The 576,716-nt window shown below is 39.4% G+C and overlaps 5 protein-coding genes across 12 annotated transcripts; 3 read left to right on the plus strand and 2 right to left on the minus strand.

Annotated features, from left to right (window-relative positions):
• The first annotated feature begins 1,023 nt into the window (after window positions 1–1,023).
• Window positions 1,024–473,446, plus strand: si:cabz01090165.1 (uncharacterized protein LOC100333421 homolog). 6 transcript variants are annotated; one of them, XM_038285977.1, is made up of 13 exons: window positions 1,024–2,256; window positions 106,326–106,365; window positions 371,177–371,442; window positions 372,989–373,189; window positions 386,478–386,644; window positions 392,824–393,064; window positions 399,259–399,471; window positions 401,732–402,042; window positions 441,170–441,353; window positions 443,018–443,237; window positions 443,319–443,600; window positions 465,389–465,436; window positions 472,367–473,446. In XM_038285977.1, the coding sequence occupies exons 3-11, from the start codon at window positions 371,191–371,193 to the stop codon at window positions 443,429–443,431; spliced, it is 1,902 nt and encodes a 633-aa protein (XP_038141905.1). In that variant the 5' UTR covers window positions 1,024–2,256; window positions 106,326–106,365; window positions 371,177–371,190; the 3' UTR covers window positions 443,432–443,600; window positions 465,389–465,436; window positions 472,367–473,446. The 6 variants fall into 6 exon arrangements, with proteins under 6 accessions (XP_038141905.1, XP_038141907.1, XP_038141908.1 ...); XM_038285979.1 differs by lacking the exons at window positions 1,024–2,256; window positions 106,326–106,365 and adding exons at window positions 228,749–228,909; window positions 464,639–464,767; XM_038285980.1 differs by lacking the exons at window positions 1,024–2,256; window positions 106,326–106,365 and adding exons at window positions 228,749–228,909; window positions 464,677–464,767.
• Window positions 99,343–102,317, minus strand: LOC119784100 (E3 SUMO-protein ligase ZBED1-like). Its single transcript, XM_038285975.1, has 4 exons — window positions 101,302–102,317; window positions 100,648–100,703; window positions 100,075–100,539; window positions 99,343–99,973 (listed from the first exon to the last, which is right to left on the minus strand). The coding sequence occupies exons 1-4, from the start codon at window positions 102,155–102,157 to the stop codon at window positions 99,581–99,583; spliced, it is 1,770 nt and encodes a 589-aa protein (XP_038141903.1). The 5' UTR covers window positions 102,158–102,317; the 3' UTR covers window positions 99,343–99,580.
• A 23,716-nt stretch (window positions 473,447–497,162) lies between the features above and the next one.
• On the minus strand, window positions 497,163–507,953 carry LOC119784096 (zinc finger protein OZF-like). 2 transcript variants are annotated; one of them, XM_038285971.1, is made up of 3 exons: window positions 507,631–507,953; window positions 498,636–498,775; window positions 497,163–498,520 (listed from the first exon to the last, which is right to left on the minus strand). In XM_038285971.1, exons 1-3 carry the CDS (start codon window positions 507,719–507,721, stop codon window positions 498,446–498,448), a joined length of 306 nt encoding a protein of 101 aa, XP_038141899.1. In that variant the 5' UTR covers window positions 507,722–507,953; the 3' UTR covers window positions 497,163–498,445. The 2 variants fall into 2 exon arrangements, with proteins under 2 accessions (XP_038141899.1, XP_038141898.1); XM_038285970.1 differs by having other exon boundaries at window positions 497,163–498,775; window positions 507,631–507,952.
• An 18,598-nt stretch (window positions 507,954–526,551) lies between these two features.
• Window positions 526,552–557,108, plus strand: phf12b (PHD finger protein 12b). Of its 2 annotated transcripts, XM_038285982.1 has the most exons (15): window positions 526,552–527,253; window positions 527,553–527,734; window positions 529,013–529,085; window positions 529,676–530,132; window positions 532,746–532,866; window positions 536,329–536,461; window positions 536,558–536,719; window positions 540,749–540,892; window positions 547,518–548,232; window positions 551,874–551,975; window positions 552,063–552,209; window positions 552,284–552,379; window positions 552,579–552,661; window positions 552,759–552,897; window positions 555,932–557,108. In XM_038285982.1, exons 1-15 carry the CDS (start codon window positions 527,188–527,190, stop codon window positions 556,381–556,383), a joined length of 3,072 nt encoding a protein of 1,023 aa, XP_038141910.1. In that variant the 5' UTR covers window positions 526,552–527,187; the 3' UTR covers window positions 556,384–557,108. The 2 variants fall into 2 exon arrangements, with proteins under 2 accessions (XP_038141910.1, XP_038141911.1); XM_038285983.1 differs by lacking the exons at window positions 526,552–527,253; window positions 527,553–527,734 and having other exon boundaries at window positions 529,013–529,084; window positions 529,674–530,132.
• Window positions 557,109–560,607: 3,499 nt separating this feature from the next.
• On the plus strand, window positions 560,608–565,529 carry dhrs13b.1 (dehydrogenase/reductase (SDR family) member 13b.1). Its single transcript, XM_038285993.1, has 5 exons — window positions 560,608–560,774; window positions 560,842–560,960; window positions 561,166–561,289; window positions 562,372–562,698; window positions 563,990–565,529. Exons 1-5 carry the CDS (start codon window positions 560,648–560,650, stop codon window positions 564,247–564,249), a joined length of 957 nt encoding a protein of 318 aa, XP_038141921.1. The 5' UTR covers window positions 560,608–560,647; the 3' UTR covers window positions 564,250–565,529.
• The last annotated feature ends 11,187 nt before the right edge of the window (window positions 565,530–576,716 follow it).

The raw sequence follows: 576,716 nt of genomic DNA on the forward strand, positions 1-576,716 counted from the left end.
TTTTTAAAACAAAAAACCCTTTTAAAGGGGGAAAAAAATCCCAAATTTAAATTTTGGGAAAAAAATTTTTTTTAATAAAAATCCAAAAAAAATTTTTTAAAAAAATTTCTCTTAATAATTTTTTTGTAAATTACCAAATTTTTTTTTATTTAAACCCTTTTCCAGTGAGAGCCATAAGTCCCAAAAAAAAGTTTTTTTTTTTTAAATTTTGGGGGGGTATTACAAAAATTTTCTAATTAGAATAGAAAAAAAATTTTAAAAAATTTTTTATATAAATTTTGAAAAAATTTTTTTTGTAAAAAGTTTTTTCCCAAAAAAAAAATTTTTTATTTTAAAATATAAAATTTTGGGGGGTTTTTAAAAATTTTTTTTTTTTTAGTAAAAAATTTTTCCAAAAAGTAACTTTTTTTTTTAGTTTTTTTTTTTAAAAACATGCCCCCAAAATTAAACCCTTTATCCAATTCAACCCAAAAAAAAAAATGCCAAAAAATTTAAAGCAAATAAATGGGGGGAAAAAAAGAAAAAAAAATGGGTTTCTAAAATTTTTTTGTTAAAAAAATTGCTCTTTTTCAATTTTTTTACAACCAAGGCTTTTATTTTATTTTAAAATTTTTAAAAATTTTTTTTCTTTTAAAAAAAATTTAAAAAAAATCTTGAACATTAATTTTTCGTTTAAATGGGCCCCCCAAATTGAAAATTCTATTTTTTTTTAAAAAGAGGGGGCCCCAAAGTAACAAATTTTGGGGGTTTTTAAAAATTTTTCATCCCAAAAAAAAAGTCCCTGTCCACAATTGCTGACGGGGCCAACCAGGTGAAAATGACGGGGCCCCCTGCAACTACCGTCTCTGTTTACCGATATTTAAGCCATTAGCAATCCCTCCTCTATTGGCTTATTTGAGAAGAAAGAGTCAGTCTTTAATTGTTAAGCATTTATTTGTGCTGTGTTGTTTTTTTCGGCTTTTAAAGAGGTAAAAAATCCCCCTCTTCTTGAATAGATGTGCAGATGGATGGATAAAATGGGTGTGTCTTTTTCATTATTCGACATCCTGTGCCCACAGCCGCCTCCATCCGGCGGCAAGAACGCACAGGATTCCCTATAGCTCATTTTGAGATGTTGAATGAATCTGGAGGTTGGGAGGCACAGTGAGATGTTGGATTTTTCTGCATCAATGTTTGGAGTATGTCCGGGTATGTGAAGCCAATCCGCTTGGAGGTTATCGCGGTCTGTGACGATGCAGAGCGGGTCTGAGAGCTTCCACCAACCCAGGACTGGATGTGTCAGCGTCGTGAAAGTTCTAGGATTTGCTGCTCCCGCTATCTTTATTTCCCCAAGGTTGAACATTTTGTTGCAATCCGCATGTTTCGGATTAACTTTAACGGTACCTGAATAATTACAGCTAAGGCGCAGATAACAGAGGGACACCGCCCGAACTGGTTTTACAGCCGATCCGAAGGAGGATTTTAGCGCTTTCGGTCCCGGTGGAGCTGCCAGCTTCCGATCTTGCTGCAGCAACGTTAAATAGGCGGCTCTGAATTTTTATTTCTTGTCTTGTATGCTTGATAGGCTGCTCCCGCCAGGAGGAGAAGCTGTTTCCACAGGGGAACAGATCATTTTCTGGCTCAAGGACACGCTATCTGTTGGCAGCTCCTTATTGATGTATATTTGGCTTTGCGCACTGATTTCTGCGGGCCCTTGACATGGACTGTATCAGGATTAGAGCTGTTTAGCCCTTCGGCTCTACTGTTGCCTGATCTGGGTGTGGATCAGCCCCCAGGGATTCTGTAGAGAGACAGCGTTCACGGGGATGGAGCAGAATCTGCTGGTGTGGCCCTAATTGCGAGAAAGGGACGCTTTATGAAAATTTCTCAACCTTTCTGCGCATTGTTTTCTCCTTGGATTTCTCAAGATGGGAAAGCCTTACTTAGCGTCTCATGTTCAAACCACATACTCCTGATCCCCGAGTTTACTCTTCTATTTGTGCACGCCTGTGTAGACTTCTCATAGACACGCACACGTTACTGCCTGTTCATCACTAGAAAAACAGTGGTGTTATACTATCTCATTTTTGGATAAGGAGAGAAGCTGGAGCTGGGATAAACCGATGAGATCTAAATCTTCCCAGGGCTCCATGTTACGATTTAACTAACACCCATTAGTTTATCAAAGAAAAAGAGGACGAAGGGACAAACATTGCAAGAAGAGGGGCTTCTTGGGAGAGAAAAGAGACTACGAAGAGAAGCTGAAGATCAATGACGGTAAGGCATATTGGCTGTTAATGACATATATCGAGTCTGCGTGTTTCACTGTGTGTATGAATGATAGGATGCTCCTTTTTTTTCTTGTCGTTTTTCTACCGTGGGACCATGGGGAATTGTATTCTTAGTTCATTGGAAAGGAATCATTGCTGTAATCTGATTAGGCTGTGTCATAACCTCACAGTGTGACTGCTCTTTTCTGCGCCTGCTGGCTCGTATGGTGCTCATCGCTTTACTCCTGCAGATGTCAAAAATTCGTTGTGGTGTGGAGCTTGGGTGACATTTCTCGCAACTTTTCTCTGCGATTTGTTTTTCTTCTTGAGCATATTGAAGGTGGTGGCGTAGGTGAAGTCTAATAGTCCTGGGGGATATGTTCGTGTAAGGGCGCATGTACGCGTGCACCTTGAAGTCCGTTCGCGCGCCGGTAAAATATGGAAAGCCAAGAATGCCAATATTCGCATCTAATTACCACGTTAAGACTGAAATTAACCCACTCAAAACGTTTTTCCGAAATTTCTCTGCTTTTTTCGGCATCTTTTACCAACAAGCGCCGCTTTTTACGTCAGTCATGATGGTACCGCTAGACGCGCGTTTTTAACGCGCGTTCTGACCCAGACAAAGCGCATATTTAACACGTGTTTTCCTAATATGATAATGATGTCCTTCCTTCTTTTCCCACAGCCAATGCATTTGAACTGGTTGCATCCAATCGCTGATGAAGGCAGCCAGACCAAGATAGTTCAGCACAGATCTGCTTTGTGGAAAACTCTGACAAAGCTCAATGTTGCAGCATTGCCAAAGTTCACTGCATTGCCGTTTCACAAAGCCTTAATTTTAGGAATATATTCAGTACATGCACATTGCTGTTATTTTGAATCCATTTTCGTGCCTATTTTCATGTAAAAACGTGTTGCATCAACATGGATCGCCAACTAATGTTTTGTGCTTTACAGGTATTAGTAGGAACAGTTCACCAGCGTTTACAACTGAGAAGCGGCATTAAAAACGCATGTCTTCTGGTCCTATCATGACAGACGTAACAAGCGGCGCTTGTTGGTAAAAGACGGCGAAAAAAGTGGCGAAATTTCGGGAAACCTGTCGTTTTTAGCGAATAAACTTCAATCTTAACGTGGTAATTAGATGCGAATAGTGGCATCCTTGGCTTGCCAAATAGGAGCATAATAACTGATCCAGTTTGAGGCAGGGAGCTTTCTGTCTGCATATGTCTCTGTTTCTGCAGCTGGCTCATCATGCCTGCGATTACAGGAGCATCTATAGTGCAGGAAGCCAGAAAATGAGAAGAGTGGAGCAGAGGAGAGAGGATTGTTGGAGGCTGTACAGAGGACCAGGAAGGAAGGTAGAATGATGGAAGGTAGAACTTAATGAAGGATAGAAAATTGTGGAGCAGGGGAGATTTCAGCAAAAAAAAAAAAAAAAACTGCTAAACCTGGTTCGTCATTTATAATTAAGGGGAGCTGCATAATGTAGTGCATCACAATTCTCATCACACACAGCGTCAACCATGAGCAAATATGTGATCAGAATAAGTGATATGATGCAATATTCAACTTACACTGTGATACAAGGGATCAGGGTCGCTGCCAGAAATTTGGGGCCCCATGAAAGACATTAATACACCCCCCACCCCACTCCCCCCCGAAACAAAAAAATAAAAAATTACGCAAGCTTTAAAACTGCTATAAAGATGCACTGAAGACTATTATTTACATTTGAAGCTGCTCATGAGAATGATCCAGTTTTATAGATTTCTTTTGATGGCTGTAATGTAATCTGAATTTAAAAATCGAATTAAACTGTTTTAATATTGATTAATCCAGGCTGCTGGAGAATAACCAAAGCACTGCAGCTGTTAAGGATACAGAATTAAAAAACTGGAGGCAATTTCATTTTGTAGTTATCAATATATATATATATATATATATATATATATATATATATATATATATATATATATATATATATATATATATATATATATATATATATATACAGTGTTGGTCTTTCTACGTGAACTAGTTCAAAGTTCAGTTCACTTATTTTAAAATGAACTAGTTCAGTTCATAGTTCATAATTCAAAACCAAAAAATTAACTAGTTCATAGTTCTTTTTTTTTTTTTTCATATATTGCTCAATTACACCATAGCCTACTGTAGAACCACAGACAGCAATTATTTTATCAGTTGTAACTCTGAAACTGTGCGTCAGATTTTATCTTCATATCCAGTTTTGAATCCTTATCCAACCAGGGTTTACATTAGCATTGAGGGGACAGCATTTCCCCATTGTTGCTTTAACGCTTTGTTGCTGTCCATTCACTTCACACTAGTAGCAGCTGCAGCTTTCACCCCTACAGTATATTCTCAAAAACATCAGGAAAAATGTGCTGCTTGAATGGTCTTTTTTATGAGTAATTATTAAAAGAAAAATAGGAAAGTAGTCTTTAAGGTGCAAATGTTTTTTTTTTTTTTATTTTAATAATTTTTTCCATTTGAAATTCCATTTCAATACATACTAAAAAGGAATACTGGAATCCTGGAAAATTATACCAGGCAGGTTTAACAAACAAGTTACATGGATAGTAAAACCCTCAAGAACAGGGGTCTTCTATGTTTTCCAGACCAAGGACCCCCAAACTGATGGCGAGATGGAGCGAGACCCCCTAACTATATATATTGTATGAAATTGTGTCCTATAGTCACTCTATTACAGATGGAGTAATGTAAAGAAATTAATTTCTCCCTGGGATTGTTAAAGTTTTTCTGATTCTGATTCCTGGTTGTTGTGAAGGAAACGGTGCCCAGCTTGAAAGAGCTCCTGTGTGTCGCTGAATGTGTGCATTGATGACTGAAAGACATCTTTTGTCTCCATTTATCTTTTTACTACAGTGTGTTGATTTCATGTTAATGAGTATTTAAAGACATTTCAATTAGTGGGGGGAAAAATTGCAGGGGGGGAATATAAAAATATCAACTAACCATGCAGACCCTCATGCAGTACCTCCGTAGACCCCCTAGGGGTCGCGGATCCCCTGTTGAAGACCTCCGCTGAAGAAGATTTTACTAACACAAACTGAGGGACCAGGCTGAGGTAGGAATTTAAGGTTACTGAAGTGCGGATTTTTTTACTGAAAGCCGGCGGGCAAACTTGTTGCCATCGTCCTCACCAACCACCTGGTCATAAAACTGTTTTAAGTGATCATACTGCTGCTTTGTCGCCTCCACGGTCGCCTCCGTGCTGCTTTGGCTTCCACGCTGCATTTTGTTTTGATGACGCACGCAGCTGTAGGCTACGACACTGGTAGCTGGTGTTGCCAGATTGGGTGTTTTTCCCGCTACATATTAAGGCCTGTTTACGGTGTGATTTAGCTGGGGTTTCGCCTGGAGGGCTCTATAGAAATCTGGCAACCGATTGAACGGAGCTGAACTGAGAGAGCGTGCCGTTCACAGACACCAGAATGAACGAGTTCACAATAACGTTCACCAGGCAGTAATGCAGTACGTTCAGTTCACGTTCGCCCAAAATATGAACGAGTTCATGAACTTTCGTTCAATGAACGCGTTCAGGCACAACACTGTATATATATAAATCAATTTGCATAACATGGTTAAAAAGATAAATTCCCACAGATTGTTCTGGTGCCAACTGGCCTGCCCCTGAACACAATTTTATGTTGCTCACTGGAAGAGGTTAGTGGGTGGGGGCATTGGAAGAATGGGTCTGCTTGTGGATCATCTGTTTTCAGGATGATGGAGGAACAAAGACAGTTATTTAATTTACATATCCTGCTAAACATCTACTAGTGTTTAGTATGGTTGTCAAAAGTATCGCTACTCAAAAAAGTATCGATACTGAAACATTGTTTTCGGATACAATACTGGTTTTTAAAAGTATCGATACAGTGCTACCACCAGTGGCACCTAAGCAGTCATTCATCTAAAGTGCAGAATAGAGGACAATGCACTTTCAGAACACTGTGTGATTGAATAATTCTGTGCACTTTTCAGTTTCAGACTTTTTTTTGTAAGAGGTGCGGCTGCTGAGAATTATTTTTGTTTCTTAACCGGTTTGGCTAGTGTCATTGTTATGTGAGCAAAGCATAGCCAAGGAAGGAACACTTCATTTTAATTTTACAGGTTTTTATCAAGCTTGCTTAATATTGTGCACAGCATACATTTATTGTATTTTATTTATTAATGAAAATATTTCTGTAGAATTTTGGAGTCTTTGTTTTTATCCTTGCGGTATCAAAAATGGTATCGAGTATCGAATATTTTCCTTAGTATCGGTATCGAGTTGAAAAGTTTAGTATCGTGACAACCCTAGTGTTTAGATGAAGGTAACCCTCTGTTCACTATAACATCTAACAGTTATCATCTCCTAAGATTTGAAATGGATCCCCCTGATCAGAGCTTTAAATGAGCAAGTTCTGCACGGCCTTTCCTCAGGTGTTTCGTCTGAGTCGTAAACCTTCCTCTGGTGCTTGCAGCAGCCCCATAACTTTCAAGCAAGCCTCTGTCACTGACCAACCTACCAGAGAAAAGTCAATACTTTTTTTGTTGCTATCCCATATTTACAGATCACAGGAACAAGGCCTTACAACTTGATCACAAACTTGGCAAAGATTTGGAGCTGGATTTCCTTGCTGACACAACCAGGATTTAAACCCAGGTCCCCAGCATTACACTCAATATAATCATGTCAACATAGTGCATTCCAAGCAAAAGTAAAAAAAAAAAATGTAAGGAAGCTTGAATGTTGAATGATCAGTTTCTACTCATATTTTTTTTATTTTATTCTTTTAATGACTGTGCTAAATATTTAGTTCTGGTTAACGTTGAAATGAAATATATTCAGGGTGTGGTTATGGAATGTTCAGTGAGTTAAGAAATAGAGATGCGCCGATACCATTTTTTGGCCCCGATACCTGGTTGTGCAGTGTTGGCCGATGTCGATACCATATGTTTGAAATTGATGTGTGTCTATGTATGAAGACCTACATACTATTTGGATGTAGGATAATTGCCATAATGGTTTTTTAAGCTGCTGCCTACCTTTATGTAGTAGGAAAAAGACTAATAAAGAGTGAATATACAAAGTTTCTAGCATACTTAAATTTGTTTTGTTTGCAGACGATACTACCATCTTCTGTACAGGTGATCATTTGAATCAGCTTAAGGCTGATGTCAACCTTGAGTTATGTCGACTTAAGATATGGTTTGATATTAACAAACTATTATGAAATTTGGATAAAACAAGTTAGTAGATAATATGAGAGTATAGAGAGTTAAGGAAATTAAGTTCTTGGGAGTAATGATATACGGTAAGATTTCCGTGAGACCTCCTATATAATACGTTCAAACTTGAATATCAAGAAGTATTGCAATTCTCAGCAAAGCTAAACATTTCCTAAATTATGCTGCTCTTCATATTCTGCATTAGGCACTTATGTTAACTTACTTGAGTTACTGTGTTGAAATATGGGGAAACATGTAAACCTCGCTGCGACCGTTATGCACGATAGAAAAAAGGACCATCAGAATGGTTCACAAGGCATGATTCTATGACTCTACTAATATATTATTTATAGAGTCCTCAAAACTCCTTTATCTGGTCGATTTTCAAACAGTTTCTGTTTATTGATATAGTGGGGGGCTATGACTACAGGGAAAACCTTAACTTCAAAACCTTGAGGGTTGGAACTTGCATGAAGAGAATGGGCATTTCAGTCAGTGGTGTGAAGGTCTGGCATAAACTATAAAAAGAGCTGAAGCAATGTCTAAGCATGGGTCTGTTTAAAGAAAGGCCAAAACTGATGTTTTTCGACCTCTCCTCTGTTGTGAGGAGAGGAGGTGAATGTCATTGTGGGGTGTGAGATGGGACCAGTGGTGGGAGCGATTTGAGGGAATGTGGTGTTCAGCTGTGGCACTGATAATTGGGGGTTTCAGGGGCTCGCAGTGGTCTGAATGCTGGTGTACAAGGGTTTAAATGCGGATATTGACCTGATGTGTTTGTCTGTATATATATATATATATATATATATATATATATATATATATATATATATATATGTGTGTGTGTGTTTGTATATGTATTTTTTTGTGTGTGAATATTGAAAAAAACTTTTAACAGAAAAGTTACTCTACTTTAAGTTAATTCAAGTGCTATGAGAGGGAGAAGGGGTATGAAAAATAAGTTTTACTTCTTCCTTTGAGACAATATACATGGATCAAAGTCAATTTTCTGGCTGTATAAAATTACAGGTTCATTTGGTGGAGGGTTTTGTTTCTATTTATGTTCATGGTGAAATTAGTTAGTTTGGTGTTTGGTTGATGTTAACTAGTCTTTTTTGTGTGTATTTGGTTGATTGCACACAAAAGTTTTCCATGGAAAACTTTGAATCAATTTGACTGTATGATCTGGTTGAATTGTAAAGTAAGATGGCATGTGTTGTGAATTGGCGCTATATGAATAAAGAGAATTGAATTAATTCATTATCAACTTTTTCTTTTACAAAAACCTTAGTGTAATATTGGAAGCTGAATTTCAGCCATAAAAACTGTAAGAAATTGTGATATAACAATGAGGCACTGGCTGATAACCAAGAGGCTGTTGGAAATATTCAGATTTATATTGTACTTGAAATGCTGCATCCTGCCTCTAAGAAGAATTAATCCGCTGTTTAATCTCCCAGCCTGGAGCTATACCCCAAATCACTCCATCTACAGTACTCGACCATCTGTGTTCTTATCCATCTGTCCATCCTACAAAGCCACCCATTTGCCTTGCCTGACCGCACCAAGTAGTTTTTCTTCCTCATTTTCTTGCTCTCTTTCTCTCCTCTTCTCCTTATAAGTGCTGCAGGCCCAGGTTTCAACCTCAAACATTACATTTAAGTAAATGCTATGACAGCTTGACTCTACAGCACCCACAGCTCTTCCTTAACTAAAAATCCTGTTTTCTTTCCACTCTTATCTCTCACTGCAACAACACATGTGGTTTTTGGAGCTTTTTCTTCATTTAGCTGTGTTTTGCAAGCACAGTAGACAAAGAAATCATAAACAGTTGGACAAATGTGTCTTGATGCACTGAGCTGTTAGTGATTGGACTGTCCCAGCTCCAGTGTATAGGTTTCAGAGATATTAGACACAACTGAGATTAAGCAAAGCTTAAAAATGAGGGATGGGGATAGATGATGGGTTGCTGGAATTGCTTGCAGCTTTTGGGATTTGGATCATGGATTCAACAGGCCTGTATTTTTTTCCTTCAGTCTCTTCCATGTTCTGTTGTTACTCAGCTGAGCTCATGTGTTCAAGATCTGAAGTTTTAATATTTGTACATTATCCTATTATTGCTCTGTGTATGCTATTTGTTTGAGTTTTATACAGATTTGACAGGAAATTATAAGGGCATGCATTGTCTTTACTTTCATAAAGTTCTGTTTATAAGAGGGAAGTCTTTCAAAAAAGCTTTTTTTTTCTGTCTGTTTAAAATACGATCTTTGGCAACCCTGTAAATATGATTGGTTCTATCTGAAAGGTGAGGCAGCGTCTGAAGTAGCTATAAAATCTAGGGATGCACAATATAATCGGCCCGCTATCGGTATCGGCCTGTATCGGCCTTAAAACTGAATATCGGACATCGGCCACCCCACCGATATTTAACCCGATATTTGATTAGCTTCTGAGTTTCTAAAGTCTACAAAAAAATATATATAAATACTGCTACTTCTTCCTGAAAAACTTCTTTTTTACAGACTTAAAAACTTCTAAAGACGAGGGAAAAAATATTGATACATTAAAATATCACAATATCTTCATATGCTGATATATTGCCATTTAAAAACACCATATCAATCTCTTTTACTAATGAAATATTGCTATACGTCAATGCTACAAAATTCCCCGAAAATCCACGAAATTTTGCCATATTTTTATATGTTGATATATTGACATGGTATCGATCTATTTTACTAACAAAATCTCACAAGAATTCGCAAAATATCATGAGAGTTTGTAACAGAACGATGAAATTTCAGGAGATTTTGAAAGTAAAATAGATCGATATCGCATTTTTAAAAATCAATTTGATATCAGCATATGAAAATATATTTGAGTATATTATTTTTCAAAGTGTCAGAAATGGATAACAAAACTGCTATTTTCAATGACTACTTATTTTTGTCCAGCTTTAACATCGGTATCGGCAGCGGTTATCGGCTACATGAGTTTTAAAATATCGACACATAGTATATCGGCCAAAATCCCAATATCCTGCATCCCTAATAAAATCTAAACCAAGTGTACGCTCTTTTGATCCAGTTGAACTTTCAGAGTTAGCTAAACTGGTATCTTCATCTAAGCCTTCAAGTTGTATGTTAGATCCTTTTTCCAATGAGGTTATTTAAGGAACTATTTCCTCTGATTTCCTCTTCCATTTTAAACTTTTACTCAGGAAACCACCTCTTGACCCAGCTAACTTGGTTGATTAAAGACCTATATCCAGTCTTCCTTTCTTATTTCAAATTCTTGAGATAATAGTTGCCAAAAATGTATGTGACCACATACACCATAATTACCGTATTTTCACGACCATAAGGTGCACCGTACTAAAAGGCACACTCTCAGTTATGTGTCCCATTTCTGTATTTAACACACACATAAGGCGCACCGGACTATAGGGCGCGTTTTTTATATACCGGTACATGTCCTCTACTACCTTTAAATAACTCTACTGCGTATTTAAAAATACAGCGGGGGCAAAACTGAGTATGACTGTGCTTTATTCATGTATTTATTACAAACTATTAATCAAACCTGGGTGCTGGCCATGAGACAGACACATCGCAGATGACAGTGCGCTGTGATCACTCCTAAATTAACTTAAAATCCTGAAACCTGCCGACGGAATTTGTTCGCTTTTATTACCGGTATCCTGGTGCCTGCAGCTAAAATAATTTAGATGAAAAACACCTGCCAGCAGCCACGGTGAACCTGGAGGCTGCCCAGCCTAGAGGCTGCTGTTGAAGGGATTTCTGCTGTCGGTGTACCGCTGGTATGTGGGGGTCTGAGCGCCTCCGACAGAAATAGATAATCTGGATGAACTGACTGCAATTATGAAGTTTTCAGGTGGACTTTCTCACTTAAAAACATATTAAAAGTACTTTATTCCCACTGATCACAGCAAATATAGCTGCAAGATTTAGATTATTTAGATGAAAAAACACCTGCCAGCCGCCGCGGTGAAGAGGAGGAGACCCGGCCCAGAGGCTGCTGTTGAATTAAGTTTTCAGGTAGAAAAATAGAGCGGGAGCAAAACTGAGTATGATTGTGCTTTAATAATGTATTTATTACAAAGTATTAATCAAACCCATCAAAGTCATCATCCTCTGTTTCTGAATTAAACAGCTGCGCTAAATCAAACATGCCAATTTCCCCTTCTTCGCTGTCAGAGTCACTTTCCGTGCCGGGCGGCTCCTCAGAAATAATGCCGCCTTTTGCGAAAGCTTGAACAACAGAGCCAGCAGACACGTTAGTCCAAGCATCTGCAATCCATCCGCAAACTGTGGCGTAACTTGCCCGGCGCTGCCTTCCACTTATCCTGAAACTGTGGTCTCTGTCGGTCATCCATCGCTCACATGCCGCTCGCAGCCTTACTTTGAACGGCCGCTTCGATGGTGATGCGTGGAAAAAAACACCTGTTCTCCTCACATACACCTGCCTCAGCCACGCTTTCATCATCTCCTCATCCATCCAGCCCTTTTCATTTGTGTTAATATCATATGTCATCAGAGCGCTGTGTCTGTCTCGCTGTCAGCTCCCAGATCAGCTTCTCTGATTGGTTGATGCGGCGCGTCCAGCAGCAAAACTTCAATTTTTCCATCTCCAGCTGCAGCAGCGCGTTGGCGGTGCGTCAGATGCTTAAACGCTCCCGACGCAGCGCCTGCTGCTCAAAACGCGCTGCGGGACCTTTTGCTGCGCCTATACGCACGTCAACCATTGACTTTGCATGTAAACTCGCTGCTTCTGCTGCACCTGCTGGGTCCGGTTCACACCGATGTCGAGCGGTTGAACAGCGAGCACAGCTTAATTTGTTTCCCCATGTTTTTCACATCAGCTGTGAGATGGGCACGCATGGAGTCACATATTAACAGCGATGGTGATGAGTGGAAAAAAAAAACACCTGGTCTCCTTACATTCAGCCACTCTTTCATCATCTCCTCAATGATGTGGTCTCAAAAGTCGCAGTTACAACACACATAGGGCGCACCGCACCAAAGGGCGCACCGCACATTTTTAGGGAAAAAAAAGACGTTTAAGTGCGCCTTATAGTCTTGAAAATACGGTACCTTTTTGAGGAGTTTCTATCAGATTATAAAGCTCATGATAACACTGAAACAGCTATGCTGAAAGTCACAAATTACACTCACCGGTCACTTTATTAGGTACACCTGTCCAACTGCTCGTTTATGCTGCGTTCACACCGGGGGCAGCTGGCGCGACAGAAGCAGCGAGTTTACATGCAAAGTCAATGGTTGACGACCGTCAAGGCGCAGCAAAAGGTCCCGCGGCGCGTTTCGAGCAGCAAGCGCAGCGCGTCTGAGCAGCTGAAGCAGCGCGTCGGGCGCGTTTTGGCATCTGACGCGTGTGACGCGCCGCAAACGCGCTGCTGCTCGAGATGGAAAAATTGAATTTTTGCTGCTCGACGCACCGCGTCAACCAATCAGAGAAGCTGATCTGGGAGCTGGCTGGGAGAGAGACACAGCGCTGATGACACAGACTGCTCTGATCACTTCTCTTAAACAGTTTATTAAAGCATAATTAACTTAAAATATATACATCTGCCGGCAGAATATGTTCGCTTTTATTATTCTGGTGCCTGCAGATCGGATTATTTAGATGAAAAACACCTACCAGCCACCGCGGTAAACCGCGAGGAGGCGACCCGGCCAGAGGCTGCTGATGAATGGATTCCCTCTGTCGGCACACCGCCGGTATGTGGGGGTCTGAGCGGCTCCGACAGAAATAACATTGGGAGGCAGGATTGTAATCTGGATGAACTGACTCCACTGATGAAGTTTTCAGGTGTATTTTCTCACTTAAAAACATATTAAAACTACTTTATTCCCACTGATCACAGCAAATATAGCTGCAAGGCAGAGAAAGGATAGTGAAGCTCCGCCCAACGCGCGTCAGACACACTTTTGGACCGCGCAGCGAGAGCAGCAAAGCTGCTTCAGACGCGCGTCAGAATTCACTGGTACAAGCAGCAAAAATGAAGCAGCAGACGCGATTTTGCTGCTTTTGCTGCCCCCGGTGTGAACGCAGCATAACACTTAATTTCTAAGCAGCCAATCACATGGCGGCAACTCAGTGCATTTAGGCATGTAGACATGGTCAAGACGATCTCCTGCAGTTCAAACCAAGCATCAGTATGGGGAAGAAAGGTGATTTGAGTGACTTAGAACGTGGCACGATTGTTGGTGCCAGAAGGGCTGGTCTGAGTATTTCAGAAACTGCTGATATACTGGAATTTTCACGCACAACCATCTCTAGGGTTTACAGAGAATGGTCTGAAAAAAAAAAACATCCAGTGAGCGGCAGTTCTGTGGGCGGAAATGCCTTGTTGATGCCAGAGGTCAGAGGAGAATGGCCAGACTGGTTTGAGCTGATAGAAGGGCAACAGTGACTCAAATAACGGTTTAGGCTGGTGGTGGTGGTGTCATGGTGTGGGAAATATTTTCTTGGCACTCTTTGGGCCCCTTGGCACCAATTGGGCCCCTTGGCACCAATTGAGCATCGTTACAACGCCACAGCCTACCTGAGTATTGTTGCAGACCATGTCCATCCCTTTATGACCACAATGTACCCAACTTCTGATGGCTACTTTCAGCAGGATAATGTGCCATGTCATAAAGCTGGAATCATCTCAGACTGGTTTCTTGAACATGACAATGAGTTCACTGTACTCAAATGGCCTCCACAGTCACCAGATCTCAATCCAATAGAGCATCTTTGGGATGTGGTGGAACGGGAGATTTGCATCATGGATATGCAGCCGACAAATCTGCGGCAACTGTGTAATGCCATCATGTCAATATGGACCAAACTCCCTGAGGAATGCTTCCAGCACCTTGTTGAATCTATGACACAAATAATTGAGGCAGTTCTGAAGGCAAAAGGGGGTCCAACCCGTTACTAGTATGGGATACCTAATAAAGTGGCCGGTGAGTGTATATTCTCATGGCCACATTATAATGATCTTGTATTTATATTTGTGCAGTTTGCCTCAGTGCTGCATCTGGCACAGTTGTTCATATTATTCTTTTAGAAAGACTTGATTATTTTTTCGGAATTAATGGAACAACTAGGCTGGTTTAAATCATATTTATGTAACAGATTTCAGTTTGTTCCCTTTAATGATAGATCTTTATCATGTTCCGGGGTTACCTCCGGAGAACCACAAGGATCAGTGCTAGGACGAATTATCTTAACTATTTGGTAGAAATTTAGACAGCATGGGATTCATTTCCATTGTTATGCCGATGATATTCAGCAATATCTGTTTATAAATCCAAATGAAAATAACCCATTAAATAAACTACAGGCATTTCTTGAAGACAAAAACCTGGATGACTCTTAACTTTCTGCTTTTGAATGCAGACAAAACAGAGTTATAGTCTTTGGACCAGTCTTTGAAAAAGAAGCTGACTATTCAGTCACTTCATGTGGATGGGATTAAATTGATCTCAGATAATAAAGTAAAAAATTTTGGTGTTGTTTTTGATCAGGTCCTGTCATTTAAATCCCATGGCAAAGCAACTTGCAGAATTTCCTAATTTTATCTGCGGCAAATTGCAAAAATGAGGAATATCCTGTCCAGGGATGATGCGAAGAAGCAAGTCCATACTTTTGCCATTTCAAGTCTGGAATATTGTAATTTTTTGCTATCAGGAAGTCCACAAACTATATTTAAATGCCTTCAGCTGAACCAAAATGCTGTAGCCAGAGTTTTTATGAAAATTAAAAAAAGAGATAATCTCTCTTCCATACTAGCTTCTAGCAAGCTTCTCTTCATTGGCTTTTTGTTAAATCCATAGTAAAATTTAAATTCCTCCTTCTCTCATATAAAGCTATAAATAACCAAACTGCATCTTATATCAGATATATGATTGTTCCTTATATCCCTAACAGTGCTCTTTACTCTCAATCTGCAGGTTTATTAGTGGTTCCTAATAACACTGAGCAACAGACCAAACATATCGAACACTGAGTGATGCATTTCTCATAGGGTAAACCAATCTATCACAGATGACCCAGATCATTCTAACAATATACTACAGGGACCAGAGAAAATTATGGAGTACGACATTGTTTTGGCAAACTTACACACCGAAACAACACTAATTTTAGTGACCTCCGATCGGCGTAACCAGGTGTCATTACCGCCCGCGTGAATAACAATCTTACTGTATTTAACCTTATCCTTAGCCAGCAGTTTCAGGTAGGATTTGATGTCGCCCGTTCTGGCCCCCGGATAATATTTGACTATGGTCCCTGGTGTCTCTAATGCCAAGTTTCTGACTATGGAGCGGCCAATCACCAGAGTGGGCTTCTCAGTGGGGGGGTCACTGAGTGGGGAAAACCAGTTAAAAACGTGAACGGGTTGGTGGTGACCAGTGGGCAGAGATCCACGACTACACTTTCTGCGTACAGTTACCCAATCGACTGGCTGCTCAGGCACTTTTGGAGGACAGCTACGTTGGGGGCATACTTTAACTCCTGGATGTTCAACAGCCTGAAGCCTGATTTCTAACTCTCTCACCCTTGCCTCCAAAGCTACAAAAATACTACACTTATTACACATCCCATTATCACTAAAGGAGGCAGAGGAATAACTGAACATCTGACACAGAGCAGGAGAGAGGAGAGGAAGAAGGAAGAGTTGGAAAAGAGTCAAGAGAGGGAGAGAGAGAAGCCATAGCGATGCTAAGCTAGCGGTAGCCTAGACTAGCTACTCCTTACTACCAGAAATAAAACCATGTGAAACTGACAAGTGCTCAGTAAAAAAGTTCAGCAGAAGGTGCTATGCTTTAAAGTAGTTCTAGTCAGTCAGAGTTACTTAGATACAGAGATGTCACAGAAAAAATAACTTTAGATTGAGATTGTCTGGACAGCAACACTCAGTTAATCCAAACAGGAAGTGAACAGGCCCAAACAGGAAGACAGACAGACTGTGCTTTGTGCTTGAGGTGGTGAGGAGGAGTGTTGTTTCAAGAACTAAAGTGAACCGTCTTTTTTTTAAAGCCACCCAAATACCTCTTGAGAGGATTACTTATTTCTACCCTTTTTGGTATAATATTCTCTGTATTCTGTTTTAAGTGAAAAAGTTGGGTGCTGCGTCCCAATTTTATCAAAAACTTAAGATTTTTCAACTTCAGTGATCACCACTCTGTTCTCTCCATGCGGTATAGCTGGTTTGAAAACTCCTCAGCTCTATGTAATGGCACAAGGTGAGGGTGGTGCAGTGAACACTCTCACTGTGTAAAGTTCAATGCTCACTGCTTCATCGCCCTTCACTGTGCAGTTTGTATAGGTATTCTATGTGAGTCCACCACATTTGCCACTGCTACCATGCCCAGTGTGAATGTATCATAATGGTTTTATTAGCAAAGAGACTACTGGCGGCTGGTACATTAACATGATAGTTAAAATGCCAGTTCTCTGTAAAATCAATAAAGCTGCTTTAAAAAGTATTGATGTAAATGATCAGTTATGCTACAGTCAGAATTGTATTTATTGAAAGCAGCAGTGTAAAAAGACACTGTAAAGCAAACAATCTGTGAGCTCAACACTGTTAGTACATCACAGCTTTTGTTCCCTGTTCTTTCTTTTAGCAAATGTAGAAAGACACAGAAATGATTCAGCAGATGTGAAAAATCAGCAGCTAAAACAGTTTTGAATTACAGCGGTTTCTCCTGGCTGCTAAAGAAAATCCTTCTAAAGGTATCTTAAATCTGATATTTTCTATCACCTCCACCAATCTCTATTACATCTTACCAGCTCTATCTCCTCTAAACATCTCTATGCAGCTCTGATGTGAGATGCTCAAGTATGTTCCAGAGTTAGCAATTGAATACTAGCAACTAGTCCAAAAACAGCCCAAATAAAAAAAAAAACATTTGGTCCATCCAAGGAAGGTCATCCTTCAGATTAACTTGGATAAAAAATAGGATTTTTTCTCCCCAAACCATGGTCCCCCGTGCTTATGTTACTCAAAAAATGGATGAAAGTTCATCCTCTCAGCCTGAGCTTTGGTTCCCTCCTTCCAATGGAGAGGGCTGAGAAAGGAGGGAAACATGCATACATCTTTTTATTTCCTGTCATACTTTATCCCTGCTGGGGTCGCGAGGGGTTTGTGCCTATCTCCCGCTGTCTACGACCAAGAGGCAGGGTACACCCTGGACGGGTCCTTTGTCTCGCAGAGCAAGGAGAAAACCAACTCATTACATTTCATCCCAGAGTGAATCCTGGACGAAAGACTTCCCGATTTCATGTTTTGGATAAATCCCAAATCCCAGTTTCTGTTCTTTATCAGATGTGCTTTTTTTGTTTAATGGAATTTTAACTTTCTGACATTTAAAAAATTGTTTTTGAAAATGTTGATGTATGTTTACTTATCTTGGCCATCTGATGTATCACTGACAAACACGATTTTTTTCAACAGACTACAAGAAAATCCATCTGAAACAGAAAAAGGGTTTCTGTAAGGTTAAATTACAAAATAGTGTCAGAGCAGCAGCAAATCCGTAGGGTGACTGGTTGCAAAAAGCCCCACTGTAGCGTTAACAAGGTAAACATCAGTTTCCAGCTCACCATGGTGCTCTAATGTTGATCACATCTCTGTCTGTTAGCCCTCCTCTACACTGCAAAAAAAAAAAAAAGTTGGATGAACTCAAAATTTCAAGGAAACAAACTTCGAAAAAATTTTAAGTTGGCCAATTAAATTAAATATCTTAAGTTTTGCTTTTGAGTTTGCTCAACTCTGAATTCTAATTTTTGTGAACTCAACTGTAAGTTGAGCTAACTTCTAATTTTACATTGTAATAACTTAAAATTCTTTATTCTACCAACTCTCTAGTAAGTTGTCCTTACTTCTAATTTTATGTTTTAATGACTTAAAATTCCTTATTCTACTAACTATCCTGTAAGTTGTACTAAACTTAAAGTTTACTTTGTAATAACCTTAAATTCCTTAATCTACTATCTATCCCATAAGTTGTACTAACTTATGATTTGTATAAATAATTAAAGATGCAACATATACATTCAAAACTTTTGTTTTATTTAACCTGTACCAGGATCAAAGCCCTTCCAACAGGGTTAGGTAAATGCAAACTAATGAGACCCAACTGTCCCAGTCAACAGTGTTTAGCACATCCTTTTGTAACACTGCTCAATACTATGTGCCATTTTACAAACACTGAACCGTAACACGCGACATATTTAAGGATAACCCAATAAAGAGTAACAAGAAGAGAGTTGGCTGGACAGAAGTAACCTTTCAGAGGTCAAACATTCCAGACACAAAAGTATCAGTTAATTTATGGATTAACAGAAGGAGCACTAAAGGTTTTAAAAGTGCAACACCACCCCCTTTGGATGCAAGGCCAGGTTGAACCTTGATAGTGTTTCAGCAGAACAGCTTCAACGGCGTGGCTGAACTTGCAGGATTTGCACTGCATTGATTTAATCTGGAAAACAAAGAGGACAATTTGCTAGGGATTAGTGAAGCAAAAATTTTAAAAATATTATCAATTTAATGACAGTATAAAGAATAGACTGGACATTAAGGTTGACAAGAGTGGAAATGTAATATTCTGTCCGATTTAAAGTTTTATTGCAATAAGATGATTTCAAATTAGCATATATTATTTAAGGGCACTACTTAACCAATCAACACCTATAACAGTCGAGCTTAAGAAAGTCATCAGTCAGTAAAACATAGCCGTCAATAAACCAGTGACACATACAGGTGAATTGGTCTTTCCTAACCCAACACTATTATGATGATATTAACTCTAATATGAAATAATTCTTATTACATAAATCCTAACCCTGTACCAACCACACGATAACATGCCTAACCTGTTTTATAGGACTTGCATAGATAAGCTAGCGACTAACTTATGCAGCGCTATTAGCATTAGTTAGCCGCTAGCTTTCGTGACTATAGAGCTGTTGGTGTTTAAATGTTAAAAATGTGTGTGTCGCCTTCTTCATTAAAAGACGTCTAATACTGCACAACACAACTTAGAATAAAATTTAATTTTTACTTAATTTAATTAAAGGTTACTTACCAGTGTAGACTCCAGCTTGTGGCAGCACAGCCACAATGAGACTTGAAGTGCTAAGTGTCAACTCGGAAAGTTGGCTTTCCCACATTTCACAACAAAGAAATAAGAGTTTGCAGTACTCTTGTTCCTTGGATTGAACTCCAACTTCAAGATTTACGTATTACCAACTGAAACTGACCAAACTGTTTTAGAGTACACAACTGGCTTGTTTTGTTGTGCTAACTGTTTTTGTTGCCTTAAAATGTCAATAATTTATATTTTCAAGTTTAACCAACTTAAATGACTGTTTTAGGCCAAAAAAACAAGTTGGCTTTTTTGCAGTGTATCACTCAGACTGAATCTGCCTTCCCTTAGCCTATCTTGCTGTCTAGTTATGTGATGTGTTCCTTGTGCAGTTCATCGCTACTCCTCTTCAAGCTGTATGTAAAATTTAACAAGTCGATGGATACAGCGGAGTTTAGGAGAAATGCGTTTGTGAAGTAAATGCTCAGATGTGATGTTTTCTAAACCTGCACCTGTGACAATAGTGATTTCAAATCAAACACTAGGGAGCTGAAACCTCTCCTGTAAATTTAATAAAATGATTGGTAAAAATGCATTGTCAAACTTCATAAAAGTAGTCATTATACTGAAAATGTGTGCTAAAATGCAGCTGATTTCATGAGTATGTTGCACATTAATCAGCTGTTGAGCCTGCTCTATGTGAATCCCTGTTGAGGTTAGAACCTTAAGCCCTAAACACACCGAATCCGATTTTGCGTTGATCTGACAGAAAACCATGTTGGACGAGGTTGTGGCGTTAAGTGCTCATTGAAAAGTCAATGGGGATAAACACACTCAACACAATTTTCTGCAAAGGAGCCTGTATAGCTACTGAGATAGACTCCAGGTCTATTCTAGTTGTACTAAGCATAAATTGAGCTGCAATTCCATGGGTCTGGCAGGAAGAGTTACTCTTGGATCTTTAGCTGGAACTCTAGCCATTCAGAGAAGTCGAACAATGTAGGGACTCGGATCTTAAGTGGATGCACATACTTCATGAAATCAGCATACCATTCTTATCGGAGCTTGGACATCAGCCTGGTGACATGCGACCCACACTTTAGCTATAAATGACCCTCTTCACCCGCATCATGGCTTCGGATGGTGGGTGCCTCCATTAACTATGCAATGCGCCGTGGTGCTAACTGATGGGGTTGCCCGTAATGCACTGTTAGCAAGGCCATGGTGTCTGTACATGTTCGGGGGGAATTCATATAAGAGTCTGGTATGAGGAGTGCATCTTCAAATTTCAGATGGTCCAGAAGTATTTGGTATTTAAACTTTTCAGTAGCATCTGCAGAGAGGAGGTTCTCAAGGGAGTCTTTTATCCTATTAAACTCACGGGGGTGCCCTTTAGTGAAGTCTGGAATGGTAGCTTTAGGCCCCCTATAGACGCTTTCTGTCGGTGGGCATAAGCATCGTCATGGCTAGGGTCACTGAATGGGGCTTGGCGTACAGAGCTCAGATGAATAGGTCCAGCTTGAGTAGACAGACGCTCTGGCCGGTGAGTGGGCCCTTGAGACACGGATCCCTCAGAATATGGCTCACAGCACTCAGCCACCCTTCGTGGGTGCTCTGGGGCCTTCCCCGTTATTCTAAGACAGGCTGTCAGCTCTTCCACAAGAGACGCTGTCAGAGGAACTGCTGGTGATGAATACGATGTGTTTTCTTCTGCTACAGGTGGGGGAGGAAGAGGCCATTCTCTATCGTCAATTTAGTCCTTCACAGCTACACGCATAGGGGGTGCAGGCACCGGGGTGGCCTGTGGAGCTAGCTGTGAGAGGCTGCGAGGCACGGCATCCACAGGTGGCGCTGGCGGTATGCGTGCTGCTAACTGGGTGACAGGATCTGGCAATAGAGAGGAGATAGGAGGAGGTTTGAATATGTATGGCTGTTTACTTGCATTGAGCTGCCTTTGCCTGAAGCCTATGATTCTCTTCCATTAACCTGACGCAGCTGCTCTTGCATTGCAGATGATCCATCCATGCTGGGGGAGGTATCTGACATCGGGGGCGATTATCCGCATGTGTAATCATATTTCTCCTCTCATATGGAAACATTTTAAATGTGCACAGTGATCACTCTTCCCGGGTTTCGCCACCAAATTGTAATGAGGGATTCTAATATTTAAATTAAACTGGATTTGGGAATGGTGACGTAGGGCTGGGCGATATAGAAAAAAAGCTTATCGATAAAAAAAAATGCATATTGATCGATATCGATAATTATTGAAAAGATTTGAAACCATATTTTATGTGGAGCTCTGCCTGGACTTTTTATAATATTGCTAAATGATTGAATTTTAATAAAAAACACTTCGACTTCGAATTAAATCTTTATTTAACCAACTTTTTTAACCATAACAGAATTGTTTTAAAGAAAAATAACTTAAGAGACCTGAGTTATGTTATTAAATACTGACAAAGAATAAACTTAAGTGACCAGAAAAGTGACCAAAATAAATATAACAAATAAATAAATGCCCCCCCACCGCCGCTTCCGTTTCCTGCTTTAACCTGAGTTATTACTTTGAAGTTTCTGGCCCCTCAGCATTTTTATCTCAATTGTTAGAACTACGTGGGAAACTGCCCAGAACTGAAAATATATATATATTTTCCGAAGATTCCTCGGAGGAGAGCCGCGTCGGGGCCTACACAGCTCGTACTCCTGCGGCTGTGAGCGGCTGAGATGATAAAAAAAAAGTTGGTTTCGTTATCAGACTGGTTTTCACTGGTTCCCGACACATTTTCTAGATGACTGTGGTTTGTTTTTGGTCCGAATTGCCATGACCGAAATACTGCCAGACTGCCGAACTACAAAAAACTTTCTTTAAAACAATTTCCTCCGCCTCTCCTTGCTGCACAGCTTCATGTGCTCTGTGTTGAGGTTTGAGAGGGCGGCGCTTGGTGACGTCGTGCCTGGGTCCGCGATTGTGATTGGTTGGGAGGAAGCAGTGACTAGCATAAACCTACATGCTAGGCTACAATGAGAAGGAAGGAAAACTGCGTTTCTTTTTTATCAAACTTTTATCGACCCTCTTTTTTTCTATTGCGCCACACGTCTATCGATCGATATATATCGTTATTGAATTATCGCCCAGCCCTATGGTGACGGCTGTGAAGCATCAGTCAAAATGCTTGATGCTCAGCTGATATCAGCTCGAGTGGGAGCACCGAACCAGGGAACCGTATCAGTCACAGAGCGCAGACAACCCGACCAGGGAGGAAAGCTGTGTGGACTCAGCTCTTGCCTGATGATGGTGACAAGTGTGCAGGAGACAAGAGAGAGGGGGCGGGAGTGGGTCCGAGCAGCACCGGGGAATCCAGGGATCCAGAACAGCGGGAGGAACCAGGAGAACGTCGGGGGAAGCCTTTTGTCCAGAGACGGGGAAACTGACCGAGAGGGAACCAGAGGATCCCGGGAGACAGCCGTCTTAACGGGAGACACAGAGGCATGAGATGAGACGTCAGGGCACGAGGAGAGTACCTAGGAGACACAGAAAGCTGCTTTAGTTTTTGAGCAAGGTAAGCTGGTGAGAGGCCGTGGCCAATTAGGAAAAGGAGCTGCTGGTGGACTGAGGCAAAGATAACAGACTGAGCCTGAATTTGGAAAAACAAAGGAGAAAATCATCAACTTCAGAAAGGATCGTCCTAATCAAGCTTCACTGCTCATCAAGCTCAGCTGTAGAGGTGGTCAGCAGCACCAAATTCCCGGGGATACACATCACAGACAATCTCACCTAGACTATGAACACCACCTCACTGGTCAAATGGGCGCAAAGCACTTGTACTTGTGGAGGATGAGGAGAATCCACCTGCCCCCACCCATTCTCATGACCTTCTGCAGAAGCACCATGGAGAGCTCTCTGACCAGCTGTCTCACTGTGTTGTGGAGGCTGTGTGCCTCAGACTGAAAGAAAGTGAGAAGAGCAGTGGGAACAGCAGGATCATCGGGGCTCCTCTTCCTTCCATAAAATACATTTCATCCACAGCTGTGTGTCCCAAGCCGGTAACATCGTCAATGACCCCTCATAACCCCACCAAGGACTGTTCTCCTTGCTGCCCTCTGGGAAGAGGCTTTGAAACATTCGATGCAGGTCCAGCAGATTCTTTAAGTTTCTTCCCCACTGCCATCAGACTGCTGAACTGTTAAAAAAAAAAAAAACTCTAAACCATATCACACACTCTGCAGCATGCTGATAACACCAAACCAGAAATACTTCATATTTGCACCATATACATTAATATTTGCACCATTTATGTTTCACCCACACTGTTTACATTTGATCACTGCTGCACTTTATGAAATGGAAATGTTTATTTTCTGTCTGAGAAGCTCTACTAAACAAAATTTCATATTTCACAATAAAAGCTGCCTAAGTGTGTAAGTCTAAGTTTATTAAACCCCTAAGCTCCTACTGTTTGCAGTACATCATGTCAAGGAGTTCTTAAGAAGAGCTGGAGCAGATTGAGAGCATTTCACTCTCAATCTGCAGGTTTACCAGTGGTTCCTTGGATTTTGAAATGTAGAATAGAGGCAGATCTTTTAGTTATGAGGCTCCTCTCTTGCTGAACCAACTACTAGTTTTAGTCTGTGCGGCAGACACCCTATATACTTATAAGCCTAGGCTTAAAACTTTTCTTTTTGATAAAGAATATAGTTAGAGTGGCTCAGGTTTTAATGAGCCATCTCTATAGTTATGCAGCTATAGGCTTAGACTGCTGGAGGACATAGGGATCACTTTTGATCATTCGGCTTCATTCGGTCTCTGTTCTCCCATACAGCAGTTTTTATTAGTTCGACTCCTTTTTTTTTTGCTTTCTCTGTTCTTTCTCATTATAGTGGCTACCTCTCCATCCCTGAGAGAAATATCAGCTTCTGCCATCAACACCTTTTTTTTTAATGAAGTTAGAGCTTGGCCTGTTTTTCAGTGTAGTGCCGTTTCTCTTACTGTGACTAACCGTATGTGCTCTCTTTTACCCTATGGCATGGGAGCTGGTTGGAGCTCATCTGTCTGGCTGTGTATTTCCCATAAGGAGCCACCTGTTGAGCTTGTTAACGGTTATCTTTTGTATCTCTCTTTATTTCTGCATATCTGCATCTGTGTCCTTGAACCCCAATTGTCCTGCGCAGATGGCCGCTCACACAAAGCATGCTGGAGGTTTCCTCCTTAGGAAGAAACCACCTTCTCTAGGTTCAGAAAGTTGTACTCTGAGTGGAAGTTTAACAATAATCATTTATTGCACTAAACATGTAGTATAAACTCATTTATACAAAAAATAAGGAAAGGAAAATAGAGCTCTTTGATAACAAAAAAAATTAAAGAGTTCAAATAAAAGTTTCCTTTTCTTCTATATCAGAAGAAAAACCTTATATCCATGTGGTATGTGTCTGTCTGTTCATATATTCTTCTACTACTTTTTTTTTGTATTGAGCACCCTTATTTGTATCAGAAATGTGGTAGAAGTGGTAGAAGTCTGTCGTCCTCGTTAAGTGGATCCCGTTCTCCGTTTCCTGTGCTTGGCTCGCCACTGAACCATGGAAGGTTCAGAATTAGTGCAGATCGATTCCTGATCCAGCAGAGAAAATAAAACCAATCGGAGTTCAGAGGGCTTACATGTGGTCGAAGTATCTCCTCTCTCTCTTCCTCTAAAGGCTCATAAATTCTCTTTCTCACAGGTGTGTTGCTATCTCAGCTTGTGTATCGGCAGTGAATGTGGCTTGGTCTATCATTGTAAGTGTGCATGCTCAGCAGCAGAAACCTAATACAAAGTGCCACCATGTGGTGGAGGTAAAAACTACAGTTTTGTTTTCAAATTACATACAGTACATGGGTCTAGTAACCATGTGGGTTACACCCTCCCCTCTTCAATCAACATGAGTCCCTTCATGAGATGATCTCTGATTCATGTGTCTCCTCCAGCAGAGGACTGCTCACCCATGACCTCGGGCTCATCTCCTTCTACCAATTCAGGAGGTGTTCCAACAGTTTCAGCAGTAAATTGCTGTCTTCAGGATAATCCTGAACTGAAACTGAGAACTGGCCTGGATAGATAACCAAGTCTTCCTCAGATTGTGAGAGTTCCTCCAGGATTTGTGGATGGCTAGTTCTTGGCCTGCGGACCTGAGGTTTGACTGGTTCAGTTTCCTCCGCTTCAGATAGGTCACCACAAGAAAGCAGCAAGTCCCTATGTAGAGTCCGGATGGAACCATCACCGATTACCTACTGTGCTTTGTACACATGTAAGTCTCCAACTTTTTTCTTTACCTTGTACATACCGCACTTCCACTTGTGTGCAAGCTTGTATTTTTACTTCAGAATCTCAGGTTTTTCACTACCACTTGATTCCCTTTCTCTAACGTTTACTCTTGTACTCCCTTGTCAAAGTAGTGTTTGTTCTGATCAGCAACCTTTTGTGAGTTCCTCATGGCAATCTGATAGCTCTCCTAAAGGCATGCTTTCAGATGTTTCACATACTAAGAATTAGGGGTGTAAATCACATCCATCATGGCGATTCGATTCAGTATCGATTTCCTGACCCAAGGATTCGATTATTTTCAATACTCAAGAATACACCACGATTCGATTCACGATTTTTTATTTTTTTTTTTTTACACCTTACAGGCTAAACAAAGTTTCAACTTTGAAATAAATCAATGAAAGCTGTAATATCGTTATGCATTTTTTTTTAAATCAACAGCAAATAACAGAAGTAGCAAAGTTGCATTAAAACATACTGCAAAAATATTGCACATAATCAGTGCAATGAGTGCAATTCAATACCTCAGCTCCAGACGTCCCCGCCCCCTTGAGAGACACCCCGCTGCACCACTCCCAAATTGTAGCTGACCGCAAACAGTGCCGCAGACAGGAGGCCGGCTTGCTTTGTTTTTATGACCAAAATTGCGGTAAACGACTCGTGAAGTTTGACCCGCTAGAAGAGTGAGGTTTGCGAGAACGCTGTGACCCTTTTTCCACCTGATCTCTGCTCTTTTTGGCCCTCATGTCCCTCCGTCGTCGGACTAAACTCGCCCACACTTCCTCGCCGCCTCGGCAGTATCTAGACCCACAGTGTGTAGCACAGACCACGCTTCAATATTGTGCATAATTTAGAAATGTCTGTGTCAAACTCACTGCAACACACTGCTGCAGGAGTATAACCAGGATGCGAGGTAGGAGGGCAAAATAGGTTTAGTGCCACCGCAGCACGGGAGGGAGAATTACGGCCAGGAGCAAATGGATAAAAATAGACCGGAGGGGAAAAAAAACATGAATTGATTCTCTTGCAGACGTGTCGATGCATCGGATCGTCGGCTGTTGGATCGATGCATCGATACAAAACGATTATTATTTACACCCCTACTAAGAATGGGATTTTGGAGAGCCATCTTTCACCTTCACCGGTAAGCAGAAGCAATGTCTATGGGTAACAGAGGTTGATGTCTGTAGTCCTTGTGGAGTGGATCCCATTCTCCGTTTCCTGTTGCTTGGCTCGCCACCAAACCACGGAAGGTTCAGAATTCATGCAGATCGATTTCTGATCCAGTAGAAGAATAACACCAATCGGAGTTCAGAGGGCTTAAATGTGGTCGAAGTAGCTCCTCTCTCTCTTCCTCTAAAGGCTCATAAATTCTCTTCCTCAGGTTTATTAGCTCAACAGGTGTGTTGCTCTCAGCTTGTGTATTGGCAGTGAGTGTGGCTTGGTCCATCAGTGTGAGTGTACATGCTCAGCGGCAGAAACCTAATACAAACGTGCCACCATGTGGTGGAGGTAATAACTACAGTTTGTTAAAAGGGAGCTTTTCCTCTCCTCTGTCGCTACAAGAATGCTTGGTGGGATTGCCTTTGAGTCAATGAGTTGATGAAATCAACTGGTTTTCCTTAGAAAACCTTGAATCAATTTGACTGTATTATCTTGTTGAATTGTAAAGTGCCTTGAGATGACGTGTTGTGAATTGGTGCTTTATACATAAACTGAATTTAATTGAAGTATGGATGTCTTTTAGTCAGCGGAGTTGTGTTCAGGTTGAATTGAAAGCTTTGTTCTCAGTGAGTTTTAGATCAGTAAGCTTCAGTTTTATTTCACGCTGGAAGGATTAATCAAAACAATTCAGTGAAGAAAGCGCAGCATGCTATGGATGTGGGCACCCATTAAACACTACATGAATTCCCTTCTACATAAGGTTTCCTATTATTTGAAAGGAGACAATCAGGGGTGTTTAACTGCAGTTTGAGGCTGATTTAGTTACACAGTCGAATTATGGATCTGCCTTGAAGTGGGGATATCTGTATTTCATTGCTGCCTAAAATGGAGTCTCATATTTGCACACAACTGTATCTATGTCTTTTTTGCCGAAGCCTTTCTAAAAACACTTGTGCTAATGTAACATTTAATCTGTAATGACACCTTTCAAGATTAAACCCCTCTGATCCTGAGGCACTCATGTTAGTAGCTGGCTGCAGGTGGAAAGGATGGTTGCTATGTAGAACATGAGGGTTTTATCGATGGGAAACTCTCTTTAAAGAGATTTCCCATTATTACATTGTCACAGCTATAGCGATGCTTTGTTATAATGTTGAAGGAAAATTCTCTGCCAGTACATCTTTAATTTTACAGTGCTAATAGAAGGGTTGTTAAGAGGAACCGCAGTTCTTCAGCAGGTTGGGGAAGCAGCGACCATAGTACCTGAGGTTAGTTAGAGTTGAGGACTATCTACAGCACCACCATTTAACAAATGGCCACAATGTTTGGAAGATGCCATTACCCAAAACGTTTCATAAATAGCTAAATTACAGTTATACAGAACTGCTCTGGACCAAAGTAGGTGAAAGCAACTTTGCAAATAGATTGTGTTGTATTATATTCAAAGAGTATATATATTAAAAAATGAGAAAAGTAAAATAAAAAATATACATATATAAAAAACACAAAAAGAAATACATATGCAAAAAATGCCTTGAAGTTACATTCACAGAAAAGGAGCAGTAATTATGTTATCTATGACTAGGATTCTATCTATATACTGTGTTATATAATAAAAAAAACTCAAGTTGTTGTTTTTTTACCAGTAGCAGCCACAAAACCTTTATGATCTTTCTCCTGGATTTATTTCAAGCAAAAACAAGATTAAAGTAAAACAAGCTAAAGCCAAACATATGATTGAAGTCTCTTCTTGCCTTATTGCATCATGCTGAACTTAATGCATGAAACTTTTACTCTCGTGTGGGGAGCTGTGTTTGTTTGTAAGCTTCTGGATGTAAGGTTCCAGTTATGTGAGCTATTCCGCTCTGGTGGATATAGAAGTCAGATATTGTTGTATGATTTTCTCTGGTCTTCCTGATCTCACCTTCATCTGTGCTCTGAAAGATTTCTATAGATCCCTTCACATATTTATTCTCAGATTTGAGACAATTAAGACTTAACAGCAGAGGGGAATTTCTGTTTATATATATTTCTTTTTAATAAAATGTTACTCTTTTCAGCTTTTCTTTGAAGTTAAACACAGCAATAAAACCTTGTTAATGTGATAGAATTCCTACATTTTGAGTCGATGTCTTCTTAGAATGTTTGTTGTAGAAAGGGTTCAGTAGCTGTTAAGATATCACACATAAAGGTTAGGTCATCTCGATACCTCAGCCTGAATGAGGAGCAAACATTATTTATAGGCTGCTCTGCAGCCAAAAACTTGAGGAATAAAGATTTGATCTGACAGACTTCTGTTCAGGGTTTACTTCTATTGATTTCACACATAGAGACTATAATTTGTAAACTGCAACAGCCTTGAGTGCATACTGAAAGGAGCTTGTTTATTGCTCCATGAACTTCATTTTCAAGTGTTGCAAATTTAAATCATGGCATCAAGTGAAATCAATGTTTCTTTTTCTTTTCTTACTTCATTTGCACACTGACCTGAGAGGCAGTAAAAATGACCAGCACTCAGCTGCAACATGATGTATCTCTAAAAGGGGGAACCATTTTAACATCAAACCAAATGTGACCTGCTAGACCTCTGTCTCTGAGCTATATTTGAGTACAGAGAAATTTTTACAGAGAGAATGGACATCCTAGTTTCATTCACTTATAATGCATTTCCATAGAGCAGTTGAATATTCAGGATTTACAGGGGTACACCACAAACTCGCTAGTTTAGATACAGTATGTGGATGAAACTTTAATCCAAATCCACAAAGTTGAGCTAATAATTGACAATATTAACTCAGCGGCCAAGAGCAAAATTTTGCCCAGTAGTGTGCTGTGTTGAGCGCATTAAGGAAGATGGAAGTCTCAATACTGAGTATTACTGTAAACCTTCAGACAAAGACCAACACTTGCATTTTGATTCACATAACCCAAATGGAAAGCTTTGATTATCTGACTGAATTGAATTGAAAGTTCCTAGTTATCAGCTGGATGAATTTTTAGATGTGAATAATATATCCCTATTACAGGGTAATGTGTTGCCGGCTTTTAAAATGGCTATTATAAAACTGACACTTAAGAAACCCTATCTTTATCCAAATGACTTTCTTTAATCATTGGCCTTTATCTACTTCCTTTCTTATCTTAAGGAGTTGTGTGAACAATGATAACTTTTTTGAACAGTTTCAGTTATCATGCTTCTTACCTCTGAGCCGGTGAACGTGATGGAAGGTGATGTTTTTTACCTGGTTCGCTGGGATTTTTAGCTTCTGCTGGAGAAACTCAAGGATTGTCACCTCGGGATCCTCCTCCTGCCGCTCCTCGATTCCTGCGAAGATGAGATTGTCGCTCATGCTCCACGGCTGAATGTCCAGAATGGATTCTTTTATCTTCTTATTTTCGCCGGACAGCTCGATAATCCCCTCGGTGAGTTTAGTGACTTCCCCCTTTCAGCGCTTCATTCTCGGCAATAACGGAGGCTAGCTGCACTTGGCTGTATTCCAGTGACTCTTTCAGAGCATGAAACTCCTTATGCAGGACTTCTACCAAGGCGAGGCGGGCGTCCAGGCTGGTTCGCTTTTTGTTGATGGATTCCAGGAAGTCGCAGTACCTCCTGTCTGGAGACAAAGCAGAAGTAGAAGGAGCACTCGTTGAATTATATCGACATTCTTTAGTAGAAGGCATTGATGAGGATGCAGGATTCCACTGCTTCCCCATTACGATGTTGGCAAAACACTCGTCCAGGTAGCTCTCCAGGTTCGTCAAGGTCTCATATTCCAGTTTGTTCCCTCAGAAGATACGGGACAACTGTTAAAGTTTAAACATGACTTTGTTTAATTTACTATTATCTGAATGAATTTGTTTTGAATTACCTGTATGTCGCCATTTTACTTACACACAGCTCTCGCAATATCACAGCTGCTCATTCCTCTCCTGGCGTCTCTGCCACCTGTGAGCCTCTGCCATCCAGAGGAGTTTTTTTCTTTGTGTCATCTTGGAAAGGCTTTCACCACAAAAGATTTGACAATATAAGTTTAGCCCCGCCCCCAGCGTTCAGGATTTCCAATATTTTCACTGTTAGAAGCCTTTGCTTTTCTGTGCGCGTGTTATGGGATATGGAATGGCAAGAACTGCTGTCAGGACAGTCAAATTTACGCCACATTGGCGTATGCCTGGGGACAGCAGCGCAGGGGTCCAGCAGTGGCGATAGGCCGAGCAGTGCTGAGCTTCAAGGGCCGCCCAATGCTGCTTGTGGCTTTAATTAGGCCCGAGCAGCGAAGCGCTGCAAAGGCCTATTGTATTTCGAAAGTTTCTTATTCTACTTTTGGCACTTTGAACACATTTTAGGGGGACTAAACATATTCAAAAATTCATGAAACTTGGCAGTAAATTGTCCCCCGCGTGAAATCGCATATCTTTAATGGAATCCAAAATGGTCGCCCCGAAATGACTCCACAGCGCCCCCTTATGTGAGTTGGGGAAAAACGTAAGTCACAGAGATTTGAAATTTGGCACACATTTAGCTCTCTTCCAATCATGAAAAAAAGGTAAGCTTGGAGGTATGCCCTAAAACCCACAGGAAGTTGGCCATTTCGACTCAAAGTGCGATTTTTGGCCATTTTTCATCTTCGCTTATGTCGAACTTTAACAGACTCCTCCTAGGGATTATGAGATATCGCCTTCAAACTCGGTCATTATGCAGTTAAGGCATTGGAGATTAATCTGTTAACAGCCACTTCATTTTGGGGTCATCCTCACCTATTTTGCATACCCAAATGCAATTTTTGAACAGGGTAGATCACTGAGTGTGGGGAATAATAAGTACAGCAGGGTTAGATGATGTAAAGAAAAAAAAATCCTAGTCTACATAGAGAATATTTTAACTTTACACTGCTCAATAATCCAGCTGGTTACCTGAAATTAGCTCCTGGTTCTGTGCATTGGCTCTCCCTTAGTCATAGTTAAAAAAAAATGCTGCTGGTTTTCTAATTTCCAGATCATAAACAGACAGACTTATGTTACTTTAAATTCAGAGTAATTTTCACTAGGATAAAGACTTTGGAAACTTTGGATTTGGAACTATTTGGATCTACTGGGGTTTAGGTGGTTAAAATGGAAAAAAATTGCTTTAATCGCCAGAGAAACAATTGTCTGGTTAAATGAAAAATGGTGATTGAAACTGTAAACTTTTCCATAATAGAAATTTTTTTTTTTTTTTTGCTAAAGACCAGGACAAAGCAGGGATTAGTTATGATTAGAAGGGACAGTAAAATAGTTTTTTGTTATATACTTTGATTAAAAATGGTACAAGTCACCAATAATCTGACCTTAGCAAGTCATGTAGGAGACATAGAAAACATAGTGGAGAAGGTGGTTGAATCAAATGGTACCAGGGGTCTCATGCATGAAAGAGATCACAGCTTTTATACTGAAAGTTAGGAGAGAAATCGTGAGACTGTGAAAATCTGTAAACACATGTGATGTGTTACTGTAAACCTCTCAATCATGCATGCTAATTTGCATTAACTGGGCACAGCTGGAGAAGTGAATTAGTATTAAGTACCTGGAAGGTCCTACACAGATAGTATGACATCTGTAAGGTCCGGTGACCCTAAGATCTTCATGTGGAAACATCTACAGGCTCTGCTCATCTTGTCATTCTATGTCATCATCTCAATTATACTGCTGTTTCTGGTACAGAGAACAACCATATTGACAGTGTTGGGAAAGTTCTCTTTCTACGTGAACTAGTTCAAAGTTCAGTTCACACATTTTAAAATGAACTAGTTCAGTTCATAGTTCATAATTCAAAATTTTGAACTAAGTTCACAGTTCCAAAAAATGAACTAGTTCATAGTTCTTTTTTTTCATGTATTGCTCAATTACACCATAGCCTACTGTAGAACCACAGACAGCAATTATTTTATCACTTGTAACACTGAAACTTTGAATCCTTATCCAACCAGGGTTTACATTAGCATTGAGGGGACAGCATTTCCCCATTGTTGCTTTAACGCTTTGTTGCTGTCCATTCACTTCGCAGTATATTCTCAAAAACATCAGGAAAAATCTGCTGCTAGAATGGTCTTTTTTATGAGGAATTATTAAAAGAAAAACAGGAAAGTAGTCTTTAAGGAGCAAATGTTTTTTTAATTTTAATATTTTTTTCCATTTGAAATTCCATTTCAGTAGATATGCCGTTTCAGATTTGCTTTGGATGTTACTGAAGTGCTGATTTTTTTACTGAAAGCCGGTGGGCAAAGTTTGCAGAGAAATGTAAGATTGTTGCCATCATCCTCACCGACCACCTGGTCATAAAACTGTTTTAAGTGATCATACTGCTGCTTTGTCGCCTCCACGGTCGCCTCCATGCTGCTGTGGATTCCACGCTGCATTTTGTTTTGATGACGCACACGGCTGTAGGCTACGACACTGGTAGCTGGTGTTGCCAGATTGGGTGTTTTTCCCGCTACATATTAAGGCTTGTTTACGGTGTGATTTAGCCGGGGTTTGGCCTGGAGGGCTCTATAGAAATTTGGCAACCTATTGAATGAAGTTGAACTGAGAGAGCGTGCCGTTCACAGACACCAAAATGAACGAGTTCACAATAACGTTCATCAGGCAGTAATACAGCACGTTCAGTTCACGTTCGCCCAAAATATGAACGAGTTCATGAACTTACGTTCAATGAACGCGTTCAGGCACAACACTGCATATTGAAGGCTGAATTCTTCAAAGATTTTATGAAGGGCGGATTCTCCTATAAAAATCATTCACTCTTCAATATTCATCCAGTGATTCAAAAAAAATTGTCCCAGTTTTTTTCAGAAAACAAGAGAAGGCATCCTTTGTGCTACACAACCAGGCTTCTAGTTTCCTCCCACAGTAGATCCACTGCTTATCAGCTAAAGCTTTCCTTTGACCTTTTATAATAATAATTAAACTTTTTTGATCTCACATTAGAGAAATTTTCCGGGCAGTAGTGTTGGGGTTAATGGTCTTGCTCAGGGACCCAGAGTGGCAGGATGTGGTAGTGGGGCTCGAACTAAGCACCTCAGAATTCCAAGCTCTATGCCCTAATAATAATAATAATAATACATTTTATTTGAAAGCGCCTTATCAAAACACCTAAGGACACTGTACAGGCAGATAAAACATTAAAAACAGGAAGCTAAAAAGTACAACCATAAAGATGCCACAGAAAACAAAACAGCAGGAAGTAAAATAAACCACAAGGCCACCATTCCCCAGACTTAGACAACTTTTATTGTCATTTTGTATGCAAAAAAATATGCAATTTTGTACAGCTCTAATGACGTTTCAGTTTCATAAAGTTAAGCAGTGATTAAATGTAAACAGTGTGGGAGAAAAAAAACGTTCAGAGCATTAAAATATATATGGTGCAATTCAGTGTTTTGGTTTGGTATTGTCAATTTGATGCTGGTTCTGGGATGCTGGTTCTGTGACCTTATTTAGAGTATTATCAACAGTTCAGCTGTCTGAACTGTCAGGAAAAAGCTATATCAGAATCTATTGGACCCGCATTGGATACTTTGAATCCTCTTCCCAGAGGGCAGCAGGGAGAACAGTCCATGTTGGGGGTGTGAGGGGTCATTGATAATGTTATGGGCTCGACACACAGTGCTGAAAGGGAAGGAAGAGCAGGTCCGATGATTCTGTCTGCTGTTCTCACTGCTCTTCTCACCTTCCAGTCTGAGGTGCTGAAGCCTCCACACCACACAGTGAGACAGCTGGTCAGAACGCTCTCTATAGTGTGACTGTAGAAGGTCATGAGAATGGTTGGGGAGAGATGGGCTCTCCTCATCCTCTGCAGGAAGTTCAGGCGCTTTTGTGCCCTTTTGACCGGAGAGGATGTGTTTACAGTCCAGGTTTAGGTTTTTTGTGATGTGCACCCCCAGAAATTTGGTGCTGCTGACCACCTCTACAGCTAAGCTGTTGATGAACAGTGCAGCATGGTTAGCCCTGTTCTTCCTGAAGTCCTTCGTCTTCTCCTTCGTCTTCTCCACGTTCAGGATCAGGTTGTTGTCTCTGGAGTTCCATCAGCTGCTCCACTTCCTTTCTGCACACCTGGTCGTCATCGTTGAGGCCTATCACCTTAGTGTCATCTGTAAACTTCACACTGTTGTAAAGTTTGAAGACACATGCAATCATGTGACATCAGGTTGAACAGAAGGGGGCTAAGGACACAGCCCTGAGGGGAGCCTTTAGTTAGGGTGATGACATCAGAGGTGTTTTGTGCGACCTGGACTGACTGAGGTCTGTTTTGGTTCTTGGTTTATGTTTCTTTGTTGTAACTTATCTGAATTACAGTAGATTTTTCAAGATGGAGTTTACTGTCTTTGCACTTTGTCCTGGGCTTGAGGAATCCTGCTGTTTCATGAGAAATATTGTCTCAGCTTTGAGAGGTACACAATTTGATAAATAAAGCAACTGTCAAGGTTGTGTAGAGCAACAAAACAAGAACAACAGTGTTGCTCTGCCATCCTTTCAGTAACAGTGGCCTGTCTGTTGCCTCTGTCACAGATAAGTAGTATTACTTATTCTTATAATAATTTCTACTATAACTGTAATATCTCTATTTTAACCAATGTTGATATATTTAATATGGTTGCCATGAAGTCTTTCTGATTCCATGCCAATTGACCTGATTGCACAAATCCAAGCGTATTATTTTGCAGACAAACGTGACAACCGGCAACGAGTAGTTTGCTCTGATGAACTCAAGACTGGATGGGGGTATGAAGTAATCCCTCAGATTGCACCTGTTAGCCTAAGAGCCGACTGACTCCGTTGTTGCTTGTTTACTTCAACTCCATGACTATGAGAAATGCATTATCTTCATTCTGGTGAGGGAAAATCAACCCTTGATGATAATGTTTGTGTACAAAGCAGCATTATAAAAATGATAATGTGTCCGATGGCAGAAGAGGTTATGGGAGTATAAGCCAGAGCGCTGCTCATATTATTAGATAAAAGATTGTCATTAGTGGACTGCTGCTTGGTGCAGAGAGTTCTGCAGAGGCTGAGCCATTCTGAAGATATTCCATTTGGTTATATCCAAGTAACAGGTTCATATGGGTAAACGACTTGAAGGCACAAACTAAACTGTTCATAATTTATTATTTATGGTACGGCAGCATTCATAACATGTTGGCAAATCACTGTCCCCCAGAAATCCACGGTTATATTTTTTATATTTGGGGCTCTCGGGAAACGGGAGTGCCTATCGGAGACAGGGGCGGATCTGGCTCTCTGGGAGTGCAGTATCACCCCAGTTCTTTGCTCCCCATCCCCAGATTCTTCCCTCTGCCTGCTCCATCACACTGCCACACATGTGGGTTTTTGGAGTAGGGGTAGTTATTGGAGGGCTCCACCTTCTGATGACGTCCCCCACCCCAATTTTATATTGCATTTTAGACACTTCCATCTACAACATTTTCACAACACACATCTATACAGGGCATTGTCTGGTGGGTGGGGGTCAAGGGCACCGGGGATGGGCCCAAAGCAGGAACTAGATGGGTTGGTGTGGCGGCGTCGCCACTTTCCCCCCATTCCGGGTTTTAGGTTCATTTATTGGGTCATCCGATAATCCCAGGACCAACCATGGGTGCAGCTGTGTCTTTGGTCGTGTGAGTGTTACGTGTGAATGTCGGTGTGCGTCTTTTTTTTTGTTTTTTGTTTGTTTGTTTTTTTTGGCTCATCTTAGAGTGTGTGTTGTGTGACTTGGGGCACTAGGGTTTGAGGGCGTGATGAGACTGTGACTCTTTTTTTTTTTTTTTTCCATGTTGGGGTCTGAACTAGGATGGGGATCGAAACCCGGTTCCATCAAGGACCCGGTTCCACTTTTTTCAAAACCCGAAAATCAATAACGTTTGGGCTTACCGATACCACTATCGAGTCTGGTCGTTGTTGTTTTTTTCTCCCGCAGGTCCTGTAACATAATTGTGTGTCCCTCGAGTCGCGTCACAGCATTTAAATCTAATCAATCCAATCACTGCAGCATGTCCACCAATGTTTTGGAATGAAATTGTAAGCAAACAGATATTAAAAGTAAAACAAGTGAAGTCTGGCACTTAACTTTGCTCGCGACTCGAGAATGGCTGAACGGAAAAGACTCCTCCTCCTCCTGCTGCTGCCGCCGCACCACAGTCGGGCCCGTCTTCATCATCCACTCAGAGTACCACTGGTAAGCGCGCACACAGACTTTGTAGCTTCAGTCAGTTAAAAATAGTAATTGTGAAATCCATGTTGTAATCGGAAGCATACAAGCTAGTTTGCTTGTAAAGTAAATAAAGTTTCAGACGTGCTGCGTGATGATGTGGTCAGATTGGCTCAGTAAAACGACAATTAGGGTATCATGATGCGTTCAAGTGTAACGTAAAGAAAAGGGAAAGTTGAGTTTTTGGCGAGAAACACGAGTAATAAAGTTGTATATTGCTCTAATTATTTTAGAATATATAATTAAACTACTGATGACAACATTTATTAAAAATTACATTTAATTTAAAATACAATTATTTATTTGTTAAATATTTTCCTAATCACTAAAAACATGATGAAAAGTGACAGTAGACAAAAAATTAACCAACAATTGTGAAAATATATTCTAGTTAGTTTTATGTCATTTCGAAGTGGCCTATTACATTAGCCATATTTATTGAAGGCTAGAAACGTTTTTGTTATGCTCATATGTTAAGCAATAAAAGCAATACCAGTTCTGTTAAAAAATTTTGTTGCATCGTCTTTCCACCAAATAACAGAAAAGTATCGATAGTGGTATCGATAAAGACTCGGATCGATAAGGAGTATCGATAAAGGTATCGATATCAATAAATATTAACGATCCCCATCCCAAGTCTGAACTGCTCCCTCTCCCAAGCACATTTCAATTCTCCACCAAGGGTGGAGCCCACCCTGTCCTGCTCTCCTCCTCTGCCTGGCACCTGGGCTCGCCAGTGCACTGGTGAAGCTCGGGGTTTGGGGGTGGATGCCGGTGGCTACTGGCTTATTTCTGTCGGCTTTTCCGCGGGGCCCAGCCGGCCAGGGCCCAGCCGGGGGGTGGGGCGCCCCCGGGGCCTTGGATACCTAGGGCCCATGGCTGGATTCACTTTTCGGTGGATGATGGATGGTTGCCGGCGGAGCCCGCAGCTTCCGGGGGCTCTGGCGTTGTGGTGGCTGGGGGATTTTCTCGGTTGGCCCCTCCTTGGTTCCTTCGCTCTTTGGGTCTGTGCTGTCCTCGCCCTGAGTTTTCCAATTTTTCAGCAAGCTAGACAGCCAGACAACGACGCTCCAATAACCAAACTTCTTTCTCTTTTCACTTGTTTATTGAAGAGTGGCCTCTGACCACTGCCATCACTTTAGCCATCGTAAACTGTAACATACAAACATTACAAATTCAATCACTCTTCCTGCAAGTTAAATAAAGCAGGTTCAATAAATAACTCTAGTGTACAATTATTCACTTCAGTTACATAAAGACAAGAAACAGTTGTTTTCACAAATAAACGGTTCTTACGAACAAATCTTGTCTGAAACACAATGTGAAAGATATCAATCAGCTCATTTCCCAAATTGTTTGGTGCTGCATTCCACCATCTTGGATCTACACCTTCCTTTAACGTCACCAAATAATACAGTGAATTATCCAGCAGGGGGCGCCCTAGTGCGCTTTTCAACCAAAGAGGCAGCACAGGTGGTTCATGGAGCTGTCAGTAGCTCCAAATATTACAGAAATGTCAGTTTGTAGGAGAGGCTTCTGAGCATTTATTGATTGATGTGCTCTGATTACTTCCCCAACTATACATTTGCTTTTTTCTAGATCTTGGACTGGGATCAAATTGCACATTATAGAATGTGTCACAGATAATATATATTGACATTAGTTTATGTAGTACACTAATCAATGTAGACATATCTACAGTTGTACAAAAATACAGAACGAATATAACCCTTTTTAAAAACAATTTATGATGTTATCTATTAGGGCTGGGCGATAATTCAATAACGATATATATCGATCAATAGACGTGTGGCGCAATAGAAAAAAAGAGGGTCGATAAAAGTTCGATAAAAAAGAAACGCAGTTTTCTTCCTTCTCATTGTAGCCTAGCATGTAGGTTTATGCTAGTCACTACTTCCTCCCAACCAATCGCAATCGCGGACCCAGGCATGCCGTCAACCAAGCGCCGCCCTCTCAAACCACAACACAGAGCACATGAAGATGTCGCAGCAAGGAGAGGCGGAGGAAACTGTTTCAAAGAAGGGTTTTTGTAGTTCGGCAGTCTGGCAGTATTTCGGTCATGGCAAGTCGGACAAAAAACAAACCACAGTCACCTGTAAAATGTGAAGGAAATCAGTGAAAACCAAGTCTGATAACACAACCAACTTTTTTTTTTTTTTTATCATCTCAGCCGCTCACACCCGCAGGAGTACGAGCTGTGTAGGCCCCGGCGCGGCTCTCCTCCGAGGAATCTTCGGGAATTTCGGGAAAATATATATATATATATATATTTTCAGTTCTGGGCAGTTTCCCACGTAGTTCTAACAATTGAGATAAAAATGCTGAGGGGCCAGAAACTTCAAAGTAATAACTCAGGTTAAAGGAGAAGTTCGGTTTTTTACACTTTAAGCCCATTTTCTGTAGTGTCCAGGATGAAATCGAATGATCGACACCAAAAGTTTGACAATTGCTCCTGTCTCTGCTTTTTGGCTCATTTAGAATCACCCCCTGGCTGCTTTAGAATGGCTAGCATAGAGCATGTCCGATAATGTCCTTAAAACAACCTTAAACGTTCTTTTTTTAAAATATGCTACTCACCGTGTCGTCAGCGCTGTTCAATGACGTTCCAAAAAAAGTTTCGTGAAGAAAAAACGTTCCTGTAGTGTTTTATTTAGCATTTTGTAAATCCCATTGAGTTCTGTAGGAATAGTCAATATTCCGCTGCCACCGGAAACGGAAATGGGGCCTGTTTACACAGTTGTAGTCTTTTCGCTTCACTCTGTGTACTCCGACGTAGAGAATCAAGAATCCACCTTTCGTATTCCATTTTCAGAGTTTTTTAAAGTGTTTAACAGAGACGTTAGCACCTCGACGTCGGAGTACACAGAGTGAAGCGATTCGATTTCATCCTGGACACTACAGAAAATGGGCTTAAAGTGTAAAAAACCGAACTTCTCCTTTAAAGCAGGAAATGGGGGCGGCGGTGGGGGGGCATTTATTTATTTGTTATATTTATTTTGGTCACTTTTCTGGTCACTTTAGATTATTCTTTGTCAGTATTTAATAACATAACCCAGGTCTCTTAAGTTATTCTGTTACGGTTAAAAAAGTTGGTTAAATAAAGATTTAATTCGAAGTCTGTGTTTGTGTTCTTTATTAAAATTAAATCATTTAGCAATATCATAAAAAGTCCAGGCAGAGCTGCACATAAAATATGGTTTCAAATCTTTTCAATAATTATCGATATCGATCAATATGCATTTCTTTTTATCGATAAGCTTTTTTTCTATATCGCCCAGCCCTATTATCTATATACTTGTATGGGGAATGCTTTACCTTGTCCTCCTGTAGACTTCGATGTCCATGGTTTAGAACTCTTTTATTTGATCAAAAGTGCTTTAACATAATGCTTGTGAATACAAAATAGACATATATTTGGTGATCTTTATATAACTTGTTTCAGTAGTTCATTGAGGTCAGTATGGTTAATTAAACAAAAAAAATTAAAATGAATACTCATCTTCACAATTACATTCTCTTTAATGTTAAAATTTTTATTTATGATGCTCTCTGATGTCTCTGTTGTCTGTTAAAGCACCATTAAAGCATGTCAAAATTTCTAGTAGTTTATAATAGTATAGAAACTGGATTTATAACCAATAAAAGCTTTTAGACTTCACAGCAAATTAAAACTTTTCCTCTGAAGACCTTTTTAATCTTATGAGAGTTAAAACAAAACATTTTGACATAATATGTCTCCTTAATATATTCTTCCGTAGTGGTTGGTTTATTGGTTTAATATGTATATCAAACTATCATTTATGAAGGCTAGCCTAGACTTTTTTTAAATTAAATTATGGACTGAATCAGAGCCGTTTAAACCATTTGAACACCTACTATGCCAACAAATAGCAAGCTACAGTTACACTACAACTACCTGGTTAACAAGATTAACTTCATTGGACTGCTTAAAATATAACTGCTGACTTATTTTGGTATGAGACAGTCAGTAATGGCTTTCCAATGTAAAAATATTTAGTATTATCATCAACTTACTATAGGAGGTAATTTAGAGACAACAAGTTATCTGCCAGCTTCCAAGGAATAGGAGCTGAAAATCCGACCAATCAGAACCAGCAGAATAGAAACTCCCCTAATTTTCAACAAGAGCAGACATACGGTAGGGGGGTTTCTGCACGAGGTGCTGCGTTCAAGAGCAGCACCAACAATTTAACACCATAATATGAAGCATGTTGCTGCAGACACCAAAGGACCTGAGCTCCCTTAATAAGTATAATCTGCTCTGTTTCTTCTTGTAGATGCTTCACAGTTGCTCCTCAAATCTAGTTTTTTTTTTTGTCCAGGTGATCACCAAGTTAAAATTTGTGATTTGTTTTCAAAGAAGAGTTCTGGTTTAATTCCTCAGGTAGTATTTCAGTCTACCTCTCTTTTGTTGTCTCTGGTACTTCTCTGCCGTTTCTCCTCAACCTTTTCTGCTTTATAAGATCATGCTGGCTCTCATTCTCATTCATTTGTGGGGAAAATTCTCAATATGTCACCAAAACTAGGCAGGCAAAATGTTAATCAGGTGAAAAAATATTGGTCGATTTGGCTATTTTTTTTTTTGCCAGATATGTAAATTTTTCCCATAAAAATAGGCAATTAATAAGTTACATTTGGTGTAATTTTATTCAGCCCCAAAGCGGGATTTCGAAGGATTCACTAGATGAGCCTACTGGGACAATCTGAAGGCATTCTATGGGCCCGATAGCTGCAAATAACAACCATTTATTGGGATGATAACGTCTGAATCGAGGGAGGGACCCATGATGATGCACAGGTTCTACATATTAGAACAGCGTTTTTGGACCTAATTTTCACCAGCTGCCAGAAGATTTCACCTAAATAGATACATTGTTCCTCTACCATTCATGAAATAATCCTGTAATATTATAAGTGACTGTTATACACTAGTTTTACTGAATGTATTCCTGATATCTGAAAATAGTTCTTTTTTTTGTCTAAATGCCCATTTCAAACGAAATAACATTCTTCACATCTAGAAAAAACATTCTGGATGTCTAGAAATTAATGTCAGATCTCCATATTCACTAATATTACTGGTCAGCATTTTCATTATTTTAACTATTAAAAATGTTTTTCAGATGTCATAAATACATTTTCAGTCAAGCTTAGAAATGTCATAATGGTCTCTTAAAACGTGTAAACATTTCTACATATATAAAACCAAATTCTTACTAGTATATATATATTTTTTTAACTTTCTAGAATTCACTTTCTGCAACAAAAATATAATTTATAAAATACATTATTACAGTTCGTTCTAGAAGTGTGGTTTTTATCAGGAAGAATCTTATTTTAGTGATTTGCAAATGGAACAAGACAGGAGAGTGCTTTTAATAAATGCAGAAAGGCTTACCATAGACCCCTTCATGTAAACCTATGCATTAACTGGAGCAACAATCTTCCGCTTTGCCATCTTTCTCTATTTTGTAGCTGTAGCACTGTTGCTCTGTCTTTTAAACATATTCTTCTTTTTTTATTTTTTGCATTTCTGCATTAAAATCTGCTTTATTTGATCTAAGGCACAAGTTTTAAAAACTCGTGCCTTAGATCAAATAAAGCTGTATGCAATGAAACCAGAACATTTTCCATTTCAGTGGTTTGTGGTTTTACTGCTGCTAAATATTTAGCAGCTTAATTAAATATAAATATAAAGACAAATTTCCAGTCAAATATTTAGCAGCAACATGTTTCATTCATGAACAATTACATATTTAACTTACAGTGACTTTAATGCCTGGTTCTACTGTGCTTTATTCATGGAACATTGATCCTAATGTATTATAGGCTCATTAAAAGGTAAATATAGCTCTGATAATTGCTTTCTTAATCGGACATCAAATATTAACAGTACAGAACAGAGGAGGAGTTTTCAAGGGTAGTGATGGCCTAGTGGTTAGAGCAGTGCGCTTGTGCTCTGAGAAGGTTGCAAGTACCGGGTTTGATTCCCACAGCCTGCAAGGTGGGTCCCTAAGCAAGTACCTTAATCCCAAACTGTTCCTCAGGCACCACACAATGGCAGTTCAATCTGAAAAACTCACACAGAGAGAAAAGATAATTAGAAGAATTTATTGATAAGAAAGCATAGTCTTTGGTGCTCAGACCTCGGCAGGAACATTCATGCTGAATTATGCTTTAACATGCATGAGTAGATGAATGTGAATAGGGATGTTCCCCCCAGGCCTGAAACTGGTGGTGGTTTAATCCGAGCTGGTTGACAAGGTGATCTGCTGGGCAGAATTGTGGGACTAGAAGACTGAGGGAGCTGACGCCGGGGCTTCACTCAGACTCGGGATATAGAGGTCCTGCTCGGTGATGCAGGTACCGTGAACTGTCCATGATGAGCAAGCATGAGGCGACAGTGGAGAGGAAAAACTCCCCTTTGGGAAGAAACCTCTGGCAGAACCGGGCTCAACATGGTGGTCTTCTGCCGGACCAATGCGATGAGACGAGGGATGGTGACAACTGGGATTAATACTCTCTGACGAGGTTGAGGTGAAGGCGTGTCATGGAGGACGATTCAGCTGCGATGGCGGAGAAGGGGATGGAGGTGGGTGAATTGTCGTCTGAATCGAAATCCGACATTGCGATTGCAGGATAGCGGCTGTGGTGAGATTTGAGGGAGTTTATAAAGTGGAAGCAGGACGCTGATTGGCTTCGTGGTGGAGTAGTTCGAAGCTGATTGGCTCGCTTCAGAGACGGATCGGCTTCTGATTGATGGAGGTAAGTCAGAGTTTCTTCAATTGAACTTTCGCTAGAGCTTCATTTCAATCTGAAAAACTCACACAGAGAGAAAAGATAATTAGAAGAATTTATTGATAAGAAAGTATAGTCTTTGGCGCTCAGACCTCGGCAGGAACATTCATGCTGAATTATGCTTTAACATGCATGAGTAGATGAATGTGAATAGGGATGTTCCCCCAAAAAGCCGAGGTCGAGGCCGGAGAGTCCGTATGCTCGTAGGGCATACACTAGGGACAGAATAAAGAATGCGTAATGAAATGCTGAGAAGGTTTGCGAACAACTTACCGAGCCAGGTTGTTGATGAGGATGGCGACCACGGTTGACGCCGAGAACTTACCGATGATGATTTACCCATGATGATGATGATGATGATGATTTACCCATGATGATGATGATGATGAACCCATGATGATGATGATGATGATTTACCCATGATGATGATGAGGATGATGATGATGATGAACCCATGATGATGATGATGATAAACCCATGATGATGATGATGAACCCATGATGATGATGATGATGATGATGATGATCCCATGATGATGATGATCCCATGATGATGATGATGATGATGATGATCCCATGATGATGATGATGATCCCATGATGATGATGATGATCCCATGATGATGATGACGATGATGAACCCGTGACGATGATGAACCCATGATGATGATGATCCCATGATGATGATGATCCCATTATGATGACGATGATGATGAATCCTGCGGATGATGAAGATGAATCCTGCGGATGATGATGATGATGATGATGACGACGATGATGCATCCCATTATGATGACGATGATAATAAATCTTGCGGATGAGTCTGATAATGAATCTTGTGGATGAGTCTGAAAATGATCTTGCGGATGAGTCCATATAGAACATATAACATGACGGGATACAGACATGACGAGACGCAGACATGGTGCATATTGATGCATTGGAAATGCAAGCAAAATGGCGTAAGGGATGCATGACGAGACACGACGAGACACAGATAGGGAGCATGTGATGCATTAGGGAATGAATCTTGCGGATGAGTCTGATAATGAATCTTGCAGATGAGTCTGATAATGAATCTTGCGGATGAGTCCATATAGAACATATAACATGACGGGATACAGACACATGACGAGACGCAGACATGGTGCATATTGATGCATTGGAAATGCAAGCAAAATGGCGTAAGGGATGCATGACGAGACACGACGAGACACAGATAGGGAGCATGAGATGCATTAGGGAATGAATCTTGCGGATGAGTCTGATAATGAATCTTGCAGATGAGTCTGATAATGAATCTTGCGGATGAGTCTGATAATGAATCTTGCGGATGATTCTTGCGGATGGTAACATACTGTATATGAAGAATTGATGCATTAGGGAATGCATGCTAAATGGTGTCAAGGATGCATGACGAGACACAGACCAGACGTGACGTGACACACAGGAGAATGCATATAAATGCCTGTCATAAAGGTGAGACTGCATGAATGCGAGCCAGAATGAAGATAGCATGAATAGCAAGGAGACAGCATGGAAGACTGCATGAAGCAGGGAATAATGAAGAAAACTGATAAGGAGTGGGAGTAGAAAATGAGTTAGAGGATGGTCGTGATTAGGTCAGAAAATTATGAAAATGAGTTGAACCACCACCAGTATTTGTAATAGAGTTACCTAGAGGCAGAGAGAGCACTGAGCTGAGAGAATTGGTGAGAGTTCTGGGCGGATGAATGAGGTATAGGCTGGTGAACCATCGGCCCAGAGCTGAGGGAAGCCTCAGAACCCCGCGAGTAGTTGCAATGCAGCTGCTCGGTCCAGAACGAATGCCCAGATTACCTACTAGAGGGAAGGCCACGTGATTCTAAGAGTATCCTGAGGTGGTGAAGGAACCATGAGTGGACGTAGGGTAACCCTTGGGCGAATGAAAGTGCTTGAATGCCTGAACATGACGCGCCGAGATGATGAAACGTTAGTGACTGCTGCCAGTGATGCTTCTGATGAAGGCATGAGAGACTGGGAGGAGGAGTGATTTATTAGTGGCTTTAACTACTACGAAGTTATCGCAGTGGGCGGACGCGATTCCTTCCCAAAGCCCCACGATGCAAGCTAGCTAGGGTTAGACCTCACACAAGCATAATGGGTGTGAATAAAAGAGGCCATGAACCCGTGAACCACCTGTCCTGAAGAACACCCCAAAACCTACGGTTGCAGCATCCGTAAAATTTTTGAAGCATGGCAGGAGATAGATAATGTCGACATAGAAAATACATTTTGTTCCAATTTAGAAGCAGTCAGACCAGGGGATCCGAACGGCAGCCTACGTTCAGTAATCTGACCAAGGAGAGGGACGGAAATTGCCGGATCAAGCAACTGGGAATGAAAGCGCGGCCTTGAGAAATAAGCGCATTGCAAATTAGCTGACCTAGCAAGGAGCGCAATTGGCATTTAGAAATGACTGATGGAGAACATCAGTTTTGTGTATTTTTTTTTTTTTTTTTTTTGAAGAAGAAGACAGAACGATAATCAGAAGTAATAATAAGGCGTGGTAAGATGACGGGCTGCTAAGACTGAGGTACGATATATATGAAGCGTGCACGGCGGGGACAGACTGATCGGATGGCCCTCCTGCAGAAGCTCTGAGTGATCACGATAGATGCTGAATGCGGCCAAAAATTTGGCCAATAGAAAGATCTCTGGTAGACGGAGATCGGATGATTTAAGGAAAACTGTGACGTCACCTGCTGATGCGACCTGCTGATCGACTTCAGGGGAGGGAAGAATAAGAGACTAAATTAAAATATTCCCCTGAATAATTTAGAACGAGGCTAGTGAAAATATCAGCATGTGTGTTAATATAAGTATGCCTGATAGAGGCAGACGAAGCATAAGAGCAAACTCAAATAGATAGAAAATTATGAATGAAAACATGGTTGAATACGTCTTACCCTAAGGCTGGCCCAGGGCGGGCGTTCCCTAATGTGAATGAGGGGAGGGGGAGGTCCGTCTGAGCAGACAGCGGCAGGGATGACGTGGCAGTGCAGGGATTCCCACGTTTGGAGCGTGCGGACAGCGTCGAAGGATTGAGTGAGAGAGTCCGGTGGAGCGGAGGGAGGCTGAGAGCTGTTAAACGCCAGAAGGACTAGACGGGGGAGCTGCTATGAATCAGGAAGCTGAAGAAGGTCCAAGGCTGCATCGAAACGGTGAGAAGGAGCGGGCGTAGCAGTGACTGCTGCTGGGACAGATCCGGGAGGCCTTCTGCGCCTGGCGAGGGCAGCAGAGGACTTGCATGTCTTTTGCGGCCAGGAATCGGAGCGGATTGAAGCGGAAGGCGAGGGAGATGAATCACGAGGAAGTAGGAGGGAGGCTCGTTAAGACATCTGAGCAGAGTTTAGGTCGGAGCCTGGCAATATACCCTTGGAGTGTAACGCGGAAGAAGGAGATGAGAGCGGCTAGACGGGAGCTTCTCCGAGCGGGGAAAATTTAATTGTCGTCTGAATCGAAACCCGACATTGCGATTGCAGGATAGCGGCTGTGGTGAGATTTGAGGGAGTTTATAAAGTGGAAGCAGGATGCTGATTGGGCTTCGTGGTGGAGTAGTTCGAAGCTGATTGGCTCGCTTCAGAGACGGATCGGCTTCTGATTGATGGAGGTAAGTCAGAGTTTCTTCAATTGAACTTTCGCTAGAGCTTCATTACACTGCTCCCCAAATGGATTGGGTTAATGCAGAAGTAAATTGCTCAAATTTGAGATCAATTAAGTTTAATTATTGTTACTATTATAAAGGCTGCAGCTGGGTTGGAAGACATGGAGGATGTTGGACGAGTCTTCCTTTTCTGCAGTTGCAGGCCACAAAAAAAAAAATCCTTATTTTGTCATGAATTAGAACAGAGCACCCAGTATTCAAGGCCAGACAGAGAGTGGGATAACTCATTATTTAAAGGGCTGCATGTCCCCTCACACCCCCTTCATGAACTGCTCTCTCTGCTGCCCTCTGGGAAGACGCTTTTCAGCTTTCAATGCAGGTCCATCAGATTCCAAAGCGGCTTCTTCCACAGCCCACTTCCCCAACAGCTGAATGTTGGAAAAACTCTATGTCATATCACAGACTCTGCATCAAGCTGACCATATGTGTTTTTGTTTTTTGTTTTTTTTCACAATGTGTTTTCTCCCACAATGTTTACATTTGCTCATTGCTACACTGCAAGAAAATGGAAATGTCATGAGAGCTGCACAAAACAAAATTTTGTTTTGTATACACTCTGTGTACATAATGACAATAAAAGTTGTCTACATCTAAGTAAAACTAGCGGATCTGAATAGCAGTGGCTAGGACATCTGAGGCTGGAAACTCTGCAGGAGAGAAATACAGGTTAGTGACCATGTAAATCTTACAGAGGAAGATTATGAACGTGAGTCACTAACCTAGTTTACAAGTTCAGTCCATACCCAGAGAATGAGGTTGGATCCAAACGGTGGGCTGCTAACAAGATGTGGCGGGCGCTGCCCTGAGTGTCCCAGATGCTTCAGCCCTTTAGATGGGAACAGGCAGGCTCAGTGGTTGAGCGGCAGAACAGGTCAGGAAATCAAAAACACCAAGGAACTTTAAAAACACTCACAACCGGCTAGAGAGAACAAGAATAATCTGTCACTGATGGCTTGATGCAACCGCCTTAAACAGGGGTAGGAGTAGGTGGATCAAATGAGCAGTGATTAGAAGCTGGGCAGAGTTAGACAGGTGAATGGTGTTATGGAGGTAATTATGCCAGTCATCAGACATGAAGTGAAGAAATAATTCAGATACATTTTTTTATCGCTGTGAAGCGCAGCTGATGGTGGTGCCTCACACGTTTCCTGTGGCAGGTCAGCAGCTGATGTTGTCAGTGCCACAGTTCACAAAATCCAAATCGGTTCTGAGATTATTGCTCCTGCAGGCACAGCAAGAGAGATACCTCCAGAATTATGTGTGGAAGTTGGACCTTCAGTTGCAACTTCTGTCCAGAAAGACAAAAGCCTCTGATTTTAGAAGAGGCAACCCATTAACATGGCGGAGAGATGAGATGTTATGGATTCATCCTCCAGCTGTTGCCTCAGTAGTCGCTAGGTTTTCTGCTGCAAACGGAACCAGAACTGTCACCTTTAATGTTCCTTTCCTCTCTGGTAGTTTCTAGACTTAGACTTAGACAGACAGCTTTTATTTGTCATTATGAGAAAACGGCTCGCCAGCTCCCGTCTCACGTCAGAGGAGGAGTAAGCAGATGACTTACAAAAAAAAAAATGAACCAGCGGACGACAAAATTCCAGTTAAAAAAGCGTGTAGCAATTTATTTGCTACCAGTCTCTCCAAGCAGCCCTCTCAAGCCATTGTGAGTGTGCCCCTTAAATAGACCCACCAATAATCAGCCAATTGGGACAGCCCAACTAAACAGGAAGGCAAATCCCCAATAAAGCACAGTTAACATTGTAGAAAAATAAATACAGACAATATCATCATTCATACAAAAACATACATATTTATGAAATAATTTAACCATATTAACATTACCATTTCACCTACTTATTACCATGCAAACAATTATTATAGACATTGAAATCCCACTTAACACCCCTGCCCCCTAATAGTCTTTTCCAATGCCCTGTGACAATGGATAAGAGACTGGCTCTGATGCGGTACGTGTTTCCACACGGACCAGTATGCTGATGGACTAAGGGAAGAGAATGTGTAATTTGACTGGGAAGTTTTATTGCCGACTACGGAATGTATACTGATGCTGATGCAGTGGATACTTTCAGAGTTCGCTACGCTGGTGAGTAAGTAAAATGTTAAATCAAAGGTGACATTGTAATTTCAGAACTAGTGTAAATTACCAGGTGAAATGTTTGGAACTGCCGCCGCCATGACGGCCGGCCTGTGGTGCATGCTGGGAAATGTAGTAAAGGATGTGACGCTGTTTGTGATAGACGGCGGCTACACTTTAGGAACAGCAGGGGGAAACGGCTCCGTTTTCACAGTCATTTTCTGTACACAAGTGTAAAACAAAAAGACATTTTGTTTGGAACAGCTCTCTGGACAATTTCATCTTTTTTTAAAGTGCAGCCTTGAAAAATAGTAAAAAAAAGACTGTAAATGTACAGTTCTAACATTTTTTTTTCAGTTCTACCCGAAATTAACAGGTGCTTTTTTCTAATATCAGTGCATCAAAACCTCAAAAGACCCTTTGTTTAAGTCTCTCTGTACTCCTAATTCAGGGATCCATTTCATGAAGTAGGTTTACCGTAAACTCTAGGTTGTCTAAACCTGAAAACAGGGAAACTCTGACTTTTCCGGTTCACAAAAAGACTTTATTCAACCTGTTTCAGTCACCATAGTAACATTCTCCCCTGGGCTAACCTGGTTAAGAGTGTCCTCTGTCTCCGTTCTCCTTACAGCCAATCATGTTGTTTTATTTCCTGATTTAGTCAGATTTTTGTCATAGTTTTATGCATTAAAAAGTATGATTCACCAAGTCCATTAAACACATTAAGTTTTAAAAACAAACTTTGCATGTCCGTTTGATAAGGATCTTATAAAAGAATGATCTGCACTTTTTCACAAAGATTAGGCATTTAGCTCTCCTATAACAGTTTCTTATCTAAAAAAAAAAAAAAGAAAACTTCTAATATGACTCTTACTCTGACCGTACTTCCTTTAAAGCTACAGTGTGTACTGTAACTTTTAGCAACATCTAGCGGTCAGACTGCAGCAACATGAACACCCCCCCCCCCCCCCACCACCGCTTCTCCCCCCCAACAGTACGGCGAGCGTTACGGGACAAAATGTCTTCCACGACGTCCTCATCACCTACCTTCTCAAGTGATGAGGTTTGTTTACATAGATAATTTTAACATAGATAATTACAGATAGTATTTCATTAGTCTGTGTAGGGTATAGATTTCATGTAGACTTAAGATAAAAAATATACCCGTTATTTTTTCTACATCGTTGTGACATTTTGGCGATCTCGCAATCACTAGTTTAATGGCTCTGCGCTGCTGTAGCGCAAAGAAGTCTGCCTCCATGGCTGCGAGACCCGCTCCTATGTAATTATAGATAACGAATTCTAAGGCAACGCAAATATTAAGGTTAGAGGCTGAGCTCGTAGATGATGATAAAATAACATAGTTATGTATAATATATTACATTTCTGACTGTATATCCCTGTAATTATTACACACTGTAGCTTTAACCAATTGTTCTGGATACTCTGGTTGTTGTTTTAACTATTGATTATGATGTGAGTCAAACATGAAATCATATCCTTGGAGGCATTTGCTCCACTTTGTATTGATCTATTCAATAAAATGAGGTGACAGTTTTATAGGGTGCAAATATTTCTGCAAGGGTCTGTTATCTGTCAAATACATGTTGTTCTTTGCAGAAGGACATCTGTGTTTAGACTTATTGTCCTCTCATCTCCAAGCTGTTTATTCTAACAACAAATCCTCAAACTCTGCAGCCTAGTGTTTCAATGTAATCCAATCAGTTGAGGCAAATGTAGCTTGGCCCCTAAAGCAAAAAGCTCCACCGTGACTTATTTACCACTTTGTTAACTGGGTGGTTTTCATGGCTCTTAATGTGGTGGAAAGCAACGCCTATCAGAGGTCTTTGGATGTTTCTGTGGTTGTTGGACATCTTTAATTCTTTATTGGTGCAGGAGAGCAACTACAGACCTGTATTTTTGTGGTGTGTCTTCCTCTTTGTCTCCTATTTCTTACACAAACATTGTTGGCCAATAGCATTTGCCAACCAAACACACATTGCCGATTCCTTAACACCACCAAACACACATATCAGCCTTTATGCAATCACAGTAGAGTACAGTGAAAGGTCAGCAGAGGTCAGTGCTGTATCCTCAGCCTTCTCCATTTTGTGGATTCTGTACACTCTGCTGCAGCATTACCTTGTCCTTCTTCCTTCCTCTGCAGAACACCCCCTTATCTTGGTTCTTCTTATCTTGCCTTTTCTGCGATGGAAACCTTTTACCCCTTAGTTGCTGGGAGGACAACAAGAGCTTCTACTCTATAAAGAAAAATATTGTTTCCCTGTAGTATTTGACTCTGAAGAAGCATCTGATGTCCAGATGGAATGGATACTTATTGGAAACCTCCCTTTTCCAACATTGATCTACATGGCTGGGGACCAATTTACATTACTTACTCCCGCTCTAAAATAACTATGCTTGTACCAGAGAAGCTACTTTTTCTTTTTTTTTTGTTTGTTCCAGAAAAACTTCTCTTTTATCTATACCCTATCTTCTGTTTTTAGATTCCCTGTCCACAATAACACCTCAATTCTGTTAAGCCTTCTCCTATATGCCTAAAACAACATCTTGAGGGAAAAATGTCAGTGAACATTGCTGCCTCACATTCTTCTCCAATCCTTACTCCTCTTTGTCAGTTTTTACTTTGTTTTCAGTTCCACTTTGATTTATGTAATTCCTTGTTTTATATTAATTTGTTTCATTTCTCTTTAGGTCTTTTCTACATATATTTAAGCCCTGTTTTATTCCCTGTTTTATTCCCTGTTTTATTCCCTGGTTACTCTCTGTTTCCTCCCAGTGCAACTCTCCCTCCCCCCTGCTCCTACAGAGAGGACAGAGAGGAAACACTGTTATTTCTTCACATTCTATGCCATATGTCAGCACAAGAGGGACTATTCACATTTTGAACAAAGCCAATGGTGTCTAAGATAGCATTAAAGACTGTTCTTAAGCTATGGCCCTCGCTGTTTGCCATATATACTCCTCCTCTTATGTTGATATTTGCTGGATTCTCTTCAGTCCCTCCTGAAGCCCTGCATTCCCCCTTTGTTCTGTTTCCTGTGTTCCCATGTTATTTATTTCTGGATTTATGCTTCTGTCATCAACTCTCTAATTATTAGATCTGCAAAAAAACACTTTAGCCTCCACCCAAATACAAACGTCCACCCAACTTGACGCTCTCGATGTAGAGGAGCAGCAACTCTTTTCTCATCCCGGGTTATGGAGTTTCTCTCTAGAAGTTCTTGAAAGCCTTAATAAAAACACAGGCAATAGAAAATAATAAAGCTGAGTAAAGTCATATTTTCTCCTAACCCAGTTCTCTTGAGCCCTGACATGTTATTAACATAATTTACGAGGTCCAACAATAACCCCATCCCCCACAGACCGATGCATGGTCTTCATAATGGTGGTATCTTCACCGATCAATCTGTCAATCTCTCCATTATCCCGCTACTCCTCTTACTCCCGCAGGACCAAAGCTGCTTGGCGTCCTCTGCCCCTAAAATCCTCAAAAGGCAAGCCCTCTTTTTCCGGACGAGAAAAGAGGAATCAAACACAGAGAAATTGATTCTCATCCCATTGGCTCCACACTCAAACTACTCCAGGCACCATGTCACCCGCAAAGAGCAGGGCAAAAATCTGAAGATCCTTAAAAGAGTCCCATGTCGGCCCCTAATTACACCAAGAAATCCTTGTCCATAAAAGTTTATGAACAGGACCTGTGACAGAGATAGGCTGTGCTGGAGCTAAACTTGCCCTGGAACAGTTCCAATTTAATGCCAACATGGCAGAACAGATTCCTACACCTCTTGTGTAACCAAACTCGACTGAAATAAAAAGTTTGAAACCTTGTAAGAATGGAGGAATTAACCTGAAATTAAATTACATATTAAAAAGCGAAATATCTTTTAAAATCAGGTGAGAGGGAACAGTTACTTTATGTAAGTGAAGGATTAAATAGGGAGACAAGACAAAATTCTTTATCTGAAAAGGGTTCTTCTTTATATGGTAAAAATGAACAACTTTATTATTTAATCATTTGAAACATCTGAAAACTTCTCCTTCCACGTACCATTGCTTTATTTTCCTCCCTTCCCTTATTGTACTCCCTGACCGGAGTCGCTACATGCGGAATCCAGACCTGGAAGAATTGCCCCCTTTGCATGAGCCCACTGGAGAAAGCACTGCTATGGCCTGCTTCAGGTACCCATCCCCTCGCCCCAGCACACACACACAGAAACAACACATGTCATCACAAGGCACTTTACAGTTCAACTATAAAACTATGTCTGACATTCAGAAGAAAGGTGACGGTCGCTCTGACTTTTGTGCTTTGTTGAAAATCCAATAGAATAAAATGTATAGTTATATGTATTATTGGAAAGAGAATTAGATTTTCCTGTCCTGCATATATTTATACATATTTATATCACTAAAAACTTATGAGTGATGAAATCAGTGATTTTCATCCCTGAAAGTGATACGTGTAAATGTTACACTACAGATTATGAAATCTTTTGGATGTAGTTTGGAATATGCAACTAAAATACATAAAAGCTATGAGTTTATTAAATAAAATTAGATTTAGATTTTCAAATAAGTAATAAAATCCTGAGGATTGATTGAAAATAACATATTTTCCTGGGAGAGCTCGATAATCCATTTTGGCACATTTAAAACAAATATGTTTTAAAGACTGTGAAACCTAAACCTACTTAATAGATTTAAATTTAGGATGATTAAAAAAAAAAAAAAAAAAAACTCCTAACTTTCTGAATTAGGACCTGAAATTAAGTTATAAATGGCTAATAATGCTTTCTACTGGGACTGGCACATAAAAGGAGATTAGGAGTTTTCATCTGAGAACCCGAAATGAAAAGACCCACCCACAGGCATTCGATACAAGTGGTGCGTCAAAGTTTAACTTTGAAGGACAGCAGAAGAATATGACATAAGGTGTTCCTTTTTTTTTTTGATTTTCTATACTCTAATAATCCCAGATGGAAATTACTTCTCTGCATTTAACCCATCCCCTTGGAGAGCAGTGAGCTGCCATTGTGTGGCACCTAGGGAGCAGTGTGGGGGTTAAGTGTCTCGCTCAGAGTGGCAGTGGGGGATTGAACTCAGAATCTCAGGATTCAAAGCCCTATGCCCTAACCACTACGCTGCCACTCCTTAAGGTCACAGATAATGAGGTCTTCAGATAGATCTCACTTTTATCCAAGATTGGGTTATAGCAGAATAACTGCTGTAACCCAACCAAATAAAACAGAATAAATACTAACTGGTTTGCTGTTTATTGAGTAGAGTTAAATTACCTCTGGATAAATAGTGGCCATATTACCATTGACCCAGTGGCAGCCTTTCTTCAAATAAGCAAGTAACTAAGTCATTATTTAATACTAAAATTACATCTGTTGATTTTAATTCTTTATGGTTTAGATTTAACTTTTCAGGGGAAACCTATTCTACGCAGAGCAATATAACTTGTATGAAAAATAAACATTACCATTGAATTTGTTTTTAAATTACTGACAATTAATTGAGAAGTAAATCTGTCTAAAGCTGATCTGAAATAAATATGCAAACATATTTTCACATAAGCAATTCTTGATAATTATACTGTGTTACAATGACTAAATTGGTAATAACTAGTGCTGTCAAAATTATCGCGTTAACGCGAGGCCATTTTAATGGCGATAATTTTTTTAACGTGAGATTAACGCTCTGTGGTTTTATGGTACAATTTTCCAAGTACATCCCGCTGCAGCCTGCGAGGAGGCGGGGCTATTTTCCCCCAGTCTATACATTTCTCATAGGCTTCGAGAGCGGAGCTCCTCAAGGAAAAAAGACGCTAGTGCCTTTTCTTTAAGCCCCACCACCAACAAACAAGTTGAGTGTCTGGTGCCTAGTAGCAACCTGAAATACGCTGAGAAAACTGATTACTGAGGTGAAATGGAATCTGCTACGGCACTCCTGCTGTCTGTGTACGCCACAGGTCAGTATCGTGTGTGTGTGTGTGTGGGTGGGTGGGTGGCTGTGTGTGTGGGTGGGTGGGTGTGTGTGTGTTCTCATTTTTGTTAAGAGGCTGAAAAGTAACTTTCTAGAGCATAGACTACCTCCATCTAGTGATGTCGGTCTATTGATTTTGATCTATTGATTGAAAATTGTTCATTATTACCTTGGTTAATTGACCTAATGTTCTAGTGTTGATCTAATGTTAACTCTACTACATTTTATAGCAGTAGGGTAAAATGCTTGTCTTTGTTCAAAAGACTGTATTAACTGTAAAGACTGTCTTTTACATCAGCCTGTTTTCAGGGCCTTTTTTGGCTACATATTTGTTATTTTTTTGCTACATGCCTCCCCATCTTCTTGCCATATGTTTCTATGGCATAAATCAGTGTCTGTGACCTGTTTTCATTTAAAAAAAAGAACATTGGCACAAACCTAGCCTGTATGTATTTTTTGTATGTCATCGAGAGTATTTAAATGATTTTCAAACAGAAAAAAAATGTTTGATTAAAATGCGATTAATCGCAAGTTAACTTAGGCATTGATGCGATTAATCGCGATTAAAAAAATTTAATCGATTGACAGCACTAGTAATAACATTATTTTACAACAATATTAATGATAAAAGTGAGAGAGGATATAGATTATAGGATTTAATTCCTACATTAAAATGAATGGTTCTTAATGAGTCCATAGCTTGGATTAGGGATGGAACGGTTTATGAAAACCGTCCGAACCGTTCGGTTCGACTGTCTCGGTTCGGTTCGCGTGTGTTGCGTTCGGTACATGCGCTGCTCCATTTTCTCATAGGCGAAGCATTTACACTCCAGAGCAGAAGGTGGCGGTACTGCGACCAAAGCCAACCACCAGTAGTAAACAAGAAGAAGAAGAAGCGAAGCAGCGTAGCCGGGTGTAGCAGAAAAAAATCAGTTGTTGTGGAGAATCGTGTGGGTATGGCGAGTGCCAGCAGCACTTTATAGGTCTGCTGTATGGGACCACTTTGCATTTAGAGTGACCTACGATGACGGCGGAAACCAGTAAAGTGAATAAATACATGTATAAAATGCCTGTCTAAAGGAAAATTATCTTTTTAGGTAATTCTTAGCAGCAGAGGACAGAAATGAGTGCTAGACTGCTAGATTAAGTTTGCACATGAGTTGACTTGTGGGATGTGCTTCTGTAAAATCCAGTCTTGTTGTTTGTTGTGGGTTCAGCTTCTTGCAACCCTGAAACTGGTGTCAGCCAGGTCGGGTTTGCTGTTTGTTCTCTGCTTGAAACTCTTGTTTCTGGTTCTTTGCCATAAACCTTCTTAGGCCAGAATGCAGAACTTGTTGCTTTAACAGAAGATTGTAAATTGGCTGAAGGAGAGCTATGACTTTTATACCACTTTTGTTATGGGGTTTGAATTTTGGGATTTGAATGGCAGCAGGGTCCTAATCTTTTGGGTCGATGTCTCTTACCTAAGGCTATTTCTGTGTTTAATTGTAATGCAAACACTCCTCTTCTACAGACATTGTATCTCAGGAAAACAACAGAGGAGATGCTGCTGCAAAGCTTGAAGCTTTTGTGTCTCCTCTGTTCACAGCACTGTAAACCACTGACTCGCACACCCCTCCTGCCCTCCTCTGCTGAGGAGAAGTGTGTTTGGAGTTCTGCAGGTGCAAAAGCGATAAAGAGTAATTAAGTACAGTAAGGAAGCAAATGTACAGGGTAAGTTTGCAGTTATGGAATAATGTGACAAAGTTCAAATTTTAAGCTTTCAGCTACATTAACTTATTTTATCTACTATTGTTTGTGAAAGGGGCAGACAACATAAAATTTGTTCTTCTCTCAGCTCCTTTAATTCAGACTGTGTTGGTAACTTTGACTCATGGTTTTACTCCACATGAGCTCATGATGGCTCCACCCTTTCCTACAACACAGAACTGACCAGACCACTGTTAATAGACCGGACTACTAGGACTGACAGGTGACACATAGGCCCCATTTACACTAGCCTCTGAAAACAGATCCACTGATCATCAGCAGTCAGGTACACATGACCTGAAATAAATATTTATAAACATTAAACCAGGGGTAACCAATTAAAAATCAGCAGGGTCCCAATAAAAAAAATCATCAACCAGTAAAGGTCCAGAGACATTTTTCATGATCTGTTACTTTAAACAGAATTTAACATTGACATAAATGAGGTGTTTATGCATCCATTTTATACACAGAATTTTAAAGTAAAAAATAGAAAATGTTTTCATTTTAAAATCTAACGTGTTTTTTGAAGTAGAGAACAACAATCTTTCAGTTTTGTATTTAGACAATTTCCTGATTCACATGTTTTATCAAACAACTGACCTGATGTTTTTTTTTTTTTTTTTTTTTTTTAGGTTTTTTTTAATTATAGCTTAATTAGAGCAGTGGGCTTTAGGCTGCCCTGCAAGGCTTTAAAACTGAGTTTGAATGCGAACACAGCCATTTTCAAGCACATATCAAGATGCTCATTTTGAGCCTGGATCCATATTTATTTTGATTCTGTTCATGGTGGAGAATCCCGCCCACAGCAGCAGGTTGAGCCAAACATACTCTAAATGTGCAGACTCAGCTCCGGTCAAGATCCTCTTTTGCAATCACACCAAACAGGAAAAACAACGGCGAGAAGATACAGTTTGTCAAACTAAAATATACTAACAACAGGTTGGTAATTACAAATTAGAGCATAATTCTTATATATTTCAAAAAACTAACACCGTTTATTTTAAAGATTGGATGCTAACTATTAGTACTTCAACAGACCAGGAAGCAGATTTCACATGTCCATCAGAAACCGCACATATGCTGGATGCTGATGGGGATTTCTTTAATATGTCCTATTAAATTAAGGGTTCATTTCTGCATGTTTTGCTTCTACAAATTTAATGATTATATCGCGTATGCTCTCCTCGGGCTCAGAGGATAAGTTGGAGCACAGCAATACGGGAGGAACAGCGTAGGCTGTAGGTTTTGCTTTACAGAGGATGGCTGGAGCCCTGCGGGGCGGAGGATGTGACCTACAAGACTTTCTTTCCTCTGAGTTAGAGACTGCTTGACAGACCGACCAAAGTGCTTGGAGAAACTCATGGAGGATAATCTTAGCCATCCCTCAGCACGAGAAGTCATCAAAACAAAGGGATCAGAGCTCATCTGAGTTGATCTGACCTCATCATGAAGGAACCAGAAAAAAGATCCAAAAATCAGATCAGAATAAAGGGGCAGATTAAAAATCTCTGGTTTGTTATCACTTCAGCAGCCTACCTAAAGTGCTGAAGACCAGTTATTCTATAGACGTTTGGTTGCGTGGCTGACCAGCGGTGTTGTAGAGGGCCACACTGGGTTAACGCGGTGATTTCATCATCTGTCAGATGCGTGCTTCAAAACACTCCAAGCTGCTTCTTGTAATTGCAATCATCAATTTATTCCGAAGAAGATGTCCGAGCCACCTCAACTGACTCCTCTCGATGTGGAGGAGAACCGGCTCTACACTGAGCCTCTCCCGAATGACCGAGCTCCTCACCATATCTCTAAGGGAGAGCCCAGCCACCCTGGGGAGAAAGCTCATTTCAGCCGCTTGTATCTGGGATCTCGTTCTTTCGGTCATGATCCAGATTTCATGACTATAGGTGAGGGTAGGAACGTAGACCGAACGGTAAATTGAGAGCTTTGCCTTTTCGCTCAGCTCTCTCTTCACCACGACAGACCGGTGCAGCGTCCACATTATTGCAGCAGCCGCACCGATCTGTCTATTGATCTCCCGCTCCATTCTTCCCTCACTCGTGAACAGGACCCCAAGATACTTGAACTCCTCCACCTGAGGCAGGGACTCTCCTCCAACTTGAAGGGGACAAGCCACCTTTTTTCCGGTTGAGAATCATGGCCTCGGACTTGGAGGATCTGATTCTCATCCCAGCTGCTTCACACTCGGCTGCGAACCACCCCAGCGCATGCTGTAGGTCTTGGCAGGAGGGAGCCAGCAGGACTACGTCATCCGCAAAAAGCAGGGACGAGATCCGCTGGTACCCAAACCAGACCCGCTCCGGTCCTTGGCTGCACCTAGAAATCCTGTCCATAAAAGTTATGAACAGGACCGGTGACAGAGGGCAGTCCTGTCAGAGTCCAAAATGCACTGGGAACAGGTCAGACTTAATGCCGGCAATGCAAACCAGACTCCTGCTCCGCTTGTACAGAGAATGGATGGCCCCTAATAAAGGGCCCCCGACTCCATACTCCTGGAGCACCCCCCACAGGGCAGCACGAGGGACATGGTCAAATGCCTTCTCCAAGTCCACAAAACACATGTGGACTGGTTTGGCTAACTCCCAAGAACCCTCAAGCACCCTGCAGAGGGTGTAGAGCTGGTCCACTGTTCCATGGCCAGGACGAAAACCACACTGCTCCTCCTGCAGCCGAGGTTCAACAATTAGCCGGACTCTCCTCTCCAGCACCCTGGCATAGGCCTTTCCGGGGAGGCTGAGAAGTGGGATTCCCCGATAGTTGGAACACACCCTCCGGTCCCCCTTCTGGTCCACACCCTCCGGTCCACCACCCCAGTCTGCCAATCCAGGGGGACTGTCCCCAACCTCCACGCGATGTTGAAGAGATGTGTCAACCATGACAGCCTGACAACATCCAGAGCTTTAAGATACTCAGGACGGATCTCGTCCACCCCCGAAGCCTTGCCACTGAGTTTTTTGACCAGCTTGGTGACTTCAGCCTGGGTGATGAACGAATCCAGCCCCAAGCACCCCGTCTCTTTTTCCCCCACGGAAGGAGTGTCTGTCAGGTTGAGGAGACCCTCAAAGTATTCCTTCCACCGCCCGACATGTCCTCCTTCAAGGTCAGCAGCTCCTCACTCCCACTGAAAACAGTGTAAGCGAAGCAATGCTTTCCCCTCCGGAGGCCCCGGATGGTTTGCCAGAATCGCTTTGAGGATAACCGATAGTCTTTTTCCATGGCCTCTCCGAACTCCTCCCAGGCCCGAGATTTTGCCTCTGCAACCGCCCGGGCTGCGACACGCTTGGACTCACGGTACCTGCTTTCTGCTTCAGGAGTCCCACAAGCCAGCCAAGCTCGATAGGACTCCTTCTTCATCTTGACAGCATCCCTTACTATCGGTGTTCCACCACCGGGTTCGGGGATTGTCACCATGACAGGCACCGCAAACCTTACGGCCGCAGCTACGGGCAGCCGCATCGACAATAGAGGCAGAGAACACAGCCCATTCGGACTCCACGTCTCCAACCTCCCTCGGAACCTGAGAGAAGCTCTCCCGGAGGTGGAAGTTGAACACACTGACCGAGGGTTCCACCAGACGTTCCCAGCAGACCCTCACTACACGTTTGGGCCTGCCGAGTCTTTCAGGCTTCCTCCTCTTCCAGCGTATCCAGCTTACCACCAGGTGGTGTCAGTGGACAGCTCGGCCCCTCTCTTCACCCGAGTTTCAAGGACATGCGGCCGAAGATCAGAAGATACGACTACAAAGTCGATCATTGACCTTCGGCCTAGGGTGTCCTGGTGCCAGGTGCACCGATGGACATCCTTATGCCTGAACATGGTGTTCATTATGGACAATCCATGACTTGCACAGAAGTCCAATAATGAGACACCACTCAGGTTCAGAGCTGGGGGCTAGTTCCTCCCAATCACGCCCCTCCAGGTGTCACTGTCGTTTCCCACGTGGGCGTTGAAGTCTCCCAGTAGAATGATGGAATCCCCGGGAGGGGCGCTTTCTAACACCCTCCCCAAGGATGTTAAGAAGGCCTGGTACTCTGTACTGCCGTTCGGCCCATAGGCCGAAACAACTGTCAGAGTCCTCCCTTCGACCCGAAGGCGAAGGGATGCGACCCTCTCATCTACCGGGGTGAACTCCAACACAAGACGGCTGAGCTTGGGGGAGACAAGCAGCCCCACCCCGCCCTCCGCCTCTCCCTGCGGGTCACTCCAGAGTAGAAGAGAGTCCTGCCTCTCTCAAGGAGCTGGGTTCCAGAGCCCTGACTGTGCGTAGAGGCGAGCTCAACTATTTCTAGCCGGTATCTTTCCACCTCCCGCACAAGCTCGGGCTCCTTCCCCGCCAGTGAGGTGACATTCCATGTCCCCAGACCCAGTTTAAGCGACCACGGATCAGGTCGCCGAGGTCTCCGCCTCTAACTGCCGCCCAATCCTCTATGCACCGGTCCCTCATGGTTCCCTCCTGCAGGTGGTGGGCCCACTGGGGGATGGCCTTGTGTAGCTCCTTCGGGCTGGGACCGGCCGGGTCCCGTGAGGAAGAGCCCGACCACCAGGCGCTCGCCGACGAACCCCAAACCCAGGCCTGGCTCCAGGGTGGGGTCCCGGCTCTGCCGTACCGGGCGACGTCACATGCCTCGCTGTGGTCCTCGTCATAAGGGTCTTTGAACCGCTCTTCGTCTGACCTGTCACCCAGAGCCTGTTTGCCTTGGGAGACCCTACCTGGGGCATTTAGCCCCTGACAACATAGCCTCTGGGATCACCCAGGCACTGAAACCCCTCCACCACGTTACGGTGGCGGTTCAAGGAGGGGGCTAAATTTTTAATTTTTTAAATTTTTAATTTTTGCAACAAAAATCTATCTCCTATTAATTCCCTTTTACATATACTTTAGGCATAGGTATAATGATTTGTGAATGCTGAGTTTTATTCCTTCAGCCTCAACCTGTCTGAGTGAGTAGTGTTTGATACAAAAAATACTTATTCCCATAAAAGGCCAGATCATTTCTCAAGTTTTTTTCATAACATGTTACTGTTTTACAAGTGTGTCTTTAATTTGTTTGGACTCTGTCTACTTTTCATTGTTTTAAGCAAGGGAAACAAGCGCTGCTCAGATCTGAATACGGCTGATTACCATAGAATAACGGCTGTATGATGTCTTGTTCTCTCTTTGCAAAGATGAAAAATAAAATGCAGACTGAGTACAGACTGATCAATCTGCATTTATTTAACTGGAGTAAATAGTTGAAAACTTTTTTCGCACAACAACTGAAATTATTTAATAGCTTGAAATGAATGCTGAGTCATTTGTTATGAATAGGTATAGATGAGTTACTCATGTGTAATGAGAGGGAGCCTTGCCATTTCTGCCGTATCATCACTAATGTCTCTGCTCACATTTTCTCTTTAACCCACCTCACCCCTTGTTCATCTTCTCTCACTCTGGGTTCCTCCTTCTCAGTGTGAAGTGACTTTATACTCTTTTTTTTTTTTTTTACATCTCCTCTTGTTCCATATTGTTTTGTTTCTGTGTTTCTGTCATAAAGGCCAATGCTTTCCTCGCCTGCACCTGCCTCCCATCATCATACGCATGCTACTCAAACCTTTTCTCCTTTCCTCTTCAGGCTGCATGTCACCTTTCTAAGGTGGAAAATATGAAAGGCAGCAGTCAGATGCAAAGCCTTAACTCTAACAAGCAAAAGCACTCAGCAGAAAGAAGCTGCAGAAATAAAAGTAGCTAAAGGAGAGACTGGAGGCTCTGTTGTCAAGGACGTAGATGACCTGCAGAAAGGACTTAGAAAAGGTGGAGATGGTATGGCAGGGAGAAGATCAGGTTTTATTGTAAGCCTAGTATGGGAATACTGCAGCTATGACTCCAAAACAATTTGAGACTGAAAAATCCACCCTTCGGAACAAAAGTCTACATTTAATTTGAGGGTTTGTAAATTCCTTTGAAAAATAATAATAATAAAAAAAAAACAATGAACAAAGATGTTTTAAAAGTACCTTTTTAGACATTTTTTATGGTAACATGCTGCGTACTGCGGCCAGCGGCATTCAAAATGGAAAGATATAAAGTTCTTAACCATGAACAAATTTGCCTGTACTGACATCAAATGTTGCACAAGGTTAAAGTGGAACATTTTGGTCAAATACAGTGTTTTTACTCTTTATACAGTGACTTAAAATGATATACAGGGATGAGTACATTAGTTATGATACAAACAAGGATATTAGTTTCTGTTTCTATCACCTACAGCCTGAATAAAGTCTGAAACAACTAACCATAGTGTACAATGCTTTCAGCTTTTACAACATTGTTTTTTATATGTGTTATATATGTATCTATATGTAGATATATAGATATATATAGGGGTGGAACGGTTCACAAAATCCACGGTTCGGTTCGATTCACGGTTTCGTGGCCACGGTTTTCGGTTCGGTTCGATTCGGTATATGTTGATTGTTACACCGAAATCCCATAAAAATGTATGAAATTAAAGAAAAAATTCCCCAAAAAATAATGGATTGTAATTATTTTAAATGATCCGCGGAAACCCTGAATCATTTCTGTATGTTTTGATGCTTTGAATTTAATCATCTCGCGCATGCTCTATACCATCTCCAAGAGACTCAGAGGGGAGCGGACGGGAGCCACAGTGGAGGCTGTAGGCTTTGCTTTGAGCAGCCGGTCTGGAGCGCAGCGGGGGTTTCTGACAGAGTATGAGGGATTTCGGGGTTAGCATGACATGTTGGTCATGTTGCTGTTAGCATAAACAAAACGTGTTGCACAATGCTTACACACTGTTGCACTTTTATCCACAACTTTCTTTCCGCTGTCATCGTAGGTCACTCTAAATGCAAAGTGGTCCTATACAGCAGACCTATAAAGTGCTGCTGGCGCGTCTTCCAACTCCTGTTCTTTCCCACTCGCCATTCCGACAAAATTCTCCACAACAACTGATTTTTTTCCCTTGCTAAGCTGCTTCGCTTCTTCGTCTTCTTGTTTACTACTGGTGGTTGGCTTTGGTCGCAGTACCGCCACCTTCGCCTATGAGAAAAAGGAGCAGCGCATGAACCGAATGAAACACACGCGAATCGAACCGAGACAGTCGAACCGAACGGTTCGGACGGTTTTCATAAATCGTCCCATCCCTAATATATATATTCTCTAGCTTGGTCTAAATGATTTTGCGTTACACAACGATGCAGGATAAAGGCAAAATGTTTCATATTTAAAAGCCAGAGGTGAAATACAGAAGGATCAAGAGTAAAAAGCTCAAGAATAAAAGAAGAGCACTGGACAAAGGAGGTGGCAGCAGCAGAAAACCCTAATAATTCAGCTCAGTGAGATGGATAAATAGCACTTTGCATGTTTGTATTTTGGTCGTGGGGGGCTGGCTCTGCTGTGTGAGAGATGGCTTAGTTTACCCACAGGGCTGAGACACTAAATGGAGCTGTGTGGTAACCTGTTCCTAGCTAATCTTTGTCCTTACTCTGTACCGAGTCAGATGGCAAAACTGTTTAAGGTTTTACACTTTTCAGAGTCTCCAAAACACCCCTTCAGTTATGATGATTATACTTAAAGTTCTTGTCTTGGTTGGTTTCATTTGAAGACTTTCACTATCTCTTCATGTCTCTTGCCATTTTAAAGGTCTCTTCTAAGTTTTATTCCTTCCTTCCACATCCCCCTTGGTGTCTGTTCTGCTTCAGTCTGTTAGAAGTGTTTTCCTGATCCCTCTTATTCCAAGGTTGTCATTTGGAAAGTAACATAAAGTTCAGCAAATATCAGTGAACATATTAACAACCCATCCATCCATCCTTCCATCCATGCATGCATCCATCCTTCCATCCATGCATGCATCCATCCATCCATCCATCCATCCATCCATCCATCCATCCATCCATCCATCCATCCATCCATCCATCCATTTTCTGTCACGCTTATCCCAAGCGGGGTCATGAGGGGTGCTGCTGCCTATCTCCAGCTGTCTAGGGGTGAGAGGCGGGATACACCTTGGACAGGTTGCCAGTCCATTGCAGGGCAACATATTAACAATGTCAAAGGAAAGTTACCCTAACACTACCTCAAGGATGTTACCGTCATTTTGCAGAATTATTTGAAATAGTCCAAAAAGATGTTTGATACCATAGTGTCTAACATTATGGCTGCAAAAAGAGCAGCAAAAAGTTGAGCAGGAAAAATGAACTGAACAGAACAAAATAAAATGGAATACAACAGAATGGAAAAGAGCAGAACAAATGAATAGAACCAATCATAATTGAAAACAGCACAGATTGGATGCCTCCTTGCTTTCTCTTCTCCTAGCACATCGACTAAAACTCGTCTCAATTCAACTAAAAATCGTATACTTTGAAATTTATCTTTCCACTGTCGTGGGAAAAAAGTATTCAACTATTCACCCTAGTTAAATAAACGGTGATCAATGGATTTCACTCAGTCGGCACATTTATTCATATCTTTGCAAAGAAAGAACAGTCATCATACAGCCCTTATGGCACAGCATTCTGCCCTGTTCTGCTAGATCAGCGTTCATCCCCCTTACTTACAACAATGGAAAAGTAGTCAGAGTCAAAACAAATTACAGACACTTTGGTTAAACAGTAACATGTTATGAATAGACCTTGAGAAAGAATCTGATTTGTTGTGGGAAGAAGCTATGTCTGGTCTACAAACACCATCCTGCAGAGAATTGTGTGGCCTTGAGAGAGAAACAGACTGAGTGAAAACTTTTATAGTGAGTAAATAGGATAAATTAATATATAATAGAAGGGAGATAAAAATTTTCAGAAAGCACCACCAAAACTCAAATTTAGGGGCATAAGAATGCATAAGAAATATGAAAACATTAAGAATATGTTCTAAAGTTCCATTTTCTTTCATATTTAAATACATTTTCTCATCAGCGTGCCAGAGGGGAGGTAATTCTAGGCAGGCAGGTATTTCTCAGCATAACACGGTAGTGAGTCTGATGTAGTGGAAAAATTTCTAATCGTCTTTTGGAAAGTAAGCTTGTATGAGCAATGCAAACAGTAAGTATAAAAAAGTGTATTTAGTTTGTGGTTCCTGCAGCCTCTCCCTCTCTTTTCAATTTGCAGAGCATATTATCTCATCTCTTAATCCAGTGATTTGAATTAAGACTCAACAAACTGAAGCTTGCATTAGTATCTCTGCTCCTTCCCTTTGGTCCATTGTGATCCAAACAAGCTCTGTCTCACATCAAAGTGCAAATTTGGCATCAGCTACAGATCACAGATTTCATATCCTCTGTTTGTATCATCGCAGAGTTTGATCTTGTTTAGTGCTGCAAAGTGCCATGACGTAACTGGCAGAGCAGAAGAGTGAATATGGTAATCCTGTCAGGATGATTGTAATACACTTCAACTGTGACCTGATTTGGTGTTGTGAGGATAAAAGTATTATATTGCCAACCAGAAGAGCACATTTCACACCAGCTGTCAGGCTATTGTTACTGTGCTCTTTGGTTCCCGTTGGTTAGGGTGTTCCTTCCCGTCAGGTTCAAATGTAAAAGGCTCCATCAGAAGGCAAACAGACCAAATTAAAGTTCTTAGTATTAGTAGATGTGCTCTTGCCTCAAAACAAAACATTTGTTGAGATATTTCAATAAAAAATATGCAAAGTATTATCTTTTTATAGTAAAAGATAGATAAAAAGAAAGTTGTGCTTGATATTTTTCAACCACTACTGCGGAGTTGGTGGCAGCACTAGTGCTGTAACAGTTTCCTGGTAGATAGTTTTTGTTAAATGTATATTCTTCTCAAATGCAAGTAGCCACTATTTATTTATTTGTTATTTGAAGTAGGAAAGTTGACATTCATCAATGCATCAGCAAATGCTTCAACATAAATGTGCCAGCACCAGAGCCAAATTTCATCCATTGCAATAAGGCCTACAAAAATTTAACAATACATTCTACAATTCCTGTAGAAATGGTAGTGCCATTTATACAGGAAAGCAGCCACAGACACAAATCTTGCCAGCAGAATATTAACAATAAAACAGAAAAAAATTGTTGAAAGAGCCCAGAAATAGAATTATCCAATAAAAGAAAGGAAGAAAAAAACAACAACAAAAAAAAACAACAACAAAACAAAACAAAAAAAAGATCATTGGTACCCCTCTAAATATGATTGGTTTGTATCTGGGAGGTACATCTAAGGTAACTATAGAATCTGAGCCGGGTTTAGACCATGTTGATCCAGTTGAACTTCCAAAGTTAGTGAAACTATTATCTTCATTAAAGCTTTCAATTTGTTTGTTAGGTCCAGTTCCAACCATGTTATTTAAGGAAGTATTCCCTCAGATTTTCACCTCCCTTTAGACATGATTAATCTATCCCTGTTACAGGAATATGTTCTTGAGGTTTTTTAGGTGGCAATAAATAAAACTTAACTTAAGACATTGCCTCTTGACCCAGATGATTTGGTCAATTATAGACCTACTGTATATCTAATATTCCTTTTTTATATTAAATTCTTGAAAATAGTTGCTACTGTAAACAAGTGTGTGACGCTTACAACCTAATTAAGTTTCAGTCAGATTTTAGAGCTCATCATAGCACTGAAAAAGCTCTGCTGAAATGTTAGATCTCAGAGCAGCATTTTGATACAGTTTATCATAATCTTCTTTTGGAAAGACTTGAGCATTTTGTAGGAATTAAGGGAACTGTACTACACTGTAACAATAAAATTGTTGGGTCTACTTGGTAACAAACAATTAAATTAAGTTATTCCAACCTAAAATTGGAAAGTAAACTGAACTTAATTATCTAAGTTGTTTCCAAGCAATATTTTATATTAATTCAACTTAAATGTAAGGCAAATTCAAACTTAACTTTTCTTACTTTTTCAACTCAATTATATAATTTAGCTGAAAATAAAGTCATACTTTTTAAGAGCCTAATAGTGGTCAAAGTTAAAGCAGCTTTAGTAGTAATCTTAATTTCTCATTGCAGTTTTTTCATCATGACAGCATTGCTGTTGATACAATATTAAGTTGGCTTCAAATGGACACAAAGTCACAACCATATTTTGAATTACAGCCTTAGTTGCATTGTACTTCATGGCATTGTACTTCACAGAGGTGTAATGGAAGGAGGAGATATGTGTTACATGAACACACATACTGCATACACTTACAAATGCCTGCAGAAACATAACGATATGTCTGTGGTACAAAGGCCCAAAACAGGCATATGAACAACAAAGTTTCTTCCTCTAGTGAAAACACACATTTTCAGCTCTGCAGATACTGTGTGAAACTAATCAGTGACACAGATTAAACCTTTCCCAAGAAAAGGGTAAATATAAAACTGTGGAAAGACTACCATAGATATACAGGTAAAAGCTAATAAATTAGAATATTTTGAAAAACTTGATTTACTTCTGTTTTGTCTGCATTCAGAAGCAGAAAGTTAAGAGTCATCCAGGTTTTTATATCTTCAAGACATGCCTGAAATCTATGTAATGGGTTAGCTTCATCTGGATTTATAGACAGATACAGCTGGGTATCATCAGCATAACAGTGAAAATTAATCCCATGCTGTCTAATAACTCTACCAATTGGGAGCATGTATAAAGTAAAGAGAATTGGTCCTAGCACTGATCCCCGTGGTACTCCACAGGTAACCTTTGAGCATGTTGAAGATCTGTCATTAACATGAACAAACTGAATTCGATCAGATAGATAAGATTTAAACCAGTCTAGTGCTGTTCCTTTAATTCCAACAAAATATTCAAGTCTTTCTAAAAGAATATTATGGTCAACTGTATCAAATGCAACACTGAGATCCAACAGGACGAGCACAGATCCATTATCTGAGGCCATGAGAAAATCATTAGTGACTTTCACCAGAGTTGTTTCAGTGCTATGATGAGCTCTAAAGCCAGACTGAAACTCTTCAAAAAGTTCATAATGTTATTATTATTATTAAGTGATCTCACACTTGTTTGGCAACTACTTTCTCAAGAATTTTAGATAAGAAAGGAACATTGGATATAGGTCTATAATTGACCAAGTCATCTGGGTCAAGAGACAGTTTCTTAAGCAGAGGTTTAATTACAGCAACTTTAAAAGCCTTAGGTACATATCCCTGTAACAGAGATACATTAATCACATCTGAAATGGAGGAGGAGATAAAAGGGAATACCTCCTTAAATAACCTGGTTGGAACTGGATCTAACATACAGGTTTAAGGCTTAGATGAAGACAATTATTTTGCTAACTCTGAAAATTCAACTGGATCTAAGCAGTCTATACCCAGTTCAGATTCCATGACTACCTCAGATACAATCGCGGATAGAGGAGTGCTAATGATCTTATTTTTAAAAAGATAAATCTTATTTATAAAGAATCCCATAAAATCATTACTTCTAAGAGTAGGTGGAATGGACGGTTCTATGATGAGCTCTAAAGCCAGACTGAAACTCTTCAAAAAGTTCATTATGGTTATGTGATCAAAGCAGTCTAAACCCGGTTCAGATTCCATGACTACCTCTGGTACAATCGCGAGAGGCTACATGCTGCCGTGTGTATGTGAAGGCAGCGAGAGAAGGACGGCACGCGCGCGGCGGTGGCTGCGGTAGTATTGATACTTTTAAAATTGAGTATCGTATCCGGATACAACGTTTTAGTATCGATACTTTTTGGAGTATTGATACTTTTGACAACCCTAGTTTTGAGTTTGAATTTTGGATTTTCATTTGTTCCCACTTCAAATCATCAAAATTAACTGAAATAAACATTTGAATGCATCAGTCTGTGTGAAATGGATAAATATAATGTACAAGTTACGCCTTTTGAATGCAATTACTGAAATAAATCAAGTTTTTCAAAATATTCTAATTTACTGGCTTTTACCTGTGTGTAACATTCTGGTTCAAGAAATATAGTTTTCATATCAGTTGTCTACATATATATATATATATATATATATATATATATATATATATATATATATATATATATATATATAAACTTTCCTTTCATTGGTTTATGAATGACTTTAAAATCTATATTCCTTCTCTTAAGAAGATAAAAAATGACAAATATGTTCAAAAAATTTTGACTTGATTTCTCCAAACATCTGCTATTTTAAGTGCATTAACCCTTTTGTTTTTATTATTTCTATGGCTATGTCTATGTTTGTTTTAAATGTTTGCTGAGATAAATCCCCTGTTAGTTGTTTTTTACTTCTTTGTTTTTCTTTTATTGTAATTGATCTTACGGTGGCCCTGAGGTGCAAAACACTACAACATTAACGAATGCACAACAACATTAATGAAAACACAACGACATTAATAAAAACACTACAACATTAATGAAAACACAACGACATTAACAAAAGCACTACAACATTAATGAAAACACAACGACATTAACGAAAACACAACAACATTAACGAAAAAACACAACATTAACGAAAACACAACAACATTAATGAAAACACAACGACATTAACGAAAACACAACAACATTAATGAAAACACAACATTAATGAAAACACGACATTAATAAAAACACTACAACATTAATGAAGCACAAATACAAATTCAAAAACACAACAACATTAACAAAGCACAAATAGAAATTCAAAAACACAACAACATTACCAAAAACACAACAACATTAACGAAAACACAACAACAGTAATGAAAACACAACGACATTAACGAAAACACAACAACATTAATGAAAACACAACGACATTAATAAAAACACTACAACATTAATGAAAACACGACATTAACAAAAACACTACAACATTAATGAAGCACAAATACAAATTAAAAAACACAACAATATTAACGAAGCACAAATACAAATTCAAAAACACAACAACATTAACACGAATGCACAACAAAATTAACGAAAACACAACGGAAAAGGTATGTCCCAGTGGGTGACCTTTGTTTTACTTTTGAACCGGAAGTTATTTGGCTTTAACGTGTTTTTTAAAAACAGGAATGTTCTCCGTGATCCAAACCTTACTTCTGCTATTCGAGAGTATTTTGACTCAGGATATACATATGAGGTGATACTGGACATGCTTGTAGTGTTTTTATTAATGTCGTTGTGTTTTCATTAATGTTGTGTTTTCGTTAATGTTGTTGTGTTTTTGTTAATGTTGTTGTGTTTTTGAATTTGTATTTGTGCTTCGTTAATGTTGTTGTGTTTTTGAATTTGTATTTGTGCTTCATTAATGATGTAGTGTTTTTGTTAATGTCGTTGTCATTTCAATAATGTTGTTGTGTTTTTGTTAATGTTGTTGTGTTTTTGAATTTGGATTTGTGCTTCCTTAATGTTGTTGTGTTTTTATTAATGTCGTTGTGTTTTCATTAATGTTGTTGTGTTTTTGTTAATGTTGTTGTGTTTTTGAATTTGTATTTGTGCTTCGTTAATGTTGTTGTGTTTTTGAATTTGTATTTGTGCTTCATTAATGTTATAGTGTTTTTGTTAATGTCGTTGTGTTTTCATTAATGTTGTTGTGCCACCGTATGATCTTTATCTGTTCATGTTCACCTTTGCTATCCTCTCCGAGAGTATTTTTTCATGTTAATGTTTGTTGACTTAATAAAAAAAAAGCATTGTGCAACACGTGTTATACTATACAAAACATAATAGATTTTCCTAACAATCAACTTATACCGAACCGAACCGAAAAACGGTGACCACGAAACCGTGAACCGAACCGAACCGTGGATTTGTGAACCCACCCCTATTATTTATCTTACATAATTAGACTTACCATTTCTTCTTCAGTTTGAGGAGAGGAAAGAGAAACTGGTGGGCTCTCTGTGTGGGGGAAAAATCTGGAACGGGCAGCAAAGTATACGTGATGATGTAAAATACCAAGAAACTTATTGAACCACTATTAATAAAATGAGAAATACACATTAAGAGAACAACTTCTAATTTTAAGTCGATATCCATCATAAAAATACACTGCTATCAGTAAAGCAGAAATTTTCAAGAGAATCATTGAGAAAATTAAATTACTTCAACTTTTACAAAATAAAACATTTACAGTGTAGGATGCTTTATTAGAAACACAATGTTTAAGTTAGAATATTAGATCAGACTAATAAAAAAAATGCTAAATTCCTGTCTCATTGAAAAGTACAGTGGGGACTGGTTGGAAATGGACGGTTTCCTGCGTGATTCCTGTGTGATTCCCACGTGAATCACGTTGTATTTCCTGAGGCCAGTTTTTTTATTTCAAAAAGAACTGCAATGTACCCGGACAACCACCAGGTGGCGCTTGGGACCTCTGCCGTGCTGAGGGTGACGTTTGTGGGCCTGCAGTCAACTGAAAAGCAGGTTTATTGGGGATCTTGGTGTGATACTGTGCTATTTTATTTTGTTTTTGATTAAAATAAAGTTAATGAATTAATTTAACATAAGATTATGCAGTCAAGTGACTGCATAATCTTATTTTATTAAAAAATGGTTGCGTAGTTATAGATACACCTCCGATCTTATCTGAGAACTGTTATTTCTATTTATCTGCATCGCTATTATTTAATGAAAAATAAAATTAATTAAGTTGGAGCCGGGGATACGGACTGTAGCGCAACCAGAGAAAGGCGACAGAGACAGTGCTGCGGCTGGTGATGTTGAAATTAAAATCATATCCAAAGTTGATTCCTCATTAAGATAAGCCAAAGTTATTCAAAAGGGTATGTAAGAAAATATATTTTCTTTAGTTTTGTAAAATACAAGTGCCGTTGAAAGCTTTGTTTTTGTGTGTTACTTTCTTGCCGTGCAATACGTGACACCCCTCCCAGTCTGGTCAAGTAGCAGACTGGGAGGGATGTCACGTGTTGCGAACTTATAGCGCAGTGGTTAAACAATTGGAGTTATTCGTTGGACATTCACGCATGAGCCTGTATAAAAAGAGGAGCTGACCAGCTCCTTTAGTCAGAGACTTAAAGTAGACACCATGTCTGTAAGAAGGAGCGCTACCGCAGGTCATTCGTTCCTGCTGCCAGCAGACTCTATAATAATGCACTATATCAACAATAACTCCTGTAAAAACCACTGCAGCTACATTATAGTTTTGTATTTATTGAACAATATGCTGTGCAATATGTTGAATGTGCAATATTTCTCCTCCTGTATATAAGCCATCCGTATTGCACATATCGTTATTTCTTTTTTTTTTATTTCCTATTGTTTTGTTTTTCATTGTGTGCCATACATGTACACATGCAACTTAATCCTATTTATCTTGATATACTGTATATACCTGGATATACTGTATATATATTGCTTATTCTTAATGCACCTTTTTCCTCCCTGTTTGCACCTCCAGTAACTTCTATGCCAATATGTGACGAGTGAATTTCTCTGCTGTGAGATCAATAAAGCTCATCTAATCACATCTACTCCAATCTAAATAAATAAATAAATATACACATGTTCAATAAATAAATAAGCATTCAATTAATTACCCCCAATAAATGGTGAAATGATATGTTCTCATAATAAATCATTTATTTAAAAAATGCTGTTATGTTCCTTTTTTTTTAAATTCCTTTTAAAATGCTTAACTATTTTTATTCTTTTATTTTCTTTCAAAAAAATCACTAGATTTTAAAAACACTCATAGGTTTTGAAAGGTATTATATATATATAGAAACTAAAACGCTCGGATCTTTCTGTCATTTTGTGTGCGTGTGAAGCATCTGCAATGTTTTCGTTAAATATTCAAATAAATAAGATGGACTTTAAACTAGCAGACACGTTTGGATTTTTGCCATTTAATTTTTTTATTTAATTTTAAAAACGAAAGAAATGGAAATGGGGTTTTTATGTCATGATCTTGGCGCTGATGGTTTGGTTTTTTCCTCTGCTTCTTGCTCCCTGTCTCCCTGGTTCTGCGGTTCTAAGCTGATTGTTTGCCTCCCATCAGCGACAGGTTATTTGTGTGTTTTGGTGAGACGTTTCCTAGCTTTCTTTAGTCTGTCTGCTTCCCTGATTATGACCAGTTTTCTGTCCTGTGGATCAGCAGTCAACTTAAAAGCAGGTTTATTGGGGATCTTGGTGTGATATTGTTCAATTTTATTTTGTTTTTGATTAAAATAAAGTTAATGAATTAATTTAACATACTGTAGGGACTGCATAATCTTATTTTATGAAAATATTTATAGATAGATTGATAGTAGTTATAGGTACACCTCCGATCTTATCTGAGAACTGTCTATTTTTATGTATTTGCATCTCTATTATTTAATGAAAAATAAAATTATTTAAGTTGGAGCCGGGGATACGGACTGAGGCGCAACCAGAGAAAGGCGACAGAGACAGTGCTGCGGCTGGTGATGTTGAAATTAAAATCATATCCAAAGTTGATTCCTCATTAAGATAAGCCAAAGTTATTCAAAAGGGTATGTAAGAAAATATATTTTCTTTAGTTTTGTAAAATATAAGTGCCGTTGAAAGCTTTTGTTTTATCCTTGATTATTAATCAGGCTGCTCCAGCTGCCCCGCCCCTGACAGCTGCCGCGCCGTAGTCTGCTACTGATAGTCCAGCTTCTCTTGAACCGCGTCTGTAGAGCCTTCCTGACTCAGTGCGAAATTCATTTTGAATTACAGCCCTCTGCGTTTCCTTCTGATCGAGCCAAGGTGGCCAATGTCATCTCTCTGTTAGCGGGAAAGGCCAAATTATGGGGAACGTCAGAGTGGTTGAATAATCCTGAACTCTGCAGCTCTTATAATAATTTTTCTTTGGAAGTAATCAGAGTTTTTTGCCCAGTATTCTCCTATCCCTGCAGAGATCTGCCCTGCAGCAGACACGCAGCCCCGCGCACCTGTTGGTGTTTAATAAACGTTTTAAACTTTCCCACTGCCTGTCTCGCCTCGAATTCTGGGTCCAATATTCTCATTATTATCATTACATTTTTACAGGTTTGCTTAAAAAGATTTATATAGTAGCCCATAATATAATAGTGAAACATAAAGTCAGGAAAATGTCTCATAGAAAATGGTTTTTATTTGCATTTCAAATCAATATATTACTGATAGCAAATGACATGTATCTCTTGGCCCTGGGAATATTACATGCCAGTCGCTGCTCCATTCAAGGCTACAACCTCATCGTTGTCTTGGAAAAACCGATGTGTAGACATTTACCCTCTTGTTCTCTGACAATAGAGTTCAAGCGCCGCTATAGTAGTAGCGGCATTCTTGCATTAAGTGGTTTGCTTAATTAATTGGTGATGTTTAGAACAGGATGACATAGAGGAACCCATTATATCCAGATTACGTTCTGGTCATACGTGGTTAAATAGTACATGATTTAAAAAGGAATAAACCGGATTAGCTCACTAACTTGCGCGTTGATCACATAACTGTGTTTTTCTCTCCAAAACACACAACTGCACCGCAGGCTTTGGAAGAAAAATCCAATCCATCACGGCGGGGCGGTGCTGATCCCCGCAATATTAACCCTTCATTTCGTATTGATGATTAAAAGTATTTATAACTACATTATTTTACAGTACAGTACAGTAGTTAACATTTATACCGTACTTTTATTTGTTAAACAAATGCTTGGGCCTGTATAAAGTTTTTATTCCCTGATTTCAATGTTGTAAGGAGTATTTCATCGTATGATAACTCTAAAAAAAAAAAAAAAAGGTTTCTACTTCACGTATTTCACCTATCGCTGGTTCTTTTTGGAATGTAACCTCCGCGATAAACGAGGGTTCACTGTATTTAAAATGGAAATACTCCGGATTAGCTCACTGACTTTTGGGTGGGTCACAACCATCCCTGACAACAGTTTAGAAACGCCGCTATTCATCGCGGCAGCAAGCAGCATTCTTGCATAATGTGCCTAAAAAGCCTGGGGGGTTGGGCCTTTCATGCTTGTTGTAAGGCATCATAGCGTCCTTTTCCAGATCAAACTGAAAATTTTACCAGCTAGATGATAATAAAAATAACAAAAATAGTATAACAATACGCCTATTATTATCAGAGTAAGATATTGAGGCTGTAGAATGATAATCTCTATGGTCTAATGAAATTCCTTGGAAAGATGGAGCGCACATCAGCTGATCTAAATAAAAGAAAGATGCCATAAAGTCAAACAGCATAATAGGCTACTATCCGTAATATATATAAATAAGTTAAAGAAGTTATTGTACAAACACACAAAAACAATGTAACACACAAAAACAAAGCTTTCAACGGCACATATATTTTACAAAACTAAAGAAAATATATTTTCCTACATACCCTTTTGAATAACTTTGGCTTATCTTAATGAGGAATCAACTTTGGATATGATTTTAATTTCAACATCACCAGCCGCAGCACTGTCTCTGTCGCCTTTCTCTGGTTGCGCTACAGTCCGTATCCCCGGCTCCAACTTAATTAATTTTATTTTTCATTAAATAATAGCGATGCAGATAAATAGAAATAACAGTTCTCAGATAAGATCGGAGGTGTATCTATAACTACTATCAATCTATCTATAAATATTTTCATGAAATAAGATTATGCAGTCCCAATGTTAAATTAATTCATTAACTTTATTTTAATCAAAAACAAAATAAAATTGAACAATATCACACCAAGATCCCCAATAAACCTGCTTTTCAGTTGACTGCAGGGCCACAAACATACAGACACGGTGTCTACTGCAAGTCTCTGACTAAAGGAGCTGGTCAGCTCCTCTTTTTATACAGGCTCATGCGTGAATGTCCAACGAATAACTCCAATTGTTGTTTCAAAAATAGAAAACCTGGTTTCATTCTAACTTTCATTACTTTATAAAAAAAAAAAAAAAAAAAATTTAAGGCAACTCGGCCACAGTTGGGATTGAACCCACAAGCTGTTAGTCTACACACCACTCAGCTTAATCACTGGGCTATAAGTTCGCAACATGTGACAGCCCTCCCAGTCTGCTAGTTGACCAGACTGGGAGGGGTGTCACGTATTGCACGGCAAGAAAGTAACACACAAAAACAAAGCTTTCAACTGCACTTATATTTTACAAAACTAAAGAAAATATATTTTCTTACATACCCTTTTGAATAACTTTGGCTTATCTTAATGAGGAATCAACTTTGGATATGATTTTAATTTCAACATCACCAGCCGCAGCACTGTCTCTGTCGCCTTTCTCTGGTTGCGCTACAGTCCGTATCCCCGGCTCCAACTTAATTAATTTTATTTTTCATTAAATAATAGCGATGCAGATAAATAGAAATAACAGTTCTCAGATAAGATCGGAGGTGTATCTATAACTACTATTAATCTATCTATAAATATTTTCATGAAATAAGATTATGCAGTCCCAATGTTAAATTAATTCATTAACTTTATTTTAATCAAAAACAAAATAAAATAGAACAATATCACACCAAGATCCCCGATAAACCTGATTTTCAGTTGACTGCAGGCCCACAAACGTACAGACACGGTGTCTACTGCAAGTCTCTGACTAAAGGAGCTGGTCAGCTCCTCTTTTTATACAGGCTCATGCGTGAATGTCCAACGAATAACTCCAATTGTTGTTTCAAAAATAGAAAACCTGGTTTCATTACTTTACATTCTAACTTGCATTACTTTGTAAAAAAGCGATAATAATTATAATAAAAAAAAAAAAAAACATTTAAGGCAACTCGGCCTCAGCTGGGATTGAATCCACAGTCTGTTGAACCAAAGACCACTCAGCTTAACCTCTGCGCTACACACTTGCAACATGTGACACCCTTCCAGTCTGCTACTCGACCTATGTAATTCTGACTCATGGGACGCCGAAATGGAGTCAGACTGCCACCTAGTGGCTATAGTAGTCACATGTTTTTCACACAATACGTGAAACACGCGGAGCGTGAGTGAAGTGTCCATTTCCAATCAGCGCCCACTGTAGGTTTAACACCTGCTTAATAAATATTTATATACGGTACGGCAGATCTGTCAAACAACACCCATATCAACCAGATTCTAATCTACCAAATATGAATAAGTTATATCATGCATTACAGTGGAAAAAATGTTTAATGAAGTCAGCTACCCTTAGCTCAGGTACAGCATGTATTGATTTGAATTAGTTAAAAAGATTTACATCAACCTGCAATATAAAATCAGTTTTGTTAAACATTTTGTCACCAACTAGACACCATATTGATGTTCTTACTGTCTTACATTTGCCAGTGTTGCCCCTAAAAATCTGACCAAAAAGCAGGGGGTGCAGCTGTAGACTTGCAGAAAATAATGGACAACAGTAAGCTTATGTTGTGACCTTGTTCTCCCATGAGGCTGAAGAGAGCTGCAGCCATGTGGAACAGCTACCTTAATTAGCCACATGCTCATTGTTAGCTGCAGTAATTGGCCTTGTGGAGCTGGAGGAAGGCAGATGAAACTGGAAACAGATTCATGGGAAACAGTTAATCAATGATATGTTTCAATCCATCATGTTGGCAAATATGATTATTTGGAATACAATGAAAACATGACAGAAATAAATAAAAAGAAACAGCTCCATTTTTCCTTTTCACCTTCAGGGATGGATTACTCCAGTTTTGCTGCTAACTGGCTGTTTTCTTTATGCTAATTTGCAAAAGGAGGGAAATTTAATTACAAAAAAAGAGTAACTGTAATTCGTTACAGTTACAATGAGAAAATATGTAATTCAGTTACAGTTACTTCCGAAAATATTAAGAATTACAAATTTAGTTAAATTTTTTAAGAAATATAAAGAAAAACCTTTGCAAAATATGTAATGATATTTTATTGCTTCGCGCCCTGTATCGCCGTTTCCCGCTACGGCTCCTTGTCTCTATCATATTTGCCACTCTGATGATCCATCCTGTGCTCGTGGAGCCTCCTTGAGGAACAGCAAGCGAGCGGACGGTTCTATTTCAGCTCAAGCAGCGCATCAAACAGTGATGGGCAGTAGCGCCACTAAATGTAGCAAAGCAATTAGTTTAACTACATGTTCCAGTAGCTTGACCGTAGCGTCGCTGCTTTATTTATCAAGTAACTTTCCTGTAGTGACGTTATTACTTTGATCAAGTAGCGATGTAGCGTCCACAAACGCTACCAAATCCAGGGCAAAACTAAGAAATGAAACCAGGTTTTCTATTTTGAAACAACAGAGTTATTTGTTGGACATTCACGCATGAGCCTCTATTCTATCTCTTCTATGTGTATCTCCCAAAACATGCGAATGCACACGGCAGTGGAACTCAAAGAATGACACACACAGACACAGAGCCACACACACAGGATGAAGGAGGAGACAGGAGCAGAGCGAGAGGAGCAGCCAACTGTCCCTACCTTATCTTCAGAGATTATGAAACTTGTTGAATCCTCAGATAAAAAAATAAGTGTACAGATGTCTGCTTCGCAATAAAAAAAAAAAAAAAACGGTTGTCAACGTCCAGGACATCCAACACCAACCTGAGAACAAACATTCAGGTGAATCACTAATTTCCCTTCTGCAGTATGCAAGGAGGGAAATTAGAGTTCAATAAGGTGACCGCTGTAGGAAAGAAGTGGTTTCTGAACCTGCTTGCGTTAGTCTGCAAACTGTGTAAATGGTAGAGCCTGGGGTAGGAACAGAAAAGAGTATGGCCCGATGAGAGGAGTCTGAGAAAATCTTCCATGCCTGGTGCTGGCATCTCTTCTTGTGGACATCCTGTGATTGCCTGTCAGCAGTTCCCTCTCAGCTTAGTGCTTTTTTAAGGTTCACATTCAGTTCTCAAAAATTAAATGTTGAACATGGGTAAATACTCATTAAAACCTTAAAGTAATCAAAAAGTAACCAAAGGTAATTAGTTACATTACTTTTTAAAAGTAATCCAAAAAGTTACACTACAATTACATTTTAAACAAGGTAATTTGTAACTGTAACGGATTACATTTTTAAAGTAACTTACCCAGCACTGGTCATAGGCTAAATGGATTGGTCTAGTACAGGGGTAACCAATTAAAAATCTGTGGGGTCCAAATAAAGGAAATCATCAACCAGTAAAGGTCTTGAGACATTTTTAATTATAATCTGTTACTTTAAAAAGCATTTAACACTGAAATAAAATGAGATGTTTATGCACCCATTTGATACATTGATTTTTCTAAATAAAGATATTAAAAAAATAAAAATTTTCAATTTTAAAATCTAAAGTGTTTTTTGAAGTAGAGCACAACAATCATCTAATTTGGTAGATAGACAGTTTCATGACAAATTTTATAAAACAATTGAACTGACGGTTTTTTTTTGTTTGTTATTTATGGCTTAATGAGAGAAGTGGGCTTAATGCTGCCCTGCAAGGCTTTAAACCTGGGTTTGAATGGCGACAAAGCCATTCCCAAATACATATCGAGGTGCTCATTCGTGAGCCTGGATTGACATTTATTTATTTTTAATTCTACTCTCACATCATTTGACTTAGTGAGAACCAAAGAAACAAATTGACTTCATAATGTGTAAATAAGCTGCAGGACAGTTAAAAACGTCGATGGCTTAACCCTGTAATGCCAAATGTATCATATTTGACACCTTTTGCATAATTTAATGGTAAAAACCTGCTCAAAATCCTATTGTACACAATCAGATATACCTGATAACAGAGGGCAGAAGACTACACAAAAAACAATCTTGACATATCGCATAGTAATAAATTATTAATATCAAAAATGTATTTCTGTTTTTTCTTTTTACATATTTTGTTAAAAGGCCAAATAAGGACTTCAAACCAAAAAAAAAGTAATTTTCTGTTTTGTTTATTCTTGCATCGGGCTTTAAAGGGTTAAATATGCAGTGCCCCAAAGTCTGGGTTCGAAATAGAAGAGAAAGAAAGGAGAAAGGGATTGATGTCACATCGACATCGATCTTTATAGCAGTATTAAAGCTTGCGTAATTATAGGTCAGGGTGAGAGCCCAATATCAATGCCTTTCATGATGTCATGGTTTTGGTTGTGTTAACCTTTATCTCCTAAGTTTTCATTGGTCTTACTTTTTATTGTTGTGTTCTAGGTATTTTTTTTTATTTTATTTGAGTTGTACTGTGGAGCAGCTGCAGAAATCATGAAGGAAAGGTCCCAAACTTGTGAAAGATGTTGGACCAAAACTGAGCTAACCTACATAACTCAATTTGTGGAGCACAACTAGTAATATACATCTCCCTGAACACAACCGAGTGCAACAGTCTGAGGGCAACATCATGATGTGGGAAAGATTAAGATGAAATAACCTGAGCATCCAGCCAGGGATACAAAGCAATCGAGTGGTTAGAATGGTCCAGATCAGGGGTCTTTGGGACCAACTGCCCTGCATATTTTTGATGTGTCTCTGCTCCAGCACACTTGCATTAAATGATTCCACTCCCTCCTTACCAGCCGTCACAGGCTGGAGGGGTCTGCAAATAACCCATTTATTTTAATTGGATCCGTGGAGGCAGGGGAAATACCTGTTAGGTTTATTCTTTATACATCATGTGCATTGTTACTTTATTAGTCAGATTAGAAAGAGTAGAAGGCCTTCCTTCACATTGTGGATGTCACGGTGTGTACGGAGGTCATCTAATCAAGACAGCCTTCGTGTCTTTAAGAGTACACAGGATATGGGCACATCTTGGAGCCGGTCTGACAGCTATCTGTAAACTTGAAGTATAGAAGCAAGCTGCATAAAGTTCAAGACATGGATGGCGTGTCAGTTTCTGATACGGCCAGCTGAACATCAACATGATGCAACACATAGACCCATGAGCTATAAGAAGCAGGTGATGACGTTGTTCGGGGCTCAAACTTTGCCGGACGCTCGCGGACGTGATTTTTGAGACCACAGCAGTGCAAGCTCTAAGCATTTTTCTCTGTCCTGTAACGACCTGATCTGGAATAAACTCTGTTACTTTTTTACTCCTGTTTTATAGTCCTTTTTATATGGTTTTACCCAGTTTGAGTTAAGAGTAGTAAATAACTTGCTCCCAGGAAAAGAACCGGTGAGGAGGCCCGGGGGCGCTACGGCCTTTTCTTCCAAGGGGACAAATCCTTCTCATTTTAACACACCTAAGCATGCAGGGCAGCTGGTCCTGAAGATTGAACTTCAAGCAACCCATCTAGGCAAACTTAAGACCAACTGAATACCCTGAACCAGAAAAACTATGTTCTCATATGCTCTCCATCCAATCTGACTGAGCCTGAGATGTTCTTTAACAAATAGTCTATAGTAGGGCTAACACAATTAATCGGATTAATCATGATTTATTATTATCTATTTACTTTTATTAAAATAATCGTCAACTAATTGAACTTAATTAAAACTAATAAACAACCAGAGGTGTCAAGTAATAAAGTACAAATACTTCATTACTGTACTTAAGTACACTTTTTAGCTATCTGTACTTTACTCCATTACTTATTTTTCCTCCTACTTCCTACTTCTACTCATTACATTTTCACTCAAGTATGTGTACTTTCTATTCCTTACATTTTTAAAACAACCGTTACTCGTTACTCTTGGGTTTGGTTTAATGTAGAGGTCACGGTTTAGCGGACCGCGGTCCGGTGTTATGCCGAAAAGTGCATGCCTGCTGAGATATGCATCCCCAGTCGCGGGAGCGCGCCTCCCTCTGTAAAACTGCATATCAACAAGGAAAACGGAAGACAATATGACCAATGGAGCTACATGTTGATATATTAATCATAAAAAAATGTTTGAATATACCTCTCATGGGAAAAAAATTGTGGTTATTTGGCAGATTCATTTACAAAAGTACGTGTGTTATGAACATTAAATCCAAAGATTTTGTCCGAGGTACGGCGGATTTATTTGTTGTAGTCTCTTGTTATTCACACACAACAATAAACAGTGATATCCGACGTGAGTTTGGAAACTGCAAAGCTTTGTATAATATTAAGCGGAAAATTAAATGCGCATCACAGCGTTTACAGACCAGTGATGCATTAGCGAGCATCAGATAGCTATGGCGCATTCTATACTATCAGCTCCGGGGCTGGTCCGGGAACCCTGCAGGACAGGAGAAAAGAGCCAGCGGGGGACGGAGCGACCGAACCCAACCTGTTGATGGAAGCCTGGACACAGGCGGCCCCCTGCTTCCCCCCGCCTGCCCTGGCTGGGGCTGAGGACGGGCGGCTAAGGGCTCTCTGCCGAGGTCTGGTCCAGTCAGAAATTCAAAAGTCAGAAAGCCAAAAATCTTAGGAGGTCTCCAGCCAGAGTAAACTACATAATTCAGGCTCAGTAGGGCTGAAATGAAATTTCCACCACACTTTTTGATTTTGATGTTTGTTTTTGTTTTGTTTTAAATGAACATTTGGCAGATTTTCTTTATCTTCCAGCTTATAAATTCAATTAATAATAATGATAGATTGATAGATTAATAAAGTAAATTGTAAATCCAACTGTAAATAATTTTAGATACAAATTATATTCTCTTGTCGTTTTGGTGCCTTTTATGTTGAATTGTTATATTTTGGTTCCCTAAGTTGACCTACAAGGCCCAGTGTTTAAATTTATGTATTTAATTATAAACACATAAATATGCTCATAAACATATTGACATTGCAAGGTCTTAAAAAAAAAACCAATTGCAACTCTGATGAATTGTTGTAAATTCACTGAGGTCTGGCTTCCAAGTCCAACAAAAGCTCTCTGTTAATATAGCCCCTCCTTAATAATCAATATATACTGTATGAACATTTGTTGGTTTGAAACTCTTTGTTTGTCTGCAGGTAAAGATCAAAGGGACTTCAAATTTGTATCATTATTATGGAGCCTAGGCGGACGTTCAACTGAAGAAACTCAGCATACCATCTTGCTAACCAGCAGTGTACAGACTGACCAACTTCATCTATCTCCACTTCACCACCAGTTTCAGGCCTGGGGTGAAACAGCCCTGTTCTTTGCTCCTGTTCATGCATACCTATCCAAATTAAGTGCTATGTTTCCTGCCGAGGTCTGAGGGCCAAAGACAAAGTAATTGTGTAACGAGCACTGAAGCTTGGACCCACTATTCAGCAGACAAACAGAAAGCTTCAAAACAGGTTTATTTAAAAATAACAAAAATAGCATGACAAAAACTCCTCAGAGCGGGTTTCCTTATTCTCTGTTGAGACAGGAAACTCAGATCAGTGACAAGAATGAAGAGCGGAGAAGCCTACAAAAAGTCACTGACCTGGTTGAGAGTTCAGTCCCAAACTCAGAGAGGAGAAACCAGGGTGGGACAGTCCACCGCTTGCAGTCGTAACCTCTTCAGAGTACCGGGGAGCTGGCACTAGCGACAAAGAGCGAGCAACAGTGTCCATGAGGGATTATACGAAGCCGAAATCCAGTCCAGAGCAGTGTCAGAAACCAGGTGATCCAAGAGCCGAAGAGGTATCCAGGGAGAATCCAAGCCGAGGTCAGAAAAACTGTCCAAGTTCGATGACAGGCAAAATCCAGGCAGTCACACCAAAAACCAAAACTGAGACTGGCTGAATAATCCGACGCTGATGGCAGCGGAGCAAACAACCTAAATAGCTGCAGGGACCAGGTGAATCCGATCAGCAGTAATCAGCCTCAGGGCCAATTAGGGCAGGCGACCAGGAGGAGAGGAAAAAAAAAAAAAACATCAGCGCCACGATTATGACAAATTGTATCAAGAAATTTCTTCTAATTGTCTTTTCTCTTTGCTTGAGACTGAAATAATTTAATTTTTACAAAACCAGGACTCGTCTCGATCAGTTTTTAACCAGTGTTGACCTGTTTGTTTGTTCACTGGACCTCACCTCTGAAAGACAGACTGTTGAGGGCTGATGTAATACAGACATAGGTAACTTGCCCCATATTCATAACCAGAAGCAATTTCTGATATATGTAGCTCCACTTTCCTTCTTTGGTTTTGCCCTTTCTCAGTCAGTCTTTGGATATTTTTTTGTGGTTAAAGCTGTGAAGCTTGCTTGGTACATCAGTTGCTCTGCTCCGCCATCTCCATTTGATCTGGCTTACCCTCCGCCCACCTTTCTTATCAGTTCTGCACACAATGCATGTGTGCTTTATGTTGAGGCTTAAAGAATACAGGCTCAGTTGCTAACAGGTGCTTGAGAGAGATATAAAAGGAAAAAGGTGATTGTGCTAAGGGGATGTAAATGTTGGCCGGACAGGAAGAGAACCTGCGGAATGATTCATGATGAAGAGATGGCAACATTCAGCCCAGAAAACAAAGACACATGGATTTATCAATGCATGAGTGCTTCCAAAACACACATAGCCTGGGCTGTACGTACACCAGCCCTAGCAGCCACACCATTTGACATGATCTGACACACATACATTACACACACATCGCCCTTGGTTATCAGACTGGACGTCCGCTACGAGAATTCTGCAGCCCTGCTTTGTGTGTCATGGAGCTGAGCCAGGACATCAGGACATCCTGCAATGGACCTCTGGTGTCAATAAGAATGCTTATCTGGGTGGTTGGGGTGGGTGGTGTTGGTGGTTGGGGGAGCAAATAAACAGAAGCAATAAACTGTGGAAGACAAAAGGCCAGGATGGGTGGAGGATGGGAGCCTGCGTGGGCTGAATGTATACTCACAAGCTTTCAGCAGAGGTATAAATATATCAGCAGTTGCAGAAAATGGATGGCCTGATTTTGTTCATGCGTTTATGTTTTTTTTTTTTTTTATTGGTTTGAGCAGGCCTAATATAACTGTTATCAGGAGGTTAAATAATATTTTTTGATTTCCCACCATTTTATGACTGTCATCTGTAACTGTTTCTCTGTCTAATAGAATTTCATGTTTGATTTTAAAATGTTTTACTAATTTCCTGTGACAAATGAGGTGTGGATATCTCTCCATATGGAGATCTCTCTGGTTTCCTCCCAGTATTTAAAGCATGAGTGATTAGTGGACAGGAAGTTGTGAACCCGCCACATATTGAAATTAGTTGATGGCTTCTTCAGATTAATTTCAAACCCAGCAACCGAAAAAGAAAAGAAACTAATCTGGTGTGTTCAACTGTCTTAAGGAAGAAGACGTTTAGCTAATTACTGCGGTTTGTCCTGTTAGCTCAACAGAAGATTAGAAATTCTGCCAGATTACATGAACATAGATTATATAACCCCAGTTTATTACTGAGTGGTCTTCACTAGGGCTGCAACAATGAATCGATAAAATCGATAAAAATCGACTTTTAAAAGCGTTGGCAACGAATTTAATCATCGATTAGTTGTGTCGCGCGATTAATGCGTCATCCGCCGCCGCCGTCATCCCGGGGAAGAAAAAAAAATATGGCGGAGCGAGTCAGCGCCGCAGTTGCGGTGTTGCCAACTCAGCGACTTTTCAGACCCCTCCAGCGACTATTTTTTTAAAAAGCGACTAGCGACAAATCTCGCGACTTTTTACGGTGTCACTGGCGGCTTTTGGAGACTCTTACGTGAAAGCATGTATCGTTCCTACTCTTGTCCTCCAGCGGCAGCTGCTGCCGTGGGGCGCCTCCCCCATCCCAACGCCTTTCTCCCTCTCCCACAAGAATCCCTCTCAGCGCTGCAGTCCGAGCCGCAGGATTTTAGTGAGGAGTTTACCCTCAGCGTCCAGACTGCAAATGAAGCGCGCATGCCCCGGCGCAAATTGATCACAATAATTAAAATAGCCTGCGCTTTGTAAAGTGAAAAAAGTCGTAACATGCAACTTTTGTAAAAACAAATAAACATGGCACGGAAGCACCACTGTTATGACGCAGCACCTGAAAAGAAAACATGTTGGAGCCTTCAATGGCAGTGAAGATAGCTGATCAGCAGGATGAGTAACCATGTTTGTTTCATTTTAAAGTGGGGAAACGTAAGTTAGTTTCTCAGGTAGCTCATCTGATGCTTTCCTTACCGTGTTAGTAGGTTACAGACAGTGATAAGGATGGCTACTTATTTTACTTTTAATTTCATTTGAATTAGCTTAAGCAGCGTTTATATTTTCTTTATAAATAAATAAATTTGCAAATTATGAGGGCAAGGCTTTTAAAGTTTAAATCTTCTGGCAAAGATAAAGTAAAGAAGATCCTGCAATTTATGGAAGTAAAGCAGAATAAAATCCAGCAAGATCAGTAATATGTCAATTAAGTATATGCCACATTCCCATGTAAATATCTGTCTTTGGAGGATGTGTTTTTTAGCACCCCTAGTTCTCTCATTTTTATTCCAAATACAATTTATAATTTGAATCACAGGGCTATTTTTATCTCTATGGTTGAGTATTTTCTCAAGTAGCAACTTTAACTGCTATACTTTCCTGTCTTAAAAGGCAGAACTCTTCTAGTCTAAAAAAAACTCATTTGTTGAAATGGGGGGGCCTATTGTTTGAACCCCTTAGGGGCTTTAAAAAACAAAAATGCCTGTCTCTTTTTGCACTTTATGAAACAAAGTAGCCTATATTTTGTGGATGTACAGCTACATTTCTCATGTAAGTTTGCGTAGTTTTAAAACAAACATTTATTTTTCATATTGCACCAGTACAGTTAATGAGAAACCTGTACTTGTGGGCTTGTTTGTTCTGTCTAAAATGTTTATTTTGGAATAAAGAGGTTAATATAAAAAAAATATTTTGTGTCCGATTCATCGATTAATCGAAAAAATAATCGGCCGATTCGTCGATTTTCAAAATAATCGTTAGTTGCAGCCCTAGTCTTCACACTTGACTATATCTGTGTTTAAAATTGAAAAAGATCTCCTATTTTTATTTTCCTACCCCACCTTAATCAGGTGTTGTTAGACATGATGTCAGGTCATATACATGATTTTATTTCTATGGTTATAAAATAACAATGAAAGATTGCCCTACAGCTCTATAATTAATTAGATATTCAATAATGGGTTTTTCCTGTTATTCTTTCACTGAAGTCACTTGTAAAACATTTTTTTGACTTCTTGAAATTAAATTTATAATTCAGCACCTCTAGATAGGAAACTGTTGTTAGTAAATCCTACTGAAAGACTGGTTAGTTCATGTAACTGAGACCAACAGTTTGACTCTCAGCTTAGTTGGTAGGGCATTCCTTAATGTTTATTGGCTTTATTCCACGAAGGCATGAGGGGAATATTGAGTTCTTCATCTTTACTTGGCACATCATCTTCACTCCGGATGCAGGAGTTTGGATTGGTGTTAGAAAGGGATTTAGATTCTTACAGGTCTTGGCCCGGCTGTTTCGTTTCTCATTTATTCTTTAGTCTGTAAAAAACCTTGAGTTGAAATGGTTTGTGAAATATGTAAATCCACTAATTGATTTGAAATGAAATTCTAATTATTCTCAGTAAATCCTATTAAAAAGAAATCAAATCTCACTTAAAGTCATAGGGAAATTATATTTAAAAGTCAAATTATTATGGCCTAAACATGTATATAAATGTACTCTTTATATTTATGATATTGTCCCAAAATTTAGAAAAGTTCTATTTAAAGAAAAATCCTGTCTTAAATTCTGTGATTTTTTTTCCCCATATCTTATGCAGGCCAGTTAGTTATATATCAGCTTGTACACCTAAAGTCTGCCAATCATATATCAACAGTCATCTATCAATCAATTTTGTTCAGTCATCGCATCTTGTTTCATATGTCGCAGCTCAAATATGCACTGGTTGAAATAAGAAATAAGATTAATTTACTTTACCATTGAGTTACGCCCCAATGTTCATGGGGATGGATGTCTGTGTTGCGAGACAAGGGCTCAAACATGTACAGCTATCAGCCTTCTACACCAAACGACACTTCTGCCGCCTTGGTTGTCCTTTTTGAAACATCTTCGTCCCCAATTTTCTCCTCTAAACTAAAATGTATGACGGAGGAGACTCATCCACGATCTCCGACACAAAACTCCTCTTGCATGTTTACGTTGTCCATAGCGTCCTTCACAGTGTCGATTCTAAGTCACCAATTTAGTGCTACTTCGTCCTAATGTAATTTCCCATTGGGAGCCTACTAGCACTAAGTTGCTAACTGGTTAGCAAGATGCTTCCGACAAACCAGCTACAATCCAAAAGGCTTGCAAACCTTTTGTCACAACAACCCCGTCCTCTTAATAAACGACTAATAATATTCACTTTATTCACTCGTGTAAAGCTGTGGACCACTCGGGAGAATTTGGAAATGCAACAGTTGGAACGGTTAGTTGGAACTGCAGGGTAAAGTCCCTTCGACTTTTACCCTGCAAAGGAACCAGCTTCACTGTGTTGTTTGCACATTATTTTACAAGAAACAACATCCAAAAAAAAAATCCTGAGAGTTTAGGATAATGCTAAACTTTATGCACCCACAATTTGCATGTTAGGAGTAGGTAAGAGTAAGGCCGTCAACTGACCATCATTGTCATGATGTTTCTCTGCTTTGTAATTATTACATTTTGCTTATGTTATATGTAAGTTCAATAATAAATAGTTTCAGGAAAGATACAGTTTCATTTGAATTATCAGTTTATCAAAAAAAAATTTAGAATTTCATTGCCTGTACGGTATATACAGGCCAGCTGACAGGTTTGCCACACACACGCACACAGGCCTGCTCAACTCTAGCCAATAAGGAAGGAAGGATTAACTGAGTCTCACTCACAAAGGGGAAACATCCACATGATCCGTTCAAGTCCGAGTGACAGTCCACTCCTTTACTCCTCTGGGTCCAACATCTGCCTGTCCGCTCTCCAATGAGTTCCCTCTTCTCTGGATTAAACCCCCACAAACTGGATCCAATGATAAACCAAGAGCCCCCCAAAACTGAGTGCCTCTCCAGCAATATTCAAGCCTCAGTCTATTTTCCCACTGTCCCTGAACTGATCACTGTGATCTCCCCTTTAGAGTTTCCGGTTCCGGTTCACCAGTCCGCTGAGTTCCAGCATTGTTTCCCCACAGAGTTTCAATCTCCATCAGTGTTTGCTAACCTACAATAAACCTGTTAAACTTTTACCCTTGGTCTCTGAGTGGTTCTCTGCATGTGGGTTAGATCTTTAAATCCTATTATGTAAGAATGCTCTGTAATTGTGTTTCCTTTTTTTGATTATGCACATCTGCTAGCTTTTTATTCTAAAAAATCTATAATATTGCAGCGGCAAATTATCAAAGCTTTTCAAAAGCCTGTTTAAAAGCTCCAATAAAAGGCTTCAGATTGCGACAATTTCGCTGTCATTTTTCTAAAGACCAGAATTTTCATTTGGTGACCCTTGTCCTTTAACTACTGATGAATATACAGGAATACAGTCATACAAAAGTCAACTCCTCTGAGATAGCACGGGATGCAATTTCTATTTTTTTTTTATTATTATTTAAAATTTCAATGTATAACATGGATGCATAAACACCTCATTTTAATTCAGTGTTAAATTCTGTTTAAAGTAACAGATCATTAAAAATGTCTCCAGACCTTTACTGATTGCTGATGTTCTTTATTCAGACCCCACTAATTTGTAATTGGTTACCCAGTTTTAATGTTTATAAATATTTATTTCACGTCATGTGTGCCATCTAGTGAAAACTACTGTAATTGGATGAGTCATATAACGCAAACACTCATTGGTTAGCCAAAGGAAATCATCAGAAGCAAGCAGGTATTCTTCAAACTGCTAACGTGAATTGTCTATGCCATGCTACAATGTCTAATTCAGAAAAAGATGTCGAAATATCTGAAAGGTCAAACACAGGCAAGAGGTATCAGGAGATGAAGAGCAACGAGACCTCCTTCATCATGGGCCCTATCTCAAAGAATTTTTTGAAATGGTCGAAAAATTGAGCTTTCAATCCATATAGTGGCATCTGGCTGTTTGTTTTAAATTTTTTTTTTACTTTTATACTGTAAGTAGTTTTTGGAGCACATACTTTTACTTAAGTAAAGAGGTCAAGTTGATACTTCAACTTTTACCAGAGTGTTTTTAAACTGCAGTACCTATACTTCTACTTAAGCAACAAATGTGTGTACTTTTGACAACACTGAACTAATGACATCTGACCCGTTTATCCCCCCGTGTCGGTGGGTGTGAGTATACAGGTGCTGGTCATAAAATTAGAATATCATGAAAAAGTAGATTGATTTCAGTAATTCCATTTAAAAAGTGAAACTTGTATATTATATTCATACATTACATACAAACTCATATATTTCAGATGTTTATTTTGTTTAATTTTGATGATTACAAATGACAACAAATGAAAATCTCAAATTCATCATATCAGAAAATTAGAATATTACTGAAGACCAATAAAAACAAAGGATTTATAGAAATGTTGGCCAACTGAAAAGTATGAACATGAAAAGTATGAGCATGTACAGCACTCAGTATTTAGTTGGGCCTCCTTTGGCCTGTATTACTGCAGCAATGCGGCGTGGCATGGAGTCGATCAGTCTGTGGCACTGCTCAGGTGTTATGATAGCCAAGGTTGCTCTAATAGTGGCTTTTAGCTCTTCTGAATTGTTGGGTCTGGTGTATTGCATCTTCTTCTTCACAATACCCCATAGATTTTCTATGGGGTTAAGGTCAGGAGAGTTTGCTGGCCAATTAAGAACAGGGATACCATGGTCCTTCAACCAGGTACTGGTAGCTTTGGCACTGTGTGCAGGTGCCAAGTCCTGTTGGAAAATGAAATCTGCATCTCCAAAAAGTTGGTCAGCTGCAGGAAGCATGAAGTGCTCTAAAACTTCCTGGTATGTGGCTGCGTTGACCCTGGACCTCAGAAAACACAATGGACCAACACCAGCAGATGACATGGCACCCCAAACCATCACTGACTGTGGAAACTTTACACTGGACTTCAAGCAACGTGGATGAAGTGCCTCTCTTCTTTTCCTCCAGACTCTGGGACCTTGATTTCCAAAGGAAATGCAAAATTTACTTTCATCAGAGAACATGACTTTGGACCACTCACCAGCAGTCCAGTCCTGTTTCTCTTTAGCCCAGGCAAGACGCTTCTGACGCTGTCTGTGGTTCAAGAGTGGCTTGACACAAGGAATGCGACAGCAGAAACCCATGTCTTTCATACGTCTGTGTGTGGTGGTTCTTGAAGCACTCACTCCAGCTGCAGTCCACTCTTTGTGAATCTCCCCCACATTTTTGAATGGGTTTTGTTTCACAATCCTCTCCAGGGTGCGGTTATCTCTCTTGCTTGTACACTTTTTTCGACCACATCTTTTCCTTCCCTTCGCCTCTCTATTAATGTGCTTGGACACTGAGCTCTGTGAACAGCCAGCCTCTTTAGCGATGACCTTTTGTGTCTTGCCCTCCTTGTGCAAGGTGTCGATGGTCGTCTTTTGGACAACTGTCAAGTCAGCAGTCTTCCCCATGATTGTGTAGCCTATAGAACTAGACTGAAAGACCATTTAAAGGCTTTTGCAGGTGGTTTGAGTTAATTAGCTGATTAGAGTGTGGCACCAGGGGCCATCAATTTTGAACCTTTTCACAATATTCTAATTTTCTGATATGATGAATTTGAGATTTTCATTTGTTGTCATTTGTAATCATCAAAATTAAACAAAATAAACATCTGAAATATATGAGTTTGTATGTAATGTATGAATATAATATACAAGTTTCACTTTTTAAATGGAATTACTGAAATCAATCTACTTTTTCATGATATTCTAATTTTATGACCAGCACCTGTATATGGCTGCATGACTGATGATTAAACATCTTTGTACTATCTCCCTGTTGGTAAGCATGTCTTTTAATTGATGGGTGGGAGTCTGTGCTTCACTTGTTTGTTGCCCTTCTCAGGTCAAAAATATACCACTACATTTGATTAGGCTATTGTTTTAGCCAGTAATGTGACCCCACCATGGGAGAGCTGATATTAGCTCTATGCTAACTCACTCTTCCAACACACAGGGATTCAATAAGGGAGCTGTTAATTTGGAAATAAAAATTTATAGAAATAAACTGTGTTATAATTTGATAAAAAAGATTGTGCCTAATTTTTCTAGTCTAAAATTTTGATTTGGCATACATTTTTCAATTTCCCTTGGTCAAAAGTCAAGAAATTTCTGGTTGCAATATTTTTTTTTAAGTCCCCATGACAACCCCCATATATGGAAAGAGTAAGCAGCCAGACCAAATCTGAGCCAGTGGGTGCTAGCCTCCTCCACAGAAACTTACTCCTCCCGCCAATCCGATTTCCTGACAGTAATGAAGACGTGGACAGAGAGATACTCTACCTCATATTACTGCTTTGTCACAAAACTGATCACCTTTTTTGTATTGTTGAAAATGCCAATGTGTCACTGTCAGTCACAGTGGAAACCACACCTAGCTCTCAGCCCTGGCCATTCGATGCCCATTTCGGATTTGTCTTTTCTGGCAGCATTTTAAAATGTCATACGAGGGCAGTAGTAAGCCCCTGCAGCGCTGTCCGTTGTCATGGTTAGGTTAAGGACGAAGGTGTGTATTGTGTTTATGTTGAGGTTAGGTTAAGGTACGCCCTGCTGATGGTTAAGGATATTTTCAGAGTTAGGCATAGAAAGGGTTGAAAATGATGGAAAATAAACTGAAATATAAGGGAATTGGCACATGGTCCTCACTAAATATAGTCAAACAAGTATGCGTGTGTAGAGGGTTTAAAAAGTCCTTGTGCTAATACATTTATACGTCAGCATTTCTGTTGCTTACTTCTTTACTTAAGCCTGAAACTAAAACCCAGTCATCAGCATAAAACATTCTCCTGCAGCAGGCCATTAGCCTATTTACCAACATTAAGAAAATCAAGAGGAAAACCTCTCATTAATGGACTATTAACCCTCCTTTTCTTCCCATCCACTACATTTAGAACCCTGAAGAGTTACTGAGTATCAAAGTTTGGTGTAGCTTCCATTTGCCCGTTTCTTGCCCTTTCTCCAAAGCAGGGGTACTTCATGGCTACCGAGTCATAGGAAGTGCTACCAATACTGACCTATAAACTGGAGGGATCAGTGTTCACCTACAGTAAATCTCATCCATAAAAACTAATTTGTATTCTTATTTTATTCTTTTATTCATTGCTAATTTTCTTTTTAATATTGTCATTTTGAAACCACTGAAATATGATGAAATAGTTAACATGATGAAATAATACATAAATGATTAAAAAGAAGAGCAAAAAAAAAAAATTAAACTTAACCCACTGAGTGAGTTCTTCTGTTCTGTTCTTCTGTTTTCAGAAGACAAAGAGGGCACACCATGTGGTCCTTGAGGGCCCCTTGGTGGCCGCGGGCACTGCGTTGGTGACCCCTGCTCTAAAGCATCATTGTTAAAGTTTGCATACAATCACAAGCTGTCATTGTGAATGGAGTGAAGTTCATTAGTCAGGAATTCAGACAGCCATTACCATCATCTTCTCCCCAACAATGTGCAGGCAGACCTGTTGAGTTGAATATGGGCACTCAAACCTGACAGCCATCACAAAACTACAGAGAAGAGAAAGGATAGTCTAAAACCTTTCATCTGAACATTTCAACCTCTGGATTTTAATAAGGGGTGAAGCCTCTGGTTAAAACGCTTTAACATAATGAACTAAAGTTAAATGATTATCGTCGAGGGTATTTTTTAGTACTTAATTGGTATTACTGCTTCATTGCTGCTGTTTGATACATCGGGGAAATATTTACTCTAATACTATTTAAACTGAAGTTTAATTATTTATGCTGATGAGAACAAACAATCTCTGCTGATGAAACAATAATCATCACTTAAATTAAACTTTGACACCAATTGATATAAACTGGTATAACATTTCTCCACTGTGAGATCAATAAAGTCAGTGAATCAATCAATAAAGTAAATCACACACACATCATACGCGCGCACATTTGTTTTTAAAACATAAATATAAAAAATATAACCCTGGATGTCTGGGGCACAGTGATTCACCTACATGTTATGAATGCTGGTGTACCATAAAGAATAAAGTATGAACAGTTCGGTTTGTGCTTTCAAGTCTACTGCTCATAGGAAGATGTTACTTGGATATAACCTAACAGAATATGTTCAGAACAGCTCCAAATGACACAAAACTTATATAGTTGAGTAGAACATGATGTAATAACGTAAAATCAAAGCCTTTAAATTGAAACATATTTCATTTCAATTAAGTGTTATCAGTTTAACAGTCAGACTTCTTCAAGTTATAAATGTGTCAGCATCCTTGTGAATTATGAAACATTTTATGAAATACAAGTTAGGAACATTAAGCAAAAATCTAACTTTTTTTTTCAAGAGCAATGAGGTTATGATTTTTTGGTGTAAAGTTATGCCCACCACTTTGCCTGCCACGTCTTGACGTTTGACTTATGAGTGGCAAAAAGCCTTGTTGAGGAGAGGAGGACATTTAATCCCTTTTCTGAACTGAAGCCTGTAAGCTGTAGTGATTTAGATGCAGCTGATGAATCTCTCTAAACTTTGATGATCTTATGAACCTAGATACTTTCAACTCCTCACATCACTGGCAGGATTTGCTACAGATCCTGCTCAACAATATGCAGTCTGAAAAACAGCTCATCAGGAACTAACCTGAACACAGCTCACGGTTTGTTAGGGAGGTTTCTTGTTCCTTCACAGTGGAATGGCCGCATCCTCAGCTGAACCATCTGGCCATCCACATTTCTGTACATCCTGGACTAGAGATGTCCCGATCCAGGTTTTTGCACTTCCGATCCGATACCGATATTGTTTTTGGACTTCCAATCTGAAACCGATACTGGCCAATACCAGCCTATCCGCCCATGTATTTAAGTTTAAGTTAAAGTATTTAGCCTTAGTTGTAAGACTCGTGTTGAAAAGGGTTTTAGTACTCTTGATAACATCTAGCCAGCTGAATTAGGTGAGATTGAATAAAACACAATGATTGGTAACAACAAACCTACCTGTTTATTAAGAGATAAACACAAACTGGACAAAATTATGAAAAGCAATCTAATATTGCACAGTGAACAGTAAAACGTAAACAGTTAAAGGTGCTATATTACTGTAAGTTTTAATAAAAATGCAAAACAGACAAGAGTGGAAAATAGTCTATTAACATAGAATCAGGACTCTACTCTTGAAAAAAGACACTGCTTAAAAAAAAATCAGTGCAATTAATAGTTACACAAAAAGGCCTTATACTCCCCAATGTCCTCCACACCTAGTCTCCATCTACACATCGTGCAGGATAAAATAATCCTACACGGCTGACATTTTCCCCGCTATCTTCCAATTCACCTGTTTTAATGGTTAGGCTGGGAGACAGACCCAAAAAGACCTGTGGGTGTTTTGAAGGTGTTCTGGAAAATACGGACCGGATTCGGGGAACACAGGCGCAAAATAGTGGAATGGATTGTTTCAATCGGCGAAACTGGAAAATACGGACCAGATCGGCATTTTTACATGCTTTGCCGATACGGATTTTTTTGCCAATATCGGCGTCCGATCCGATACGTGGATCGGATCGGGACAAGCCTATCCTGGACCCAGCAAGAACATGATGATAATTGAGTTTGTTCCTATTTTTCTTGGTTCTGAGGCATTAAACTTTCATAAATTCTTGTGCATTTTTGTTATATTAACTACAGAATCAGATAACTTCTGAATAAATATGGATCTGGGAGTGGCAGCCTGGTGATTAGGTTATAGAGCTTGGAATCCTGAGGTTCTTAGTTCATGCCCCACTCCCATAGACTGCCATTCTGGGTCCCCGAGCAAAGACCCTTAACCCCACACTGCTCCCCGGGTACCACACAATGGCAGCCAACTGCTCACTAAGGGGATGGGTTAAATCCAGAGAGTTAATTTTGTTGATCTGTACTTGAAACAGTTTAATGACGATAAAAGCTGAAAAAAATTATCTCTTTAAAGTTCAGTGCTGAGCTCAGTATTTAAATGCTGCAGTTACAGTTGTGATGAAAATCTGCTGAGAATGGTCATTAGTGCATTCATTCCTCATTGTGTTTGGCTTTATTACTAATTTAAAGTGATGGTGAAACAATGGCCTGCTCTTTGCAGGTCAGCAGGGAGTTTTGCAGGTTTTGACACAGATAAGTGTCATTTCTTTGCTCTGTATTTGGGACAGTGCAATGACAACAAAGTTGAATTCTATAAGGTTGACTTCAAACAAGCTGATGCAGCTGGAGCCCTCGGGTGCAGCGGATCAGATGATTTGATGCTTAAAATATTTCCATACCTGAACTCCACAACTTCTCTGTCCCAACCTGTACGTTCTCACACATTTAAAACCTCCTTCTTAGCTCACTTTATTTCATTTCCATCCAAATCTCAAAATGTCTTCTCAGGATGACAAGAATTTTACAGAAACTGTCTTTCAAGCTCTCATACACATACTTTAAGATGTTGATTATGCTATCTTAAGATCAAAGTATCAGTTTGGCTCAAGTACCGGTAGACTATTTTCAGTCAGAGGCAGGCAACCTGCGAGGGCTTTTGATAATCTCCACTGTGTAATAAGATCTCCTCTGAATTATGTTTAATTGCATTCAGTTTATTTATACAGCGCCAATTCACAACACAAGTCATCTCAAGGCACTTTACAGTTCAACCAGATCATACAGTCAAATTGATTCAAAGTTTTCTATCTAAGGAAAACCAGTTGATTGCATCGACTCATTGACTCAAATGCAATTCCTCACACTAAGCATGCTTGTAGCGACAGTGGAGAGGAAAACTCCCTTCTAACAGGAAGAAACTTCCAGCAGAACCGGGCTCAGTGTCAGCGGCCATCTGCTGAGGCCAACTGGGGTTCAAGGAGACAGAAGGAGAGATACAAAAAAAAGCTGCAAAAGGCGGCCCCTTCCAGGAAACGCACGGCCAAGCGGAAGAGCACCAAGCCAGCTCCCAAGTCAGAGGATGAAGAGAGCACATCCACGGTCAGAGAAACAGGACTACACTGGAAAACAGGCCAATCTCCAGCATCTATAAATAAGGGTGTTGATGGAAGCAGCACAGCTGATATTTCTCTCCAGGATGACGTCACAGCCAAACAGGAACAGACGAGGCAAAGCTACTATGAGAAAAAGCAGAGAGAGCAGAACGTCAGAGATTGAACTAACAGATTCTGCAGAATAGGAGAATAGAGAGAGAATGAAGCAGAATGATGAAATGGTGGTCCCTATGTCCTCCAGAAGTCTCAGATTGGATATAGGTCTATAATTGACCAAGTCATCTGGGTCAAGAGACGGTTTCTTAAGCAGAGGTTTAATTACAGCAACCTTAAAAGCCTTAGGTACATATTCCTGTAACAGAGATACATTAATCTAGGGCTGAACGATTTTGGAAAATAATCTAATTGCGATTTTTTACTTTGATATTGCGATTTAATGCGATTTTTCTATCCTGGTTTAATTTCTCATGTCTTTTTAAACATATACAAACAAATCTGTTTCATAATAATCAGATTTATTTAAAGCACAGATTACAATAATAAACGAAACAAATCTGTGTGCGTTTACCTTATTAACATCTTCTCATGTTTCATGAAACGCGATATATAAAAATATAGACTCCACTCCTTAAACATTGTCAGATTTTAACAGGACAGTCTATAAATGAATAAACAAAATAAGAAACGAAATAAATCACTGATCTCCAGTCAGTGGCATCAAACATACTAAAGTGCAGCATAGTATATCGAATTAATTACTTCTTTCAACCTGTAAACATTTTAATAGGTCAATCAAACTCTCAAATAAACAGAAAATAAATTAGTGTATGACCTTTTTAAATCCTAAGAAACGTTTTGAACAATCATATAAATTATATATTCACTCAGTAAGAGCAGCAAACAACTATTGTAAAGTGCAAAAAACATATGGCACTGTAAGCCACAAAGATTTGTCTCTGTATTTTTTTTAGAAGCTCACAGATTTTTTGCCAGGAAAATCAGCATGTCAACTTTTGCTGGTTTCAAAGAGGAGCGAGTGCAAGTCACTATATTCCCTCCAGCACTGAAAAGACGCTCTGAAGGAGCACTTGTGGCTGGGACACAAAGATACTTGCGGGCCATGTTGCACAGTTGTGGAAAGTTAATCCTGTGCATCTTCCACCAGGCCAAGGGGTCTTCCTCTCCATCGATGGTAGGAGTCATGAGGTAGCTGTTTAACTCTGCCTCAACAACATCTTCGGGTTGCATGCAAGAAACAGAAGAGCCCACAGCAGTCTTGAAGAAACTCCCAAGAGACTTCTTGCCCTTTTCAACAGAGGGCTGTGCATTTTTAGGCATCGTTGTGGTTTCAGTACGACTTCTCTTCTCCTGTCAGATAACAAAAAAAATACAGTAATTAGTGTTGAGGTTAAATTATAACTAGAAAGATATATTGTGTTTATGGAATCATAAATGTGATAATTACCAACCTGGTTATATGCACGCCTTGCTGGTTGCATAATTTCAGTTTTGAGTCGGGTCTTAATGGTGGGAATGTTGTCTGCAGCGATGTACTTGGTTTTGAACCTTGGGTCTAGAAAGGATGCAACATCCAAAAGCTCCTGGATGCTGGGGTCACTGTACTTATCGGTGAGGTAAGCCAGGGCCTTGGTCTTAATTGACCTTGTCAGGTCAGTTTCCTCTTGGTTTTCAGCCAGGACTGATGTGGACAGAAGGTGAAGAACTGGTTTTAAGTAAGAGATGCTGACGTACTCCTCTCCAGAGAGAGCATCCGTAAACTCCTGGAGAGGATGCAGTGCCTTGTGAATGGACTCCAACACCTCAATATCCTGCCAGGTTGGGATCAGGGAGCGTGCATATCGGTCACCTGACAACACCTGAGTGATGGCTTTGAGCTGCTCTAGCACCCTGGAAATCATCATTTCTTTGGATCCCTATCTTGTAGGGCATTCAGTGATGAGGGAGTGCTCAGGAAGTTTGAGTTCCCTTTGAGCTTCAGCCATTGCTGCCTTCTTCTTCCAGCTGTGGGAGAAGTGCCCCACCAGCTTCTTGCACAGCCCTATTGCTCTGGACACTCTGTCATCTTTAAGTGCATGTCCTGCAACATAAAATTAGATTATTAGATTATATTATTATGCTGCAAATCTACACTTCATTTCTTAATAAATAATATTAAGTACATTTATATCTCGTAATTTGTTACCTTTTTTTTTTAATCAATGTCTATATCAAGTCTTGCAAGTTATACAGTTAATTCATTACAACAATACCTCCAAATTGGTATTGAATATCAGCCAATATGCAGAGCACAGGTACTGGATCATAAAATGAATGGATTGGTGCATCTCTAGTGAAAAAGGATATTAACTTTCACATTCTTTTACTCAACCCCTTACATTACACACACATTCTCTCTCTGCGCATTCACAATCACACACACCCACACATAGATATTCTCTCTCTGCACATTCACAATCACACACACACACCCACACAGAGATATTCTCTCTCTGCGCATTCACAATCACACACACCCACACATAGATATTCTCTCTCTGCACATTCACAATCACACACACACACCCACACAGAGATATTCTCTCTCAGCGCATACACACACACACACACCCACACACAGATATTCTCTCTCTGCGCATTCATAATCACGCACTCTCATGCTGAGATATGTTACGTACCGATGGCAAGATGTAATCGGTGCCCAAAACACTGCAGTCTGGTCCATTCATTTAGTTGTGCTGCCAACACCATGTTTGATGCGTTGTCCGTCGTTATGCAGATGTGATTTTCTTCCGGTAAATTCCAGCTAGCCAGTCCCTCTCTCAAGCCAGCAGCAATGTTTTCCCCTGTGTGGTCGTCCAGGAAGTAGGAAGCTTGAAGGCAGCGAGCTTTAAGATTTAAGTCCTCGTCAATATAATGCACTGTTAGACTCTGGTATGGCTGCGCTGTTCGGCTTGACCACAAATCTGTAGTTGTTGCAAAAAACTCCACTGTTTTCAGCTCCGCAGCAACTCTGTCTCTGCATTTTTTGTATAGCTCAGGTATTGCGACTTGGTTAAAATATGTGTGCGAGGGCATTGAATACCGCTTATCCAACGTGTGTACCAAAGCCGTAAACCCAGGCTTGGTCACTATACTGACGGATATCATGTCTTTCGCTATAAACTCCGTAATTGCCCGAGTTATTTCAACGTGCCGTTTCGCATTATGTTCATAGGGAGTAACACTTTCAAACAGTTCGGTCAGTGATCCCTGTCGGGTGGTACTTTGCTTAACTGACGCTGAGGCACTGGTAGTTGCCATTCTAGCCATGCAGCTATCATACATAGCCTTGTGGTGTTTTTTCAAGTGCTGATAGAGGTTCGTCGTGTTACCTCGTGAGGTAGCAACCATAGCAAGGCATGTCCGGCACAACACCTGAGTTTGCGCAGCGTCTTCTTTCTTAAACCCAAAAAAATTCCACACCAATGACGTGCCGCTCCTCTTTGGTACCAGACCTTCAGTTGTGTCGGTGTTTGTGCATTCTGACGCCATTGTTCAGCAAGTTAGTCGCAGACGACATCAGCTTTCCCTCTGTGTTGTTTGGCTAGCGCGTCACCGTCACGTGACCATCACGTGACCGTCAAATCGCGTCCATTGCGGTTAGAAAATCGCGTTTTATCATATCGCGATATTATTGCAAATGCAATTAATCGTTCAGCCCTACATTAATCACATCTGAAATGGAGGAGGAGATAAAAGGGAATACCTCCTTAAATAACCTGGTTGGAACTGGATCTAACATACAAGTTTAAGGCTTAGATGAAGACAATTATTTTGCTAACTCTGAAAATTCAACTGGATCTAAGCAGTCTATACCCAGTTCAGATTCCATGACTACCTCAGATACAATCGCGGATAGAGGAGTGCTAATGATCTTATTTTTAAAAAGATAAATCTTATTTATAAAGAATCCCATAAAATCATTACTTCTAAGAGTAGGTGGAATGGACGGTTCAACTAAGCTACAGTATGGCTCTGGGTGAGTTTGGCAACTGTATTAAAAAGAAATCCAGGATTATTCTTATTCTCTATTAATGAGGAGAGATATGCTGCTCTTGCTTTACAAAGGGTCCTCTTATACAGCAGTAAACTTTTTTTCCAGACTAGGTAGGATTCCCGTAGGCCTGTGGAGCAATATTTTCTCTCCAGTTTCCTAGCATTTTGCTTCAAAGTGTGCTGCTCTGCATTAAACCAAGGTGCAAGCTTTCTATTTTTAACGGTTTTCATTTTCAAAGGAGCTGCGTTGTCTAAGGCAGTACGCAGAGAACTAGCAACCTCATCAACAAAATCATCAACCTGTGAAGGGGAATAAACTAATATTTTGCACTCTGCAGCACTGCTCAGCAACATCAAGGAGAGAGAACGTGAAGCAGATTCTTTAAAATGTATAACTGCACTATCTGATAATGATCTACTAAAATTGAACCTTCTTTTTGGGGAGGAGAACTCTGTTAAAGTAATCCTGAAGGTTATTAGAAAGTGGTCAGAGAGGACAGGGTTGTGAGGGAATACTGTTATTTCTTCACATTCTATGCCATATGTCAGCACAAGATCCAAAGTATGAAGATGAGAATGTGTGGGACTACTCACATTTTGAACAAAGCCAATAGTGTCTAAGATAGCATTAAAGGCTAAAAGATGAACCACCCGCCACAAAAGCTAAGAGTAAGGCCAATATGATCCAAAACATTATCTATATATTGTTGAACCATACTTGAACCTGAAATATCCTCCTTATTTTTCTTTTAAAACAGCAAATTTAAATCCATGTCAATAGCAGGTAAAAGAGATGGATGAGGCAATGATCTAATAACTGTTTTACTGAAGTTTATTTGAGATAATTCATGATATTTTATAGTACTATCTTCTGTCCATCAAATGGTTAGGAGTGTTGACCAAATAACTGTAAGAGTTGTTTGATTTTCCTGATTGTGTTTTTATTTTATTTTTTTCATTTAACAGAATGTAGTATTTGGAACGAATGCTTACGTATTGATGAACTGCAAAACATATGAACCTGAAAGGGAGAAATTGAGAAGAGTAGTTGAAAGGACAGGCCAAGAAGAGTCTTAAAGGATTATTGGGAAATAAAGGAAATATAAAGGATATTTATAGATTAAGGAAAGCATTATTTAGTTATCTTCAGAATACAAAATTAAAAAATAGAATTTAATAGATGTAAAACAATGTTGCTACACACCCATGAACAGTAGGTGGCGGTAGGCACCTTAAAGATCCGCCATGATAGAAAAGAAGATGAAAAAGAAGAAGAAGGAACGAATGCTTTCATTGGATGAAAAGAAGCTGAGCGTGATTGGCTGATGGTATGGTTCATTTACATACATTGCTGAAGTTGCCAGCGGAGAAACAGCCGAGCGCACAGCTGGTGTTGAGCGCGGAGAGAGCAGGTCGAGCACGAGCAGAGACGGATTCGAGCATGCGCAGAGATGAAACTGAGCGCGAGAACAGTGTGTTGAGAGGGTTTTTCAGAGTTGAGCGCGCGCCAGACCGGTTTTGCGCATGCGCCTGTTGTCTCAATGCGCGCTCGGATTGGTTCCTGCGCGCTCAAACCGATAGCACAAATATATCTCCATATGAGTGGGGAAAACCGGTTAGAAACGTGAACGGGTTGGTGGTTACCAGTGGGTAGAGATCCACGACTATGCTTTCTACGTACAGTTACCCAATCACCTGGCTGCTCAGACACTTTTGGAGGACAGCTACGTGGGGGGCCTACTTTAACTCCTGCCTGAAGCCTGGATTCTAACTCTGACACCCTTGCCTCCAAAGCTACAAAAATACTACACTTATTACACATACCATTATCACTAAAGGAGGCAGAGGAATAACTGAACATCTGACACAGAGAGCAGGAGAGAGGAGAGGAAGAAGGAAGAGTTGGAAAAGAGTCAAGGGAGGGAGAGAGAGAAAAGCCATAGCAATGCTAAGCTAGCACTAGCCTAGGCTAGCTACTCCTTACTACCAGAAATAAAACCGTTGAAAACTGACAAGTGATCCGTAGAAAAGTGCAGCAGAATGTGCTATGTTTAAAAGTAGTTCTGGTCAGTAAGAGTTACTTAGATACAGAGATATCACAGAAAAAATAACCAGCTAGAGATCGTCTGGACAGCTAAAACACTCAGTTAATCCCAGAGGGAGAGAAACTACTAAGGAAGGAAAGTTGAGCGATAGGACAAATAAATAAGATGGTGGGTCAGAGAGGATGGCAAGAGAAGGTGGACACAAGAAAGAACTAGAAGCTCTACAGTGGATCTATTTTGGCACATCATTTGCATTGCTCTTTCCTCCAGCCTCCTTCCTCTGTCTCTTATAATCACACTCCATCTTTCATGCCTCCTCCTCTCTATGTGTATTAGTCGTCTATCTGATACAGGCTTGCAGATGGAGGAAAACTCAGCGGTGTAATTTATTCTGCTGTTTCTGCATGTGTTCACTCCTTCTCTGTGCTGACATCCGTTTGTCAGACACCTCTTCATCTTCAGAATTAATCCATTTGCCCATGAATCGTTCCATTCCAGTGTCTCTTTATGGGGAAGAGATTGCCGTTTGGCAACACATGCTGAAGGTTGAAATGAGTGCTGGTGTTGTGATGACTCAGTGGGTTCAGGGATGTTCATGCAACATCAAATCTGACTCAAGACTTCCTCTCTGTCTTGTTGCCCTCCTTTGCCCTGCTTCTGCATAAATGCTCGAATAAAAAAGGTTCCAGAAACTTGAAAAAGATGTGGTTTGATTTGAGTAAAGCTTTGGCTGTTATTATTATATGTTTTGGTTTTACTTTCCAGAGTTGCTATCCTTTCATTGTTGCAAGGAAATGTTTTATTTCTTTTCCAATGGTATTTCTTTTTCCTTTATTGCTTATTAATTTTATCTACTTTTTGCTCTAAAATTGTTACTATGTCCTTAAGAAAAGCAAAATGCTTGTTTTTTTGTAGAGGTAGCTTGCACTGTAATAATGTTAATTCAACCAGGAATGGCCAAGCTTTTAACATATTGATGTTGGAAGTTGGTAAACTCTAGATTAACACTTTTTTTTTGTTTCTTTAAAAAAAAAAATATATATATATATATATTGGAATGTAATGTATGTAGTTCTAAACCAGTTCGAGTGTTAAAAAGTTCAAGTTTAAATTCAGTCCAAGGATAAAAAAGTTCCAGTGTTAAACCAGTCATAGGGTTATATTATATCCTGTGCTTAACTAGTTCCAAAGATAAACCATTTACAGCGGAAGTTCTAGTCTTAAACAAGCTCAGATGTAAACACAATTTGTGGGCTGAACCAGTTCCAGATTTAAACCTTCTACTGTTTAGCCAGTTCCAGGGTTCTTTTTCTCTCAACTTGTCGACCAATGACTTTAGCACCAAGAGGTTCTGTGTGCATATTTATTTCTTTTAGTTTCCAGAATTGTTCTTTTTAGATTTTAGCCCTTGCTCTCTGTAACAGTCTATGTTTGTTTCTGTATATTTGCGCTTACTTTACATTGAAACTTGTAGTGGGGAAAAAAGGCTTTAATTTCGACAGCAGAGGACAATGATTAATGAGCTGGACTTTAAGTTATATCTCCTCCCATTTTTTCAACACTATTGCCTTATGCTTTTTGCACATAATTAACCTGTGTCACCTCTGTTCTGGTTTCAGGTGTCAGGAGGAATTGCTCTGACTGCTAGATGACAGACAGGCAAGCCATATAAGTTTAAATGGAGCAGCCTGGCTGTAGTACCCAATTGACAGAATAATGGGGGCTTTGTTGCAGCAGTTTGTTTCAGGATCAGAACTACTTAGATGTTAGGACTAAGACATAACTCTAAAGCTCTACCCTATTTTACATGGTCAGCGGAGGCAAAATCTATATAAGTGTATAAATTAAGCCTAAATAGATGGTTCTATATGTAGAGAGAGAAAGCTAAAGGCGTGATATTTTAATATGTTGGCATAGCATCTCTAACATATGCTTTACTCTGTACCAACACTAACACATTGTCCAACATGTGATAACATGTACACCTGTCAATAAAACATCTTGTATCACTTTAGATCCACCATGTTTGGTTCTAAAACAATCAGACTGCTGCCATTTACCATCTTATCAGGGATTTAGGTCGCACAGAAAAAATGTATGCAGGTTAAACCCTGACATTTACTACAGACTTGAAGAAATTTTAAAAGCTGGCTCAATATGTTAATGCATTTGTGGGAATTTTGTACTTTCTGCAAACAGAATAAATTGGGGGATAATTGAGAACTTAGACCAAAAACTTCTGGAGGCCTTACTACTATTATGTGTAACTTGTTACTTTAATTATTGCTGAACATGTCACTTATATAAATATGTCTATTTTATTTATTTTTTTTGGTACACCTCAGGTGCGTCACATTTAGCTTTATTGACCAGGTTTAGCAGGAAGAACTTACCCTTCTTTCAATAAGATAAAGACCCTTTGGACCTTTTAGAATATTGGATCTAGCTAAATTGGTTTCTAAATTGGTCTCACGTCTTACGGTTCAGGGAGAGTCCATAATGAGTTCAAAATTGTGGTCCCAGTTGTTGTTGTTGATAACTTTAACAGTTAGAAAAGAATAGAAATTACCTTTATTGTCCCTCAGTTTTGCATTGTATGTCATTCAGGGGTACTTGTAACAAAGATATGATGCAAACTTCAACAGGTTTTTAGGTACGTGACAAAAAGTTTCTTTTTTTTCTAAAGTTTGTCTTATGCATTCAGTGCACATAGACGTATGCTTAAAATGTTTTCTTTGTTAGATTAATGACTATGGCTTGTAGCCTAGTTGATAAAAAAAAAAAAAATCAGTGTCCTGTAAAATTTGACTTTTCTTGAATAGTGAAATATTGGAAACTCGTAGTGTTAGAGCCTAACTCCACAACTGAAACGTTTTAGGTTTGAGGTTGCAAAGAACATTTGCTACACATTTCTCTGGCTGTTTTTTTTTTACATTTATTTTCTGTTTATAAAACCTGTTCCTTCTGTTATAATTCTGGTCTTATTGATCAACGGTGTTGACATTCTGCTTTGCTCGAAGGATTTTGCAGAGTATATATATATATATATATATATATATATATATATATATATATATATATATATATATATATATATATATATATATATATATATATATATATATATACTGCGAAATCCTTTGTCATCTTCACCGTGGACAGGCTGCAGCCATGTCCCGAGTTCCTTGTTTTTCCGCCACTTTGGTTCAAATTAGCATTTTTCCCATTCACTAGCCTTTGCTCTGCCTCAAGCTTCTTTTCCGAAGCCATTTTAATGCCACAATTATCAAATTTGATTAATTTTAATGCCAATTAAGGTCTTAGTTTAAAAAATAATAATTTAATGACTTTAAGTTATTTTTAATGACCAGCGGAAACCCTGCAAGCTGACTGCTCATTCTTTCGCCATGCTAACCACACCGGCTGCGAATCGCTACAACTCAGCTCACCTTGTCTCCAAGCTTTATTAGTTGCATTTTTTGAAAGCCTTTATGGGAGTATGTATCCAGTGCCAAGACCTGATTGTATCTTGTTGTATCTTACTGATAAAACTGTTGCTAGACCACAAGTCTAGTCACTGAATATTCACTTCAGATCTCAGCCTTTTTGACCCACTTGCCTGAATCTGCCTCCATGGTTCTTACTCTGCTTCCATTCACTAACCATTGATTCAAGGCTCGTCCTTGGATCTGTTTGCCCGTTTTGTCAATGGCCTTTGACAGAGCCAGTCTTTCTTTCCCCCTCTTTACCCATGGTAAAGGGATTCACATCTCCACCAGAGTAGGTTAATGGCTTTTTTTTCAAGAGTTTTATTTAAATCATACAATTAGTCTCAGCCACTTGCCTGTCTCTCCCTTCCCAGTGGTTTATATAGTAGATGGTGAGCTGTGATCAAAGGATTTATTTTTCGATCATTCTATTAAATGTTCACATTAGTTTCTGACTTAATTCTTAGGTCCTAGGTCACACTACAGGGGAGTGAGTTGGTTACAGACCCAAATGCTTTTGATTTTGTATTTCACTTAATTTCTTTTTCCTTTTCCCGCTCCAATTATCATATCTGTTAATTCAAACAGACTTTCTATTAGTTAAAGGTGTTCCTATTTCTCTGGTATCATCATTTCCACTAAGAATTGGATCTATGCTACATACAGGGTCTGAAATGCAGGAAATGACACCTGGTACCCCAGTACCTAGGTGGCTTACTGTTTAGCATTTCATGAAAGGTGAGGAGGCATAAATCAATGAGGTATTGAAGGTAGTGTATCTGTTAAAACCGAAAGGGTTTTTGGTTGAGGAACATATTAGTAAACTGTTAGGAGGTCACTTTATGAGCTGCAGGGTATATAGCTAACGTTATATGTTTACTAGCGGTCGGAGGAATGGGTGCTTCTAGCTAGGGGTTAACATGGGCTAGTACTCTGTGGCCCTGTTATGGCTCCTGTGCTGCTGACACAATACTAAATCAGTTTATTATGCTGATATACTGTATTGTGTGATTGATATATGGTTATATTGTTGAATTTTACAGTTTTACATTAACAGTGATACACTTTTTAACTTAGACTTAGACAACTATTTCTGTTATTTGTACACATAGAATGTATACAAAATGTATTTTCAGACAGTGAATGAGCAGCAGTTTGGCAGCAAACTGAATTTTGTAATTTCTATTTTATTGAGATGTTGAAAATGCCTTCATATTTTATATCAAAATACTTCAGTGTTGTGTATTTTTGTATTTTACAGTATTTTCAAAATACTGTGAACTTATCAGAATTGGTATCGGTCATGAAAAGCAGAAAATTATTGGTTATCAATTGCAGTTGAAATTGTTCATATCATTCATCACTAATGTGGATTATCACTGTGCAGAAACAAAACAGAATTTGGCCTGCTCCAGCTCTAGTTGTAATTACTTATTTCAATCTGAAAAACTCACACAGAGAGAAAAGATAATTAGAAGAATTTATTGATAGAAAGTATAGTCTTTGGCGCTCAGACCTCGGCAGGAACATTCATGCTGAATTATGCTTTAACATGCATGAGTAGATAAATGAGAATAGGGATGTTCCCCCGGCCTGAAACTGGTGGTGGTTTAATCGGAGCTGGTTGACAAGGTGATCTGCTGAGCAGAATGTGGGACTAGAAGACTGAGGGAGCTGACGCCAGGCTTCACTCGGAGACTCGGGAACTGTCCATGATGAGCAAGCATGAAGCGACAGTGGAGAGGAAAAACTCCCCCTTGGGAAGAAACCTCTGGCAGAACCGGGCTCAACATGGTGGTCTTCTGCCGGACCAATGCGGTGAGACAGGGGATGGTGACAACTGGGATTAATACTCTCTGATGAGGTTGAGGTGAAGACGAGTCATGGATGACGATTCAGCTGCGATGGCGGGGAAGGGGATGGAGGTGGGTGAATTGTCGTCTGAATCGAAGTCCGACATTGCGATTGCAGGATAGCGCTGGGATGAAGATTTGGAGCGTTTATAAAGTGAGAGCAGGACGCTGATTGGGCTTGTGGTGGAGTAGTTCGAAGCTGAATGGCTCGCTTCGGAGACGGATTAGCTTCTGATTGGATGGAGGTAAGTCAGAGTTTCTTCAATTGAACTTCCGCTAGAGCTTCATTTCAATCTGAAAAACTCACACAGAGAGAAAAGATAATTAGAAGAATTTATTGATAGAAAGTATAGTCTTTGGTGCTCAGACCTCGGCAGGAACATTCATGCTGAATTATGCTTTAACATGCATGAGTAGATAAATGAGAATAGGGATGTTCCCCCCAAAAAAAAAGCCGAGGTAGAGGCCGGAAAGTCCGTATGCTCGTGAGGCATACGCTAAGGACAGAATAAAAGTGTGCGTAGAGAAATGCTGAGAAGATTTGAGAACAACTTACCGAGCCAGGTTGTTGAAGAGAATGGTGACCGAGGTTGACGCTGAAAACTTACTACTGAAGATGATGATGATGATGGTGATGACAAAGAATACATACCCACGATGACGATGATGAAACCATGGTGATGACGATGAATACTTACCCACGATGACAATGATGAAACCATGATGATGACGATGACGAACCTCCATGATGCTGATGCTGATGCTGATTCCCCCATGATGATGATGCTGATGATGATGATGATGATGCTGATTCCCCCATGATGATGATGCTGATGATGATGATGACCCCCGATGATAATGATGATGATGATGGTCCCATGGTGATGATGCTGGTGATCCCATGGTGATGATGCTGGTGATCCCGTGATGATGATGATCCCGTGATGATGATGGTGATGATGATGATGATGATGATCCCGTGATGATGACGATGATGATCCCGTGATGATGACGATGATGATCCCGTGATGATGACGATGATGATCCCGTGATGATGACGATGATGATCCCGTGATGATGATGATCCCGTGATGACGATGATGATCCCGTGATGACGATGATGATCCCGTGATGACGATGATGATCCCGTGATGACGATGATCCCGTGATGATGAAGATGATGATGATGATGATTCCCCCATGATGATGATGCTGATGATGATGATCCCCCGATGATGATGACGATGAACCCATGATGATGATGATGGTGCTGAAGGTCCCATGGTGATGATGCTGGTGATCCCATGATGATGGTGATGATGATGACGATGATGATCCCATGATGATGATGAACCCCATGACGATGGTGACGATGGTGATGATGACGGCGACGATGATGACGACAACGGTGATGATGACGACGGCGACGAATCTTGCGGATGAGTCTGATAATGGATCTTGCGGATGAGTCTGATAATGAATCTTGCGGATGAGTCTGATAATGAATCTTGCGGATGAGTCTGATAATGAATCTTGCGGATGAGCTGAATGAATCTTGCGGATGAGCTGAATGAATCTTGGGGATGAGTCTGATAATGGATCTTGCGGATGAGTCTGATAATGAATCTTGCGGATGAGTCTGATAATGAATCTTGCGGATGAGTCTGATAATGAATCTTGCGGATGAGTCTGATAATGAATCTTGCGGATGATGACATGTATGAACAGAAGACATGACGAAATACAGACGCATGACGAGACGCAGACATGGTGCATATTGGTGCATTAGGGAATGCATCAAAATGGCGTAAAAAGCATGACGAGACGTAGACCAGACACGACGAGACACACAAGGGAAGGCATGTTGCTGCCTGACATAAGGTGAGATGATGATGAATCTTGTGGATGAGTTTGATAATGATCTTGCGGATGATTCTTGCGGATGACATAGAACATATATCTTGCGGATGATTCTTGCGGATGACATAGAACATATATCTTGCGGATGATTCTTGCGGATGACATAGAACATATATCTTGCGGATGATTCTTGCGGATGACATAAAACATATATCTTGCGGATGATGACATATATGAACAAAAGACATGACGAAATACAGACGCATGACGAGACGCAGACATGGTGCATATTGGTGCATTAGGGAATGCATCAAAATGGCGTAAAGAGCATGACGAGACGTAGACCAGACACGACGAGACACACAAGGGAAGGCATGATGCTGCCTGACATAAAGGTGAGATTGCACGTATAAGCCAGAATTAAGACAGCATAAGTATAGCAGGGAGACAGCATGAAGGCTGCACAAAGCAAGAATGTTGATAACTGATGAGTAGGAGAAGGAGAAGACGAGCTAGAGGATGGGCATGGTTAGGTCAGGTAATGATGAGAAAGAGTTCGAACCACCACCAGTATTTGTGTTAGAGTTACCTAGAGGCAGAGAGAGTGCTGCGCTGCGAGAATTGATGAGATCTGGGCGGAAGATGAGGTATAGGCTAAGACCATCGGCCCACTACTGAGGGAAGCCTCAGAAACCCCGTGAGTAGCTGACTACGTAGCTGCTCCAATCGGAACGGATGCCCAGGATACACCCTGAGGGAAGCCGCATGAATCTGAAGTATCCTGAGGTGATGAAGAACCATCGAGTGACGTGGGGTAACCCTCGGGTGTAATGAAGAGCTAGAATGCCTGAACATGATGCGCTAGATGATGAAATGTAGAACTGCTGCCAGATGATGCTCTGGTGAGGGCATAAGAAACGGGAGAAGCGACGTAATAAAGTTTACTACTGCAAATATCGTGGTGGGCGGATATGCGATCTCCCAACGGCCCCTCGACGGCAGGCTATGGAACGGGGTAGCCTCCAGGGCAAATGATGGGTGTAGAATAAAGGCCGTGGACCACGAACACCTAACCTGAAGACCCCCCAAAACCTAAGGATGAACCAGCACCCGTAAATTGGCGCATGCAGGAGATTGATAATATCGTCTATTATTTGTTATTATTTATTATTTTTAAATATTTTTAATTATCTAATTATTTAATTATTTTATTATTTTTATATTATTATTATGATTATTATTATTATGATTATGATTATTATTATAATTATTAGACGACAGATGATGAGGAGACAAGACGATAATCAGAAAATAATAAGGGGTAGTAAGATGACGGGCTGATCAATGATTAAAGAAAAGCTGAGACGTCACCTGCTGATGCGACTTCAGGGGAGGGAGGAATAAGAGAGACTAAATTAACAAGTTTCCCTAGAATAATTAGAGCTAGGCTAGTGAAATATAGCATGCATGGGAATAAAGTGTATGCCTAAATAAGGGGCAGACAAGGCATGAAGCGAATCTAATGATAGAAGATATGGAAGAAAACATGGTTGGATACATCTTACCTAGGGCTGGCCCGCGGGCGTTCCTTAATGTGAATGAGGGGAGGGGAGGGAAGGGGAGGGGGAGGTCCGTCTCAGCAGGCAGCGGCAGGGATGACGTGGCAGTGCGGGGATTTTCCAAGTTCGGAGCGTGCGGACAGCGTCGAAACGGATTGAGTTAGAGAGTCCAGAGGAGTGGAGGGAGGCCGGGAGCTGCCAAACAGCTGAAGGACCGGACGTGGGTGCCGCCACAAATCGGGAAGCTGAAGAAGGTCCAAAGCCCGCATCGATACGATGAGAGGAGCGGGCGCATCTGGGGCCCTCTGCGCTGGCGGGGGGAGCGGAGGACTTGCATGTCTTTGCGGCCAGGTATCGGAGCAGATTGAAGAGCGGAGGGCGAGGGAGATGGCGATGAACCACGAGGAGGCAGGAGGGAGGACAGCCGAGCAGAGTCCATGCCGGAGCCCGGCAACACGCCCTCGGAGCGCAATGCGGAAGAAGGAGATGCGAGAGCAGCCAAACGGGAGCCTCTGTGAGCAGGGAGAATTGAATTGTCGTCTGAATCGAAGTCCGACATTGCGATTGCAGGATAGCGCTGGGATGAAGATTTGGAGCGTTTATAAAGTGAGAGCAGGACGCTGATTGGGCTTGTGGTGGAGTAGTTCGAAGCTGAATGGCTCGCTTCGGAGACGGATTAGCTTCTGATTGGATGGAGGTAAGTCAGAGTTTCTTCAATTGAACTTCCGCTAGAGCTTCATTTTATTACGCCCAAAAGAGTGGCATATTTATTACAGTACCTAAATGACTTAATCAGATTTATCAGCAGAGAAAACTGAAAGGAGAATAGTCAATGGGACTGCAAATTTGGTCCTGTTTATCCTTAACAAAAATGCTTCTAAAGTCAGTTCTGGTTGTTTAAAAGGAATTCATGTTCATACTTTACAACCCAAGTATGGAATATGTGGCCTAAATCAGTAAATATTTTTGTTGCCTTTATCCTACTGCAATGTACTTTCCTGTTTTTTTTTTACATGTGCAATGCTTTATATTTCCATGCTGCTGAAATAATACGTATATATTAAACTGCATTAATAAACGTGCCTTGCCTTAAACAATCTATCGTAAATAGTTTGAAGAATAAGCTGTGAGTATATTAAGATTTCAAAATCTCTCACTAATTGGCATACAGCTTATCCTAGTGCCTACAGTAGCATTTGTTTTATTTCCCCTTGTGTCATTGTGCATATTCAGTGTGTTTCCTAACACAGCTGCTCTCCTTCACATAATTGACTTTTTGCAACTGAAAAAAAAAACATTGTGAATAAAAAGCATCCATACAGGCTGTTTCTGTAAGTGCAGTTGCTTTAAATTAGCAACATGAGAACTAGAAGGGTAGAAACACAGCTATCTCTCACCTTTCAGATTAGATTGGACTCACTGAGCTTTGTTCCTTCCCAACATTGACACTAACAAATATGAGAAAAAATTGGGAAAAGGGATCAGAATCACTGCACTTTTCTTGATAACCGTGCAAAAAGCAGAACAAATTCTTTATTACTTTTTTTTTATTATTTCATACTTTATTGTATGTCTTCTACCATGTCTGTTGGTTGTGCTGTTCTTTTTGCATCTCTTTGCAGGTGATGAAGCATACTGAAAATGTTTTATCATTATCTCCCTTTTATCTCCTCTTTTTTCATCTTTTCTCCTTTTTTTCTGTTTGCTCTTCTGTTCTACATTGCAGTGTCCATATAATCTGTAAAACTCCCTGCATAATTATAATAAAGCAATTTATATGCATGAAACAAGCGGAACACTATGGCTCCACTTGTGAAAGTAAAATCTGTTGTGCTCTTATTGGCATCAAGACAATTATTCTTATTGCCACATTGCCAAGACAGGACACTGTAAAAAAAAAAAGAACTGAACAAATTCAGGTCATATTTTTACAATTTTGCCAAGTAGGCCAACCCACCAGAATGTTCCCCTGCTATAATGTCAATTCTGTTTTAGATGACAGAATATTTTTATCATTTAAATTAAAGTTAGAGTTGTGCATCCTTTTAATTTGAACAGTTTTTTTTTATTGTAATTCTTTGTTTTGATTCCGATTCCTGTTGATCCTCGATTCTGATTCTTTTAAAAAGAATCATAAACGTAATATGTTATAATTTTGCTGGCTAACCAAGTTCTGTCAGGATTAAACAGTTTGAAATTCTAAAATTAATTTTATTCCTTAAACATCTAACTATGTGTGAATTTGACCATAAGTGAACTCTGATATAAATGTTATGAACAAATTTTATCAAACACATTTTAATGATTTTAACTTTTTATTTTATTTTACTATTAGCTACATGTATTTGGATTTTTATTTAATTATTTTGAGGTCCAATCAACACAAGTTCACTAAAGTTAGGTTGCCATGGCAACACCAAGCAAGCTAGTGTTCACAGAAGAGGTATCCTGTACGTGGCAGCAAACTAATAAATTTACATAGCCGTATGACGGAAAGGAGGAGGAAATATGGCACAGAAATGTATTTCAGATTCTTCTGCTCATCAGAGACTTTATCTCCTCAACCCCAGAGTGAACATCAAAAATTGGACACCTGTAACCAGGGCACCCTGCCTGTAGCTGAAAGTAAGAGCAAAGTGCCACTGCACACTTTGATATCTATTCGTGCAGTCGTGCAGTAGTATTTTAGAGTGTTATGTTGATCTTCTGTTCTTTGTGTAATGTATGTGGAGAACTGTTTAATAACTTTTAAATACTGTAATAATATAATTATTTCCTTGTTGTTTGCATAAAAGGATTTTGGACCTAATAGAGTCACATGTGACTTAAACACAGTGACTCAGGGTCATGCCAGCTGACCGAATCTATGCTTTATGATTTTATGAAGTTTGATTAATAGCGTGTATACTCACCTGAGAACTGAGGATGCCTGTGATTTACAGAACCTGGTTGTGTGCACTGAAGTGTATATGACAATAAAGTAGTCTATTTCGTTTTTTTCTTTTTATTATATTTCACATAGGTCTGTAGGCTCATAGGTCTTTCATCCAAAAATATAAAAAGAAATTTTTACAGTACCCCCTGATCAAAATTACCTCAAGTGGCCCAGTGTTTAAGCCAGCGTCATGTATGTTTGACTCTCCCCTGGGCCATATTTAGTAATACCCTGGTCCTCTCAAAGACGCCGTCCGTTTGTTGTGACATTGAGTGCATATATATATATAGTTTTCAATAACTTATTTTGCTTTCTGTCCTAAAGCACATAATAAAAGTCAGCTGCAGATTGATCACTTTACATACTAAATCGTTATGACTGCAATCCTTATTAGTTTGACTTGAATTATCAGAATTGACAATTAACAAAAGAAGGTCACTGTATATCCACAGATTAACCTTAAAAACTTGTTAATTGACAACTGTTAGCTGGCCCAGTGTTGTCTTTTTACTTTAAACAACAAGCATAAAGACAACTAGACTAAAAACATATCATAAGCATACAAGCATTTAGCAGCATCTGTTGGTCTACATTAAATTTAGTTGGATATTGCCTAAGGGGCAAAGTTCTTTCAATTTTTGAGAAGAAAGCAGGAAGCAATTGCTATCTTCTATCAAAATATACTCTGTTTATGCTTTTTGGGTAGAATGATATCCTGCTCCCAGGTTATTCAATCTGGGCTTAGACACTTTCACTCATATTACACTCGTTGGTTGATTGTGAGTGGATTAAACCAATATACTCCTCCAAACAGAGGGCCCCCAATATGTCCAATATGTTGGCACTTGATTTTGTCAACATATTTAAAACATATTATGCGACACCTTAACTGGAGTGCCCAGATTAATCAAAATAAAATAAAAAAATCCATTTTCATGCGCCATTCGCTCTACCCGTGTCCTAGGTTGTAGGGTCCATTGTTCCCCCATGCTCACATATATCATTTTTTTTCCACAACTTTGTGGATTCTGTAGCAGTGTGAATCTTGTTTAACTGCTGATTAAAGCTGAAGTCTGTAAGTTTTTAAAAATCACTTTTTTGTCATATTGGCTAAAACTGTCCCTATGCCCAGACAGCAGTACATGTGATATGTAACCTGTGAAAAAAACTGCTTCAATTGGTCCCGCCTACTGCCTGTATTGCAATCTGGAAAGAATATTTCGCGACGAGACAAAACAACCAATCACAGCCAGAGGAGCGTCTGATGGAGTGTCAATCACAGCTCACACACGCTGAATCCCGCCCCCTCCCTCTCACCGCTGAACCTGCCGCTGCCGCCCGGCTGCTGCAGTCAAGAGGACGCGCGTGGAAGTCATGGCGGAGCGACAGCCACCAACGAAAGAGAAACTGCCCTTACTGCCCCTGCCGACAACTGCTTACACGGCAAAGACTTCATAAAAGAAGATGTCAATGGAAGAGCTGCCGCGTACGCTGCTTGGACGCTTCTGGTCGCATGCGGTAGCCGCGCAGATGCTGTGAGAGGGGTGGAGCTTGGAGGTGGGGCATGAGTGAAGCAGAGAGGGTGGGGGAGTGGCGTGAAACCTGTTTTTCTTCAAATTTTCAGTCGAAGTCTGCTCTCTTCTCAATGTTATAGACTGCAGCTTTAAATCAGGGCTAGTGTCTTCAATATGTAGGAAAGTGATGTGGCCCTCCTGTCTTCCACAAAATATACAAAGGTCCATACTACTGTGTACATAGGCCGATCTACTGGGGCAAATGCCATCCTAAATGACAGCCTTGCCACCCCTGCTGCCACCCTAGTTGGCGGTAGGGATGGCGAGGCTTATAAATTCTGGATAATTTCAGAATTACGGCCGCTAATATCCAATGTCAGACTGCAGTGAATGCAGCACGAGATGACGCAAGACGACTGAGACTGATTTGTTTTGAAATCCGAATGGGGCAAAGCGAGGGAGCCAGGGGTCATGGGGAGAGGAGACATGGGATGAAACAGGTGAAAACTGATTAACTATCAAGATATTAAATCATAATGAAAGCACAATGTTGCTAGCATAGCTGCAATGCTAATTTTGAGACGATAAAAATCAGGTTGCAGAACGTTATTTCTCTAACTATGATGTTAGTTAGGCCTGACGTCTCAGGCTCATAAAGACATATTTGCGGTCAACTATGACAGAAAAGAGGCTATGAAGTTTGGTTGTACCCAAATCAAAACACACAAAGGCATTGGATCTAAATACATTAGTGAAGCGTTTTGCTGAGCAACATGGAAATCGCCACATTCAGCTGTTATAGTCATGTCAACTTTATGTTATGCTCTCTGGGGAGCCTTTACAGAGCTGCTACATTTTGTTTTGGCACCTGAGAAAATCTGATATTTCCTTTAATAAAATCAAAAGTGTTAAAAGTAAAGTTGTAAAATGTAATAAATGTAAATGTAAATCCTGCTTAATATGAAGCAGTGTTTTTGTTTCTTTTTTTGAATATATAGTATGAAACTATCCAGATATTACCCATATGAACCTACTCACAAAATGTTTTGTACTTTTTCAGACTGGAAGCAAAATGTATTTTTATGTTGCTTTTTTTCAGATTTGTGGAGATTTTGATGTAACATACAGTACCTGCCTTTTTGTTGATTTGTTGATACAGCAGCTCTATCTAAAGCATATTTACATGCATGAAATGTCCCTTTCATGTTGCCTTAACTGCTGTATGTCAAGTTACTGAGGAACAAATGGGGTAAATGTGTGTTCAGAGTAAACAATACACGGATGTCTGGTACCTTGTTTGGGTGCCTTGACCCATTTATTTCTACTGTGTAGTTATGCTCACTTTAGTACAGCTCAGTCTATTGATCTCTGAGGGGTAATCTTTTCCTTTCTATAGTTTCTTCTTATGCAAATGCTGCAAAGCTGCCTCTCTGACAATCAATCTCACACATCTGCACCTGTGTCTCTTACCTTAATACCTTTCCTGTGATAATGCCCCTCTAGAAGTAGTGTTATCATTCTTCTATCTCCCATTAAGTGAGATCACATTATACGATGTATTTCTAATATGAACTGTTTAACATGAAACGCTTACTGTACATACTATTCTCACCAAACTGTGATAACTGTGATTAAATTCAGTGTAAACAAATGCCATATGTAGCCACCCCTCTAAAATTCCTGCCCCCCTCTCGCCACCCCATAAATAGTTTTGTAGATCTGCCCCTGACTCTGTAGATAGTTTCCACTGGTAGGGAAAACTTTTGTTTTTGATGGGAAGCATAAATAATGTAGGTATCACACAATGTTAATGCTCCTGGTGGAACAGATTCAAAAAGCAGCTCTGGGTGATTTAGAGCAGTGCTTCCCAATAGTGGCCCTCAAAAATCATTCTTTCAAATCAGGTGTACAGCACCAGAGGGACACGTGTAAGACTGGGGGGCCCAGGGAGCAGGGGTCCTTGATGACCAAGGGTCACTAAGCAACACAGTGGGGAACCACTGGCCTAACTATTTAGCCTTAACCAGATGCTGCAGGTGTCACATCAGCTCCATACACCAGCTGCTTTCAGACTTGGAGATCACAACAAGTGGATTCAGTTATATTTTTAAATATTCTAATATCTGCTGTTGACTTAATGGAAATAGGAATTTAAAGAAGCAATTTAAACTAGCCAGATTTTCAAGTTGAAAGTTTATTGTTTTTTTCTTGACAAAGATAAATGGTACCTTAATGAGCCAACCCTGCTGCAGACATCTACTGAACCTTTAAACCTGGGCTCTCACAGGTCGGACACCTACTAAACAATCATCTGTACAACATAACTTAAACAGCGCAATGCCCAGAGAGGGTTGTGTTCATTATATTGAAAATTATCTTTGAATTTAGTTTTAAGTTTTTTGTGTTTAGGTTTTATCGAATGTGATAGTCCTAATAGTTCAGTTATGAACTTCTATGGGAATAACATGTTCTGTAATCAGTCTGACCAGAAACTGTAGTTTAAGTCAGGCTTACCTGTTTATCTTCCATCACTAGTTTCTTAATACAGTCAATCTTTCTTTTAACCTACACATCGACTTCTTTCATTATAATTAGCTGCCAACATTTGTTAAATGTCACATTTAAACGTTGGTTCTAATATGTGATATTTTCTCCGTTGAACCTTTTCACAATCTTCTGTTCTGGAGGATTAATCCTGATGAATCATTACATGTTTCTCTCTGATTGTCTCTTGTTAAAATGATTGGCAGGAATTCAGGGAAACCTGTTGTATATTAGTCTCTTTTCTGGGACAAGCTATGACAGGATGATGGACGGTAAAAGCAGTTCATTCTAGATAAGCTTCAAAGAAATTCCTGTGGATGAGGCCCTTTCTACTGTAGGCTGGGGCGAGGTAGCCTTGGTCATGTGAGCATGTTGGAATTTATGATGCACACTTAGCTGGTGATGCAGCCAGAACTTCATTAAATCAGACACTGAGTGGAGGTTAAGATTGGTAATTTTGGTCTCGCTAACTGCTGATGGTTGCTCTCATCATTTTCATCTCTGAGCCCATTTACACAACCATGTTTCACATTTAGCTCTGATGGGCTGTAATATTCATGCACACACACACACACACAAATATGCTGAAAGAAAGATAGCAGAACAATAGGCAGCTATTCCACACGAGGTTATACAGGCAACAGGCACGCCATTTACTTATTGTTGCTGCTTCATTAAATAGAAATTTGAAATTGATTCCAAATTAGTTTTTTGTTAGCTCTAATTTTTTGGGGTGGAATGAATTGGAGGAACTCAAATCTTATTCATATAGAGTCCACTCCATGATGATAGAGGTCATTGGTCTCTGTAATCTGACGACATCCTGTAGTTTCTTCTACTCTGGGGTGTAAAATCTTTTTAAGTTCAAACACAAAAGAAGTTGAGCAGAATAGAAGCATATTAAACAGGTTTTGCTAAAAAAAAAATGTATCTGATTTCTTCATGCTTTTCAGTGTAAGTATGAATTTTCAGCAGGGATGAAAATTGCATCCTTTATGATCAACATAATTTTCACGGTTGCTGTTTTAACTGTCAATCAACACACTTAAAGGGCTTCCTTCTAAAAGAAAACTGGTATATAAAAAGGCTGCAGTCTCACTGCAGGTCTTAATTCTCTATTCCGATTTTTTTTTTCTTCATATTTTTTTTTTGTGTGGCCATTCACATAAGCGTCTCAAATTGTGTCCCTGAAGTGACTCGCATGTGCAGAAGAACAATCACAAGATGTGTCAGTAGTCAGTGTCTATAGATGGATATAAAAATGTTAAGCAGTGGAAGTAGCTGGATGCAGAAAAGGAGACAAAGGAGTAAGAGAGCTCAATTATTAAAAAGGCTTTTGGAGGAGCGTTGGCAGCAACATCTCCAAGGAGAAATGTGTGGGTGCAGCATGTTAGTTAACTGACTTGTTAAGGTATGACCCCTCAAGTTTATTTTTGGACCATTGTATCTGCACAAATACTTATTAATTTCAAAATACCTCAGGATAAGCTCCTGAACTGGCCGGCTACCATTAAGCTTTTTTGTCCTTTGAGATCCTACTGGGGACATTAAGCCCTAGTCAACGTAGCCCATGGGACCAGCCAGGCACTCCAACATCTCCCACACATTAAAGTGGAGGTTTACTAAGGGAGCTAAGAGTAGAGCCTCTGCTTCTTCAAATCAAAATTAGTTAACTTAGGTGGTTTAATGCTGCGTTCTGGAAAATCCCTGGACATATCCTTCTGGGCAAAGGCCAAGGGGATGGCCAAGGGCACTCTGGACGGACTAAGGTTGTAGATTTGTAAAGGGGTCATAGAATGATTATATAGGGTATATGGTGCTGGTCCTTAAGGTCTATGAATAGGATGTGTAGCATTGGTTGGGCTGAAAATGGCATATTTGGTGTTCTATGAGCCCTAATGCAAGCCTGTATATTCAATTCAATTCAGTTTATCTATATAGCGCCAAATTCACAACACATGTCATCTCAAGGTACTTTACAGTTCAACCAGATCATACAGTCAAATTGATACAAAGTTTTCTATCTAAGGAAAACTGTTGATTGCATTGACTCATTGACTCAAATACAATCCCTCACACTAAGCATGCTTGTAGCGACAGTGGAGAGGAAAAACTCCCTTTTAACAGGAAGAAACCTCCAGCAGAACCAGGCTCAGTGTCAGCGGCCATCTGCTGAGGCCGGCTGGGGTTCAAGGAGACAGAAGCAGAGACACAAAACGCAGTTGTAAAAGGCGGCCCCGTCCAGGAAACACACAGCCAGGCAGATATAAGCCCAAGAACGAAACAACAGGTTTTCTTCCTTTTATGGTATGGTAACAAGCCCAGCTCACTGAAACATTGTAATTCTTGATATGCTAGGGTGACCACACATCCTCTTTTTCCCAGACTTGTACTTCTTTTCGTACCTAAATAAATGTCAGGGGGTATTTTCAAAATCATCTGGGATTTGGTTGACTACAGTGCAGCAGAACCGAGCTGTGAGCTCTGGGCTGGTCCGGTGCAGAGAACCAGCAGGGAATGGAGGCTCTCCATGCTACCGTCACCTTGTCGGGTTCAGTCGCTCCTGCCCTGGAGCTGATGGCTCGGTTCGAATGCATTGTCCGGTCCAGTTAGCGCCGCAGCCCCCCCCACCCCACCACCCACCCCACCCCCCCAACCACCAAAATCTGGTCACAATTGATATGAACAGCTTAATCACAGAATATATACTTACAGCTTGCCGTTGTGATGGACTTACAGTCGGAATAGCCCCTCGTTTCAGTGAAATAAGTTTAGCAAATCCTGCTTTGAACTGTCCAAGGTCTTGAAAGCTGTCTTTGGTAAAATTATTCGGTAAAATAAAATATGTTTCTTTTGTTACCTTTACAATTTATTTAAAATTCTATGCAGAAATACTGCTGCATAATAGAAGTGGAAAAGTAATACTACACACTTATGTGTAAAATTGCACATTGTGTCTTTTTAGCCTTTAAAAATAAGCTTAGTACCAAACACACTGAAAAGGAAAGACACTGTCCTAGTTTTATGTCCTAACAAAAATATTCCTATTTTTTCCTTTGAAACAATGAAATCAACATTCAGCTGCATCCTCAGAAATAACACTTCTAAATTCCTCAACATCAAAGTCCATCTATAGGCCAGAAAACCAAATAGTTGCTCAGAAAGGTTGTCAAAATGAAAATCTCACCCTCTCAGACAGATTCCAGTGTTTCAGCAACAACCTGGAAAGAAATCTTTGCAGACAACTGAAAGAGCTCCTCCTGTCACATAGAAATAGAGCTTCAGATGTTTGTGCCAGCAGCTGGAAGCTCCATGCTGTCAGATTCACTGTCTGTTCAACAGCAGATGATCATATCTGACACTATTAATAGGCTTTAAACACTAAGTGACACATCTGGCATCAACCTGCTGACATCTGACAATGACCCACACACACATCTTTCTACATATCAGCTTTTATACAAATGTATTAGTCCAATTAAAATCACCAACCAGTAAAGGTGCGGAGACATTTTGAACATAATCTGTTAATTTAAAGAGCATTTAACACTGAAATGAAATAAGGGTTTTATGCATCCTTGTTATACATTGAATTTTTAAATAACAAATATAAATAATAGAAAATATTCCTATTTTAAAATTTAATTGTTTTTCAAGTAGAGAACAACAATCATTCAGTTTGGCGTATAGAGTTTCCTGATTCACATATTGATTCCTTATTCACCTGAACTGACTTTTAGTTTTTTTTTTATTGCTTAATGAGAGCAGTTGGCTTTACGCTGCCCTGGAAGGCTTTTAAATCTGGGTTTGAATGGTGACAAAGCCATTCTCAAGCACATAGGTGCGCATATTGAGCCTGGATCGATATTTATTTTTGATTATATTCATGGTGGGAAATCCTGCTTCACAGACGTGGGTTGAGCCAAATCTACTCAAAATGTGTAGGGTCATCTTTGAGCACACCATTTCACTTTTTTTTCACCAGTTCACTGCGCTTCTTCTAGCAGTCCACGCTTTCTCTGCTTTCTTTTTCTCTGCTCATTTGTATCACGTGTAGTCTAGTCCCTGAAGCTCCGGAAGGCTTTACCACATTAACAGGAGAAGCGGCGCAAGTGAAGTTGGATGCTGTCGTCGGACAAAATGTAGTAATTTATAAATGTTTTAAACAAGGTTGGGTCAGGATAAGCCAGCAGGTGGGTCAGGATCCGGACCTCTTTCCGCTAATCAGTGACCTCTGCACTAGGCCAGCACTCCCCAATTTAAAAAAGCCTAATGCATTTTAAACTAGAGTGATAAATTTCTCTTTAACAATTATTGGTGGAAGCAATACTTTAAATATGTCTTTAAAAACATCAGAAACATATTTGCAGAAATACCATCTGAGTCACTTTCTGTCTCATCCAGGCCGATGTTTTCACATCAAGTGAAAAATCAATATGAAGAGGGCAAAGCTACAATTAATCATACACACGTGGGAGCATTAAAGAGCACCACGCAAACTTTCCCACAGCTTCCACAAACACCACCAGGTTGGTCTGGTTTCAGGTTTATCTTTAAAAGTTCCTCCTTTCAAGTTTAGATTGGTTTTAATTACAATTGAACTTTCTAGAATCCTTCCCATTGGAACAACTGATTATATTCAGCCCTGGAGGTTAAGATAAAATCTGAGGTCAGAATTGGAAAACTCTCGACTATAATACAGTCAGTGGTAACTCATGCCAGTGGAGCTGGTGAACTACTGATGGAGGTTTCTTACTAGTTACTCAAAACTCAGAACCTCTATCCCTATCTATCCCCCTGTCAGCGCTTAAAACCAACAAGTACTTGAAATTTGGATGGATATGTTGACTCATTTATGAAATATCAATAAGTAAATGATGTAGGTGACATTCGCATTACTGAAAGATTTTTGGCATTGATAAGCCAAAGCTTATTAATACTGGACAATACTATTAGCCTGCAGGGGTTCTCTACATACAGCACCTACAGAAACAGAGAGCTCTTTGGTAAGACAAGGGGAGGGGGGCTGTGTGTGCATGTAAACAACGGCTGGTGTAAAAATGCTAGGTCACTAGCTTCTGTTCTCCAGACAGAGTTTCTGACTGTTATCTGCAGACCGTCTCTGAGCTTCAATCGGCACACACATAGGCAGTTTTCATCATTGCAGGGTACTTTAACCACGCAAACTTGAAGACTGTGCTCCCTCATTTCTAGCAACCTCTGGACTCGCCGCCACCTTGGGTCATCAGATCACCTTTTTGTCATGCTAATTCCTGCATACAGCCCCCAGCTATTCAGGGTTCAACCAACAGTTAAAGGAGTCAGAGTGTGTTCTGAAGGAGCCATGGAGAAACTCCAAGACTGTTTTGAATGCTCGGACTGGAACATGTTCAAAGCTGCAACAACCTATGACAACAAGATAAACATAGATGAGCATGCCATGACTATGTCAGCCTTCATTAACAAATGCATTGAGGACGTCAGCATCTCAGAGAACATCACCACCTGGGCCAATTAACCACCCTGGATGAATGGGGAGCTCCAAATCAGGAATCGCTGGACTAGTGCATAGTGCGAGCATGCTTAGGTCTGTCACCATCATTCCAGTCCCAAAGAAGCCTCACAACACCTAATATAATGAGGTACACCCCTCCGCAATTGGCTGTTAGACTTCCACACAGAGAGAACATCTCTGATGCCCTCACCCTAAGCACAGGCTCCCCTCAGGGCTGCGTCCTGAGCCTCCAGCTGTTCAATCAGATGACACACAACTGATTCCCCAGGTTCACCACCAATCACATTGTGAAGTTTGCAGACGACACTACGGTGGTGGGCCTCATTAGAGACAACAATGACGAAGACTACAGAGAGGGGGTGGAGCAGCTAGTGGACTGGTGCAAAGATAACAGCCTGATCCTGATTGTGGATAAGATTAAGGAGATTATTGTTGACTTCAGGAAGACCGTTCTAACCATGCTCCACTGCTCATCAGCAGCTCAGCTGTAGTGGTTGTCAGCGGCACCAAATTCATGGGCATGCATATCACAGACAACCTCACCTGGACTGTAAACACCACCCCACTAGTCAAAAGGGCACCAAAGCGCTTGTACTTCCTGTGGAGGATGAGGAGAGCCCACCTGCCCCCACCCATCATCACGACCTTCTACAGAAGCACCATAGAGAGCGTTCTGACCAGCAGTCTCACTATGTGGTGTTGGAGGTTGCGCGCCTCAGACAGGAAGAAAGTGAGCAGACTGGTGAGAACAGAAGAGAGGATCATCAAGGCTCCTCTTGTCTCCATAAAAGATATTTCATCCCAGCGCTGCATGTCCCGAGCCCGTATCATAAATGCTCACCATTCACACCCCCATTCCACTCCAATGACTGTTCTCCCTGCTCCCCTCTTGGAAGAGGTTTTGCAGAATTCAACACGTATCCAGCAGATTCTGCAACAGTTTCTTCCCCACCGCCATCAGACTGCTGAACTGAACTGAAACTATGTCACATGTCACAGACTCTGCATCAAACTGATAACACCAAACAAAAAATACTACATTTTTGCATCATATATATTAAAATCTGAAATTCCATATCAATGTTTTTTTTTTTTTGCACCATTTGTTTTTTTGCTTTGTTTTTTACACTGTTTGCATTTCATCACTGATACACTTTACGGAACGGAAATGTTAATTTACTGCCTAAAAAGCTGTACTAAACAAAATTTATTTTTTTTCTAAGTCTAAGTGTAAGTATAATAATGGCTAATGAAGTAACACTCATTGCTGTATAATAGCCTGGAACATTAAAGTGAACCTTATTATTCCATGAGGCTGTCATTCTGAAGGCAGGCCTTATACTGAGCAGAAAATGGACTCAAAACCTTTGGAGTTTTATTTACATGGGTGTTCAAAGGTGATTATTGGCACTAATATAAAAAAATATATTCCAGAGAGCGCAGAGAGCTTAGTGTGGTTTGAATTTACCTAAACCACTGTGGGAAACTCAAGGAAAGCATTTTTTTTCCCTCTTTCAGTGATGGATCCTAATGCTGCTTTGCTGAAACATAATCTTGACCATTTAAGTTCATAACTCAAAATCGTACAGCTTTTGTAGAGTGAGAACAGACTCTGTGTTCCTCTGCTTTCAGGGTTAGGAGGATGAGGGATGAGGATGGTGGAACATTTTTACTGGAATATTTTGAAAATTTCCTAAAAAGCTATTAAAAATCACCAAAGATATCCATCAATACTGCATGGTATTTTCATTCAGAGATCTGTATGAAAGCAAACAAAGTTTGAAATGCGGTTTCTGGTATACCAAACAGGTAATGTCTGCAATAAAATGTGTTGTTGTCTGAACAACCTTAGACTGTAGCCCTGCTGCAATAACACAGGATATAGATTACATCTGCCTTCGATTTAACTTATATATTCCTGTCACTCAGGGACAAAAGTTAGAAGCGCCTCAGATGTTATTTTTGTTAGACACCAGTTTCCTCACGCACCAAGAGGGCTGTAGCTTTGTATGTGTGCTATCAGCTCAAGGACGCTGCTATTGCTCCAGCCTGAGTAGATTGATGCAGAGAGATGTGTTTTTGCAGCACGATAGAGGTTTCAAATAGGGAATGTCCTCAAAGTTGCTGGATTTCTCTCTCTGCTCTCTCCTTGAACAAAAGAAAGCAAAATTAAAACAGATTTGAAGAAATTCTTTACTAATTTCCTGCTTCCATGTTTTCCACTTGGCCATGTATGCCTATATGCTGTTGGGTTATTTTTGGGGGGTTTTATTTTTGTTTTTTAGTGGTTTGAGTGGGCAGGCACTTATCTACAAAGGCTTTTGCCTGAGCTTGGTCCCCGGAGAAGTTTGAACGGATTTTCAGATGTTCTGATTATTTGTCCTGGGATCCAAGGAGACAGAGCTTCATCTGGTGATCCTCCCAATCTCTATAACAGTTTTCCAGTAAGGATGGTTAAATTATTTTTATCTTTCTTTTGAGCATGTCTCAAGCACTATCAGGCCTTTCTCGTTATTAATACCTTGTTTGTTGTTTTGTTTTGAGTCTTATTTAGCTTTTTTTTTTTCTGTTTGTTAGTTATTTATCTGTTTTCATTTGTTTAATAAAGCACATTGCTGTAGACTTCCAAGTTATTCACACCATTTGTCCCAGTATCTGTCCATCTGTGATTGTCTCTAATCGCTCTAATACATCTAAATGAAATCCAGTTTAACTAATTGCCAATATCAGTCACCTGTAAACAATTTAGCCACAGGAGAACAGTAAAGTTTCTATTTCTGACCTCAGGGGTTCCCTAGAGAATATTGTAGAACAACATGAACCATTAAGACTAAACAACCTTAGAAGATAGGTTAAGTAGGAAGTTCTGGTTCATTTTAAACCAGGGTTAGATTCTAGAAGGATCTCCCAGCTTTACACCTATCATCAATCCATCATCTGATCATGAAGAGATGATAAACCACCTGCAAACCTACTAAGAACTGAAGGTCATCCTAAACTAACAGGCTGGACAAGCAGAGATTTGATAAGATAAACAGCCCAGACCATCTCTGTGACTCTGGAGGAGCCACAGAGATCCACTCCTCAGGTAGGAGAATCTAAGAGGAGTTTATAACTAAACTTTCAACAAAGATACCATCAGTGGATGCAAACTAACACTGCTGACACCCTGAACACAACATGAAACATGGTGGAGGCAGCATCATGTTGTGGGGATGCTCTTCTGCAGGGGCAAGTGAGCTCATCAGAGGTGATACAAGATTGATTGGCTCAAACGGAACTCAGAAAGAATCTCTGCTTTAGGCTCCAGAGTACAACAGACAGGTGCTGATGTTTCCCTCCTAGCAGAATGACCACCCAGAACATGCAGATGAAAATATTACAGATCAGATCAGTGCAGATCTCTTAATCAGACATGTTCCTCCAAGATTTTGTGTTTGATGTTTTTTATCCAACCTGACTCAGAGACATTAGAGTTAGAGACAAACCCTCAGCCTGTAGGTCTGCAGCTTAAAATCTTTAAATTCTTGCTTAATTTTGCTTCTAGGAGACAAATATATATATATATGCACTTCAATATCTGGACCAGATGTAGAAGTACCAGCTTTCTGCCAGGAGCCGTGAATGAATAGGAATAGATGACCAGAGTGAAGTGGATCAGATGGAGGTTGTGACATCAATTGAAGCAGAGCGAATGAAGCGTTGTTGTTGCTCAGAGACAGACTGTTGGCAGATATATGCTTTTGGCTTTTCTCCTCTAAATCATAACCAGTACATTGGCTCTACTGGGTGCTCTGCACTGCTTTCTGCATCTTTCAAACATTTCTGGACAGGTGTTGGTTTCCATAGGGTATTTGTATGTAGCCTCCATACATTATTCTGCCTCACCAGCATGCTCAGCAGGCATTCTTCCCTCACAGTTCATTGCTTTTTTGCTCAGAGCAGGACAGCAGTAAAGGAAGCAACTCTATGAACTGCTGCAGCTACTCTATCAGTGGTCACATTCAGGGGTCTTGTTTTGTAATAGCATCAACAAGGTGAGAAATCAGATGATACTGGACTGCAGGCAAAGAATAATTCATCACCTTTTTAACTGATGTCTCAGCTACACTGCTGAGTGTATGCTGCTGTCTCACAGCCAGCTGTTGTGTTGATTGTTGACGAAGAAAGGTGACCCAGCTTTAACAGAATACAAAAAAAAAAAAGATTTTCTCAGTGGACAGAACCCATCCGGATTAGAGGTCCTTGGGCTCTATCTCCCAACCTCTGTATGGACTGTTATTCTGAGAGCTGGTGTTTTAGAATTGGACAACACTGGCAGATTTTTCCAAATGATGACATTTACCGGTAATCTTAGGCCTACAGGTCTATTTTGCAAAAAAAACAAAAGGCATACTAATACTATATAAGATAGTTCTCAACTTGCACACTTCAGAAACTGCTAAACTTTTTTAATCAACTGACAATAAAAGTCCTGGAGGATGAAGGGGTTGTGAACATTTGAAAGTACATTTTTAAAGTGTCTGTTCTGAATAAGCATGTACTGTATGTATCATTTTATTACATCATCATCCAGACTCTGACTACTCCTTTATACAATATCCAGCACAACAGTCACTGCTCCACAAAAACGTATTGTACATTTCTCTACTCTCATTTTTCTTATCTGTCTTTGTCTTGTTTTTGTGACCATTTTGTTGTCAGCTCCCAAGTTGTTCATCAACTTATGTTAACACATAAATGCAAACATCTGTTATGTTGCAGCTGTGAGACGTCAATACTGCCCTTTTGCATATTTTGTGAAACATTTAGACTGAAGTCTAAACTGAAGGCATCAAACTACAGTAGTAGTTAGGTAGGTAACTGTTGAAAAGAATAACAGAAGCTATTGAGCTCAATTAAAATTCAGCCTTAGAGTAAGAGATATAACTCTGTGTTGTGTATGAGTGATCTGCTATCTATAAAGGTAATCTTCATAACACCACTTTTAAGTAAATGGTTTGATAATACAATGGCATTTATTTTGATTTTAATTAACGATTAATAGTTGCCAATTTCAGCTCTAAATTATAAGCACAATTGCCAATTACCAACTTTGCCGGTCAATAGAGTTAATAACTGTCAGTTGTTTTTTTTTGTAAATGTTAAATGCAAGTATCCCAATAATGGCAATTATCTAGTGTACCTCGAATATCCTTTTGTTGTGGAAGATTAATTGTATTTTTTAATTATAGTTCTAATAAGTGTTCATAACGTAAAAACAAATTAAAAACAAAAATGTCGTGCCTAGCTCTATAGTGAATGTCAAGGCTCAGACAAATGGACCCAGATTTCAAGCAGACAGAACAGGATTGTTTAAAGATAAAACACTTTATTGAAAGCTCTGGAATATACAACTTTCAAATATGAGCGGCTTGCTGGATTTTCTGTAGAAACAAACATTCAGGTTAGTGATCACTAGGCTTAGACAGGGACCAATAACACGCATGTGAATCACTAACCTGGTTCCCAGGTTAGTCCTTGTACAGAGGAAGGAGTGCAAACTAGTTGGATGACTTCTCCACAACAAGCGGGAGAAGCTGCCCAGCAGTTCCCGGAGCAGAGAACAGCAGCCTGTAGATGGAAGCCAGCAGATACAGAAGAGCAGGAGAGTCCAGAGGCAGAATCCAGAGCAGGCAACAAAGCATGGGTCCTAATCAGAAGATCAGAGAGGTTCAGAAGTACCAGAGGGATAGATATGTTCGCTAACAGGCAGAGTCAAAACAGCAGTCTGAATAAAGAAAACAGACAGGAACAGGCCATAATAGGGGCAAACCAAAACTCAGGAATCCAATGCAGAAACAGGTCAGGATCAGTCAGTCAAACAACACTTCAAGCTACACTAGATACTTCTCACACTTGGCTCAAATAATCTGGCACTTGTGGCTGGTAAAGAGGCAGCGTAAATAGGAGTTGGAAACAGGTGGAAAAGATGAGCGTAATGAGCAACCGGGCAGAGTAATACAGGTAAATTGAATGAGCAATTGAGCCAGCGGACAGTACCAAAATCATGACAGTGAAGTGTTTGTTTACATGTCAGGCTTTGACTTTGATTTCCCTTAGTGGTTTGCCAGTTGGGTTTATGTCTATTTGTTTTTTCTTATATATATATTTTTTTTAGATAAAACCTCAAATGCTGCATCACAGAAACAGCAGAAATGGGTGGGCTTCTTCAGATCTTCGTAAAGAGTGATGTCTGTTTGTTTGAAGAACACTCTTTGCCTTCTGGTCTATTTAGGCCAGGATCAAAGCTATGGTTCTAATTCATAATGCTTACTACATTCTAATGTGTTCTCTTGGCTCCAGGTCAGGACTCTGTGCAGGACATTCAGGTAAAAAAAATCAAAATTAAATGTGTTTCCTGGTGGTTTGTGAATATGATAAAACAAACTGCAAGTCAGATTAAAATTTTGGATAAAAATCTTTATATTTTACAGTACCTTTTTAGTCTTTACATTATTCTTATTCACTTGCTGATGGAGCATATATTTTTTGCTGCAAGCTGTCTTTTTTATGAATTTGTTAGTTATTCTTTTACTCATGTTCGATCAATTAATTGAAATGTCCTTCCATATTCCAGCTTGTTGGCTTTTGTTCTGGCTGCAGGAGGCTGCACCTGAGCAGTTATGTGAATAGATGACAGGGGTTGACGTTAAGGGTTTTTACCACTTGCCCTTTGTGCAAGTGACTTTCACATTTCATTTGCACAGAAACAAGTTTTACTTGCCCAGTATAATGTTTGATAAATATAGTTCCTAATATTCATTTTTGTATATATATCAATGAAACATGTTTTTTTTTTTATGTTTAGCTCTATAACATTTAAATGCAGCTCCCCAATGTCTAAGAGAAAAAAAATTTATGAAAATGTTTTTAATGCATGACCTGCATCACTGTATAGAACACTGCCATATGATAGCGCTTTCTAGCTTGTTTGTCGTTTTGGTAACTACATCAAAATTACCGCTAGGTTGACAAATATCACCCGGCTTTTTCAAATCACGCGAGAATGTGTTCAAAACAACAAAAATGGCGGCGGCAACGCTTCTGGGTCGTTTTCATCGAATGTCGGTTTTTAAAGTAATTTTGAGTGATAAATATATATTTTTTTGCGATCTTTGCACTTGCCCGACGGGCAAATGCAATAAAATTTCTACTTTCCCAACAATAAAAACTACTTGCTCCGGGAGATCTGGCGGGAGATCTGGCGATAGTTAACATCGAGCCCTGGATGAACTCAGCTTAATTTGATTATTAGAACCGCTAGAACTGCACTGAATGCCCTTCAGATAACACTGCTATAGTTTGAACTCTATGGAGACATTTTAAAGGGTCATAATATTATGTTGTGAATGAAGCCACAGTACAGGTCTTAAAGTTTTAAATGCATTATTGATAATTCACTCTTAATTCATGAGGTAGTAAGCAGGTAGCTAGATTTCTCTGGAGCTTTAAAACTCTTCATTACCTTTTTGCCTCTGTTGAAAATACTTTTATAGAATGATTGTAAAGAGAAACAAACTTCCAAACATTACAGGCATAAGCGTCGTTAGACCTATTTAAGGGTGGCTTCAGCCACCCTTTCTTTGGCATTAGCCACCCTATAATTATTTTGCGATTTTAAAAAATATTTTTTTTTTCTGTATTTATTTTTTCCTCATATTTTCCCAAAACAAATGCAGTAAAGGACCGAATAAAAGCCATAAAGAAGACAAGTTAATCTGAACAATCATAGGCGTAACTTCCTTAAGGACTGGTGTGGACATGTCCCCACCAATATTTTGTACACGTATTTTGCTTTCGGTGCTGTGTATATCTGATTAAAAAACCCCATTCATGCCGCTCCTCAGAAAGAAAATAATAAAAAAGTTCTCCCCGCTGCTCACCGTCCACAAACCCCGACAAAAAAACTCAGAAAAAAGAATCTGTTGCCTCTCGCTTTCTCCCCATCACCCCCCTCCGCCCTCTCCCCATAACATTTGAATTGAAGATATCCGCGGGTGACGGGTCGGGTTCGGTCGTCATCCTAACGGGTTCGGGCGGGTGCGGGTTGGTAAAACTCGACCCATGCAGGTCTCTAAGCTATACACTACATTCAGTATCGTTGCCATAGAAACAGACAGCAGCGCCAATATATCAGAATTATACTAAAACACACGCAAATAATTTCCCACATAAAAACAGGACTTTCAGTCCATTACAGTTTTCCGTTTTTAGAGGGTTGTTTATTTTGCGTTTATTAAGTGATGGCTGTGGTATATTAGCTTTCACTGCTATAAGCTTTCGCAGCAGTGATTGATTAATTTAAACACCTGCTCTACTGATGGTCTATCGGAGTTGGTGTTTAGGTTGAACATAAAGAACACCTTTTATTTGAAGCTTCTTGTAGCTACTGTTTTAATCCCGGCTTTACTTAAAACCTTTTCCTGACTTTGATAGTGTTGCCATTCAGTAGCAAGCACTGCGCCCCTTTTTCTTTTATATGTCCACGTACATTTAAGATTTAGCGTGTTATGTTGACAACTCATGAGCAAGCTGCTTTTTGCAATCTAGCAGGAAGGTAAGGATAGGATCTTGCAGGTGTGACGTCACTCTGCAGGGGGTCCAAAGATAAAAGATTTAAACAATTTTGGCATTGGAATTTCAGATTTAAGGGAGTTAGAAAGTTCACTTAGTAAAAGTGCAAATAATAAATCTGATTAGCGATTACTTTTAAGCTGGTTGAACATACTGCGACAGACTGGTGACCTGTCCAGGGTGATCCCACCTCTCACCCAGAACGTGGCTGGAGATATGCACCAGCACCTCCTGATCCCACTGAGGGATAAGGTTAAAGGATATGGATGGTTGAACATAGTCCGCTCTCCCAGATTCTATCAAATCAGTATTGATACCCTAAGGGGCGGATTTAGGAAATTTGGGGCCCTAGGCAAAGACAGGCAGGGGGCCCCCTGAGAAGTAAACCCATAAAACAGACCCATTCTACAGATAGAGAAATGTTAATAGAATAGACATCCATTATCTGTTCTAGGTTTTGTCCCTCTCTTCTTGTCCCTTTTTCCTCTCTATTTATCAGCGTTCTGATGGCATTTTAGCCAAAGGATTTTTATCAAAAACATAATTAATGTGCACAAATAAGGAATAGTTGTATTAACCATACATGGAAACAGAGTTTTATGGGGCCCCCAGAACTTGGGGCCCTGGGCAACTGCCTAGTATTGCCTAATGGTAAATCCCCCCCTGGATACCCTGCTAGTGGATGTTCTTGACAGAAAGACGGAGTTGCTTAATCATATTCTGCTTAAGGTCCCATAAGATCTTGTCCGAGTCCCGGTTTAAAAGTAAATTAATTTTAAAAAGTGACCCAAAATTGACTGTCAATAAATGTTCTACAAAATTGATATATTTATTTGATTTCTTTGATTTGTACTGTCTGTTTAGATTTATGTGATATTTTTTGCACAAAATATATAAGTGAATATTGTAACAGTTATGTTTTCAACTGTAAGCATTAAATTGATAAATGTTATTCGCATTTTTTTGGCTTTATCCTTTCCAACAAAAAAAAAAAGGCGTCACGCAGGTAGCTCCCTTTCCTTATGAGCCGTCCCCACCAACTTTCAACACAAAGTTACACCCTTGTCTTAGACAACGCCTTAGCAGGTGCACTGAAAAAATTCGGCGCGCGCTACACGCGCGCATTATCTTCTAGGGGCTAAGCCACCCTTGTCTCTTAAACCTAGAGACGCCCCTGATTACAGGGTAATAAAGAAGAGGAGCATTAAATGGAAAATTTAAAAAAGCTATTTGCACTTTGGTTATGGTTTGAGTTTTCAAAAGAATGGGGAGATGATGTGGTCAAAGGGAGTCATCAGACAGCTTCTAGGAGACTGAAGTCTTGGCCATTACATAGTTAACATGAAGGCTCCACATGTGGCCCATTTCAGGACCCTGGACAGCACCATGCCAGGACCCTGGTCAAAACCACGCCAGGAGCCTGGACAGTACAATGCCATATCTGATGATCATCTAAATAAAAGAATATTCATTGCAAAACCCAATGATTGTCCCATATCTGAACTATTGTACTATAGCTAGGCAAGGTGCTTGTAAAACTCTCATAAATCGTTTTCCTTTTACAGAAGGGACTGTTAGAGGCATTAGTTGAATTTGTCACAGAGACTTAACAAATACCATATTTACATAATTAAAAACCCTCAAATTTAATTGGTGTAATAAAGCTTCAGAAACTTTGTTCAAGGCTCATAAGAAACATTTTATCTGCAAAATAAATTCTCTAAGAGAGAAACTAAATATGTTGTAAAAGGAAATAATGTTTTTTCGAAATCAAAGTTTAGAGCTCCAAAGGAAGGGAGTGTTTCAATCAAAGGTCTTTGTCTAAGGTTACAGGTTACATAAGGAACAGTCTGGAATGTAAAATTAAAATATCCAAATCATTGTCATTAATTCTCATGTTGTTCTGTAAAATTAAAATATCCAATGATTGTTATCCAACCATTGATCATTTCACTGTTACCAGAATACAATTACTCAGAGTTTCATGACGAATTTTGTTCCAAATTGATTCACTATAACATCATGTTTATACAGCTGTTTTGGGTACCTCATTATACATTGCAAAATAAAACTGGTTTCCTGTTTGCTGCTAAAACTGCTCAGCCTGCTGCCCAATAAACAATAGAAAACAGTGGATTATAAGGAAGATGTGAAGTAGAGATTTGGACATTTAGAAAAAAAATAGAAAACCAAACCGCTTATTTATTCTTAACAATTTTTAGATAGAATCATAGTTTATAATAATAAAACCATTTAGTAATTACTGTTATTATTAACCAAATATTATTAATCAACAGTAGTTTTTTTTTCTACAGTTATAATAAATATATAATTGAAGTGTTCTTTCAGGCTCCAAACTGTGAACTGTTAGTTTGAGTTGTTTTAACATGAATATTTATCAAGATGAGCAAAATATCACATGCCACATGCCAGCCATCACAAACATGTCCTATTCATAAAAGCAGGTTTAAAAGGGCTAAGAAGTTCTGCAACAAACACTTTTTATCCCAGCCTACGCGTCTTGTTGTCTTACATTAAAGGTTAATAGATTACATCAGAAAAGCTTTTTAAATGATTCATAACTTTAAGCAAAAGGGGACTTGCAGAAAGTTCGGCTAATGCATAACTTCACTTTTTGTTAAATCACAGCATTACTCAGACCACTCGCTCTGGGTCAGCGATTAAAAGATAATGCCAGCGATGGGAAGCTGTTAAAGACAAAGATTTCTCACTTCTCTAGAAAAGAGGATTCATCTGAAAACTATAACAATAAATACAAGTCGATAGATACAGATACACCAGAGCAGAAGGAAATCTTGAAAATTAAAAACTTTTTGCTTAATATATATATATATATATATATATATATATATATATATATATATATATATATATATATATATAATCCACACACACACACATATATATATATATATATATATATATATATATATATATATATATGTGTGTGTGTGTGTGTGTGTGTGTGTGTGTGTGTGTGTGTGTGTGTGTGATAAATTGTCTTCAATTTCCAATAGATTTTTCTGATTCATTAATTCTTCAAGGTTAATAATGTCTCCAGATAGAAGTGTTTCTGATGTCCTAACTTTCTCCTAAACAGGACTGACATGTTTTAATGAGACTTTGTGTCAGAGGGAGAAATAGTCAAGTTTTCTGAAATGTCAGCTTGTTAATGAGCTGGTTGGTGGTTTGACCTTCTTGTTTGGTTTTCGTTCAGCTGTGAAGGAGTAACTCAGCATGTTATAATGAAGCTAAGTGGAGCTTTGGAAAATCCAAGCCTGGAAAAGGTTAAAGACTCTTGATCCTGCGGAGCTTATAGGTGCTGTTAGACTTTTAATGAATCCAACACTTCCTGCGGCTTCTGGCTGGCAGGATGTTGAATTACAGACCGACTCTGAGAGATTTTTCGGCTGTACTGTTCTTCCCAGACTGAGGAATAGAAGATTTCTGTTTTACTTTTAGGTGGTCTCCTCTGCAAGCTTGTAACAGGGTTTGCCTTCATATAAAGGTCATGTAATCACCAGGCAGCAGAATCCAGTTCTCAGTTTCAACAGGAGGGATTTATCATATTTTAAGAGAACTATTCTCTCCCAGAAACTGTTGCTCAAAGATTTCTGCTCAGACTGAACTGACAGACTGCATGGAAACATTTATATCTTGTTATCCTGTGTTTTAAATCAAAATGTTTATTTCTGAATACATATTTTTACTGTATACTAAAATGTCTAATAATTTAATATTTGTGCATCCATGAATAGGGTATTATCTGTGTGAAACAAATGTGTGTTTGTGAACATAATTCCACGGGAATTTTTTATTTTAAACAAGCTACAAATTCTTGTTAGGATCTGTCAGCAAAAACAAAGTAGAAAGCTACATGTAAAAATCCTATTTGAGTTTCACATATAATTTTTAACCAATCCAAATCCAAGATTTGACTGACAAATTAGAGAACAGAGAGGTACGGTTCCCTAGGTGGCACTCACCTAGGCAACCTGGGAAGTTTAGTACGGTATATTTTAAAGACAGGAGATTGCAGTCGCACTTCTTTGAATAACTTATTATTTAGTACAACAGAAACAAGACCATTATACAGATATTGATTTTTGAAAATCAAGTTTCAAACAGAAGGAGATTCACCTTCTTCAAAATGCACTACTCTTCTAGGACCTGCAGTTAAACTTAGCACACCCTAGTCACCCAAATCAAGAACAATTAACCCCCAAGTCAAATTTTCAGCATCCATTGAGGTTTTGTAGAGCCGTCTATATGTCTGTGGTATTATTTTGACAATTTAATGCATATTTATTGCAATGCTGCTTTTTTGTCAAAAGCTCCATGTGTAAGACCCTCCTCAGATTTAAATAAGGTTACTGCTTAATGTTGATTTGATATTAATGTTTACCCTGTTGTTCTTGTAATGCCAGTAAAACAGAAGCCACTAAGGGGTCTGAAAGCACCTCTGTCATTTCATATCTCCATACCAAGTTGGAATGAGTCTATAAAATAGGCCATAGTTTATAAATACACTTTAATCTACACAAAGCCTAACCCGAATCTAAACATCAATTTACCACTCTAGCCACAGCCACAGCTTTGGCCTCGAGAGTCTTTAGAGCTAGTGGCTCAAAGACGTACGACTTAGGGCGGCCACTGGCCTCCTCAACAGAATATTCTTCCCTTTCCACAAATTTTCTCTGTATCTGCATAAGATAAGTCCGTGCTCTTTGTCGCCCTTACTGAAATTGTCAATGGTGCTCTGATGTTCTGGTCTGTGATTACAAGATGGACATTTTGTAATCACAGAACAGTCCTCAAAACACCATCAAAATAGAGAGTGAAACATAGTGGAGGTGGACAGTTAAATCCAGGCCAGGTTCCCTGTCCATCTAACAACAGAATTGGGGACCGGGAGACCTCAGACAGGTCTGTGCTGAGGGTAAGACACTACAGACCAATGCATATTCCTGTCTCCAAACAGGTCTCTTTTTCTGATGGGAAGCTATGTCTGACTAGTTGTATAAATGGAGGTTTAATGAATGGAGGCGTTAATCTTTACAGTAGGCTCTCAGAAAGCGGTGAAAGTTTGCTGTTCGCCAACCATCATTTTCTCCTCAAATGCCTGAAATCTGAAGCCATCTGAGGAAAGCAGAGAATCATCAGGGATGCTGTTAAATGATTCTGATCCTCAGTGTGTAGCAGAAAACCTCATCGTGCATCCTCCTTTGCTTGTCTATGTCCTTCCTCTGAAGCACAAAGGAACATGTATGTGAAACTTTTTCTTTGGTGTTCCTGCAGCTGTGGGAAGGAGTGTGTGCTCACTATCCAGTGTGGCTGAGCTCAGTCTGTTTGCTCCTAGGCTAAAAATAAGATCTTTGTCTCTGGGAAGAGCAGCACAAAGCTGAATCAGATTATCAGTCGCATCTGGAAGAGGTTCTTATTCCTCGTGTGATGCATTTAATCAGGATAGGTTTTAAAATTCTAAGAAACTTCCAACAGATGAATGTTTGTCCTCTCTACGAGAGCAGCAGTTTTTCTTTGCTTAAACATCATCATTAAAGCATTTATTTCTACAGATAATTTTCAATCAGCTCTATTGGTCCACAATTACATTTAGTGAGTTGCTGTAATTGCAGAAAGATTTTGGTGGGATCAAAAAATCTGTAATGTCTGTGAAGTGAAAGTATGAATTGCCTTTGATGTTCTTGCTGAAGTCAAACTGTCCTGATTTTTCCCACTGTCTGTTGCCTGAATAGTGGGCCCTACATTCTGGGTTTCTTGACAGTTTCCGAGTACTCTATTTTTTTGGATTAATCGAAAAATATTTTCTGTAAATGAATAAACCTTATTACACAAATGAACGGACAAAGTATATAGCTGCAACTTTTGGTTGTATAATTTGGTTTCAAAAATTGTATATATATATATATATATATATATATATATATATATATATATATATATATATATATATATATATATATATATATATATATATATATATATAATTCTTTCTTGTTGTTGTTACTCAGTTTAATAAGGCAAAGTTAAAACTATACCTAAGTTAATTTCTTCAAAGTAGTTGTTTGTTCAGCAAATGGTATGTTTTAGAGTCTGAGTAATTCAGTTAAGCCTTTCATCTAATTACTAAATTTAGCTGACAATCATTTCATTAATCAGATAGTTTGTCCTGATGTGAACATATTTGGACTGTTAGAAATAATATATATATATATATATATATATATATATATATATATATATATATATATATATATATATATATATATATATATATATATATATATATATATATATATATATATATATATATATACACATATATATATATATATATATATTAGTGCTGTCAATCGATAAAATTTTTTTAATCGCGATTAATCGCATCAATGCCTGAGTTAACTCGCGATTAATCGCATTTTAATCGCAAATTTTTTTCCTGATTGAAAATCATTTAAATACTCTCGATGACATACAAAAAAATACATACAGGCTAGGTTTGTGCCAATGTTCTTTTTTTAAAATGAAAAGGGGTCACAGATACTGATTTATGCCAAAAATAACAAATATGTAGCCAAAAAAAAGGCCCTGAAAACAGGCTGATGTAAAAGACAGTCTTTACAGTTAATACAGTCTTTTGAACAAAGACAAGCATTTTACCCTACTGCTATAAAATTTAGTAGAGTTAACATTAGATGTTAATTAACCAAGGTAATAATGAACAATTTTCAATCAATACATCAAAATCAATAGACCAACATCATGGAGGTAGTCTATGCTCTAGAAAGTTACTTTTCAGCCTCTTAACAAAAATGAGAACACACACACACACACCCACCCACACACACACACGATACCGACCTGTTGCGTACACAGATGGCAAGAGTGCCGTAGCAGATCCCATTTTACCTCAGTAATCTGTTTTCTCAGCGTATTTCAGGTTGCTACTAGTTACCAGACACTCAACTTGTTTGTTGGTGGTGGGGCTTAAAGAAAAGGCACTAGCGCTACCCAGTGTATGAGCGTCTTTTTCCCTTGAGGAGCTCCGCTCTGGAAGCCTGTGAGAAATGCATACACTGGGGGAAAATAGCCCCGCCTTCCCGCAGGCTGCAGCGGGATGTACTTGGAAAATTGTACCATAAAACCACATAGCGTTAATCTCACATTAAAAAAATTATCGCCGTTAAAATGGCCTCGCGTTAACGCGATAATAACTCGATAATTTTGACAGCACTAATATATATATATATATGTTTTTTGCAGTTTAATCAGGAAAAAAACAGTAAACAAATCCAACTAATAATGTAAACCCAACTAGAACCATGGAGACATCAGGGGAAAATAATCACGAGGAGCCAAGGAGAGACGAGGTTGGAAGAAAACAGCATTGAGATCCGAGAACGACAAGGAACCAACAATGAGTGACAGCAGGGGGAGCGTATATGTACCTGACTGAGACAAAGGCAGGGCTAATAAGCGGATAAGGAGCAGGTGTGAGAGGAGACAATGAGGAATCCAAGGGGAAAGGAACACACACAAGAGGGACAGACAACAACAGAAAAACCTGAGAACTAACATAATCTAGAAACTACAACAAAGAAGGAATTAAACCAATAAAACTAGGAAACATGGAGCAAAGTAAAGCACAACAAAACCAAATCCATGACATATATATGTATGTCATATATATATATATATATATATATATATATATATATATATATATATATATATATATATATATATATATATATATATATATATATATATAATTCTTTTTTGTTGTTGTTACTCAGTTTAATAAGGCAAAGTTAAAACTATACATGTACATTTTTTTGTACAATTTGTCCTAAGTTAATTTCTTCAAAGTAGTTGTTTGTTCAGCAAATGGTATGTTTTAGAGTCTGAGTAATTCAGTTAAGCCTTTCATCTAATTACTAAATTTAGCTGACCATCATTTCATTAATCAGATAGTTTGTCCTGATGTGAACATATTTGTACTGTTAGAATTAACAATAGTGGATGCAGCAGGAAGCAAACCAACTTTATTCACTTAAACCAAAGCAGTGCTATCTATTTTAAATAAGCTTGTTCAAAGATTTGATAGTGCCAAAGTGGCACAAAGAAGAAAACTTGTTGACCCCCTTGCTCTGCCGCCTTCATAAACAGCAGTTATGTTAAATAAACTAATTCCATGCTTAACTTGGTATAATAGATCTGCATGAATAAAATTAATACAGATAACCAAGAAGTAAAGGTTATTATTTGATATTCAGTTAAAATTCATATTTTGTATTAAAGTATAATTTAACTTCAGAACCTCCAACAATTATGTCTTTAAAGTGTAAAACAGTAAGCAGTTCTGCAGTGGTGCTTCAGCTTCTGCTCTAAAGATTCTATCGACTCGTCAAACTGGAAGCAACACTGGACGCTTTCTGGTCAATAAATCGTCTCAGCTCTGGATTGTGGAGCTGTCATTAATACTGTGGTTTTGAACAAAAAGTGTTAAATGACTTTCTCTCTCTGGCATTCCTGGATGAGGTACCTGCATGCTTTACTGTACTCAGAGACCTGTTGTTCAGGTCAGATCAATTGTTATTTCAACATCTCAGATGAGAGGTAAATATTCACAACCCGCATCAATCATCTCTGTTTCACCAAGAACAGCAGCACCATGCCTGACCAAATGCATGCTGAGTTGTTTTATCAAGGTGCTTCTGAGAAGGCAAGCACGGTAGGAGGTAGACAAGGCTCCTGTTGCTGTTTAAATTCCAACAATGTCTGCTCTGAGACTTGACTTGTGTTCACACAGTCAACATAACTAGATGTCCAGAGAACACGTCTGTGTCCTGCATGCAGAAAGCAGCACTTTGGAGCAACATATAAGGTCTGACCAGCCTTCAGGCCCAGTACTTTAAAATTATCATGTTAAGTGAATCCAAGATGGCGGCCACAGCTTCCTAGGAGAGACAGGTCTTGTTACAATCCATATTAAATCAAGCCAATCCCTTCTTTAAACCCCTATCAAGTGAGGATATCAATTTATATTGAGATTTCTCAACATATTTTTGGAGAATAGACTCTCTGAAGTGCATACATTTGGATACGTAAGTGCTGGGCCTAACAATAGGAGAACCTCCCTTGAGCTTTGGATTTGGATTAATATTCACATGTGGACAACAAAATGCCTCCAAAGATGAAAAATGAGGAGGACTTCATCACTGCTACTCAGGTACGTGATCTACTGGAGCAGCAGAAGTCTGTTTATATGGAGTTGTTAAAACAGCAAGAAAATACATACAAAGGCTTTGTGCAAATGCTCATGGATTCATTCAGTAAAAGACTGGACGGACTCACAAAGGATTTGTGTGACCTGAGGGCAAGCCTTCAGTTCACTCAGAAGGATTTTGAGGATGAAAAGCTTCATGCAGAAAAGTTGTCCCAAAACTGTAAAGACCTGAAAAATGATGTCAACATGCTCAATTGAAAGATGAACACTGTGAATGTGAAAATTGACTACTTGGAAAATCAGTCTCGGCGTAAAAACCTGGTTTTTGATGGAATCCCTGAGTCTGAACATGAAAAATGGAGTGATGCAGAGGATAAAATAAGAAAGATCCTGAGTGAAAAACTCAAACTAGATCAAAAACACATTGAGCTTGAGCGTGTCCATCGCTCTGGAAAGCCACCTGCTAAAGATGAAAAACCAAGGCCAATTGTGGCCAGGTTTCTTCGTTACAAAGACAGAAATACTGTTTTGGAGAAGGCAAGATACCTCAAAGGATCGAACATCTACATCAATGAGGATTACTCTGAGACTGTGAGACAAAAGCGCAAAGAACTTATTCCTGCCATGAAAGAAGCCAGAAAGCGAGGGGACATAGCTTATCTGAGATTTGATAAGCTCATAACACACCGTCCCACAAACAAAGCAAAAGTACAATAATGTAAATGATCATGAAGTGAATGACTTTACTTGATTATGTTTGACATGGACAGCAAAGATAGTTGTTCTAAATGCCAAAAGGCAATGAAATGTCAAGTATTATGTGCTATTTGCAAAAGAGGATTTCATTTAAAATGTACTCTTATAACTGGACATTATTCTAATCTCTGGCTCTCTTGGTTTTGTAGAGACTGCTCTGCTGAGTTTCCTTTTTACATGCTTGATGATGAGAACTTGCTTTCAAGTCATAACGAAAATACTATGGATAGAAATTTGGATGAAAATGTATTAATATTTCACCCCTTTGATTTGAACGATCTTGACAATTCCTATAATGATGATTTTGATCCTGATATTAACTTCTTTTATGGTACTCTAAATAATCGTTCCTGCAAATATTATAATGAAGAAAAATTTAATCTTTTGTTGGAGTCTGCATCTAAGGATAGTGTATTTTCTCTACTCAATTTGAATATACGTAGTCTTCCTAAAAATTATGATCACTTAGTCACATTCCTATCTACATTAAATCATTCATTTTCGGTTGTTGGCCTCAGTGAAACATGGCTTACAGAAAATTCTAAAGAATCTGGTTTATATGAACTGCCAGGATACAACTCTGTCCATACTATCAGGCAGAACCGGACAGGGGGAGGGCTGTCAATTTTTGTGAAACAAAATTTTAAATTTATTCAACGAGATGATCTAATTCTCAATAATGAAGAATTTAATATAGAATCAACGTTTGTCGAGCTTGAGACTTCAAAAAACAAAAATATTGTGATTGGTCAAATTTATAAGCCACCTGATGTTGATATTATTAAATTTAATGATGGGATGAACAAAGTTCTTGGAAAAATAAATCAAGAAGACAAAATATGTTATATTATGGGAGATTTTAATATTAATATTTTGAAAAGTGAAATTCATGGTCCGACAAATGAATTTCTAAATATGCTGCATGCTAATTATTTTTTTCCAGCTATAGACAAACCAACCAGGATAACTAATCAATCTGCAACTTTGATCGACAATATACTGTTTAATACTTTGTCATATGATACGATGTCTGGGCTATTATTTACAGACATAACTGATCATTTACCAGTATTTCTTTTTGCAAAATATAATGAAAATGTGAAGACAAGACAAGTTGAAACTCAATACTTTAGAAATTTTAGTAAATCAAATAAAACCAAATTTAAAAAAAATGATACAAGAAATTTCTTTTGATGAAGTTTATAATGAAAATGAACCAAATTCTGCCTATAAAGTGTTCATAAAACTGTTTAATTCTTGTTTTGATAAATGTTTCCCATTAATGCATGGAGTTGTGAGGAAAAATAACCCTTGGTTTACAAGTGGCTTGAAAAAATCTTCTAGAATTAAAAATAAATTATATAAAAAATATCTTACATGCCCAACTCCACTAAATCTGGCTACATATAAATTATATAAAAATAAATTTGCTCATTTGTTGAGAGCATCTAAGAAAAAATATTACAGCAATCAGTTTAGAAAATGTTTAAATAATATAAAAAACACTTGGAAAACGATTAACCAATTATTACAAAGAAAAAAGGCTGCATCAAAGTTTCCTTCAACTTTTGTTAATGGAAACTCTGTTCTGTCTGATCCATATAAAATTGTTTGTCATTTTAATAATTTTTTTTCAAGTATAGGTACTTGCCAACAAGATCCAAAACACAACGATTGATCCAGTTGACTATATTAAAGATTCATTTCCAATAATGGACAGCTTTGATCTTCCAAACAGTAATGAAGTGTGTGAGGTTATAATGCAGTTAAAAAACTCAGCTCCAGGGCATGATGGCATTAGAGCCTCTCTGATAAAAGATGTGCAGACCCCATTGAGCAAACCTCTGACACACATATGTGCACTGTCAATAATTACTGGTATTGTCCCTACAGATTTAAAAGTAGCTAAAGTCATCCCTGTATTTAAAACTGGTGACCCAAGTATGTTCACAAATTACCGTCCTGTTTCCGTTTTACCATGTTTTTCAAAAGTTTTAGAAAAATTGATTTATAAAAGATTATTAAAACATTTAAATAAACATAATCTAATCTATCAGTATCAATATGGTTTTAGGAAGAATTATTCCACCTATATGGCACTTGTAGAACTTACTGACAGAATATTAACTGCGTTAAACAATAATGAATATACAATAGGAGTGTTCTTGGATCTCTCTAAAGCATTTGATACTGTTCATCATGAAATTTTACTGAAAAAGTTATTTAAATATGGGTTTCAAGGTTTTGTTCATAAATGGTTAACTAGTTATGTAAAAAACAGATATCAGTATGTATCAATGAATGGTCTTGATTCAAAGCAAAACTCAATACAATTTGGAGTACCGCAGGGCTCCATCCTAGGACCTTTATTGTTTTTAGTTTACATTAATGATCTTGCTAATGTCACAAGTTCTACAATACCTATTCTGTTTGCAGATGATACAAATTTTCTAATCTCTCATAAAGACTTGACTACTATTACAGAGAATTTGAACAGAGATCTAGCCCAGTTTTCAACCTGGTTCCAAGCTAATAAGTTATCTTTGAATGTGAAAAAATGTAATTTCATGGTTTTTGCTGGGCACAAAAATTACACATTTGATGATATAAGAATTTGTATTCAAAACCAACAAATTGATAAAGTTTCTACTGTTCGTTTTTTGGGTGTCCAACTTGACGACAAACTCCTTTGGAGAGAACAAATTGGTACAGTCTGCAAAAAAGTCACTAAATCTCTAGGTATTTTGAGAAGGATTAGAAATTTTGTTCACAATAAAGTGATGTTAACTCTATATTATTCATTAATCTATCCATACCTGTCATACTGTAATATTGTTTGGGCAAGTACATTTCTTAGTTATCTTAAAAAAATACTACTTTTGCAAAAAGCTTTTGTTCGCTTAGCAACATTCTCTAAAGTTGATGCAGCTAGTGCTCCTCTTTTTTCCAAATTACAGCTGTTGAATATTTTTGAAATTAATATTTATCAAACATGTACCTTTATTTTTATGATAAAACAAGGTCAGTCTCCTGATACATTTAAGAAATATTTTGTTAAGAACTGCCAAGTGCATTCTTATAATACTAGACAAGCTTTGTCTTTTCATTTACCGTTAAGTATTAAAACTCAAGTGCAATTTTCTTTTCGGCATCGTGGTGCAAAATTATGGAATGAATATGGAAAATATTTGGAATCTTCAGAAATAAATGGTAGAAAGTCTTTGAAAAAAATACTGTTATCCAAAAAAGACAGTGATGTATGATTTTACAAAAATTTGACCCCCTGAAATCTGAATGCTAAAATGTAAAAATAATGTTACTGTATATGTCTATTTTGTTTTCTCTGAAAGGACTTTCATAATGTGAGCTGCCTGATATTTTGTTGGTTTACGGGTGTGGCCTTGGTATAAGCCCTAAAGGGTTTCTGTCACACTCCATCACATTTTTATTTTATTTTATTCTATTGGTGTATTCTGAGTTTTTATTTTGATCTGTGAAAAAAAAAAAAAAAAAAGTATGAAAAGGGATTTTAGACTTTATTGTCCAAATAAATAATAATTTTCATCACAAGCAGGCAGTGAAAAATCAGTGCATTTTCATATATCCAATTCAATTCAGTTTATCTATATAGTGCCAATTCATAGCACGTCATCTTAAGGCTCTAAGGCTCTTTACACAGACAATTCAACCAGATCATACAGTTAGGCTGGTTCAAATTTTTCTATCTAATGAAAAGCTATATACACTATATTGCCAAAAGTATTTGCTCACCCATCCAAATTATTGGAATCAGGTGTTCCAATCACTTCCATGGCCACAGGTGTATAAATTCAAGCACCTAGGCATGCAGACTGTTTTTACAAACATTTGTGAAAGAATGGGTCGCTCTCAGGAGCTCAGTGAATTCCAGCGTGGAACTGTGATAGGATGCCACCTGTGCAACAAATCCAGTCGTGAAATTTCCTCGCTCCTAAATATTCCACAGTCAACTGTCAGCTGTATTATAAGAAAATGGAAGTGTTTGGGAACGACAGCAACTCAGCCACGAAGTGGTAGGCCACGTAAACTGACGGAGCGGGGTCAGCGGATGCTGACGCGCATAGTGCGAAGAGGTCGCCAACTTTCTGCAGAGTCAATCACTACAGACCTCCAAACTTCATGTGGCCTTCAGATTAGCTCAAGAACAGTGCGCAGAGAGCTTCATGGAATGGGTTTCCATGGTCGAGCAGCTGCATCCAAGCCATACATCACCAAGTGCAATGCAAAGCGTCGGATGCGGTGGTGTAAAGCACGCCGCCACTGGACTCTAGAGCAGTGGAGACGCGTTCTCTGGAGTGACGAATCGCGCTTCTCCATCTGGCAATCTGATGGACGGGTCTGGGTTTGGCGGTTGCCAGGAGAACGGTACTTGTCTGACTGCATTGTGCCAAGTGTAAAGTTTGGTGGAGGGGGGATTATGGTGTGGGGTTGTTTTTCAGGAGCTGGGCTTGGCCCCTTAGTTCCAGTGAAAGGAACTCTGAATGCTTCAGCATCCCAAGACATTTTGGACAATTCCATGCTCCCAACTTTGTGGGAACAGTTTGGAGCTGGCCCCTTCCTCTTCCAACATGACTGTGCACCAGTGCACAAAGCAAGGTCCATAAAGACATGGATGACAGAGTCTGGTGTGGATGAACTTGACTGGCCTGCACAGAGTCCTGACCTCAACCCGATAGAACACCTTTGGGATGAATTAGAGCGGAGACTGAGAGCCAGGCCTTCTCGTCCAACATCAGTGTGCGACCTCACAAATGCGCTTCTGGAAGAATGGTCAAAAATTCCCATAAACACACTCCTAAACCTTGTGGACAGCCTTCCCAGAAGAGTTGAAGCTGTTCTAGCTGCAAAGGGTGGACCGACGTCATATTGAACCCTATGGATTAGGAACGGGATGTCACTTAAGCTCATATGTGAGTCAAGGCAGGTGAGCAAATACTTTTGGCAATATAGTGTATATATATATATATATATATATATATATATATATATATATATATGTATATATATATATATATATATATATATATATATATATATGTATATATATATATATATATATATATATATATATATATATATATATATATAATGATAAAATATAATAAAATACACTACAATAACCCATTTTACAAAATATTCATCTGTCTAATGGCAGTATGGAAGAAACTGTTATGGAATCTGCTGGACCTGCATCCAATGCTCCAAAGTCTCTTCCCAAACGGCAGCAGGGAGAACAGTCCATGGAGTCCAACTGACTTTAATGGAGGGAAGAGGAGCCCTGATGATTTTCTCTGCTGTTTTCACCACTCTTCTCGCCTTCTTCCAGTCTGACGTGCTGCAGCCTCCACACCACACAGTTAGACACCTGGTCAGAACGCTCTCTATGGTGCTTCTGTAGAAGGTGGTGAGGATGGGTGGGGGCAGGTGGGCTCTCCTCATCCTCCGCAAGAAGTACCAGCGCTTCTTTTCCTTTTTGACCAGTGAGGTGGTGTTTACATTCCGGATGAAGGTGTCTGTGATGTGCACCCCCAGGAATTTGGTGCTGCTGACCACCTCTATAGCTGAGCTGTTGGTGAGCAGTGACAATAATTATGTTAATGAGGATGATTATCATGTTGTATATAATGGTGATGATAATGTTGATGATGACCATGATGATGGTGATGATGAAGATAACCATGTTGATGAAGAAGATGATGAAGATTATGTTGATGACGATGAACACCTCTTCAGCTGAGCTGTTGATGACTAGTGGAGCGTGGTTAGGCCTTTTCTTCCTGAAGTCCAAGATGATCTCCTTCGTCTTCTCCACGTTCAGGATCAGGCTGTAAACTTTGCACCATTCCACCAGCTGCTCCACCTCTTCTCTATAGTACACCGTGGGCCTCACTGACTGAGGTCTGTTGGTGAGGAAGTCTAGAAGCCAATTGCGGAGGGGTGTATTGAATCCCAGCTGTTTCCCCATCAGATGCTGTGGGATGATGGTGTTGAAAGCTTAACTGAAGTCCAGGAACAGCACGTGGGTGTTCTTCTCCTCCAGGTATGCCAGGCTCAGGTGGAGAGCAGCAAAGATGGCGTCTCCAGTGGAGCGGTTCCATCAGTAGGCAAACTGGAACGGGTCGAATGTTGTTGGCAGACTGGACACGGCGTGTTCTTTAACTAGCCTTTCGAAGATCTTCATGATTGGAGTCAGTGCGACAGGCCAGTAATCATTGAGTGAGGTGACCTGAGGCTTCTTTGGGACTGAAATAATGGTGGCAGACTTGAAGCATGCTGGCACTATGGATTGGTCCAGCAAGGTGTAAAAAATGTCTGTGAGGACACCAGCAAGCTGACCTGCCCAGTCCGTATTCACCCGCCCAGGTATGTTATCAGGCCCTGGGGCCTTCCTTGGGTTGACTGTCCTCAGAGGTTTCCTCACTTCAGCTGCCTCCAGGTTTAGTCCCTCCTCCGCAGTGTGGAAAGGCTTTCACTGCTTTTCACAGCTTTGAGGGCTGTTTAGTGCCTCAAACCTTAGGAAACTTAGGAAGTCAGTTTGCTGCATCTACCGGTGGGGAGGGTGTATTATAGATCATCCGAATGTCTTTCCACATTTTCCTGGTGTTGTTGTTGTCGTGGAAAAGATCCTGGATCTTCTAGCTGTGGTTCTGCTTCACTGATCTGATGGCACAATTTAAGTTGGCAAGCACTGTTCTTAGTGCCTCTTTAGCATCAGATTTGAAAGCTGAGTTTTGTGCTTTTAGCGATTTCCGAACCTCTCCATTTATCCAGGGTGGTTAGTTGGCACGGGTGGTGATGTTTTTTTTGTTTTTTTATGCTGAGGTCCTCAATGCATTTGTCAATGTAGGCTGACACAGTCATGGCATACTCATCAATATCTAATAAGTTGTCATATGTTTCCGCAGCATCTTGGAGTGTTTCCATGGTGCCCTCAGACCACAATCGGAAATCTTTAACTGTCAGTTTAGCCCTGATCAGCTGGCGCTTATATGCAGGGATAAGTATGAGAGATAGGTGATCTGATAAACCGAGGTGGGGGCAGGGAGCTGCTCTGAATGCATCTTTGATGTAAACCAGGTCTAAAGTTTTTTCACCACGAGTTGCAAAATCCCCATGTTGGTAGAAATGGGGGAGAACAGTCATCAAGTTAGCCTGGTTAAAATCCCCAGCAATGATGAAATCTGTGTATGCAGATTGGAGTTTAGAGATGGCCTCTTTAGTGTTAGCATGGGGGGGGGGCACCTAAACAGCAGTGATGCTAACCACACTTAACTCTCTGGGCAGATAGAACTGCCTGCAATTAACAGTCAGAAACTTGATGTCTGGAGAGCAGAAGCTGGCGACTGATATCTTGGTGCGCCAGCTGTTGTTGATGTAAACACAGAGCCCGCCACCCTGAGTTTTACCGCTTAGTTCTTTGTTCCTATCGATACGGTACAGTATGAGCTGCTCCTGGTTAATAGCATTGTCCGGTATTGCTGGATGCAGACATAACTCTGCCAGAATGATGGTTCAGTTTTACACATCTCTTCCTCCTGCTGTTATGTTCCGCTGTTGTTTTGTTTATGTCCATCCGTAGCACTCCACAGCTTTTTAAATGGTCAAAAATGTCTGGATTTAAAACATCTTGTGACCTTGGCTCCAGCAGGTGTTGGCGATCATAGATGCGGGTGTGATGTCTAGTCTGTATCGTATTAAGCGGCATATTTTGTGAAATTATCGAAATTGTTGAGAGGAGCTGTTCTTGGCCGCTGCTTTGAAGCGCCGCCATCAGACAGACAGAAGCATACAAACAGAAAGATGCAGAGATACCAAAGCTTACTATCAACCAGTACCACAGGTGGCCCCGTCTTGGAAACACACAGCCAGATAGACAAGCCATGAGCCAAGTCCCATGTCAGAGAATGAAAGAGAGCACAAACATTTAGTCACAGTAAGAGAATAGAATAGAATAGATTAGATTAGAAAACCCTTTTATTGTCCCTCAATGGCAAAATTCTGGTATTTACAGCAGCAAAGTAGATTATAGAAAAAAATCACACAAATGTGGACCTTAGACAAAAATATTTAAGAATAACATACCGTATTTTCACGACCATAAGGCGCACCGTACTAAAAGGCGCAGTCTCAGTTATGTGTGCCATTTCTGTATTTAACACACACATAAGGCGCACCGGACTATAGGGCGCGTTTTTTATATACAGGTACATGTCCTCTACTACGTTTAAATACTTCTACTGCGTATTTTAGAAATAGAGCTGGAGCACAACTGACTATGATTGTGCTTTATTCATGCATTTATTACAAAGTATTAATCAGACCGTGACCACTTTCTAATAACCTTCAGGATTACTTTAACAGAGTTCTCCTCCCCCAAAAGAAGGTTACATTTTAGTAGATCTTTATCAGATAGTGCAGTTATACATTTTAAAGAATCTGCTTCACTTTCTCTCTTCTCTGTGTCGCTGAGCAGTGCTGCAGAGTGCAAAAGCATAGCTGATGACACAGGGCTGTGATCACTCCTCTGAAACAGTTTATTGACGCATAAATTAACTTAAAATCCTGAAACCTGCCGACAGAATATGTTTGCTTTTATTATCCTGGTGCCTGCAGTTTGGATTATTTAGATAAAAAACACCTACCAGCCGCCGCGGTGAACCGTGAGGAGGCAACCCGGCCAGAGGCTGCTGTTGAATTAAGTTTTCAGGTGGAAAAATAGAGCGGGTGCAAAACTGAGTATGATTGTGCTTTATTCATGTATTTATTACAAAGTATTAATCAAACCCATCAAAGTCATCATCCTCTGTTTCTGAATTAAACAGCTGCGCTAAATCAGACATGTCAATTTCCCCTTCTTCGCTGTCAGAGTCACTTTCCGTGCCGTGTGGCTCCTCGGAAATCATGCCGGCTTTTGCGAAAGCTCGAACAACAGAGCCAGCAGACACGCTAGTCCAAGCATCAACAATCCATCCGCAAACGGTGGCGTAACTTGCCCGGCGTTGCCTTCCACTTTTCGTGAAACTGTGGTCTCCGTCGGTCATCCATCGCTCCCACGCCGCTCGCAGCCTTACTTTGAACGGCCGGTCCACACCGATGTCGAGCAGTTGAAGTTCCTTTGTCAGACCCCCCGGGATAACGGCGAGCACAGCGTTCATTTTTTTCACCTTTTTATTTCACATCGGCTGTGAGATGGGCACGCATGGAGTCACAGATTAACAGCGATGGTGATGCGTGGGAAAAACCACCTGGTCTCCTCACATACACTTTCCTCAGCCACGCTTTCATCATCTCCTCATCCATCCAGCCCTTTTCATTTGCCTTAATAACAACTCCAGCTGGAAAAGTCTCTTTAGGCAAAGTCTTTCTTTTAAAAATCACCATAGGCGGCAGTTTCTGTCCATTTGAGTGGCAGCCAAGCACAACAGTAAATTATGCCTTTTCATACCCCGTTGTGTGTATCGCTACAGTGCTGGTCCCCTTCTTCTCCACTGTGTGATTCACCGGGATGTCGAAAGTGAGCCGCACCTCGTCCATGTTGGTGATGTTGCTTGGCTGGATGCGTTTGTCGGCGATGTGTTTGCTGCAGAAGGAGTGGAAGCTCGCCAGCTTTTCATTATAATCCGCCGGACGTCGCTGAGCAACTGTAGTCCTGGTCCGGATGGAAAAATTGCACCGTTTTATAAAACGAAAGCACCACGATGAACCTCCTTGAAAATGTTCAATTTTCATTTCTTCCGCTAGCGTAACTGCTTTTAGTCGAACAGTGACCGTTGAAACGCTGGCCCCACCCGTTCTTTGCTCGATGATCCACCGCTCGAGCCTTTCCTCCAACTCGGGACACCTCGCCTTATGTCCACGGAAACTCAGCTGCGTCTTCTTCACCTGTCGGAGTTCGTTTTCCATCTTCCTCCACTTGCGAACCATCGATTCATTTATCCTGAATTCTCTCGCGGCTGCTTGATTTTCATGTTCCTCTGCATAGCTGATAGCCTTCAGTTTAAACTGTGCTTCATAGGCGTGTCTCTTTGCCATTTTTAGGGTTGTTAAGACAACAATGTTCTGCATAAAGCACATACCTGTTCTTTTATACACAAGCCATGCCCACACTTCCCCCTTTAACGTTCTCATGTTCTGTTATACACAAGCCACCCCCACACTTCCCCCTTTAACGTTCTCATGTTCTGTTATACACAAGCCACCCCCACACTTCCCTCTTTAACGTTCTCGTATACTCATGGTGGTCTCAACAAGGTCCGCAGATAGGGCGCATTACACCATAGGGCGCGCCGCACATTTTGAGGGAAAAAAAAGACATTTATATGCGCCTTATAGTCGTGAAAATACGGTAATAATGAAGAGTTAGATGATAAACAATACAATACTGTACTGTTAAGTGTTTTAATGATTGTGCACCTGGAGAATAAATAACCATTTTACAGCTATGGGCATTTTTACAGTAATGATTATTTGAAAATAGCAGCAACATCAGAGATGTGCAAAATGACCGCGGCATGTTATTTAACTGACTAAGGTAGAAACTGTGCAAAATCAGCATGAATGTAATCACTTATTGAGGTTGTTGGGGACAGTGGTGGTTATAGAGTCTTACAGCCTTCAACTAGTATGTTAGATCCACTTCCAACCAGGTTATTCAAGGAGGGATTCCCTTTGATCTCCTCCTCCATTTTAGATGTGATTGATCTATCTCTGTTACAGGGATATGTACCAAAGGCTTTTGAGGTTCCTGTAATTAAACCTCTGCTTAAGAGACCATCTCTTGACGCTGATGACTTGGTCAATTATAGACCTATATCCAATCTTCCTTTCCTATATAAAATTCTTGAGAAAGTAGTTGCCAAACAATTGTGCGATCACTAACACCATAATGAACTTTTTGAAGAGTTTCAGTCTGGGTTTAGAGCTCTTCAGAGCACTGAAACAGCTCTGGTGAAAGTCACTAATGATATTCTCATGGCCTCAGATAATGGACTTGTATCTGTGCTCGTCCTGTTGGATCTCAGTGCTGCATTTGATACAGTTGACCATAATATTCTTTTAGAAAGACTTGAATATTTTGTTGGAATTAAAGGTACAGCGCTAGACTGGTTTAAATCTTATCTATCTGATCAAGTTAAGTTTGTTAACGTTAATGACAATTCTTCCTCATGCTCAAAGGTTACCTGTGGAGTACCACAGGGATCAGTGCTAGGAGTAATTCTCTTTACTTTATATATGCTCCCAACCGGTAGTGTTATTAGACAGCATGGGAATAATTTTCACTGTTATGCTGATGATACCCAGCTATATCTTTCTTCCTGTTAAAAGGGAGTTTTTCCTCCCCACTGTTGCTACAAGCATGCTTAGTGTGCACGATTGCATTTGAGTCAATGAGTCAATGCAATCAACTGGTTTAGAAAACTTTGAATCAATTTAACTGTAGATCTGGTGAACTGTAAAGTGCCTTGAGAAGGCATGTGTTGTGAATTGGTGCTATAGAAATAAACTGAATTGAATTGAATTACAACTGCTGGGAGGATGATCTGTGATAACGCTCCCTGGTGCATTTAGAGTGCAGCAGTCTGTCACTGAAGGAGCTCTCCAGTTCTGCAACAGCTTCATGCATGTGGTGGGAGACATTATCCAACAGAGATGTTTAGTTAGGATCCTTTTGTTTCACACCTCCTCCAGAAACAAGTCTATACTGAAAAACAGGCCAAGCTCCAACATCTATAAACAAAGGTGTTGATGGCAACAATACAGCTAATATTTCTCCCTGTGAGTTTGTCACAGCCAAACAAGAACAGACCATATAAAGCTATAATGATGAGAAAAAGCAGTGAGAGCATACAGTTAGACAGTGAGCTAACAAATACTGCAGAATGGGAGAATAGCAAAAGAATCTAGTAGAATAATGAAAAGGGACACATTTAGCCATTCAAAATTTCCCTACTTTCCTTGATGAGGCCTTGGCTGGTCCATGGCTGGCCCCCCTTGATTACCTTTTAAATATTAATATTTCTACTAAAATATTATTTTTGTCATGATTTGTTGACATTAAGATCTAAAGAGAAGCATCGTCTCCTGGTCAGACCCTGTAATTCAGTGAAAGGGTGGAGTCAGTAAAAAAAATATGCTACAGTAGAGGGGGTCACTCCAGTAGCTGGAAGTTGGAGGGGATTTTCCTTGGAGTTGGAGGGAAGTGGTCTGCCATTCGGATGGCATTTGACTGGGAAGGGCCATTTTGAATGGTTGCTACTGTAATACTGTAGCAGCAGCTTAGTGTAAGCTAAACTAAAAGTAGTCAGGGTGTCTTCCTCAAGGACCAAATCAGTAGTTGGTTCCAAAGGAGAGAAGGCTAATAACTAAGAGATCTGCCTCCCATTCTTTTAACATTCTTTAAAGGAGCATGTTTTTTAGGCAGGAATAACAGAGCCAGCAGAAAAAGTGACATAAAAGCAAAAACAAAAGGTTTAGAGCAGCCAGTTGTTGGAATTGTAAAGATATACAGCTCTGTCATGACATGACTTTGACAAACGTTGTTGTCATTTTGTGTACACAGGTTGTATACAAAAAAGTAGTTCATTTTGTACAACTTTCAGACAGTAAATGAGCAGCAGCTTAGCAGTGAAATTAACATTTCCTTATTTAAAGTGATTGAATGTAAACAGTGCAGGAGAAAAACATGGTCCAAAAGGCATTGATGTGGAAGCTTAGAGCCGTGCAAAAACAAATATACATGATGCAAAAATGCAGTAGAAAAATATTTTTTCAGTTGAGTTCTTTTTGGTTTGGTTTTATCAGTGTGATGCAGAGTCTGTGATTGTACTTCCTTCGCAGGAAGTACAATCACTTTTGTGGCCTTTTGACCGATGAGGTGGTGTTTACAGTCCAGGTGAAGTTTTCTGTGATGTGAACCCCCTGGAATTTGGTACTGCTGACCACCTCTATAGCTGAGCTGCTGGTGAGCAGTGGAGCGTGGTAAGGCCGGTTGATGATAATGACCATGATGATGTTAATGATGGTGATGATTATGTTGACAACAACAATGATTATGTTAATCAGGATGATGATCATGTTGTATATAATGGTGATGATAATGTTAATGACGATAACGTGTTGATGATGAAGATGATGAAGATCATATTGATGACGATGATGATGTTGATGATGATGATGATGATGATGATATTGTTGATGAAGATAATCATCTTTATGATGACAATGATCTCATCACGCTGTCACCAGCAGCAGCTGTGACAACTGTTCTTCTAAAAATCCTGGAAAACACCATTTGGGGCTTTTGTATTGGAGAACTAAATATGATTTTTAAAAGAATTGTTTTGAAGAAATTCGTTTTTGATTTACATTCTTATGTAAAACATTGTTTGCGTTTAACAGAAATCCAGAGAATTGACCTTTTACTACATCCTGAACCATCTCTACTTAAAAGGCTAATTTTAATTCTGTCGGTCTTATTAATAATAATAGAGGGCTGGGGGCAATGTTACTGCTGCAACCATAAAGTTTCTTTATAAAGCAACATCTACAGTAATAACAAGCTGCTTGCAGTAAAGTCTGTGATCCACACAAATGAGTCATGAAGCTGAAGTTAAGATGAAGAGGCAGTTCCTCCACTATTAAATCCTTTTAAAGGCATAATTTCCTTTTAGATGTTTCACACAATGTGGTACACATATGCACCTGACACTAAGGTGGAGCTGATACAGGCTAGGTGTTTGGAATAGCGAGCAGAGGAAATGACTAAAAAGTGATGAAGTGTGATCAAACTGATGTTAAGGAAGACTGAGTTGACTAATGTTAAAAGGCAGACAGCAGAGCTGGGAGAGAAGAATATGAAGTGCTGGACATGACGAAGGGATGAGAGGGAGAAGAACAGGAAGGCAGAACGATGAGGGGAGCTGCGAGCAGAAAGAGGTCAGCTCTCTGTAAACACTTCATCCTGATGCCGGCTTTATCCTAATGGCTCCGAAGGGTTTTCCTCTTCATGTCACTCTTCAATGTGTTGCTGTTGTCATCACAGCAAAATGGAAAATGCCGGATGGAGGAGTGAAGAGGAGGCGGGTTGAGCTTCAGACAGTGAACTCCTGACGGGCGTCGGCAGACTGTTAAACACGGTGGAGGCGCTGTGGACCATTGGAGGCGTCCTGAAGAGCCTGGCAGCAAATTACAGACAGAAGTTCAGCACACATTCTGAACAGTACTCATGTTAATACAGAACATCCTTTTGCATCACAGGAGTTGAGGTCTGCATCAAGGATGATCAAAACTAGTACCTGAGAGGATAATGCTGCGGCTTGGCCTAAATAACCATCTCTTTGAGCTGGACCGGCTTTCAGGATCTTCTACTGGTTCAACTGGACAAGCCTTCATGATCTCCTTCTGCTCCAGAGTGTCTAAATTATTGCCCTCCTTCTCCAGTCTGTCAGTTTTCATGGATCTCTGTGTCCGGGTAGATTCACAGTGGGACCATTTTCAGGTAATGGAAAAGTGAAAAGCCTTACAAAAGAACATTTTGTAAACTGCTGCTATCTTGACACTTGTTTGTTAATTTGTTCACATTTGATAAAGAAAACAGATTTTCTTTTAGGAAGTACTTGGATGTTGTTTATTTAAGGTCTTTAAGAAAAGAGCTAATGATAGCAATTGAGCAATATAGAAAGGAGACTACCTTGTTGTCATGATCTTGGTGCTGATGACTGGCTACTACTGGTTCCAATGCCCGTTCCGGTCCAGTCAGCGACCGAGCAGCCCCCCATCCCCCACCCCGGCGAACCAACCAATGGGCAGAAGTTGAGCCCTTACTACACAGGACATCAGGATTTTCTGTATTTCTCTTGGCAGTTACCAAAACATTAATCACACCAACAGGGGGTGCATAGGGTGAGATGCAACACTAAAATTGTTTCCTGCATATGTTAACCCCTAGAACCCTACGGACCCACCGGTGGGTCCAGCTGCTACGTGACCTCGTAATTTTAACAAACCCCCAGTATTGTTGTAAAAAACACATTTGGCACAGTTTGGTGACATTTTTGGATAAATTTGCCAAAATGTCCTCTCCGCCTAAGAAATTTCTCACTAATACCATTCTAAAATAAATATGATTCATCTGATTGAGTCCAAATTTGGTATGTTTTTACACAACATTTAGATTTAAAAGTCTGTACTACTTTTTTGTGCTATAAATAATATTTTGGTAGTGTTTTGCAATGTTTATTTCAAAGAAAATTTTGGCGAGGTTCAAAAAATGCAAAATATTTTGTATTTTGTCCCCAATATTTCAGGCAGGGTCAAAGCTACAATGGTGCTGACACCAGAAAACCATTCATGACATCTTACCTTTACAGAGGTACCAAAAGTTTCTTTTTTTAAATCTAATAGCTGTGAGGCTATAAGTGATTTACTTTTGTGTGTTTTTGTCAGGCAGAAATTTATTTATACCCCCTGAGGGTGTAAGAGGTTAAGCATAATTTGCAGCTTGTCTTAAAATCATTCTCTCTTTATTTTCTCAGATTTAAAAAATGTTTATAATTATATATTTTCCATTTTGTTGCTGAAAATAAGCAGCAATTTAAATATCAAGTATATATTATAGTATAGTTTATATGAATAGATCAGAATCATCAGTATGGTGTTTTTATATGTTAATATGATTTATTGGAACATTTCTGTTTAAAGGACTGGGTTTCAAACCCAGAAAGCTTATATTGTATTTGATAAATAATTTTAAAAAACTTAAAAAAAACAAACATGTAGAACCACAGAGGTTATTTTTATTTGCATGATTAAAGGTTTTGTGCTATTCTAATGTGCGGAACCCGAATCTGGATTTTATCATAAAGGAACATGCTGGTTAGTTCACCCACTTTTGGACAACAGTATTTTTAAATGCCCTGAACCTACTTTTGTCTATGACACTCTCACTGTTTAGTATTAATGTATGAAATCAATATTGATGTAAAGCCTTTTGCTACAGTTGAGTCTAAAATCATCCAGCTCAGGTTTATTTCTGTTGATAAATCTTTTCAGATAACTGTGAAAGAAAGAGATAATGGGGACATTTATGTAAACAACAGTGAGAAAAAATAAGAATAAGAGATAACACAATCCATGGTTTATTTTGAGAAAAATGCCATGAAATAAAAAAGAATCAGAACAGAATAATTAGGGTCAACCAGGATGACTAAGAACCAGCTCTGGTGAAAGATGAGCACTGATTATATTTGGAAGAGTTTCGGATGATTTAATCATTTCTGCATGAGTGGATGTCTCTCTGACTTAATCTTTAATAAGATTCTAAGACTCATTAAGTCCTCCACCTCTCTCCTTCTAGTCCTTCTCTTAGTGAGTTGGACCCAGGATGAAACATCCCCTCCCTTGTATCTCAGATTTCTGTCTCCTCTGACCTTCTACTTCCCAGGAGTTCATGCTTCATACATATACTTATAGGTTTGCAGAAGATATTAATATTTTTGAACGTATTTCCAGTTTAGTCCTCAGCTCATCTGGGATCTCATTGGGAAGAATGACCTTTGGTCTGATCTGAAGTCAGAAGTTGTTTCTTGGTTGCCCTGTATGTGGTTTCCAACTGCTCCAGTGGCCCTGCTCCTATCACAACTTCCAGATTTCCCTACATCTGACACAAACATGCAAATGTTTAATTTGTATTTTTTGCTCTTTTGAGTATCTTGGTGTGACTGACAGGCCGACTAAATGGCAGAGGTAATCTCTTCACTTAATTATGTTAATTCTACATTCCTGCTTCATATTGGAACAGAAGCCATGTTAAACTGAGGCTCCAAGCTTCGATAGCCCAGCTGATAGAGAGCTTTTATCTGGGAAGACAAAGAATGCTTCAGTTTTCCAGCAGCCCTGCATCCCTTCCTGAGGAAGTTCCTCCATCAGAACTGAATCAGTCTCCAGGGGCCCCTGCTCTGCATCAGCTGGTACCTCAATACTAGGTCTACCATCATCTTGGTCCTTTTGCTCCTTACAACATACTTTAAAACAGTATGCGATAGTTTTATTTCATAAGGAGATAATTAACGTTTAGGTCTCAGAAAATGAGCTGATTCAAAACATTTTTATAAGGAATGTGGCGGGCTATGTTTTTATGGTTTGTATTGGCATAAATATATATTTAATACATACTTTCAAGCCCCACAGTAAGATACTTATTTAAAACAATTGTGTAAGGGAATAAAAGAGGAAACACATGTTCAGATGAGAACATCCTTCTCTTGGCTAGAAGACCAGTCACATTTTGAATATATGGGACTTTAAACATTGTTTAATGCTCTAGAAAGACAATGTGCTTCCAGGACCTATTTAGTCTGAGTTCAGCTGACTTATAATTTTACATAGTTATTATTTAGCTTTGCTTTATTGAGAAAGATTCTCTGATTTCTAAGATGTAACAGGAGATATTTTTACAGACACTAGCAGTTTCCTTTGAGAACCTGTCCTGATAAATGCAAGGTGTTAGGATTTTTCTGTTTGACTGGAGCCAGGTCTGTTATTTTATTAGCAGGAACTAACCACACTAACAATATGAAGGATGAGTACTTCTTCCTGTTGTGAAGTTACCCTGCTTGCCATCATGCTGCCACAGGCAGTGCTCAGTCAGTGAGGTAGTGGCCCTCTGAGGGTTTTAGTGCAGTTTCTTTTCTCATAATTACGTAATAAAGATCTCGTAATTATGAGATACTGATCTCATAATTACAAGATCTTATATCGTAACTATGAGATCGTATCTAAATATTTGGTTATGATTACTGGAGCCTGTGATGTAGAATCTCTCACAAAACTGATCTTCATGATTACTTATTAAGAATATCTGCATCAGTTCCACTGAATAGTTCTCTGTACCCAGGTCTAACACGATATGCGTTGGATTTCTACTCCTGTTTTTCACTTCATCAATAAATCCATCTATAACCCTGGGATAACTACTTGTGAAGTAAGCATGCAGCGATATAACCATATCCCTCAACAGCTCTATTAATACAGATTCTGTTTGGTTTTAGTTTTTCATATGAATCGACATGCTGCATGAAGTTGAAACCTGGTCGTTTTAAGCGATTCTGAAGCTGATCTCAGTGCTGATGGTTTGGTTTTTCCCTTTGCTCCTTGCTCCCCTGTCTAATTGGTCCTGCAGCTGATTAACCCCGATCATTTCCACCTGGTTATTCAGCTATTTAGCGATCTGTATCTTGTTCTGTTTTCCTGATTGTGACCTGTTTCTGCCCTATGGATATGGAGTGAGTTTTCTGCCATAGACGCTTTGAACTTTCCCACTGCCTGTCTTGCCTCGAATGATGGATCCAACGTTCTGAGGTCATTACAGAAGCCTCAGCTCTCCTTGCAGATTTAGGATTTTGAGAAGGTATCGATGGACAGTTCTTTGTGAAACCACCAAGCCAGCTTAAATGCTTTTCAGACGCATTCATTTACAACCATAAAGCAGCCTGTGCTGGTTTAATTGCTCCTGCAGGAAAAGTGTGAAGTCAGAGTGGGATTCTTCGCCTAAAAAAATTCTAAGGACTTACTTTACAATGCTGACAAATTAAAATTAATTCAGTCCACATTAAGGAAACTCGGTATTTCCCAGTGTTGCATACCTAAAAGGAAATAAAAGCATATTAAATACAACAACCCACTTATTGTTCACGTTTCATGTAGCGGAGATCACTAATGACTGTCCTTCCAGATTTCCTAAATATGACATATTATCTCATAATTATGACATCTTATCTCGTAATTATGAGATCAGATCTCATAATATTGAGATCAGGATCTTATAATTATGAGATAAAGATCTCGTATTTATGAGAAAAGATCTCGTAATTTTGAGATAATAAGAAGATACTAAGACTTCCCTTGGGGGGAAGATGTTAATTTTTGACAAAAAGGTGGTCCTCCTAATTGTCAATCATTCAGGTGATATGCTCATGTAAGGCCGTCCTAAGTGCTTATCCCCATAAACGGATCGAAATATGAATGAAAGGGGAACTTAGATGTGCTAAAATTTAGAGTTTTGGTGGACAGATTAAATCAAATGAATACAATTTTTACTTGTATGGAGACAAGTTTTAGTTGATGTGCTACAGTCACTGTCCAGTGAATACATTATCTGCTCAGTGGATAGCATTTCCGCTTTTGCTATCAACACCATTCTTTATCTTTAATTACATAAAAGAATCTCAGATGACAAGCAGAGGCTTTCAATCCATCTTCTCCAGCTTATTCCTTCAGGGTAATAATTGGGTCAGTTCCCATTTATGGGCGAGAGGCAAGGTGCACCCTGACAGTCTGTCGCAGGGCAACACAGAAACAAACGAAGACATGGAACTATGCACTTAGACACACACACTCACACCTAAGGAATATTTAGAGATGCCAATCAACCAAACAGTCATGTATTTGGACTGCGGGAGGAAGCTGGTGTAGGCACTAGCACTACCCACTGGTCCACCATGCAGTCATGTAACTTTTTCAAAACTAATGCAGTTCTGAAAAGGAAAAAAAAAATTCTGTTATATTCCTAGATTGATGGGAAAAGATGACCCCCTGGCTCTGCCGGGTTGTTATTATGCCTGATATGTAGGGCCTGCAGACATCAGTATAAATGGGCTATTATGAACTCGAGACTGGGCTGACCATTTTGGAACTACTCCCATCCTGCAAGCTACAACTGAGCTACTTCAACACTCACACTATGGGGGCTTCATACATTATATCCTCCCCTAAGGAAACTTCTGAAGGAGTTTAAATTTCAGCATGATAGAAATAAGACTTTCAATTAGAATCTTTGTGGTGATTTGCTTTAACTGCATTTCCTGCTGCCGTCATGGTGAACCATTGGATTTAGTGTTTAACTGCAAATTGCATTTTAAAACCCATTAAGAATCTTCAAGTTAATTGGTTTAAATGTAGTCGATTAAATGTCAGCAATGAGGGTGAAAGCTTTGTGTCTGACTGGCTTTATTGAAGTTTGGGTTTCATTATATTCCACCTTCAGCCTAGATATCCAAACTCTGAAAAGAAATCCAGAACATTTTCTCTAAATATATAGCACAAAAAGCACCTCATCAATATTTCACTCCTTCAGAAACCTCCACAACCGCAGTAGTCATTATTGTACACACACACACACCCAAACACAGCGGTGTGACAGCTAACACTCTGAGACATAATTAGCTGCTTCGGTTCAGGACATGATAACACAGACATACTGATGACAGGATAACATACAAAAACGTTTTTCATTTTCATTACCTCTAATCTTTATCTAACCAGCAAAGACACTTATGAACCTGGGATGAACAATGACAAAATGATGTAGAAATCAGAGCTGCATGAAGAAGAATGTCATCGATAAGCAGAACAGAACCCCCCTGAAGTCTGCAGTCTTCTACTGCAGTCTTGTCGTGATTTAGGTTCTATTGAGTTTTGGGTTTTGTTATGATCTATAACTATTGATTTAAGTTTATGTGTTAGTTTTTACTGGTTAGGTTTTTATTATTTTAGGAGGTTAATTCAGATTTTCTAAGTTGCCTTATTCGCTCTATTTGTTTACTCAAGTCAGGTGCTTTCTACTTTATGTATCTATGTATTTCCTTGTGTTTTGGTTAGTTTGGTCTTTTCTCTCTTAATAAATCTTTCTGTATTTCTGGTAAAGTTTCTTTTAATATTGTTTTTCCCTGTTTAATCCACCACAAGTCATTCGTCTTGTACTGCTTGTCTATCAGGGTCACAGGGGGTTTGGTTCCTAACCTTAGCTGTCTTTAGACAAAATGCAAGGTACCATGGACAGGTCACCAGTCCATCACAGGGCAATAGAGGGAAATACAACTGGAGGTGTATAAAGTAATATTAAACAATTACTAAGTGAAAGTAAAAATAAATAAAAAGAATATGACTTTAAAAATGTAAGTCACAGATAAAGTGCTTAAGTGAAAGTCAGAAGAATGTTTACAGTAATCGGAAAAGTCAAAGTAGAAATGAAAGTATTTTGTACATAAAAAGAACCCATCCAAACTTTTTTTTGGTCCCTTTACCTCACTTGGGGAAAAACAATTCGGGGGGGGGGGCTGTTCACAGGGGCTTAGAATATGTCCACCACTGTGCTGTCTGCCTAAGAAAACTAAAACTTCAGTTCTCTGACCATCGATTCAAGCCTGATCCTTGGATCTTTTTTCCCCTTTTGTGAATGGCTTTTGCTGTGAACAGAACTAGTCTGTCATGCCTCTTCTTCTACTGCATTGTTGTCATCACCCTGCCATCAGCTCTCACTGGGGAACCTAGACAAAGTATTCACGCCTCTACCAGAGTCTTGTGAAGGTTTTATTGTCAGTTTTCTTGAATTCAAGTGTGTGTCATTATCCAGAGGATCTATTTTTAATCTCTTAAATGTTCACATATGTGTCTGGCTAAATTTTTGGGTCCACTGGTTACAGCATTTTGTAAATCTTCATTCACATCGATCGCTTTGTCCTATACATTCTGCAAGGACTCTGTTCACCTCTGTGCATTTCAGATTTACCTTAATCAGTGGCTAGAAGGATTGTTTCACAATATTTAATTGTTTATCAGCCACTCAGATCCTTCAATTTAGACCTGTGGTTACACTTGTCAACCCTAGACAAAATCTGTAGAAATCTCGCGATCAGCTCTTTACAATAAATGAGTAACATTACAGACTCCTACTAAATTGTTCTCTGTGCACAACTTTTGAATCACTTTCAGCAGACCATCAAATTTTGAGGATTCCACATAATCAAAATCTTTTATGATAATTCTGGTCAAATTTTAATGTACTGAGTAAGAATTGGTCTAATGCAACAATATTTTCATATTGTTGTTATAAATTTCTCGTATTTTTCTCCTACCGATTGATGAGAATTGCAAATCTGCATAATTAGAACTCAGATAATTCTACCTAAAGCTGCGACTTTCAGTGCTTGACAGAAGTCGTCCATTCATAGCAAAAGCATTGAAGACAAATAAGAGAGACTTTAACCAGTTTTGGTATTAAGGTTCTTCTGACTGAGAGCTTAGCAGCAGATTACAGGGCCTGTAAAAGCCAAGCCGTGGGGAATAAATCACGACAGCTTTGAATGACAGGGTTGCACTGTCACAAAAACAAGACAGTCAATAAAAACGGCAACGCTTTCTTTTACAGTACATGTAATATCCATGTAATAATATGGTAATAACATAGCAAAGATACACTATATTACTAGGTAAAAAGAAAACTTTATTTGGTAATTACCACAAAATTAAGGTATATAATTTAAAAGTAATTACTTACATGTAATTATTGTAATTGCATATTACTATGTAAGAATGGAGAATTTTGGTGGGTAATTACCATCAGGTTACCGCATAAGTTTCTATTATTGCCCACCACCTACCAATAGATTACAAAGTAAATTGTAAATTATGATCAGGTAAGTGCAGTGGTTCAAAGTTCAGTTAGACAGGGTGGTAAAATCAGACTTCTTAAATTTCAAACTGTTATTACCACATAACTCGTATTCATTTCACCGACTGCAATAAATTAATGTCTTAATTATCTAGTAAAATGCTGTTAATTTCTTGCCATATAAAACAAAACCAAACATTGAAGAAAACAGGCCAATCTTCTTAACTAAACTCTTATTTATATTTAACTTGAGTTCAGTTTTATAATGCTTTAGTTACCTGTTTTTCTACGTTACGAGTGTAAGCTAGTGCATTTTACCATATGAAATTAAGTAAACTGCTGGGTAAATAAAATGAGATTGTACTGTAAAATCAATCAAGGCTTTCTTTGGTATTAAAGTATCATTGCTGTCTAAGTTATATTGGTTAGAATGTTGTTGGGGTTTTTCAAGCTCTTGAAAGACTACCAAAACTAATTGGTGCAATATTACCAATTATATTTTAATTATATTAATAGTACTGTAAAAGAAAGCCACCCATGTTTCTCAGATATTATGCAATTATTACCATGTAAGCTATTTGGTTTGTGGTGCTTTACTTACTGTCTTCATAGAGTTTCTCCAGTATAGAATAACCATGTAATTTGATGTTTTTTACTTGGTAATAATGCACTTATGTACTGGAGAAACTCTATATGTGATATAGATGATATTCTCTAATGATATTCATTTTGGACATTGAGAACCAATGTCCATACTGATATTTAACATAAACATTTAGGTAGGAGTATGCAGACTGGCTCTGCTTTGGAATCTCCAGCTTCTGCAACCCACCCCCAGCCCACAAACTTAACATTTTTTCCAATTCTCCATTAATTTTTGATCATTTTATGTGTTTACTGTTGTGTAAGACAATCTGTCAGGCTCAGTAAGATTGGACCCAGTATTCGAGGCAGACAAACAGCTGGATTTCTCAAAACGTTTATTTAGAAACGGATCTTCAGTGAACAGCGTGGGTGTCTGAGGCAGCTGTGGTCTAAGGCAGGTAACCGGTGTTCTTCTGCTTTGCAGGGGGACCACCACAGGATGATGACACTTTATGGTCAAAGAAAACAGTTGAACTGGGCCAACTTAAACTGTCCCAGTTTTCCAAATATCCTTAGGTCCATTTTGATGTTGAAAACATCCATTCCATGAGGTTTTCCTTAGTAGCTCAAGGAGTCTGTACCTACTTCTAAAGACCTTTTCTTTAACAGCAGAAACAAGTAGAGATTAATGATCCAGGTTTTATGAGGAAGATTGTCTTGATATTAGTCTGATTGCAGCTGCAGATTCTTTGTGACAGATTCCTCAGGCCATCATTGCTTTCTCTTCTTTATTCTACATGATATAAATGAAACTGTCATGATGGGTTCACTAGTGAGACCCAGTTATGCAGAACACCACGGAGACGGAAACAGAAGTAAAAAGGTTTAACAATGTTTATTGTCACAAGCACAGGGTTAACCACTGGTTCTGGTTCAGGCCTGGGGAACTGGTTCACTGGAGTCTGCGTGGGAGACAGTTCAGTTAGCGTTTGCTCAGAGGAGTTTGATTCAGACAGTTTCAGATTTGTACCTTGAGGGTTCTTGGTTAAAGCCTTGAGAGGGAAACTGTTGGGTCCGGAGATAGTCTGATCAGCAGAGTCCGTTAGCTGCTTCAGCGTCTTACTTCTTGAGAGTGAACTGACCTTGGCTTTTGAGTTTCCAGCTCTTGGTCCAGAGCTGCATGGGAAACCAGAGAGAGACTTCAGGTTTGGCTCAGAGGGCAGGCTCGGCAGGTTAAGCTCTTCCAGAGCTTCACAGGAGAAAAACTGGTTTCCAACTGGATCAACACTGCGGCGTTGAGGCAAGGTCTGAAGACAGCTTAAATACTGTGGATCCTCTGATGATGGAATGAGTCTCAGCTGTGCAGGAGGCTCGGCTCAGGAGGATCCACGGAGGACTCTGCTGGAGGAAGGTGGTACTTCTCCAGCTCCCAACAGTACCCCCCCCCCCCCCCCCCTCAACGACCGCCCCTTGGCGGTCCGGAAGATGTCGATGGACAGGAACGCTCGTACTCCTCGATGAGTGATGGATCAAGGATGTAGGAGCCAGGAACCCACTGGCGATCCTCCGGGCCGTAGCCCTCCCAGTCGACGAGGTACTGCCAGCCGCGACCTCTCCGACGGGAGTCCACAATCCGGCGGACGGTGAAGGCAGAATGACCATCGACTTCCAGGGCGGGTGGAGGAGAGTCGGATGGTGGGCACAGAGGACTTGAGACTACTGGTTTCACTTGGGAGACGTGGAACGTGGGATGAATACGAAGAGTCGGGGGAAGTTGAAGCCGTATGGCTGATGGGTTGATGACCTGAGAAATCTTATATGGACCAATGAATTTTGGAGAAAGTTTACAAGACATCCCCTTGAGGGGGATATCTCGAGTGGACAGCCATACCTCTTGGCACAAGGAGTACTCAGGGGCGGGACGTCTTCTGGAGTCGGCGAAACGCTTGGTAGTCTCGGAAGAACGATTGAGGGTTGTGATGGTTTCTTTCCATATGCGTTGGCACCTTCTGATGTGTTGGTTGACTGACTGGACCGATATCTCTCTCTCGTCTGCGGGAAAAAGTGGAGGTTGGTAGCCGAGACTGACCTGAAACGGTGACTGGCCGGTGGAAGCAGATTTGAGAGAATTGTGTGCGTATTCTATCCAAGTTAGATACTGGCTCCAGTCGGTGGGATTGCTTGATGTCAGACAACGGAGGGTTGACTCTAGTTGTTGGTTCATCCTCTCAGTTTGGCCGTTGGACTGAGGATGATAACCGGAAGTTAGAGAGGACTTACAGTCGAGAGCGGAACAGAAAGCCTTCCAAACTTGGGATATGAACTGGGGACCACGGTCTGAGAGGATCTCTTGGGGAATGCCATGTAGACGGAAGACGTGTTTCACCAGGAGCTGGGCGGTTTGAAAAGCTGTGGGAAGTTTCCTGAGAGGGATGAGATGACAGGATTTCGAGAATCGATCAACGATGGTGAAGATTGTGGACATACCTCGGGAGATGGGAAGACCAGTGACGAAGTCGATCGCTATATGGGACCATGGACGCGAGGGAACTGGAAGAGGTTGTAACAGGCCTGAGGGGGGTTGGTGTGAGGCTTTATTTCTTGCACAGGTGGAAAAGGCCAACACATACTCCTTGACATCTCTGTGAAGCGTTGGCCACCAGAAACGTCTTGAAATCAAAGCGACGGTTCTGCTCACCCCAGGATGGGCAGAGAACTTAGCAGCATGCATCCACTGTATCAGGCGAGATCTGACAGAAGAAGGTACATAGGTTCGGTTAGCAGGACCATTACCTGGGTCAGGTTCTGAAGCTAGGGCGGAATTTATTAGATCGGTGATCTCCCAGGTAACCACTCCAACAGTGCATGATGCGGGAAGGACAGGTTCAGTCGTCTCGGGTTGATCAACGGAGTATAGACGAGAGAGAGAATCGGGTTTTACATTCTTGGATCCGGGTCTGTAGGAGATAATGAGGTTGAAACGAGAGAAGAATATGGACCACCTTGATTGACGGGGATTGGCTTGTTTAGCTGACTGGATGTAAGCAAGGTTCTTGTGATCCGTCCAAACGAGAACCGGGTGCTCAGCTCCCTCCAGCCAGTGTCTCCATTCCTCCAGTGCCAACTTGATGGCCAATAGTTCTCGGTCTCCAACATCGTAGTTTTGCTCTGCGGAGGAAAGTCTTCGAGAGAAAAAGGCACAAGGATGAATCTTTTGATCAGTGTCGAGTCTTTGGGATAAGACTGCTCCAACACCAGAGTCGGAAGCGTCTACTTCTAGGATAAATTGTTTAGAAGGATCAGGCTGGATTAACACGGGTGCTCTGGAAAACAAAGATTTCAGTTTCTCAAATGCGGTTTGAGCCTCAGGGGTCCATTGAAAGGTTCGTTTGACTGAGGTTAAAGAGGTTAGTGGAAGAGCTGTCTGACTATAGTTCCTGATAAATCTTCGATAAAAGTTGGCGAACCCCAGGAATCTCTGCAGCTGCTTGCGGTTTTCAGGAACCGGCCATTCCAAAACTGCCTTAATTTTATCCTCAGAAGGCTTAACCTGCCCGCCCTCAAGCACAAACCCCAAAAAGGTGACTGAAGGCTGATGAAACTCACATTTCTCGGCTTTGACAAAAAGTTTGTTCTCCAGTAATCTTTGTAACACAAGGCGGACATGTTTCTTATGCTCAGAGAGGTCTTTAGAGTAAATGAGTATGTCATCAATGTAGACGAACACGAAAACATTTAAAAAGTCTCTGAGAACATCATTCACAAGGGCTTGAAAACAGGCAGGAGCATTCGTTAGACCAAAGGGCATGACCAAATATTCGAACTGGCCCAAGGGGGTCTTAAAAGCTGTTTTCCACTCATCTCCATCACGGATCCTAAGAAGATGATAAGCGTTCCTCAGATCTAGTTTGGTGAAAACAGTTGCCCCTTGTACAGGTTCAAAAGCTGAGGCGAGTAGTGGAAGAGGGTACTTGTTTTTAATAGTTATTTGGTTCAGGCCTCTGTAATCAATACATGGTCTTAAAGAACCGTCCTTCTTGCCTACGAAAAAGAACCCTGCACCCAACGGAGAAGAAGATGGGCGAATTATCCCAGCAGCTAAAGACTCGTTTATGTATCTTTCCATAGTTTCTCGTTCAGGTTTGGAAATATTGTATAGTCTGCTGCTGGGTATAGGTGCTCCAGGTAATAGCTCGATAGCACAGTCATATGGTCTGTGTGGTGGAAGGGACGTAGCACTGACCTTACTGAAGACAGGAGCCAAATCATGGTACTCTGAAGGGACAGAAGAAAGGTCAGGAGAGTCCATCTCCCCCCCACCTCTAGGAGATCCCACCACGGGGGCTGCCGAACGGAGGCATGTTTCGTGACATAACGTTGACCACGATTCCACATGACAATCAGTCCAGTTAATATGTGGATTATGTTTCTCCAACCATTCGAATCCAAGCACCAGGGGAGAGCATGCGGAGGGAAAAACAAAAAATGTTATGGTTTCACGATGATTACCTGAGAGAAGTAGCTCGAGAGGTTGAGTTTGATGGGTAACCTGGTGGAGTTTTTTCCCATCAATAGCTGAGACACTAAGAGGCTGGGTCAGGGGAATAGTTTCAATTTGAAGCTGCTGGACAAGGTTTGAATCAATTAAATTTCGTTCACAGCCTGAATCGATGAAGGCAGAGAAAGAGAGGCTTTGATTAGAGCAAAACAAAGTGGCAGGGAGCATCAGACGAGGAGATTTTTTAGAGTTATCATGGCCCACCAGACTCCTCAGAACCTCTGGCGGGCCCAGGCTTTTGATTTAGCTGGGCAAGAAGCAATGAAGTGACCACTCTCACCACAGTAGATGCATAGTTTGCTCAAAAAACGTCTTTGTCTTTCCTCTGGAGTGAGCCTGGTATGTCCCACCTGCATGGGTTTGGCATCCAATTCCCCGGAATGAGAGGCCTGAACAGGCAAAGGGAGAGACTGGGCTTTAGATCTCGGTTTAGACAACTGTTCTGTGGGAGCAGAGAAAACAGTCACATTATTAGACGCAGGGGCAGAGGAAAAAGAACCCAGACTTTTAGACTTGGAACTGTTTCTAGCTCGGATTCTGTTGTCCAACTTTATCGTAAGACAGATTAATTCTTCAAGTGTAGCAGGTTCGTCGAGGGTTGCTAGTTCATCCTTGATACTTTCATTCAACGCCATAAAATAAGCCCTCTTCAGAGCGCTTTGATTCCATCCGGAAGCTGCCGCTTTAACCCGGAAGTTGATGGAGAACTCCGCCACTGAGGAATTTCCCTGTTTAATGTTGAAAAGAGCACGAGAGTCAATGGTTTGATCAGTTTCTTGATTGAATACCTGAGAAAATTCAGAAATAAACTCAGAATATCGGCAATCGAGGCTTTCGTCGGAGGCAAACCTTGCCTGAGCCCACTCCAGGGCTCTTCCTGTCAATTGGGAAAGAATGAAAGTTATCTTTTTATAATCCGTGGAAAAATTGCCAGGAGAGTTCTGAAAGATTAAACGGCATTGAAACAAAAATCCCTTGCAGTCTTTCATATTACCAGCAAATTTTTCAGGTAGGCTTGGGCGGAACTCTGATGACGTCACTGCTGGTGACCTCGGAGGCGGAACTGGACCCGGAAATGGTTGCGCTGCCATCGTGGCATTAGCACTGTTCATGTAGTTAGCATAGCCTTGGAGCACTTGGTTGTGCATTTCAATGTGGGTATTTAACTCACGAAGAGCCAGGGCGTGTCCCTGGAGTTGGGCCTCCTGCTCTTCCAATCGACGAGTGAGGTGATCTGCTTGGCCTTGTGTTTGGCCGCAGTGTTCTGTCATGATGGTTTCACTAGTGAGACCCAGTTATGCAGAACACCACGGAGACGGAAACAGAAGTAAAAAGGTTTAACAATGTTTATTGTCACAAGCACAGGGTTAACCACTGGTTCTGGTTCAGCCTGGGGAACTGGTTCACTGGAGTCTGCGTGGGAGACAGTTCAGTTAGAGTTTGCTCAGAGGAGTTTGATTCAGACAGTTTCAGATTTGTACCTTGAGGGTTCTTGGTTAAAGCCTTGAGAGGGAAACTGTTGGGTCCGGAGATAGTCTGATCAGCAGAGTCCGTTAGCTGCTTCAGCGTCTTACTTCTTGAGAGTGAACTGACCTTGGCTTTTGAGTTTCCAGCTCTTGGTCCAGAGCTGCATGGGAAACCAGAGAGAGACTTCAGGTTTGGCTCAGAGGGCAGGCTCGGCAGGTTAAGCTCTTCCAGAGCTTCACAGGAGAAAAACTGGTTTCCAACTGGATCAACACTGCGGCGTTGAGGCAAGGTCTGAAGACAGCTTAAATACTGTGGATCCTCTGATGATGGAATGAGTCTCAGCTGTGCAGGAGGCTCGGCTCAGGAGGATCCACGGCGGACTCTGCTGGAGGAAGGTGGTACTTCTCCAGCTCCCAACAGAAACAATAACAAATCTCACACAACTGTCTTTTAAAAAAAGAAAAGAAAGATGAATTAAAAATAAAAAATGTAAAATGGATATGAAAAGGAGAAGCAGTGCTTGTGCCTAACATGAACTAAGAGCAAGGCTGCTGTACATGCTAATGAATCAGCTAGCTAATGTATGTCGATACTGATGGAAGAAAAGAAGAAGTTTCATCGGTAGGCCAACGATATTGGCCTACTGATGAATCTGTCTATCTTTTAGGAACAGCAATCCAAACTATGATCTTCTAGGGCAAGTTCTCTGTCCATGACTCAAATGGGTTTATGTTCTGCTATAGAGCTTGATCTTTATCATTTGAGCAGCAGCAGTAAGTCCCAAGGCTTGCTCAGAAATAGTTTTTACCTGAAGCGAATGGTTGGATTCAGAAAAACTCAAGCAACAGACTTGGGTCCAGAACTACAAGACCAAACTTTATCACAATATTAGCTTTAAAATTTGTTGTGAAGTTTAATTACATCAAAAATCAGAATGCAGTCAATTATTTTATTCTTTCTTTTAATGAAAAATTGAGGTTCCGCCGTGTTAGGGGCTGCTCAACTAATAGTCAGACAGTGATGGTTCTTGCTGAGCTCACTTATCTTCTAAATCTTCTCTTTGGCTTGGTCACCCAAATAGAGCAATTGTGGATTTTACCCTAAACCCATATCAATTGTGTAATTCTGCTCTTGAATACAGTCTTGGTTAATCAGAATGTGTTTTTATTCAGTCTACGTCCGTGACCAGTTTGATAATCTCAGAAGTAGATCTTTAACTGATACTCTCAGACGGGCTAGAGAAGAAACAATGAAGCAGGTTTTCTGGGTTATTTTAAAGGTCCAATTTAATGGCCTGATGTGATGGTCCGAAAATGGAATAAGTCCTTCTATTCCTGTCAGTTTAGATGGAGCAGAGTTGGCAGACATCCTCCAGCTTAGCCTTCAGCCTCGGCCTGCAGTCTTATAGGCCACTGAGTCGCCTGAAGCCGCCACAAATTTCCCCTAAATCACCGATATAATGAGACGTTTGAGGCACAGTTCTGGCTGCACCTTCAATACGCTAAAAGGCACAGTCACAGAGGTTTCCAAAGCCTGCGGCGCCAATTTGAATACAAAGCAGAACAATAAAGGAGGAGTCACCTTGCTGAACACCTCCACCCCCATCTGTCTGTCACAGCTTCTGTCTCCCATTTCTCTTCTTTTACCTCCAGCTATTTTTGTTTCTGCAGCTGCTGTTTCTGCTGGAAGTGCCCATTATTTTCAGTAGTGAACACTCACTGCTCTGAACACACAGATATTATACAGGGAAAATATATTATGTTAACATGTATAACGGAGGAGGGAGATATTCCAGGAAGCATGAGAATGTCTTCCTGCAGACAGAATCCCTCTAATAGGCCATCTACTCTTGTCCACTGGGGCCTGTTATACTCATGTGGGGACAGAGAATTGCATACTAGACATGCTCAGCAAGTCAGAAACAGTGACACTGAAAATTATATATATTTTTTGTACTAATGAAATAAATGAGTAAAATAAATCATCTAAAGCAATTTTTTTTCTTTATATAAATTGGTGTCAAACGGCATAAAGGATCAAGCGTTGAAACATTTTGCCATCAATGTTTCAGAGTCGATCGGCAGAGGATGGTGGTTATATATCTTCCTTTAGTCATGGAGGCGGTTGCTGGGTGACAGCTGGGTTGCTGTGTGCCACTCTTACAGTAAAAGTAATTTACTACAAAGTTTCAGAAAGCTTCAGACTTTTGTTCTATTCCTGACAGGAAGGTGAGAGAAGCAGGAAGAGGAAGAGGGTTGGGACACAATCTATAGGAGTAAATATATAAGGAGATGAGGAGAAAGAAACAGGATCAGAGAGCTGAAGGTCAAAGACGAAGATGGAGGAAAGAACAGCAGCACAAGAGGCAACAGTAAAATCAGAGGAAATCAGGGAGGAAATGTGGAGAAAAGGAAGGAGAGAGTCTGAAGAATCAGTTATAGACAATAATCAGGAAACATCTTCACCCTGCTGAGGACAGATGTCTTCTTATTTACTCTGCAGCACAGCCTGGACCAGCTTGGTCTCCAGCTGAGCTTTGCTCACAGTTCCCATGCTCACAAGGAACAGGGAGGGAAATGAATGCTGCAAACTACCTGCAGTCTCTACTGACTACTGCTCTGCCCCATATGCCCTATTTAATATTGAACATCTGTATCCATTTTCTATGTATAAAACCAATAAACTTACCATCAACAAATGACCTCATAACTGTAAATTCACAGTCGGCAAGGTCATATTTCTTTACAGTGAAATTCTTCTTCTAGATAAACAGCATGTAGAATCATTCAGATTGTTGTCACAGCTGAAGGTGAAATCCTTTAATTGTTCCACAATCGGAAATTATAGTTTAACAGCAGCAAAGAGTTCTCAGTAGAGTCAACCTTTGACCCTCATCAATTATTACTTTCAACCTTTAGGATAAATGTTCACAAAGAAGACATGAGGGTTTAGAACTGAAGGCTGGAGAATGTGGTTCAGAGTTTCTACATGCGACATGTTAAACTGGTTGGACTAGGATGGCAGGAAATGGTTCTGCTGACTGATCTGACCCATTTTTTGTGTCACTTTTGCCCCACAGGGAATCAATACATTTGTGATGTGGGGTATGACAGAGGTGTCTGCTGACTGGTGTTTTGTGTTCAGCCTGGAGCCACAAATGAATCCAAGTTCCTCACATCTGCAGAAACATTTATCTGGGCAAACACAACTTCTCCTGGATGGTGATAAATGGTTTCACAGACACACTGCTAACCTCACACACTCAGATATGCTCTCATACACTCCTTAACACTGACTGACGCTGACAAATGGCTGCTTCTCTGCCTGATCGCGCCTCCAAAAGCATAGCTGTGTTTGCTTTTTGGGCGTGTTACCTCAGGAACCCGCTTTGCAGCCGAAACTGAGATTGAGCTTCCTCTTCCACAGCATGACAGATAACAAGACAGTGGCAATCAAACCCCGACAGTATCAAACGCTCCTCCATCAGTCAAGACTGATGGCTAAAGTAGGATTCATGGCTTACTAAGAAAGACAAGGATAAGGCGGAAAGCTGAGGAGCAGGAGTCATAGAGAATGGATGGATGTTGGGAAAAGGGCTTCTTAGGCAGTACCCAGAGGACAACAGAGGACAGTCAGTAGGACTGCTCACCGGGCATACGGTCTAACTCACAGGTATAGGAGCAGGTAGCTTCTTCTGCTTCAAATGGTTTGATTCAAAGTGGTTGTTTTTTGCTGCCTGCATGAGGGAGCCTTCTTTAGCACTGCTGCATTGCAGCAAGTAGGTTCTGGTCTCCGGAACTTAATGAAGTACGGGTTTGTTCTGAAATGAGAAGATATCTGCAGACCTAATAGAAAAGGTTTAGGGAAAGGTAGAAAAATATAATGTGCAAGTCTGCAATCTGTTGCAGAAGACAGACAGATAGATTTAATGCTAGAGAAATGCTGCAGATGATGCTTAACATGGTCTGGGAAGGTAAATCGATGCAAAATCTACTAAACTTCCAAATTAGATTTCTAAACTGAACACCAATAAAAAGATTTCAACTCCCTATGGAAGCATGTAGAGATGGAGCCACTTTAATACCCCACAGCAGCCAGTAGTGCTGTAAGGATCCCTAATGCTATGTTCACATCTAATGCTACAATCACACCGTACGCAGCAGGTGCAGCAAAATCGCGTCTGCTGCTTCATTTTTGCTGCTTGTACCAGTTTAGTTCTGACGCACTGCTGAAGCAGCTTTGCTGCTCTGGCTGTGTGGTTCAAAAATGTCTCTGACGCGCGATGGGCGGAGCTACTCTATTCTTTCTTTGCCTTTCAGCTATATTTGCTGTGATCGGTGGGAATAAAGTAGTTTTAATATGTTTTTAAGTGAGAAAATCCACCTGAAAACTTAATTAGTGCAGTCATTTCATCCAGATTACCATCCTGCCTTCCAATAATATTTCTGTCAGAGCCGCTCAGACCCCCACATACCAGCTGTGCGCTGTCAGTAGGAATCCCATTCAACAGCAGCCTCTGGCCAGGTCGTCTCCTCATGGTTCACCGCGGAGGCTGGTAGGTGTTTTTCATCAAAATAATCCAAACTACAGGCAGCAGGATAATAAAAGCGAACATATTCTGTCGGCAGGTTTCAGCATTTTAAGTTCATTTAGGAGTTAATAAACTGTTTTGGAGGAGCTGTCAGCGCTCTGTATCATCAGCGATGTGTCTGTCTCGCTACCAGCTCCCAGATCAGCGTCTCTGATTGGTTGATGCGGCGCATCGAGCAGCAAAAGTTAAATTTTTCCATCTCGAGCAGCAGCCCGTTTGCGGCGTGTTACACGGGTCAGATGCTTAAATGTTCACGACGCGCTGCTTCTGCTGCTCAGAATGCGCTGCGGGACCTTGACTTGCGCCAACCTTTGCATGTAAACACGCTGCTTCTGCTGCGCCTGCTGCGTCAGGTGTGAACGTAGCATAAAGCAGCAAAGGCTGCAGGAGTCACTAGTTTACATACAAAGTCAATGGTTGGCGCATATGAAGGCGCAGCAAAACGTCCAGCAGCATGTTTTGAGCAGCAGGAGCAGTGCGTCTGAGCAGCTGAATCAGTGCGTCGTGAGCTTCTGAGCATTTGATATGCAGGACGCGCTGCAAACGCAGCTGCTGGTGGACTTGGAAAAATTTAACTTTCGGTGCTCAAGGCGCCACATCACTCAGTCAGAGAAGCTGATCTGGAAGCTGGCAGGGAGAGAGACACATCGCTGATGATACAGATCACTATGATCACTCCACTGAAATAGTTTATTAATGCCTAAATTAAATTCAAAGGCCCAAATCTGCCGGCAAAACCTGTTCACTTTTATTGTCCTGGGGCCTGTAGTTTGGATTACATACATGCAAATCAAATATTGCTTTATGAAGACATTGTCTTCATCATTTTATTGATCTCATCTGATATTAAACTTGATGAAGCCGTAGTTCTGGTGGGGTTAGTTTCTTGAAGAGATAATGTCGTGTCTATAGGAGATGCCTGAACTCAAATACACCAAAAAGCAAAACAGTTTTTTAAATACAATTCAGAGGGCTCAGCTGGGAGACGTTACAATGTGCTTTGAACCAGCACCAGATTCACACTTAAGAACTTACTAAACATCAGGAGGGTGCAACACAGAACATTTTATCCACAAAAACACGATTTAAAAAACGTTACGCCCAGGAGATGACTAAATTTTGACAGTATAAGACAATCACTGATATAGTTAATTAGAAAAGAAAATGTAATTTGTGAGTGACTTATTCAAGTTAGAAGATGTCATCCTTTGGTCCTTCCTTGTATGAGAAATCACATTTACATTTAGTTAATAAACTGGACATGATATAGAGGAAGACCTCAGGAGGTCAGTAGATGGGCTGGATGATGATGTACACTGGGTGGGAGGGACAGAGAAAGAGAGAAGTGATGGGGACAACTGACTGGCTGATTTGGTCCTTAAAGGGGCAGCTGAAAGGAGAAGAAGATAACAGATACTACATCTCTGAAGGGATCTGTTCTCTGTAGGATGTATTTTTTTTATGTGATTTGCTATTGTGACTCTGTGATTCATATCCAAACCTGAAAGGATTCATTAAAAAAATCTCACTTTTTCATTAGCCAGAGAGCCTACAGTATAGTTCACTGAGAGCTAAACTCTGGCCTGTGAAAATGGTCAGTGGATTACCTGATTAGTCACCAGATTAACACAGGCTCAGTGGATGAACATGTCAGATCCAACATGTATCAGAGTTAAGCTTCATTATTTGCAAAATTTGCCTTTTCACAGCTTATGCAGCTGTAGAGTACTCGGCGCGCTGAGCTGGCTCCCTGTAGATCAGGAAGTGAGAACAGTTTGCAGCAGCATGTTTGTAAAGTCCTCATGTGGAGATGGATGAAACGCTGCAGGTAAATTCATGATCATGTGTCCTTCTGGGTCCCACGACTTCACAGTATCAGTGCTGTTTGTTTCCATTCGCTGAAGATGCTAACATGAGTGCATGTGTATCCATGTGCATGTTGGGTGCACCTGTGTGTGCCTGAGAGGATCTACAGGAAATCAAGCAGTTATAAGATAATAATGTTTCCCAGCATGCACTGTCCATTGCAGATGGTGACTGATTGCAATAGCTTGAAGGTCCCCCGAGAATCCTACAAATCGGATGTTGTTTTTCTCAGTCTGAATCCTTGATCTGATTTCCTCTATTTTTGAACCATAAATGGGAAGGTGAACTCAGAGAGTCCCTGTTACTGACCAAAGGCTGTGGCCTGCCTTTTAGGCAGCTTTTAGCACCACTGCAGAACTAAAATCTATCTATTATGCCTCCATGAACTCGGTCGTGCAGCCTAATGAAATTTTTGGTATGCGCAACATTTTAATTTTGTCACGATTTTGGTATGCTTCTACCCTTTTGGACCTCTATTTGAGTTTCTTTTTGAGTTTTCAGTTATCTGTCATTCTGATTTGTTGATCATTAGTTTATTTTCCATTTTCTGTTATATTTAAACTGTGTTGCATTTTCTGAGGTTACTCTGTGTTGCCCCCTTGTACCAGTGCCCTTTCACCTAGCTTCCTTCTAGTTACTTTAATTGACTGCTGCTCCATGTCAGCTCATTAGCCCATTCTTTGTTCTGTCCCCGATATATACACCTACTCCGAGTTCCTCATTGCTGGTTTCTGTGTCTTTTCCCTTGGTATTTGGTTTCCTGTATTTTGTTCTTGGGTTTTGTTTCTGTTACCTTTTTTGATGTCATTAAACCTGCAAGAACTCATCTCTGCCTCCCTCATCTCTGCATCTGGGTCCTCAACCAACATCTACCCAACGCTGACAGATTTATTTGAGCACCCAGCTGTTTTGTTTCCTCTGCTTTCTTTTTTTGATTTATTTAAAACCTATGAAATGTGAATGGATGAGACCAACCCCCTAATCCCCTTTCTGTCATGATTTATAAAAAAAAAGGAGTTATAAAACACCATGACTTCCTACACTCAGAAAGCATTCAACCTGATATTGCAAAAGCTACTGAGATGAACGCATTGATGTTTGTCTCTATATCTATTTGAGGTCATTTGGACCAGACTGTCTGCTCTAAAATTGGTCTTAGCTAAGGCTTAACCGAGTCACCGAAAAGTGTTTGCTACAAAAATGATAGGAAATGAACACTAAAACTGAGCTGCATGTAATTTGTAAAACACTCAAACTGTTTAGGTTTTTATCTCACGATAGGGTGCTTCTTGGGAATAATCAGGAATCTCCATCCTAGAGACTTGGTAAAAACCTAGAGGGTTCCCAAGACAAAGACTAATTAGTTTTGCCAGTTAATCATTGCTGAATAAGTCTACTGGTAGACATGTAAGGATTATTCAAAACTAATTCTGGATTTGTAAATATCTGTTTTTGTTTTGAACCAAATATGTATCTAGGTATTTCATTGGATAAAGAGCTCAGTGCTATGATTGCATATCCATCCAACTAAAAACCGTGAGGAATAGAAGCACAGCTAAATGGATATGCTCTGATAGAGATGGACATAGAAAACAGAGAAAGTGACAGAGATAGTTTCAGCAATGGCTCCTCCATGTGTGTCATCAAGGAGAGAGATGGAGTTAACCAAAAATGACAGAAATAGGAAGGAGAACATGGAGTTATTGGGAACAGCAACACAGCTGCTACGCAATTGAAAGTGCCACAAGCTGAAACATCAGACCAGGTGGGGCTTCTATGCAGAGAGAAAAGAAAGAATAAAAAGTTTATGTGGCAAAGGGAACAGAGAGCAGGTCAAATGGTCTGTGGTATTTTATATATTAGATCCCTTGAGACTAACAACAAATAAACAAGAGTTCTTCTGAGCTTCTGGGGAGTTCATATTTCTTTGTGCCTCTAGACTCTCTAACAAATATAAAACATAATTTTTTTATGACTTCTTATTTGACAACTGGGTTTCACCACAGTTCTCATTATGTTGCTGTAAGCATTAATTATTATGCTGCTGAGCAAGAAGGGGCTTTACGATGGAACATCTACAATGCTTATTCTGTGATGAGTCAGCAGGTCATTAAAGGCTCTGTTTAAAAGTCAGAAAAGGGGAACCATTATCTCACAGAGTCAAAGCCATTTGCTTTACTTGCCAGACCACAGCTAAGAATCCCATTAGGATAAATGTTGATGCAGATAAAGGAGAGGCCATAACTGTGACAATCACTTGATGGGTAAACAGGCATGCATAAATGCATATAAAATTTCAAAATCGGCTCTTATGCTCAAAAAAAGCTGCTGATTTTCCTCTAGTAACAGTGGCTCTAACTTCACACGGAGGTCTGGATTTTCTCAGTGGCTACAGTCAAACTCCTTAAACTTCCATTGCATGAATCCATTCTGTATTGCCCTCCTTATTGAAAACTCAAAGTCAGCAGCAGTGTTTGGATTTGCTCTGGACTTTTTACGCTAACAGTGACACAGCTTGATATGCTGCAAGTCAAACCTTTCTTATCACAGGAGGGAGTAATTAGAACCCAAACTTCCCCATAGAAACCGGTAGGGATCCTGGGGACTGGCTTTAAGCAGGTAATGTTTTGGAAGCTAGTCTTTATTCCGACCTCTGCTGAACAGCTCCTCTACAAAATATATTAGAGCTAGCAAGGAAGCAACAGCTGAACTTTATTTCCCCTTACTTTTTCCAGTTGCTTCATTCTAAATTCTTGGATCTTAAATCCCCCTGATGTTTGGCCCTCCGGGATCCAGATCATCTCCTGGATGGAGTCACAATCTAGCTGATCCCTTTTCCACCATCTAGTCAGCTGAATAGCTGCTGATCGCTGATAGCCTACAGCATTAGCATGTACTAATGCTAATCCCTAACACTGCTAATACTAATCCGGCCTGGTGTAGTCGTCCTAGTAGCAGCTGTCACTCGGAGGAGGTGAGAGGGAAGCAGGTTAGACACCTGTACTGCTTCACCCCTTTTTCATTACATCATTCTAATCATTTTCTTCAGGAGTCAGCCCACATTCTTTTCAATCCCAATCTAAAATGACTTAAATTATCTGAATAAATAATTATTCATCCCACATGATCTCTTCTATATAGATAAAATCCTACTGTACAGCTTTACTGTGACATTCAGGGGTTATTGGGTTCCAGTCTGTTTCATAGTGGATTTTATAGCCACTAAAATGATGGTGTTTCAAACAGAACCAATTACGTACCGGTCCTTGTGATCCTCCAAGCCCAGTTCCAGCAAACTAGTTTCTGGTTAACGTATTTCAGATAATCTTCAGTTGAATAATAAATACAGTTGCAATAAGGTTCAAACTCTCCTTGAGGATTATTGTTCTGCTTGAGAAGATTAAAGCAACAAAACTGTTTTTTGTCCATAGAGACTTTTTGCTTTTTATTTAAGTTTATTGTCTCTTACAGATTATTATACCATGTCCATTACTGTTAGTGATAATGATTTTATTTTGCAGCTCCACTTTGAATTCTTCTGATACTTTTTTTTTTGCTGTTTTATTATCTTTTCACTTCACTTCTAAGTTCATTATGTGTCTTTAGCGGTTCAATGTCTGTTGGTGACTTCTGTTAAGCAGGGTCAAGGTTGTCTTACAGCTGATTTGGTGAAAATGCTTAATAGAAAAAGATTTATTTTGCACAGATATTCATGCCTCTTATGAGTATAGTTCTTCCAAAACTGTCATAAACGTTGATCCATCCAGCTTTTGAACAGCCTCCAAGTTCCTGCAGAAGAGGAGCATCCCCACAGCATCGTGGTGCCACCACCATGTTTCATCATGAGGGGAATGTGTTCAGGACAGCTTTAGATTTAATCGACACACAGAGGATTGCATCTAGATCCAAAAGCACAACCAGTATTTGATGATTGAAGTGATTGTCCCAGCAGTTCTGTGAATCTCTGCTGCTTGTCATGGTCTTCCTGCCTGCTTCCATTCTCCACTTGCCCTGCATGTCAGCCTAGGTACCTTCCATGTGATGTTAGTTCCATACTCTCTCACTGTCAAGATTGTGGATTCATCAGAATTCTTGATGATCAATTCTTAGGAGCTTGTTCAAGAACATCACCCTGTTTTAAGATGAATCAGAACTTCCTCTCTGACCCGTATCCTTGGTTCCCTTGTTTTATAATGCTGGTTCCTCCCTGATTTCCTCAAGAGAAGGAAATATGTTGCAAATAGGGATTTTTTTTTAAGGTGAAAAAAAACTGCTAATACTTTTGGAAGGTCCTGTATGACATGTATTTTTTGCTGTTTCCTAGTGCGGTTATTAGCTAATTAGGTCATAGCCCAACCTCCTACTTAATATTTTGTCATTTATTCTGACTGAATGACTCAAATTTTCTCAGTGAATTGCCTAGAGATGATATGTCTTATCAATGGACACAGTAAAAATAAGTTTAATTGTGAATTGAAACAATCTGTTCAGATTAAATGGAAGGTTTCGTTCTGGTTCCATGTTGGGAAACACTGTTTTAGTCATCAGAATGAAGCCACTGTGAGTCAGTGCAGCTGTCCCACCTCTGTGACACCTTCATGTTTTTAGTTTTGCTACATGAGCTGAAGCTCAGTGGATGAGTCCAGAAAGTAGGAGGCACAGTGGAGAGACTTTTCTGATTTCTAATGAGTAAATGATGCAACCTATTGACATTTTTCTGTATTTCCTCCCCATTTCTACCCCCCACTCCCTTTCTCATGTGTTACGTCCTCCAGGCTTGTTTGGTGTGGGTAACATTAAAGGAGACCACACAAGGATTTTCTTTAAACTGCAAATTGAATTTATTAAATTATACTTAAGAAACAAAACCTGAACAAGGGATAAATAAAATGGGGAATAGAAAATTGATTAATGCAAAACCCATAACTAAACAGAAATAAGCAAATGCAAACAAACCTAACAAAACCCAGCCATAGGATACAGACCAAACCAAATGGGGATCTGAGGAGGTAAGAGGGAAAAGCCTCCTGTCTGCTGCTTGTATGACAGCTTTTAAAACAGACAAGCACCAACTAGGGCAAAACAGAACAAGTGCAGAAGGCCTGCCTCCAGAACCCTGCAAGGAAATGGGCAGAAACCCACTGCAGCCGGAACACAGGAGAGAAGTTTTCCTTTTCATGGTGCTGTAACCCTGCAGTGGGAATGTGACAGGAATCTCAATCCATACCAGATAGATTGACTTCCTGCTTCCTACCAGCTTCGTACAGATATTTCTGGTCTAATTATACTTAATGCTGATGTTCTCTCTCGGCGAAGGGGAGGACATAAATTAAGGTGTTGAACCTGATTTGGAACTGAACCTGAACCAGTGCTTCAGTTGGAAGGTTGCTAAGCAATGACTGGCAGTTTGACTCAAAATGAGGACAAAGGGCGTTTCTCAATTGACGAGAACGCGAGTACGTACTCGCATTCTCGTCAAGTCCGTTCTTGGCGAGAACGCAGGAAGATCGGACTTGACGAGAACGCGAGCATGCAAGCACGTATGTGTATTGGAGCAGAAGCGTACTCGTGACGTCATAACAGGCAACGTTGTTTAGCATTTTTTTAACAGTCAAAACTATTTATTCCCTACACAAAACATTTTGAAAACAATATTTTTAATTTCTAAAGCTTAAAAAACATTAAAAAAAATTACCGAACCGCGAAAAACCGCCATCAGAACGAGCGGTAGTTCACACATAACTAGACCGAGAGAAGTGCACTACAGACGGGGTAAATTTAGCCCTGGCTGCGGTTACCCTCGGAGGTCTGCTGGTCACTCTGGTCTGCTCAACGTCGGACTTTTTTTTTTATTTCGCACTAACTCTGTAAACAGACCACACAGAGAGGCTTAAATGTATAATGTTATCGCCTCAAACGATTTCAAAACGTACTTTTGAAGAACAACAGCAGCAGAAAAGGGAATGTTTAACTTACCACTGTGAGCGCTGTCACGAATCAAGCTGTGGCCGCGGGTCATTCTGGGGAAGCGGTCAGTCTGAAGAACGCACAAGTCTGCTCTGATGCATGCTCGATAAAGAGGGCGGGGTGAGAACAACATCCGGGGATTTGATGCATTCTCAATCTGGCGTTCTTGAGAATTGGAACGGTACTCGGGCTGAGGCTGATGATGTGTCACGAGCACACGAGAATGCTCAAGAACGCATATTGAGAAACGGCCCAGGATTTCAGTTTGAGTGGGGTCCTACACTGTGGGTCGCAATCCCAGAGATGTCTCCAGGAAGGATCTCTAAATGATATATTAAATGACAGAAATACTGAAATTAACCCAGTTTCATCACCACTATTAGGAGCTATGAATACTGGTAATTATTTAGGAATAAACAAAGAGTTAATCTTGCTGCTGATGAATGGTTAGAGAGCCTGTAAATGTCTGCTGATACTGGGATGCGGGGGTATAAACAATGAGGCATCTGTTTGTTGGTGGGAATGCTGAGAGAAATTATTTAAATTTCTTTCATTTTTAGAGAGACCTGGCCTAACCTGGCCTAACCACGCTCTACTGGAGCGTGGTTAGGCCAATTCTTCCTTTCTTTAAGCTGATTCTTCCTGTTACTCAGGTAATGAGGTGGTAAATGAGGTGGTCAGCAGCACCAAATTCATGGCGGTGCACCTCACAGACAACCTCACCTAGACTGTAAACATCACCTCACTGATCAAAAGGGAACAAAAGTGCATGCACGTCCTGCGGAGGATGAGGCGAGCCCACCTGCCCCCCGCCCATTCTCACAACCTTCTACAGAAGCACCATAGAAAGCGTTCTGACCAGCTGTCTCACTGTAACATCATCAATGACCCTACACACCCCCACCATGGACTGTCCTCCCTGCTGCCCTCTGGGAAGAGGCTTTGGAGCATCCGATTCAGGTCCAGCAGATTCCGTGACAGCTTCTTCCCCACTGCCATCAGACAGCTGAACTGTTGAGAAAACTTTAAATCATGTCACAAATTCTGCACCACACTGATAACACCAAACCAAAATAGTGCATATTTGCACCATACATATTTAATGCTTTGGACTTCCATATCAATGCGTTTCTGCACCATGTCTTTTCTAAGTTTGCACTGGAAAATGATCACTGCTGCACTTTATGGAATGGAAATGTTCTGAAAGCTTTACAAAATGAAATATCGTTTTGTATACACTCTGTGTAAACAAAATGAAAATAAAAGTTGTCTAAGTCTAAGATATTTAGCTTCTACTGTTTCAATATCTGTATGGAAGCCTCTGCTGCTCCATGATGTGTTAATATGCAGGAAGAGAGGGGGGAGCTTTCTGATTGTTTGTGTGGGAAGATGAAGATTAGAGTTCCCCCTCAGTCTTGCAGTGAGCATGCAGACCACCTTATGGAGATAGGCACATAGACACAGGCCCCCAGTAGCTGGAAATACAACTAAGCAACATAACTGCTGAAAGTAGAGCAGCCTTAGTTGCAGCCCCCACAGGGAATGTGTGTTTCCTTATATGTATGTAATCTGATTAGTGGGACGAGAAAGATGAAGAGGGAGGGGGAGCTTCTGCTGATGCTACATTTTAGAACAAACTTATTAACACATCTGAGAGCTTGGAACTTGGTGCATCTTCTGTGCTTTCGTCTAAATTTAGCTGCAACTTTTCCCCCTGCTCATCCATCTTAAAATGATAATAATTTAAGAAACTTTGACGTAGAAAAGAAGCTTCTACTTTGCACCAAATGTGTGATGACTCAGTTTAATTTCATCATTATCAATAATTAGGCATGAATTGTAACTGGGTGAATGCATAATTATTTAATATACATTCCATTGCAGCTCAAGGGAGTGATGCAACAAAGTAAGGGTTGATCACTGCTGCATAAATGAGAAAGAATTCCTCATTCTGCACTTTTAGTCAGCATGATTAGTCTTTTCACACTCAGTTATTCTGAAGCTAATATATACAAGTCCAACAAGAAAGTAACATCAGCAAATAGTAGCAGATAATATTAAGAACAGAACGGACATAATACTCTACTAACAAAGATGTCCATGGCCCAGAAGCTACCGAGGTTATCTTTGGGTTGTCCTGCCAAAAGCTGGTAAACACCAAAAGAATCTGACATATAAACAAATAAAAACACGAGAATCTTAAAACGAGAGTTAAAAAAAAAAAAGCCTCTCTTGGTGATAAAGGCTAACATGCATGACATGCATGGAGGAAACAGTGGCACGCTTTTGCCATGAGTGCTTCAAATCTGTCAGGATTTAACTAAAGATCAGACCCAAATGCAGAGAAACTATTACAGGGAGACCAGGGAAAAAGTTTAACAGGTTTATTGAGAAGCTCGTGGAGATTCCAGTGTTGCTCTGAACACTGCTCAACCAGAACTGAAAGGTGAGGGGAAGACACTGCGGTTAGTTTAGGTCCAGTGGGAAAATTGATTCTCGAGCTTGAAGAGGAGAAAAGGTTTGCAGACTCACGTTTCCAGAAAAGTGGTTGACTCTTAGACTCCAGTAGGTGAGGAATGTGTTCCGGTGTTTGTCTCATATGGTGGAGGACGGACAGGGTTACCCAGAATGTGGTTGCTTGTAGATGAACGGAGAAAGACTGACTGCCACTCAGATTTCCTGCGGTACTTGAGCGGATTGTTGTGCAGATGAATCCCTTGCTCAGTGTGAAGCTCAAACATTTCCTCGGGGAAAAGTGGATTCAAATCTCTAGTTTGTTTCCTCAGCTCAGTTTGAAGCTCAGTTAATCCTTCCAGGGAGAGAAGGTCCGAAAAATCCAGTTTGCAGGATGACTTCCTGCAGAGAGGCAAAGACAAAAGCAATGTTAAAACTCACGTTGACAAAAACTCAGTTTGACTCAGAAAAACTCATCTTGGCTAGAGTACCCAAAACTTGCAAACACTGTGGCGTCCAGGTAGTGGCAGTCAGCAGCTTAAGAACACTCCGTTAACGAGGTAACCCCTTGCAGGTGTGTGAGGAGGAGAATCAGAACCAGGCGCCGCCTGGTGGAGAAAGGAAGACAAACACACACAAACACAGACCATACAGCCTGGAGTCCTAACAAAATCAAACATTTGTGTCATCTCAAGTCCATGACTGGCTGAATCTACCCTGTGTCAGCATTTTTTGCAGCCCACCAAAGCTAATAAAAGGCATATGTCATGTAGTAAAATAGAGGCATATGTTCTGCTAAAGTGGCTTAAAACTTTGAAGTAAAGTGATAATACTGAAACAATGGGTTCTCCTTTAATATAATCTATTGTCTTTCATCATGGGTGTTGTGTTCAGGGTGATGTGTAATGTGTGAATTATCCTCTATATATTTACAGATAAAATGTTCAGTTTTAGTCTCCTCTAATTAGATTGTGTTCTTCTCATTTTTTGCTCTGTCTCCTAAATGGCTTGTAGATATAGATGTTTGAAGCTGCAGATATTGTTTTAGAATCTAACCTTTTTTTAAACTGACCCAGACCAGTCTGCTGTATACTTTGAGATACTTTGCACCTGAAGGCAGCTTATCCATAAGGTCCTTTTAAAAGACATAATGTTTAAAAAATAATCCCTCAAATATACATGCTGAATTTGGGAACCATAATGCGACAAAACTAAGCTGGTTTTATTATCTGTAAGCCTTTTATGAAACCTTTTATTTACTGTAGCTTATGGGGTTTAAAAACATATTTCTTTTGTTTTGTATCTCAGATATTAGACTATAAAACTAAAGTACTGTTGTTTATAACCCATTTTTCTGAGTAAACTCCCCGGATGGTTCCTGTGGCCGCTGAAGCACACGGTTCTCAGTTGTGGGCTGCATTTACAGCTTCTTATCTGACCAGTTCTGCTGGGATTTTCAGCCTTTCAAGGGTAATTGTTGGTGGTTGTTTCAGATGTTATTGGTCCTCTTGGTGAATGTGTGGGGAGATGTGACATGAAATGTATGTAAATCCTGTTGGATTGTTTGCTATTTGCTGAAATATTTGTGTTTTCAGAAGATGATGGGATGTTATTAATTTTCTCTGATTCCTTTGAATTCTTAGGGGGTTTTAGCTAAAGTCAGTCCGCTCTACAGCTCTCTAATTTCTTTCCTCCCTTCTTGGATTTCCTTTCATCCCTTAATTTTTTTCTGAGCCTTTACTTCTTTTTTTGCCTTTTTTGCAGAGGATGTTGCTGCCTATCGTTGCTCTTCCCTTTATCAGCACTCTTTCCTCTTATGCTTTAGAAGCTCTGTCTCTTCTTTCTTTTGTCCCCCAAGGTCTCAGTGTTTCCATCCTTTCAGAATATATCTTGTCCTCCAAGTCATTTCTTTATTGCTCCCCTCTTTTCTCCATTATCCATCTCTCTGCCTAGTGAATGATAATGAAAAGTTGCATGATCAAAGAGTCTATGATGAATAATAATTATGGGATAATTACTGCTTCAAGGGATAAGAGCACTGCAGAAGTGTCTCGGAAGCTCACAGTTTCACTATCGTGTCAGCTATTAAGTATACAAACTAATGTTAGGGAGGACAGCACATGGACAAGGCGAAGGATGGAGGGACAAACCCATCTGTAGGCTGAAGGACTGAACCCTTAGCTGCCCTTAGCTAGTTTCTGCCACAATCACTACTGAGTAGCTGGCTGCTCTGGCTTTCTGCATAGAAAAGAGTTCTCACTGAACCCTTCGCTGGAACAGGGATATCAACCAGGGTTCGCTGCATACACCTCCAAATTTCACCCTGGGTTTGGTGTGCTGTTTGCCGGTGGGGTGCTAAATATGTCAAGTTATTCAATCCAAAGATTAGCTGCAAGGTGTTTTGGTGGTTTTAGCAGCAATGCAGGCAAGATGGATAACAGAAGTTAACAGTTATAGGATTCAACATCACAAGCTAACTGTGATCCCCAAAGATTTTTGAAAGATTTAATTCCTTCAGGTTGTCCTCAATAGATATGCTTAAAGTCTTCTTTGTCAGAGTAAAATTAGGGACATAAGGGCCAATATCTCCATCTGTTACGATGATGAAAGTACCACTGGTTTTTGATATTCAAGACTTAAGAAACACGAAGAGATGCACAAATCTCCAGACAAGAGCAGCAACAAAGGCCTGTTCTTTGAGTATGGAGTCCAACATAGTTATCTTATTTTTTCTTGGATCTGGAGAATATTGGCTAAATATGCTGGGATTTAGCAGCATTGAACAGTTGTTCAGCTCATAGGTTAGGCTTTTCCCACAGGTGGTGATGGGAGTGGGGGATCCTAATTGTCCATTTGACTTCAACTAACTACTACTGTTTATCCATCCACCTATACTCATGGTTGTGAAGGTATGAGTCTGTACTCTTGCCTGTGTTTTAATATTTTTCCTCACAGAACATTGTGATATTTTATTTTATTTAACTGTTCACATCAGTGATGATCAGTAGCTCTGCACACCACAGTGTGCTGACTGCAAATGAGCTGCACTGCAGTTGATTTGGAAACAGCAGCTTTTAAATGCTAAACACGAAGCCATCATCAGATCTTAAGCCAAGCTAATCAACTAGAATTAACTTTAGGATGTAAATTATCATTAGCATTGCAACCATAAGGATCAAAAGCCTGTGCTCATTTTGTAATATTAAATTTCTATAAGCTGTTTATGACAGTGTAATGCTTTATATGCCTTGTTTCACCACTGTGCACATTTTTCAGTCTTATTAGAATTTTTTGAGGAAATAGGATTTTGATGCTAGTTAAGCTGTTTGTGCTGTGGTTCTGAAGAGATAAAGGGAAAAAACAAAAGAGGAAATATCTTTACACTCACTGAACATTTCTAACAGCCAGTAGGAAACTTCAGATGGATGTGAATTGTTCTAAACTATTTATATCAGTGTCTCAGTCTTTAATTACACACCACCAACCAACACTGACAGACCCAGAACATGTTGTGTAAGGAATGAACCGAGAGTTGTGGGTTGTATTCCCCTTTAATGATGCAGACTGAGCTTATAGGTGGTTGGTTGTCTCAGTCAGCTTATTCAATTAAACAGAACCATTGTCTCCCCACAACAGTGGATAACTGAGATGGCTGAGATAACTGAGGAAGACTGAAATGGCTTAATATGAGCTTTTAAATCTAAATATTTTATACATTTGTTCAGAAAGATTCTCCCATCAGGGAGTGAAAGGAGTGGCACTATGTTTCTCTAAGATGAATTCAAGGCAGCAAAATGCAGAGGTGAAAGCTGAGTTCTCTTGATCTCAGTCTTCTCTGATGTGGTCATGATCTCCAGGAATCACCTGACACCCAGCCTTTCAGTAAAACAAGATATTGTTCATTATATATGAAGTCTGCAGATTAAGTACGGTTAAATCAGGATCAATTGCTTTGCTTCCATCTGATTTTATCACAGAGTTTTGCTGCTCCGGAAGGAAGGAAAATTAATTCAACTGAACCATTAAGCAAAAACTGCAACGTGTATGAAAAATGAAAAGGTGCAGTGACCTGAATCTTAAGACCCCAGACTCTTAAGATTAAAACTTGAGGCATCTTTTCAGTTTTCCAGTGTTCCTAGCATCACTGATGTTGGAGTCCAGCTGTCCTGGTTCTCTGATATTTGTTCACTTTGATCCGTTGCTTTGCAGAGAAGTCATAACAGCTTCAGAGCTTCTCATAGTACAAACCGATCAATTGGAGGGCTGAGAATTTCAACAGCAGTTCATGCTTTTTGTCACATTTGAGTGAGGAGAACAAAAATCAGTTTGGGTCACAGTTCATAAAGCTAAATCTGATGAAGACAGAAACATCATTCATCATTAGCAGATCATCTTTAAAGCTACAGTGTGTAATTTTCAGCGACATCTAGCGGTCAGACTGCAGACCGCAGCAACATGAACATCTTCCCCCCACCGCTTCTCCCCCCACAACAGTACGGCGAGCATTAAGGGACAAAATGTCTTCCATGACGTCCGCATCACCTACCTTCTCAAGTGATGAGGTTTGTTTACATAGATATTTTTAATACTGCCATCTATTGTTCAGTACCATCTCAGTTCATCTCTCTCAACTTGCTGTAGTTACTTTCGAGCGTAATGGGCGACCTCGCAATCGCTAGTTTGTTGGCTCTGCGCTGCCGTAGCGCAAAGATGTCTGCCTCCATGGCTGCGAGACCCGCTCCTATGTAATTATAAATAACGAATTCTAAGGCAACGCAAATATTAAGGTTAAGAGGCTGAGCTCGTAGATGATGATAAATGACATAGTTATGTATAATATATTACATTTCTGACTGTATATCCCTGTAATTATTACACACTGTAGCTTTAAAACAGTGAAACATAGCAGTTGAAACATCATGATGAGGATTTCTCCTTCTAGAAATGAGGGTTACATAGGACTGGATGAATACATAAAGGACTCTGTGGCCTTTGACCCTTGGCTGAAGATGGTTTCATCTTGTAGTACAAAGCAGAGTCCACTGAAGCTAAAGGAACAGCATACTTACACTATTACTTGGAGATAGTGTCACATATACTGGTGATTTAGTGTCTTTCCTTCTTTCATTCCAGTGACAAGTGCAGAATGATCATGATATATGGAACAATGTTAAACTATGAGCCCTGTAACTGTCTATTGTATGGTCATACCTGTCTATTCTATGGTCATACATATATCAGTGACAGGACTTTGAAAGACAAGGGAGAAGGTTTGCTGAATAATTGAACATGGTTCCTTATTCTATAGAGGTGCAATTAGGAGAAGGAGTTAAGACAGTGTCTCACAATTAATTTTGAGCTGTAGAACTCTATGATTTTGTGTTAAGACCGAAAAATATAATTGTTTATTTGACTCTCTATTAAGTACTACTGTTGTGGCTGAAAATCTATCTTCTAAGAATTCCCTTTTTTGAGTATTGATTTAAGTTTCATTCATTCAGGCCCCAAGGATTATTTATAACATTTTACTGTTTAACCAAAGTGTGTAATTTCTATCAACTTTGACACAACTTTCACAACATTCCCATCATTGTAAGGGAACAAACTCAGTCTAAATCAGAACAGGGCTGAATATCATGCATCTGTCATGATTTGTGGTTGGTGTGCTAGCCCAAGGATGCAGAACTCACAGACTCAGAGGAAGGATCAGTCCAATATTTATTTAAGAACACCGGTAATCTGCCCTGGAAGGCAGAGAGGACAGAAAACAGGTTAAACTCAGGGATCAAAACTAAACTGAAAACTCACGGGTTCGCTGGTTCAGACAGGCAGAGTAGCACAGGTAACGGACAAGGCAAGGCGTGGCAAAACAAGGCTAACATGGCTAAGACATGCTACATGGCTTGGGAACACATGGCTAGGAAACACAAGGCTACGATCCGGCTCCGAGTGAAGCTGTCACACAGCTTATATGGGGAGAGGTTAATGAGCAGAGCTGATGGGAAACAGCTGTGCGCTGAGAACCAGCTCCCAGGAGAAGGATCCACATCGCCCTCTGGTGGGCAACCTCTGGATCCCCACAGGAAAAGAAGCTCACAGGAAGGGATACAAACAGAAACAGAAGCTACAGAATGGGATCCACACCGCCCTCTGGAGGGCAAACCTTGGATCCCAACAGCATCATCTGTTGTCTTGTTCTCATATTACTTTACAAAGAAAAAAAAATGCTGACTGAGTGAAATCCATTGACATCTGTTTATTGAACTGGACTGTATAGTTGAATATCATTTTCCCACAACATTCAAGCAAGTGGCTTTCACATTTCATTTGCCCAGAAACAATTTTTACTTGCCCAGTATAATGTTTGATAAATATAGTTCCTAATATTCATTTTTGTATATATATATATATCAATGAAGCATGTTTGTTTTTTAAATGTTTTTTTGTAATTCAGTAAGTTTACAGGTTCCTTGTGTGTATATGCATGTGTCAGATAATGAACTTAAGCCTACATTACCGTGTTAACATGCTTTTCAATCCTTCCTGCACATTCTTTTCAAACTAAACTTTGCTTTAAACTGTTGTGTGCTTGGAAAAATATACATTTAAATGTTAAAAATCTAAAAAAAAACTTGACAGGTTAAAAACTTACACTACTACTACTCACCAATTTAACATGTTTAGCTCTATAACATTTAAATGCACCACTCCGATGTCTAAGAGGAATTTTATAATGTATGACCACTGTACAGAAGACTGCCATATGATAGAAATATTTATACTGTGCGCATACAATTACTATTATTATTATTTTCCTAATCTGACTGATCATTTTTAGTCTAGCGTGTATTATAGTATAGATTAAATTCATCATCCAGCTGCTGCTCTGCAGAATTCTCTCCCCAAGAGCTGAATCACGCCATCTAGCTGAAAATCACGCGGCTTTTTCAAATCACGCGAGAATGTGTACAAAACAACAAAGATGGCGCTGGCAATGCTTGTGGGTCGTTTTCAGCGAATGTCGGTGATTTTTAAGTAATTTTGAGTGATAAATAATTTTTTTTTGCGATCATTGCATTTGCAAGTGCAATGATCGCAAAAAAAATTTGTTCTCTCCCAACAATAAAAACTACTTGCCCCGGGCGATCGGGCAATGGTTAACATCGAGCCCTGTCTTCAGCATATATATTGGATTAAACATTTACAAAACCTTTATCTTACATATTTAATACATGTGTACGTCGTATTTAACTTGTCTAATACAGCATAAACATTGGTCAGGGTGACAATGGACAGGGTGCGGCAAAAAGTTATGTGTTACATCCAAAGGGGGCAGTCCTGGGCTAAATAATGACCAAACCACAATGAAATGATGGATGCTGGTCGGAGGCCTTTTCAGCCCAACAATGCTGTTTAAGGGAAAGGTGAAGTTAAGACTCAATGTGTGAAGATATGTTTTAATTATAAATGCTGTTTTTCTGACAGGAAGTGCTGATGATATATCAGATGCTTGAATCTGCAGACAGCATCAGTGTTTTTCTCCTGTTACCAGATCAGCTAAGAAAAGGTAAACTGTAGAGGACAAGCACCCTGAACTAATAAGAACCTGAGTTGAGTCAGAGATTAGAACCTGAGCTCAGTAGAAGATCAGTGTGCTCAATGTTTGATGTGTAATGCATCTGATGTTTATTGCTTATCATTTGAACTCTGGTTGTTTATTACCTTTTTCTGCACTCTTGGTCCTGTTTGATTCTCCCTCATGAATGCAGAAGGTTTATTCTAGCTCTGTGCGATCCGAATAAGGTTCAGATTACGGAAGTTAAAAATAGGTCAGACCTGATTGTGTTTTCTGCTTCAATATGGAGGGCTCTGCCTGGAGGAGCAATCGATAGAAAGTAGAATCTCTTCAATTTGCATCTTATCTTTTCTTCATTTGTTTGTTTGTTTTTTTATCTCTGAGGCTCACATGCATGCTCTTGTTTTGATTTCCCATCAGTTTTAGTGGGATGTGGCGTTTTGTCTGCAAATTATAACTTTTCTTTTTCAGCCTCTATTTCTGCAGGATGAAAGCCTCTCAATAACAGTGATTATGTTTTTAAACTGACTTATTTCCTTCAGCTGTAGTGTTTGGGTCCTCTGTAGCTTCTGCAGGGTTTCATCTCAGCTGAACTTGCTCTGTTGCTAAGTGCAAAAATATGAGGCGGAAGTAAAATCCTAAATGTTTTCAGATGTTTAACAACAAAGATCAGAAGAAGTTCCTCCTCTTTCTCTGATCCAACCAGTGACATGATCATCCATGGGGTGTAGGTTCTAGCTCCATCTGTCATTGGGCTGAAGGCAGAGACACCCTGCCAGTCAGGACAAATATACAGACAAACATCCCTCCTCCTCATATTGTAAACTGCTTGTATATTGTATATTGATATTGTATTTGGAAGGTCATTTAACCTGACTGTTTTAGTCTCTGATTCCTTAATGCTCAAAATCTCCAGATACTAAAGAGAAATCTATACATTGATAATTCTTAACTCTCATTTTTAAGTAAATCTCTGTTAGATACAAGATCAGAAACTGCAACCATTCCGTTGCTGTTTTTCTTTTTTTTCTATCATTTTGTCATGATGGGACCCTAAAACTTTGCCCACATGCAGAACACCACTCAGAGGCAGGTAAAAATAACCAGTTTATTGACTGTAAGAAAACCACAGAGACAAAAGACAAGAAACTCCGAGAGGCTGAACTAAAGGGGATTCTCAACGGGCCAAAGACTAAACTAAGGAGGCCCTTAGAACGACCTGGCTGGGTTATCTCAACTCTTGGGGAAGACAACTAAAGAGGTTCTCAGAGAAACCAACTGATGGGGAGTCTCTGCAGGGGATAATCCTGCAGTCTGTTGAACCAGAACCGGAAACACTAGAGGGGAGATCACAGTGATGAGTTCATAGTCCGTCTGGTAAAAGGATTCTTGGCTGATGAATGGGTTGTATACACTCACATAACGGGATTCTTGGTTTCTCCCTGGGTCCAGTTTGTGGGAGGTATTGACCGAAGATGGTTGAACTAATTGGAGGGCGGACAGGCAGACTAGCGTTGGGTCCAGAGGAGCAATGGAGCGGGCTGTCACCTGGATTTCCAGGGGTGGGCTTGAACGGATCAGGTGAAAGTTTCCCCTTGTTTAGAGAGACACAAAAATTTCCTTCCAAGGGGGTAAAAGGACCAGGCTTATCCAGCGGATCAGGAGGGTTATCCTACCGGAGAACACAAAGGAGAAAAAGGCAAACTTAGACTCAGAGAGACGAAGACACAATGGTTAGACTCAGCTAATCTCAGTTTGGCTAGAGTACCCAATACTGGCAAACCCTCTGGCGTCGAGGTAGTGACAGCCCGCTGCTCAAATAGTCCTCTGGTGATGACCCAACGAGCCGCAGACCCCAACGAAGAGAGGGCACCATCTAGTGGTGGAAAGGGAGAACAAAAGAAAAACCCAAACAGACCCCACAAACAGGAACTTGACACATTTATAATTTTTGAGTTTTGATGGCAGCAGACCCGCTGATATTTCTCTTCACAGCCACACAGAAGCAGACCATATGAAGCTACTATGAAGAGTAAAATTTTGGTTTTGAACAGACTAAAATTTTCCTGACAATTGTAGCATTCTCCTTCTTCGTCCCTACTCTAGGGAATATATGTAGAACTACCCCTAAAGGTTTGGCGGGAGATAGTTCAGTAGATATCAGCGGCTTATAGCCCAGTTCGGCATATATGTAAGTTTCCACTTTTTTTAAAACATGTAGTGGCTGATCATTACAGGAAGAGGTACTGTTCGAAAATAACAGCAAAGTTTTTTACTTTATTATCTGATCATTTTAATCCCATCCAGATGACCAATCAGCTTCTTTCTCAAAGACTGTGGTCCATAGTCAATAACATCTTTATTGAATTTCTGAAATCCCTTGGATACTTTAATAGGCTATTATTGTATAGCAGATGTAATGAAGGTTTTCCATGTATTAAGGCTTTCTTCCCATGTAGAAATGTGATAGATTCAGATCAAACAACCTTTTCTTTAAATACCATAATGAGATTTGTGCTTGAACTACAGAAGAGAATAGAATAGAATTGAAAATCCCTTTATTGTCCCACAATGTGGAAATTGTGGTGTTACAGCAGCAAAAAGAATATAGTAGAAGTGGTCACACAATGTGGACCTTAGAACTGGTATAAAAATAACAGAATAAGTAACAGAGTTAAGAAAATTAACAAATAAGTACTGTACTGTAGTGTTTTTACAACATAAATGCTCTGTATCTTAAGAGTAAATAATCAATAAACAGCCTTGGACATTTTTACAGTAATGGATATGTGATGAATAGCAGCTGCATCAAATGTAAAAAAAATGACAGCAGCATGTGCAGACAGAAATTGTTCAAAAATCAGCATAATTATACCAACTTATTGAGGTTGTTGGGAACAGCGATGGTTATAAAGTCTTACAGTTATCTACTGATCTGTTCTTGGAATTACTTTGAATTATTGCTTAAATTAGCTCCAAATGTTCCACTGGTGAGAACAGTATGAACAGTATTATTGGTAAAAAAGCGAACTTTGAAAACCAAAACATTTAAATCTGAGAGGGAAATGAAATGGCTGGAGAGCTACCAGCACCAATGCCTGAAGTCTTGTAACACTGGAGCTTTTCAAATGATTAAATTTTAGTTGTTTGAGTTAGTAACAGTTATTCTCATTCACTGATCATTCATGACCTTCAATTTAGTGTGTACAGTAGCTAATATAGCTTAAATGTATTGGAGAGATAGATGTAAACAAGTTCCTAATGATTAATTAGCACAACAGTAAGCTGATTCCTTTTTTAAAGAATCAGTTCAAATGGATGTTTTCCTGTGGATTACTCGACATTTTGTCTCCTTGTCTGTCTTCTACTCTTGTACCTTTTGGTTAATATATATTCATATTTGATGTTAGAAATGAATTTCTGCTATCTGTTTTTCTTGGAGAGCTGAGCTGCCTCTGGCTCGCTCCCAGTCATGAATCTGTCTAGATGAGTTATTTGCAGAGAGGGAGGCTTCTACATATTAAACAAGAGGAGAGTCAGGAACAAACTGATTGTCCTCTCTGGAGACATTTATTAAAGCTTGGGGATCTTTTTTGGAGCTTCGATTCTGACCTGGATTTCTTTCTATGTTTAATAACCTCCATAGTTGGTGGAAGGCAGTTTTTTTATATTCTCAGAGTTGAGGTGGAGATGTTTCTTATGTAGTTTCTGAGTAATTGAATAATGCTACCCAGGAGGAAAGTATGATTGATGGACTACAAATGAAACAGGTTTGGATTTTCAAAAATAGAAGCCATCAGAGGTACATAATTCTGACTTGGATCAGGGTTTGCTTAGCGATATTTTTCAGTGAATTGGTGTCAGGCGAAGGTATTGGTACAAATTATTTAACATCATCCTCACTGAGATGGATGGATGGATGGATGGATGGATGGATGGATGGATGGATGGATGGATGGATGGATGGATGGATGGATGGATGGATGGATGGATGGATGGATTTTCATTCAATACAACTTTTTTTCTACAAGTACTCTTTACTTCTTATTCCCACCTCTTTTTATTTCATTTAAGTTAATTCATAGACAGCATACAGCGTCCCATCCTAGCCAGATCTTCATAACAGTGAGAGCTGGTGTATGATCTGCACCATACAGACCTAATTTGAGTCTAAACTGTTGCTTAGTTGGCCAGTCCTCCTGTTGTTTACCAATTATTTACCAACTGACTATAGCGTACCTGGAGTAGAAATCCATCGAGGTCAAGGTAAAAAGAAAATGAAACAAAAAATAACATTAGTTTATATGAGGTGCCCCCAGGGACATAAATCAAAATTAACTTGCATATACACATATTAAATTAAACTCCATATAATATACTGAAAAACTTGCATAAACACTAGTGAAAAGCTCTCACATAAATCAGTACAAAAATAGAGATATATAGGATGAAAAATATAGAAACAAGAGGAAAGCAAGAAAAAGCTGCAGATAAAACCACAATGAGAGCAATGTTTTATTAAATAATTGAAGTATTTAACACACATTTTGTCAGCACCGGAACCAAACTTACTATCAACTTAGCTTCATTATCTATCTACTATCTACATTTCTAGGAACTTAAAGGACAGAAATAAAGTTTAGATCATGTTAATATCATTGTATGAAGCTCAGCCTATTAATAACTTTAGGTAATTGCCTAGATAATGTTCCCCTCTATGGATTGTAAAATAGAAATCCTGATTACAGGATTTCAGGATTACAGGATCAGGATCAGACTTTCTTGTCTGTGAAAGTTTTTTATGATTCATTATAGCTACAGTTAAAATTAGTTTCATTAACCTTAAAACACAATCAATTACAACTCCTGACTTGCTGCAGTTGCCTGTTTTATGGTGTCTTCATGGTATTCAGTTTAAATATTGCCAAAAAAGGATGTTTTTTTTGTTGTCATGGTAATCACAGTGACCACAGCAGCCATAATTATGATAGAGAATAAAGGCTCTGTAAGCAGGAAAATGGAACAATACCAGATTGGAGATTATATCTCTTGACTTTGTTTGATCCCTCAGGATGAGCAAGCATGCACTGTGTCATTGACTCTACATCAATCTCAGACCCAGCATGCACACAGCGACAAAGAAAGAGAGAAAAAAAAAACCTTTTTAACAAGAAGAAACCTCCACCACTACCATGCCATTTACCATGGCTACACAATTTGACTTGAGAACCATCCATCCATCCATTTTCTGTCATACTTTATCCCTGCTGGGGTGGCGAGGGGTGCTGGTGCCTCCCTCCAGCTGTTTATGGGCGAGAACCAACGTTGTATAATAAGCAAACAAGCTGAGCAATGAAGGCGAGTTAGTTTGGAATTCCCAGTGGAGTTTCAAAAAAATTGAAAAAAGTCCCAGATCAAGTGGGAAAAAGCAAGAAAGGAAAATATTTGATTCCAAGAGAGATAAGGCTGAAATAGTTCTGTGAAGGTAAAGCTGGAATACACTCACCTGTTTCGGCTAAGTTGATTGATGCATCCACTTCCTTACTAATAATGATACTAGCAGAGGTGTCAAAAGTATTAATGTTCATTCAGGGTTAACCATCGCCCCCGATCTCCCGGGGCAAGCAGTTTTTATTGTTAGGAGAGTAAAAATTTCATTGCATTTGCCCGCCAGGAAAGTGCAGTGATCGCAAAAAAAATTATTTATCACTCAAAATTACTTCACGACATTCGATGAAAACGACCCAGAGTCGTTGCCGGCCCCATTTTTGTTGTTTTGTACACATTCTGGCGTGATTTGAAAGAGATGCGTGATTAGAAAAAGCCAGGTGATTTTCCGTCAGATGGCGTGATTTTTTAGCCTGGGTGCCATTCCGAACTTAGTCCCGCCCACAATGTTTGAGGTTGGAAAGTTCGGTCTGGCATTGCTCAATAGTAGTGCGAGTATGCTCGCACAATATCTGGCGGGCCAATCAAATTGTCAGGGCGGGCTTTATACGATGATGGACAGATGATCAACAGTAACGTAATCAACCACGTCAACAAAGCGCGCTTGGGTGACAACAACAATGGCAGCCGCTGGAGAGTTGAGGTGTGTCACGAAACTGACACTTAATCGCCATTAAAAAATAGAAGAACTTTTGACTTTTAACCTCACTTTATTTAGACAATTCAAACATATAAACAATTAATGTAAAAATAAGTGACAGTTAAGCTACATTTAATAATAGTAATAAAAATAGTAATAAAACAAAATCAGCATCCAAACTTACAAAAAATAGGACTGTTGTTATTATTCCGCTTCGAGCTGTGCTCATTGATCCAGTCTCAGGTATGTGAAATATTAACAATTGAAGATCAGATTTATAAAATGTCCTCTGGACGCCTTCAAAGGTACGTTGTTGTGGTTGCTTTGTCATGTTTACATTTTGATATGCTGCTATATCTGTGTAAATTGTGCTTTGGTACTCGCTGTGTCCATAAAATTACCTTGGTTGTTGAATTGTTTAGAAACTAAGCTTTCCAACAATGTCTAACGTCTATATTGGTAAACACTTTACTGTTGTTATCGTCATCCATTCTGCTTTAAAGGGGTCATGGAATGCAAAACTGAGTTTACATCATCATAGATGAATAACGATAGTTCAGTGGGTCAAATGGATGTACAGAGAAGTTCAAACCCAATCAACACCTCCTTTCTCTGCAAATCTCACAATTCTAAACTTCCACCATAAAATGGTCCGAATTCAAATGAAGTACCAAATTGACATCAATTCGGGGGATGTTGCCTTATTTTGTTCTGGCCTGTACTTTTGTCCCACCCCGATATTGACATACAGTAAATGCAGTGTTCCAGGCTGCACGGAGAAAGGGGACAATTTTCACAGTTTTCCTAAAGATCCGAAGACTTGACAGGCAAGGATTATTTTTGTCTATCAGAAGAACCCTGCAAAGTTTGGTGCTCAGCTGCTCATTTGCTCTAATCATTTTACAAAGACAGCTTTCAAAATCTTGGACAGTTCAAAGCAGGATTTGCTAAACTTCTTTTACTGCAACGAGGAGCTGTTCCGACGAGGGACAGAGCAACTGAACCCGACCCGGTGATTCAATTCCATTCAATTCGGTTTATTTATATTGCGCCAATTCACAACACAAGTCATCTCAAGGCACTTTACAGTTCAACCAGATCATACAGTCAAATTGATTCAAAGTTTTCTATCTAAGGAAAACCAGTTGATTGCATTGACTCAAATGCAATCCCTCACACTAAGCATGCTTGTAGCGACAGTTGAGAGGAAAAATTCCCTTTTAACAGGAAGAAACCTCCAGTAGAACCAGGCTCAGTGTGAGCGGCCATCTGCCGAGGCCGACTGGGGTTCAAGGAGGCAGAAGCAGAGATACAAAAAGCAGCTGTAAAAGGCAGCCCTGTCCAGGAAACACACAGCCAGGCAGACGAGCTCCGAGCCGCTGTTTGGATTCACTGAGTGCTGTTGTTGTCCAGACGATCACATACCATCACAGCAGTGATGGTATGCTTCCCCCCGCCTGCCCTACCGGGTAGGCCCTAGGGGGAAAGCACGGACATACTGTCTAGGCTACTATCACCAGGTCGGGTTTGGTCGCTCCGTCCGCAGCCCCGACTTGCCCTGGTGCTCACGGCTCGGTTCTGCTTCCCTGTACTTCAACAAAATCCCGGACAATTTTGAAATTCTCCCCGGATATTTTTTTAGGTATGAAAAGCAGAACATGTCACGAAAAAAGAGGACGTCTGGTCATCAAACCATATCAACAATTTGATGTTTCAGTGAGTGAGTGCTTGTTGCTATGATGTGTCTTTGTTCAGCAACTTAGCTCGTTGTAAACCAACGCACCAGCGCACAGTTTATCTAAAGATTCATGAGCATACCATAAAAGGAAGAAAACCATTTTGGGTCTCTTAACCAGGCTTTAAATAGGGCTCATAGAACAGCAAATATACCATTTTCAGCCCAACCAAAATTACACACCCTATTCAGAGATCTTAAGGACCAGCACCAAATCATTCTATGACCCCTTGAAAACAGGTTTGGAGAGATAAAACTATCCTTTAACTGTTCTTCCCTATTTAAAATACTTCTAGCTCTGTGCTTCTGAATTATTTTAGTGTGTCTCTCAGACTGTCCACTAAAACCCTGCCAGTCATGGGAGAAGGCACGAGCCATTTGTGACCAGCTGGGTTTCCTTTGATAACTTTTATCACTTTGTCTGGATGATTTCTCTGAATCAAATTGTAAACTGGGGCTATATAAATACACTGCATTTATTTAATTTGAGTTAATTTAATTTAGCGTGTTCATTTAGAGATTTAGACATTTTGACATTTTGACACTGGGATACCTAAAATATTACAAAAAGGCTTTTAAACAAGTCGCAAACCACAATCAGTTTTGGTCAATTTTGACATATGCATTTACATCTGTTAGCAGCTGTAATTCCACAGCAGTTAGACCAGTTACTCAGCAGGATTATTTTTTTTTTAGCAGAGAATACTAAGAACATCACACATTACTTGCAGTTTCATTCTGAGAGAGGTGGGGCGGCCATTCTGTAACCCACCTGCACTCGGCACAACAATCATGACCAATTTGGATCTTGATTTACACATCACTTCCTTTAGAAATAAAAGGAACACGCCCAACCAGTATTTAACAAGGTTTGGTCATAAGCATATCAGACTCAGAATCAAGTTCATTGCCAAGCTGGGGCTGCACTCTTTCTGAAGTCCACAACCAACTCCACTGTTTTTAGGGCGTTGACTTTAGAGTGTTATTAACTAGAGATAATTAATGGCTCCTACAAAAAAAGTACTATGTGCATTTTAAGATGAGTCTGAAAATTTAGAGGATAAATGTGCCCCAACATGTTCTGCTTTAAACAATTTTTTTTTTTTTTTTTTGCTGGTTAGAATTAAACATCCTGGATGAACCACATGGTAGGAACTCTTGTTCTGTTGCTGTTGTTCTCCTGTTCCCCTACTGCTTTTCCGTTTTGGTCTCCGGATGTTTTCATGTAGATTTATATATAATAGTAACAGATTAAAACTTTCTAAATGTTTTCATTTTATTGTTTTGATATTTTTATAGATTCAGATTACTCCTTACTGGAGGCATTTTTTCAGGTAACAGGTGCTGTTTTAGTTTATAAATATTTACAAATGCTGAAAAATGGAGCCGTGATTTGTGATGGCCAGGATTAAAATGGCAACATTTCATTCTGCCTAATGCTTGTATTTTGGAAAAATCTTATTTAAATAAGTTGATATATGTGGATTTTTTTGATTATGTTTTTTTCTTCAAAAGTGAAATTCTGACTTTTGAACTTAAAATAAACAGTTAATTTCTTCAAGGAAGACAAGGCTTGAAGGAGAGCTGGAAATGAGAGGACAGGGTTTGGGGAGCGTGACTAATCTCCAGTCCACCTTCAGCCTGAGCAGACATGTAATCATCCAGAATAAGTTACAGTTGTGTGACTGCAGTTGCTTCAATCTGCATACATAACTCAGTTCCCCTCTTTTCACAGTGAAATATGAAGAACATTTTGCTGCAGAGGCCTGCGGGTTTTCAGAGAAAAAGGAACACTGTGGGGGTGCAGAGTTTTGATCAACAGCAGCAGAAAGAAAAGAAAATCAAACATTAATGCTTCAGGCATGCACATCCCAACTCATTTCCCAATAAAATGGCCTTTCATAATTTTTAATGAACCATGAAATGTGTCCCTTTTAATGACTGTGAATAAATGTTTTGGCCTTTTTCTGTTGAATGCTGGTGTTTTCCCTCCTTGCCTTTATTTGTGTGGCTTCACCTCCTCACCTTCTGGGGTTCTGCTGTGAATGACAGAACTGGTTCCTTTAATCTCCTATGCCAATGGTTTCATTTTTAGCAACAAGCCTTTTTAACATGTGATAAAAAATATTTAAGGGTATTGTCCTTGCTGGATTTCTCAGTAATAAGAGAACATTCAGGTTCAAAATAAAATGAATAGGAAGCCTCTAATCAGTGCAAGAAATCCTGAAAATATTTTGATATTTATTCCGTTGGGTGGATTGCTATTTTCTCTACGATCCCAGAACAACAATAGGTTCTGTATGTATTTCATGCATGTTTCTGGGTCGCCAGGACCCCTACAGAGAGCAGCGCTTCCTCTGTGCTGCCGTGCTGATGGAGCAACTGTTGCATGGAAGAGCCAGACAGTGAAACATTTATTCTGTCTAACGTGAGCCTGAACAGATCCAAACCTGGAGGACAGGAGCATTATAGATGATTTTTATTATTTTTTTTTTTTTATTATTGGAAACAACAACAACAACATACAGTAATGCTGGAAACATTTCCAACAGACCAATCACCATGGAATATAATTTCGGACTAATTGGTTGTCTTCATCATTAAGTCCATTTTTCAGTAATAGAATAGTTGGTTCTGCCTCAAGAATATGTTTTCTATATCTATCAGTTTCTCAAAACCTGGGAAAAATGCATAAATATTTGGTCTTCTTCATTAATAAAGCTGTGGCAGAACAAGGGATTAAAAAATGAAAGAAATGTTTACACTTTTTCTGATGTGGAGCCTTTGTAAACAAATAATCTGAAATATTCTAAATAAATCTGCGACTGTAGCCCATAGCAAACCCAGTCATGGTTACCGTCCGCTTTTTTTGCTTCAGGTTTCTGCTTTTTCCACTGGTCGACCTTTTTATCCATATTTTTATCCTAAATGTATATATTAGTCTATTTTATTGCATGCCTTATACCCACAGTGTTTTTAGATATTTTTATAATTTTATTTACCTACTCCATATTATATGTTTCATGTTGCACGATTGTACCATAAAAAATTCCTAGTTTGTGAACTCCTTCACTAACAATGGCAATAAACCTGATTCTGATTCTGAAAATACAGACATAAACATTGTCCAATTTCTTGCTGTTCATTAGTCTTTACTGATGTGGCTGATGTCTTCTAGCTGAGAGGATTACCTTGCGATGCTGGAGACCTTGGCAGTTTAACCTACTACAGCAGGTCAGCAGAATATAGATAGTTTTCAGGTTGTCATAACCTGGCAGGGAGCTGCTGAGGCTGCATGATCATCACCTCTAGCTGTGATAACAGAGCGATGATAAGTCTTCTGATCAACCCGACTCACAGACCAGAACAAACTCTCCCTTGTTTGTCTTTTCTCCACGAGAATCATGAGATGAAGCAAAATAATGTGTTAGTAAGGGGGGTGGGGTAGCATTGATGCAATGGTTTAATAATCTCAGGGATTCATGTTAGACTTGATATCACTCTCTGAAATATAAATTCCTCTAAGGTGCTCTTTGTCACACCAGGAAGAAAACCCACAAAAACTCAGCTTTGAACCAAGCGAAAGTGTAGGTGTGGTTCAGCTTGGTCCTCCCTTTGATTAGCTGACAGAATAGAATAGAATAGAATAGAATAGAATAGAACAAAATATAATTTGGTATATTTGTTTCAAAGAAGCTAAACTTAAATCAACTCAATTTATTTACATTGCACCAATTCAGAACATGTCATTTTAAGGCCCTTTAAAGGGGAACGCGTTTTTTTTTTTAGTTGCTTTTTTTACACTGGGCCCTTGATTTTACGTTATTACATCATGTTCTACTCACCCAGATTAGTTTTGTGTCATTTGGAGCTGTTCTGAAGATATTCGGTTAGGTTAAACATGCAGTAGTGAGAGGAAACTCCCTTTTAACAAAAATAAACCTCCCACAGAACCAAGCTCAGTGTGAACAGTCTTTAGCAATGGCTGACTGAGTTTTTGAGCAACAGAGCATTGACAGAAAGGTACTCAGAAGCACTGATATAGGAGTACTTTCTATGAGAGAGAAAAGGTTAGTCACGGTAGAAAATCCATTAGTAGTCTCATCTAAGAGAGAAACACAGATAAGCAGACAAACTTTGAGCCAACATCTGAGTCTGGAAGATAAAAAAAACACATAAAGTTTCTTTAGTCACAGTAAAAGCTTGGCCAAATGCTTTGTCTGGGAGAGAGACACTCCACCACAGAAAGACCAACTTCATCATCCACTGGAGGACATTAAGCCATTAGCAGCAGTAGCACAGTCAAGATTCTCCTCCAGGATGGTGTCACAGCAGGTGTAGAGCAGGAGCATCATTGCAAAGATAACTTTAAGATAACCTCCGCAAATAAAAATATAACCCTTGACCTTGACAACCCTTGTTTTTAGAGTAGGTGTATTATTTGCTTTAAAGTACAAAGCAAATTGAAAATTGTTAAATAATATGGTGTTAGTAGACTTTGTTCAAAGACAGTGTTAATATAGCTCTTAATAGAGTTATATTATACAAATATAACTCTGAGTTGTCACATGTTAGTAGTACAAAATAGTGTTACATAATAAATCTGAAGGTGTACTCTTTGTCTATCAACTCTGAACTCTTATAGTGGATTTGACACATTCACAGACTCCAATGCTACAGGTACCGAACGAAGCTGAAGAAAACTTTACTCTCCATTTTGCTGTCATACAGACCCATTTACCCAGCCTGGTAATTTTTCTCAGATGGTTTCATTTTTTTATTTGCTTTCTAACTCTATGGCGGTTTTTGAGTGAAGACAGAGCCGTGTGATAGACATTTGCTACATTGTATTCGCTATATTGCTTTGGTGATAGCCTAATCATGTTCAGCTAACTTGAAATCTTTGCAACTATAGTGTTGAATAAGGGTTTGCAGATGAATATTTTATGTATTTTTTGGCTAAACTCATCAACATCGATACACCTAAAAGAATCCTATCAGAAAACTGTCTTCCATAAAAATCGATGCAGCAAACAGCAGTTTAATTGGAGAAATGAACCTTCTCTGCAGTGCATGCAAATATTTTTTTACATTTATGTCGCTTGAGAATTTTGTTACAAAGCAAAGTATTGAAGTGCAAATTGGCAAAGGTTCCAAATTGTTACATGTTTCGAAAAAAATATTTTCGAATTGTGATGCACTTTTGAAATCATTGTTTCTTTATTAATTTATTTTTCCAGAGGGATTTTTTTTATGTTCAGAAAAGTAAAATTGTTAGTATTTAGAGAGTAACTCCTATGTAGTTGGGAAACATTCCATGAGAGTGTTAGTATCCAATTCTAACAACTAGTTGGTGTAATTAAGTGTTTAATTATGAACTCCAGAAAGATTTATTATCTAACACTAAATAAGAGTTACAATGCCAACTATCAAAAAAGAGTCAAATTAACACTCACTGGTGTGGACCCATATACACACTTCAAGGGTGTTAAAATCAAATCTGACAGTGTTGATTTGAGCATGTTGGATTCGCTGTGTAGTTTTTACTTCATAGATTAAGCTGTAAGTTCCACAAGGAAGGAGCATAATGACTAAAATATCTGCCTCACATTTTACTTTTTAGAAACTTTTTTTAGAAGCAGAAGTAAAGTTGCAATCTGAGGGCTAAGTGCTCTCTTAATATCATAAGGAACAAGATTTATGGTTTATGATGGGGCTTCATTATTAAACACTTTACATGTTAGAGTTAAGCTTTGAAATTCTATTCTGAATTGAAGCTGCTGAAGGGAGGATAAAATACAAGAAACATGATCTCTCTTTTTAATTTTCTAATTATGAATTTTTTTTAATTTTCATTAGAACTCTGGCTGCAGCATTTTGGATCAGCTGAAGTGGGCTTTCTGATTGTAAAGAACCACCATTTTCCAGCCTTTGGGTAACAGATGCATGGTCTAGTTTTTTATCATCACTTCTGGAAAACATCTTTCAAATTTTGTTAATATTGTGGAGTTAATATAAATTAATAAGTAAATAAACCTATTTAATGTCTTTAATTTCTTGAAGACATATTTGTAGTCTAACAGGTAATGAAGCTTAAGCGTAAATTCAATCTGGAAGACTTATTGAATACACTTGAACCTCCTGCAATGTCCCTTGTTCAGCTCCAGCCAATCATCTTGCAAGATGCCCTAATTTAGCTCCTGGCCTTCTCTCTTCTACACACAAGCGAACTTTCAGCCACCATCTCCTTCCTCATTCTCAGACATATTCTCAGTCCCACTCACCTTCTGGTGAAGGGGGAAAGACTACTACTAATCCTTTTCTAGAATACTCATTCAAGCATTCGCTGATTCATAGGATTGAAGTGTTCTGCCAGGCCTGAGCGCAAAAGAACTAATTTCATTACTGTCTTTATCTGCTTCTTTCTCCTCGAACTCCAGTCAGCCACGGCAGATGGCCCCTCACACTGAGCCTGGTTTTGTTGGAGGTTTCTTCCTGTTAAAAGGGAGTTTTCCTCTTCGTCGTCGCTACATTTATGCCTAGTGCAAGGGATTGCAGAAAGTCAAGGACCTTTTGTAATTGCAGCTTTTCTGTGTGTGAGCATCTCCATGTTGAAATAGCTGAGTTTAATTAGCATGAAAGTTCACAACATCCAGTCATGTCTGATAATTTTGATATTTGAAAAAGTATATATATATATATATATATATATAAATATATATATATATGTTTAGAAAATGTGTTTATTGATAAGGATCAGAGGACTTTATAGTTTGTAAAGGGATATCTGTTATGAATATTTAATGAGTGTTAATGCCTTTTCTTGCCAGCTAGTCAGGAAATCAATACAACTGTGGAAAGATTCCAAGGGCTGGCTTGCATGGTTCATTCACATTCACAACAAAACCAAAGTTATAATAAATGTACCCTGCTGTCCACTAACAACAATAGCTCACCTTCAGCCTTAAGCATCAATGTTTTATGTTTTACTCTTTACTATCATGGGTAAAAAATTTTCACCAGTTGTACCTCTGTAGCAGTCTTAACAAAAGAATGTTCTGGGTTTCAATCCTGGTCTAGGGAATTTATGTCATGTCTGGCTGGACCTTTTTGACCCACATGCAGAATCAGGCACGGACACAAATTGAAGAACGGAGTTTTATTTGCAACCTAAGTCAAGCAGTATGGGGAAAGGACTGGGAGTGCCTGGCATGACACAGCCAGCAGCTGTGTCGGAGGGTCAAGGCCCAGGCTGAAGGAGGCGAATGTCCGATGCGCGGGTTACAATGAAGGGAGTGAACGGAGCCTGAGAGCTGTCTCAGAGCTGGTGGAGAGCGGGCAGGCAGAGTTAACCGGAGCTGCAGAGGGGAGCAGGTAGCAGAGGTTGGCAACAAGAAAGCTTGACTCTGAGTGATCAGTCTGGGAGAGCTTTGTTCCAATCGGAAATCCAGAGAGACGAGAGGTGAGCAATTTGAAAGGTTACACTGGGAATAAGACAGTACTTTCTCAAAGAGGCAAAATGTTGGCTAGACTGGTACTGTAGTATGGGACCATAAAGCCATGAAGAGGTGGCTGCAGCTCCTTAAATCCCTACATATAGCTGGGAAGATAGATCTCAGGTGAGTCTGACAGGCAGCCACTCCAACCTGCAGTGCTTCAGGGGAAAAGGAAAAACTCTCCACACAAAGGTTCTGACAGTTTGCATGTGCTCCTCATTCATGCGTTATTTCTTTGTCATTGTCTAAAAGACATGACTTTTAGGTCAAGTAATCTCTCCAAATTGTCCTTTGTTATAAATGTTTCTCCATGGTTGTCTTTCCTTTGAGGGATTGTTTGTGTTCAGCTTAAAACCCTGCCCAGCAAGCACCTGTTCCGTAATCTGTTCTGTGATCAGACTTTAAAATTTGACAGTCATAACATTGACCAATCAGCCAAAAGGAAGAAACACCCACTCAAAATGTCTTTCTGGAAGTTAAACCTTAAAGGGCTGTTATCATGTAGGACTTTAAAAGAAAGCAATTTATTGTTGTTATCTTGTTACCATGGTGGCACGCCAAGGCAGCGGCTAAGAGCAGCTACTCCCGACTATTTTCACAAAATATGGCACTTAAAACGATACAAACTAGACATTAAATCTGCATCAATGATCGCCAATGCCTGCTGGAGCTACGTTCACAAAAGTTTTTTAAATACTGACATTTTTGACCATTTAAAAAGCTGCAGCGTACTACGGACGGATGTCAACAAAACAACAGCGGAAAATAACGGACAGATGAAGTGAGACTGCAGAGGGGGGCTAGCTGCGAAACTAAGGAGGGATCTCCACAAACCACCGCTTCCATTAATCCTGCTCTCCAACGTCTGCCTTTTGGAAAACAAAACGGATAATTTCCGACTCAAACTCTCTTCCAAAACAGAGACATGTAACTGCTGCGCCATCATTCTGACGCCAACATTACCATACAGCTTAGCTGTATGGTAATGTTGGCCTGGGGGGGGCTGATGCTGTACCGCACCGATAGAAACAAAGAGCTCTGCGTGAATGGAGGCTTCTCTGAGACTGTTCCCAGGCAATCTTCGGCATCTAGAGGGGCAGCAAAGCCCTCTGCAGGTGAATATGAGGAGAGCCCTCTAGATGATTCCCTGCCAAATGCTGAAACCTCCCCAGCCGGCTCCTCCTGGCCCCCTCAGGCTTCCACACCTTCTCCAGCATCGTCTGTCGCAGCTAAACCTGCTGATGGCACCACTGCTGCTTCAACCACGTCAGCCTCTTCAACCCAGGGGGCTACCACCCTCACAGCATCGTCATCATCGTCCTCTTTCTCCCCTGAGCCAGGAGAAGCGAGTGCTTCAAGAGCTGGAGGCAGTAGTAGCAGCTCAACAACAACTGCTGTTTACCTTATCAAGGCTACACTTTAAAAAATTAAAATTGTCTAGAGAGCTGTTCTAAACAAAAATTCCTTTTGTTTACATTTGTGTATACAAAATGACAAAATAAATCTGTCCAAGTCTAAGTTTACTTTATCCTTTAAAAGCCTAAACATAATATTTGCACCAGGCACAGTCAGCAGACATAAGTTTGTTGTGTGCTATCTGTTGACATTTTATGTACAAAATTGTAAAGTGGAACAATAGCAAATAACTAAGACTATTGCAGTGCCTGTACCATCAGTGTTAGTAGGGCCTTGTACCCTTACCTCCCTCAACTTAGTTACAGTACATATCTTATCCAGTGGCAGCTGCTGGAGTTTTCTCCGGGCCGGAAAAAACATTCTAAGAAAAACTTTATAAAAACAAAACATAATTTACATAACATAATTTTATAGAATACAACTCAAAATCCTTTTATTATCCCACAATAGGGAAATTATGGAATTTTCTTTTTTTAATTTTGGAATTTCATGTACAGGTTTACTTTTTTTACATAGATCTGTGTTTTGCATGGTTCAATATGGTGTCACAAACCTAAAATAAAAAAACAGTACCTGTACCAGTTTAATAATGGAGAAGCTTTTAGTCAGCTTTATACATTTTTTAAAAATATATAAAACCTATTTGTTGGCTTAGAATGTCTTTATTTAGGAGCATATGTATAATATGCAAATTAACAAATATCTAGAACAAGTATTATATATTATATTATTTTCCATGTGAATCCCAGATTGTTCATTCTTCTTTGCCTTTTCTAAATAGTGCTTTGAATCAGTCCTACCTGTCTTTATCCATGCTGGGTCAGATCCTGACATTTCTTTTCAGACTTTGGCTGTGCTGCTGACTGACACAGCTCTATTCCTTGTTTACTTGTTTCAGGCTTATTCTGTTTTATACCTCTGCTCATGTTGTCTTGTTTTGGTGAATATACACAAAACACATTATTTTCTAACAAATCGAACAAACAAAAAGCTTAAAGCACTAAAACTGAATATAAGTCAACAGGTTGTGATCATTTAATCTCAAAGCCTTTGTATGCAACCAGAGTGGCTAACTCTTGTAGAAATCTGTAAAGTCCTCTTACTTAACTAGGCCCCTTTAATGTTTCTGGGCTAATATTGTCAGGCTTCACTGCTATTATTCATAACAAAAGAAAATCATCCCTGCTCATTATAAAATAAGTACAGACCATGTTTCACTTTATTCCCACTTTTATCAGGTTGTTCTCTGAAATTAAGAATAATTCAGAGACAAGTTTTCATGCAAACACACCAGTGTTCTCCCTCCATAATTAATCCTCAGAAGTGTGATGATGAAAAAAATAAATTTCAAGACGTTGCACCATTTCTGACCTTCACATTCCCACAAGTAATTACAGTACTGCTGTTTCTAAGGAGCTCACACACACACATACACACACCCTCATTCCACAATCTGTCCACATATGCTGAAGGAGAACATTCATTTATCTTTGGATTGTTAAGAAATAACTCCATGTCACATTTCCAAGCTGCCATCTCAATCTGAAGATTTGATTCATCATGTTAGTGTCAGAAATCAAATGATTGTGTTCTGCAGTGGTTTAATGACCTTGTTTAGTGGATTGTTGTTACGATTTAAGGATTTTGGATTTTTTTATTTTCTTTTTGGGTGCAAGGTTGGCCCTCGACTTTACTATCTATTTTTAAGTTCTACTTCTTTTTCTTTACTTTTCAAAACTCCCTGCTTGATTTGGGTTTTTCTTACTAGTTTACTCTTTAAACTTTTAGTTTATCCTTTTTCCTTTGAGTTATTTTTGTTAGATCATGTTTTATGTTCATGTCCTCTTTGCTCCTTTTGCTAATAAGCTCTATATTTGTTAACCTGTGTCAGTACCTCTGGCTCCATGTAAGAAAGAGTACTCATTTAAAAAGTTGGTTCCCAACACTTGTAAAAACTCGTCAAATTTATTACAAGGTAGATTCAAGGATTTCTACCTGACATTGAATGAAGGATTTTAATGATTTATTTTTCAATGATTTCCTATTAAATCCCTAGGTCAGGCCTCATTGTTCCATTCTGATTTTCATGTGGAAAACCTAATTGTTTTGCCTGGTTGTTTACATTTCCAAATATAAGTGACTTGTATGTGATCTGTTGTGGGGACTGCATTAAAGCAATTTACCTCTCCTACATATGCTGTAAAGGATTTATTGATGTCACAAGTAGCAAGCGTGCTCTGTGTTTGCAGAATTAAACATGGATGGTAATGCTGGATCGCATTAACAATGCAATTCTTATAGAGAAATCACCAGAGTTGTTGCTTTTCTTCCAGCTTCAGCATGGCAGGTCACAGAGTACAGGTCACATTTTTACAGATCAGATAGGTAACTGGGGGCACTAATTATGCTTCACTCTCTGCTACACTGCCAGCACTCCAACAGTTTGTCAGCTGCCGTAACAGAGAAAATAAATCTTAAAACTTGTTTTATGAAAATGTCAAGAGTCTCTAAACAAATACCTCCTCTTGGGAAAACAGATCTCAATCGAGTTTTTCTCTGCTTAGAGTAGAAGAGATTGTAAGAGAAAATCTGGTTTAAAAAGAACTGTAAGAAGATGGTCACAGTGCAAGGGATTGCAGGGATTGCAAGCCCTTGAAGGTGGCTTTGAGGCTCTAGGCTGGGATGCACTTGGTCAGCCACATGGAGAGTCAGTACTGCAATGACTGAGTGTGTGACTGACCACATGAACTTCGTATAGATAACACCATCCCTTCCAGAACTGTGAAATGCTTTTCACCAGTGACCTGAAGGAGCTCCTAAACAAGGAGATAAGAGCCTTTATGAAGGGAGACAGGGAATTATTAAGGAGTATACAGAAGCAACTTAAGATGAAGATAAGAGAAAGCAAGATGGCATTCAGAAAGAGGCTGGAGAGCAAGCTCCAGCAGAACAATATTAGAGATGTATGGTCAGGGATGACGAAAATCAGAGGCTTCAAGCTGAAAAAGAATCAGAGTGTGTGAAGAGCTGGGCAGAGCAAATGAAATGAATACATTCTTCAGAAGGATCACTTAAGAAATAAGCTCAGCATCCTGTTATCTTGCTCACAGTCACAGGGACACCCTTCTCTTATTCGATCTTAAGCTTTCCTGTCACGCCTTAAATATGAGAGGAACTTTAGCAGATCATTATCAGAAAGTACAGTTAAAAATTTTAAAGACTCAGTTTTACTTTGTGTAACTGCAGTGCTGCAGAATGGAAAAGTTTAGTTTATTCCCCTTCACTGGTTGATGATTTTGTTCATGGGGTTGTTAGTTCTCTGCATACTGCCTTAGACAACGCAGCCCATTTGAAAAAGAAAAACTTAAAAAACAGAAAGTTGGCCCCTTGGTTTAATAGAGAGCTGAAGCAAAATGCTAGGAAATTGGTGAGAAAATAGCGCTCTACATAGCTGTGGCAATTCTACCTAGTGTGGAAAAATATTTTTTTGCTGTAAAAGAGGTGACTTTGTAAAGCAAAGCAGCATATTTCTCCTCATTAATAGAGGAGAATAAAAAATCCTAGATATATTGTTAATACAGTTGCCAAACTCACCCAGAGCCATAGCTTAGTTGAACTGTCCATCCCACCTGCTCTTAGCAGCAATGATTTTATAGGATTCTTTATAGATAGGATTGATCTTATAAAAAATAAGATCATTAGCACTCCTCTAGGTGTGATTGGTTTATCTCTGGAAGGTGGGGCAGCATCTGAGGTAGTCATGGAATGAACCGGGTTTAGACTGCTTTGATCCAGTTGAAATTTCTGAGTTAGCAAAATGATTGTCTTCATGTAAGCTTTCAACTTGTATGTTAGATCCAGTTCCAACCAGGTTATTTAAGGAGGTATTCCCTTTGATCTCCTCCTCCATTTTAGATGTGATTAATCTCTCTGTTACAGGGATATGTACCAAGGGCTTTTAAGGTTGCTGTAATTAAACCTCTGCTTAAGAAACTGTCTCTTGACACAGATGACTAGGTCAATTATAGACCTATATGCAATCTTCCTTTCTTAGCTAAAATTCTTGAGAATGTAGTTGCCAAACAAGTGCGTGACTACTTGCACCATAATGCACTTTTTGAAGGGTTTCAGTCTGGCTTTAGAGCTCATCATAGCACTGAAACAGCTATGCTGATAGTCGCAAATGATATTCCCATAGCCTAATGGACTTGTATCTGTACTTGTCCTGTTAGATCTCGGTGCTGCATTTAATACAGTTGATCATAATATCCTTTCAGATAGACTTGAATATTTTGTAGGAATTAAAGAAGCAGCACTAGACAGGTTTAAATCTTATCTATCTGACCGTTTTCAGTTTGTTCACGTTAATGACAAATCTTCCTCATGCTCAAAGGTTACCTGTGGAGTACCACAGGGATCAGTGCTAGGACCAATTCTTTTTACTACATATATGCTCCCAATTGGTATAATTATTAGTCCACTGTTATGCTGATGATACTGTATGCTGTTTCTGTCTATAAATCCAGATAAGGCTAACCCATTACATACACGCATGTCTTGAATACATAAAAACCCGGATGACTCTTAACTTTCTCCTTCTGAATGCAGACAAAACAGAAGTTATAGTCTTTGGACCAGAGTCTTTGAAAAATAAGCTGATTAGCCAGTTACTTCATTTTCATGGGATTAAATTGATCTCAGATAATAAAGTAAAAAATCTTGGTGTTATTTTTGATCAGGACCCATCATTTAAATCCCATATCAAAGAGGATTTCCTTCTGTAATGTGTGGAATATTGCAAAAAAATAGATATCTAATCTAAACTAATCTATTCATGTGTTAGTTCAAGGATTGACTATAGTAATTCTTTACTATCAGGAAGTCCACAAACTGTAGTTAAAAGCCTTCAGCTGATCCAAAATGCTGCAGCCAGAGTTCTGATGAAAATTAAAAAGAGAGCTCATATCTCTCCTATCCTGGCTTCTCTTTATTCACTTCCTGTTAAATGCATTATGTAATTTAAAATCCTCCTTCTCACATATAAAGCCTTAAATGACCAAGCTCCATCTGATATCAGAGATCTGATTGTTCCTTATGTTCCTAACAGAGCACTTCGCTCTCAATCTGCAGGTTTACTAGTGTTACCCAGAATTTCTAAAAGTAGAATGGGAGGCAGATATTTTAGTCATTCTTTAGTTCATTCTCTCCTGTGACTTCCTGTTATGAAGTACCTTAGTTTTCACCTGGACAAAAAACTGGAGATGCAACAGTAAAGATGTCTTGAAGAAGAGACAAGAAGAGAGAGTGTTTTGGGCAAGATGCTGCATATCTTTTATACGTCCGTTGTGGAGATTGTGATCTCTTCTCAAATAATTTTCTGGTGTAACAAAATCAGAGAAAATTAAGTTAATTAAAAAAGGCCAGCTTTTTTTCATTGTTTTGGTGTCCAAAATAGCTCTGGGAATGGATGTCCCAGAGCTAGATAATAGCCCAACAGATTTCCTTTTATAAGCAGACCATAACTGTTGCTATAAGGTTCCGCTTGGTTCTTGTATATGAAACTTTATTGAAAACTGAGAAAGAAAGAGGGGATAAGAACTAAGGGGAGAGAGAGAGGTAGAGACAGGCAAGAGCGCATGAAAAGAGAGAAAATAAAACAAAACAGCAAAATAGACAACACAGAAGATATACAGTAGAGATGAGAGGAAAAGAAAACAGAGCATGACTACAGCAGAAAGAAGAAAACAGACAACCTGTGGAAACATCACAGAAACCTTAAAGAGCAGCAGAGATAGATATCAGAGTGTATGGAAGACAAAATCTTATGGTGGTTACATAATATTATTCAGTGTGGTAAATATATCTGTAGCTGCAGCATAGTTTTTTAGTATTAGTGTGTATATTCATAAAATTAAGACCTTTGTGGACAGCAGAGAGCAAACTCTTCAGCAGACTGTTTAACACCAAAAGAGTGTTATCAGTCAAAGGCTTCTCCAGATCTGGTGCAAGAAAGACCTCCTCCGAAGAGCCTTGTTGCCACTGGCTGTGTCTCTGCTTCTGTCTCCTTGAACCCCAGTCGGCCTCAGCAGATGGCCACTCACACTGAGCCTGGTTCTGCTGGAGGTTTCTTCCTGTTAAAAGGGTGTTTTTCCTCTCCACTGTCGCTACTAGGGGTGGGTATTGCCAAAGAAGTCACGATTCAATTTGAATCACGATTCACAGGCCAAGATGCGATTCTATCACGATGCATCACGATACTTGAATTATTGCGATGCATTGCAATATTTTCTCCTCCATGTTTTGTTTTTTAATGACTCGGCACAGTATCCCACGGCCGGAAATGCTTGTGACACAAGGCAGCGTGCGTCAACCCATTTGCAGCGGCATCTTCTGGACTGGAAGTTGTATTACACTTGTTTTTGGCTGATGTTCGCCAACCATTCATGCAATTTTATTTATTCATTTTTTTTTTTAATAATCGATACTTGGCGTCAAGAATCGATGCAGTAGATCACAAAAATTAGAATCACGATGCATCATCATGACGATTATTTTACACATCCCTAGTCGCTACAAGCATGCTTAGTGTGAGGGATTGTATTTGAGTCAATGAGTCGATGCAATCAACTGATTTTCCTTAGATAGAAAACTTTGAATCAATTTGACTGTATGATCTGGTTGAACTGTAAAGTGCCTTCAGATGACTTGTGTTGTGAATTTGGCGCTATATAAATAATCTGAATTGAATTGGCTATCCACATCTTCATTATCCCATTGGAGAATGGCTGATGAGTTACTTAGACTTAGACAGATTTATTTTGTCATTAGGTATACACAAGTGTTAAAAATAAATTTCATTTAGGAACAGCTCTCTTGACAATTTTGATTTTTAAAGTGCAGCCTTGAACATTTCCTTTTTCCTTGTGGAATAATTCATTATTCTTTTATTCAATTGATTTCTGGATGCTGTGCAAATATTTTCTTTCAAGAGGACATGCCTTTTATAACTTTGCTTTCTCTTGGTTGGATTATTTTTTATCTCTATTAAGAGGACTTGTTAAATGAACCCACCCACTTTGAATGTGATCAACCAATAAATGGCCGTTATTAGCGATTATCCATCCCATATCGACTTCTGTAAAAGCAATCAATGTAAATCATATTTCTGTTTTAAGGCTGTTTCTCTGTAAACCATTTATATTTTCTGTAAACAGTGAGAAGAATGATCAGATCTAAAAAATGTGATAAAATTATGCATTTTAGTGTTGATAAAGTTCTATTGCAGATTGAGCATTGTGCTCTCAAAAGATAATTTATCTCAGACCATACTTGATATGGAGGAAATCAGGTGTAAAAAGAAACAGAAAAAGTTTGAGAAGTAAGTCGGAGGAAGAGGAAGAATAACAGAGGGGTCCACTTGACTATGAATGGAAGTCCTTCACATTCTTTGCTGAGGGTGTTTCCACCTCAACCTGCAACCTCTTAGCCTGCAGTTAGGAGCTCTTCTAGTGTCATTATCCAACAAGCAGCCACAGTCTCTCCTTCACTCCATCTGTCACTCTCTTCCCTCCTGCAGGCTTATTGTTTAAAGTCTCTGTTTTCTTTACGTCATCTCTATGTGATCTCATTTGATACAAAGACATCCATGATTTTACTATGGCGCTGGCTTAGTTCATTACCTATTATTTAGTAAGCGCTCCTGACATCCAGTTATTTCAGGGAGTAAATTGATAAGTGATATTATGACCACTCAGCAGAAAAAGAACATTTAAAAAAACACATCATGTTTTATAAGGTCAGGTTCCTCTGAAATAAAAAGCCATTATCAGTTGTCACACCAATATGTCCAGTAAATATTGGCTAGGGTGAAAGCTGACTTCTGACCTTATTGGTTTGGATTGTTTTCTTCCTTCAGTCCAGCTGCATTTAACTTTTCTAACCAAGCTACTGCTAAACATGCTGCTATTGAATACAACATTGCAAAGCTAGGGAGACAAATGGGATGTGGAAAAAAGATACTATTGGGTTTAATATCAACCCTCTGTAGATTGAAAAACACGTTTTCTAATTAAACTGATTAGCACCGTAACCCAAATAGCTTCAATTCTCTTTCCTAGCGATTAACATCTTATTTTGGAATAAATCAAATTTAATTACAATTCAATGTTTCATCCCTAATCGATCAAATAAGGTTAGGAGAAGATTGGAGAGAAGAGAGAATATTGTGGTAAAATGAAATGTCCTGAAACGGAGAAAGATTATGCCTCATGCTCTACAGCAGCCAGACAGTCTGGTGTCTCTAAGAGGAGCTCCTCTGGTTCCCAGTAAGACAACACTGCATACTCTGGTTTCATTTAACAATAGACAAAGGAGAGCAGCACACAACACCATGTCTGAACTGACTTAGAGTGCTTGTTCTTAATATGAATCACTGAACCGAGGTAGAGACTGTTCATCTTAACTTCCAGTTAATCACACCAAAGAAAATCTGTGAGGATTTCTACTGTTTAACATACATCTAAAAAGTTTTCCCCTATTTTTTTGTCAGACATAAAATTACTACCAGACGTATTAGTGGGGGGGTACATGTCCCCTACAATCTTTCAAAAGTCAGTTTTGGTCCCCTGCACATTACTGTCCAAAAACAATGTTACGCTACTGTACACAGACAGACGTCGAGGGCTAGGACCAAGCGGAACACTGCAGATCAAGCTGAAGCCTGAATCCCTGATTTTAGACTGCCCACAAGCTCCTGATTGGAGCTCTGTCTTTTGTTGTGTGATTTGCTGTTACCGCTATCACTACTGGGAAGCTCACTTTACAAAATTTTTTAGTGCCTGTCACTACCCGATCTGTACAGAAAACACAACCATTACCATTACCATTGACTCATTTTCACATGTGCAATCAGATGTTCATCCAGGTCCCCCAAAAAATGTGATATTGTACTAAAATCACACATTTTTATAATTAAATCACTACAGAATGCTAATACAAATCTTTAAAACATTTTTATGAATTTTCTGAAACAATTTCCTACTTTTTACATTTTCTCTGTTAAACTGCGTTAGACAAGCTCAGAGTAGTCCGGCAAAATACTATTATACTATACTTATCATATACCATAATTGTAGCATGAAATGAAAAAAATAACATTTAAATGAAAACATAAAACTCAAAAAGACCAGATTTGTGTTTAAATCCAAAGTTGAAAAAGTTAGCTCCCGGAAGTAGCGTAGGATCCCATATCCCACTCGGATATTACACCAGACCAACTTTATTATTTTTTTGTAATTTTGTCTTGGCTTTAGATCAGCTATCAAGGTATTTATATGTGTTTGCTGCAGCACCAGCCTTGGTTTCACCCATTCTAGCTTCCTTCTTTATCAACAGCAGCAGCCTTTCAGTATGAGCTCTGCTTCATGATTCATTTTCAAGTCACTATAAACGCCTTAACACCCCACCACACATACACACACCTGTGTAAGAGCTTGTGTGTGATGAAGCAGTGCTAAATGGATTCCACGCAGCCCACAGCAGTGAGAATTGATTGGGAGAGGAGGTCGGAGAGGCTGTAGGAGGAAATGATGAGTTCACAAACAGAAACGTATGAAGGGACATAAGCACCTGGAAACCCTTTTGGATAATTGGCTCATCAATGTATTCCATTAGTACAAACTTGGGCCACATAGTTGATGAGATGGAATAAGAGTGGCGAGTGCTTTGGATCAGCTATGTACCAGAGCGCATTCAGAAGAAGCACACAGACAGATGTTCTTCTTGGATAACCAGCAAAAGGAAATGTTGACAGGACCAAAATGTTGACATTTTGGAAAAAGAAGACAGGTGATTTGAAAGGGGTGTGAAGGAAGCTATTTGTGTTAGGAGAGAAAAAAACAACCTTAAACATAGGGGCTGGACTCAGGTTTTAGCTCTCAAAAATTTACAACGCAGGGATAGAGTTGATTCCTTCCCACTATCATAATCCTCATCGCCGTGCAGGGGACCAAGACCTCTCATCTGGTCAGCCAAGCAAAAAAACTGACCCTAACGACGCCCCTTTTCATAGGCATAGGCCAGTATCGGGTATTGCAGGCTAACAAATACTGTACCTCAACGGTTCCCCATTACTAAGGGGCGGACCTGTTCTCCCGTTCCATTTGCATGGTCTCTAAGCCAAAACAATGCTTTGTTGGGCTACTCTATAAAGCTTAGGGCTCTACACTAATTCAGATATTTTAAATAGAAAAAGCTTCCCGGATGGGAAGCAAAACATCTTCAAACATGAAAAACAAACTCCAGTGGTTTGTTTTTTTTATTTTTTCGGAAAAGCAACAGGAACGTTCCTTAGCAGCTTAAAAGAATTCTTAGAAAAGATTTGATTTCTATGTTTGGCCCAGAGTTTATCAACAGCTAAAACTGTTTATCAATTTGTGCATAAAACAAGATTACCTCAAATTGTTCACCTACGTCCCAGAGGGAAACAGGAACACCTAGATCACTAATCTTTTTATCAACCTTTTGGAGAAAAGTCTACACATCAGTTTAAGTATAATTAGACTCTATAACTCAAACATTTTTTTTTACCAAAGAATTGTGCTGTTTTTAGCTGCTCCACGATAACCTGGAGTGGATTATATAGTAGTTGTGTTGCCAGACTCTCCAGCATTACTCCCCACAAAGTTCTAACAGATCTCTGAGTTTCCATTGATTCTTCAGGTTCTGCATAAATACAGTCACTGTTTTGATCATGTTACGAGGGGTGTGAGGGATTGTATTTGAGTCAATGAGTCAATGCAATCAACTGGTTTTCCTTAGATAGAAAACTTTGTATCGATTTGACTGTATGATCTGGTTGAACTGTAAAGTGCCTTGAGATGACATGTGTTGTTAATTTGGCGCTATATAAATAAACTGAATTGAATTGAATAGCAATGTCAGCTGTCTTCACAGCTGTGGTTGTGAAGCCCTTCTAGATATTCCGTGGTCATGTTTCGGTAAAACCCATATGTCATAATCTGGATGTATAACACTGTCCCCTGTGAACATCTAGGTTAGATGACATCCCATTAACTGTTTGTTGTTTTCTTGCATGGATCTGCAGCATTAATGCGTCTTTAACTAGTCAGCTTCAGGCAGATTAAGATGTTTTTTCTTTTTTTTAAGTCGTAGGAAAATGGCTGTTTCAACCGTTGCATTTCCGAATTCTCCCGAATGGTGCCTGACTTTACACGAGTGCATAAAGTGAATGTGATTGGCCATTTATCAAGGGGGCGGGGTTGTTGTGGCAGAAGGATTGCAAGCAAGTCTGATTGTGGCCAGTTTGTCGGAATAGTGCTTGTAGGTTAGCAATGGTAAATTACTTTGGAACCAAGTAGCACTAAATTGGTGACTTAGAAACGACACTGTCATGGAACGTTATGGACAGTGGAGACATGAAAGAGGAGGAGAGTTTATTGTCGGAGGTCATGGATGAGTCTCCTCCGTCATCCATTTTTTTATTTAGAGGAGGAAAACGGGTACAAAGATGTTGTGGAAGAGGACGCCAGGGCGGCAGAAGCTTTGTTTGGTGTAGAAGGCCTTGCTTCGCAAACACTGTTAGTTCTGTTAGCTCTACGCCTGCCGAAGACACAGGCGTCCATCCCCGTGAACACTGGGATGGAACTCAATGGTAAATTAAATAATTCTTATTTCAACGGTTGCATATATTAGCTGCGACATATGAATCCAGATGCTATGACCAATAAAAATTGATTGACAGATGATCTTTGATATGTGATTTGCCGGATTTAGGTGTTCAAGCTGACGTATAACTAACTGGCCTGCAGAAGATAACAGAGAAAAAAACAACAGATTTTAAGACAGGATTTTTTTAAACAGAAATTTTCTAACTTTTGCAAAAATACCTTTTGATAAAGAGTACATTTATAGACATGTTTAAGCCAGAATTATGTGACATTTAAATACGACTTCTTTATGACTTTAACATTTAAACATGTTCAATCAAAAGATCAGGTTAACCCACTATTTACATTATCTAGGGATGAAATTATCTATTGATGCATGAAGGAAGCTTGGTTCCATTTTAACTCACAAAGTACAATCCTTCAATCTAACTTTGAAACAGCAAAATGTTTCATAATGGATGTCCTGCAGGTGGATTACCTGCATGAAGAGGCTGACATAAAGCTTCAGAGAGAACAAGTTGCAGAGCGTTATGCAGTTATTTTCGTTGCAGCTGCAGCGACTGCCAGATTGCAAGTAGTTCTGCTGTGGATGGGTTGTTATGCAGAGCAGGAGAGAGGATCTGGAGAGAAGCTCAACTAAAATTGTTTTTTTTTTTCAGCATCTGATCAACTTCAAGTGTTGAATATTGTTCAGTAGGAAGAACAACTTCTTTTGGTGCTCAAGTCTATTTAAGGGTAGAACATTATTTGGGTTCATTTGGGTATAATATAGAGCTGAAATTCTCCTGCTGAGAGCAGATCAGACGGCTTAGGTCAGCTTAGGTTCAGACTCTCACATCTTGACTATAAGGATCATTATTATCATTTCTTTCTTGGCCTCAGCAGCTGAATCAAAAACTCCTGAGGAGAACCACCTGAGTCCAAACAGGTTGTTTAAACTCTGCTGGGAGTGGGCTGCCTGTCTGCTGAAAAGGCAGAGGTCAGAGAATTTACTTGCAGGATTTACTTGACCGTGACACGGATGACTGAGAATCTTAACAGATATATTTACTTGCAGAAAATGTAGGAAAGATTGTTTTGAAGAAGTAGAAGATAAATAGGTGTGAGATACCCCTGATCAGCTCACAGCTGTGTTTCAGAATTGTTGTACATGTTTCCTGATGCTGACACGGATCCATCTCTGGAAATGAATCCGCCTTCATGTTTCTCAATATCTTGATACATTTGATATAATTTGATCCTAAGATCATAGGAATGGGTTACAGATGAAATATGAACAGAAAGCAACTAAAATTAGAAGCTAAGATCATAAAAGGTTTCCTCAGACAAAAACAATCATAAATCTATTCTAACTGGATAAAATATTTTTCTGCTTCCTTGTCCCATATCTGTTAATTCATGACACTACAGAAGAGGCATCATGTTTTATGATCTTTTATCTCAGTTAGTTGTTACTCTGTCTGGCTTTTTATTTTGACCTTTTCCTCTAATACTCAAGCATCTCAGAAGGTTTCTGCTGCTGCTCATAGCTTCAAGAAATCTCTAGGAGACATTCCCTCTGCATGCAGCCTTTCACCTTCAGGGTAAAGCTAAGCAGGACTTGATGCTTCCAGTCAGATGCTGTGGACTGAGGCGTTGTAAAACCTGCAGCTCCACCTCCTTAAACAAATAAACCCTTGCCTACCTCAGGATGATTAGCCCTTTAATGGATCCAGCTTAGGGAATAAAATTAGTTTGCCTTCTGAGTAATGGAGCTCTGCTTCTAACAGCTATATGATTTACTTTGAGTAATTGGAGATTTGCTGGTTTCTGTTGGAGAATTTCAAATATCATTAGGTATTTAATTTATACATCCAAACATGCTAAAGACGTGTATCCATGTCAAGACTAGGTTTGCTTTTTTTTTTTCTTTTTAAGCAAAAGAGGGCAGTACAGAGTATGGTTCCTTAAATGTTTTGGATCAGCGTTTTCAAGATGATTTTGGGCTGCTTGGAAGTTTGTAGGGTTGTTGACTTTAAAAGTTTTCCAGATAAAAGGCTGAACCATGAACTAAATGATGGTAAATAAAAAGGTTTGAGGGTGTATTTTCAGTATTCTGATGATTATTAAATGCAGGTTCTGTTCTTTGTGGATTCCTGTTATTCTCTTATAGGCCCAATTCGCTGCTTTTGGTACTGATTACAAAACTTTCCTCATTCTCCTGACATCCCGAGGCCGTTTCATAAAGCAAGTTTAACAAACTCAAATCCTCAATTCTGAATTTATCTAGCCTAAAGTTGGAAACTGAGTTTTCGGTTCGTGGATGCTGTAAGTTAGTTTAATCAACTCTAATTAGGTCCACTCAGAGTTAAGCACGTGGGTAATAACTATGAAAAGCCATTATCAGTGCAGCCATGATTTGACGAGTCAACATGACAACAAGCAACATGCCTATTTCACACCAATTGAACTAGAGACTGTAAAATGTGTTTAAAAGACCGAGCTACTCTGCTACAGCTGCAAACGAGAGGAAAATGGGGTACGAGAAGATTGCTGCTAAAAAAAACCTGTAAGTTTATACAGTATGAAGTCTCGATGGCAGGCCCTTTTGACATTTATCAAAAGCCCTCTCCTCTCTGTTGTTTGATTTTTAGATCACTAAAATTGGATTCTACCTGGTAAAAATCACATTCATAGTCCGTACTTTCAGGATAGATTTTCTAAATTACATTATTGCCAGCAGACACTGAATTTCAGAAAGTCCAAAAACAAAAACTGTACTAGTAAAAATAAATTTTTATATACCCAGAAATGTTTACACATTTTAAATGGCCATTTTGAAATTCATCAGCTTGACTGAATATGTATGATACAGTGGTAGCCATTCATAATTTGCCCATTTTCCTCAATGGTCCTTGGCTGGTCCTCTACAATTTCTTTTTAAACTTCAATCTTTGTACTAAATAATGACATCTGTACACTGTCTAAGAACCTTCTCCTTCTAAATATTTTATTCTTGGCCAGCTAAGGCTGTTCTTTCTTTAATTGGATCCTCGTCTAAAGAATATGATATATTTGTGTTTTTAAAACCTAATATCTTTGATGGATCTAATGGCTGATTTTCTTTTGTTGTTAGTACAAAATATGGCAGAAATCCTCGAGAAAATCAGGAAACAAACGTGATTGGAGAGTTAAGGCAGACAGCTACTGAACAGGTTGACTCTTGGGAGAATGTTACTAATGTAACAGAAATGGTGGCTGATGAAAAATAATTTTGAAACAGAAAACTCAGAGTTTCCCTAATTTCAGGTTAAGAAAACAGTAGCGTTTTCAGTAAATCTTCTGAAACAAGCCCCTGCAGCTGGACCTGCCATTAAAAGACCTTCTACTGGGTTCTGACTAAGTGTACTGATTTAAAATGCACCACATCCAGTCATAAAAACTTGTTATTTTTTCCCAACTTTATAATACAGCTCTACTTTACAATGTTTTTTGGAGATAACATGAGTCCAACAGATATGAATCCCTCTGCAAGGCAAAGTTAATTTCCTGGCCCACTTCAACCATCTTAAATAACCACAACATCCCTGTGACAGTGACTTAGGCAGTGTGGATCTCAGGATGGGCGGATTTCAAGGAGGATCGAAGGAGGCATAATTTGCTGCTGACAGTCCCCAAGCAGAAAACCTTCTTAGAAACGCTAACAATTTCCTACAGTCACCTATTTAGCCTCCTCACTTCAGTTTCAAAACATTGTTTTCTAACTGTGGCAGCTGACTTTAGGAAGTGGGCCAAAGTCATCACATGTAGGTCTCTGGAGGAAAAGGGTGGTGAGGTTTTCTTTGAGGACAAAGATGTTGACAACCTAAAGGAGAGAAACGAAATGAACAAAAGAGAAAAAAAAAACACTGATTAGCTGTGAAGCAAAGATGTAGGCTGATCGGTTAAAGATCCAGGAACAAAAAAACATTTAACTTGTTTCATTTCATTTCAGCATTTTCTCTTGATTTAATTGGTGGGTCTGTCCTTCTTTTATCCTTTCTGTCAATATCAATGGAGTTTAAGTAATTTGTCATCTAGGATGTTCTGGTGAAACACAGAAACATCATAGAAATGTGTTAATTATCTCCTAAAAACCTTTTACGTCTCTCAAATTGTGTCTTTGTGTCTCTTTCTGCAGGGAACAAACAGACTTTTTCGGACTGCTGACTAATGAGATGGATGACTCTGAAGACTTTTAGTCCAGCATTTGCTGGCTCTTGCACTCAAAAGAAGGTTGTGTTCTCCTTGGACATCCAAGTAAACCACATGGTCATCCGTAAGATAGGAGAGAGACTAAAGGTAAGCAGCTTTACAATCAGTGCTGAGCTCTGGATGAAATATTTGATGGACAAGCTACAGAGCTGATCTCTGTGGCATGATCTGGACAAATGCTGTTAACCCAGAACTGGATGTTTTAGAACTGCAATTATGTGGTGCAGATACATATTGTTTTGGTTGCTTTAAGGTTTGGGGCTCAGTATTTGTTTCTTTTCTTGGTCATTGGTGTGTTTCCCTTTCCTTTGGATTCATCAGACCAAAGAACCCAGATGATGACAGGCGGAAGACATGATGTCTGAGTCATTTATTAAACAATTAAAACTGAACCGAAAAGAAATCCTTAAAGAATTAGATAAATGTTCACAGATAATCATTAGTGACTTGCTTGTATTTGATGGCATTACACGAGAGATTCAAGATGAGAATGGTATGTGGTTTTTATGTCTGTTCAATGTTTCCGTTTTACTATTGGTTATTTGGTGTTAGTTTCTACCAACTTGAAAACATCCACAGACTGAAAAAAGTTGGGATCACTCTGACACATGATCTGTATTCAGGCTGGTTGTCCTTTTGGAATGTGAACATCGATGAGGTTCAGATCAGATTTATTTTGTTGAATGACCAACAGTTCTCCTGTGGATAGGTTTTGCCAGAGGGGCTGTGTATCTCTGCAGCTCCTCCAGAGTCACCATGGTCCACAGTGTCTTAGTAGACCACCTTGTGTTCCTTTGTTGCTACATGTTTAAAGTTTGGGAGATTACCTATACCATTAAATTGAACTAGAACTTCCTCCCTGACATTCTAGGTTCCTTTGCCTGCATGCTCACTGCTTCCCAAGAAGATGGCTTAAAATGCAGAGGAAAGCTGTGGGAAAATAAAAAGTTAACTATATTATTATTAGTTATATAGCAGGACTCTGGTTATTGATGAGGATACTTCAGAGGGTATAGTAGTACTCAGTGGAATTAAACTTTTCCTTGTCCTTTCGAGAAGTCGAAGCAAAGGGGTGTTTCATTTTGTGGTTCAGATTCATGCTCACTTTGTATTGATTGTTTGAATAAAATGAAGTAAATACACAAAAGTTTACACTTGAAATATATCCCAGTACTACTGATGTTTCTATGGCCTCAAAGCTGACTCTTCTGACCTGAGGAGGTCATGATTTTAGGAAGAAATTTGACCCACATACATACTCAAGAGGCAAAAGCAGTTTTAAAAAGGTTTATTTAGAAGTACTCAGGAGATTGATCTGAGACAGTGATCTGAAAGAATTGTGGCCAAGAGGGAAGGATCCTTTTAGGAGATGCTGAGATGATCGTTAGTTGATTCCAGAATGCAAGCTTCTGCAGGTTCTTTTCCAGGGGATGTTTGGTGGCTCCTAGTGATGTTATGAGACCGCCATAATGTCTGACCGCTTCAGATCAAAAACTTTGACAGGCATCACAACCCTTTAGTATTCAGTCAAGATGTGGGAGTTTGTAGGAGGGTTGCGGTCAGTTGGATAGAGTTTGGATATACTATATAATAGACTGGTTGTTTGTTCAGCCAACCTAGTTGGTCAAAACAATGCTGCTAGATAAAAGGATATAATGATCAATACTGAATAGTAATAGAAAGTCAGTAGTATTACTTTCTGGAATGTTAGTGGTGATAGTGGGGTCTGCTTTGGAACGTTGTTATACTACTTAACAAGTATTTTAGTCAAAGTGAGCAATTTGGATTGGTTTGCCCTTTTTCCAATATAGATTGAGTAAAAACATGAACCAAAAGATTGGTTTGAAACATAACCTTTAACCAAAAACCAAAAATTGTGGAAAACCGTTTTTAATAAAAATGACTAATACATTTCATTTTGTTCATCATTTGACAACTTGCACAAGCAGTTTCACTGTTTGCTTTAGCTTATGTCTCTAAAATGACAGAAAATAAAAAGTTTTACATTAAAAGATCATTCTATTGTAAGGAATTTCACACACACAAAACCTTACAAATTATTTTATCATAGACACTAATCATGAACAATTTTAAAAGGAACTTAAAAGAAAAAACACACAAACAAGAAAAACAATTGCAAACAGATTATAGCTACAGTTATGCACTCCGCCAGTAGGTGTTGACGTGTTCACATGAAGCCTCATGAAATGTGTGGTTTGTTGAGGCAATTTGCCCAAATGGTTTAATGCCTCCTGAGGCTTTATCTCACCATCACTTGTGACTCCGGGTTTCTGAAGCAGGATGGAACTTATGACCAACGCAGTGGAAGGTGAGCACGGTTTAGTCTGAACTTGCCGTCTCAAGGAGGAAGCTGCTAGCAAGAAGCCTTAGAGGGGAACAACGGCTCTAGGAACTTGGTACGAAGAAGTAACCCATGGAATAGCTCAGGAGAGGAGCAATTTAACAATCTAGGGAGCCAGGATGGAGACACAGATGGCACCTTACAAGAACCTCAGGAGACTAGAGGCTGGCTGAAGTCCTAACACAGGGGTAACACTCTGGGTGTTAAATGCTGGCAGTGAGCTACTTATAAGCCTCTCCCTTTATAAGTTTAGATGGAAAATACCTGCGTTCCTTCACCAACCTGCTCCCAAGGTCAAAAAAATCTGAAATAAATAATTAATTCACTCAATCCTTGTTAAGCCTGTCAGTGCAGGTCCCACACAGACAAAAAAAACACACATTAGAAGATTTTACTGCCATCTTGCTGTCAAAGCTCAGCCAGCCCAGATCCAGCTTTAGTCCTGCATACAGAGGACTAAATGAAAAGGAACTATTTTAAGAGACAAACTATGCAGTTGTTTTGGTCTGTAGGCTTTAGAGGAGAAACCAGGAGCATGAACATGATTTAAAACAGAGCAGAAACTGTGAGTCTGAGAGCAGTGTCTACAATCTGAAAACAACCCCATCTAAGGCTCCTGAACAAACTCTCAACATCTAAACTAGTCTGCAATTAGTGTGTGTATATTTCAGATGCAGACTGAAACTAATGCAGCTTTAATGGCCACATTAGTTTGTTGCTGCAGCTGAACTGTTGGAAGAAACGCTGATAAGCAAATAAGCTAATTAGACAGCTATAAATCTCATAGCACACATACACACAGGCATAGACCAAACTCTACCTGCATGCTTTCTCTCTTCTCTTCCTGCATCAGGAAACACACCTCACTCTCCAGCAGGTTTGGCTCATCTCATCAATTTTACATACTCTACCTCTGCATGCAATGAAACCAGCTGTATATTTTTCATCGCTCTGTGTCATTCAAGGCTTTTCTGTTCCGACTAATATAGTACTGCTGCGGTCGAGGCAGCGGCCTAATGAGACCCAGTGCTCCCACGGATAGTGATAGTAAAAAGATGAGCGGCCTTAATGGTCACAAGCAGTGTAATAGGAAACACAGAGCGCCAATAATGTGAGCGAAGGTGGAGGTTTAAATTACAGCAGGAGTGGCTGCTGCTGCTGCTGCAGGATGGAGGTTACTCTAAAGAATGAAAACAAGAAAGAAGGTTTTTCAGGTTTAGTTCTAAGCTCCAATTAGTGTTTAAGTCTGATTGGTTAAAAATAAAAATAAACTGTTTTTATAAAAACTACCTTGTGATTTAGCCGTGCACTTAGCCTTTCCATCAAAGTGGCCCTGCCTGATTCTGCAGATTGGTACTCATTAACCTGCTGCATCATCTGCAGCTTTATTTGTAAAGTGCTTCAACAGCAAATAGCTAAATATCAAGGATAAACATGATGAGAGAAAACATCCAATAAAAGGACAAAGATAAGCACACAATAATTGTCCATTTAATGCATAATGAAACCCAGAAATAAAACAGATCACATGAATACAATAAAAAGCTTAGTAAACCATTTTTTTTTTTTCATTTTGGTTTAGGCTGGTTATAAAACTGGACAGTAATAAAGGCAGATCACTAAAGTAGGGCCCCTAAAAAAGATCCCTTTCCAGGTGGTTAATTGGAAGCAATGATTTTTAACTCCAAAACAAGGAGCTGAGGGCTTAAAGAACTTTGAATACCTTTAATTTGTGTTTATATTTATCCTGCTGCAGAAAAACTCTCAACTAAACCTATTCTTTTACTGCTTAGCACCATCCATCCTGCTGTTCTGGTTCTGTTTTAGTCCACTAGGGGGCGCACGATTCAAGCAAAGGACTTGAGTAATTAAATTAGCAGCAACCGTAGTTGTCAGCAAGCATATGGCAACAGTGGAATGAATCATCTGCCTTTCAAAATGTTTCAGTATAGCTGGCTGTTCATGGCTTAATGTGGACACAGTGGGCTGAGTGTGGATAAGTAAGGAAACATGCATCGGTGCTGGACTGACCAGCAGCATGAGGACATGCCTGGCCCTTTCTGCAATGTCCTCCAAGACTATTCATCAGAGCAATGGACCATGCAGGCCATGAGAGCACACCTTGTTGGGCAATGTATTTCTTTCATGGTCATCCAACAGCAGAGACACCGAGGGGGGGCTGGGGCTCCAGTCTTCATCTGCTCATCCCAGTTTATCTGGTGTTTCCTAACAGAGAACAAAAAGCTGAAAATCTGCTGCAAAGATTCACTTTTATTGAGAGATTCAGAAGAAAATACATTTATTTAAAGCTGAACCTACATTTTTGAAATGCATTTGATCAACAACTTTCAATAAATTATTAATAGTTATTAATCAAAATTAAATCAAAGGGAAAAAACAGTATAGTTGTCATGATGGGTCTCTGTGTTAAAAACTTTAACAGTTTATTATTGAAAAGCACATTAGAATATTAATGAGCGGGTTCTGGTACTGGTCCGGGACTGGAATCACTGAGTGATCTGCAGAGATGAATAGTTTGGTTAGCCAGGCAGCGGTGAAGACTTGTCAGGGGTTTGATTCTGGTTTGTACCTTGATGAGGTTCAGAGTGATCGATGGAGAGAGGGAACCGTTGGGTCCAGAGGCTGTGGATTCAGCAGAGAGCTCAGCAGCAGCAGCGTCTAGCTTCAGGCTAATGAGGTTCAGACCTTGAGTTGATGTCCAAGTTCTCCCTTGAGAACTAGCTGGGGATTTCAGACTGATAGTCTTCAGGTTTGGCTTCCTAGGGCAGGCAGGCAGGTTTCCAAGCAAAAGCTCCTCCAGAGCTACAGACTTCAGTCGGACTTTCCTGTGAGCAGAGAAGACAGAGGCTGGTTAGAATCTGGTTAGTCTCCAGAGCAGACAGAGATTCTATGTGCAGGCTGAGGATCAGGTTCTGCTAACCAAAACTGGTCAACACTCCGCCGACGAAGGCAGGTCTGGCTGCTGCTTATGTAGGAGGTCTCCTGATGGGCTGATGATCCTCAGGTGTGCTGGAGGCTCCAGCCCAGGAGACCCACAGCGCTCTCTGCTGGAGACAGGTGGCAGATCTCCAAATCCCTACAGTAACCCAAGTCCCAACAGAAAAACATACAACAGGAGGGGATCCTCGGCGCCCTCTGGAGGGCAAGCCTCCGGATCCCAACAATAGTAGCCGAAATGTTTGTAAATTTTGTGGATAGAGGCTGACAACCTGGCCAGACTGTTTTTGCATTCTTCTATTAATGCTTTGAACGAATGCATCATAATTAATAATCTGCTGAAATCAGAGCCTTGATTTGGAATTGGACAACAGAATGGCTAGATGTACGATAATGTGCCAAGGTTTTAAACTTCACTGTAATTTTATTGATTTTTTTTTTGTTTGTTTGTTTTGTTTATTTGTTTGGCTTCCAATGAGCTAAACAGCATGCAGAGAATGCAGAAAACTTGAAAATATTCAAATACAAATATTAAAATTAACCTTAAGATACAGGAAACATCCTAAATCTACCAGAAAACCACTTTATAGGTGATGGTGGAGAAGCTTGTAATGAGGCCCATTGGCCCTGAAAGGTTCAAATTAAATATTATTCATCTCAAAGTTCATGTCAAAGAATCACAATTGATATCACTTACACCCATAGAGGATAATGTTGGACTGCTTTCGAATCAGATGAAATCTGTCCAGAAACTACAGTGGATTAACCTTCAAGTCTAAGCGAGGTGTGTATCAGAAACACATTAATTTCATCCGAGCTTGGAAGTCCAACTATTTCAAGTCTCTAAACGTATCAGCTAGGAATCTGTACTTTAATGCTTTTTTGTTGAGCAACATAAAGCACAGGCTTTTTTATGGATTTGTAGAGTGCAAGAACCAGCGAGTCAGACCTAAAAAAAACAACAAAAGAACAAAAATCCATATCAGCTAGAAAATGCCTGATCGTTGCAACTCTGGTAAGAGTATCCACACCAACTCAGCAAAAACCCGGCTACTCTCACAGCTGGATGCTGCATCCAGTATTTCAACCTAAAACAGTGTAACACAGAAAGGAATACATCAAGATGAGGTCTATGGCCACCAGTTTATTCTACATGGACAGAATTACAATGGACATATGTTCTTTGGATGAATATATTTTCAATTTTTTTTATTAATTCAGGTTTCTGCCTGCTTTCCGACTTCATGATCCTGTTCAAGCTGCAGTTTTACTGTACTCTGCTGACTTCGTAATGTTATGAAAATCATGTCAATATCCTATGTGTTATGTAAAGCTACAGTTTGTCAATTTCAATAGTGCTTCTTCAGCAATAACAATAAATGATGGAGCTGCAAACACCAAGAAAGCTTTGCGACTGATAATTGCATAAAGTTCTGCATTTCAAAGTAGCCATCGTTCTGGAGAGGACGGCAGGTTGCAGGTAAAAGATTACGGTTTGCAGTGCCTGCAGAGGAGGACAGACTGTGGTTTGTGGTGCAGAGGATAGTTTTGGTTTTAACATATCCATCATATCATATAGATGAGGTTAGGAGTTCTAACAGGAGTTAGGGACTAATAAGCAATATTATCAAATGGATGTTTAAAGTTGTGAACATTTGGAAGCCATTAGGATTAGTAGCTTACGTCCTCAACTATTCCAGCTGAGGACGTAAACATGGCTGCAGGGATTGATACCTCTTGTTTTCCCAATGTTCCTGATTCATCTGCCCTGTCTGACTGTGATTAATGAGAGTATAGCCTGTAATTATCAGCATCTCAGCCCCCAGTCTTGCCTCCCAGCAGTTTTCTTGTTCTGAATCAGTGTTTCTGTGTTGTACAAACTTTGCTCACAGATAGCTGCTAATATGTGAGACTGTATGAGGTGCTTTGTTGTGCTGGAGGCGTAGTGACGATCAGATCTGGTTTGTGCAGCTCTTTTGGTGTTCTTATTCTATCCCAGGATGGATTAACGATCCCTGTTGAAAGCACCAAGTCTCCCCAGCACCACGTTCCAGTTGTTATCGTCTCATAGGTAGCCGAAAACACAGCACTCTGATAATTTTCTCTGACTGAGGCACCACTTTTTTCTCTCTTTCATGCTTGGTTTTATATGCCCAGAATGCCAAAAATGTTTGTAAACCATCTTGCTTCATTTGTCCAACTTGTGCAGTCTTGGCCTGCTGCAGAATCATTTCCTAAAGCAACTTCTCTAATTAGATCTTTGCTCTTGCCAAAATGGTCGAGTAGCTAAAAGCAGCAGATTTAGGAACTGCTTGGTGCCAAGGCCATTAGATTTTGGGTTTTTATGACAAACTTCACCTTTTATTAAAATAATATACTTTTTAAGGTCTAAATCAGCAGCAGCCTCAGAGGTTTCTGAGTATTAAAAATCTATGTCACATTGTCTCAGTAATAGGACAAAAAGCAGTCCTGTTGGACCCTTATATCTGAAACAGTCTGTTTGATAGTTTCTAAAACATATCAACAGCTGATGATCTAGTGTACTTTTCTTGATATTAGAACATGATGAATAAAAAAATCCTGACAAATTTCCACAACAGAAAAATTATGGGATCATTTATGAGGCTTGTTCTATGCAAGGTAGCTCTATGGTCCTTATCCGTTGCATTACTTTGATTTTTTTTCTGGAGCTTCTTAACTTATCTCTAAGGAGGAAGTGTTGACCCGTTTAAATAAATAGTTCCAGTTTTTTAAAGCATTAGTGAAGTCAGCATTACTGTTTTTAATTAACATGACCATCAACAGTAACTTGACTATTAACCAATCTGCTCATTTAATTAATTGTTGCAGATAATCAGGTGGAAACAGCTGAATGCAGCTAATCTCTGGACTTAATCAGCACAAGCACATTTTTTAAAAATGTTGATGCTAAACTACAAGTACAAGATAAGTTCAAGAACAGGTGTCTCCTTCTGCTGCTACTAGCTAGCTAGTACCTAATGCTAATGCTACGCTAACTCAGCGTTTAGCAGGCTTTTTGCATGCTTGCTCTAGGATTCTGCTACTTCTAACTAGTTACCAGATATATTAGACAGAAGCTTTGTATAGTTTTCTGCCAGGACAGCAGAAATAGAACCAGAGCCTCGATGTAGCAAACTATTTATCGACAATTTCAAGGGTCCTACAACTGTGTCATGGCCCACATCTCCATTCAGTTAAACAATCTAAAAAAAAAAACTCCGGGAGTCAGTCAATGTGTTTTCATGAAGTTTAGTGAGAATCTTTTTGTGAAAGTTGCTTTAGCAGGATGATGAAAAGAATGGCCAAAAATTAAGTGCTACAGGCGACATTCCTTGGTCTTATAGTCTTCATAAGGGCTTATTTAACCGCTCTTTGTCTAAATTGTCCCCCAGAGCGTGTCTGCCTTAGGAGAACCTACCTGGGGCATTTAAGCACCCGACACAAAACGCTAGGTCTTAGCGTCGACCCTAACCCCTAAATCCCTCTATAGAGCAGGGGCTATATAGTGGACTTTATAGTGAACTATAAACTTTGAACCGACCACTCAGACAGATGATCATTACTTTATCACTACAATTTACCGCAACTACTACAAATCCCATGATGCTTTCTGAGGAGAGCTGACGCAAAGCAATCTGGGATACATCTGTCCATCTAGTGATCATTGAGGCTCACTACCTTTCATGGTGCATTGTGGGACATTTTGAGTCCTCATTTTTTTTAATCCAGTAGATGTTCATACACTCATTTAAAATGGTGCAACCACTATATTTTACCCTATGTAGGGATTAGAGTGGATGTACATACACAGCCATTGTCTCTGAGATATCCTGGCACTGAAACCACACTACCAAATTAAGGTGGCGATTCAAGAGAGCTATCAAGCCTGGTGGGCTTGTGGGGCTCTTTAACCAAGCTGACATGCATTCTGTGGAGGAAGAAGGAAAAGAGGTGTTCGGGGCATTTGTTCATTATTCCGTCTGAAGGCTAGATGTGCTTTGTGGATCTGGAGATGGCATTTGACTTGTGTCCCTCATGGTGGAGGGCACTTGAGGAGTATGGAGACAGGAGCCTTTTCTACGGTCCATTCTTTGTATAATCAGATTAGGAGTTTGGTCCTCTTTAGTGGAGTTAAAGGGGAACGACAGTTTTCTTTTTTACATTGGCCCCTTGATTTTACATTTTTACATGAAGATCTACTCACACATATGAGTTTTGAGTCATTTGGAGCCGTTCCGAAGATTTTCGGTTTTGTTATATCCAAGTAACGTCTTCGTTTGGGCAGTGAGTTGAAGGCACAAACTAAACTGTTCATAATTTATTGGTTATGGTACGCCAGCACTCATAACATTTAGGTGAATCACTGTCCCTCAGACATCCGCTTATATATTAATATGTTTTTAAAACAAAGTGGAGTGTGTATGATGTCATCTGCGCGCCGGACTGCTGTTGTGACAGGCAGCCCGGGCCACAGGCGGCTGCGCTCTACCCCTTCTATTCATTCGGCTAGCTAATCTGAATCGTTCAATTCAATTTCAAGAGCGAAATCATTTGTGGTAGCAGCACTAGACATCTTCCAGGCATGTAAGTAAAACTATCAGCAGTTCAGTGGACAGGATGAAGGAATGGTAGCCGGCGCGCGATGACGTCATACGCTCTCCGCTTTGTTTTAAAAAAATATAAATATCAAATATATAACCGCGGAAAAGCAATTAATTATGGATTTTGAGGGAACTGTTCCTTATTACTTTGTCCATTCACATGGATGACACCTATTCTCTCACTTAGCAAGTCAGTAGTTCCTTTTGTAAACTGTCTCTTTGAACAGCTGATTGGCAACAGTTAGTGTGGTCGCTATTGAAATGAACAAACAGAAGCAGTTTTAGGTATTACTGGTCCCACAGGCATCCTGCATGTATATGAAATACAGATGAGGCAAACATCGTCTATCAGTTCTTTTTTTAAACATTTATTTAAATTAAAAAAATTAGATGTCATTTGACATCCTTGTTCATATTTCAGATTCAGTTCATATTTTACTTTAAGAATTAAAGACTTTAAAAACCAATTGGATAAACTGAAAAGTTGATAAACTCTTAAAATTGCATTAAAGACTATTTTGTGTAGATCATTAGATATATATATACATACATTTATCATATGATGATGGCAATTCATCATTCAAATTATTCAATAAAACAATATGTAAAATAACAATACTTAACTTTAAAACAAAAATGCATTAACAACACACCAAGAGTGATATATTCTCCTAACTCAGTACTGTTGAGCCCTGGCATGTTATTAATATAATTAACAAGAAATGGCCCACACCCACCTAGCATAGCTGATGTCTTCATTCAATGTTGTACCAGCATCTTTGGCTGAGGGTGAAGAGGCATCTCCCCCTTCACTGACAGCATATTGTCCGACGGGGATGGGGGGCAGAACGGTCTAATGTTAGTTCACAAGGACGTTTGTAATTAGCAAATGCAAGTGTTTTCTGACTAGCTCGATTCATATTACTGATTCTTTGCAAACTTTAAGGCAAAAGTAGCGCAGGTGATGCCTTCACCTGGAAATTGGGCTCGGAGATTCTACTTAATTATCTTTGTATACTTGCGTATACCCTGGAATACACCACTGATGAGATAGATGTGTAGGAAACCCCTCAAACATGTGGAAGGAGGAATTCTGGCCAAAATAAAAATAATAAATAAATAAATGAAAAGCAAAACAGAAGAAAAAAAAATTACGTGAACTTCCAGCAGGACAATCACTGTGAACATCCAGCTAAAGATACATCGAATGGTTTAGTTTAGACCTTTTTTGTGAACTAGAATTGCCTATTCAAAGTCTGGCCCTGAATCTATCTGAAACTCTGTGGAAGGGCTTGAAAGACGGATGTTCTCCGCCTACAATGACTGAGCTTGAGATGTGTTAGAAAAATATATTTTCAGTTTGCAGACATTTAAAACAAGTGGAGATAAACTTCAGAAGATTTAGAGCCAGCAGAGTTCTTTACACGTATTCTATATGCAGTGAGCAAAAACAATTAGTTGAAACCACAAACAATTTACTTCAACTCATCAATTATAGAGGTTTCTTATATTTTTTCTAAATAGAATCCCAGTAATCTAACACATTTCTGTAAAACACCTAAGCCTTTTCTGTTCGATTCAACTGAAATCTATCAAAGTTGGAACCTGTCTTGTTCTTTCAGTCTGCAGCTCCCTTAGAATGTAAGCAGTGCTACTATACATGAAGGTTTCAACTCATTTTCTCCATAATTGGGGCTCTAAAACTACCATTTATGAGTTCATCCTTTTCCTCTGCTGTCCTTTAAGGGCTATATATTTACAGCCTGCAGAGCCAAAGGATCCTGGTGCTGCAAATGCATCTTCTGACAACCTGAGCTATACCAGACCTTGGGATTTGCTTTACCTATCATTTTGATACTTAGCTTAAAACATATAGGGAGGTGAAAGTGAGAAGGGGAGGAAAGAGAAGGATTTTAGCTGGCATTCCAACATCATGCAGAAAGTTGAAGTCTAAGAAGACGAAGGCAACTATTAGAAATGACAACGTTTACTCTCTATTCCTCATAGCAAATAGAATAGAATACAATACAATAGAAAACCCCTTTAATGTCCAGCAATGGAGAAAATTCTAGTGTTCAAAGCAGCAAAAAGATTAAAGAAAAAATTGTCACACAAAAATGGACCTTAGAAAAATAGCTTGGGTGAAGTAGTCAGTCGTATAAGAAGGTGAAGGTAACATTAGGGGGTTCTGGGCAGTAGAATATGATAGCAATGGTTGAATTATAAAAAGTTGAACCCTGTCAGACTTACCATAGTTTTAAACTTCTCTCAATATGGAAACTGTAAATCTTTATGCTGTTGCAATTAAATTATAGGGTATTTATATATTATTATGTTTTTTAACTTAGCAGAACTTTGTGATGCTATGAGTCCATTTTAACAGACCACCATTGCTGGGTTTCAGAATATTTTTTTTTTTTTTTTTCGGATTTTAATAAGTGAAGTGAAGGAGTCTTTTTCCACATGGACCCCTGCTCTTTTCCCTCATGTCCGTCCGTTGTCTGACAAACTTGCCCCACTTCCTTATTGCCTCGGCTGTATCTCGACCCACAGCTAGTCTGTGATTGTCCCTCTTGTGTTGTGCCATGGAATAACTTAGCGCAGACCAATTCAATATTTGGGCATAAATCAAAAATATCTGCAACAAACTCACTGTGACACACTGCTGCAGGGAGTATAAGTAGCCCTTTAGGCCACAATGAAATACATGGACACAAAGAAGGTGACTGACAGAATGAAGCATAGAGGAGAAAGAATGAAAGAAGCAAAGATCACAACAAATTTACCTACCGGTATGTTAAAAAGAGACTACATGGCCTGATTTTCAGACAAATCAGAACAACAACTGGTGAAAAGAAACCCTTTCATAGCATAATAAAATAAGGATGATTGAAGCTTTTAGCTGCTCTTTTATTTATGTTGGATGTTTTCCAGCAGTGAACTGTTTTCCAGTGTAGTCCTGGTTCTCTGACTGTGACTGGCTGGATGTGCTCTCTTCATCGTCTGACATGAGAGTTGGCTAGGAGTCCGTCTGCGTTGCTGTGTGTTTGCTGGGTGGGGCCACCTTTTACAGTTGCTATTTGTATCTCTGCTTCTGTCTTTTTAAACCCCAGGCAGCCTCAGCAGATGGCCGCTCACACTAAGCATGGTTCTGTTGGAGGTTTCTTCCAGTTAAAAGGGAGTTTTTTCTCTCCACTGTCGCTACAAGTATTCTTAATGTGAGGGATTGCATTCGAGTCAATGAGTCTATGTAATCAACTTTTTTTTCCTTAGATAGAAAACTTTTAATCAATTTGACTGTATGTTCTGGTTGAACTGTAAAGTGCCTTGATATGACTTGTGTTGTGAATTGGCGCTATAGAAAAAAACTGAATAGAATTGAATGTCTGTCCTACCACAAGGACTCCAACCCAAGTCCCCGGTAAAAAAAAGTCAAAGGCTTAGAGCACTGTACCACAGAGAAACATTTGTGATGCATAAGATACAAATATTATACAGTAATTCAAACATTCAAATAATTTTTACATGAATGAAAGACAAATGACATGTTGCCATTGAAACCATAATTTTAACCCTGAATGCGGGGATAAACTAAAACAAACTACAAAAAAACTAATCTGTTTTTAGTCCTATTACCATCTTACTAGTTATCATGAGGAATCGGCCCCTAAAGGTCAGGGACAGAGCTTCTCGGTTTAGTCTGGCTTATCTGGATATGTCCTGAACCCAGACCTGTACTTAACTTTTTTTTTTTTTTTGGCTCTTACCTCAAACAGTAGGTTTGTCTTCAGTTGTTACCTCTCACTAACTTTAACACTCCATATGTCAGTGTACCCAAATGTGAAGATGTTCATGTTTAGAACAGAAAGCAAAACTTCCCAACACAATACACTGAGGTGTAATAACATCTTATAACAAATTGACCTAAGTATGAGGACTGGATATGTTTTAGGATCTAATTTTTAAGAGATAAAGTAATTAGTGATTGATTCTGTCGTGGTATTGACAGAGTCAACAAACAAAGATTGTTTCAAGGGTACACAAAAAACTGGAGAATCTGCCTTTTTTTGTTGCTTTTAATCTAGAACGGTTTAGATATTTGACAAGAAAAATAATAGTAACAGACAGACAAGACCAAAGGGATGTAAGATTCGATTGTCTTCAATTTAAGACGTGAAATATTTCATCTAAAAAATGCTGAAATTGATTATTTAACACTGAGCAGGCAATTCAAAACATGATTGGAGACTCATGGTGGCTTTGTTCTGACAGGATTAAACCTGCAATATATGCACCAATGAAAGCTCAAATGGATCATTTCATAATGTTTCCTGATTTATTACAATCATTACTGTATAAATAAAAACAAATGCTATTAAATCACAGCATGATGTTATCAGCTGGTCTCTTGAGCTGTAGATTATTGGTACACCTAACAATTCAAATCAGCTTTGTTAATTAATATACTTAGAGATTTTACACAATACATTATAATTATCTCAGGAGAAGAAACACAAAAATACTTTCAGCAAGCGATTGGGTGAAAAGGAGGAACCCACACCCATCCACACATCAGTAGTCATTCCATATGTGAAAGGATTTTCAAAGGAGCTGATGTGTTTTCCAATCATGATGTCCTACTGGCTTTCAAACCCCAATATATAACAGCAGAGGCCATCTCCCTCTCAGCAAAAGCTGACTGAACGTGTACTGTATACTCTGATGAGTGCCAGGACGACTGTCGCCTGTTACTGTATGCATCAGGGAAACAAAGCAGCCACTGTCCAAAAGCCCAGCAGTGAAGAGTAACATCATCAGACCAAGATTCAACAGTTTATACTAAATTGCAGACCAGTGGTCACTCTTTTAAGGATTAGGATGTTTTTTTCCTCATGGATAACAAAGCTGGTTGAAAAGAGAAGTAAAGAGAGCCATTTATGTTAGAAGAAACCTTCCGTTCTTCGGGGGAGATGTAGGCAAATCGTAGTCCAAATCAAAATGCTGTTACTGCCAGTATGACTCAGCCCTTTGGGAACAAGAAGCACACAAACTGTCAGTTGTTATGATGTTTGTCCTCATTTGCATGAGAGCAACCAGTACAAAACATTTCCTTTCAGAAGCAACCTGAAGGATTTATGCAACATTTATTTCTAAGTAATGATATCAGAGTATTCATCAAGTTAGTCAGAAGGTTCAAAAGTTAATTTTGAGACATTGGTGGATGTTATATGGTGTGTGTTTTTTGTTTCACTAAAGCATGGTAAACATGAACCGTTTAAAGGAAACTGTGGATAAGAGTGAATTTAAAAAAATGTTTCCCTTCTGGAGATTACTTTAACTCAGACCCGTAGAGTTAAAGGTGAGCAATTTAAATGTACTGGTTCTGTTGAGTAATGCAGAGTCGGCATTTACGAGGCCCTTTAAGAGAACAGCTTACAGGTTTTTCATCCATCACAGTGCGAGCCGGTGTGTGGCGGAGCCTGTCTGAGCAACAGTTTTGGCAAAGAGGCAGACATTGATATTTGGTGCTGCAGCAGCGCAGACAGACGTCTGGATTTCACACTGCGTTGGCTGGGAAAAGGCTTACTGGCTTACTGCTGCAAACCTGGGTCAGTCAACACAAAGGGAAGTTTCCTTTGAGCTTGTTCTCTTTGTGCTAACAGCCCATGGACTTCAATGTATTTTGAGCTCATTAAAGCTCCCAGGCCGGTTCCTCTGTGTTTCTGCAGCTGTAGGACAGACAGAGTGAAGAGAGCATATACTAAGCATCACCAGATCAGATGACTTCCGTCCTGGAAAGCAGCAAAAACACTATGATTGGGCTTGTAGCTAATCTGAACCTAATGCTGTATTGAATGATCAGAATTGAATCTGACCTATTAACAAAACCTTTATGAATCATGATAGAGCACATTATACACCACAAAGATAACAATAGTATTAGATCTACATCCAGCATGTTCAATGTTGGATAATAAAGAATGGAAATATTCTTTCCATGAAAAAATCCAACCAAGCAGCAACCTTTTGACCTCAAATATAGTTTTATTTAATCTGTTTTACATCAATGTCTATAACAAATACAAGAGAGAGTACAGGCTAACACTCAGATAATCCACACAGAGATTTAAAAATTGTATAAAAATTCCTGGAAGATCTTGATTTTGAATTTATTTTTAAATCAACTAATTATTTCACCATAATAGTATGATTAGTTGACAGTAAATTATCAACTCTATTACATCAAGTATCAAATTAGTTTATACGATCTTATATTTGTCATTTGAAAAAAACATTAACAACAGAAAAAGTTGAATTTCAATTAAAGCCGCAAGTAGCATTGGGCGGCCATGCTTTGGCGACCGCTGCCACCATGCCTAGGCAGCTTTGACCCCAATTCCGACTTTCCTAAATTCTAGCCAGTTCCTATTTCTCTGGGGGTGCAGTGAAACCTGAGACTTCCTGTTCCAAGGAGATGGAATAGGAAGTTATAACACCATGATGTTGTATGGCGAGCCTCACTTCTGTCAGTGAGCCCCAGGGCAGCTGTGACTACAATGTAGCTTGCCACCATCAGTTTGTTAGTGTGAGCGTGATTGGGTGAATGACTGTATGTAGTGTAAACAGCTTTGGTGAAGTCCTCTGACTTGGAAAAAACGCTATTATTTAATGCAAGTGCAATGGGGAGGGTATTTTGAAAGATTCCATTGGGCATCGTAGATCCATTTTTCATGCAACTATTACAAAACGCTTGAAATACAAAGTTTTCCCCAGTGCATGCAAAATTCGGGGGGCGGGGGTTTTGTTGTTAAGGCCTCCAAAAAGTGGCAGATAAAAATAATAATAAAAACTGCACAACCAATAGGCCTTGGCAGTGCTTTGGCTGCTCATGTTACTAAATCTAACTATCCTCTGTATATGTGAAGGTTGAAGGCATACACTTACTGGTTTCCAGTTCATCACCAAATAACACCAAACTACCCACCAGTGCCAATCAGTTGGACTATACAAAGAAACAGGAAGAGTAAACATAATACAGAAGAGTAAACTTAGAAAAAAGTAAAAATATAAAGAGCACCTTGTCAGTTATTAGATAATCATCAGTAGAGGTTGCTGATGAACCATTGGATGCAGATTTCATTTTCACAAAAACTGCATTAGCAATGAAAATTAAATCATATTTTTAGACCTAAACTTACCAAAGATGAGTTTGCTTTTAAATTAGTTTTACTCCACTAAGAAATTGAATCTCATTTTAAAAAACGACTGATATTTTTTTGTTTATTTCAGAGAAAAAGAGCAAGGACAACTTTCAAGCTTTAGCAGAGGTTTTTTTGCCCTTGCAACAAAATACAAACTATTTGTTTTGGCCATGCTAAAAATGTTTAATGCAGTAAAACATTTGGAATTTGCAATTCAATTTAATTAAACTTTATTCATTTAGCTTCTATTCACAACACATATCTCAAGGCAATTTACAGAGACATTTCAATCAAATCATACAGAAAAAATTAAAAGTTCTCTATTTGAAGAAACCCAGCTAATTGTACTGAGTTATTGACTTTGCAGAATTCGCTATTTGTGTGTGTCTGAATTCAAGGCATCCTCCAAAGTACACCGGCCATGTAGACCGGGGCCTTCTCAGATTTCAGAAACAACAAAGGCTAGAAGTGATCAGAAAAACGTGGTTGCCCTGCAACCGTGATGGTATGAGGCATAGATCCGTGAAATCAGTGGAGCCTAAACCTCTATACTTTTTTATAATTTCCATTCCCGACATAGATAGATAGATAGATAGATAGATAGATAGATAGATAGATAGATAGATAGATAGATAGATAGATAGATAGATAGATAGATAGATAGATAGATAGATAGATAGATAGATAGATAGATAGATAGATAGATAGATAGATAGATAGATAGATAGATAGATAGATAGATAGATAGATAGATAGATAAACTTAGACTTAGATCCAGCTTTATTTATTCTTTATTGGGATTAGATAGACAGATAGAGATATTACATTATATAAAGCAAACACAAATCTTTATTTCATGTGACAGAAATTAAAAAGCTGGTGTAACATACATTATGTAACAGAAATTAAAGTAGAACTTATGAATGAACATTTAATATTTAGATGAAGAGTTCTTAATTTATTAGCACATCCTTTGTCTTTTTTATAACTTCTATATATTTGCATGAATAAAGAACAAGAGATGACAAAAGAGTAGTCTAAATCTTCCCCTATTATTTTACTTATCTCAGTTAACACCTCCCAAAATAACACATTTTCTTACAGGCCCAAAAGACATGAAGTGTTTAGCTGTAGGGGTTCCACATTGCCTCAAACAGAAGCCTCAGCTCTGTGTGCCTGTTTGTAGTGCTATTAATTTAGGACTTCTCGCTACATTCTTCCAGCCAAACTCTCTTAAAGGGATAGTTCGGGATTTTTGACATGAATCTGTATGGCATCCCCATCACCAGTGTCATGCAATCACACTGACTTAACCCTGGCAGCATCCTGTGAGCAGAGTTCTCGTCCAGCTTTGGTCAAGCCAAAAGTAGTCCGGCAGGTTTGCTAGACCCAGCGAAATAAAACGTTTCTCTTCCCAAAACATTATGTGTTCAAAAGAGTGATATTTTTGCATCCCAAAAATATTGTAGTGGAAAAAGTCACATGTCGTTATCACTTGGTCCTATTTTCTCTCTGTTCGTATCAGTGCGCGCGACACCATGACCTGACAGCTAGGGCCTACCTGTTTGATTCGCGATTGTTTACTACTGGGGAAGATGTCTGACTACGAGAGCGACGAGGAAAACATCGACTTCCACTTAGAGCCAAAGGGATATCTTTATGAACCCGAGTACACTGACGATGAACTTCGACAAATGGAGTTAGATCGGGCAGAAAGAGAGGGTGGACAGAGAAGTGATGGAAGCTGAAGCCGGAGCCGCAGGAGCCACAGCTGGAGCTGCGATATCCAGGGTGGCCGACAAATCATGGTGCACTTGTTTCAAGTGCGAATTAATGCAGACAGAGGTGGAATGCTACTGTTGCCACGAGTGGGATTTAGTAATGCCCGAGATACAGAACCTTTCCATTGATGAGGATGTCGGAGTTGCAGCAGCTGCTGTCTGCATCACAACAACAGCAAGCCTTCACCATTTTTACACACCCGGCTTTATATAAATATAATCAAATACTATCTTGTAAATGTCTAATGAACTTGGTTAGCTCTAAAGCTAGCTCGGTGGCGTTGCTTGTAAACGCAGCTGCTAAGTTAGCACTGAAATGAGCTGGAAAAGTTTAGCTCGTTGTCAGAATGGCGGCGCGCACTAATACGAACAGAGAGAAAATAGGACCAAGTGATAACGACGTGTGACTTTTTCCACTACAATGTTTTTGGGATGCAAAAATATCACTCTTTTGAACACATAATGTTTTGGGAAGAGAAACGTTTTATTTCGCTGGGTCTAGCAAACCTGCGGGACTACTTTCGGCTTGACCAAAGCTGGACGAGAACTCTGCTCACAGGATGCTGCCAGGGGTAAGTCAGTGTGATTGCATGACACTGGTGATGGGGATGCCATACAGATTCATGTCAAAAATCCCGAACTATCCCTTTAAGTCAAATTTGCAGTGGTTGCTTGTCTCCAATGTTCCCTCTAATTTTTCTTATGTATTGGCTTACTGTACACACAAGCCCCCTGAGTACACTGCGGACCAATGTGGGTAACATCAGATGTGCAGTCTGTGGCATACACCAATTTTAAACTTGGTACACCTAGGATCATGGCAAGTTAAATAGCTTATTAAAAGGTTAAGAGATTACAGCAGCAATTTCCATTAGTTTGCTTCTAATAAATGTGATTTGGCACAAAAAGAAAAAAAAAAATTTTTTTGTGAATCAGATGTGCAGTATGCTATATGGAAGAGTCCAGCTTTGGACAAGGCGAGGCTTCTGCTCTGGAAATAAAACTATACACCTTTCAGACTTAACTTTTTGTTCACAATAAAACATTTACATTTTGCACAACGACAATTCTGCTGTTGCCTGTGATACAGTATAAATTCCTGTAACTCATCTGTAAAAATTTCACCATTTTTTTTTTTTTAGCTTTTCTGTAAATAATGTAATAAATGTCCCAATTTTTGGATGTTGTTTTGATATAATTCATTGAACTAAATCGTCTTTGACAATCAGCACTGGATGCTTGAAATGCAGACCAAATATCCACAAGGTGTAAGATCTTCTTTAGCTCCTCACATCTAAACGCTGCAGCCACCATATCTGAGAATGTGCTGATTGACCCTGTTTACAGTTTGCGTCATTATGTACTTGAATAAAAAAAAGTGTCACACAGTGTAACATGCTTCTCTGTGAACAGGTACAACCTAAACTGTGTGCATGTTGGATAGCTGGGCTGTCGTAAGGCGGTGAGAGTTTAATTGTTCTAGAATCATAGACTGGGGCCTCCACATCTCCTTCTTCCCCCAGTGCTCCAATTACCACTGCTGCTCTTACTTTTCACATCTTTTCCAGCTCCTCTTTCAGCCCTTGGTATTTCTTAAGCTTCTTGTGTTCCTTCTTCTTGATGATTTTAGTCCTCTCTTACCGTAACGATTTTAGTCCTCTCTTACAACCGTAACCAGCAGCTTTTCTTGTGTCATTATGGCTTTAATTTTACTCATTTTGATTGGATTATGCAACCCATTGACATTTAGTGTGACTATCTTATATTCCTGGTGATGCATATTATTTTTCCAACCTGGTTGTACCTGTGTAACAATACCCATGTTGTCTCAAAAAAATACAGTAAAGAAAGAAACTTAAAAATAAAAACCAAAGACTTCCAAGTCCGAAGACCAAAAAAGGGCTTTGATGAGAGGAAATCTTTGTGATCATCAAGGGTATCTCATCAGAATCAGAGGGAAACTGAGCACTGGTGACATTCTTTTCAAAAACCTCTCTCCAAAACCAGTATAAATTTCCATCTTAGCTTTAAATGGCTCTTAAGGCCCAAACAAGATGAATTGACGCAGCTGCATCAATGAAGGCAAACTCTGGAATGATTATATGGAGAAGGTGAGACCTGCACAATGTTCGAGAAAGCCAGAATGAAGCAGGTCAGAAGTGAACTCAAAACCGATATGAATTCTACCAGAATTATAGCTGTCTTATAGCTGACAGTATTTTTATTAAAGCATTTGTCCCTTCTTTCCTACTTTTTAACGTTTCCTATGATGGAAGTCATTTCTGGAACTAAGGTTGAAATAAAAAACACCAGGGCAGAGGGTTAATTATCCAATTGGATGATGTGTTTGCATTCTTTAAAGCCAGGTCTTAAAGAGAAAACTCATATTATCATATGTATGTGATGTGGGAGGTTTGAACTCTGTGGAAACCCCTTAAAGAATGTTAAGAGAAAATTTATTTTGCTTTTTAATCTCTCTTTGTGCTCTATCTTCTTCCTTGTGGAACCACACCGAAGCAGATGAGTTGGAGCAGAGGACATATTACAGACCTCTAAATCACCACAGATTTCATCAGCCCTGTTCCCCCGATGCTAGTGGAGGATCTTAACTTCACATGAGGAGAAACAAGTGAAGCTTTAAGCTTTCCCATCAGAACCGGAGATTTTATCAGGTTATGTTATCTCAGAAGGAATCATGAATATAAAACATTCTCTGAACATTAACTTCAGCTTTTTCCACATACACCTGTGTTTACTCCAGTTTAGTTAATAGCCTGCTGCTATTGGTTAACCTTGGAAATGCTTAGTCCTCAGGGTCCAATCAGAGATCAATACTGCGTGCAGAGTGCTGGAAAATATGCTTTGCTGTACATAGTAAGATGTTGGTGGACATGCATACTGAGGGAGCAGGTGTGTCATATATCCAGGAGATGCAGACAGATATTCCTGCTGCAGTAGCAGCTTTCACTTCATTATAGCAGTAGATGTAAAGCAAAAGTATGGCTAAAAGCTAAAAAAAATAACTACTTGGGTGGAGGAAGGAAAGGTTGAATCTGTGATGAAGTTTCGTATCAGGCACGGAGAGAAGCTCTATTTAGAAAAAGACCTACATTAAAAATATGAAAATGACCAAAACATTAAATGTGTACAAAAGCTCCAAATTCTTGAGCCATTGGTCACATTCATTTTGATGTTTACTATGTTGACATAACATGAACACCATAAAGAAAATGCAACATTCAATCAGGATGTTGAGAATTGATGTATGGGAGTAGTATCAGCAAGGAAAGGCAGGGTTATTTATATAGAACAATTCAGTACAAAGACAATTTAATGTGCTTTAATTCAATTCAATTCAATTCAGTTTATTTATATAGCGCCAAATTCACAACACATGTCATCTCAAGGCACTTTACAGTTCAACCAGATCATACAGTCAAATTGATACAAAGTTTTCTATCTAAGGAAAACCAGTTGATTGCATTGACTCATTGACTCAAATACAATCCCCCACACTAAGCATGCTTGTAGCGACAGTGGAGAGGAAAAACTCCCTTTTAACAGGAAGAAACCTCCAGCAGAACCAGGCTCAGTGTGAGCGGCCATCTGCCGAGGCCGACTGGGGTTCAAGGAGACAGAAGCAGAGATACAAAAAGCAGCTGTAAAAGGCGGCCCCGTCCAGGAAACACACAGCCAGGCAGACGAGCTCCAAGGCAGCTCCCATGCCAGAGGACGAAGAGAGCACATCCACTCAGTCACGGTCAGAGAAACAGGACCACACTGGAAAACCGGCCGATCTCCAACATCTATAAACAAGGGTGTTGATGGAAGCAGCACAGCTGATGTTTCTTTCCAGGATGACGTCACAGCCAAACAGGAACAGACGAGGCAAAGCTACTCTGAGGAAAAGCAGAGAGAGCAGAAGGTTAGAGATTGAACTAACAGATTCTGCAGAATAGGAGAACAGAGAGAGAATGAAGCAGAATGATGAAATGGGGGTCCCTATGTCCTCCAAAAGTCTAAGCCTATAGCAGCATAACTATAGAGATAGCTCAGGATAACCTGAGCCACCCTAACTATAAGCTTTATCAAAAAGGAAAGTTTTAAGCCTAGCCTTAAAAGTAGACAGGGTGTCTGCCTCACGGACTAAAACTGGTAGTTGGTTCCACAGGAGAGGAGCCTGATAACTAAAAGATCTGCCTCCCATTCTACTTTTAGAAATTCTAGGAACGATTAGTAAACCTGCAGATTGAGAGCGAAGTGCTCTGTTAGGAACATAAGGAACAATCAGATCTCTGATATAAGATGGAGCTTGGCCATTTAAGGCTTTATATGTGAGAAGGAGGATTTTAAATTCTATTCTTGATTTAACAGGAAGCCAATGAAGAGAAGCCAGGATAGGCGAGATATGATCTCTCTTTTTAATTTTCATTAGAACTCTGGCTGCAGCATTTTGGATCAGCTGAAGGCTTTTAACTACAGTTTGTGGACTTCCTGATAGTAAAGAATTACAATAGTCCAGCCTTGAAGTAACAAATGCATGGACTAGTTTCTCAGCATCACCCCTGGACAGGATATTTCTAATTTTTGTAATGTTCCTCAGATGAAAGAAGGAAATTCTAGAAACCTCTTTGATGTGGGATTTAAATGACAGGTCCTGATCAAAAATAACACCAAGATTTTTTACTTTATTATCTGAAATCAGTTTAATCCCATCCAAATGAAGTGACTGGCTAATCAGTTTCTTTTTCAGAGACTCTGGTCCAAAGACTATAACTTCTGTTTTGTCTGCATTCAGGAGCAGAAAGCTTTACACGAGTAAAATAATAGAACAGAAGGAACATAAGAGCTTAATAAAAGCAAGTCAAATTAAAAATATGAATATAGGAATACGGTACAAAGCTTAAGTTAAATGTTTCTTATTTTCAACATCATTCTATGACATTATTCACCACAGTTAACTTCATTACCTCATTGCTAATCAATTTTTAAACAGAAATATTGTTCAATCCAACTACAAGGTACTGGGAGATCTGGATTTTACCAGCCTATGTGCTGCTCCTCATCGGGAAATCTGTCTTCCTTGAAGGAAACCAATACAGCTTTTGTCCACTAAGGGGAGCCAAAATTGACAAAAAACCAAGACTTCATTAGAAAAGGTTAAAACTGACTAGAGGATCGGATCCAAACAGAACCATACTGAATGTGACAGGTTAAAGGGTTATGTAAAACCTTCCCCTCATGGCCTGGTTCCCAGATTAAAGAGAGCACATACAGTTAGTCACATAAAGAGAAACAGGACTACACTGAGAAAAACAGGCCAAGTCCCAACATCTATGGACAATGGTGTTAATGGCAGCAGCACTGTTGATATTTATCTCCAGGTTAGAGTCACAGCCAAACAGCAACAGACCAGATGAAGCCATTATGATGAGAAAAAGCATAAAGAGCATAGCGTTAGAGGAGAATAGTGATAGAATAAAGCAGAATGATGAAAAGCTCATTCAGCAGTCTAAGCTTATGACATAACTATAAGGATAGCTCAGGATAACCTGAGCTGTGAAGTGAAAACCTACCACTAACCCATTTCTTACCCTAAGCCTAACCCCTAAACCAATATAAACACTACTATGTTGTTCCTAAGATTTCTAAGAATAGAATGGGAGGCATATATTTTAGTTATTAGGATCCTGTGGAAACAACTTAACATTTTAGTCTGTGAGGCAGACACCCTGTCTACTTTTAGGGCAAGGCTTAAAACTTTCCATTTATGTTAAAGGTTATAGTCATCCGCGCGTGCCGGACTGGAGTTGTGACAGGCAGCCCGGGCCACAGGCGGCTATGGTCTACCCATTCTATTCATTCAGCTAGCTAATCTAAATCGTTGAATTCCATTTGGAGAGCGAGATCATCTGTGGTAGCAGCATTAGACATCTTCCAGGCATGTGAGTAAAACTAGCTGCAGTTCAGCGTGACAGGATGAATGAATGGTAACCGGCACACACGGATGACGTCATACACATGCCACTTTGTTTTAAAAAAATATAAAAAATATAACCGCGGATGTCTGGGGGACAGTGATTCGCCTATATATTATGAATGCTAGCGTACCATAAAGAATACATTATGAACAGTTTAGTTTGTGCCTTCAAGTCGAATATCTTCAGAACAGCTCAAAATGAACCAAAACTCATATGGGTGAGTAGAACATGATGTAATAACGTAAAATCAAGGGCCCTTTAACATTCAGACCACTCACCACACAAATGACGATAGACATCCAGGCTGGGATCATTCCCACCGCCCCTCCCTCCCCTTCCCCCACTAGCAGAGTGCAACCCCCTGAAGCTTTATCTAAGCATCTGCCATAAGATGTTAATGTCCATGCCCCACCCCCCCCCCCCCCCCCCCACCCCCACACCAGCTCAACAGGCTCCGAGTCCCCCCAGCACACCAGAGGCCCTGGCAGGCCCAAACCCCAAGCAGCATACCCCACAGAACCCGAACCCCCGATGCCCCGCCGGGGCCCCCGCCCGAGAGCAACAAATTCCCAAGGACCCCAGACCCCCGGACCCACCCAGCAGCAGCCCAGGTACCAGGCCAGTAACCCACGTCCCCCACCACGGAACCCCACAAGAGCATCGCAAGAGGCACCAGACCCCACTCCGAGCATCCCCCAGCGCCCCCAGGACCCAGGGACCACTGAACCAGCCCCCACAGGACGCGTCCCACAGCCCCCCACTACACTAAGTGATGGAGCTGATCAAGGGAGCCCAGAGAGATCGGTCTTATGGGGATGCAGATGCTACCTCAAGATTAATATGATCCAACAAAAGATCTCTATGCTGATTGATGCTGAGTTTTTCCTTACTTTTCCAATTCATGAGGATAGTTTTCTTTGCGATACATAATGCAGTGAAAGCCATGCAAACAAATTTTTTCCAAGAGAGCTTCCCTTAAAGTCACCCAGCAAGCAAACTGATAGGAAAGGTGAAATTTTACTACCCAGGCAATGTGATAAGTCCTTACATACCTGTACCCGGAACCTCTGAACCGGCGTGCATAACCGTAACGCGTGAATATAATTATCAAGTTGATTGATTGTGCACTGTGGACAGATATTAGATTGTGCAAAACCCATCTTGAATAATCTTTTACCTGTATAGTATACTCTGTGGAGGGTTTTATATTGTATTAGTTGTAAATTGGGGTTTCTAGTCATGTTAAAAGTTCTTATACATATCTGAACCCAGATGTTTCATTAAAAGCTGGCTGATAAATCCTCCTCCCATTATATAACAGGAAGATATATTGTATCATCCAGTTTAGTCAGTGTCCTGTATAATTTAGATAGTAGTGGGGTAGTGGGGGGCTTTAACGCTAGGAACTCTAATATATTAGTTGGAATTTGTAAACCTTCATTAATATGCTTAGATTTGTTTCTTATTATAGATTTAATTTGTTCATATTCTAAGAATAATTTTTTGTTAATGTCATATTTGATATTTAATCTAGCAAATGTGATAAACTATGTTCCTTCAAATAAATGATCCAGATATGTGATACCTTTATTCTCCCAGTACGGAAAGTTTATCATATTGTTGTTTTGTAGAATGTCACGATTATTCCAGATGGGTGTACGACTGCACAGGATAAGTGATGACTTTGTCATTTTAAGAAATTACCACCATGCTGTCAGGGAAGAAATTATGTTAATATTTTTAAAACATGAATGCTGCTTGATATTAGAGCTAATAAACGGCAAATCTGAATTTATGATATTACTGCATAACTCCTGTTCTGTGTCTATCCAGGGCTCATCTAAGGGGTTATGTTTTATCCGTTTAGAGATGTATTGTTGTGATGTATTGCTAAGTAGTAGTTTTTGAAGTTAGGTGAATCTAGTCCCCCTCTGTCTTTGACTTTAAGCTGATACGAGGGGTTTTATCCTTTCAAATAAATTTAGAGGTGGAAGAATCTAGAGATTTAAACCAGTCGGTTCATGGTTTATTGGGGATAATTGAAAATAGGTAGTTAATTCTAGTCAAGACCATCATTTTATTTAAGGCTACCCTACCCAGAAGGGAGATCAGAAGCGATTTCCATCTTTTTAGGTCCTCTTCCATCTTTTTTAAAAGTGGGATGCAGTTAAGTTTTGGTAAGTCAGCTAATTTAGATGACACAGTAATTCCCAAATATTTGATATTTCCTGATTGCAGTTGTAAACATAGGGGACTCTGTAGAGAGCAATTAATTGGTAGTACTATAGATTTAGACCAATTTTTAGAGTAATCTGAGACCTTTGAGAAAGATTCTAGTAATCTAATTACTTGTGAGAGGTGAGTGTTTGAGTGCTGGAGATAAAGTAATATATAATCTGTGTAAAGACTAATTTTATGCTCTATTTTTATGCATTTTATTCCATTAACCACATTTGTTTGTGTGATTAAAGCAGCTAGAGGCTCAATAAAAATGACAAAAAGTGAGGGGGAGAGCGGTCATCCCTGCCTAGTGCCCCTCTGGAGACAAAAGCTGGAAGATGTTTGGTTATGGGAAGCTGTGTAAGGTTTATTTTTTTTTTTTTTACCAATTTATAAAGAAATTGCCAAAACCAAATTTATGTAGAGTAGCAAATAAAAATGTCCAGTTCACTCTATCAAATGCTTTTTCTGCATCTAAAGACAATACGTAGGATTTTATATTTTTACTGTAGAAATAATCTATTAAATTTAGCAGTCTACATGTGTTAGTGGCTGACTGCCTTCCTTTAATGAAACCAGTTTGATCTGGGTGGATTATGAGAGGGGTGGCTTTATCTAATTGTTTTGCTAAAGCTTTACAGATTATTTTAATATTCACATTAATTAAGGATATGGGACAATAGCTGGTAGGAAACATAGGATCTTTCCCTGGCTTAAGCAGGAGATTAATGGTGGCAGAATTCATATTAACTAGAAATTTGCCATTTTCTTGAGTTTCCTGCAGCATTCTGTGGAACGTTGGGGCAAGAATGTTCCAGAGCCCTTTATAGAGCTCAGTAGGGAACTCGTCTATACCTGGCGTTTTATTATTTAGCATGCTTTTTAATGCTATCTGAACTTCAAGGGTCATTCTTTGGCTATCTGATTTCCGCATTTGGTGTTATGGTTACATAGATAAACATCCTCGTCTGCAGAATAGAGATGGACTCTAATCTGCAGACGAGGAAGCTCGTCTGCAGATCAAAGTCCATCTCTCCTGCTTTGGCAACAGCTGATACCCCCTCACACACACACACACACCCACCCACACACACACACACACACACACACACACACACACACACACACACACACACACACAAACATGTTTACCTATCCTCTTGGCAACCTTCAATTGACTTCCATACATTTGCAACCCATTTGTAGTCCTAATACCTAAACCTAACACCTAAGCCTAATACAGCATTTTTACCTATGGGGACCAGCCAGTGGTCTCCACTAGAGCACTCGGTCCTCTCAATGTGCTAAGATTTATGGAAAATTGTCCCAACCATGTAATAACACACACATTTCTATCTATCTACCATCTGTTTCCACCCATCGCTGTCTTGTTTACTGCAGGTGGATCTGCAACATGAAGCCCTCCCAACCACTTCTGTCAGTCACAATTCATGACTTCATCTGTTTTTCCCTACCTGCAGCTCACTCTCTTAGTTAATTTGTTAAGAAAACAGCAGAAACTTTAGATCTGAGAATGAGATGGAGCTTACTTCACTCTAATGTAGATTCCTGCAACTCAGCATTCATTATTCCAGCTTCTCTGCTCTCTCTATCTTCATGCAGCTCCAACAAAGATTAAGAGAGGTGTCTAGGGGTTTTCCTTCAACATATGCTGTTAAACATTCAATAAAAGGAACTTGTACGAGAACTGTACGAGAGGTACAACCAGGGTGTTACTACCCAATCTGTACCGTTAGCACTAGCCACAGATTTGGGCATGCACAACCGAAATGCTTCCTTATCACTGTCAATAGTGCTTTATAAAAAAATTGCATAAATTATTATTTTTTTGCTTTCCCTAATTATAAAAGGGGTTCTATAGGCAACCGCTCACGGTGGGAACCTGTGAAGCCATAAAAATGCGCCAGAGGCAGCGTTCTGCGGCAAGCATGGCCTCAGTAGAACCGTTCCCCCTCTCAGCCCCCTCACCCCACCCCACTGTATGTGATGTATTGTGATGAACGTTTGTACTAAAACTGAAATCTCAATTGCAATGTAAATTGTAAATCCGTGTATGGTTTGTTCTTAGGTTTTTTTCATTTCAAAACGTTTCAAAACAAAAACGATAAAACAAAACAAGCATGTGGTTTTTCTGTTTTTAAAACCTAAATAGAAAAAAATGAAAAATCGAATTAATAGAAAATCAACAGCTTGTTTTGCCATCTAAATGAAAACAAAATACGGTTGTTGTTTTAATATGTAGCGGTACCGGAAATGAAGTAAGTCGCCAATGAAAAATCATGTACAGTGGATGAAGACGGCATCAAAACAAACCATTTCTAAACAAAAGGCAATGGCGACACTTGAACCGTTTTCTGCATTGATTATTGAACTTTTTGAGAGAGGAAAAACACAATCTGAAATCAGTGATGCTTTGAGTCCCCATGGAGCTCCACATTACTCGGTAATGAGTGTCAGAAGATTTTGTATGGAGCACAACTTGTGAAGACACAACAATGTGTCGGACGGCGATTTGGAACTTGGAATATTAAAGAGATCTTGTTGACGGTCAGATCATTAGCTCTCAATGAAATGCGCCGATTCCCTCTAAATAACACAAACGTTTTCACTTTGGTAGTGCTTACTGAAAAAGTTCTTCTTGTGGATTGTAATGGCGGTTGGCAAGAAATTGAAGGCGTACATTACCTAATGGTAACTAAAAAAGTTATGTGTTGGGAGTTCAGGTCTTCATTTCCAGTTCTGTTAAAAGGTCCATTGAATTAACAACAAAATAAAAGTTTGTCTTTGGTTTAACCATTGCAGTTAAAAAAAAAAAAAAACATACTATTTTTTCATTTTTGAAAATGCCGTTTTTCTAATTTCATTTTAAAAACGGAAAAACAAAAAAACCACATGCTTGTTTTGTTTTTTCGTTTTTGTTTTGAAACGAAAAAAACCAAAGAACGAACCATACACGGATTATTGTAGTTGACAATAAAGTTGATTAATTGATTTATTGACAAATTTCAAATTACCATGAATTATCTTTATTATGTTTTTTCTCCAAATGCTAAAAGATAAGAGTCAATAGCTGAGCTTGTAGGAGGTAATAAATACCAACAAATTCAGGATGTGGAGTCCGATCTGCCTGCTACTTCTGAGAGAAAATATGGTTTGGTGTTTTCTCCCTTTAGGCGTATGTTGGTGTCTTTATACAAAAAATACAAACATGCATGTGCTCTCACATGGTACACATATTCACAGACATACAGTCATCTGGGGCCATCTGTTGATCCCTGAGCTTCAGACATACTGGAGCGGCAGCCAGAGTCTCTTGGCCATGTTGGGGGAGGTGTCAAAGAGTTTGACTCCACCTGCCAAGAGTCCCTCTGGCTCCATCTCATAATCTTCATCCATGGCTCATGATCCTCACTGGATTCTGTTTTTCAACATTTGTCTGTTTTACCTTGTGTCCAATCAGCCCACCTCAGATAAACATAGCAAAATGATTCATCACCCTTTCTCTTGATGACTTTATTTAAATTTAAGCACCTTAATATTTATGGATGTACCTCATCAGATGAAGCCATAGTTAAAATCTTTAAACAATTCTAGATTTGATGAAAATGATTGGTTTGGTATGTTGGTGTTGTGAGATCCTATCACAGTTTTTTTCCAAAACATTGACAGTAACTCTGCCCTGCTTCGTGCTCTCCTTAATCGTCGAAAGCTTAATGTTCAGTCCGGCCTAATCAGGAGCCCACTATGATGTGGTGTGTCCTCGCGTTTTGGCTGTTATGTTTAGGTTCTGCCTTCTTCTGAACGTTTTTTTTTCTTTCTCAGAAATCTGCTGAGATGAAGTCGGAATAGACACCACAGGGGCAGACTGTAGAGTGGATGTTTTTATTGTCATGTTCAGCCAGCCATGTAATGTATGTGACCCTGCTGATAGCCCATATGCCAACAAGTGTTTACATCTATGCTGTTTTGCAGTTTTATTTATGCTATGTATTTTTCCTATTTCCCCCTTACTATACAGTCATCTAATGTTTATTTTTGTTCTTAAATGTTTTAGGTTAAATTTGCCTTTGTTCTTTGCGGCTGAAATACAGACATTCCCCCTCTCCTGCTTGCTCTGAAGATTCATCAGAGAAAAAAAAAAACAATAAAAGGTCCAATAATCATTGTCAAAATTATTTAGAGATGGACACATTCATGATAAATCAAGAACCTTTACTGTCATCACCATCATTTTCTGTGCAGACTCCAGGCCTAATGCACAAATAACAAAGAGAAATAGATTAGAAACCTTTAAAACACCCTCAGCAAATAACAACAAAGAATATTGAAAATACTCTTTGAAAAAAGGGGACACGTTTGAAGCATAGCCTGATTGAATTCTAGTGTCCTAATAATTCCAACTTATTAAACGATTAATATTTAATCATTTAATGATAATTTCAGTTTTACTTATACTAAAAGTAAAAAAAGTAAAAATTTGCTATTTTAATATGAATGACTTTTTTCAAACAGCTTTAAACAGCAGACATTTGGAGCAGAAAATTATACACCAGACAGACTGAGAAACAGAACCCTCTCTGAATCCATCTCCCTGGACCTCCAGCCCATGCATGTGTGTTTGTGATGTTGTTTGCATGTGTAAGACAGAAAATGTTGCTGTGGGTGTGAGAGAAGGCCATCTGTTAAAATACTGAGTGGAGAAGACCACAATCCCTCCCCTGCTGTCCGCTCTGTTTTTGCCATATCTGACTCATTGGTTATCATCCATTTTTCCATTTCTCATCTATCCATCCTGATATAAATCCTCCCAGTTTGCTAACTGATAAGTCCCCCTCCCCTTTGACCTGCACTCCACTGAATAAGCAGAGATTAAAAAAAAACTGTTATTATTAGAACATCATACAAAAAATGCATTTTGATTCTTTTTTTTCATCAACTGCATTTTACTAGCAACATGGAAATGACCTGATGCATCTCAATAATGCAGATAGAAAAATTTAAATAAATACAAAAATTTAAGTCAGTTATTTGAATGATTTAGTCTTTGCTTAAATGATTCATCTGTTCTCCAAGAGACTTCATGAAAATAAGAATGCCTTATTTTATTTTGGCTCTGGTTCCATCTGTTGATTGATTTCTCTCTTGTTGAAGAAAAAAAAAGTGAATGAAGAACAGATATGAACAGATGGCCTCAGTCTAATGTTTGGAATAAATCAAGATGGTCCTCAGCAGATCCCTGAAACTGGGATAACAATCAGGTAGGAGTGAATGTGACAAACCCTTTCAAGATATAACAACAGATGGCACAAGAAAGGGGTCAGCAACCCTTGGCTGTGGAGCCGCATGCGGTTGTAACATTTTAGGCAAATATGAGTATGAAAATTTATTTATTTTTTTTGTTTATTTTAATATGGTGTGCAGGATGTCAAACAAACATTTATTATGTTTACCAATGTTCCAAACTTTGTATAATACATAAATTTAAATAAAAAATGTGAACATTTCTTTCAATTAAACTTTGCGTCATAGCCTTGGAGATCAGTGCGCTAAATGCTAAATATGCAGCCGATCACAAAGTTGGTAGTGAGAGAAAAAGTGTGATGTCATTTCCTGCTTGGTTCCTCATGACTCGATCAACTCCTCCCAACAGAAACACGTCCACCATAGAAAGATTCCTTTATCGTGTTTCTATAATTTCATCAATTCAACAAAACCTAAACCACGCATTGAAGGGCGGTGAAGCGACACACGTTGAGAGAGCTCACTGCTCCTCCTTTACCTCATGCTACTATGTGACATTTTCTCCAGGTTAAAAATGTAATCATTAATGCTTATTATATATTTAAGCCCATGTAGTCCTTCTTGTATAATGGGCTAATACACTTAGAGCCTGTGTTGCCATACGAGGTGTTGCGATTTTAAATTCAATGCTCATCCAGGTGGGATATCACATTCATGTTGGAATTTTATATACTATTCTATTCCCAACCAGCTGGGAATTTATGTTTCTGATACTTTAAGATGTTTATTGCCCTCCCCGGTAGGGATGGTAAAATATCTTATTTAATCAGATATTATTTCGGCTGTTATATATTGTTTATGAACACACACTCTGCTAGCTGTGTGTTAGAACAATAAATGAAAGAGTGATTTAAGCTCTAATCATGGTCAAACAGTTAATTCTAAACATACATGGAATAAATTCACCACAACTTCTGTTCAAAATATTTATTAACAAAAATCATTCAGCTCCAAGTCAAAGATATTTCAGTTTAACACTCTTACCTAAAACTAGTGAAACTCAACTAAACTAAACTACTATGCACAAAGAGGAAGGGAAGCATGGTTAAAAACCATACTACAGTTTAAGGTGGATTTTTGTGTTTGTAAACCAAAGTTTATCTGGAAGAATTTGGGATGTGATCAAATTAGCTTTTCACTAGTTTAGAGAAATAGGAATGTTTTCAGACCAATTCACAATGCAAATCATGAGGTGAATAAAACATTATTTGGCCAAATAATATTTTATTAAATGATTCGAGGTCCATTCAGTTAGCATTGTCTTTACTCATCAGTAAACACATGTTGTTTGTTCTTTCCCAAATAATCCATGTCAATTTGGAAAGGTTGAGTTTCATCCAGCTGCAGCTCAGCAGTCACTCTCTGTCTTAGTGGCACGCAACAGGGGTCCTTTTTGTCTCCATGGTGCACACCCAGGGTGGGCCTCTCATCCAGTCTGGCTCTACAAGTTCTGAAACTCAAGAGAAATGTGTTGCAAAAGGTCTGTTTTGCAGCAGTTTGGTTCTGAAAGGTCCATGATAACTTATCTTTGAGGACTCCGGGTGTTCTGGGGCCAGGGTCGCCATCCTGTCGGAGATGGACCCCAGCTTCATTGGCAACGGAGAGGAGGCAAAGAGAGCAGGAGGCAAAGAGAAAGAATCTGGTTTTCTCTGTGCTTTTGTCTGTTCTCACAGAGAGGGGGGCTGGCAAGTCACGCCTCTTTGGGAGGTCCTGTGGGGGGCTTGGCTGAAAAGGAGGGGCAGCAGGGGTCCCTCAGCTGTTATTCACCAAAGTTGCGTGTTCTCCTCTGCTAATCATGTCAAGGTTAAATATGGAGACTGATTCCCAATGTCCAAAAACCATGATCATGGCATATGGGTTGCCGACCCCTGGTATAAGGAGATAAAGAGTTCTTATTGAGGGACATGAAAGAAATAAAATCACATGCAGAATCAACTTAATTAAGTAATGGTTGTGTAAAGTACTAATAATTCACTTTGGCTATTGCGCTCACATTGAACAGACATTAGATAGTGTCATGATTTTCTTAAGAGATCTGACCCACATGCAGTAAACCACTCAGAGAACCAGGGTAAAAGTTTGAACAGGTTTACTGATGAAACCAGCGGGGTGGGATTCAGGAAACACAGTGAACTGGTGAACCGGAACTTGAAGAGGGAAGAGAAGTTTCAGTGGTTAGTTCAGGATCCGTGGGAACTTTGAATGATGACTTGGAGAGACAGAGAAAACGGGACTCACGTTAGTGGAGAAAACTTTCTTCCCGGATTCTAGTCGGCGTGGGTTTTTCCAGAGGTTGAGACTAGTTGGAGGGGGGACAGGTATAGACTTGGTTAGACCCTAAGGAGCTCACTGGAAAAATCCAAATCTAGATAAGTCATTTTTTCTTAAAATAAATGCATTTGTTCTTGGATTGAGGAGGCAAAAGAGACATTTTGCCAATGGAACAAGAGAATTTACACTAAAATAAGAAAACACAATTGCATTGTCTTATTTCAAGTAGATATTATCTAATTATCTTATTTTAAGAGTAAAAATACTCATTCCATTGGCAAACTATCTCAATTACCCACTCAAATCAAGGTTAAATACACTTAATTTAAGAAATTTTTACTTATTTCTAAAATGTTTTTCCAGTGCTATTGAGCACTTGGGAATCCACTATTTACACTTGAACGGAACTTGTCGAGGTTTCTTCCAGGGGGAGAAGGCCAAACATCCGGCTTGCAGCAAGGCTTCCTGCCAAAAAGCCAAAGACAAAAAACTAGGTTAGGCTCAGCGAAAAACAAAAACTAAGTTAGAGTCAGCAAAACTCAGCTTGGCTAGAGTACCCAAAACTGGCAAACACTCTGGCGCCGAGGTAGTGACAGTCCATGGCTATAATAGTCCTCAGTGATGAGTCAACCAGCCGCAGGTGTGTGAGAGGACCAACAAGGACAGAGCACCACCTGGTGGTGGAGGGAGAGAAAGACACAAAAACAAAACCCACACAAACTGGATTCCTAACAGACAGACAGTAATTATGTGGTTGTCAGGTATAAAAAATTGGTGATTTAAATTGTGAACTCTGATATGCTTACTTTCCTAACTATCCAGGCTGCGAATTGTTTATTGTGTCACTGTACATGTGGTAGGTGGACGAAAGGTCAGGTCTAATGATCCTCTCTACTTTATTCTTTATTGTAATTTGGCTCATTGCTTGACTTGGGGCTTGACCTTGGACACTTCGAATGTGGGATGAGTGAGCATGGACTGAAGCAGTTGAAAGGCAGAAAGCCACCTGGTTTACCACCTTAAAGAAGAGTTAAAGATTTGGTTTAGTTTATTTTGCACAAAAGAAAACATTGAATACAAAGTGAAAATAAGTTAAAAAGGAATTACAGTGCGGGAAGAGGCAAAAAGCCAGCATGGATTATGTAAAGTTAAAAGATATGAATGTTCTGGGAATGGGAATCAGGAAAAGGCAGATAAAAGAAGGTGCCAACAACACCAAGTGTAAGACATAGCTAGACCTATTGGCTCACTTGGTAGTCAGGGTAGCCGCAATGGTGCATCAACAAACTGCAGTCCTGTCCGGCAGCTCAGACATTCTCTGTATGGTTCTTTTCTCCAAGCATGTTGGTACCTCAGACCAACTGCATGAGCCAAAGGGACCAAGGGCGTAGGTTTGATTTGAACTTTGGTAGGGACACTTTTCAATAATTATCGATATCAATCAATATGCATTTTTTTTATCGATAAGCTTTTTTTCTATATCGCCCAGCCCTAATTTATCCTGTGTTTTCTTTTGAAGATATAGAATTGTGAAGAGGTAAACAGAGGTAAAACCCACTCTTATTTTTTTATCTAATATGCTCTCTCTGTATCATGCAAAATAATACATTAAAGGGACGGCAAATAAATATATTGTACTGTATTTACATTTGCACTGTAATTATAAGAGGAACTGTACATCTGGGCTGTAATTATTCTGTGTAGCCCATTTCATGTATTTTATCTTAGGCTGAAACAATTAATCATATTAATCGATTATTTAAATAATCGTAAACTAATTTAGTAATTGATTAATCAACAACTGGAGTATTAGGCCACTAAAATGTGCCTTTAGCTGACAGAGCGACCCACTTAGAGCAGGAATTATACCAAGATTGTAAAAAATATGTAAACATTTTGCATTTCGAATCAATATTCTTTATCCAGAACTCCTCATGAGGAAACATTTCTGTTTAACCTGATTTAATTTTGTAAAAAAAAATCTTCTTTAAGGAACCTTTGGCTATCTGATTATTAATCGATTCAGCTAAAAAAATAATCAACATATTAATCAATTTGCAAAATAATCATTAGTTGCAGCTGTTATTTTAGGGTAACATGTCAAAGACATTTCTTCCATAATACAGCACTGAAGGGCAGCTGCTTCACCCTGAGGCTGCCCTGCATCATTATATCTGGGTTTCCTACAATCATATAATGTTTCTATTATACAAGTGGGTTTTTAATAGTAAAGGATTTTATGTAACACAACCTTTTATTATCATCCTATATTGCTTACTGGCTGACTGTTTAAATTGCTCCCTATGTCTATTTTCTTTTTTAGCGGCATCATCTAAAAAATACAACACTAAGAATAAGCCTAAGTTTATTCAAATATGAAATCAAATATCACTTTTAACACTTATAAAAGACAATTTGTATCTGGGACAAATGCATAGCATAAATAAAATCTGTAATGTAATAGTATCCAAAATAAACAGCCAGATTCAAACATTATTTACCAGACATTAATGTTTGTATTAATTTACTTATGGACCGTGTGGAAATCTAGAACAATAGAATCAGTGTAAATAGTGTTCCTCTGTTTGTCTTTATCCTATTTCAAGAAGTAGAAGTCAATTAAATAGATTTTTTTTTTTTTGTGGAAAACAAAAAATAGCAGATGTTTAGCCTCCTACTCATGTTGTTATGTTCTATAAAAGAAATAAAACCTGTTATTTATACCTGAACTGCCGTCAAAAATGAAAACAGTAAGAGCAAAATATTGGTGAAAGGGAATCAGAAATATTGATAGCTTACAGTCTCTGTTCATTTAAGCAGCAGTTTTCAGAACTCCTTTCTGACTCAGAATATTTAGTTTTAGAAAAACCTTAATGTTGGTTACTACATTTCTTAAGTTCATCAAATCCAAACCCTCCCCTGCTTCTTTACAGAACTGCAATCAGAAACTTTCGCCCGTGTTATCATAAATAATATTAAGTTTTTTAAATGGGACTAGTTTTGTAGCCTAATATTAATTTTGGTAACCGCCGTATTCTAGCATCATTTTTTTTTTTTTTTTTTTTTTGCGCTCCAAACACGCGTGCACACATACTGACTAGAAAACAAGCAATTAGAAAGAGAGAAGGTGGAATTTAAGGCAGAAAAATCAGAGAGTTAAACAAGGCAGCACAGTTCCATGCGCTGCTACGTGAAAGGAAAGACTAGGCAGCTGCAGCTACCAGGCAGAGGAGCTGCAAGAGGAAAAGAAGCCACTGCTGCAACAATGCTGTATAGTAAATTATAAACATATTCACATCCAATTATTGGTAGGGACAAATAGGTTGGTCCAAAAATTTGGTTGGTGAACACTGGTGGTTAACATCTATAAAGAGTAGAAAAGTGATTAGCCAGTTGTGCTAGAGGGGAGTAGTGTCATCCACACAACGTACTTTGGGTGGAACATGTTCAGGTAGCTTGTTCTCAGCATCCTAATTTCCCTCTCTGTCTTTCAAGATGAGAGACTTAAGATGATTCTCAGGAGGGAGCAGAATTCTCTCCAGAGCTCTGAGCTCAACTTTGGACCAATCAGACAATGTCAGAAGGGAAAACATGCAGGGGGAAATCCTCAAGAAAGAAAATCTGGTTGAATCTGATCTTGGTTGAATGTAGCTTTTTGATTGGAACATGAGGAACCCTTTTGGAGAACATGTCAAAAACTGTGAGTATGACGGTGAAGCCATTGGACTTATAGGAAAACCTATAAAAAAGTCCATGGAGAGGTGAGAGGGGATAGGAAGGACTAAGGACAGTGCAAACCAACTTTAACCTTGTCATCAGAGGCATACGAACGATCACAGACTACAACACACCCTCCCACCATTGGGGGAGAGGGAGCTAACTAAAATATTGACACATTCAAAGGAAACAGAAAATGACGATACAATTTAATGACAATACAAGGAACATTTACTTCATATTTCTATGGGTAGAAACAAGATCATCTCTTTATCCAAAAATAAACATTATGCAATGAAATATTTTCTTTGGATATAATTTAGGATTTCCTTTTGGTAGAGTCATGGTCCTTCATTATTTAAACAAATAATAAAGAACACAACATTTACACTATGTTTTTAAACTATGTTGTTGCAATATAATACTAACTTGTATAAACTTACAATCTGATGCCATATTTAGCTAAAAAAAAAAAAGGCTCTGTATATCTAATGAATGAATTTTTCTCTGGCACCTATTTTTTTTAACCAACCCATTTCCTAAATTTTAATACATATATCAAAGTAGCTGCCAGTTAAAATTCACTGAGTGCTACTACTGAGTATGTCTCTCGTCCAACCTCGTAGCTAGTACATAGGCAGTGAATAGCGACCCCAATTATATTATGTCTCAAAGCGACAGATGTGATGACATTACACCAATAGGCAGGAGTCTGGAGCAGCGCGAGAGGGGGAAAAAACACTGACTCAAAAAGCTCTGAACACAGATAGGTGCACCTAAGTGCAGTTGCTGTTGGCTAAAGTAAATGAACAGAAAGGGGGAAAAAAGCGGAAATTATTAGTGGGGACATGTCCACACCAGTCCTTCAGAAACTTATGCCTGTGCCTGTAGGGTATTTCCACCTATGCTTATTCCCTTTGTATTAAACATGAATCTCTGTAATATTTACAAAAATTAACTAAAGTACTAAGGTAAGTCTTTATGGGCAACAATCTATGGGCAACCCTAACCCTTACCGCTTTTGTTCTTTAAGTTGTCTGTCATATATCGACTGAACCCTGGTTGTTCCTTAGAGTTTAAGAAATTTTTTTCTGATTTGAGAGTTAGGAGATAAGAGTTTAATTGTTTAATGGATATTCAGACATCTTAACCTTAAGGTCTAGAGAAACCCTCGCTGGGTGGAGGCATAAAGCAAAAATACTGAAGGGCAGCTGAGGACTTTAATCCTGTATTTACTAAAACAGAAATCTATCCTCTTGTATTATAATCCTTTAATTTGTTACATTTTTTTAATCTATTAATAGGAACAATTATTTTTACTAAAAGGAAAGATTATCTTATATGTCTATTGAATAACAAATAGCATGAGAAACTTACTGAGTGTCTTAGTATTTCTAACTTTCAATAGAGGCTTTGCTGGCTTTCCTGATGCTGTGTTTGCAGAGAGGTTCTGACTGGACTCACAATGAGTTGGTCGCATTTTTAGATGCTAATTACATTGGAACTCCAGTTAACTAAGCTTGTTTTTATGTGGTGTATTACAAACATGCCCAACATCATTGTTGGAAGGAGAAATTGTCTGAAAGCAATTTACAACAGATATACAGAAATACAGAGTCAGTTGTTTAATTCAGAATGCTTCCAGTGTGTCACCTCCATCTCAGTCAAAGTTTATTGTTGAGACTGGTAAAAGGTTTTCTATCTAGTGAAACCTACACATAAATTGATTGTTGAAAGTCACTTGCATTGTGTTGCTGACGCTGCAGCAATCCCTGATAAACTCCTTTTTAGGAGACTCCTTTTTAGGAGTCTTCATTCTGGGTCTAACCTCCAGAACCAGAACCAAGGTTTCTCTGTACTGAGTTCTGCTATTACCAAATCAATAGAATCAATAGCACTGAGAAAGACAGGGTCTGTTTTGTTTTATCTTTAAAAGCAGACATAACATTAAAGCAATAAATGTACGTTTTTTCATAATTGCAGAAAATTAGTTGACTGTAGTAGAATGATAAAAAAGTGGAATATAGGTCCTCCAGCAGCTTAAGCGTATAGCAGCATTACTATGGAGATTCATGCAAAAGATAACCTTAGCCACTCTCACTATAAGCTTTTTTTTTTTTTAAAGAAAAGTTTAAAGTACATCGTTAAAATTAGTCACTGGACTAAAACTGGGAGTTGTTTCCACAAAAGAAGAAACAACTATTAAATTTGTCAGGGATGGAAGTGCTCTTTTAGAACATTAACAACAATCAATAAATAGCATATCTAATCTTCAGACTAAAAATAGCTCAGAGTGATATACTTTTACTGAAAAAAAAAGAATTTTAACTCTAAAATGTAAATTAGAATGGTACCAGGTTATGGTAAAAGTGATTGACGAAGTTCCTCAGGCATTAACTCCTAAGGTGATGAAATGTTGGGAGCAACCACTAGACATTCTTATCCAGCTTAAGATTATCTAAACTAGGGAAGGTAGATAAAGGAGAGACCTGATTGGTTGATCAACCACCTTAACAGTGTAAAAAAGATGTAAATTCTACAAAAATTATTAATTTGGAGATAAAACAAACTTTATCATCCCCATAGGAGAGATCAATTAGTTTCGACAGGTGGGATGAAATGGAGACTCGATACATAATAGAAACAATATAAAAATAATAATGAATAAAAAAGGAAACACTCTAAAAACACTCCTTTTAATGATTAAAAATTAAAGAACTAGATGAAGGTTCTGGGCTACACTGTGGCACAATTTGTAGCACTGTTTCCTTGCAGCGAGAAGGTTCTGGTTTCGATTCCCACCGTAGGGACTTTCGGCATGGAGTTTGTATGCTTTCCCAGTGCATACGTTGGTTCTCTCTGGGTACTCTGGGTATGACAGGGGTTCAAATGAGCTATTAGTTAAATTTTTCTTCCTTAAAATAATTAAACATGAATTGGAAGACAATTTGCAAGGATTGTGTACGTATAATACCATTTTATGACTCCTTTAATATTAACTTCACCTGTTCTAATTGCGTAATCATTCAATTTCTCTATATTTATTGCTGGGTGTACAATGAAATCTTTCTTATAAAGACATATTACAGTTCTTAAAAGACAGCATCGCCCCTAGCCACAGGTTCAACTTTACCTCCTTACTAAGGTCGAATTTTCTGTCCCTTATTATTCTGGAGTTCTTAACAGCTGAGTCACCTTGAGGTTGAAAATCCTTGGCAGGAATTCTACAGTCAAGAAAGAAGCTCTCTATGAGAATCTGAGAATCTTGGCCTTGAACTCTTCATGGAAAGGGATGCTATGAAGCAAAGCCAAAATACATAGGGGAAATATCTTTCAATTTTTATGAAGATTAGCTGCAGTGCTCCTGATGGTAAATAAATAAATTAGTTTTTCAGGATCTGTCCTGGACAAAATATTTCTGATGTTAGCAAGGCATAAGAGGTGACGATTTAGATCTGCTTCTGGAGTAAAATCATCGAGTTGGTTGGTAAACCAGATCAGTGTTTTCTGATTCAGGGCTCCATATTTAGATGCATTAAATGAGGAAAATATGTTAAAAGTGTGAATAAATGATGGAAAAATTCAGCAGTTTGAGCAGCTGCAGGATCGAAAAGGAGGTAGAAAAGAAAGGAGCTTATTTTGTCTGGCCATTCTCTCTTTATCTCTTCTCTCTTTGTCACCTTGTTTCTCCTTCTGTTTCTGAAACAAAAGCCTTCAGCTTTCCTACCCCTTCTCTTCATCCTCCTCTTCCTCTCTCACACAGTGAAAGCAACTATTCTTCGGCCTTGGTTCAGCTCCTTTATTATCTTTCTGTTTCTCTGTCTCTTAAGCCCCTCTGGTGTGTCTTTATCTGTATTTGTTGCATTGATTCGATTTTTCTGTGTCTCATTTCCTTTTATCTCCCCCTTCTGGTCCTCAGCTCCTCGGCCACATCTTTGTGAAAATATGTTAATCGAAGTATATGTTGTGGCCTCAACTGCTGCTGCCGTGGCACGTGTTTAAGGTCTTTGTTACCTAGAGTCTGTTAATGTCATACAACAGGACAGATGCAGCTAGTATTCAGGCAAGTCAGACAGCGGGGTTCCGATCAAAACAGGAACAGACAGATCCAGGGTTCCAGGAAACCACAGAGTGTTCAGGCAGGTTCAGAGTTCTATGAGTCAAGCAGTGAGCTCAGACAGACAAGCTCAGATGGAAATAGGCGGGCTCAGTGGTTGAGAGGAAAAGAGACAAGACATGGTACCCGAATAACTGCTGAACTTTAAACTGTACTCCACCTTGGAGCCAGGGTTACGGGAATCAAAACTGGCCTCCCCCACACTGCAAGCCAACCCTATGTTTTGATGTATAATATATGTAAATTGAGTAAAAAATTAGTGAGTGAGAAGAATTTGTTCAGAAAAACCAGAATGGCTCAAAAGCTAGAGCACGCAGTCTGACAGTTGAAGAATTTTGACCATAGCTTTGCACTGTAAAATCGAATACTTGAAAAAATGTTTGTAAAATTTGAATCGCAATTTTACAAAAAACGTACCGTATTTTCACGACCATAAGGCGCACCGTACTAAAAGGCGCAGTGTTGCTGCCACTTTTTCATTTATGCCTGTTTTGTGTGTATTTCATTGCTGTTGTTAATATGCGCCACCAGGGGGTGCATGGAGGGGCTTTGTATGCAGATTAGAGATTAGTTTTCTAAGAAGAAGCGATTTCCAGAGAGAGCTGATGCATGTGTCGGTCACAGGTCGGTCACAAAGTTTAAGTAAAGCAAGAAAGAAGAAAACCAAGAATAATTCCACTCTATTCTGGTACTCAGCCAACGAGGTATTAAGTCTGTTTATTTGTGTCAGTCGTCATATTTGTTAATTGTCTTTATTTTTTGTAAGCTAATTATTGTATTGTTTGTGCCTTTTAGTTTTCACGGTGTGGTTTATGAGTCTGAACAAGCAAGATTCAATAAATCCATCTGTAGAGAAAGCCACTTGTGCCTGTCGTACCTGGGGGAATTACAGTGAAAACTCGGACTGATCTGCACGAGTGAAGGCGAGGCGGCGGCATGATCAAAGGAGCAGCAGTCTGGCCACAGCGTGATCAGCGCGTGCACTAAGCCGGGAGCGCGCACAGGACCGAAGCATGCGGTTTGAAGAGCAACACTTAAGATAAGGCCATAAGAAGTTTGGACATTCACAAGTTAAGGGACTGTTTGAAAAATATAAAGCAAGCTTATGGTTTAAGCTAATCAAGCGGTGATCATTAGTAAAGTTTTTTGTTATCACTGGGTTTCTGTTAAGCCATAGTATAAGTTTAAAGACATTTGATAAAAAAAATTAAAATATATATATAATAATAATTTAAAGAAATAATAATAATAGTAAAAAAAAAATTAAAAATTAAAAGGAAAAAAAATTTCACACATTTGATTTAAGAATCAGTTTATTTTATATTGTTTCATATTGGGACATTTGTAACATCAAGGTGAATTTTGTATTTCATTTGTAAGGTCAAGAACTTTTATTAGAACAATTTTGGGTTATATCTAAGTAAAGGAAATAATAAGTTATATTCTTATTACTGTATTGAGGTTAAGTGTTACATTTTGATTTTCTTCTACATATATATTTAACCGCCTTCAGAAAGAGGGTGACTTTAGTTAACATTAGACATTTTTCACTGATTAGTAACAAGATGTTGACATGACTGACCCAAATAAGCTGCCAGTAAGTACAAACTCTCAACATCATTCTGAAGAAAACGAATGTACTGATCAAAAACTAAGAAGAAGTGGGAGAGTTAAAACACTCACAGAAAAGGGAAAAGAAATGCAAAAAGAAAGGATCAAAGGACTCCAGCAAAGGTTTAACTATAATTATGAAAAATGGAGAGCACGTGCCAAATCATCTAAACTACCTCTCTCTCAATCAGATCCTTTAAGTAATGACATACTTGAAGATATTATAGGTGATGTTAGGGGTCTTTGTGCAGACGTCACAAAGGTTTATGAAGAGTTACGCAAGCTCACCCCACCAGATCAAGAGACACGTCGTAGAGTAGATCTATGTGTGGAGATCTCAGGTTTCCTTGTGAAAAGAGCAACCAACAGACTGGATGGAAAAGAGGAAGAAGAAGAAGATTGGCCAGAATCAGGTTCCCTCTTTCAAACCATAAGTAGTAAGTCAGGCTCTTTTAACACAAATAAGAAATCTTCTGAACACTCAAACAGATCCTCTACAAAGCATCAAGAAGCTGCAGCAGAAGCAGCAGCAAGTCAGGCTGTTCTCAAAGTGTTACGAGAACAAGAAATTGAACAGCAAGAGATTGAAAGGCTTGAAGTTGAAGTCAGGAAAAAGGCAGTAGAGCAAGAAGCATTGTTTAGACAAAGATGCTTGGAAAGAGAGGCAGAAGAAATCAGGTTAAGAATGCAGAGAGAAGCAGATGAAGCTAAGTTCAAGGCTCAACAAGAAGAAGAATATGCAGCTCTGCAGAGAACGCTTGATGAAAAGAAAAGAAAGGTACAGCTCCTGGAAAGGGTAATGGATCTTAAGGCAGCAGAAGCAAGGATGCAGGTTTATGACCAAATAAGTATAACAGATGAATGCAAAGTTGATGCTACAAATTTTAATAGGAAAGGTGAAGATGTTGAACATGTAAGGTTCCCATCTCAGCTTAAACAAGTCTTACCCCAAGCTGCAGCCACCTCAGTAAGTGATGGTACATCAGACCTTGTTAAAGCGCTGGCAAGTGCACTAAGTGCTAGTCGTATCCCTGTTCCTGAACCGGCTGTGTTTTCTGGGGATCCCTTAAGCTACAGTGACTGGAAACTGTCATTTCAAACACTGATAGATCAAAAGAACATCCCAGACACTGAGAAAATATTCTACCTTCGGAGATATGTGACTGGAAAAGCTAAAAGAGCAGTTGAAGGATACTTCCTGCTTGGAACAGAATCTGCATACGCTGCTGCATGGAAAGTTCTGGATGAAATATACGGAAATCCGTTCACAATTGCAACAGCTTATAGAGACAAACTGCATGCGTGGCCCAAGATTACTTCAAGGGACAGTTTTGCACTAAGAGATTTTGCAGATTTCTTGCGCAGTTGTGAGACTGCAACAGCTCACATCAAGTCATTAGAAATCCTGAATGACTGCAATGAGAACAGGAAGATTCTGTCTAAGCTTCCAGACTGGCTTGCTGCTAGTTGGAACCGAAAGGTTATTGAAATCGAGGAACAAACACATCAGTTTCCCACTTTCAGCCAGTTTGTTGACTTTTTAACCAGAGAAGCCAAGATTGCTTGCAATCCTGTTACATCATTGCAGTCACTAAAACAGTGTGAGCCTAACATATCAGACAAACCGAAACTCACAAACCAGCGACAACTAGGAGCTAAGACACTGACAACAACTTCACAAGAAAAGATACAGCTAACATGTGTATTCTGTAAGAAACCCAAGCACAGTTTGCACAAATGCAGAAGTTTTCTGGACAAAGCTGTGCCAGACAGAGTCAACTTCATTAAATCAGAAAAGCTTTGTTTTGGTTGTCTCAAACCAGGTCACCATTCAAAGAACTGTACCAACCGCAATGTTTGTGAAAAGTGCAGTAAAAGACATCCTACCTGTCTTCATGAAGACAGAGTTAAAGACAAAGAAGAACAAAGACAAGCACCAAATAAGCCAGAGTCAAATAATGAAAGATCAAGACAAAGCGACCAAGCTCAAGAGCAAGTTACAGCCACAGCTATGACTAACCAAGTAACGGGTCAAGAAAATAACACACAGACAGCCGCAATCATTCCCGTTTGGCTTTCATCTGCTACTAAACCCCAAGAAGTCCTCGTATATGCGATGCTAGACTCACAGAGTGATACAACTTTTGTTCTCAGTGAAGTTGCAGATTTGCTAGAGACAAACCAAGAACCTGTTAAACTAGAGCTGTCTACTATGTCTTCCCAGACTACAGTTGTTCGATCTCACAGACTTCAGAATCTCCAAATTCGTGGCTTTAACTCAAGCAAAATAATCACTTTACCCCCTACATATACAAGAGAGTTTATTCCAGCCAACAAAGCTCACATCCCAACTAATGAGACAGCCAATGCTTGGCCACATCTTCAACATCTTCAACTAGAAATCGCACCTTTGCAAGACTGTGAGGTAGGATTGTTGATTGGATACAATTGTTCACAAGCTCTCCTCCCAAGAGAGATTGTGTCAGGTAAAGATGATGAGCCGTATGCTCAGCGCACTGATCTTGGTTGGAGTATAGTTGGACAAACCAATCCCTGCTTAAACTATGGAGACGCAATTGGAATCAGTCATCGCATCATTGTTAAGAAGGTCATCCCAGAGCTTGAGTCCTCTCAAAAGCTTCAAAACAAAGTCTATTATGTCAACAGAACAAAGGTGAAAGACGTCACTCCTTCAGACATTATCAAAGCACTCGAAGGAGATTTTTCTGAACGGGCTATTGATAACAACCCTGTGTCGCAAGAAGATTTACAGTTTATCAAAAAGCTTAGTGAGAACATCAAACAAAACGAAAGCGGCCACTACGAGATGCCATTACCATTTCGTAACCAAAGACCCAAATTACCAGACAATAAAATAGGTGCAATGCATCGCCTAAAGTGTCTGGAAAAAAGATTAAAGAAGGACAAATCATACTACAATGACTATGCTAACTTTATGGATGACATAATCTCAAGAGGAGATGCGGAAAGGGTTCCAGACCAGGAGTTGAATAACCATCCTGCATGGTATATCCCACATCATGGGGTCTATCACCCACACAAACCTGGAAAGATCAGAGTAGTGTTTGATGCCTCTGCAAAGTACCAAGACACTTCTCTCAACGACCATCTCCTAACTGGCCCTGACTTGACGAACACATTGGTGGGCGTTCTTTGTCGTTTTCGCAGAAGCTCTATTGCATTCATGTGCGATATAGAGCGAATGTTCCATCAATTTCATGTCTCAAAAGAGGATCAGGACTATTTAAGGTTCCTTTGGTGGGAGAAAGGAAATTTGGAAGCAACACCATCCGTTTACCGTATGAAGGTCCATCTCTTTGGAGCAGCGTCTTCTCCAGGCTGTGCCAATTTTGGCCTAAAACACCTAGCAGCCCAAGGACATGGCCAATTTAAAGAAAACACCATACATTTCATACAAAGAAATTTTTACGTTGACGACGGCTTGGCAAGCGTTCCAACTGAAAATGAAGCCATTCAACTCATCAAAGACTCAAGAGAGTTATGCTCCAAAGGGAAGTTAAGACTCCACAAATTTGTGTCCAATAGTGAGAGAGTTATGTCCACTATTCCAAAGGAAGAGTGTGCTACAGTTAGGGACCTTGATATGTCTCTCGGTTTACCACACGTTGAAAGAGTACTCGGAGTTGAATGGAGCATCACTTCAGAAGCTTTCAAGTTCAGAGTCCAAGCCAAGTCCAACCCGCTTACCAGAAGAGGTGTACTGTCTACCGTTGCCTCTATTTACGATCCGCTGGGTTTTATTGCCCCATTTGTACTCTTAGGCAAGCAAATCCTCCAGCAAATGTGTAAGGATAAAGTCGAGTGGGACCAAGAGCTTCCAGATTACTTAAAACCTCAGTGGGAATCCTGGATTAAAGATCTTCCAAGTTTAGCCAACATGGAGATTCCAAGATGTTTCATCCCTGCAGAGTTTGGCCAGGTTAAAAGCTTCGAACTTCATCACTTCGCAGATGCCAGTGTCAATGGATATGGTGCATGTACTTACCTGCGAATCATTAACAAATCAGATGAAGTCCATTGTTGCTTAGTGATGGCAAAATCAAGAGTCACACCCACTGCTGTCATGACCATCCCTCGACTCGAACTCTCAGCTGCAGTTGTTGCAGTTAGAGTCAGTGATCTACTCAGGGCAGAGCTGGAAATCCCAGACATTACATAGTTTTTCTGGACAGATTCCACTGTTGTTCTCGGATACATAAATAATGATGCCAAAAGGTTTCAAGTGTTCGTAGCTAATCGCATTCAAAGGATCAAGTCAAGCACAAGGCCAGAACAATGGGCGTACATCCCATCAGAGCAAAACCCTGCAGACTACGCTTCTCGAGGCTTAACTGCAGAACAATTGAAGTACTCCAATTGGTTTAAGGGACCAGCATTTCTCTGGGAGAGGAACATTCCTGCTAGAGATATGAAGGTGGGAGAGGTCAAGGAAAATGACCCAGAACTTCGCAAAGCTTTTGTGTGTACCACCAACGCAAAAGAAGAGCAGACCATTCTCAACAAATTTGAAAAGTTCTCAGAATGGTCCCGATTGATAAGAGCACTTGCAACCCTGAGAAGAAAGGTTAAGGAATGCAAGGGAGACAAACAAAGGACAAAGAAAGTACAAGTTTGGAAGAGAGAAAAGAAACAGAACTGTTTGTCATCAAACTTGTTCAAGAGAAAGCTTTTGCAGAAGAGATAAAGAGTCTAAAATCAAATAAACCAGTTTCCAAGACCAAAAACCATCATCTTTATAAACTAAGTCCATTTCTGGACGAAGACGGAGTCCTTAGAGTTGGTGGACGTTTGAGTCAAGCTGTGCTGCACTCACATGTAAAGCATCCAGCCATACTTCCCAAGGACAGTCATGTTTCAACTTTGCTCATCAGACATTTCCACTCGAAGGTTCAGCATCAAGGTCGTGGAATGACTCTGAATGAGCTGCGTGCCAACGGTTGGTGGATTCTAGGAAATAGCCGTGCAGTCTCATCATACATCTTCAACTGTGTCCAATGTCGCAAATACAGAAGGAGGACAGAGACTCAAAGTATGGGAGATTTGCCAGCTGATCGAACTGAGCCTACACCACCTTTCACTTATGTCGGAATGGATTGTTTTGGACCAATATATGTCAAGGACGGCCGTAAGGAGCTCAAAAGATATGGACTGATACTAACTTGCTTATGTTCACGAGCCATTCATATTGAGGTTGTAGATGACCTGAGTACAGACGCATACCTGAATGCGATACGTGCGTTTATCGCAATAAGAGGGAATGTGCGCCAGCTAAGATGTGACAGAGGCACCAATTTCGTTGGTGCTCAGAGAGAGCTTGCTGATCTCATGAAAGACATGAATCAGGAGAAAGTGAAGGCACTTGGATGTGAGTTTCTTATGAATCCCCCTTCAGCAAGCCATATGGGTGGAGTATGGGAGAGACAGATAAGAACCATCCGTAGTGTTCTTTCAGCCATCCTTGACCAGTCAGCCAAGAGACTTGACAGTACATCTTTGAGAACCCTTTTGTATGAGGTTATGGCGATTATCAACAGTAGGCCACTCACCATCGAGCATTTGAGTGATCCAACAGGCCCTGAACCATTAACACCTAACCATATTCTCACGATGAAGTCGACCATTATCCAACCTCCACCAGGAGATTTCATGAAAGAAGATTTGTATCTTCAAAAAAGATGGAGAAGAGTGCAATATTTGGCCAACGAGTTTTGGATCCGTTGGAGGAAAGAATATTTGCTCAACTTGCAACCAAGACAAAAGTGGAATGCACACAGAAGGGATCTTAAGATTAATGATATAGTGCTTCTGCAAGAAGACGCGGCACCACGCAATGAATGGAAGCTGGCCAAAGTCACAGATGTCTATCCTGGAACCGATGACAAAGTGAGAAAGGTTAGACTTTTGGTTAGTGAAAAGACGTATGACAAACACGGTAAACATGTGACTAAAACACTTTCATTAGAACGCCCTGTACATAAGGTTATTGTTTTGCTAGAAGCAGACTAAGGATTTTGTGTTTGTTCATGCTGAGTATTCTGAATGTAAAAAATCCCACATGAGGAATTGTGAGATTGGTGGGAGTGTTGCTGCCACTTTTTCATTTATGCCTGTTTTGTGTGTATTTCATTGCTGTTGTTAATATGCGCCACCAGGGGGTCATTGGAGGGGCTTTGTATGCAGATTAGAGATTAGTTTTCTAAGAAGAAGCGATTTCCAGAGAGAGCTGATGCATGTGTCGGTCACAGGTCGGTCACAAAGTTTAAGTAAAGCAAGAAAGAAGAAAACCAAGAATAATTCCACTCTATTCTGGTACTCAGCCAACGAGGTATTAAGTCTGTTTATTTGTGGCAGTCGTCATATTTGTTAATTGTCTTTATTTTTTGTAAGCTAATTATTGTATTGTTTGTGCCTTTTAGTTTTCACGGTGTGGTTTATGAGTCTGAACAAGCAAGATTCAATAAATCCATCTGTAGAGAAAGCCACTTGTGCCTGTCGTACCTGGGGGAATTACACGCAGTCTCAGTTATGTGTCCCATTTCTGTATTTAACACACACATAAGGCGCACCGGACTATAGGGCGCGTTTTTTATATCCTCTACTACCTTTAAATACCTCTACTGCGTATTTAAAAATACAGCGGGGGCAAAACTGAGTATGATTGTGCTTTATTCATGTATTTATTACAAAGTATTAATCAAACCTGGGTGCTGGCCGTGAGACAGACACATCGCAGATGACACAGCGCTGTGATCACTCCTAAATTAACTTAAAATCCTAAAACCTGCCGACGGAATTTGTTCGCTTTTATTACCGGTATCCTGGTGCCTGCAGTTAAAATTATTTAGATGAAAAACACCTGCCACCAGCCGCGGTGAACCTGGAGGCTGCCCAGCCTAGAGGCTGCTGTTGAAGGGATTTCTCCTGTCGGTGCACCGCTGGTATGTGGGGGTCTGAGCGCCTCCGACAGAAATAGATAATCTGGATGAACTGACTGCAATTATGAAGTTTTCAGGTGGACTTTCTCACTTAAAAACATTAAAACTACTTTATTCCCACTCATCACAGCAAATAAAGCTGCAAGATTTAGATTATTTAGATGAAAAAACACCTGCCAGCCACCGCGGTGAAGAGGAGGAGACCCGCCCAGAGGCTGCTGTTGAATTAAGTTTTCAGGTAGAAAAATAGAGCGGGAGCAAAACTGAGTATGATTGTGCTTTATTCATGTATTTATTACAAAGTATTAATCAAACCCATCGAAGTCATCATCCTCTGTTTCTGAATTAAACAGCTGCGCTAAATCAGACATGCCAGTTTCCCCTTCTTCGCTGTCAGAGTCACTTTCCGTGCCGGGCGGCTCCTCAGAAATAATGCTGGCTTTTGCGAAAGCTTGAACAACAGAGCCAGCAGACACGTTAGTCCAAGAATCTACAATCCATCCGCAAACGGTGGCGTAATTTGCCCGGCGCTGCCTTCCACTTATCCTGAAACTGTGGTCTCTGTCAGTCATCCATCACTCCCACGCCGCTCGCAGCCTTACTTTGAACGGCCGCTTCACACCGATGTCGATCGGTTGAAGTTCCTTTGTCAGACCCCCCGGGATAACGGCGAGCACAGCATCCATTTGATTCACCATGTTTTTCTCATCAGCTGTGAGATGGGCACGCATGGAGTCACAGATTAACTGCGATGGTGATGCGTGGAAAAAAACACCTGTTCTCCTCACATACACCTGCCTCAGCCACGCTTTCATCATCTCCTCATCCATCCAGCCCTTTTCATTTGCGTTAATATCATATGTCATCAGAGCGCTGTGTCTGTCTCGCTGTCAGCTCCCAGATCAGCTTCTCTGATTGGTTGATGCGGCGCGTCCAGCAGCAAAACTTAAATTTTTCCATCTTCAGCAGCAGCAGCGCGTTGGCGGATGCTTAAACGCTCCTGCTGCGCCTATACGCGCGTCAACCATTGACTTTGCATGTAAACTCGCTGCTTCTGCTGCACCTGCTGGGTCCGGTTCACACCGATGTCGAGCGGTTGAACAGCAAGCACAGCGTTAATTTGTTTCCCCATGTTTTTCACATCAGCTGTGAGATGGGCACGCATGGAGTCACATATTAACAGCGATGGTGATGAGTGGAAAAAAAACACCTGGTCTCCTTACATTCAGCCACTCTTTCATCATCTCCTCAATGAGGTGGTCTCAAAAGTCGCAGTTACAACACACATAAGGCGCACCGCACCAAAGGGCGCACCGCACATTTTGAGGGAAAAAAAGACATTTAAGTGCGCCTTATAGTCGTGAAAATACGGTAAAAGATATTAAAAAACTGACTTAAATTTACAAAAGCCATAAAAGATATCCAAAAGCTGGCTTAAATTGAAATAGCCAAATGTTTGAAGAACATTTTAAAAGTTGAATGGTGGTAGCTGAAAGTATGCTGAAGTAGTTAAAGTTCAAAGAAATTTGCTGAAATTTTAGCTGAATTGAGCTGAAATCTTACAATTCTACATGTATTTCAATGGGGCCAAAAATCATAGAAAAAGCTGAATATCATTAAAAACTACAAAGAATGTCTGTATCAAAAGATATGGCAGAAATCTCCTGAACAGGTTAAATGTTTTGATATATAAATTGTTAAAATCGCCTGAAGTCTGCAGAACTAGTTAATGAAAGAAAAACCTACGGAATAATAATAAAGTGGGAATGCTTAAGCATTCCCACTTTATTATTATTCCGTAGGTTAAGTGAGTAATCAGTAATAAGTGAAGTGAGTAATCAGATCAGCTACCAGGGCTGCGATCATGAAAGTTAATGTGTGAGTGTCTGTGGGTGACAATTTGAGGTTTGTGGTCTTATCTTTTATTTTTTATGCATGAAGCTAAAATTAAAGGAAAGATTTCTGAGAAATATCAGTAATTTGTGACTAAGCATTGCTATTAGTCTGGTTTTCCCACATGCCCTGGATGCGAGCGCTGTGTTACTGACAACCACATCTAATCTTGCAGAGCCAGACTCTGCCCTTCACCAAGGGGATTGTGGGTATTTGATTTAGGCTTTGACTCCATCTGGCCTCATGCAGCAAAGAGAAAAGCAGAAACAGAGTATGGCCTTCATACGTTCAAATTGCTTGACTTGCTGGGAATTTGAAAATTCAAATTGTGCATGAAGAAGAAGCTGAGGTGTTGTTCAAAAGATAATAATACTTTAATAGCTACCAATTCTCCATGTCTTGAAGCTGAGGATAGTTGTGTAGTGATGACTATTATTATTATCTTTAGTGATCAATATAATGATAATTAATTATGATGATGACAATGGTCATCATCATTTTATTTCATATTATTGATGAAGATGGAGAAGATAAATGATAAATGTTGATATTACCATTATTCATTATGGTGATGATTTAAACTGTGAATATTTTTAAAACCCAGAGAATTTGCTACTGCTGCTATGAAATGTTACAGGAAACAGAAAAAGTTTTTAACTGTTAGCAGCTCTGTTCAATTGATTTATATTTCAGTTTTGTTTCACACTGTACATAAACACACATACAGCATCCAAAGTTAAACCCTGAGGCTCCTCCTCAGTAACCATCAAACTGTGTTGGTCCAGTGAATTAATAAGTACACCATGTAGTATGAATATTAATGAGGGCTGCAGTACACCAGTAACCTCTCCTCTCAGGGCTAATTTATTTTTCTCATTACATTGCTGCACTCTCCCAGTGCCGAACGCTGAGATTCCTTTTTCCTCTACAGACTGCTAATTTGTTTTAAGAATGCCTCTCCAGAGCTTCCTCGGCTTTCAGGACATCCATATAAGAGCCGAGGACGTTTCTCTGCAGCTCTGAGTGTTTTCTTCAGCCTCATTTACATTACACTATGAAAATCGATCCGTGCCAAACTCGGTTCTTTACGACCGTTTACACATCATGCTAGCATGGTTTCTCATCTCCTAGTGACGATCTAGAGTACTACTGCTCTCTAGTAGGAAATCTGTTGTGATTATGTTTTGTTCTGCCCAACATCTCCTGGATAGTGTCCTCCGGTCAAATTGCAATAAGAGTCCTTTTCTCCCCATCCCCTGATTCCTCCCTCTGCCTGCTCCATCACTCTGCCACACCCCCTTCTTGGGGAGGGGGTCGTTACTGGAGGGTCCCACCTTTGAGCATTTGCTCAAAGTTGGCCCGCTCAAAAGATTCTCACACTACTGTAAAATCGCCCCAAAAATCGCACAGTATACCGGACTTAAGAGTGTACACATAGAACTAGCAACCCCATCAATAAATGATAGATGATAATAATCTGCTAAAGTGAAACCTTCTTTTGGGAGAGGAGAACTCTATTAAAGTCATCCTGAAGGTTATTAAAAAGTGGTCAGAGAGGACAGTGTTGTGAGGAAATACTCTTATTTCTTCTCATTCAAGTCAGCACAAGTGTGAAGATTAGTATGTGTGGGACTATCCACATTTTGAACAAAGCCAATAGCATCTAAGACAGCATTAAAGGCTGCACTTAAGCTATCACCTTTAAGGTCAGTATGGATGTTAAAATACCCTAATATGATGACCCTGTCAGTATTCAACACCAAATCAGATAAGAGCTCATCTACAAATTCAGTGTAAGGACCTGGTGGACCATACAAAATAAGAAAAAGAAGAGATTAGAACACGATACCTCTCACAGTAGCAGTACCACCCTCTAGTGGCAGGAGGGAAGAAAATAAATTCTAGTTGAAAAGAAAATAGAAATGAAATAAGCAATAACCTTTATTAGAAAATGTATTTATAATAATTTAATTCGTTTTTTTAAATAAACATATATAAGAAATATGATTTGAAAATAAATTAATAAATACTAGTTACAACTCATCTTTAATAATTCAAGTTAAAATTTTCAATTTGGATTTCATATCACCTGATTTAAATGTTAAATTTGAAAAGGCTGGTTTTCTTTTTCAGTGACTCTCTAGTTTCTTCATATGAATTAAGCCTATTTTATTCTAAAGGAGCACGGATTAAGCTTCTCATTAAGATTAATGGAAGATATATATTTATTGCTATTCTTTAATAAACATTTTGCAGTTTTTCTTATGTTACAATCTGTGAAATAAACTAAAAAGAAAGAATTAACTCTCATTTACATGGTACAGAATTTCTAGTTTTTGTGTTTCTGTTACACTCAATACTTTCTTTTTCTGTTTGGAAGACAAAGAAGAATCTTTTACCAAATTGAGAAAAAAAAAAAAAATTAATTCTACACAGATAACTGAAAAAAGCAACATGCAGTGGAGTTCACAAATTATTTTTATGAATTACAATCATAATTATTTACTGTAGGGGTCTCATGTTTAAAAGACTGTAAAATATTGCAGTTGTTATCCTGACTCTATGTAGTTGGTGATGCAGAAAGGAAATGTTCCTAGCATTTAACAGGAAGTCAATTTAAAGTTGTATTTTTTCCCAGAGGAAGCTTTACCAGCTGAAGGCAGTTCCCTCCATCCCTGTGACCTGGAGCTAAAAGTTGTCTCTGCGTATGTCCTCTTTGTCCCTGTTGTCCTGTGATGGACTGTCTAGATCTTTGGAGTGTCTTCCACCTTTCTCTCACCTGACCACTAAGAGTGGCTGCAGATAGTTGGTTAAAAATTTTGAAGGTTAGTAGAGTCCATTGTTCCACTTCATTTCAAACCAGAAGGAGAGTCCACCTTTTACTTAAATGATCACCTGTTGGAGCTCCGAAAGTGAGCTGGAGAATGAATCTCCTATCATCCCTTTCTACATTTATTTCATGTCTTGCAATTTTAAGACACAGATCAATGGATTTTATTTGAATTGTCCTACTGGTGCTGAGAGGTTTCAGGCCTGATGCTGGAAACAGACTCAGCACTCCCTGTTTCGTCCTCGGGTTGGGTTTCACATAAGAACATTCAGTTGATGATGACAGTGATCACTGTTGGATTTCTCCAGCTTTAATTAGGAGCTGTAGACATTTATAGGGCTCAATCAATTTTCTATTGAAGAACTTAGTAGTCATGATCAAGATCAATATGAGACGTCCTCCTGACCAATCTACTGAGCTCCTCTCTAGAGGCTCTTAATGAAGATCTTTCCTTGTTAACGGTGATAAATGGATTTAAACAGAAACACATCCCAAATAGTCTAATGGCCTCATCATGACTGCAAAAACTACCCATTCACATCTATCTACAGCTGTCTCATGGCTTCTATGAGAGAAGCAGAAGCGACCGGCTGTGGCACAATAAAGATAAAGCGTGAGGTCCCTACAGGCCAAAACTGCTCAAATAAGTTACTTTTTTATCATCATGATTTAGAATAATGAAAGGGAATTTTATCCAAAAGCAATAATTGAAACAATAAGCAAAATATTTTTAATTTAAGCAAAGTTTAATTAAGTCATGGTTATGATGATAGAGATCAAATTGATGCCTTTATTTAGTGGAAACCTGAATGTTTTAGTTTTTGCTTTCATGCTGCTTCTGGTCATCCTCTGCATTTTTTGGCTCATCTAAAAAACACAACATGTCTACTTTGCAACAAACAGGTGGCAAAGAGGATCATGAGTGCCAAAATCAGAGGGACTAACATCTCTACTGACCTCACAGTCACACTTCCTCGTCAGAAGCTCTTTAAACTTTCACCTACAGAGTGCTAATAGCAAAAAAGAAAAAGAACAGACACAAACTCCCTGGGCAGTCTCTCTGTTGAACTCAATCAACACCTCACTGCCAGGATAGTGAGACACTCTGCTAAAAATAAGGTGTTTTACTCTATTTCAATCAGCCTTCTTTGTTTTATTAATTAAATTTAATTAAAATAAATGCACACTTCTACATATCAGTATTATTCAATTATACTCCAGTCCACATATCCATTAAGCATGCTTTTTGAATAGTCCGGTTATTGTTTGAAAAGTTGATTGTGATGTAAGCTAACCAAGGTCAAATTCAGTTTCGTGCTCACACAATATGGCCTTTAGTGTTGGTTTGTGTGAGTAAACCAGCAGCTTTATAAGTTGCATATCTCATGCAATTATTTTTTGTAAGAGGGTCTCGAATTACAGGTGCCAGGATGTTCTGAGGGTGAGGTGTGGCTTGGTTCATTTCATGAATTAGACTTAATGAAAACTTTACATTTTTTAACCATGATATCAGGGGAACTGAGTTTTTCATTTCACAAAGGGAGGTTACTCAATCTCTGCACCTGTTACCATAGTAACATCCTCCTCAGAGCTAACCTGGTCAGGGTCAGGTTTTCCCCCATAAACTTGGAGAATCCTTTTTCTCTGCTCTCCTTAAAGGAGAACACCGTTTTTTTTTACATTGGCCTCTTGATTTTACATTACTACATCATGTTCTTCTCACCCACATTAGCTTTGTGTCATTTGGAGCTGTTCCGAAGATATTCTGTTTTGTAATCCAAGTAACGTCTTCCTATAGGCAACGACTTGAAGGCACAAACTAAACTGTTCATAATGTGTTCTTTATGGTACAGCAGCATTCATAACATGTAGGAGAATCATTGTCCCCCAGACATCCGTGTTTATATGTTTTATATTTATATATTTTTTTAAAACAAAGTGGATTGTTTATGACGTTTTTAAAAATTTTAATAGCGTAAAATCAAGGGGCCAATGTAAATAAAAACGGCAATCCCCTTTAAAGCCAATCATACTCCTTGATTTCCTGATTTATTCAATGGAGTTCTGTCATAGTTCTGTTTGATGAAAAATACTTGGTCAGTAAGTCTGTTTGAAACATTGTTAAAAAAACTAATAAGAAAAAAACTCTAATGCCCTTTTGATCCGAATCCAATCGATGAAGGAGCTGCATTAACTTACAGAGTTTAATATTTATAGGGAGAGGGTTCTCACATGCCCTTTAATATTCAGAAAGTTATTATAATGAATGCTACAATTTCTCCCCACAATCCATCACATACATTTACAACCTTACCCATCCTCACATCTGCAGCGCTACGCAGACTTCTTTAACAGGTATTTAACAGACCTTGATATGAGTGAGAGAACAATGATGATAACAGCATTATAGAAAACAACTGGACAGTCAAACAGCCAATTATTATTTACTGTGTAATGTAAGTAAGAGATGATGTTTTGGCAACGTTTTTATGCTTCATCGGGTACTCTTCTCCCCCTGGGGTTTTTACCTAAATAGAATATATTCATACTCTACCATTCCAGCAATAAACTTTTTTTGCCAGTTAAAGTTAAACTGGTTACTACAGGATTATGTTTGGATTATCTGAGTGTGCAGCTGTTGCAGCTGTCCAGAGGAATTCCACCCGAAGTTAAGTTATTTTCTCTGTGATATCTCTAACTGACTACTTTAAAACATAGCACCTTCTGCTGCACTTTTCTACTGAGCACTTGTCAGTTTCACACTGTTTTATTTCTGATAGCAAGGAGTAGCTAGCCTAGGCTAGCGCTAGCTTAGCATTGCTATGGCTTCTCTCTCTCCCTCCCTTGACTCTTTTCCAACTCTTCCTTCTTCCTCTCCTCTCTCCTGCTCTCTGTGTCAGATGTTCAGTTATTCCTCTGCCTCCTTTAGTGATAATGGTATGTGTAATAAGTGTAGTATTTTTGTAGCTTTGGAGGCGAGGGTGTCAGAGTTAGAATCCAGGCTTCAGGCTGTTGAACATCCAGGAGTTAAAGTAGGCCCCCCACGTAGCTGTCCTCCAAAAGTGCCTGAGCAGCCAGGCGATTGGGTAACTGTACGCAGAAAGCGTAGTCGTGGATCTCTGCCCACTGGTCACCACCAGCCCGTTCACGTTTCTAACCGGTTTTCCCCACTCAGTGACACACCCACTGAGAAGCCCACTCTGGTGATTGGCAGCTCCATAGTCAGAAACGTGGCATTAGAGACACCAGGGACCATAGTCAAATGTTTGCCGGGGGCCAGAACGGGCGACATCAAATCCTACCTGAAACTACTGGCTAAGGATAAGGTTAAATACAGTAAGATTGTTATTCACGCTGGTGGTAATGACACCCGGTTACGCCGATCGGAGGTCACTAAAATTAGTGTTGCTTCGGTGTGTAAGTTTGCCAAAAAAATGTCGGACTCCGTAATTTTCTCTGGTCCCCTCCCTGATCTGACCAGTGATGACATGTTTAGCCGCATGTCGTCATTCAACCGCTGGTTGTCTAGGTGGTGTCCTGAAAACAACGTGGGCTACATTAATAATTGGCAATCCTTTTGGGGAAAGCCTGGTCTGATTCGGAGAGACGGCATTCATCCCACTTTGGATGGTGCAGCTCTTCTTTCTAGGAATCTGGCCACATTTATTAGTCCTCCAAAACCCTGACCACCCAGGGTGCAGACCAGGAAGCAGAGTTGTAGTTTAACACACATCTCTGCAGCTTCTCTACTGTTACCCACTCTTTACTCCATCCAGACAGTGTCTTGCCCACGACCAAAATCTAATAAATTAGCAAATATTCCTAAAGGAGTAAATCATGATAATCTAATTAAAATAAAAATAACTCCAATTGGGGAAAAAGTTAAAACAATTAAATGCGGTCTGTTTAACATAAGATCTCTTTCCTCTAAAAGTCTGCTAGTTAATGACTTGATTTGTGATAATCACATTGACTTGTGTTGCCTTACAGAAACCTGGCTGCAGCAAGAGGATTATGTGAGCATAAATGAGGCAACTCCTTCAAGCTATTTAAATTTTCACATACCCAGAAGTTCTGGGCGAGGAGGAGGAGTAGCAGCAATCTTCCAGTCTGACTTACTGATTACTCCCAAAACAGTTAATACCTACAACTCTTTTGAACATTTAACCCTTAATTTCCCTGATCCAAATTTCAAGGCAAGAAAACCTCTTCTTTTTGTAACTTTGTATCGTCCACCAGGTCCTTACTCTGAATTTTTAGATGAGTTTTCAGAGTTCCTTTCTGATTTGGTATTAAAAACTGACAGGGTCATCATAGTGGGAGATTTTAACATCCATGCTGACATTGAAGGCGATAGCTTAAGAGCAGCCTTTAATGCTATCTTAGACACTATTGGCTTTGTTCAAAATGTGAATAGTCCCACACATTCTCATCTTCATACTTTGGATCTTGTGCTGACATACGGCATAGAATGTGAAGAAATAACAGTATTTCCTCACAACCCTGTCCTCTCTGACCACTTTCTAATAACCTTCAGGATTACTTTAACAGAGTTCTCCTCCCCCAAAAGAAGGTTACATTTTAGTAGATCTTTATCAGATAGTGCAGTTATAAATTTTAAAGAATCTGCTTCACTTTCTCTCTCCTCTTTGTCGCTGAGCAGTGCTGCAGAATGCAAAAGCATAGCTTATTCCCCTTCACAGGTTGATGATTTTGTTGATGGGGTTGCTAGTTCTCTGCGTGCTGCCTTAGACAATGCAGCTCCTTTGAAAATGAAAACCGTTAAAAATAGAAAGCTTGCTCCTTGGTTTAATGCAGAGCTGCGTACTTTGAAGCAAAATGCTAGGAAACTGGAGAGAAAATATCGCTCCACAGGCCTGCGGGAGTCCTTCCTAGTCTGGAAAAATGGTTTACTGCTGTATAAGAGGACCCTTTGTAAAGCAAGAGCAGCATACTTCTCCTCATTAATAGAGGAGAATAAGAATAATCCTAGATTTCTTTTTAATACAGTTGCCAAACTCACCCAGAGCCATAGCTCTGTTGAACCGTCCATTCCACCTGCTCTTAGCAGCAATGATTTTATGGGATTCTTTATAAATAAGATTGATCTTATTAAAAATAAGATCATAAGCACTCCTCTATCCGCGATTGTACCTGAGGTAGTCATGGAATCTGAACCGGGTTTAGACTGCTTTGATCCAGTTGAACTCTCTGAATTAGCAAAATTATTGTCTTCATCTAAGCCTTCAACTTGTATGTTAGATCCAGTTCCAACCAGGTTATTTAAGGAGGCATTCCCTTTGATCTCCTCCTCCATTTTAGATGTGATTAATTTATCTCTGTTTCAGGGATATGTACCTAAAGCTTTTAAGGTTGCTGTAATTAAACCTCTGCTTAAGAAACCGTCTCTTGACCCAGATGACTTGGTTAATTATAGACCTATATCCAATCTTCCTTTCTTATCCAAAATTCTTGAGAAAGTAGTTGCCCAGCAAGTTTGCGATCACTTACACCATAATGAACTTTTTGAAGAGTTTCAGTCTGGCTTTAGAGCTCATCATAGCACTGAAACAGCTCTGGTGAAAGTCACTAATGATATTCTCATGGCCTCAGATAATGGACTTGTATCTGTGCTCGTCCTGTTGGATCTTAGTGCTGCATTTGATACAGTTGACCATAATATTCTTTTAGAAAGACTTGAACATTTTGTTGGAATTAAAGGAACAGCATTAGACTGGTTTAAATCTTATCTATCTGATCGATTTCAGTTTGTTCATGTTAATGATAGATCTTCAACATGCTCAAAGGTTACCTGTGGAGTACCACAGGGATCAGTGCTAGGACCAATTCTATTTACTTTATACATGCTCCCAATTGGTAGAATTATTAGACAGCATGGGATTAATTTTCACTGTTATGCTGATGATACCCAGCTATATCTGTCTATAAATCCAGATGAAGCTAACCCATTACATAGATTACAGGCATGTCTTGAAGACATAAAAACCTGGATGACTCTTAACTTTCTGCTTCTGAATGCAGACAAAACAGAAGTTATAGTCTTTGGACCAGAGTCTTTGAAAAATAAGCTGATTAGTCAGTCACTTCATTTGGATGGGATTAAACTGATTTCAGATAATAAAGTAAAAAATCTTGGTGTTGTTTTTGATCAGGACCTGTCATTTAAATCCCATATCAAAGAGGTTTCTAGAATTTCCTTCTTTCATCTGAGGAACATTGCAAAAATTAGAAATCTCCTGTCCAGGGGTGATGCTGAGAAACTAGTCCATGCATTTGTTACTTCAAGGCTGGACTATTGTAATTCTTTACTATCAGGAAGTCCACAAACTGTAGTTAAGAGTCTTCAGCTGATCCAAAATGCTGCAGCCAGAGTTCTGATGAAAATTAAAAAGAGAGATCACATCTCTCCTATCCTGGCTTCTCTTCATTGGCTTCCTGTTAAATCAAGAATAGAATTTAAAATCCTCCTTCTCACATATAAAGCCTTAAATGGCCAAGCTCCATCTTATATCAGAGATCTGATTGTTCCTTATGTTCCTAACAGAGCACTTCGCTCTCAATCTGCAGGTTTACTAGTGGTTCCTAGAATTTCTAAAAGTAGAATGGGAGGCAGATCTTTTAGTTATCAGGCTCCTCTCCTGTGGAACCAACTACCAGTTTTAGTCCGTGAGGCAGACACCCTGTCTACTTTTAAGGCTAGGCTTAAAACTTTCCTTTTTGATAAAGCTTATAGTTAGAGTGGCTCAGGTTATCCTGAGCTATCTCTATAGTTATGCTGCTATAGGCTTAGACTGCTGGAGGACATAGGGACCCCCATTTCATCATTCTGCTTCATTCTCTTTCTATTCTCCTATTCTGCAGAATCTGTTAGTTCAATCTCTAACCTTCTGCTCTATCTGCTTTTCCTCAGAGTAGCTTTGCCTTGTCTGTTCCTGTTTGGCTGTGACGTCATCCTGGAAAGAAACATCAGCTGTGCTGTGACTGGGTGGATGTGCTTTCTTCGTCCTCTGACATGGGAGCTGGCTCGGAGCTCGTCTGCCTGGCTGTGTGTTTCCTGGACGGGGCCGCCTATTACAGCTGCTTTTGTGTCTCTGCTTCCGTCTTCTTGAACCCAGTCGGCCTCGGCAGATGGCCGCTCACACTGAGCCTGGTTCTGCTGGAGGTTTCTTCCTGTTTAAAGGGAGTTTTTCCTCTCCACTGTCGCTACAAGCATGCTTAGTGTGAGGGATTGTATTGAGTCAATGAGTCGATGCAATCAACTGGTTTTCCTTAGATGGAGAACTTTGTATCAATTTGACTTTATGATCTGGTTGAACTGTGAAGTGCCTTGAGATGACATGTGTTGTGAATTTGGCGCTATATAAATAAACTGAATTGAATTGAAATATGACAGATTGTTTAAACATTTACTAGTTTGACTGAATATGTATTTCAGATATTAGAAGTATATAATCAATAAAGTTGATAAATGTCAAAACAGCATTTGTACACTCTTGTATTTTGAAATTCTGATTTAGTTTCTACAAGCAAAAATGTAGTTTAGGAAATATGTTATCACAGTTCTGACTAAGAGTGTAATTTTGACCAGGAAGAACTAAATGGAACAAAAGAAAGGATCAAGTTTTTAATAAATGTCAAACCAGCCTATCATAACACACTACTTAAACCTATAAACAGAGATCTGCAACTTGAGCAGTAATCTCAGCCCAAGTTATCTCTTTCCTTTGTAGCATTTTTTAAAGTCTTCATTAAAATTTCTAGTCATAGTTGTGGGAAATAGTCATCTTCTTGCTTGTTGCCATGATGACTCGTTGGGGCTCCACTGGTGATGCCTTTTCATAGTTGTTACCTGTTGACTCAGAGTGAACCTGCTCTGAGTTGATTTTGTGTTCAAGTCAAGGATTTGACTCTGTTGAGACTGCTTTGTCATACAGACCTCTGGAGGTTGGATGTTTATAATTTAAATTATTGCTATACAAAGTTATTCCACGGTATAATTCAGTGATGTTTTCTTGTATCTGTAATTACACTGCCTGGCCAAAAAAAAGGTCGCCACCTGGATTCAACTAAGCAAATAGGTACCAGCCTCCTATTGGATAATTACTGCATGGACGATTATCTTTCAGCTGGCAACAAGTTATTTAACCACAACTGATGCATTGACTTGCTTCTCATTTCCTAAACAACCATGTCGGAAGACACATCCCGTGGTCATGGAAAAGATGTTAGTCTGTTTGAGAAGGGTCAAATCATTGGCATGCATCAAGTAGAGAAAACATCTAAAGAGATTGCAGAAACTACTAAAATTGGATTAAGAACTGTCCAACGCATTATTAAAAACTGGAAGGGTAGTGGGGACTCATCATCTTCAAGGAAGAAATGTGGCCGGAAAAAAATCCTGAATGATCGTGATCGGTGATCACTTAAACGTGTGTTGAGATCAAATCAAAGAAAAACAACAGTAGAACTCAGGGCTATGTTTAATACTGAAAGTAAGAGCATTTCCACACGCACAATGCCAAGGGAACTCAAGGGATTGGGACTGAACAGCTGTCTAACCGTAAGAAAACCACTAATCAGTGAGGCTAACCGGGAAAAAAGACTTACATTTGCTAGGGAGCATAAAGTGGAGCAATGGAAGAAGGTCATGTGGTCTGATGAGTCCAGATTTACCCTGTTCCAGAGGGATGGGCCAATCAGGGTAAGAAGAGAGGCAGGTGAAGTGATGCACCCACCATGCCTAGTGCCTACTGTACAAGCCTGTGGGGGCGGGGTTATGATGTGGGGTTGCTGCAGTTGGTCAGGTCTAGGTTCAGCAACAGTATGTGCTCAAAGAATGAGGTCAACTGACTCCTTGAATATACTGAATGACCAGGTTATTCAGTCAATGGACTTTTTCTTCCCTGATGGCACAGGCATATTCCAAGATGACAATGCCAGGATTCATCGGGCTCAAATTGTGAAAGACTGGTTCAGGGAGCATGACTCATCATTTTCACACATGGATTGGCCACCACAGAGTCCAGACCTCAACCCCATTGAGAATCTTTGGGATGTGCTTTGCGCAGCGGTCAGACTCTACCACCATCAATGCAAGATCTTGGTGAAAAATGAATGCAACACTGGATGGAAATAAATCTTTTGACATTGCAGAAGCTTATTGAAGCAATGCCACAGCGAATGTGTGCCGTAATCAAAGTTAAAGGCGGGCCAACAAAGTATTAGAGTGAGTGACCTTTTTTTTTTTTGGTGGCGGATTTTTTTTTGGCCAGGCAGTGTAGTTATTCAAACTTAAAGCCTAAAAAGTCTGCCATTTCAAACCCCAGCTCTGGCTTTCAATGTTGTTGTGTCCTTGGGCAATTGATGGTGATCAGAAGGCCAAATGACCTCTGTATACGGCGGCCTCACTTGTGTCAGTGAGCTCCAGGGCAGCTGTGGCTACAATGAAGCTTGCCACAATCAGTGTGTGATTTTATGTGTGAATGTGTGAAGGACTGAATATAGTGTAAAGCACTTTGGTCAAGAGTCCGGAATTAAAAATGCAATATATAAGTAGACTACAGGCAGTTTACCATATTTAACAATGCCTTGAAATAATCTTCATCAGCATCCACATCTACCAAAGTCCTGCAGACAGAAGTTGAGGTTTAGCTTTAGATGTGTCCCTTCAGAAAGTCAGAAATTGAAGAGCCTTCCTTCTTTAGAAATATTTTTGTTATGATTGCAATAAAGCAATAGATACAGTAGAAGTACCTCAGCCTATTTGGCTGGAAAATACTAATTAAATTACTATTACTAATTAAAGCACAAATGAAAGAGCTTTGTTTAATTGAAGCACATTGCAGTTGATTTAGAGAAGCACATTTTGTCCGAATTGCCAGCCAACACATTCATACTCATCATTCTCTACTGATAACAAAACTTGGTTATCCACAACAGGCCTGCAGGAAGTCAACACAACCGTGGTTATTGAGATTATTATTATTATTGTTATTATTATCATGGTGAGGGATGTTTCTTCTTTGGAAATGCAAAAGATGGAGGTGTGGGGAATTGTTTGTGCACCATTCTCAGTCTTCTCATCTTTCCATCAACGCTCTACCAAACATCTAGATTTCAGAAAATCTTCCTAATTCTTCCTGTACAAGGTTCCATGTTACTGCCTGTCTGCAACAACTCAAGCTATCCGCCTGATCTTAATTAGTATTGATGGCTAAATTCATGTTTTCATCACTCTCAGTGATGTTACTTTAATTCAAGAAAAAAACACAAACATCTGGGATAAATGGGCTTAAACTAAATCTTATCTAGTTATACTAAGTACTTATAAACCCAAACGCATTCAGAGAACCAGAACATAACATGTTGGGGTTGTAATGATTTTTTTTTTTTTTTATGAAATTCTGTCACTCAAAATAAATCAGCTAGGTTGTAATAGATTAACATCTAGTATTTAAATGTCCTTTCAGTTAGATAAACTGCCCTTTGCTGCATTTTTTGTCAGGCTGATCCATCTCCAGAACCGTCCTCCTCCTGTCCGGTCAGAATTATTTATAGCCACTTATTTCTTAGAGATTCATGGCCCCCTCTTCTCTGTCCTGCTTCTGACTGTTTACCCCCTGACCTGTGGAAGTGCGCCATGTCAAGCTCAGATTTATAGTTGAGTCTTTTTTTTCCCTTTGAGGTTAGGGGGAAGAGGACATCTTCACAATGTCCTGGGCCCCAAAACATTTAGTTGTAGTTGTGTCTTTATCCAACGGAGGCTGACTGCTCCTGCTGTACTTTGATGGATAACTGGATTATTATTACAGCCATGTTTTTCAGATCCAGTACATGGGGAAAAAAGGGGCTTTTTACAAACAGTTTGACCTGAATTGTTGTCGAGCAGACGATGAAGACGTTATGTCAGCCTGAAGTAGAGACAACTTCACTGAAAAATCTCATTTTCAGCTCAACTTAGCAGGAAAATTGCTCATCTCACTTCACTGTACACAGCTTCTTATTTTATTTTATTTTTGCTGATGGGTCTTCACAGCATTATGAATCCATGACAGAGAGAGACCCCAACCCTTCCACCCTCCACTAAGCTCATTAGCGTTTACCTTCACTCTGGAACAGGGCTGAATGACACCAAATCACAATGACAAATATAAGGAAATAAAGTGAGAAACAGCTAAATGAAGGTTACAGGTTAAGCAAATTAAAGAAGAAATGAAGGCAATAAATTGACAAAAACAACATTTCAGAACCTGAGCATTGGACCTAGCCATACATGATGATGGGTTTGGATGGGCTGGATTGCTTTGATTGCTTTGGAGTTGGAAAACATGCTATCACTAATGGAGCCATTCAAGAACCACCAGTAAGGGACCTAAATGTCAAGAACACCTTGGATCTGCTGCAGGTGGTATTATCCACAGCACATCACTAGGTCATCCTGGCAATTGATCAGAAAACAAATACAACATTTTGGAGCATGTCTGAACTGAATCATTAGCAGCTCTGCTCTTGACTGAACCTGTTTGGACTTTTAATTTTATCTCTAACTTTTTATTAAGTTCAACTAGTTTTCCGTATACGGCCATCTTTTTCTGTCTTTTGGTCCAAATCCTTCTCTTAAAATCTTAACTGCAGTTGGATTCAGAGCGAATAAAGTTGACATATCTGATTAACCACTATATTAGTTTTGATAAAAGTGGTAAAGTGTTTAGATGTGTTTAACAGAAAATGCTCAGGGATAATGCATGAACATAATTTTTTTTTTTGGACCTCAGCCTCACTCTCTGCTGGAAATTGTTTTTTCTTGTTTGAACTACTTCCTTTATTAGGTTTTATAAAGCCCCAAAAGTTGAATCATGTTTTAAACATTCAATTTAAACATTTGATAGTTGATTGTGGAAGTTTGACTTCTGATTGGACATGACTGGGTCTGCACATCTTGTTCTGAGAACTGAGTCCATTTAGAACCGTACCAGATAGCTGCAACGGCACTGCAAAAATGATCTAGAAATAAGTAAAATGTCTTAAATTTGTCATGATTTTATCAAGAGCTCAGACCCACATGCAGAGAAACCAATTCAGAGAGACCAGGGGAAAGGTTTAATAGGTTTATTGAGGAGATTATGAAGAATCCAGTGTTGCTCTGAACACTGCTCAACCGTAACTGGAAAGTGAGGGGAAGACACTGCGGTTAATTCAGGCTCAGTGGAAAATTAGATTCTTGAACTTGAAGAGAAGAAATAGATTGCTGACTCACTTTTCAAGAAAAGTGGTTGACTTTTTGACTCCAGTCGGTGTGCGGTTGTTGCAGTGTTTGTCTCATTCGAGGGCGGACAGGGTTTACCCAGAATGCGGTTTGTAGGTGAAAAGAGAAACTGACTGCCACTTGGATTTCCTGTGGTACTTGAACGGGTGATGTGGAGATGAATCCCCAGCTCAGTGTGAAGCTAAAACGATTCCTTGGAGGAAAGTAGATCCAAACCTCCAGCTTGAATCCCCAGCTCAGTTTGAAGCTCAGATGATCCTTCCAGGGAGAGAAGGTCCGAAAACATCCAGTTTGCAGGATGACTTCCTGCCGAGAGGAAAAGACAAGATAACACGGTTATGACTCAGGTTGATAAAATTCAGTTAGACTCAGCAAAACTCAGCTTGGCTAGATTACCCAAAACTGGCAAACACTCTGGTGTCGAGGTAGTGGCAGTCAGCAGCTTAAGAGTTCTCCGTTAACAAGGTAACCCTCCGCAGGTATGTGAGGAGGCGGACCAGAACCAGGCGCCTCTTGGTGGAGGAAGGGAGACAAACACAAAAACACAAACCACACAGACAGGAATCCTAACAGAATTAATTTAAGTAAGCAAATAAGATGATTTGCCATTGGAATGAGTATATTTATTCTTAAAATAAGATAATTAGATAATATGCACTTGAAATGAGACAATGCAAGTGTTTTTTCTTATAGGTATAGATGATGATCTAATATTTCCGGGTTGATCATCTAAATAAGTGATGCTTCTAATTGTCAACCATATTGGCGATATGTTTATTTGAGGCCGTTATATGTGCTTGTAACCTTAGCTTTCTTTTTAGGTACATGCGGACTTTCAGGCATACATCTATGCTAATGCTATGCTAAAGTAATTTCCCTCTGGGATTATTAAAGTATTTCTGATTCTGAGATACATTTTCAGCTAACCTTTTTCACTGCGGTTCTTGGAAAATGGCTGAGGGAGAAAAAAGTGTCTACAAAGTGTATGAGAAAAAACGAAAGGCCTCAGAAGAGGCAGATTTATCCCAGAATGCTTTGCACGGAGAGCTCTCGTCTTAAAGTGTTATGGGATTTCCGGTCACAGCGGCCCGCTGTTGTCATAGGCTGTTGCTACCCGGCAGCGGCGACTAATAACAAAGGCACCACGCAGTGGAGGGGGAGTTATACAGAAAGCAACGATCATCTGTCCAAAACGGTCAGTTAACTAAGTTTGCTATAAAGTCAGCTATATAGTCCCTGCTCTATATAGTGATTAAGGGATTTTGGGGTTAGGGACGGACGTTTGGTGACAATAAACTTGTATGAGCTATGAGAATAGCAACATTTAAACAGAGCATGCACAAGAAGAAATGGGCTTGTGCAGTCTCTCACATCGCCCATTGTTTTTCAAAGTGAAGTGGGAGAGAAAAAATACGTGAAAAGCCTCCACAATACGTTTAATTTAAATCTAAATTGTCTTGTTCTACTGGCAAAGTGCCTCACTTACCACCTAAATTCAAGACAAAATGCACTTAAGAAAAAATTATTTATTTAGATTTAAATTTTTAGCAGTGTGCTATGTTTCAAATATTTTTAAAATAATGCGCATGGGCCGCTGTCAGTTCTGTTGACAGTGACACAGGTGTTGTAGATTTAACTTCCAACTAAAAATGATGAAGCAAGATGGTTCCTTTCAATTAGTCGAAGTTTATTACAAAACAGAAAAAAAGGAAAAACTACAGCATGTGCCTTTTTGGATAGGCATGGAGGGTTTCAGCCCAAATCCAATTCAATTCAATTAAATTAAGTTTAATTCTATAGCGCCAATTCACAACACGTCATCTCAAGGCACTTTACAGTTCACCAGATCTACAGTCAAATTGATTCAAAGTTTTCTATCTAGGTAAAACCTGTTGATTGCATCGACTCATTGACTCGAATGCGACCACTCACACTAAGCATGCTTGTAGCGACAGTGGAGAGCAAAAAGTATTTTTTAACAGGAAGAAACCTCCAGCAGAACATGACACAGTGTGAGCGGCCATCTGCTGAGGCCGACTGGGTTTCAAGGAGACAGAAGCAGAGATACAAAAAGCAACTGTAAAAGGCGGCCCTGTCCAGGAAACACACAGCCATGCAGACGAGCTCCGAGCCAGCTCCCATGTCAGAGGATGAAGAGAGCACATCCAGCTAGTCACAGTGAGAGAAACAGGACTACACTGAAAAACAAGCCGATCTCAAACATCTATAAACAAGGGTGTTGATGGCAGCAGCACAGTCGAAGCCTATAGCAGCATAACTAAAGAGATAGCTCGGGATAACCTAAGCCACTCTAACTATAAGCTTTATCAAAAAGGAAAGTTTTAAGCCTAGCCTTAAAAGTAGACAGGGTGTCTGCCTCACGGACTAAAACTGGTAGTTGGTTCAACAGGAGAGGAGCCTGATAACTAAAAGATCTGCTTCCCATTCTATTTTTATAAATTCTAGGAACCACTAGTAAACCTGCAGATTGAGAGCGAAGTGCTCTGTTAGGAACATAAGGAACAATCAGATCTCTAATATTAGATGGAGCTTGGCCATTTAAGGCTTTATATGTGAGAAGGAGGATTTTAAATTCTATTCTGGATTTAACAGGAAGCCAATGAAGAGAAGCCAGGATAGGAGAGATATGATCTCTCTATTTGATTTTCATTAGAACTCTGGCTGCAGCATTTTGGATCAGCTGAAGGCTTTTAACTACAGATTGTGGACTTCCTGATAGTAAAGAATTACAATAGTCCAGCCTTGAAGTAACAAATGCATGGACTAGTTTCTCAGCCTCACCCCTGGACAGGAGATTTCTAATATTTGCAATGTTCCGCAGATGAAAGAAGGAAATTCTAGAAACCTCTTTTATATGGGATTTAAATGATGGGTCCTGATCAAAAACAACACCAAGATTTTTTTACTTTATTATCTGAAATCAGTTTAATCCCATCCAAATGAAGTGACTGACTTCTTTTTCAAAGACTCTGGTCCAAAGACTACATTCAGGAGCAGAAAGTTAAGAGTCATCCATGTTTTCATGTCTTCAGACATGCCTGTAATCTATGTAATGGGTTAGCTTCATCTGGATTTATAGACAGATATAGCTGGGTATCATCAGCATAACAGTGAAAATTAATCCCATGCTTTCTAATAATTCTACCAATTGGGAGCATATATATAGTAAAGAGAATTGGTCCTAGCACTGATCCCTGTGGTACTCCATAGGTAACCTTTGATAATGAGGAAGATTTGTCATTAACGTGAACAAACTGAAATCGATCAGATAGATAAGATTTAAACCAGTCTAGTCCTGTTCCTGTTCCTGTTTGGGTGCAGTTTAGGTTGTGCTCTCTCTCCCTCTCTCTGATAGGTGTGGCTTGGGAGGAGCTGGATGCACAGAACTGAGACTGATCTTCATCTGGAGCAGTATTTAAAGCCTGGCTTCCTGTGTGCTCACTGCCTGATGGTCACCGTTAGTTGGATCCAGCTCCAAATCAGTCTCCAGCTACCAAGCCACACCACCCACCTCCCTCTAATTTGCTAATTTATTAGATTTTGGTCATGGGCAAGACACTGTCTGGATGGAGTAAAAAGTGGGTAACAGTAGAGAAGCTGCAGAGTTGTGTACATCAGTCTCTCATAAAGATACGTTTTGGGTAATGAAGTCCACCTCAATGCAGCCCCAAATCAAATAAAATAAAGTCTTACCTTTAACAAGACACATTTTTAACATTGAGAGAAAATTCCTCAATAGAGAGCAAACATTTTGGTTTTAAGAGAGATAAGAAAAAAGTTGAGAGAGAAATCTACTTTTGAAAGAAAATTGGTGAAAAAAAAAAAAAAAACCCCAACAACATCTGAGATTAAAAATATATTTCTCGCAAGAGCTTTCTCCCCTGGAAATAATTTTTCAAATGTTAATTTATGTTTTACTTATGCTATGACAAAATCCTTTCTCTGAAAATCTTTTTTTCAGTCTCAAATTACATCAGTTTTTACGATACCATGTGATTTTTTTTGTCTCCAATATATTTATTTTACTTTCAGAATTTTTTCCAGTTTAAGATCACTTCTTTTTTCTTTAATTTGATAAAATCACAAAAAATATACAGCTCTTCTTTTCGCAGTTGTATACATCCCTCCTAGTATTTCTAGACCGTAAATTAATTGCTGCAAGAAAACAGGGCACTTAATGAGTTATGGATTAAGAAAGCAACAGATATTACTCCTCTATAAACACCAAATCAGTCTGGTTTTGGTAAAACTGTGTTATTGAAGCAGCTGCACATCACCAACTGCATAAGCTAAACTTCTCTCACTATTGAGTCCAGCAGTGATGATAAAGCATGGAGGTCTGCGCCTGCTCCCTAATCTGCCAGCAATCAAAGAAGGCCAATTCTTTGAAACCGAAACTTGTGGATATTAGAAACTGCTGGCGACTGCCAGAGCTCTGAGGCATTTCCACTGTTTAAAAGGCAGCAATCACCTCCAGCCTATGTACAGAGCAAATGGAGAAATGGGAAAATACCAGCAAAGTTTCAGTGTTATACCCAAATTCACAGCAAGAGTTGAGCTGCAGGAGGCAATGGAGGTCCAAACCCAGAAGGTAGATGTTCTGCTCGGCTTTATGCTGGCAGAAAGCCCAAAGAGGTGGAGCTGGAGAGATAGGGATGAAAATGAGGAGGAGCAGGAGATGAAGGAGCAACGGGGGAGAGAGCTGTAGCTCCAACCATCTGCCAGCCTTCAGAAGCTGCCAAAAAAAAGGTCTCCAACTGTTTATCACTTCTTCTTAGGCCAGCCTCACTCTGACTATGTTTCATGTCCTCTTCATATTTCGTCCCAAATTATGTCAGCTATTCACACTGCTGCCTTTCGCTACATCATCCATCAGAGATAAACTCAAAGTTTATTTCTGAAGGAAGATGGAAGCACCACCTCAAGGCCAGTGGGAATTTTAAGAATCGTCTAGAATGGAATTCATCATGACATTTTGATGTTATTCTGAGGAATGATAATTTACAACAAAATTAATAAAAATAGATGTTCCTGAACAATCCCTGAAGACAAACTACGATGTGTTAGCAAGAGAAATTTATATCTTTAATGGCCAAATTGTGACAATGACACATCCATCCATCCATCCACTGGTTATTTTGAGTTGTGAGATTTGAGAAGTCTCTGACACCCTGCATACATCCAATGCTCTTTCCTGGTCATGTTGAGGGTGGTCCTGGCGTTTTGGCTTCATTGGTCATTTATGAAATGCCAGAATAGCTCTAAGTTGTGCTCAAGGCAGCACTATTTGGTGGAAGAGACTTAAGCCACCTGTCACAGGAATGAAAACAACTAGTATCTCAACCATTCCAAAACTCTGGCTTTGATTGAACCAGATATCCTGCGGAGCAACTTGCATCTAGGAGTCCATTTTGGATTACTTAAACTCAGCATCCTATTGGAGGAAACAAGTTTACTCAGTAAAAATAAAAATTTAAATTTTGTACATGTGTTTACTGTCTGCTTGATTGGCTTTAATCAGCCAGCAAACACCACATATGATGTTGTCCCAGATGCCTTTGCTGCTGTGTTAATCAGTTCACCGGAGAACATGGAGCAGTAGTTACCTAATCAAGTTGAGTGAAGATGGTTATTAATTAGAATGAGCTGATTTCTCCAATAGGAGGATGTTATTCCACATGACAGACTTTCTAAACATGTAGAATGAACCAAAAGGTATTTGTTTACTCATCAATCACACCCACCCGTTGATTCATTCCTAAAGCTCTTCAAGGCATTAGGCCATTTCTCATTTAATTCATCATCTGTGTGTCTCCAGCCTTCTAATTCCTCCTCCATCTGATCATTAATCAGAGTGTCTGTCTGTCTATAGAGGCAATTACCTATTAATCCATCACTCTCCATTCAGATTCTATACATCTGTCTATCGTCCATCCTTCCATTCAACTATTTACACCCTAGCTTTATCTGCTGGTCTATCCATCCATCCATCTACTTCCATGCTTCACTATTCAGGCTCTACCTTCGATATTTATCTTTATCCTGTTCTCGTATGTTATATCATCGTCAGCTGAATTTCTTATCCATACATCATTTATTCACCCATTCATCACACTGACTGTATGTACACTACTCAAAAAAATAAAGGAACACTTTGTAATCAGAGTACAGCATCAAGTTGATTAAACTTGCAGGATATTGATTTGGTCAGGTATGTAGCAGAGGGGGTTGTTAATCAGTTTCAGCTGCTTTGGAAATTAACAACAGGTTCACTAGTGGGGCATCAACGAGACGATCATCAAAACAGGAATGGTTTTACAGGTGGAGGCCACTGACATTTTTCCCCTCTTCATCTTTTCACTACTGTTAGCATGAGGCGCTACTTGGACCCTACAGAAGTTGCACAGGCAGTCCAACTCCTCCAGGAAGGCTCGTCAACACGTGCCATTGCCAGAAGGTTGCTGTGTCTCCCAGCACAATCTAAACAGCATGGAGTAGATTCCAGGAGACAGGCAGTTACTCCAGGAGAGCTGGACAGGGCCGTAGACGGTCTACAGCCCATCAGGAAGGTTTTTTTGCTAACCACATTGAGTTTTTTTGCTAACCACATTGCTATGTAGATTTGCATGATTGTCCCAGGGCCTTTCAAAGTAATTAAAGAGGAACATGTTTAATTAGTCTGGATTCCTATTATCCCGGTAATACAAAGCCTGAGGCTTTAAAGCCCGAGGCTTTTGGTGGAAAAGGGGCTATAGCTTTTGGAGGAAGTGCTGGTATTCTGTATACTGTTCCTCCTGATCTGGAACTACCTTAGCAGAAGAATGGAGGAGCAGAGCCTAACTCCTCGTTGGCAGTTCTTCAAGCTGAACAGATGAGTGGTGGAGGAGACATGGATGCTCCTCAAAGCACCTCCAGCTGTTTTGTTTGGCGCGGCTCTGTTCTGGTCCAAGTGGCTATGGATGGGGGCAGAGGTTTGACCCAGATATCACAAAAGCAGGATTATGGGTCTGGATCAGTGTCTATAATGATTATTTCAGCATCCATCTGCCTGCTGACTCAGCTGTTTTCTCCACTAACCCAAGGAAATTGGCTCAGGACCAGAAATTCTAAATATATCATTAAACACAAGTTATTTCCTCTTCAGTGCAAACTTGGCTGGAACACATGACCGCCTGCAGAGGAACATCATGTCATTGTGTCATGTGTCTAATACAACCTCAGAGAAGGAAACTGGATTTGTCCAAAACCAAAGTGATGCCTCTGAACCTTCATATCTTAAACTGGGTCATTGAATCCAAATAAGTAGGATAGTTATGGCAGATGTTTTTTACTGGATTGTAAGCTTTGAAACAATGAAAGTGAAAAGATTTAATCCACCAAGAACTCATGGTAACGTCCATGATCGACTGACAGCAAAGAGATGTGGGGTTGATGCTGTAAGCCACTCAGGTTTTCTTTAGTGGTCTGATCCAATTAGTTGTCTGACCCAATCATTGGAAACATAATCTTGACATCAGTTTGTTCTACACTGATCTTTATCAGAGTCATGGATGTAGCTGAAGAAAAGGACCTGCCAACACAGTTTGAACTATATGTCACAATTTCCCCTACATTCTGCAGCTTTTCCTACAGGAGCTCATCCTCTCCTCATTCTTCCTGAACTGAATCTACAAAGCACTTCCCTACTGCCTACTGATGTCCCTCTGACCATCAGTAGGCAATGCAGCGGCAGTATTTTGCCTAAAGATGCAACATCCGAGACAGACACAACAATGGTTTGAAACCATGAACCTCTGGTTGCAGTAGGTGTCACGTTTTTTTATACTGTAATGTATCCATATGTTCTAGTATTTGATCTGAATAGTTTGGATCTATCCTTCATGGTTTGGCCTTTTAAATCTGTGATTAATTAGACTTTTTTTCTGTCCTCTGATTCCATCTGTTAACAAATAACAGCTGGGGGTTTATAAAATTAATGTGCTCTGAGTCTTATTAATATACATATTTCTAATGCACTATTATAACTTTGATGAAAACCGCTCCTGTTCTGGTTTTGAACAATATACCATGAACCCTCTTATTGGTCCAATGTTTCATTTACAATAAACACTCAAATTAATTAGATACATACTGTATACTCATATAGAACAACCCAAAAGAAAAAAAAGAAAACAAAAGATATAAGTCTACCCCCTCAAAAACTAAGAATAAGCAATTCATTATTTACATGACATAAGACATGAACATAAAACATCTCTACCTACCCAAATAGAAATAAACTCATTCAAGTCTGAAATATCCTACAAAAGGAAAACTCTGTCCCAAGACCTGCAGCCAGCAGGTTCTGAATGTCAGTTCATCATCTACAGAACCTGCCTCCTTGATTTGATTTCTCCTGGTAAGTTAAATGCTCATCTTTGCCTGAGCAAAAAGAAACAAAAAAAAAATTTACCAGACAAATATTCCTCCATAGTGCTGATGTATATCTAGGAACAAAAATAAACAGATCATTATTAAAACTGTGTCCTAAACCAGCCACCCTCTTTTTCAACAAGGAGAAGAGAGGAGCTTGTCTGGGACATCCAGAGATGCTGTAGCGTTTCCTCAGCCTGACAAAAGGCACACTGTGATCAATACATGCCACATATCTGCTCGTGGCCACGGCCCCATGCACCACCCTCCACTGGGGAGCAGCACATGCCAACAATATAGAGGGAGGACAAACTCCCTGTAATAATCTTTTAATAATGGATAACAATAATAGATTGTCTTTGTATTTAGTTAAAATTTTGCTGGTTCTAAAATCTACTGGTTTCGCCTTTTATTGTAAGATGGTCCCTAAGGAGAACCTTAGGGACCATCATTTCTAACAGTCACTCCTGATTGGTTCCTATTGAGGCAGAAAGACAGATCACAGACTGCAGGTACAATTACCTTCTTTATATATATAGAATATGCTAATCTTACCCACAAGTATTCCAACTCAGAGGATATGCTACAGGTTGTCTGACTTTTCAGCTTTTCGATTAATAACAGTGAAATGGAACGTTACTGTTTTCAGTACCTAGTTCCTTTTGGTTCCAACTGTTAAGTCACACTGAAGATATGATGTCAGTGACTGTCAGTCAGTGACTGGTTTGGAACAGAGCTCTCAAGTATTGATCTGAGCTTGAAGCAAGATTTGAGCACCGAGGGTACAATTATACTTTAAATGAAAAATAGACTAAAAAAGACAATTTTAATTTCTTTGTTAAAATCCTTTCATAAGAAAAAGAAGCGATAATGTCTGCCAAATTATACACCTTAACGATCAAGGTTGGTGTGTTTTTCTCATTTTTGGTGTGTATGTATCTTTTTTATGTTTACAAGCTGATTTTGCTTTATTATTCACAAATGTAAGGAGCTGCTTTTTGAGCTTAAGTCCATCAATTTTGACAGTCATCATTAATGATAAGATAACATCCAGTGCTAAGCTGTTCCTGATCTTTGTCTTTTTATGCCAACCATGGACACAAAACAGAAAACACGGCATTGGCAAGGAAGTGAGGAAAGGCAAGAACCTGTCCTTTCAACCAGTCACCTTTGAGGAAAGCAGACCAATGTCTTTATCTAAATCAATTAGAATTTATTTAGGTTTAATAACTTATGTGGAGTTCGTGTTTTCCCAGACACTACTTACCCTATTCTTGAGTCAGTGGTTTTCAACCTTTGAGACATTAGCTGACCCATCAAGTATGATATAGGGTACTTGCGTTAAATATATTATTTATTGTTATTGCTATTATTATTAATGTCAAATACAATAGTCCTTGTTATGAATAATTATATGATGATTATTAATGTGAGTATTATTACTGTTGTTATTATTATTTTTGTTTCCTTGCATATTATCCAAATATTCATAAAAGCACATCACTCACTGACTGATTAATGCTACTTTAAACTACGCAGGAGCCAATCAAAAAGGCCACTAACTTCTATTCAAACTTTTATTATCAATAAAACAGCCAGTTGGAAACAGCTTGCATTTAAACATTCACAACAACAATTTATCAGAATAGTGAAATAATCATTCAAAATTGTTTCAAAGAAATTAAGCTGGATTTTTAAAATTGGTAGAGCAAAAGAGTAGTTTCTCCACTATAGGCTTCAGTGAGGTTAGTTTCAGCCGTAGCGAGCCTAGCCCCATCAAATCCAAGTGACTGTGGTTCTTAGACTGTATGTGGAGAACCTGACTGAAACACTGCTCAACAAAATCAGTGGTCATTTAAGCAAGAAGAGGCACCCTGGTCTTCTCCCTGTAGACTACTGTTTATAATTCCTGTCATTTTTGGGCAATATGCTGCCTTTTTAAAATTTATCCTCCACCCTCCTGCTTCATCTCCAGCTCTATCATTCCCTCCTCAGGATTCAGTCTCTATTCACCCGTCTCCTCCTTTTCACTCCTAACACTTTATCATGTCCCTCTGAATCAAATCCATTATCGCAATGGACTCAAACCTTCTCAGCAACTCAGAATAATAATGATAAAGATCATAGATTTCAGTGACAGTTGACAAATAAAGTATAAAAAATACATAAAAAAAAAAACGAGAAGGATAATGATTGAATAAATTATTTTTAAACCAGTTATTAATGTAGGAATAAAACAAAAAACAGGGTGTATATTTGTATTTGTATTATAATTGTCATGATGTTACAAAGTTCTGACCCAAAAATGCAGAAAACCGAACAGAGAGACCAGGGGAAAGGTTTAACGGATTTTATTGAAGAAGTAAAATAAGGGGAGAAGTGTTGCTCTGAACACAGCTCAGCCAGAACTGCAAAGTGAGGGGAAGACACAGCGGTTAGTTCAGGCTCAGTGGGGTCTTGACTTCTGTCTGTGTGCCGTGGTTCCAGTGTGGGCTGATTCGGTGGAGGGCCGAACAGGTTTTACCCAGAATGCGGTTGATTGTTGCAGAACGGAGAAAACTGAGATTTCCTGCGGTACTCGAACAGGTCCTAGTGGAGAATAATCCCTTTCTCAGTGGAAAGGTCAAAAGATCTCTTGGGGAAAGTGGATCCAAACCTCCTGTTTGAATCCCAGCTCAGTTTGAAGCTCAGTTTATCCTTACAGGATGTAAAGGTCCGAGAGATCCAGTTAGCAGGACAACTTCCTGCCAAGAGCCAAAGACAAAACAAAGTTAAACTCAGGTTGACAAAAACTCAGCTTGGCTCAGCAAACTCAGCTTGGATAGAGTACCATAAACTGGCAAACACTCTGGTGTCGAAGTACTGTAGTGGCAGTCAGCAGCTTAAGAACACTCCGTTTAACGAGGAAACCATCCGCAGGTGTGTGAGGAGGCGGACCAGAACCAGGCGCTTCCTGGTGGATGAAGGTAGACAAACAGACACAAAACAGGAGTCCTGACAGAAATGGCCTCATTATCTTTTTCAACTTTGAAAACATCCTCTCTAAAGAAGTGCTTACTTTTGCAATAAACATCTGATTTTGTGTGGTTAGTCAATGAGAATTTTGACTTACCGTGAATCCTCTAATATTGGCCTGTATTCCATTAGCAGCCGGGTCTCTAATAATGGCCTGTCTGGCTGTCGGCGGAGGTAAATACTGGCCGGACTCTTATAGAGGCCGGGGCTATAATTAGAACCAACAATGTTCCTGGGCCGTCCTCAACAACTTGTCATAGTAACATACAAGTACTACAGGGGGGACATATTTGCTAACGAATCCAAGCCATTAGCATGGGAAGTCCCATCCTTAGCACAGACAGTGCAGCAGACAGGAGGTCGGCTTGTTTTGTTTTTATGACCGAAATTGCGGAAAAAAAACACGTGAAGTTTCACCAGCTACAAGTGCGAGGTGCGCGAGAACGCTGGGACCCTTTTTCCACCTGGATCTCCGCTATTTTTCACCGTCATATCCCTCCGTTGTCGGACTACTCGCCCCCACTTCCTCACCGCCTCGGCCGTATCTAGACCCACAGTCTATTATAGCGCGGACCACGCTTCAATATTAAGCATTAATAAAAATTTCTGTGTCAAGCTCATTGTGACACACTGCTGCAGGAGTATAACCAGGCACACAATCATTCTGATCTTTTTGTATTGCCGTGCAGAAAAATTGCAGCTGCTGGAAGATGTCTGAATAATGTTCTGTATACCGTTATGTTAACTGTACTTTTTCAATAAATTAACCTAGTATTTTATAGGTTCAAAGAGACACAAAATCTCATTTTCTTTTCATTCTCCTGGTAGTCTGTTTTGATCAAATAGAAATAGAGGCCTGCCTCTAATTCTGGCCTCCTTCCAATAATGGCCTGGACCAAGATGTACCTGAGTGAAATAAAGGCCCCGGCCTATATTAGAGGATTTACGGTAATTTTAAATGATAAAGTAGGCCGATTACCTATGGAGGTACAGGTGTATCATTGTGGACAGTCTGCCTTTAATATTCTGTTCCAAGTCTGGGATGTCATGATGGGGTGATCTAAGGAGTGTTACAAACCTGCTGTAAACTTACTGTTTCCAGTCCAGTGTTGTACCTGTGCTGCCTGAGTCTAGTAACACTGAACTTGACACCTAAAGGAAAGTTGGTTTAGTTTACACACTTTCTGCATCCTACACAACCTTTATATGACCAATCTCTTTCCATCATTCCTCTTTCCCTAATGAGGTAGCATTAGCTTAACTTAAGACATGCTCTAGCTTCCATGTGATACCACATTGCTTACCTCTCTCTGTACATATGTCAAGGCTCAAAACAGAGGACCCAGTAATCAAGGCAGAGAGACAGATTTCTTAAATAGGCATTTATTAAAGGAAAAGTCCAGTCATGTTCACAATTTAAACTTCTGAAGTACTTTAAATATAAAATGACTACATACTCTTCACTAAATTATAAGTATTTTTAATTAGGAGTAATGTTTGAATATGCTTTACTGGAGGCATTCATGTTCGTCAAAGAACAATACTGCCACCCACTAGTTTGTGACATCAAGGTGGGTCAACCTGGTCTTAAAGTTCAGTGCATGCCCAGAGAAGGAGGGGGATTTCAGCTGCCAACACTATGTGGTGAACGCTTCACAGAGAGTTCCAGACGCTGAAACCTTGAAGACTGCAGAACTTGATGCTGAACTGTTCCAAGCAAACGAATCAAGCCAGGACTATGCAGAAGGCAAAGCCAAAGTCAATGTCAAAGAGGTTTACAAGAGTTAGAGCCAGAGGATCACAGATCAGAAGAGGTACTGAGGGGAAATATAGCTCGGTGTCAGGAAGTACATCCACATTCGGTCAACAGGCAGAATCCAGCAGGAGTTTGAAGACAGGTCAGGAAAACAGATCAGAACAGGAACAGCTAGGCTCAGAGGTCCAAAGGCAGAACGAGTCAGGATCAGGCGATCAGAACACAATCAGGTACGCTAGAGAACTCTCACCAAAGGCTCGAATAATCTTGCACTGATGACTGGGAGTAGGTAGGGTAAATAGAGACTGGAGCAAGTGACAGAGATGAACGGTATGAGAAACTGGGCAAAGCTAGACAGGTGAATGGAATGAACAATCAAGCAAATCACCATCGGCAAGATCATGAGGATCATGGAGATCATCAATATATCCAGGATGCTTTTTAACAAAAGGTATTTTCTCTGGAACCCCTCCTTTACTCTGAATCAGATACCAGCCATAAAAGAGCACCAGTCTATGCTGCTGTGTTGCTTCTTTGTTGCGTTGGTGTCTCTGCAGCTTACATCACTATAGGCCACTTTGCAAATAAAGACCTTGCTCCCATTGATATGCTATTCTATTGTAATGGACTGAATCAAACCATGTTGATATGACCCTACCTCTTATGCCCTATACAGATTAGGCACTAATGGAAAGGAGGCATTTGTTGAGTTTAATTCAGTTATCTATGCAGTGCCAGCACATGCCATCTCAATGCACTTTACAGGGACAATTCAACCACATTAGTTTTCTATCTAAGGAAAACCAGCTGATTGTGTCAACTCTTGACTAAACAGAGCTGATGCAACTCCACGGCGGAACTAGGCTCAGTTTGTTGGCCTTTTGCAGAGGCAGACTAGATGTTAAATGAGATAGAAAAAGACACACAATAGGAGCATGATCTATAAATACTTTCTTTGTCACAAAAGAATCACACTAATCACACTAATCCCACAGACAGCTGTCTGGGAAAGAACCAGTTGAGAGGACAAGCTCTGAGTCTGTTTTCATATAAAACATTTAAAAGAGAGGACATGTAGTTAGTCACAGTAAAAGTTGAGTGCATAGCTAGTTAGAGGGATACCCAGGCATTCTCTGGAAATAAGGTGTAAGAATGGCATTAACTTGAAATTAATATATTTTGCCATTAATCAGCATTTGTTGGGCACTGAACTCTTCAAAGGTTCTTGATGAATGCTGGTCCCTCTACCTGCGTGTAAGAACCACTCCGGTAAGCTCTCTTCCAGCCTAATCCATGCAGATCAATTGAGAAGAAAAGAAAAATAACATAGCAGTCTGCTGGCTTTATATTGGCTATATTGCTGTTTCATCTGAACTGATTATAGGTTCTATACAGTGTGTTCAAAATTAGATTTTTCCTAATGCTGAAGTATTGGTTTTGGTCAGTTTTTCAACAGTAAACACTACCTATTATTCAGAGCTAAGGAGATCATCTTAAACATCGTTTCTATATGAATCTGGGGCTGAAGCAACATCAGTCGATGTACCAAAGTGACATCAGCTGGTCGTGTTAGACTAAAGGTCTTTTTTTCTTGAGGTTTCTGGTTGACAATGTGAGAAATAAAGGTGTTACTGTTCATCCTGTTAGAGGTTGCTCTGATATTGCAGAACCATAACTGAAACATTTCCTGTTTGAACAGATTTCTTTCTGACACATATAGTCCAAAAGTTTGACATCAACACATCTGCATCTATTTAAAAGATTTATGCTGCCACCCACAAAGAATGTTTTTAAAAAGCTTTATTGCTTTGGTCTTGAAAGGGTTTAAAGGGACAGTTTATGGGGAAGTTCTGAGATTGGAAAATCCTGAAATGCCTCTATTAATGGTAAATTGTAAATGGCCTGTACTTATATAGCGCCTTGTTTCAAGTCAGTAGACTTGACCAAAGCGCTTTACACTACATTCCTTCACCCATTCACACACACACTCACACACTACAGCTGTGGCTACCATCATCCAGTCCGCATGCAGACGGGAGTCATAACAGGCAGCCCGGGCCACAGACGGCTACGCTCTACCCCTTCTATTCATTCGGCTAGCCAATCTAAATCGTTCAATTCCATTTCGAGAGCGAGATCATCTGTGGTAGCAGCACTAGACATCTTCCAGGCATGTGAGTAAAACTAGCAGCAGTTCAGCGGACAGGAAGAATAAACGGTAGCCGGCGGACGCGGATGACGTCATACATGTGCCACTTCTTTTGTAAAAGATAAAAATCTAAAAAATATAACCGCAGATGTCTGGAGGACAGTGATTCGCGTACATGTTATGAATGCTGGCGTAACAAAAAGAATAAATTATGAACAGTTTAGTTTGTGCATTCAAGTCGATTGCCCATAGGTTGACGTTACTTGGATAGAACCTGAATATCTTCAGAACGGCTCAAACTGACACAAGACTTATATGGGTGAGTAGAACTTGATGGAATAACATATAATCAAGGGCCCAATGTAAAAAAAATCGCGTTCCCCTTTAAGTAGACATTTGCAGGAAAATCAAAACTCACAAAACAAATATTTCCAGGCATTAAAAGTGTAAAGCTCTGATCATTCTGTTTAAGGCTCAGCACTAAATGGGACCTCAGTGATCAAATCAGAGGAACCTGATCTGCATGACAATGAGCAAACAGTAATGTCACAACTTACTCAGATAACAAATGTGTGTCAAAACATTGGTGCTTTCTCACATTTCTATCTGCACATTTACACTACTATTTACACTACTGTGTAAAAAATGCATTTTATTATAATTTATAGAATGTGACTTTTATGGTTCTATTTACTCTCCTTGTCCAACAAGTAGCTTATTTAAATTTTAAATACAAAAAACGAAACAACCTAAATATGAAACAACTCAATTTATTTAATTTTTTATCATGTATTCTGCTGCACAATAATAAAAAAAGAAAGAAAAACAATCACCGGCGCTCAGTATTACATTTTTTACTACAAAACAACAGTCCTAACAGTTTTTTTGTTGATATTATGTAAATGAGAATAAGTAATTTCATAAATATTTATAGTGACGAGGAAAAAAATATTTGTTAAAAGTTCACTCTGTTATTTTTTAGGGAGTGATTAATGAAAATACTTCTCTCAGAGCAAAACAAAACAACAAAATATTCTTGATTTTGTAAACGGTTTTCAGCATCTACTCTGCTCAACAGATGTACACAGCACATCTGCAAACACTCGTTGTGAGAACAGGCTTTTCATAAGTGTTTCTTCCATGTGCAGCACACACCTTTAGTCATGTAGTAATTTTTTTTGTAGCAAAAGTGGCTCCTTTTTCTTTAACTGATCCAGCTTTAGCATTGGGTGGGTCAATGAGTGCAGAGGCTTCTGTTCGGGGCAGGGGCTCCTTCTTCTCAATGCATTCCTAACTGCTCAAGAGACATCTCTCTTGGTTTTCTGACATACGGGTCAGAGATGGATGAAATGTCCTGGATATGGGCAGCCATATTGTTGGCCATCGAGTCATCCCTATGATGTTTGGTGTTGTAGGCTGTGTAAGCTCAAGCTATTTCCTCATCTGAAGATGTATCAGCCTCTCGGTTGTATTTCTCCCCTCCTTCCTCCTCAGATTCATCCGCATGCTCTTGTTTCTCCTGAGCTACTTAAAATATCTCCTCCAGGATCTAATGGATGCTGAATCCTCTGCTTTTGGCTTAAGCAAGAAACCAACTAGGGATACTTTGGTTCAGGATACCTTTATATCCTTCACACTATTTTTATCCTTCTTATCTCTGATGATGTTTTTTTTTTTTGGAGCTTGTGCTTTAGCCACACACAAACTCTGCAGACAGACCAATTCCGTCTTTCATAGATTTACACACTTTCAGTATAGTGACAGACTACATTGTAGCCACAGCAACCCTAGGGAACACTGATAAAGCAGGGCTGCCATACATATGCACCACCTTCCCCTATGACCATCATTATTGGCAATGAAGGTTAATTGTCTTGCCCAAAGAATTAGTTAGATCTGTAGGTGAACTTTTAGTTGTAGGACAAGCTTCTACATCCTCCTAAAGTCTTGCCACAGAATTACGAGGAGAAGTAGTACTTGATGGGTTTTGGTGGTTCTCTCTATCTGCAGCACCTGAACAAAATATGCCAGACTAATGAAATGTTTTTAAAGTAGCCTACCTCCTGTCAGTGCTCCTGCTGCAGACAGTATAGCGATAACAACCACAGAAATTGGATGTTGAAGCAGGAGTCCAACATTAGAACCAGAACACATCCTGATACAGAGACTGTTTCTTAGGAGGAAAATATTTCTTCTGATTTTCTCACCTTTGTTTTTTTTTTTTTAAATATAACCCAAGCTTGGATGGGCATTGTTCAGAATTCACTAAAACATGTGCCTTTTTTACCCCTTCACATTGATGTGTGAAATATAGAGGAGAAATATTTTGGAGACGGTTTTCTAAATGTTGGGGCTAAAACCAAACAAAACATCAAATACCTCTGACTTAAACACCGTGTCCAGCTGAAGAACTTTTCAGCACCTCTGCACCAGCTCCTGGGGGCTCTTCAGGTCCAATCTGGGCTGCAGGCTGATTAAAGCTCCTCTCTGTCCAAAGCAGCACAATCAGAACAGATCTGTCCCTTTCAGCCTTCTAACTGTCTGTTTTAGACAAAAGAGGTATCACCACTCACTTTCTGAAGTAGGCTCGATTCTGCTGAATATTTCATAACCACTTCTACTTTTACAGGAATCAGAAATATTTAGAGATATTCAGCTCATGAAAGCAGGGAGAGAAATGTCAGATTGTTGGTTTCTGGTCCTGTTTGATTCAATTTAGTTTATATATATATATATATATATATATATATATATATATATATATATATATATATATATATATATATATATATATATATATATATATATATATATATAGTGCCATTTCAAAAAGTTCTGTGAGGTGCTGTTAAAACATGTTGTATTTTCCTTCCACTTCAAACCAATGCTCTGCTTTGTGTTGTTTCTGACCCATTAAAACACCAACAACATGCAGTGAGATCTGTGCTTTTAAAAGGAGAGAAAGTCTTAGGAAGGATCCCTGAGATGGAGCAACATCTGATTTATTTTTTCTTTTTTTTACAGTGTCCTTTCTGGTGATGTGGCAATAAGAATAATTGTCTTGATGCCATAAAGAGCCCAACAGATTTTACTTTCACAAGTGGAGCAGTACCACTATTGCCATGGTGTTCCGCTAGATTTATGCATATAAACATCTGATTTCTTACTGCTAATTACTGATTTCTTACTGATTCTTACTGATTTCTCACTGATTTCTAAAGATTCTGGTTTGCTCTTTCATGCCATCTTCTTCACACATTGAGGTCTGTTTAAGGAATAAAATCAATGGTTCTCATCCAGGTGCCTTTCCGGAAGTTGTTGAAAGATTTTAAATCAATCTAAAAAAGAAAACTAAAAGGAAAAATTGGTCAGACCTTCTTATAATAATGTTACTATAACTGGGGCTGCAGTTCACCCCTACTGTTGGATGCGCCAGAAACTGCCTGTAACTTACTGATGTTCAAATTCCAATTTCAAATTCCTCAATTGTAGACTTATTCAGTTTTTAGGGTTCTGGTCAGAGTGTTATATTTCAATTATGATGTTACTACTTAGTATGTCATGTGGTTCTAAATATTTTTTAATCTTTTTTTTTTTTTTTTTTTTATCCTAATTTCGTCTTATTCTGAGCTTTTTTATTCCTTGTGGGATTCAATAACAGTTTTTAAAAATCCTGGTTCAGGTTTGGCTCTTTTGTTTGGATCTCATGATAAGCAGGAGGTGAAATGGGTCAAATGCTGATTTATTTTGAGGCTTGGTGGAAGTTCAATCCTATCAGGGCTGAAGGTGGTGGTGCCCCCCTCATGCATAGTGCTTGTTGGCTTTGGTTGGACATCCATCAGTAGAAGGTGTGCCACCTTTGGGCTTCCTCCTTCTGACTCAGTGAGTCAGCAGCTGGCTGCTGGAGGCCAGAACCAGGACCTGGGCTGATTATTTGAGTTGAACTGTCCACATTTCCACGGCTCACTGAGCACTGACTCTATTTTAATCTCATTCTTTTCTTAATTATTGCAGCCTTTCAAACTTCTGCTCTTAACCGTGTCTAAAGAAAGACAGGGGGAAACCAGTAAATTGGATTCTAGGACATGTTGTCATTTTTTTAGACGTGATACTGTTTTCCAGAGATAAAAATCCCCCAGTTAAAAAGAATAAAGCGAACTTTTTGAAAACTGTTTATCCCAGTGTATCTTTTTTCATGAGCTGCATCATGATACAAAAGAACAAAAAGTGAAAAGTTATTTGAGACAATAATTTTTGCTGCTTTTAATGAATATATATGTAATTTTTTTTGCTTTCTTTCATCTCCATAAACAGTTGGTGTTTGCTGGATCACAGAGGGCTGGTGCGTGCAGTCTTTGGGCCAGAGGCAGTTCCACCCTAGCCTCTGTTAAACCATAGTTTTTATTCATCTAATATCTTGATCTGCTTGGCTAAATATTCAGTTTGTTCAGCTCACTTTAATTTCTTTATATTTTTCCTATGGGTTTTTTTGTTAATACTTTAATCTATCCCTTTCTTTCCTTTGTGTCAATATATTTTACCTTTTAATAACTTATTAAAATCATTCATCAGACTCAGATCTCCTACTACATATTCAAAATATTTATGAATTTTCTTGTTTCTCTGAGCTTTGGTTTTGATTTTCTATAAGAAGCACAAATGTATCATGCCTCCTCTCTAAAGCTCCACCTGTTTAATTCCAAGGATTGACACAAAATCTCCCCCCACCCCCCTCTACACCTTAAACCAAACAGAACCTTATTCTATATTTACTGGGTTAACCAGATCCAGTTGACTCTTATTTGCAGGATTTACTAAAGTTCAGTTGGAACCAGAATATGTTGCTGCTGTTTGTTTGTTCTGTGCAAACAGAATCACTCAGCTTGTTAATCCCCTAAGGGCCCAATTGCTTTGAAGGACACTCATTAATCAAACACACATGGATATCATCTCTGGTATGAAAAGAATCAATTATTACAAAATAAATTAAATATAAAAGGAGTTTCGCACCATTCAGCTATTCAAAATGTGGTTCTCTGAGCTTCTGATGCTGCAGCATGTTTCCTCTGCAGATGTTTTTGTCTCCAAAGAATAAAACCCTTGCAAAGAGGACAAAAGCAGATTCCATCACAAACATCTGCTATGAATCAAATAGTATTTCAGTAATCATCAGTAGATCAGAAGAAATTAAATCAGTTTAATAGTAATTATGAGACCTTGAATTATTAGAGAACAAATTTGATCATGTTATGTATTAGATCTGGTCTGGTTTCTGACCAGTTAGTAGATCTCTGGATCCAGTGAACATCACCATATGGAAAATTGTTTCAATATCAGGAAGAAACTGTTGCAGCCCCACATCATGACTGTAAAGATGTTCCTTCTTCTTGCTCTTCCCCTCAGACCAGAATAGATTATTTAAGCTCCTGCGGATTATTTAAATTCACAGAGAAAATTGATGTTATTGGATGCGATCCATAAGATGCAACTGCAGAAGTAAGATCCAGAATAGAATTTAAAATCAAATATAAAGCCCCAAATAACCCAGCTCCATATTATATTAAAGATTGAATTGTTCTTTATGTTTCTAACACACCACTACACTCTCAATCTGCAGGTTTGCTAGTGGTTCCTAGAATTTCTATAAGTTTTACTTATCAGTCTCCTCTCCTGTGGAACCAACTACCTGTTTTAGTCTGTGAGGCAGGCACCCTGTCTACTTTAAGGCTTAGATTAAAACTTTAAACACAGAGTGATGTTTGCTCAGTCACTGGGTGAGTAGACATGAAGGTGGAGGTGGAGCATTAACAGCTTGGTCGGTGGGAGAAAATTTAGTCCAGAGAGACATTTCTCCTTGGTTCTGCTATGACTCTAGCCTCGTAAGGCCATCCTGATCTCGCAAGCTTTCAAGGTTTGACTCGCAGATCAGTCTGGCTACTTTCCGTTAAAGAAAATTTGGAGCAGTTCACCAAACGAACGTCCAATCAGCGTTGGCTTTGAGGCGGGTTGAGGTGTGACGCAACGAGAAGCGCGACTGTTCAGTCTAAAGAGCATGGCGGCTTCAGCCGATAAAACTAGCGTTAGCGTGGCTATCGAGCAAGTTTTATCAGAATTACACTGTATTTCTTCACTTAAAGAGTAACCTGGCGGAGTCAGGTTACTATGACTCTACCTGACTCATACCTCATGCAAAATAGTCACTTATACTGACCTATTTTTTAATATTTGTGCTACTATATGTTTAGGCTGCTTAATGACATAGGGATCACTTCTCCTCATTCTGCTTCATTCCTTCTCTATTCTCCCATTCTGCAGTATTTATTAAGTTCCATACATAACCTTATTTTCTTTCTGCTTATTCATGTTATAGTAGCTTCATCTGGTCTGTTACTGTTTGGCTGTGACTCCATCCTAAATAGAAATATTAGCTGTTGTGCTGCCATCAACATATTTGTTTATAGAGGTTGGAGTTAGGACCGTGTTTCAGTCCTGTTTCTTTTACTGTGACTAACTCTATGTGCTCTCTTTCATCCTCTGACATGGGAGCTGGCTCAGAGCCGATCTGCCAGGCTGTGTTTCCTGGAGGGGCCGTCTATGGAGCTGGTTGATAGTTGCCTTTTGTATCACTGCTTCCTTTTATATTTCTGCTTCCGTCTCCTTGAACCCCAGTCGGCCACAGCAGAAGGCTGCTCACACTGTGCCTGGTTCTGTTGTAGGTTTCTTCCTGTTAAAATTTTGTTTTTCCTCTAAACAAAATGCAATGAAAATGGTCACCGTAAACTCATCCAAGAGGAGCATGTATTGAAAGTCATTAACTGAAGGAATTTCTTAACCAATCTGTCTGTTTTGTCTCTGTAAAGTCCCTGAAATTACACGTCGTGAATTGGAGCTACATAAAAAAAAAACTAAAGTGAATGTAATTGAATTGAAAGTGCTGCTGTTTGTTTGTGAAAGCATATAAAGTGTAGTTCAATCACTAGTTTCCCTATTTGGCTGTTTGGGTCTTTGTGTCTGTCTGTTTGGAGCTGAGAACAAAACAGCTGACAGCTGTCAGCCTCCGGCCAACATCCAGCTCACTCCCAGGCTGACCTTCTCTGTGGTTCTGCTCCTGCTGAGCGGCTCAAGGGTATCCTCTGAAGTCTCACTCCATCCTCAGGTGGACAGATGGACGGCAGCTCAGCAAACAACGGATATTCCCTTCACAAAAACATCTGAAGATCTATTTTAGGAAAGCAAGCTGAAGACAAAAATTTATCAAATGAAGCATTTGGTCTCATTTGTTCTGATATGTAAACTGTGAATACAGCATAACTGCCACTGGCATAGCAAATAAGAAAAATGTCTCCTCATCTTCTCTCATTTTTAGACGCTGCTGAGGCCCCATTAGGTATGATCACCATTCTTTATTTGGGTCATTTAACATTTTACTGTCCAAAAACAATGTTACGCTACAGACATTCAGAACAAGGGGTACAAAGGAACAAGCGGAAAACCACAGCTCAAGCTGAGGCCCGCTTCCTTGAGTTTAGACTGCCCACAAGCTCCTGATTGGCCCATTGTCTTGTGTGATTGGCTGTCACCGCTGTCACTTTACAAACATCTGATACGCCACTGAATAGGGTCTGTGATTGGATGGTCAAACATGCTGCTAAGTTATATTAAAACATTGCTTGTGTCCCCACCACTTCTGAAATAAAAATTTCGTCCATGATAAATAACTTACATTTTTTATGTCATATATTAATTTTCACAGCTAACTTGCAGAGCCATGTTAGCGTCAGAAGAGTCATTCCATCCATGCCAAACTATGAGGGGTAAATAAAAATCCCCTTGTAGGAAAGAGAGGAGAGCATCAAACAAAGCCACATGAGGCATATGCCAGAAGCAGCTGATGGTCTGGTTCCCTCTGTCCTTCATCTCGTTGTTATTGCTTTCATTACCAGGTAAGATGCTTTGGGGACACTCTGAGCTCCCATCTGTTAAGCCTTTTCTTCAATGCCTGCTTCTCAGTCCTGCTGTAGGAGAGGGAGGAAACAGCTCAGCATGTAGCACTGAAGGCGTTTGATCAATGAGGAGTTTGTTGTGTGGGGCTAAACAATGACATCAGACAAACCTCTTAAGTCCATCTGTCTGTATTTTAGCCAGTCAGATAACACACCTGACAGGTAGAAGGGAACCTTTGAATCAGCTTGTGCAGTCTTGAGAGATTTGGAGTGGCTGTGCTTCCAGTAGTGTGAAGTACCTCCAGTCATGGACATCCAGAGCAGTAGGATGGTCACCTGGAGGGATGAATTAATTCTAGTCTTTGGTCTCACTTTCCATTGTAAAAGTGGCTTCTTTCTCTAGAGTTTGGTGCCTGGAATTAAATCACCTCCAACCGCAGACATGTAAGCGACATTTTAACTGTGTTGCTGGAGATCAGAGAAAGAGCAGCTATCAGGGCTCATCTATTCTGATCAGTCAACACTCTACACTAAATCAGAACATCTCCGAATCATTGTATTATTACAGATAGATACTAATCATCTGTAAATGCTTATCTCATAAATGCTTTTTCTACTAATGCAGACCGTAACCATCCAAATAAAAGTCCAGCCTAAGTATCACCTGCAGCATCTTCTCATTGACTTGTATGTGTGAGTGTTGAACAGGCATCTCACCCAGCATGCTGACTCTGTTAACACACAGTCAGGGAAGGGTTCATGTTTACTCTCCTGCAAACTCAGCAGGCTCCCTGTGTTAATCACGGACCTCCGTGTACTCATATATTTGATGAACGACCTCATCCATACTTTTATTAAAAGCCTTGATGTGTATCCTGCTCTGATTAAGAGTGCTTGTGTTTGTTAATCTCTGCAGTCTGAAAGTCCCTGTGTGTCCATACTTCAGAGCTGGCTGTCCTCTGACTGTCTTCTCCTTCCTAAATGATTTCCTGTAAGCAGATTTGCTGAACATTGCATTGCATTCTTTGGACTGGTTGTTCAGTTATAATTTTATCATTTTATTTTATTTAAATAGTGTCAATTCACACATCTAAGCACTTTACCAAAACACTTCAATCAGATAATACAGTATTGGTTCAATTTTTTTTATCAAACAAAACTCAGCTGATTGCATCACATGGTTGTCTCTGCAGGTTTTGCTCCCCCTGGTTGAGCATTTTTCCTCCATGAAAGCCTGTTTATCATGCATTGGATCCCTGCAGCTCCTGTACAGTTACCATAGTCTGGCCTTTCAGTCTAGGTGAGCGTTCATGTCATGGGAGATCTGCAGGTGGCATATCCTCTCTCTATGTTAAGACGATAGATTGAACCAGCTGGGTTTCTTAGTCTTCCCGATATTGTTTGTTTTTAAGGGCCAAAATCAGAGCCAAGTCTGATTTTTCTTTTAACTCATTAGTATCATCTTTCTGTTTTTTTTGTGTGTTTTCTTTTTGTTATTTCTACAATGACAGAAGCAGGTGGTCTCTACCATATTAGCAGCAGCTGAATGTGAGATGGTGATGTCCTTGTCTGCTGATAAATGTTGCAAAGTTCAAATGTTTGTATCAAAGCAATGAGCTTTTCAGTTTTATCTGTGTTTGTACTATTTCAAGCATGGCTTCCTGTCATGGCTTCTCGTTCATCCTGCCTGCTCAACAGCTTCCACTGGCTGACCCACTTTATGTCTCTTAAGCCTCATCGGAGCGGCTTTAGGAACAAAGGGTTGAATAAAGCTCTAAAAAGATAAAGAACACAAAGTGTGCTTAAGACTGTCATAGAAGAGAAAAATCCCTGTGAAACCTGATCTGCACAAATAAGAAGATGCTCTTAATAACTCCACCTCCATCATCCTTTAAGTTGTCCTGTTGTTTCCTCACTGTCTGTTCATATTGAATAAGTGCCCTGGTTTGATTCCATCTTATTCTAAGTCCTTTGGTCTGTGCTGGGAATATCCTGTTGTCGAAGGAGACCCCCTATGGTCTAAGACATTCCTTTTTTCCTATATTGCTCATGTCACAACGTCCAACCTCAGCTTAAGATCTTCAAGCGAGAAAATTCAGGTAGTGCTACTTAAATAACTGGACGGGATCAGTTCTTCTCAGATTGTTGGGATGACCCTCATTTGTCTTTGTTTATATTCACATCTGAACACTTCCTTATTTAAACCTGTTTCCTCATTCATGATCTCTTGAATATTAATGGATTTGTTTTCGATTAATCGGATCATTTAATGATCATTTGTCGTTTTCATCCTGTTTTAATAAGGTTTAATGATTTATACGTGCTTTGTGATTTCTTACTGAATAAACTTTACTTAACTGGAGGAATACTTGAAGATATAAGAAGGATGTGGCAACATTAGCAAATAATTTTTCCTCACACTTTTCTCATTAAGCTCTCTTCCTGTTGCACAAAGCAATTATTGCACAGCATTAAGTACAACAGGGTCTGGACAATGATGAATGGACTATAATAGATTTTATATGATGTAGGGGGGTTGGAGTGTCCTTTTCTTCCAGGTGTGCTTTGATTCAAGCCCCTCAGGTACATGATTACATTCTGTTTGTAAAACTCAATCAGACCTTTATGATCATAGTAAACAACACGCCTGACAAAATGCAGATTGTGAGGCGGCACCTCACTCCTGTGTAATGAGTCATTTCACTAGGTTGTAATCATCTCAGTGGCAGGGGACTTTAGCTCTCCTGTTACCAAAAACACTCATGTTCAACAGCATTTAACTCTTTTAAACATCTAAAGTTTTGCAGAAGTTGTTTCTGTCTTTCTATTATTTGCGGAGATACTTGAGGCTCCTTTATTTCAGTGGAAAGTTTTGACTTTGGTCGGCTATTAACTGCCTTGGTCTCAGATGCTTTAATAAAGTTTAATTTGAATAGTCAAAATCAAAGCCAAATGAAAAACAGCAAAAATTTGAAAAAAAAAACAAACACTTTTACTAAATGCTTTGAAGGCAGCTGCTCCTTATGTCTGCACATAAGCCTGAATTAGGCAAATTAATCAGCATATTGAAGAAGTCTTCATACTGCATTTTTTTACGGTCAAGGAATTGCCCTTTTTCCATGTTTTACATATATTTCTTATCTTGCTTCATATAAAAGTAATGAATTCTGCGTCTGTTCTTGCCCTGCATCTGCATGATCAGAGAAAACCAAAACCTTAGTTTGACCAGAACAAATTGGAAAAAACAACTCGTTCATCCTCTCAGGGTCCACCTCGACTCGTGAGGTCAGAGAGGTCAGGAGGGTCTTGTTAGGAATAACAGCTTGAGTTCTAACAAGCTGACTGGGGATGTTAAACTTGGTAGAAAATAATGGTGGAGAAAATATTTAAACAAAGAGGTTAGCTGGCAGTGTGTGAGTCGACTGTTTGTCTGCAGTCTTTTAGTCTACTCTGAACAGTGGTGTCAAAAGTACACACATTTGTTACTTAAGTAGAAGTATAGATACTGCAGTTTAAAAACACTCTGGTAAAAGTTGAAGTATAAACTTGACCTTTTTACTCAAGTAAATGTGAAAAAACATGTGCTCCAAAAACTGCTTAAAGTATAAATGTATAAAGTAACCTTTAAAAATAGGTACCAGTGTATAAATTGAAAGCTCAACTTTTTGACTATTTCAAAAAATTCTTTGAGATAGGGCCAAGGATGAAGGAGGTCTTGTTGGTCTCCGTCTCCATCTCCCGATACGCTCTCGCTTGTGTCCGGCCTTTCAGACATTTTGACATCTTTTTCTAAATCCGACATTTTAGCATGGCATAGACAATTTACGTTTGCAGTTTGAAGAACACCTGCTTGCTTCTGATGATTTATTTTGGCATCAGCATAAATTTGACGAATAGCTAACCAATGAGTGTTTGCTTTATATGACTCATCCAATTACACAGGTTCTTATTAGATGTGGGTGGCACCAATGATCTGCATTGGATGGCGAGCCAAGAGTAAAACGTTTGTTTTAAAAATGTAAGGCATTGAAAGTACAGATACGTGTGTGAAAATGTAGAAATCAGAAGTAGGAAGAAACATAAGTAACTGAGTAAAGATACCTAAAAAATGTACTTAAGTACAGTAACAAATTATTTGTAATTTTTTTTAACAGTGTCCTGTCTGGCAATGTAGCAAGAACAATAATTGTCTTGATGCCAAAAAGAGAGCCCAACAGACTTTGCTTTCACAAGCAGAGCAGTACAGCTATCGCATAGTGTCCCACTTGATTTATGCATATAAATAGCTGTAATATAATTCATGCAGGGAGGATTACAGATTATATGGAGACTGCAATGTAAGTAGTACAGGAAAGGAAAAACTGAAAAAAGGAGAATAGATAAATGAGAGAAGAGATAAAAGCGGAGATAAAAGGGAGATAACGATACAACATCTTCAGTCTGCTTCATCACCTGCAAAGAGATGTAAAAAGAACAGCACAACTAACGGATATAGTATAAGAGATACAATAAAGTAACACCTAGATACTGTCGCTGAAGTATAAGTAGTGTTATTTAATCTGACATGTATTCTGTGGTAGCTGAAGATTAGAATATGGGCTTTCTGTATGGAAGTGAATCTCCCAGTCCAGAGACAGGGAGCCAGACACAAAGCCCTTCAAACATCCACATCCAACCACCCCCACCGGAAATGTAATCCCTCCCCACCATGAACATTCAAACCACTCCCCAAACAAACAACGATAGACTTCCAGGCTGGATTAATTTCCACTCCCCCTCCGTTCATTCCCACTCCCCTTCCCCCACTAGCAGAGCGCAAACCCCTGAAGGGGTAAATTTCCATGCCCCCCCCACCAGCTCAACAGGCCCCGAGAGCCCCCAGCACACCAGAGGCCCCGGCAGAGCTGGACAGCTGGGCGTACGCCGGCCCAGACCCCAAGCAGCATACCCCAACAGAACCCCTGACACCCCACCGGGGCACCTGCCAAGGGCAACCCCAGAGCGACCCCAGTTCCCTGGACCCACTCCGGACCCACCCAGCGGCAGCTCAACTACCAAGACAGTAACCCACGTCTGTTGCCACGGAAGCCCCCAAGGGTACCTCAAATGGCAGCTGTAGGCCACCCCGAGGCATCCCAAGCCCTGCCCCGATTGCGGCAACAGACTTCGGGGTCAGATTCGCTAGGCACCCCACTCCGAGCACCCCCCAGAGCCCTAGGACCCAGTGACCACCAAACCAGCCCCCGCGCCCTGCAGGACGCGTCCCAAAGCCCCTGACTACACTAAGTGATGGAGCCGATCAAGAGAGCCCAGAAGGATCGGTCTGATGGGGATGCAGATACTATCTCAGATTAATATGATCCAACAAAAGATCTCTATACTGATTGTTGCTGAGTTTTTCCTTACTTTTCCAATTCATGAGGATAGTTTTCTTTGTGAAACATAACGTAGTGAAAGCCATGCAAACAAATTTTTTTTCCAAAGAGCTTCCCTCAAAGTCACCCACAAAGCAAACTGATAGGGAAGGTGAATATTTACTACCCAGGCACTGTGATAAGTCCTTACATACCTGTACCCAGAACCTCTGAACTGGCGTGCATAACCATAACGCGTGAATATAATTATCAAGATGATTGCCTGCGCACGGTGGACAGATATTAGATTGTGCAAAACCCATCTTTTGTATTGTATTATTTGTAAATTGGGATTTCTAGTCATGTTAAAATTTCTTTGACATATCTGAGCTCGGATGTTTTGTTCAAAGATGACTGATAAATCCTCCTCCCATTTAATAATAGGAAGAGATATTGTATCATCTAGTTTAGTCAGTGTCCTGTACAATTTAGACAGTAGTTTGGGGGGGTTTAACTCTAGGAACTCTAATATATTTGTTGGAATTTGTAAACCTGCACTAATATGCTTAAATTTGTTTCTAATTATTTGTTCATATTCTAAGAATTTATTGTTAATACCATATTGCATATTTAATCTAGCAAATGTGACAAATTCCGCTCCTTCAAATAAACAATTCAGATATGTAATACCTTTATTAATACAGTACGGGAAGTTTATCATATTGGAATGTCAGGATTATTCCAGATGGGTGTACGACTGCACGGGATAAGTGATGACTTCATATTTTTAAGAAATTCCCACCATGCTGTCAGGGGAGAGCTGATGATAATATTTTTTAAAACATGAATGCTGCTTGATATTAGAGCTAATAAACAGCAAATCTAAAATTATGATATTGCTGCATATTTCCTGTTCTGTGTCTATCCAGTGCTCATCTAAGTTGTATCCATTTAGAGATGTATTGTAATCTATTTGCTAAGTAGTAATTTTGGAAGTCATGTCAATCTAGTCCCCCTGTTTTTATTTTTCTGTAGTGTCTTTATCTGATACAAGGGGTTTATTTTTCCAAAGAAATTTAGAGATGGAAGAATCTAGAGATTTAAACCAGTCGGATTATGGTTTATTGGGGATAATTGAAAATAAGTAGTTAATTCTAGGTAAGACAATCATTTTAACTGAGGCTACCCTACCCATAAGGGAGATTAGAAGCGATTTCCATCTTTCTAGGTCCTCTTTTATCTTTTTTAAAAGCGGGATATGGTTAGGTTTTGGTAAATCAGCTAATTTAGATGACACAGTAATTCCCAAATATTTTATATTTCCTGATTGCAGTTGTAAACCTAGGGGACTCTGTAGAGAGCAATTAATTGGTAGTACTATAGATTTAGACCAATTTATAGAGTAATCTGAGACTTTTGAGGAAGATTCTAGTAATCTAATTACTGAGAGAGGCAAGTGTTTGAGTGCTGGAGATAAAGTAATAAATCATATGCGTAAAGACTAAAAGACTGCAGACAAACAGTCTGCGTAAAGACTAATTTTATGCTCTATAGAAAAAAGCTGGAAGATGTTTGATTATTTGTCCTGACACAGGCTGTGGGGAAGCTGTATAAGATTTTTGTTTTTTACTTTGTTTCTTGACACCTGTGACTGTGAATGAGTAAGGAAAGCCTAGAAACCTAGCACATGAAGTCCAACTATGAGGCTACAGGGTTTAAAATCCATCCTAAGGTGACCGGCGATAAATCCTTCTGTCATAATTTGAAAGGCTGTTTGATCACCTGAACGCCTATTTTTTTCCTAAGTCTTAAATCGTAATATTTTATCATTGGGTGTCTAAAAACCTCCTGGTATGTTAACATTGTAGTTCAGGTAACACAGTGTTCTGTAAAGGCTCTGTACACAGCGAAGTATTAGTTCAACTCTTGAGAGATAAAAAAAACTCATACATTTGACACCTATCAGGGTTGAATATTTCTTCACTTTATAGTGTCAAAAATTAACACCACATACATGTGCTAAAAGAGGATTTATGAACAAATTAAGCTTAGGATCATCAGTAGCACAGTGGTGATTAATCCCATGCTGTCTGATACACTGTAGCCACAGCTGCCCTGGGACATGCTGAAAGAAACAAGGCTGCAGTAAACTGGCACTATCAGGCCCTCTGGAGACCAATAATTTACATAATAATAATAATAATTCAATTTTATTGTCATTAACACATGTGATTTACATGTGATTTAGATGTCTCATCCAAGAACACGACTGAACTGGTTGCCAAACAAACTTCTACATCCTACCCCACAGCACAAAATTCTATTTATGTCATCGTTATTGAAGTGTTTTTAAAAATAAGCGTCCACAGATAGGCTGCCATTCTGAGATAAACTGTTTATCTTCAAATCAACACTTAACAGAGCTGCTTGAATTTCACTAAGCAGGTTAACACCAAACCATCGGAGGGACTAACTCGCACTTAGTTTATTTGGACTAAACAAGTGGGGAATTAACACCGTTAAACATACAATACCAACTCTGGAACTTTTATTAATTTCTTTTTGCTGTGTAGCTTTGTTTTTTGTGTTTTTTTAACAATGCTTTAGTCCCCATGCTCTGCTTCGAGCATCAACCCAAATTTTCCTTTTGTGTGAAAAAAGTAAATGATAAAAGTAAAAACTGAACCATGTACCAGGCCTTGCATCTCGTTCTGATACCCAGATCAAGTCATATTTGTAACTGGGGACTTTTTAGGCTTTGAATAACAGCAGTCTTAACTTTATTAGGTTATCCATTTAATTTGTTACATACTATAACCTCCCAGCCCACCTGTCACAGTTAAGTGGATTTTTTTGAGGACCCAAATGCAGAGATCAGGAGGCAGACGTGAGTTTTGTGGATTTAATCTGGGTTCTCACAGGTAACTGAGGCTAAGTCCAAAAACATAAAATACTGAAAACCAAAAAACAAGAAAACCCAGATAGAAAACAACTACAAAGGCACAAAATTACAAAGAAACTAAAACTAAACTTAAACAGAGGACAGATCCCTGAAACCACCATTTCATCATTTTAAAAACCTCATAGTTCAGTTGAACCAAAACGGTTTTTCAGGAAGAGGGAAAGTGAGAATTTATTTTTATATTCACTAATGATGGGGCAACGGTGGGTTAATAATTAGATTTTTTTTTTTCTTTCATCCTGTGGGTTGCCGTCTCTACTTAAGTCCCAGCTTGTAATAATATGGTATAAATGCTCCATTGAGACAGATCGGTAGTCGTTTTCATTACATATATAATCCACTGCATAATTAGTGAGATATTTACTATTCACAAGTGTGATTGGGCTGAAGATAAGGTGTATGAACACTGAGTTGCCCATTGTTTCACTATAGCCATTTCAAAACGCCAATCAAGGGAATGCAAATGCATCCGTGATCAATTGTTTTCTAGTGACTTTGACAATAATGCAACATTTACCCAGGATGATAGGAAAATGTTGCAAATTATGGTTGAAAAACTTGGAAAACTGGACATCTTGGATGAACTAAAAACTGACGTTTCAGAGTTAAAACGTTGAGTCGAACATAGTCATGCTCAAATGAATAGGGGATGAAAATGCAACAAACTATCATGAAAAAAATAGGTAACAAAACCTGAAAGTTGAAACAACTAAACTGACAACAGAGAACAATAAATTAAAGGTGGATTTTCTGGAGCTCCGCTGCAGGAGTATGTGGGACATCCTGCCGATCATGTGAATTAGCGAAGTTGAAGTAGAAACTTACAGCATTGCAGAGAACCTTGTTAGAGATTTGTATCTCTCGAATTCTTTTCCCTGAAAAGAGATCCCCCTGACAAACTCTTTAAATAACATTTCATAACTTCTATGTATTAAATAACCAGGAGACATGACAACAGATTCTGATAGTAATTGTAATCTTACTCAGATCAGAGAAATTGTTTACGGTTACAGAATGGCAGCTGCTCACCTCTGGGCTCACCTCTCAGGAAGTGGCCCCGATTAACAGTTAACAAGGCATTTTATACATCTCCAGTCTGCCACATCATCATATTTTACATCACACACATCCATGGCTCCAGCCTTATCAAAATAGGACACTTTGTTATTAGCTGAAGGACACTGCTCTCATTCCATTTTCAAATCTTTGCCATGTACTAAATGAAGATTATAACTGTATATCCAGACAGAGGAATTGTTCTTATTAGATTAAAATGTCGGTTCTGACGTGCAACAGGCAGCCCATCCCAGGGTGTGATTAGCTCTCAAATCTTCAATGATAATTATCCTAACAACCTCGTCAGAGTCTTTCAGCAGGAGAAACTCGACATCCCGGAAGAGGTCTGGAAGATCCAATTGGAATGAGCACACAGGATTGGAAAGCAGAAGGAAAATCGAGACCTATGGTTTTGAAGTTTCCTAACTCCAAATGGAATGATAAAGTGCTTGCTCTCTCCAAAAAACTAAAAGGTACCACATTCTTATAACCAGCCAATACCCAACTGAAGTGGAAGATGTAAATTAATTCCAATCATGAAGTCCTTTAGGCAAAAAGGACAACCTTGTGTTGATAAACTTTATGTTAATGGTGAGATCTACAGGTGAGGGGAAGCATATAAAGAACAATAACAAAGTCTCCTGTTGACTGCGTCACTACAACATTGCCATGGAAAGAAATATTGGGACTGGACAATATAGATAATTATTAGAAAACGGTCAGCGGAGGATTTATTTACCGGGCTATGCGTTAGTCTGTCTGTGTGCTGAATGTGTGCATGTGGTGTGGATCGGGGGGTTGTGGATTAAATTTTTTTGTAAAATTGGTTTCCTTGAAATTGGCAGGTGATTATGTAATTTTTAGATACACGATTCTCAAATTTATAAAAATGATGTTATTAAGAGAACCAATTAAATGCAGAATTAATCTACTCAGGTCTCATGGTCTATAAGAACGACAATGAAGTAGGAATAAAAATGTGGCTGAAAGAAAAACCCAATCATCATTTTTTGGTCTTCAAGAAACCCATTCAACAATTTTAGATGAGGATAAATTGAGGAAAAAATAGAGTGGTCCAATTTTCTTTTCACATGGTCACAGAAATTCAAAAGTTGTTATAATTTTGATAAAAACACATTTATATATGTTTTTATATATGTGTAACTGTATATTTATACATTTATATTCCAGTTTAACTCTATAGATAAAGATTCACATGGATGCTGGTTAATATTAAATCAAATTATTCAGGGTCTAGAGATGTGCATTTTGAATCTTTATGGGCTAAACATAGACAAACATTCACACATAAGTTGCAGGAACAACAGGGTGAAATTATTATTGTGACTGACTTTAATGTTGCCTTAGATAAGGTACTGGAACGAAAAGGGAATTCTTCAATAGATTATCATCCTCAATCCTTTAAAAAAAAACATAATGCTATGGATGCATTTGATCTAATAGATGTCTGGAGATTTAAAAATCCTAAAGTAGTACGGTATACTTGGAGAAGACAAAACCAGGCAAGTCGTATTGACTATTTTCTTATATCATTTTCATTGTTAAACAAAGGAACTGCAATATCAATTGATAACAAAATGCGCTCAGATCATAATTGCATAGGATTAAACATTGCAATTGAAGAAAAATATAAGTGGGCCATATTGGAAGTTCAATCAAATTCTTCTACGAGATGATGAATTTATTGAGAAAACTAAGCAAACTATAAGTGACTTTTTTAAAGATAATGTAGGATCTTCAAATCCCCAGATAGCCTGAGAAGCCTTTAAATGTTGTTTTAGGGTACATGCCATTGCTTATTCCTCATGGAAAAAAAATAACTTAAAATAGCAAAACAGGCATCAAAGAAAGAAATTGAGGATCTACAAAAGGTCATTGATGGTAATGAGTATCCCACTAATGAACCATTGATTTCCTTAACAACAAAACAAGAGGAATTAGCTGTCTTGGTTGAAAAACTGTTAGTGAAAAGCCAGGAATGCAACAGAGCAATTTGGATGAAAAAAGGTGAGAATATCCAAACCAAAAAACTCCTAAAAAAATTTTTTAAAGCTTATTCAAACAAATGGAAAGGTATTGACTTCAAACGCCTTATTGTTGAAAGAAGAATGAATGTTTGATAGGACTGTGAGGGCAACGCAGTGACAGAGGAAATATTAATAGGATGACATGTCAAACGGGAAGTCATTCTTCAACATTTAATCCATCCCATCTTTTTTTGTTTGCCCAACAGTTTCTCATTTAAGATATCAATTTAGGGTTTAGACCTTATCTTCTCTTTTTTCTCTGCATTATTGTCTAAGTCAGTGATTTGTTTTTCCTGCCTTGTCTTGTGAGTCACTTATAAACAAACCAAAACAACTTCATGGTTCCTCATCTTGTGACCTCTGCCATCAGTCAGAGCTGTCCTTCAGCTGTCTCTGAGACTCGATCGTGTGTCCTGTTGACTCATTAAGCATGTCATTCACTCACACCTTGTTGTCTTGACCTGAAGACCACAGTGAGCCTGTCTTATTTTGTGATTGTCAACGTGTTTTTTAGCCACTAAACCAAAGACAATCTTTCTGTTACCTAAAGACAAGAAGACAAGTGATGATCCTCATTTTTAGGTGTATAGCTTTTACCCTTAACTGGAAGCATGCATTAATACACTCATATGCTGCAAAATTAGACTAACAGTACAAATATTACCAAGCAGTTTAGTCAACACAGGAGGAAAGGTCCCAAAGATTTTGAAATCTTGAGGTATCTATTGGACTACAGTCCCACAACCTGATCAATGGCTCCTCTCGATCCAGTCCAACAGCAGTATTGCTGTGGTTAAGCAGGTTGATGCCAGAGCCTCCTCAAGGCATGGTAGAGCTAATTTAAATGGTGAGTTTTCGTTTTTATTCAGGTTCTGGGAAGTTCCGATTAGTTAGTAGTATCAGGTGACGGTGAAAAGAAACCAACAGCCTGGAATTAGGATCTGGTTTTAGCTCGTTTTCCTTTTCATTAAGGCTATTTCCGTATTGAATATGGTAAATGGCCTGTACCTATATAGAGCTTATTTAACTCAGGAGACTTGACCAATAGTGCACACAGGCACACACTGACGGTGCCAAGCTACACTGTAGCCACAGCTACCCTGGGGCTCACTGACAGAAGCAAGGCCGCTTTGCACCAGCAGGCCTTCTGACCACCATCTCTACCTATATGTATTATGTAATAATACAGTCAGTCAAATTACTATTCTGTTTATAGATGCTGGATAAGTCAGTGATAGAGTCTGAGGGACCAAACTTAAATAAGGACAATAGGTGTTTAAAATAGTGCTTTCATTTAATTGTGTCAAAAATAGTTAACAAAGGCTCAAAAGCAATACAAAATAACTTAAATAATAAATAACATGGATTTGGGCCCAACTTAACTGAGGTCAACTGAGGAACCAACTCAAACAAAAAACTGACCTGCAAACAAAGAACTAAAGGCTTCTTAAATAGGGATGGAGTAACCCAAGTCTACCACATGAGGGAGGCACGACATAACGAAAGAACCAATAAATACAAAATTAACAAAAGCAATCTATGAAACATATAAGCAAAACTAACGTTACTTAGCAGAAACAATAATAAATGAGTATTTAAATGACAAACTTAACAAATTAAAAACAACTTCAAACAAGTCTCCCCCGTCAGTCTTTCAAAAAACAAATGGTATGCTCCAGGTTTCCTCCTCCAGCTGGTTTGTATCAGTAGAACCTCAAACAAAAAACAAGTGTAAATAAACCATTCAGACAGACATTAACTAAAGTGTGCACCCATTAAAAAATAACTGTCTAAAAGAAATAACCAACAAAACATATAAACTGTAATATGATATGAAGCAAGAAAAAAATGCTAACACGATGTGGTGGTGGGAGGATCATCCTCCACAAAGAGTTACTGAATTAAATTAAATTGTTATAGTGTTTTATTAAAATGACTGTAAAAGAGTAGCAAGGGTAAAAAAAAAAAAACATAACATGACTTAAAAATTTGGATCAGGAAAGTATGAGAAGGATATGATTAGTTTAATTTCCACAGTTCTGATCTTGTTTTTGCCCAGAACCAACCAATTAACCACTAAGCTAACAAAGCAGCTAGCTAGTCAAACAACACTTTACAAATATAACTAGCCAACCAGCTAGGAACATCTGCTCATTATAAATGTTTGATCCAGGTTTGGGTAAAATAGAATATAAAAATCCTACACTGTCCCACAGGTCTGTCAGCATTCTGCTTCACAAGACTGAAATAAAAGACCTTAGAGCAAAGGGGAAAAAACACATCTTAGAAAATGGGCTAATAACTCACCCTAAGTATAACCACATTTAACTTCTGAAACAGGTTTCCACACACCAACTGCTGTTCAGTTGACCAACTCTTTGTTTTTCTACTTTTTCCCCATTTTCAGTTTGGTTCTTTGAACTTCACAGAGATACAGGGACATCGTGAATCATGCTCCCTGAGCCTCTTTGTCTCATCGGTAATGAGTTGATTTAGGCTCTAGTCGGGCATTAAGATATGGAACCCTTTTCATGACAGCATAAACCAAGCCAGTGTTCCTGTCTGGTTTTGCCTCCTCTTTGGCTTTATACATTTTCAAAACGATTGGCATCATTACTGCCACCGTGACCTCCCTCAGATTTCCTAACAACTGAATGCATGTAGGCCCCGAGTTAAGAGGCAGAATAGAGGGATTCAAGCACGCATTAGTCACGCACATCAAATCACAAGCTAATATATCACTGCAAAATGCTATTAACTGTTCTCCCATTTATAAAGATATTATGTGCAACAGCTGGATATGAGATTCATGCATTTCAATTTTTGTTTATTCATGTCTGTCAGGTACAGTGCTGTGCAGCCAGATTCACAACATGCATGAAATCAGGCTAACTGAAATAAATCTGTGGCCTTAAGTCATTTAGTTACCATATGTGAGAGAGACTGAAATAACTACATCAGAAACAGACCCATATGTAGAACCATTTCTAATTAAAACAAATTGGTCCGGTTAAACAAACTACCACACGGAGCAAGTTTGAGCTTAAAGCGGCCTTGAAATGATATGAAAATTAATATTTATTTTAGAAGTGTTTGATCTTGTTGCAATTTCTCAACAATTTGAAGCAAGCCAGACATTACTTCAATAAGTACCCACTAAGAGACATTATTGTTGATTTCATCTTTGTGATATTTGAGTTGTTATGGTAATGTGTGATAAATACTAAAGCTCGATCTTCTAACCTTCTCCTCTTCTGATCTGTAACTTTAAGAGAATATGAATTTTTAGTGACTCTTGATCTTTAACAATCTAAATCTCCATGTTCGAGAAGTTGAGCTGTTACCTGCTGTATTGGGCCTGGGTAGGGTGGCCAGATGTCCGGCTTTGGGGCGGACAGTCCGGATTTTCATTGCACTGTCCGGCGTCCGGCGCTGCACCCAGCCGGACGTGTATTTGTCCTCCTTTACCCCCAGATTCCACATACTCCGTCAGCGCTCCGCCCCGCTCGCGTACGGAGTACTTGTCTGTCATGTAAATCAATGAGAGCTGTTCCACATCCTCCGCTCGTCACCGCCCACGTACGTCTTCTCCGTCCTTCACCGTCAAAATACGGAGCTGAGCTATTTTTTGCTCCCCTCCGGTCCGTCCAGATCAAGACCCGCTATTGCAATCGCACCAAACAGAAAAAAGAATGTAGAGAAGACCCGGTTTGTCAAATTTAATTATAGTAAAAACAGATCGGTATCTAGAAATTAGAGCATAGTTTGTATATATTCCCAAAAACTAAGAGCAATTAATTAAATAATTGGATGCAGACTATTGGTGCTTCAACAGACCAGGAAGAAGTTGTGAGATTCTAGAGTGAATCTCACAACTTTAAAAGAAAATTCTTATTGCAGGAATGGATGAAGAGATGATGAGTTTGGAAGCAGAGAATAAACAGAGTTCATACAAACTATGGATGATCCTAGTTATCCCTGTTACAAAAATCGGCAACAGAAAGAAAATATTTGGGCAGAAACTGAACATCTGCTGGATGATGATGGGGATTTTTTTAATATGTCAGATTAAATTAAGCGTTCACAGGTTTTATACAGGAATGAGGAACTCTAATTTAATGCTCTTTTAATGCTATTAGAAATAATTTTAATGCCATCAACAAGTATCATGTACACAAGTTATTAGTTTACATGAAATAAGGAGCTGTAAGCACAGTTCCATGACTCAAGTTTATATATATATATATATAGATATATAGATAGATATGGATAGATATATAGATAGATATGGATAGATAGAGAACATGGTGAAATCATCTTTACTCTCGACAGGCTGCAGCCATGTCATGAATTCCTCTTTTCCAGCCACTTTTTGCAGTTTGCATCGTCCTATTCTCTAGCTCTTTCTCGAGCTTCTTTTCCAAACAACTGCTTTATGATCAATTGCAGCAGTTCTGCGCAAATTAATTGTGTTAAAAAATGGTCACTTTTTAAACACCACAATGTATTAAATAAATACAAATGCTGGGAACCAATTCTTTTTTACATTTCTTTAATATTTTGTTCTATTCAGCTACACAAGCATCCTCTTTAAACTACTAAGAATTGTGCTATAAATGTGACTTTACCCGATTCTTATGTACACCTTAGTAATTTATTGATATGCCACACAATGTCCTCCTTTTTGGTGCTATAGAAATGGCCACCCTAGGCCTGGGGCATTGTTTTTTTCTGCTGGTCATGGGAATGGTAGCATACTGACAGAATACAGCAGCAATAAACAAACACACATCTTCCTGATGATGTTAAGGTTGAAACGCCATAATTCAGGGTTAATATTATATTCATTAACCAGAGAAAAAAACATTCCGATTTTCCTAAACAGAAATGAGATCTGTCTAAATTATGGAGGTTGAACTACATGTTGTAATGCCATTGATTTAATGTCTGGCTGTGGACCATATCTTTCTGCAGAGTGTGACCTTTTATGAGCCTTTTTAGGTCTAAAGAAGTTGTTTACACTCTGAGGAAAGCTAATGTTGATCATATTTTTCTGTAGAGTGTAAGAAACAACAAGCAGCATTTTAATTGTCTTGTTATGTTTGACGTATTATTTCTGGCTGGATCCCCAGATGTTCTCTAAATGTGCAGTGGAGATGCAGCTAAGAGGCTAAAGCTTTACAGAAAGAACAAAAAATTTAGCTCAGAGCTTAGGATGAGTTGCCATGACAGGAATAAAGGAGTTAAAGAAAGTTTTTGGCCTTTACTACAAAATGTGTATTCATACTTTATTCTTCCGTTTTATCTGGAGTGGTTTTGTTTGGTGGCTGGTTAGCCAATCATTAGCAGTACTAGTGAACACAGAGCCAAATGACAGCTGTAGAGGCTGTTGTGTCAGTTGTATTTTTGTTTTTCTTTTTTGTAGCTCTTAAAGTGAACAGACTGTTGAGTGGTGTTCAAAGTGTCAATGAGTTCTGTGGGTCGGAAACAGCAGAGATTAGTTTCTTTGAGCCAAAGAGTCTCTTCTGTGTTTTAAATGCTGTGGAACCAGTGGAGAGACACATGTGATATTCTCCAAGGCCACAACCCAATTTCTTCTCGATAAAATCTCATTCTCAGCAGGGCTTGTGTAAAAACTGCATCCAGGCATCTGCAAAGCACCACTTTACACCCTCACTGTGTGACCCACCGGTGTTTGTTCAGGGTCAGTTTATTTAACATTTACCACTGATTTAGCTCCAGACAAGCAAGACTGCCTTCAGTCTATTTGCTTGCTTTGTATGATGACGAACTCCAGGTTTTGCACCTTTTCTACCTACAGCTTTATACTCATCTAGCATCTGTTGAGCTAAAACTGTAAGGCTAATGCAAAATACATTAACAGCGAAACAGAAATTTAAGTGTCTGAAATTAGTTAAAAACAAGCAAGCAGTTCTTGAAATATGTCATTAATAATAAATACTAGCTTCCACTGGTATTGAGCAAATATATTCATGACCCCAAGCTGCAGCGGATCTAAAAAACTCTAATTATACTCCAATATTATTGATCCAAAGTAGTTTGCCCTGAGCAAATTACCAATTAAATTTGACCGTTGACCGACTTATTTGGACTCTGTATAAATTTAAGTTGAACCACTTGTTAGATTTTTTTATCGTATTTTTAATGATTAATTTTATCAATTTTAATGATTAATTTTCATTAATCATTTGATTACCTTTATGCCAATACAACCTACTTTTGTCTGCACATTTTCACCATTGCTTCTATTGCTCCTGAAATCTGCAAATAAAAACATGCCTTGCTTTACCTCATTATTGAGGGTTCTCTTTGGCTTTGGACTATAAAATTGTGTCAAGCGTAGTTGTTAAAAAAGTTGATAAATTTGATCCAAACATCCAAGACAGGGCAACACTTGATAATCAGAATTTAACATGAAAACATTTCAGTCTCTGATAGTTATCGATCAATGAATATTACATTTAATTCACATCTATTTAATTTAATTTGTATAGCACCAATTCACAATACATGCCACCTGTGGAATTAGTTAATAGTTACCTTTTGTATGTGTGCTTCTATCTCCTTTTGAACCCCTGGTGGCAAGATGCCATTCATACTGAGCCTGGTTCTTCCTGTTAAAAGGGAGTTTTCCTTCTACGTACACTTCCGCTACACGCGTTCTTGGTGTGAGAGATTGCTGAAGAGTCAACAATGAAATGTAAGCAAAATCATTGCAACCAGGGACGTGGCTAGACCTATTTTAGGGTGGCTGAAGTCATCCCTTCGTTGGTATTAGCCACCCCATAATTATTTTGCGATTTTTATTGTTATTTTTTTATTTATTGATTTTTTTTCCATATAACCCCAAACAATTGCAGTAAAGCACTGAAAACGAGCCACCAAGAAGGCAAGTTAATCTGAAGATAAGTTCCTGTTAGTTTATTTACAAACACAATTATTTATACAATTATTAATATCGTTAGGATATTCATTTCCTTCATTGGCTCCGCGTCCAGCGTCACGTCACGTGGTACACGGCCATCAACTGGACCATAGCAGCTGTGCAGTGCAGCAACAGCGCGCCCTTTGAATCTCCACACAGTCATCGAGCTTGATTAGGAAAGTTATGGTTGCGTGCAGATACATACGGTGAGTTTGCCATTTGATGTCAGTGGTTTACATTTTCTTCACTTTACCTGGAGTGAGGAAAGAGACAATATAGGCCTAATAGCTTGTCTGATTCAGTAGGAATTACGTTACCATGGTGAACAAAGTCAGTGGTGTGGGAAAACACGATGTTGTTGTAGCCTACTAGCATCATTATAATAGTTTTGTCACAGGAGCAGTGATGGGCAGTAGCGCCGCTACATGTAGCGAAGCTATTAGTTTAACTACATTTTCAAGTAGCTTGACCGTAGCGTCGCTGCTTTATTTATCAAGTAACTTTCCTGTAGCGACGTTATTGTTTTGATCAAGTAGCGACGTAGCGTCCACAAACGCTACAAAATCCAGGGCAAAACTAAGAAATGAAACCAGGTTTTCTATTTCTAAACAACAATCAGCCACAAAACTACTGTAAATAGCAGTTTCAGCTGACGCTTTATAAGTGTCGTAGTAGCACAGGCACACTCCGTAGGGTTAAACAAGCGCACCTTTTCCGAGGCTGTCGTTCTATTGGCTGGAAAGGTTGCTAGGCAACGATACAACTGCAGTCTGAGAGAGCAAAACAAATCCGCAAGCAGAGCGTAACTGAGACCCGTGCAGAGCGGAGATGGAGGCAAGCGAGAGGAAAAAATATCTGTGATAATATAGAAAATATCTGTTTAAATCTGAGAGAAGAAACAAAGATTTTTGAGAGAAGAGAAAATATTTGAGAGAGAGAGCTTATGTTTTGAGTGTGAGCATTATAAGTTTTGAGTGCAAGAAGATGAAATTCTTTTCTCTAATTGAAGTTATGTGCTCTTGCATTATGGCAGGATAATTCTCCCATATCTATGTGCCACCAGTCTGATAGGGCGACACTGTGTGATATGGTAGTGCTTCCTTGGGTTGACTATAGTTCTAAGTTGTACGTTTCATATACTGTTGATTTTGTGTTTTCATTAATACATTGTACTTAAAAATACTTCCTTTATTTGCATTAAAACTTTGTCAGACTGATGTGAAAAAGTCTCAAGGATATCCTTCTTTGCAATGATGCTATTGCCTATTGCCTACTGTCCATTTATGCAACTTGTATTTTGTGGTTAAACTTTAGATTAAGCAGAAATCTATCAAAGATAATGCTGCATTTATTGTTAAGTTCCTCACATATATGTGTTTCTCTCTGTGCCAGGTGTAGAGAAAGACATGCCAAAGTCCAGGTCACACACACACACCAAGCACACACACAGAAACAGGGTTATTGCAAAGCAGACAGGGGTTCCTGACAGGTTGTGGGTGCAGGGGAGATGGGGAAAGATGAATGGCCAGGTTAAGGGTTTATGAAGATGTTGGGAGTCTGTTGGTTAGACAACTGTCTTCTGTAGAAGGTTTCCATTATGATGAGTGGCGAACCACTTGCCTTCTTCCATTTATGCAGTAATGCATGGCACCTACCATTTACTCTTTGTAATTTAGCACATTTTAACTGGTGTAGTTTAGTTGGTGAAGTAGCATTAGTGAGGGAAGTGTTTCCCAGGTATGTTGCTCTTAAAATAATGAATTTATAGACAGCGCCTTAGAAAGTGCACTGAAAAAATTTCGGCGCGCGCTGCGCGCGCGCAATATCTTACCTAGGGGCTAAGCCACCCATGTCTCTCAAACCTAGTGACGGCCCTGATTGCAACAAGTTCATCCAGGGGCATCATGTCTTGCACATTTTGACAGGATACAATGAACTGGTCTTCCTTGATAGAAACTCTTTAACCTATCTGACTGTATCGTCCCTGTAAAGTGCCCTGGTATGTGTATGTGCAGGACATGCTTCTCCTGGCGGAGTTTGCAGCAGCAATATTCACTTCTGTTTTGTCATTGACAATTCAAACATCCCTGCATGCAGTGACAGTGGAAAGGAAAAACTGTTAATTAGCTCCACAGGAAGCTAGGATTAAAAACACAGTCAGGCAGATGTGATCCAATGCAAATTATATTTCAAATATGAAATAGAGCACATACATTTAGTCACAGTAAAGTAAATAGTACTTAACTGAAAAAACGGCCCTTATTCCAACATCAATAAACAAATGTGCTGATGGCAGCAGCCCAGTGGATATGTTTCCAGGATGGACTCACAGTTAAGAAGAAAAAGACCAGTTGAAGCTAGTATGACAAGAAAAAGCAGACAGAGAACATAAGTTAGGAGTTGAACTTAACAAATACTGTACAATGGGATAATAGAGATCAAAAGGAAGCAGAATGATGAAAAGAGGTCTCTTGTCCTCCAGCAGTCTAAGCCTATAGCAGCATAACTATAGAGATAGCTCAGGATAACCTGAGGCACTCTAACTAGAAGCTTTATCAAGAAGGAAAGTTTTAAGCCTTGCTTTAAAAATAGACAGGCTTTGTGCCTCATGACTAAAACTGGTAGTTGTGTCCACAGGAGAGCATTCTGATAACTAAAAGATCTGCCTCCTATTCTACTTTTAGAAATTATAGGTACCACTAGTAAACCTGCAGATTGAGAGCAGAGTTCTCTGTTAGCAACTTAAGTAACGATCATATCTGTAAGACGGAGCTTGGCCATTTAATTGGCCATATACATGGAGTCACAGATTAACAGCAATTGTGATGAGTGGAAAAAAACCAACTGGTCTCCTTACATTCACCTCCCTCAGCCACGCTTTCTTCATCTCCTCAATAAGGTGGTCTCAAAAGTCCGGGCGCACCGCATCAAAGGGCGCGCCGCACATTTTGAGGGGAAAAAAAGACATTTATATGCACCTTATAGACGTGAAAATAAGGTACAGTATGTAAGAAGGAGGATTTTAAATTCTATTCTAAGCAAAGGAAGAGAAGCAAAGATAGGAGAAATATGATCTCCACCTTTTAATTTTCATAAGATGAAGGCTTTTAACAACAGTTTATGGACTTCCTGACCCTAAGAAATACAATAGTCCAGCCTTGAGGTAACAAATGTAAGGACTAGTTTCTCAGCATCACCCCAGGACAGGATATTTCTAATTTTGGCAATATTTCACGGATGAAAGAAGGAAAATCTAGAAACCTTTTGATATGGCATTTGAATGACAGGACCTGATAAAAATAACGACAAGATTGTTTACGTTATCATCTGAGATCAATCTAATCCCATCGAAATGAATTGACTGACTAATAAGCTTCTTTTTCAAAGACTTTGGTCCATAGACAACAAATTCTGCTTTGTCTTTATTGGTCTGCAAATCAATGGTTAATGGCTCAGCTAGCAACAGACAGCAGCTGCTAGCTAGCCAACCATCTTAGTAGAACATGCATCTGCATGAGGTGGGCATTCTTTCAACAATTATTGAGGTAAAGTTCATTTTAAACTTACATCCCAACCCAAACAAATGTTGGCACATCAGGCAGAGTGGCCTAATTCACTGTGGGAGTTAGGGGTTAGGTTAAATGAAATCAACAAAGTAAATCATTTAAATCCTGAACGAGATACACCAGTGTTTTTTTAAACGTTTTCAGTCACGACCCCCATTTTTAACACGGGCTGCTGTCCACGGCAGGGAGCCAAGACAGCGCAGAGACAGAGCAGATAGAGTGAAAGAATGAAGTCGAGTGTGCACAAATACATTGTATTTGTTTTTTTAGCGAGGGTGTTTGAGTTTAATCGTTGCACATAGCTCTCACTGCGTGCTCAGTTCAGTGTCCAAAAAAGTACGCCATAGTGCTGCAGCTCTGACAACAGGTGATACGCCGTGAAGGTGGTAAAGGCTGGGGTATACAGTCATACTTTTCCGGTGTGTCATCATTCAGCAAATGCTTATTGAAACTTTCAAGGAGGCTCCTGAGGTGAGGAGAAATAATTTGTTTGATATTTTGAAAGGTTATTTTAGAATTCTCCATAAAGACCTCCAGCTCCGGGAACATTTCAACATTTCCTCCATTCACTCACATAGGCCATCTCTCCAGCTTTCTCTTAAACACTGGGACCTTGTCACAGAGAATAAGGTTATTGAGTTTGGTTCTTGTTGGGACAAGCATGTTTAGTTAAAAAAAAAAGCTGGCTGAATATGCAATGATTGCCTCCTACTTTGGGTCTTTCAGATAGTCAACAAGGGAAGAACTACAGTCTGATAAAAATATGTGAACCTCCTCATGCTGTTCAAAGAGCCTTGTTAAAACAACCATAAAAGGCCACCTGAAAAGATTAAGCTACTAAAAAAAAGGTCTTCATGGTCTGATCACATTTAATGACAGTGAGGCAACAAGTTTGTTAATCTTAATGTTTTGAGACATCTGCCTGCAAGTGCTTGGTGTGGATCATGCAGTGCAGAAATATCACATTGGAGGGCTACCTACAAACGCAGGCCCTTTTCTTAGCCACTGAATAGCTGCTCCATCTATGCACACAAATAAACAACTCCCTTATTTCACTGTTTTTACATTCCTCATTTATTTTGGATCCAAAGTTCTTTTTTTTTTTAAAGATGCAGTCTTTTACTTGGTAAAGATCAATACATAAATAAAACCATTTATACATTGTGTGCCTAAAGAGCTTAAAGAGCTTGATAAATCAAAAGGACAGCTACTTCTTCTTTTGTTATTTATTGGCAGAACTTCACTGCTCCTTCTTTTTTACTTCTACATACAACATCAGAGGATTCAAGTTGTGGGGGGAATTGCTACCTCCTTGGAACTGTCATAAAATTGGGTTATTTGCATTGTTGGATTTAGCTTTTTTTTGTCTGCCTCTTTTGTTTTTTCATGCAGTTCAGTCCTTTTTGTTTCCTGCCATGACTGGGCCCAAACATTCAGTTTTAATATAATCATATTCCCTGCCAGAACATTTTGTGTTATATTCTGTGATTCATTATCAAGCTGCAGATCAGACTCACTGAAACAAGACCAAATGTGACCATCAGGGAAGCCACATTGGATAAGACTATTCTGACTGCTTTAGTTCTACTTTCTTTTCTGACAAGAACATGATTTAATGTGAAATATTTCAGAGCACATCTCATTTTAAGCTCCAAGCCATTAAACTCAAGAGTTCTCCGTGTCTATATTCCTGTTGAATGAACAAATGTCCTCAGCATGAGTTCCTCTGAACGTGTTGCTGAGTAAGAACCCTCCCCCTGTAAAGCTCAGATAATAAATCAGTAAAAATCCACCTAAAAGGCAGATGTTGGCATCAAGTATTTAGTTAGATTCTTTATTCATGTCCTTCCTTTTGTCGTGTCAGAATTTGAAAACCTTGCATAGCTTTCTCTCAAGGACTTGCTGCTTATTGGGGTGGGTCTGCGTGGTTCAGATGCAGCAGAACATTCTCACTATACAGAAACATAATATGAGGGGAAATTGTCTGACTGACCTCAGATTCTAATCAAATAACACCCAGATAAATCTACATTCATCCTGTGTGAATTTAAATTCTAAAAAGCATCAGAAACTCTTGGTTTAACATCTCTGTGTCCAAACTGTCACCTGGTCCTTCTTATTATAGAATATCGGACAAATGTAAAAACCTTTGCATATTCCTTGACTGTGCAACATGTTGGTGCAGCCAATCTTTTTGGGTCAACCAGTTACCAAAATGCGGCTGGTTGTCTGCATAGACCTCAGTGTTTGCCTCCACTCACTGGATTCTTGTTACTTGTAGGATTATTTTTCTTTTTGCTTTAAAGCGAGCCCATTTCTTACCTGTCAGTGCTATTATTCATTAATCCTCCAGGAGGATCCAGTCAAGGTTCTCGACCAGCACTGAAACAACATCAATTTCCACACATGACTTTTAGCACCTGTTAACTGTGGATTTAAGAGCCACCTTAACTGAAAACATAAACCCATCAAAAAGTTGGTGTAAAGGGATTTTAACTAATTATGTTTTTGTCTTGGAATTAAATTTGTACCAAAAATCAGGCAGCCTCAGTTTTATCATCTACCATCAATTTTCTTTCTATTTGAGATTTATCAAAAAAATAGAAGCATTTGATACTGTACATAAACACATCAGACATACAGTTGGATATCCTACCTAACAGTGTTGGTTCCCCTGCTGCTTCCGTAACAGTCCTGACCCACTAAGTCAGGGACACCACAGATCACTGAAGCTTTGATATTTGGCACCAAGACATTAGCAGCAGATCCCTTCACACCTGAAAACTGCTAACATTTGATTGGATATGGAAATATGGAAGGCAAGTCAACACCCCAAACATTTTAGGTAGTGGATAATGGTAATCCATACACAGAAAAGGCTGATTTTCTTTTGACATCTTTCTCTCAGAATCAGCAGTTTATGTTGAAAAGGCATAAACTGCTCTGCCAATTCTCTTTGTGTTGCACCAATGACACTCGGATCTTTAAACCAGTTAAAAAACTGTTTGAATCAGACCCAGGCTTCTGATTCTATCTTCAGTTTGGTCCTGTCGTCAGAACGCTGTTTCATGTAACAGTTTTCACCCTTAGCATGTCTGTGGTTGTAAACACTTGAATGAGGAAAATGAGCGATACAACCACAAACAGATCTGGTCAGGACTGAATCTTAATTGATGAGGGAAATGTGGGAATAGTTGGACTTCTGTTCCAGTCAATGCCAGAGTGACATTCTGACTTGCTGCAGTAGTAGCCCTGGAGCCATTTATCGGCGCTCGCTGCCCTCTGACCTGCTTTGTGGCCTTACTGCCTTCTTCTCTTCCTCTTTGCCTTACTGCCGGGCTCATTTTCCCTCCGCAGCAGTCTTGACCCTGGCTCCTGCGTGAACCACGGCTCAGTTGTTTGGGCTGATTAGACTTGGCAGTTTTGGCCCATTAGGAATAACAGAACCCTCTTGGGCCCTGACCTTCCGCTCCTCATCAGTTGTGATGTGAGAGCAGCATTTGTAGCGGCTCTGTGTGCCTGTTTCTCCACCTGTCCTGGCTGTCTCTTTCCTCTGAACCTGCACTTCTGTTTTCTTCTGTCTTTCTCCCATTTCGAGTGAACATTTAAAAAGAAAGTACACTGTCCGAAGTGTTATAGATCAGAGCATGTTTTGAATGGATCTGCCTTTATCAGGTCCTAAAAGAGTTTTATATCAAGTCTGAACAGTGTCCAAATTGTCAGCAGAAAGAGATTAAATCAAAATTGATCCGTATATAAAAGCAATGATGATTTGACACATAGTAGGAGCTCTTTTAGAACTGCAGAGAACCTGCTTCAGGAGGTTGTTGAATGTTCTTTACCAGTCCACCTGCTAGCTCTGCAACCAGCCTTTCTCATTCTACGCATTTCCTGGAACCTTTTCCAGATCCGGAATTGGAGAACATTTATTTCTACCTGCAAAAGCTTCCTGAAGATGTTGTTTTAATGTTCTTTTTTTCACAGTGATAACTGTGTTTTACTCCATATCATTAGTATTCCTGTTCTTACATCCCTGATGTCTATCGTCATCAAGGTGTTTGAGCCCAGAACCTTCTCCTACCTGCTTGATAGATCAGATACAAGTGGTGTTTTGATGTCCGTGCATTACGCTCAATTGTATCACATTTGAAGGCGATTTTAATCTGTGTCCCTTGCCGAGTCGTTTGACCCGGGTCGACTCCAGTCATTGAGCTGTTTCCACTGGAACCAAAACCTGATTGTTCCCAGGTTTAAATGGGTTTTGCAGCCAGAGGGAAACTGGTTTATAATAGAGGAGTTCTTTGTTTCTGCAGAAAGACTAGAGCGAGGTTCTGATTGTTTCACTGCATCAGCTGATACTTGATGCAGGAAGTTCTTCAGCAGCATTCTGGAGGTGTCAGCTCTCCTGCTGCCTTCTTCATCTCTGCATCTCTCACCTTCTTCTTCCTCTTCTCTTTTCCCTGAGGTACAATCCTTTTTCATCTAACTCTTGTCTCTCATCTCGTTATTATCTCCCTTCTCTCCCTCTAGAGATAAACCTGAGTAAATATGAACATGCATGTTCACACTCAGATTTGCATAATAACTCCCCACTTATCCTTGCAGACACTGGGAGCCATGGAGTGCTGCTGAGGATTGATGTTAAAGGAGAGGATTCAGTGTTTCAGGAAATAACTTTACAAGAGTCTAACTTTCACACCTTCCACTCGTTGCACCTTTTCACCGCTTTCTGCTGGGAATATATAGTGAATATTTAGATGAACATTACAGTTCGCACCAAAATCTAGGGATTGAAATAACTCATTAAGAAGAGAATACCAACATTTCGTTTCGTTTATTTTAGCATACAGCTGAGAAAAAAACAACCCAAGGCTGTCATCCCATAAATACAGGCTGACCAGCAGCCATCTAACACACTTTAATCTCCTCATGTGTGCCATGAGTAAATCAACGGGGGATTGCTTTTGATGCACTATATCGGGGGATTATCTTTGGCAACACAGAGGACTTTCAGTTTAGATACATAATATTATGTTATTGAATTGGACTGTGGGAAGAAGAATTTCATGTTTTAAAAGACAATGAACATCAAAAATCATTGAGTTATTATCTAAATGATAGCTTCTGCTGGGCAACATCCTGCTATTCTAAAAACTTTCATAAGCCTTTATCGTATCCAGGATCTGCTTTCAGTAAACCTGTCTGATCAGTGGTGCATCTGGAATCCTGTTGCTCAGACTGCTCTGTGGAGCCCAGCAGCCTTCAGCTCCACCAGCACTGATCCCCCAAACAGGTTGTGTTGATGCATTCTATCTGTCATCAGGAGCCAATCAGACAGACTCAAACTGGGACTGTCTGAGACCATCTATACTGTCCCTGTTATCAGTGCAGCCCCTTCCTTTCTTTGCTTCTTCTCTTTGTTGGCCCTTTCTCCTATCTGCTGCCATTTCTTATTGACATGGTAATCCTCTTGTCAACAACAAACAGCAGCCTGTGTTTGTGGAAACAGCAATAAGCGGCGTGTTTGTGCGTGAGCAGGAAGGCTTATCTCTGTCAGGTGTGCATGTGCAGCGATGTCAGGGGGTTTCACCCGTTATCCTCTCCTGTTTGTCTGTTTCATAGTTCAATAAACCCATCTGCCACGTTTTCTGTTCAGTTCAACAAGTTTCATGGTTCTGACAATAATGATGTGAAAACCAACAGTTTAGGCAGTCAGCACTGAGGCTGGAGCAAAATAAGCAGGGAAATCAGCAGATCTTTACATAAATGCTTGAAAACACTCTTTCTTTTTTCTTACCTTCGATGGTTTAACAAATAAATGTGACTTTTCACATTCTGTGTAGAATGCACAACTTGAATTATCCATCCATTTTCTTCCGCTTTATCTAGGGCCGGGTCGTGGAGGCAGCAGTCTAAGTAGGGATGCCCAGACTTCCTGATCCACACACACCTCAAAATGAAAGGTCTTAGTTTCTTGTTTAAAGGAAAACGGTTTCCATGCTGTATCTCAGATTTTGTGTACCTTTCTCTTCCTGTGAGGCATTAGCATCCCACCCATCTAATAGATGATGTCACATTAGCATGAAGCAGCGGTATACCGGTTCACCGCAAAGGTCTGATTAGAAGTTAAAATGTCAGCTTCATTTGGATTGTCATGTGATTTTTTTTTAACATATTTTTGTAAAATAATTTCAGATTTATAGAAGAATATCCATTATGTTAAAAAAAACAAACAAACCTGGAAAAAGCAGCAGTGCTAATTTGACATGCAAAATAAATTCCCAAACAGCACGAAGGAATCTGATTATTAATGAATTAGCTTTGCACATTGCAGTCATCCAAGAACATAATTAAATATGTTAATAACAACAAGCTTGGCTGAATAATCATAAATGCATAAACAGCATTGGAACAAAGCAGAAACAGGATCATGCTGTTTCGGCTTCAGGCTGTTAGCCTGACCATAGAGAGAGATGTATCGGTTCATGACACAAAAGGACAGAAACAACCAGAAGCAATCTTTCCAGATCCTAATCTGACTCTACAGGGACGTCTGCCTTAACATACAGAGTAAGTAGTTAGCATGGTGACTGCTACAGGTTAAAGATGCGCAAAACAAGATAGAATAAATTAAACACTTGTTGAGTTCTGTTTTTAACTTCCTGAACAAATGAGAGGATTACAGCATATTAGTAATTTCAATTCAATTCAGTTTATTTCTATAGCGCCAATTCACAACACAAGTCATCTCAAGGCACTTTACAGTTAGACTAGATCACACAGTCAAATTGATTCAAAGTTTTCTATCTAAGTAAAACAAGTTGATTGCATCGACTCATTGACTCAAATACAATCCCTCACACTAAGCATGCTTATAGTGACAGTGGAGAGGAAAAACTCCCTTTTAACAGGAAGAAACCTCCAGCAGAACCAGGCTCAGTGTGAGCGGCCATCTGCAGAAGCAGAGACACAAAAAGCAACAGTAAAAGGCGGCCCCGTCCAGGAAACACACAGCCAGGCAGACGAGCTCCGAGCCAGCTCCCATGTCAGAGGATGAGGAGAGCACATCCAGCCAGTCACGGTCAGAGAAACAGGACTACACTGGAAAACAGGCCAATCTCCAGCATCTATAAACAAAGGTGTTAATGACTGCAGCACAGCTGATATTTCTCTCCAGAATAGTCACAACCAAACAGGAACAGACGAGGCAAAGCTACTCTGAGAAAAAGCAGAGAGAGCAGAACGTTAGAGATTGAACTAACAGATTCTGCAGAGTAGGAGAATAGAGATAGAATGAAGCAGAATTATGAAATGGCGATTCCTATGTCCTCCAGAAGTCTAAGCCTATAGCAGCATAACTATAGAGATTGCTCAGGATAAGGTGTGCTTCGCATGGTTGTTTGTCTTTCTATGTCTCTGAGTTGCCCTGCGACAGACTGGCCAGCTGTCCAGGGTGTAATCGGGCATCTCGCCCACACACTGCGGGAGATATGCACCGGCCCCACCGCAACTCTGACAAGGACTAAGCAGGAATGATGGGTGGATGGATATCAACAGATTTGTCTCTGTGTAAAAACATACTGTATCTCCTTTACAGAAAAATACCATGAATTTGACATGTGAAGATCAAATATGAAACTTGTCCACCGCATGTAAAATTAACATGTTAAACATATGTAAGAGCAAATTTTTGCTTTAAGAGGAAACTCCCACTAAAAAAAATATTAAAACCAATGTTGAAGGTGGAGGACAGAGCGGATTCTCTTTGTTGCAATTACACTCCCATGCAATAAGATGAATTTGAACATTTGGAAAATTACATGGGAATATAGCATGTGAAACCAGTTTACCAAATGTAAATCAACGGGATTTAGACTTTTTCATGTAAAAAAAAAAAACAAAACATGGGATTTATATGTATTTTTTTACATGTGATTCACATGTGCCTCAAATGTGGATCACATGTGAATCAGACAGCTGATCCTACAGCTCCAACATGGTTAAAAATATTTTATTAGTGACTGTGATTGGCTGGATGTGCTCTCTTCATCGTCTGACACGGGAGCTGGCTCGGAGCTCGTCTGCCTGGTTGTGTGTTTCCTGGACAGGCCGCCTGTGGAGCTGGTTAACAGTTGCCATTTGTATCTCTGCTTATTTCTGTATGTCTGCTTCTGTCTCCTTGAACCTCAGTCGTCCTCGGCAGATGGCCGCTCACACTGAGCCTGGTTCTGCTGGAGATTTCTTCCTGTTAAAAAGGATTTTTTTCTGCTCCACTGTCGCTAAAAGCATGCTTAGTGTGAGGGATTACCTTTGAGTCAATGAATTGATGCAATCAACTAGTTTGCTACATATTGAACATAAAGCAAAGCTCACAATATACATATTGTTTCCCATAAATGTGACTTTTTCAATGAATGCCAAGCGAATAATCTGAATAAATACAAGTTATTTTGTTCCCTGATTTTTCACTTCTGCATTTAGAACATATTTGTCAAAATGTTTTATTGTTTCTGTTGGTAGTTATTCAACAGAATAAGCAAGATGATCATCAGATTATCAGTTTTGAGCTGTTTGACACAGCGACCCAACTCCCAGGATTTATAAGGAGAGAAAGAAAGCTGCTAATGTGAGGAGATTTTGTTCTGCATCCCCTCAGTTAAAGCATCTTCAATTTTCATCACCTTCTCCGTGTTTAGGTCGCTCTGATTGAGCTGCTGGCTGACAGTGATAATCGTATTCCCGTTTGTTCAGTAGATGAGCTGTTCCTTGGAGGTTGGGGGGATTGCAAATACAAGTGCTGTGATAATGTCCCAGAGGGGTCTTGAAACCCACTGAGATGACACACCATCATTAAATCCACCAAGATTAGTTCTCCTCTCTCTGCTGAGAAAATGTTAGAAATTATCTCAAGTTTGTTTTTCTTCGTGGAAGTATTTTTTTGTTAATTGATTCTTTATGCTGAAAACTTTTTACAGTAACTAAAAGTTCCTTCACCTAACTGCTTTTTTCTAATTATTAGATTACACTTGTGTATATAGATGAACGATTTGTTCCTTATCATGAACAAAGTCTCATCTGCAGCGCTGCTACTCCCTGCATTGGCCATCAGATGAGACACAATGAAGCAGCTTTTATAAAACAACCATCTCTGACCTAACTCAATATAGCAAGCAAGGTTTCTTTATAACCTTCTGACTTTGACCCAGATGTTTATCCATGATCCACTGGATAAATCCACTGATTTCACTTCAAGCGTATTGTTTTTACATATGTGTTGTGCAAAATGATATCCTACAGATAACGAATAAATAGTTTACTAGAACTGGAGTTATAGTTAATCATTTAACCTATTCAAAATCAGAGGTGAAATCAATTTAGTGGTCTTAGTTGAATAATTGCAGCTTTAATTTGCTTACTGTAATTACCAGGGTTTGTGGTTTTCACCTCTGGAGGGTTCCTGGACCAGCTGTTAAAATCCAGGTCTCCACCAGTCTAGTGACCCAGGCTAGGTTATCAGCAGAGCTACTAATTATCAATAAAAGAACCTTTTTATCTCTGTTTATTCACACTATTACCAAGGGGGCTGTATCTGGGCTGAGTGATTAATCGTCCGCTATATGAAACACAGAACCACTACAAGTTAAACAATGACGTCTTTATTCTAATAATTCAGGATTACAGAAATCTAACATCTATGCAAACACTACACGCTATTAGAAAAATAAACACGAGGTAGATTAAATGACTAGTTTCAAGAAAACAAAAAAAGAATAAACCCTAAGAGTCTGTTTAACTTGCTTCTGAGATTGTCCAAAAGATGCCAGATGTTAATACATTCACTAATGTCTGTTGTAATAGCAGCAGGTATGATGATAACAGTGCAATTAAAACAACATAAAAATAATACATTCAGCTTAAAATAGTAAATGGTTAAAATGCATTAAAAAACAGTAGAAGAAGTCGTTTTAGCAAAACGGCATCAACAGGGCGGGGTATGTGTATGTGGGGAAGGCGTGTAAATGTATGAGAGACTCCCTCTTCATCTGATGGAAGGTGGGGAGGACAGTAACACTGGTCCACAACCATGTGACCACATGCGGTTGAATGTGGTAACTCTATGACTACTTTAAAGCAGAAAAAAAAAAGTAAAACAGGATTGGAAAGAGAAGGAGAAAGAAATATCACTCAGCAGTCAGCTCTGGAGGTTTCTGTCTCCCCAGTTAGCGCGGCCGCTGAGCACGATGGGACACTGCGATCCGTGACTTTTAACGCAGCAAAAACGAAAGCTACTTCCAGTTAGCTTTCTTCTGGCATTTCACTTGAAATGGGGTCTCTCCTTACAGACGATGGAACCCAGGAGGAAAAGGAAGATTTAACTCACGCTCTGACTTTTAAACCATGAGTAACGTAGGGGCAATTCCTGTTTTATTAAAATATTTGCTTAATCAGAAGCCAAAAACCTTTAGTTGATTGATTTTTAAACCTTACTCGATAAAGCTAGTAGCTAGCAAACATGAGGACTTACTTTGAATGACTTTTGGTCATAATTTGGTAATCAAAATGCGATGATGATATGAGAAACAACATGATCATTAATGTTATATTGGTTTTTAAACCCTTAGTGAAATTAAGCTTGTTTTAGCTTAATAAACAACAGTCATGCTGTTCAAGCTGTTAGTGCATCTTCACTGAACAGTAAACACATGAAATGATCAAAAGTAATCAAAAGAAACAAAATATTTAGCTAGAAACTCTCTCTGACTTGCGAACCTCTATTGACTTCTGTTTAGAAAGATTGGGTTTTTTCAGTATCTAGTAATAGCAGCATAGCACGCCAGGCCCAGGAGCTTCACACCTCCTGGTGTCAGAAAGTCCTAAAACCCAGAATGACATGTTGCAAACAGCCGGTTTCTCTGAAATTTTTCTCTGATGTCAGCCATCAGGTCCAAAATCTTTAGTCAGTTTGCAGCTTCTGGCACCTGGACATGGGGCTGTGATGGTGACTCTCCGATGTGAACTGGCAAGAGGGAAGTCCCAAAATAGAAAGAAGCAGGGATTAGAAAGGTGCTTTGTGCTCCAAGCACCATGGGGGGCAAAAACACACTTCTGTGGGAGTGTCTTTTGATACTGCCTCAGCCCTGGGGAGGGTTGCAGAAGCTTAAGCATCTAAACAGCATGGAAAACCTTAATCCTCCTCATCCAATGGTTATGTTAAACATCAGTATAGACACTGGTTCTCAATGTCCTACATTAATATAATGGTTTATGGCACTACAGCTGTAACAAAAGATGTTAAAATAATCAGGTTTCTGATATTGCAACCATGGAAACAGAAAACAGCAATCGCTCAACTGGATTGCTTCAAATTTAACCTTCTGGTTAGAATTTAACTCTGAAGAGTTGTCTAAATTTCAGATGGTACATGTTGGAGATAGCAACAGAATGTTCAATTATCTGTCCTGGAAATGTGAAATTTAAAAGGGGAGCTTTGATGAACCGCTCACTCAGAGCAGGTCTGAACCAAACCATGGACCTTATTCACTCTGCATGTGACTTACTGTGATCAAACAGGATGAGCTTCCTGCAGAAAAAAACTCAAGAATCATCAACCCAGACAAGTGCAATGTGTGATGAAAGGCTGATTAGATTTCATTTTCATGAAAGTAAATCATGGTTCTGTTGGACTTTGATCTATGTAGCTGAAGATGAAGAGGAGGAAGAGGAGGGCCAGACGGTGATTGATACTAGCAGCTCTGGATTTAATATGAATTATGTGCATCTCTGTAATCCACATGTAAGCTTTGCATTCACTAAACATCCTCAGTCTAGTGAACATATAATTATTTTCACTGCTATAAGGAATTACACCTGTCTCAGATGTTAGATATTTTTATTTTAAAAGCCATGAAAAATATTTAGTTACAATGTTTGAACAGAGCAAAACATCGTCACAAGTAGTGTGCCTGGGTATTACAGCGCCATCTGCAGTCTAGAACATAGACTACTTATAATTCAGTCACGTTGCAGCTGAGAACTGCTTTTATTGGCCTCCTTGTAAGTTACCCTCAAGACCGTCTCTCAGCACCACATGCCCTCTGAATCACTATTTAACAACAGAAGGAATTAGAGAGGAAAAAATCGCTCAAAATGCATTGGCCATTTAAAAAAAATGCAGAACAAAGGGCGCCCCCATCGTCTTTTTATTGCATAACATTTACCTGCGATGACACTCTTAATCCCAAGTGGGGTAGCGAGGGTTGCTGGTGCCTATTTCCAGCTGTCTAAGGACGAGAGGCAGGGTACACCCTGGACAGGTCGCCAGTCCATCGCACGGAAACACAGAGACGAGACAAACAACCATTCACGCACACCTGCATAGAGAAGCCAATTAACCTAACAGTCATGTTTTAGGACTGTTGGACGAAATCGGAGTACCCAGAGAGAACCCACGCGCTCAGGGAGAACATGCTGACCCCATGCAGAAAGACCCCAGGCCAGGAATTGAACCCAGAACCTTTTTGCTGCAAGGCAGCAGTGCTACCCACTGCAACACTTAGCAGCCCTGAAGGAGGATTCAGTTTTTTTTATATATTTTTTTTCTTTTTGCCAATTATTATGATAAATATCAAATATAATTTTGTTATAAAAAATAAAAACAAAAAAAGTGATGAACTTTCAGAACATGCCTCAGTTTATTTAAGACGTTTTTGAGATACACTATATTGCCAAAAGTATTTGCTCACCCATCCAAATTATTGGAATCAGGTGTTCCAATCACTTCCATGGCCACAGGTGTATAAATTCAAGCACCTAGGCATGCAGACTGTTTTTACAAACATTTGTGAAAGAATGGGTCGCTCTCAGGAGCTCAGTGAATTCCAGCGTGGAACTGTGATAGGATGCCACCTGTGCAACAAATCCAGTCGTGAAATTTCCTCGCTCCTAAATATTCCACAGTCAACTGTCATCTGTATTATAAGAAAATGGAAGTGTTTGGGAACGACAGCAACTCAGCCACGAAGTGGTAGGCCACGTAAACTGACGGAGCGGGGTCAGCGGATGCTGACGCGCATAGTGCGAAGAGGTCGCCAACTTTCTGCAGAGTCAATCACTACAGACCTCCAAACTTCATGTGGCCTTCAGATTAGCTCAAGAACAGTGCGCAGAGAGCTTCATGGAATGGGTTTCCATGGTCGAGCAGCTGCATCCAAGCCATACATCACCAAGTGCAATGCAAAGCGTCGGATGCGGTGGTGTAAAGCACGCCGCCACTGGACTCTAGAGCAGTGGAGACGCGTTCTCTGGAGTGACGAATCGCGCTTCTCCATCTGGCAATCTGATGGACGGGTCTGGGTTTGGCGGTTGCCAGGAGAACGGTACTTGTCTGACTGCATTGTGCCAAGTGTAAAGTTTGGTGGAGGGGGGATTATGGTGTGGGGTTGTTTTTCAGGAGCTGGGCTTGGCCCCTTAGTTCCAGTGAAAGGAACTCTGAATGCTTCAGCATACCAAGACATTTTGGACAATTCCATGCTCCCAACTTTGTGGGAACAGTTTGGAGCTGGCCCCTTCCTCTTCCAACATGACTGTGCACCAGTGCACAAAGCAAGGTCCATAAAGACATGGATGACAGAGTCTGGTGTGGATGAACTTGACTGGCCTGCACAGAGTCCTGACCTCAACCCGATAGAACACCTTTGGGATGAATTAGAGCGGAGACTGAGAGCCAGGCCTTCTCGTCCAACATCAGTGTGCGACCTCACAAATGCGCTTCTGGAAGAATGGTCAAAAATTCCCATAAACACACTCCTAAACCTTGTGGACAGCCTTCCCAGAAGAGTTGAAGCTGTTCTAGCTGCAAAGGGTGGACCGACGTCATATTGAACCCTATGGATTAGGAACGGGATGTCACTTAAGCTCATATGTGAGTCAAGGCAGGTGAGCAAATACTTTTGGCAATATAGTGTATTTGGTAGTGGTTTCCATGGTGATTTGTTGATTTTTTTTTTTTTTAGTTCTGAGGTAATATATGGTTCCCAGTAGGGGTGCCACTCAACTCCATCTCTATTATGAGATTGCATTCAAACATGGTGGTTCCCTCAAGCAGACGCATTATAATTTCAGTTCCAGTTTCAACCTGTCGACTTCATGAGTTTCTGGATAATGACAACATTTAAGTATTAATGACAACTTCCTACAGATCCAGTGAGCAGAAGTCTCTAGTGTTTGAAGATCTGATGTTCTGCAGCTGCTAAAGCAGACATGATAGAAATAAAAGATTCACACACAGATAAATAAATTACATTGTACAGAGGAAGATAATAATGCTTCCTCCTCCTGCTAGTTGCCGGGGCTCAGGCTCATTACCTATATTGTTTTGTTGGACAGCAATATTCTGGTATATTTTTTGGTTTTGTCAGAAAACCAGTTCATAATTTCAGAAATGTTCTGTTGTTGATTATTGTCAAGGAGGATGTTCCAAACTCTGAAGCTTAAAAAGCAAACAGGTCACTACGGTTCATGATAAAAAATTTAGTTTGGAGAAGAGAGATGCTCAACGTCTAAATGGCTGAGATAAAATATGAACAGGATTATTCTTTAAATAAGTTTCAACAGGAAGTCACCAAATTTTGAATCGTTTATCCATAACACAGGGATCACACAGCACTGATGTAGTTCCAGACTGTACCTCCAGGGTTCGATCAGGATACCTCAAATAATAGCTCCCATCTCCATTTCCTAGCTCTTATCCTGTACCTTTCATAGGGTCAACATTAACACCTGAATCACACCTGAATGACTCTGGGAAACTGGGAGTACAGCCTTCCAGAAAAGAACTATGAAGAACAAATGTTATGAACGGCTAAAGCTTTACATAAAAAAGCCCAAAACATATGACGATGAGGATATTAAGATGTTTCACACGCAGTTCATGTCACCAAATAATGGATTTCTTTCATAAGTTGGCGTTTGCCTACAAGGTCAAGGGCTGCAAAGGATTGTGGGCAACCATATAGCTCCTAGCAGCGGATAGGGATGTCTGCAGGTCCCTATGCTAAGTAAATTGATGCTAGGTAGTAGGGATGGAACGGTTTATGAAAACCGTCCGAACCGTTCGGTTCGACTGTCTCGGTTCGATTCGCGTGTGTTGCGTTTGGTTCATGCGCTGCTCCTTATTCTCATAGATGAAGCGTGTACACTCCAGAGCAGAAGGTGGCGGTACTGCGACCAAAGCCAACCACCAGTAGTAAACAAGAAGAAGAAGAAGCGAAGCAGCGTAGCTGGGTGTAGCAGAAAAAAAATCAGTTGTTGTGGAGAATTGTGTGGGTATGGCGAGTGGGAAAGAACAGGAGTTGGAAGACGCGCCAGCAGCACTTTATAGGTCTGCTGTATTGGAACACTTTGCATTTAGAGTGACCTACGATGACGGCGGAAAGAAAGTCGTGGATAAAAGTGCAACAGTGTGCAAGCATTGTGCAACACGTTTTGTTTATGCTAACAGCAACACGACCAACATCTCAGGCTAACAATCAACATATACCGAACCAAACCGAAAACAGTGACCACGAAACCATGAACCGAACCAAACCGTGGATTTTGTGAACTGTTCCACCCCTACTAGGTAGCCTAATGCTTACTGATCCGAGCTCCTTCCTTTCTGGCAGAACTTTGTGGGCGCCTTTCCGTTGAGGCCTCAGTGTCTTTACTGATTTTAGGTGTTTGGGTTGAATCTTGGTTTGACTAAGACGTTGTTGATGGAGAGGAAGATAGTTTGTGGGTCCTGTTACAACTAAAGAAGAATGATTTTGGTTAACAGTCACTTTTTACTGGCTGCTCCTAGTCTCTCATATCCACAGTTAGAAGTTCAGAGGGGGAATTAAAAAAGGTTCTTTACATTAAAACAGGGGGAAATAACAGATGGAACCATTTCTAGATCTGGGGTATTTTTAGTCTTCTAAAAACTCAATTCATTGTTTAATAACAAGGAAGAAAGCTGCATTGCAACAATCAGCTGTTCCTAAATGTTTGACTTAGTTCAAATTCAAGGTTTCTTTTTATTTTATTATTCAGCTAACAGCCATCAGTGAACAGTGGCCGTAATCCTGATGTTGCTGTAGTTAGTATATAATTCTGCTGCTGACTTAACTGATATTTGGACTTTTCTTTCCAGCCCTAATTACACTAAACATTTATACTACGGTATTTAAAAAACAGCAACAACGCTGTTATACTATTTAAAAGTATAATTAATCTTTGTGTAAATCTACAGGCTCAGTTTCAGTTTAAATGCTACTTCTATCTTTGTGGGTGGTGCACCCTAATCCCAAACAAATTAGTTATTTCTGTTCTGTTCCATACTTTGCACCTCTATGTATAATCTCTGCTTATTTTTGTGGATTTTATTTCCATCAACCTCCTATAAAAAGATAAATCAATCATTAATAAAATAAAACTGTTCATTAAGAAGAAAACACCATGGCTATTTATTTTTTCAACTGATTAATTTCAGTCTTAACACTTAATGTGCTTCTATCATTTCTGTTATCTTACTAAATGTATCTTATAGAATAATCTCTCTTCAGTTGTTATTAGTGCAGAAATTTAAATAAAAATCTGGAAGAAACGTTTTTTGCTTTGCTTGAACTGTTATCTATAGAAAGCAGCTGAGGTTCTAAATGCATTGACTGGGGTTTTTGTTTCTACATGATGAGCAGAACTGCTATAAATGCTTATGGGATCATGTCCCTCAGAGTCAAGTTGATAATGGAGCACAGATGTTCTAATTAATCTGTGCTTCGTGACCTATGATCGGCCTGGACATCATTTATTATAATAAATAGAAGACATGACCGGAAGAAAAAAGTACTCTAGGACCATCAGAGTCCAGTTTTCTGCAGGGATGTCAGTGATTAATGGATCTACTTCACATGATAAAACGACTCCAGTCTAATTTGCTCCCAGTACTAACTTGATGTGGTCTGGAGCACCCAGCTGATTGCTCTCTACCAGATCCACTCTGTACAAAGTGTCAGGAAAAATGGTTAACAAGCACAAGGTCCAATAGTGTTCTTACATCTGATCTCTGCTGTCTCCACGTCAAACCAGAGACATCCTGTTTGTTTAAGGCCTTCAGGTTTATTATAAAGGCTCCTTAAAGCGCTCACAAGTCAAAACTGTTCCCAAAGTCGTCGTTTTTTTTTTTAAAAATATGCATTTTTAAATCATCTTCACAGCAGGAAGAGATTCCAGACAGAGCTCTCCAATGAGTTGAATGACTTTTATTGATTATTCTAAGTAAAGTAGAGACTTTTAGCTCCAGGGAGGAATGATAATTCGCAGTTTCTCATCAGACCTACAAGAGAATGAATGAAAAAAAAAATGGATGTAAAACAAACGTAAAATGTACTAGTAGTGCAGGAAACACGTGCGTTCAAATGTGAGTTTTCACTGGTTTGCTGCATCTTCATCATACTGACAGAGAATCACAAATTAGAAAAAAAAAATATCATTAATCCTTAAATGGAAGGTCCTCTGTGAAATACTTTTGACTGTTAACATTTATTTTTAAGAAAATGGCAAATGTTTAATATCATATTAATCTGCACCACTGAGCTACTGCGAGGCAAATGCAGCATCACTGTATTGCCATAGGAACTGCTTTCTCTTCCCGTTGGAGGGAAGATGCCGTCCCATCCATGTTTAAACCATGTACAATCCAGCCGTCTTCTTCAGCTGTGAGTTGGACTTTATTGCAAGTAACACTTGATAGTTTAGCATTAGAGATTAGGGGGCGGTTTGGGATTCAGCCTATTTCTTGATCTCCAAACCCTCCACCCTATATTAACACACCAAGCCCACAGTGAGGCAAAGCAGTGGCAGCATCATGCAGTGGGACATAGATGTTGTGAAGATGTACTGAGAAATCATACAGAAAACCCTGTTAGAGGCTGCGGAAGACCAGAGGTGTTGTTTAGACTCACTTTCATTCAGGAAAACACCCCTATTTATCCAATCATGATACAATAGATTAGGGGATTAACCAATTAAAAACCAGCAGGGTCCGAATAAAGAAAATCATCAACCAGTAAAATCCGGAGACATTTTTAATGTTAATCTGTTACTTTAAACATAATCTAACACTGAAATAAAATGAGGTGTTTATGCTTCCATGTTATATATTGAATTTATAGATAAAAAATATCTAAAAAAAAAAAAAAAACTAGAGCATTTTCCTATTTTAAAATCTTAAGTGCTTTTTTAAGTAGAGAACAACAGTTGTTCAGTTTGGTATATAGACAATTCCTGATTCACATCTTTTATAAAACACGTGAACTAACTGTTTGTTACATTTTTTTCTTTTTTAAGACCTAATGAGGGAAGTTAGCTTTCAGCTGCCTTGCAAGGCTATAAACCTGGGTTTGATTGGTGAATCCTGCTTCACAGCAGCATGTTTAGCCAAACATATTCAAAAGTGCAGGGTCATTTTTGGGCACGCCATTTCACTTTTCTTTCACCAGTTCACCGCAGTTCTTCCAGCAGTCCACAATTTCTCTGTTCTCCTTTTCTCTTCTTCTTTTCCATTACCTGCTGTGTCTAAAAATAGCTTGCAGCAGCAGCCCTGATTGACAGCCCATTGGCTAATTTGTATCATGCGTAGCCTCGTCCAGACTCAGTGGAAGGCTTTACCATATTAACAGGACAAGGGAAGGGTTAGTGAAGTGAAGTTAGACACTGTTGTCGGACAACATGCAGTAATTCATAAATGTTTTAAGTCAGGTTGGGTCCGGATTAGCCAGCAGGTGGGTCTGGATCCAGCCTGCGGTCCGTTAATCCGTGACCTCTGCAATAGATGTGTAATTCAATTCAGTTTTTTTTAATAAAGCACAAATTCACAAAACATCACAAGGCAATGACCAGAAAATGGAACACCCAGAATGCCACCAGAACAAGGAGAGACATTTAAACTGTTTATTGGAATGTGATACTGCCACAGGTTGGGAGGGATTCACCAGAGTCAACAACCAGAACTTCTGGAAGGAAGGTTGGACAGTTGACATAAACAGAGGGAAATGTTTCTAGTGTTGAATTCTGCCTCACTAACTTTCTCTGCGTTTGGGGAAAAACTTTTTGAAGATGCTGGTGAGTGTGTGATGTCACTGTTGAACCTCAGGGGATTCCAGATCTGTCAGATCTGTAAGAGCAGAGACAGGCAGAATGATCAAGGGGACAAACCAGAGTTCGGAATCCGAGAGCCGGTCCAGATGATCCGAGAACCAGAGAGAATCCAAAGGAGAATCCGGGAGTGAGGTCAAGGCACAGAAAAACCGGTCAGAGATCCAAAAACACACTATGACAGGTCCAATAGGGTCCTGGTAGGCACAGAGAATCAGGTCAGTTAGGCAGACAGGCAGACAGACAGGTAACAGGAATGCTGGATTAAACTCACCGATGGCTCGTAACAATCTAGCACTAGTGATTCTTCTGAGAGGTGGTTATATAGCCATTTGAGCAGGAAGATCTGATGGAGACTGATTGGAAATGAGGCGGAACCCCTGTGTTGAATCTTAAATCAAACCAGCACTAGTGCCAAGAATCACTGAGATTACCCCAGATAAGTGGAAGAAGATGAATGGATGGTCTTATTGGTTCAAAGTTTTCTATCTAAGGAAAACCAGCTGATTGCATCTAGTCACTGAGTTTGCAGGATTTGCTCCTCCTGGATAATCATCTGTTGACTGTAGATATTCGTTTGCAATTCACTGTTGATTTTTCAGCAATCTCTCACACTGAGCATGCATGCAGCGTCGGCAGAACCTTGCTCAATGTGAGCGCCCTTAGCTGACTCGAGGTTCAAGGAGAGAAATGCAGACAAAAATTATTTCTGTTAGAAAAGGTAACAGTTTAGATAAAAGGATTTGGGTTAGAAGGGTCTAGTAAAAGCCTTAGTCTGATAAAGCTGATAAGACTTTAAAACTGATGTTCTCAGATGACTGACTGAGCCTAAATCATTAAAAACATAGAATCTTCATTGCAGCCAGAGTAGATCCTACAGAGCTCTGGCTCGGCTCAGACTTTTCACACTTTTAATGTAATGCATTTATTACCCCCCTCAGACCTGTGTTTTGTTCCTACAGTGAAAATCTCCCTTTGAACTAATTTTTTGTTTGTAATGTGATGGCATGTGACATCTGCCAGGAATGGAAGGCCCCACTGTCCATAGCGGTCTTGGTCTCAGAAAAAAAATGTCTTGACAAATAATATCAAATGACTGACAAAGTTCAGCAATGTCTTATTGAAAAAAGTCTTTATATCTTAATGTTGTTTAATTTATTGATTTGGAGCACTTTTCCACAAAGGAAAAGCTGCTTTCAGACTTGTGGAGTGTGTCGTCATGTCTGACTGCCACTCTAACATCTTCATTTGGTGCCATGCTTGTCAGTTCTTATTTATTTTAAATCCGTTTCAGATGCATCATTCAAACAACAGCTGCAGCAGATCTGTGAAATTCAGCTTCTCTCTCCTGCTGGGACAGATGTCAGGATCGGTCTGCTAGAAGAACAAAAACTAACACAACCTAACATTTGAAGCTCTGCATTCAGACTCCTGTGGCCCCAAGAAGAGATGAGCTTTAATCAGACTTAGATAAAAACCAGAGGCAAAGAGCAGTGATGTAATCAAATATGAATTAATAAACTCTGAAGAGCAAGTCCTAGTCTCTGAATGAATCCCAGGGTTCTCTTTGTATTCTTTCCACAGAAAAGGGGAGGTTTCCTATGTTTGAAAAAATATATATATATATTATCCCCCAATATATTTTTAATGAAAGTGTCCTAAGCTGAAATCTCCATGAAATCCACCTAATGAGCAACGCTAGCTGAGGATTAATCAACCGTCTGTGGGACGCTGACTTATTTCTGCTCTATTGTTTTTTCACTGGAATTTATCTCACATTATTTAATTTGAAGAACAGGAATATTCTTCATCTTCGAAATTTGAGCTCTTTATTAATGGGGGGATGCAAAACAGGGATTCATTTACTTCTAACAATTAAACAGGAGAAACAATAATCTAAAACATCATATTTTATGAAAAGTCTAATGCGGCTCATCTTCTGCAGCAGCTGACTGGATGAAACCATCTCAACCTTGTCATGCATCAGCCTCTTATGACGTTCCTTTGCTCTTCTTCTTTGATGTTTCGGCTCAGACCACTTCGTATTCCACAACTTTTCTTCAGACATCAGATTCATGAGCCTCGTTAATGCGACTGGTTCATCTACTGTTTGATTTAATGAAAGCTGAATAAAAATCAATGATGCTTTCATCCGCGCCCCGGACTGGAGCTGTGACAGGCAGCCCGGGCCACGGGCGGCTACGCTCTACCCCATCTATTCGTTCGGCTAGCTAATCTGAATCGTTCAATTCCATTTAGAGAGCGAGATCATCTGCTGTAGCAGCACTAGACATCTTCCAGGCATGTTAGTAGAACTAGCGGCAGTTCAGCGGACAGGGTGAATGAACGGTAGCCGGCACGCGTGGATGAAGTCATACACACTCGCTTTGTTTTGAAAATATATAAATATAAAAGATATAACCACGGATGTCTGGGGGACAGTGATTTGCCTACATGTTATGAATGCTGGCGTAACATAAAGAATTAATTATGAACAGTTTAGTTTGTGCCTTCAACTCGTTGCCCATAGGAAGACGTTACTTGGATATAACAAAACGGAATATCTTCAGAACAGCTCCAAATGACACAAAACTAATATGGGTGCGTAGAACATGATGGAATAACGTCAAATCAAGGGGCCAATGTAAAAAAAAAAAAAAGGTGTTCCCCTTTAAGGCTTAAGTTAGATTATAACTTAGGTAATTGGGATTTGTTTTATGGGATTTGCCTGTTTTATGTCAGAACTAATGTTTACTCAAATTGTTTATGCTGGAGATCGGCCTTAGATGCTGTTGATCGGCCTGTTTTCCAGTGTGGTCCTGTTTCTCTGACCGTGACTGAGGGGATGTGCTCTCTTCATTCTCTGACATGGGAGCTGGCTCAGAGCTCGTCTGCCTGGCTGTGTGTTTCCTGGTCGGGGCCGCCTTTTACAGCTGCTTTTGTATCACTGCTTCTGTCTCCTTGAACCCCAGTCGGCCTCAGCAGATGGCCGCTAACACTGAGCCTGGTTCTGCTGGAGGTTTCTTCCTGTTAAAAGGGAGTTTTTCCTCTCTACTGTCGCTACAAGCATGCTTAGTGTGAGGGATTGTATTTGAGTCAATGAGTTGATGCAATCAACTGGTTTTCCTTAGATAGAAAACTTTGTATCAATTTGACTGGATGATCTGGTTGAACTGTAAAGTGCCTTGAGATGACATGTGTTGTGAATTTGGCGCTATATGTTATTTATATTAAACTGAATTGAATTGAATTTATCTAATTGGGATGGTTCCTCCATCAGGATATTGAGTGTTCTTAATTATGCATGTGGCAAGGATTTGGGAATGGAAATAGAACGGTGTCCCTGACATTTGAACATAGAGTAATATTTTACAAGGCTGGAGCCATGGATGTTTCTTATTTACAAACATGTATGATGAAATTATGTGGTACATTGGAGTTGTATAAAATTCTTCTTTAACTGTGATTCGAGGCCTTTTCAAAGAGATGTGAGCCCGGTTGGTAAATGCTGCCTTCTGTTAACCTAACCCCTTGAACCCTACGGACCCACCGGCGGGTCCAGCTGCTACATGACCTCGTAATTTTACCAAACCCCCAGTATTGATGTAAAAAACATATTTGGCACAGTTTGGTGACATTTCTGGATAAATGTGCCAAAATGGCCTCTCCGCCTAAGAAATTTCTCACTAATACCATTCTAAAATAAATATGATTCATCTGATTGAGTCCAAATTTGGTATATTTTTACACAACATTTAGATTTGAAAGTCTGTACTACTTTTTTGTGCTATAAATAATATTTTGGTAGTGTTTTGCAATGTTTATTTCAAAGAAAATTTTGGCGAGGTTAAAAAAATGCAAAATATTTTGTCCCTAATATTTCAGGCAGGGTCAAAGCTACAATGGTGCTGACACCAGAAAACCATTCTATGACATCTTACCTTTACAGACGTACCAAAAGTTTCTTCTTAAATCTAATAGCTTTGAGGCTATAAGTTATTTACTTTTGTGTGTTTTTGTCAGGCAGAAATTTATTTATACCCCCTTAGGGTGTAAGAGGCTAAGCAACTTCCCTGATCTGAGTAAGATTACAATTTCTGTCAAAATCTTTTGTCATGTCTCATGGTTATTTAATACATATACAGTATGAAGTGTTATTTAAAAAGCTTGTGATTTCTTCTCAAAACCAGAGAGAGAAAGCTTCAAGGTGTAAAGACAGAGTTTTCCATAAAGAAAATGGTGTTTCCGCCCAGTTTTTGTACTTTAGTAAATGCCTGAACTTAGCATCCATGGACAGACACTGATACTTAGACTTATCCAGCAGATAAGCGGAAAGGAGTGTTTTATAAATATAATGAAGTTACTCCTAAACAGAGGTGGATCATCCAAACTACTGTCTAGTTTCCATTCTTCCTTTTCACTCAAGTTTGTGTCATAGAGATGGAAGAGCAAGTGGTTGGAACGAATTCTGAATGAAAAACAAAATAATAATAATACATATATATATATATATATATATATATATATATATATATATATATATATATATATATATATATATATATATATATATATATATATATATTTATGAATGTGATGAGTCATCAAGACATTAACGCTATCATAATCCTCAAATTGTCACAGTGGGGTGGAGATTTCACAGGTGTCATGATTTTATCAAGAGCTCGGACCCACATGCAGAGAAACCAATACAGAGAGACCAGGGAAAAAGTTTAACAGGTTTATTGAGGAGATTGTGAAGAATCCAGTGTTGCTCAGTAGGAAATTTGATTCTCGAACTTGAAGAGGAGAAGTAGATTGCTGACTCACGTTTCCAGAAAAGTGGTTGACTCTTTGACTCCAGCCGGTGTGGGGGGTCTTCCAGTGTTTGTCTCATTCGATGGAGGGCGGACAGGGTTTACCCAGAATGCTGTTGTTTGTAGTTGAATGGAGAAACTGACTGCCACTTAGATTTCCTGCGGTACTTGAACGGGTTGATGTGGAGATGAATCCCTTGCTCAGTGTGAAGCTCAAACGATCCCTTGGAGGAAAGTAGATCCAAACCTCCAGTTTGAATCCCTAGCTCAGTTTGAAGCTCAGATGATCCTTCCAGGGAGAAAAGGTCCAAAACATCCAGTTTGCAGGATGACTTTCTGCCGAGAGGCAAAGACCAAAGGACCAGGCGCCACCTGGTGGAGGAAGGAAGACAAACACACCAAACACAAAACCACACAGACAGGAGTCCTAACAACAGGACCCCAATGCTGAGATGATTTTTTGCAAGATTTAATTAACCACAAAATGGTAACAGAAGCAAAAATTCAAAAACATAAATCAACAAAATCCAAAAATACTGAAAACCAGGAATACTCAAAACCAGGGGGCAGAGAAATGGTGACAAACCAGCAACAGTGACTGAGCAGAAGGTGCATATACGGGAGAGAGAAACAAAGACAAGGCTAATCAGCAGATTGGGAGCAGGTGTGACCAGAGGAGTCTGGAAAGAAACCAACACAAGAGGGCAACAGAGGGCATTCAAGAAATACCTAAAAACTCAAATACACCTAAAAAAACAACAAAAAAACACCACAAATTAGAAATTAAACCAATAAAAAAAAAAAAAAACACATTTAAGAACTCTGATATACTCTGAACTCTGTTTCCATATAACTACCCACATTTCCATCTGTCCTTCTTTGTTATTCTGGTTAAGAGGACACATTCCGTTTTGTTTAGAGATCCTTGGGCTCCCAGCTTCTGGCTAGAAACAGCTCCAGTTTATGATGAACAGGATGATTTCAACAGAATCACATCATGTGCAATAAGCTTAACCTCTGGAAGAAACAGCTGGAAATCTGATCTTTAAACACAGCAACCAGGACCAGTGATGATAATGCACTCCATAAAGTGATTTAGGAAGTGAATAACATCCATGGTTTGGTGACCCGAAGGCCAGATGACCCGTAAACAGAAGCCAGCACTTTCTACTCCTACTAGAATTATCTCCGTCAGGCAAGCATTATTTAACTCTTATCATGGAAACCATACTTTCTTATGCTTCATTCAATGTATTGATCTTTATACCCACTATTTTTTTTTTTCATTATGCAGAAGAGAAGGCTACACAAGCTTTTGGGAACTGATCCATTCACTCTTAAAAACAGATAACTTTCAAGCTGAAGTTTATATAATAAACCAAGATTTCCCCAAAAAAGCTTTACACCAACCATTGGTTGACCTTACAGGTTTTAAACAACAGCTGGACAAAAACTTAATCTTTTGCTCTGCAGCATTTAGACATATTGGAAAGACATACGGTAATAAGTTAATTGATGTATAAACTCCCTTGGGTATTTCAATGTATAAATTTCTTTTTAAAGATGCCATAGATCCACCGGCCTGAAACAGAGCAATCCTGATGAATGGAACTGAGACTGACATGAGCACAACCGTGTGAAAATCAACAAGCAAAGGTCAGAGTAATGAAGGAGGAAGATATCAGAGTCAGCAGGCGAGAACAGGAGGGAGATGTAGATGTGCAGAGATGGATGAAAATGTGAGCTGATAGGGATGGAACCAGAGTCACTGAACGAATGGCGGCTGCAGGTTGAGATGGTATAAAAGAGTGATTGCTGTTGGTGAAGGGTTCTGCAGAAATAGAAGTGGGGGATGGAGAGAAGGAGGGATGCAATTGAAATGAGAAGCACTTGTGTTTAAGGAGCGAGTGATCAAAAGAGGAGAGGGCAACAGAGATGGAATAGGAGCTGCTTTGCATTTTTCTCACGCTGAGCAGACCTGACTGAACAAATTAAATCTGTTCAGAGTAGCAGCGCTCTTTGGACAGCCTCCTCTCTCTGCATCTGAACCCATCAGAAAGTCATCTCAGGATTCTCCTGCATTAACACGCTGATTGCTTCTCTGGATGTTTACAACTGATGGAGAACTGGGCAGCTCTGCACAGCTGCGGGGAGTTTTCGCTGATGTTGTGTGTAATTACCAACATGTCTTAGGCATGGATCATAACCAACCATCAGTTAAAAAAAGAAACCACAGAAAACCTAAAGACATCACAACTGCACTTTTTACAACAAACAGTAATGCCTAACCCAGATATTTATACAAACAACACTCAACATGCTTTCTGATATTAAATCAGAATAGTGTCTCTTTTTGAGCTTGGTGAAGATGACTAAAATCATTTCACTACCTGCAAAAAGAGGATGGACCAACTGTAGCGACTAATACCCCTCTCCCTGTAGCCGAAAACCGTTTAAACCCGGAAACAATTGCTTTTTGTGGCAGTAGAAATAGCTCACTAACCTTTGTCAACCAGTGTCAAAGGAATCGTCAAGCGACCCGGGCTAAAATCGCCTCGGCTCCAATGTTCAGAAATAGAGAACATCAGACCTGGAACGACTCGCTAATTTACCAGAGCGCAACATACGGACGTCGACACACCTCGCCAGTCACATCGGATCCATAAATTCGATGTAACACCTCTGTTTACATACAATTAACATGGTATTTGCGCCTTGTGCTGCCCTGTGTTTGTGTGTCACATAGAATTCTAGTAAAACACAAGTCTAAATGGAAAAATCTAAGTGCGCTGATTAATTTTACAGTATGATGACTTAAGCTCATCCTGTGTGTAGCTCGGAAGGACCAAAGGTAAGCTCCTAAACAAGCTGCACCTTTTGACAGACCCGAGCATCATGGCTACAGACCTCATCAGTCCTAATGCTTCTCCACCTTTTCAACAACATACTACTGGTGCAATCCAGCACAAATATGGCTCCCAAGTAGTGGAGGATTGGTAATTACTCGTGAATCAAACTGGAGAGTGAGGTGTGACTCTTAAGATTGAACAACCAAAACTCTTGAACTCTGTGTTTCTGCCAGAACATCTCAAACAAGTGACAACTTAATGACTTGCAGTCATCCATGGTTATTTTCTGAGTGCTCAAATGATCGTCCTGTTCTCTGCTTGGTTGTGGGTTCTCGTTCCCGCTGTTTCCCATTGAACTTATCTCCTCTATCAGACTCTGACATAACTGCGGAGACTTTCAGAGCTACATGTGGGATCTATTAAGATCTCTTACTCAGTATTCTGCAGTTTGAATATATCAGTGTTGTAAACAAGAGCGGGCTTCTTCCCACTATTATTCTCCTTTCCCTCCACATTAATTAATTCTGGATCCTGCTGAGCCAATCTCACATTTCCAATAGAGGGAAATGAGTGGCAGAGTATTCCTTTGCCATATTTGAGGGGAAAGTTCAACATTTACATCCCTGGGAAGATCGATGAAATTTAGTAAGTGTGACAGCTAGTAATTTGTGCTCTCCTTAGAGTGCAGTACGTTTAATTGGTCCTGTTTACTCCTGCAGCCTCTGAGTCAGCAAACAATAACAGTTTTCGTTTTCCATCACAGCTCTGCTACGCTTCACATTCTCCTGTCAGCTGGAAAACTTCTAACTGCAAAGTTCTTATAAAACATTATAAATAATGATGAAGGTGCAGAAAACTTTCTGAAGGCATTAAAAATGCCATCATATCTCCAGGTGTATAAATCTTATCCAGGAGTAGAGAATGAAAAGCTGCTCCTCTTTTCCAGAGAAGATCATTCAAGTCCAGACTCCTCATCTCACCCTGACATAAACATTTATGAGCTTAGATCAATATTTTCATATCAAAAACTCCCTCCAAACCCAAACCCTGAGTGTTAATATTGATTTTAGTGGATACTGTTGGATGGTGACAGTCCTGTTGACCATATAGGAAGCCACATGTATGGCTGAATGCTGGCGGCATAGATAAGCGTGAAAACTGTAAATCCCTTTGCTTTCTTATATGGTAATGAATTTTTGTGTGTTGGGATGATCTACAACAAACATAAGAACTGGTTATGAACATTACACTCTTAAATGACTTCTGAGTTTTGTCTCCAGGAGCTTTAATCTTCTGCAGACTAAACTGACACGGTCAAACTGGTTTGGTTCTCAGGGGATTACGCTGCAGACTTTAACTAGTCCATTCATGGAAATTATCGGTTTTTCCAACCATCCATTAAAGCTCTGGCTGAGCATCCAGGGTCAGGAGTTTACTTCCTTTATAGAAATATGCTGCCACCACCGTGTTTCCCTGTTGGAAAGGTGTATCTCTGTAGTGTCTTGAGTGTCTGTAGTGTCTGTATGTGCTGTGAATTGTTGCTATATAAATACATTGAATTGTACAAAGCTCTTAGGGATGTTCAGAACCTAACCCACGCTTTGAACTGAACCAAAACCTTCTCATCTCCTGAGTTCCTTGGTCTTCATGATGCAGGTTGTTCTCCTATACTGTCTGAAGAAACTGAGCCAAAACACTGACTGGCTAAGTTTAAATTTCTCACTGCTCCACTTGGTTTACTAATTTGGTGGCTTCTAATTGTGGTTGAAATGACAAAATAATTAAAAAGTTTATGAGCCTTCAAGTTTCCAGTATGCAGACAACAGTGTCATTTCATTCCTAATATTGTCACTGAAGAAGGAAAGCTTTGTCCATATGTCAAGATTCCTCACAAGATATTATTTGGCTATTCTTAATTTTAAAACAATGTTCTATACAGAAAAGATAAGGGTAAACTATCATTAACTTTAAGTAGCATTGATTGTGGTTTGCCCAGTTAGCAGTGCTGGCTGTGAGATTCTTCTAGTAGAGTGAGTCTCCTAATAATGCAACAAACGCTTCGTCAGATTTGGCTCTAGTTTTCAGATCTGTGGTGTTTTCTGATCTTTTCTCTAACATTTTCCCTCTTTTCTGTCAAAAGACAGACGGACAAACATGGACGCCCCCTCCTTGCTGCTCTGCCCTCTTCTCATCCTCCTGTACTGCCTTCCTTCCTGCCTCTCCGACATGCTTTGTCCAAAACGATGCACCTGCCAGAACCTGCTGCCATCCTACACGGTGCTGTGTGCCAAGACGGGCCTGCTCTTTGTCCCGCCCAACATTGACCGGCAGACAGCTGAGCTCCGGCTGATGGACAACTTCATCACCACACTGAGGCACCGGGACTTTGCCAACATGACCAGCCTGGTGAGTTCTGGAACACCCTCAAATTCAGGGACCATTGGAAGCACTTTGATCCAATGTTGCTCTGGGTTGTTGGTTCAGGTCCTGTTCTGAAGTGTTGAATTCTCTACTGGTTAAAGAAAAAGCCTTTGTCTGATATGAACCATCACCAGTGATGGGAGTAACAGTGTTACTAAAGCCGTTACCTTTTTTAGTAACGAGTAATCTAACTAATTACTTTGACTGTAAGTATAACGCAGTTACCTTTGCTGACACCCCGTTACTGCACGTTACTCATGTCACACAATTACCCTTTTTTCCATGATAGGACTCGTGCACGCCTTAACATGAGAGAGGTGAGGATGAGATTGGCCGATGCATAATGAGATTAGATCTGTCAGTTTGATAGGTGGGTGTTTCAGCTGGCGGGTGTTAACATACAGCACACACAGAGAGATGGAGAGTGAGGAGGACTCCAGCAGCAAAACAGCGTTTTCCAGATGGAAATACAAGTGTTACGTCGAGCTGCGTTTCCCCATCAGATACGGTTTCCCCTGCATCTCCACACAGCACTGGCAGCACGATTCACCACGCAAACAACAGGAAACGTGCATGCTCGCTAAAGGCGCGTAACAGCCGCCCTGTGCTCTCGCAACAGGGCAACTACGGAGAGCGTGAACGATCAAATGTTAGCATGGATGGATGGATGGATGGATGGATGGATGGATGTTGCAGTATCTATAACAACCCAAACACACAGGATTTCAGAATTAGACATCCCCAGTTATTAATTTCATACACTCACCAGATCTGAACACCCTGTTAAAAAACTTACACACCCATGAGTAGAGGTAATGCAGCCTGATGGTATTTACCCCACATCAGATACCGTTCCCCCCATGTTAAGCAGGGGAAACGCTATCTGACGGTGTTTATAGGCCCGTCAGATAGCGTTCCCCCATGATGTCATTTACGTTGAGTTGCAATAAATGCAAAAATCTTTGCAGGTCTTTGTCGTCCGCTCTATTCAGCTGGCTTTTGAAACACACGGCAAGAAGGTGGGGGCCGGGGTGGTGAGGGTTAAGGGGGCGAGAAACGCAAAAGTAATGCAATAGTTACTTTTACTAGTTACTTTTATTGTGGAGTAACTCAGTTACTTTTTGGGAGAAGTAACGAGTTACTTTGACTAATTACTTTTTTTTTTTTTTTACTTACACACCGGGTGTTAACGTACAGCACATAGTGGAGGGACATGTTAACAACAAAATTAAAGCAAACATCAACTGATGCCACGTGCTCATCAAAGATTAACAAATCTTGCAAAGTCAACGACTCGATGCAGTCAGCTGACTTTCCTTTGTTAGAAAACTTTTAAGCGGTATTACATTTGTTTATTGTTGCAGCAATCTTCAATGATAGGCAATGGATTCATCTTTTAATTATTTATTAAATTTAGTCCAGATGATCCTGAAGCAGGGAAATCTCTCCGTGGCACTCTAGAGTTTTTAGGTTGTTGTATCTCCAGCAGTATAATGATCTGTTGTGTTTACTATGTTTTTTTCTTTCGCAGATCCACCTAACCTTGAGCCGAAACACGATCAGCCAGATCAGGCCATACACCTTTGCAGACCTGCAAGACCTCCATGCCCTCCACCTGGATGCTAACCGCCTCACTGTTCTGGACGACTCACACTTCCAGGGCCTGGTGAACCTGAGGCACTTGATTCTAGCCAACAACCAGCTGCACAGCATATCAGAGGGGGCCTTTCAGGTAAGACCAACCTCAGGAGGACATCCACCACCACTGGGGTCACACGTTTCACTAAAAACATCAGAATCATACATAGTGCTTCTTCATAGTGATTCTTTGTGGAAGGAGAGGCTACATAATAGTTTCCTTTTTTATCCGTATTTATATTTCACTTTAAATGTTGGGGAAACATCATCATATTCTAGTGAGATAAACAGATTTGGCTTGGGTCCATGTGACTAAAACAAGCTTCTGCCCAACATGGTCAGAACCTTCCTTCCCTTACTGAATCTCAGTTCTTTCATAACATGTTGGGAATCATTGGATCTCACAGTCAGAACAATGTTCTTCAGTTGGCAAACTGCTTAAAGCCATTAGAAGTGAACACAAACCATCCCTATAGTGAAGCACGGCAGTGGCTCCATCATGCTTTATCACCATCCAGCAGAACAACCAGCTTAAACATGCATCCAGAGCTACAGGCATCTGGTTGGGATCAATGCAAACTCACACGTTAACGTGGCCTAGTCAAAGTCCAGACCTGAAACCATCTGAGGGTCTGTGGCAATTGACAACTGATCTTATTGGCTGTTCTTCAACCGGACAGAGCTTGAGTTTTTTAACCAAGAAGAGTCAAGTAAAAACTATAACTCTGAATATGCTGAGAATTTAGGGAGATGAAATCTAAAAGGCTTGTAACCAGAGTCGGTTCATCAGAGATCTGACTCATTGTGCCTAAATGTAAATGTAACAACACTTTCCAGATCTCCGTTAAGAGTTCTGTATGATTGTCTCTGTGAAGTGCCTTGAGATGACATGTGTTTTAAATTGGTACTATATAACTAAACTGAATTTAAATTAAATTGTGGACTGCTCAGAGGCACAGTGGGCAGCACTAATTGGCTTTTCTAAAGTCTCCTTAGGTGTGTGTGTGTGTGAATGGTTGTTTGTCCTGTTTGTCTCTGTGTTGCCCTGCAATGGACTGGCGACCTGTTCAGGGTGGACTCCGCCTCTCACCCATTGAAAGGTGGAGATAGACACCATCACCCCTCGCCACCCCACTTGGGATAAGCATGACGGAAAATGGATGGCTGGAAATTGAATTGTATAATTTTTCACAAAAACTCAAAGTAAACACTCGTTTCCAGACCGCCACCACTTCACCTTAAACCTGCTTTTGTTCCCAGCTTCTCCAGCCTCCTGGACTGTCCTCCATTGCAGGGAAAACTGCATCCATATATTCCCAGCTGTCTGTCTGTCACTCCCACAATCATCTTTAAAAGCAGGCCTCTTGTGTAAATCAGGCCAGTCAGGAGTAATTTTCTGCTCCTCATTCTCATTTTCACAGCTTTCAGACTTTCTTTTGTTGCTCATAATTACATATAGAAAGCAAGCACCAGTTGTTGCGATGAAAGCTGAGGAATTATAAAAATCAGAGAGTGTCCTAATTATGTGCATTATGAGAGTAATTAGAGCCCTGACAAGTCCATGTTGGCAGATCAACAAGCTGCCCTGTTTTCCATCCTGATGTAAGCTGTGCAAAGCTGTGTGAATAACATGGAGATGATTAGAGAAAACAACATGCTCTGATTGGTCACCATTGACCAGGATCAGTTAACTCCCTGCTATTTATCTTCATTTCTCATATTATCTCTCCACTGAAGCCTGTTTCTAAGGCCCATTAACCGCAGCAGTCTTCAGTTCTTCATTCAGAGTTTTCTATTTATTTTCAGAGTTTTCTTTTTTTTTGTTGAGCTTCACTATTTTTGCTGTTCCTTTTAACTGCATTTCCATCTTTTTCTCTGGTTCTTCTTTAACTTATTTCTAATGAATTAATGAATTTATTTTCTTGGTAACTCTTTAGAAGCCAGATAGTGTAACATTTATCTAAACTGCAGTACGAAAAATACAGTAGCAGCCATTCAAAATGGCCCTTCCCAGCCTAATGACAGCCCACTTCCCTGCAACTCCCAGCAATATCCCCCCCAACTTCCAGCCCCTGGAGTGACCCCCCTCTTGTATATTCATTTTTTTAAATCTGACTCCACCTTTCCACTAAGTTACAGCGTCTGACCAGGAGATGACACTTCTATTCAGATCTTAATGTCTGCAAATCATTACAGAAAGAATATTTTAGTACAAAGATTGATGTTTAAAAAGAAATTGTAGGGGACCAGCCAAGGACCAGACAAGGGTCCATCAAGGAAAGTGGGGAAATGTATAATACTTTACCGTACGGGGGGCCACAGTAGTGGAGACTCAGAACTCGAGACATAGAACTGATGATTTGTGGATGATCCTGTAAAGGAAGAAAATATTCTAACATAGTTAACTTTGGAAAAAGGTTGGCTTCTGATTCTTCCCTTCCCCAGGTCCACTCGGCGAGCTGCGTTTGGTAATAAAACCAACATTGCGTGTTGACATCACAGAATTACAGAGTTTAATCCAATATAAGACAATGCATAAACTTAGAAATAAGACAATGCACAAACCTACACCAGAAACTGCAGAACAACAGAGACATACATTCCATTACCTGACATAGGAGGAAAAAAAGCAAAGACGTACAAGACATCTTTGGAGAGTTTGCAAGAGCAAAATCTGATCTTTTCCTTCTATTTAGAAAGCTTTATCCTCTTGTATCTAATCCATTCAAAAAGGGGCTGGCCCTCGGTCCTCCAACCAAACGCCATCTCTGACACTGCTAGGGCTTCCCCTTATTTACTGCAAACATCTGGGGTCATTTGCTTCTTTGTTTTAACAAGAAAAGGCGGAAAGCTTGTCCTGGCATCTAGAATTCCTAAAGTCATAAAACACAAGATAAGCTCTCACAGACAGCTTGTGGAATGCGGGGGGCTCACCATCCCTGGTTGTTTATTCTGGAAGACTTTTGACCTTCTGTAAACCAAGCAGAAATCTCTCCTGCAGGCTTAACTGTTATTCACCCCCCAGGAGATACTCATTCTATGGGCTGGTGGTCTAAATACTTATCCATTAGTAGTTTTAAATCATTAACACAGCCTTGTTCAAAATTAAGAAATATGTTCAAGTGAGAGTGTTTACACATGCCATAAGATTAACTGTATTAAAGTCTAAAAAATAATCATTTTTCTTTAACAGTCCCCGTTTTGAGGTCTGAGACATACAGACCTCACAAATAAAATGATTAAGCCTTCTAATAGAGGAACCAAAAAACTATTTAGTATACTAAAAAACTAAAACATTAGCCCAATTTTATAACAGTCCCCTTTTTAAACAGCACCTCCTAGGTCCCCTGCCAGGCCATGTGTCTGAAGCTGAACTCCATAATCTAAACTTATCAAATGTATCTTGCGCTGTCCAACAATTTAATACTCACCTGATGAACCACAAAATTTTAACCAGTAAAAACTAAACTAAAAATACATTTCACTTATCAAACATGAAAAATAATAAAACTCAGTTATGTCAATAGAAGAAAACACACAATAGAAATATTAGCCCAAGTATAAAATTAGAAAACCAAAGCAAGATATCTCGAAATTACCAAAAAATGCTCAGCAGACTCAAAAGACAATACTCGCCACAAAAATTACAATTTGTCAATACAAAACAATAACAACATAAAAAATACATCATAAACACATAAAAATTACAAAAGACCTTTTTTTTCTTTTTTTCACAATTCAACAATAAGAAGTTAGAGTTCGTCTCTATGCTCCTTCGATAGTCTTTCAAAAATGAATATGAATTCTTCGTCAGGAAACGATCCAAAAATACGCGCAAAAAGAAACGAATGTTCTTGAAGAGTTCGCAAAAACGAAAACACGCAATAAAAAGAAGATAAGTTAATGATGATCTTGTAGCTGGATCCTTCACGTGTTCCTCCTCGGTTGTCCTCAGCTGATGTGCACTGACTCCAATGGAACCACGTGTCTCCTTCTCTCTTGTAGACGGACAGCATGAGATGTACTCTCCACGACTCGGTATGGTCTGGCGAAGCGAGGTTCAGACCACTTTCTTTTGATGACCATCAGGCGCACCCAGTCGATTCCCCGAACTGATCCCGAGCCTGGACGTTCCTGTGACGTCTGGTATTTTGTAAATTCTGCTGCCAGGACCTGTAACTCATTGAAAAAATCTTTATGAGATAAATGTGCAAGCTTACCTTTCCATCCTGGAATGCGGGTAGCAGGTCCTGGAAACATCCGTCCTGTCTGGAGCTCATATGGAGAGAACCCTGTTGATTGGTTAATAATTGATCCTACACTTTATGACAGCTTCACTGTCTTCCTTTTGTATTATAAATCTGCTACTTTGGAGTTGTATTTTATCAATCCTTTGACCCTCTTTTTATATAAGGCCTACATGAGAAATGAAAGTTTCCTATCATGTTAAACCCAAAACTTAACTGTATTTTAGAAGCAGTTCCATAACTGTTAATTTGTAAATCTCCAATTTAGACCAATTTAATTTCAATCATCATATTTTCTATTTTTTAAAACCTTAAAGAATGATCAGCCTGCTTTACATGAGTCACTAAATATCAAAAATGACCTACTTTATTCCAATCATATTTTAAATCCCGAAAATTTCAACCATTTTTACCTTTGATCCATTTATTCATTTGAAAACCTATTTATAAAATATTTAATTGAATAATGTATTACCCTTTTTATATTGTTTATCAATTATCAATGCCTTTTCAGTTTTGGAGAGAGATTCAATACAGCTAAATTTATTAAATGATGTAAATCTTTAGTTTAGACCTTCCTGGATGTCTTAGTTAAACAACTTATTTTAAAACATATGAATAGCGATACAACAATCCAATGATCACCTTCCTTAGTTTAAGAACACTATTTTATATAAATTATTTGATAGTCAATATTTTGTTAAGTATATTCAATTTATACATTTTACTTATTTCATATCCAAATAGTTAGCTCATCTTTAATGCTGGTAATACACCGTAAAACATTTAATGTATTTTGATTTAACTTCAATAACCTCTTTTTCCGAAAAGTAAATGCAGAGATCCCAGGGCCGTCACTAGGTTTGAGAGACATGGGTGGCTTAGCCCCTAGGTAAGATATTGCGCGCGCGCAGCGCGCGCCGAAATTTTTTCAGTGCACTTTCTAAGGCGCTGTCTATAAATTCATTATTTTAAGAGCAACATACCTGGGAAACACTTCCCTCACTAATGCTACTTCACCAACTAAACTACACCAGTTAAAATGTGCTAAATTACAAAGAGTAAATGGTAGGTGCCATGCATTACTGCATAAATGGAAGAAGGCAAGTGGTTCGCCACTCATCATAATGGAAACCTTCTACAGAAGACAGTTGTCTAACCAACAGACTCCCAACATCTTCATAAACCCTTAACCTGGCCATTCATCTTTCCCCATCTCCCCTGCACCCACAACCTGTCAGGAACCCCTGTCTGCTTTGCAATAACCCTGTTTCTGTGTGTGTGCTTGTTGTGTGTGTGTGACCTGGACTTTGGCATGTCTTTCTCTACACCTGGCACAGAGAGAAACACATATATGTGAGGAACTTAACAATAAATGCAGCATTATCTTTGATAGATTTCTGCTTAATCTAAAGTTTAACCACAAAATACAAGTTGCATAAATGGACAGTAGGCAATAGGCAATAGCATCATTGCAAAGAAGGATATCCTTGAGACTTTTTCACATCAGTCTGACAAAGTTTTAATGCAAATAAAGGAAGTATTTTTAAGTACAATGTATTAATGAAAACACAAAATCAACAGTATATGAAACGTACAACTTAGAACTATAGTCAACCCAAGGAAGCACTACCATATCACACAGTGTCGCCCTATCAGACTGGTGGCACATAGATATGGGAGAATTATCCTGCCATAATGCAAGAGCACATAACTTCAATTAGAGAAAAGAATTTCATCTTCTTGCACTCAAAACTTATAATGCTCACACTCAAAACATGCGCTCTCTCTCAAATATTTTCTCTTCTCTCAAAAATCTTTGTTTCTTCTCTCAGATTTAAACAGATATTTTCTATATTATCACAGATATTTTTTCCTCTCGCTTGCCTCCATCTCCGCTCTGCACGGGTCTCAGTTACGCTCTGCTTGCGGATTTGTTTTGCTCTCTCAGACTGCAGTTGGATCGTTGCCTAGCAACCTTTCCAGCCAATAGAACGACAGCCTCGGAAAAGGTGCGCTTGTTTAACCCTACGGAGTGTGCCTGTGCTACTACGCCACTTATAAAGCGTCAGCTGAAACTGCTATTTACAGTAGTTTTGTGGCTGATTGTTGTTTAGAAATAGAAAACCTGGTTTAATTTCTTAGTTTTGCCCTGGATTTTGTAGCGTTTGTGGACGCTACGTCGCTACTTGATCAAAACAATAACGTCGCTACAGGAAAGTTACTTGATAAATAAAGCAGCGACGCTACGGTCAAGCTACTTGAAAATGTAGTTAAACTAATAGCTTCGCTACATGTAGCGGCGCTACTGCCCATCACTGCTCCTGTGACAAAACTATTATAATGATGCTAGTAGGCTACAACAACATCGTGTTTTCCCACACCACTGACTTTGTTCACCATGGTAACGTAATTCCTACTGAATCAAACAAGCTATTAGGCCTATATTGTCTCTTTCCTCACTCCAGGTAAAGTGAAGAAAATGTAAACCGCTGACATCAAATGGCAAACTCACCGTATGTATCTGCACGCAACCATAACTTTCCTAATCAAGCTCGATGACTGTGTGGAGATTCAAAGGGCGCGCTGTTGCTGCACTGCACAGCTGCTATGGTCCAGTTGATGGCCGTGTACCACGTGACGTGACGCTGGACGCGGAGCCAATGAAGGAAATGAATATCCTAACGATATTAATAATTGTATAAATAATTGTGTTTGTAAATAAACTAACAGGAACTTATCTTCAGATTAACTTGCCTTCTTGGTGGCTCGTTTTCAGTGCTTTACTGCAATTGTTTGGGGTTATATGGAAAAAAAATCAATAAATAAAAAAATAACAATAAAAATCGCAAAATAATTATGGGGTGGCTAATACCAACGAAGGGATGACTTCAGCCACCCTAAAATAGGTCTAGCCACGTCCCTGAGAGATCCAAACTAAAAATTTGCCTATCAGATCAATTCCATTCATGTCCCCCTGTTTCTATAACAGAACAAATGTTCTGTCATAGAATACAATAAAAATCCTATACAACTCATTGAGATGAAATCCGCTATCACCACTAACTTTAGCCTCATGTAACACAGTTGGATGCAATTCAAACATGGTGTCCCCGTAACTGTTACAATCTGCACACCTCAATCAAAGAATTTAATGTTTGATTAAATTTATGAAATCAACACAGAACTTGGTGTCATTTGCTCAGTAAGTCAGTCTATAGACACCCATCAATCCACTTTAACACCTTAATTTCAAATTCCATTTAAATTTAAATTTAGTTTTACTGAATGGTAGCCACTGTACTATGTAAATAAAAATTTAGATCATCTTCCTTAGTAGATGAAGCGTAACACACAATGCAATTCAGCTATAGTTAAAAAAAAATGTAATTGCAATAGTTAGTCCCTGCCCATTCTTTTCAGGCAGGAAGGGAAAAAGACACACTAGCATTTTGTGAGACAAACAGAGTGAATCATGGAGGAATGCAGTGTCGTAACAGTTGGTGCACACCAACCCCTAACTGCATCGTAAAACCTCTGACCCCAGGAGATGGGGTTGTCCTCAACACCTAGAATTACACTGCAGGGCTGCAGGACGTGAAGAAAACAGGGCGCCTCAGTGCTATATCTAAAATAAGAAGAGAACAATGGCATCACACACTACAAAAATTAAAAAAACTTATTCACCACTACCAAGTATTGTTGGCACCCATTTCGTCTCCAACCTGCAGACTGAAGGGAACCCCAGGAGTGGGCCTTGGCGCCCAGGTCACATGATCAGAGGTGAGAATCCAGGATCAAACATGAGAACACACAACAGGACCACCGCTGAGCGACTTGCCATGCCCCAATTCTTTATCTGCTGAATCAGAACGTGTCTAGAGAAGCAGTCATTCCAGCAGTGCAGAAACATCTGGATACAGTCCCGCTTTGATGAACTTTGGTCAGCCTTTCGTGGTCGACAGAGCAGGACATAGAAACCAGCAGACCAGTCATCTACTGAAGCCCCCGTCCGGGTTTGTCTATGATCTTTGTGGTCCCGACTCACTGCTGATTCCCAGCCATAGAAGACTCCCCCAGATAACGCTTGAGTCCCTTTTGTTTTCAGCCAGGCATGAAAAGCAACAGTCAAAGGAGACATCTGTTGCCAGGTCCTATGAGCAGCACTTTGCAATCACGTGCAGCATCATCATGTACAGCAGGAGAACAGTTCGCTTTCACTGACCTTCGTAATCGCTCAACAGCGTTCGGCTTTCATACAACAGTCCAGCAGAAGATGGGCCTAGTTCAGCATCATCATGTCTTTGTTCAGCAACAACAGCGGCCTGATGCGGTAATCAAGAAGATCCCTTCAAATACATCTTCCCATGATCTCTGAGCTTAAAAGACCCTTCCCCCAAGATCGCCATCAAGTCAGAAGGAAGGAGAACTGCCAGAGAAAAAATAATACAAAGTAATTAAAAAGCAAAACTTATATTTGCCACATTTTGTTACTTTCACTATCATAAATAAAATTTATCTTGTGATGCCTCCTCCCGTGTGGCGCTAGATTTGTTGTTGTTATAGCACAAACGGCCAACTGCCCCAAATCCTGAACTGCAAAAAGAATAGATAGAAATTTGTTAAAATAGTCCACGATCGGATGTGCCAGAATTAAGAAAATAATGACACTTACTGTTCAAAATCAATAAACGTCAATACCTCGATGACATTCACTCTGCTTGTGCCAAATATCAACTACAAATTCTAAAATCACAACCTCACAAACTCATTAAAGAATTAGAACAAACTCTAGAATGTCCAAGTACTGATACTTATAAAAGTTGTGATGGAATTGCCCTTGGTCAAATAATTATGAATTGCATATTGTTCTACTAAATACCAAACATCCTCATCATTGTCCCACGCTTCAAGACAAAGTCCTATTTCAAAATTTCAGAAATCCTTTACATTTTATCTGAATTTCATAGCAGTTTTAACCAAAATTTTCCTCAAAATTAACAATTTACACCCAACTGTATATAATCAAAGTCAGCAGTGATGCAGAAATCTATCAACAATTTTAAATGTAAATAAACATGGCATAGATGTTATTTGAAACCGTTCAATTTGAGATGATCAAATCTAATTTAGTAGAAGCTTCTATATCACATACACCATATTGTAGTAAAGCAGGAAGGCCATATGACTCTACATTAAAGAAATCCATAATTCACTATTGTTGAATCGAAAAAATCAAAATTATTGATTAACTAATTTACCATTAACCATATCCAAAAATTTACCAGGAATTAGGGTCTACTTCTGCTTCTCCCCCTGTTGATATAATAAAATTCCCATTTTGAAAACAATTTGGAATCTATGTCACTTTTATATAATAATTTGCTGAAAAACCAAAATATCATAAGATGTTCCACCATTTCTCCAAATCTTCCATCTAGTATTCAAACTAGACTGAGATTATGTAAATTTCAAAGTTCCATCTGTAATGTCTTATCTTTATAACATCCCCCTGTGTTTTCTTATTTCCAAAAGAAAAACAATTTAGAGGTGGAAAAACAAAAATGGAAGAACTTACCCCCATTATGCTAAAATTTCAACATGTCCAATCAGTCACCCATATGAAATATAAACCAAGTTTATTTAGTTAGAATTTAGGTTAGTTTGTTAGTGTTGTTAGTCAAAGTGGATAACACAATTTCCTAATAACTACATCTATCTGCTTTAAGCCAAGGCTGAATTCTCGTTTCATATTAATTTCACTGCACAAGCAGATGATTCAGCTTTAACCAGATCGTGACAGCAAAATATGAAATCGTCATTACCTTAAAATTGTCCCTTAAAGCAGTAATAAAAACATATTTATGAAACAAAACCTTCAGTGTACCTAAATAGTTTAAAATAAGAAAAATATCACACAGCTACACACTAAACTGAGGTCATGTTTACATAGAGCATCCTAAAACCCATTAAAAGCCATCTGCCTACACATTCACTCTCATTCACACTCAAGCAGACTCATCAACACATTGTAAGAAAGATGCAGGATGTTACCCCAGATTTCAAACCAAAATTCATCCTGTAAAAGTCTTAACACAAATATTATAACACCATGGTTGAAAAAAATAATAAAAAGACATTATTATCCAATAGTTCTAATATTGTTCAGTTTTGAGTGAACCTTTTTAAAAACTCCAAATTATACACACAACCGTATTTCATGATAGCCCACTGTTATTAAATGGCTACCTAGACCCCCTGTAGGAAAACCCAAAAACCGTTCATGTGGTCATGTAATATGCGAAATGGGCTGCACACGAAGATCGTCCTACAAGAAACAAAGTCATTCATTAGTGTTTCAACATGTCCCACATTAACAGTGTAGAAAACACTGTTAAGCAGAAAAACATCCATATGTTCTCCTGTTCCAATCAGTGAGGGTGTTCCCTCCTGTGTCAGGAAACCTAGAAATTTAAGTGATTGTCAATTTTACAGTATTATAATAAACAATTGGATCATTCCAGTGCTCTAGCCTGGAACTGATGCAACACATTTCACCCGCTGAGAAAGTAAAAACATCTGTAAATCTGTTATTTTGTACTTTTCATTTCAACACAAAATACAGTCCTAAAGCAATTCACATCAAAATCCAAGAATCCTGAAAGCGTGAGCTGGAAATAGCACAGAACTGAAGCACTCCCAAAATGCAAATAAGGGGGGTCAATCAGTCCCCCTGCTGTGAAACAAAACTTGCATCCAAAACGGAGACACCTCTGTCCCACAGAAGCACATTTTAACAGAAAGTTAGTAATACAACATCCAGCAAAAATATTTAACAATATTTCAGAACACAATCTTGAAACACAAATCACTTCCGCACAATCTCAGCACAATTCAGACACAGACAGACGAATAGACAGCAGCGCGTGGTGGGACATAGGCTACAGTATAACGGGGGAAGACAGACACACAGCCACAAACACAAAGAAACATACAAAACACAGAAACACAGACAACGTTGTAGTTCAGTCATGAAAAGACAGAAAAAAAGAAAAGAAAACGTCAGGAGCCGGCTAAAAGAATGTATGACGCATCTTTTAATTGTCCAATTTCAATTTTACAAATCCCTTTTATTCTCATTTCAACTTCCCAGTCCTACACTTCAGAGCTGGGTCAAGCTCGAGGCGAAAATAAGCCTCAATTTAGTTTATTCGATCACTCAATCCGCCCAGTGACAAAAGGTTTTTTCTTTTTCAGCTGGGGAGAGCGATTGAACCCGTATTAAATCAAATAATTTATTTTAGTCCTTTATACTATAAGCAACCCGCTTAAGGGTGCCAAAGAAAGGTGATCCAACCTGCTATTAGTCCTTTTCCCACGAGTGATACAACTCGGTCCAATTAACCTGCTATTAGTCCTTTTCCATGAGTGATACAACTCGATCCAATTAACCCAAATAATTATAAGTCCACTGGAGATGAGTCGAAATCTCCGGCTGATACAAGCCAAAACTAACCAATACACAAATTTCCAAAATACTTTTTCTAGAGGCCCAGGCATTGCTCCTCAGGGTAAAAAGAATAAATTAATCTTTATTAATTAATCAATTAATTAATTAATCAATCAATAAAACCTTCTTTTAAAAAACCCAGCTTAAGTCAGAGTTAACGTAAAGGCTCTGTTTGAACTAGCCACAGTTCCCTGTAATGTGTATTTATTCAAATCCTTAAACAACCGACTCATTTAGGAGGGATCCTATCTACCTCTGCAGCTTCTGAATTCTGTGAGGCCGCACACAGCAAATCAGCCCCGGTCCGACCACACGGCGCTTCAGACAACTGAAAAATAATCAAATACTGTCTTACCACACCGAAGCGTCGGGCCGAAACGGATCAATCAGGACCAAACAGCCGCGCGCCGAGATTCCAGAACCGGCACGAGCCCCCAATTGTAAAGGAAGAAAATATTCTAACATAGTTAACTTTGGAAAAAGGTTGGCTTCTGATTCTTCCCTTCCCCAGGTCCACTCGGCGAGCTGCGTTTGGTAATAAAACCAACATTGCGTGTTGACATCACAGAATTACAGAGTTTAATCCAATATAAGACAATGCATAAACTTAGAAATAAGACAATGCACAAACCTACACCAGAAACTGCAGAACAACAGAGACATACATTCCATTACCTGACATAGGAGGAAAAAAAGCAAAGACGTACAAGACATCTTTGGAGAGTTTGCAAGAGCAAAATCTGATCTTTTCCTTCTATTTAGAAAGCTTTATCCTCTTGTATCTAATCCATTCAAAAAGGGGCTGGCCCTCGGTCCTCCAACCAAACGCCATCTCTGACACTGCTAGGGCTTCCCCTTATTTACTGCAAACATCTGGGGTCATTTGCTTCTTTGTTTTAACAAGAAAAGGCGGAAAGCTTGTCCTGGCATCTAGAATTCCTAAAGTCATAAAACACAAGATAAGCTCTCACAGACAGCTTGTGGAATGCGGGGGACCTCACCATCCCTGGTTGTTTATTCTGGAAGACTTTTGACCTTCTGTAAACCAAGCAGAAATCTCTCCTGCAGGCTTAACTGTTATTCACCCCCCAGGAGATACTCATTCTATGGGCTGGTGGTCTAAATACTTATCCATTAGTAGTTTTAAATCATTAACACAGCCTTGTTCAAAATTAAGAAATATGTTCAAGTGAGAGTGTTTACACATGCCATAAGATTAACTGTATTAAAGTCTAAAAAATAATCATTTTTCTTTAACAATCCATAGTTTGTTTAAATGTTTTTATGTCATGCAAATTTTTTTGTTTGTTTTTGATGAGCATTAAAAAATTTTCATGCATATTATTTTCATCTTCTTATAAAAGCAGTGATTTAGAAGATAATCAGTGCTTCTGACATAAAAACGATTGAAGAAGCAGTTATTTTCTGACATTTCTGGGGTCATCTGAAGAGTTTTTATATTTCGTTTTATTCTGTTACCATTTCAGAGAATATTTTTTATGATGATTAGAGCCACTCTGTAGATGTCCTTTTGTTTTTTTAACCTGTCAGTTAAAGTGGAAACTTCCTCTGCATTGGTTAAATGTGCATGATGCTCACAGTGTGCAATGCCACCCTGCCTGCAGGACTTCCTGGAGACCCTGGAGGACCTGGACCTGAGTTACAACAACCTGGTGGACATCCCCTGGGACACCATTGCTCTGCTGGTCAGCGTCAACACCCTGAGCCTGGACCACAACCTGATTGAGAGCGTCCCTGAGGGAATCTTCTCTAATCTCCACAAACTGGCCAGGTATGTCTCAGATCACAGCACTTGGGCAGAATGCAAAACCTTAGCAATTCTCTTCACACGATGCAGTCTTTGGGCTCTGCTACCACTCAGCTTTGGATCTCTTCAACTAACTGTTGCAAATTCAGCTGATAGAAAAACTGTGGTTCTGTTTTTAGGCTCTTTGTTCTGTCTAGAAGTGGGTCATGCAGTGTTTGTTACGTTGGGTGATAAAGACGTTCTATATAAGGACTTATAATTTAATTTATCTTTTATCACATTTATCCATTAAACTGGGAGAATTATGTGGATTCATTCTGCATTTCTAAAATGTTTTTTTTTAAGGTTGTATCATTTGATTTTCTGCTGCTGGCACCACATTGGAAATGAAAAACGAATGGATCCACCTACTGCAAAACTTCCAGCTTTCAATGCTCTTCAAGTTACTCCAATTAAAACAATTTCAGCCTGAATCTTCCTCTGATGAAGATCATGTTTTTCATAATGTGTCCATAGTGAAAATAACATTTATGTGAGCTCAGAGATCGGGAAAGAAATTCCAGTTAAATTAATTTTTTTTATTAAAAAGCAGAGAGAAAGTAAATGATTCATTTGGATGCTTGAGTTTAGTTTAAAACCTTAAAATACTGAACTAGTATTATTTCAACTGACCTTAAACATTTTTTTTTACAAGTATTTATCCTGTGCTCCCCTCCCCCTGATTCTAAACCAAAGAGCAGTGGAGTAAAAAGTAAAAACACTTTCTAGATTAAAAGCATGTTTCCATAGCTATCTGAACACTGTTTAGTTTTTTTCCCCTCTTGCTTTGATAGGATGTTTTCCCTTTATATCGTTTTTTAAGTTTTGTCTCAAAAGCAGAGCAAAGTAATGTATGTTCTCTAATTCATCTCCGGCTTAAGACATAAAACCATCTTTGGCTATAGAAACAGCTCTTGTACTTTACGCCACCTGCTCAGTATTTAAGGGATTGGTAGCTAACATCAGATTCGCTTTTCAGGACATTTGTTACAAGATAATGATTGAAAATATAACTGAACTGAAAACAGAGCCTTGAGGAACTCCAGATCTGCTCTCTTTGGCCATATTTCACTAAAAGGAGTCACAGACAATGAACATGATAAAACTGAGTCTTGTTGCTGAGGTGTATCAGACTTTGACATGATGAATTTTGTGAACCCTGTGGGTCGCCCGTGCTCTAAGGCGTTGATGATTCAGCAAAGTCACCTTTAGGTTTATGATTATGGTGTTTCATGGCAGCCTTTATGTCACAGATAGTTGAAGATGTGTAATAACTGTTTGAGAGGCATCATTCAGCCCAGGCCATGTTGATCAGGACTCTAGTCAGTAGCTGTGTTTTCATCCAAAACGTCATGCACATTTTATATTTGATATATGTTTGTGATGCCTTTCCATCCCTTTTTGTTACCCACCTCTTGAGGCAAGTTTATTTTTATTAAATTCCTCAACCCACCATTGTGCCTCCATCAGCCTGTCTCGAATCAGTTTATGATCACTAATTTGTTATCATTTTATTGGAATGTTTTGCTGTCATTTATTGGTCAAATTTTAGATTTAAAGTCTTTCAGAGTTTAGGAGGTCTTTTTTTTACTTACAGTAGCAGCCATTCAAAATGTCCATTCCCAGTCAAACACCAGCTGAATGGCAGCCCCCTCCAATGCGACTACCTGCCAAATCCCCTCCAACTTCCAGCCACCGGCCTTTTCCTGGGCGTGCATTTTATTTACTATGACTGCACCCTTTTACTGAATTACACAGTCTGAACAGGATATAACGCTTCTCTTTTGATCTTTATGTCCACAAATCATGACAGAAAGAATATTTTAGTACAAAGATCGATGTTTAAAATCGAATTGTAGAGGACCAGCCAAGGACCAGCCAAGAGGCCATCAAGGAAAGGGGGGAAATTTGAAATGGCTACATCTGTAATGAGAAGTCTTCAGGTATACTAGAGAGCTGCAGTTTTATTGCCTTTGTGATTTCAGAGAAATCCCTCCTTCCTCACACCACACCCAGGTGTAGCGAGGTTTTTTTTTTTTCCAGTGACTGCAGTCACAGTCATTGTTAAGTCCCCAAAACTTGAATTCCACCGCGTGTTGCTCATATAACCTTGAACATAAGCTTGCCCTTTCTACTGTAAATGCAGATGTGTGTGAGAACATTGATTCCTCACATATTATAACAGCATCAGAAGATTTATTTTTCCTCCCACTTTAAAACAATAAGTTCATTCAAATTACTGTCTGTTCTGCTTCGGTTCCATTTAGTCACTTTTTATAATGTATAATCTCCGACAATTTATCTCTAAAATTATTGCATCAAATGAAAACAAATCTTGATAATTATTATACCCATAATGACCTGACAGCCAAATTCAGCTGGTCCAATCAGTTAAATGGTTTCCTTGAAGAACTTGAGCCATTTCTTAAATGGAGGAAACTAGAAGATCATCTGAGCAACATCTGGATGAATTTGGATGGGAGGCTCTCCGTTTGCAGAAGTAGTTTTTCATAAGGATACATTTCCTGTTTAATTACAACAAAATGACAGCCTTGTCTGTAAAGAAATATCTTACCTCGGATAAAGCAGCCTCTAATGAGAAAATAATGGAGTCTGGTAAGTCATCTACTGTCAGTCTGCAGAACCCAGGAAAATATCAGTAAAATTAGAGCTCTTTTCAGCCTCACGTGGGTCTCATCACAACAGGATGTCTGACAGTAGAGCTTACAGGTTGTAAAAACATCAGATATTCAGTTATAGAGTGTAAATAGTGACGTTTAATATACCGAAACAGTTTTAACCCAAACCCAGAGAACAATATATTAGAGATCATTCAGCCTGACATTACCGCTCTCTGAGGGAGGAGGGGGTACAGACTTTAAAGTAATATTTCAGTTTATTTATGTTGGATTAGGGCAGCTCAGTGGTACAGTGGGTAAAACTGCTGCCTTGCAGCAAGAAGGTCCTGGGTGTGATTACAGGCTCGGGGTCTTTCTGCATGGAATTTACATGTTCTCCCTGAGCATCCGAGGGTTCTCTCCAGGTACTCCGGCTTCCTCCAACAGTCCAAAAAACATGACTGTTAGGTTAATTGGCTTCTCTAAATTATCCTTATGTGAGTGTGTGGGGACCGTTGTTTGTTCTGTGTTGCCCTGCGATGGACTGATGACCTGTCCAGGGTGTACCCCGCCTCTTCTCCGTGTCATGATTTTACTAAAGTTCAGACCCAAAATGCAGAAGACCAAACAGAGAGACCAGGGAAAAGTTTAACTGGTTTATTAGTATAATGACATGAGTCCAATGCTGCTCTGAACACTGCTCAACCGGAACTGAAAGGTGAGGGGAAGACACTGCGGTTAGTTCAGGCTCAGTGGGAAATTAGATTCTTTGGCTTGAAGAGGAGCAATAGGTTGCAGACTCACGTTTCCAGAAATGGTGTCCTTTATAGAATCCAGTCTGTGTGGGATGTTCCAGTGATTGTCTTTTTTGATGTTGGGCGCATAGGGTTTACTCAGACTGTGGTTGTTCCTTGGTGAACAGAGAAGCTGACTGCCACTCAGATTTCCTGCGGTACTTGAATGGGCTCTGGTGCAGATGAATCCCTTGCTCAGTGTGAAACTCAAACGACCTCTTGGGGGAAAGTGGATCCAAACCTCTTGTTTGTATCCCCAGCTCAGTTTGAAGCTCAGTTGATCCTTCCAGGGAGAGAAGGTCCGAAAAATCCAGTTTGCAGGATGACTTCCTGCCGAGAGGCAAAGACAAAAAACAATGATTAAAACTCAGGTTGACATAAACTCAGTTTGACTCAGCAAACTCAGCTTGGCTAGAGTACCCAAAACTGGCAAACACTCAGCCCCGAGGTAGTAGCAGTCAGCAGCTAAGAACACTCCACAGGTAATGAGGCAACGAGCTGCAGGTGTGCAGTGAGGCCTAATGAGGACGGGGCACCACCTGGTGGAGGAGGAAAGGAAACACAGAAACAACCCACAAAAACTGGATTCCTGACAGCCCGTAGACAGCTGGAGAATTATTTGTGTTTTATTTATTTAACATTTTTACAGGTTTGATTAAAGATATTTGTTTTTTAACATTTTATAACAAGTATTCTGATCTTAAAGTGTTTTTTTAAGTCCTTAATTGTTTTTTAATCATTTGAGGGTTTTTAATCAATATTTCTGTGCATCTGGGTTAAGTCTATTGTTCTGGTTCTTGTTCTGAATCTCTGTCATGGTTCAGTTAGTAGTCTGGTTCTCAGGTTATCTCTATGTGTTTCTAACCTCTGAAATGGATCAATGAGTTTAATTCAAGGGTTAGACATTTTATACATTAGAAGGAAGTTAGAAAGCAATAATTTATCAGACGTCGTTTTTCCTTATTACATTTGGACTTTTTTATTCCGCTCTTTATTTTTGTCCACAGCAGCTCTCAGTATTCATGGTTCCCAGCTGAGGAAAGGCTGCAGTGTCTAAATCAACCTTCACATGACTGAAATTGAAGTTAAAGTGCAGCCAGAACAGGATACTGAGGGTTTTCCATCACAGAAATTTCCCATTCAGAGACATTTATGGAACCAGATTTAAGATTTATAACGCAGCAGCAGAAATTTGTGATTCTTTCAGCTCTTTCCTGATATAGCCAAGTAGATAAAGATAACTGGGGCCTGACGGAGAAGAACCATTTACTACACCTCTCTCTTTATCTCATTTGATCCTTAGCCTCTCCCTTTCTCACTCCCTTTCCCGTTCTCATACGGCCTCCCACCTGAATGATCGATAACCCATCTGCTCTCGCCTCCCACTTCATCCTTTGGCACAAAACATCAGCACCAAAAACCAGGAATATGATTTGGGAGAAATGAGTCACTAGTGTTTTTCTTGCCTCCTCTGAATCATTCTCCTCTTCTCACTTCTGCACCTTATCTGTCTGGACCTGCCAAGTCCTCGACTTTAAAGAAATGTTGGCTTTTATTTTCAAATAATTACATCCCCTGGGTTCATATTTATAGCAGCTTTCTGAGACGAGGAGAAAGAGATGGTTGAAGAAATTAAACGGTGAAATCTGACTTCAAAGACATTCCCCTCCTCAGCAAAGACAAAAAAATACACTGAAACTACTTTGAAGATGAGAAGTTCTGAAAACCAACTTTACTTTTCCCAGTTGTATTTCTCTGAGTCGTATTTACTCCTAAGACAGCAAATATGTTTGTTTTGTTACTAAATTCATCCTCAAATATAATTACAATATTTTCTGAAGATGTATCAAACCGATCAGGGGGGGATTTACCATTAGGCAATACGAGGCAGTTGCCCATAAAACTCTGTATACATGTATGATTAATACAACTATTGCTTATTTGTGCATATTATTTATGCTTTTGATAAAAACCTTTTCGCAAAAATGCCATCAGAATACAAATAACACTTCAGTGTCCACCATATTGGATCAGTCCGTTTGCTGCACATGTTCAGAAAGGTCCAAACAGACAGCAGCAAACCATTTGAAAACAAAAAATGCAAAGAGAAGTGTTGCCAACTTAGCGCTTTTGTCGCTATATCTAGCGACTTTTTAGACCCCTTTAGCACTTTTATTAAAAGAAAAAACACCTAGTGCCAAATCTAGTAACTTTTTCTGCTACTGGAGACTTTGGCAACAACATCTAAAAGCAGCGAACTCTGCTCTCCCGAGCAAGTAGATTGGTAACCCCGCCTCCTGCTCTCCTCTATCTTGTCTGCTGTCATGATTCATGCAGCTATTATTTGATCCAAATAAAAAATGGAGAACAGATAAGCAGATCATGGCTTGTCTACAGTGAAAAGAAGGACTGGGTTATTTACTTTTGCTGTCGCCTTTTTGGAAACACAGGAAGGAGCAATCAGCTAAGTGGGATTAGTGCTTGGAAAAAATCTTTAATAAGTTTAGAGACAGCATGAAAAGTCAGCTGAGTACAAAACATAGAGAGGAAAACAACAAGAAAATGGACAAGAACAGAGGGACCATTAATTTCTCTATCTGTATAATGGGTCTGTTTTATGTGTTGCCTTCTCAATTCAGAAGGCCCCCCGCCTGTCTTTGCCAAGGGCCCCAAATTTCCTAAATTCTCCCCTGAAATCCTTACATGTCTGTAGGGAAGATTAACAAGGATATCTGTGCTTTGTCCCCTTCAGACTGGATATGACATCCAACAAGCTGAAAAAAATACCTCCAGACCCCTTGTTCCTCCGGATCCCGGTCTACGCCAAGATGAAGGGTTCTCCTCTCACAGCGTTAGTGTTGAGTTTCGGGGGGAACCCTCTTCACTGTAACTGTGAGCTGGTGTGGCTTCGAAGGCTGACCAGAGAGGACGACCTGGAGACCTGTGCCTCACCGAAGGATCTGGCCGGCAAATACTTCTGGACCATACGAGAGGTGAGTTCCAATTTAATACTCAAAAAAACCCTTCAGTGCATCATATTCCTCTGACATGAGCCACACCAACATGTTGCATCATTAGGCAGAAGATAAATCCATCGCCTTTAAGCTATTAACAGTCTTTTCTACCATAGTCCATAGACGAATTTCACAGGCATTTCTGTCTATTACTTTTACTAATAATTTCACCACTAAACTCTTTTTGCTACTTACATCCAGTTGAATAAAGTCAGTTTATTTACAATGAATCGGTATAGCTCTACAAATGGTACATTCTAATTTATTTCTCATAAAATAAGCTGAATTAACAATGTCTGATTCTTCTATGATAAACTAGAGGGATTGCAAAACAAATTTACATCAAGTAAAAGTAAAAGAGCAGCCTGATTAGATTGATAATAAATGACAGAATTGGACCTGTTTTTCAGTTATTAGTCCCGTGTTTCATCCTTTTTTAAATGAAAACCATCTCATAGTCTTTCCCCTTCGCTGTCACTGCAGGCATGCTCTGTGTGAGGGAGTTCTGTACTGTCAACGACACAATGGTAACAAATGTCTGCTGTCGCCACAGGCTGATCCAGGGGGAGTAAATCCTGAAAAGTCAATGACTCAATGCGATCAGCTGGTCTTCATTCAATAGAACATTTTTAGCCAATCTGTATGTATGATCGGATGAATTGTCTTCAGATGATGTTTGTTGTAAATTGGTTCCATATTTAAAAAATTAATTGGTAATTGGTCAATGGGGAGGTTATACATTTGGGGGGGATGATTAGTTAATGACTACAGGTCTTATAATGTGCTAATCAAACCTCAGATCAAATGTCGCTTTCATTTTCCACCTTTTGCTTTCCTAGCTGTTGTTTCAGCTGCTCCCTCTTACCCTTTCCCTTGCTTGATCGGGTTTTCTGATTTAACTCCGGGATTAAAGAAAGAACATATTTTTTAGGGTGGAAAAACTTCCAGTAAAAAACAGGTTACCTATGCAGCTTAATATATTCCTACCTCAGATCAATGCATATATATGCACAATTTTTCTTAGGCGATTTCATTTTCTGCAACAAAGTAAACAGTTTTAAGAAGCCCCTTTATTTCATCTTCAAGCTGCACTTGCACACGGTGGATTGTTAGCTGAATATGCCTCATATTCCTTTTTGCTGCTGCAGTGGAAGAAGCACTGTCAGAGTGGTGGCACAAAGTTGAGGTTTTGAAGATTTTGCTGGTAGAGGGTACAGGACCGTACATTTTACAGATGGAGCAGCTCATTTAACTGGGGATGGAGCTTGAGTCAGTTAGGCTTAAACGCATCCTTCGGCAGCTAAGTGATATTGACTGTTGGAGGGTCAGCGGTATCTGGATCAATCCCAACATCACTGGGTCCGGCATCGCTTTTGATTTGTGTTTTTTAAGCTGGTTCTTCTGTTGATACAAACATAGATTTGTGTTTTAGCCAACGATCAATGTTTGGAATATATATATATATATATATATATAAATAATATATATTTATATTCGGAATATAATATATATAATACTGTATATAATATATATTTTTATATATTTGGAAGGTTAAAGACATTAAATATGATAACTGTCATGATTTTACTAAGTTCAGACCCAAATGCTGAAGACCAAACAGGGAGGCCAGGAGAAAAGGTTTAACAGGTTTTATTGAAGAGATAATGCAGAGAGAAGTGTTGCTCTGAACACTGCTCAACCGGAACTGAAAAGTGAGGGGAAGACACAGCGATTAGTTCAGGCTCTGTGGGAAATTTGATTCGTGAACTTGGAGAAGAGGATCTGGTGGAGGGCGGAACAGAGTTTACCCAGAATGCGATTGTTTGAAGGTGAACGGAGAAGCTGACTGCCACTCAGATTTCCTGCGGTACTTGAACGGGTCGTAGTGGAGATGAATCACTTTCTCAGTGTGAAGCTCAAACGATCTCTTGGGGAAAGTGGGTCCAAACCTCGTATTTGTAACCCCAGCTCAGCTCGAAGCTCTGTTGATCCTTCCAGGGCGAGAAGGTCCGAAAAAAATCCAGTTTGCAGGATGACTTCCTGACGAGAGGCAAGGACAAAATAACACAGTTAGGACTCAGGTTGACAAAACTCAGTTTGACTCAGCAAAACTCAGCTTGGCTAGCGTACCCCAAACTGGCAAACACTCTGGCGTCGAGGTAGTGGCAGTCAGCAGCTTAAGAACACTCCGTTAACGAGGAAACCATCAGCAGGTGTGTGAGGAGGGGGACAAGAACCAGGCGCCTCCTGGTGGAGGAAGGGAGACAAACACAGAACACAAACACACAGACAGGAGTCCTGCCAATAACCACTGGTATGCTAGCCAAAAACTAAACTGTGCTCTAAAACTGTGTTCACACTGGAGGCGTTAGGTTTACATGTAAAGTCTATGGAGGAGAGCGTTGAGGGTCCAGCTGGATGTTTGAGCGCCAAGAGCAGCGCATTTTAAGCTGTTCTGGCGTACCAGCGTTCAGGCGTCTGATCGTCCGCTGGGGTTCAGCAAACTGAACTTTTGCCGTAGGACACTGGATTATCAACCAATCAGAAAATCTGATCCAGGAGTTTTTGGCGGAGATAAACACTACCTGCAAGCTGTCATTGCTTCTGCAGACATTCTGCATGTGAAAAATAAGTAAATATCAAGGGAGTTCAATTCCAAAGGTTAAAAAAAGCTGGAAGAATGAATTGTTATGTAGAAATAACAGAGAGCTGATCATTATTGCTGCACTACACGTGCAGTTTTTACCACCAGCCTTAAAAACCTTTTTTTTCACTTCCTACAAACAGCAGTGTGCAGGAGGCCTGGTACTCTGGACAAGAACTGCATATTTTAGTGAGATAATCGTGATGGACTGAAAGCACAGTGTAGCTGCTGTAGTAGTTAGAATCTAAGTAGTTAGATTTCATTTAACATAAAACATTACTTTGAAATGTCTGATCGTTTTTATTAAATTTGTTTGATGTTTGATAGATTTGATGCTCATTAGGTTTGGCTGAGAGTACATTTAAAAGTGGGGGGGGCTTTTTATTTCGTTCCGTGGACCATGTGTTGCCCAGGAAAACATTGGCTGGCACACTTTGAGCCACATGAGGCATTGAAGCTGGTCAAACTTGTCTATACCTTCTTTAAAGGGCGTAGATTTGATCTCAACTTTGATAGGGACACTATTGGTCTTAAGTTTCATTGGTCTTATGTCATTGGTCCTATGCAATATGCATGCTCCAAAATTTTTTTTAATGCTTGAATTGAGCATCAGGGCGCATTTTGCTTAAAGAGAAAACTGCATTTTTTTGATAGATTTATACAAATTGCTTTAAAAGAGGTTAAATTTGAACTTAACAGCAACGAAGACAGGCGGTGAATACATGACTATTTAAATAAATATAGCCAAAAAATGTCTCTTGTATGTGGATTTATCCTGTATTTTCTTTTGAAGATATAGAATTCTGCAGAGGTAAACAGAGGTAACATCCACTCTTATTTTTTTTTCTGTTATGCTGATATTCTTTGTATGGTAAAACAAAGCAAAATAATAAATTCATGGGACTGCAAATAGATTTATTGTATTAACATGTAAGCGGGATCTATAAGAGGAACTAACACTTAGCACTTAAAATATTAACTTAATATACAAGTTGTGCAACTGGGCTGCAGTTACCCTGTTTAGCCCATTTCAAGTGTTTTATTGTAACATTCCGAACAAATTTCTTACATAATACGTATTAAGTGTAGATAACAGCATCCAAAACATGTAAATTAACTTGGGCCTAATATAATTTCAGTGTATTCATTTATTCAGTGTATTCTATTTCATCCAAATATTACATGTTGTTATACTCTATAAAAAAATAACTCCTGCTATTCATACCTGAACTACCTCATGGGGTTGTCAAAAATGAAAACAGTAATAGTAAAGAAATACTGGCAAAAGCGAAACCTTCACATTTTCTTTTTATGTCGGTTGTCGCTAAGAATCTGAACTCCAGTCTGTCAAAGAATATTTAGTTTTATAAAAGAAGAAAGGGTTTTTGTTGATCACATGTATTATACTACAAATTTAACTATTATTTTGAGATGCTAACATTGGTTACTTACATTTTCCAAGTTCCACAAATCACAACACTCTCCTGCTTCTTTACAGAACTGCAATCAGTTCTGAAAAATAAAAATGAGTTTTTGCCTGTTTTATTGCAGACAATATTTAGTTTTTTTTTAAAAGAAGTGACTGTATTGTAATGCTGCATTGTAAATGAAATACATTATTCACGTCAAATTATTGGTGGGGACAAGTAGGTCAGTCCAAACTTTTAGTAGGGACATACAGTATCCTACACCCACGCCTTGTTTTCCTTTCTGGGTCATTGGGAAGCTTGTATGTACTGCCAGCAGTCTTTTGGTGAGAGACACCCTGCACAGTTCTTAAGTCCTTCGCAAGGCAATAAAGTGACACTCATAACCGTGCACACACGCTCAAACCTAAAGATTGCTGAGATCTGTTAACCAAAGAGAAGTGGAGAGGATGCAGGCAGAGGAGGAATGAAAGGAAAACTGATAAAGTAGTCATTAATCAGTCAAGCTCATTGTTTCAATTTCAGGAACGCCATATCATCTCTCCAACAAAACCTTTATTGTGCTGCAGAATTCTCCAGTGAAAGCTGATCATGGCAGCACAGACTAGCATTCACTGAGTTTTCAGATAACAATGGCATCCTGTAAATCCATTACTATTCATGGTTGGCTTCAGCCTCAACTTTTCATTGCTTTTTAACTGTCATTATACTGTCACAATTAAAGAACAATGAAATTAACTCTATTGCAGATCTCAGCAATCTTTAGGGTCTTGCTCAGGGAACCAGAGTGTCAGTCCGTGGGATTGTGGCTTGAACTCAAAACCTCCGGATTCCAAGCTTAATGCCCTAACCGCTAGGTCGCCGCTACCCTCAATCCATCTTGAATGTTTTCCTTGACGTCCTGATTGATGATATTATTAGAGGTTTAAATGCTGGTCAGTAGCAAACCTTGTGCTGATTGAAACAATATTTATTCATCAGACTGACTCTGCTAACACTGAGCTGTTGAAATAATAGTACAACCTGTGCAGAAGATGCCTGTGCCTACAAAAACTTGGATCCATGAGACAGATGGATATAAGCCTCTGCAGAGAGAGATTTCTAGCATGCTGTTCTGACAGGGATGTTTTTAGGCTTTGGAAAAAGTTTGTGGTTCTTGACTTCTTCAAGTCCCAGTCAGGTTTAATTATGAGAACTGAGTGTGTCAGGTCTTTGCAGATCAGAAGGTGGTATAGAGCGCTTTGCTTCACATGGAGGTGCTCTCTGGGATAAACATGGGATTATCAGCTTTTATCTTAAAGTGGGTGCTGCTCTAAAAACCTCTGCTTGACTTGAGGTAATAAATGTAGACCTTCCTCAGAGAGGCGTGGTAGAATAAGAGGATTAGCTTGAAGAGGTTATTTCAGAGACCTCTATGTCATTGAAGTGTTGGCGCTCATTAATGTTCACAATTTAATAAGCAGCTTCCTTCTGCGAGGTCATGGGAGCTCCCACTACTACCGCCCTCCACACACCGAGGTTTGATTTAACTGATATCACAAAAGGCTGTTTTCTTTAGAATAAAACATAATAATCCCTGTGAGGGTGTATAAAATAGCTGATTTGCTTTCTGTTTTTTGGTTTTCAGAAGAAACAGTGATTTATCTCCCCTACTGCTCCTCATCTGAGTGGACTCTCCGGGGTCTAGCCTCCACTGGCTGCCCTGAGTTTAACAGAAACGCTTGGGAGGTAGATGAAAAGAAAGACCTGAATGTTTTAAAGATATTTATTTTGACTGCAGTCTTCAGGTCAGCTATCAGCTCAGTTGGAAACACGATCTATCAAAACCCTCCTGGACTTCTGCTGGTACCTCACCGTGGTTTGGGCTCAATTTATTTAGGTTTCACAATCTGTAGATGGTTTTATAAAACCTTAACAAATCAACATGTTTTGCTCTTGTTAAAATATACATGAATGACTCAAACAGAAACAGTATGCCCAAGAAGTAACCAAGTTTGATTTTATTCAGTGATACTAAGTTACATTTTTTATCCTCAGCTTCTATATGGGACATCCTGCAGATTTCCCTCCTAAACAGGATTTCATTGTTTTTCTCCTGGCAGGAAGAATTTGTCTGTGAGCCACCCATGATCACTCGTCACACCTCTAAGATGTTTGTGATGGAGGGTCAAGAAGTCAGCCTCCGCTGTAAATCCATTGGGGATCCAGAACCATCCACACACTGGGTCAGCCCTGACGGAAAGCTGATCGGAAACACTTCCAGAACCGTTTGCTATGAGAACGGGTCACTTGACATCCTTAAGGCCTCAGTTAAGGTAGGCGGATCAAGCATTGCTTTAATGATGTTATTTTGAATTGTTATGCAGATTTTCTTTTTCCTTTGCTGATTCTAACAAAAAGAACCAGCCAGTAATATTTCACTACTTTTCCTCATAATACAAATTTCCCAGTTTTTAGGCTGTTATTCTTTCATTTAATGTACCTTAGCTTTAGAGAAACTGGCTAAACCTGTTTAACACAGGGACAATCATCTTTAATTGAATTATTGTTAAATATGGTTAAGTTAATTTAAGCGTTAAACTGTTTTACAGAGGTGATCATAGCGATCTGCATCAGCAGCGCTGTGTCTGTCTCCATGCCAGCTCCCAAATCAGCTTCTCTGATTGGTTGATGTGGCATGTCAAGCAGCAAAAGTTACATTTTTCAAACTTGAGTAGCCGCTGCTTCTGAAGCGTGTCCCGCATATAAGATGGTCAGAAGCTCATGACAAGCTACTTCAGCTGATCAAAGGCTCTGCTCCTGCTGCTCAAAACGCACTGCAGGACCTTTTGCTGCACCTTGATGCGCGTCAACCATTGACTTTGCATGTAAACTAGCTGTTTCTGCTGCCCCTGCAGCTTTTGGTTTGGTCGTAGCATTAGATGACTGATGACAGAAGAAAGCCCTAGGAAATTTTCTAGTGTCGTCCTGCCTTGTACCAAAGAAAAACTCAGCAATAAGGCCATAAGGCTGTATCTCAATTCACAAGAACACAAGTATGGACTCGTGCTCTCACCAAGTACATTCTTGACAAGAACAAGGGAAGTATGGACCTGGGGAGAAAGGGAGCTCGCAGAATAAATCTGGTTCAATTGGAACAGAAACCTTCTCATGACATTACCAAATGCACGGCTCATCTGGACCTGCATTTCAACCCCTGTTGTCTCTATATAATAATGTATTTTTCACTTTTTTCATTTAGTGGGGGAATAATAATTAAAGATTTAGATAAAAACAAATGAAATGAAAGTTTTTTCAAAAAATATAAATAACATCAGCACCAGCGGTTCTTCACACACCACCATGCCGCTGCCGACAGGCTAACGTTTATCACAATGGGGATGGTTTGACAGGACCCAAATGCAGACAAAAGCTCGAGGGAATTTCTTGAATGTTTAATAATAAAAAGGGTAACAGAAGAAAAAAATCCAAAAATATAAATCCACAAAAATGCTGAAAACCAAGAATACTCACAACAAGAAGGGGACAAAGTAATGACGACAAACCAGCAAAGAGTGACTAAACCAGAGGAGAATAAATGAGAGAGAGAAACAAAGACCAAGCTAATTACCAGATTTGGAGCAAGTTTGAACAGAGGCAAGAAGGGAGCTAGAGGAAAGGAGACTGACACATGAGGGCCAACAAGAAATATCTAAGAACTCAAATACAATCAAAAATACCTAGAACACAAGAATGGAAATAAGACCAATGAAAACTCAGATAAAACTTAAACAAAACCAAAACCATGAGAATGTTAGCCCCGGTTGCATAGCCCTGGAGCTCCACTGGTTGCCACAGTCACAGTCTCATATACTGAAGCTAAAAAGTATGATATTCTCACCTCAAATTATCTTAAAACATACTTTTGTTGAGCAACGCCAACAGAAGAGGAAACCTTTAATAATGGTACCCTGAGCTTCTTGAGCCATAAACTGGAAGCTGCTGCTTACTCTGCACACCTCCGACTCCCTGAATAAAAAAGACTCCTGGTAACTGCAGAAATCCTCAGATGACTTTGTAGTTATCAAAGATGGACAAGACACTGAGTACAAGGAACCAGTAAATCACTTCACGGGATGGTGTGGAACCAAGTGTCTGATCCTGAAAATGAACAAAGTAAAAAAAGAACAGGAACAACTCGATGAATTATAGCATTATGAGAGAGGAAGTGGATGTGGTGAAGGTAGATAAATACCTCAGCGTTTATCGACCTATCTGACTGAACTTACAACTGCGAAGCCATCTGCAAGACTGGTTATAGTAGACATTACTTCTTAAAGGATGGTTAAGTATTTCCATTTTTTAAGTTTTTACATCCAGTCTCTTTCCAAACCACCTAAATCAGGTGAAAGGCTCATTACCAGGTTTGTGCAGAACAGTGAATAAATGCTGATTCAAGATTGGGCATTAGATGATTTTTGCATCAGATGCAGAAACCCTATATAGGGCAAATGATGCATAACCTGCTTCTCATCCTGGGTTGCTGTATGTTTGGCCCTTAATATGTCGTGTTTCTTTTTTTCTTCTTTCCTTAAGGATTCTGGAAAGTTTACCTGCATAGCATCAAATGCCGCCGGTGAGGCCACTGCTCCCGTTGAATTAGTTGTCAACCCTTCTCCACACTTTGACCCCAAACTGGACCCTGACCCAGGGCCCTCAGACATCCCAACATCCATAAAATCTAACGTCAGCGGAGGCCAGCCCAGGTCCGACCAGCAGAGGGTCAGCGTTTCGGACGTTACCTCCAGCTCTGCCATTATCAGGTGGCCGCCTCAGAACCACATACCAGGGGTTCGCATGTACCAGATCCAGTATAACAGCTCCACCGATGATATCCTGATATACAGGTGAGCCTGGCAACGTGTTAAAACTGTGTAGGCGACTTACTAGAAGTTGTGCAGAAAAAACTAAGGCTTTGAAGATCTCTTCTTTTGAAGCCTTCGATCTGGATTCAATCAGAATGAACCAGAGTCAGAAGCCCTGATAAGGAGAAGACTAAAGCAGCTTGAGGCTCTGTTTCAGTTTTGGTTTATTAATGCAGCATCTACTATAATACTGCATCTTGTTCATGCAATATTTCACCAAGCAAACTAACCAAGATAAATACACAGATAGATTTACCATTGCTAAAAGGAATATGCTTACATTTCCTGCTTATTCACAATTGATTTTTTAAGTTATCCTAGAGAATTGTACACATAAATACTCTTTTTAGTTTCAAATTAAATAATTTAAATTATTTTTTGCTGTTGTTGTTGTTGTTGTGTTAAATGTCAGAACACTCTCCAGGTTCCTGTACTTAAATAATTTTAACTAAACCCACAAGGAACTGAAGCACATTTCCTTTACTTCAAGATTTTAACTAACAAAAAAAAAAAATCTTTTCACTTGCAGTTTAGCTCTCCTTAGCTAGAATCTTTAAAAATCTGACTTTTAGGCTGAATCCCAAACCGTCCCCTAAGCAAGAACCCTTAACTATCAAGTGTCACTCTCAATGGAGTCATGCTTGCAGCTGTGGAATGCACCTTGATTGAAGGTGGGGGGTATAAACATGTATGGGACAGCCTCTTTCCTCCAACAGAAAAGCAAAGCAGTCGTTGCTATCGCAACACAGTGACACCCCATGTTCGTGGCTGCAGCTTTCTGGCGCACCTTGACATAACATATAACAATTGCCCCTTTTTTTTAAAACAAATGTTTACGGTCAGATAAAGCTGTTTCAAAGAGGACCTTCCCTTTTGGAATTAATTATGTTTTTTTCTTATGCCTAACTTGTGATTATCTGTCAGCGTGATGAAGATGCAAAAAGGAGCGGAACTTAAGTTTGGTGGAAAATGTTTTCTCCACCGTCACCATTATACGCACTGCCAAATTCCTGGACGGTCAACTCATCCAACCCTCTACATGGTTAGGGTTAATGTGGCGGACCTTCCGTGGGAATGCGCAAATGGAGGGTTAGTGCTCAGGGTTAGTGTTTAGGGGCTGGTTTGGGATTTGGGCCATAATCTTTAAAAAAAAAAAAAAATGATTTACCTCAAATGTACATCTATGTGTTTTGGGGTTTATACCAGATAAGCAGATGCACTCTGAATGTTGCTCCGAAGAATCTATCGCTGCCTGGCCTTGGGCACAAGCAGCAACAAAAGTATTACATATGGCGGCCATATTGGAGGCATGCGGGTCACTGCACCTACAACTGCTGAGTGCTGATTCCAGCCATAGAGACAAACTGTTTAACAGTGTGTATCAGGATGTGTGTGTTGCATTACGGCAGTGATCCAAATCTGTCCAGATGGGTTTTTTATGGACAACCGTTCTAACAGCAGTGAGTAAATGTTTCTGAGAACAGCTGTTGTCTGGGTGGCACTTTGGACAGAGCTGCTCTCATGTAATCAGAAAGTTATAATTTTGATAACACCTTCTTCCTGCCACACCTTTATGTTCCTTTGTTCAACTTGATTTCTGACCTGACGATCAATGTGAACATATAAGTGCAGCTTGTCGTCAGAGTAAAAGCTCTGTGAGTGGTCCTACAACTAAAAACCAGGCTGAAGATTCAAAAGCGTTAAAGAAAAGGGTGGGTAGAGGCCACTCAGTTGGAGTAAAGATGAGTTGCACAAGGATGTTAAACGTGTGTAAGAGGTGACTCTGAAGAATGCAAATGTTTAAGAGAGAGAATTATGTTAGGTACGGGATAAATATGCAGGAGAATCTCTTGTATGAAAATCAAAGAATCGGATTAAACCTGGGTGTTTGTGCAGTGAGATAATGGTTGGTTTAAGAGAGCATCCAAACCCATCTATCCTTCCAGGGTCTGTTAGTGGCAAACTGGTTTCTATCTCCAGTGGTGAACGAAATCTTCTATATGTCACCAGTCTATAACACGACAGGACCCTGCACACCCTCTGTTAAAATGACAATTTACACAACTATTTTCCAATAATAGCTTAATCTGTTTATTGTGCCCAAATCCTCCCTGAGTTCCGGTCCACTGCTGGAGGCTGGTATTATTCCAGCTGGGGCAAAGAGAACTGGTATGCTGGGGAATCCTGCAGAGCAGTGAAAACATGGTGCAGATGAGAAGGTTTTAAAAACCCAGCGAGCTGCTGCTGAGAGAACGAACAGGGCTGCAGAGCTGGAAATAATGGAGATAAAGGAAATAAAATCAGCTTTAGTGAAAGTGGTGAGAGAACATTAAGATGAATGTGAAGCGGTAATTCTCTTTTTATAAATCAAATTGTTCAGACAAAACTGTTATTGCTGCATCTCTTATGGAATGCTTTTATTAAAGATTCATCTGAGTGGTTATATTACACAATATTCCTATCAACATGAGAATGAGACAAGTTTATAAAACACTATGATATATTTCAAGTGGGACTTTTTAAATAAAAGAGAGTTGTTCCTCATCCTCCAGCAGCTTGATGATTTCCTTCCAATCACCAGCTGTGGTTTTCAGAGGACTTTGAGGCTCGAGTGCAGAACTGTCAGCCCACGGTTCTGAGTGACCAATGGATGGTCTCACCAGCCATTTAGGCACTTCTGTCACCAAGCAACAATACTCAAAATGCATAATGGAGTGCTATTACGGAGCATTTTCAGGGCTTACAGATGACAGTTTGAAACATGTCCAGAGGCCGTTTTTCACATTTTAACCACAGACCGATGGAACGCCAGTGGCCACTTTGCAACCCTCAGATTGAGAGCGGCCTCTCAGGGAGCTGAAATAGATTATTGTAGATGGGCAGATGGAGGGGTCAGAAAAACAGCTCCGTTAACCTTAATGTTGGCATAGTTTTACGATTTGATAATGTAATCCATTACTTATTGGAGACTGTATGTGTTTAATGGCACAGATTCTTCCACAATCTTAAACCTTGTCTATGTATAAAGTTCTGGCCTTCCCAGGAGGCTGCTGGGGACCCAAACTCTACCAAAAACTAGTCTGGAAGATTTTATCCCCTCCCACAGTCTGGTACACAGGTAGTCATGGCTTTTGACCTTGAAAAGCAGGTACAGGTGGATTCCTCCTCCAGACTTACTATTTATCCCAGCTTCCTAAACATTTCAGATCCTAAATGGCCTGAATCCAAAGACCCTTCCTACAGTATTAGTTCCAGACAGTTCTCACATTTTATAACTAGCTTGAACAGAAATTTATAAATTCTTTCAGAACAATAATAATGATGAATGAACTTGAACCCCAGTTTTTCCTCTCCACTGTTGCTATAGGCATGCTTAATGTGAGGGATTGCCTTCAAATCAATGAGTTGATGCAATCAACTGGTTTTCCTTAGATAGAAAATTTGACTGTATGATCTGGTTGAATTGTAAAGGGCCTTGAGATGACATGTTGTGAAATGGCGCTGTGTAAATACACTTAATTAAGCTTTAAAGTTGAAAATGTTACTGCTCATTTAACCCCTAATATAAACCACAATTAACTCCATTGCTAAGAGATTCTGAATTTTTTTTCTATTTGTTTTTGTTTTATTCTTGGAACTGGGCACAAAAAACTTGAATCCAAGAAGGATTCTCAAGAGACTTCTCCGCTAGAATCAAAACTTTGAACTGCAGGAGATCAAGCAGATGCATCATAAACATAAACTGCATGGTCACATTAGAGAACAGGAAGCAACCTCCTGCTTCTCTCGAGAACAGCAACTAAATGGCCCCAACTAACTGGTTTTATTGATGCATCCAGGTCACTAGATTCTAGAAGACCACAACAGAAACAAGCAAAGCTGTCACATATTCCTATCTTACTAAAAAGGTCTTTCTCTCACTGAAAGTTAGAATCAACAGTGGGGAATTCCTGGAGTACTGCAGGGTCAGGGTCAGTGCGATTCAACTGACCAAATTATAGTAATCCACCAGGACCCCAGCAGGTCGGACAATGAGCAACTGACTTAACCACTAAGAATACCTGGAGCGGTTGGTTTAAGCATCCTGAATGCTGATGGATATAAAGCTTCAGATTAACTAGCACTTTCAGAAGGTTGTTGGTGCAGAATTTGATTTACAGTTGTGCAGAAGGTAGTATGTGGTTTACACAGCGAGGGTGAGACGCAACGCTAAGATGGAGGGAATTTTATGGCAGACAGACTTACATTACCATCAAACAGTTCATGTAGGTGATTTGAAAGAATTTAGTTTCCTATTGTGTAATTCAATTCAATTTCAATTCATTTATATAGCGCCAAATTCACAACACATGTCATCTCAAGGCACGCCTCTTATACCATCGGAAGATCTGGTTGAATATCTCTATAAACTCTATTTAGATAACATGTGTTGTGAATTGGTGCTACATAAATAATTTGAATTGAAATAATGTGATGTTTTGAATTCGAAACGCTTCCTGGATGAGAAGTGAAACATCTTCAAACTTGGAAGCAAAGTCCAATGGATCTTTTATTATTTTAGAATGACTATGACCTGGATCTTCACCAGCAATGTGACATGGGCGTAAAAAATCTGTTACTGAGTGTAATTCAAAAAATTAACATGTACAGTGATCTGTGTAGCCTGTTTGTTTCACAGAGCCCCATCACAATAAAAGTCAAAGATGAGAACACATCACGTAGCTTGATGGGGGTTTTCAGCTGGTCCAGACACTGTCTGCCAGGCTATATCACACCCCACAGGTGAGGCTGGCTTTAGAAGACACCTGGCAAGACATTTGCTCCTTTTGAAACTCTGATGTAGTTGAGAGGATAGTAATAACCTCTAAAATGTGTGTTTTTTTTTTTAGACAAATCAGACTCTAACTCAATAAAAATGTATTTGTCAACCACAAGATAGCGTAGATTTATTCGGACTTTCATTATCCAGTCTTCATTTTATCTTTTATTTAATATTGCGTAGATAAATAATCTATGTTTATTAGTTCTGTGTTTTGTATGCTTTGCTTTAATAGAGAGGATTTTTATTAGATGTATTTTGTTGTGTTTTCTGTGTTGCCTGCTCTGTGGGAGCTTGAAGGCAAAGAGGTGAAGCCTCCTCCTGCTTTAAAGGTCAGGGCTGTGATTTCTGGAGTGAGGAAAGTTTCTGAAGTGAATCAGCAGAATTCTCCTCTGCTTCTCTACCAGCTGCCGTTGTTGCCTTGAGCTCGATGTTTACACCCTCCAGTGGAGCTGGAAAAGACCCAAGGCGTCCCTAAAACAAAGTTGTGTTGGTATCTCTGACAGAGACAAAGATGGTTAGGACTGTTCAAAAGATAAAGTTGTTTAGAGTCTTTCCATATTAGTTGATTGCTTTGTTTATATCTTTTTTTTTTTATTATTTCGTGTATTCTGCTCTTGTATATTTTGGGGTTTTCTCTTTAGTCTGCTCCGTGCTCTATGTGCCTCTTAAGTTGTTCCGATTCACCTGGTTTCTGTTTTGCTCTTCAGTATTTAAGCTTCTTGGTTCTGAGAACAGACTAAATAACTGCTTTATTTAAGGGTTTAAACAATCAATTTGATGATTGTGATATTTACCTGGGGCTCCATATGGTTTTAGATTTACAAACGCTGGTATTGTTTTTCTCTGTGTCCAATGTCCTGTCTGAATAATTTGCTCATATATTTAGGAGAGCTTATTATAAAACTGATTCCTGGAGTCTTCTGGTGGAAAAATAAATTGTATTGAATCCATAGTTAAGATCTACGCTGTGCAGATCTGTAGACAGCCAAGAAAAAGAGGCCATTATAATTACTACCAGTGAAAGTCTGCAGTTTGACTTCTGTTTCCCTCCTCTTGCTCTCTGTAGATGAACATGTTTCATTGATTCAAATCACAAAAGAGAATAAAGCCAGAAATCTGACTGCGAGAAAGTCAGCTTGATGCTCTGCCTGATACATGAGCACTGGAGCAAACTGGACTCGGACTCTTCAAACCTAAAAATATGTCTCACACAGGGCTTCCTGCACCAAAAGCACATTTTCTTTGCAAACACACAGAAAACAAGTGTAGAGCTGTAAAGCCCTCAGGAGGGTCCTGTGTGTCATTCATGGAATCCATAAACAGGCGTATGAAAGTACCCAGTGTGTTATGATGAAAAGCAGGCAGCCAGGCATAAACATTTCATTGGTTTTAATGTGGACCAAAAACTACGCTCCACAGCAGAAATAAAAGGATCCAGTCACTTCCTTTATCAAAGTAAAGCAGCTCTGATTTAGACACTCCCAGACTTTGATCAAATCTGTATGCAGTCAAGTCTCTGACAGCAGAGCGCAGACCTTCGTTAACCTTTATCCTTCCAAAGACATTTACAGCAAAAGACATGCGGCTCTTCGTCGACCTGCTCCACATACATGTCTGGAAGCTTCCCAGTAACTGTGAAAAGCATTGACTGTCTGAACAGAGCAGAAAACATCAGGTGGAAGTTTTAAGGAGAGATTTTAATTAAAAACAGTAAATATTTCCCTAAAAAAAACAATTATGCATCCCAGATCAAGTGATTCTGGATTCTAGTTTCATACCAGTAACTTAATCTCTGTGAAGTTTTTCCAAATTGAAAGCTTCTGTGGCGACTTTCTCTTCTTCTTCTGTTGTTTTTGTGGCAGAACTGTTAGCCATATAATACGCTAAAATGACGAAAAATCGGGGAATCAACTGGAGCTCTGAATGAAGCATTAATCAGCAGAAATCCTTATTCAATGTTTTTCACTGTTGTGAGAGGGAAATTATATATATTGTCAATAAATTTAATAAAAAGAGGTCAACTGACCGTGATGCCATTGATATGACATTAATGAAGAAGATATTATTCAGCCTCTGACTTACATCTGCAAACTGTCATTTCAGTCGGGTAAATTTCCAGAAAAGATGAAAACTGCCAAAGTTATTTGACTTTCTAAATCTGGGGACAGACACCATTTCACAAATTATAGGCCTGTTTCTTTACTCTCACATTTTTCCAAAATTTTGGAGGTTTTTTTTGTGAATAGATTAGATATATTCAATAATAAAAATACAATTCTTTGCGGAAGTCAGTATGGATTTAGATCTAAAAAATCTAAAGCAATAGCAAACGATACTAACATCTTTTGTACTGGTGATAATTTAGATCAGCTTATGGCTGATATCAACCTTTAGTTATGTCGACTTAAGATATGGTTTGATATTAACAAACTATCACTAAATTTGGATAAAATCAAGTTTATGTAGTTTGGAAACTGTGAAAGTAAAACAAATTTAATTATCCTGATAGATAATGTGACAGTAGAGAGAGTTAATGAAATTATCTTCTTGGTAGTAATGAAAGGCAATAAGATTTTCTGGAGATCTCATACAAAGATATTCAAACTGAAATATCCAGAATTATTGCCATTCTCAGAAAAGCTAAACATTTCCTAAATTATGCTGCATTATTCTTTATTCCTCACTTATCAGGGGTTGACGTTAAGGACTTTCACATTTCATTTGCCCAGAAACAAATTTTACTTTCCCAATATAATGTTTGATAAATATTGTTCCTAATATTCATTTTTATATATATATCAATGAAACATGTTTGTTTTTTAAATGTTTTTTGTAATTCAGTAAGTTTCCAAGTTCCTGGTGTGTATATGCATGCGTCAGATAATGAACTCAAGCCTACATTACCGTGTTAACATGCTTTTCAATCCTTCCTGCACATTTTTTTCAAACTAAACTTTGCCTTAAACTTTTGTGTGCTGGAAAAATATAAATTGTAATGTTAAAAATCTATAAAAAAAAACGGGTTAAAAACTTAAGATAAATCACAAGACAGAAGTCAATGTCACAAATGAATAACTTTTATTTTAGAGTCACGGTATGTTTATACAAGATAATACTATTAATATAATGTGACTTTTCTAGAGAATCATTATACATATTTATTTTATACAGGGTTTCCACAGTCTGACATCATTTCAGAATTACCCTTTTAACTAACTAAAATAAATGCAGCAACAAGACAATAATAATAACATAATAGGTCACCAATTTAACATGTTTAGCACTATAGGATTTAAATGTACCTCTCCAATGTCTAAGAGAAAAAAATGAAAATTTTTTAATGTATGACCTGCATCACTGTACAGAAGTGCTTTCTAGCTTGTTTGTCGTTTTGGTAACTACATCAAAATTACCGCTAGGTGGACAAAAATCACGCCATCTGGCCATCACCCGGCTTTTTCAAATCACGTGAGAATGTGTACAAAACAACAAAAATGGCGCCGGCAACGCTTCTGGGTCGTTTTCATCGAATGTCAGTGATTTTAAAGTAATTTTGAGTGATCATTGTTTTTTGCGATCATTGCACCTGCGTGGCGGGCAAGTGCAATGAAATTTGTATTCTCCCAACAATAAAAACTACTTGTCCCGGGAGATCGGCGATGGTTAACATCGAGTCCTGCTTATATTACCTTACTTGAGTTACTATGTAGAAATATGGGGCAACACTGAAATGCACATTACAAAAAAGGGCCATCAGAATGGTTCATGAGGCAGGATCCCACTACCCTACTAATATACTATTTATAGAGTCCTGCCTCCTCAAACTCCCAGATCTGTTAGAATTTCAAACAGCTCAGTTTATGTATAAAGCTTTAAATAAACAACTACCAGAAAATATTCAAACACTGGTTTCTTATAAAGTGGGGGCTATGACTACAGGGAAACCTTAACCACAGAACCTTGAGGATTCGAACCACCATGAAGAGAAGGGACATTTCAGTCAGTGGAATGAAGATCTCCAAAAAGCTCCAGAAAGAGCTGCAGCAATTTCCAAGCATGGATCTACATGTGCCATGATGAGGAGGAGAGTACAGTGTCTCTGTGGGGTGCAAGGTGGGACTGGGGGGGTGGTCTGTGGCTCTGATGATTGGGGGTCGCGCAGTAATCTCATTGCCTATGTACAAGTATGTAAATGTGAATTTTGGAGATATATATACAGGTCCTTCTCAAAATATTAGCAAATTGTGATAAAGTTAATCATTTTCCATTATGTAATGATAAAACTTGAACATTCATATATTTTAGATTCATTGCACACTACCTGAAAAATTTCAGGTCTTTTATTGTCTTAAGACGGATAATTTTAGCATGCAGCTCATGAAAACTCAAATTTCCTATCTCACAAAATTAGCATATTTCATCCAACCAATAAAATAAAAGTAATAGATATGTTAAATATGGAAGTTAGCCACCGCTTTTTTGTTCCTCTTTAGGAGAGAAAGCAGGCAAAATTCTTAAATCCTCTATATCGGCTGGCACCCTGCGTAAGTCTGTTTTCGGAAATGCATCTTTCGTGTATGCGGGCACACTGGGAATAAAATCACCGTCCCTTTCTGCATGCAGAAAACGTTGGGCTCTCCAACCAACTTATCCTAGTGAGCACTCTAATTTTTGAAGGCGTCTGCGCAGGACCTTCAATCGGACTTTCAACCACTACCCACAGCAGAACGCACGACTTACTTTTTTAATTCTTTTTCTTATTTTCTGGTGTACACGTTCGCAAGAAAAAAACACAAAAAACAAAATCACTCTGAGCAATTTCTCTGTCCTCAGATGTATAAAAAAACTTCAGCTCACTTCAGAAAATCACAGCACAGCCAAAGTGTTTTAACATTAAAAAACACTGGAGATATTTTGTAATAAGGAATCTCCTCACCTTTTAGTTGTTGCGGCCGCAGGCTGTGGAGTTTTTTCCGTCTGTGGCTCTGTTGTTTTGCTTCCAGCTCACGGGCAGAAACACCAATTGTTAAAATGGAAGTTAGGTCCCCCTGATAGAGGCTATGCCTCGCAACTTCCCTACCTGTTCTTTACCTGGGAGCAAGTTATTTACTACTCTTAACTCAAACTGGGTAAAACCATATAAAAAAGGACTATAAAACAGGAGTAAAAAAGTAACAGCGTTAATTCCAGGTCTGGTCGTTACAAGACAGAGAAATTGCTTAGGGTTGGCACAGCTGTGGGCTCAAAAACGATTGAGCAAAGATTGAGTCCCGAACAAGGTCATCTCCTCCTTCTTATACTGTACCTCATTAGTCCATGTGTTGCATCAGGTGGATGCTTTGCTGTCCGTATCAGAAACTGACACGCCATCCATGCCTTGAAATTCATGCATCTTGCCTCTTTACCCCAGGATTACACATAGCTCTCCTTTATCAGGCCGGCTCCAGGATGTGCCCATATCCTGTGTATTTTTAAAGACACAAAGGCTGTCCTGATTAGATGACCTCCGTACACACAGTGACATCCTGCATGTAAGGGAAAGCCTTCTACTCTGTCTAATCTGGCTAACAAAATAACAACGCACATGATGTACAAAGAATAAACCTAACAGATAAGAGTAATCAGATGATCAAATTTAGTGATCTATTACAGCAGTTCCAAAGGACATTCAGTTTTGGTCAATTTTAGCTTTACCAGTAGAAAAAAGCTGTATTGTTTTGCCTTAACAAAGACAGCAAACAGCTCATAGTGTGGTAAAGTCCTTTTCTCCCAGTCGTCTGCAGTTGGATTGAACTGCATTTCTGCTCCCAGAGGCTGTGTGTAAAAAATGAATAGCAATGAGGTAATGATTCTGACTGTGGTGAATAATGTCATATAACAACATTGAAAATAAACGTTTAACTTTGCTTTTGTGCTGTATTCCTGTACCACCGCTGCCGCTACCCACTCCCCCTCCCCACCTCACCCAAATCATCAACAACTGATGTCTAGAGATTTTAAACAGATAAATATAATGTTATGTTTGTTATTTCACAGAAAACATGCATATAGATCCCAGCAGGAAGGTGCCGCATTGCCTGAAAATGAACCATGCACAGTTTGCACAAATCAGTCTCTGAGGGAAACTTAGTTGCATCGACTTCTATCTTTTAATGAATGGGGAAAGGGGAAAGTGACGTTTGCAGTAAAGCAGTCTGCACATTTTGTGTGTTGTTTTGTGTGGCAGGCTTGCTGCCACTCTCCTCAAAGATGTTTAGTGCCAGTTAAAATTATACAGACCCCCCTGAGCCATGACAGTGGTGTCAGTCAGCTAGATGTACGTATGTTGACATATCATCATCAAGTTATGAAACTATTTTATGAAGGTTGAAAGGTTGCTTTGTGTTGGTTTAAAGTAAAGGTGTGTAATAAATGATTACTTTGAGCTTCTTCCTCGACACTGGAAGCTATGCTAGAGAAACTTTAGAGTGAAGGAGAGAGGTCAAACTCTATAATCATGCTGCAGTACTGTTGTTCTCTAGAAACTCTTTCCTCTGGTCTTCTCACCACATGTTCTTTCCTTAGTAAAGGCTTTGGTTCCTCCAGGAGGGCATGCAAAATAGACTGAAGGTGGAAGCATTACAATAGCAGTCTATGATGTCCTTATTTTGTGCATTCTCTGGCTGTTTCCGTGGGTCAGACTCTGTGTTTACAAGGGGAAGGAAGGAAAGTGTTTTTACATTTCTCCCTCCACCTCAAGTCTGCCCCAGGCCAAGAATAACCTGCCTAGCTTTATCTTTTTTACCGACTCTCTCGCGTAAACACTCATACACTCTAAGGATTATGGGTGCAGGCCAAGCTCGGCCTCTGTCAGCACCAGGAAATGAAGCTATTGATTCTTCCTCCTTTAATATTCTCTTCTGCTCCTCCTCTATCCCACAGCAGGACTGGATGTTTATGTGTTTGCATGAGAGGCTTTCTATTACTGGATGCATTTGAATATGTGTGTGCATACACCAGCTCTCTAATTACCACCCCATCCGCTCCTGGAGGAGAGATTAAGGAAGGGAGCGAAAGGCGGGTGATGAAAGACAGACTGCTGCAGTGCTGCGCAGTGGATGCTCTTTTACTTAGCTGATGCACATATAGGAGGAAGTGAAGAAAAAACAGCTGAGGAAATGACAGCCGATCATATTCTGCTGAGGTGACGCAGGAATCAGATTATAACCTTACAGCTCTTTCCTCACATCCTCCCATCCAGCTCTCCATCAGCACTCAGACCTTTACAAAGTCACTTAAATGTCATCTTACCCCTCTCCAGGTTTCACCTCTTCCCTCCTTCCATCACTTCTCTGTCAGCCATATGTCATCTTGTCCCACTGGTCAGCAGACATTGAGGAAAAAGTTGACAGCAGGGCTTTTAGGCTAAGACCAAACCGTCCAAGTTGTCCTTTCCAGCTCACCAAAGAGTTGCAGCCATTTACATCAGGCTGTCATTCATCTTCATGTCAAAAGCTCTGATATTCACTTCTGACGCAAATTAACTTTCTCATCTCTTTTCAAGATGAGAATGCTTTTATAGAAGCAGTTGAGGAACAGTTGTAGACAGAGGGATAAGTAATGTTTGGTTAGTTTTATTAATTCACTTGATTCACTGATCATGCCTATCAGTCCATGTAGACTGACAGGCAGAACTTGGAGAATACGTATTAGAGAAATAGCAAAAAGGACCTTGGTGACTTTTAAGAGCTACAGACATCCATAGCTCGGGTGGAAAATCTTAGCACAGGACCCAAGTTAACCCTGACCTCAATAAATTACTGTCCAATGGAAAAAAACATCCATCAATCAATCCCTCCATCCGTCACTCTATCGTCCTTTCCTCTATCCCTCATCTATTCATCCATCCCTCTATCCACCCATCCTTCCAACCATCCATCCTACCATCCATCCTACCATCCATCCATCCATTCTACCTTCCCTCCATCGTACCATCCATCCTTCTATCCAACCATCCATCCTACCATCCATCCATATTACCATCCATCCTTCTATCCAACCATCCATCCTACCATCCATCCATCCAACCATCCATCCATCCACCCATCCCTCTATCCATCCATCCTTCCAACCATCCATCCTACCATCCATCTATCCATTCTACCATCCCTCCATCGTACCATCCATCCACCCATCCCTCTATCCATCTATCCATCCATCCATCCATCCATTCTACCTTCCCTCCATTGTACCATCCATCCTTCTATACATCCATCCTTCTATCCATCCATCCATCCATCCATTCTACCTTCCCTCCATCATACCATCCATCCTTCTATCCATCCATCCATCCATCCCTCTATCCATCCATCCATCCCTCTATCCATCCATCCATCCATCGTACCATCCATCCATCCTTCTATCCATCCATCCTTCTATCCATCCATCCATCCATCGTACCATCCATCCATCCATCCTTCTATCCATCCATCCTTCTATCCATCCATCCATCCATCCATCCATCCTACCATCCATCCACCCATCCCTCTATCCATCGATCGATCCATCCATTCTACCATCCCTCCATCGTACCATCCATCCTTCTATCCATCCATCCATCCTACCATCCATCCATCCCTCTATCGTACCATCCATCCTTCTATCCTTCCATCCATACTACCATCCATCCATCGATCCATCCCTCCATCGTACCATCTATCCTTCTATCCATCCATCCTACCATCCATCCATCCTACCATCCATCCATCCATGCCTCCATCGTACCATCTGTCCTTCTATCCATCCATCCATCCATCCATTCTACCTTCCCTCCATTGTACCATCCATTCTTCTATCCATCATCCATCCATCCATCCGTCCCTCTATCATCCATCCACTCTTCCATCCATCCATCCCTCCATCCTACCATCCATCCACCCATCCCTCTATCCATCCATCTACCATCCTACCATTATAGGTGTTACTTTCTGAAGGACTGGTGTGGACAGTCCCCACCAATAATTTGCACCCCAGTTCCCCTTTCCGCTCATTTAATTTAGCCAACAGAAGGCATCAGGGCATTTTCAGTCAACATTTTTCTCCCTCTCCCGTTGCTCCAAGTCCTGCTTACCGTTGTAACATTACACAATAACACCACTAGATCTGTCCAGAGCCCTGTAGGTAATTATCCTGACTCTAACAGCTATATGATTGGCGGCCTATGTTGTAGTGATCGGAGCAGAGACACACACAGCACCAGTAAATTAAACTGGCATACTTCCCATTATATTTTAAAATAAGAGTTACAGGAGGGGTTGGTTGAAAGAAATAAAAGATAAAAAAAAAAGAGGTGCCATGGAAAAAGCCTTTACACTTAAAAAAAAATCCATATCATCAGAGTTTATGCTACGCAGGTTAGTGTTATAAGAGATTAAGTTTGACACAACATAGCATTTAAATGTTGTGTTCCTCTTTACTATTTAAAAAAAGCTATTCAACTCAGCTCTCAATTGAAAATGACTCACAGTTAGAAGGAAACACTAACTCATATTTATCGTTTTATAATTTAAAAATAATTTACCAGACTCCAACAGTTCTAGAGATCCCAAATTGCCAAGATTTTAAAGTCATACATAGGTGACTTGCTCTAGCATCATTGTATTAGTCGACATCTTAATGCCATGTGTTTTTCAGCAAAGCACCAAGACAAAAACAGGGACAGCTTCAGCTATAAAGATAAAACTGATTTACTGGGATATGAAACATGCAATAAAATCTCAGATATAGTTTACAGGATAAAACATGTTAGGTTATATTTAAAATGCACTTTTGTAAATCAGCAAGACTATAGCTGTTCCAGCCAACTCAGCTGCAGAGCCAGGCTCACAGCCGAGGGACTTTAAATTGAAATATAAGAAACTTAAAAGATTAAAAGCACAAAAAATATGGTAATGTTCAGTGAATCAATGAGTTGAAATAAAACCTTCAATTATAAGACTATGTCAAAGATATGTGTGGGGAAAAAACTCTAAATTAGATTTTGCTGCTTGTGAAGGGGGATAATAATCAATGATTCAGATGAAATGGAAGCCATCAATCTATCTGTGAATCATAATTTGCAGTCTGTTAGTTTTAGTACCTTTCAGTTTTTCAGATAGATTTTAGTTTGTATATATGCATATATTGATTCTTTAATTATTGTTGTTGATGATTTAGATCACTTTATAAATGAGGCACTAAAAGATATCTCGATCTATCTGTAATTATAAATACTGTGTGTTAATTTTATCTACAATAGGAAAGCATTAAATTGACATATGACATTGCCTTTTATGTTTGCGGACATTTTTAGAAGAATATCAAAGCCGCCGTGTCCTGTAGCTGCAGCACCTACCCTTGTAGTATTTCCACCAATTTTAACCCTTGTCTACTGTTCATATTTTTTTTACTCTGCAGGTCTAATGGACCCGTTGCATTTTGTGGCTTTTAATGCCTCACAATCAAACACTTTTATGTTAAAATACTAAAAGATGTTTATCTTTTCCCAATTACAAGCAATTTAAACAATATATATAGCTAATATTTACCTTTGTTAGGTCACTGTGAAGGATTTGCACAAACCAGCCAGAAAACCACTGAAATTTTTCAAAAAAAGTCTTAATTTATTCCAAAAATTTTCAAAAAATGATAAACTGGGTCCAAAAAGAGGTCAACAAAACAGAATTCAATTTAGGCTTTGACATAAAGAACTCAAGCACAAACTGACCCAACAAACAGGACATGAGGGAAACTTAAATAGTGGCTGATCAAACCACTGTTGACGCACAAGGGGGGTAACTGACTAATAAACTAATAAACAAATAAACTTAATTAAACAGATTAACACTGGCCAGACACTAAATACTTTTTTAAATTTAACTAATTAACAAAATTACCCAAACTAAGAATATTTAAACAAATGATAAACAAAATTCCCTTCCCATTACAAATGGTTTGATCCGCTGATTAGCCTGTAACCACCAATTGAGGAAAGCTCATTGAAGCCCTCCACCAGCAGATCCCAAGGAAACTAGCAACTCAAAGAAGAAATTAGTCAATTGCATCTTCACAAAAAAAAAAACAACCTGACAAATAAACAAATAAAGTTAACTAAATGTGTGCACTGCAAAAATATGAAATATGAAAATATATGAAATGTGCAACTGATTTTGGAAATGAAAAATGTAAAAGTTACCACACAGCTTCAGAGTGTGACAGCAGGCTGTCACAGTCACATTTATAACTTATTATTTAAAACATAATAAAGAAAATCAATTAAAATCCAGATATCAGTGGAAACAAATTTACTTTTTCAAAACTACTGACTTATATTTCTTTGAACTTGAAATGTAACCTTTTCAGATGCACAACACAAGCTGAATACACAAACACAGAGTAAACATACAGTATCAGTCAAGACAAAACATCAGCCCCATTGAACACATGGCCTTTAACCACTAGCCTTTACAACACATGAGGGGCAGAGCTTTACTAGTTGTGTGTTGCAGATATACCTTTTGCACTTGATGCATGTATATTGTGTTTTCCTGTCCATCTTAGGTCTGGACACTTCGCACCGCTTCTTCTTGTTGCTGGTGTTCACAACCTAGAATAATGAAAAGATCAGGAATTTAACTAACGCCGCTCTCCCTCTCTCACACACACACAAGAGATAAGTGCCAGACATGTACTGCAACGGCATCACATACTTACATCAGGCTCTGCAGAATTGTGGTTGTGTCGGCTGGGTGGACAGGGCACCAGCATTCTCCTCCTGAATTCTTCTCACCATGGCTGCAGAGACTGGGGTCTCTGGATATGTTTTCTTCTCTCAATTTGTGGTCTCACCAATCCCTTTCCCTCAAGAAAGAGCCATCTTTTCTGGAGCTTCACTCGTTTCCCCTCTGGGTTCAGTGCCATCCAAATGAAAAAGGCATTGTATGCTGAGATGTCCAACATGTCAAACAATATAGAGGCCAGTGTAGAGTCCTCTGTTTGCAGCTGTAGGCCGTCACCAGCTTCTCCATGTTGTCTACAGCCTCCTTTTGTGGCATTATAATCCATGATGATCTCTTGTTTGTAAATCCAGGTCACAGATTCTTCCATCACCTTGCAGTGTACTCATGAGTATCACATTCTTACCCTTCTTTTGCCCACAGCATATCAGTGTCAGCCCTGTATGCAAAGTTGGAGGACTTGACAGGCCTATTCTTTGATGTCAGCAGTTGAGCTCTGACCTGTTTTCCTTATTGTTCCCACAATTGTCAGGTTCCACTTCCCAGTTTGTGTGAGGAAAAAATAAAATGTCGCATGTGATGTTATGTCCACTGAGTCCCTGAGACATGTCGAGGACAACTCTCATTCCTTGCTTTTTCTCGAGGGCTCCTCCATCAGGTTTCCCTGTGTAGAATTGGAAGTTCCAAGCATATGAGGAAGTAGCATCACAGGCAGCCCAGATCGTATTACCATCCTTTCCAGGTTTAGATGGTATATACTGCGGAAAGGGGCAGCGGCCCCTAAATGGCATCAGCTGTTTATCAATGGTGATATTTGGCCTAGGGTTGTACAGCAGGGGGAGGCCGCGCACCCACTTGTCCCACACTGTCCTGATGGCAGCTAGTTAGTCTCTCTGCCGTCAAGCTGGTCTGACATCTAGGTTGTGAAAGCAGATAATCCTGGAAATGAAAGTTTTCCAGAGACATTGTTGACGGAAAATTTCTCTGCCAGTTTCGGCATCCCACAGGGATTCTGCGAAATCCCCTTTGGATCTGAAAACTCCAGCAAGGACTATAACTTCAAAGTAAGCATGTAATTGGGTTTGGTCCATTTCCTTCCACCTCTCTCCAAAAACACGTCTTCCTTCTAAATTATCACAGGCTAGAATAATTTCCTGGATGGAATCTGGGATGAAAAGCTCAAAAGAAGACTTGATGTCCTGTGTGTGAATAACTGTCATCCGTGTTGGCCCTGGTTGCATCCTTATCACATTGGCAGCCTTGCAGGGTTGGCTCTTTTCTTGGGTGAGAAGACCATTCAATTTCAGAATTTTTTGACATCCATATTTCCTCAGTTGCTCCATGCTGACTGGCTTTTTCTGGGCCTGGGGCTGGTTGCTGACTGCTTGGTCCTGGGGCTCGTCTTTGTTTTGGAACTGGCTGATGCTCAATCTCATCATCTTCTTTAGAGTCACTGTCAGACTCTGAATTTTCAGAAATGTGATCCTCAAATTCTGAATCCTCTCCCTCTACATCATCATCAAAAACTTCTCTGTCTTCCAAAATCAATTCCAGGGCCCTCTGCGCAGAGTACCTTTTGGCCATCTTGATCGGTTGTGATAAGAAACCACACTGGCAAAGCTATAATTGTAGTGTCCTGCCTCCAATGTGTAGCAGATAGACAGGTGGTCAAATCTGCGAGAAAATTAGAGCAGACAGTGTTGATCAACAATGTGTAGGAACTGTTTTTTTTGTGTGTGTTTCTGCACCTGCGGTTCTCACACAAGGTTGCAACATTTTTTGTCAACACTGCTCTCATTTTCCCACACATTTGACTCTCTGGTATCTACACGCTGTCCTCCTCCTGTCTAGGCCTGCTGTGTGTGTGTGTGTGTGTGTGTGTGTGTGTGTGTGTGTGTGTGTGTGTGTGTGGGTGTGTGTGTGTGTGTGTGTGTGTGTGTGTGTGTGTGTGTGTGTGTGTGTGTGTGTGTGTGTGTGTGTGTGTGTGTGTGTAGGTTACACAGAACATCAATTTCCACACTTCTATTAGCCAGTTGGACCCAGACATCTTATATGTAATAGTTCATCAATCCCTCTATCAATAGATCTATCCCTACTTCTATCCATCCATCCTACCATCCATCCTACCATCTATCCTAGCATCCATCTGACCATCCCTCTATCCATCCATCATACCCTCCATCCATCCATCCTACCAGCAACCCTTCCATCTCTCTATCCATCCATCCCTCTATTATCCATCCATCCTCTATCCATCCATCCATCCGTTCCTTTATCCATCAAATCCTCCATCCATCCATACTACCACCCATTCATCTGTCCATCCCTCTATCCATCATCACACCCTCCATCCATCCATCCTAACACCAACCCATCCATCTCTCTATCCATCCATCCCTCTATTATCCATCCATCCATCCATCCATCCGTTCCTCTATCCATCAAACCCTCCACCCATTGATCCTACCACCCATTCATCTGTCCATCCCTCTATCCATCCATCCCTCCATCCATCCTTCCCTCCATACATCCATCCCCCCATCTATCCATCGTACAATCCATCCATCCATCCGTCCATCCGTCCGTCCGTCCGTCCGTCCGTCCATCCATCCATCCATCCATCCAACCCTCCATCCATTCATCCCTCCATCCATCCATCCATCCATCCATCCATCTATCCCTCCTTCTTATAGCTGTTATATGTTTCCCTTGTGCCTCTACTGCTGATGAAAGAACAATCAGGATGTGAGAGTAAACACCACATTGTTATAACGTGTGTTTTCATTCCCTCTCTATTTTTCTTCATTTGTTTTTCTCCTCTAAAGCCAAGCTCTTGTATTGTTTGTTTATTTTGAGTGTGGGAGCAGGCATGGTGCTTTTTCTCTCTCGTCTCTCGCTTTATCCAAACAAAGGACACCTCTTCTTCTATTCATTCATCTGCTCTCTAACCTCACATTCTGCTTTTCTCTGCTGTGTTTTGTCTTTCATGGTGATATTGAGTTGACGGGAGGCTGTGAAGGGAAAGGCCTTTAGGGAGGTTTTCACCCTGACCTTGTGACCAATATGTAGGAAATAATGTCAGCGTAAACATCATCTAAAATCAGGATTTAAGGGAAATAGATTCAAGACAGAAGAGATATATGGCTGTTAGCTTAGATGATTTTATTGTTAAAGGGATTTTGGTGTGAAAAGGCAAGTTGAGGCACACAGTATTGATTATCAGATGTTTCCAGGGGGACCTGAATTACTGATGAGAACCTTTATCTTCTCCCATCGACTGGATTTTGCATCTCTTTTCTCAGGCTCCTATTTTTCCCATTGGTTTAGCACAGATTAAAAGTCTGTCAGTTGAAAACTGATCCAGCTAGCACCTCTTGACTCTCTTATAGTCTAGAGTTTTAAATACTGGTATGTAAACCGTTCCCTAGGCAGAACTGCCAGAGTTCATTAGAAACAGACCGTTGCCTGAAACACACTTGGCTTTTAGGCATTGTTGATAGATTTTTCTAGGGCCAGTAAGGAATGTTAGAGGCAGATGTGTCAAAATATTAATGTTTATTACTCAAGTAAAAGTAGAAATCCTACAGTTTAAAAATACTTTTATAGAATTTAGAGTATCAACTTAAGCTTTTTACTCAAGTAAATATAACCCATTGGGCTCCCACCTGGGAGAGTTTAGCTCTTTTATCACAAAGAGAATTGACTGATGGGGACATCTAGACATGTAGGATAGGGAGGGTGTAAATAAAATTATTTCCAAGTATTTTGGTAACAGTTTGAAATGAGCAAGAGTTCAATGCTCTTCTATAAAAATATTGTGTTCTTTCACTTTAAGAAGGGAAAATATTATATAGTTTCTATGTAAAGTACAGTTCAACACGAGGTGCAAAAGACTAGATTGCTGTTTATGTGTTTTTTGGTTCTGCCTAAGGTCAGTTGCTATTGGGTGATTACGCTTTTCCTGAATTCTAATTGACTGGGGGGCGGGACTAAGAGGAAAACAGAGAGAGAAGAGAGGAGACTCCGTGAAGTTGTGCTGCCAGCTACAATGATCAATAGTGTAATTACTGGCTATTACATACAAAAAAAAAAGTCTAAAAAAATAGAGTTTAGCTTTCCCAAAGTAAGAAGTCTTCTCCAAAGTTCTGCGTCTAAAGGCCAGTGCTGATTCTCTTCTAATTGAATTATTAATCTGGTATAAAACAAATGGAGGTCTTTTAGCACCTCCATACAGGATATGAAGGAGGAGCGGGTGGAGAAAAACTCCCATGATGGCTCAGATTTAGTGTTGTGAGTGATGAAGGATCCGAACTCGGCTCTATTTCACTGAGGTTGTAGCCGATGCATTATTCACCCAGCTGCCACAAGAAGACGGAGAGACGCTCGTTTTTCTCTCTACATCCTGACGGCAGCCATCGTATCTCTTAACAATATGAGCGCTGCACTATTCAAACCATTTAGATGAAACACACTGCCCCTTTGACATGTTTAAACGGCATTTATCTTGGATCATTTTATTACCCCGGATTCTAATTTGTTCTCAGCCAAAGGCACAGGTGATAATATGAAGCATAATACTTTATTATTATGAAGAACCAGAAGATTTTTCTTCTCTGCAGTTCTTCACTTTATCCCAGCATGAGATGTAATTAATTTAGCCTCCTATCTCTGTCGCAGATGCCTGAGCTGCTACTCCTTTTATGTTCTAAAAAAACAACAACAACAAATAACACAAACCGACCAGAACACTGAATTGCTTATGCATGATGTCTTATTTCTCTGTTTACTGTAACAGGAACTCTTAAAGAAGAATTTCTACAGTTCTTCAAGACTTTTAATTTACTTCCTGTTGTTATATGTTTTCAAACTGCCAGAAGAAACTGATTTGTTTTACAGAAATTATCCCAAATGACAATTACATTTTTCAGTTAATTACAATTGTCTAAAGTTAGTTTTTTTTCCCAGGACAAACAGGTCATGTTTTTATTGTTAATATATATTTGAAGAAAGCATGTGGCCACAGTTTAAGGGAAAAATCCACTCCAGCAGAACCAGGACCTTGCTCAACATAAGCAGATAAGAGTTTTAATGGAGATAGGCTAATTCTCCTCAGTTAGGGAGCCTCAAACCGTGACTCCAGCCAAGCAAAGTTTCAGATTCAATAGAGTCATTCTTTTACCTTTAGCCACTCCCACCTAAAGGCCAACCATATCACACACAATAAAAAATTGATAGTTATATTGTTGTTATCATCTCGAGGAAATGTGTGAAACAATTTTACAGTCGGAATGCTTGTGGCGCCCCCTAAGAAAAGGTGCTGTGAGTGGGAAGCCATATTGTCCACATTGACCTTGGAACATGCTATGCACAGCAGAGGCAGTTTTTTTACACAGACTAAAGGTGTTTGGTGTCAGTAAGGACATGTTTTTTTTATTTCATCAGGCAGTGATGGAGAGAGTCATGGAGTATAGGATGATGGTGTGCTTTGGCAATCTCGCCACAGACCAAATCAAAGCTGCAGCACCTTTACAGAAAGCTATAATAGAGCTTGGGAGTAATAAAAAAGTTCCCCCATCTATGAATGAGTCGTCCTCCCTCAGGCAGGGTCGGAGGTTACCCATCCTGCTGATTTCTAACAGAATACAAGCTCTTTGTTTTTGGCAGAATATCCCAAAAACAGAATTAAACCTTTTTAAATACGCCTTTGTACCCACCGCCATTAAATCTTATATAGAAATCCTACATAAATCTTTACATTGAAGCCTGGGAAATGTGCAATAATCTGGTGTTCGGCTTGTGTTAATTTCATTTAATGTTTTTTTTTTCCTATAATACCATTTATTAGTAGGATGTGTCATGGCTGTGTATATAGCCTATGCATACAGCTTCAGCTTTTCTGTTTGATTATCTGTAAAATCAGCTGCTATGCTGCATTGTAGACTTCTGGATCCAGAACAAATTGTCCCCAGGGACAATACAGGCTACTCAGTGGAACAGTGGGTAGCACTGCTGCCTTGCAGCAGGCAGGTTCTGAGTTCGATTCCCGGCACAGGGTCTTTCTGCATGAAGTTTGCATGTTATCCCTGAGCATTCTCTCCAGGTACTCTGGCTTTCACCCACAGTCCAAAAACATGACTGTTATGTTACTGGCTTCTCTAAATTCTCCTTAGCTGTGAGTGTGTGTGAACAGTTATTTGTCCTGTTTGTCTCTGTATTGCCCTGCAAAGGACTGACGACTTGTCTCTTGCCCGTAGACAGCGGAAGATAGGCCCCACACCTCTTGTGACCCCACCTTGGGATAAGCGTAACGGAAAATGGATGCATGGACAATATAGTCTACACTATAGTTTATTCTATTCTTCCACATAACACAAAGCTTCCACACTCATCAGCAGCACAGGTTAAGATGTGTAAACAGCTCGGAATTAAGTTCAGCTTCAACTACCAATACGTTGTAATTACTGGCCAAATATTGTCCATTCTGGAACAGAAATGTTTCTAACTTGGATGCTAAAAATGGGCTAAATACACCAGCTAATGCCAATGAAATCCTCCAAATGCATCCGAGCATTGCATTTAAATGTCCTTTAAAGTTCAGGTTGTACTGATTAGGGTCCACTCCACACTGGAGAGAATTTGTGTTCTATCATTTAACCCTTTGGATCCATTTTGTTCTGTTGTTTTGGATTGGAAACATATAAGTAACTCTTACTGTTTGACTAACAGATAAGTTTATGGAAAGGAAAGGCAGGTTTATTTCTTCAGCAAATTTCTGTAGCAAGACTATTCAAAGTGCTCTATGTTAAAAAATAAATAAATAAGAGAGTAAAACATTGTAGGCAAATATATTGTAGTTGTATAAGGGTGATTAAATAATTGGAACACAAATAATGGAAGAGAATAATAATGTTTATTGAAATAAGATGATTAAACAGTAAAAAAAAAAAATAATATCAATGATAAACTGATTGATATGGAAAATAAAGGAATGTTGGACAGAAAACCTGACCCTGCTCAGATAGGTCACTTATAATAAATATGTTTACAGTCTCGATTGTAAGTAACTGAGGGTTTTCGCACTTTTACAATTTTCTGGGAGTTTGTTTTATGTTCGAACTAAAAGCTGATTGTTTGTGTTCGGTTCTGGATCGCAGAGAGGATTTGAATGAGAGAACTTCAGCGGTCTGGCTGTTTATCCACTGAAATTTATAATGTATTTTGGATCGAAGGACTTTAGAACTGAGTTAAGGCATTTTCTTAGTGTTAGTGAGGACACAGGCAGTTGCATTCTGTCTAGGTGATAAATTTAGGCGGACCTGCATTAAATAATTCTACCAGAGATTCAAGGTGAGACTTTAGTCCTGGAGATGTCCGTTAGATGATAGAAGGACGACTTTGTCACTATGAGCCTCTGAAGGATCAGGTCTGAGTCCATCACTACTAGACTGTTGCGGTGAACGTCCCCTCTGTTTAAAGCAGCCGTTTGAGCGTGAGCACGCCACTTATCTAGCTCTGAAAAGAGCATGAATTCTGTACTTATCATCTTTGATGTTAGTATATTGATGTGTATAATTAACCACAAAAATATAAAATGTTTTGAATATTCCACTTGAGAGTATTACGGTTGCCACCATCTATATTAGAGGGAACAAAATGGTAGGGGTGGCCAAAGGGGTGGCAAATGATTGGCTAAGGGTGGCCATGGCCACCCCTGGCCCCCCATCTAGCTCCACCCTTGCCTGAAGCTTGCTTTATTTAGTCGGGGAAATGCTGGCGTAACTTGGTTTCTGTAATTTTGTTGACGTGTGGTTGAAACGGTCCAACTTAATGTGTTTGGCACTGCTGCACGAAGCATTTGTATCTTTCTTCCTGCGTGTGATTAAAATGGACCATGAGTATTCCACAGCTAAAATGAAACTTCATAGGTTGTGTTATGAATATTTAAAACGTGCTGAAAATCACTTTCATAAATATTTTTAATGATACATTTCTCAGAACTGACTCTTACAATGTGCAACATGGTAAATGTTTTGTTTGGTTTCATCTTTTTAAGGATTTTCACCTAATTAATTAATGATTAACTGTAAATAACACAAGTAGAAAAATAATAAAGTAAAAGATGAAATAACAGTTTGGTCATTGAGTGGGGCCCAGTTAATGTTCAGCTTGATAAAACCCTTTAAGTGTGGGAATAGCAAAGCAAAGAAATAATCACTTGACGCAGACCCAGATTAATACACCCAGATCCAGATTGGTGGTTTCTAGCTGCATTAACTGAAGCTCTTTGATAACTAATCCAAAAACTATAATTTCACTATTTTTATTGCTTAATCTGAAAAAAGTTTTGGTGCAATATAGAAAATGCAGAATGTGATTCTGTCATTGATAACTGAGCAGGAACCCAGTCTGTTCTGGAAGGGGCTCAGGAGAGCATGAAGGACAGAGACAGTATTGTCTGAACATCTGTTTTTGAGAAGGGAAGAGCCTGAGGTGATGAATCAGCTCTGCTCCAGTCCTGCTGCTCTCAGAGACCCTACCTGCAGTCTCTCAGTCACACCTCGACCTCTTCCTTTTCACTCTCTCCTCATTTTTACATTCATGCAATGCAACTGTCAGTTCCCAGAGGCTCGACTTTTTTTTATCTAACCTCTATCTGCTCACCTCTGGTTGAACAGGGACTTTCCTGTAGCACCAGACACCTGAATTATAGATTAGACATACGTTAGTATGGTGAGCCTGGAAATATGGAGTAATGCTCTTACTTTGTTACTCCATGTTAAAGTTGCCATCTTCCATCTTTATTTACCAACATCTTTAACATGATTTTCTTATTCATTCTTAGTCAGTACCCACATTAAATCCTTTGAAGCTTCCTGAAACGAACGTAGTGCAGTTCAATCAGATGCATAATTTTTGCACGGTCATGATTTGCATCTTGTTCTAAGGTGAGTCATCATGGTGTTTTTTTTAAAGAGGAGAGATCAAAAAGATTGTTTTATTATTTAATAATAGGGACATGAGATCTCTTCTCGATTAAGGTCTCTTTTTACTTATTTTGAATAGATATTTTAAGTTTAAAACTAAAGCTCAAGTAGAAAATAAAATCAGATCTGCAGAAATTAGGAAAGCAGAGATTTTATTTAATGAAGCACTTCCGGAAACTTAACAGAAACACATTTTTAAGAAACTAAACAAAAACTAAATAATTAGTGAATAAGCTGCCCTATGTCTGCTGTGTCATGGATAGGTCCAAAATAACAACCAAAAAAAAGCATTATTTTTGCAATTGTTTTTGGTAGAAATGGAACACGACAGATTTTTTTACACACCAGAAAATTTCTCCTTAGCCATCCTCCTGTTTAATGAACCAGTGTGTCTAGGAAGAGGGAGCAGACACAGTGCAAGGCCTGTAATCGGACAAGTCGTATTAGGTCAAAAGGAAGGACAAAGTATAGCAGTTTTACTGCTTCACAGAGTGTCTCCTTTGTCTTTTAACTGGCTGTGTGCATCACATCAAAGTCTGTCCCCCGGAGAACAGTGCAACTAAGGGTTGTTTGAAGGACTGCTGCTTGGAAACAGAAGGGATCCTTCTGTGTGTTTCCTTAATGCTTTATGACTAAATAACTTCTCAGGTATGGATGGAATATATCAACAAATTGATAAATGATCCATCAAACCAGTCAGAAAGATGAGTTTTAATTTTTGTGCAAGAGATCAAGGAGATCCAAGGGTGCTGGGAAGATCTCAAGAAGATTTAGAGACAGGGTTGCGTTGGCAAAAGGGCAGAGCTTGCTCAGAAATGGCAGTAAGCAGGCGTTTTGTTGATCTTAATGAGGGCAGCTTAGAGGTAATTTCCCTCCAAAAGACACCTGCTAGACTGATGCTCTGTAGTTGGCAGGACTGGACTGCAGAGGTTAAGGTGTTTTCTCGAAGGAACCCTCCTTCAGGCTGTTTGGAACATCTGGGCGTACAGTCACTTGCTCTCCCAGTTCAGCAGGAAGTCAAGCTGCTGGGTCCCTGAAGGGGACATGTCCAAACCATATTCCTGCACAATAATGTCATTTGAAAATAACTTTCTGCAAAATGAAAAACATACAAAATGGATGAGAATACCAAAAAACGTTTATTGAACCTGGCAAGCAGAACAGCAACAGTCTGCCACTGTTCTGAAAACAACAGAACTGACATCAGCATTTAAAGGACAGACATTTGGAGCAATTAGCAAAAAAAAAAGGAAGAGTGGCCCCCAAGGGTATCATTGAATAAACATAGAGCAGACACATATTTATTACTAGATGATGATGGGAAATTGTCCCCAACAGGTAAATACATGGCCACACACCCACACACACTGTGAATGACTAAATGAACACAGAGCTAAAAGGAAACAGACATATAACTTCATGTAGTTTTTCTATAAAGCCTTGAACACTTCTGCAGTGTTTGTAACTGATCTTCAGTTCACCACTGAACCATAAAGCCCTAAACTTTGAATAAAACAACATATCTATCAGTGTGAAAACCTTGTACGTCACTTTCAGAAGGAAGATCTCACCTCCTCCTCGTCTTCCATCCTCCAGACTTGAGAGACTCAAAGATTCAGCCTCCTTCTTCATTTCCTTCACCTTTCCTCTTCCTGCTTCTGCTCTAATAATCTTCAGCTTCTGCATTAATGTAAAGACATTCTCTTTGTTGGAGCTGATTAAAATGGGAGAATTTTGAATTCTGTTTAATGGTACTATTAATGTCAGGAGGGATAGGAATTCCAAGTTAGTTCATACATTTTAGAACTATTTTCTTAGGTCTCAGATATGATCATAATGACAAGACTTCAAACTGTTATATAACTAAACTGATGAACAAAGTGGAGGATGTGTTTTCATAACTGGAAAATGCCAGTTTTTGTCTGATGGACCCAGATGTGAGAGTGAGTCATCTAAAGCTATAAGAGCTTTATTTATAAAGCTTGTAAACCAGAGGGTCAAAGTATTAGTGACAGAAGAGATAAGCAACAGTCATATGGTATATACACTAATATTAATATCTATAAGAACCCAAATAAATAAAACAGTTCTACATTAAATACTGAACAATCAACCAATCTCTAGATTTAAATCAAATGTAAAGGAACAAAAAACAGGCTTACCATATATCCTCTAATATAGGACAGGGACTTTATTTCACTCAGTTACATCTTGGTCCAGGCTATTATTGGAAGGAGGCCAGAATTAGAGGCAGGCCTCTATTTCTATTTGATCAAAACAGACTACCAGTGGAATAATTAAAAACGAGATTTTGTGTCTCTTTGAACCTACAAAATACTAGGTTCATTTATTGAAAAATACAGTTACCATAACGGTATACAGAACAGCAGCTGCAATTTTTCTGCACAGCAATACGAAAATAAAAAAAGACACAGAATTGAATCTTGTTTTTAAAGCAGTTTTTAAAAAAATTAATGGAAACTGTTCTGCTATAACAGCGAAAATTTATTTGAGGCAGGCTAAGTGGAAGTAGGCTACCAGTATCATATATTACAAGGGAAATTCAGAACAACGAAGGCCAACGAAAATCTGTCATTTTAACGCTGCCTGGTTACCACCAGACCTACTGGTAATCATGTGCGTCTTTCAGATCAGAACGATTGTGTTAGGTCACTACAATCTCTGTGTAAGTATGGAACTTCCCATTTTAATGGCTTGGATTCGTTCGCAAACATTGCCCCCCTGTGGTACTTGCAGAGGTGTCAAGTAACGAAGTACAAATACTTCGTTACTGTACTTAAGTATACTTTTTAGGTATCTATACTTTACTAGATTACTTATTTTTCCTCCTACTTTTGACTTCTACTCATTACATTTTCACACAAGTATCTGTACTTTCTATTCCTTACATTTTTAAAACAAACGTTACGCGTTACTCTTGGCTTTGGTTTTATGCAGAGGTCACGGATTAGCGAACCGCGGTCCGGTGTTATGCCAAAAAGTGCTTGCCTGCCGAGATATGCATCCCCAGTCGCGGGAGCGCGTCTCGCTCTGTACAACTGCATATCAACAAGGAAAACGCATTAAAATATGACTAATGGAGCTACTTGTTGTTATATTAATGAAATAAAAACATTTAGATATACCTCTCGTGGGAAACAAATTGTGGTTATTTGGCAGATTCATTTACAAAAGTACGTGTGTTATGAACAACATTAAATCCAAAGATTTTGTCTGAGGTACGGCTGATTTATTTGTTGTAGTCCTGTTATTCACACACAACAATAAACAGTGATAGCCGACGTGAGTTTGGAAACTGCAAAGCTTTGTCTTAAGCGGCACATCAAACACGCATCTACACAGCACAGCGTTCACAGACCAGCGTTACGCCAACAAGGCCTCCCTCATTCTTGGCCCTATCTCAAAGAATTTTTCGAAATAGTTGAAAAATGAGCTTACAATTCAAATAGTGACATCTGGCTGTTTATTTAAAGGTTACTTCATACTTTTATACTTTAAGTATTATATAGTATAATTTAAGTAGTTTTTGGAGCACATACTCTTTCACTTTTAAAGAGGTCAAGTTGATACTTCAACTTTTACCAGAGTGTTTTTAAACTGCAATATCTATACTTCTACTTAAGTAACAAATGTGTGTACTTTTGACACCACTGGGTAATGTATGTTACTATCACAAGTTGTTGAGGACTGCCCAGGAACATCATTGGTTCTAATTATAGCCCCGGCCTGTATACGATTCCGGCCAGTATTTACCCCCTCCAACAGCGAGACCGGCCACTGTTAGAAGCCTGGCCGCTAATGGAATACAGGCCGATATTAGAGGATTTACGGTAATCAGGTATATGAAAAATATGATAGTTGATGGCCGCATGTACAACCACACAACAAATGGTCTGGTAATTCTTTCATTTAAATATATCTCTCATATATTACTGTATTTCACTTTTTTACTTTGATTTTGCATTGGTTAACTGCACACAGTTAGTTGACTCCTTTTGTCATTTTTTGCTTGTTTGGTTTGCTGTAAATCAATATAAGCCTTATTTGAGTTGACAGTTTGTGGGAGGCTGTCATGTGGGGTGGCCAGTAAAAGAAAGAAGGCCCGAGCTGCAAAGGATCTGGACTCATCCACTTACTTTAAGAAGGGTTGTAGGAAGGGTTTAGGTTTTTCTATTTGGTTTTGTTTTCTGTAATTAAATTAATTACCTCCACCGACATTATTAGAGTCCCATCCGCTAATGGAATACAGAGCAATATTAGAGGATTTACGGTAATTAATAACAAGAACAAAGATCAACACCTCTGATGGTTTAAATATTCAAAGACAGACAGGGAGGAGGCCTGTCTGATGTCAAATAAGGTCTTCCATAATCTGGGAGCAGCTAAATGAGCTCAGTCTTGTTTATATTTTATCAGGTTTTATAAGTTTGGTTTGGTAAACCACCACCAATGCAAAAAAAAAAATGCTGGTATCGCAATCACTACAACAGAGAGCAGCTGGAGTGAAGAGACTGTTCTGCCGCCTCTGATAGCAGTTGTACTGGTGGGCTCAGCCCCAGCACCTGCAACCCAGTAGTGTGATTGGATTAAACAAGCCCTTCCTGCCAAAATTCTCCTGTTTCAAATTTCCTGCACAGCATTTAGGTAATGAAACGTTCTCACTTTCTGTGGCACCGGCTTGGTTTGCTAGATGGCAGTGGCTGTATAAGGTGAAAGAGACTGATCATATTTTGTGTGTCGTTTGTCTGAAAGCAGCCGGGAAAAAAGTCATAACAAGAGACAATGAAGTATATTTGAAAATAAAGTAGTGAATCTTATTCTATTTATTTATTTTTATTTGTTGTTTTTTAAATAGGTAACTAGGCTCATCGCATGGTGACCAGATTTCTGAAATCCAATTCAATTAAATTCAATTTCAATTCAGTTTATTTATATAGCACCAATTCACAACACATGTCATCTCAAGGCACTTTACAGTTCAACCAGATCATACAGTCAAGTTGATTCAAAGCTTTCTATCTAAGGAAAACCAGTTGATTGCATTGACTCAAATGCAATCCCTCATGCTAAGCATGCTTGTAGCGACAGTGGAGAGGAAAAATTCTCTTTTAACAGGAAGAAACCTCCAGCAGAACCAGGCTCAGTGTGAGCGGCCATCGGCTGAGGCCAACTGGGGTTCAAGGAATCAGAAGCAGAGACACAAAAAGCAGCTGTAAAAGGCGGCCCCGACCAGGAAATACACAGCCAGGCAGACGAGCACCGAGCCAGCTCCCATGTCAGAGGATGAAGAGAGCACATCCAGCCAGTCACGGTCAGAGAAACAGGACTACACTGGAAAACAGGCCGATCTCCAGCATCTCTAAACAAGGGTGTTGATGGAAGCAGCTCAGCTGATATTTCTCTCCAGGATGGAGTCACAGCCAAACAGGATCAGACGAGGCAAAGCTACTATGAGAAAAAGCAGAGACAGAAATTAAGGGTTAAATGTTCAAAATAGTTGTAGGTATTAACTGCCTTGGGAGATATCAGTAGGTCAGACTGAAAGATTGTTGCTACTCCTCCTCCTCGCCAGAACTTCTGGGTATGTGAAAATTTAAATAGCCTCATTTATGCTCACGTAATCCTCTTGCTGCAGCCAGGTTTCTGTAAGGCAACATAAGTCAATGTGATTATCACAAATCAAGTCATTAACTAGCAGACTTTTAGAGGAAAGAGATCTTATGTTAAACAGACCACATTTAATCATTTTAACTTTTTCCCCAATTTGATTTATTTTAATTTTAATTAGATTATCATGATTTACTCCTTTTGGAATATTTTCTAATTTATTAGATTTTGGTCGTAGGCAAGACACTGTCTGGATGGAGTAAAGGGTGGGTAACAGTAGAGAAGCTGCAGAGATGTGTGTTAAACTACAACTCTGCTTCCTGGTCTGCACCTTGGGTGGTCAGGGTTTTGGAGGACTAATAAATGTGGCCAGATTCCTAGAAAGAAGAGCTGCACCATCCAAAGTGGGATGGAATCTGGAGACAAAAATCTGATCTCCTCGGGTGCCGCACAATGGCAGCCCACTGCTCCTTAAGGGGATGGGTTAAATGCAGAGAGTGAATTCTGTTGCTTTGTTCTTCTGACAGTGTGATGGCAATAAATTTGAATTCTAATTCCTCTATAATTCTAAGATAAACTGTAGGTCCCCAATAATTTCTAAAAACATCTTTAGGTTATCCTTTTTGATCCCTGGAGAACCATAGCAGATTAACACCTTACAAAGAGTTTTCAGTGATTCTATTTAATTTTTTCTGAGTCTATATACTCATTCCAGCTGCAACCAATGGTTTGTCTTACTTTTTGTTGATTAGCTTGGTTTATGTTAAATTTCCAGTCCTCATCTTTAGTAAAACAAACACATCAAAGCCCTTTTTTCTTATAAACCTAGGCATGAACCAAACATTTATCACAATGATCAGCCCAATTCAAATCAAATGAACAGATTAACACTTGGTAGCTGAGACCGGTTCTGATAACAAACTTCCTCATCTGTTTTAAAAGTGCTGCACTCCGTTCTTCATCTTTACGTCAACAGCTGCCAACAAGCTACTGTACCTAACAGCTAGACTAACCAACAACAGACTAAGCTAACAGTGCCCAGCATGCTCTTTCTACCTTAATAATAGTCTACACGCAACATTTGTCCTCTCATTCATTAAACTGTAAAATCAGGGACATTTCCAGGGCGGCTTTAGCCAGAGACAGGTGGTCCAAAGTGGGGACTGTCCCTGAAACTCAGGGTCGTCTGGTAACAGTAGCTCATAGGTCTTTTGTCCAAAAAATATAGATATATATATTTTACAGCACCCCCTGTTCAAAATTACTTCCAGTGGCCCTGAGACTTTGTGCTTCTAATTTTAATATATTCAGAAGCCTTAAGGCTTTTATCTCATCTCTGAAAACTGAGAGCATAAACAGTAGCTGGTACAGCATGAAAAGGAGTGAGCCTTTGAGAGATCCTGCACACGAGGGGAGCACAGGCAAGGCCAGTGGCATCACTAGGCCTTTTTGGGAGGCCCAAAAAACCCCTAAAATGTTCTCAAGCCTCTCTAGAAAACTTTTATTTTCATTTAGTTTTTATAAATAACTGCTAAAAATCTGATATAATCTGGTCAAACTATGAGTTTAAATTAATAATCAAACAAATCTGTCATTACTAACTTAACAATGATCACGTGATCCATCCACCATCAGCTTCAGTTCTACCCTTTCCTTGTTCAAGAATGGACTGATCCTTCCCGTCATGTAAAATATCCAGAGATGTGTCACTCAAAGAAGCAGAGCTATGCAGGCAGAGAAAAGCGAGAAGAAAAAAAACATTAATTATAATGCGGCTATTGCCTGAAAAAACACATCTGCTCTGAATAGCTCCATATCTCACAAAAGAAGACTGGGAGATGTATAATAAGATGCTTTAAGCCCTCTGATTACATGAGGCTAAATATCAGACTTCTTTTTAGGAGAGGTTTGATCAGAAAGTGGCGATGGGCAATAGAGATGCAGTGGCTTGGACAAATATTTGTTTTACAATCTAGGTTTTTTTAAGGTAAAAAAAAAACTCTTACAACTCACTTTTGTATATAAACTGAATTAATCTGACAAAAATAGGTTCAGAAACAGCTAAATATTACTTTAATCCAAGTAATTAAAATATATGTAGGTGTTGAAATGACAAGTTTTATTCACATTTGTGCTGAAAATGTAACCGAGCAACTCCAAAACATTTGGGAACAAAACATGGTGGTGTTGTGACTGGAGGTCATGTAGGGTGACCATATTTTCATTTGGGAAAACCAGGACACCTTGGAGCGGGGGGGTGGGGGGTGGGGTGATATTGAAAGAACAAATGTCTCATCATCGGGATTTGCTCCGTGATCAGAGGAAATGTTACTTGGCGCAGAACAGTTGTGAAAATTTGAACTTCAGTTTGATATAATAATACAACTCTGTGAATAGTTCCGTTTGAGATCAATGAAAAATAGTTGTTTTAATGGTTATTGAGTCAGATATGTGGCGGTAATGTTTGGTTTATCTAAAGGTTTTAATCTGTTACTGTGTAAATGAGTTTGGCTGTAATTTAAGGACAGATTCTAATAGATCTGCAGAGTGGGAACTATAAATCTGATAGGATTTTAATTTTTTTATTGTTGTTTTGCACAATATGCTTAACTAAGTATTTTTTGTTGTTGAATATTAGAGATTTTGCAGATATATTTTGTAGATACATTGTTTAGATTTACTTATATATTTCTAACCCTTTTATAGAATAGAATAGAAAATCCCTTTATTGTCCCACAATGGGCAAATTTACAGCAGCAAAAAGATTATTGAAAATGGTCACACAAATGAGGACCTTAGAAAAATGTATAAGAATAACATAATAGGGAAGAGTTAAAATATAAAAAATAAAATTCTGTAAAGTGTTTTAACAATATAAAACTGGAAAATAAATAACCAATATGCAGCTATGGACATTTTTACAATAATGGATATTTGAAAATAGCAGCAACATCAGAGATGTGCAAAATGACAGCAGCAGGTTATTTAACTGACTAAGGTTTCTATCATTACATTTGATTTGATTTGTTCCTGCTCCCGCTGGTTGGAACCTTTATTCCACTCTGGATTCTTGTGAGTGTAGTCTTTGTTCACTTTAACTTTTAAAAAAATAAATAAACAAACAGTTTTGAAAACCTCGGTATTCATTCTTTTCCTGCTTTGTGTGTCAACTTTCACGGTTGCTAAGCAACAGAGCATATGGCGGTAAAACCCGCCGAAGGGAGGACCTGTTCGAATTTACAGACAGAACTCTTCCGGCCTCCTTATTTTCAAGGACTTCGAAGGATCCAGTCTAGGTAGACCGCGTCCTTGGAAGATGCAGCCCAGGTTTTCGAACAGAGCCTCTGATTACTCAGGGATTACGTCACACGGAGCGTCGTGCGCAATGAAATCAGGACATTTCCTCACTTTCTAAAAAAAACCCGGGACGCCCGGGACAGGACGTGAAATACGGATATGTCCCGGGAAATACGGACGTTTGGTCACCCTAGGTCATGGCCTTAGCCTTTATGTTGATAAATTATTATTACATTTATTGTGTGTCAAGATATTATGAAGGAAGTTTTGTCACTTTGTTGCCTTGAAAATCTTACATTTGTTGAAAGCATTTACACAGTGAGGTCTCTATGTTAAATCTGTTCAATTAGTGGAAAAGCATAATTTGTGTTCTGTGGCGACCGCTGTAACACCTGTAGGCCAAGCCCTGCTGTTCTTAAAACCTAGTGACATCTGACCTCTGGGCTGTACATGCAAAAAAAAAACAATAAAGAAACAACAGAAAGTACATGGCAGAAGAATAACATGAATAATTCAAGAGAATAAGATGAGTAATTGAAATAATAAAATAATTATAAAAACGAATAATGAAACTAAGGGAATGTTGATCTGAAAACTTTAATGTTCAGATAGTGAAGCAAAAGGCCGCTATAAACAAATAAATTTAGTAAACTATCAGCTGCTAAGGGTTTCAGCACTTTTATAAATACATTTTTCAAGGTTTTCCAGAAACATTATTCTCTTAATCCTGGAAAGGTTCTTTACTTAATAAAAGGTTTGGTTACCGTCTTAATGTTCCTCTGACAGCTCGATTCGGCTTGAGTTGATCACAACACCAAGATATCAAGCCTGATTATTTTCTAGCTGTAGACTAAAGCTTTGTGCTAACATTGAAATGCTCTTTATTTGGTTTAAAAGTCATTAGTTCAGTTCAGTTTTGATTTAGCTGATAAAAATGCATTCACATCCCCCCATTGATTACTATTTTGCATTGACTCAGGGCTTGACCGAGTTCATAGTAACCGGGTAATATTGTAATATAAATTTTATATTACAATATACAATAAATTATTGTATATGTGTATGTATTTATCATCTGCATAGTTATAATAACTTACGTTTATTATATTCAGAGGGGGAGATTGTAGATATTGAATAAGTACGTTTCAAAGATGGACCCTTGGGAACAACACATGTGATTTTTTTTTTGTCTCTGATGTAAACACCTTCTGGCACAAAAACGTCTCGGTCCTTCAAGCAAGCTTTAATCCTGAAAGGCCGACCAGTTTGCCAGGCACTCTAATAAAGTGTTTATTGCAGCACTAAGGTCCAATTTTATCAGCAATGTGGTTCCTCCACAGTCTATATTTGCACCGATGTTATTGAAAACTTTGCCAAGGGCAGTTTTTGTAGGTGACTGTGGTGAGCCGGAAAGCCCGAGTGAAAGACACTGAAGTGGCTGGTTTATTGTTAAAAAGGAGTTTAACTGCTGGCGATGGTAGAGTGCTACAGTTACAGGAGGTACCTGCCCACCCCGGCTAAAAAGGCATTAGTTTTCAGAAAACGCAGCAGACAGACCCAGTATCCAAGGTGAGACAGAAAGTGGGAAAGTTCAAAACGTTTATTAACACAAGACAAACAGAAGCACTGAGCTGTGGACCGCAGTGGCTCGAGGGGGGAGCACTCTGGTGGGGAAAAATACAGGTGACTGACCACATCTCTGACGGGACATGATTATCCATGTGACTGTGACTCAGTTACCTGGTTTAACAGTTCAGTCCATCTTCTCCTAGAAAGGCAGGATCCAGCCAATGGACTGCCAAATGAGCTGCAGTGCAGAGCCGCCCAGAGTGTCCCTGATGCTGCAACCTCAGTGAACAGGCAGGAATCCAATGCAGGTCAGAAAAAACAGATCAGACAGGACAGTTCTGGAATCCTGGAGTCCGCAGCCTGGTCAGGGGTTCCGATTCACACAGGAACAGACAGATCCAGGGTTCCAAGAATCCACAGAGGGTGAAGGCAGGTTCAGAGGTCCATGAGTCCAGCAGCAAGCTCAGACAAACATGCCAAGATGCTGACAGGCAGGCTCAGCAGTTGAATGACAGAGACACAACATGGTACCATTACAACTGTGAAACTTTAAACGGGTCTCCACCTAGGAGCAAGGACAACTACTGCTGGTTAGTTTTCTTCTGTTTTTAATCAAAATGAACCATTCCAGAGGCAATGGGAAGTAACACTGAGGAACTCAGCAACTGGTTTTATTCTACCAGTAAAGCAGCCTTGGATTTGGTTGCACCACTAAAAATTAGACTTCCAAAATCCAAGCGTGAACTGGTTAAATGAGGTCACTCGGGCTGCCAGGAGAGACTGCCGCAGAGCAGAACGCAAATGGAGAAAGGACAAATTACAGGTGTCTCTCCAAATACTAAAGTAATGTTCGCGCCGTTATCAAAGGATTGCTAAAGGCAGCCAAAGAAAATACCTGTTGGGTTTGATTGTATCAAATAGTCATAATCCTGCTATCCTATTCAAAATTTTTAACTCTGTTCTAAATGATTCACATAGTGGCTTTATGGAGACCTCACCTGCTGCATGTGAAAACTTCTGACACTTTTTTGATGAGAAAGTTGCTTCTATTAGGGCCCAGATTATCCCTCTTCTTATGATCCTTCAGTTGTGGTGCCTTGTTCTGGTGTTTTCCACAGCTTTGAATGTGTGAGCTTGCAATCATTGCAGGAGGTCGTTAGTCACTTATTTAAAGAAGTTTTCTCTACTATAGGTCCTTCTGTCCTTGCTCTTGTAAATAGCAGCTTGTCCTCAGGCGTTGTTCCTAAAACTCTGAAACATGCAGTTCTGCAGTCTCTACTTAAGAAACCAGTTTTGGATCCTACTGTTCTGGCAAATTATCGACCTATCCCTAAATTGCCTTTTATTTATACTTGAGAAGGTAGTCTGTAATCAGCTAATGGCTTATCTTAAAGAACATAATATATTAGAGGTTTTTCAGTCTGGTTTTAAACCATTTCATAGCACAGAGTCAGCCCTTTTAAAAGTTTTTAATGATATACTTTTAGCAACTGATTCAGGCGACGTTGTTGTTTTGGTGCTGTTGGATTTATCATCTGCTTTTGATACAGTTGATGATGTCATTTTACTTTCCCGTCTGGAACAGTGGGCGGGCATCGGTCACAGCTCTAGATTGGTTAGATCATATTTGGCTGAACGTACTTTTTGTGTCTGTCTTGATGACCATAGGTCCCCCTCTGTTCCACTGTCGTGTGGTGTCCCACAGGGCTCAGTTCTAGGCCCGCTCCTTTTCTTACTTTACCTTCTTCCTCTCGGCTCAATTTTTTTTTTAAATGGGATTGCCTTTCACTGCTATGCAGATGACACACAGACATATTTAACGCTAAAGAAAGTAAACTCCACGTCTCGTTGGTCTCTGTTTTTATGTCTTGAAGATGTGAAGGCCTGGGTGGCCCTAAATTTTTTGAAACTCAATGAAGACAAGACAGAGGTAATGATCTTTGGCAGATCCATTGCTGATTCCGTGACCAGTCTTGGCTCCTTGGCTCAGTACGTTAAGCCGGTTATTACTGATTTAGGGGTTAAGATGGATGCTGGTCTTAAGATGGAAGTGTACATCAGAGCCGTTATAAAGTCCAGCTTTTTCCACTTAAGGCAGCTTGCCAAAGTAAAACCCATTCTTTCAAAACAACATTTTGAAACAGTGATCCATGCATTTGTGACCACACGGCTGGATTACTGCAACTCAATTTATACAGGGGTCAGTGATTTGTATATTTCCCAACTTCAAAGGGTTCAAAATGCTGCTGCACGTCTTTTAACAGGTACACGAAAATCCGACCACATTTCCTGTTTTAGCTTCCTTACACTGGCTGCCAGTACATTTTAGGATTGATTTTAAAATTCTTTTATTTGTTTTTAAAACTCCTAATGGCCTTGCCCCTTCTTATCTGTCTGAGCTGTTACATTCTTACACACCTTCCCGTTCCCTCAGGTCAGCTGATCAGTTGCTTCTGAGGGTCCCAAAGACTAAATGCAAGCTCAGAGGGGACCATGCTTTTTCTGTGGCAGCGCCTAAGCTATGGAACGATCTGCCTCTGAGCATAACACAGGCCTCTTCTCTTGCTATTTTTAAGTCCCTTCTTAAGACTCATCTTTTTTCCTTGGCTTTTGGCACAATTTGAGAGGTTTTACTTTGTTTTATTCTGTTTGTATACTAATATGTATTTTACACTCGTTTTTTTCTATTTTATAATTTTATTGTATTTTATGATTGTGTACAGGACTTTGGTTCTGTCCGGTGTATAAAGTGTTTCATAAATAAAGCTGGTATGGTATGGTATGGTAACCTCCTGCAGATAACAGAGTGTCAGATTTGATGCCGCAAGGCTGAGGGTGAGATCTGAGGGTGAGATCTGAGGGTAAGATCTGGTGGAAGGGCTTTTAAATTGAATAAAAGGATTTCACATTTGACAGATCTTTTCACCTCTTTTACTGTTGTCTTGCTCCTGGAACCAGCAATCCTTTAATATTTGACATAAACCCTTATGTTTTCCATCCTTGCTCAGTCCTAAAATGTTCACAGTATCAATGTTGTTTTTGGTCTCTTTGTTCAGGATGATTCCAGCAAATCACAAGTATTTCTTGCTCAGTGACCTAGCATCATCACGGGATTATGAGCTGTGTGTTCTGGCTGTTTACGATGATGGCATCACCACCCTGACGGGGACTAAGCTGGTGGGCTGTGTGTCCTTCGTCACAGACTCAGAGTACGGACGCTGCCACTCTATACGAGATCAGGTGGGTGGTTTCATCCATATACTGAGTTTGTTTTACTGGTCCCAAAGATCCCTGATTATTGAGCCATCTATTTGATCTTTCACTAGTAAATGTCATATTTGCCTTGGACAAGGAGCTGAAACAGTTTGCTTTTCATTTGGATCTGCAGTAAAGCTAAACTTCCTCTAGATAACATCAGTCGTTTTTCAAATCTTGCTGTTTTTTAGGTCTTTTTCCTTAAGCACATTATTTTACTCCAGCTTTTATGACAGACTTTGTGACTCATTTGAGTTTTAAAGACTTTAATAATAATAATGATATAAAAATTAAATCATAGTCACATTTTTATGCAAAGGTAATTCTGCCCCTTCTACATTAAACCCTTAAAGAAAATGCAATGCGACCAATTTAAAAACCAGAGCCCTCCAGGACTGTTTAATTTAATCAAAGTTTAATTATCAGGAAGATTCAGATAATGTCTCAGAGTCAGAAACTATGATTATAGGGAATTAGGAATTAATGTTTGGTATGTCTTACCGCTGAAGTTCGGTTACTGACCTTAGAGGTCACCAGACTCCAGTCTTCCATCAAGTGAGTCCAGTCTTAACATCATGACCTGATGAGATGAAGGGAGTCCGGTGTTTCCCCTGCTTGGTTGGAATGAAAACCAGCAGCCACATGGCCCTTTCTGGAACCAGATTGACTCTCCTGTTCTAGAATATTCTCCATGCAAAAGGAGTAAGATGAAAAAGTTTAACAAAAAAAATTGCCAACGGACTTTAAAAGCTGATAGAAAGAAATCACCAGAACGTCAGCTTGGCCTGCAGCCAGGACAAGGTATTTTTTTTTAGTTCTGACTCAGGAGGGCTGGATTCAAATTCATGCCACATTTTTCAAATTAGATTTTACAAAATAATGTATTTGTTAAAGGGGAAAACCAAATTTTTTTTTACATTGGCCCCTTGATTTTACATTATGTTATACTCACCCATATTAGTTTTGTGTCATTTGGAGCTGCTCCGAAAATATACATCATACACACTCCATTTTGTTTTAAAAGATATAAATATAAAATATAAATATAAAAAATATAGCCGCGGATGCCTGGGGAACAGTTATTCGTCTACATTTTATGAATGCTGGCGTACCATAAAAAATAAATTATGAACAGTTTAGTTTGTGCCTTCAACTCTTTACCCATAGGAAGACGTTACTTGGATAGAACCTAACTGAACAGCTCCAAATGACACAAAACTAATATGGGTGAGTAAAAGATGATATAATAACGTTAAATCAAGGGACCAATGTAAAAAAAAAAAAAAAAAACGGTGTTCCCCTTTAAGTTTACTTGATTTCTTTTTCTATTTCTCTCTGTGGATGATTAAAAGTCCCAATAAATCCACACTCAGCAGACCACCAGAATCTCTCTGCCTGTCCTCTGCCTCAGCCAGCTGCTGCTTCTGGCAGATCCAACCTCTCAATGTAGTGGTGCTGACTTAAGAGAGATCGAATCTAGCTTTATTAGAACCGCTCTCCATGCCTAAAAGTTTTACAGTTGAGATTTCTTGGTAAAGATGTTCAGGTTATTTTAGTCTGGCCTCCTTTGAGCCAAAGTGAAACACAAATGTTGCTGTTTCTCTGCCCTTCTGTCTAACTGTTGGTTTTTCTTCAAACATTTTCCCCAGTTCTTGGGCGGCACCATGATCATTATCATCGGTGGGATCATTGTGGCCTCTGTGCTCGTCTTCATCTTCATCCTCCTCATGAAGTACAAGCTCCACAGTAACCACTACAAGCAGAAAGCTGCAACGCGCCAAGCCAACGTCTGTTCGCAGACCAATGGTGGTGGAGGAGGAGGTGGAGCAAACATCCTAGCTCTGCCTCCATCCTCCTCAGCAGGGCAAGGTGAGCAAACTGCTATTGCTGGAATCGGATGAATGAATCTCTCCAGGAATCTGGATCTGAATTTGTTCTTATGCTTTCCAGGCACTAATAAAAACTGTCAGCCATCCTCATCAGTAGATGGAGCAGCTTCTCTCAGAGGGACCACTGTGGTGGACTTGAACCCTGCTCATAATGATGACACCATCTCCCAATAACACAGAAGGAACTGTTGATCCCCCTCCTCCCCCCAATAAACACACCCAGCAAACTCCAGAACCAACACCTCCCCATGCCACTCCCAACTCTTCTTTTTTTTTCCTTTCTCTTTTTGCTCGTGCCTGGAGTCCAACTGGACTTTCCTTCGGGGAGCAACTCTAGTCATTGGTGAGTCATCCGTGAAACCAGGAAAACACATCAGTACACAGGAATCCGCAGCCTCTGTAAATTTTAAGAAAGTTTCTAAAATATTATAGCATCTTAACTTGTGTGAAGGTTTTCTTTTGAATATCAAAATAAAGAATGAAATGCTTTTAAAGTTGGTGCAAAGACAATAATAACCATGCCGGTGCAACTTCTCAGTCACTCTAGTCTGGGAAATTCAGTCTTTCCACATTAAGATGGGTCAAAGTTAATTTTGCTTCATATAGAAAGGATTTAGTTCACAGATGTTATGGATGCCAAGCAGCTTGGGTTTATCCAGGTTGAAGACCAAGGCTCGAAACATGGCTGTATCCAAACATCCGCCCTAACTCTATCACCTCCATCATTATATAGAGCTGGGACTACATAGTGGACTTTATAATGAACTCAATTAACTGATCGTTCAGACAGATGATCAATACTTTTTGCTTCCCAGTGGTCATGAGACTCCAGCTCCCCGCAATGTGCCTTCATTGTTCTCTCTCACTGCGAAAACAAATCTTCGCTCTCTTTACAAAGCATTCTGGTATTCATATCTGAGTCCACTACTTTTTCATTCATTAGACACTAGAAAATCATATGAAATGGTGTAACCCCTATGTAGTGCTCTATGGAGGGGTTAGGACGGATGTTCGGACACAGCCTTGAATAAAATGCTGCAATGGGATCTGAAACTAGAGGATGGAAAGGTTTGGGTGGACATCAGCTGAGATGTAGCTGTGTGAAGGTACCACTCATTTAGAGGGATCTGAATATCTGGGTTACCTTTACCATTAGGTCTGTTTCAGGAGGTTATTTCAGCTGCATGAACTGAACTTTCTCCCTAAAGGACTTGCTGTAGTACATCAAGGGGGAAGATTGTTTGTCTGCTGGAAGTCAACATTTTGAGGTCAATAACAGAAATGATTAGCAAAACAGTAATGCCCAATAGAGAGAATATAAACATGCAAGCATCTGAACCTTCAGTAAAGGTATATATATATATATATATATATATATATATATATATATATATATATATATATATATATATATATATATATATATATATATACATATATATACAACCTGCTTGCATCTGATCCGATGGATCGTGCTCTGGTCCATTTTCCTATTTTTCAGTCATACTGGCTGCATAGATGGTCCTGCTATGGATTATTGGACTTCAGAGTTACTTACATGTAATGGACATTTCCCAGCATAAAAGAGTCAGACATTAAACATAAAGCAGCAGTTGATGTTCAAACAAGCTTAAAAAGTATCTATTTTATAGGTCCACAGTAAAGGTTGTGCTCTATTTCCTGACAAACCTCTATAAGGACAAACATAGCCAGTTTGCCTTGTGATTCAGAGATTTTATTTTTCCCAGCAGAGCTGTGTTTTACTTTGCTACAGCGTCTCTTTCTTTCTGGATCATTACTTTCAAGTTAAATTTGTTCCATAGTTCCAAAGGAACAAGGGCTCTAAGTTGATCCCACACACAGCTGCAAAGAATCACAAACAGTCGGCTGGCCCTGCTCCTATCAGCCAGATGTAATTGCTATAACTTCATACCATCTTAAATTCACTCGGATTGGAGGCGTAATTGGTTTGTCTTAGTTTTGATCTGTGAGGTACCTGGAGCAGCACTTACTTTATGTTAGAGCACTGAAGCAGGAAGTGATAAGAGCAGCCATTTAAACAGTCCTCTTAGGACTAGGAAAGGTCAACAGAGAACTTTTATTAATATTTTTTACCTTGATACCTTAACAATAAAAAGTACATGGAAGGAAACCCTGATCTGTAAAACACAATTTTTTTGAGGTTTTGAGAGTAATTGCAACTGGATCTGTATGCTCCATTTATTTACATAATTTGGTTGTCCCAAAGACTAGTATTTATTTATTTGGTATATTGGTTTTTAAACCTAAGACTTTTCCAACAAGTACTGGGTTCTGAAATAAAATTAGAACAACTTTCTGGTTGTGATAGTTTTTGTTTTTCCAACTGCAGGAAACACAAAGCAAATTTGCAGCATCTTTAATTGATGAGGTAACAACATTTGCAGAAACAAACTGAAACACTGAACTACAATTGAAATGTTTTTGTTTTTTTTATAGTTTAAAATGATAAAAACTTTAGAGCAAACTGGTTCCAGAAATGGCCGTGTGGCTGTAAGTTTTCTTTCCAACCAAGCAACTCCATTCATCTCATCAAGTCATCATGTTCAGTTTGCACTTAGTTGATAAGATGACTGGAGTCTGGTGTGCGGTTGCTGGGTTGGAAAGAAAACCTGCAGCCACACAACCCTTTCTGGAACCAGTTTGACACACCTGCTTTAGAGCATTGCATCAAAGAAAATGTTTGGAATATTAAACAGCACTCATCCCCCCCAGATTCCACATTCTCCATAACCGCTCCGTTCTGCCTTTCATAGTCATATTAATCAATGAGAACGATTCCACATCCACCGTGACTCCTCCGAACGTATGTGTTCTCCATCCTTCTCTGTCAAAATATGTAGCAACGCTATTCTTTCGCTGCGATCCAGTCCGTTGGATCTGTTGTGTCAAAGTAAAATAGGGTAAAAACTGATTGGTAACTACAAATTATACCATAAGTATATATTCACAAAAACAAGACTGTTTAATTAATTATTGGATGCAAACGACTACTTGAACATACAGGAAAGCCAATTTGTCATCACGATCAAAATATATTTATCTTATACCGAAAGGCTTGAATGTTTCATCAAATCCAGTCGCAAGAACTTGTGAGAGAACATCTCACAATCCAAGAGCAACTTCTTATCGCAGACATGGACAAAGTGATGCTGATTTAGGAAGTAGAAGACAAACACATTTTTTTATGATCCCAGGCATCCTTGTTAAAGACACAACGAAAAGAAAAGGTTTGGGCAGAAACTGCACGTATGCTGGATGCTGATGGTGAGTTTTACTTATGCCACATTGAACTGAGCATTCTTTACCTCCTATTGTGCTATAAAATAACAAATAATAGGCAAATTCTCTGGTGGGTGGGGTGGAGAGAAGTTGGGCGGAGCGTAGAGGAGCCGAGCAGGGTGGCGCACAGTGGGACAGAGGAGCAGAGGATGCTGTTAGGGCTCAGACAATAGGACCCAGAATTCAGGCAGACACAACAGGTTTGATTAAAAGTGAAATGCTTTATTGACTGCTCTGGATTTTGTGGCTTGTCAGCTGGGACCAGCTTGCCTGATTCTCTGTAGAGGTAGGTACTCAGGTTAGTGACCTATAGAGTCAAATGGGGAACAATAACAAACATGTGAGTAACTAACCTGGTTCTTAGTCATGTCCGTGTCCAGAGGAAGGAATGACAACTAGTCAGATTACCTCTCCACAGCTTGCGGTGGAAGCCATCCAGAGAGTTCCAGGATTCAGGCAGAGCAGACTGATAAGCGGATGCCAGCAGACGCAGAAGAGCAGAAGAGTCCAGGGCCAGAATCCAGAGCAGGGGACGAAGCAGATGTTCAGACTAGAAAATCAGAGGTACCAAGGGAATATTCAACCTTGTATCTGTCAGGGGACAGATACAAGGTTTTAAACAGGCAGAGTCCAAACAGTAGTCCGAAAACACAAGAAACAGGCCAGAACAGACCAGCAAGGGCAAGCCAAAACTCAGGAATCCAGATGTCGACAAGGTCAGGATCAGCTAGTCAAAGCATTATAGGGTACGCTAGAAAACTCTTCCACTCCGTTCGAATAATCTGGCACTGATAGCTGAAAACATGCAGCATAAATAGAAGCTAGAACAGGTGAATCAGATGGGGGCAGATGAAAACTTGGCAGAGCCAAGCAGATGGAAGGAATGAACTAATAATCCAGTCATTAGTGCCAAGATCAAGAAAGATGTGGCATTTCGGGGTTGGTGGTTTACCAAGTCAGCTTGAAGAATTGGACTAAATGTCCCTCCCCTCTGCAAACACTTTCCACAGGAGCCTTTCCAGATGAATACTGTGTAGAATTCAGGCTGAACTTCACGTATCAATATGCCAAGTTAACAGTCAGCAGTCGTTTTCTGCAAAGAGTGTTGGAGAAAGATGCTGTAGAACCTGCAGGGGTTCTTACTCAGTGAACAAATTCAGGAGTCAATTCAGTTTATTTCCAATATATTTAAAACCACTCTTTATACTATAAGCACCTCAAAGTGCTTGAAGAATTCACAGGAATGACCCCATAATGTGTTGCTTTTTTAACATGTTCTTAGAAACCTCAATACTCTCTGCAGCCATCAAGAACTTTAGATGACCCTTCAACAGAAATGGGCCATAAAAGTTGAATTTCCTCTCAAATTTGTTACAAGCACGCTTGGTGTGAGCGATTGCCTTTGAGTCAATGAGTTCGGGGACACCAGGGTCCCTAAAGGTTCAGAAGTTAAAGGTATTGTTGAGTATTTTCTCAAATTTTTTAAAAGACCCACCCTCTCCACTTTAAAAAAAAATGTGCATGCGAGAGCATGCATGAGCCCATTTGTCCTCGTGCACACTCTGTTTAAAAGTTGCTGTCCTCATAGCTCATACTTACTGTGCTCGATTGTCCACCCTAAATAACTATATAGAGCGGGGACTTTATAGTGAACTCAGTCAACTTACCGTTCAGACAGATGATCAGTTCCCCGTTGGTCCACTGTGCGGAGCCTGCGACTTCTTTGTTATTAGCAGCCAGGGGTAGCAGCGGCCTCTGGCAACAGTGGGCCTCTGTGACAGCAAATCCCATATTGCTTTGTCAGTATAGCTCCCCGTGCAAAGCCTTGTGGGATATATCTGCTTCTTGTGAGGCCTTTCTTTTCTTCTCATACACTTCGTATGAGAAGAAACACTCTTACGACCCTCAGGCATTTAAAAAAAAAACTGAGGTGAAGAAAGGTGAGCTGAGGTGAATGACTGTCTGAAACCGTAGCTTACCACAGATATGTCCCTGAAAGACAGCCTTACATAAGCATATCCCCAGAATGATTGATAATTAGCAGGACCAATTATTTAATCCACCCAGAAATAAAAGATCATCCTATATGTCTTTAACAATAGCTCTGTATAACAGGAAGGCCCAAAAATGTAAGGGCATTTAAAAACCATTAAAAGGAATCTAGAAATCGATCAGGAAACCTATGATGTAAAACAGCTGTAATTTTTACAATTGCTGTTTTAGAGCAGCAGCTGAACAATAAAAGTGAATCAATAAGACACTGTTGGCTAAATCATGCTGGTGTCATGTTCGCAGTTCAGAGGTGAGCCTCCATGTGTTCAGTTTAATGAGAACATACATTTTTACAACAATCATGCAGATAAAATCAACTTATCCTTCCCTAACAGAAACATTAATTAGTTTCTGTGGTTCTACGGGTTAAAGGTTCACCTCCTGTAATGGAATTTTATAAAGGATAATTAAATAATGGCAAAAATATAGGTGTAAAGCTAATAGGACCACTGCATGTTTGCAGTACTAAGTGCCCTAATACTAAGCATTTTAAAAGAATTTCAAAAAGAAAACAAATATATGAAGCACTGAAATACAGTATCTAGACAAGATAAAGTCCACCATCATACACGCTGTATACAGAGAAGAAAAAGTTGGTATGGTAAAACAGTACTTGCATTATTTTTCATGATGACCATCCAGAAGTTATCTTGTGTTGCTGTCTTGCTGTCATCTCCTCTCTTGCTTTGATGAAAGCTGCTTCTGAAAGTAAAGGGAACACCATATTGATCTACTCAGTAATGAGCTCCTAGTGTGCCTCTTAAATCTACCTTTAGTTCCTCTTTTTCCAACGTTTTTTTTTTCTTTTATGGTTATAACCCCCAAATTAACCGACCTTAAACAAGCAGGCAATAACAGTCAAATGTCTAAAGATGAGTTCACATTATTATAAAATAGATTAAGCAATAAAATGGCCAGCAAGGAGAGTAGAAATTACTTACCTTTAGGTAATAGGGTTCAAACACTTTAATGCTGGTAATGTTTAATCACCATGACATGTTTCTTAATGCAGTCAAAATTCTTTAATTGAATATTAAGCATTACCACTATCAATGTGGTCAACCAAACCTCCTCCTAAGGTCCTCTTCGATTCTTCACAACCACTAATGAGCATTTTTTCTTTGGATAAACTTTACATGCACAACTGCACATTCACAAACAACTACAGTTGCTTGGTTCCAGGTACTTAGAGATTCACTTCCATACAGAACGCCCATATTCTTATTTAAGGTAACACAGAATACATTTCAGATAAAATAATACTACTTAAACTTCAGCAATATTATCTAGGTGTTATGTTATTGTAAGTCTTGCACCATGTCCGTTGGTTGAGTTGTTCTTTTTACATCTCTTTGCAGGCAGTGTTGTGCCTGAACGTGTTCATTGAACGAAAGTTCATGAACTCGTTCATATTTTGGGCGAACGTGAACTGAACGTACCGTATTACCGCCTGATGAACGTTATTGTGAACTCGTTCATTCTGGTGTCTGTGAACGGCACGCTCTCTCAGTTCAACTCCGTTCAATCCGTTGCCAGATTTCTATAGAGTCCTCCAGGCCAAACCCCGGCTAAATCACACCGTAAACAAGCCTTAATATGTAGCGGGAAAAACACCCAATCTGGCAACACCAGCTACCAGTGTCATAGCCTACAGCCGCCTGCGTCATCAAAACAAAATGCAGCTTGCAAGCCACAGCAGACATTGACCTAAAAATCAATGCAGGACATTGGCATCTTTTGCAGTTTGACTTATTTCGATCAATTCATCACATAAAGCATTGCCACTCATGTAAGACCCCTGTAATAGCTGTTAGAAGAGTTTATATTGATAAATGCTCCTCTGGGAAATAACATAGAAAACCAACCTTATGGACTACCCATTAATGAACAATTGGGCTTTGTCCTTGAAGTGTAATGAATATTGATGACATTGAATTGTACCGGAATCCTGAGGCTTAAATGTCCGTTGGACTGTGTGACAGTTTCACTCAAGCTTCTATTTTCCATGTGCAGAGATGCTGAAGTTTCTCACAGCTGGATGAGTAAAAATCTTTAAACCAACCCATTTGACCAGTCCCTCTGTAGCACTATGTTCCTTCAATCACTCCTACCGTAGGTTACATCTTTAGAAATATTGATAGCTAAAATGTAAATTTTTACAATCTCACATTGGGATGTCCAGTGATTTAGATTTACACCACTTTATTGATCCCACCAGTGCATTTTTGAGCAACAGAAGATAAACAAAAATTAAAACACATACCGTAAATCCTCTAATATAGGACGGGGCATTTATTTCCTTCAGGTTCATCTTGGTCCGGGCCATTATTTGAAGGAGGCCAAAATTGGAGGCAGGCCTCTATTTCTATTTGATCAAAACAGACTACCAGTAGAATGAATAAAAACAAGATTTTGTGTCTCTTCGAACTTATAAAATACTAGGTTCATTTATTGAGAAATTGCAGTTACCATAACGGTATACAGAACATTATTTAGACATCTTTCAGCAGCTGCAAATTTTCTCCACAGCAATACGAGAGAAAAGACACAGAATGGAATCTTGGCCAAACTGACTTGTGAAACAACGTTTTTAAAGAAATTTATGGAAACTGTTCTGCAATCACAGCGTCTTTTGTTGTAGTTTTGTTTAGATAAACGAATTTCCTGTTCCCTTCTCGTGTCAAAATGGTCTGATCAACCAGTATATATGTTTCCCTTGTGTGTCAGTTTGGCGAGGTCTATTCCTCTGTCAGGTTTGTGCTATGTTAATTTCTTTCTTTTGTTTTCCTTTATGGGCCCAGTTTTCTCTGAAATTTGAATTCCATCCATCCATCTGCTTCCGCTTATCCGGGTTTGGGTCGTAGGGGTAGCAGCTTTAGTAGGGAGGCCCAGATGTCCTCCTCCCCAGCCACTTGGTCAAGCTCCCCTGGGCCTCCTCCCAGTAGGACGTGCCTAGAACACCTCACCAGGGAGACGTCCAGGAGGCATCCTAATCCAATGCCCAAGCCACCTCAACTGGCTACTCTCGATGTAAAGGAGCAGCTACCAGAAGTTTAAATTCTTTTTGGTAAATAAATTTGTTACCATTTTTTCCTTAATGACTTTTTGGCTCAGCCCCCCACAATAGGGAGATTGAGGATCATCAATAATAATAACACAAACATCAAAATACTCAAATATAGCAAAGGAAAAAAAAACAAAATAAAAAAAAATGGTCACACTACAGGGAATTCAGAAGACTAATAGCTGCTTGTATTAAAAGTTTTGCACGCCGGTTAGCTTACAGTGACAAAGGGGCGTCCTGAAGGCAACAAAGAGAATTCAGTTTCAGGAACATCTTCAGATGAAGAAAGGATCACATCAGCCTTTCAGGCTATTTTTTCATAGCAAAAATAAGTCATGTCTCTCTGGTGAATGCTTATGATTCAAACTGTTTCTATCTTTCATTGTAAGGTAATTATATCTACAGATAAATGATAAACACAAGAGTCTCTAATAAAACCAACACATTCTAATTGGTCTGACTGAAAATGTCTTTACTTTGCTCAAAAGGGTCATTATTTGTTTAGACTGTATCACAACAGCTGCAGTATCAACATCAAATTTAAAATGAGTGTCAAAAACTGTTCTATCATCCATCTTCCATCACTCTATCCCAAGTGGGGTCACGAGGATGTTAGTGCCTGTCTCCCACCGTTTACGGGCGAGGTCCCCAGTCCATCGCAGGGTAGCACAGAAACACACAGGACAAAAAAAACATTCAGGCACGCACTCACAACTAAAAATCTGAAAAGTCTGAAATAAAAACCTCACTTGCTTATGAAAAGCTTAGCAAGTTAACTAATGGACTCTCAACATAGAGGCACATATGACCTTTTTTCTATCTTTCATTTAATTTTTATTGTTACTGGATGTAGGAGCATGATACCATGAGTAAGCTAGGGACAATAGAGGCGGTGCTGCTACTGATCGAAGTGGGGCAGCTAAAACGTGGAATCAGTATCTATTTTGATTGTAGCTCATCAGCAGTTTGGTAACGTCCTGATAACAAGCCATTCATTTGATTCAACTGTGTTAGAATACGGATGCAGCTAAAACCTGCAGGACAGTAGGTCTTGAAGACCAGTGTTGGAGACCCCTGATTTAGAGCATACTTGGTTAACTGAGTGAAAGTTGATGTTGGGCATTCTGGCCACTCTGGTTCTGTCCACTCAGGACATTAGAGCAAAAATGTGTCTGAGGGACCCATCCTCTCAGCAGCTACCTAACATGAAAAAATGTGTTGACTGCTAGTCACGTTTTCTCATGTTTTCTTCATTTAAAAATTAGACCCTAATGCAGCTTAGTTCGGATTTTATTAGACATGAAAAGCAAACATTTTAACTTAATCATTTCCTTTCTGAACCTCTATCTTCCTCGCCGTCCCACTACCAACATGTTTTATCTTTTTCTGAAAGTCTTTACCTCCTTTCCTCTGGTTCTTTGCCTGGTTTTAATGAGCTCTTTTGTTTCTTACTCTCTCTTCTTTGCTCCTTTGATTTCCAAGCTCGAGGTTGTTTTGTTTGCCTGTTATTCTTCATTACAGCTTTTTTTTCTTTATCTGGTGATATTTCTGCTGCCAGAGTCGCTCTCAGATTGAGGTTTAGAGTGTTTATATGTGGTGATACCCTTCAATGTTCCAGAGGATTCACTACCCTTCAGCAGCAATTTATTTTCTCTTTATCTCTGCTGGATTTGAGATGTCAGTTGTGTGCAGTTGAATAAATGATCAATCAGAGGAAAGTGACACTTTGACTCAGTCCCATTTCACCTCTTGCAGCCACGACTTACTCCTTTCCCACCATTTTGAGCATGCACAGCAAGACTGAGACAGTTTGAGATGTTAAACAATGAGACAAGCATTTAACCGAAGCATTATTGAAAATGTGAATTAGTTAAAACAAAACTAAGAGAAGTTAACATTCCATGCTTTTACTAGGAGCTTTTATCAATCTGCATGGGGGTAGTAGCATCACGCTCTAGGGTCATTTGGTTCTTCAGCAAAGACAGGGAAGATGGTCAGAGTTGCAGTCCGTGTAATTTTTCATAAACAGATTAGTCACTCTAGGGACTTCACAGCAATAACGAGGGCATCAAACCAAAACTCAGGTAGATGTTTTACTGTTTGTCATGAGCGCAGACCAGAGATGGGAAGTAACGAAGTACAAATACTTCATTACTGTACTCAAGTAGATTTTTCTGATATTTTTACTTTACTTTACTACTTATTTTTATGGGGACTTTTTACTTCTACTTCTTACATTTTTACACAAATATCTGTACTTTCTACTCCTTACATTTTAAAAAATTGGCTCGTTACTTTAGTTTTGAATCATTTCAATGGAGTTACCGTTATTATTTTTCACGTCATCAATACCAAATTCAATCTAATTGGATGGGAATCTATGTTGAATTTGACGCACCACTACAAGATGAATCGACAGATTCGGCGGTATTCATTCGCGGCAAATCATTGCAGCTTGGTGGCGGTGGCGTTAGCATTGTAGCATGGACGACGAGATGATTGAAAATGAAAACAACGGAGATCTAGTCCTATTGGCAGACATCCATTTAAAATGTAGGCAACGGCATGAAAAAAGTGGTTTCTACTTTTACTTTTATACTTTAAGTAAATTTACAAGCCTGTACTTTGTTACTTTTACCTGAGTAAAGAAGTTTAATCAGTACTTCCACTTTTACCAGAGTATTTTTTAACACAAGTATCTGTACTTTTACTCAAGTACGGAAAGTGAGTACTTTTGCCATCTCTGGCGCAGACAGAGTTAGCTTATCCATCTAAGTCTGTCAGTGTTGGTCAAAGTAATCCTCCTCAGTAATCAGCTGGTTTATCTAAATTACTTCATTGTCAGTTCGATCTAGATGTGTCACATATTTATTTGAGAGGAAAAGCTGTAAAGGATTACATATCTTGATAAGCATGTTACAGTAAATGTAAGTCCTCAGCCAAACTGTTCTTCCAGTTCTGTTTGTTAAAAGGGTTAAAATGTTCCTGAAATTAAAACCATCTAAAGTTTCTGCCTGGATTAAATCCTGGCTGTCCTTCACAAAATAATGTATTTACATTTGTTCGCGATCCAACCACAAAGTTCAAAGGGTTTTATGTTACAGACCAACTTAGATGCTTAGTTTTTGTAAAGTGTGATAAAGTGAAATGTCATGATCGCAGCCCTGGTAGAATATCTGATTGCTCACTTTATTCACCTGCCGTTCCCTCCCGCTCTGTAATTATGATTTATCCTATTCACCTGCTCCCTCTGCTATATATACGGTTCAGCCCAGCTATCGGGTGTCAGATCATTATTCGTTAATATTTCTTAGTTCATTCATGTTATTTTTTCATATCAGTTACGTTTCATGAGTTTTAGTTAAGGCCCTGGTTCATGTTCCCATCCACAGAGGCCAGTCGATAGAGAGGGTTTATTGCTTGTCTCCTGTCTTCTGATTGTGTCCCAGCTCTTCGCCGCCGAGCCTAAGGGTATTTGCTCGGCATGCGAGAGAAGCTCCGGTTCTGGTCCTTCTCCGCAGAGCCCTCAGGGTTTTTGCTCTGAACGCAGGGGAGATCAGTTTTAATTCCCTTAAGCCTGGCTCCTTGGAAGAGACCAGTTGAAATTTCAGCATTCATCCTGGTACCATGACTTGTCTATGTTCCTCTCTACCACTGAGCCTGCTGGACTCATAGAACTCTGAACCTGCCTTTACGCTCTGAGGATTCCTGGAACCATGGATCTATCTGTTCCTGTTCGGATCGGGACCCCTGGTCGAGCTATGGACTCCTGGATCTCGGAAATGTCCGGTTCTGAACTGTTTCTCTAATCGGATCGGATTCCTGCCTGCTTACTGGGGTTGCTACATCAGGAACATTTTGGATGGCTCTGAGCCAAATTTTGTTTGCTGGTCCATTGCCTGGATCTTGACTTCCCCGGAGAGGATGGACTGAACTGTTAAACCAGAGTGACAGTGATTGGGCGATGCCCCGCCTCCCTCCTACAGTCGCTACGGTCCGCTTATCCTCAGCAGCCTTTTTTTTCTGTTTTGCTTTTTGAATACAATTCACTTTATTTCTATAGCTCCAGTTCACAACACATGTCATCTCAAGGCACTTTCCAGTTCACCAGATCATCCAGTCAAATTGATTCAAAGTTTTCTATCTAAGGAAAACCAGTTGATTGCATCGACTCTTTGACTCGGATGCAATCCCTGATGCTAAGCATGCAGGACAGTGGAGAGAAAAAAACTCCCTTTGAACAGGAAGAAACCTCCAGCAGAACCAGGCTCAGTGTGAGCAGTAATCTGTGTCTCTAATGTTCATGTGTTCCTCAGATGCTCATTACATTTCGATTAACAAGTATGACCAAGAGTCATTTAGTGGAATCATGATGTCTATTCACTGCTAGCCATTTCAAATAGGGTAAAGAATCATTTGACTAAAGGTTATCGGTTCTTGAGCAAAATCATTTAATTCAATTCAGTTTATTTATATAGCGCCAATTCACAATACATGTCATCTCAAAGGACTTAACAATTCAACCAGATCATACAGTCAAGTTATCTATTAGAGGAAAACGAAGTGATTGCTTCGGCTCATTGACTTGAATGCAATCCCTCACACTAAGCATGCTTGTAGCTACAGTGGAGAGGAAAAACTCCCTTTTAACAGGAAGAAACCTCCAGCAGAACCAGGCTCAGTGTGAGCGGCCATCTGCTGAGGCCCACTGGGGTTCAAGGAGACAGAAGCAGAGATACAAAAAGCAACTGTAAAGGATAAAACATTATTTGGCCAAAAATGTTTTATTCACCTCATGGATTTGCATTGTGAATTGGTCTGAAAACATTCCAATTTCTCTAAATTAGTGAAAAGCTCATTTGATCATATTCCAAATTCTTCGAGATAAACTTTGGTTTTCAAACACAAAATCTATAACTATAATATGGTTTTCAACCATGTTCCCCTTCCTCTTTGTACAAAGTAGTTTAGTTTAGTTGAGTTTCACTAGTCTTAGTTGAGAGTGTTAAACATAAATATGTTTGACTTGGACCAGCTCTACACCCTCAGCAGGGTCCTGGAGGGTGCATGGGAGTTCGCCCAACCAGTCTACATGTGTTTTGTGGACTTGGAGAAGGCGTTCGACCGTGTCCCTCGGGGGGCCCTGTGGGGGGTTCTCCGGGAATACGGGGTGCCGGGCCCTTTGATAGGGGCTGTCAGGTCCCTGTATGACCGGTGTCAGAGTCTGGTCCGCATTGCCGGCAGTAAGTCGGGCTCGTTTCCGGTGAGAGTTGGACTCCGCCAGGGCTGCCCTTTGTCACCGATTCTGTTCATTACCTTCATGGACAGAAGTACTAGGCGCAGCCAAGGTGTTGAGGGGATCCGTTTTGGTGGCCTTAGGATTGCGTCTCTGCTTTTTGCAGATGATGTGGTCCTATTGGCTTCATCAGGTCGTGATCTGCAGCTCTCGCTGGATCGGTTTGCAGCCGAGTGTGAAGCGGCCGGGATGGGGATCAGTGCCTCCAAATCCGAGGCCATGGTCTTGAGCCGGAAAAGGGTAGAGTGCCTTCTCCAGGTCAGGGGGGGTGTCCTGCCCCAAGTGGAGGAGTTTAAGTATCTTGGGATCTTGTTCACGAATGAGGGAAGAAGGGAGCGGGAGGTCGACAGGCGGATTGGTGCAGCGTCTGCCGTGAAGCGGGCGCTGTACCGGTCTGTCGCGGTGAAGAGAGAGCTGAGTCAAAAATCGAAGCTCTCGATTTACCGGTCGATCTACGTTCCTACCCTCATCTATGGTCATGAACTCTGGGTCATGACCGAAAGAACGAGATCGCGGATACAAGCGGCCGAAATGGGTTTCCTCCGTAGGGTGGCTGGGCTCTCCCTTAGAGATAGGGTGTGAAGCTCGGTCATCCGGGAGGGACTCGGAGTAGAGCCGCTGCTCCTCCAAGTCGAGAGGAGCCAGTTGAGGTGGCTTGGGCATCTGTTTAGGATGCCTCCTGGACGCCTCCCTGGTGAGGTGTTCCGGGCACGTCCCACCGGGGGGAGGCCCCGGGGAAGACCCAGGACACGCTGGAGAGACTATGTTTCTCGGCTGGCCTGGGAACGCCTTGGGGTTCCTCCTGAAGAGCTGGAAGAAGTGGCTGGGGAGAGGGAAGTCTGGGCCTCCCTTCTTAAGCTGCTGCCCCCGCGACCCGACCCCGGATAAGCGGAGGAAGATGGATGGATGGATGGATGGATGGATGGATGGATGGATGGATGGATGGATGGATGGATGGATGGATGGATGGATGGATGGATGGATGGATGGATGGATGGATGGACTTGGAGCTGAATGGTTTTTGTTAATAAACTTTTATATTTTTAACAGAAGTTGTGGTGAATGTACTCCATTTTTGTGCAAAATTAACTGTTTGACCATGATTAGTGCTCAAATCACTCTTTTCATGTATTGTTCTAACACACAGCTAGTAGAGCGTGTGTTCAGTAGATAACAGCCGAAATATTATCTGATTAAATAATATTTTTTATCATCCCTACCAGGGAGGGCAATAAACATCTTAAAGTATCCCAGCTGGCTGGGAATAGAATATAATATAAGATCCCAACATTAATGTGACATTCTACCTGGATGGGCATTGAACATAAAATCACAGCACAGTCAGAGAAACAGGACTTCACTGGAAAAACAGGCCGATCTCCAACATCATCATAGCATAACGTTAACGATTTAACTAACAGATAATTTCTCTCATTAAACGTTTTTTAAACTAGCCATTGTCTAACTCGCCTTGAATACTGGGTCTATCTGTCCAGCTAATGACAAGAAAAAGTTAATTACCTCAGCTAAGAGCCATTACACTTTACAGTGTACTTTACAGTTCACCAGATCATACAGTCAAATTGATTCAAAGTTTTCTAAGGAAAACCAGTTGATTCCATCAACTCATTGACCCGACAGCAATCCCTCACAATTTGTTCATTAAAGGTCTTTTCCAATGTCATTTTATCTTTGCATTGTGTTAACACAGGTATGCTTCAGAGCAGATGATGTTAAAGGTAGCCTCCATCCAGCAGTACCAGGCTGCCATTTCCCAGTCTTATAAAATTTAAATCAATAATAATAGTGCAGAACGTGGGATCATTACACTGAGATTTACCCTTAAATGGAGAGTATTACAGCTGTTAAGCATTATGCTCAGAGTGTCATATGTGTTAATGCAGCACAATTTGGACAGAAATTAAATAATTCATCTTAAACCAGGTCTCCACACAGCAGCCCATACTCCCTGTAGAGTCCATGCTCCCTCTTCACAGAGTAGTGCTGATGGGGAGTGAGGAGGCAGATATCATCACGGGGAGCTCAGCAATGCCACGAGGCATCAGCGCATCATTCATCTGCCTTTTTTGTACATTATCTGAGCCTGGCACAGAGCAGCGTGACGGCACAGTGACTGAACTGTTGGTGACGGCCCTAACTGAGCCCAGCAGGCAGGTGGATACCACACATTGAGCCACAGTGACACCTGCTGGTTGGACCCTGTGTTCCAGCTTTTATTTTTATCCTCATGTATCCAGGGAGAAGAAAAGGGATGCTGTCTCTCACGCTTAAGTTCACTGTGGGCACAAAGCACAAAGCTGGTCTGTTATTAGGTGCAAAAAGAGAACAAAACTGGGATTTCTGAGAAAGGAGGACCTTTTAAAGGAATCTAATGAAAATATAAAATATTTATACATCATAAAAAGACATCCTCCAAAATGACCAGAAATGCTTTCTTTGAATCTTCAGTAGTTAGCAGGACATTCCTTAAAGTTTCCTTTAAGATCCATTTATATAGAGATGCACCCTTCTAATACCATTAGTGCCGATCAAGTATCGGCGCCGGTGTCGACTAATTTGCTGCATCGGATACCTGTTGAATGTTGCAGATCCAGCTTTCCACTCAAGGTGTTGCTTTGGGAGTGTAGTTTTCATGAATATATTAAAGATATAGTGGAAAATTTTTAGTGGGGCAGTGGGTAGCACTGCTGCCTTTGCAGCAAGAAGGTTCTGGGTTCGATTCCTGGCCTGGGATTTTTCTGCATGGAGTTTTTATCTTCTCCCTGAGCATGCATGGGTTCTCTCCAGGTACTCCAGCTTCCTCCCACAGTCCAAAAACATGACTGTTAATTGGCTTCTCTACAGTCCCCTTAGGTGTGAGTGTGTGCATGAATGGTTGTTTGTCGTGTTTGTCTCTGTGTTGCCCTGCGATGGACTGGCGACCTGTCCAGGGTGTACCCCGCCTCTCGCCCATTGACAGCTGGAGATACTGTAGGCACCAGCATCCCTCACGACCCCACTCGGGATAAGCGTGCTAGAAAATGGATGGATGGATGAAGAATTGTGGCAAATTTTCTAAAAGACCTCTCCACTCGCTAGTGCGAGAGCATGCACGAGCCCATTTCTCCTCTCGCACGCTCCTTTTAAAGTTGCGTCTCTCAAAGCTCATACAAGCTTACTGTGCCCAAATGTCCATCCCTAACCCCTAAATCCCCTCAATCACTATATAGAGCGGGGACTATATAGTGGACTTTATAGTCAACTTGGTTATCTGAACTTTCAAACGGACGATCACTAGGTTTTGCTATGTTGGACACGTAACTCCTCATCCAGTGTGCTGTGCCATCTTTGTGATTAGTCGCCGCTGTCGTGTAGCGACAGCCTATGGCAACAGCAGGCCGCTGTGACAGCAAATCCCATAATGCTTTATCAGGAGAGCTCAGGGATATATCTCCCTCTTCTGAAACCTTTCTTTTCTTCTCACTCACTTCATAGACACTCTTTCTCTTGCGACCCTCGGCCATTTACAAAGAACCGCGGTGAGAAAGGTGAGCTTCAATGACTGTCTGAAACCATAGAGATACGCCTGAAAATGCACATATGCAGAAAAAGATATCTAACAGAAGGAGCATGTAGGATAGCCTTACTTTAACATGTCATTAGAATGATTGACAATTAGGAAGACCACTTATTTAGATGATCTATCCAGAAATAAAAGATTGTCCGTAGGACATGTACCTTTAAGTAGTTGTTAATTTGATTAATTTATTCAACAGTAGTATTGGCTTCGCACCAGTAGAGAAACTCAGGATCTCTTCACTTTTATATAAATCTTTAAGAAAATCGGTTTTGTTTTTGCATGTTTTATACCTATTTATTTAAGAAAACAATTCTGCAAAACATAAGAAGCTGGAGTTCAAAGGATTAAAATATGCATTTGGAAGGACAACCAAAGCAGAAAACGTCTTGAGCTTAGTTTATTCTCTCCCTCCAGGCGAGGAGTTCAAGCAGAAGAGAGGGAAACTGAGATCATCTGCAGTGATGTGGGCGTTGCTCTGATCTGATCTGAAGTGAGTGGCCCAGGCTGCTGAAATAAACAGCTTAATGAACCTAAAGGCAACAACTAAAAAACCACAAGAAATACAGAACCTTTGAAATATGGAGACCATTGAGGTGTTAGAAACCCATCTGAGCATTTCATGGTTTCCACCTCCAGGAGATTCCAGAAAGCAATAATGACTTTTTTTTTTTTTATCATCATTGTTACTATTATACACTGCATCAGGCCACTTTATTAAACTTAATTTATTGATTCAAAGTTTACCAGCTCTGATAAAAATACTAAGAAAAACTGTGCTGTATGAGTCACACATTGTGCAGTAAATATGAAATCAATACCTCACATGTATCTATGATAACATATTTTAATGTCATATTATGAAGACTTAATGTTTGCACAAAAAAAGCCTGGTTTAATTGCTAAATGCTGGAAGGGAGTTGAGCTTAGTATCAGAGTTATTCAGGTCTGTGACACTTCTAGTTAATTAGCAGCTTTGTAATTAATTAGTATTAATTAATCGCATTTTCTTGAATAAAAAAAATATGAGACTGAATTATTTGCTTATTTTGGTTCAAATACATGTTTGTTAACAAGTTGATCAGTCAATAGTCAATTAAATCACATGCAGAGCTGAACCTGTGCTGGGACTGTTGTTGTTAACCTTGGGTCTAATGCACAAATGTCACTTCATACTTCAAGCAAAGTAATAGTATAGATCATCAAATTGTAGCCGCCATTTCTTGTTTCTTCACCTTTCCTCTGATCAACCTCAATAACACCATTGTGGACAGAAACGTCCGGACAGCTGTTCAAAATCTGGACAGCCCTTAGACCTCTGGACGTCATTACCCAACTGAAACACACAGGCATTATGAAGTGTAGCTCTCTGTGTCTTTTGGGAATCACATTCAGCCAACAGCTGAGGGGAAGGCGCATTTAATGTTCCTGTATGACAGTAATCAAAAGTAGCAGTCAATAAAAGGCACTTTCTCATCAGAGTGTCCAACAGCACCTTTTTCCAGACAAAAGGGAAAGAGCAGAAAATTACTTAATCAACTGCCCTGGACTAACACATTAAACTAACTAGTTTAAACACAGAGTTTTAATTGAACATATTCACCTGTGAGCTTAGTGTATTTAATATTAAATATAATTAACAATTACAATAAAAGCAACACAGTAAATATCAGTCAAATAAAAAATAGACATTTCTAAACGGGAGGTTACTGTTGCACATGGGAATTGTTTTCCTTTTACAATAAAAGCTGTCTTCTCGAAATAAAAGTTGTATAGCTGTCCTTTAGAATAAACGTCAATTAACGATCTATGAAAAAACATCACACTAGTACTTAATCTGGAACAGCCTCCTGGAAAAAAAACAACAACATATTATGCAAGTTACACAAATGTAGTGAACAAACAGCTGAATCATTCTGTATCCTTTTCCCTCTTCCTTACTGCTAGCAATATTTGGACAGCACTAACCTTGGTGACCTCTTATGTACGACCAATTTGATTAGTTCAGATGGAGTGCTGATGTAAATTCTCTTTAACTTGAATTTGAAATGTCTTCTTTTGTTGATTTACTTCAATTGATTTTTTTTTATTGTTAAAACACTGAAAAGTGTCTGGATCATGATGTCAGAAAAGATGACGGCCCAATCCAAGTTCTCCTGTCTATCAAATTATCTGTGGGGAATAACTTGGTGCATGGTGTTGGCAGCAGCCTTATAAAAAAAAAATAAAACTAAAATTAAACATAGTATTTTAATCTCCTCCTTTGTGGGTGAATGTGAGACGAAGAAATGAAGACGACAAGATGGACAGACAGCTGCAGCGGGAGTATATCAGTCAGAGAGAAAAACATCCAGAGAGACAGAAGGGAGGATTACTGATGGACTATATTTAGACTTTGAGTGAAAGAGAAGCAGAAACAAACAGCAGAGGGAAGTGAAAAGAAACAACCAAATGTCCAGATGAGTCACTGAGCCTTGGAGACTGTTATTGACAAGATGAGATGGAGGGATAAGCAGAGAGGGAGGAAGAGGTGGAGGAATAGAGAGGAGGATTTAGACAAGGATGAAGAAAAAAATGCCACAGAGAAATGCGCAGAGAAGAGCACAATTCAGGCATAAAGACATTATCGATTCCTCCATTTTCTTTGATGCAGGCGTGTCGAAGCTCTTGTTCATGCTGGCTGTTGTTAGCAGTCATTTTTTATAACCAAATCTGTATGTCGAGATTAACAGCTGACCTCTCATCAGTACTCCTCCTCATTACCTTCAGCTTTAATAGGACTTATTGTCAGATCACTCAGCCATGTTCTAAATCAAAACAGTCAACATCACAGGTGACAACTGTCTGTAGACACCTTCTGGTTACCTGCTGGAACTTCACAGCTTAGAAATGATTAAAATAGCTGAATGTCACTTATATAACAGGGAGTAAAAAATAGGGACACTAAGTGATTTGGATTAAAAGCTTTCAGTGTTAACCCTTTCATCTGCAGCCCCACAGCAGGGCGCTTTCTTCCGATTCTTTGATTTTTTCAATTTCAGCAGCTGCATCCTCCAAGGATCCAGTTTATCTGGACTGGGTCCTTGGAGGTCCGAGGAAATAAGGAGGCAGCAAGAGTTTAGCTATGGATTCAAACACCAACCTGAACATGGCACTTTGACACTGCTGTGCCATATGGCATGATCATGGTCTATGGAGATTGGGAACCAGTGTCCATATTTCATCTTGACATGATGAAGTGGAATCAGCTGTGGAATCTCTGCAAATAATGTTTTATTTACCTGATGGACTTGCATTGTGAATTGGTCTGAAAACATTCCAATTTCTCTAAATTAGTGGAAAGCTAATTTGATCATATCCCAAATTCTGCTAGATAAACTTTGGTTTTCAGACATAAAAATCCTTAAACTGTAATATGGTTTTTCAACCATGTTTCCCTTTCCTCTTTGTACAAAGTATTTTAGTTTAGGTGATTGGTTTGAGTTTTGTTATAAACTCTTAAATTTTGAACAGAAGTTGTGATGAATTTATTCCATGTAAGTGCAGAATTAACTGCTAGAGCTTGAATCAGTCTTTCATCTATTGTTCTAAGACACAACTAGTAGGGCGTGTGTTCATAAACAATATACAACAGCCAAAATAATATCTGATTAAATAAGATATTTCACCAGCCCTACCGGGGAGGGCAATAAGCGTCTTTAAGTATCAGAAATATAAACTCCCAGCTGGCTGGGAATTGAAAAGAACATAAAATCTCAACAACACCATGAAATATTTATTTTTAACTGTTCGTAAAACTTTTGAAACCTCTGTGTTTCAGATCAGAACAGACTTTAGGTGTCCCTGAAGTAGTACAAATTGCTGCCCCTCATTTATCATGACCAAAACTTTCACTTTTCAGGACTACGGTGTCTTGGCACATCTTTCGGAAGTGAAGGATTTGTTTGGTTTGGTAGAGTAGTGATTTAAAATGACTGTGAATCTACCTTTTGGATTAATAATAAAGTGTGTTTGGAACCAATTGGTCTGTATTGCTTTATTCTTCCTTTTCCTGTCCTCGTTGAATCGTAGAATGAGGAGGACTTGTTCCCTTCATGTTTTACCATCAGGCAATTGGACAGCGCCAAGGCAACAGTTACGGGAACCAGAACATTAGCTGTAGGTTTTGAGAAGAACCAGTGGAGCTGGAGCTGCTCTACGGTCAGAGATTTTCCACTCAGCAATATTTCTGAATCACAGACCTTGTTCTTTGTCCTTCATTACAAACAGCTTCATGCTAACAGTCTAAATTCTAAACTATTTTCCCCAACAGACTGTCGCTTACTGTATAAGCAGCAGTCCAGTTCCCAGCCGGGTTTATAAACTCGTCCAAGAATGCAGCTCAGCTGGCAGGCTGGGGCTGAACCCAGGTTCTAACTGGTTCCAGATTAGTTTCTAGTTTAAATGAAAGCAGCTTATTATTTTGGTCCAGCAGGTTTTTAGTACTAGACCCACTGCTTCGGCAGAATAGAAGTACTATAAGCAGGTACTGGTTTGAAGCTAGAACCATAACCAGTTTGGTTTATTATTCAATAAACTCTCTAAATGTTGGTTAGTCCTCTGGACCTGGTTCAGGCGTTTCAAGTTCTTCCGGTTCCTTACAGTTGATGCTTTGTCACAGGTTTCAGCTTTTATTGCTGATGATTGAAGATGAATCATATCCAAAGAAACAGCCAAGCTGTCTGAATACAGAGTGACTCCACAGCCTGAAACTTTCCTGGACTGATGGACAGGAACCGATCCAAATGTTTATTCCTTCCTTTGCTTTCTTATGTTTTTCAGATTTACCCACTCTTTGCATCAGTGCTGGAGAGAGAGGAGGAGGAAGAGGTGAGAAATGAAGCAAACACCTAGACACACAAACTCAGAAGGGGGAGGGAGAGAAGCTCCTGCAAAGCTTCTCCAGGGGGAAAATGAGGACCGGTGCTTTAACAGAAAGTGCAGAAAAAAGGGGGAAACGTAGAGGAGCAGATTTGGTCCTGAGTCGCTCTGCTCTAAGTGTTCTGTTAATGTGAATCAGTCTTTGTAAACAGCGTCACTCCTTTTTATAGGCTCATTATATAACCGGCCGCTCCAGCACAGCTCTCACTCCATTATGTAAGCTTTCTCCTCCATTACTTTCTCATCACTTTATCTTCTTGACACCTTTTGACTCCATCCTCTTTCTCCTCCTCCAGACTTCTCTCCGTTCTTTAATCCTTTTTGTTTCTCTCCTCCCTTCCTTCTTGCTCTCTTCCTGATTTTTTTCTTCTTTGATCTCATGCCCTCCCTTCCTGTTTATGCTCATAATCATTTCTCCTTGTCCTTTAATTCTTTTATAGTGTCTTCTTTCTCTCCTCCCATCATTTTATTTCTGTTTTCTCCTCATCTTTCATCTTATTTCTCCTCCTCTTCAGCCTGTCCTCTCATTTTTAATCATAAACTCTGTCCTTTCTTATCTCAGCCTTAAACAGTCTTTGATTGTTGTTCTTGTCTTTTTCTGAATCTCAGAGCCTCTTTTTAAAAAGACTTAGACTTAAACAAACTTTATTGTCAGTTTGTATACACAGAATGTATACAAAACTATATTACGTTGCTTACAACAGTGAAATGAACATTAACATTATAAAGTGCATAATTGATGAGAATGTAGGAACAGTATAGGAGAAAATGAAACCAGTTTAAAAGTCATTGTGTAAAAAGGCATTAAAATAGAAATGTTCAGTGCAGTGCAAAATAAATTCAATTCAGTTTATTTCTATAGCACCAATTAACAACACGTCATCTCAAGACACTTTACAGTTCAACCAAATCATACAGACAAATTAATTCAAAGTTTTCTATCTAATGAAAACCAGTTGATTGCATCGACTCATTGACTCTTCAGCAATCCCTCACACCAAGCATGATTGTAGCGACAGTGGAGAGGAAAAAAACTCCCTTTTAACAGGAAGAAACCTCCAGCAGAACCAGGCTCAGTGTGAGCGGCCATCTGCTGAGGCTGACTGGGGTTCAAGGAGACAGAAGCAGAGATATGAAAATCATCTGTAAAAGGCGACCCCGTCCAGGAAACACACAGCCAGGCAGACGAGCTCCAAGCCAGCTCCCATGTCAGAGGATGAAGAGAGCACATCCAGTTAGTCAGTCAGAGAAACAGGACTACACTGGAAAACAGGACAATCTCGAACATCTCTAAACAAAGGTGTTGATGGCAGCAGCACAGCTGATATTTCTCTCCAGGATGGAATCACAGCCAAACAGGAACAGACCAGATGAAGCTATTATGAGAAAAAGCAGATTCTGCAGATTGGGAGAATAGAGATAGAATGAAGCAGAATGATGAAAAAAGGGGTCCTTATGTCCACCAGAATACTAAGCCTGTAGTAGCATAACTATAGAGATAGCTCAGGATAACCTGAGCCACTCTAACTATAAGCTTTATGAAAAGAAAATGTTTAAGCCTAGTCTTAAAAGTAGACAGGGTGTCTGCCTCACGGACTAAAACTGGTAGTTGGTTCCACAGGAGAGGAGCCTGATAACTAAAAGATCTGCCTCCCATTCTACTTTTAGAAATTCTAGGAACCACTAGTAAACCTGCAGATTGAGAGCGAAGTGCTCTGTTTGGGACAGAAGGAAAAATCCACTGGGGTAAATTTCTGAAGGACTGGTGTGGACATGTCCCCACCAACTTTGAAATGGGTGGGGACATGTCCCCACCAATAATTTGTGCATATGTATTCAGCTCATTTACTTTAGCCAACAACAGTAACGCCAGGACGTGCCTGGCTGTGTGTGTTCTGAGAGTTTTTAGTCAGCGTTTCTGTCTCGCTATCCCGCTGCTCCTGAGTCCCGCCTACTGATATAACATCATTGTATCCTATGTCCATGGCTCCACGTCTGTCACTTTATGATAGAATATGATTGGCAATCGCTTTTCACCTCGTCATCAGTAGCTACATGATTGGAGGAGAGACGACACACAGTAGCACTCGTTAATATTAAAAAAGTATTAGACGGGTTGGTTTAACAAAAAAAAAAAAGATGCCACCGAAAAAGTCGTCAGACATACGGAGCTTTTTCAACAAAAAAAAGCAACAGAGTGTAAGTAGCCTTGACAATTAGTACTGTAATGCAATAAGTTTGACAAAAGCAGGTGTTAAAATAGTGTGTTATTTGCTAGTTTAAAAAGCAAAAAATCTCATTTTTTTTTAAAGTCACTTAAAGAAACCAGTCTATCTGTACATTTTAATATTTTTATTTTGTTACTGTTGCATTCTCAGCTATATGAAAGCACTGAATAAATGTATGGCGTTCCAATAAGTGTTTGGGCTTATTTTTAGCTAAATACAAAAACTTAACAAAAGCCTTTAAATCCTGTAACTGCAGGTTCATCATCCCCAACCCTTATAGCAGAGTAACCAATTAAAAATCAGCGGGTCTGAATAAAGAAAATCATCAACCAGTAAAGGTCTGTAGACATTTCTAATGATCTGTTACATTAAACAGAATTTAACACTGAAATAAAACAAGGTGTTTATGCATACATGTTATACATTGAATCTTTTAATAAAAAAAAAGAAGAAATTTTTTTCATTTTAAAATCTAAAGTGTTTTTTTAAGTAGGAAACAACAATAGTTTGGTATACAGACAATTTCCTGATTCACATGTTTTATAAAACACCTAAACTGACCGTTTGTTGTTTTCTTTCTTTTTTCTGTCTTAATGTTGGCAGTGGGCTTTAGGCTGCCCTGCAAGGCTTTAAACCTGGGTTTGAATGGAGACTAAGCCATTCTCAAGCACATATCAAGGTGCTCATTTTGAGCCTGGATCCAGATTTATTTTTTATTCTGTTCATGGTGGAGAATCCTGCTTCACAGCAGCAGGTTGAGCCAAACATCCTCTAAATGTGCAGGTTCTGATCCAGTCCGGTCATATTGATCTGGATCCGGATCGCGGTCCGCTTATGACCTCTGCCTTATAGTGTCCCCACCAATTTTCATTACAAAGGTTCCACCTTTGGAACAATCAGATCTCTGATATAAGATTGAGCACATATAAAGCTTTAAGGCTTTATATGTGAGAAGAAGGATTTTCAATTCTATTCTGAATTTATCAGGAAGCCAATGAAGAAAAGCTAGGATAAGAGAGATATGATCTCTCTTTTAAATTTTCATCAGAACTCGTAATATGGTGCAAAATACAGTAGAACATTGAGTTGTGTCCTATTTAAAAGGATTATAAAAGTTTCAACTACGTGGGTAGTGTAAAATAATGTCGTAGTTGTAGTCATAGCCAGTTTAGAGTTTAACAGTCTGATGGCAGCGAGTAAAAAGCTGTTGCAGAACTTAATGGACCTGCAGTGGATGCTAATCTGTCTGAATTAATTGTTTTTGACAAACGGTTTTAGAAGATTTTTTTATTAATTACCAGCAGGAAATAAATGTCATTTAACCCGAGAGAAACGGAGATGAGTGATTTCTACATCACCACTGTCAGATTAGGATCTAAAGGTGACTTTGTATAATATACACCTGTTTACACAGATATTCCACCTTTCTGTAATCAGGCTGCTTTTTAAATTGTTTTTGAACTTAAAGACTTCTTATGTTTTGCTGGATGAATAATATGGTATTTTCCATTTGAAGGTGTTTTTGTCTCTCCTATTGTGCCATTTCACTTTTGCAGTTTTTGTTAGTTCATAAATCATCCAGCATTGTGTGTACCTGTAAGCTTTTTTCTGTCTACCTGATTTTCCAGTGTCGCACCTGAATTTCTATTCCGTGGAATGGTAAAGGTATTTCGATTCTGTCCTAAGGTAGTTTTTTTCAGATTAATTCACTGGGGGTTTAACATTTCTAACTGTTAATGGGATTCAGTTTAGCTGATGGAACCTGATCAATTATTTAAGGGGGATAAACAAATCACTCAGGCTCTAGGAAGACAACAGACCTATCCTATCCATCAAGCCTCCAGTTTCTTTCTGTGGATGTGTTCCTCTTCACCAGCAGGAGCTGATTGTAGTGTGTTAACACAGATGAACCACAGAGAGGCTGAGGCATTGTTTTATTTAGAATCGGGAAAATAGATTTTATCATAGAAAAGAGGAAATCTTATCTGGGATTAAACATCCTCATAGAGGGCGAAATAAAACTGGATTATGGTATATAAGACGTCTAATTGGCTCCTTCACTCTTGAAACACTTCCAGACAGATGCGTCTGCTTTCTTATCAAGAAGTTCTAATCCCCTTTTTTACTAAAAAAGAGTGTTGAAAAATCTTTGGGCTTTTGACCTCTGATGACTCTGTTTGATTGCTTTTTATCCGGCAGTGAATTAATTTCATCAATCAGTCCAGAAATCTCACTGCTCTTTGTTCTGACGGTAGTGAAGAGTGCCCCCTGCTGGCATCCAGAGGGGATTACTGCAAACCTTTGAGGCTTCACAAAGCACAGAGCAGTGCTATGCAACAGAAAATAAAAAGGGTTGAGGTGTTATTTGTTCAATGAAGCCTATGTTTCTAGAAAGAGAAGCAGCTGGTTTCCAGGGCAATATATCAGCATAAAATACATAACAAACACTGATCTATCAGCACAAAAAGATGTCGTCTTCCTTTCTGTGATTTTATTCAGTAACGGAGGACTGTTGACCTTGGGTCCATAAACCCGGATATTTTAAGGACATCCCAAATAAAGACCAAAATCAAATTTCGTGAAAATTAAAACAGATTTCTCCTCAAGGCCGACTCCAGACATAGATTGTCCAAATTGATATGATTTTAACATTTAGATTTTGCAGTCAAACAAAAAACACAATAAGACATCATTTAAAGGATTGCTTTCAGTTAAGATGGTTTTACATTATTATATTTCATCATTTAGAAGAAGTTTTAGAGTGGGACTGTAAATAATATACACTAAAAAAGATCTAGAGAAACTGTTTACACCTAGTTAATGATAAGAACCCTACCTTAGACTCTAACTGCTGGGGTTCTGCTCTGTTTCTGGTATCAGAGGATATTCAGAAAGCATTGGACAACAAACAGAAATATTCAGACCAAGAATCCAGCAGACAGGTCAGAAAGAATATCCTGGAAAAGATTTAAGCAGGTTTGGTATTAAAACAGTAGCCTGACGTAGTCCGACTCAATTCTAGTCAGAATATGAGTCTGATACTGCTCCATAGAGCTGTGATTATGGGGCGTGTTTTGAACGAACCAGGGAAAAAATGCCTCTGTACTCAATTGGATAGACCTACAACCAATAAGAGCAACGGAGTGCGTGACGTATCTTAAGCGAGGCATAGTTGTTGTCCACAAAAATCAAAGCGTGCAGTTGCACGCCTAGAATAAGAAGATGAGCCTTGATCGCGTTTCTCTGTTCCTCTTTTAAAATTAATTTGCTGTCGATATCTTCTAGAACAGACCTAATAGCAGAATCTACTCACCCAAACTCTCCAGCGGCAGCCATTATTGTTGTCACCCAAGCGCGCTTTGGTCACGTGGTTGATAACGTTACTCTTGATCATCTGTCCATCATCGTATAAAGCCCGCCCTGACAATTTGATTGGATCGCCTGACAGTGGGCTTTAATACTCGCGCTACTATGGAGCAGAGCCAGACCGAACTTCCCCGAACTCAAACCTTGTGGGCGGGACTAAGTTCGGACTGGCACCCAGGCTATTAAAACAGCCCCCCCAGAGCTCTATTCAATCCATCACCTGAGCATCGAGACAGTATGGACCCCTGCAGACCTACCAAGACATGGATGCCCACGTATACTGATGGGCTGGACAAGGAGAGCATTGGTCAGAGAAGCCAAGAGGACCACAGTGCCTCTAGAGGAACTACAGAGATCCACAGTTAAGATGGAGAATCCTTCTGCAGGACAGCTATTACTAGGAAACTAGGCAAAAACAAAGGAAGTTCTGTTTGCTGGTTACAAATTACCATGAAGGAAACACTGCAAACATGAGGAAGAATGTACAATGATGGGGATGTTCTGTCAGATGAGCATAGCCGGTCAGACCAGCATACCCATAGTCAATACCTGTTTATACTGTTAGTTTATCAATTTCGTTTTGTGTGAAACATAAACTTTAAACTACCTCAACAGGCGTGTATCCCTTTAGTCATGTACAAAAATAAAATTGAATTACTTCGTTTTTGGTGATTTTTTTGAAGCGTATGGCAATCTCACCTTAAATTGTTTTTTTGTTTTTTTTGTACATGACTAAAGGGATACACGCCCATTGAGGTAGTTTAAAGTCTATTTTTTGTAGAAAACTAAAGGACGTCTTGCACATGCATATTGACTGGTCTGACAAGGAATGCTCATCTGACAAAATAGCAGCATCATACAGTGGGGAAGTGGTTCTGAGTGGATGGGGGATTGAGGGAGCTAAATCGATTCAAAAATAAACCAAACTCCAAGGACCAAAATATAAAAAACAACTCACATTTTCAAATCTTCTGCATCCAGTCTAACAAAGTTTGAGATGTTAACAGGTTTCTACAGAGCTCTGACTAAGGGGGCCTGATTAAAAATGCACACCACACTATTCAGATTTGTATCTATTTTATGTTAGATTTCAAATAAACAGGCTTTTTTTACTTTTAATAAACTGCTTTGCTTTGGCCTATCAGATAAATTCCAAAAACCCGACACTGAAGTTTGTAATTATAATGTGACGTGGAGAAAGCAGAACGTGAGGGAACTTCTCTGGAAGAGTAACACTAATCAATGGGACCTCTACACAACTCTCTTCTTTTCTTGTCTCTTTCAGGTGCTCTCTGGATTCTATCATCACCTTCAGGGAAACGTGAAGAACCTTTGAGCAGATAAAACGAGCCTATCCAACTTGTGGACGTTTAGACGGATGTCCGCCCCTGGCTATGTTCTGTCCTTTGGATCAGAGGACTTTCTGATGGTCAGTGCTGACCAAGGAGAGCTCTGCACAACGTGTGTTGGATTCAGACTCTGGGTGTGACCGTTGGAATCCAAACATGATTAGCACCTGGAAGGCCTCTGTGACCATCAGTAAAACTTTTCAAGATGTTCTCAGATGTTGATGGCACCTCTCATATCCTCTCCTCATTAAACAGTCATATGCCAAAGGGTTACAACAATGCATTATGACATTATTTGTAGAAATCTCTGACTTATGAAAGCACACCTTTTATTTTATTTACCCTGTGTCAGGCCTTGGACTAAGAAACAAGCACACTGTCAACATCGTCTCAATGCATTGATAAAAATACTCAGTCGATGTAAAGTTGAACTTCTATGGCACTTTAAACAAGTTTTCATTTCATCTCTGCCCTCTCTTCACACTCTCCCTGTTTAAGGAACAAAAAATAAAGTTTTTTTGTTATGGATGTGGAAGATAATGTTGAAATAATTGATATGTTTGTATCCATGGTGGGTTGGTTCTCTCAATGTTGGAGTAAAAGAAAATATCAAGTTTTTGTTTCCCGAAGATGAAGCCTTGAGGAGCTCAAAAAATAAGCATAAAGCACACGTAAAACTGCACAAACCGGAAATGTTGAACTTGAACAATGATGTTTCAGTTGATGGCAGTATTGGGGGGTCGATGTATGAAGGGGTTTTAAAAGATGGTGGGAGAACCCGCGTTGTCTCCTCCTTCCCTTCCTCTCTCCTTTTGCTGTTTGACAGTGTCTGTGTTTGTATGTGACATACACCTAACAGTCTTCGATGATTTGATAACCATAATTTAATTTGAATATAACAAAACAAACAAAAACAACAAAAAAAACACAGCAACATGTAAAATGGGAATTTTATGCTTTCATAGACACAAATATGTGGATTTATAATAAAATAAAAAGGTATTTTTCTTGGGAAAGTTTCATTTTCAAATTTCTGTTTTGTTGTGATGGTGTGCTTGAAAGATACATATATATTCAGAAGAATAATTAAAACATTTTTATTTACTGAGTAAATGAGCTGATTTTGAGCTTTATTTTTGCTTTAAACACATAGACAACCTGTCTGCTTGGAATGTATGATGAGTACTCAACAAGAAGCCTTTCATTCAGGCCTTATGGATCATTGTCTTTTCAAACAACACTTCAGGCTTTGATTAAGATTCCATCTAGCTATCGCTGTGTTTATCTGAAAGAAATTAGAAAGAATGGGTTTCAGAGGTCAATGTAGAGGTCAATGTATTGCCGACTCCTCTCTGATCGTGACCCCTCTCTGTTATGATCTTGGTGCTGATGACTGGCTTAATTATTCCTTTGATTCACATGTCTAACTCTGCCTGGTTTCTAATTGCTGCTTATCTGATCCACCTGCTCCTGCCTCTATTTAGGTTGCTTGCATACAGTTAGGGCCAGATTATCTCCTTCTCTCGTGCCAGTAGGGAAAAGGTTTTTAGCGTACCTTAGAGTTTCTGGTTTCCTGAGCCTATCCTGCCACTGAGCTTCCTCCTGGACTCCTGGACCTCTGAGCCTGCCTGTTCCCGTCTGAGTGGTTTGCCTGAACTGTTTTTTTACTCCTGAACCTCTGAACTTGCAGATTCCTGTTTTGATCTGTTTGCCTGACTTGGCTTCAGACTTCTGCATGTTGTCTAGGGCTGCAGCACCTGGGAGACTCTGGGTGGTGCCCAGCACATCTTGTTGGCAGAGTTTCCTGTGATAGACACCCTAGCCGCTGTACTCCTATCATCCGTTTTTTAAATAAACGCTTGTTTTTAATAATCCTCTGTTCTGAATCATGACAGTATCCTGGTTGAGTCACAGTCCTTTAGCAGCTGACTTATAAAATAGTCATAATTTCTGTGTCTCCAAGGTCCAATGTGTGGATGACATTCGGTCTGTGAGACCAGCTGGATGGGGCTATGTAGTGCATCACTTAATTTCTCGCAGTTAACACACTCTGGAGAGGTGCTACTGATGTGCATTTGTCATGATTTTATTCTAAGATCTGACCCACATACAGGAAACCAAACAGAGAGACCATGGGAAGGTTTAACAGGTTTATTGAGAACTGGTAGAGATGGGTCCAGTGCTGCTCTGAACACTGGCGAACCGGGACTGAAAAGTGAAGGGGCAGTTCCTGTGGTTAGTTCAGGCTCAGTGGGAAAATTGAGCGTCGATTTGCAAAAGGGAATAAAGGCAGCGGGACTCATGTTTCCAGTAAAAGGTGTCTTACTCTGAATCCAGTCAGTGTGGGTTGTTCCAGTAATTGAGTTGCTTGTTGGAGGGCGGACAGGGTTTACCCAGGTTGAGGTGTTTCCTTGAGGAACGGAGGAGCTGACTGCCACTTAGATTTCCAATGGTACTTGAGAGATTAATCCCCTGCTCAGTGTGAAGCTCAAACAATCCTTTGGGGAAAAGTAGATTCAAACCTCCAGTTTGAATCCCCAGCTAAGTTTGAAGCTCATGCGATCCTTCCAGGGGGAGAAGGTCTAAAACATCCAGTTTGCAGGATGACTTCCTGCCGAGAGGCAGAGACAAAAAAAACAAGGTTAGGTTTAGGTTGACAAAAACTCAGTTTGACTCAGCAAAACTCAGCTTGGCTAGAGTACCCAAAAATGGCAAACACTCTGGCGTTGAGGTAGTGGCAGTCAGCAGCTTAAGAGGCCTACGGTAATGAGGCAACCATCAGCAGGTGTGTGAGAAGACCAAACGAGAACCAGCCGCCACCTGGTGGTGGAGGGAAAACAAACAAAAACACAACCCACACAAACTGGATTCCTAACAGCATTGAGACAGAACCAGTTACTGGACTTCAGCTTAAGGTTTTATTTCCAGACTCAAACATGCCTAAAAACTGATAACACCAAGAAGGGATCACACAGCAGCAATTTGCTTCTAAGTTCAGAATAGCATGTTTCTATGCACTTTTTTATATTCTTGGTTCCAAGTTTCACTAAACGTCTCCTTTGGTCCTTTGTGAAAGTATAGTTTCTGCGACAAAAGCAGTATGATCTATTAGCTCTTTGTTTGATGGTCTTTGTCTACATCAGGGGTGTCAAACTGATTCCAGAAAGGGCCGTGTGGCTGCAGGTTTTCTTTCCAACCAAACATAGCACACCAGACTCCATTCATCTCATCAAGTCTTCATGTTCAGATTGGACTCACTTACTGAGATGGCTGGAGACTGATGTGCTATTGCTTGGTTGGAAAGAAAACCTGCAGCCACACAGCCCTTTCTGGAACCAGTTTGACATCCCTGGTCTACATTTTCTGACATAATCTTATTTTAAGTTCATCTTGGCACAGTTTGTAACTAGGATCTAATGAGATTGAACCTTACCTCTGTTGCTTGAAGTTTGGTCGCTGTGCAGTCTTCCAACCCAGTCTATTCCAGCTATTGGTTTCACTCCTCAAGTCATTGCTGGTATGCTCCTGCACAGAGAGGCTAGGATGTCCAAGATGCTTTATCCTTCTTGCACTATGGGTTTTGCTGCCTGACACATTCATCTCTGGGAGCCATATTCAGGATGCTCTCCAGGATCTTTGTGGGTTTGTCCTGAATAGTGGCGTGAATGCTCTCTTGTCAGTCACAGGGTGTTGGATTTAGGGTTCCAAGTGTGATCTGTGAAAAGTTGCCCCATCCAGATATTGTAGGCTTCTATCTATACATTGGGCTTTGTTGTTTAAGCACCGGGTTGTCTAATGGGTAACAGAGCAGATGTATTAATAGCTTGGATTTCTTACATCTTACGTAGCCTTTAGAACCCACCATAGAACATTATATTCTAAATAAAAGAAATTAAGAACATATATGAACATTCTAATTTGCCTCTGTATCAGTGGGCCGAACAATGCTTACTACTAGAAATACAAAGGAAGTCCAAGTTTCTCTGAATTTACAGAAAAAGCCTTAAATGACAAATCTTAGTTTTTCCAGTTTACGGATATAAACAATTTCCTTTCTGTAATAATTGTAGGAGGGAGTTTCCATCCATCCATCCATTTTCTCCTGCTTAATCATTGTCAGGGTCTCACAGGAGCTGGTCCCTATCTCCGGCAGTCTACAGGTGAGAGGCTGGGTATGCCTGTACTGCATGCTACGCTATGCTACAGAAATATGTGTTGAGCTGTTGCTAAAGCTTAGACAAGCAATATGTCTTTTGATGATGCTGGACAGGCCAGTCTGACGCAGGGAAACACACAAAGACACACAACCATGTACACAAACCAATTAACCTAACAGTCATGTTTTTTAACTGTGGGAGGAAGCCAGAGTACCAGGAGAGAACCCACACATGCACAGTGAGAACATGCAACTCAATGCAGAAAGACCCCTGCCCAGAAATCGACAACAGCGCTACCAGCTGCATCACAGTTCAGCCGGGAGGGAGTTTCCAGGAGGTAAAATGCATCTATGAGCCAAGGAGGTATTAAATGCCATTACTTCTAGAGAATCAGAGTTTGGCACCAGGAGAGATGCCACGAATAGATGAAAACTGATTAGGAGCAAGCTCATCAAGGTCATGATTAGCTGACAATTGTCCAAATCTATCGGTGTCACTAAGTGAGGAGTGTATTTCAGATAATGTTGGATTACTCCGATGCACTACATAGAATGTTTTACATTGGATTAGGATACACCATAAACAAAAGGACAATTAATTTTAGATTAGATTAGATTAGATTAGATTCAACTTTGTAGTCATTACACAGGTACAGGTACAAGGCAACAAAATGCAGTTTAGGTCTAACCAAAAAAAATTATAAATAATGGTTCCATAAATAAAGGACATGGGTTTCTACTGAATAAGTATAGAGATGAATACCATTATAAACAGAATCTTACTAATAGATGAATATAATATATAGATAACTAGTGTTATGAACTAACTTTACATCTGGATATGTACCAAATATAATATACAGGTGGATATTACTTTAAAAAGGGTTTTTACAGTTATGTACAATAGCATATATACAGATGGGTTTTACTATAAAATGAATAAATAAAGTTTGGACAGAAGCTATATAAATGAAAGTGCAGAGGAAGGTAATTGCATTTTACAGTTAAAGTACGTTATTGCAAATGTATATGTAAACATTGGTACTGTGATTAAACAGTCGGTAGTGCAAATATAAACATTCAGCAGTGCAAATAATAAACAAACTTATAGACACTAAGATGTTCATATCTAGTGTATTAGATAATGAGATGCAGCTCTTATGCTGTGGGTTTGTTGACAGGAGAGTATGCCAGAGAGGTTTAGGCAGTCCGTCAGTGAAGTGAGGAAAATACTTTTTAAAAACTTCTGTCCTAAAAGAGACAAAAATTATGTAAATTGGGAAGTTGAAATTTGGAATACAGTTCAGAGGAGGGTAAAAAGACTGTTACTACAAACTGAAGGCATTCCGCATTTTAAATAAAGGTGTTTTTGATGAGGGCCCATACAGGTCATAATGCTTCTTGAATCGGTACTACAGTACATTCACAGCATAAGTATAGGAACATGCTGGAAATATGCCTTCAAAGAGATAATGATAACAAACACCATCAGTCAATAATCTTTTTGGTATTCACAAGTAGACATATGTTTCTCTTAATTATGTTAGAAATGCCAGAAGAGAAAATTATCACTAAAAACAAACAAACATATCTGTTCATTTAAAGGGTGCAGTTTAGTTGGAAAGGTTTCTAGATAAAGTATATATATGAGAAGTAATTGACTCTTTTGGTGGTAAAACCTACAGCCGAAAAGTGCAAAATACTGGTCCAAGGTGTTGTGCAAGTTTACCAGAAGATTATGAACATATTAAATAACTAAAACTGGAAGTTATAGCTCATTAATTGGTCATTCAAATTGGGGGTAAAATTGATTAATTATGATCAGTTGAATGATGATAACTGTAATTTGCTTACTCACCAAGGTTCTTAGTCTCTTACATAAAAGGATAGACTTCTGGATCGGCTGTTTATATCCAATCACCTTCTCCAATTTAACCCATGTGTTACGAATTGAACCTGAGGACCCAAAGACAGCAGGACGACAGATAGTGTTAAATTCTATTCAGTTTATTTATCTCAAATGCAGAGATGGAAGCTGAGGTGGTTTCTTGCTAGTTTAATACAGAAGCAAAAGTCTACAAACAAAATACTGAAATCCAGGGAAAACGCACATGAGGATCAAATATGACGAGGAACCATCATAGGCTAAGTTCACACTGCAGCCTGAAGTGACACAAATCCGATTTTTTTTGCACGTACGCGACCTGGATCTGATTTTTTCATGCCAGCGTGAACAACACAGATCCGATTTTTTCCAATCCGACCCAGGCCACTTGGCTCTGTGGTCCTGAATCCGATATGAATCTGATCTTTTCAAATGCAACCTATGTCTGAACGGCCAGGTCGGATTCATCCAACCTGAACGTTATTAATAATAATTATTATTAATACCCGACAAATGTCACTATTTTGCGTCTTCCTATGCAGAAGCGGCAAGAAAAACAACAATGGCAGATGATGATGCGGAGAGGAGTATTTATGTTTAAACATAATGAAAATAATTAGTTTTTATGGTTGGAAAAGACCGCTAGATGAGCGCCAGCACTACCATCCATGTTTACTTCCGTAAACATGGAGCACGCTGGCCTGTAACATCATCGGGTCCTCTACTGCGCATGCGGGACACTTGCGTTGTATGACTGCAGTTCACACAGGAGATCACATACTAGTCGCATTTATTTGGAAATATGAACAGCAACGCAAAAAAATATCGGAATTGAGCATCAAGGCCTGCAGTGTGAACGTAGCCATAGAGTGACTTACCACGAGGTCAGTAACAATAGGAAGACTAATTAGTGGAACAGATGTGGGCAGAAGAATCTAGAAGGGAGCTAGGCAATGGTGTAACTAGCGGTAAGCAGAGACAGTAGTTGCTTACGGACTCACAACCTCTTAGGGGCCCCATCACTGACACCTGGTGGGCCCCCGACGCAATTGTAGACTAGGACGTGTCTTTGCAAAATGTTAAATGTAAAATGGCCCTAGCCTACTGAAGAAACAGGAAAGAAAAAGCAAAACAATGTTAGCATACCACATATTCAGATTGCTAGCTGCGGTTAATGTGTTTAACTGTGGATTTAAGTGAAGTGGAATAATTGCAAGAAGCCCTGAGATAAAAAGAGCGTTTTAAGGTAAGGTAAGGACATTTGGTTTTCTATTTTGTGCTTTAAAATCTGTGCCCGTGCTCATCATGTTTTGCTTTTACATGTCTTTATGGAGAGGACAGTTTGAAAAATCTCTCTAAATGGCATTTCAATGCAGATATGCCAAAACGATAGTGGAGTACAGTGCACATCTTCATGATGAAGGAAGAGTTAGGTGGTGCTTGAAAATAGATTGATTATTACATAATATTGCATTTGTATGAATGTTTAACAGGCAATTCAGACAAAAGCTTAACCTGCAACTAGTGACAAGGTTTTTGAATGACTAGTACTGCGCATAGCAATGACTGCATGTCTCAAAGATTAACAATTCATCTCTACAGAGAAATTTTGGCAACAAACCACAGTAGTAGAAGGACTAGTTTTAGTGGGTTCCTGGATTGGTCTGTGGCGCGTCTGTGTGTTCACTATGTCTGTACTGTGTAAAGTAATAACGTTTAAATACACGCTTTGAGGTTTGGCTTGTCTGATTGTTTCTGGGGTTTATGATTTCTGCCTACATCTGGTCTGCCGTCACCTATGTGTTTTCATGGATGTGTAGCTGTATACCAAATGTGTTTTCATGGACATGCATGGTGCACCATCAACATGTTTTAATGGATGTGGTCACCAATGGTTCCATTCAAGATGCGCAGTCACTCTTTTTCCATTTGTGATCGTATACTACTGAGAATTGCATAACTGTATCTTCTTGGCCAATTTATGGAACTGTTGCCCTATTCTGTACTTTTATCACATGTTGTACCTCATATGGGGCCCACCCAGATAATGTTGCTTATGGGCCTATTGTTGTGTTGTTACGCCATTGGGGCAGGACAATGACACAAGAGGGCAACAGGGGTTAACAAGAAATACATAAAATAACTCAAAATGGAAAGGAAACCAATAAAACTCAAAAAGAAAACTTAAACAGAAGCAAAATCATGACATAGAATCCAGAGGAGAAACAGATACAAAACAGGCCGGCAGAAAAAAATGCTTGCTGGACTACCTCATTAAATAAGCTCGAATAATCTGGATCTGATCTAAGGATAGGTTATATAGCGGCTGGTGCAGATGGATCTGATGAGAGTTAATGAAGAACAAGGTGGAGCTTGACAGGTTTGTAGAATGATGGACAAGGATCAGGGCCAAGATCATGACACCATGGCTATCAGCAGAGTTATTAATCACCAACCAAATGAGTCTGTCTCTGTTCATTCGGATGTTACTGAAAGAACAGTGAATCCAACCTGAGTGATAATTCGTTCACAATATAAAATAAACACAAAAGACCGTGGGTTAAATACAGTGCTTCCTTTATTAGCTAATAAATAAAGTAAAAATAAAGTATTTTATATTTAATAACTACACAGAACCTGAATACTATTGAAAATAGGCATAAGTAAATAAACAAATAAAAAGGGAAAAGTGGGTTTAAAAATCTGTTAGAGTCTGAGGAATTTTCAAGTTTTAAGGCTTAATAATTTGAAAGTGTCCTTTAAAATAGGAGCAGATGAACGTGAATAACTCCCTGACGCAGATAGGTTAAATGCAGTTAAAACAATGCAGTTTCATTTTGTGGTGAAAAGTGAACAATGACTTAGGAATGCATGTCAGTCTGAGGTCTGGTCCAGTCCGGTCCAGCTGAAAGAAAGGAAAGGTTAGAGCTCACAGCTTGGCCTCTCTGTGACCAACATGAGGTAGCTGTGAGCTAAGTGTTGCACTGCAAAAAATGTAAATCTAAATAAGTAATTTTTTCCTAAAATAAGTGCATTTTTTCTTGAACTGAGGTGATAATTGAGAAACTTTGCCAATGGAACGAGACAATTTACATTTAAAATAAGAAAAAAATATTGCATTGTCTTATTTGAAGTGCATATTATCTAATTATCTTATTTTCAGAGTAAAAATAGCAATTCCATTGGCAAATTATCTTATTTACCTATTTACCTATTCAAATTAAGGGTAAATACACAACATTTAAGACATTATTACTTATCCCGCCCCCCCTTTTTCAGCCAAAGCAGTCACAGGTAAGACACATGGAAAGTCACAGGGGTGTGATCAAACAGCCCCCTCTGTGTGAGGACAGTAGAAACCACAGAACACTCTCTTTCCTCCGCTCTTTTCCCATGGAGCTGCCTGACATGCACGTCGAAGAGGCAGAAAAAATCCAGATCCGGGCCCAAAAAGACTCAGATATCCAGGATCATCAAGGATAAGTCATCATGGTGACCTTTCAGAGCCAAACAGCTGCAAAACAGACCTTTTTGCAACACATTTCTCTTTAAGTTTCAGAACTTATAGAGCCAGACTGGATGAGAAGCCTGCCTTGGTGTAATCCACTGAGACAAAGAGGACCCCTCCTGTGAGCCTGAGATGCAACATCCAGCTGCTGCTGGATGAAACTCAAGCCTTCCAAATGAACATGGACTAAAAGGTTTGTAGGTCTGGCACAATTAGGGACAGAACAAACAATATGTATTTTGATGATGTTGATCATTTCATGTGTTTACTGATGAGTAAAGACAAGCTAACAGGATGGACTGCATGCTAGGCTATGCTACACTAATATGTTTTGAGCTGTTGTTGAAGCTTGGAGAAACTTTATTCACTAAGGGTTTAAACACTGATATAACATTAGTGTTCATGTGTTCCTCATATGCTCATTACATTTCGATTAGCAAGTATGACCATAAGTCATTTAGCGGAATCCTCATGTCCATTCGCTGCTAGCTATTTCAAGGAGGGTAAAGAATCATTTAGCTAAAGGTTATTGGTTATTGATTAAGCAAATTATGAAATAAAATTTTTTTTGGCAAAATAATATTTTATTCACCTCATGGATTTGCATTGTGAATTGGTCTGAAAACATTCAAATTTCTCTAAATTAGTGAAAAGCTAATTTGATCATATTCCAAATTCTTCCAGATAAACTTTGGTTTCAAACACAGAATCCACCTTAAACTGTATATGCTTTTCAACCATGTTCCCCTTCCTCTTTTTACATAGTAGTTTATTTCACTAGTTAACTTAATTTCACTAGTTTTAGTTATGAGTGTTAAACTGAAATGTGTTTGACTTGGAGCTGAATGATTTTTGTTAATAAACTTTTATATTTTGAACAGAAGTTGTGGTGAATTTATTCCATGTATTTGAAGAATGAACAGTTTGACCATGATTAGTGCTCAAATCACTCTTTCATTTATTGTTCTATCACACAGCTAGTAGGGCGTGTGTTCATAAACAATATATAACAGCCGAAACAATATCTGATTAAATTAAAAGATATTTACTGTTTCTGTTCAACTTTGATCTGTGTATTTTATAGGTTTATTTCCTACTTTGTGTTTCTAGATTTATTTTAGTTCTCAGGTTTTTTTGTTGTTGTCCTCTGTTGCCCTCTTGTGTGTGTTTCTTTCCCTTTGGTTTCCTGGTTGTCTCCACTCTCACCTGCTCCTTATCCTTGTTTCAGTCAGCTGCATATACTCTCCCTCTGCTGTCACTCCTTGTTGGTTCCTTGTTGTTGCTGGTCCTGTCGTCGCTGGTTCCTCATCGCTGTTGCTGATTGTTTTCTCCTGATGTCTCGATGGTTCTGGTTTGTTTTACAATTTTAGTTGGATTTTTTTTATCCTGCCTTTGTTCACTGTTTTGTGTAATTAAACTACAACAAAATCACCTCAGCCTGTCTGCCTCTGCATTTGGATCCTCTATACCACAACCAAACCCTGACAGAGTATCAGAAATATAACTTCTCAGCTGACTGAGAATTGAATAGAATATAAATCCCTAACATTAATGTGGAATCCAATGGGCATTGAACATAAAATCGCAATGTAACGATGCTAGCCAGTCCACTGTAGGAGTGTCTTCAAACCCATATTGGTTGTTCAATTGGCTTAGTGAATAAAAAATTAATAAAAAGGCTTATTTCAAATAAACCAAACAGCAATTCATTGGCAAACAGCAACTGGGCCCCGCTGTGTTCCTTCTGTAGTTAGATTTAACTGCTCGATTAGCTCTCCTCAGGTTCGTGAAGCACTGCATTCAACTTGGTTCAAATCGCAGGAAGAGATTTTCACTATTTCACTACTTCCTTGTGAATCGTAGAAAAGGGTGGTCTGACTTGGCCAGCATAGACCTCTCTGGAGGGATTTAACAAACTTAATGTAGCTTTCAGCTCAGAAGCGTTTAGTCCACTGTCACTGGAAACAGGAAGCTGAACAGAATTATTTCCTTTTATAAACTCTGTTGCAGGGATGTAACTTTAGAGGGGATTCATTCCAATTACATTACGGACATTTGATTTCAACAAAGGCATGGAAGAACACTGAGAAAGAAGTAGGAGGGTGGGAAACATCATCAGCAGATCATCAGCATAAATGTGCACCTTGTGGGTTACCTGTGAGCCACAAATACACTTCAAAACTTGCTTAAAGAACAACTAAACAGCATGAGGCTCTTTGGCCATAAGAGTCAAAAGAGGCGGGGGGTGGGGGGTATGTATAGATCACTTCCAAGAGGAAAGGAGAGGAGAGAGATAAATTATTTTGTGTTATTTGTTTGGACCAAAACCACTGCTTATGGATGTTGTAGCTTAATCCAGAGCATAAAGCTCCTACTAAGGCCAAGCTTATCAATTGCTTCATATAGTAATCCCAAAAGCCTTCTCTGTGTTGAGGAATTATTCTGTATCTGGTGTTGAGTAACATGGTGTATGGATAATGTTAAGGGGACGTCTGGTTTCATGAAATGAAATTACTCAGACATCAACCAGTCTCATGTAGTAAGATGATTACCCACCAAGTCAAAAGGTTTTAGCCAGTACCAACTGTAAAGAGCTCAGGGAAGTACTTTCTGAAGCAGGGATGTAAAATCTTAAGAGTGAGTTTCTATCTACCTTTAAATGTCAAGGCTCAGAACAGAGGACTCAGAATTTAAGGCAAAAAGAAGATAGGCCAAATTGTATTTTTGGAGATTTCTTTATTGTTTTTATAAGCATATAATAGCCAATAATTACACTATAGATGATTGTAGTGCCACAAAACTTGTAGCACACAACGATAACCTTATCTAGTTCATACTACAACTCTTATTTTCGGAATATGTGCTAAACTCTATTTTTTTAGATTTTTTCATTGTTATTATAAGCAGGCCAGGTGTGTAATCTCTGCAACAGGAACCACAGCACTGAGCGTTGTGTGCACTGCACAAAGTATACCTGTCACAAATACAGGAAGAACTCACCTTGGATTTGTAAAAACTGCTAAATGGGACAATTGTAGCCTCATATGTAGTGCTTTTCCTTGGGTGAAATATATGCTACTCTAATACTGAAATCATACTTCTCTAAGCTGAAATGTTGAATGACGTGAAAAGGTGAGACAAGACAAAATAAAATTATTCTCTAAGATGTTCTTTCTTTCACAGAAAGAAAGAACATCCAACAAGGCTCTGCCTTGCCTTGTTGGAAAGGCATGGTCATGACCTGTTCTCAACTCAGGAACTAGGACCCGTATGATATCTGGTTGTTGAATAAGTTTGCCTAAATAAAAGCTCTAGATATGACTTATAAAGATATTTCTGCAAAAAGGTCTGATGTTGCAGGGGACGGTAATGAAAATTGTTTGGCGCATGCTCTTGTTCTGATGCCAGTTTGTTTCAGCCTATATCCAGTCTCATGTAGAAGAGCTGGTCATATCACAGGTTATTTGCATTACAATAGGGACAGTTAGCAAGGTAGAGTGAACATACAAACTTGAAGAGGGGAGGGGGGCTTGTAGGAAAATATATTAAAATATATATATATAATAAATATATTAATATTCTGCCAAAAGCCACAAGGACCAGGGGATTTACCTGGATTTAGTAGCTTCATCCACCGCCATCATGGTGACTGGCCCACCCAGGGCTCTTGTTAATCCATCTTTAATCTGTGGAAAGTCTATTGAGCATATCCTGTGCAGAGGGGGGGAGAGATAGACCTGTATAGTTCTGAATAAAAGAGACAAATCTTTCACGGGAGCTGCAAGCCTCTGAGCCAGCCAGGCTACCCGTCTTATCAGAGTCATCTAAATCTAAAAGAGAAGGCATCCATTTAATGAAAAAACATTACTGTACAATTATGGGAAATAATCTCATCTCCCCCTGATTTAAATAAACTGGCGTCACCTTTGTCTCGCTCCCTGAACTGGGAGCAACTTCATAGCATGTTTAATAACCCTGAAGGGAGGTAGGATTTCCAGAAATGGAATATGATTTACTAGGAACCACATTAAGCACAGCCAGTGATATAAAACTAGATACTTACCACCACAAATACATTCCATGCTGGTAACTTTAGCTTCTGTCCGGTAGAATCAAAAACACGGGATTTGTTAAAATGTATGCCATGTTGTATGCGCAGGTGTTTCTGCATGTTGGATGTAATTCCTCCCACAGATGTTATTGCCATTTTACATTAAAACTTTCAATCGCTTTACCCGATGGGGGGGCATTTATTTTATTTTTTTTGTTTTTCTAAATTACGCCTGGTCATGTCATACTTGTTTACTGAATGCCGTGTGCGTAACTTGTGCAAAAAAGTGAAGTAACTTGCTCTGGCCAGGCTCTGGTGCTGCCAGGAACCATTAAGAGAGCAGTTACGCGAGCTGCCAAACGGTGCCATGGAATTGGAATACACGGAACCGATTCTGATCAGGAACCGGTTTTCGATTCCCATCCCTAGTTATGATGTATTTATTGCCCAACGGTCTGAGTTAGAAAAAAATTCAAACTGTGAATCAAGCTCAAATCATGGTCAAACAGATAAATCTGCACATACAATGTTTTGCTAATCCCCCCCGCCCCCCGAGCTTTTCAATCTTTTGCCACATTTTCATAAAGATATAAATTGTATTTCTTTGTGAAGAATCAAGTGGGACACAATCATTGAGTGAAACAAAAGGTATTAATTTTTCACTGTTTTTAAATTAAAAATCTGAAGAAAAAAAATTGGGAGGGCAAAATGATTCCCCTTGAGTTCATGCTTTGTAGCGCCAGCTTTTGCGCCAATTACAAATCAATTCAATTCAGTTTATTTCTATAGCTCCAATTCACAACACAAGTCATCTCAAGGCACTCTACAATTCAGCCAGATTATTCAGTCAAATTGATTCAAAGTTTTCTATCTAAGGAAAACCAGTTGATTGCATTGACTCATTGACTCAAATGCAATCCCTTACACTAAGCATGCTTGCAGCGACAGTGGAGAGGAAAACCTCCTTTTTAACAGGAAGAAACCTCCAGCAGAACCAGGCTCAGTGTGAGCGGCCATCTGCCGAGTCCGCGAATTACAGCTGCAATTTGCTTGGATAGGTCTATCAGTTTTGTAGCCTGACGTAGTCCTACTCAATTCTAGTCAGAATATGAGTCTGATACTGCTCCATAGAGCTGTGATTATGGGGCGTGTTTTGAACGAACCAGGGAAAAAAATGCCTCTGCACTCAATTGGACAGACGTACAACCAATAAGAGCAACGGAGTGCGTGACGTTTGTTAAGCAACGCATAGTTGTTGTCAACAAAAATCAAAGCGTGCAGTTTCACGCCTAGAATAAGAAGATGAGCCTTGATCGCGTTTCTCTGTTCCTCTTTTAAAATTAAATTGCTGTCGATATCTTCTAGAACAGACCTAATAGCAGAATCTACTCACCTCAACTCTCCGGCGGCAGCCATTGTTGTAGTCACCCAAGCGCGCTTTGGTCACGTGGTTGATTACGTTACTGTTGATCATCTGTCCATCGTAGTATAAAGCCCGCCCTGACAATTTGATTGGATCGCCTGACAGTGGGCGATAATACTCGCGCTACTATGGAGCAGAGCCAGACCGAACTTCCCGACCTCAAACCTTGTGGGCGGGACTAAGTTCGGAATGGCACCCAGGCTATCAGTTTTGCTCATAGAGAGACTTTTTTGCCCATTCTTCCTCAGAAAACAGCTGGTGTTGGGTGGAGAGTGTTTGTAAACAGAATTTTTCAGTTCTTTCCTCTTTTTCTTGATTAGATTCAGGTGTAGACTTTGACTTGGCTATTCTAAAACCCAGATATGTTTATTTGTGATCCATTGTAGATTTTGCTTTATGTTTTGAATAAATTTTTTGTTGGAGGACAAATTTCAGTCCCAGTTTCAAGTCTTTTGCAGACGAACAGATTTTCTTCCAGAGTGGTTCTGTATTTGGCTCCATCCATCTTCTCCTCATATTTACTGAATATGTATTTATTCTGAAATTAATTTCTTCATAGTCAAAATAATACAACTGCCTACCGGTAACAATAGGAATATGGAGATCTATGGTTCATTTTTTAGACATCCAGAATGTTTATTCTACATATGAATGTGGAGGGTATAATTTTGCTTGAAATTGTAATTTTGACAAAGAAATGTTCTTTCAGATATGAGAAATACACATTCAGTAAAACTAATAAACATCAAAACGGCTTTCCATAGCCTGTTGTGACCACGATACCATTAAGGGTTTATTTCTTGAATGTAGTGGATCAATGCATCTATTTAGGTATTGAGAAGAGAACACACAAGACATACCCATTATACAGATACAGAAATTTTAATAGAATATACATACATAGTTTGTTTTATGTTGTGTTCCTCTCTTCTTGTCCCTTTTCCTCTGTTATTTTTTTCCCTTTTTCTTTTCATAATTACAATGTGTTCAGCTGACCTTTTAAGCTGTCTCAAAAGGAATGAAAGATTTTTCCAATCACTACTTAAATGATTGCTCCTTCCTGTGTTTTCAAAAAGGCAACGGCAAAAGTAAATGACGCAGTCCTTTTAAATTTAGACAAGCCATAATCTGCTTATCTGTTCTCCATTTTTCATTTGGATGAAATAACAGCTGCATGAATCATGACAGCAGACAAAATAGAGGAGAGCAGGAGGCGGGGTTACCAATCTACTCAGAGTTCGCTGCTTTATGTTAGGCTTTTATGTTATGTTTTAAGTTTTCTTTTCACCAAACAGAACATTTTAGCAAAATGATTTTTATCAAACACCTAATTAATATTCACAAATAAGTAATAGTTGCATTAACCATCCATGTAAAAGGAGTTTTATGGGGCCCCCAGGAACTTGGGGCCGTAGGCAAGTGCCTACTTTTGCCTAATGGTAAATCCGCACCTGTACTTAGGTAAAAACATTTGGCAGCAGGTGAGGATAATGTTTAAAAATGTTGCTCTAATAGATGGAACCTCATAACCTCATGGGGTTCTTATGGGGTTCGTTTGATTCTGTCTTCCTTTACACAGTAGATATGTGGTCTGGAAATTGTTGTTATTAGAGGTTATCAGTCCCATAAAATGTCAGAAGCTCGAAACCTTGGATCCAATATTCAAAATAGACAGATCAATGAGTTTAAACGGTCTTTATTTTAAAGCGGCGTGCGGCTGCTCGTCAGCTGGAGCGGATAAACTGCATCTTCTGTAGAAATAGAGAACTCAGGTTAGTGACTGAGATTGACTGGCTGATACCTACTAAGAGCACTGGTCACTGACCGGGTTAACAGTTCACTCCGTTCTGAGAGGGAGATCGTCCTCCGCTTGTGACGGGCGCCGCCCCCGAGCGCTGAGTGGAGCTGAAGCCAGCCAACGCCGAGAATCAGCAGTGTCCTGAAGGGAATATCCGAGCCGAAGTAGTAGCAGAACCAAGTTCACAGACCAGAATATCAGAGAACCGATGAGGTACAGAAGGGGAATCCAAGCCGAGGTCAGAAGAACAGTCCACTTTCAGAAAGCCAGCAGAATTCAGGAATCAGTCCAGAACATAGTAGATGAACAGAGCAGACAGGGACAAGGCAAAACTCGGGATCCACAAGACATTAACAGGTCACAGTCAGAAAATCAGAACAATAATCAGAACGCTAGAGTTCTTCTTCTTCTTGTGAGGTTTTATGGCGGTTGGCAAACTTGTGAGAAGTGCCTTACCGCCACCAACTGATATGGAGTAAAGCAAGGAAACAGGAAACGATTCACCCCAGAAACAAAACAAAAAAAAAACATTTAACTTAACCCAACATAGTAAATACTTAATCACATTTGCCCTCATAATTTTAATTTATCTTTAAGTCATCGTCACTTTGCCAGTTTCTGATGGTCTTGTTGATTTTCCCATCATCAAGTGTTGTAGGTTTGGGTTTTTCTAACTGAGATGGGATCCTTTTTGCAGCTTCAGCGTAGGTTATTCCGAGCTCAAATTTCAATTTTTTTATTTTCTCAGACCTTTTGCTTGCTTCACAGCCGTGATAAACAGCAGTATGTTTCCCATCACAGTTACAGCATTTTATCTTAGCTTCTTTTCCACATTTTCTGTACTCATGCTCTCCTGCACACCTTCCACATCGCTGTTTCCCTTTACAAACTGCTGCTATGTGTCCGAGTTTTTGGCAATTGAAACATCTCAGAGGTGGAGGATTGTAAATGTTAACATTATAGCTGATGTAAACAATAAATACTTTGCTTGGTAATTGCTCTTCCTCGAATTTAAGTAACACCGATAAACTGTCAGATCTTTCTACGTTTCTTGTTGTTTTTAACCGTTTTACTTCTTTTACTTTTGCACCACTTATGTTTTATAGAATTTCTTTTTCAGAAACTCTTAGAGGAACTCCTCCAATTACTCCCCTGCGGATCTTTTTGTTCTCCACCAAACTGCACTGAAATCTTATCCTGTCAATTTTGTTGATCCATATTGCTTTACCTTGCGGAGCGCTGGTCTGAGCACAGGTCTCCAATGTACAGGATTCTGGCACCTCTGACTTCTCCAACAATTTTATTTATGTTTTTTGTTAAGTGAACCGGATTCCAATTTGTAAAAGAGTCTGCCTGATTAACGACTTTGAATATGACTTTGTATTATTTGCTGTGGAATGTATGGATTGATCATCACTTGAATGTTCTGAACTGAACTCCCCTTCAACTGATCTCTGCTTTTTCCGCTTTTTCTCATTTTTTGAGGCTACCCTCTTCCAACCTTCTTCATTGTCACTATTTCCCTCTTCCATCCCACAAGAATCGCTTCCCGTTTCCTCACTACTCACCGCCCAGGACATTTCTCCACAAGCGACTTCGAAACACGCGCCATGCACCAAACAACCATCCACCTTCTCGTCCAAGCCCGACAAACGCTAGAGTTACACTCCCCGAAACAGCTTGAATAGTCTGGCACCATGGGCAGGACAACAGTGGCATGAATGGCAGGAGAAACAGGTGGATCTGATAACAAATGATTAGGCCCGGGAGGAGCAAAGGAGTAAAACCCAGCTCATGGTGCCAAGATCATGACATAAAATGGCTTCAAATTGTGAGTAGACTGAGTATGCTGGTGAGGATTCTCAGTTATCCAGGTCGTATTCATTCCAAACAAATTAAAAACAGTAGAAGAAAAATATAAAAGAATTGGAAAAAAAAACAAGAGAAGCCAAACAATCCCCATTCCAAATGGGTGGAACACTTAGTCTGTTCCAATTTGCATTTAAAAAAAAAAAAAAAAAAAGAAGGCTTTAGTAGCCCAACAGTAGCCCAACCTACTGTATAAGTCCTCAAACTCAACGCTGTTCCTGACATTTTCAATTGAAAAATTTCCTGGATAAGAAGCGAAACGTCTTCAAATTTGGAAACCAAGTCCAGTTGAATGTTTTTAATCTTTTTGGAGTAGACTGAGTAAGTTGTTATCGCTGAATGAATCCTAATCCCAACACTAAAGTATTCCCCCCCGCAGAATTTATTTAACTATTTATGTGTAATCTAAAAATTATTTCCGTAGTTCTTCGTGTACTGTAAAAAAGATAAAAAAAATATAACTATCTGCATCTCTTCATATGAAGTAAAACTAAAAACATCTAATATCCTGCCAAAATTGATGAATTAGGTACAGGTAAAATTAGGCTAAATGTTTGACACATATTGGCCAAAATCTAGCTTGCTTGACTTTAAATTATTTTGGAGCAAACTATTTTTTTAATGAAAATAAGTCATAGCTTCTGGCTTCTTGTTGCTCAGTTAGTAATTCTATTTATTGTGTTTCAGTCTACAGTATCAGACAGAAGGAGATTCTTAAACACATTATTGTTGTGATGTATTAAGAATTCAATGATTCCTTACAACTTTTATAGAGTAATGCTTCTCTGTTAAATTTGTTTTTAATAAAGTAGGAAAGCAACTTATCCCAGTTTTTGTTACTGATTGAAAAAAAATCATGCTCCCCTGCTACTTTTTTCTATATTCTGTGCATCTTGCCAATCTCCCCTTGTCCTTTAAACTACAGGGAACTCTCAAAGCACTCCAAGGTGACTGAGCAACAGGGTGGTGATCTTTTTCCAGGTGAAGTTTTGTCTGATGGAGGACTTCCGGCAGACAGGAACCATAGAGGGCTGCATGGAAAAGGTTGAAAATGTCCAAAAGAGAATAAAAAATACCTGGAAGTTGGTCAGCCCGTGATTTTAGTGTTCATCGTGACACTGTGTCTGGACTAACATACTTGTTAATCATTCTCAAAGTATGCAGCAGCGTCAGGTGTAGGAGTTTGGCCTTCAATTGGAAGGTTGTCGGTTGGAGCTCCGGATTTCAGTGTCCTTGGGCAAGGCACTTAACCTGCATTGCCTACTGATGGTGGTCACTGGGTCTAGTGTCTGTCAGTGTACTTTTTTGAATATCTTTACTGGAGTATTTTCTTCTGTTTTTGGGGGGGGTAATGACACCCCCGTGTAAAATGGGATTAGTTATCAAAGAGGAGTTGTATTTTCTTTGTGGTAATAGATTAAATCTTAAATCTTAAGACCTTAAAACTTAAATTTCATTGTGAAAGTATGAGAAGAATTAGGACCCTCTTTGGCTGTTTTTAAACAAAAAATAATCTAAATAGCTGTCTTTTTATGTGGCATTTTGTGATGTTCTTTAAAGGCGGTGTATAATAGGTAGCAGAGGTTCTACAGAGTGTCAATATCGGCAGGTTTCTGAAAGCTAAAAGGCTCTGTAACATTACTCTAAAAATTATATAGAAATGTATGGATATTAGAAAATGTGATTTGTACTTTTAAATGCATGTATTTCTGAATACTTAAGTATTTTCAAAAGGGAGTACTTCAGTACTTCAACTTCAGTAGATGTTTAACCGAGTAACTTTTACTTGTAGTGGAGTAAGATATGAACATCATTACTTTTACTAAAGTACTCCTGTTGAGTTCTTCATCCACCACTGCGTTTAAGCATCAGGCAGGGATGATTCACAGCTGTGCAACTGGTTGCTGTGTTTTCATACTGTAATTATGCTTTTCTATATTGCATGGGTTGTAGTTTATGCGGTCCTCAATGTGCTGTTTAGTACCCAGCCTTTGCCTGCTAAAAACTTTTGGTATTTAAAAGAAGTCAACAGTTATTCTTTGGAAACTTTAATAAAATGCATGTGATTTCACGCTACCCAAACACCAATGGATAAATTAAAATGCTAGTTTTTCTCTGTAAAAACTTCATTTATGTTCGTTATATTTTTAAATGATCATTTATAAAAAATGTTCAGACTCCCCCTTGCCCTTTCAATTCTTTGTTAAAAGGCTAGTTAATGTCAATATTACGGCCAGCTCAGAGACATAAATATGACCTCACTGTCAACATGTACCTCATTCTCTAAACTACATGCTTGGCTAAGATTTAAGACTAATCAAGTGGCAGTTTTGTGATTGGAATAGGTGTGGTTCATTTTATAGCAATGGTGAGTTTTAAGAAAGAGAAAAAAATATATTTTTTGCACGTGCTACAGAAACTGCATTCACTGCATTCATTCATTGCCTAGGCAGAGGCAGACCTGCAGCCCAGGTCCATCAGTCTGTCTCAGTTATTACCCAAACAGGACTAACACAGCGGACACAGCCCATACCAGCATCAGAGCAAGATAGACAGACTGGCGAGTGTGAGCTGGTGTAAGAAGGCTGAAGTTAGCAGTAAAACCTAAATGCTGAGAACAGAATAGCGTGATTTTAAGTTACAGCGACTAATCTATTACAAACTGCAAGAAACAGAAAGAAAGAGTTTTCTATTACAGCCATTCCTGCTGGATTTGCATGGAGAAGTAAAACATATCTGGTGAAAACCTAAACATTGGTTTAGGGTTTCATTGAAGTAAAAGCCTTCAAGGACAACTACTAAAAAGTGTTCCCTCAGCAGGCAGCCATGTCCTTGGCCTTAAAGGACAAGAGAGAAAGTATCTATAGAGATGAACCATAAACAGCAGAAATACATAATTAAAATAAATCTCTAAATACTTAGTGTTATTTATGGCTTAGCAATTGGGGAACAAATAAATACACCTCTGCCCAACATTTAGGGAACCATTTGCTCCCCTTCTCACCACCAACTCCCAACAACACTGATGATGCCAATCATATAAAAAATGAAAAAAAAAAATCCTGACAAACAATTCATTGATTTGCCATTTATTAGAGTTGCTGATGTTTTGCAATAAATCTTTGGGTTTATGCTGACATGAGATACATGCTTTGTTTTATATTCAACCTTTATTATTGTACATGACAGTCCTCATCCTGTTGGTATTTTATAAATGCATCCAAGAGTATCAATAAAACCAGTTTAGTTACAAACATGACTGTAAACCAGTTATCGTCCTTTTGGTGAATGTGGTTCATCAAAGATTTTACCTTTCAACAATTATTTAAATTCTTGTTTCCTTGCATGTATTCGCTTGGTTGTGTTTTTAATCAAGTTGCTGGTTCCAGTCTCCATAACTGTGAACACATTCAAACCGGCTGCTCTCCCACTGCACACCTGGGATCCTTTTCACAAAGCAGGTTTACTGTTTTCTAAACCTGAAATATGGGAAACTCTGAGTTTTCCATTTCACAAACAGAATTTATTCAACCTCTGTTTCTGTTACCATAGTAACATTCTCCCCAGAGCTAACCTGGTCGGAAGTAGGTTTTCTTCAGTGAACTTGAAATGTCCTCTGCCTCTGCTCTCCCTACAGCCAATCACGCTGTTTGATTTTCTGATTTAGTCCAATTATGGTCATAGTTTTGCACATAAAAAAACATATTAGCTTTTTTAAAAAAACATTGCATATCCGTCTGATCTTAGTAAAGAATGATTGGCACTTTTTCACACAGAATTAAATATTTATATGGAGAGGATTCTACAACTCGGAGACAGGATCGATTTCTGTGTCTTTGGTTTCTTTAATATGAACAACATGTGGATCATTTTTATTTATTTCTTTTTACAGTACATGAAGAATTAATGAAATCAGTTTCAGATTAATCATAGATTAATTCCACAGGGGAAATGAATTACTTTAGTGTTAAGATTAGGACTTATTAGGAGTAATAACAACCTACCGAGTCTACTGGTACAACTGAAGCTGTCCTATGGGACTGATGACCTCTAATACGCAGCGCTGGGATGAAATGTCTTCATTAAAGACATTTCATCCCAGCGCTGCATGTTCAGAGCCCGTAACATCATCAATGACCCCTCACACCCCCCCATGGACTGTTCTCCCTGCTGCCCTCTGGGAAGAGGCTTGGCAGCATTCGATGCAGGTCCAGCAGATTCCAGAACAGTTTCTTCCCCACTGCCATTACACTGCTGAATGTTACGGTATGTTAAAGGCTTCTTGTATTTATAAAAAATAAAAAAAATAATGTCAGAACTGTAAATATACTCATATATTTATATTACTGTTTTTATGTATTTGTTTTTCAAGACTGCACTTTTAAAGATGAAATTATCTAGAGCTGCTTTAAATGAAATCTCTGTTTACATTTGTGTATAAAAAAAATAAAAAAATAAATCTAAGTCCCTAATAACAACCATTTATTAGTACGATAAAGTCCAAAGCAGCTGGAAGCAAACACTTAGTACTTAAAGGCACACTATGCAACATTTTTCAGTTAATTAATTTGTTCCATAACGTTTAGGATGATTAAATGAGTCATTTCAGGTTGAACAAAGGTATTCTCGGCCGCCCTGGTGGTCTGTGGGGGAAATACCGCACTTGCAATTGCAGGAGCCCTCGGCCCGCACCCACAGCCTCAGAAGTCTCGCGAGAGTCGGTCTTGCTTTACGGCGAGAACTGCTACACGCCCCCAGTTAAAAGCATGCTCGTTGCTAGCACAGTGGCGATCTTTGTGCAGTCATTCGTTGCGTTCGCCTGTCTGCTAAGCTCAAAACAACCGCGCCTGGCTTGACGGAGAAACCAGGAGAACAGCTGTGCATATTTACGACAGTGCCCTTTTACTTTCGCCCTCTGGAGGGAGCCTCGCTGGAAAATCAACACCGGTTGCATAGTGTACCTTTAATGTGTAAAAGAAGTTAGAATCAAACTGAAGAACCACATCAGACGATGAGGTTCCATTTATTAGAACATTTTTGTTCTTCATCTTCACCTGCTGCCAGATGATTTTACCTAAATACAGAAATTGATCCACGACAATTCAAGAAATAATTCCGTAATATTATCGTGGTAACAGGCTACGGAAAGCCATTTTGATATGTATTAGTTTTACTGAAGTTTTGACCATTAGGAAATGTATTTTAGATACCACAAATACATATTCAGTCAAGCTGATAAATGCCAAAACAGCCACTTAAAATTTGTAAACATTTCTACATATATAAAACTTAATTCTTACTAGCATGTTTTGTTTTTTACTTTCTAAAATTCAGTTTCTGGTCAAAAAGTGTGATTTAGAATATATTTGTTCTAGTGACCTACAAATGCAACACCGGAGACAAGTGCCATCCTAATAAATGTGGACTATATATAAACCTACGCATAAACGCGAGCAACAATCTCCTCCATCTTCCTCTCCTTTGTAGCTGTAGAGCGGCTTCTGTGTCTTTTACACATTTTCCATTTATTTTTATTTGCATTAAAAGCCCTATTTCCAGTGGAGTGAAATAGGCAGTTCCTGTTACCTGTTGTCATAGTGACATGTCTAATTGGGGCTCTACTGATAACTTAATACTTGCATGCTAAAATCTGAGTCGTTCTACTTAGAGATGATTGAACTATTTCATAGCAGCATTTGTAAAACTGAAAACTCAGAGTTCCCGACTTTAGGCTAGATCAATTTATAGTTGAGGGTTTGAATCTGAGTTTGTTAAACCTGCTTCGTGAAAAGGAAGCCTGAAGATTACTAGTCATAAAATCACTCTTCACTGCTTTAATGTCTAAATAAAGCAATAAAATGAAAATCAGAAACTGTAGGTTCAGGGCAACCAGAATTTGTTAAACTACCTACCTATACCTTTTACTAAACCAACACTATTATCTTAAAAATGTCAGACTGCTTTATTTAAAAAAAATATATTGTCTATAGTATATGCTTGTGATATTTTAAATCACCATATTATCTGGACTATACAGTCCGGACAATCCAGTAGCTTTTTAAAGTAATTTGGCTAATGTAACATTTGTGTTGATCAATAAACTAACTAAAATATAAATCAGAACATTTGATGATATGATAAAAACAGCTATAATCAGCTTTGTTTCAAGAATAGTAACAATCCAACTCAACACTGAAACCTGCAAACAGAAGCTATCTTAAGTCCTTTAACAATTTAAGTTTGGAGACCAAACCGAGTCAGAACTGGTCTTTCTGGTATTCAGAGTAAAACACCTCTCCCTTCCATGTGAACTCTAGCATGTTTGTCCAAATTTGCCTTTTGAATAAACCTTTGTCCACAAAGATCACAGGAAAAAGGTTTCTCTCCAGTGTGGAGTCTCATGTGTATTTTTAAATTTGACTTGTAGCCAAACCTTTGTCCACAGACCTCACAGCTAAATGGCTTTATTCCTGTATGTGTCCTCATGTGGATTTTATGGGACTCCTTGTGACCAAACCTTTGTCCGCAAACATCACAGCCAAATGGTTTTTCCCCTGAATGCAGTCTCATATGGATTTTGTGTGACTCCTTGTGGCTAAACCTTTGTCCACACAAATCACATCCAAAGGGTTTTTCCCCAGTGTGGCTCCTTCGGTGTTTGTTCAGGTTGGCCTGTTGGCTGTATCTCTGCCCACAAACGTCACACTCAAAGGGTTTCTCTCCAGAATGGCTTGTTGTGTGTCGGTTTAAATGTGCCTTTTGGCTAAATCTTTTCCCACAAACTTCACAACAAAACGGTTTGTCTCCTGTGTGGATTCTGGTGTGTTGGTTTAAATGTGCCTGTTGGTTAAACCTTTGACCACAAACGTCACAACAGAAAGGTTTCTCTCCAGTGTGAATTCTCATGTGAATCTTTAGATCTGTTCTTCTGGTAAAACTTTTTCCACAGTCACAGCTAAAGTACTTAATGGATGCCGGATCTTTTTTGGGGGAATTTAAGTTCTTCTGCTTCCGAACACTTTTATTGTTGACTGAACAGTTTAAAGACCGGATGATCGAATGACATTTCATGTGTCTCTTGAGTGAATGCTTGCTTGCAAACTGATTGCCACACTCGGTGCAGCTCAGAGATGTTTTAACCAGGTTTCTACCTGAACCTGGAACCCAGTCATTGTCACCATCTTTGGTTTCAGACTCAGAATCTGACAGGGGTTTAAGGTCTGCGTTATGAAACTTTGACTCCTCATAATCTCCACTTTCTTCAGTGTCTGAAGAGTTCAAAGTGTCTCCACAAGGGTTTCGTTGAAGTTTTCTGCTGGATCCTGCTACTTCACAGTCATCTTCATCAAGTTCTCCTTTCTTCTCGTCAGCCAAGCTGCTGCTGCTTGGAAGATCGCCTTCTTTTTGATGAAAATGTGAGAACAAAGACTTTTTTTCATTATCATCTTCTTCATCATCATTCTCACACTTAACAATAACTATGTTTAATGGAAATAATGTTTCATCAGTATCTTCCTTGTCATTCTCTTCTTCCAAATTGGCCCAGAGGTCTTCCCGTTCCTCTTTTACAAGGATATAGTCTGAATCTTCCTGGTTCCCATCAGAACTTTGTTCTTTAGGAGCATCTTCCTCCACCAATAGCATTAGCTGAACATCTGCAGAGAAGACAATCAAGCCTAGAGTTAGAACAAAATATTATGCATGGTGATACAAACCTTATATCCTGTTATCTTGATTACTTAAAACAGGGTTTATACAGGAATGAATAACTCAAATGTAATGCTTTTTAATGCTCTTAGAAATAATTTTAATGCCACCAACAGGTATCCGTCGACAGGCTGCAGCCATGTCCCGGATTCCTCGTTTTCCAGCCACTTTTGTTGAAATTTGCTTCTTAATACAGCATTTTAAATGCCACAATAAACACATTTAATGAATTTTAATGCCAATTAAGGCCTTAATTTAAAAAATAATAATTTAATGACTTTTAATGATTTTTAATGACCCATGGAAACCCTGTAAAAATATTTAAACAATCAGTTATAATGAATAAAGCAGTCACCATTAGTCAACTTAGTCCACCTAATCCACAATGAAAATTCGTCAACAGATTTTTTTTTTTTCTGTCGATGACTTTTTCTTTCAGCTTGTTTATCTCCTATTTATTTTGTTCTGAGCAAACTGATCATCTGAGTTCAGGGGATTCCAGTCCACAGCACTAGTTTTGCTGTGCAGACACCGCTGGCAAATTGTCCCCCTTTCCTTTTCTGTGACGAGCTTCTTTCCCTGTTGGTTCTGGTTTTAAACATGATACAAAAATTAGTGAGTCTGAATCGAAGATGGAGGCATCTGCTAGATAACCAAAGTATGAGTATCCAAAGTATGAGAATACTTTCAGACAGTTGGTAATAGAGTGGTTTGTACACTTTGTGTTTGTTGGCTATCAAGGGAGCAAAACCACCTTAAAAGGAAACACACAGGAGTTGTTGAGTGTTAGGTTTACTCTTTATACATCATGTGCATTGTTATTCTGTTAGCCAGATTAGACAGAGTAGAGGGCCTTCCTTCACATTGTGGATGTCACTGTGTGTACGGAGGTCATCTAATCAGGACAGCCTTTGTCTTTAGAAATACACAGGAAATGAGCACATCTTGGAGCCGGACTGATAAAGGAGAGCTATCTGTAAAATGCATCTTGCATACAGGTCAGGGTATGGATGGCGTGTCAGTTTCTGATACGGACAGCTAAACATCAACATGATATAACACATGGGCTCATGAGGTATAAGAAGGAGAAGATGACCTTGTTCGGGGCTCAATCTTTGCCGGACGCTCGCTGACGTTTTTTGAGCCCACAGCTGTGCAAGCTCCAAGCAATTTCTGTGTCCTGTAACGACCTGATCTGGAATAAACACTGTTACTTTTTTACTCCTGTTTTTATAGTCCTTTTTTATATGGTTTTACCCAGTTTGAGTTAAGAGTAGTAAATAACTTGCTCCCAGGAAAAGAACCGGTGGGGAAGTCCCAAGGCGCAATAGCCTTCAAGGGGACATAACTTCCTCATTTAACATGAGGATGCTTCTGAAAAGACAACGTAAGTAACATTAGGATTCCTAAGACATTTTTTTATGAACAATGTGTGACCCAATGCACTCACATTTATAGTCATTTTTGTGCTATTGAGATGGCACCTGACTCAGGACAGACGGTTTATCGAATGAGCACATGCACACAGATACAGTGTGAATGAACTTTCTATTAACTTGGGGTCACCATCCCGCTGCGATTCTGCCAACCTCCAGCAGTCCAATTAGTCCTTAAGATTGGTCGACTAAACAAAAAACTTGTCCAAAGATTAGTTGTTAGAAAAATAGTCAGTGGCAGCTCTAATGATGAACTAAACTGTGTTTGGCTGGGAGTAGGTGCATATTAAATGTATAGCAATTAGTAAAGGAAACCTTTCAAGGAAAGAGTGACCCCTGGCAGAAACTGGATCAACAACCTTCACCCATTTCTTAACATAAATGATTGCTATAATTTCAATAGATTTATAGAGTTTGATATTATTCCTTTTAACATGAAGGTTTGAAATATTCAGTATTAATACTCCAGGACTCCATAACCAGAAGATTTAAAGCAGTTCTAATTTAAGCTTTAAAACTTCTGCCTCTCTGGGTAGCAGGGGTCTTAAAGCTTGGTTTATGCAACCTATTTAAATAATTTTTGGCTTTCACGCCCTTCCATACAGCGTCTGTACAGACACAATTTCTGCACTGCACACCTAAGAAAATTTGTAACCAGGTTCTTACCATCCTGTTTGATGTCTTTTGATTAAAATATGAGGGAAATGTATATTTTCCCTTCCTGTTCAGGTCATCGTCAGATCATCATCTCCGATGATACAAATTGTTTACAAGCCGACTCGTCTCCAGAGGAAGTAGAGATGCCTTGAAAATTTAAAACGAGTCGCAAGTACAAAGCAAAATGTACGGAAAGATTTAAATTCTGAGTCATTATTTAACGTAATTTTCGGACTATAAGCCGCCAACTTTTTCCCCATTTTTCAACCTTGCGGCTTATATAACAATGCGGCTTATCTATGGACTTTTACAGCTAACGGCCACTAGGGTAATATGGTACCTAAATCTATGGATTTTACCATCCACTAGAGTCCTGCAACGGGTTGGGTACCCGCGGGTCCCCGACGGGTCACCCGCTAAAATGCTCTTTTGCGGGTGAAAAATACATAAATAAAAATAAACGAGTCGGGGGTCGGGCGGATATTTTTTTAGTGCGGGCGGGTAGTTGGTGATTTTTTTTTTATGCGTGTGTTTTGTTATGGACATCAGAAATGTTCTATTAATCAGGCACTGGGGTCACCCTTGTTGTAGCTTAAAGCCCTGCCGGCAGTGTGGGCTTCCCTCCAAAAAGGCCACAGTCAGTGCATACACGTCTGCTGCAGTGTAAATGGCGCTGTTGTGCAGCGCAGCGTACTATAGCCTATTACTTGAGGTGTTAACGGGTCGGGTTGCGGGTTAAATATCAACGGGTCGGGTTCGGATTTGAATTGAAGATATCCGCAGGTGACGGGTCGGGTTCGGTAGTCATCCTAACGGGTTCGGGCGGGTATGTTGGTAAAACTCGACCCGTGCAGGACTCTACCATCCACCATGTTGACGTCACATTTGCTTCAACACACAAATAGCCTCGCGTGCGGGAATGCGGATGTCCTCCGGAAGCAGAGTCCAAGAAAGACAGATATTGCGAGCGCAAGACAGTTTGTTTGACACCCTCATTATGGAAAACCAACGTTGAAATGCATATGATGCCGTTTTTAAGTTAAAGGCAGTCAATTTGGCAGTAAACGAAGGAAATAGAACCGCTGCGTTGGAATCTTGGAATCAACGAGTCAATGGTGAGACGTTGGAGACGCCAGCAGGAAGAATTGTCTCAATTCAATTGTGTTGAAATGTTAATAAATAGGAGCTTCCCCAAACAGTTGCCTCTTTCCCGACAATCCTCTCTGTGCACGAACCATATGGTAAAAAACCTGCGGCTTATAGTTCGGTGCGGTTTGTATATGTACAAATCATGCAATTTAGCTTCTGCGGCTTATATTCAGGTGCGGCTTATAGAAAATTACGGTAGTTAATATCTGTGATATTTTAGTGAGAAAAAATAACAAAATGCCATTCCAGAGCGTTCAAAAAGCACTGGAGACTCACTGTTTACAATCTGTTTACAATCAACATGTTGAACAGGGAGATTTTATGAGGTGTATGCTGATTGATAGAACAAAGTTCTGTTTGCCTTTTTATTTCCCATCTGGTTATAATTCTACTACGGAGGCCCTGAAGTGCAAACTGAAACTACAAATCTAAAAGCGCAAATACATTAAGGAAATCGCAACTACATAAAGCAAAGCGCAACTACATTAAGAAAAACAAAACTACATAAAGCAAAGCGTGTGTTGGATAGATCTTTACAGAAATTGCAATATTTATTCTGATCCGATACGTTTGCAGCATTTTGATCGGGCATCCATGCAGGCACCTAATCTCTCCAAACCTCTCTATTGTGGACCCCATTTATCACAAGTTAATCTATCTGATTCTTTCCCCAAAAAAACAAAAAATGCCGAAAAACTTCATCGAATAATGTCTGAATAAAAATGAATAACGCCTTTCATTTTGCTCATCGTTGCCCAATTTGCACAAACTTTCATTGTCTGCTTGAGCTTATTTCACTAAAATGGCAGAAAAACAGTGTACCTTAACTGACTGTTCTCTTCAAAGACATTTTAAACTTAAAAAAGATTTTATTATACAGACCAATCAGTTAACAATTTCAAATGAACTCAAATAGGAAAAAACTATTGTAAAATAAAGCACAGATTAGATTATTAACTGTAGTTCTGCACACCACCAGTAGGTGGTGACATGTTCACATGAAGCTTCATGAACTGTGGGGATTGTTGAAGCAATTTGGCCAAATAGTTCAAATGCATCTCACCATCACTACTGCCCCATGTGTACAAAGGGGGTAAAATGTATTTATTTAGGCGCATTTCAACTAATAAAATCTGAATCATGTACCTACTGATGCGGAAAGCTTACTTTTTATGAATTCATGGTCAGAGATGGGAAGTAACGAAGTACAAATACTTTGTTACTGTACTCAAGTAGATTTTTCTGATATTTTTACTTTACTTTACTACTTATTTTTATGCCGACTTTTTACTTCTACTCCTTACATTTTTACACAAATATCTGTACTTTCTACTCCTTACATTTTTAAAAATTGGCTCATTACTTTAGTTTTGAATCATTTCAATGGAGGTACCGTTATTATTTTTCACGTCATCAATACCAAATTCAGTCTAATTGGATGGGAATCTACGTTGCATTTGACGCACCACTACAAGATGAATCTACAGATTCGGCGGTATTCATTCGCGGCAAATCATTGCAGCTTGGTGGCGGTGGCGTTAGCATAGTAGTATGGACGACGAGATGATTGAAAATGAACACAACGGAGATCTAGTCCTATTGGCAGACATCCATTTAAAATGTAGGCAACGGCATGAAAAAAGTGGTTTGTACTTTTACTTTTATACTTTAAGTAAATTTACAAGCCTGTACTTTGTTACTTTTACTTGAGTAAAGAAGTTTAATCAGTACTTCCACTTTTACCAGAGTATTTTTTAACACAAGTATCTGTACTTTTACTCATGTACGGAAAGTGAGTACTTTTGCCATCTCTGTTCATGGTGGAATTTAAATCCTAGAGTAAGCAGCCAGCTGCCATTACGATGTGGGTATCACACGTTATGGCTGTTTGATATTTTTTCATGAAGAGAAAGGCAGATAAAAAGTCAGTAAACAATCAACTAGATAAATTTGTGACAAACGGGGTCCACAACACAGCTGTTTGGAGAAATTAGGTGGCTGTGTGGTTGCCCGATGAAAATGCTCCAAAAGTTAAAAAAAATGGGTCGGAATAAATGTTATAATTTATCCTGGCCTAAGATCTGTCCAGCACGTGTCTGTTGTCTATAGGTAACATGAAATATTATGAGAAATTAAAGTTTGGGGATCAAATAAATGCATCACGAGTCAGAAGCATCTGAAAGCCTCGGAATCTGCACGCAGATTGTGCTCACAGATTCAATTGGAGGAAGAGGGATGTTGTTTGGATGTTGCCATGATGCTTATCCTCTAATTAGGATTGTAGTATTTAAAATTTGGAATTGTTATTGTTGATGTTTTTTTCATGTCGCAATTATGACCCTGTAACCATGTTTTATTAAGTCAGCCGTCATATCTTATTCCCGTCTGTTTGTCTGTGGACGCCACATTTTATCATTTGCATGAAGAACAGACAATTATGGCATCACCTGCGGTATTCCACCTGTTAACTCTTTCTGATCTGTGTTTTGTTGATTTTTCAGAGACCACTGATCGTTTATATAATCTTTTACTTTTCAGAAAATGAGATTTTATTACTATTTCTATCTTTTTCCTTGTTTACTCTTACAACCGAGTGGGGTCAGCTTGATAAGAATTAATTAGAAAGTAGGTTCTGCAGCATAGCTGTTAAGAGGAAAAATGATAACCAGATTTTTTTTCTACAGTTAAACCTCTCGATTGATTGTATATATAATAGTCAGTCAGTGCTTCTTTTAATACTTGAGCCCAGCAGGTTCTGCATTTGTTCCCCAAGCCCAAAACATCACATATAATTACACAATATATTAACTGAATCATGAATCAAGATTTCACTCTTCCCCGTATAATTCTTTTGTTGTTGTTTTGCTTTGTTTTTAGGACACACTTTAAATTTTAAAGACATTTCTACTTCATCTGGAAGCGAGTTAGACTGTAAACAATTTATTTCCTTCGAGATTATATAAACGGTGCTTTTGAGAAAAGCTTTTTATTTTAAACACATACAGGATGGCAGAAAAAGTAAAAAAAAAATACAGTTAGTTGTTCCCATTGATCATTTATAGCAGTTTATACACTCACCGGCCACTTTATTAGGTACAACTGTCCAACTGCTCGTTAACACTTAATTTCTAAGCAGCCAATCACATGGCGGCAACTCCGTGCATTTAGGCATGTAGACATGGTCAAGACAATCTCCTGCAGTTCAAACCGAGCATCAGTATGGGGAAGAAAGGTGATTTGAGTGACTTTGAACGTGGCATGATTGTTGGTGCCAGAAGGGCTGGTCTGAGTATTTCAGAAACTGCTGATCTACTGGGATTTTCACACACAACCATCTCTAGGGTTTACAGAGAATGGTCCGAAAAAGAAAAAACATCCAGTGAGCGGCAGTTCTGTGGGCGGAAATGCCTTGTTGATGCCAGAGGTCAGAGGAGAATGCCCAGACTGGTTCGAGCTGATAGAAGGGCAACAGTGACTCAAATAACCACCCGTTACAACCAAGGTGGGCAGAAGAGCATCTCTGAACGCACAGTACGTCGAACTTTGAGGCAGATGGGCTACAGCAGCAGAAGACCACACCGGGTGCCACTCCTTTCAGCTAAGAACAGGAAACTGAGGCTACAATTTGCACAAGCTCATCGAAATTGGACAATAGAAGATTGGAAAAACATTGCCTGGTCTGATGAGTCTCGATTTCTGCTGCAACATTCGGATGGTAGGGTCAGAATTTGGTGTCTACAACATGAAAGCATGGATCCATCCTGCCTTGTATCAACGGTTCAGGCTGGTGGTGGTGGTGTCATGGTGTGGGGAATATTTTCTTGGCACTCTTTGGGCCCCTTGGTACCAATTGAGCATCGTTGCAACGCCACAGCCTACCTGAGTATTGTTGCTGACCATGTCCATCCCTTTATGACCACAATGTACCCAACTTCTGATGGCTACTTTCAGCAGGATAATGCGCCATGTCATAAAGCTGGAATCATCTCAGACTGGTTTCTTGAACATGACAATGAGTTCACTGTACTCAAATGGCCTCCACAGTCACCAGATCTAAATCCAATAGAGCATCTTTGGGATGTGGTGGAACGGGAGATTTGCATCATGGATGTGCAGCCGACAAATCTGCAGCAACTGTGTGATGCCATCATGTCAATATGGACCAAACTCCCTGAGGAATGCTTCCAGCACCTTGTTGAATCTATGCCACTAAGAATTGAGGCAGTTCTGAAGGCAAAAGGGGGTCCAACCCGTTACTAGCATGGGGTACCTAATAAAGTGGCCGGTGAGTTTAGGCTTTTCATAGAGTTCTGAGTTTGAGCCCCACTCCGGGTCCCTGAGCAAAGACCCCTATCCCTGGGCGCCGCACAATGGCAGCCTACTGCTCCCCAAGTGGATGGGTGAAATGCAGAGAAAATGTCATTGCTCTGTACTTGTGACAGTGTAATGACGGATAGATATCCACAGGACCCCAATCCAGCACTAAAATGGTGGTATCGGTATCGGCGACTACCAACAAGTAGCTTTGATACCGTTTTGACAGCCAAAACTTTATTCAACTATTGTCACCCATTCCAGGCAGACAATAAAAAGTTCTACTGGATTCACTTTGAATTAGTCTTTTTCTTGCGTCAGAAAGGTAGGCAGCAGCTTGACAAAGCCATGATGGCAATTATTTTACATCCAAGTAGTCTGCAGTTCTTCATACATACACATACAGACATCAATTTCAAACAGATGGTATCGGCAAATACTGCACAGTCAGGATCGGGGCCAAAAAATGGCATCGGCGAAACACTTTATCTTTCTATCGATCGATAGATAGATATAGATAGAATTACAGATAAAAAGGTCACTAAATTTTGACCTTAAAAGGTGTATAAATACAACAGAATCAGTGGAGTTCAAAATAAATAAAATACTGTACAATGTTTTTACAAATGTAAGTATTTTGCATCTGAAGAAAAAATAATGAATACCGCTGTGGAAATTTATTACAGTATTTTAGTGTTTTTACAGTATATTTATAAATAGAAGGAGATTTATCTATCTATCTATCTATAGAGAGAGAGAGATGTGTGTATACCTGTCTAAATATGTTTGTGGCTGTGCTTTGCAACATGCATCTGATCAGAATATTCTATTACTCTTAACCTCACTGAGAATATTTAAATGCACTGAAACATTTATTTTCAGAAAAAAATAATAATAAATAGATAAATAAAAGTGAAATTTAGTTCAACATTCAGCGAGTTAAAGTTGATTCAAACTGATTCTGTTCCTGCTCAACACACTGAGTGGAGCTGTCGACCGCCCCAAGATGGCGCCACCAAATCACGTCAGCGCCCATAGGCGAAAGCTGTCGATGCGCGTCTACCTTATGTCTATGGTATGGTTTGGACGCTCATGCGGCATCAACTCTTCTGTCTGCAGTTAGCAGCTCATAATGCGTCTCGACAGAAAACACCTCCGACCTTTCAAGCTACAAATGCATTGAGTGATCAAACCAGGAATCCAGTTCAAACCAGACCATAACAAAACAAAAATGAAAATACACCAACCGGAATCCTCGGAGCTGGAAGCAGCATCCAGTACTTCATGACTCTGCTCCTCTGCTGCATCCAGTCGCTGTTTGACCTGATGTCTCCACATCTCTGTTAGCTTATCTCTCTACAAACTTTCCTGTAACAGTAACTAAGCAGTTACAGACGATCTCCACACAGTTTATCTTCTTTTCAGAGATCACCCACTGATGCACTTTTTTATCTTACAGCTTTATTAACACCCCGGCTACTTCTAGGTAGAAACAAACCTGTGCAAACATGAAGGACGAGGCTCCGATTAGCTCTATAGAAAACACTCTTCGAACTCAGGAGTCTGCGCATTAGGACCGACATGCCAAAGGACCCGGAAGTCCCACCCACACAGCAGCCAAGTGTCGATGCTTATTGGCACTGGATATCTGCAGGGATATATATATATATATAGGGAGCAAGTAAACAATCATTGGTGCATATCTATTAGGCTTTAATGAGACCAACAATAGACTGTGGGTGTAAATAAATAAAATTTGTAAAAAATAGAAAGAGTAATTTATGTAATTATTGGACCATGAGTCCGGAATAAAGTTTATCTATCTATCTATCTATCTATCTATCTATCTATCTATCTATCTATCTATCTATCTATCTATCTATCTATCTATCTATCTATCTATCTATCTATCTATCTATCTATCTATCTATCTATCTATCTATCTATCTATCTATCTATCTATCTAGTAATGAATAAAGCAATGAGACTTAGACAACTTGTATTTTCATTTTGTATACACAGAAATATACAAAATCAAATTTCTTTTTGTGCAGCTTACTGAACATTTCCATTTCAAGTGCAGTGGTGATCAAATGTAAACAGTGTGGGAGAAAATGGTGCAAAAAATACATTGATATGACATATATATATACATTCACATTTATGGGCTGCATCATCCAAGGACCCGGTCTAGCTGGACTCCATCCTTCTAGGTAAGTGAAGATAAAGAGAACAGAACAGTTTTGGTTGTGAATTCAAACAGGTCTAGTTTTCCTAGGCTTTCTCCGCTGTATGCTCTGTCACTTAGCAACCGTAACAGTTGACACACTAAGCAGGAAATGAATGAATACTTTTCAAAAAGTATACACTCATGAGAATACAGAGTGGAATAAGGGTGACAACCAATGGGAGCATGAACAAATAAAAGCAAATCTAATTATATAAACCTTAGTCAGTTAAATAACATGCTCCTGTCATTTTGCACATCTCTGATGTTGCTATTATTTTCACATATTCATTAACTGTAAAAATGTCCATAGTTGTTTATTGGTTATTTATTCTCCTGTTAAAACACTTTACAGTACAGTATTTTATTGTTTATCGTTTTCTCATAGTAGCTTTGTCTACTCTGTTCCTGTTTGGCTGTGACACCATCCTGTAAAGAAATATCAGCTGTGCTGCTGCCATCAACACCCTTGTTTATAAATGCTGGAGATCGGCCTGTTTTCCAGTGTGGTCCTGTGTCTCTGACTCTGACTGGCTGGATGTGCTCTGACATGAGAGTTGGGTCGGAGCTCGTCTGCCTGGCTGTGTGTTTCCTATCTCTGCTTCTGTCTCCTTGAACTCCAGTCAGCCTCAGCAGATGGCCGCTCATACTGAGCCTGGTTCTGCCGGAGGTTTCTTCCTGTTAAAAGGGAGTTTTTCCTCTCCACTGTCGCTACAAGCATGCTTGGTGTGAGGGATTGCATTTGAGTCAATGAGTCGATGCATCAACTGGTTTTCCTTATATAGAAAACTTTGAATCAATTGACTGAATGATCGGTTGAACTGTAAAGTGCCTTGAGATGATGTATTGTGAATTGGAGCTATATAAATGGTCCACATATGTGTGACCACTTTTTTCTATGATCTTTTTGCTGCTTTAAACACCAGAATTTCCCCATTGTGGGACAGTAAAGGAATGTTCTATTCTGTTCTATAAAAGTGGTAGAAAGATATAAGTAAGTCTAAACAATGTATGTATGAAAAATATATCTGCAAAATCTCTTATGTTCAACAACAAAAAATACTTAGTTAAGCAAAGTGTGCAAAATAGCAATTAAAAAATACAAATCATATCAGATTTATAGTCCCCACACTGCATATAAGAATCTGTCCTTAAATTATAACCCATTTAAATAGTAACAGATAAAAACATTTAGATAAATCAAACATTATCTGCCACATATCTGACTCAATAACCATTTAAAACATTCATTCATTTCAGACGGAACTATTCACATTAGCTACGTTTACATGCGCAAAATTTCCCCGATCCGATCCAAACCTTGGTTGATCGGAAATTCAAAATCTCCGTTTACATGGACACTAAATGAAATGATCCGATCATGACGTGTGTATACATGTACCAAGCGTTGGATCAGATTAAATCTTTTAAGCATGCGCAGAACTTCCTGCCAAACTTGGCAGTTCTGTCTGCGTCTGGTTTTTGGGAGGCCTGACAAACGATGCGCTCGGAGCGAGCGGAAAGAAAAAAGGAGAGAGGAGGAAAAAAGCGCTTGGCAGCGAAATGTACGAGAGAAAATGTAGAGAATGAGCGATTGAACCGGCGTGGGAGAGCGAGTGGGCTGTGGAGAGAGAAAAGAGGAAGAGGATAAATTCCTGCTTCCTGCAGCTTTAAATGAACTTGAGTGTATAAGTCGGCGTTCCTAGACTCCTCCCGCCATGTTGTTCACAGCGAGAGCGAGAGCGACCGGTGGTTTCCTGTTGTTGACAAGGCGGAAAAACGTCACGCTGACGTCACACACATGCGCAGTGAAGATTATTTTACTCTTAAGATCCGAATGGGTGTTTACATGGACGCCAATCAGAATGGCGATCGGCAAAAACCACCTCTCTCATTCGGAATTAAATTTAGATCCGATCGGACCGAATCGGATTAGAATCTTCAGTCTGACATGTTTACATGAAACATTTTTGATCTGATCAGGCCTTCAATCCGATTAGTTGTGTCCATGTAAACGTAGCTATTGAAGTATTATATTAAACTGAACTTCCAATATTCACAGCTATTCCGCACCAAATACCTATTTCCTCTGATCGAGGTGCAACCAGCTTGCTTGGTCTCGCAATGAAACCTAGGATAACCAAGGCTAGATGGGATACACCGGACCTATCCTTCAAATTTGCAAAAGAAGGACACATTTGTCGGCCTCATAACAAGGAGTCAAGGAATCCGACCAATCTTAACAGTTCAGTTGTCTGAACTGAACTAACCAATTTGGCGCCCTTGGGTGAGATTTTAGGTGACACCCACTTTGCATTGCTGCACAGTACTTACAGTGTCTGCTAATGTACATGTACACAAAAGAAACTAAAATGCTTTATCTTGGACAATTTTACATAAAACAATATTCATATACTTATAAAATACTTAGAAATACTTGAAGAAACAAACAAAAAAAAAAGAACTCAATATAGGAAATATAATATAGATAGCTGAAATAAAGCATTATATTTAGATACTCCCCCAAAAAAGTTTAAACAACTGACATTAAATTAAATATACATAAATATAAGCTTGCAAGTTCAGACCAAAAGGCAGACCAAAAACACCACCTGTGGTGTAATCTGTTAAAAACTGCCTTGTTTGGGCGTTTAGGTGGCGCAGCGGTTGGCCCGCATGACCCATGTACAGAGCCTTGGTCCTCCACGCGGCCAGCCCGGGTTAGAATTCGACTTGTGGTCCTTTGCTGCATGTCTCTCCCCCTCTCTCTCTATTATGGAGGGCCAAACCAGAAGCACTTCAAGTACTTCCGGTTGTTCTTAAGAGGCAAAAAATAATAAAGAGATGGAGTTGCTCTACAACGGGTTACCTGGCTTCTTTTCAAAATCGAGAAAGCATCTCTGAGACAAAGTGTAATAAGATTATGAATGTTATGCGCTGTCTTGCAGGACTTAGTTGCAATACAGATAACACTGTTCTATTCATAATATATAGAGCAATGGTCGAATATTATTTTGATTATTATTGTAATTCTTTACTATCAGGAAGTATACAAACTGTATTCAAAACCTTCAGCTGATCCAAAATACTGCAGCCAGAGTTCTGATGAAAACTAAAAAGAAAGATCAAAGCTCTCCTATCCTAGCTTCTCTTCATTGGCTTCCTGTTAAATCCAGGATAGAATTTAATTGGCCAAGCTTAATTTTATATTCGAGATATGATTGCTTCTTATGTTCCTAACAGAAAACTTTGCTCTCAATCTGCAAGTTTACTAGTGGTTACTAGAATTTCTAAAAGTAGAATGGGAGGCAGATATTTTCATCACAAGGCTCCCCTTCTGTCGAACCAACTACCAGTTTTAGTCTGTGAGGCATACACAATATCCTTAAAAGTTTAAGGCAAGGCTTCAAACTTTCCTTTTTGATAAAGCTTACAGTTAGGGTGGCTCTGGTTATCCAGTCTACAGTTATGCTGCTATAGGCTTAGACTGCTGGAGAACCTAGGGACCCCTTTTTCATCATTCCGCTTCATTCTATCTCTATTCTCCTACTCTGCAGAATATGTTAGTTTAATCTCTAACATTATGCTGTTTATGCTTCATCTTGTCCATTTCTGTTTGGCTGTGTTGAGATATTAAGTTCATTGCCCATCCAGGTAGGATGTCATATTAATGTTTTTTATTTTTTTATTTATTTCTTTATTTGACAGGGACAGTACAATTAAACATTGCAACCAAACAGGTGGCCGATGTCCAAGTACACAAGGCTTGTAGCCATGGGCTAATTTGCAGCCTTCGTCCCTGGTTAGGCTTTTAAAAGGTGTTAGCATTAAGGGGGAGGGAGGTTAGTAATGACAAACAAATGCATAAAAACACACAAAAAAAAGAACAAAACAAGAGAAGTTAAACAAAAATGTACAGTTTTGTTAATTTATATTCTATTCAATTCCCAGTCAGCTGGGAATTTATATTTCTGTTACTTTAAGATGTCTATTGCCCTCCCCGGTAGGGGTGGGAAATATCTTATTTAATCAGATATTATTTCAATTCAATTCAGTTTATTTATATAGCACCAATTCACAACACATGGCATCTCAAGGCACTTTACAGTTCACCAGATCATACAGTCAAATTGATTCAAAGTTTTCTATCTAAGGAAACCAGTTGATTGCATTCACTCATTGACTCAAATTGCATCCCTCACACTAAGCATGCTTGTAGCGACAGTGGAGAGAAAAAACTCCCTTTTAACAGGAAGAAACCTCCAGCAGAACCAGGCTGTGTGAGTGGCCATCCACCGAGGCCGACTGGGGTTCAAGGAGACAGAAGCAGAGATACAAAAAGCAGCTGTAAAAGGCGGCTCCGTCCAGGAAACACACAGCTGGCAGACGAGCTCCAAGGCAGCTCCCATGCCAGAGGACGAAGAGAGCACATCCACTCAGTCACGGTCAGAGAAAAAGGACTACACTGGAAAACAGGCCAATCTCCAGCATCTATAAACAAGGGTGTTGATGGCAGCAGCACAGCTGATATTTCTCTCTAGGATGGCGTCACAGCCAAACAGGAAAAGACGAGGCGAAGCTACTATGAGAAAAAGCAGAGAGAGCAGAACGTTAGAGATTGAACTAACAGATTCTGCAGAATAGGAGAATAGAGAGAGAATGAAGCAGAATGATGAAATGGGGGTCCCTATGTCCTCCAGCAGTCTAAGCCTATAGCAGCATAACTATAGAGATAGCTCAAGATAACCTGAGCCACTCTAACTAGAAGCTTTATCAAAAAGGAAAGTTTTAAGCCTGGCCTTAAAAGTAGACAGGGTGTCTGCCTCACGGACTAAAACTGGTAGTTTGTTCCACAGGAGAGGAGCCTGATAACTAAAAGATCTGCCTCCCATTCTACTTTTAGAAATTCTAGGAACCACTAGTAAACCTGCAGATTGAGAGAGAAGTGCTCTGTTAGGAACATAAGGAACAATCAGATCTCTGATATAAGATGGAGCTTGACCATTTAAGGCTTTATATGTGAGAAGGAGGATTTTAAATTCTATTCTGGATTTAACAGGAAGCCAATGAAGAGAAGCCAGGATAGGAGAGATATGATCTCTCTTTTTCATTTTCATCAGAACTCTGGCTGCAGCATTTTGGATCAGCTGAAGGTTTTTAACTAGTTTGTGGACTTCCTGATAGTAAAGAATTACAATAGTCCAGCCTTGAAGTAACAAATGCATGGACTAGTTTCTCAGCATCACCCCTGGACAGGATATTTCTAATTTTTGCAATATTCCTCAGACGAAGGAAGGAAATTCTAGAAACCTCTTTGATATGGGATTTAAATGACAGGTCCTGATCAAAAACAACACCAATTTTTTTTACTTTATTATCTGCAATCAGTTTAATCCCATCCAAATGAAGTGACTGGCTAATCAGTTTCTTTTTCAGAGACTGTGGTCCAAAAACTATAACTTCTGTTTTGTCTGCATTCAGAAGGAGAAAGTTAAGAGACATCCAGGTTTTTATGTCTTTAAGACATGCCTGTAATCTATGTAATGGGTTAGCTTCATCTGGATTTATAGACAGATATAGCTGGGTATCATCAGCATAACAGTGAAAATTAATCCCATGCTGTCTAATAACTGTACAGATTGGGAGCATATATATAGTAAAGAGAATTGGTCCTAACACTGATCCCTGTGGTACTCCACAGGTAACCTTTGAGCATGTGGAAGATCTGTCCTTAACATGAACAAACTGAAATCGATCAGATAGATAAGATTTAAACCAGTCTAGTTCTGTACCTTTAGTTCCAACAATTTATTCAAGTCTTTCTAAAAGAATATTATGGTCAACTGAATCAAATGCAGCACTAAGATCCAACAGGACGAGCACAGATACAAGTCCATTATCTGAGGCCATGAGAATATCATTAGTGACTTTCACCAGAGCTGTTTCAGTGCTATGATGAGCTCTAAAGCCAGACTGAAACTCTTCAAAAAGTTCATTATGGTGGAAGTGATTACAAAGTTGTTTGGCAACTACTTTCTCAAGAATTTTAGATAAGAAAGGAACATTAGGTATAGGTCTATAATTGACCAAGTCATCTGGGTCAAGAGAAGGTTTCTTAAGCAGAGGTTTAATTGCAACCTTAAAAGCCTTAGGTACATATCCCTGTAACAGAGATAGATTAATGACATTTGAAATGGAGGAGGAGATCAAAGGGAATACCTCCTTAAATAACCTGGTTGGAACTGGATCTAACATAGAAGTTGAAGGTTTAAATGAAGACAATAATTTTGCTAACTCAGAAAGTTCAACTAGATCAAAGCAGTCTAAACCCGGTTCAGATTCCATGACTACCTCAGATACAATCGCGGATAGAGGAGTGCTAATGATCTTATTTTTAATAAGATCAATCTTATTTATAAAGAATCCCATAAAATCATTACTTCTAAGAGTAGGTGGAATGGACGGTTCAACAGAGCTATGGCTCTGAGTGAGTTTGGCAACTGTATTAAAAAGAAATCTAGGATTATTCTTATTTTCCTCTATTAAGGAGGAGAAATATGCTGCTCTTGCTTTACAAAGGGTCCTCTTATACAGCAGTAAACTATTTTTCCAGACTAGGAAGGATTCCCGCAGGCCTGTGGAGCGGCAGTACGCAGAGAACTAGCAACCCCATCAACAAAATCATTAACCTATGAAGGGTTGATGATTGAAGGGGCTTTTCACTCTGGACAGAGAAGATACGAGGATGAGAAGAGATTCCCAGTATGGCCAGCCGTTTTAAAATACAGTCAGTTTCCTCTGACCTATTATGGCAAGCCATTTTAACATACATTCGCAGCTCAGTGAAATTTAACTGGCAGCTATCCACTATATATTTTTGAGTAAAAGTTAGGAGACTGATTGGTTAAAAAAAATCAGAGATGCCACTAAAAAAATCTGTTAGTTACACATACAGACCTTTTTTCAGCTAAAAATGGCAGCAGATTGTACATTTATATGAGTTAAAAATGCTGGGCTTCTCAGAGGACCATTACTCAGAGTTACAGATTAAAATTGACATATATCTGTTGTTTTCTTATTGAACAGAGAATCAGACTGCAGAGCTTCTAGAGATCCTGAAAATGAGTTTCTCAGGCATCATTATATTGGTAGACAGGTTCATAAATCTGTTTTTAAGCAGAGCAGAGACACAATTAGGGAGAGCTGCAGATTTAAAGTTGAAATAGATTTACTGGGATATGCAACATGCAATATAAATATCTCCAAGTTTACAAGAAAAAATATGCTATGATATAGTAAAATTCAACATATAATTTTGTCTTTTGTAGTTCAGCAAGACTCAGAAATAGCTGTGCCAGCAACAAAGAGACAGCCAGACTCACAGGACACAGAATTAAAATTAAAATATAAGAAACCTACAAGAATTAAAGCACAAATAATACAAATCAGTGTATAAATGATTTTTGAAATATAAGGTTCAATATATAGACTTTGGCTGTCAATGACATATGGGACATATTGTTCAATTTAATTTTGCTGCTTGTGAAGGAGGATAATCACTGATGCAGCTTAAAGGGAAGCCATGCATGGATGGATTGATGGAAGTGAAGTTGTGTCCATTCTAGGGATGCATGATATATTTATGTTGGCATCGGTATCGGCTGTTATTTGTCCTTTAAACATTAATGTTTTTGAGCCCTTTATAAAATAATGCACTAAAGGCAGGCATCTGTCTATAACTATAAATACCACAAATGTATTGTGGTACTCTTGTGTTCTCAACAATAGTAAAGCATTCAATGAATATACTGTATGTTTGAGCTCATTTTTGGGAAAATACAAACCCTATTGAAAGCGTTCGGGTTGAGTAGCTGTAGGTTCATCACCAACTTTTATCGCAAAGCTACACCCTTGGAATGAGCGCAGTGTCCTTGATCTAAGAACATAGTAAACAATGGATGTCTCCTCATTTACCAACTTGTATGATGTAATGATGTGATGATGTGGCACACTGGAGTTGTATAAAAAGCTTCTTTAAGTGAGCCTGGTTGCTAAGTGCTGCCATCTGTAACCCTAAGCAAGTTCTCTGGTCTTTTTTTTTTTTTTTTAAGCAGGGTTTATTTTATTTTGAGTGTAAACATGTGTAATACAGATTCTGGAATAGGTACTGTAATTATCATCACCCACCCCTTGTAGTCCTGCCCTGTCCGGCGTCAGTCGAGATGCATTTAAAAACAGAGTAGAGTCCATCCATCCATCCATTATCTGACACGCTTGTCCCAATCGGGGTCGCGAGGGGTGCTAGTGCCTATCTCCAGCTGTCAAAGGGCGAGAGGCAGGGTACACCCTGGACAGGTCGCCAGTCCATCACAGGGCAAAAAAAAAAAGAAGAAAAAAAATTATAAAAAAAAGGGTTAAGGGTTAAAGTTTAATGTATATCAACTAATCAATTGTGCATCTAATTTCTCCACAAAGTTTATAAATTGTTCCCAAGTTGTATAAAATTTGAATATAGATCCTCTCATAGTATATCTGATCTTTTCTAGTTTTAATGACTGCATAAACTGTAATCCAATGAGCATAAGTAGGAGGGAAGGCCTTCTTCCATTTGAACAGTATTAACCTCCTTGCTAGTAAGGTAGTTTAAGCCACCACATTTGTCCGAGTGATATGTAGCACCAGCTGGAAAAACGCCAAAGATTGCAGTCAGGGGAGAAGGTTCTAGTGGGTATTGAATGATAGTGGCTAGAGCATCAAATATAGATTTCCAGAAGTCTGTGAGTTTCGGGCAAGCCCAGAACATATGGTAAAGGCTGGCAGCTTCCTGTTTACATCTATCACAGGCTGAGTCTAGTTCAGAATAAATCTTAGCTAATTTCTCTTTAGAGTCATGAAGACGATGAACCACTTTAAATTAAATAACATTGTGTCTCACGCATATTGAAGAGGAGTGAATCCTTTTTACCACCAGCCCCCAAGTTTCTTCTGACATAGACACCTGCATGACATTCTCCCACCGAGTTTTGAGAGATTCAAGGGGACCCGGGCTAAGGGTAATAATTGTATTATAGAGTTTAGTAATGTAGCCCTTCATCATAGGATTAAAATCAAGGATGTTATCTAATACATTTTTGGACAGAAGAGCTGAAAATTGAATGAATTTAGAGCAAATGAAATCTCAAACCTATAAATACCAATAATGAAATCCTCAAATCATCAAAGAGGTGTCCTGTGGAGTAAGCATGGCTGAGAGGGGTTGAAGAGCAGAGAAGAAAGGCCTCAGAGTCGTTTTTTGAGCAAAGCTGTATCCTATTCTCCAGTGAACATGTTAAGATGAACTATGGACATTGGTCCTCAAAGTCCAAAATTATTAACATGGTCGCTACAAGCAGGGGCGGAATTAGAAAGTTTGGGGCTCTAGGCAAAGACAGGCCCTCTGAATTGAGAAGACAACACATAAAACAGACCCATTCTACAGATACAGACATTTTAATAGAATAGGCATACATTATTTGTTCTAGGTTTTGTCCCCCTCTTTTTGTCCCTTTTCTTGTTTTCCTCCAAATGTTTTGTACTCCGCTGACTTTTCATGCTGTCTCAACTGGAATGAAATATTTATTCCAAGCACTAAGCTAACTTAGCTGATCTATCTTTACTGTGTTTCCAGAAAGGCGACGGCAAAAGTAAATAAAAGTCCTTTTCACTATAGACAAGCTATGGAGGAAGGGTTACCAATCTACTTGCTCTGGAGAGCAGAGTTCTGTACTTATATACCTTGTCGCCAAAGTCTCCATATAATGAAGAGGTCTTCATTACTGTGACTATTGTTGTTGGAAAATTTAGATTTCTCTTCTATTTTTTATTAATTTATCCCATTTACTCACTATTTACTCACCGCTTTACGGTGAGTAAATACGGTCCAAGGTGCCTGGAGACCCTGATGGAGGACCACCTCAGCCATCCTTCCATCCTTCAGCACGAGGAGCTGTGGCTCAAAGTCACCAGAAGAAAGTGATCAGAGCTCATCGGAGCTCATCAGGAAGGAACCAGGAAAACCCTCTACAAAACAAATCAGAATAAAGGGGCAGAATAATCAAGTCAGAGGGGACCAGCAGTTCTGCAGACAACGTTCAAAATGTCGCCTGTATAAGGGACCAACATCAACAGAAAGATGAAGACATCCACCTGAAGTTGTCTGACTTCAGCTTTGGCTTTTTGATTATTTAATTATACAACATGAATGAGAAGGGAAATGTGTTGTAATGTGTTGTATTTTAATGAAAGTATTGACAGAGATTTGTGGATTAGAGAATGAACTCTGATGATCGGGTCATCTCAGCTACCATTGGGGAAGAGGAGCGCTGATATTAAATTCTCCAACTTTTCAATGTGTGCTTTGACTGACCCTGATTCTGAAGAGCTGAACTGAATCTGTGTGAAACATCTTTGTGTTATGATTTTAACATTTTGCATAGAGATTGATCCTTTTTTTTGTTTGTTTTAATGAAGCTCAGGTTAATAATTTGACTTACACTTTGTAGAGATGAAGGAGTCTATTGTTTTGACTGATTTTAACTTTCCTCTTTCCAGGGAGACAAAATGGGTAACTGATAATGATGAGAACTAAAGATTTCAATTTTCAGCAAATAGATATTTTACCAAGAAAAGTATCATCATGGGGAAAAACAGTAAGTATTTTTGCCAAGGTGTGATTCCAGGGCTCTATTTATTGGCAACATATTTAAGCTATCATAATCTTTTCAATGATTTTTTCCATCTATTATAATCATTTAACATTGTCCACTGACTTAATGCAGTTGTGCATTTTTTATATATTTTTATTATTTTTAATTTTAGTTTCTTTTTTTTACTATCTTTACATGTATTCACAATTTTTGTTTTTTAGTTTCTTGCTTTCTTAACATATACTCACAATTTTAGTTTTTGTAGTTTTTAGTTTTTTTATATTAATAAATTTTCCTTTTTTTTAAATATACTGATTACACAAGGATAATATCCCTTTATAATCGAAAGGGTGGGTGTGTCGGAAAATTTTTATTTCTCTTCTATTATATATTAATTTATCCCATTTACTCACTATAAAAGTTTTCACTCGGTCTGTTTCACCTTGAAGGCCACACCATTCTCTGCAGGATGGTGTTTGTAGACCAGACATAGGCTCTGTTCGAAAACCTGGGCTGAATCCTCCAAGGACGCAGTCTACCGAGACTGGATCCTTCGAAGTCCTTGAAAATAAGGAGACCGGAAGTGTTTTGGCCATGCATTCGAACAGGTCTACCCTTAGCCGCGTTTTACCGCCTTATGCTCTGTTGCTTAGCAACCGTGAAAGTTGACACACAAAGCAGGAAACGAATAAATACCGAAGTTTTCAAAACTGTTTGTTTATTTATTTATTTTTTATTATAAAGTGAACAAAGACTACACTCACAAGAATCCAGAGTGGAATAAAGGTTCCAACCACCGGGAGCAGGAACAAATAAAATCAAATGTAATTATAGAAACCCTAGTCAGTTAAATAACATGCTGCTGTCATTTTGCACATCTCTGATGTTGCTGCTATTTTCAAATATCCATTACTGTAAAAATGTCCATAGCTGTATATTGGTTATTAATACTCCAGGTGCACAGTTTTAGATTGTTAAAACACTTTACAGGATTGTATTGTTTATATTTTAACTCTTCCCTATTATGTTAGTCTTATACATTTTTCTAAGGTCCACATTTGTGTGACCATTTTCAATAATCTTTCTGCTGCTGTAAATTTGCCCATTGTGGGACAATAAAGGGATTTTCTATTGTATTTTATAAAAGGGGTAGAAATATATAAGTAAATCTAAACAATGTTTGTATAAAAATATATCTGCAACATCTCTAATATTCAACAACAAAAAATATTTAATTAAGCAAGTGCAAAACAGCAATAAAAAATTCAAATCCTATCAGATTTATAGTCCCCACACTGCAGATATATTAGAATCTGTCCTTAAATTACAGCCAAACCCATTTACACAGTAACAGATAAAAACCTTTAGATAAACCAAACATAACCTCCACATATCTGATTCAATAACCATTAAAACAACTATCTTCATTCATTTCAGACGGAACTATTCACAAGCTGGATTATATTAAACTGAACTTCCAATTTTCACCACTGTTCGGCGCCAAGTAACCTTTCCTCTGATCACGGAGCAAATCCCGGCTTGTTTGGTCTCGCAATGAATCCTGGGTAAACCAAGCATACCGAGGATACATCGGACCCGTCCTTCAAATCGGGCAAAAAGAAGGACGCATTTTAAGGTTGCATAACGAGGACTTTTGGAATCCGACCAGACCTCGGCGCCGCGCTATGACATAATCGTCCTTCGAATCTGGCCTTCTAAGGATGCGTCCTAGGTTTTCGAACAGAACAATAGTGTAATGATCTGGCCTGTTTGCTCCTCCTTAATTGGATATTTCTTTCACCTGTCGTTTTCCCTCCCTGCCTCAATTATAATTTATTCCTCTCACCTGTTTTTTCTGGGTTATATTCAGTTCAGCCCGAGCATTCAGTGCCAGATCATTATTTGTTTTCTGTGAGTCTGTCTGTTCAGTTTTATTTCATGGTTCATGTCCTGGATCCTGGCGGCCAGTGGAAAGAGGTTTTTGTGTTTGTCTCGTCTCCTGATCGTCCACTGTTCCTCTCCCGCGGAGTCCTCTGGGTGTTTGGCTCTATATGTGGGGAGATTCAGTTTTTATCTCAGTAAGCCTGGCTCCTGAGAGGAGACCAGTTTAAAGTCCTGCATCAAGTTCTGGTTCCACGTCCTGTCTCGGCTACCCTCTTCCACTGAGCCTGCTCATCAACATCTGATCCTGTCTGCTCCTGGTCATGCTTTCGGACCCTGTCAGACTCTGAACCCTCCTGGGAGCTTGTGGATGCCTAGAAGTCTGGATCCTGCCACCTGTTCTGTTCCTGCCTGATCTGGATCCTGTTCCTGTCTGTTCCTGCCTGATCTGGATCCTGTTCCTGTCTGTTCCTGTCTGTTCTGGATCCCTGACCAGAATCGGCTTCCAGCATGTCCTCTGGGACTGCAGCACTTGGGGACATTCTTGGACTGGACTGTTAAACCAGGTTAGTAGCCAACTCAGATAATCATCTTCGGTCAGATGATTGGGGTAACTTTCCTGTGTTTCTCCTGCAGAGTGTCTGTGATTGGGCGGTGCCCTGCTCCCCATCCTGCAGTGTCGGCGAGCCACAGCTCCACTTTAGTTTTTGTTTTATTTTATAAACTTTTTGAACTTTCCTACTGACTGTCTCTCCTTGAATACTGGGTCCATCTGTCCGCTTTCATGATGCATAGCTTCTTCCCATAATAAACCGGATTTTATCCGAACATTTTACTGTTTAACCAAAGTGTCTGTAATCTGACTACTTTTCCATTGTTGTAAGTAAGGGGGGGACGAACGCTGCTCTAGCAGAACAGGGCAGAATGCTGTGCCATTAGGGCTGTATGATGAACTGCTCTCTCTTTGCAAAGATATGAATAAATGTGCCGATTGAGTGAAATCCATCGATCTCCTTTTATTTAACTATTATGAATAGTTGAATACTTTTTCCCACGACACTATTTTTATGAAAATAGTTTTTATGTAAATAGCTTGTTGCACTTTAAAGCTACAGTGTGTAATAATTACAGGGATATACAGTCAGAAATGTAATATATTATACATAACTATGTTATTTATCATCATCTACGAGCTCTGCCTCTTAACCTTAATATTTGCGTTGCCTGAGAATTTCTTATTTATAATTACATAGGAGCGGGTCTCGCAGCCATGGAGGCAGACATCTTTGCGCTACGGCAGCGCAGAGCCAACAAACTAGCGATTGCGAGATCGCCCATTACGCTCGAAAGTAACTACGGCAAGTTGAGAGAGATGAACTGAGACGGTACTGAACAATAGATGGCAGTAATAAAATTATCTATGTAAATAAACCTCATCACTTGAGAAGGTAGGTGATGCGGACGTCGTGGAAGACATTTTGTCCCGTAACGCTCGCCGTACTGTTGGGGGGAGAAGCGGTGGGGGGAGATGTTCATGTTGCTGTGGTCTGCAGTCTGAACGTTAGATGTCGCTAAAAATTACACACTGTAGCTTTAAAGGGGCCTTTGCACTTTATTAAAAACTAGCTTGGTTAGCACTAGGACACTTTATTTAGCACTGCAGTTTAAGAATAGATTTGTACTTAAAGAACAATTTGCACACAAGGTTTTTAAAATGTTTATTGAATATTTATAGTGTGTTTTAATAGCTAGCATGTAGCCTTTTGCTCCAGGCTCTCCACAGCTGCTCTCCATTAACAAGTGGGGTGGTTGTCTGTGGAAAAGAGAATTGATGTTTAGAGTAAGCAAGGGTTACTGTTTAGAAACTTCAGCAAAAGTTAGTGTAAAGTCTGTTAGAAGTGAGTGCAAAAAAAGTGTTGTGGTGCTAGGACTTACCTACCTTTTCTATGTTCTCCCCCCGGGGGTCCAGACACTGGGAGAGACCATGGAATTTTTTTCATACAATGTCCAGGTTGGCGGGAGTGGTGGTAACCTGGCCGCCTCCTGGCTCTGTTTGGTTTTAGTGGTGAGGGGTTGCCTTTATCAGCCTCTAAACGACAGGCAATGGCAAGCTGTTCACTGTTCTGACCAAGGCGCACAGTTCTGACCAGGTGGAAGGGTGTGGCTCTTCCAACTCACAAGCAGTGGTTATGTGACCTCATGTCGTGTCTGAAACTGGAAAAAATTAGGTGTTCTATTTGACATTCAACTGGTAAATTGAAGAAATATGGGGGCCCTTTCTTGACTCATTCCAAAACTTACAATAATGCTCCGGATTAAAAAGGTTTATTAGATTTAATAAAATGTGTTCTGTTTCAGTCAGGGATAGGAAAGTAGTGCGTTGACCTCTTGGTAGTGACCTGGGTGGGCTAAATGGGATTTCCTTGTAGGGATTGTTTTTTCTGTATATTTTATGTCTATCTTTGCTGGATAAATGTTTTTTTGTATTTACAAACTGTATGTATAAAAGGAAAACTCAATAAAAAGACAGTTATTAAAGTAGAAAAAATATAACCGCGGATGTCTGGGGGACAGTAATTCGCCTACATGTTATGAATGCTGGGATGCCAAAAATGCCATAAATGATAAATTGTGAACAGTTTAGTTTGTGCCTTCAACTCGTTGCCCATAGGAAGACGTTACTTGGATATAACCTAACAGAATACCTTCAGAACATCTCCAAATGACACAAAACTCATATGGGTCAGAACATGAAGTGATAACGTAAAATCAAGGGCCCAATGTAAAAAAAAAAAGAAAAAAAAAACGGCTTTCTCCTTTAACAGAACCAAGACCATAACAGTACCCCCGACTTGATGGCGGATTCTAGACTCCATAAAATGTCCGAAAACAAAAACAAGCCACCCAGGATAGGCGGAGGGGGAACCAGGAAGGAGGGCACAAAACAAGGAGGGGGGATTCTCATTGGTTCTAGTTGGGTGACTGGCATGCTAGGGGGTTCTGGTTCGGGGACTGGCTCGCTACTGGGCTCTGGCACTAGGTGGACTGGCCCGCAAATGGGCTCCGGCACTAGGGGGACTGGCCCACAAAAGGGCTCAGGATCGGGCCCGCTAAAGGGCTAAGGCTCGGGATCTGACCTGCTAAAGGGCTCTGGCTCGGGATCTGACCTGCTAAAGGGCTTTGGCTCGGGATCTGGCCCGCTAAAAGGCTTTGGCTCGGGATCTGGCCCACTAAAAGGCTCCGGATCTGGCTTGGGATCTGACCCGCTAAAAGGCTCTGGCTGAGGATCTGGTCCGCTAAAGGGCTCTGGCTGAGGATCTGGTGCGCTAAAGGGCTCTGGCTGAGGATCTGGTCCGCTAAAGGGCTCTGGCTTGGGATCTACTGGCTGGCGGGGAGCTGATGGAGATGGCAGGAAAGGGAAAAGGTCTTCCCTTTCCCCATAAAAGAAGTTCTATAACTGGGACTCCTCGAGATGTGGAGCTCTGACTGCCGGAAGGTGTGATATTAGGACCTGGTTTGAGTTTTCTTATGTTTGAGACTAGCTGTTGGTCAAGGAGGTGGAATCCAGTAGTGGATGGAACTGATGAAGGAGAGGCAGAACAGGCAGCAGCTGCCAGTGAAGTAAATAGTTGAGGTCGAGGTGGAGGAGGCTTACCAAAAAGCTGAGCAACGGCAGCCTGATAATTTCCCTCCAGCTCTTCCAAAATTTTCAATAAATCTAAGGCAGACAGGAATGGAGATTGTGGGGTTAAAATTTTTTTTTTGCTCTGTTGCGGCGGCTATCCTTCTCCAAAGTGGACTGAGAGTGACGATGTTGTCCAGAGTGATCCGAGTGTTTTTTTTTTAAACTCTGCTGGGTACTTATTAAAAATATAAAGGACAATCTATTCCCAAGTGGATCATCTAAATAAGTGGTCCTCCTAACTGTCAATCATTCTGGTGATATGTTTATGTAAGGCCGTCCTACGTACTTATCTCGTTAGCTATCTTTTTCTGCACATGCACACTTTCAGGTGAATATCTGCGGTGAGCTACGGTTTTAGACAGCCATTGAATCTCACTTTTCTCACCGCGGTTCTTTGAAAATGGCCGAAGTTTATAAGAGAAAAAGTGTCTACGAAGTGTATAAGAAGAAAAGAAAGAGAGAGAGCTCTCCTGGCAAAGCATTATGGGACTTACTGCCACAGCAAAATTCTTCTTAGGCTGTTGCTACCTGACAGCAGAGACTAATAACAAAGATGGCACAGACCCCACGCAGTGGAGAAGTTATGTGACCAACGGAGAGAACAAAGCAGAGATTATCTGTCCGAACAGTCAGTTACCTGAGTTCAGTATATAGTCCCTGCTCTATATAGTGATTGAGGGATTTAGGGGTTAGGGGTGACATTCGGGCACAGTAAGCTTGTATGAGCTATGGGAACAGAGAATGCACAAGCCCATTTCTCCTCGTGCACGCTCTGTTCCCATAGCACGCGTTTAATAGGCGTTCCCTCTCAGGTACAGGGTTGTTCATGTGGTTTATTTTTTTTAAATTGGAGAGGGAGGGTCTTTTCAAAAATTCGCAAAAATCCTCCACTATACCTTTAAAGTGGAACAGTATTTCATTGGTTAGTCTATACCTAAAAATGTTTTTGATTCTTAGAAAAGAAAGTCAAACTATTATTTTCTTATTGTTTTTTATTTATTTATTTATTTTTTAATTCTATATGTGTAAGAGATTCCAAACGTATTTAAATAAAGAGGTCAAGTTTTGCCACCTGCCACGACATTTAAGAGGTATATTTACAGTCAATTTCTAAATTCACAAAGCACAAACTAGGCTAGAAAAATGCTTGTGTGATAAAAGATTACAATTTATTTAGGGAGTTTCCCAAATCTGAACCTAGAATCTGAAAACAATTTGCATTGTAGGTGTGAATTTGAACTTATAGAGAGAGTTACAGTCTAAGGTTTGTATTTGTAGAATGTAAAGAAAATACAAAAAGTACTTTTTTTTTTAAACTGTTCAAATTTTAACTACCATTAAACAAATTCTGTTCTACAAGTTGCACATCAAAAACGTCTTACATTATCAGTTTTTTTATGTGCAGGTGTAAAGAAAAAAGTGTGAATTGTTTTATTCTACAAATACAAAACTCTCTCTACAGCTTCAAATTCACACATACAATCCACAAATTGTTTTCAAACAAAATAAACTTCATACAGTAGTGACATTGAAACTATTTAATTTAAAAGTCAACACATTCAATTAATTAATCTAATTAGACTACAAAAACAAATTCGTCACAAAGCGAGTGACAAAAAAGATTTATTTTGAATGTTAAGATATGTAAAGAAAAACATCTGCATTCTTTAATGTGCGCATGCGCAGCCAGCGGTTCGCGATTGCGCCAACTGGAAGAGGATGTTGTTAGCAGGCAGTGTAGATGCACAGCCTTTTCACAACAATAACATCAACTAATATTTGCATCTTTACATCCCCGGACTGTGGATTACACTTTGTCAACCTCTTCGGATCCGGATATTGGATAACAAACCTTACATTTACACATATTTGAAGTTCTGTTTTCTTTAGACAATGGAACAGGATGGGTTTGCAGGTCTACTGGACTGTTTTTTCGCTAAAGCAGAAAAAAGAGTCTTTCCTTGCCAGCTAGGCCGCAGAAGATTTTTGTCACGATGAACAAGAGTCGACTGGTGGTAGAATATTGGATTACTTGTCTATACGTCTATAGTTTGCAGCTGCTTTGGAACATAAGCGTTTATAGCGATATTATCGTTCTTTTCTGCCGTTTTAGTTTGAGCCGACAACTGAAGCTAACGAGCCCGTTAGCTTCTCAACCTTGAGTGGCTGTCTAGTCCCAGTAGGTAGCTGGCTAGCTAGCGCTCTCTTAGCAACCTAAGCAATTGGGGTTAAACTTTTCGTTGGGCTCTACGTTCACCAGAGGGTTCCCCCAAGGATTTTGGCTCCACCATTTGTTTTTATTTTTTTCGAGGTTGCTTCTGGATGAATGTGGAACAAAATGGAGACGCCGACGATTGTGTACGATTTGGATACCTCTGGAGGCTTGATGGAGGTAAGGTTGTTAAGCTAGAAGGCCTCAGTAGAACTACAGCGATGCTTATATTCTGTTTTCTTCTGCTACCGATTTCTGGTTATTATAAATAAGATTGTGGTTCGACAAGTTTTTTGTCGAGCATGTCGATCTCCCAGTAAGGTCTGTATATGGGAATCGGTATAGAGGCCACAAATTGACTCTGCTTGTCGCGCACCATTCACTGTTTCTTATGGTACTCGGTACTATTATTTCCGACTGTTTTGTATTTGCATGTGCATTTATTGTGTTTTTTTGGGGGGTGGGGATCTATTTGACAGCAAATCCAAACTCTGTTGGCACCTCCGAAGTCAGAAGATGTTGAGAAAAAGAGTCGGAAGCTTGTAAGAGACGTTCGGAGAAGCGGTAGGGCCACAAACCACGACACCTGCGATAGCTGCCGTGAGGGGGGAGATCTGCTGTGCTGCGACCACTGTCCAGCTGCTTTTCATTTACAGTGCTGGTGAGTAACACAGACACTTCACATGAAAGCGTGTTAAATTGGTTCGCGGTAAACAAAACAAAAAAACCTTTGCGACCATACCACCTCCTGTACGGCTATAGCATTGACATTATTTACACATTATCTTATTCATTGGCAAATGCTGATGTTTAAGCTTCATTATTACATCCTGTTGGGGAATCTCGAAGCTTAAATTAGGCATGCATTCTATCTAATGTAGTATAAATGATTTGATTAAAAGGCTTGTAAGAATGTTGTAGGTGCTTCTTTCGTCCGGTAGGGGGCAGCATTAGCTCACTAGCTGCTGCCTCCGCGGCTGCTACAGTCTGTATAGGCTGTGTTGCTAAAAATGGTGTTCACTGTGCTCATGTTTACAATATGGCGTACTCCAGCTTTTTGTCCCCGGTCAAGCGCCATCTTAGTAACTAGCGGCACTGTTCGACACCGACGGATGAAAAGTCAGTAAATGAGCTAAAAGAAGCATTTTCAGACTTTAGGATAGTCCTGTTAGTCCGATGATACTTGTGTTTTTCCATCCTGAGTTCCGCTCAGTTTCTTTCACCAACATCTTTTCGTATCAACAGTAACCTGCCTCCTTGTCATTTAATCTTTGTATTTGATGTATTGATCTGCTGTGTGTTAAATGGATGGATTTGACTGAATATTAGGCTGTAGAGCATTAAGGTATGTGTAGTTTGAGTGGAAGCAGGCTCCAATGAGCAGCGGTGTTTTTATGTAGTACAGTTATGCGGCCATGAGATGGAGTCAAAGGAACTGCTTTTATTGAGTTACATAAACCCTTAAAACTGTTTGAAAGTATTTTCTTTATATTATAGAAATATAAACACATAATTCATAATTCCCACAATAGCATTTGCATTGAGGTAACAATTCCACTCCTCTAGGAACTTTGTGTCAAAAACATTAACTATTTGGTGAAGCAGACTTTCAAAATAAAAAAATCAGACAAATTGAGATATGTGTCAAATAATTTTTATTTCTTTTTATATTTTTATTTTTCACTGTTAAATTCTTACTGTTGTGTTTATAGGTAGACAGTTTTAAGATCTGTCCAGGAACAACAGATGAAAAATAACCTTTGGCTAATTCTGGTGCATTTCCATAAATGGTTATTAATGTACACTGTCCCTGTTGAATACATAAGTAAATCTTTAAATTGCATTAAATCTTAGTACAAAAACAAGTTCTTTTGTGTGCAGGCATCATAAATCAGTCTACCAACTCACCATCTTTTTGTTTTTTTCTTCTTTACCGTAGCAACCCACCACTTAGTGAAGAAATGCTTCCTCCTGGGGAATGGATGTGTCATCGCTGTAATGTGAGAAAAAAGGTAAGGTGTGGAGTTATAAGGTTGTTTTTTTTGACCCCAAACAGACATGTACTCCTCTCTTCTTTTCATATCCTCTGAATGTATGCACAAACCTTGCAGATATGGAACAGATTGGACATATCTTCCCTCATACAGGGTTTCATTAGAAAATGTTATTTTTTAAATTAAGGCTTTAATTGGCATTAAAATTCATTAAGTGTGATTATTGTGGCATTTACAATTCTTTAACTATTAAAAGAATATGGTTATAAAAACAATTTTGTCAGATAGCCGTATGTTCGGTGAAGAAGCTCAAGACAGAGAAGACGCTAGAGAATGGGAAAATGCAAATTTCAGCACAAGTGGCTAAAAAACAAGGAGTTTGGGAAATAGTTGCAGCCTGTCGACAGTAAAAATGAAGAATTTGGCAGTCTTACCTATTTATATATATATATATAAATAAAATAACATTTGTTTGTTCTTTATTCTGTACTGAATATGAATAGTTTCTTCCACTTTGTCTAAAACCCTATCTGTAAGATGCTCATTATAACATTGGTTGATAGCATCTGAAACGGTTCTCTTCCTTTTGTTGTTTTTGTTGCCACCAGAAGAGGGAGCAGAAGCCTGAGCAAACAAATGGCTTCCCAGAACGATCTTCAACTAAGCGTTCCACTTCTCCGATGGGAGAACTTGAGCTGAACACCGGCCCGTTGAGACTTGACGGCCTGCCTCCAGGGGCAGGGGCTGCCGGTCCTGGTTTACGAGTGGCTCAAGTTCGTCTCCTGGAACGCAGGACAAGCAGCAGGCCGAGCAGTCGTCCCGGGACACCGACATCCAACACTTCATCCACCCCGACCCCATCAGAGGAGCAAAACGATGGAGAGGAGGAGGCAGCTGAACCTGAGGATGATGTCCAGGCAGTTGAACCTGATGGTGCGACGCTGTCTGTGCCGCCACCGCGTCTGCTCAAGAGACCCTTTCAGCTCCTTATTGCTGCAGCCATGGAGAGAAATCCCACACAGTTCCAGCTGCCCAGTGAGCTCACGTGCACTACTGCACTACCAGGTCAGTATGTCACAGCGACTAGAGACCTTCTCTCATGATATTTTTATCCTGGGTACTGATGCAATGGATAAAAAGTCGGTTCTAATTAGATGCTAAGTCTTGTAATGTAGAAATAGTGGCGCTGCACAGCCTGGGCTCTGAAACGCAGCTTCTTGAGAGGCTGGTCTCTCTTCTGCTGTAACGGTGGAATGCTAAGCTTGGGTCTGTTTGTCACCCCCCATCCCCCCTGAAGATCAGCCCAGAGTTCTCCGCAGCGTATCTCTGCGTAGCGGATCACTAGAGTCTAAGGCTGTGGCAGCCTAGTGGTTAGGACATACAGCTTGGAATCCTGAGGTTTTGATTTCGAGTGCCACTCCAACAGACTGCCACTCTGGATCCCTGAGCAATACCCTTCCCCCCCTCCTTGTTCCCTAGGCGCCGCACAATGGCAGCCCACTGCTCCCCAAGGGGATGGGTTAAATCAGGTTCCCGCGGGTCCTTAACCTCTTACACCCTAAGGGGATATAAATAAATTTCTGCCTGACAAAAACACACAAAAGTAAATAACTTATAGCCTCAAAGCTATTAGATTTAAGAAGAAACTTTTGGTACGTCTGTAAAGGTAAGATGTCATAGAATGGTTTTCTTATTGTAGCTTTGACCCTGCCTGAAATATTAGGGACAAAATACAAAATATTTTGCAATTTTTTAACCTCGCCAAAATTTTCTTTGAAATAAACATTGCAAAACAATACCAAAATATTATTTATAGTACAAAAAAGTAGTACAGACTTTCAAATCTAAATGTTGTGTAAAAATATACAAAATGTGGACTCAATCAGATGAATCATATTTATTTTAGAATGGTATTAGTGAGAAATTTCTTAGGCGGAGGGGCCATTTTGGCACATTTATCCATAAATGTCACCAAACTGTGCCAAATATGTTTTTTACATCAAAACTGGGGGTTTGGTAAAACTACAAGGTCATGTAGCAGCTGGACCCGCCGGTGGGTCCGTAGGGTTCAAGGGGTTAAAAAGTCTTAAAAGGCATTGAATTCTTCAAAATAAAACAAAGGCCTTAATTGGTATTAAAATATCTTAAATCAGTCTTTCCTAGGTCTTAATTTTTAAAACATCATAAATAGGATTATTTTTATTACGATTTATTTTTGTAATCTTAATAAAACATAAAAATTGACAAATTGTTTTTTATTTAAAAAAAATAACGGCTCGCCATTATTGGTTCCGTCCCGATAGCGGAACCAATAAAAGCGTTGTTGCGGCTGGGACATTTGGGAGATGCGCCATTAACTTTTTGTCTGGAAAATATGAGCAAGTGTAAATGTAACCAAAACTGGCTCCAGCCAAGAGTTTTCTCCATGGCTAAAACCAGGGAACATACATGAGGCTCAGTGGATTTAGTGCAAGAAGTCATTCAAGCTCAGAACGATGGGAATTAAGGCAGTGGAGTCGCACATGCGAAGCACGAAACACAAAGCGTCAAAATGGAGTTACAGAGAAACAGCCGGTATTTCTCAGTTTAGTTCCACCCTTGTCTCTGCAACGCCTCCACTTATCACCAAATCAAACATACTAAGAAAACCATACAAAGAAAAATAGCTGCAAAAAAGACTTAGCACTGGTTATGTTGTGGCTTTAAAACTGATTTGTTTTGTTCCCTGCTAAAACAAATTTGTGAATTCAGTTAAATAATTGTTAAAATATATCTGTCATTTGTGTGTTTTTAGCTTTCTTCCTGTATGCGAAGCTTTTCAACATTTGAAACATTCGTGCAGTGGTTTATGTTAAAATAAACCTTTGGGTTAAGTTATTGCAAGCAGGTTTTTCTTGTATTTCTTGTGAATTTGGTCTTAAATTTTTATTTCAAGTGGCATTAAAAAGTATTGAATTTAATTTGCCTTATGCTGTAGGAACCCTGTAAATGCAGAGTGTTTATTTCATTGATCTGTATCTGTGACAGTGTAATGTCAATAACAAGCTTGGGGGGGAAAAAACTCCTTTCTGCACTGAAATAATGTTTTTGTTGAAATGTTAGCTTAGTTTGAGATGTATTAAATAGCTTCTCTGTGCTTGGAGCATATTGATGCCCTCTTACAAACATGTCTGTGTATTGTGAGGATGGGATCATTTGCTGAACGGGTCATGTGACATACGGTGCCATGCCACAGCAGTTTTAACTCCTTTGAAAAGTCTTTTGTTTGGCAACAAAACTGACATGACACTAATCAAACATGTTTAGTTATTTGAGGTAGGATTTAATCTAAAGAAAGACGTCTAGAGGCGAAATGTTAAAGGACAAATCACAGGTGAACCATGGATCATTTATTCAGATTCTGTCTCACCAATGCTTGGTGTATAATTGTCACCTGACTTTGTGGGGCGTTTCTTGTCTGCACTTTTACATCGATGACTGTTAGCTGAATGTTTGACCCAATTGGTGTTTGGTCCAATTCCAGTAATCCCTATGGACTTGTATTTCCTTAACTGAGAAAAATATATATATACAAATGAAAGATTTAACGATTTAATTACAAAAAAGAGCGTAAGACAGTTTAAGCACCACTATCGTTAACTTATACTAAAGTTGTTTCTGTTGTTTTTTTTTTTTTAGGCAGCAGTAAACGAAGGAGAAAAGAGGAGCTGCTGGGTAAGCCGTTCAGGAGACCCCAGCACGAACTGGATCCCAATGGCCTGGTTCCTCTACCTGTCAAAGTCTGTTTTTCATGCAATAGGTAAGCCACGTGTTTACTTTTTTTGTGTCTTCCCTCCAAAGCGAGGCCATAGCTTAACCGAGACTGATACTCTTCAGGAAAAAAACAAAACATTTGGATTCTCCAAACATCTGCAAAGTTGGAGCAACCTCAATACGTCAATATGAGCATTTATTCCAGTCATGTTTGATCTTCAATCTGGTTAAAGGAACTAGAGACAGGATGAGAAAATAAGACTCAAGTGGCACGCCTGGCGCTGAGGGTAACTGCAGCCAAAAGCTAGCAGGAGCAGGCAGAAACGATTCGCAGACCGGCAGTATTCACAGCGCTGGAACCCTCTTAACTACGTGTCGGTTTTACTATGAGACCGTCACTCAGATTTTATAACCGCAACATCTCAAGTATAGGGATGGGCATCGTTTAAATTGAATTCAGGACAGTGGAGAGATAAGTGGGTGGACTCAGTTTTGCTTTTTAACAATTCATAACCAATCAGCATTAAAGGGGAACACCGTTTTTTTTTTTTACTCACCCATATTAGTTTTGTGTCATTTGGAGCTTTTCTGAAGATATTTGGTTTTGTAATCCAAGTAACGTCTTCCTATGGGCAACGAGTTGAAGGCACAAACTAAACTGTTCATAATTTATTCTTTATGGTACGCCAGCATTCATAACATGTAGGCCAATCACTGTCCCTCAGACATCCGCCGTTATATTTTTCATATTGATATTTTTGTTAAAACAAAGCGGCGCGTGTATGACGTCATCCGCGCGCGCCGGCTACCGTTCATTCTTCCTGTCCGCTGAACTGCTGCTAGTTTTCCTCACATGCCTGGAAGATGTCTAGTGCTGCTACTACAGATGATCTCGCTCTAGAAATGGAATTGAACGATTTAGATTAGCTTGCAAAATTAATAGAATGGGTAGAGGGTATCCGCCTGTCACAACTCCAGTCCGGCGCACAGATGAGGTCATACACACCACCGTTTGTTTGTAAAAAATATAAATAATATAACCGCAGATGTCTGGGGGACAGTGATTGGCCTACATGTTCTGAATGCTGGCGTACCATAAAGAATAAATTATGAACAGTTTAGTTGTTGCCTTCAACTCGTTGCCCATAGGAAGACGTAAGTTGGATTAGAAAAACAAATATCTTCAGAAAAGCTCCAAATGACACAAAACTAATATGGAATGACATGATGTAATAACCTAAAATCAAGGCGCCAATGTGAAAAAAACGGTGTTCCCCTTTAATAAACTGGACATGGATTCTTTCCCAATTCCTGCCCCTAGTCCGTTTAAGTCAGCTTTTTATAATGATAGGTAATGGTTTGGGGAAACTGTTTGTGTAATTCATATTACTTAACCCTCCTCTCGCTCTCAGATATGCTAACAGTTAGGTCAGTTTGACCCCAAGGATATCAGCGTCCAGAAAATGATTTACAGAATATTGTTGACCATTGTTTCGTCACAGGTTCTTTGTTTATTTGTTACATTAAAAAAATGTAAGTAAACCCTTGAAAATCAGTGAGTTGTCCCCTAGCGCCACCATCAGGCCCAACCTTTATATTAGAATAATCTTTGTCTAGAATTTTTCATATAAATCTTCTCAAATTCACCTCGCAACATTAACTCAGTATTGCAAAAAGTCTCCCTGATACCATCCCATAATGAATAAACATTTGTGTTTTCATTGTCTTTAACTTGTTAAATTCCTATTCCTATTTCTATTTATTTAGTTAGGTTTACCCTCAAACACTGAAAGAAAGACTTTCAGAAATTCAAAACCAACGATGCCATGGACTTCCATCACATTCTGAGTGTAGTAGTGTCTGATTTGCATGTACCTATTGGAGATGAAACCTTTACATTGATTATTCATGATTAAGCAATAATTTTAATCATTATTAAATAATCTGGTAACTAAATCATTAACTGGAGAAAACGCCAACTGTAATCTTAAATGATTCCTTTTTAAATGCTGTTTTAAATCACAAAAACAAATTAATATAAATTGTTTTTTGTCTAAGTTGAATCTTAACGAGGTAACCAACCAGTTAATCTTAAAACCAGGTCGTCTGCGTAGGTGTCGCAGAGAACAAAAAGACGTCCACAGAACTCTCCCAAATTGTAGGTGAACTCAGACAGTGCCGCAGACAGGAGGCTGGCTTGTTTTGTTTTTATAATCGCGATTGCGGAAAACAAGTTGTGAAGTTGGACCAGCTAGAAGAAGAAGAAGAAGGTGTGCGAGAACGATGGACCCATTTTTCCACCTGGATCCCCGCACTTTTTCGCCCTCATTTCCCTCCGTTGTCATACAAAATTTGCCCCTCTTCCTCTCCGCCTCGACTGTATCTAGACCCACAGCATATAGCGCAGACCACGCTCAAAATTGAGCATAAATCAATAATGTCTGCGTCAAGTTCACTGCGACACGCTGCTGCAGGGAGTATAACCAGTCCTTTACACACCTTACCCATGACTCCCTATGTGTTCACATATTGGCCACCTGATGTCGCCATTGTCCTCAACCAAGTCACTAAAGACACTTGACATACTGGACTTAATATTCACGGGCAAAAAAGAGGTGCTGACTACCTTTTTTTTTTCTTTTTATAAAGACAGATTTCTATCACATCAGTAATCACAGCTTCATCCATTTAAGATTATAACTGAGGATATAAGCAGAAAGTTCAAGTGATTTTGTCCACGTTGCCTTTCTGGTATTTTTTTTACAGAATATCACTACCTTCATTGTAAAGATAACAAAAATGAACAGAATTAATGGGGATTGCACAACCTCAAGTGATAAAAACCACAAAGACATAAGAGGGCAAGACATATTTCAGAAGAACAATCAAATGAAGTCGGGTCTAATTGGTTTCACGTACTCAGTCCATTTGGACCAAATCTTATAACATTTTTTTTTCTAATTGGAGGGAAAAGCAGGTCCTTTCCATCACATAAATCTGGAAAAAAATTTCAACCCATTCATCAATAGTGGGTGGGTCTGGTTTCATCCATTTCCTTGTGATGGCCTTCTTACTGGCGGCCAGTAGTGTAGCCAGCAGTTTTTTTGTCTTTCTTAGTCCATGTGTCCAATTGTAGATTGCCCAGGTACAATGTTTCACATTTTAATGGAATACTTTCATCGGGTAGTGTTACCTCACGCTCACATGTCCTTTGTCTATACCCTGTTACTGCTTTATGGTTTCCATCTCCATCATGTACTTCTCCAGGGTTTCTAGTCTAGTCACTCACTGAGCGTTGTAGTTCTTTTACTCTTAGTCCAGCAGCAGTCTGAGCTGCTGGACTACATTGAGATGCTGTTCAAATGTAACTGAAAGCAAACTAATCCTGTGGAATAGAGCTGACCTGATTTATACACGTATTAATGGAAGAGAAACATGATTCAAAAATGTATCCTGTATCCCCCCCCCCACCCTGTCGGTACTGATGGACCTGGGTTTCCTCAAACAGGAGTTGCAGATTGGCTCCGCTGATCCAGTGTGATTATTGTCCACTTCTTTTCCACATGGACTGTCTGGACCCCCCACTGACAGCTTTACCTGCTGGCAAGTGGATGTGTCCAAACCACGTTGAGCATTTAGTGGTAAGAGAAAAAGATGGAGCTGCCATTAAATGCATGTTTTTGCATGTTTTCTGAGCCGCCTTTAGGTTTTTAATGTGAATACACGTTTCATTCCAGCTGAACCAGAGAACCCTTAGCTTGTCAAGCCGCTGTCAGCTCTTTGACCAATTCCAGGACAGGATATCTCAGCATGCTGTCAGGTTGAACTTTCTTCGTAGAGTCCATCGACAGAATGCTCCCAATAGGCGGTCCTCTTACCAGAAAAAGAAAACAATAAAGGTACGTTCCTTTACATTTCTTACTATCTAGTTTAACTTTACTGTATACAGTCATGGCCAAACGTATTGAGAATGACACAAATATTATTATTTAATATGATCTGCTGCCCTCTGGTTTTTCATGTGTCTATGTCAGATGTTGTCGTCACATACAGAAATACAATTGCAATCATATTATGAGTAACAAAAGCTTTTAATGACAGAATACGATACTGCAGCAAGTCAATATTTGCAGTGTTGACCTCTCTTCTTCAGGACCTCTGCATTTCTCCCTGGCAGAATCAACTTCTGGACCAAATCCTGACTGATAGCAGTCCATTCTTGCACAATCAATGCTTGCATTTAGTCAGAATTCCTAGGTTTTGGTTTGTCCACCCATCTCTTGATGATTGACCACAAGTTTTCAATGGGATTAAGATCAGGGGAGTTTTCAGGCCATGGATCCAATCTCTCTGTTTTGTTCCCTGAGCCAGTTAGATATCACCTTTGCTTTATGGCAAGGTGCTCCATCATGCTGGAAAGGGCATTGTTCATCGCCAAACTGCTCTTAGACGGTTGGGAGAAGTTCCTCTCGGAGGACATTCTGGTACCATTCTTTATTCATGGCTGTGTTTTTAGGTCAGACTGTGAGAGAGCCGACTCCCTTGGCTGAGAAGCAACCCCACACATGAATGGTTTCAGGATGCTTTACAGTTGGAATGAGACAAGACTGGTGGTAGCGCTCACCTCGTCTTCTCTGAATCAGTTGCTTTCCAGATGTCCCAAACAATGGGAAAGGGGATTGATCAGAGAAAATGACTTTCCCCCAGTCCTCAGCAGTCCTCTCCCTGTACCTTTAGCAGAATATCAGTCTGTCCCTGATGTTTTTCCTGGAGAGAAGTGGCTTCTTTGCTGCCCTCCTTGAAACCAGGCCTTGCTCCCAGAGTCTCCGCCTCACAGTGCGTGCAGATGCACTCACACCTGCTTGCTGCCATTCCTGAGCAAGCTCTGCACCGCTGGTAGCCCCATCCCACAGCTGAAGCACTTTCTTTTTAGCTGCGATTCTCTTTCCTGTTAGGTCAGTTTTGTGCAGTGCAACGATGACTGCACTTGTTTTTTTTAGAGATCACCACGGTTCACAGAAGAGAAAAAATGATGCTAAGCACCAGCCTCTTTTTAAAGTGTCCAGTGGCGTCATTCTTACTTAATCATGACAGATTGATCTCCAGCCCTGTCCTCATCACCACCCACACCTGTGTTAATGGAGCAATCACTGAAACCATGTTAGCTGCTCCTTTTAAGGCAGGACTGCAATGACATTGAAATGTGTTTTGGGGGATAAATTTAATTTTTTAAGGCAAATATTGACTTTGCAATTCATTGCTGTTACGATCACTCTTTGTAACATTCTGGACTATATGCAAATTGCCGTTATAAAAACTGAAGCAGTAAACTTTGTAAATATTAACATTTGAATCATTCTCAAAACTTTTGGCCATGGCTGTACATGAGTGTTCATTTTATGCATTATTATAGATATATAGATTAGTTTCTAAGGCTATGTTCACCTTAAACTCTATTTCAAATTTTTTTTGTGAAATCTGATTTTATTGCGTTCATATTTGCAAATATATGCAGGGATTAAAGTATTCCGGCCCCCTTGCGTTTGTAGCAAAGGAGCGCTCTGAAACTAACAGTATTAGCCAATCAGAAGAAGAAGTGGGTGGGTCTTAGGAAAGCTTGTACCTCCTTTCATTAGGGCTCCATTCAACTGAGAGAGGTGTTAAAAGTCAAAAAATGATTAAAAGAAACTTTGTGTTTGGAGAGAAGGATGATAGAGAGCACGCATTTGCATGAAATGAAGTTCATGAACTCCAGCACGCTGCGCTCCAGGAAGCTTATTTACGCATCCAGCAGCAAAAAGGTGCTGTGCAAACATTAGACCCTGGTCAACAAGCTGCTGCCGTGCGGCCGTGCAGACTACACGTTTGCTGGGAGCTACAGCAACAGCTGATGGACGAGCGTCAATAACTGACCATGTATGCGAGTTGAAAGTAAGGGTTTGTGCTTTCCTTACCAAAAACACGACCTCTCTTTCACACTAGGAATAGATGCACTTTTGCTATCTTCTGGCGGTTTTTGGTATTGGATTTTCAAAAGTCAAATTTAGTCTTCAATCATTCATGCAATCTCTGATCCAATGCCCCCTCACCCCCCTTTCATGTCTTGAAAATACACACATACGCATGCGCAGTAGAGGACGCCATGACTTCGCAAGCATGCTTTGTGTTTACGGAAGTAAACGTTAATACTAGTGCTGGAGCGGATCTAGCCATCTTTCCCAACCTTAAAAACTCAGACTTTTCAAGATGGTTGAAAAAAAATACTGCACTCTCCATTATCATCCGTCATGGTTGGGGTTTTTCTTCTCGCTTCTGCATAGCAAGATGCAGAACGGTAATAATGACGTTCAGATCAGAGGAATGCGACCTGGCCGTTCAGACTAGGGTCGCATTTGAAAAGATCAGATTTGTATCACATTCAGTATGAAGGTTTGTGTCTTTATTATTCAATCAAAAAAGAAGTTGCTTCAAACAAACAAACAGAGTCCAAAAATTGCATTTGAATTTTTTTTTTTTTATTATTGAAAATGTTCTCTTTGGTTGAAGTAATCTATTTTGTGTTTGGGCCATACATGGGTAGGACATTTGTCTTAATCATTCAACTCCCAAAAAGTTGTTTCAATCAAAAAAAATAAATAAATTCAAAGAAAAAACTGTGCAAATGCAAAAAACAAAAAGGTATTGAAGAGAATTTGTTTTTTGTTGTTTTTTTTGTTGTTTTTTTTGTGAAAAAAGCATTTCAGAATTAAACATCCCCAGTTATTGACTTCATACACTCACTAGATCTGAATGCCCTGTTGAAAAACTTCACACCCATGAGTAGAGGTAATGCAGCCTGATGATATTTACACAACATTGGATAATGTTCCCCCCATGTTAGACGGGGGGAACGGTATCTGATGTGGTGTAAATATCAGGATGCAGTACCTCTACTCTACTCTGTCAATCAATTATGATCTATCTGACCAATAGAGAAGCACCGGCCTATTGTGGAATGTTTGTGTCAAAATGATTTATTCAAAAAAATTTGAACTTAAAAAATGTTTTGCACTTCAAAAAAAATTGTGATTCAAATTAAACTATTTGAACTTCGAATTTTTTTCCACTTTAAAAAAGAAAATTAAAACACAAATTAAAATTCATTCTCTTGAAACAACTTTTTGGGATTTGAATGATTAAGACACAAATGTCCTACCCATGTATGGCCCAAACACAAAATAGATTGCTTCAACCAAAGAGAACATTTTCAATAATAAAAAAGTGTTCAAATGCAATTTTTGGAATCTCAAATATTTTATTTGCATTCAAAAACAATTTTCTATGATTGAAAACGTTCATCTTTTCATTGAAGTTACTTTTTTATTGATTGTGGTGTTTGTTTGTTTGTTTGAAGCAACTTCTTTTTTGATTGAATAATAGAGACACAAATGTCTTACCCATTATATGGTCCAATCAAAAAACAATTTTACTTCTATTAAATAAAACATTTTCAAAGAAAAGCAGTGTTCAAATGTATTTTTCTTTGTCTCAAATATATTTTTTGCGTTCAAAAACTTTTTTTCTTTGATTAAAAAGTTTGTTTTTTTTAAAGAAGTGAAGGTTTTTTTAATTGAAAATATATTTTTTGATTGAAACAAACGTTTTTTGATTGAATGATAAAGAAAAAATCTACCTTCATAATTCAGGGCCACATAGCCAAATGACCTGGATCGCTTTAGAAAAAATCAGATCTGTTTTGCTCAGACTGCCATGAAAAGATCAGATACAGGTAACATAAAGGCAAAAATATTTAGGTCACCTCAGGCTGCTGTGTGAATGTAGCCTAAATGGACTTTTGCAGATTTTTCCTTACAGTAATCGTTAAAATGGAAAGGAATTTGAATATTGGCTAAACTGATCTGCTTTTAAGACACATTGTTGTTGTTAAGGTGCCAGATGCAATCAAGTCTCAGTACCAGAATCCTCCCCCCATGCTGCATCCTGCAGGGGTGCATGAGATGGAGTTGGTCTGTAGCAGACTACCCGGCCTCCTTCCATCGAAGCACCTAACAACCGAGATTGAGCAAGAGGAGGTGAGTAAAGCTGTGTTTCCTCTCATATTTCCTGCTATATTTGATTTATTCCAAATGGTGATGTATCATTTCTTTTCTTCAAAAAATGTACAGACACGTTCCTATTTGGATAATGTGGAAAAACAATGAAATGGTTACAAATTTATAATAAATAGAAAACAACGCAGTCATATTAAAGTTTTTACAACTTTTGCCACATAGTCTATAGAGGAGGTACAGCTGACGGCAGCCAATCACAAGACGCCCGAAACTCCCCCTCAGATGGCAAAACAAACTGTGCTTGCATAGAGCACGACCAGCTGATATTGCAGATTTCCTCCATGCTACGTTGAAAACACCAACAAAAACATGTTAACCCTTAACCCCTTGAACCCTACGGACCCACCGGCGGGTCCAGCTGCTACATGACCTTGTAGTTTTACCAAACCCCCAGTTTTGATGTAAAAAACATATTTGGCACAGTTTGGTGACATTTATGGATAAATGTGCCAAAATGGCCTCTCCGCCTAAGAAATTTCTCACTAATACCATTCTAAAATAAATATGATTCATCTGATTGAGTCCACATTTTGTATATTTTTACACATTTAGATTTGAAAGTCTGTACTACTTTTTTGTGCTATAAATAATATTTTGGTAGTGTTTTGCAATGTTTATTTCAAAGAAAATTTTGGCGAGGTTCAAAAATTGCAAAATATTTTGTATTTTGTCCCTAATATTTCAGGCAGGGTCAAAGCTACAATGGTGCTGACACCAGAAAACCATTCTATGACATCTTACCTTTACAGACGTACCAAAAGTTTCTTCTTAAATCTAATAGCTTTGAGGCTAGAAGTTATTTACTTTTGTGTGTTTTTGTCAGGCAGAAATTTATTTATATCCCCTTAGGGCAGGGGTGTCAAACTCAATTTCACCAAGGGCCACTTCAGCATATTGGCCACCCTCAACGGGCCACATTGACGGTATATATCAGGAAATATTTATACCGTCCTCCAGACTGCAACAGACTGCAACTTATAGATTCGTCCCTGCTAAAACATACCCCAGACAAAAGGTTGACTTCCCTCAGTAGCAGCAACTCAGTTCTGTAGAGGCCTATGAATGAGTCAAAGATCCAGGTGTGTTAGTTAGAGAAGGAACGCATCTAAAGTTGCAGAGTGATAGGTCTGGAAAATTGGTCAACCCTAGCATAAATGTATGGAAATACATTGTTAAAAATAAATTAAACAACGCCTCATATTGTTAAGTAACTGATTTTATGTATTCAAGTTTTAAATATTACATTTGAGTTTGCATGGATGTAAAATTGCTGCTCAGTTGAAAAATTACATTACTTAAATCAGTGTTTAAAGATAAGCAGACAAAGAATAAAAACAAGTTTTGCTGTTAACTCTCAACTTCATTCACAAAACGTTTGTTATTTTTTACACAACGAACATGTATTTCACATAAGAACAAAACAATTAGGCGATGTTGCCTGTCCTTGAACACAAAGCTGATCCCTTTTCACTCTGTCACCAACTCACACACATCCTCGTTCACCAGTTGTGTTCTGTAAATAAACACAAAACAAAACACAAGCAAAATCAATAAACTATATTCATATTCCAGTATACTGAACTTTGGTTTTACATTAATTCTATTTTAATTCAGTTTGTTTGTGCTTACCAATGTTTTCTGGCCGGATGTCTGGCACCGTTTTCCCCTTGTCAGTTCGTCGATGTCTGGTTTTAGTTCTTGTGCTGTGGCAATCCGCAAAACGGCGTGTAGGTTTTCGTCAGTAATGCGTGATCTATGCTTGGTCTTGTTTAAATTCATTATTGAAAACATCTGTTCACACAGATAGGTGCTTCCAAACATGGACAAAACACGAGCTGCATGGAGTCGAAGCTGTGGCATCAAATCAGGGGGAAGTAGAGGGTAAAAGTCCTCGATTGAAACATCACGGAACTTCGCTCTCAGGCCACTGTCGCTTTGAAGCTCAATTAACTCCATCTGAAGGCGGTGGGGCGCACTGCAGACATCGGCGGTGAAAGGATTGGCAAAGATGTCAAAACTAGAGTGTTGCGATTTAAAGTCATAAAAGCGCCGATCAAACTCGTTTGTTAACAGAGTTAGTTTGGTAGTTAACCGAGCACATGAAAAAGCACCGGGAAATGAGGCTGAGATGATCTGACATGCAGGAAAGTGGACGAGATTGTTTTGTTCCACCTGGTACTTCCATAGATCGAGTTTGCGCTGGAAAGCTGTGATCATGTCGGACATCTGTGTGATGACTTGTTTACGTCCTTGTAGTTTCTGATTTAGCTGAGCAAGATGCTCGGTGACGTCACATAAAATAGCAAATTCACACAGCCATTTCGGATCGGACAGTTCAGACAAGGGTTTTCCTTTGTTTTTCATGAAAAGATCGATTTCTTTTCGAAGTTCAAAAAATCGTTTAAGGACTTTGCTCCTACTCAGCCACCTTACTTCTGTATGGTATGGCATATCTTCATGCTCTGAACCCACCTCCTGCAAGAACATCTGAAACTGGCGGTGATTCAGGCCGCACGCCCGAATAAAGTTGACTGTTTTCGTGACAGTGGTCATCACATTATCCAGCTCCAGAACCTTTCCACACAGCGCTTCCTGATGGATAAGGCAATGATACGTGATCAGCGGCGTCTGATTGTTGCTTTTTTGCATTTTTTCCTTCATTAGTCCAACCAAGCCTGTTTTTCCTCCACACATCGCAGGTGCACCGTCTGTAGTTAGTCCCACCAACCTTTCCCACGGCAATTTATTTTTACCGACAGACTTCTCCACAGCATCAAAAATGTCCCGGCCGGTTGTGGTTCCATGCAGCGCCACTATATCCAGGAGCTCCTCGGTTACAGACAGGTCTGGCATCACCCCTCTAATAAAAATGGACAAATGCGCCGTATCCACGTTGTCTGTACTTTCATCCACAGCTAATGAAAAAGCTAGACAGCTGCCCATTTCTTCGGCCAGCTGTGTCGCTATATTTCCGGCAATGTCCTTAACTCGTTCCGCGATGGTATTTCTTGACAACCTGACATTTTGGAAAGTCTGTACTTTTTCGGGACACACCTGCTCACACACCTTTAGCATACACTGCTTCAAAAATGCACCCTCCGAAAAAGATTTTGAAGCTCGGGCGATTTCTTCAGCTACAATAAAGCTTGCTTTCACCGCTGCATCATTTTTGGCTGTGGCTTTTGTAAACAATTTCTGCTGCATTTGCAATCTGCCTTTTAAATCTGCTGAAATTTTTTGTTTTTCTTGAAGGCTAAATTTCGCGTACTTAGCTCCGTGTTTTGTTTCAAAATGCCGACGTATATTGTATTCTTTCACAACGGACACTGCCCCAGAACACAAAAGACATACTGGTTTTTCACCTTGTAGTACAAAGAGGTATTCGTTTTCCCATCGTTCATGAAACAGTCTTCCTTGTAAATCGATTTTTCTCTTCTTAGACATTTTGATGTTAGCTTGTCGATGTTTCAGTTTTATTCTCTGGGAAAATTAATAATCAGCTTGAGGTGACTCTGCTGCACTCTAGTGGCGAGAAGCCCTAATGGTGGCTGGTAACAATCAGAAGGCATTATGGGAGATGTAGTTTGTGGTCAATTTGTGCTCAAAACCTATTTTAAGTCAATCAATAGCCCTGTAAAACTGTGGTGGGGGGGAGAGGGCCACATAAAATCACGTAGCGGGCCACATGTGGCCCGCGGGCCTTGAGTTTGACACATGTGCCTTAGGGTGTAAGAGGTTAAATGCAGAGGTTCTTATGAGCAAATTCTGCCTGAAATTACATTTGAATTAAAAGCAAGTACAGCTCCCAAACTAAATTGTAAATACAATTTTTTTTGTTTGTTTGACAGAGAGGCATTGAGGAATATTTTTCAGGCGGAACCACTATTTTAAATGTCACCGTGTCTGATTTATAGGTGATTAAACAAAGAAAAAAAAAATGAGCCTCCCTAAATTCTTTTCCAAAAAAAGTATTGAAGAGAATGTGGGGTTTTTTTGTGTGTGAAAAAAAAAGCATTTCAGAATTAGACATCCCCAGTTATTAATTTCATACACTCACCAGATCTGAATGCCCTGTTAAAAGACTTCACACCCATGAGAAGAGGTTATGCAGCCTGATGATATTTACACCGCATTGGATAACGTTCCCCCCATGTTAGACGGGGGGAACGTTATCTGATAGGCCTATAAACCCCGTCACATAATGTTCACCCTGTCTTAACATGGGGGGAACGGTGTCTGATGCGGTGTAAATATCAGGATGCAGTACCTCTACTCTACTCTGTCAATCAAACATGTTTTATCTGACCAATAGAGAAGAACCTGCCCATTGTGGAATGTTTGTGTCAAAATAATTTATTCAAAAAAATTTGAACTTCAAAACTTTTTGCACTTCAAAAACATTTGTGATTCAAATTAAACAATTTGAACTTCAAATTTTTTTTTTACTTACAAAAAAAAAGGAAAAACTAATTTTTATCAATACTTTTTTTTTTTTTTTTTTTTTTTTTTTTTATTGATTGAAGCAACTTTTTGGGAGTTGAATGATTAAGACACAAATGTCCTACCCATGTATGGCCCAAACACAAAAAAGATTACCTCAACCAAAGAGAACATTTTCAATTACCGTAAATCCTCTAATATAGGCCCGGGCCTTTATTTCACTCAAGTGCATCGCGGTCCAGGCCTTTATTGGAAAGAGGCCAGAATTAGAGACAGGCCTCTATTGCTATTTGAGCAAAACAGACTAGCAGTGGAATGAATAAAATGAGATTTTGTGTCTATTTGAACCTATAAAACACTAGGTTCATTTATTGAAAAAGTACAGTTACCATGTCTCGCTTGGTTTGAAGTAAAAAAGAAAAAAAAATCCTCCAATTCTGTTTAATCCTCCTCCTCAGTTTCCTCCTCCTCTCCATCTCTCCCTTTAATCTCCTCATCACTCGCGCTCCTCCTCATGTTCTGCTGCGTCTGTTCTCTTCCTCGCGCAGACGGGCAGCAGTCAGGGCCTGTCGTCCAGCTGCGCAGGGCTGTGGTACTTGTATGTTACTACCACAAGTATAATGTTGAGGTATGCCCAGAAAAAACGTTTATAGCCCCGGCCTGTATTAGAGACCGGCCATTATTTACCTCCTCTGACAGCGAGACCGGCCAATGTTAGAGTACCGGCCGCTAATGGAATACAGGCCAATATAAGAGAATTTACGGTATATAAAAAAAAAAAAAAGTGTTCAAATGCAATTTTTGGAGTCTCAAATATTTTATTTGCATTCAAAAACAATTTTCTATAATTGAAAACGTTCATCTTTTCATTGAAGTTACTTTTTTTATTGATTCTGTTGTTTGTTTGAAGCAACTTCTTTTTTGATTGAATAATAAAGACATACAAAATAAGCCCTGCAAAAAGCCATGAAAATCCATTTTAAACTGTGGATGAACCCTCAGACTTTATAGATCCACATCTATACTACAGTCATGGCCAAAAGTATTGAGAATGACACAAATATTATATTTTCACATGATCTGCTGCCCTCTGGTTTTCATGTATGCATGTCAGATGTTGTTGTCACATACAGAAATACAATTGCAATCATATCACGAGTAACAAAAGCTTTTAATGACAGTTAGAATACGTTAACGCAGCAAGTTAATATTTGCAGTGTTGACCCCTCTTCTTCAGGACCTCTGCAATTCTCCCTGGCATGCTCTCAATCAACTTCTGGACCAAATCCTGACTGATAGCAGTCCATTCTTATTTTGTTATTTTGGCACAGTGGTGCCAAAAGTGGGCAAATTGTGCCAAATGCATTTTTCCACTCATAAAAGAGAATCTGGCCAAATAAATTTGCTGACTTACATTATTGGAGACCTTATGCACAAGGCAAAGCCTTTACTCCTATAATTGTTGATTGTTTCTTTAAAATTTACCATTGAACACACAATATTACCAAACTGAATAGAAAATAAGAAAAATAGAGCAAGCTTATGTAACACATGATGGTTACATCACCTTAGTTGTGAGCTTCATACTAAAGGCTGTGAATTCTGGTGAAGGGACCTTATGCATAAAAATATCAGCTTTTATGCATAAGTATCAGAATCAGCTACTATGGTGGACTCTGAATAGAATATCTTGCTTCTCTAATACATTATCCTATGAATAAATAGTATAGTATATTTGGTATATTTAGCACATGTAGGTTGGGGTATTTAACAGCATTTAATAAGTAAGCATGTGCTACATTTCTTTGGTTTTGCCAGTGAGAAGAAATATGTAAAGCTTATAAGATTATAAAATGCCTCATTTGTTACTCAAAAAAGGTCTCTTAAACTAACTTTTTAACTTGTTTTTCCTAAAAGCTGTAATATAGCCGATTAAGAAGATAAACATAAGCTAAATCTCTGTGTAATTTTTAAGTTAAATCGATTGTGTGGAATAGTTTAGGTAAAATAATCGATAAATTGAACTAGAAGAAAATCAGTAATTCTTTGGTGATTAATAATTGTTGAGTTTTCCATACAGAAAACATTAGAAACTTTAAGTTCACTTCAGTTTATAACTAAAGCATCTTTGTGTTCTAATCAACAGTGGCTTCAGGACATCATTGCACTCCAATGTAGCATCATGAGACACTTATCCATTAATCAGAAGGTCAGATCTGCTGCATCCACAGAAAGTCCGGCCAAATTTGAGAGTAAAAAAACATGTATTGCATCAGAAGATATCAAAATTCAGGCCAGTGAAGAAAGAACCTCCCATGATCCATGCTCTAAGCCCTGCGTCATGCCCGAGTCCCCAGAAGGAGCCTTTATATCCAGGAGCACAACAGCAGAGCTGGGAGTTTGTAAGTGCAGCTTGGCACCTTGTCCGAAATGTAGGAAACCGAATGGACCTCTGGCAGAGCTTCAGCCCTCAAGAGCCAATGGACCCCTAGACTGTAAGGCCGCCTCAGACCCCTGCAAGCTGCCTGACCTTCAACACAGACTAAAAACTAATACAAAACCATCCTTGGAGACAGATATTCCTTCAGCGACAATGAACCACATAGGAACGGAAACGGTTAAAAAAGATCCAGAGAGTTCAACTAAAGCCTTCATTCAGAAGAACTGCCCCACAGGCCCAACAGTTTGGCCACTCAACACCCAGCAGAACTACAGGAGCCAGACGGAGCTTCAGGAGCACTGTTTGAGCAGCGATGAAAAACCGCCGGCCTGCATCACCAGCGACTCCTCGCCAGACTCGCCACCAAAAGTCACCGATAAGCCCAACTCCACTAAACAGGGACAATTATCGCTGCCACCAGGTAAATATCATCATCACTGAGAAATTCTTGCAAAGTAAAAACTTTTTATTAATTACTTTATCAAAGTGGTCAGATCGGTTCGAATGCCTAAAATGCAGTTTTTTCATGTCTTCAAAGGTAATACTCTGGAGACTTTAGTTTACCAAGAGCTTATTAATTTAATTTATAACTTATTAGGGCTAGGCTAGAGATTTTATTTGGATTTTTTTTAACACAACAAAAAAGTCATATTATTATGAGAATAAAGTTAAAAAATTACGAAAATTAAGACGTTTCAGAAATAAAGTTTCAAGCAGGCGCCGACCAGCATGAAGGCTGACCAGTTCCACCAAACAGCAACCTGATATTTCCTTATTTGTGAAACCGTTGCCAAATTATAACTGCACAAGATACGTTAGGACTTTATTCACATCATTTTATGACTTGATTCCCATAACATTATGATTTTATTCTCCTAATGTTGCAACTTTATTCTCGTAATATTATGACTTTATGTAACAATATTATTCTCAAAATGTTATGAATTTATTCTCGTATTTAAGAAAGAAAAAATATCTCTACTTTGACCCTAATACTCTGTAGTAATAACTTAGCATCAAATAGTCAACTGTTTATATTTTTTTTGTGAGTGAAAACTGTTTGAATCGGGTTGGCGTTTTTGTGCATGTCTTGCCTAGATTGTATAAAAGTGTGCTTAATTGTGCTGATATTTATTTATCATTAAAAATTGTTCTTATTTTAATTATTAATCCATTAAACATTCTGGAGCCAATGATATAAAGTATATATTTTTTTCTTAACCACTCATTTGATCGTCTGTTATTGACTATCTAATTATGAAAAAGGCTGTTTATCATAAAAACGTTGTATATAGTGCTTAATTCATGCCCACTAACAGACCGCCCCTAATGAGTGTCATCGACATCATGCCTTAGTTACCCTCCAGTTGCCCTTTTTATAGCACAATTCCTCCCACTGAATATGGTTAAAAAATAATGGATACAAGTCATATAATATTGTCTTTATAAGTTAAATATTTGCTTACAACAAAAGATTTCTAATACTGAAAATGGAACTATGTCGATTTAGCCAAACCTAAAGCATTGCCTTTCAGAGGTTGATATTTGGTTTTCCACATGCAATACCTATAGTGCAATCAAACATTGAAACCACTTCGCTACTTTTTAGAAATTCCATCTGGACGGTTGCTAACAGAGGGAGTTGCTTACAGGAATTTACCATGTGGGCTCTGTAGATCATCTGATGTGGACTGGCTGGAGAATTATTGTAGAATTGCACTACTTCTAAATGTTGTCAGACTCTGAGCAAGCGATTACTAAAAATGGTGACAAATGCTGGTAACCGTTGTTTATTTTTTAGCACAAATGATGTTTCTTTGGGGGTTGGGCAGTCCCCATGGTGAAATGGTTTAAGCCTTTGACTGTAATGATTTGGACCCAGGTTAATTATCTGGGTTGCATTAGGAAAGGCAAAAGAAGACATCCCAATTAGTGGTGTCCATGTTTTTAGTCAGTTACAAAGATGCCCATTTTCTGTGTTATCACTATCCGATGTCAGTTAAATCTAACTATCATGTCTTCAAAAAATATTTACAGATGTAAAAATATTTATTTCAGCTCTCATAATCTCTTCAAACAGAATTTTTTTTTAACTACCAGCTGATGAATTGCCAAAATTGCCATATTAGCCCCGAGTTATTTTTTTTACTAGCGCTACGAGTTGTTACAGCTGATTCAGTTTCCTTCTTACTGACCCCTTTATTTTTTTTTGTGAAACTTAAGTCTAAACCTAGTAGAAAACACTTGCTTGAAACTCTGTGTTTACAAATCACAATGATAAATGGTCAACACCACTTGTAACTATTGCTGAAATTCTAAAAATTTCTAAAGATGATATCAAACCACTGCTGCCTTGATCGCAACAAGAATCAACCCGAAACAACAAATATGAACAGATCCGCAGTCACCACATTACAGGACAGCTAAGGATGATAACAATATTCTGCACTTCTGTATCTGTTACCATGACAACTATAGTTGCTGAGCGGCATGCATCCCCCATTTACTTTAATAATCCACAATCTATCCACAACATTATTTTCAAATCAAAAAATTCTAAAAACGCAGACGGCTTAGTGGGGCTGGCAATCGTATTGGAATCTTGATTATGATCTGGGTTTTCAGCGATCATAAAATTTAATTATCTGATTATTTGATTATTATTTAGATTAGTTAAATAATGTGTAAGAAAACTTGTTTTGTTTGTTTTATCGTTCAGTATTTAATACATAAAAATGTTGTATGATTTACTTTGTTTTGTTTTAAACTCAGCATATTGTAAAAAATGATATTTATCTTGTTATGGAAAGCTCCGCATGATGGAAAAACCTCCTTTTTTTCCTATTACCGTGTTTTCACGAGCATAAGGCGCACCGTACTAAAAGGCGCAGTCTCAGTTATGTGTGCCATTACTGTATTTAACACACACATAAGGCGCACCGGATTATAGGGCGCGGGTTTTATATACAGGTACATATCCTCTACTACGTTTAAATACCTCTACTGTGTATTTAAAAATAGAGCCGGAGCAAAACTGAGTATTTTTGTGCTTTATTCAAGTATTTATTACAAAGTATTAATCAAACCCATCGAAGTCATCATCCTCTGTTTCTGAATTAAACAGCTGCGCTAAATCAGACATGCCAATTTCCCCTTCTTCGCTGTCAGAGTCACTTTCCGTGCCGGGCAGCTCCTCGGAAATGATGCCGGCTTTTGCGAATGCTCGAACAACAGTGCCAGCAGACACGTTAGCCCAAGCATCTACAATCCATCCGCAAACGGTGGCGTAACTTGCCTGGCGCTGCCTTCCACTTTTCGTGAAACTGTGGTCTCCGTCGTTCATCCATCGCTCCCACGCCGCTCGCATTCTTACTTTGAACGGCCGGTTCACACCGATGTTGAGTGGTTGAAGTTCCATTGTCAGACCCCCCGGGATAACGGCGAGCACAGCGTTCATTTGTTTTGTTAATCTTGAATTCTCTCGCGGCTGCTCGATTTCCATGTTTCTCTGCATAGCTGATAGCCTTCAGTTTAAACTGTGCTTCATAGGCGTGTCTCTTTGCCATTTTCAGGGTTGTTATGACAACAATGTTCTGCTTAAAGCACATACCTGTTCTTTTATACACAATCCACGCCCACACTTCCCCCTTTAACGTTCTCATGGCAGTCTCAACAACGTCCGCAGTAACACATAGGGCGCACCGCACTATAGGGCGCGTCGCACGTTTTGAGGGGGGGGGGGAAGACGTTTATATGCGCCGTATAGTCGTAAAAATATGTTAAATACAGGCACCTTTTAAAATGTTGTTAATTGGTCGATGAAATCATTTAAGTTTAATTCACTAATGGGTAACTTACATCCCTTTTACATCCAATTGCATTTTTTTTTTTTTTTTATCAACCTTTATCTGACACTTGTAGACTAGATCTAGCTGTTACTGATGGCTAGAGCTGTCAAATAAAAAGGCACCACAGCTTGTTAGCAGATTTAACTTTTGTTCTACTGCTGCTATTAAAGGAAAAATAATTGAGCCCCCCCCCCCCCAATTTTATCTTCCACAGATGTAAAAGTTGGTTCTGGATTGATGGACTCATTGGTGCCCAGTACACTCTCTTCTCACTCAAACCTTTCCACGTTCATAAACAGTGCAAGAGACGTAGCAGGTAAGGTGCTCAAATAATGACATTTGTCATGGTAACTCAGGTAAAGCTATGGTGTCTTACCTTGTGCTGATGTCTGTGGCTTTGCAGGGATTGAGCTGGACAAGTTGGATGCAGAAATGATTAAGCTCCTGGCCTACCAAAGGATCCAACAGCTCTTCCCCCCCAAAGTTCTCAGCCCACCTCCTCCTCCAGCCTCAAGCACTTCCTCAAAAATCCCTCCCCCGCACCATGACGGTATGAGTGATTCCGTCTTCTATGCTTTACATTTCACTAACAGTTGGTTAAAACGTTAGCTGCTCTCTCTGCAGGTCAGAGAAAGGTGAAGGCACGAGCTGTTTTCTATCCTCTGGCGGGAAGAGGAGAGACTGTAAACATGTGCTACAGGACATTGTACATAGGATCTGGTAAGACATGCAGATTGCTTCCAACTATATCAGGTTGCTAGTTTGCTCCGTAAGCTGTCTTCACCTCTGCTCATTGGACAGGTTTCCATCAACCTTGTTTTGTTTTGCACATTTTCAATTATTGCTTTTGAAGATCTTGATGGAATCTGCAAAATTCAAGTGTTCTAATTTTGCCTGAACTGCATTTTTTTTCTAAAAGGTGCCGACATGGATGTGTGCCTTACGAACTACGGTCACTGCAACTTCATATCGGGAAAACACGCCTGTATTTTCTACGATGAGGTATGAGCTGCTGTTAGACTCTGCCTCCTGTACTGCATTTATTTTCCTGTGGAATGCAGGCCTCACAAATCTGCTTGTTGTTTTGTATGTCATACAGAATACAAAGCACTATGAGCTCCTCAACTACAGCGAACATGGTACAACAGTGGATAATGTCCTTTACTCGTGTGATTTCTCTGAGAAGGCCTCTCCGCCCCCACCCAGCAGCCTTGTAGCCAGGGTCCAAGGAATAATCCGTAAGTTATTCTAAAAACGCAACTTGTATATTATAAAACTTCATTTTCTAATAAAAAAATAAAAACTAATAAAAAAAAAACTTTTGAAATTTTCTTGATAGTTTGGAAAATGAAAATGGCCATTTTCTGTGACATCATTTTTAGGTTTATTCAATGATGATTATAAAGTTAATGTGTGTACATATGGAACATTGGAGAAATTAGATGCTTCTCTCTGTTTACTGCAAGCTTTCATGCAACGGTGGTAGAAAATTGCTTATGTTTGTACAAAGATAATCACAGTTATCAGAAGACCACTCAATTCTGTGATTCAATCAGAGGAGCATTTTGTCCTATGACTCTTGTCAGAAGAACACTCTATTTTGTAACCCACCCCATGTGTTATGATCTGCTAATAAAAGGGCTGTGCAGAGGAAGTCAGTCAGAGAGTAGATGTTGCTGAGTGTAGCTCTCTCCTTCTGGAGAAGCCATTAAAAAACCCCTCTTCTGTGTGGACTCAGTTTCTCTTTTATGAACCTACATTTTTGAACCTAACAATCATCTAAAACAAAATTTTAAGTTTTTCTTTTGAGTTATTGGGATTTTTTTAAGCCCCTGTCACACATTGACGATTTAGACGTATGCCTGATGTACTGAAAATCTGGCCAAAACGCTGGCATATGTTGGATAAGTTATGGGTCAGTGTTGTATAAGTTATGAGCATTCTGAAACATGCTGGCACATGTCGAAATATGGCAAATACGTAGAGAAGCATGCTCAAAATTTCTCACCGTATGCCAGCATTTACTCATACATGGGCCATAAGTTACAGGTAAGTTATTAGATCGTTGACATACGTTAAATGTAAATTACTCATAAGTCATGCCGTCTAGTTTTTTTTAAAACCTATGAATAACTTCTCCTCCAGACTGCATCCCCATCATATATTGAAGCGAATCGTTCACATATTTCAAATGAAAAAGCATTTCCAGAAATGCTTTTTCATTTTAAGAATGTGGCTGCATAAATCCCGGCAGGATAAGTTGGTTGAATTGCCAGGTCCGACTATCGGGACATACTGAACGAGCGCAATGACCAAAACAGTGGCAGAGCTATTGAGGAAGGCCGCTGCTGCTTTAGAGCAAGTGCCTGCGTCTAACGGACCTTCGGAAACACCGACTGCTCCTGAGTTTCCCGCCGGCACGCTTACAATGTAACGCAATGCAGACGTGCACAGCGCCCCCTACTGAACAAGATGGGTAGCCCGGTCAGCAAGGACCTGAGGAAGAGCGGCTGCTGACGTCACTCTGCTGCCTCCGCCGCTCGGAATGCGTTTTCGTTTTCGAATTATGGACAGTACTTTGCTGGCAGACCACGAAAACGAAAAAGCAATGTCCGCTGTGTTTTCTCTTTGATTATGGCATAAAATGTGCAGTCTTGAAGAAAATGCAAATGCAAATAGGATGATTGATTACTAATTTCATTTATGAGTCAAACAATGCAGCCACATTCTTAAAATGAAATAACATTTCTGGAAATGCTTTTTCATTATCAAATTTTACATTTCAAATAGAATTTTGGTATGTTTTTGCTGGGGTACATTTTGAAAAATAAATCTTAAATGTCCTTTTCTTTTTTTTTAAGTGAGAGGATGAGCGGTGTTAAAGAACAAAATGAAAATGAAAACAGGATTATTGATTAATAATTTTATTTATGAGTCAAACAATGCAGCCACATTCTTAAAATGAAAAAACATTGCTGGAAATATGGTAACGATTCGCTTCTATACTCATAGGGTGAGACTGCTGCAATTGCAAACCTTCTTTCTTTTTTCTTTTTATTTATTCTGTTTTGTTTGGGCGAGTGCATCGCTGCGCAGCTTTAATTGATGCTTCGTAACGCCCGTGAAATGATGCTTGTGCATCATATCATGGGCGTTACGCAGCCAGGCGTTATGCATAACTTAGGCTGTTGTTGGACATAAGTTCTGGACTCGTTATGAATACTGTATGTATACGCTCAAAATAGAAAAAAAAACAAAGTTCAGCGTATGCCAGCATTTTAGGAGGTTCTGCGACGTCGGGCATATGCTGGCTAAATCGGCAAGGAGTGACAGGACCCTTAACCTTTTCATAACATGAGGACCCAAATTTGGGTCCTCAGCACTCGCCCCAAGATGGTTTTTAGACCCGTAACATATTCTCTGGGGTCTTGCCATCATTTTGATACCAAAACAATTAAAATAAACTCTGTAGTTCTTGAGATATATTCAATTCATTTTGGGCATGTTATTTTCAAGCATATTTCTCGAAAACAGGCCTAGTGTCCAAGAGGTAGCACGTCTCAAAACCAAGGATAACAAACTAAATCTAACCCATCAGTATTTCATGAGGTTTTCATAAAATAGAGGCATATTTTTTAAGTGTACATAGTGGTTAAACATGCGAAATAAGTTATAATGTAAAATAAGAACGAGATTAAATGCATAATACCAGAGCAAAGTAAGTAAGCATAAATGTATAGTACCAGATTAGTGTGTTCTTAGTAAATAAAATGATTTTAACAAATCATCTATAAAGCGTTAAGTTGCCATTGTCCCCTTTGATGCTGAATTGAACCGACATAAATCTGATTTAGAGAACGGACTGGTGTGACATTATAAAGGCCAAATTGCTGCTGAGATATCATCCTTCCTTCAGAAAGGACTGATTTATTTGCAATGTGGGGAACATTTTCATGACGAGTTCATATTACATTCTTTATTTTGTTTTGTTTTTTATCAGTGTGCCTTTCCAAAATAAATCAATTGTAAATGAATGAAAATAAGAATAACTTTCTAAAGCTGCTTAAATGTTGTTTTGTTTTTTTCAATAGATTTTTTTTTTGTCTAATATGCAACATCTGGTGCTTTCTGAAAAGTAAATTAAGAAATTAAATCTGCTGACTAATTTTTTGTATGTAAATGTTGGCTGTTTAAAGTAGCTCTTTTCCTTTGCAAGTAATCATGTTGGCATATTCCAGCCCCCCTCAGTCTCACTCTCTGTGATGTTTCCAGGTCGCAGCAAGAAAAGAGAGGATGACAAGGCGGTTGGTTTTATGCCAGCTGGGGGAGTGATGAGCAGTCAGCCTCGGGGCGGTGTGGAGTCGGCATGCAGCTGTAAAGTTAGCAGTTCCAGCCTCATAGGTGGCAGCGGTGCAGGCTGGGAGGGGACGGCTCTCCTGCACCATGGAAGTTACATTAAACTCGGCTGCCTTCAATTCGTCTTCAGCATCACAGAGTATGCTGACGAACTGCCAAAGGAGGAGAACGCTGTTCTTCACCCTTCCTGGTGCACAAGTTCCACCTTGAGCAGTGATGGTATGACCAGCTCTGCTTCTGCCTCCACCTCCACACCCCCACCACCCACCGCTGCCATGGTAAGCAGCCCCTCCAGCCAGGATGAGGCAGACACCAAGTCTGCTACTCCCCACCAAGTGCCCGTGCTGCGCTTCAACTCCGTTCCATAACATGTACGGGACATGTGTTCTTCTGTTTTATTTTGCACCTTCAGTGTCACAAAAAGGAGAAAACTACATTGCAGGACGGTCAGCCGTAAAAGCCGCATCCCCCCATTTCAAATTGTTTATATTTGCATGAACTTGAAGTGTTATTGACAATCCCTTCTGTTTGAGAATGACTGACAGTAACTTTGTTTTCACTTGAGACTGTTAGTACCTTGGGAAAAGATTTACTTGAGCTTATTTACTTTTTACATTATATATTAGTTATTTGTAATATAACCTTGCTGTGTCAGTCAAAATCATTTAGCTGTAAACCTTTTGCTAGTATTCCATGTGTTGTTTTTGTTATGTTTGTTTTGCTGCTTTTGCACCACAGGTAGTTATAAATTTATGTAAACATACATGCTTACACACTATGTAAACATACTGTAAATGTAGAGGATTCAGTGTTCCCCAGTTAGAGGAACTTTGAAACCATGTAGATTTACCATGTTTTTTTGTTTTTTTTACTGTACAGTCCATGAAAATTGAGATAACGTGTAGACTACCTTTAGTTTTGTGATACAACTTGTTCTTATGTACTTTCTGCTCTTGTTCATCTGTCAATACCATATAGTTTTAGCACTCATTTTAACATCATGTGTTGCTCTGTATATATATATGCATTCTTGGTCTATATTGGCTTGTCTGTTAAAAAAAACTGTAAATACAGAAAGATTTTTTAACAACCACCTGATATTTAGTTTTTTTATTGAGGATAAATTACCTGCAGATTCATCAAGAAGGATTTGTTGTTGATTTCAGAAACTTCAACAACATGGAGGGGAATGAAATGGAAAAGGTATAGCGATAAGGTGTACCACAAAGTGATAACATCTACACTGATTGGAGGGGACCCATTGGCCCTTGCCTTTTACCCAACAATATGTTTCTGCTTATTTTAGTGAAGATTCTCAGTCATCCAGGTCATAGTCATTCCAAAATAAAAAAGAGTTAAGAGCAATCCACTGGACTTTGTTTCCAAGTATGAAGACGTTTCACTTCCCATCAGGAAGCTTTTTCAATTCAAAATGTCTGGAATAGTGTTGAGTTCGAGGTTTTATACAGTAGCCAAACAAAGCCTTGTTTTTGTTTTGGAAACATGCAAATTGAAACGGACAACGCTGATAAAGTAAAAAAATCTTGGTGTTGTTTTTTATCAGGACATGTCATTTAAATCCCATATCAAAGAGGTTTGTAGAATTTCCTTTTTTCATCTGAGGAATATTGCGAAAATTAGAAATATCCTGTCCAGCGTGATGCTGAGAAACTAGTCCATGCATATGTTACTTCAAGGCTGGACTATTGTAATTCTTTACTATCAGGAAGTCCACAAACTGTAGTTAAAAGCCTTCAGCTGATCCAAAATGCTGCAGCCAGAGTTTTGATGAAAATGAAAAAGAGAGATCATATCTCTCCTATCCTGGCTTCTCTTCATTGGCTTCCTGTTAAATCCAGAATATAATTTAAAATCCTTCTTCTCACATATAAAGCCTTAAATGGCCAAGCTCCATCTTATATCAGAGATCTGATTGTTCCTTATGTTCCTAACAGAGCACTTCAAGGTACTTGACTTGAAGGTAATCCCTCACACTAAGCATTCTTGTAGCTACATTGGAGAGGAAAAACTCCCTTTTAACAGGAAGAAACCTCCAGTAGAACCAGGCTCAGTGTGAGCGGCCATCTGCTGAGGCCGACTGGGGTTCAAGGAGACAGAAGCAGACATAGAAAAAGCAGCTGTAAAAGGCGGCCCCGTCCAGGAAACACACAGCCAGGCAGACAAGCTCTGAGCCAGCTCCCATGTCAGAGGATAAAGAGAGCACATCCAGCCAGTCACAGTCAGAGAAACGGGGCTACACTGAAAACCAGGCCGATCTCAAACATCTATAAACAAGGGTGCTGATGGTAGCAGCACAGCTGATATTTCTCTCCCGGATGGAGTCACAGCCAAACAGGAACAGACCAGATGAAAATACTATGAGAAAAAGCAGAGAGAGCAGAACGTTAGAGATTGAACTAACATATTTCGTAGAGTGGGGGTAATAGAGATAGAATGAAGCAAAATGATGAAATGAGGGTCCCTATGTCCTCCAGCAGTCTATAGCAGTCTAAGCCTATAGCAGCATAACTATAGAGATAGCACTGGATAACCTGAGCTCTAACTGTAAGCTTCATCAAAAAGGAAAGTTTTAAGCTTAACCTAAAAAGTAGACAGTGTCTAAAGATTAAAAAAGCTGCAAAAACAAACATTTGAACAACAACACTATTTTTACTTTTTAAAGTTGGAGCAGTAATGCAGTCAGTATACATTCACAGAATGTTTACCTTTATATATTTTTTGCTTTACAGTGGTCCAAATTTAACCAAGTCATTGTTAAAGAAAGCGGAAAAAAACTCAATTTTAACCAGTGTTGCATTTTGTGAATTCCAAGAGCCCTTGTGTTATTTAGATGAGGGGAATTTGAAAGGAAATTGGAGTCAGGCCGTAGTGTAGTTCAAACTGGTTCCGTTAGATACCAAGTCTCAGGTGGTATCACACTAAAAACGTGAAATACCACATGCAAGTTTCTTGTAATGGTCATGCCCTTGCCACACATGAAGTATTCCTAGACTTCAGTAATGTAATGTCTATAATTTTGTAAATATAAATCTTTTTAATTTATAAATGAGGCCTATATTTGCATTTGGGCGTTATTATTAAGAAACTAAATATACATTTTTTAATATTTGTTTTAATTTTGCAGAAACAATAATATTCTAAACACTGATCTGAAATAAAATGCCTAGTTTTGAAATACAACCATAGAGCATTGGTTTCTGTTATTTTACATGAGAAATAAAGTTGTGAAAGTCTCATAGGGAACAGTAGGCAGCATCACTGGAGTTATAAAAAAAACAGATAGTGAAACAGATGGCAGTATAGCCAGCGATAAAATGACTTCAAGAGGCATTATGGAGTTTTGTAATAGTACTGTGGCCAAAACACAGAACTGGAGCACTTCACTTCAGTTGTTTCCTAGGTAGGACCCATTCAACATGGACGGGCTTAACGTCACATCCGGAGAAGCAGTGCAGGATCTTGAGACCAGAAGCACGTTCAGGAAAAATAGGCTACAGGCTTATAGATGCATCGACGCGGATCTACTGAGATGTCAGTCAATAATAATAATAATAATTGCACTTTATTGATCTCACATTGGAGAAATTTACCTCTGCATTTAACCCATCCCCTTGCGGAGCAGTGGGCTGCCACCGTGGGGGAAAGCATTTTGGGGGTTAAGTGTCTTTGCCCAGGGACTCAGAGTGGCAGTCTGTGGGAGTGGGGCTTAAACTCAGAACCTCAGGATTCCAAGATCTGTGCCCTAACCACTAGACCACCATTCCCCGCACCCCATTCCCATTCCATGCTCTGCTCATCAAACAATTTTTTTAGTTGTAAAGGGTCAAATAAAAAGGATATTTTAAAGACATTTTTGAGTAAAACTTACAAAATTTCCCTTTTAGATTGGTACTGACATCAATATTTTACCATCAGAAACATTTTCCCTTTCCTGAAACAGATTAACCATCAAAGTAAAAACAAGGGATTTTTTATTTATGCTTTCACTTAATATTTTTACATTAATTTAAATTTTTTTATATTATATTTAATTCTAGATATGTAAAATTGTCATTTTGTGAGCTTCTTCTTTTATTATTAGTTTTTTTTATTGAAATTGAATTTATAAAGATTAAATTTCATATATAATTTGCTATAATTCTAGGATGAATGCTGAAGCTGATCTCTGGATATCTGCATCTGGATAAATTTGAAATTTTGATTTTAATTGGAAAGAACACCATTCCATATGGCTGATATATTCATTAGGAGTAGGGTGGATGAAATAATGTAAATCTAACTTGAAAAAACTGCCATGCTAATTTATCTCACTTCTTCCCACTTTAAATCTCCCCTAAAACTGTATTTTTACAAATAGTGAGTTAGACCTTTTTACAATTTATTTCCCATGACACCTGCAGAATCCCTACATTTTGAGCTCGATATGGGTGGTGTTGATCCCTCATAAAGCCTTTAGGGTTTCTTTTTTCCCCCCTGCAGGTGGAGCAGTTTAATAACAATGGGAGTCATGCAGTCACACCCACACAGGTTGTGGGTGTTACCTAGACGGAATGAGACAGAGTGGAAAAGCTAAAAGACCTCAGTCTGCTGAGAGGCTCAGAGGCAGGAACCATGTCTGTTGTTCTCCTAGTCGTTGGTGTTGTCATAGGAGTTGCTTATATTTACCATCACATTGTGGTGAAGGGAGAGAGATGTACAAGCCAAGCAAAACTTCATGGAAAAACTGTGATTGTCACTGGTATGTCAAGTTACTCTTTAAGATTGGTATCTCATTTCAGTTTGTGACAGCTGTTTGTGATCTGTAGGCAGCAACACCGGCATAGGGAAGACTACAGCCATAGATCTCGCTCGGAGAGGAGCTCGAGTGATTCTGGCCTGCCGCTGTAAACAAAGAGGAGAGGCTGCTCTTGAGGAGATCAAAAGGGTGAGAAGTTTATGTTAAGCTTTTCTTGCATTACATCTATTATATAGCATATGCTATTCTTGCACAAGAAAAGTAGAAGGATGTAACTTTTAGCCATTAAGACTATTTTCTGCTTCATTAAAAATCATCCTGTTTCAGACTTTACAGGGGTAAATGCAGTTGTTTTGGTCATTGTTGACTGATCTGCCTTCCATATCTGTTGCAGGAGAGTGGCAGTAACCAGGTGGTATTCATGCAGCTGGATCTGGGGAGTCTGAAGTCTGTTCGGACTTTTGCAGAGACTTTTCTAAAGTCTGAACCTAGACTGGACATGCTAATCAATAATGCAGGTAGGACTGCTCAGTTGCTCAGTTACCTTACCATCAGCCATTCAATAATATCCTATCTGATTATTCTTAGGGCTGTATTAAGAAGTATTTCCCCTGGACAACTAAAAACACACATTGGTTTGTGTGACTTCTGTTTTAAGTTCTAATTGCAAAGTTGATCTTATGCAGTAGTTTGACAATCAAACTGAGGTCCGGCTGTTGTGAAGTGAGGACATTTTGCTGGTCCTCACAAGCTATTTAGCCATGGGTAGGTCTAAACCTAAGGTGTGAATTGGGTTCAGTTTAATGTTATGCAACTTTCCCTCTGGTAATTATAAGGTTTAGGGTTATTGTCAGGGTTAGGGCATAGAAAGGGTTGAAAATGATTGAGAATCTATGGAAGTCAATGGGAGTCAACTCATGGTCCGCACAACTACACTGTAATTTTCTGCCAGGACCTTTTCTGTTTGTTTTTTTATGGATTTTTTCCTTCAATTCCTTCAAATAAATACAGTACTTTGTACTGTGAATTTACAGACATTTCTTACAGTGTATAAGTCAGACGAAACGTGTTTGTATGTGTGACCATGTTTTTGTTACCCTGGGGGAAGAATTTCTCAGAAAAATTGTGATGCCTTTTAGTTAGGCCTACTTCTTAAGACCAACAACTGGTCCTCAACAGAGAAGTGCTCTTCTTGGGGTGAGGGTTAGGTTTAGGACTAAGGTAGGAATTAAGTTTAGTTTAGTTTTAGGGGTAGATATCTGTTGTAATGGTTAGGATCAGGGTAAGGGTTACAACATAGTAATGAATGCCAATAGAAGTCAATGGAAAGTCCCCACAAGGATAATGTGACATAACATGTGTGCCTGTGTGATGAACTAGAACTGACATCAGGATTACTGGCCACAAATATTGTAGACAAATATTTTACAGTCAGATTATCTTATAAGATTCTATGTCGGATTCAACTTAATGATGATTTCTTGATTTATCTAAATGATTATGTAAAAAGTATAACCTCAAATAAAGGTCACATCATTTATGGTAAACTCATCAACTATTCATCCTTACTGATAAATACTATTACTATGTTTTGTCCAAGGTATCTGTCTGCAGGGTCAAACTGACGACGGGTTTGGACTAATGTTTGGAGTGAACCATCTTGGTCACTTTCTTCTAACTAACCTGCTCCTGGACCGAATGAAAGAGTGTGGTCCAAGTAGGATTATCAATGTTTCATCCATGGCACACAACTTCGGAAACATTGATTTTGACTGCCTGAACACCCACAAAGCTCTGGGATTTGGAACCTCCTCCATCCATGTCTTTAAAATTTACTGCGACAGCAAACTGTGCAACGTTCTCTTCAACCATGAACTGGCCAAGAGACTGCGGGGAACCAAGGTCACCTGCTACGCGCTTCATCCAGGTCAGTAATTAACAAGTGCAAACATTTCTTGTTAAATTTATGTTTTAATGGAGAGAAAACTGTTTAACTCAATAAAGAATGTTATTGTGTGATAAGCCTCAATGTGAAGGTTTCCTATCAAACCATTTTTTGCCTTATAAGCAGTCATCTTCTCCATGGTCTCATCAGATCCTTTAGACTTTTAGCAGGAAGGAACATAGTTAAAGAGCGAGTAAACCCCCACCTGTCTTTGCATCATTGCTTCAGTTTTTGTTTGTTAAGGTTCCCTTGCAGCTTTTTATGGAGGACCAGGAGAGCCAATGAAAAAACGAAGAAAAAAAAAAAAATAATAAAAATTTAACATTTAAATCATACATTTCGAAATACAATTTTTAAAATGCGTTTTCATTTCAAATTGAGTTATTGAAGATGAATTTTACATTTTATTCATTAATCAATTGTTCAATCATACAATTTGAAAATGTATTTTCAAATCCTATTCCTGAATGTAAATTTAAAAACCATAATTCATAAAACAGATTTAAAATACCTTTCCTAATCACATATATAAAAATGTAATTCCTTATTCCATTTCTATTTTCTTTTTCCCTTTTTATTATCAATCCTTTTTGTTGTTACATTTTTTTTATACTTTAAGCCCACCATTGACCTTTTCTGTGACCCTTCTGGACCCTGAGCACAGTGAAAACCTGTTAAACCAATCACAGTTGTTCCTCAGATATAACAAAGTCCCTCATTGGTTAAACTGCAATACTTGGCCTCCAAGATGGATTGATAAATGCAATTTACAATTCCTTTTAAAGAATTAAATACAAAAAACACTTTTTAATTTGGATTTCCAATTATATTATTTAAATGTTAGATTTTGCATGGGCTGCTTTTCTTTTTCAATGACTCTACTGGTCCTCAGAAGGTTTTAATTTAATTTCTTTGTATCATATTTTTCTGTCAATTTGAAACAAGATATGAATAGCTCTTACTGAAACTTGATGCATTCCCTGATTTTGAACCAAACATTCTGATTTAATATTAAATAGTAGAAATGATGGGTTTAGTCAAGTACGGCCCTAGTCAGTTTGTATATTTATGAGGAGTAAATGGTTCAAATAACCATAAGATTACAATGCAGGATTCACCCATCTGCTGCAATAGTATAACAGGCTGCAAACTGGGTGTAACAACCTCCAGGACAATCAAATAGCAGATGCCATACGTCATCATATAACTGCGTCATTTGTCCCATACGAGCTAAAGACCAGTTAACCAAATATAATTCCTTTTTTTTTCACAGGGGCCATAAGTTCAGAGCTGGGTAGGAACACAAGTTTATTTCTACAAGTCATCCTTAAACCCATCACCACGTTCTTCTTCAAGAACACTGTCCAGGGATGCCAGACCACCCTCCACTGTGCCCTACAGGAAGGCATTGAACCTCTCAGTGGACGATACTTCTCTAACTGCACTGTTAGGAACCTCTTTGCTAAAGCCAGAGATGACGCTGCTGCAAGAAAGCTTTGGGAGATTAGCGAGAGATTCTGTGACCTTCCCTAAAGCAAAAAGAAAAGCCTGCATTTAAACTATGACACGAACTATTTTCGGTTAGCTCTTAATAGCACCAGTTGTTCTTCATAGTCTTGATAAATTAAGCTAAATGAAAACCTAGGTTCAAAACTAAGCAATGGAGAGTAGAAAGAGAGAAATATTACGATCTATCCCCAAATGTATGAGAATTAAACTACTTGAAAGAACTCCTCTGAAGAGATGAGGGGTCTTTCTCAGCTACTAGGATGTAGGAATTTTCACCACAGTGTTGAGACGTGATTTAAATGTGAACTGAATAAACTTTCTTATGTAACTTGGTTAGATGTAAAGATATTTAATGACTGTCTAACCGCTTTGTGTTCATCACATTTTAAATGTATTATTTCTGTTATAATCATTCCTAATGAATTATCATTGGACAAGGCTGTCTAAGTAAGTTTGAAAAAGAGAAGAAAAACATTAATGGAAAATAACTTGGAAGGACATTTCTCTTCAGTGGTTTCTGGTTTCACGGGTTTGGTGGGGTAACAGGATGGGTGGGGTGGCAGCGACTCAACAGCCAGTTTTTAACGAGTGATGTCAGAGAACATGCTTCAGTAGACATTTCAAGTTACATCATTAGGAAGATTTATGCTTTATAATGCAGCTGTATATATGGGTGGCTGTGCTATCATTATTTTCAGGTAAATACTAAGAGAATATTTAAATTAGCATCTGAGGTTATTTTTGCTTTGATGTGTTTTAGTTTAACTTTAAATTGAAACATTATGTAACAAATGCTTTGGTGCTTATAACTCCTAAAATCACTCCTAAAATCCTAAATTTAATCTTGATATTAAAATAAATGTAGGACACCAACACTATGGAAAATAATGTTGAGTTAGAAAGTAAGTAGTTAAGAAACTCCCACTGGAAAAGTACTGCAATGATGCTGATCCAAGTTATTTAACCTTAGATGAAGCTTCTCATTTCTCAGTTATTCAAAAATTTTTATTTGATTTTCACATGAGAAGATAACAAGTGGGGTTTACAGTAGGAGAGACTGGTTTTAGTATAATAATTTCTTTTTATAATTTTTAGAATAAGTAGCCTACTTCTAGGATTTAGTCTCAGCTTAACTAAGAGATTTGTTTTCCCTCTTTACAAAATGACTTTTAAAGTGGTTTTATCTTTAATGACTGATCTGGTTTCATTTATTTGATTGAGTTTCTGTAGCCTGTATGAAAATATTGAGTGGTCAAAAAAGGATCTTGCAGGAAGAGAACTGGCTCTACACAAAGACATTTTAACAGATAAACAACAGAGGTCCAGATATTATTCTGCCGATAAACTCATGATCTCCATCCAGTTCTCCAGTTTTTTCGTGAATTAAAGTGTTTTGTATTTGTTTTAATAAATTACAACACAAAAAAATTAATGTTTGTGTTATTTTTGTGAAATACAGTTCCTTTTGAATACTGACCCTCACTTTTCTTTCAGTTTATCATATTTTTCCAGTAATTCTATTGTTTAATAAATCACACAGTTATGCTAAAAATATTTACATCTTTAGCAGGTTTAAATTTGCATTTCTACTTATTGTAACTTAAAGTGAGTGGACTGAAAGTAATTTAAAGGATGCAGGGTCCAGCCAAAGTCCAGACTGAAATCTGTAGCAACAGGGAGGTAATTAAATTCAATTCAATTCAGTTTATTTCTATAGCGCCAAATTCACAACACACGTCATCTCAAGGCACTTTACAGTTCAACCAGATCATACAGTCAAATTGATACAAAGTTTTCTATCTGAGGAAAACCAGTTGATTGCATTGACTCATTGACTCAAATACAATCCCTCACACTAAGCATGCTTGTAGCGACAGTGGAGAGGAAAAACTCCCTTTTAACAGGAAGAAACCTCCAGCAGAACCAGGCTCAGTGTGAGCGGCCATCTGCTGAGGCCGACTGGGGTTCAAGGAGACAGAAGCAGAGATACAAAAAGCAGCTGTAAAAGGCGGCCCCGTCCAGGAAACACACAGCCAGGCAGACGAGCTCCGAGCATGCTCCCATGCCAGAGGACGAAGAGAGCACATCCACTCAGTCACGGTCAGAGAAACAGGACCACCCTGGAAAACAGGCCGATCTCCAGCATCTATAAACAAGGGTGTTGATGGAAGCAGCACAGCTGATGTTTCTCTCCAGGATGACGTCACAGCCAAACAGGAACAGACGAGGCAAAGCTACTCTGAGGAAAAGCAGAGAGAGCAGAAGGTTAGAGATTGAACTAACAGATTCTGCAGAATAGGAGAACAGAGAGAGAATGAAGCAGAAGGATGAAATGGTGGTCCCTATGTCCTCCAGCAGTCTAAGCCTATAGCAGCATAACTATAGAGATAGCTCAGGATAACCTGAGCCACTAACTATAAGCTTTATCAAAAAGGAAAGTTTTAAGCCTAGCCTTAAAAGTAGACAGGGTGTCTGCCTCACGGACTAAAACTGGTAGTTGGTTCCACAGGAGAGGAGCCTGATAACTAAAAGATCTGCCTCCCATTCTTCTTTTAGAAATTCTAGGAACCACTAATAAACCTGCAGATTGAGAGCGAAGTGCTCTGTTAGGAACATTAGGAACAATCAGATCTCTGACATCAGATGGAGCTTGGCCATTTAAGGCTTTATATGTGAGAAGGAGGATTTTAAATTCTATTCTTGATTTAACAGGAAGCCAATGAAGAGAAGCCAGGATAGGAGAGATATGATCTCTCTTTTTCATTTTCATCAGAACTCTGGCTGCAGCATTTTGGATCAGCTGAAGGCTTTTAACTACAGTTTGTGGACTTCCTGATAGTAAAGAATTACAATAGTCCAGCCTTGAAGTAACAAATGCATGGACTAGTTTCTCAGCATCACCCCTGGACAGGATATTTCTCATTTTTGCAATATTCCTCAGATGAAAGAAGGAAATTCTAGAAACCTCTTTGATATGGGATTTAAATGACAGGTCCTGATGAAAAATAATAATGGTGACGACAAGGAGGCTTTTCTACCACAGAAAATGTTACGCTGATCATTGAAGCACCAACGGAAACATCCAGAAATCCCGTCATCCAGATGTTTAGTTATTGATTTATAAGGTATGAAGATTTTTTAAATGCTTTTCTTTGTTAAAATCTAACTAGAACCAGAAAGAAATATTTCAGTTACAGCCTGTTAGTACATTACATAACTTATAGATAGAAAAAAAATACTCTAAATTTACATCTACATTGGGTATAAACAATTTGGGAATAAAGTGTTATATCATAGACTCTATTAGTCTGTATGGTAGAGATATTTATTGGAACTTTTTAAAGATACTCTCACTGGAAAAAGGTCGGATTTAGAGGCCCGATGAACCCAGTGGAAGAATTAGTGTTTGAGGCTATTGTTGATATCAACAGAACTGCTCTTTTTCTTTGCATGGAACTCTCTAAGGACAAAGTGAATTTTCCCAACTGCATGAAGGGACTAAAGTCACACCTTTTCTGCGCTCCTCTTTTTAACTAACAGGAGACGAGTCAAACCTGATGGTCTGGTCCTGGTGACTAAGCTGCTGTCGCCAGTAGGAATGTGTTTATAAGAGGTTGACTTAATCTCCTTTCAGGTTCTAAAACTTATAAAAAGATAAATAAGTCAGTACAGCTTGATTTTTAGTGTGAGAAATAAACATTCTTAGACCTAGACAATGTTTAATATATATGGGAATTTTCAAACTTTAAGTATACATTGTTTTGCAAAGATGGGTTTTAAAACAAATATTGCAAAATAAGGCCTTACAATGGCCGCTCCCATGTGTTTTTTTTTTAATGTTTGGTCATGTCAGTATGTGTCAGTGAAACTTTAAAAAAAAATATTTTCTACTGCAGTTTTATAACTGGGATGTGTTCCAACCTTTCTTCAACTCAGTTTACGACTCATCCATTTTAAAAAGTGTGTGTCTACAAAGTGTGGAGTAGTGTTCCTGTGTGACATAGAGGTACAAATAAAAAAAGATAAGAATATCGTGAAAATAGCCATTATTCATTTCAGTAAGAGAAACTCACGTTGTATAGGTTTATCACATGCAGAGTGTAATGTGTCTCATTTAAATATGACATAAAATAAAGAAAATTATATTATAAACAGAACTATCATCACCTTAAGATATATATTCACTTCTATCCACATTAAGTTCCAGTTTGGGCCTATTTTTGCATGAATTTAAACATCAATGCAAGATGATTTTCAAGCATAATCCATTAATTTTAGGTAAAGTTTCAAGGAGTTTAAAGGAGGCAGGAGTCGTGAAAATAGTATTGAAATAAAAGGGTCAGTGGTTCTCATACATCCATCCATTATCCGTCACACTTCTTCTCTCTTCTTTATTCTGTCCCCTACCACCATTCAGGGATCACTTTCATTTAAGAGGAGATCTAGAGATCTAAGGAGGGAGATCTGGGCTGGGTTAGCAATGCAGAATTTTCTGCTCCAGTTTGCAGATTTTCCCTGGCTTAAATTTTTTCTATGATACTTTTCTGCTCCACTAGATGGCGATCGTGCAGAGACTGGCCCAGAGAAATGCTTTCTTGTATTATGGTGTTATGATGTTATTAAATACAGGATAAAAAAAATTGTGCGCTGTGCTTACTGCTATTTTTCTGTGAACAATTGTTAAAAAGAGTCTTAATCTGTGTGCTGGCAACAGAGAAAGATCAACAGAGAGAACTGATCTGCTGACCCACAATCTGAATAGTTGAGGAAATTAATTAATCATTTCCATAAAAATCATATAATTATTAGAAGATCAACTTATTCATTCTTAAAAGGTTAATGGCATGCCTCTTGTAGCACAATTTTATCCAAGGTAGATAAAAAGAAGAAAAATATAGAAGCTGACATAAAATAATAATATAAAGTCTGTGCCTTAATAGAAGGAAGACGTTAAAGAGGTGAGAATTTCTATTTTGTTCAAATAAATATCAGATTCAAAATAATCGACTCCTTAAATGGTCATCTAGAAATGTACTTGATCCATCCATCTTCTCTGGCTTTTCATTGCTGCAAATAGTGCTTCTCACTCTTTAGGCTGGGGATTTAAAAAATGCTGGAAATCTGTTTCAAAATCTGCATCTTAATCTCAGCGCTGTGACCCTGGAACTGATTTAGCTTCCATTCCTCCTCTTTTTTCCTCCCAGAGTTGTGCAGACAAAAGCACCAATTCTCTGTCAAATTTGCTTTCTTCAACTAAACCTCTTAAAAAAATCTTATATGCTAAATTTAACAAATACAGGCGCCTTAATTTTGGGATGTAATAGTGCAGTTTTGAGTTCCATTCCCTTCGCCTTACCATTCCATTAAAGCAAGTGGATAAAGAGGGTATTAGTTAGAAGCCCTATTAATAGCCCTGAGCAAAAATGATTATCTATACTTTATCAAAGTGGGTCCAGAAAATAACGTTTTACAAGGAATTCCATTGTGAAAGTATGCTATGGAATGAGGAAAACATGTAAAATAAAAGAACTAATCAGTATGGTGTTCTTTAATGTAGAGAGAATAATTATCGATAAGATTAAATGTGATGAGAGTTAGATATGGATTAAACAGTGGCGGATCTAGGGGACGGCTACTGGGGCTACAGCCCCGGATGTGAAGCTCTGACTGACCGACCAGGCATTCTTTGCCCCGGTGTTGTATGGAATTCTGTTCCTTTGTGTCGGAGGCGCGCATTAAAGCCAAAGAGGCAGACATGGAGGATGGGACCATTTTCACTGCGCTGCTGATTGATTTCTCCCTAAAAACAACTCCTATAATCATGTCACAGTTTAACATCCAGTTTAATCAGCAGCTGTTCTTTACAAACTTGTAAAATAGATAAATAAACGAGGTCCTTTTTAAGCTGTTTTGTATTGTTATTTTAAATGCCAAGAGAATCTGTCTTTTTCCAACTTTTGTCCCTTCAGTCTGACACAAATAAAAGTCGGTCACCAAACACAAAACTGTGTTACAAAACTGTGTCACTAATAGTGAGTATTTATCATTTTTCATTGGTGATATAAGAGGATGGAAACTGACTGATTGCAGGACATAAAACTAAGACTTACTGAAAAGATGAGTGTAGACTTTCAAGTAAATGTAAAATGTTATAGATTACTTGTTAGAACTGTATTTACAGTCATATGTTTATATTACTGTTTTATATATTATTCTACTATTTTTCAAGGCTGCACTTTAAAAAAATGAAATTGTCCAGAGAGCTGTTTCTAAACGAAATTTCTTTTTGTTTTACTCTGTAAACAAAACGACAAATAAATCGATCTAAGTCTAAAATGACTGGATTAGGGACATTCCTAGTATACGACATGATATCACACATAATGATTTTTGAGAATTTGCCAACAGTTGCTCTTTATTTCCCAAAGATATGGGAGGAGAGGAGAGGACGGATATTTCAGCTGCCTGAAATAATAAATTCCCCCTCCATAACATGGGAAGAAATTAATTCACCTGCAAGTCTTTAACTGTGTTTATTCCTCTCTTCATCAACAACAAACTCTGTGGATTTGGTGACATTTAATCATTATTTGCCAGAGTGGTGAGAGGGGAATCATATATTTTAGCCACCTGATATAATTGGCCCCCCTTTGATGATCTTTATTCAAATGTTTATCTAACAATTTACAAATATTCCCAAAAAAGTTCAAACCAAATGTCTGGTGCAATGCTACTGCAGACATTTTGAATTGAGAAGTGAAAGATCATCAAACCAACAGTCAGATTTATTTTAACTATTTTGGATTTCAAAATATAAAATAATAAATGTTTCAAACATAATATAGAAAAATAATGACAGTTTTAAAATTCACAGGATTTGTTTATTTTTTTCCCTTGTTATGGGGGAACGGATTATATCAGATGGCTAAAATATTTGATTCCCCCCCTCATAACTTTGGCAAATACTGATTAAACATCCCCAAATCCACAGAGTTTGTTGTTGATAAAGAGAGGAATAAACGCATGTGTGATAGCATGTAGCATACTAGAAATTTCTGTAATCCAGTAATCTGTCATATTTTACTTTAGAACAGGATTTACCAGAAAGTCTACTCTCTCATCTTCACCTTCAGGACTGAGCCCCTGATCTCCTAGAATCCTAGATTAAATAATTGGGTCTTTAAAATAGAACCTAAGTAGAATAAGAAGTTTTTGAGGAATTTAAAATTATTATTTGTATTAGCGCAATTCTTCAAATATATATGTGCATGGTTCACACAGAATAAAAACAAATCTACATCAAATTAGCAGTGACACATGATCTTGTTTGATGAAAGGAAGATCTGTTCATAAATATCTAGGTGTATATATATATATATATATATATATATATATATATATATATATATATATATATATATATATATGTATACTGATGAGAGTGAAGAGCAAAATCTTTGGAATGTAGTTGAGAAATATCAATCTAGACTCAATTTACGTTTATTGAGCAATCTGATGGGGAAAAACCTGTTGCAGAATCTGCTGGACCTGCTTCCAATGCTGCGAAGTCTCTTCCCAGAGGTCAGCAGGGGAACTGTCCATGGTGGGGGTTTGAGGGGTCATTGATGATGTCATGGGCACGGGACACGCAGGGACGAAATGTCTTTAATGGAGGGAAGAGGAGCCTCTCTGCTGTTCTCACCTTCTTCCAGTCTGAGGCGCTGCAGCCTCCACAGCACACAGTGAGACAGCTGCTCAGAACGCTCTCTATGGTGCTTCTGTAGAAGATGGTGAGGTTTGTGTGGGGAGGGGAGGGGGGCGCGCAGGTGATCTCTCCTCATCCTCTGCAGGAAGTCCAAGCGCTTCTGTGCCCTTTTGACCAGTGAGGTGGTGTTTCCAGTCCAGGTGAGGTTGTCTGTGATGTTCACCCCCAGGAATTTGGTGCTGCTGACCACCTCTACAGATGAGCTGATGATGACTAGTGGAGCGTGGTTAGGCCTTTTCTTCCTGAAGTCGACGATGATTTTCTTCTTCTCCACATTCAAGATCAGGCTAAAATCTCTGCACCAGTCCACCAGCTGCCCCATCTCCTTTCTGTAGTCCTGGTCGTTGTCGTCTCTGATGAGGCCCACCACCGTGATGTCGTCTGCAAATTTCACGATGTGATTGGTGGTGAACCTGGGGACGCAGTGGTGTGTCATCAGAGTGAACAGCATGGGGCTCAGGACGCAGCCCTGAGGGGAGCCTGTGCTTAGACTGATGACATCAGAGGTGTTCAATCCAACCCGGACTGACTGAGGTCTGTTGGTGAGGGAGTCTAGCAGGCAATAGCAGAGGGGTGCATTGAAGCCCAGCTGTTCCTTTTCCTACTAGATGCTGGTATTGAAAGCTGAATTGAAGTCCAGGAACAGCATCCGCAGGTTCTTCTCCTCCAGGTGTGCTAGACTCATATGAAGAGCAGAGGAGATGGCGTCCTCTGTGGAGCGGTTTAGGCGGTACTCAAACTGGAGATGGTTGAATGTTGGCGGCAGACCGGAGACCATGTGTTCTTTAACCAGCCTTTGGAAGCACTTCATCATGATGGGAGTCAGTGCGACAGGCCGGTAATCATTGAGTGAGGTGACCTGAGGCTTCTTTGGGACCACAATGATGGAGGCAGACTTAAAGCATGCTGGCACCATGGATTGGTCCATACAGTGAGCTCAATTACTCATTGAGCTCAACCAGAACTGTTAGCTCAATGAGTAATTCTCCTTTATCAAAATAATAAAAACATTAAAAAATAAAAGTAACATATGCCATGAAATGCCTTAATACTTTTTTTTTTTTAAATGCCTTTGTTTTTTCATTTTCTTTCTTCTAGCATTTTGACCAGTTTTGTTTTAATTCTCCTATAGATTTTCTTGTATTCTAATGTGTATTTGTGTCTTTGTATCTTCGTTCTCACTTCCGATATATCTTGTACATTGCTAATATTTTTATTTGAATTTTACTAATTTATTATAAAAATAAGGAGAATCTGGCACAGTGTGAGCGGCCATCTGCCGAGGCCGACTGGGGTTCAAGGAGACAGAAGCAGAGATACAAAAAGCAGCTGTAAAAGGCGGCCCCTTCCAGGAAACACACAGCCAGGCAGACGAGCTCCAAGCCAGCTCCCATGTCAGAGGATGAAGAGAGCACATCCAGCCAGTCACAGTCAGAGAAACAGGACTACACTGAAAAACAGGCTGATCTTGAACATCTTAAAACAAAGGTGTTGATGGCAGCAGCACAGCCGACGCTTCTCTCCAGGATGGAGTCACAGCCAAACAGGAACAGACCAGATGAAGCTACTATGAGAAAAAGCAGAGAGAACAAAACATTAAAGATTGAACTATCAGATTCTGCAGAGTGAGAGAATAAAGATAGAATGAAGCAGAATGATGAAAAAGGGGTCCCTATGTCCTCCAGCAGTCTAAGTCTATAGCAGCATAACTATAGAGATAGCTCAGGATAACCTGAGCCACTAACTATAAGCTTTATCAAAAAGGAAAGTTTTAAGCCTAGCCTTAAAAGTAGACAGGGTGTCTGCCTCACGGACTAAAACTGGTAGTTGGTTCCACAGGAGAGGAGCCTGATAACTAAAAGATCTGCCTCCCATTCTTCTTTTAGAAATTCTAGGAACCACTAGTAAACCTGCAGATTGAGAGCGAAGTGCTCTGTTAGGAACATAAGGAACAATCAGATCTCTGATATCAGATGGAGCTTGGCCATTTAAGGCTTTATATGTGAGAAGGAGGATTTTAAATTCTATTCTGGATTTATCAGGAAGCCAATGAAGAGAAGCCAGGATAGGAGAGATATGATCTCTCTTTTTCATTTTCATCAGAACTCTGGCTGCAGCATTTTGGATCAGCTGAAGGCTTTTAACTACAGTTTGTGGACTTCCTGATAGTAAAGAATTACAATAGTCCAGCCTTGAAGTAACAAATGCATGGACTAGTTTCTCAGCATCACCCCTGGACAGGATATTTCTAATTTTTGCAATATTCCTCAGATGAAAGAAGGAAATTCTAGAAACCTCTTTGATATGGGATTTAAATGACAGGTCCTGATCAAAAATAATAATGGTGACGACAAGGAGGCTTTTCTACCACAGAAAATGTTACGCTGATCATTGAAGCACCAACAGAAACATCCAGAAATCCCGTCATCCAGATGTTTAGTTATTGATTTATAAGGTATGAAGATTTTTTAAATGCTTTTCTTTGTTAAAATCTAACTAGAACCAGAAAGAAATATTTCAGTTACAGCCTGTTAGTACATTACATAACTTATAGATAGAAAAAAATACTCTAAATTTACATCTACATTGGGTATAAACAATTTGGGAATAAAGTGTTATATCATAGACTCTATTAGTCTGTATGGTAGAGATATTTATTGGAACTTCTTAAAGATACTCTCACTGGAAAAAGGTCTGATTTAGAGGCCCGATGAACCCAGTGGAAGAATTAGTGTTTGAGGCTATTGTTGATATCAACAGAACTGCTCTTTTTCTTTGCATGGAACTCTCTAAGGACAAAGTGAATTTTCCCAACTGCATGAAGGGACTAAAGTCACACCTTTTCTGCGCTCCTCTTTTTAACTAACAGGAGACGAGTCAAACCTGATGGTCTGGTCCTGGTGACTAAGCTGCTGTCGCCAGTAGGAATGTGTTTATAAGAGGTTGACTTAATCTCCTTTCAGGTTCTAAAACTTATAAAAAGATAAATAAGTCAGTACAGCTTGATTTTTAGTGTGAGAAATAAACATTCTTAGACCTAGACAATGTTTAATATATATGGGAATTTTCAAACTTTAAGTATATATTGTTTTGCAAAGATGGGTTTTAAAACAAATATTGCAAAATAAGGCCTTACAATGGCCACTCCCATGTGTTTTTTTTTATGTTTGGTCTTGTCAGTATTTGTCAGTGAAACTTTAAAAAAAAATATTTTCTACTGCAGTTTTATAACTGGGATGTGTTCCAACCTTTCTTCAACTCAGTTTACGACTCATCCCTTTTAAAAAGTGTGTGTCTACAAAGTGTGGAGTAGTGTTCCTGTGTGACATAGAGGTACAAATAAAAAAAGATAAGAATATCGTGAAAATAGCCATTATTCATTTCAGTAAGAGAAACTCACGTTGTATAGGTTTATCACATGCAGAGTGTAATGTGTCTCATTTAAATATGACATAAAATAAAGAAAATTATATTATAAACAGAACTATCATCACCTTAAGATATATATTCACTTCTATCCACATTAAGTTCCAGTTTGGGCCTATTTTTGCATGAATTTAAACATCAATGCAAGATGATTTTCAAGCATAATCCATTAATTTTAGGTAAAGTTTCAAGGAGTTTAAAGGAGGCAGGAGTCGTGAAAATAGTATTGAAATAAAAGGGTCAGTGGTTCTCATACATCCATCCATTATCCGTCACACTTCTTCTCTCTTCTTTATTCTGTCCCCTACCACCATTCAGGGATCACTTTCATTTAAGAGGAGATCTAGAGATCTAAGGAGGGAGATCTGGGCTGGGTTAGCAATGCAGAATTTTCTGCTCCAGTTTGCAGATTTTCCCTGGCTTAAATTTTTTCTATGATACTTTTCTGCTCCACTAGATGGCGATCGTGCAGAGACTGGCCCAGAGAAATGCTTTCTTGTATTATGGTGTTATGATGTTATTAAATACAGGATAAAAAAAATTGTGCGCTGTGCTTACTGCTATTTTTCTGTGAACAATTGTTAAAAAGAGTCTTAATCTGTGTGCTGGCAACAGAGAAAGATCAACAGAGAGAACTGATCTGCTGACCCACAATCTGAATAGTTGAGGAAATTAATTAATCATTTCCATAAAAATCATATAATTATTAGAAGATCAACTTATTCATTCTTAAAAGGTTAATGGCATGCCTCTTGTAGCACAATTTTATCCAAGGTAGATAAAAAGAAGAAAAATATAGAAGCTGACATAAAATAATAATATAAAGTCTGTGCCTTAATAGAAGGAAGACGTTAAAGAGGTGAGAATTTCTATTTTGTTCAAATAAATATCAGATTCAAAATAATCGACTCCTTAAATGGTCATCTAGAAATGTACTTGATCCATCCATCTTCTCTGGCTTTTCATTGCTGCAAATAGTGCTTCTCACTCTTTAGGCTGGGGATTTAAAAAATGCTGGAAATCTGTTTCAAAATCTGCATCTTAATCTCAGCGCTGTGACCCTGGATTTAGCTTCCATTCCTCCTCTTTTTTCCTCCCAGAGTTGTGCAGACAAAAGCACCAATTCTCTGTCAAATTTGCTTTCTTCAACTAAACCTCTTAATAAAATCTTATATGCTAAATTTAACAAATACAGGCGCCTTAATTTTGGGATGTAATAGTGCAGTTTTGAGTTCCATTCCCTTCGCCTTACCATTCCATTAAAGCAAGTGGATAAAGAGGGTATTAGTTAGAAGCCCTA

This window comes from Cyprinodon tularosa, unplaced genomic scaffold (genome assembly GCF_016077235.1).
Source record: "Cyprinodon tularosa strain WSP-4 unplaced genomic scaffold, ASM1607723v1 ctg219, whole genome shotgun sequence".
Classification (NCBI taxonomy): Eukaryota; Metazoa; Chordata; class Actinopteri; order Cyprinodontiformes; family Cyprinodontidae; genus Cyprinodon; species Cyprinodon tularosa.

Coding starts and splice junctions, on each gene's coding strand:
- dhrs13b.1 (XM_038285993.1), top strand. CDS start 560,648: ATGTCTGTTGTTCTCCTAGTCGTTGGTGTTGTCATAGGAGTTGCTTAT. Junction 561,290..562,371: donor CATGCTAATCAATAATGCAG/GTAGGACTGCTC, acceptor GTTTTGTCCAAG/GTATCTGTCTGCAGGGTCAA. Junction 562,699..563,989: donor CTGCTACGCGCTTCATCCAG/GTCAGTAATTAA, acceptor TTTTTTTCACAG/GGGCCATAAGTTCAGAGCTG.
- si:cabz01090165.1 (XM_038285977.1), top strand. CDS start 371,191: ATGGACGCCCCCTCCTTGCTGCTCTGCCCTCTTCTCATCCTCCTGTAC. Junction 399,472..401,731: donor TCCTTAAGGCCTCAGTTAAG/GTAGGCGGATCA, acceptor TCTTTCCTTAAG/GATTCTGGAAAGTTTACCTG. Junction 402,043..441,169: donor GATGATATCCTGATATACAG/GTGAGCCTGGCA, acceptor CTCTTTGTTCAG/GATGATTCCAGCAAATCACA.
- phf12b (XM_038285982.1), top strand. CDS start 527,188: ATGTGGAACAAAATGGAGACGCCGACGATTGTGTACGATTTGGATACC. Junction 536,462..536,557: donor ACCACGTTGAGCATTTAGTG/GTAAGAGAAAAA, acceptor GTTTCATTCCAG/CTGAACCAGAGAACCCTTAG. Junction 551,976..552,062: donor CAGTGCAAGAGACGTAGCAG/GTAAGGTGCTCA, acceptor GTGGCTTTGCAG/GGATTGAGCTGGACAAGTTG.
- LOC119784096 (XM_038285970.1), bottom strand. CDS start 507,721: ATGTGGAGACATCAGGTCAAACAGCGACTGGATGCAGCAGAGGAGCAG. Junction 498,776..507,630: donor TTCCAGCTCCGAGGATTCCG/GTTGGTGTATTT, acceptor TCTTCTCTGCAG/ATGTTCAGCTAATGCTATTG.
- LOC119784100 (XM_038285975.1), bottom strand. CDS start 102,157: ATGGCGTCAGAATGCACAAACACCGACACAACTGAAGGTCTGGTACCA. Junction 100,704..101,301: donor CCGATTACATCTTGCCATCG/GTACGTAACATA, acceptor TTTATGTTGCAG/GACATGCACTTAAAGATGAC. Junction 100,540..100,647: donor TAGGGCTGTGCAAGAAGCTG/GTGGGGCACTTC, acceptor CCTACAAGATAG/GGATCCAAAGAAATGATGAT.